Genomic DNA, 510730 nt, shown 5'->3' with positions numbered 1-510730 from the left:
TTAGATCACCTAAATTGCTTGACCTTCTCATCATTCGCCTTATTTTTACCCACCATGATACTATGTAACAAGTTTAAACTGCAGAATAAGAAAAAATATGATGAAGAAGGACGTGTAGTAAATATTTAAAGATCATTTAACATTAAAGAAATGGAAATAACATGCTCTAAATGATGCATTCAAAAGAAACAAAAGGAAAATTATTGGCTTCTTTCATATTTTGATAAGTAATTCACATTGCATGTGCAATCCTATCCCTTGTTGATGCAATATCTTATTTTTCTCAATTTCCTCTCTTTGAGAAAGTTGGACTCTTGGATTTTCTCTTTGAGATTCCACTTGTCTAGTCATTTCTTTCATGATAGAGTCATTGGGATCAAATCCCATAATAAAATTGTGCATGATACAACATGCTAAGACAACATGACTAATGTTCCAAATGACCAAAAGTGGTAAGAATCCAACACTCGAAAACACTTCTTTAAGACTCCAAACGCTATTTCGACAGTAGTTCTTAAAGATGAATGGTGCAGATTGAATAGTTCCTTGTCATTTTTAGATAGGCGATCACCGAACTCCTTCAAATGGTATCTAACACCACGATAAGGAGAGATGATGCCATTTTTAATTCCATAACCAGCATCTGCAAGATAATATTTTCCTATGGGTCTTAAATAAGTTGATTACTAAGATAATAAGCTCAATTCAAACATTGCGTATAATTCCATTTCCTTACCTGTACAAATGTTCAATCCATCCGATTCTAAAAGTACATCAGATAAAATATGTGAATCATGTGCGGTACCCTCCCAACCACCTAATACATAAGAAAACCTCGAGTTAAATGTAATAGAGCTAACACAGTATATGTTGTTCCATCGTCCAACCACGAAATCTTGCTTGAATTTCAAGAGGAACTCATGCACATACATGAGTTCCATTTATTGCTCCGACACAATTCTAAAATAATCAACACAATTATCAATATGGAACTTCTCAAGCAATGTATAAAGAATTTTTTTTACAAATTTCATACCTTAAAACATGGATAAAAACGACTATTACTTATTTCGGGAGGAGTGGAATTGCTCAATTCTTTCACCACATGTTTGTATAATTTTAAAATCGCTTGCAAGACGATTTTGAAATATCTATGCAAGGTTTCTATTGACCTATGGAATATTCTCCCCATAACTCTAAACCTCACATTATGTCCAATATATGGCAAAATACCAGAACTTGCTCCCTAATAGAAACATTTGCTGCAAAACCCAGTAAGTTACTTGCATTGAGCACCTCGCAAAGCTCTAAAGAAGCATTTGGCATCATCCGTATTAAATTTGTACAATAAGTATCGCCACTGTATAACACACAATTCATATACAACTCTCTCGCAATCTTGATTCACATGAAGCTCTCTCAGCATGTGGTTCTCAAAATGATTATCATCATCCGCAACTAATGTGCTAATTGTCATAACTGTTGCAGCTGCACTTGTTACCACTAGTAGGATTTTGATCTTATCCATCTAGATTGGAGCACACTGATCATGAAAGCCAAAATACAGGTGAAGTTCTAGAAGGGCAATACTAGAAGAGCCAGAAACGCATGAGACAACACAAGCTACTGTAGTGAGGTTCTTTGCTACGAAGGCATCTAAAGTATCATATCTAATACCACCAAACTACATTACGGTGAGGCACGGAATAGAACAAAGTAAAAGAGAACCATAGCTTTAAGTAGTAAAAGCGATGCACAGAAATGGGAAAATAAAGGTTGTAAGCAAGAGATAGTCAAAGATAAATCCCCAATGTCCTATTGATGATTAAATCCGTTCTGCAGCAGTCAAAGGACAGAGCCCGACTTTGCCAAGCCACGAGAAACTTCTCTGCTCAATTCCATATCCATACACGTCCATACCACGTTAAGACCAAAGCATTCGGACCCAACAGCATGAAGTAAATGACAATGAGAAACTTCATTTTCTAACCCAAAACAAGCGTACCTATGGAGTTATCTTCCCTTTTTTTCCTGATTAACACGTGCATCATTCAAGGTTCAATTGTCTTTCAACACCAACCAAACAAAAGCAGCTTTGTTTATACAAGCAAAATGAAATTGAGGAATCTTTTATCTGCCCTGAACCCTTTAGCCCGAAACACCCGTATAATCGTAGTTTATCTACAGGTGATTCACCACCTAAACTAACTACAGCCATCACACCGAAAAGGCTTGGTTTCAGATTAATAGCATGGGACATGACAAGCTGCTCCAGAAACGCGAAATAAATGAAAAGACTGCAATCCGTATTTAGAAAACAAAAGAATCACACAATGTTTCAAAGACTAACGAACAGACAATTAAACAAATAAACTTGAGGAGTTCGTTTCCGCACTTTCCTTGAATCGGATATCAGGCAAAAAACATAGATTTACAGAAATGAGAGTTAATAACAGTGATTACCTCAGGAATTGCATCTCCATGGGACGAGATGAGAGACAAGACGAAGAGCGGAGGCAACAGCTCTGGAGATGAGGGACGAGACAAAGAAGCCCAAAGTTGCGTGAGAAAGTTTGGGAAAAGGAGCAGCTCCGGAGAGAGTAGAGCACGCGTGAGAAAGAGGGGAAAACAAAGACAGGGCGGCGAAAGCGCAAGAGGGCAATGTGAGGGCGAGAGGACACGAGGCCTAGCGAGAAAGACTGGTCTCTCTCTCTCTCTCTCTCTCTCTCTCTCCCCATGCAATGAGGGACTGAAAGGAGGACTAGTAAGTAAAAAACGTAAGGAAACAAAATTATAATAAAGTCTGAACATGGATTTTAAGACGTTGCACTTCCCAAATAACAGAAACTTTAAAGAAGCTGCAGAACGGACTACAGAAAGAAGAAAATGAGAGGTCACTTTACATCAAATGCTGCTTTACTATGAGCTAATTGTCACAGCTTAGTTTTCTGTTAATCTTCTCCACACCATCCTCCCACAATGCATCAAGGTCAAGATCGCCATAACATAAAGAAGAGGAATTCCAACCAAGCAACCCTCCAAAGCGAAATTCACCAGTGTCTGCGAAAATGCAGAAGTGCAAATGATTAGTAGACTTAGAAGTTTGAGAAACACCAGCAACCCAACCCCCACCCCCCCTAACCCCCCTCTTCACTAGCGGAGGATTCAAAAAGCATTGACGTCATCTATGTATTTAAATCAACCTAAAAGCCAACAATCCAGCTATGTTAGCAATCCATGTTCAAGCAAAATCACTATTGAACATGAAACAAAACTTTGTTCCATTTCTTTGATCATTACATGCAAATATCACATGCATCACGTGCATGCACCCTCATCTATTTCGCTTGCCTTCATTAGATCTATAACAACTATTTAAGTTATCATTATGAGCATCGATACCCTTGGATGACTCAGTTTTAGTGTATTATGAAGCATTCAGTATGCACCTGGCATAACTATATTTAGGTGCATATACAGGAGTGCACAACGTGTTGCCTATCAAATTCATCTTTCCATCTAATCAAGGTTCCAGCACACCATTACACGAGACATTCATGAAACAACTCAGATCGTAAGGAAAGATGTTTGGACAACTCCATCAACTCACATGAAAGATATAATAGCACATATAAACATCTAAACATAAAGTAGGCAAGTCATGCACTCCACGAAAATAGATACGATCTGTTAACTTATTGCAAGGGAAACAAAATGCACGACATATGATAGCCATAAGATAAAGCAGTAAATACCATCAATGCTGCCACCATATGAACGACAGGAACAAAAACTTGGTCAACTTTATTCTGTTCGGCATACCCATTGAAGGCAATAACCATTGAGAACGTATGAATAGTGCCAAAGGCAAGAGCGATCAATGCTGCCAAGAACAAAACAATAGTTAGAGAAGTATTATCAACAAGAGCACTACTAACAATCTTCTTACAGGTTCTGATTTTCCTATCCTGATCTGTGGCTTGACATATCACTTAACAGAGAATGACCACCCAATTATGCAAGCCCCCTTTAATTTCTAAAAATCCCAAACTTGGTCTTAATCTGCTATTGTTATTTGTAATCCCAAAAGCTCTCACAACATACATAGAATGAACAAATGAAATAAAGATGGATGATCTTCAAGTAAACATTCAACTTACCAGAAACGAGGAAAAATGGCATCTTTGAGCACCTATCAATGAAGAAAGTAGCAGGACCAAAAGCTGGTGTCAAGAGGCTCAAACAAAAGAACACAGCATGAGCCACACCATGGCCTAAACCACCAGCTGCATGAGGTTTTTAAAAGATAAAATGAGCAAAAAGATCTGATCAGCTACCAAATGTCTATATGTACCCACAAAAAAGAAAAGGACGGAGAATGTGAGAGCAAGTAGCTCTATATCCATGCAAAAAAAAAAAAAAGTAAGGGATTCAGAAGCAGCAGAACCACCTCCAACTTAAACCACCAAGTACACAATATGCATCTTTAAGCAACAAGGAGCTCATGATAGGTAAGTTATTTACAAGAGACAAATGCCTTAAACACACGTGACATCTTCCAGATAAACAAAAGCAGTATAAATTTCACAACATCAGCTGTTATCATTATTCAAGGACCACAATTCACTGAAATACATCTCAATTACTCTCACAGGTTCAGCTGCTCCTGTGCATTGGAAATATGTTGTCCTTACAAGAAAGCTACATAAAAACTTTATCAGAAAGATACCGACAGGCTACCAACCCAGTAAAAAATTACACAGAGAGGTTACCAAGTCTAACAAACTATCCAAATTAAAAAGTGGGCAAAAAATATCATTTATTAACAATCTTACCCTTCTTTACGATTAAATGGTCAAATCCTTTCCCCAGCCACCTACCAAGCTAATTGATCATCACAATGCTATTAATGCTTCCCCTATTTTATTCATTAACAATGGGAACGTGGATAATTATCCAGATTTTTAGGCCCAATAATTTTAGCAGGGAGATTCTAATGGCCACTTTTCAAGATCTGGCATTTGGCAGGCTTAAATTCGTAATACGCTGACTACAAAGCTCATCATACATGTTTGTAATGAATCTTGAAACTAGCAAGTTAAGTCTCTGGGTCGTTCACATTTTTTAGGGTGAAGACCATTTGAATCAATTGCGCAGTCATGCATCTATAAATGGGTTTTGGAACATAATTGACAAAGGAGGAATTTGATCTATAGTTGTATCTCCAATGAGAGATTATCAATTTTGTTTGTCAAACCCTTTTGGGCTTTTCTTTACTTATAAACAACAAGATAACTCATAGCTCCCAAGGTTCACAGTAAAAGCTTATCAAGGCTGCTGAACGAGGACTTGTTTCTAGATTCATGATAGGATAGCACATCAATCTCCTTCCGGCAATAGAGAGTTATGTGAACAAATAAAAAATGTTTAAGGTGCAAACCCCGAAATAGTTAATTGAGGTAATTTGCAATTATACATTAATAAAGGTAACACGAGATGACAACTAGTGTGGTTAAAGTAATAAACCTATCTATCCATGTTATAGGTAAAAGATGACAACTAATGTTGTCGTCATTTGTTGGTATGGGGGTGGCTTTCGATTGTAAGTGGGTTGTATTGCTGTGTGTGAGGAGAGAGAGGGCAAGGAAAGGAGTGGGAGAGGGGTTTGGGTGTGCATGAAGCCAAATGGGTTTTATTAGGATGGGAAGATGTAGACTGTAGGTTTTGAAACGATGGTTCAATAAGAGTTCGCCGAGCCGCCCCAGAGAAATGGGAGCAGAAAGGAGGTTCTAGAACTGGATTGTTGAGCAAATACCATAGCACATAGTACTAGGAGCCTGCAAGGAGGGTATTAGATATGGAGAGCAAAGTTGAGGATGGTTTTGGAAATTATCTCCTTTTTATAAAAATCAAAATCAGACGTGATATTTCTAAATCAGACAACGTTATAAGATACATATTTTTGTAGAAGAAAGTAAAAGGAAGAAATGAAAAAGAAGAAGAAGAAAAAACTCGTGCAACAGGGCATGTCATTGGTTCAAAGATAACAATCACCTTACTGATCTAGATCAATAAATCCCTTCCGGCCTGGAACTTTTCTGAATGCCTTTTGCTTTGCATCGCTCTTAAAAGAGCATACAATAGCATGATGGAAGAAAATAAGAGGCGCTATTGGTATGTTTAGATCTACAAAAAGGAAAGAGCAACCTTAGAGCTCACCCAGTGCAATCTGCATCTTGTCCGTAAGAAAAAGGCGAGGCTTTGAGACTCTTTCAGCAAAAGCATCCAGAACATCTTCCAGCCTCCTACATAAGTACATTAGAAGAAGTTTAGCATGACTACGAAAGCAGCCTCAAATTTAAGCAGTTGTTCTCCAATAAGAGCAAGTACATTCATTGTACAGAAGCATATGTCACAGTTAACATAAGAACGTGCAAATGGATAAAACTCCAACCAACCCAGAATGGAAGATAATCCCATTAATGGTAGTTGGCTATAGAGGAAATTTACCTAACCAGAGAAGCTTTTGAAAGGTAATATTAGGCAAAGATGCTCTAGTTCTCTTTAGTGTGGTGCATGTCTCTAGTTTTCTTTAGTATGGTGCAAAGTAAAGCAACAAACATAAGGACTTGCACATGATATCCATATATCTGGAAACAGCATACCATAAGACTCCTAAAATGATATGTAAATAAGTGGTGCCTTCAGTAATGGTACATGGAGGGTTAACAAAAGATTCCAAATAAACACAGAGCTTTTGTAAACTCCACAATGATTCTTTTTCAACGCTTTCCAATGATGACATTGTGCTAGTAGATGAATAGTGTAGAAAACTGAATGCAAAGCTAGAATTATGGAGGCTATCTAAGTATACAAGGGCTTTTATTTATGTCAGTAAAAGACAGTGCAAGGAGTGCAATTGTAGTATATAAAGAGGTTCAAAACAAAGCTATGGTAAATACTGAAGATCAGTAGACACAAAAGAGCAGCCAACATTGATGTCTTGTGCAGACAAACGAGATGCCTTCGCGATATTTTCAGTCTTGAAGAAGACAGAGTAGTCATATAACTATCCCTTGCCGTCTAGAGAAAATTGTGGAAACAAATAATAGTCTTTACCCTATAGGGAGCTAGTCAGTGAGACATTTGACGATAGAGAAGCTTCAATAAAAAAGTCACAAATGTTAAATTCCCAACAACTGTTCAATTCATAGATGAAACAGATTTTAATTCTTGAAACTGCTCATTTTGCTCATTACCAAGTACAAGACGTGGTCATCTAAGACCCAATGTTTTCTCCGTAATAAATCTTCTGATTCTGGTTCTGAAGGAGATGAGACAGACTTGAGTGCGTTAATGAGACAGATTCATTGGAAGATTAAACTTTATACTTTTGAATACTATGTCAATCAAGTTCTTTCTACAGTTGGAAAATACATCAATAACCAAGTTTTGAAGCCTTCTTCAGCAACGGTTTTATGCTTTTGAATTCCTCAGTGATCACATTGTGCCTTACTACATTAGCAGGACCAACAAATCAGGTGGACTAAAGGAAAGTCAACTTACAAACATCCCAAGTGTGCACAGGCAGGGTACCAATGCTCTCTTTTCCACAGTACAACAGAACTGTTTACATGTTAATCTAACCAAGAAATTCCATATTAAAATGGACAGAGAAGAACTTAAATGACTTACGTAGGATATGAGTTTTTGGCAACAGAAGTTTCATAATGAAAGATTTTCAAGTGCCAAATAAACTTTATAAAAATATAATGAAAGTCATATCTATACCAGTCAAGATATGGCAATGTCAAGCTGCTTTAACATGCTTGAAAAGGAACATACAGGAAGACTAGGACCTTACTTGTAAGCTCTCCATAAAAAGATTCGAAGCCCTTCTTGCAATCCGACAGATGTGATTATAAGGATTGCATATGGCCACCAAATTGTTGACTTCAGAGGAAGAAATGCCCTCCATATTCCCGACAGCACAATCAGACTTATAAGCCATAGAAGTGTACTGCAGAAGTTTGAACAGACCTGACTTTCAATGTTTCATAAGACTACAAATGCACAAAAGAAGCATGCCATCTCAGAATATAGGAATTTTTTTTTTTTTCACACTAAAGCAATTTCCTTTCCCTCAATTGGTCTTGCTTTTATTTTATTTATTTTTGGGTTCATCGACTGCCGACCCCAACTAGTTTGGGATAAAGATGATGTTGACACTAAAGCAATTTCTTGTTGGAATATCTCCCTCTCTGCTATCCCTCTTCTGGTAGAAGAGGATGTTAACTAATCAAGTCAGGGTCCAATCAATGCATACAGGAAAGAAGGTCGCCTCAGTAAAGATTAAGAAAACAACAATGGGCACACCCACAACAAAGACAAGATTAGCCAAAAGAACTCATTCTGCAACAGTTTTGCGCCCCTCAAACAGAAGATTCATTTTCCTCGGACCAAATGTCCTATGTGTGCATTTAAAGTAGAGATCTCCAAAAGTTTGGACCAAAATTCACAACCTTGCACCATTTATGGGAATGAAGGCCATCTTTAAAAAGCATCATAACCCAAAGAACAAATTACATGAAAGCCCTTTGGAGGTCCATTCTTCTTTTACTAAAAACTATAGCGACCGGCCATGGAGAGGAAATTAACTACTAGCTCCTAATGAAAAAGTTCGTCAATGTTACTAGCGAAGACACCCGTAGTTGGAAAACATGATGTATAAAGGCCCCATCAGTAGTTGATTACGAAGCTCGAACCGACTGTGAAACCGAGCTCAAAAGTGCAGATACACTACAGCACTTGAGCCAAACTTCCCCGAGAATCGAACCGCGAGCGAGCGAAAGAACAACACAGCGGCTCATTCGCGGAATCCACGGTTGACATCAATATCGCCGATTCTAGAAGCAAACTTCGAGCTAAGTCGAAATCTGAAATCAATCGCGCCATCCGAGAACGAATCACAACCAAAGTTTTAAGCCCGAATCCGACCACGAACACAGAGCAGGAGAGAGAGAGAGAGAACCTGGAGAGGAGAGTGAGTATCAAGAAGGGCTTCTTGGAGACGACGGAGACGAACAGGGCGAGAGACGGCCCCAGCGCTATCAGCGCGTACCCGATTCCCGCTTCCACCGTCATCTCTTCATTCGACTCTTCTCCTCCTTCAACTCACATTTTTCAACGGACCAATTTATAGTATAATTGGAAATATAAAAAATAGCAAATTTCTTTAATCAATTTTTTTTTCTTTGTCGAAATTTAATTGACCTGATAAAATCATAACCTTTTTGTAAATATGTATTCTTTTGGATCGAAATTTAATCGAGTTGCTAAAATCCTTTGCCTTTGTTATGCCACGCCTTTTTTTTTTTTTTTTTTGCAAAGCTCATAGTAAAGTTACCTTTTTGCACATCAAGAAAAAGGGTATGGATCGGGTTTAGATCATCCACCGCCGAAAACAATCGGTTTAAGGCGTAAACGACACCCATCAATATATGTGCCATTAAAAAAGCCAATAAATGACAGACACATCTAAATTTAATCTCGTCTTTCGTAGATTCATAAACTATCTTGATATTAAGCATATATATATATATTAGAGAATCGAATATTTGATATTGGACTTACGAATAAAATCTTGAATCACTCAACTAACCATATAAATCGGTAGTAAATAAGGTATAGCTATTTGCTGGATATGCCTTAGTTAACTTGTATATTTGTCCAATATATACTACTTATGGGAAATATGTATTTGCTATTTTTTTCCCAGCTAAAGTAACGTCGAGAAGAATTATCATCCCCTGCTGTAATGTTTAATTTGATTCTGAAATTTTAATTTTCCTCAATTTGTCTATTGATATCCTTTTTATTTAATTACAAGTTAGAATTAATATTTAATATTATTGTTGTTTTTTTCTTTTTTCTTTTTATATCGGTTCACTTTAACTTCGCACAACCCTGAAGAGCTCACGCAATCGATCAGAGCAGAGCGAGCACGAGCGAGTGAGAGAGAGAGAGACAGAGACAGAATGGCTTCGTTGTCGTCGGAGGGAGAGGATTGGAGAGCGTGGGTCCCGCTCAGCTCTCGGCCGGAGTTCGCCGCTGTGACGCCGTTGCCGCAGGACGACGGTCCGAGCCCCGTCGTCGCGATCGCCTACAGGGACGATTTCCGGGAGACCATGGATTACTTCCGGTCCCTCTACAGCTCCCGGGAGCTCTCGCCTCGCTCCCTCCTCCTCACCTCTCTCGCCATCTCCTTCAACCCTGCCAATTACACCGTACTACTACTACGACGACTACTACTACTCTCTCTCTCTCTCGTATTTCTTATCCACGGCGATAGCGATTGATTTCCCAAGTTTTGCTTTTTTAGCTTACTACGATTGCGATTTCCTTTTGTAGGTGTGGCATTTCAGGCGTCAAGTGCTGGAGGCGCTGGATGCTGACTTGAACGACGAGCTCGAGTTTACTGAACGCGTGGCCAAGGGGAATGCCAAAAACTACCAGCTTTGGTAAGGGAAACTCGTTTGATATTACCTCGAATTGCCTTCCTTTCTGCTCTGATCTATTAAATCCGCTTGCTGAAAGGTTAAGATCCGATCAAGAATGGCGTTGACAATGCTGTTGTTTTGATGTGGGGTGGGTTCCTTCTTATGTCTAACTAGACTTGCAAGGCTTCTGAAGAATTTCAAGTTCAGGTTTAGTTCTTAGAATAATAGTTCGAGCGTGTTGCACATTCGTGGATTCAGTATGCCTGATTTGTCTCAAAGGAGCTTTGAAGTGTGGAATTCGTTAAAATTATGGTGGCATCTTCTGGTACTTCTCATTCATATGCAGAGGATGTTTGGGACATTAGTTTTCCCATTACTCTGTTGATAAGTCGGAGCCTTTTTGGCTCTCATAACATTGCTCGATGCTAGCTCCAGACTGATGGATTTCATATAGGAAGAAGCGAAACTAATTCAAAATACTGGACCTGAAACTCTTTGAGCTCCATGGTTTGAGCTCTTTTTGGATGCAGGTTCACACTCCCCTAATGCCTCCTTAATTTTTGTACGGATAAAGGGAAGAGCTCGATTACATATGCACAATATTCTCCTCCTTTAACAAGTTTGTTGATCTATGATGTCCACCTTAATGGACACTCATGATGATTAGTTCCTGTTAGGCCTTCCACTGAATAGCTGTCGAAACACATATTTTGCATCATGTTATAGTTCATTGAACATTCTGCTATACGCTCAGTCCTCTGAACATCAACTACATGTTTTCTTTCCATCATAAGTGCAAAAACTACTCCTAAATATGCAAATTTAGAGAGACAAATACCTAGATGACGACTTCAGTAGTGGCAAGTTTCTAAGTTGTATATTGTACGGGATTCTTTTGCCCTTCTTATCAAACAGCAAATGCCAAATCTATGATGTAAATTGAATTCTTGACCGAGCTGATGATGTATTCTTTCAGTCAGCATTAATTCTATTGTCTTATTTTAACAGGCATCATCGGCGTTGGGTTGCTGAGAAGTTGGGATCTGATGCTGCATGTGGGGAACTTGAGTTCACAGGGAAGATATTCTGCCTAGATGCTAAAAACTATCATGCCTGGTCTCATAGGCAGGTCTGTATCTTTACCATCGTTCATACCTTACATATGTGCATCATTATATATATGTGTCAGCATGTGTGTATATAGCTTTTGACTGTTAACTGTCACTTCTCCTACAGTCTCTTGTCTTTATGGACGGTGGTCAAAGAAAAGAGTGTGCACACCTTAACTGAGTTAATTATACCCAACAATTTGACTGAACTAGGTTTCACCCGGTTTTGAACTGGTAAACTATCCAGCAAATGTTCAATAAGAACAATTTTGTGTACTATATTCCCCCATTCTTAGGAAACTGGGCTCAAATCCCTATTCTCTGGAGAGTTGGTCAGAACTCTACCAGTGGGCCATTCTCTTCCTTGTCAATTAGAAATCATCCTGTGTGATAGCAGAAACAGGAGTTCATCCCTTCTTGTATATAGCATTGGTTTTTTAAAACCATAGTCGATATAACACTACCTATGAGTATCATATGGCTTGCTATTGAAGTAGTAGTTGATCAATTGAGCCAGTTGAACCAATATCACCCCCATAACCCATTCAATCAGCATTAAATTTTCCATATATATTTTTTTGGTGCAGTGGGTTCTTCACGCTTTAGGCGTTTGGGAGAATGAACTTGATTATTGTACGCAGCTCCTCGAGGAAGACATATTCAACAATTCTGCTTGGAATCAGGTATGCCTGAAATTTTTTAAGATGTATATGTCCTGGAACGCATTCAGAAGAAACTTGACTCCAGTAAAGATTATGCATCTGTTAAACTGACTCCATGCATCTGCTTTGCAGAGGTATTTTGTCATCACAAAATCTCCTCTCCTTGGAGGTCTGAAAGCTATGAGAGATTCTGAAGTTGATTATGCTATCGAAGCTATCGGCACGAATCCAGAGAATGAGAGCCCATGGAGATACCTTCGTGGCCTTTACAATGATGAAAATGATGGTTGGCTAAATGATGCTCGAGTGCCTTGTGCATGTCTTCGTGTTCTGAAAGCCAAAAGAAACTTAAAATTTGCTCTGAGTACACTGTTGGATCTGGTTTGCCTTGGTTTCAAACCTAACCAAGAAATAAGGGATGCCATAACCTCTTTGAGGACTTCACATTCGGGTGAAGTAGGTTCAGACTCAGATCTGGCAAAATCGATTTGTTCTATCTTGGGACATGAAGATCCAATGAGAGCCAATTATTGGACGTGGCGAAGCGGCAGGCTTCCTCAAGCAGCTGAAGTCTAATAAATCTGATACAAACTGGCTTTTTGTCTAAGCTATTGGCTCATGTTTTCTAGTTTGCTCCAAATCCGCTTTTAGAAGGTGTTCTGAGGTGAGGATGCGTACTTAATTTATAGTCAATTGCGAGGGCAGAGCTGTAACTCAAGTCCGTATAGTTTCAAGAGGATTCAATACGAGCACCTGTGCATTACTAATATGGCAGGCACATATCTAGGGGTTTGTATATTCAGTTTCTACTTCATGTCTCAGATGGCTCTGTCACATGAGGAGTCCTTAACTTGAACTACTTGCTTGTCATGGACTCTATCGATGTAACCGGAGCATAATTCGATTGATGAAATTATTATTGTCCTGCATCTGCGCAATTTTATAGTTCACCGGTCATGGGTTTGTGCATAACAGTCAATAGTAGATTTACCATATTTATGCTGCGATTTTCTTTTCTAGAGGGAGTTGTTGCTGGGAAGCAACATTAACAGTTCCCTGCGAGCATTGGCTCAGCCAAAGTAGAAAGAGAAATCAAATCGCGAGGGCGTGCATCCAACGGTAAAAATAGGGAGCAAGTGCAAATACAAGTCCTTTAGAATTTCCCTCTTCGGCAAATTGACGCATTAAACATTGTATTAACAGAACCAAGAAATAACCATGCGAGAGACACCGCATGATCCTGAAACGGATATACAAGCGTACCAATGAGGTAGAGAAACAGAAGTAAAGGCTGTTACCACTCAATTAGTTTTTTCCATTAAAAAGAAAATCCCGGACTGTACAAGCAATTCTTCCTATTCTTCTTTTTTTTTTCCTCTTTTTTGGGCTATTTTGGAAAAAGAGAGGGGAAAGGGAACAAGAAAAGGGTTTTAAGAGGAGAAATTTGCCTCATCCTCCGCAAATTTCAACAAATAACTCAAAATTGAGTGCTTGAGATTGCCCTCAACTCCCTTTCTGATCTCGAATACTCCCTTTATAACCCTAGTGTAGAGCCTTTCCAGCTGAGGAATGGCATAATTATCTGTACGCTGGATGAAGAGCAGCTTGACAGACGCCACTTGATCTGAAACATCAGAATCCAACATCGATGCGTCGTTCGATGTACCGCTGTCATCTCTGTATTCGGGAGCTGCTTCGGGAGGTTCTGCAGTGCTGGCATCGGCAGGAGAGGGTTCAGGACTCTCAGGAGCCACATTATTTGCCTCCGGATCATGTGACGACTTTGACAGACCTGAATCTGGGTTCCGTAACTTTTCTTCCTCTGGGGATACAGAAACGTATCATACACGATGGTTTCCATCTTTCTAGACAAATAATAGGCTTAGCTTAAATATGAAGAGGCCTACAGAAAAGAATATGTGAGATCTCCCAGCCACTTCACCTCGTGTAAAGGGCATAGTAAGTGGAGAGTAGATTACTTCAAAAGACCAGATGCCATTAGGGAATGCACGAGGGAGCAGGACTAATTGGAGAGACTTGGTATCTCGATCGTATTGATGCAAGCACGATAGTATCTGTAAGGAGTTGCTACAAAGTGCACATCCAATACGTAGTTTTCTTTTTTCACACACGTCAAACAACAAGCTTAACTTGGAAAGATTGCACTTTGGAGATGTTTCTGTATCCATGTCCAACTATTTTATTTACATTGACAAAAAACTAGTACTCTGTTCAATGTCCTAAAGGAGCCCCTTATAGTAATTTATACTCAGCACTGCCACTTATGTTAACTAGGAAAAACTCCACTTTTCGTCCATGTGCTTTCACACTTTTTCCATATTAAGGCTGTGTTCCCTTAATTAATCTAATCAAGTCCTTAAACTTCCACAAATTTTTATTTAAGTTCATCCAACACCATCCGACCAAATCTAACTACCGTTTCATTATGTGATGTTAGAGGGGCTTGACACGAAAATTTGTGAAAGTTGAAGGACTTGATTAGACATATTAAAAGGACAGGAATTTGATTAGAAAAAGTGTGAAAGTACTAAGTTGAATTTTCCCTAAGATCTTTATGCCTTTGAAAATAAATCTACAGAGAAATTGCTCATGTGGCAAATTGAATAATATAAAGATTGCTAAGTAAATCTTGAAAGAACTAGTGGCTACATCACTATAGTTTTTCTAGGAAAAGTTTCATTGAAACATTTCAGAATAGATGTGCAGGAAAGTGACTGTACCTGCATGTTGACCATCGAGGTTCTTCTTCGGTCGTTTCAGCGCCACATAGCTTTGGTCTAATTTTAAGTCTGGCTGGACATTTCGAAGTCGAGCGCTTGCTCTAGTAGCTGTTCCAAGATGCACAACAGGGGTCGAAGGAAAGGTTGACCCAGCTAAATCATCTGGCAAGTTGATCGGGCCCCCTTGAGCTGCAATCTTGTCACAGAATGTAACCAGCGCAGGGTCCATCTGTGACAACATTCCATACACCTGAAAGGGCAAAAAAGGGTTCAAATTATTTCCATGTACAGCAGCGTCAATGTCCCGGAAAAAGTGGAGGAGGAATTACATACCGCATCACGAAGCTCATGAGCTCTGCTAACAATTCTCGCACCATTGTAGTCATCTCCATTATAAGCCTGCAAGTAAGATATTAAGAGGAAAAAGCTTATAACATGGAATCTTGACATGTCTCAAAGCCCAGTCGGCATAAGTCATCACAATTTTGAATGGTATTTCTACCACTAAGACATAATATCCAAGCCAAAGGAAGCAACATTCTAGTGCCAATATGCTGAAAATGAGGAGGGCAATCCTACAATGTCAGCTGACTGTTAAAAAATGCCGATAAACTAAATACTACCATTTTAGCATAACATCAAGTAAGAAAAATTCGCAGATCCCTCATGTAAGAGGAAAAATTTGCAGTCTGCCTTGAACCCATTAACTAGTTGATGATTGGTGCACCTAAAGACATCATTGTGTAGAATCTCTAATAAAGGCAAACCCCAAGATAGGCACCACACCTTTAAGAGAGATCAGAAATACGTGTAACACATGCACAATCATAATTTATTACAGTATATATTAGAGGAGAGTGCAACACCGGTCAATAATATTAAAGACAACATTAATGATCGTGTAGAAATTGCCAATTAGATCAATTTAAGTTTGCAGGGTCGCAAGGAGGCAGCACCAACAGTGATAAATTCACAAAATTCAAAGACAATCAAATGAAATAAGGCGCATTTGAAACGAGCAAAGCAAAATTCTTTCAATTTCGTCAGAGCATCTAATCTTATCATAAATCAAGCATGAGCTCATTCTCTTTCATCTTCTCTCGAAGTTCTATGATTTGGTAGCAAGCAGGCGAAGCTAATCGGTGGAATAAGGTGGTAAATACAGAAATTGAGGTGAAGTTATGATTCTTTATTAGTGCATGTTCATAACTCTCTCAGTCTTATCATATATGCACACCACAATATATGTCCTCTTTAGACAGCTATGGCATATAGCAACAAAATCACATATCTCCATCCTATGCAGTTTGCTATCCGCAAATTACCCAGGGAAATGCTTCAATTAAAAATTGATATAAGGACGAGAACATTCTGAGAGATACATATGAAGAGACATACTTTTGCGTTAGTAACAATTAGATCCATATCCTGCAGGAATGCTAAACATGTAATGTACTGTCCAGAGTCAACACGCTGCAGTAAAGTGGATATGTCCATCGGGTTCTGAATGATTGAGCGATAGTTTGGCGCATCTTCATCCGTCACTGGATAATGAAAGACACTAAATCTTTTGTCATACAGAATCCTGCAATCCACCACACAGCAATGTCAGGGAAATTAGAGAATCTCTTCTGTGAATTGTCCATTGCTCAAAACCACTAGCTCCTTCATTTCCAGAACATCATTTAAATCTTACTAAAAAATGCCCACTATCCAGAATTTTCATTTTATTGCCCACGGCCACCAGAAGCACAAATTCGCGTTGATCAACAAAATAAACCCCATGGTCCGACTCCAGATAATCCATCAATCAGCCCAACATTCTACAGGAAGAACTTACCCCAAAAGGAAAAAATAAATTGTCGAGTTAAGCGTCAGATCAGTATACCTGTTGCAAACATCTCTAAGGCACATGCGCAGTCGTCGAAGTGCATGCTGCTCAGCCTCAAACTTAGCTTTCAGTTCAGAGGCTTTTGGGCCGGTTGCTACTTTAGGTGCCTTGGGAAGATCGGGAGGAGACACAGATCTTGGGTATTCTTTTGTGATAACATCAGAAGAGACCGACAAGGCAGCTTCAATTAAATTGTCAAAAAAGGCATCTCTATCTTCAATGGATGGTCTCTCCACTTGATAGCTGATAAAAACAAAATTAAACATATAACTCTATCTTACAGCCATGCATATAAACAAATGACTTGACTATATGCACAGGCGATCTCGTACAAACTAACTCAATGTATCATAACTATTGCCGGCTTATAAGCAACACATACATGGTACGCAGAGGGAAAATTGAAGTGACATCCTTATCAAGCTGGTCAGGTGCTTCTAGTGATACTCCAAGCAACAATACAGGCAAGTCTGATGGCAATTCCTCCAGGAGAGTCAGTAGGACAGCCCTCAACTGATCATGTGCCTGCAAAAATTAACCGATCAAAATCATTGGCAGAAGAACATAAACCAAAAATGCTGTATCTAGTATACACAAACAAAACGATTCACATTGAATCTCGAGAAGGGTCAGTTGTTACATCAAAAGGTATAAGCTACAAATGCATATGCACTCACTGTTTCCCACCAAAGATGGAATTGAGGTAAATAGAGTATTGATGGGGTAGTTCTCCTGGCTTCACCAAATATATGAACCAATGCTTCTTCAGGTGTCTTCGCGCTAGGATCTGAAAGAAGAGACGGAAGTCCAAGAGAATGTACGGGGAACTTCTCCAGTTCATGCAATATAGCAGGCCCGAGATGATCCTGTCAGACTAAAGCAGTAAGTTTACTTAGTCTAATACTCGCAGAAACAAACTATTCAAATCAAGTGGTTCCAAGCAAATTACCAGCCCAACGCCTTCATTACCACACAGCAGTAGCCGAGGTCTATACACTAAAGGGATTGCAGAACCATACGACAGCATAGAAAGCTTGGTTATATCGGACGAAACTGCTAGAGGAGGAAAAATATCAGAGATGCAGGCCATGGCTTTCTGCAGGTGTCGCTTTAGGCATGGTGCAACTGCTGAGGACAATGGTCTAGACTGCACTACGGAGCCTCTATGAGCAGCGGGCGTAATTGTCGACATGGCTTCAATAAAGTGATCTTTTTCAACCTTGACAGAATCAACATCGATCAAAAATTTATCGTCGCTGGTGTAAACTTGAGGATATCTTTCACGGAAGGCGCGTATGGCAGCTTCAGTGCACAAAGCCTTCAAGTCCGCACCGCAATATCCGACACAACTAGACGCAAGCTCCTGCCTCAGCTCCTCTGATGGAGGCTTCTTCCACTTGCGAGTGTGTATGTCTAATATTTCTGCACGTGCCTCACAACCCGGCAGAGGAAAGTTAAATTCACGATCAAATCGTCCAGGCCGTCGAAGAGCCCCGTCAATGGCATCAATCCTGTTGGTAGCTCCAATCAGAACAACTTGCCCACGAGAATCAAGACCATCCATCAAGGCAAGCAAAGTCGACACGATGGAATTGTGAATTTGCTCTTGCTTGCTAGACCGTACAGGCGCAAGACCATCTATTTCATCAAAGAATATAATGGAAGGTTGGTTCCGTTGCGCCTCCTCGAAAAGCAGCTTTAACTGTCTCTCAGCCTCACCAACCCACTTGCTAAGCACATCAGCACCCTTCCGCATATAAAAGCTGACTTTCTGACCAGCCCTTGAAGCAGCACAAGCTAACGCCCTTGCAATCAGCGTTTTCCCTGTGCCAGGTGGACCACACAACAACACTCCTCTGGGTGGAGTTATGTGATAACTTGCAAAGAAATCAGGATATAGTAAGGGAAAGAAGACCATTTCCTTCAGAGCATCAATATACTCAGAGAGGCCACCAATATCATCAAAACTCACACTGTCATCGACCTGCAAAGGCTGTATATCTGCCCCACCCTTAGAACTGGGGCCAGCAGTTTGGATCCCACTAGTCAAGGCCGCAAGGGCATCACCCTGATGACCCCAACCAGATGCAGCAACATTCAATCCCCAGGCTGTCGTGCCATGCATATCTAGTCCCCCAAAGAGCCAAGGAGCTCCTGAGCGGTTTCCACCTCGTCCCCAGGGAATTGCGGGTCCTTGATCTAGCTCATCTACAAGAAGTGAATCGTCGGAATCTTCGGCCCTTCCAATACGGTGCCGTTTATGAACCCGAGAGGTACCCTTTCTAACATCTCTACTGACCTTATTCCCCATTCCTTGATGCAATATTCTCCTTGGAGACCTTGGTCTTTGCTTCCCAGTATCCATAGAAAGTCTTCGCACTTCCGCACGGTTACGAAGATCGTACCTTCTCCGACCCTCCTGTTCATCTTCAACCTCGTCATCATCAGCATCCTCTTCTCCATCATCTTCACCATCACCTTCACCCCTGCGATCACCCTCATCCTCCCCATCCCCCTCGTCCTCATTCTCAGCGTCATCTCCATTGCCATTTTCAGCTCCATCTTGGTCAGCCTTCTCATCAGATGTACCCTGTTCTTCATCATCTGAATGCAAATTATTTTCTCCTGCAATGGCATTTGAATGACGTGGCCGCAAGCCTTCACGACGAGGCGCCGATCTCTTCTGCACAATTTTTCTACGTTGTGGAGTTGATAGCTCATCGTGACTCGCATTATTATCTATTCGTCTCCTTGAAGATCTATAACTCTTTATCTGAGAAGAAGGTTACTAAAATTCAGGACCATATACTAATTAAACTAGGACTACTACTGACACGAAAAGTTTGACATCCAGCTACCACAAGATGATTCCAAATTTTTATGATACCATGTCGATTCAAAAGAAAGAGTCAGCTCACCATCAGGTCTTCGTCCTCCATGCCAGAACTGTCTGTATAGCCATCAAAATGAACTGAGACCCTCTTCCTGGAAGAACGCCGGAGGTTGGTCGCCATTGACTATGGAACATAGGAGATACCATTACTTATTAACTTAATTCAGTCTTACTCCAAAGGAAAGCGGGAAAAAAGGGGGAACGCAGTCAGACGTCATCCGGGAACCCACACAATCCATGAAAATAAGGATAAGGTACAAAGCAAGCATTACGTAAGTACACACGAGAAGATATAAAAATGCGCGTGCAATGTGGCATGTGCATCAATCTCAATCTGCAGACAAATCAAGTTCCTCCACGCGCGCTAGTGATGAACCAGCCAACATTCCAAGTCGCATGGCTGCGAGAGAAAGCACCTACCGTGGAATTAGGGGTTCGGTCGGACCGAGTCCCCGGACGCAGCAATCTCGCAATCTGAGAAGCGGCCGTCCTCGTCTTGGTCTTGCTCTTCTTGGTGCGGATGATGGACGGATTGTAGTAGAAGTAGGTGCGGCCATAAATCTTCGGCCTCCTCCGAAGCCTATCGCTGGTGCGCACAGGCCTCGGGACAGGCACATCCCCTTGACTGGACCGCTTGGGATACATAGCCAGTCGCTACCCGCTATGTCTTAATTACTACGCGCACTCCCATTGGAAAGACGGCATTGATGAGCACTAAACCTCGCGGCGCCAGCGGGACACGCCCGCAACCTAGGGTTACCGAAATCGCTCGTGAGCCTGCGATCTGGACCGCCGGACGTGGCGTCCACCAGCGATCCCGTTGCTGGAAGGAAGGGAGGAAGGAGAAGAAGAGGAGGGATAGGCAAGGAAGAGATGGAAGAAACTGATGCAAGACGAAACCCTAGGGGCTGTTTAGCCGAAGGAAGAGGAAGACCACCTCGCGTCACGTGCTGGCCGCTGGGCTCTCTCTCTCTCTCTCTCTCTCTCTCTCTCGGGTTTAAGGTTTAGGATTGGGCTGAGCCCTGAACAAGACTAAGCAATTTATTATCATCGTTTTTTTTTTTTTCTCTCGAGCTCTTATAAATTAGGAAAAATCTCGGAAAATGCGAGGAGGTACGAGGTCGAATGCGATTGTCCATGTCAATAATCCTTTTTTTTTTCTATAATAACAATATTTGGGAATTTAAGTTTCATATTATTTATTTTCTTTTTTCTCATTTCTTTCCTATATTTCAGACAAGCGAGGGTCGTGACCCTCGTCGGATAGGGCGCTGTCTCACGGTCATGAGAGCGACATCGCTCGTCTGTAACTACCCTTCACTTTAGACTTTCATTTGAAAAAATGAGGCATCTTCAGGTATTTATTTGAAATTTTCTCATATATTTTTCTTTTGATAGAATCTCATACATTAAATATCAAACAAAATTATAGTAACATGGTCACCCACGTCAATAAATCCCAAAAAAAAAAAAGAGAGCTTCTCCCTTTATTCGGGACATAGATCTGATAATGGATTGCCCAAGAAGCCCAAGCCCAGATATGTTGTTAATTGGGCGGGCTTTCCAATACCAAGCCTACTCCTTTCTTTTCGTCCTTCTTTTTTTTTTTTTTTTTCCTTTTTGTTTAATTTAGAATTTCCATCTTGCATCGTTTTATTTCCCTTCATTTTCTTGGGGTGGCACTAAACTATCCGGCGTGATTCATGAGAAGAAGCACAAGAATGTGATTGGTCCCACCAATTGGGAAGAGTTCGGTTTTAGCGTACACGATCAATCATATAGCTCATGTTAAGTATGAATAACGTTCGATATAGATAACTGGTTGATCGAGATGTGTGCCTAATAGAGCCGAACAGAGTTTGGACGCGTGTTATACTTGAAAAAAAAACGACACAATTGGTCCTTGAGCTTTGGGCCAATTGTGCAATATGATTCATGAATTTTTAATTTATTCAATGTGGTCTTTGAATTTTAGATGAATGTGTAATATGGTCCTTAACTTTTTAATTTATTCATTATGATTTTTGAATATTTTATATACGTTCAATTTAATCCCCGATTTATATCAAAGTATTCAAGGTTGTCCATGATCTTAAGTTAATAGAATGACTATATTGAATATTTTTTTATATAATTCAGGGGTATATTAAGTTCAGGATTATATTGGATAAATTAAAAATTGATGAACCGTATTGCACCTTGAGCTATAACATAGAGACTATCTGTATCGTTATCCGTTTATATTACCGGTCCCACCATGCGAATCGCATACACAGTGCTGTACGATGGACGGTCAAGATCTTTTTCCGGAGAGAGAATTACACGTGGCGATGACTCGAGATGAGAATCGACGCGCGGTTGATGAGAACCGAATCCAAATTCCACGAGTCCCGCATCCTCTTCTTTTGGCATATTTTATAAACATGCGATCCAGGCTGGGGCCAGCGACTGTCCGCAGCAGCCAAGAGCCAGCCATAAGAATCCCCCGCAAGGTTGGTCGGCCGGTCAAACCGTTCCCAATCCAGGTCGTTCATGGCGATTCAATCTTTCCTAACGTGATCGATTCCGAACCAGCAGCTTTCGTCTTGTTTGCGATTATAGCTCGGGTAGGAGCTCCGGAATCCTGCGGCGGCTCTCCGTCTCGTGAATTTGACGCTCGAATGTTGTTTTTTTTTTTTTTTCAGGTCATTCGTTGGTCGGATTGACCACGCTCTGGCCGGTCGTCGTCGAGGCGAAATGGAGCTCTTCTCCAAGAGCGTGTCGGCTGTCCGCGGCTTGCGTTCTCGCGCTGTGAGATTCCCGCCGCCTCTTCTTTTCCGCCTTCTGTGCTGTCTTTGTTATCGACCATTCCGTCTGCCTGTCGTTGGTGATGAGTTTGATGTTCAAATTCTAGCCTTTGATGTTCGACTTTTCTGGGGTTTGATGAGCTTGTTGGATAAATTTCTTGGGCACGTCGCCTGATGGAAGACATTTGATAATGTTCCGTAAAGACTGCCCCCCCTCTTCCTCTTTTTTTCTTTTAGGCTACATATAATGAAGCGAGGAGGACATTATCCTCTTGTTTTTCATGGTCGAGATAGAGCATTTTCTCAAGACGATCGAAAATTGTGTCCATTCATTCTAAACATTACGTATGAAGAAGTTTTTATTTGTGGAGCAGGTTGGTAGTTGTAAGACGGGAGGTTCATTGGATCATTATGGCTTGACGATGTATACGACTTGTGCTAAGCTGTCTGAGGATCCTTCGAAAGAGAGCTCCCCTTCTGATATGCTGATCGATTCTTTCGGAAGACTCCACACTTACTTGAGGATCTCATTAACGGAGCGTTGCAATCTGAGGTGTCAATACTGTATGCCATCAGAAGGCGTGGAACTTACTCCGAGCTCTCAGCTTCTTTCACCGAATGAGATCGTCAGTTTAGCAAACCTGTTTGTTACCTCTGGGGTCAACAAGATTCGATTGACTGGGGGAGAGCCGACCATCAGGAAAGATATCGAAGACATATGCTTGCGGTTGTCTAGTCTTAAAGGGTTAAAGACACTAGCTATGACAACAAATGGAATCACTCTTGCCCGGAAACTTCCCAAGCTTAAAGATTTTGGCCTTAACTCTATCAATATCAGCTTGGATACACTGGTGCCAGCCAAATTTGAATTCTTGACCAGGCGCAAGGGGCATGAGAAGGTCTTGGAATCTATCAATGCTGCTGTTGGTCTTGGCTACAATCCTGTGAAAGTATGCATCTTCTCCAGCTCAGTTCATTGAATAAAATTCGAAAATCGACGATTGTTAGCTTATGTTTTGCCCGCGCTTTGTCATGCTATATAGTACACCAGTAAGTTTATTTTGCTTTTTGACTAGCCCAGTGGTTTACTCCAGGTAAACTGTGTTGTTATGCGTGGCGTGAATGATGATGAGATATGCGATTTTGTGGAGTTGACTCGAAGTAGACCAATTAATGTGCGGTTTATTGAGTTCATGCCTTTCGATGGAAATGTTTGGAATGTGAAGAAACTAGTGCCGTACTACGAAATGCTAGATAAAGTGGTAAGGTAAAACACAGGTGATACTGCACATGAATTTTCTCTTGGTCTCTCAGTCAGGCTCTAAGTATGTTGTCCCACTGAACAGGTTTCGAAATATCAAGGCCTTCAGAGAATTCAGGATCACCCTTCAGAAACAGCGAAGAACTACAGGATAGATGGGCATGACGGTACGGTTTCTTTCATCACGTCAATGACTGAGCATTTTTGTGCTGGTTGCAATAGACTGCGACTTTTAGCGGATGGGAACTTCAAAGTATGCTTATTTGGGCCTTCAGAGGTGAATTGCGTCTCCCGCTTGTTAAATTTTGTTATAATTACACGTGGCATTCATTTTAGCGTGTGGGAGTTTAGTCTAATATCTTTCTACAGAATTTTGTTCTTTATCACGTTATGCGTTAAGATGGACATTGAGATGGCTCCACGGGTGTGAGATCCTTTTTTTATTGTGTCAATTCATAGTTAACGCCCCCCCTCCTCCCAAAAAAAAAAGAAACGAAAAAAGAACGCACACACTATGCTGCCAAATTAGGCATTAAATGTCTTAGAGATTATATCTTCCAACTGATAGTTACTTATCTTTTTGCACTTATTTGCTGTCTGCAGGTTAGCTTAAGAGATCCCCTTCGTGCTGGTGCTGAGGAAGACGAGCTCAGGGAAATAATTAGTGCAGCGGTACACAGTTTGCTTTTAATGATTCCATGGTCTTTACTGTCCTCGACTATTTGCATAAGCGACAGTTTTCCTTTCTTCTATTTTTTATTTGAGGCATGATGGGCCATAGAAGGTTGTGTTGCTTTGTTTAAATTAGTTCCATGCTACTGGCTTCTGATCAACGTCACACACTTCCTTGCCTTAGGTCAAGAGAAAGAAAGCAGCGCATGCTGGAATGTTTGACATTGCGAAAACTGCGAATAGGCCAATGATACATATAGGTGGCTAAGAAGAGGTATCTACTGAACTCCCATTCTTATAAGGATTTTGTTGACAGTGCTATCTCAATAAAGAAAATTTGTCATTTCTGAAGCAGTGGTTTCCTGTGTTATTTGTAATCAATGCATTGGAATTTAAATTTGTCATTTCTAAAGCGGTGGTTTTGTTGTGTTTTGTGTAATCAATGCATTGGAGATGAAAATACTTCTTTATTAGGTCTAGTTAACAAGTGTCCTGGTGGCACTCATTGACAAGACCTTTCTCATAAATTCTCTATCTCTAAGCTATTTGAAGTTCTGAATATTTTATTGATTCGTATGCCAATTCTATGCACTTAATGGTATGTAATATTGCCAAACTTCCATGTCAGATTCCTCAAATTCTGAACTTAATTTTCTGGGGCACACAAAGAAGGATGCTAGGCAATAGCACGCAACCTGGAGAAGGCCAGACAGCAGCATGGCATGGCATGCTATATCTTTTTGTGCATATGTCTTTCTGAGATGCCATGTAAGCATGCAATACCTACCTATTTTGCCAAATGTTTTATTGGCCATACTATAGAAATAGCTCTTTCATAAGCTTTACTCACCTTGCAATTATCAGGTAAAATCAAAGTTATTACACCTCTTTTCTTGCTAGTGTAAAAAAGGTGATATAAGTCTGATCATCAAGTAAGATCTTTCAGATCTTTTGCACCCATCTAATAGAACTGGAAATATTTTACGACACTAGTCAATAGGTTGAACACTTGAGTTTATTTCAAGGGTAGGAGTTTCAAGAAGGGATTGCCCTTTTGGGGTTATTTTTTAATGGGTTCATAAGCACTGATGGTCAAGTTAAATTATTGGAAGTGAAGTGTGTTTCTGATTTGTTCAAATGTTTCCAGCTGTTCAAACACAGTTAATTTGAGAATTTGCTATCTTAACTCAGAAGAGTACGAGGATTTTGCTAGTCAAATTGTTCCGTCTCAGCTAAAGTTCACACCACAAATTCATTATCAAATGGTGGTTCTGTCATCACTAATCAGTACACATGAGGCATGATGTGCTTATGAGACATGTTTTAAAATTAAATTACTTAGGGAATAGAGCAACTTGGCAAAGATAAGAAATTAAAGAGGCATGAGCATGTATTAAACATAATATATGATTAATCGCTAATAGTAAATGTACTATACTTCTTGTGGATACACTCCTATGCGTTCTTTTTTTAGTACTTGGTACTGTGAAATGTAAGATTTGTCCTGCGTGCCTGTCAAATAGAGATTTTTCACTCAACTTGCAAGGCACCACAAGGTGCATTGCTCGTGGCCCTCGGCCATAGCAATATAATGTAGAACATCGTTGCCAAAGTTTTGCTGGCAGCATGGTGAGATTATCGAGATTAAACTCTAGAAGTCGTGCATCACGGAGGGGGAACCCATGGATTTGAGAATGATGGAGAGGAAATACTGATTGCTGTTGTTGGGTTAGGAGATTGTGTTATTGTTGATGATGTGGTGGGAGGGCCATTGTAAGTAAGCCAGAACCAGAAGTGCTGATTGTCAAAGATATCGGAGTGGATGGTTGACTAGCAGTTGAGGGAAAGGCGCTGAGTGGGTTTGACGAGCTGGAGGGCGGTGGTACTATCGTCCCTGCAAAAGATGGCTGCGTGCTGGACGAGGAAGACTGCGAGGAGGTGAATGGAGTGGATATCAATGAGGTTGGCAAGCTAGAGATAGAAGGCAAAGTCGGCCCCGGCAAAGACATTGAAGATGGCGAGCTTGATGGCTGAGGCAATGTTGAGCCTGGGAAAGATGGTAATGTGGCCATTGGAGCAGATGATAAAGTCGAAGGGCCCGAACTTGTTCCTGGTAGTGGAAGAGATGGTTGGATGTTTGGTGAGGAAGATGGTGACATGGCTGCTTGGGAAGGCAACAGAATAGGCAAGCTAGAGATAGGAGGAAATATCGACCCCGGCAATGATGGTAGGACGCCAGGTGAGAAACTTGGGAATGTGCCCACTGGAGTGGATGGCGAGTTTGATGAGCCGGAAATTGGCAAAGAGGGCTGGACAGCGGGCGATGATGATGGTAATGCAGCCATTGGAGTAGATGACAAGGTTGGTGAGCCTGAAAGAGGCAACGGTAGTGGTGACATGGCCACCGAAGTTCGTGAGGATGGCGATGGTGGGGAGGCCAGTCTAATAGATGTTTCCGGCATAGGGGATGGGGTTGTATCTAGCATAAAACGGGCATCGAGCAAATTGCGGGTGCTCAGAAGTGCAAGTACCATGAGTAAATGCAGGACGGCCATTCTAGCAGGGCTAGGATGAATGAGTGAAACTTTTGTCGAGCTGTGCGAGGAAACAAAAGGCTCTATAATGGTTTTATACAGGTGACGGGGCAGTGAAGTACTTTTTTAAATGGCCATTGGCAACAATAGCTAAAAGAAAATCTCTGATCTCTTTTCCTTTTCCGCTCACCTGCCTAACTTCTGATGACATTAACGAAAAGGTTCTCATGGGGAGAGAAATATGATACTGAAGTTTACATATGTGAAACAACACCAAATAGAACAGCTATGACTATCTATCAAAACCTCGAATGCCACCGTGATCGATACATGTTCGCCTTTTCAGGGTTTTAATGGTATTGATCGTCTCCAAATTTTAGTTCACTATTCCAGAGTGCTCGCATGGCAGCACTGTTTCTGTTATAGAAATCATTTTCTGGCCAAAAGTTGATTTTTTAGTTTTGTTTCTGAGTAAATTTTGTTACTTCTTCAAGTGGCTTCAAAATTACTTCCGAGCAAAAAAATGCTCTAGTAGTAGAGAAATGAAGTTACGCAACTAAAAGGATTTTTGCTATAGAGGTTGCGTTGCTAAACAGATTTTTACTCTAGAAGTATTGGCATACGCACCTAAAAGAGCATAGAATTAGCATTTTTCAAAAAAAGTGAAAGTATCGTTCAAGCTTTGTTATACAATATCGACTCAGTCACTTAATCTATCGAAAAATCGTGACATTCACGCTGTGGATCACGAAAAGATACGTGCTTTCTCACTTTTATGCACGGGACTGTCACGAAGAAGAGTGGACATTGTCTGCTTTTACTTATTTCCTGGGGAGGGTGGTTTCAGGCCGAAGTCTGACCTGGGGCGCAAAACCCGGATGCAGATAGTCAAATTTCAACGCATAAGGATTAAGGACACCCTCAAGCTAGTTCCCTAACAGTCCACATAATGGATCGTTACTCGCCTTATGGAACTAAGACAAACCCACCATCTGAAATCTAAATAATTCGAAGCCCAATATATAATGGTGGGAAGTGTTAGATTAACTTTATGTTGAGAGAAATTCACAAAAAGAATCTAACTTGAAATTGACAATCCATCAACGCATTCTTTAGCCGTCCTCTGTAGAAAGGAATAGCCACTTTCATCTGTCTTATTTGGGTCAGTCGTCGTCATCTCGACTCGTGTCTTATTTAATGTATGATATTAGTAAATTAATTCATGAACAAGGGATTTATCGGAAATTATTTATGATTAGCATGGTCAAACTTTCAAAAAATTACACCATCTCCTTATAGGTCCTTGTTTTAAGGTTTTTTCTCAATATCGTGTCCAACATACTACTCAGCTATGGATGTATTGTCATTCTGGTCCTTATTCATCCGGATGATATTTCATCTGAAACTAAACCTTGTTGATATACATATCCCCTAAATCTTAAATGAAACTGCCTATTCTAGGCTAATTAAAATTTAGAAATAACAATTCTCGTACGTGTACCCCATCCTGCATCACTGATTAACCTAAATCGGTATTCGAGTAGCACCAACGGCAACCAGCATTTAAGTGAAAATCCAAACACAAGGAGATGAAGGAGCTGCAGAAGAAAGCATCAGCTTCAATGCCCTGAGGATGCTTCAGCAAACACTCCCTAATTCCAAATCTATAGATGAAGACTGGGCATCCTCTATTCTTTACAAAGTCATTTACTGGCCATAAGGCGAATTATAGAAGACCGGCATTTACAGCTCGTTCCTGAGGTTCATTTCATAATGACGAGCTAAGCGATCCGCAGTAGCATCAACCATGATGGCCTCGATCATCTCGTATTTTGCAAAGTTTGCCTTAAGATTGTCTTCCTGCTGCTTAGCAAGCTTCTCTTCTTCTGCCATTTGCACCTGAGAAGGTAGAGATACAAACCAGGTTAAAGAGATTATCTAGATTTTATTCCCCTGGTAAAATACCATTCACAATTCAAAACTTAAAGCAGCGCTGAGGACATAAGTTCTCACAGAGTGAATGGGTTTCTCTGTCATGTAAGGGGCGTGTCGAGTGTACATAGCAATTAAGTGAAATCGCCCATATGATTGAAATTCTATTTATTTACCAACAATTTATGAAGAAACTTACTTTTTGCAAAAATCGAGCTTCAGCACCATGCCTTTTAACAAAATGCTTCCACTTCTGAGCTACCTCAAAGTCGGGATCATTTGGATCCAACCAACGGACCTCTATTTTCCTACCAGGCGTTGCTGGGTAATCCTCAAACATCTCCACTTTAGCAGCACAAGCTGTCACAGGCCTCGGCATCCCAAGTATCATCATCGGGCAAGAAGCAATGAGCTTCACGATCGCTTTTACCTGCTCCTCATCTTCCATCTCAACAAGAGCATGTTTTGGGATGTTCTGCTGCTGTGAGTAGTTCGTGATGAACTGAACACTCTTGACTGTTCCAAACTGGTCGAGAGCAGACCTCAAGACAGACTCAGTGACCTGGGGTGATAGGTTGTCGACATAGACAGTCCGTTTCACCTTCTCCAGGAAGGCAGCATACTCAGTCTCCACAGTGCCCGCCATGCAATCTAAACAGAAGATTCAACAGCTAAATAACAAGTTGGCAACAAACTAAAGAATTATCAGCAGAAGGTATTGGCTTTAGCTCCATATTTTGTGAAGAATAAGGCGCATCAGTGCATGATATGGTATATAAGTTCAATGTCATTCCTGGACAGCAGTTTCTTCTTAGGTGATAAAGCTCCTCACCAGAACCTAGTCCTATGTTGGTGCTGCACAGCATCTGATGCAGGGAGTGTATGAGCTACACAGCACCAAAAAGACCACCAGTAAAGATGCCTGTGCTACTCATTTGGCGCATGAGAAGATTTGGTGCCATCACATATGATTACCAACTACATGCAATGAACGTAGGATGTGCTAAGAAAAACCTACTCCCACATTTTTAATTTGTTAGAAAGGACACGTACAGCAACAACACTGCTGCTAGCAAGGTAATGATAATGTGATGCGCAGCAGCAGCAAATGGGCCTCCTGGGCACCTTTCCGAAACTCATACAATGCTGCTGCTGCACATTATCTGATCAGAACACCACTTGTAAAGACGCAAATGCTGCTACTGTTTGGCACGGGGAGATGATTTGGCGCTAGCCAAACATAAATACACAAGACACGTTTCGCAAGAAAAGCTTGCACCTAGAACACGGAGACTAGACCAGCCACAAGCGCATCACACGACAATGAACATGTAAACCCCAATCTCTTTCACATCAATAAAAAGCACTCAAATTCAGGGAAAAGCCACCATTGCAGAAATTAAGTAACTACTACTAGCAGGAACCGTTAGTGAATCCAGTAAGAGATGGCCTCATAAAGTTGATAGCTAGTCAATCAGTGAAGAGAAATGCAGTTCTTATCTGATTTAAAGACTTTGGCAACAAATCGAAGGAACCACCTGATCCTGAATAATCTAGAGGAAAAGAATAGGATTCACTTCAAGCCCACCAATCTGTCATACTTGTGAGTTGCCTCCCACCAAATCAATAAGCCAATTTAGCCAAACGCAAAAAAGGACACAAGTGCTGAACCTAAAACACTCAGAGCCAACGGAAGAAGCATCGAGCACGTCGCTCACTGTTAAACCCAAAACATTCCCGACGCAGGTTTCCCACACTCAAAAATTCGTCAAATCGAGCCAAGCCCTCTTCCAATTCTAGAGCAATGAAGCCGAATTTGTCGAAGATGGACTGATACACTATGTGCCGATACATGAAAATCCTAGGGGAGGAACAGTACTCTGCACGCAATTGAGAGAGAGAGAGAGAGAGAGAGAGCTTCAGAGGCCGCGAAACCTGGTTGTCAGAGGAAGAGATGGCGGAGACGGTGAACCCAAAAGCTAACCTCCGACGGCGCACGACTGTTGCTCGGCGGTGAAGGGGCGGCGAAGCTGAAGGCTGGAGAGTTTTGGGGTTGTCTTTGTCGAGCGCATGCGACGGAGGGCTTATTTTTCTTAGAAATTTAACTTCCAACGCTTCGGCTCAGAAAAATACGGAAAGCCTGATTCTAAGACATGACAAGGTCGAGAGGGCTCAGGGCCTGTTTAGTTCAACCACGAGAAAATGTACTTGAGAAAGTATAAATATTTTTAGTCTAAAAAAATTTTCTAAATATAAATAGTATTTGATAAAATATATTTTAAAAACACATGGAAAAGTAACTTTGTCGTTTGGTAAAGAATAGCCTTTATAAATAATTTTATTTTTTCGAATAAAGATTATTTTTTATTTTTAATTATTTTGTTTTTTAATTACTTTTTTTTAAATTTGTTTCTCGTTTTCTTTGCCTTCTTCCCTTGTTAATTTCTTCTCTGTTTGTCGTTGGCCACGACGGCAGCCAACGAGCCGAGATCAAGCCTCACCGGATCTAGCGAGGCCCGCCTCATTCCCTCGAGGCCGAGCCCGGCTAAGCCAAATCCGGCGAGGTTTAGTCTCCCTCAAGGCCGGCGACACCAACGCTCGCCTTGGTCACTCGAGGCTAAGCTAGATCCGGCGATGCTAAGGCTCTTGTTGCCAAGCCTCGAGCTCGTCGACCTACGTGTCATGGTATATCGTCGAGCGGCTGCCATCATCAAGGTCCGTGATTAGCAGAGGAAGGAGCAACAAGCTAAAGGAAGTAGGTGAAGGAAGAAGGAGAAGAGACAAAAAAAGAAAAGAAAAAATAAAATAAGAAGATTAAAAAAATAAAAAATTGTAGTTACATTTTGCAAACGCAACTTTTCAAAGTACCTCCGAAGCTATTTTGGGCTAAAGACCTTTAAGGGCATTTGGAAATGCAAAATGAATCAAATATTATTTGTATTTGATCAAGAAATTTTTGAGTCCCAAAGTCCCTTCCAAATGCTAAACTAAACGGGGCCTTAGATAGCCAATTAGGATGTAAACTTCCTCACCCATAAATTCACAACTTGATTAGCATCATGTGGAGAGTTAACTATTAAAATTTCTTTCATTAAGGCCATTAAACTATTGCAGTCTTCAAATAGGTCAAAGGGCGGCCGGCCAACGGGTCATCGGCGCCTCGCCCTAATCTAAGGAGGGTCGCTGGCCATCGCCGACATCTCACCAACGAGGCTACCTTCCTACCTATGTTATTTTTCTTTTTTTGGTTTTGCTTTTTTAAAGTTTTAAATTTGTTTTTTTTTAGTTTGTCATTTTTAATGGAAAAGTTTTGGATTTTTCAACCTAATTTAATTAAGATTTTACGTAAAAGCTAAGATTTGAATCAAAACGACCTCATTTTAGTGCTTTTAGTTAACCTTAATGCTAGTAAGAGAGAAAAAAAAAATCAAGTCAGTATGTTTTTTAGTCAAATTGGACGAAATTAAAGAAAGACTCAATTTTACGCAAAATCGAGTCTTGGGCCGGGCCCTCGCCAACCGCTGGCAAGGGTCGCCTAGCCGAAGTCCTCTCCCAAGTTTGGTGATGGTCAACCTTGCCTGTAGCCAATGAGGGTTGTCTAAGCAAGGCCAATCCTCGCCTATGATATTTTAGGGCGACCTCGCGTATCTCTATGTGGGTATTACGACAACCGGTCATCACTTGATCATTCATTGTGAAAAGGAAAGAAAATAATTGAAAAAGGAAAAAGGAAAGAAAAAAAATAAAATGAATTTTTTTTTTTAAAACAATAAAGGACAAAAGTGGCCTTGACCAACAAGTGAGGTCGGACTCTTTTTTGAGACTAACATGGCCACTTCATGCTCTTATTTGATAGTGTCCAGATAAAATTAAGACACTTTAAGTTCTTATTTGAAACAAAATCCATTTTAGATCATTATTTAAAATTTTTCCTTTTTTAAAGGGGTATTCATTGATTTATTCAAAAATTCAAGCACACAAGCAACGTAAATTGTCAACTTGCCGCTTCTAAAGGTGTCAATGGGTCAGATTGGAAAGTGGGGACCCGAATCAACCTTACCAGATCGGATGGACATTACCCAAAAACTTGTCAATCGGCCTGTCGAGCTCATGCAAGCCCTCCACCTCTTGACTAGTAAGAGATATGTTTCACGGGATTGGTAAATTCGTGTAATATTTTCAATCCCGATCGATAACTTTTCTTGATCGAAAAAAGCCCGTAATTTGGGATAAGTACACTATCGGTGCCATAATTTTTATACGGCGTTTACTTGAGTGTCATAACTTTCAAAGCGTTCACTTAAATGTCATAACTTTTAAAAATCGTTTACTTGAGTGCCATCGCCGACGTGGATGCCGGAAAGCTGACGTGGCATGCCCATAAAGCTAACGTGGACGTAGTACTTAAGTGAACGATTTGTGAAAATTATGGCATTCGAGTGAACTCCGTATATAGCACTTACGGTGTACTTATCTCCCGTAACTCAATTCATAACCCTTTCACATTAATAATAACATCTATGGAAATACAGTTTCGACTTTCAAGAGCCTATGGGTGACTATTAATTTCTAGTTAAGTAACTCGTAGCTTTGAAAATGTATATCTACCCAGTAATCATGCAACATTTGATTTTTAGAAATTAGTAATTCAGTATAGATTTAATATTTTCGTCTCTTCAAAAAGTCCCACTGAATTCAGCGCCACCTGCGTCAGCTTTTGCTTCCCTCTGTTTTGCTCGCAGAAACCCCGTTCTCGCTTCCTCTCCGCCGTGCAAATTCCCAATCGCTCCCTCCGCTTCGCTTCCGCCACGATCGTCTTGGCGCATCTCTGCATCTTCAAACGCTTGGCTCGAATCCATCCTATATCTCTTCGGCAATTCACGAATTCCTGATCCCGGCGCTCGATCAGCTGGGCAAATCGATCCATCTCCGGAGGCGCGTGGGCGCTGGTTTTCGAGGGAGGGGATTGGTTGCGGGAGAGGGTGGGTCGAGTGAGGTCGAATGGGTCAGAGCTCGAAGAAGAAGAAAAAAGGAGGGAAGAGGAGTAAGGGGAGGACTCCTTCCAAGGACAAGCATGCTGATGAGGACAATGAGCTCCTCACCGAGGAAATCACTGCCCTGTGAGTCGATTCTGTTGCTTCGCAAATAATTTCGGCATGCCTTTTTAGTGCCGATCGCGTTTTCGTAGTCATGGGTGATCTTATCTGGTTGAAAGAGTTTTGAGTTTGTAAGCCCAGCAGGGGCACATGGTCTCGAGTCTTGTTTATTCTACTCTGCCATTCGTGGAGTCTATGAAATATGATGCTCCTTCATTTTTGTTATTGCGTGTGCATTGGGTTGGCTTAGTTGATGGCTTGAAGCAAACAAACACCCCGAAGCATGTTGTCTTTCTATTTTGCGGTTACTGAAGTTACTAACGTGCAAGGTCCAGGTGCGCGATATTCCAGGAAGATTGCAAAGTCGCAGAAACCCCTCCGAAGATCATCATTAAGCTCAGGTTTCTTTTTAGTGGGAGTTCTGTTAATTGCATGGGTTTCGATTATCTATCATGGTTATGGATATGTTTAGCTGGAATAAATCAGGCCCTACTCAAAACACATGGGTTTTGATGATCCGGATGTGTCAGCCCTTCTTTTCGTAAGGTCAGTGCCTCTAAATTTGGTGTTAACACTATCTCTCAGAGTGTCGGTAATTATGGTTCGGCTTTCCCTTTATGTCTTTTCTAATATAGGTGCTTACCCGGGTATCCTTACAAGTGTCCAAAGTTGCAGATCATACCAGAGAAAGGTTTATCTGAAGCTGACGCAGATAAGCTTCTCTCTCTCCTACATGAGCTGGTATGAACTGATTCTTGGTTTTAAACAACCATGCTCAAGAGGTCTTCCTTTGCCTTTCCATATTCCTTGTTTGGTTGGGGGTTGATTGGGAGGTGCTAGACATTTGTTTTTCCCCAGAAGCCTAAACTGTGTGGAAACAAGCCCATAGACACTCCCTCTCTTATGTAAGCGGATCTTTCATTTAGTACGTGGAATGTAGGCACAACTATATCAACTGACACATAAGCACGATAACAGGACTATTAAAAGGGTAAGGGGGTACCACCCGCTAAATACAAGAGACTTGTCTTTACAGAATATCACAAGTTCGCCATTAGATGGAGCACGGATATCGCTCATGCCCATATTGCAAATAGGAAAGTACAGCATAATTCTTCTCAATCCATTTTGACAATATCTGCTAACTAGTCTATGGATTTCACAAGGGGTACTTGAATAAGCAAACCGTCTAGTTTCTCCTTTATCAAGTTTCTGTCAGTCTCAACTGACTAGCTTGTTGTTGCTGTAGATCTTTCTTCTCACCTACCTTTCCCCAAATAGATTTGTTTCTAATTTACCTTCTATTGTGTGCCTCCACATCCAAAGAAGCATTATGATTTCTGCTGCACTCCGTTTTGTGCACATATTGGTGTTTTAAATCATGCAGCATTTTGTGCCATGGAGCATTGAAGGGCTTATTGTCATCCGATAGAATTATCCCTTGGGCTTAAGGAGCATTTAATTATTGCAAAGGATGCTAGAAGCACTTTTCTAGTTCATCCAACTTGTTTGTACTCAGTGGTGAGAATTCATCCATTTGCACCATCCTTTGGCAAAACAGATCCAATGTATCGATACTGTACTCTTTTCAGGGCTACCTAGTCCCTGATTCTCATCAAGGAAATAGTTTCAACTTTCACTCTCACTCAAGTGAAACTCCAAATGCCCTCGACTTCCGTGGACTTGAACAAAAACACATGTTTGTTTAGCAATCATGGAGGGGAGGGACAATGAAGGAAAATTGTAAATTAATCCCCCACAAAAATTTACTACCCACCCCACATTTTACCGCACTTCTCCTCCTCACCAAATAAAGCATTAAATTCCAATGTTCTTTCCAAAATTTCAAATTTTTTTGTTTGCTCCCACTTGGTTTGATGTTCTCTCACTATAATGCAGAAGGCATACATTGAAGGATATGAAATCGTTTGTAAACAGAGAAAAAATGGAGTTTAGCATTTAGAGCTCATTCTTGATGTAACTCTACAATTTTTCTGTTTCTCCTCCATGTGTCTGACTAAGGTCATGACACCTTCATATATATCCTGAGTATGGCATTTTGTTGATCAACTACTGATACCAAAATAGTTAGTGATTTTTCAACAAATTCATCCCTTAAAGCAAAAGTGGGACTCACAACTCCCTTTAGCATCTGCACATACAAATGGGTCCGAAAATTTCATGGGAGGAACCTACTTTAAAAAAGTTCTATGAGTTTAACCACTGAAGTGAAAAGTGAGTTTAGTCGGAGGGTCACATTGAGAAAATGCAATGAAGGAACAAAAACATAAATTATCCCCCTTTTAGCTCTTAGTTAAAGTAGATAGTCAGATCGTTTTTTTTTTTTTTTTTTGGGGGGGGCATCTTTATTATGTATATGTTATCTTTGATCGTCTTCCAGCTAGCTTTGCAGGTTTGTCATATGCCCTTCCCAGACATTGTCAAATTTATTGCAGTTGAGATGAAAGAGGCAGTGGGCATAATACATGCCTATATTTCAGGATTCTATCTTTTTGTGCAAAAATTTGAAGTGTGTGCGTATGCAAGTAGTAAGGATGTACTAGCGATAGAGCGGCTAAAACTGGGGTTAAATGTTGTTAATGTCTTTCAGTTTAATACCATTTGGGGTCATTTTTGCCTGATAACATTGATGAAACTATAGGGCAGTGTCCAAGGAAGTGTTTATAAATATAAAGGAATAGAGAAAAATGCAAGACTTCTACTCTGCCGGTCTATAACATGACTACACTTTGCATTACGTCATGTTCATAATATGGAGACTTCGGATGCGATGCATTTTCTTAATCATCAGGCAAATTCTAATGCTCGTGAAGGACGTGTAATGATTTTCAATTTGGTGGAGGCTGCTCAAGAGTTTCTGTCTGAGATTGTCCCACTAAGCCAAGCACACAAATCGGTATGCTTGAAGACTCATTTCATGTAGTGCAATTCATGATTTCAATACAGCTATGGTGGAATTATCATTTTTGTGAGGTCCGTTTTCTGCATAAGTTTGATCCGTCCTTTTCATCCTCTTCTGACCTCTTTTTGAAAGAACAATTTGTTGTATGGCAGGGACCTTTGACAGGATGATAATTACAGTGTATTTTCTTCACCCTTAAATTGTCAATGGTGTGAAAGTGAATTTTTGTGTATTTTCATCAGCATATGCAGCCTTAAAGCTGTATTTGAAAATAAATCCATTTTTGCTTATAGTGTCTAAAGAGGGGATAATATGTGATGTTCGTGGAAGGTGGGAAAGAGTGCTTCATTAGAGTGATGGCTGCAGCTATATAACAGAGTCTGCGTGCCCTTAATATGCTGTTTCCTTTTTAAACTTTTATATGATTTAAGGCTATCATTGGAAGACTAATAATTCTATTGGGATTTGTGCAAAATCAAATTCTTTGTTAGGGAGAACTCATGAAAATAATTAGGAAGACCTGGTCCTCATAGCATTTGTCTTTGTTGTTGAACGCAAGATTTTGCCACTATGATGGCATCTTGTATATGGAAACAGTTGATGCAAAAATCACTCACTTTTTGGATGAGAGGTATTGCTTCCAATACCATGATAGAAAGTTCAACTAAAAAAGTTTGTCTTTTGGTGGAGGGAGACCCCCCCCCACACGCACGCGCGCGCGCTCGTAAGGGCCTATATAAAACCCATAGACAAGCGATTGGAGATACTTGACATGCACATATGCATGCATGGATCCATTCCTGTTTCCAAAATGGAAGTTTATGTTTAGAATTTTTCTGTTTCGGTTAATGCTTTGGTTTCCTTATCGAAATTTTGAGTTAAAAGACAGTGCTTGAGGAAAACATGTTTTTGTATAATTATTTTTAAACTTCGTTAATATGGTCAAATTTTGGCAAAGTTGTTTAAGGTCAAATTATGGAGGATGCCTGTCCACTTTTCAGTTATCTAGGTACAGATTACAGTCACATCTCCACAATAAATGCCTGAAACTTGCTAAAGAGTAAACTAAAGACTATTTTCTCTCTGTAGATTTATACATTCAAAGAACTTTCTCTTTTTATGCCTATTTTAGACTAAATATATTTCATGAATCAGGTTGTATAGGTTGTATAAAACTATATATTTTTTCTTGAAGTTCTCTAATTTTTTAATTTGGATGAAGTTTCCATTTTCTTTAGCAACTTCGTTTGTGTTAGTTAAGAAATATTTAAGCAATCTAGTTTAATGATTTTCTCCTTCTTTCAAGTAATTATGTACTAGAACTTTCAAATTTTACGTAGACTATTGTTTCCCTTGAGCAAGCATATTGTTTTCGTAAGTTTTGCATTTTTGGAATTCTGAAACTGTTATGGTCTTTGTATAGTCTCTCTCTTGATGTTTTTCTATGTAAGTTTCATTTGGTATTTTTCTCAAATAAACATTGTCAACTGTCATCCTTTGTTGCTCATTGAGGGACAAATAATCCCTAAATTGAATTTGACGCCAATTTAAAATTGATTACATGAAAGATCCAGTGGATTGTATCTCATATAATATGCTATATTGTCTCCTTTTTACCAAAAAAATTATAATGCCATAGTTTCCATGGCTCTTCTTATGGAGGTGAGAGTAAACTTGTCAACATAGGAAGTTAGTGGGCCTAATGGAGTTGAATTGAAATGGTTAATGCTCATCATCCTCTCTGATAGTTTTTGACAGTTCATAGATGACTTATATGAGTTTGAATGGTCTACATTACTCTTCCTTACTTGAGGGGTAGGCAAAATCTACATACACAGTTAATATCTCGTAAGCAGCTTTTGGAGGTCATCTAGCATCAAGTTTTTCCTTATTTGATCTGTTACTGCTAGTGTGTAATTTGTTGATAAACAAGTATGCCTAGTGACATGTAAAATTGGTATGCATTCTTGCACGTTCAATGACTACTTTTTGTGTCTTAATGTCTGCTTTGCGGACCTAGGTCTGTTTAAACTTCTGATTGAATGATTTCCGCTTATTTCACCAATTTTAATGTTGATGATGGTACTAGTGTGGAAAAATTGCGGACAGTTTTGTTGTTATTTTAAACCGTATTGAGTGGTTTTGTCCTGTCCTTTTTCTGAAGGTGCCATGCTTGACCAAGGATGACAATGGCCAGTTGTTTCAGAAGGACATGGCAGCTTCTTTGAACAAAGGTGGCTCTTCCAGAGGGCCCTTTGTATATGGTTTTGTAGACCTCTTTGGTAGCTCCGGAGAGTCGTGGCATTGGGGTCTGAGTATGGATCAGAGAAGTGAGACAAATTCTTCTCTACAGTTGCATGCATCGAGAGTTTCCAAATTTCGATCTGAGTTTCCGGATAAGAAGCTTAGCAAAGGTTTAAAGCTACAGACAATGCTAGATAAGAAGCAACCATCAGTGCTCTTCCCTACAAGCAATTTGGAAAAGCTTGAAGAAGAAAATGATGATGATGATGAGAAGAATATATCTACTTCCACTTCGAGTGAAGAAACGGTGGAGAAGTTCGTAGAATTTGGTTTTAGAGGCATGGAGGTAAAGAGTGCTATTTTTGGTTGCAACAAATATGCAGAAGTGAAATGTTTGTTTTCCTTAATATCTTTTAACCGATTTTAATGAACAGAAATAATTCCTGCTTTCTAGTTTCTAATACGTCAACTTGGAGCCTATTTAATAGTGCATTTTCTTTGTCCTTTCATGGTTACTGTGAATGAAACGTAATAAATGCATGGTAATGCAGAATGCAGTTTTCCAGGAACACGCATCTGATGTTGGCTATGAAGATGGCAATAACGACGACGACGACGCAAGCAGCGGCCGTAATTTTCATGATGTGGACGATGATCACAATCATGTTCATTCTGATAGCCTGTCATCTGAGTCCATGATTCATCATCAAGCACCTCAAATTATTAAGAAAGATCTGATACTGGTGGTGTTTTCTTTTCTATTTTTTAATGGTTTTCCTTGCTTTGTAATTGCACCAAATCAAAGTATTCTGATATCTATGTACGTTGCAGGTTCATCTCCTTCATCTCGCTTGTGCTTCCAAAGGGCCATTGTTTGATGCGTTCCCTCAAATAGCCTTGGAGTTATACAATCTGGGAGTATGTGATTAAGGTGCTTTTTGTCCTTACAATTTATTGGTCCACTGACTAAACTGTGGTTTTTGGTGGTTTGGTTCAGATTCTTTCTGATTGGGTACGTGATTTGGCATTAAAACAGCCCTCGCTGTTTAACAGAATTTTTTATAATGCTTTTCAGCAGCATACGGTCAGCCTCTCTTTCTCTCTCCCCTCTTTCATCTCCTAATATTCGATAGATTACTCAAAAGTATTTTATGTATTCCGTCTTGTTGTTTGTTCTGCAGACATCATCAAAAGCTTCTCAGTTTTGGAAGCCTTCAGCTGATATTGTGCAGCCCAGTACACCTCCTCCAAGTTCCCGCTATCTCAATGACTTCGAGGAGCTTCATACTCTCGGTAAGCCTTCACAACTTTTCTTCTTGAATCTTGGCATAATTTGAATGTCATGATGTAGTTGCAACAATATAGTACCTAGTGAAAGATCTTAAACTATGGTGTTGCATTGTCAGTTGATATTGAGTGGAGTTGACCGACTTAGGAAACACATTGAGTAACGGCGGTGTAATTTCTGTCTGATTTGGCTACTGTCATCTCTTGAGAAATTGGTGGCTATCACTTCTCCAGTCATTTTGTTTCTATGCATGACTCCCTTGGAACTGTTTCTCTTGTTTGGTATGAGAACTACTGCCTCAATTTTCTTTTTTCACATGGAACACAGATAGTGGGGAGCACTGTATGCTGGTGTCTCATATGCCTATTGAAAAATACATTCTAAAAATAAAGGATACATTGGGATTATAGCTTTATTAGTTGAATTCAGAGTTGATATAAAATTCCCAAGTATATATCCCTTCTTGACAATGATCTTGTAGAGCAATCCATGTCGGGCAAATTGTATCTTGCTGGCTGCCCATCCTTTTCCATTTTAAATTACATGTTCACACTCTTTAAGCTTCGGAAGCTCTTCAGGTGCATAGCTAGATTTATAATCGATGACGAGGGAGGCAGGGCAAGTACTAATAAGAAAATTTTGGTCATGCTGACAGGCCTCCTTGTACAGGAGAACAAATGGTTGATAAGTCAAGAGGGAGGAGCTCAATTTTTTGGCAAAAAATGGTTATTGAACTGGAATATTTTCGCAAAAATGGTTGTTGAACTGGAATATGATACCAGGACTGTCACACTAGAACAATGCAAATTTTGCAATGGAGACATTGTTAGGCTCGGACAATGCAAATACTGCAGTAATTTCGCTTATAGCAATTCTTTCACTTGTGCCATTTGAGGAATTCTACACTGATTTGAAATGTAACTATAATGACATCAAAATGGATTCTATACTACTACCTAAATGTAAAAAGGACCAAGATAGGATTTGATATCTGCAGGTGAGTTGTCCGTTCAGGTTCTATCTAATCACTTCTGCCATGCTTTGACGAGTGTCTGCCCTTTTCAAGTGAGAATAGTTTTAAGAAACCCTTTTTGCAAGTCAGGATGAGATTGTAATGGACTACTTGTTAACCTTTTGAATTTGTTCTGTTTAAAATTTTATTTTTCCTCTCATCTAATGAAACAGGTCATGGTGGTTTTGGCCATGTTGTCCTTTGTAAGAATAAATTGGATGGTAGGCAATATGCAGTGAAGAAAATCCGGCTTAAGGACAAAAGCTTGCCTCTGAATGACCGTATATTAAGGTAACTTCTCATTGATATATGAAAAGCTATCTGAGAGTAAGTTTCTCTTTTGACGCAGAACTTGCACCATAATTTGAGTAAACATGTTGAAAACCACTTAATCTTGAAATTGATGATATATTCTTTTGTTGTACCCGGACTATCTTTTAATCTTTATATGGGGAGTGTTTCTAGATTACGTGATTGACCATGAAGAATTTAGAAAGTACTCTTCTTTTAACTGAATAAGTGATTGACTTCTGAGTGGAAAGTTACTGTTTTCGTTAGACATTTTACTGCACAAATGATTGTAGATCAGTAGGGTGTCTATAACACTTCCCAATGGTATCAGTTCAGTTTTTTCTTCTCAACATTGTATCAGAGCCAGTGCTAACCCTTTCGCGAATGTGCGTGGTAAAATTCCACGTGAATGTGCGTAGTCAAAATTCCACGTGCCGCTCATAATCCGGCTTGCACGTGAGAGGGGGTGTTGAAATATGTCCCACATTGCTTGACAACGGGTCTTAAATGCTCTTTATATTCATGTGGTCTCCCTTCACCTATTAGCTCAAGCTTTTTGATTGAATTTTCTAACAAGTTTGTAGAGTAGTCATCCGATCGTCCTTTTTATTGGTGCCCTATCAGCTTACTGTGATTGCTGGTGGAGGGGATTGTGAAGGGATGACAATGACTTTATATAGACCATTTGCTTAGGTTAATGATAGCTAGCTGATGATACTCAGGTAAATTACTGGCAGGCTTGTCTATGATAGAGTCCCCCTTTTGATCCAATTTATGGTCTAAGTGATTCAGTAGTGTTGTTTGACTATATGGAAGATTGAACGACATGAAAATCTGTCAATTCACTGCCAAGTTCATCATATTTGTTATAGCAACTTATGTTGCCTATTAATATTTAGTCATGTTCTTTCTTCTCTGATGGACTCTATCGGTATTATACAAATCAAAGAGAAAATGTTAACTTCTTATTTCTTGTTTCATCATCTCAAGTTTTTAACAGTCCATTTACACAGGAGAAGGCTTCCTTCTGTTTAGTGCACTTTTCTACCAGGATATCTTTTCCCGATGTCAATATGAGCTTCTCATTTTTACATTACGTACTCAATTAGTTTTGTATTTTACTACTGATATGCTACTTTGTACAAAATGATATTATTTTCTCTAAATTTGTAGTCAGGATTATCCGACAATGAATTGTTATTTTTTAGTACCATACATCGAGGGAATGGCTTGAGCTAGTATCTGCTTGGAAGTGAACATTGCTGGGGTTATATACATGGATAGCTGCACAATGTGTCCATGGGGAGTACAGTCTATCTTTTCTTTGCAGTCCAGTGGTTAGAGAATGCTGATATCTTCTCTTCTTTGGCAATTTTTTCCCCTTTAACAGATTGATTGATTGGATGGGGAGGTTTGAAGGAGAAGCTGTAGTTTGCACATTTGTTGATGCGCTTCTGTAGTATTCTTTGAGCAGCATTTGTAATTGCGTCACTGGCCAAACAGTAGTTGCTAAATGGCACAATAAACAAGTCATAAAAGCTATGCAGATTCCTGTACACTTGCTATGTAGAGTTTAGTTTTTTGTTTGTGTAAGGATGTACCATGCAAAATCTTGTACATGTTAGAAACATTGCACATTGTTGACAGGTTTTCTTGGTGATATTGACTCACAAAACCTCTGGCGCATATAGATGACCAATCTGGAGAATGAAAACTCTGTTGCATGAAATGCTTAAGCAAATGGAACAAGCAAAGAAACTCTGTTGCATGAAACTCTGACTCCCATTTCGAAATGTCCATCTAGTGGCAGGCATTTGCTAATTCGGTTATCAATGTACGACACAGTATTTTTGTGGGTTAGAATAGTTTATTGTACGTGTGACATTTGGTGGATTGACCTTTTTTTTTTTCTGGAGTTTTATTTTTTTTGTGTAGTGCTAGAAATTTCACTGTCCAGATTTCATGTGCTCTCCTCATGTGTGGATATGCCTAACAATGTGGTGGTAAACAGGGAAGTGGCCACTCTATCACGTCTGCAGCATCAACATGTTGTACGGTACTACCAGGTAATCAGTAACCTTTCCATGGGGTTTCTTTACTCTACTGCTCTTACTTCAGGCTCAGAGATCAACCAGTTTTGCTGTTATAATCTGTTGTTACTCTTTGTCAACATTTGAACTTATCCATATATACATGCTTTATTTCTATTGCTGGTGCGGTTCTATCCAGAATACACGGTTTTCATTTTTTTAATGTTAAATACGTAAATTGTTCAATGCAATGTGATTTGCAAACCTTCCAGGCATGGTTTGAAACGGGAGTTCCAGGTTCACATGGTGATGTTGCTTGGGGTTCTATGACTGCAGCAAGCTCCACTGTAAGTGACCGGAACACAAGCTCCATTGACGTCTGTGGGCAAGATAACAAACTTGAATCGACGTACTTGTATATTCAGATGGAGTACTGCCCTAGGTATAGTTCTTGTATGTTTCACTGATAGAACTATTACTCAACTATAATTTTGCTTTGGCCAAATATCGCTAGATGTAGAAGTTGGGAAAAATAAGCAAAGTTGCAATGACAAGTGTTGATTTTTGGATGCATCTTTTTTCTTTTTTTTTTGTCATGGGTGTGTATTCTTCATCTTGCGTAACATGTTCACGGTATCCTATTGTTTCCACTCCATTAGGGGCATTTCCCCATTAAGCCATCTAAACAAATTTTTCCTTGTTTTGCCAAAGTTTTTTTTTTTTGTTGTGTAGCTTGACTATTGACTGAATTACCATTGAGATACCTTAGCATCATTTATCTTGTGGCAATATCATACTAAACTATTCTTGCAAGCAAACTACAAATTGGAATTTAGATCCTGTTTAACCTTTGTGCAGAGGACATTTTTCATGTTAAAGTGTTATCCCACATCATTTGCAATGGTTTATTATAGCCTTACATCCGTGTAGTCTCTTTCCAGCATATGCCTTAAGCTTTTGGTTGGACATTGTATGATAATATGAGAGTCAGGTTTTTCATGCCATGTTCAATCTCTTGTTTGTGTTTTGATGAAGACAACTGTAGATTATGTATTCATCTGAAATTCTCTTCTCACTTATGCCTTATAGTTTTTTTATATGTACCTCCGCTTGACTCCAAATACGCATGTATGAGCTCTTGTGATTGATACACGTATTTTGTATAGTGATATATTTTACCTGCTAGTGAGAAATTGCTTTCTTTTTTGTTTTGGCTTGAAGGACTCTTCGCCAGGAGTTTGAATCATATCAGTTTGACAAGGAACGTGCATGGCATTTGTTTCGCCAAATTGTAGAGGGCTTGGCACACATACATGGACAGGGGATCATCCATCGGGATCTTACCCCGAATAACATTTTCTTTGATGCCCGTGATGACATTAAAATTGGAGATTTTGGTCTTGGTACGTTTTGGCAATTACATTTTTCTTTGGTCTGATCTAAAAGGCAATGTGAGGTTTTCTTATGCATGGAAAATGTTCAACGAGAGATGTATTTGGAGTGATTTTGATTACTGCTATGTTCCCGTCTGTTGGAAAATATTGATTAGTTGTGAGGGTAAAATAGTAATAAGGGTCAATGATATATATATATATATATATATATATATGTATTCTGATTTTTTATTCAATACAAGAAATATCATTACCTTTCTACACATGGTATCAGAGCCTAAAACCTAGATAATCACCTTCCTTAATCACCCACCGTCGTTCAGCACCAACCACCACCTTCCGTCACCGTCGGCCACCGTCGTTGTCAACCGCCAAAGTCAGAACTTGTCAGAAACTCAAATCAGAGGTCGCCCAAGCCCGGCAAAGCTAGATCCGGCGTCGCCGGGGGCCGATGAGGCCAGATCTGGCATCGGCCGGTGTCGCCTAGGCCGACGAAGCCAGATCCAGCGTCGGCCGGCTTCGGGTAGCTTGGGAAACCCAGGGTCATCGTCGCCTAGCTTGGCGAGTACGGATCTGAGGCCTTCCAACGCCAATTGTCGTCTGCAACGCTTAAACTCACAAGCATGTATTGGTGCCTTTCTCCTTCTTTACTGTGATATCAATTGTCCATGAAGCCTCCCACAATGTGGATGTCACCCCCAATCTTCTTGGCTCTTCTCAACCCCTTCTGACGCCAAGCAAATTCTACCTTCAAGTTTGTTGTTCTGTTCTACCTTTGATGTTTTCGATGTTCTCTTACCTCTGGTGATACTATAATGTGAGCTTTGGTCTGATGAATAACATCCTTTCTACTGGGTTCATTTTCTGCTGACGTGACTGAAAGGCAGTCTTCTTGCATAGCAAATGTTGCGGAATTTATCTTACAAGAGTTTTCTTTTGTTGTTGATGAAATCCAAAGTTCTGGCATTTTGACTTCTGTGGTGGATAGCTCTTAGAGGCTAAAAGTCAATAGAGTGGAGTTCTTGGAGTATTTTATGTGGGGGTTGATGCGTTTGTTACAAGAATTCTTAGGAATGAAGTTGTGAGCTACTGTTGATTGAGCTCTATTTTCTGTTTCAAGAAATTATTGTGGCTGATTAATATATTATTTTCAAGTCTCAGTTACTTAACTACTGTCACGTTGATTTTTTGTCTTTGGGCTTGACCAAGTTCCTTGTTCACTCACAACTAATCAATATTTTCCAACACCGTCGAACATCCTTTTTTGGTAAGGGCCATATACCTGTTCAAACTATCTTCTTTAAGAGCTGATATCAGTAATTGAGATTCTGCGGAATGAAAACATAAATGTGCTGCTCATTTGATATTTATTTTCGTTCATTGTGAGGTTGAATTAGTTTTCCTCTTATTTGTTCTTGGTGTCTAGTGATTATAGCAGTGTAATAAATAATGCAGGAGCTCAAGTAAAAGAAGGCGTTCGAGCTTTGACTTATGAGCATATAAAAATTGAATGGCAACAGCGAATTGATTTTGTCTATTCTGTCCTTGGCTTTCAGCAAAGTTCTTAAAACTTGAGCAGTTGGATCAGGACCCAGGTTTTCTAACTGAAACTACTGGAGTTTCCATTGATGGTACTGGTCAAGTCGGTACCTATTTCTATACTGCCCCAGAAATTGAGCAAGGGTGGCCAAAAATTGATGAAAAGGTACATTGCCCAACTTTGTCTGTCTTATTTAAGCAAGTTCTGTGATGAATTTTCCACCTGCTTCACAGCACTCTGCAGTATCTGCATCTTTAAAATCTTGACTTGTATTCAATGCAGGCTGACATGTATAGTTTAGGGGTTGTGTTTTTTGAGCTGTGGCACCCATTTGGGACAGCTATGGAGAGACAAATTATACTTTCAGATCTGAAACAGAAAGGAAACCTTCCTCCTCTTTGGGTTGCTGACTTTCAAGAGCAAGCTTCCCTGCTGCAGCGCTTGATGTCTCCTAGTCCTTCTGAGCGTCCATCTGCAACTGAACTTTTGCAGCATGCCTTCCCACCAAGGATGGAGTATGAATTGTTAGACGGTATTCAAATGTGTCCTCTCTTTGTGTGTATGTGGCACACGTTGCTACATGCATGTTGCAGGTGCTCTGTGCACAACCATGCCTGCATGCATGAACATCTTCTTGCATGAGAGACAAGGCCTCGGCGATCATTGAAAACTTTTTGATGGTGAAATAATGAATAATTGTAAAACAGGAGATGACAATGTTTTACTCATGTCATTCTTTATGAATATGTACAGATATTCTTCGCACAATGCGAAATTCGGAGGATACTAGTGTGTATGACAAAGTTGTGAGTTCCATCTTTGACAATGAAGCCTTGAGGATGAAAGACAAACAGCAGAATGGGGATGGATTAAATTTGCATAAATTTCATGATTGCTCTATCCAGTACCCAGAGTTTGACACTGAACTACGTGATCATGTTATGGAAGTCTCTAGGGAAGTCTTCAGACAGCATTGTGCAAAACATTTGGAGATTATTCCTATGTGCTTAGTAGACGATTCTCCGCAGATCAAGAGGTTACTTTTTTTGTGATCCGGGTCTACTCATCTTACAATGAGAATTCTTTTATTATGCTTTCCTTTTCTTTGGAAAACCAGATGTCCCTGACTATCTCAGTTTTTGTTTACAAGGAGTTCTGTCAAAGTATTAACACATGGTGGTGATATGCTTGAACTTTGCTACGAGCTGCGTTTACCATTTGTTAGTTGGGTTGTTACACAGCAGGTATCACTTATGAATTCCCTCCACTCGACTTATTTTCTTTGACAGAAGTTATCAACATTTTCCGGTATTGTTGCTTTAAATTATGCTTGTCCATCAACTTGTATCCTCATAAAGGGTATCTTGGTTTCCTCCATTGAAAATTTCGTTGTCTTCTTTCTTCTCTTCAGCATGTTATCTTAGCCTTATAGTTGTGCTCTCAACTTTGCCAATTCCAGTTGCAGTGATAATTCATTTGCCTACTTTAGTTCTTAGTTTGTTTGTTTGTCATTGTCCTCTCTCCTTGGACAATGCTTTTGTTCCTTAAACCACTACAGAAAGTAAAATTTAATGGAAGAATGAAACTTTTATTTTGATATATTTTTCCCTAATGTTGCAGTATATTTGTGAATTTTAGTTGGTAGTTAGCAGGTGGCCATAAATGAGGTAATTAGGGTTCTTGTATGTCTCTCATGCTCTATAAATATAGGCATCTTATGTACTCTTTTATTAATCTATTTACCAAAGATGTAGCTTTTGAATCTTTTCTCTCTCACTCTCTCTTGAAGATCCTGGAATATTTATATGGTATCAGAGCCACTAAGGCAGGGGGTAAACTAAATTGCATGTCAATGATCAGCTAGCTCTATACTCCCAGCAGGAATGATTCCCCATTGATCTTCTAGGGGTCATTTTATTTATGCTGTTTCTGAACAGATACAACATAAGTAAACATGAATTGAAATTTATCTTGCTGCTTTTGCTTCAATGATTTTGGGAACTTTCTCAAGCCATATTAGATCCTATGGCTACAGGATTTGGATTTAGCAATTGAAACTGACCGTGCTTTTGTCAATTATAAAGAAATCTTCATGCAAGCGATATGAAATTTCAAACGTCTTTAGGAGAGGTGTTGGTCATTCTCCACCGACTCGCTACCTCCAGGTACTTATATGAACAGTTCTATAGTTATAACCCTTATGAATTCTTTGTCTCTTGAAAAGAAAGCCCAGAAAGAAAAGTTAAACTCAAGTCAAGTCTTATGTGCTTTCTGTCTGTAATTGTCAACAGGGCGACTTTGACATCGTTGGAGGTGCGTCTGCCTTAACAGAAGCAGAAGTTATTAAGGTCTCTCTCTCTCTCTCTCTCTATTGACTGATTTGAGAAATCAATAAACATATCAGTTGGACTGTAGCGAGAGTTGTGTAGTCTTATTTTGGGCTAAAGCGATTGCTTGCTTGGTGTTGTCATTTGCTTTTGCCTCTGATATCATTGTGCTTTGATCTGTTGCCCTGTTTAACAAATATATACAAATTACATGGAGAACTTTTTGTGTGATGCAAATTATATATACAGTGCAACCTCAGGCCTATGATCTTGGTTCGAACACTCAGCCCAGCTTGGTTGTGAAGTTACTAGCAAATTCTGTTTTTTCAAGCAACACATTTTAGATGGTTGTCTTCTGTTGAACAACTCAGCTATTTTGTGAGGTATTGAAGAGTTTTTCCAAACTCGAGGGAGGTATCTCCTACGGGCACCCATGCGTGGCATAGTGTAACTTGTTGCCTCGTCTAGTTTGAGGTGATGGGACATCACCTTGGGGTCATTAGAGGAGCGCATGAGGCAAGGTGCTTCTCTTCTATGGCAATGCCTCTGCAAAAAGTCAAGCTTTGGGACCTTTATACCCTTATTTAAGTGAAGATGAGGGAAAGGATGGAAGGACTGTTTTTGTAGAAGTGACATATTGTTAAATTCAAATAGAAGAGGTTGACAGTTTTGCGAGCACACAATGTGCTTTCAAGCTTTTCAGCGTCCATTATAAGGCCAAATCTTCGTTGTCTTCTCCTCCTTCTTCTTCTCTCTCTCTCGCTCTCTCCCCCTCTCGGGCATAGTAATTTATAAGAGAACATTTCACTGATTATTTCCCCACTTCAATTTTTTCTGTACAATGAGTCAATCACCATATTGAGATGGTTTGGGCATATTCTTCGAAGATCCCTAGATGATCTAGTAAGAACAGAAGTTTGTTACCGAGAGCATGATATGAAGAAAGGAAGAGGTCGGCCGAAACTTACCTGGGGGAAAGTAGTAAAACAAGATTTAATGAAGTGGGAAATAGATTGGCGTACGGTTTGTTTTAGGAAGGAGTGGAGGAAAGCTATTAGCATTGTGGAGAGGTAGAATTTCTATGTTCCAGACTTTCCTTTTTAGTCCTTTTTTCCTATATTTATTTATATATTTTTATTTGTATATTTTTATTTTTATTTTTATATAATTATTTCTTTTACCTCAATCGGTCTTGCTTTTATTTTATTTATTTCTGGGTTCATCGACCACCGACCCTAACTAGTTTGGGATAAAGGTGATGTTGATGTTGAATGAGTCAATCACCATATTGTCTTAACACATTGTGTCTGTTTGTAAAATGTGTCGCAACTTCAACTTAGTTCCTTGCTTCACTGAGGTGAGCCCCTAGCTTGGCACCTGGTGCAGTGGATATCTTGTGTGGCTCGGAGTAATATATGCTTATTTAATTAATGTTTGCAGGTCACAATGGACATTGCAAGTCACTTTATCCCCCCTGAATCTTGTGATGTTCATCTGAATCATGGGGACTTGCTAGAAGCAATATGGTCTTGGACAGGTATCAAGGCTGAACACAGACATAAAGTTGCAGAGGTACTTGCATCATTGTAGTGTGGTCACACACATTAATTGATATGTAAATCTGAGCTAACAGATTCTTCCAATTTCTCTTTTAAGCTTCTTTCAATCATGGGTTCGCTGCGTCCTCAATCCTCTGAGTGGAAATCAAAATGGGCTGTGATAAGGCGCCAGCTTTTGCAGGTATAAGCAAATTCACATGGTCTTGTTAACCTTTGTGCTCTTGAGGGTTAACACTGCCATTTCAGTACTCTATTTAGATTAGGCTAGAAAATGTTAATAGGCCATTGCTTCTTTAGATTATTATCTGTATAGAGATCCGCATAGTAGATTTTCTGAAGTTGCACATCTGCAATCTTTTTTACTGTCCCTTACTTGATGAGCTAAGCCTTTGTCCATGAATTGGATCTGGGTTTTAGTTCTGATAGAATTATTTTTCCCAAATAGTGCAATATTCTTCTATTTGGGAGTTAATTTAACTTGATATATTCACACATCATTTCCTAGATGGTATTGGACAGGAAAGTGCAAGTTGTCATTCTCCCATAAGTAAGAAAAGATCCTGCTAGTATAGAATTGGTGAGAACTCGACAGAATACTCAGTCTAGGGGATATGAAGTGCAATATAAATGTGTCTTTAGGGGTTTATGCAGCATGTCGGAATTTCAATTCATAAAACATTTTTTTCTTTTTGGGCACCCCAAAACTTTCTTCTCTCCTCAATTAATTCTTCTTCTGATAGAGATAAAGAACACCAAATTAATCTTTCAATGGATTTAAAGCTTGTGGGACTTTAATTTCTGATAGAGCTTAATGAAAGCATGACTGAAGGATGGGATCCTCATGAATTAGGGCGAGAAACTTTTGAATAATGATGAGGCATAAAGTATACTTTACAGTTCATCATTATAATTAATCTAGAATAGAAATTAGAAGCTAAGAAAATGCTAGTGAATGTTGGTGGAGGCAAAGGATGAAATGAGCCATATTATTGGTTCGGACTTTGTTCTTGTTGACGTGACGTTCGGCGAAAATCGCAAGTAAATCCTTGTTAAGGAAGGGAAATCTCGAAAGAAGTCTGTGAATATTATTAATGATCCGCTAAAAAAAAAAGGTGATAAACACCTTTTATAGGGTGTTATCCTAACCCTAGCCCAACTAGGAATCGAAATATCAAAAAATCGAAAATTACAAAAGTGCCATTGAAATAAAATTAAGCCCGAAAAATACTAAAAAAATAGGAAAACCCATTTAGACATTCTCGAATCGTCAAAATCCATCGTAAGTCACGGCCGAAGGCGGTGAGTATTGATCGGGACGTCGTCTCGCTCCAGACGGCCGAATTTAAGCTCAATCCGATGTCGTCGACCCAATCCGCCGGTTCTAGCCGCAATACTGTTTGGCCTTCCGATTGGATTTACGTCGATCCAATCGATCCAGGAATGCACTACTAATGACATCCGCATCATTCTCCTTCACTTGAGAAAAACTCGTTCTCGAGTTAGAATCGAAATCCGGATACATCGGTTCGGTTGACTCATGGAATGGCGACAAATCAGCAACATTAAAAGTGTTGGATATGCCCATGCTATGTGGAAAGTCTATAATATAAGCATTATCGTTGATTCTCCCGCTAACAGTATAAGGCCCGTACTTCTTCTACTGCAGTTTGCTTTGTAAGATCTAGTCGGTAACCGCTCCTTACGAAGAAATACCATGACCTGATCACCAACCTCAAACACCTGCTTTCGCCTATCGGCGATCGCCTTATACTTCTTATTAGCTTCCTCCGACTTTCGTCTGACTTCATGAAGCACCTCCACAACCTATTTAGTCATATGATCCGCCGCAACACTATTGTCCGCTTGCTTAGGCAATTGTATCAAATCCAGAGTATGCTGAGGCGCCTTTGTATAAACAACAAAAAATGGCGACCTACCAGTAGAACTATGGACTGCATTATTATAAGCAAACTTTGCTTGGGATAAAGCGACATCCCACCGCTTCGGCTTATCTCCACAAATGCTTCGAATCAAGTTTCCCATAGTCCTATTGACCACTTCTGTCTGACCATCGGTTTGCGGGTGTGCTGTGCTACTAAAATTTAAAGAAAAGTCAAAGAGCTTCCACAATGTCCTCCAAAAGTGCCCCAAAAACTTTCTCTGTCGGAAGTAATAGATTTAGGCACTTTATGCAAGCGAACCACTTTTTTGAAAAATAATCCGGCCACATTTATCGCATCAGACGTTTTCCTACAAGGAATGAAGTGTGCAATCTTGGAAAACTTGTCTACCACAACAAAAATAGAATCCACGCCTCTTTGGGTTCGTGGCAAACCAAGCACAAAATCCATAGACGGGTTTTTGAATATTTTGCCAGGAACAGGTAAAGGCAGGTATAGATCTATATTCTTAGATTGCTCCTTAGCAATTTGACAAACATAACATTTTTGCACATACATGCCGACGTCTCTACACTCATGGGGCCGGTAAAATCGCTTCCTAATTGCAGCAATAGTTTTGTCGCGTCCCCGATGTGCAGCTAATCCTTCTTTATATAAATCACAAATTACCTTCTCTCGTAATGAGGTTCGAGGAAGCAAAGCTGATTACCTCGCATCAGATAACCATCCATGGCATAGAATTCCTGCATAGGTTGACCAAATGCACATGTCTTCCAAATTTGCCCAAAGTCATCATCACCTACATAACAGTCTTTTAGCCGCTCGAACTCCAGAATGTCTTGGCTTAACGTAATTAAAAAGTCAACTCTTCTGCTCAATGCATCAACTACTACATTCTGCACACCCGACTTGTGTCGTAATCCGAAAGGAAATTTTTGTAAAAATTGTCACAACCGCGCATGCATATCTTTGCTAATCCTCTTCTGACTATTCGGATACTTCAAAGCTTCATGATCGAAATATAGCGCGAATTCTTTTCCAATCAGATAATGCTCCCGTGTCTTTAAAGCCCTTATGACAGAATAAAATTCTTTGTCATAAGTACTTTACTTCTGCCTCGCGTCGCTAAGCTTATCACCGAAATAGCAAATTGGTTTGCACTCTTGAGATAAAACAACGCTTATGCCTACTCCACTAGCATCACAGTCCACTTCAAATAGTTTATCAAAATCGGGTAACGCAAGAACAGAAGCATTACATAATTTTTCTTTTAATATAGCAAAATTGTTCTCGTGCTTCTTCCCCCATACAAACTTACCTTTCTTCATACACTCGGGCTGCAATAGTACTGAAGTTTTTAATAAAACACCTATAAAAGGTAGCCAGCTCATGGAAACTCCAAACTTCATAAACCGTTTTAAGAGTTGGCCACTCTCTTATTGCTCTTACTTTCGCCTCATCCACCTTTATTCCCTCAGCAGTAATAATAAATCCCAAGAATAATAGCTTATTAGTCAGAAAACCGCACTTCGTAAGATTTACATACGACTTATTAATCGCAAAGTCAGTCAACACTTCCCTTAAATGCATCAAATGCTCCTCCTCTGTTTTACTAATAAATCAGGATATCATCAAAATAAACTACGACGAATTTGCCGATAAAAGATTTCAGAACCCGATTCATAAGCTTCACGAAAGTGCTTGGAGCATTAGAAAGCCCAAACGGCATCACCAACCACTCGTATGACCTCTCTTTTGTCTTGAAAGCTGTCTTCCACTCATTGTTAGGCCAAATACGAATCTGATGATATCCGTTCTTCAAATCCAGCTTCGAAAACCACTTAGCTCCATGCAACCTATCCAGCATGTTATCCAATCTCGGAATTGGAAACTTGTAGCCCACGATTATCTTGTTGATGGCTTTGCTATCTACACACATCCTCCAACTCCCATTTTTCTTTGGAGTTAACAAAGCAGAAACAACAAATGGACTCATACTATTCTGAATATGCTCCTTTCGCAGCAACTCCTTCACCTTCTCCTTTAGAATCTCGCTCTCCTTCGGACTCATCTTGTAATGCGGTAGATTAGGTAGACTAGCACCAGGAATTAAGTCTATATGATGCTGAATATCGCGCATAGGAGACAACTCGTCCGGAATCTTTTCGGGCATCAGCTCGCTAAATTCCTCCAATAAAGGTCTAACTAATTCAGGTTGCTCCTCCACTTGTAGTTCAAACTCTGTCTCAATTGCCTGCTTCACTATCAAAACATGAATTTCCCTCGTCTCCTTAATTTCATAGTCAAATTTCCTTGTGAGTGTAAGGAAATTACTTTCGGCGATCTGTTTGCTTTTGTTCTTCAGAGGCAGCAATGTATACTTCACACCATCCTTCACGAGACTAATACTGATTGCTCCTCCCCGAATGTTAAGTATCTACATCAAATTGTCACGGCCTCCCAAATAACACATGACATACATTCATGTCTACCACATCACAATACAATTCATCATGATATTTGCCAATGGAGAATGGAATTTTACATCGCTCGCTCACCTAAATGCTTTCCGCTCTAGACTTAATCCATCCTAACGTGTATGGGTTAGGATGCTTCTCCACGCTTATTCCTAGCTTATTCACCGCCTCCTTCCCGATAATGTTCTCCGTGCTCCCATTGTCAATGACCATAGCGAAGATTTTTCCCAAAATGGTGCATCCGGTTTGGAATAACCGATGGCGCTGCGAATTATCCTCCTGTTTTGGGGTTAACATCATCCCGCGCACAACACAATTCACCTCCTCCTCTGCCTCTTCTTCGAAACCATCCTCGTTGCCATCCGGTTCACAACAATACCCATTTTCCTCCTCTTGTCTCGCTGCCATGTTGATCGTATTGCTTTGAGGGCATTCATTAGATCCGTGCTCGGGTTGATTACATCTATAACACTTTATCGCCGTTGGTTTAGCGTAAGGATTTGGGTTCGCAGATTTCTGCATTTGCGTTCTCATATCCCTTGCCTCGTTCATAGGGCGCTTCTCCACCTCCTTATCATCCCGACTCCGCTCCGTATTATAACGATTATTGAAGCCGCTCTTCTTTACGTAACCGTTTGAACCGCTACTCTATAGTTCTCATAGCCCCTCTTATCCCGTTCTTGCTGCATCAACTCTGCCTTTATAGCCATATTCTTCGCTTTAGATAGTTTGTGCAAAAACTACACTCCAATCTTATCTCGAATGAAGGGCTTCAACCCATCGAGATATCCGGCCACCTGTTGCCCCTCCGTCTCCGATAGATTATTCCGCTCCGCCAATCTTATAAATTCCGCCGTGTACTCATGTACGGTCCGATTGCCCCCGCCGGCAACGTTGATATTGTTGGAACATGATCTGCTCATAATCGGGAGGAAGGAACTCCGCTTCAAAGAACCTCCTTATCCTCCGCCAAGTTCGAATTCTCTCTTTTCCTTCTCTCTCTCTCCTATTTTGCAATCTCTCCCACCATGCAGATGCACTCCTCTTCAATCTATAGGCGACTAGTCGCACCTTTTTCTCACTAGGGGTTTCCATATAATCGAAGAATTTATCTATATCAAGAACCCAATCCAGAAATTCCTCTATTCCCGGACCTCCATTAAAATAAGGGATATCGACTTTTAGTTTAACGTCGTTACCTTCACGATCGTTGTAGCGTTGTCCGCCATCTATTCTTTCACGATCGTTGTAACGTCCCCTTCGAATTCCTCCATAATGATTCCCGTTTGCATAATCATCACGTTCTTCATCCGAAACTTCGGTCTCCTCTTCTTCCGAACTCTCTAAATAAAGAGGATTATCTTGCTCATGGACAGGAACGGGCCTATCGACAGGGTCACCGCGAGCAAAATCTGCACCCGGCCTTACGCCATGTCGCCGATTCCGGTTCACATCAACGCCGAGATCCTCAAATCGATCCGCTATCTCATCAAATCGCTCTTCAAAACGATGAAGGCCTTGATCAAATTGTTGATCTATGCGTTCCATTAAACGTTGCTTCAAACGTTGCGGCGCGTCGTCCCCAAGGATTGGGGCTCCGGTCTCCCGAGCATCATCACGAAGACCACCGCCAGTCGCCATAGGCTCTGATACCACCTGACCCAGTGTTCAATGAAGATCGCAAGTAAATCCTTGCTAAAGAACGAAAATCTCGAAAGAAATCTGTGAATATTATTAATAATCTGCTAAAAAAAAAACGTGATAACACCTTTTATAGGTTGTTATCCTAACCCTAGCTCAACTAGGAATCAAAATATCAAAAAACGGAAAATTACAAAAGTGCCACTGAAATAAAATTAAGCCCGAAAAATACTAAAAAAAATAGGAAAACCTATCCAGACATTCTCAAATCACCAAAATCCATCGTTAGTCATCGCCGAAGGCGGTGATTATTGATCGTGACGCCGTTTCACTTCAGACGGCCGAATTTGAGCTCAATCTGACATCGTCGACCCCATCCGCCGGTTCTAGCCGCAACATCGTTTTGCCTTCCGATTGAATTTCTGTCGATCCAATCGATCCAGGAACACACTACTAATGACATCCGCATCACTTGTGCCCAAACCGTACCATTTTGTAATAAGCAAGTATCAAAAGATGTATAAATAATCTCAAGCATTAATTTTTCTTCTTTGGGCCAAAGAAGCACTGTGCAGTTGTGTTCGTATGGACAAATGGCGCACATTAGCTTTCTTAATAAAGCAGAAGTTTGTTGCTGAAAAATATTGGTGAAATGCACATAATCATAGTGCAAGATGTTGATGATTTTCCTCAAGGAAAAAAAAAAAAGAATCTTCCATGTGGATAAGCTGAATTGGATTAGTATCAAGAAATGAATTTCTCTTAAGATAATTATCCAAAAAAATTCTCTTAATTTCTTATTAATGCTTGACATTAGCTAAAAGCCTAGATAGCAGCTTATTATACATTTTGTGGAAGTGGGAATCAGCATGTATATCCATTGGGTACTTATGAATTTATTGTAAATAGAACAGCTTAAGTATCTTTAATGCTTTGAATTATTCTTTTTTTATTTATTGTAACACCGGGAACACTGAAATTTAACAGAGTCTTTGTACCTTTTCGTCTTATGTATTTCGTGGAGAAAGTGTTCTCGTGGTAAAATAAGAACTATTAAAGTGGTTAAATGTTATACCACACATGCATCTAATAGTTTAAGCTTTTAGAACAATTGGGAATGATGTGATAATTTCCATGATATCAGAACCGAAGGTCCTAAGTTTACATCTTTTCGTGCCCTTATTTTCGTCCCCAATTATATGTTTCCATGCTTTAGTCTTAGGCAAAAGTCTAGCCTATGCGTGAATGGGAGTGTTATGGTATTTAAAGATTGAACCACACCTTTATCTAATGGCTCAAGCTTCTGTAACATTTGTTGGTGTACTTGTATACGTGACATTTGCAACATGACTAGTATCAATGAGCAATCTAGTGGAGTATGCTAAATGTTTTAAATCATGATTATCTGTGTACATCTTCATGAGTCCTATAAATTCTTTCAGGAACTTAAACTGGGAGAAGCCATTGTCAATAGATTGCAGACTGTGGGCTTAAGGTTCTGTGGAGCTGCCGATCATACTCTTTCTAGACTCCGGGGTGCCCTTCCAGCTGGTATAACTGATGTTATGTCTTTTACTTTCTTTGATGGATTCTATTTTGATCATTGACGACACCTCCTTGGCAGATAAGCCTACTCGCAAGGCGCTTGATGAATTGTCAGATCTCTTTAGTGATTTGAGAGTTTGGATGATTGAGAAACATGTCTATATTAATGCCTTGATGCCACCGTCAGAGTACTATCATCGAGATATATTCTTTCAGGTATTTGAATTTATACTGTTTATCGGAACTGTTCGTTCATATGGAGTTGAGTACTTTGAACATCTGGTATGTGACCCTGGTATAGTTCTGTAATATAATGTGCTCCTATTCTAGTCTCAAAATCGTAAATGCATGTGGTATTTGAATGTTGAGTTTTGTGTAGGTGTGTTTGAGGCTCAACACTACATATTCCTGTTTGAAAAGATTGCTTGTCTTGAGTAGTCTAAATGTTTCAAATCTGCCTCTGAGCAACATTAGTGCTTACAAACAGGGTTCAGGGACTGAGATCCTTATGGTGACATGTGGCTTGTTGCCTTTACTTGCATTGTGTTGACTATGTTAATTCTAAACTGAAATACAAATGCAGAATTTCCGATGCTTTCTCTGTACATTATCTCGTTCCGTCAAAAATCCAAAAAACATAAGATAATCCATTTTCAGACATTGGACAGATCATGTTGAGTTGTATGCTATTTTGTTTTCCCAGGTACATTTAACACGGGAAAACAATGCTGGATCACTTTTGGAAAGTGCATTACTTGCTATTGGTGGACGCTACGACTACTTGCTTCATCAGCTGTGGGAACATGAACATGTAGGTTCTGAGATTTCCCTTTGCAGCTTGAGTCTCTTCACCTCATAAGCACAAAAGCACACACTTCCACTTATCTATCGTAGTCCTCAGTCTGGAACCCCAGAATCTGTCATTTCTTGATTCACTTAAATCACACGGTCTGTCCCAAGGATAGGTATTTTACTGCCCATATGTTATTCCAGGATATTCCTCTTAGGCCACATCACCTCAGTCTTTAGTCTTCTTTTGCGGAAAACTTCACGAGTCATTGTTGTTTCTGTGAGCATTTGAATTTGTTTCTAATTTTGGCCTACTATTTTGATTTGCTTCCTTCACCAATATGACTGCATTTTGGACATGATAGTTCTTGAGCTCGACTACTGTTGGGTTTTGCTGTTCTGACTGTGCCTTTTCCTCCTCAGAAAGCAAGTCCTCCAGGTGCTGTTGGGGTAAGTTTGGCTTTAGAGATGATAATTCGGCATTCATCTATGGAAATGAAACCTTTCAGGTAACATCTTTCTGAAATTTTCACTGGCTTCCTATTTTCAGTCATTGACCATAGGTTTTCTCATCTGATATTCATTTTCTTCCCTCCATTTCTTACTCCTGAAGAAATGAAGCTGGCACCAGCGTTCTCGTATGCTCAAGGGGAGGAGGTGGTTTGTTGGTAGACCGCATGGAACTTGTTTCTGAGTTATGGAAGGCAAATATTAAGGTTACCAAAATGGAAATTTCTGATGCTCTTTTTCCCTTTTCTCGTTATGCCGCAATAATCGGTTGCTTTTCTATCTGAAGCTCTTTTCTTGCCAATTATATGATGCAACAGGCAGAGTTTGTGCCACTACCTGATCCAAGCTTTACAGAGCAATATGAATATGCGAATGAACATGATATTAAGTGTCTTGTGATCATAACTGACACAAGTGTATCTCAGACTAATTCAGTTAAGGTGAGTCTTTCCTTGCTGGAACTTGGATCAATAACTAAAATTATACTTCTCTGTCAAGAGTTGTTCTTATCAGAATATGCTAAAATGGCAGCTCAGAAACTTAACTTCGTACCTTCATATGCCTTGACCTGTGAAACTCAAGTTAGATGCATCCATCTGTGCTGTGCTGCTGCTTATTACACAGTTCACTTTCTCGTCTTGGACAAATCCCATAAAACATCAGCAGTGAAGCTAGCTTTAATTATTTGTTTAGGGAGATACTGGCACTATTTTCAAATTTTTCCCTCTTATGCAATTCTTTCATGTGGCATACTTTGCTTTTACTTTCCATGGAATAGTAACTAAGAGGATAAAATTCCCTTTGGGATAGAAAATTTCTTTTGGGGCGATTCAGAAGAAAGCACGTTTGGATTCTAAGTATACATGTCTATTTTGAATGGAAGAATGGGTTAGCACCGGATTTGGACTGAGATTGGGAAGCTTCCGATGTTCCATAAGATTCAGATGTCAAGTCCTGTAACATCTGGAGCTATTGACCAGATACTGGATCTTGGCGCCAGTAAATCTACTCATTTTGTTGTTTGAACTCTGTAACTAAGTTTTACTGGTGAAAGTATGGACATAACGTGAAAAATGTACATTGTAAACATCTAGAAGTCTAGGAAACCATGCATCCGTATGCCGATGATCAGTGTTCTGCATAACTGAAGTGCAAACTTGTACTTATTTGCATCTTTGCCGGTGAACGAATTGCCTGTTTTAACCAATGAGAGAAGTCCAAACTTGCTTATGTTTTTGTTCACTCAATACACATAACTGTCAAGCAAATCAAACCATACGATCTCCATCGGGATAAGTGCAGATACAGGATTTGACGTTATGGCCGTTGATCAATCAAGGACTTGCGGTTTTATTTTAGTCAATTAAGGACTTAAGGTTACAAAGACCCGAATCAGGTTTCAAGTTTGTAGTCAGTGAAATTTAGGCATCAAAATTCTGACGTGGTTCCCACGTGGAATATTTAGTCATCTGCCACGTGTCATTTCCAATGCTTGAATTCCATTGACGGCGAGCTTGAGATGTAATTGTGTCTTTTTTTTAAATTTTAAGTCCTTAATAAACCAAAATAAAATCTTAAGTTTTCAATTGACCAACGGCAAACCCTTAAGTTTTGTTTCTGCACTTATCCCAATCTTCTTCCCACTCAGAAAACAAACTGTTGACTTCATGAACTGCTTTGTTTTGCTGTACCTTGGCCTAACTTGGACTTTAGAGAAGTTATTATTAATCGAGTAAAGAAGTAGAAGAATTAACTATTTAGGTTTTGGCAGCCGTGTTGATGATAATTTCTAGTTTGGGGATCATTTTTTTTTTTTAGGATTAATGTTATTATTCTGCTAATTCTCTTGTCGAAATAAATGCTCACTCAAAAGAAAATTGTAACTTGGACTTAGACCTTTTCCATTTTTCATTTTGTCTTATATTCATTTGTACTAATCTTCGGCTGCACTTTTCTTGATTGCTTTATTTAGTGTCAAAACTGATAATACCAGCTAATCAGAATGTTGATGTGGATTTTTCTTGCTCATCTTTTGTGCCAAATCAATCTCCCAAATGATCCACTCGAATAAATTGTTTTGAATTTTCACTTGAGGCCTGCATAGGAAAATGTTTTCTGCTACTTTGCGCTATAATTACCATCTCAATTTGAGATTAAACCTACTATATGTAGCATCTGATTTGCCAGAATTAATACACACGCTCTCACATAAGACACAGGTAAGTAGACACGTATGCATATATTTGTATGGCTTCTCACATGTAGGCAATGTGATCAACAGGCTAAAAGAAAAAAACTTAAGAAATCCTTGAATGCATGTTGGGATGTGAAGCCTCTTGCGCCACTAGTTGAATTTAGGTTTTGATGTTGATGAACCATGTGCAAAATGAAGCAAATAAGGAAGGACTAAGGACTGCTTGCACTTGTTTGGAGAAGTCATCTGACAAAGATGTAGTTATCCTTGGTTCCCAAGAATTATGCATTTCAATATAGTCTTCTACCTGCTCTATCGCATTAGCGTATCTCAATTGTATTACATTGGGTGTCGTCAAGGGTATTCGATTGAACAGTCTTTATCTCCAGGTTCGTCACATTGAACTTAAGAAGGAGAAGAACGTTGAGAGAGAGAGCCTTGTCAAGTTCCTGGAGGAGGCTATGTCGAAACAATTTAGAAACCCGTCTATCTGGATTTAGGATGCTATTGCAAACCAGGTTATTGTCAAGTCTGTCACCTCCCACTTTTTGCAATGAAACTCAATTTGAGCCATAAAATGGTTCTCGGAGTTTGATACATGCTGGTTCGGTTTTGTTACCTGGGCAATAAATTTCAGCCCTAAGTCTTATTTGACATGGATTGTTTTTGCAGATCTCATGCCACAGTAGTATTTAGGACCCCAGCAATCACTCCAGGCTCTAACGCAAGAAAATCAGGCCATTTTTGCAGGTGTTGGTTCTTCTTCAAAAATTTTCCCCAGGTTCAGTCGTTTCCGTATACACTGTACAGTCACTCGGAGCGGGAAACACGGGATACGAACTTTTCTTATACATGTAAATGACCACAGGCTTGCCAATTTCACAGCATAGGAATAGGTAATAGTCACCAAGTCAGTCATTAGTTCTGTTTTCATCGTCTTTGGTATTCTTTTTTTCCGTTGTCCAGAAAACGCACTGCGTTGACTGCGATGCTGTTTGTCTCTCAGACAGACGACGGTGTCTTTACAAAAATGTACATTTGGCTTGCTAGCTGTAAAATGGATTTTCCATGTTTCGGCACTTCCTTCAACAGTGCAAGTATCGAAGCGGAATTTTTGGTGGGGGACTGATTTTTCTCCCCCCACTTCAAGCTCGCGTTCATATGTCGTAAAAGTGGGATTTGAAGCAGCAGATAGTAGTAGTAGGAGTAGTACTGTAGTAGTATACGCCATGCTACTCAGCTACACGACCGAAGGAAAATATTATTGGGCATAATGCAGGGATTGAACAGGCTAAGAATACACATAAATCCCTATTAAGTTTTATACCGCTCGTAGGTTGAGCAGTAAGCTTTTTTATTTCAGACATATTGCTTAGCAAAGCAAACTGTAGGTCATAGATTGGAGCAAACTGTAATTGACCTATTCATTGTAGTCACATTCAACAGTGGATTATTAAAATTACTTATGAGGCCTAAAAGTCTATTTGGACAAGTGAGAATAAAAAGGTAAGTAGTTAAAGCAATTTGAAATCACGCATTAACGCAATACGGTCTATGCTTTTTTGGCAAAAAATGACTCGTTATGACATGTCAATTAGACGGAATAGCACGATAAAAGATCGCAATTTCTTAACAAAAAACGAAGATAACTATAAGTGAATCTGTCCTTCCGGATGATCCTTGGTCTCGTTGGGGATAATCTGACAAAATCTGACTGCAGTTTCCAGAGGGGAGCCGTTGTTTCCGCTGTTCTGACAATAGTGATCGAATGGAAATAAATAGACTTTATAAGCATGCAACATTAGGCAAAGCCCCTATAGCTCAGTGGTAGAGCGTCAGTCTTGTAAACTGAAGGTCCGTAGTTCGATCCTGCGTGGGGGCAAGCCTTTTCTCCCTCTCTATTTTTTATTTGGATTTTTTAATTAACAAGCAATTAAAAAAAAATTAAATTTTGTAATGTCCAATAATTGTCTACTGTCACGATGTCATCAAATATGAATATCTCTATTGTCTACTGTCATGATGTCATCAAATATGAATTATTACTTATTCAGTATGCTTAACAGATGTCCCAAACATTGAACGCGATTCTTTCTATTTGTTTGTCTTATTTTTTCATTGGAATGTCCTATTTCTCGTTTGCAATAAGAAGAACCGTACTATATGAAAACAAAACCTCAAAAGTAGATGTAAATTAGTTCGAAACGCTTAAGAAATTCATGAATTTACACACTGCAACAGGGAGGGGGGAAATGAAAGAAGCAAAGAGGCACAGAAGGGAATGTATGTAAGAATTCACCAGGAGATTGATTTATCCAATTTCTTGGCTACCCTTCATCATCTGTAAAATTTATCACAATGACTGCATCCTAGAGGGCCCCCCCTAGAAAAGCGAAAAATACAAGACAGATAATTAAAAAAAAAAAAAAAAGGGATACATTGCAAGTCCTAGAACGTGAGTCAGAAACCAATGCAAAAAAAGAATTAACACCCTCCTCCATAATTTCCTCCTTTTTGTGCCCTTTACAATTCCATCCACCATCCTTAGAAATTGTGCTGCAAGAACAAGTTCTCTTGAGGAGAGGCAGGCCCTATCTCCTCCTCCAGCCTCCTCAACCCGTCCCCGACCCCGGCCCCGGCCCCCGCCGTGTTCTTCGCCTCCAAGTTCTTCCCGTCGATGTCGGCATCCGACACCGAGGACTTCCTCCTCTGCGACGATGTCACGCTTGGGAATGTTATCCACGACGGTGCCCGGAACTCGAACCTCTGGTCCTCGCCCTCCCCTGCATCAGCCTCAGATACCGACCGGTTCGATGACCTTTGAGATGACTTCTTGTGCAATCTACTGCTTCCCAAGACCACCTCGGTGGGCAATATCGGTTGCTCGATGCACGGGCTGCCCATTAACTGTGCGAGCGCTCGTTCCAGCGCTGTGGTTACTTTGTCCATGGACGGCCGGTCCTTCCCTCGCATCCTCACACATTTGCAAGCCACATTCGCGATCCTTTTGAGCGCTTCGAGATCGGATGGCCGCTTCAGGTCCGGGTCTAAAATGTTCGAAATGTCCCCGGTCTTAATAAGAGGAACAGCCCATTCCACTATGTTACCTTCCTCGTACTGCATATCTATTGCTTTCCTGCCACTAAGGATTTCCAACAGCAGAACGCCAAAGCTGTAGACATCAGATTTGGTGGTGAGGTAGTGAAGCCGATAGTACTCAGGGTCGAGGTACCCGAGAGTGCCCGCTGGCAGCTCGGCCAGCGGCGAGCTGGAGTCGACAGGGCCCAACAAGGACAGGCCGAAATCAGCCACTCGCGCGTTGTGCTCTTCATCGATTAGTATGTTCGAGGACTTGATGTCCCGGTGGATCACGGGCGGGCAAGCGTAACCATGCAAGTACTCGATTCCCCGAGCGGCTTGGACCGCTATTGTGACCCTTCTCACCCAGTCCAGCCTCTCTTTCAGGGCCTTGTTCTTCCCATGAAGGTGTTGGTGCAGTGATCCATGAGCCATGAATTCATAAACCAGAAGTCTCTCCCCGCCTTCTTCGCAGTAGCCGAGCAAATTCAGCAGATGGGCGTGGTTGAGCCTAGAGAGCAGATCCAGCTCTGTGCGGAACTCTTTCGAGTTCTTCTGCTTATCCGGAGACATTATCGCTCTCTTCACCGCAACCACGGTGCCGTTTTTCAGGATCCCCTTGAACACGCACGAGAAGCTCCCCTTTCCCACTTGCGACTCCTCTTTGAACCCGCCAGTGGCCCTTTCTAGTTCCTCGTAAGTGAATGTCCGAGCCCTTTTGATCTTGAGCTCATCTAGCTCAGGATGGCTCATACTACTGTTCTGTTTCTGGAAAGGAGAACTGGTCGCGATTGATTTCTTGGCTTTCGAATCCATTGCCGAGCACTGACAGTTCCTTATTCGATAGCGGACGTATAAAACTGCAGTTGTGGATACAACAATGACTAAGAAGACTGCAAACACGATTTCTGCAACAATGACCGGCAATTGCAGAGACCAGAATCTCTGGTTCGTCCTTCCATTGACATTGGCATTTGAATTAGCAGAGCAATTTGAGAAGCAATCGGCGGAGAAGCAGCTAGAGCAATTGTACTCACATTTCCTATCAGATTTCATAGTGCATTCAGCAGTCTGGTACATCCCGGTAGGACAGCCGTTGCTGCACGGCAAGCAAACTCTGGAATCCGGTGAGCTACATGGAGCATTATCTTGGCGAAATTCATAGGTGCCGGGAGCACAAGGAACCGATTTGCAGAGCCCCGGTGAGACGGCGACCGGAAGAGAAGTAGGAAACCCCAGACCCCAACACACGGGCAGCAGGGATTTCTCGGCGAGGATGCCACATGTGAAGTAATTTCCAGCTGCTATTTCAAGAACCTTGGTGTTGCTCGGAGCTGGGGTGCTAGGTTTCACCACGAAACCCCAACAGATTGCCTCCTGGTCGACGCTCTTGATCCCGCAAGCATGGAACTTTCCTCCCACAATGGAAGTCATCGGATCGCGAGGTGGCAAGTCGACATTTCCTTGGTTGGAATACGATGAATACGCCACCGAGATTTCCTCTTCGAGCACCAAGCTTCTTCCCCAACAATAGACCTTAGAACTAACACCGTCAACAATCCCACAAACATGGTATCCACCTGCTGCAATTTTCTTAAACTTGATGTCCTTTGGAACTAGACTGATCACACGGCTACTTGTCTCATCGCCCCAACAGTAGACCGATCCATTTTGAGCGAACAGCCCGCAGTTAAACCCGGACCCTGCTGAGATAGAATGGATCTGCCCATCAACTGCATAGCTAGCAGTCATGTTATAGCCCCAACAGTCCACAAGCGAAACGTTCCGGCGCCTCCCCGTCAAGGGCTTCCTCAAGCCACACAAATGGTAATCGCCTGCACTGATTTCTTGGTACCGAGCTCCTTTCGTAATGGGCTGAGGCACACCCATCTGTATGTAGGCACTGCTTCCCCAGCAATACGGCTGGCTAGAATCCAAAAGGAGGCCGCACACAAATCCATCGCCTGCAGTCAAGCCGGCAAGAGGGAAATGGCCTGGAATGCCATATATTATCGCAGTGTTCGAGCCGTAACAGGCCGCGAGATGGGACCCGTCCGAGTTCAACCCACAGAAAACAGGGCCATTCTCGCCGTAAGAAATGGCGATGGAGGACATAGAACCAAGGCCCGAAACTAATCGCAAGACATTCGGCGAGAGCACCAGATTCCACAAGAATCCCAGAAACACTCTGTTACTACTAAAAATGGAGATGAGGAGATCTCTGACCAAACTGCTCAGAGATGCCATCACATCATAAAGCACAGCTCAACAAGTCTCAAGACTCTTCGAACGTCCGCCCCTCACTACATTTTCCTTTATGACTTTCCACAGTGAATCACCCAGGTTGAGTTAGACATGAACATCTCTAACCTCAAATGGCAGAAAACAGGATATTCACTCCACAACTGGGAAGAAATGTCTTCTTCATTTGACTTTGAAAGGCTGAAACAAAACTAAGCAAATCTCACATCCCACCTAAAAGCCAACAACTGTAGCAGCATTGAACCATGTCAGACCTTTGCTAATAGCATTTGCAAGGAACCAATCCAGACAAGAAGCACACTTACAGCAGGATTTTTCACCCTCTACCAGAATCATCAACTTTTCCATTTTCCCTTTGCTCCTTCCATGACCCAAGTAGGAGTGAATCTAGTGCCTTTTTCCACCCACTTTCTTCAACTTCATTTGAAACAGAGACATTTTGACCACAAACCAACCTGCATGAGAGTTCTCAGAAGCTTGTGATGGCCATTTTGAGGTTGCTCTTCAGACAACTTCTCAACACATCAGATTCTGAAATGGGCTTCAAGCTGGTGGGGAGAAAAAAAGTCTTGCTTCCAATTCTTGTTCTGCTTCAGACAGCGTGTGTTGGTGGAGTAGATGAAATGGGAAAATGCTTGAGAGAGAGAGAGAAGAACATCACATCTGGTTAGAGATGAGAGCTTGAGTTTCTGGACGGTGGTTGCTTTGCACTCTGTGTGGGCGTTTGAGAGAGAGAGACAGAGAGACAGAGAGAGGAGTAAATGCCATGAGACAGCAGGTTCGCCAGGATGGTGCGAAGTGTAGGTGAAGGCATTAAATGAGAGAGTTAATGCCCATTTGATCTTTTTTCATGCACACACTCTCTTCCATTACTTCCCCCTGCAATTCTCTCTCTCCCCCCCAAAAAAACGTAAAGTTCGAATTTTTTTCACCATCTTTGGTTTCAAACTTCATCTTTTTGGAGGGTGATTCCGTCTCCATCTTGGTTTTAACTTCTTGCATGCATGTTATGAGCAGAATAGAGCTAAAGCTCTTTTGGGGCGTCAGAATCCCCAGTCAAACCAAACAAAACCGAAATAAACAACTGGGAAAATAAAACCGTCCCCATTTTCCCGCTATGACAAAGACAATTTTTTTTGTTCTTTAGCATTTTGCTCGATTAACGCTAATAAACGCACTTATAATAATGTGGTCCGCTTGTGTCAAATAAAGCTCCAATGCCAAATTAGCTGTTGAGATGCACGTGCAAGTTATATAAAAGAAATCTCACTTCATAGTTGGCTCATAACTCATTATCTTAAATTTTTGAGTGAATATCGATGAACTTGTACGTGGACTCTCTCTCGACAATCTTCTTGAAAATTTATTGTGCGCGCTCCCATCAAGCAGTATGGGAATCGATAGTAGATTGGTAGGTCTTCAATCTGTTCCGGATATTTGGTGAACCATTGTTCATGTTAGATTGGCGTATAGATGAGTTTAATATGATAAAAGAAATGAGTTACCAACTAGGCTCCGTTTGTTTCACAAGGAAAATGTTCTATATAAAATCGTCAAGATATATATTGATTATTTATTGCACATATACATTGTCAGAAAGAGCAATTAAGTCATTAAGGGTGCGCATAACCACATTTCCGAAGTAAAATTTCTACGTCAGAAGTGCTTCTGGAACAAAAATCCGTTTGGTAACGTAACTTCTGAAGCGTTTTTTTGCTCGAAAAATAATATTGGAGCCACTTGAAGAAATAAAAAAAAAAATTACTTCCCTTCAAAAGTTAAAATTAGAAAGAGACATTCCGCAGCCGGTGATCGTTGTCCGCTGCCAACGAGGACCGCCGCCCGTCGGCACCCGTCTCCTCCCGTTGAAATTAAAAAAAATTTAAAAAATAAAAAACTATTTTTAAAAGAATAATAAAATATTAAAAAATTATAATAAATTTTCGCTAAATTTGTATTGCATGAAATTATTTTAGCAACATCACTTTTTAACGAATTATAAGAAATAAATGCTACATGATTTGGTTAAATGGTATCCCACAAGACTCAATCATGGCAAAGTGAATCGAGCAATTGACCCAATTCATGGTAGACAGGGTTAAAAGGGGAATCGAATCACCTATACCTACAACAAAGTAGAGTGTAATAGTATTCAGCGCAAATTTAATAAATAGACATGAGCATAAATTTGCATTTAACTTTTCTCGAATAACATGTATTTTAGGTTAGGATCAATAATTTTTCGTAAAAGATTTTATGCTAATTATGTTTCAAAAGTAGAACACACCTATATATATATATGTGTGTGTGTGTGTGTGTGTGTGTGTGTGTGTGTGTGTGTGTGTGTGTGTGTGTGTGGGGTCTATTGACGGGGCAAAGCAAAAGGCCCTTTGCATGGCCACTAGCGAGGGTTTGAGCAAGCCCGCTCAAGGTGGGGAGAAGCCCTTGCTAGGGGTAGTGGTTACACAAAGGTTGGCTACCCTTATTGGGGTGTCAAGTGTTTACTAAATCATCCGTGATTAAACATCTTATATATATTTTCTTTTATTAGTCGTCCGCTCTTAATATTTCACCAGCAAGACGATTATAATCATTTCAATATGGTAAAGTCACACGGTTTTACCCGTATGGACCTTCTCGGGAATATCGTTATATATGTCTGTGTATGCAAATTAATCATGTATTAAATTAAACTTATTAAAGTTCGAATATCCATATATATATATATATATTTGTGTGTGTGTGTGTGTGTTTTCCACGTGTAAATTATGTGTGAGTATGCCTTGAACACAAACCCTGATGAGACCAAGCTCTCGATCTGCCTTAAAAAAAACATCAATTTCAGAAATTTGGATTAAAGAAGAGCTGTTGTCCCCTTATTTTCCGACAGCCAACTCAAAGTACGATGAGAGTTCGAAGATTAAGACCCACTTTAATCATTTAATTAATTCATGTCTTTGTTCTAATTCTTGTCCTCTTCTGATGACACTCCCATTAAATTATTTATTGCTTGTTTTATTTTTATTTATTTATTTATTTGTAAACTCCCCGTGCCACCGATATTTTAGGGTTTAGAACAACATAAACAAATAATCTCACTTTTTTTTTTTTTAAGAAAATGGAGAAGTAGAAGAGTTCTTCACGTGACTATGGATGCGTTGGCGGTCACAGCAAAAGAAATTCAACATTCTCTGAGGACCTTTTCATTTTTTTTCCCGAAGAACTACTTTCGAGTGTGATGCAATTAAGTGAAAATTTCAAATAAAGACTTGAAATATTTTATTTGTTTCAAAGGACCTGACCAAGAGTATTTTAGTCATTTACATATTATGAATATTTTCCCTTTTTTTTCCTTTTGTTCGTTCTTTTTTTTTTTTTTCCCATTTTTCTCCCTTCCTCTAAGGGAACGGCCACTGGTGCGATGGCCAGCCACTGCCTAAATAGGGCAAGCGTCGCCTAGCCCAAGTGAGGCCACCCTCGATGGCCGTAGGCGAGAGCTACCCTCACTTGCAATCGTCGAGGGCGACCTCGCCTAGGCGAGTCTTGTGGCCAATGAGGCTGCCCAACCCTAGCCCGTGGCCAACCATTGCGTCGATGGCCATTCGCTTCCTTGAAGGAAAAAAAAAGAGGAAAATTAAAGAAACAAAGAGAATGAAAAATATTCAAAAAAATATAAATGACTAAAATACCCTTGATCAAATCATTCTTCGAAACAAAGAGGGCATTTCAAGCCCTTATTTAGAATTTTTCCTGCAATTAACTATCATGAAAGAGATGTCTAACTAATATCAATCATAGTTAATTATTAATCCTAAATATTTTTTAGGCAAAAATGACACTAAAAGTGTTAATATTTATGTACGACGCTCACTTTAGTGCCAATATTTTTTTTGGATGACTTAAATGCCATTTTTTTTAAATGGTTATTTCGGTGCCAACTTCGGTGAACTTCGCCGAAAATCTAATGTGGCATCTACGTGGCGGAGCATCCTAGTCAGCAAAAAAAAATAAAAATCAATAAAAAGTCCATGTAATATTAAAAAAAAGTAAAAGTAAAATAAAAAACTAAACTTTTTTTTAAAAAACCCACAAACTTACAGTTGAGCGGCAAGGGCCAGCGGGTGATGGGTGGGGGGTGCCTCGAGGGGGTCACCGAGCCTCGGCATCCCCATGTTTGGCGTCCCCCGCCGAGGCCTCGCCAGGGGTCAACGAGGCCCGGCTATGGCTGGCCGAGGCCTTGCATACCCTACTACAAGGATCAACTTTGCCCATATCTGCACAAGATCGGAATCGCCCAGCCACGACCACGCCGAACGGTGGCTTGGAGAGGTCGAGCCTTGCCGTGGGGTTTGTGAGGTCTCAACCAGCAACGGCCGTGTCTCGCCGACCCCCTCGAGTACTCCCCCACCCATCGCCGGCCGGCGATGGTGGGCGGCGGTGAGGGCTATGTGAGCCCTCACCGCTTAATTGCAAGTTTGTGTGTGTGTTTTTTTTATAAGTTATTTTTCTATTTACTTTTAATTTTTTTAAAAAATTACCTTAATTTTTAGTTTAAAAGTCCACGTGGACTGAAATTTAAAAGAAAAATTATCACGTGGACGCCATGTGGACATACTTTAAAAAAAAAATCCACATGATATTAATAAATTAATAAAAAAAAATGCCAATGTACTGTTTCGCCAGAATTGGCACTTAAGTTATCGTTTTTTCTTCCGATTTGGCACTAAAGTGAGTATCGTACACAAATATTAGCATTTTAGGTGTCCTTATGTCATATTTTTTATTAGGCTCATTGTGTTACTTGAAGATCCACTTGTTTTGATTGTTTGTAATTGCATGTGGCGCTCTAGCTAGTTGCAAGAATTGCATGTGCCCCCCTTTTTTTCGCATCGACATTAATTTAAATGGAGGATTTGTGTATGCGTATTTTAGACTTACACAACACGAAATACAATTAATACTGATTTTTTTTTAAGTTTAGCTCTCGTTTTATTTGACTCTGAAAGTTAACGTGGGCATTTCATGAGTCGAGTTCAAAAGCTTATCTACCTAAAGTGTCACTTCTCGATTTAAAATTAAAAGACAATGGACTTGTATTATCAGGTGCCGTTTATTGTAAAATTAGTAAATTTGGAAGTACATCGAGAAATAGTCACGTGGCCACGAAAAAAAAAAAAAAACATCCCATTTTTGAAGACTAATGTCTCGATTTAGTCCATCTATTGATAGGTGATCAAGTTGGTGTTTACACATTCCATAAGATTTGGATGCATTAAAAGGCGTGGACCATCTTTCTTTTTACCAAGAAATATGGATGGTTTCGAAAACATTGACCGATTCAAATGATTATCCGAACGAATCAAACTAGACCCGAAAATAGAAATGGAAACATCGATCAGTAGGGGGACCAATATTTAATCCCTCTCAATAACGTAGAAATCGAAATTCGAATTTCTTTTAATTACTAGTCAAATTTCTAAAGAAGAAGCCAGTAATTTCCTGGTCCATAACAAACGGGTCTCTCTGCGCTGTCATTCTGAGAGGAACTTCATTTCTATAAGTTCTCTCCGAATTGTCTCGCGAAACGTCGTCGTCCAAGCGACGACGAGAATCCCAGTTGCTTTCTTAGAGCCCCACAAACCCTAATTGCATTAATTAGGGTTGATATTTCATTTTCTTATTAATTTTTTTCGGGGATTTCGATTCTGGGTATGTGTGTTTTCTGGTCAAGCCCCTCATGCCCCTCATTAAATACCAACTTATGTTGTTAAATAAATCATTACACAACTTGACCCCAAAAAAAAAAAAAAATCATTACAAAAGTGAAAGACAGCTAACGTAACTTCCTACGAACATGTTCCAAAACAATATCTTTTGATTCCTACTCTTTTTTTTTTTTAATCCTACTTTTAATGCGATCGATTTATGAAATTAGATTTTTAAGCGAGACTATACCCCTTTGATTGCATGTTACAAAAAAATTATTTGCAATTTGTCAAATCGTTTGATATGTCGGTTTAGCAAAACGATTTCTACTTTAATTAGCATTATTACTGACATATCGAAACGTAAAAATTGAATTGACGACCTAATAACCGACCTAGATTTAGTTTTTATAGGTCTCAGCAAATAATGATAGTGGTCATACTGGTCAACTCCAAATTTGCCGCACCACAACATTATTGTCTAATCAGAACACCAAAAACTCGAAATTAGAAATTCCACCTCAGGATTCATAGACCCCTTTCATTTCAGCCCAACGTCATAAATAAAAGAGTTAATATCACGAAATATTCTAAAGTGATACATCTGTGATAAATTTATCCAAATTATTTTTTTTGATTTCCAAAAACATTAAATTGATACAACTTTGATAAATTTACCATAAATTGGTGCATCTTTGACAAATTTACCATAAACTAGTACACATGTGATAAATTTACCATTTATTAATTTACGTTAAATTTTATCGTCAAATTGTCGAGTTAGATGACATGTGACAATTGGTGAATATGCACGTTTGGGGTTTTTACCTTCTATTTATGTATTAATTTAGAGTTTTTCGTCGTTTAATCCAATTTAATAGAAACTAACGGACGGTGAATTTGTCACACGTGTACTAATTTGAGATTTTTGGTGGTCGAAATAATTAGTTTGGCACAAATTTGTCACAATGTACCAGTTTGTGATTTTTTGTGATCGAAAAAATAATTTAAGGCAAATTTGTAACAGATGTACTAGTTTAGGATTTTTTATGTTATTAACCCTAAATAAAAGTATAACCTTTTCCATTAGCACCATGTGGTATCGACCCGTTTAGGTCCCTCTCAAATTGAAATTTCTTGAGTCAGAAAAACGAATACAATTAGTCATTTTTGGGACATGGTGATTTGCTTCAGGGCACAAATCCATGAAAATCTTCAAATGTTTGGAACCATTGATATCTTTAATGTGCCCGCAAGACACGATGTCATGAAAATAAGGCATCATTGTCTCATTTCAAGATGACGCCTTCTTCTTCTTTTTTGTGGGTATTATACCCAATGAATTAATAATTTGGGTAGACTTTTCAAATGATTTGTCTTGTTAATTATTAATAGCAGCTGTTTTATTTTATTAAGGAAAGGTCGTGCTAATGAAATTGTCATATATAACAACAAATCATAAACCCAACACACGTCTCAACCTCGTTGAAAACGTTAAGCGAATCATGCGACTATAGTTGAGGTCGTTCATTCGGGTCACGGCTGTCGATTAAGCTTCCCCGGTAACCAATCAATCATGTCGGGAATTCGATAATCAAGAGCTTACCATTGAGGCTGTGATAAGCTAAATCGGAAAATACTTAGGTACTCAGCTAATTCTCCATATTGAAAAGTGCAAAAACCACGGTTGAGTCTCTGGTAGAAGTACAGTCCCTCGCAAATGGGTTGTCCAAGTATGCAGCTAAAATACTTTGTCCCAAGGTAGAAGACAGTACAAAATAGGATGACAGATTATATGCATTCTTACGGAAACACCATAACGAATAAGTTGATACACGCAATGACAACACTGCATGAATCTAGTAGCTCTTTTTGGTTCTTTCGAGTGACTTCAGCTCTCCGATGCGCGACAAAATTAGGAGAAAAACAGGAGTTTCCCCGGTAAAATGAAACCACCTGCAGTAAAGAGACACATCCTGGAGTATTAGGGAGGGAAATAATTGCAGTCCGGAACGGTAAATGTTATGCTAGCAGCAGACATGAGGATCACTAGAACTCAAGAAAGCGATGACAGTATTCTAAAACGACTCGAGGTTGGTCAACTGCATATAAAAATCCACTTCTCAGCACTCTTTCAAAGACTAATGGATGTTAATCCATTACAATAGGGCAAGCTAGAAAGCTGAATTATTTTATCTTTGTTCTCTTTTTTCTTGGCCACAATGAGTAATTTATAGTTTACACGATGCATAAAGAGAACAAAATCTTAGCATGGAAACATAAAGTATTTCCAACTTCGATGCATATCACATCAGCAAGTTCTACTTACGATAATTTCTACTTTTTAATGATCTTGTGACCCTCACAAGTTTAATTTTATTCAGCGTGAAAAATCTGAAAACTCTCAGGATATAATAATATCGCATGAAATTAAAATATATACGCATATCTTTTCTAATTCTTAAATTCCAAAGGGAAACTCATAAGAGTGATGACAAGTTCTTGCTCCCTTCCAAACAAGCCCATCACACTTCAGACAAAGGGAGAATAGGGATGATTCATATTAATGCCAAGTTCCTTCAAAAGTGACAAACGAAGCTCCACACTTACTCTAAAGCGTATTCCTCCCTACGATGAAGAATGCTCATTTTTGTTGCCCCAGCAGAGTGCAAAAGTCACTGCAGAAAAGAACTTAACTTTTAAGCAATATACTTATGGAAAAGAACCCACAATTAGAATGGAAATGAAAACTAACTAAACCAGAGAGTAAGGAACCTATTCCAGAAGCAAGATAGCAAATGATCAACCAGATACATAGAAAGAAACTGAAGAAAGATTATAACTGGAAGAAGATTAGGAAAAGAGAACAAGCAATAGAATTCACATAATTTGGTTAGTATACTCTGTTGTCGCCCCATTGTTTTATCTAAAGACAAGGACGAGCACTGAATTAGACAAGGGCAAGATAAAGCAACTAGACAAGTATAAAGTTAGCGCCTATCCTGTAGGTAAGTTCTGAAGTGGAATGATAAAAGGAATTAGGCCTATCACCAAATAGAAGGGATGGGTCCTCCTCTAAGTTGAATGTCAAAGCACAGATTTCTTTGGGATCCAAAAAAAGTCTATTGCTCTACTCCATGACTCCATATTAATTACAACAGTACTCCCATTGCAATTTAATTCTGGAAAAAAATTATGTAGAAATCCGTCTGATCAAGAAGAGGCTGACAAATGGATAAAATGTTGGTAGGCTGGTGGAACTTCCTCAACAATTCAAACCACGTGCCTATGGTCTCTCTGAAGATACCCAGTGCTTAACTCCCGTTTTCCAGAGAATAACTAAGAAGACATTACTTCAGTGAGCTGCAAATTTAATGAAGGATTTGCAAGACGCATCCTAGAAACTTATTAGTGAACTGAAGCAAATAATAATTCCCAATAGATCCGTACACTTGTTACGCAAAATACCAATCTATAGCGATAACTCAAATCAAAAGAACGACCTCACTGTGGTGACAAGACTCCAACAAGTGTGTATGAATCACAAGTTTCATCTACAACGTGAAAGATCCCCAAAAGAAGTAAGGCTGCTGTCAAAATGATGGATGCTAATGGCCAAAGATAGAAATGACAGAAGACAGCTTGAATTCAATAAGCACAAATGTCCTCACGTATAATCTTACCATGCTTAGTAAATGATTTGTAACCATTTATATTACATTCTAATACTCTATGACATTAGCATCATCTTCCCAAAGATTGACTAGAGGGTGGGTGAGGCTATCACAACATTCCTCCCGGTTCCCTCTAGCTTTTAGATTGATATGATGAGGAGAAATAAATGACGATGTGGCTAAACTTTTGTTGATTTATCATTGTAAAAGACCAAAAGAAGTTGAAGATCCATACCTTGGGCACCAACCGCACAGATCTTCTTGGGAGAACTTCCATATTAGGATGTTTGGAGCATCTCGAAATTCTAACATCCATTCCAACACAGTCACTTTGGTCATCGCTATCCACTCGTAGTCTCTTTTGTAACATTTCACCCGAATCAACATCATCATATCTTGAAGAACTTCTTGCAGAAGATTTTTCAAATTGCCAGCATCTGAAAGAAGCAAGCAACCTTTATGCTCAGGCAACAATAATGGAAAAAACAATACCAAATGCAATCCTTCGTGGTGACATAAACTTACACAATACTCTCCACCCCACTAGCAGTGCTGCTCCTCTCCTTAAGAACGATAGGATGCCGTTCAGATATATTGCAACATTCATATAGTTTCTTATTCATGTCGAATAACAAGAAGCTAACTGAAATTAATTATTGAAATGAGCAATAAAACGAGATTTGGCAATTCAGTGTTCACCATCCAGATTATATACATATTCGAAGCAAATTGTCATGCAGACTGCAAAGCAATCTTTGTTCTTCCGTAAGGCAAAATAATAAAGGGAAAAAAAAAAGGAGAGAGCACCTCTATGTCAGAACAAGTTGGAACATTTTCGTCATTGTTGCGCTTAAGCTCAAAGGTGTTGGCTGATTCACCTTCTGATTCACTTTTGTTCTTCCAATCAACCAGAAAGTCAATTGCATTAGTCTTGAAAGGTGAAAGTGAATGCCCTTGCAAGGTTGCAGCTTTCGACAAGTGCAACTCTGTGGAACCAACTCTGTACCCTTCAGGAACCGTCGCACCAAAATTAGTGGGTTTACAGTTGTTTTCTAGATCTGAATTAACACAAGTTTCACCACCATGCTTGGCAACATGATCTGATGTGATAAAACTAACTGTTCCATCTGATATTGTATGTGAAAATGAATCATTGCAAGACTTTATGTCAGGGTTGTCAGAGATATTCGGATCAAAGCTGGTTCTACGACCATCCATGCCGCAGGGTGCAACCGGAGAAACTATCTGGCTCTGTGCAACCGATTCAGATTTGGTTGAGATTGGCATCTGAACTTCTTCTAAACCCTTTGAAACTTCCGCATCCATGACACTTGGCACCTCAGCAGCAGAAATCAACAAACTGTCAACTCTATCAGGGTGAAAACAATCCTTAAAACTATTTCCTTTATCTTCATCCGAAGGGGCAGCAGCAATTTGGCTGTTATCTGCGGTCTGTGAAGGGGAACTTTTCATCACATTATTCTCCCCAAGATGTCCAAGCTCCTCGCGAGAACTTTGATTATTCATACAATTGACACTCTCAAATATACATACATCGTTTTTAAGTTTTTCAGCCCAGTCAGATGGGCTCAAGTTGAGGTCCACATGAAGACTAATTCCCTCTTCTGACCTGACATGAAATTCAAATGAAGAGGAAGGAACCATGGCAGAGTATACAGATGCAGAAACAACGTCTGCTGCACAAAATGCACCGGCCGTTATATCTTTAAACTGGATTTGGGACATGCACTCTGCCGCACCAGATCCGTGCAAACCCACTTCTTTCTCACAAGGTATCATTCTCGGGACTACACCACAATGAAAACCAGTGCTATCACTTTGTAAAGAAAACTGAGAATAGGATGTCTCCGCATGTTGAGGAAGCAGGTCTCCAGATATGCCCTGCATATTCAATTAAAGGAGACCGACACAAGGAAGTCAATCATCATCAGGCTATCAGCGAAATTCAAACTCATAAGCAGGCACAAAAGAACAGGCCAAAAAGAGAAGAAACACCTATTAATTCAAATTTGCAGTTTTAGCAGAATAGAATTCGATAGCATAACAAAAGTGAAGAGAGCGAACCCTACAGAAAAATTTGGAAAGGAGCTCACACAAGCCTAACAATACCACGAACACAAAATAAGCATCACACAGAGTGATAAGAAAAGACAAATAGAAGGAATGTTAAAACGGGACAGATGCATTAATACATAAACCAACAGATTAGATTGTTTAACCCAGTAATTCAGTTAGTCTAACCTCATCAAACCTTTGAGCCTCTACAGATCCTTCCAACTGATTGGCTCTCACAGTATGATGAAACCACTGCCTGACATCTTTATCTTGAGGAAAAGAAATTGATCCATAGTCACCCGTGACAGAAGCCCCTGACAAAATATGCCTTATAAGCATCAAACTAAAAATAAGTCAAGAATGATGCCCTACCAAATGACAAACTTCAGAAGACTGAAATCAGAAATTCATCGAGGAAGCAGCAGAAAGTGCAAACCTGGACCTTCTTTTTCTGCAAATCTTAATTGTAAGTCACGATGCACCTGAGATAATGGCCTTAAATTGCATTCCTGAAAATTAACAATAATCATAGTGTCAGTCTCGTACACAGATTGACAGGAATAAACTGCATCTCACATTTCATTCTCACCAAAAAAAGGAGAGAGCCTAAACGATGCTAGATCAGAGGCGGGAATTAAGAGCTAATTACCTGCGAGCGAGAAGCTAGCAAATTCGCCAGATCAGATTTTGACCGATTGGCAGGCAAACCATATTTTTTGCACAAAGTTTGAAGCTCTCTCCTAGAGAAGTTCATGTAGAAGTCTTCATTCCTTTTGTCAAACATCTGCATTCAATCAAAGAAAGCCTTCTCAGCAACTATCTCAACTGAGAGTTTGGCACTAACTGAGGATGGATGAAGCCCTTGAAAGCACTGTGATAATGACATAAGTCATGAGACAAACGCCAGTTCGTTAATGTTTATTACCTTCAGGTTTCTTCAAGCAACTAGAAGGAATTCAGATGACACTATTCACCATTTTCAGTCATGCATTTAATGACGGACCTCAGTGCCGTTTGTAATCTATAACCTACAAAATTTCATGTAAAATTCTTATATCTCGTCACCGAACGGAGATTTGACAAGCTCTTTTCCTATCTGGCTCCCCCTCACAAAAGTCCCAGAGATGGAAACTTTTGTACATTTAGCAGCATCAACAGTAGCTTCAGCACACAAATGAAAAGGACGGAAAAAAGAAAGCACATGGTTGAGCAAGAATTACTGTCCAAGGTCACATTTTGAGGCCATGGTGCATATTAGTTATCGATGGCACGAAAGTCCAAGCTCATGCGCTATCCGAATTGCCAGATTTATGGACAATACTCCCCAAGCTTCGAAAGTTTCAGGCATAGAATCACATTGCAACAACTGGGAAAAAAAATGCCGGCTTTGAAGGAATCGTCACAGAGAGAGAGAGAGAGAGAGAGCAAGTAGCAGGCTCCAACTAAGCCAATTAGCGAAGAGTTTCAAGAAAGCGACTATAAGTTGATATGGTAACGTCAAGCATCAGTCTTACACCGTCTTGTTCACTAGTTGATGAAAGACGCGCAACCCCAGAAGAAAACGGAAAAAGAACGAAATAAACGACAATGGAAACCACATAATCATTCAACGCTGAGTTCTAACCTCTAGGTTTCGCTCTTTGCTCACCGGGGAGAAAGAAAAGAAATAGGAAAAGAGCAAACTCCAAGTCTTATCGAAACAGACGTAGTACCGCAAAAATCTGAGATTTGGACTACCTCGAGATCCAATGTACGGCGGAAAGGAGCACACTTTCCCTAGCCCTCTATGGAATCCGTCAAGAAAGAGCTGGAAATAAATCGAACGAGCTCGAAGCGAGAGCCCCCCCTGTAACGAGCGAAGCGTTACCTGATCGGACAAGTTTTCTCGAGAAAATCCGAAGGAATCGTTTGGAAATCGCAGCTCGCGAGAGAGCAAACGGGAGCGTGCGCACAGCTTCCGAGCAGGAGACGGGAAAATGCTGAAACTTAGAAAGCAATCTCGCTCGTCATTTTCAAAGCTTTCACACTCCACAGCGGTGTGAACCGTAAACGGGCGGAGAAGCAATCGCATGGCCCACGGACCACCGGTGACCAAATTCATCTCGACCGTTAATCACGTAAATCCAAATCATTCAAGAATTTTTTTATTTTTTTTGTGGTCAAACAATTCATTCAAGATTTACATAGTAAATAACCGAGATGTATTTGTTGCATATAATTTAGAGATAAGTATTTTCTTACAAAATGTGCAATCAAATCATAAGATTTGTCAAATTGATGAAATCAAACCTTTCCGTTAATTCCGTCCAATAATATCGACGTGACTTTTTTTAATTATTCTCTTACTCATACATAGCACTGATTAGGTCAAAACATGAAGAACAAGACTAAAATGAGGTTTTCATCATACTATGATTTTTTTAAAATTTATACTTTATTTAAATTGCATGTTTAAAAAAGAACGAAGGAAGGCAAAATGGCAAGGGCCTGCAGGGCCTTGGCCAGTGGCCTACGCCCTTGGCCGAGGGTTGATGTTGCTCCTGCAACCCCTCGTCAACCCTTGGTTGGCTATGCTCCACCATCAGTGACCGGCGATAGTAGGGTGGCGATAGATCCCTCGCCTAGTTTTTGCCCTTTTTTTTTCTTGTTTTTAAAGTTAGCTTTTTTTCAATATAATTTAGATAAATTTTCCATAAAAAAATTAAATTTGAACCAAAACGGCATCGTTTTCCTAACATCAGCTCCATGTAAATATGGAGAGAATAATATAAAAAAGTTACATCAGCATTTTTTGTTAGTCAAGTTGGACCGAATTAACAAAAGAACTTGATTGTACTAATTTGACAAGTTTTAAGATTTAATTGCATTTTTTTGTAAATTTTAGAATTCAATTGCAACCGACAAACTTGCGATAGCTTTTCAAACGGATGGCAAACTCGTGAAACTTCTCAATATCATACGGGTTTACTCTATAACAAACTTCAACAGATTTCTAACATGAGTGCTAGTAAAGCTCATTCTTAATAAAAAAAAAAGTGAGTCTTAATAAAATTCATTCTTCATAAATAATTAATGACATGCAAGTAAATTCACGATTATTTCAGTGTATGTAAAGACTAGTAAACGCATATGGACATTACCGGTAGCTGAATAGCTACCTGCCACCTCTTATAGTAGAATTTGTCGAGCATGTCGAAAGATTACTATTTACTTAAGGGATAAAACTTTTCTTTTTTACGGTTAAATAAGGTCAAACTTACTTTTATTACCTTAAAAATTACTATCAAAATAAAATATTTGCTACCTATTGATAGGGCAAAAATTAATTCTTTCAATTCGGAGTTACTTCCGGATTTTAAAAAAAAAAAAAAACACATTCGGATTTACTTATCACATGAAACAAAGAAAAAATGGTTATTAAAAGGGACATACTTTTGTTGCTCTTAAGAAAAGAAAAAAACTCGAATGCCATGTATTACAGGGTTTCGCATGACATGTGCAAGAGATTTAGCATATTTTCGAACTACTTTTTTTTTTTGTAATAATTTCGTCTAGACGGATAAGAATAATGTAATGCTATTCAACGTGAGGAAAATTCCAAAGTAAAATCAGGAATCGAACCGGTTCCAAGGTAAAATTGGAAACCGGAGCGGTTCTAGATGGCAGGTTTTACATTTTAAAAAATTGGAGAACTTGACACCTATAGAGACTAAACCTTCGAACTATGTATGGGATGGTCTGATTCGGGTGAAGTTGGTTATAGTTGAATATCACATGAACTTAATTAGGTGGATAGTTTTTTATTTGCCTAATCTCAGAAGAAATTAATGGCAACATTGTTGTAACTAATAGGTCAATGGTTCAACGAAAGTGAGCAAAACGTGAAACGTCTCTTTAATTCATGCATCTCTTGAATTCATGAATCTTTTCAATTTCATGTACTTTATTTAATTGATGTATTTCTTGAATTCATGTGTTCTCTTGAGTACATGAACTTTCCTAGTCTATAAATACTTGTTTCCCTTCAGTTCAGGCTAACAACTAAGAACACACAACTCAAAGGACGCTCCTCTAGTTCTCTCATAGTCGTCCTCTAAGTGTGCCGGTTTCGAGAAATGTGAGACAGAGTCATGTTCGTATAGCGTTGATACAAATAGGCTCGAGATGTTGTATCTTTGGAGCCATAGTTCGTGAAACATGAGATTAAGACATCGATCACCCTCCTACCAATTTCAGCTAGACTGGACTTTAGACATCCATCACCATTAAAGGTAAATGTAGGGAATCAGTATCCAAATAGTCTATATAAGGGCAATTTAAGAATCCATTTGAAATAAGACAGCCAAAACATCAGAAGAAACAAGAGACAGCTTGGGTCACAAACTAGATTAAAATCATTACAGACAGTCTCATTAGGCATATGCATAGCACTAGATAAATTGCATGCAAGCTAATCTTGGCATGTGGCCTTCATTTATTTCCTCCTGTGACAACTATTTTTTTGTTTTTTTGTGCTATATATATATGTCTGCAGTTGATATTGTGGTTCTGATAATTGTTTGGCAACATGTTGACTGGTTGGGTTTAGCTGGAAGTGCGGGGGTTATCAATCATACGAATGATGTGTTTAGCCCTGAAATGTTCGATCCCTTCTCGTAGTTTGGAGCAGTCTTTACTGTCTGGAGCACCTCTTACTTGACGCGTTTCCGGGTAATTCTGCGTACTTCAGCTGCTTAACTGCTCATTCGAGTGAGAGCAAAATCTTCGCTACGGTCCGTTTGGACACGGGATGAGGTTTCATGCTTGTGGTGATGGTTTTGGCGATTGGTTTGCATTCGCCTACTATTACTAGGTTATCTCTATGATTCGAAGTTTTTGATAGGGGGTGGTGCAATGACCGATCGTATGCATTGTTGAACTAAATGACATCTTGTTTGGCCCATTATTCCTATTTGCTTATTCATGCTTTGTGCAGAGCTGTTTTTAGTTGCAATTATGGAAAGAACGGTTGAATTTTGGGGATGTGCATAACTCCTTTTGCTTCATAAATTTGTTCTGATTTGATCCTAAGTTTTGTTTGCCTGTGAATTTTTTGCTGGAATGGACTTTACTGGAGAGGACTGAAAGGGGTTTTTGACTGATTTGTGGGACAAATCTTGCTGGCCAGGACTGCTCCTTAAGGTGTTGATGAGGTTGATTTGCCTTCTTCATTGTACTGTGAAAAGGTGAAGTAACAGAGGGTTTCTGTGACTTTTGTGCCGAGATTCATTCTTAGGAAATGCCTTGGCTTAAGTACACCTCAAGTGCTATAAGTTGTGTACGGCGCTCACTTTAGTGCCAAAACTTTCAAATCGATCACTTTAGTGCTAAGTTTTTGTAACTTCGATCACTTAAGTGTCAACTTCTTTTAAAAACGATCATTTTAGTGCCGGAGCTAACGTGGCTTGCCGAAAATTCGACACGTGGTATTTTTTTATTAATATTTGAGATGACGTGGCTCGGTAAATTTGACACTAAAGTGATCGTTTTTTAAAAATATTAACACTTAAATGATCGTTTTTAAAAAAATTTGGCACTTAAGTGATCGTTTTGAAAGTTTTGGCACTAAAGTGATCGAAGTTAAAAAAACTTAGCACTAAAGTGATCGATTTGAAAGTTTTGGCATTAAAGTGAACGATGTACACAACTTATGGTACTTGGGGTGTACTTAAGCCGAAATGCCTGCCTTGAGCAAAGGCGAGGATCAGCACGGTTGTGTGTTCTTGTGCTGAATCCTTCTTTTGAACCGATCTCACCGTTTTTCGATTCTTAGCAATTTTGCCACATGGTGTTTCTCTGTGGTCTTTTCTCTCTTTTTAATTTAGCGGGGAAGTTCGGCTTCTCCGGGAAGAGAGAAAAATGACATCTAGCAAACATGATTTCCTTGAACGTAAGGCATGGATAATGGTAAATTCCAATTAGTTATATAGCTCTTAAAAGTTTAATCCAAATCCTTTTCAAATTTTTTTAATCTCTATGAATTTTCCGAAAAATATCGTCATATACATTCCGAGCTAATGGAAAATAAAAAAAACTACAATGAACTTTCGCGCGCGCGTATATATATATTTTTAATGACACGTGAGTATGTATATTATGACAGAATCCTTTTACATACGCCGTGAATACTTTTTCTCTCTTACGTGACAATGACGTGGTTAAAATGACATCATTTTGATACAAACCTAACTTTTAAAATAAAAATAAAAAAAGAGACAGAACCAGAATCAAGGCCCTTGCCTATTGCCCCCTTCGCCAGAAAGGGCCAGAGGGGTTGTGAGGGTCTCGATGAGGGCCAACGACCCCTACCGACCCTTTTCGGCAACAGGGGCAATGGTCGCAAGGGCCGTAAGCAAGAGGTGCAGGCTTTGGTTTTTTTTTTTTTTTTTTTTTTTTCAATCTTACTTATTTTTAAGATTAAATTAAATAAAAATCATCTTAAAAATCATATTTGCACCAAAACATCATTTTTAGATATGTCATGTAAGAGAGAAAAAATATGTGTATGTAAAAAAATTCCGTCATAATATATTCTTGACTAGGATTTATTTTATTGAAAAGAAAGAATTTCTTTTTCATTTCAATTTTAATACGCAAAGTTCGCAAACACATTCATTGATGCAACAAATGCAAGCCCTTGGTGGAAGCTTTAAAATTTTAAAAAATATGAAACTTAAGTGTAATTTCTTTGATTTTCCATTAGTTCAGAATGCATGCATGTAACAATATTTTCTGGAAAATTCAGAGATTAAAAAATATGAAAAAGGTTCAGACCATGTTTGCTAGATGTCCTTTTTCTTTCTTGGCGGAGAAGTTAAACGGAGAAGTTAATTAAAAAGAGGGAAAAGATCACAGAGAAACACCACGTTGCAAAATTGCTAAGATTCGCCTAAGTCGGTCTTTCATTAGGCAAATTGGGAGACTCGAAAAACCACAAGATCGCTTCATAAGAACGATTCAGCGCAAGAACAAGCAACCATGCTGATCCTCGCCTTTGCTCGAGGCGGACATTCGCTAAAATGAATCTCGACACACGTCACAGAAACCTTCACTTTCTCACAGGCCAATGAAGAAGCCAAATCCAACCTCATTAAGCCCGTAAGGAGCATTCCTGGTCAGCAAGATTTGTCCCACAAATCAGTAAAAACCCCCTTTCAGTCCTCTCCAGTAAAGTCCGTTCCAGCAAAAAGTTCACAGGCAAACAAAACTTAGGACAAAGTCAGATCAAACATAGCAGTTAAGCAGCCAAAGTACGTAAAATTACACAGAAATGCATCAAGAGGTGCTCCAGACGGAAGAAACTACCCCAAACTATAAAAGGGGATTGAAGATTCCAGGGCTAAACGCATCATTCGTGTAACTGATAACCCCACACTTCCAGCGAAACCCAAACAGTCAACATGTCGCCAGACAATTATCAGAATAACAATACGAACTGCATAGATAGCACTAGAGGATAGTAGCGGAAAGAAATACCAAAAGCTTCATTAAACAAAATATGAAAATTTTGCCCAATAAGGTAAACCCTATGGAAAATCGGTTCAAAAATACATAAGAAAATCCTCACAAACAGAAATATTAAGGGTCCATAGGCAAAACTTAACTCCGCCTAGTAAAAGAAGCCAAGCACTTTTCCACCGACATTCTTTCTCCTAGCCTCTTCATGATCCATGATGCCAGCTGAAGTTGTCAACACAATATAACCAAACTGCAAAATTCAAGAACTAATTGACGTTAGAAGACAAAGGAAACGATGGGCTGCAAAAGCTTAGTCATGTTAAGCTAAAAGTATCAGATTTACTCTCAAAAGTTCAGTCGGCAAAATAACTAGTGTAAGACCATATGAATGCGGAAGCATAGTAGACAATTTTATGACTGCAAGTCTAAGCTCAGAATGCCATATGAGCAATATAATAAACCTAATAATTGTAGATAGTAAGTGTAAGTAGAAGCTTTTGAAACAAACCTGTCTTGAGGGAAGCAGCCTTGCAGTCCAGCCTTCAATCTCTTTGACGCCAATATCAAAACGGGGACTGATAACTCCACACTTGTTTAGCCTTCCATTGAGTTCAACCACAATTTTGCCAGCCCTGTGGTCATCGACATACTCGAACTCTCCGATGTAACCTACCAATGGCCCAAAAGGAAGTACGACAATAAGTGCAAACCACGAAAGTACCAAGTACCAAAAGTGATTGATAAGAGCTTACCATGCTTCTGCATCACCAGAAGAAACTTGATGATCACTTTCGATGACGGCCTGATCATGACCTGTCTCTTTCCCCTCTTTTCGGCATTATACATGCTCTTAAGAGCATCATTCAAAACACTAACCCTCACCATGGTAAACAATCAACAAACTGCAGCCTGCGACACAGATAAATTCGACATAGTTAGCATAAATGGGGACAGGCATTCTCAAGACAACCTCATAAAGGAAAAAAGAAACGGAAAACCAAGCAAATCGATGTCATGGGTGGGTCATTTCGGTCGAATCGCATCCAGAAATCAAAACCATGGACAACAAAGCTGCCTGATTCAACTCTGGGATATCAGCAATCATCTGGGTATGCACAACACACCCGAACAAGATCACAGTACGAGAAAACACGAGATACGATTTCGTTTTTCCAACACCCACCAGAATACCCTCAAAGGATAAAGGCTTGAATCCAGCACTTCAAGCAGTACACTCTAAAGCAAATGCTCAAGCAAGTTCCATCAAAAAAAGAAGAAAAAAACAAAGATCTAACGGAAGAGCAGCGCTTAATCAGTACGAACAACGACACTGCACGAAGCATTCGCCAACAAGATAACGGAAACGCATTTGCCAAACTAATCAAAACTCAATTTACTCAACTCAGCCGCGGAAAACCAAGACCAGAATCGACACTTTTTAGCGAACAAGCGAGAATTCATCAGAAACCAACAACAAGATGCGATTGCTAGAAGGACAAGGACTCAGAATGGCACAGCGTCGAACCTGAGATCGAGACGGCGGCGCAGAAGCAAGAAGGTGAAGGTTTGCCGAGGTGGAGAAGAAAGAGAAAACCTAGCCCTTTTATATTGTCTGGGGATAAGCAAATGACCGTATTGCCCTTCAACCTTTGTGCAGGTTCTCATTTTTGACCTTACAAGTTATACCCGTCTTGATGGTCCCCTGAGCCAAAAAGTACAAAGTTCTAATCAGATTCAAATTTGGAAGTCATGCTCCATTTCCAAATGTATAATCTAAAAATAAAAAAAATTTATGATCTTCGTGTTTTTATACAAAAGGATACAAAAATATAGTGAAAATATATAAAATTTTGAAAAGAGATAATCATACTGATAGGTCGAAAGCTTTTGTTTAATGTGAATCCATGAAGTTATGGTTATACTTGCAAATGATACGAAAAAGTCTGCGAATTTTTATATCAAGTGATAATAAACTTTACTAACATTGACAACAATCTAAAAACGCTAAAAGTTTCTTGGAAATAATTTTTGTACATTTCAAACATACTTGAAATTGCAAAAATAAATATAAATAATAATAATAATAATACGCGTTCATTTGCACTTTTTATATAAAACAAACAAAATATTCCTTTCTCAATCAATTCAAACTGATATTCACATTCGCTAATTATATTCAGTAGTGATTTTATACTTAAAAGTTGTACGGACTACGAAGACAAGAAGAATAAGGGAAACCATTAGTAACAAATATAGATTCTTTAGTTTCACTCATTCACTTGTGATTTAACGTGATCCGATCATAAGTTTGAGAAAGAAGATGAAATTATTTCGATTGGAAAAGGATGGCATTAGTGTCGCAAGTTTTGTATGGTGCCCACTTTGGTGTTAAAACTATTCATGCTATTTTGTTGGAAAATTTAATAGACTTCCTGGAGTCACTTAATATTTGGGCATAATATTTATCATCTATAATTTTTTGCCTCGAGCTTTTTGAAGTTATAAATTTGACAAAAACATAGAGGTGAGCCAAAGCAAATATTCCAACTTTGTCACTATTTTTCTTTATTTTGTTAGACTCAAGAGGAAAACCATCGGGCAAGCTTTCTCTTAAAATAATTTGATAGAAAATCAGAAGGATGTAATTGTGTACGGTATATAAATTACCCGCCTCACAATCTTAAAATGCTTTGTGTCAAAACCTTAAAGACGAGCCAAAATTTTTGGATCAATTTAATGCCAAATTTTTTTTAAAAGCAGCCATTAAGAGACCGTGATGGGCACCATCAGATTTTGCATCACCAAATCACTTAAGTGATCATTTTTTTTTTTTTTTGACAATAAGTGATCGCATTTTAAAAAGTTGCGATTTAGATAGATAGGGAAAATTACCAAAAAAGTTCCAAACTTATTACATTTATGCCAATTCAATCGGGAACATTTCAATTGGCCAATTTAGTCTAAAATTCTTTGATGATTTGTCAATTTAGTCATTTCGTCCAATTTTGACTAGAAATTGCTTATTTCATGATATGATCGTTGCTATTGTAGATAACTTTTTGATAAATTTATGAATATTTTTATAGTGTTTATTATTATTTTCTTCTCTTTTTTTCTTTTTCTTTCTTTCTTTTCCTTTTTTTTCCTTCTAAACTTGGAGAGAGTCACTGGCCCTTGCTTGGGGTCGCAACTCGCAAGGGCTGGCCAGTAACCCTCGCGGAATTCGTGGAAAAGATGAATTCATAATAGTTATCATCATTTGATCACGACACTCGCAAAATTTTACAAGAGTAGATAATTTACCAGTTCGTCCATAAATTCCCGATAATGTTGGAAGGTACGATCAAATTACTGGTCATACTTATTTTACCAGCAGCATTAGGAATTTCATCAAACAACTTCAGAAATCTACCTGACTCAGGAAAAAAGTTTTCCCAATTTTCCCTTGGCTGGATCGTACACTCGTCCAGCGTCCAGTATGATCAAAATAGTGAGAGTTGCCGTAATAATGTACATAAACTTTACAAGAACCACCTAATAATACGGTTCCTTGAAGTATATAACATAAATGATGCAGCAAATCGCAAAGATGATAATAAACACATCGAATGTGAGAGCCGACATCGCCTGGTCACTCAAATCCATGTTCCTTCCGCTGAGCCGATCGACCATATCCGGGACGGGTTTGTAGTTCTGTAAATCCTGCTCGTAAGGATCCTCTAAACTCATCCTCATTTTCTCCGCTTGTCGACTTGCAGCCTCCTGTGCGAGTGTCCAGTCATAAAATCTCCGTCTCTCTTCATCACTCAACACCTTATAAACTTCCCTCAACTTTAAGAACTTGTCTGATGCAGTTTTTAATGGGAGGGAAGTCGTGTCTGGGTGGTACTCTTTGGATAGTCTCCTGTAAGCAGCTTTGATTTCTTCCAGATCAGCACCGGCTGAAATTCCTAGGAACCTGCGGAGCAACATCAAATTAGCATTGGTAAAGTGGATTGCCCAAGTTGTAGTGATCGATTACGATCCGGTCTTCTCATAACCTTAAGCTTGACCAAACCAGTAACAACAGATTCAACAAGTTCTTATCGATCAATGGAGCTACAATTACATTGTAATCATTATCAGCAATTAGAGTGATAAGAGAAGCTAAACTTTGCAATGAGTGATACGTGTCCACAGTAATGCAAATTACAGCTCCTGACTTCATATTGCAATAGTCAGCCGGCCTTAATTACATTTCGCCCAACAGTCCGCCTGAATTCACTTTCTCATAGTCATAGATTTCCTTATCTCATGCGACGGTCATCACCGCCATTTACTCAATGCATCATAAAAGAACAGAGAGAAGACAAAAATGCCTACTTCAGTTAATCCTCTCCAAGTGAAAGCTCTTTTTTGATACTGTATTGCTGCATAAGAGCTCAAGGTTACCACGGCATTGCACAACCAAAACTTAGGGCGGATTTCAGTCACTCTTTAATCGGGTTTCCTTTCTCCATAGATAAAGTGCACTAGCTGAACTTCGGTAACTCACCAATATCACAGTCCCTCAACCAAAAGAAGGGCTTCTTTTTCAGATTCAGTGTTGTCTGCTCATGAAACCCAATCGATCAGAGTAAATTTCTTCCACTGCCTTCATTCTATTCCCAGTACCAGGTTAAATTTACTTATTCAAATGATTTTCTCTCGAAACAACTCATTCAAATGATTCACAGGACAGAGAAAAAGCGACTGAATTTCCACGGTATTCGCATACCTCCTGGCGACCTAATCGATGGACAACCATAGGCAATCCGGTCCTTACTGAACCTAGAAATCCTCTCCCGAGCCAGCCCGAGCCTGGACAGCCTAGTGAGTCGCCAGGCCTTACCTTAGCCAATTCCAAAAGTTACAAACAATCTCTCCCCTCTGTTCATTATAGACTTCATCAACTATTAACCTTTCGAGTTCAGCACAGAACTGACCTCCAATGTCAATGACCAACCCAGGACTCAGTGCTCAGTGCAATTTCAGTATGTTATTTCATGTAAAATTCCTACATTTCGAATTAATCAAAGACTCTACCAACGCCACTGTAACGCTTCAGTTCCTTCCACATCACCGTGCCATGTCTCCGCTCGAGCCAATACGTGAAGCTCAAATCCACAATTCTCATTTTCGCTAACCAATCGATTGTAGGAGAAACAAACAGAACCACCAAATGCAAAAGAAAGAAATGAAGAAGGCAAAAAGCGAGGAGGAGAGATTATCAGGGTGATGCTCACTGGTAGTGGGAATCCGAGGACTCGTTGAGCAAATCGGCGAACTTCTCGCCCAAGAGATTCCTCCGCTCTTCCTCCGCCCCCATCTGCTCTCCACCCTCCTCCGACCTCGAGTTTCCGCCCCCTATCCATCCTTCGTCCTCGTTTTCCCAGTGGATCCTCGTGTCCACTCCCGGCGGCGGTTGCTGTCGCTCTCGCGGGCCCTGCGCCGCGGAAACCCGCAGGCGGCCGCGTCTTGGAACACGAGCGGTGGCTCCACGTCCCTGTGTGATGCGTGTGCCGGCGGTGCTTCTTCTTCGACCTGTGAAGAGATAGAACAAGGCCTGGGGAGGTGGAGCTGTTGACGCCATGGCGCGAAGAAGAAGAAGAAGAAAAGCGAAGTTTGTGTTTCTGGCTTTTCGATTTTAAACAGAAGTCGAGAGGACGAGCTTTGGTTCGATCGTGTGGCTGAGGTGGAACTTGGAGACCGCTTCCTTGTCACGTGACTCCCATTCCTTTCTACTCTCTAAATTTCATTCCGTGTCACGTGACTCCCGTTTCTTTCTAATCTCGGTATCCACAATTTGGCCCTAAAGAATATCAACTTATAAAATCGAAAACATTTCTAATCCTAAACCTATTACACCTAAATCAATGCAATACTAATTTTTTTAATTTGATTAGTTTAGTTTTAAATCTTTTGAATATTTATTAATACGGTCCTTTAATTCAAATTTGGTCGAACATTGACAACGTGAATGTTGATTGTCTTACATGGCATAGCCGACGATAACATGAAAATTATTTTAGAACATTTATTTTAAATTTTTTGAACTTTTTCATTAATTTTTTTTATTTATTGTTAAGGGCCTATGGGGCGAGGCTTTGAGCCCTCATAGATTACTACGTGAGCTCGCTATGGGCGAGGGCAATGAGTCCTCGCTAGCCGCGGCGTTGGCTCGTTCGATGGATGGTAGCCCCCTGCTAGTCCTTAACAATTATGAACATTAAAAAAAGAAAAAAAAACAAAACTACAAAAAAATTTCACTTCAGCATTTCGAATTCCACCTCATCAATTCGACCATAATTATCCCGGATGGATTATATTGACATATTTCAAAAGATTTAAGAGTAAAAAAAAACTGGCTAGATTGAAAGGTTTATGACTGAACTGATAAAATACAATAGATTTTAAACTTTTTTGGTAAATTTTCTTATAACATCACTTGCACATTCTTCGAATCCTTTACGATAGTTTTGAGTGAATTTACGTGTCAATATTGGCTATTGTGAAAAACAAAGAGTTTCAAAGTTAAAAAAAAATTTAAAATATGCGAGCTACAAGATTATATTAAATAAAATGAAGATTGTAAAATCCAATCTATAGAAAAACTAATTTGGCTCAAAACGACGTCTTTTTTAGTCACTTCATCCCCAAATAGGAGAAAAAATATTAAAAAAAGCCATATCCATATTTTTCGTTAGTCAAATTAAATGAAGTTAATGAAATGACTGGATTGAAAATAATTTGATAAGTTTTAAGACTCAATTGCACCTTGATGACAAGTTTTAAGGCTTCTAGTGAATATATCGTAAAAAAAAAAAAAAAAAAAGGGCCGGTCCGGGCATTACACGTGGGCCGAAATGGCCCATCAAGGTGACAGGCCGTTCCGGCCCATTTCTGGTGACTGGCCCGACCCAAGCAGTGCCGCACATTAAAGCAGCACTGACGGTTGTGGTGGTAACTCACTCTCTCCACGTTTTCGAGACTGGGGATTCTGCTCTCGTACCCCCCGAGTCGTACAAAGAGATCAGTCAAATCGCAGCCAATTCGAACGCAGTAAGTCATTGCCTTTCGATCGGCATTCAGTTGGGTTCGTTTCAGACCGATCAATTACTCTGCCATTTTCTTGCCAAATCATTCGCGTCGATCGAGACCGAGCTTCGCTCCAGCTTCCAATCATTCGATTTCAGCTTAAAGATCCGAGCTTTTTGATATGTTTGTTATGCTTGGGGTCATGTGGGTTGTTGAATTTGATATGTTTGATGCCGCTTCTTGTTGCTCTGATTTGGTTGTGGAGTAGTTGTGAGATATATATGCTTGAATTTTGTGTAGCAAAGAGGAGGAAATTGGTTTATGCTATTTGAAGTTTTCTTATGCATACATGGAAGCTCTGTGTGAGCAGCTATAGAGAAAGAGATCAATGTGAGCTGGGTGATAGATGAAGTCTCGGAGATGAACATGTTTTGGTTTCTTTCTCTGTTGGGTGATCCCCGTGTGCGCAGTCCCAGGGCATAGATATGATGATTTAAAGTCTAGTCTTTTGGTTTGGATGGTCTTTTGGTTTGATTTCATGTATTCAAGATCAAGTCAAGCGAGTCTCGTTCTATCTAATTGGGGTTGGCTTATAGATCCTTTTCACACTGTTCCATGATAATTTGAAGGCTAGTCTTCCATGTAAACATAAAAAAAGCCTGGTATTTTATGGGATGTTATGTTCTCTCTGGTAATTTCCACATTCCCTTTACATTCTCTAGGAGCTCTTCTTGTTCTTGCAGGCCTTAGGAAGTTCACTGTGGCTGTAATCCTTGGTTTCTCATGATGTCGCATTTGGTGATTTGTGAGATGCATTCATTTCTTCAATACCACTAGAGTGGTTTCTCAGACTTCGGCATTGGACAGCATTGGGACCGACATGAATATCACTATCTTTTGCTTATTAGTTTTCTTGTTCTTAATTTATGATCTTATCCATTATGAGAAGGTCTGTGCTACTTTGTGGCGTCAAATGTATTGCTTATGGAAAATCGTAAACATAATTCATGACAGTGGATCTAGAAGATGGAGCTGAAGCAACTGAGAATTCTGGCGGAGTGGAATTGGTAGATTGCGAAGAAGATCCTATTGTCGAACCATTTGAGGGTATGGGGTTTGACTCCGAAGATGCTGCCAAGATCTTTTACGACGAGTATGCTCGAAGAGTGGGATTTGTAATGCGCGTGATGTCTTGCCGCCGTTCTGAAAGAGATGGCAAGATTTTAGCTCGTCGGCTTGGATGCAATAAGGAGGGTTACTGTGTTAGTATACGAGGTAAATTTGGACCAGTTAGGAAGCCAAGAGCGAGCACTAGGGAAGGTTGCAAGGCTATGATTCATGTAAAGGTTGATAGAGCTGGAAAATGGGTAATCACAAAATTCGTAAAGGAACATAACCATCCGCTCGTCATCTCTCCACGCGAAGCTCGTCAAACAATGGTCAGTTTTCCCTGTCCTACTTATTTCACAACTGATCTGATGCATGATACTGCGATTCTCCAAGTGTTCTTGATCTCTCTATTTCTTATTGGAAGAATAAGGATGGACTTGCATATTTCATTTATTCCTCTTACTATAAGATACTGTATATAATCTTTAAAAGCTGGTACGAGGAAGCATCTTTCAAGAGTGTTCCCAGTGCAACTTAAAAGTGGATTTTGTGAGCTAAAAACGGGGCCTTATAATTGAGAAGCGAACGAATATGACTTTTGCCTCTCTGCAGCTTTTCTTAATTCCTGTTGTCTAATGCATAGCCACTGTATAGTACAGTTAAGGCAAAAGATTCATAATCGTGCTTTTGGCATCTCTACTTACGATTAAGGCTAGATTTTTTAAATAGATAGGTGTTACTTTTAAATCCTTTGATAATTGCTAGTGTAGTGTCATGGTAAGCTGATTAATAATACTTATTTCCGTGTTTTAGTGTAAAACCATATGGCGAATGTCAAATTTCATTAGATGTATTAGGAAGTGTTTGTGGGGGCTTTTACCTCCCAAGTCGCAGTTTTGTAATGTTTGAAATAATGGATAGGTTGTATGTAACTTCAGATATTAGTATTTATGCATCTTTCTAGAGATTTGATGCATTCAAATCATTGTTACTCACATAAAGTTGCAGTAAAGGTCAGAAGCCAAACTGTAGCTAGTTCGAACCATCCTTAAATTTTGTCAATCACTTGGCCTGCCAAACCTAACTCTGGATACGTCCCTGCAAGTGACATGACGAGAAGCATAAGCAATTAGCAGGACAATCAGTCATATTAATGCCTTCTTTATATTGCTTAAATTGTGCGACCTTTTCTAACTTCTTTCTGCGTTGAAAACCAGAAAATTTCTTAAAACTCTCATGGGGATGAGATGGCCTTCAGTTGTGATGTTTGTCTCGTCCTCTGTTTCTTTCTTATATTCCTTTCCCTGATAATGGAATGAGCCAGCTTTTATGTCACGCAAAATTGGACAGTTATTCAGTTACATTGACATGCCCTCTCTTCAGTTTGATCAAATTATCCTGTCTTTGCTATCTTTCTTGTCTCTGACTACTTATCTGAGTGATGCTGGCTCTCAGCAGGGCAGCACAACTTAAGAACAATTGAATCTCACCAAGAAAGTTTTCAGGAGCATGTTTTGAAGAATTAAGCATTCTAGTATGTTCTGTTGCTTTCTTAGGCAATTACTTATAAATTCTTTATTGAGAAAACGGGGCTACGATTATTTTGTATTTTATACCTTGAATTGAATATGCCATATTTCTTCGGGGCAATGCTTTGTACTTTGGAGATTTTAACGGCAACCCCTCCGATGGAGAGGTGGATATTGATTTCTAGTAAAGTGGCTTTTCTTTCCGGTCCTGAGGCACGAGCACTTATTGAATAGACTGGAAGAGGAACTTATAATCAAGCCAAAATGCCAAGAGCCAATCAACTTTCTATATGAGCTGTTCAGTTACTTTTCTGTGCCAAGTCCGTGTCTCACTCATATCCATTCAACTGACTTTTGAATTGGCAGTGGTGGTGGTTGGTCTGCTTGTTTAAATTGGCCGAGACTCATCTGAGTGATGGTAGTATAAACTTGAGGTATGCAGCATCTATGGCTTGTGTATGATTAATCAAACTGTCATCCTCTGCATTTTCTTTTGTTAATGCAGGACGAAAAGGACAAGAAAATCCAGGAACTAACGGCCGAGCTGCGAAACAAGAAAAGGTTGTGTGCAGCATATCAAGAGCAGCTAACTGCATTTGTGAAAATCGTTGAGGAGCACAACGATCAGCTCTCAAAGAAAGTTCAGTCCGTGGTGAACAATATTAGGAAATATGAACCCGTGGACCCGGGCCTTATGAGGAGAAGTTAGCGTCGGTGTATTGGTATATTCTCATACCTTGTAGCGTGTCCTCTATTTCCTCGAGCACTCCATGTCCTGCTCTTTGCCGTCTCCTCAGTTGCATTGGTCTTTATTTCCTTTAGTAGGATGCGTGACGACGGCGCTTCTGCTAGGAAAACAGAATCGATGTCTTCTCATCTCCTCTCTTTTCCTCCATGTAATAAGTGCAGATGAATGCAGAAGATGGCCGCGGGAGAGCAACGTGAGTTTTACATAAAATGTACTTGCCTGAGCAATCGGAGGGCTTCTAGACGAGGGTTGATGGTTAATGATTGCGAAGCAATTAGCAAGAGATCATTAGCCCAGAAGTACAAGTAAATTGACCATCGGAAGATTCCAAGGCGTCGGCAGTGGTTATCCTACACGCTATATCTAGTGATGGAGCAGTCATATTGTGCTTTTGATCATGGAAACACAGGAGTTTGGAGCCAACGGGAGCCCGGTCATTACGACTCCTCTAGACTTGATGACCATGTGATGAATGGTCAAGAGGCATATTATAGTTCGATATGATCCGAAGGGGAAAAAAATAGCCGGTTAAACGACCTAGTTAAATTATTTGAAAATGGTCTTTTTTTTCTAGGAGTAGTTTTAGATACTTCTATATTGATCTGTACTGAAAATTTGGATGTTGAATTATTCAATAGCAGTGCACACAGATTAAAAAACTCGCTATAGTCGTAAATCCACTTGATCAGTGCCAGAATTGTAGTATCTTCAAGGTGGGCTATCAAATGTTTTTGACACAAAATGCATGAATTGATAAACATATTAAAAATGATTACTTTTATTGCTTATCAAAATAATGATCGCTTTTATTGTTTATAAAAATAACGAACGTTCACCCTCCAAGAAAATTTGCAGACATAAATTATTGATAACAAAAATATTTTTCGTTGACTAAATGTTTCAAGCATTATAAGTACTTATTTTTATGAAATTTTTTTTCAATTCAATTATTTTTCGCGAAACAAGCCTTTAATTTCTTTGATAATTGCTTGTATAGCCATGGTAAACTGATTAACAACACGTATTTTCATGTTTTTGTGCGAGTGTATTTAGGCAGTGTTTGTGGGGCCATTACCTCCCAAATGGCATTTAGTTATTTTTGCTCCTCCAAGACTCAGATGACAATGTCAGTAACGTTCCGAGGAAGAAAAAGAAATGACTACAATTTGGTGTAATTACCAGCCAAAATGAATAATTGTTTATCACGCAAATGCAACAATCTGAAGTAAACATCCTGCATATCTCTCTGTAATGAAGGCCTAGTTTTAGTCTCTTCTGCTAAATACGTCTGTGTGAAACTAATCCAGGAACTTCCATCTACTCTGCAGTGCCATTCGCTTTCTTTGATTCCTCCTTCTCCCTCCAGATCGCGTGCACCTCGTCCGTGCGGAACCTTTGGGTGAAAGTCGACTCCTCCAGTGGAGTCGATGTCCCGTGAGCATATGCGAGGAGCCCGGTGTATGCGATCATAGCGCCGTTGTCGATGCAGTACCTATCGTCGGTTGCGTACAATTTGCCGCCTCGCTCTGAGCACATAACTCTCATCATCTCTTGCAACCGCTCGTTACAACCCACGCCGCCAACAATCAGAATGTCATTCTTGTCGCAATGTGCCATTGCCCGCTCCGTGATTTCCACAAGCATTGCAAAAAGCGTTTCCTGCGGCATTAAGCATCAAGGAAGACTTCAACTGCCGCTAGAATATTTGTCAGAACAAAGGAGTAAAGGTCTGACTCTCCAGAGCTGCAGTTAAGCTTAGTAAAAACTACTGATTTTTGAAGATGGATGCAAGTCCAATTTACCTGTAGAGAGTAGCACAAATCGGCTGGGGTGCACTCGTTATTTTTAAGCTTTTCTTCAGCAGTAGCTTCGATAAAGCTTAAGATTCCGCTGAAAGATACATCCATCCCTTTGACAACATAAGGAAGATCGATGAATTTTTCTCCCTTCTTGGCAAGCTGGTAGAGATTAGAGGCATATCAGTCAACAGGAGGAAGAAAGTACTTCCATTCTCATGATTTGAAAGGGTTCGGTGAGAAAGCAACACTACACCCGTTTTAGAGGAGGCAAATCAAGATAATCAACAAATCCGCAAAATTGGGCGAATAGAGCAGGATCCTAACTCAATAATGGGAATGATGCAGACAAAATTATGAACCATGGTACGCAAGTAATACCCACCAAAATCACACAATAACGTTCACAAAGAATCACTATGACAAGACCCTTTCTCTACCAGTTGCAGCCCTCTATTAGGATTAGCTTATAATGCCACATTTCATTCAACATCGAGTCTTGAATGAGATCCAAATGCTTGAGATCTTTCTTAAAGCTTCCTTCCACATTTTGTAAGATGTTTCCACCGTCTCACTAGAGCTTCTACATTGTTATCTTCCCATGTGTTCAAATGATCTAAAATTAACTTCTCTCATCTTATCCTCAATTAAAGCCACACTAACTGGTTCTCAAAGACACTCATTTCTGGTTCGATCTTTTCTAAAGCCCACACTCTAGCGAAGTATTCTCTCTGCAAAATACTGGCATCAGACATACAGCATTCCAGGTCATAAATTTTACAGACATATAATACTAGCATGTGGTGCAAGGCCAAAGTCAAATGTGAGTGTAATTATAGCATTTCTAACAGATTATATGCATAGTGAACAGAAAAACACCGGAAACATGGCACGAAAATTGACTAAACCCAAAAATCCATGAAATAACTGAAGTACAGCAAAAGTCCACAAGTCCAACTTAAAGTAGGATGCACAAACTAGAGATCTTCATGTGCATTCCTGGTGACATACCTGCTCAATGTTGTATCCAGGGCTAGGATCGTTGGACAGCGTCAAGACTCTAGCAAATCTGTCCAAGCAGTTTCCAATAGCAATATCAATAGTCTCTCCAAAAATTCGATACCTTCCCTCACTGTAGGCAATGACCTGTGTATTTCCACCACTTACATACAACACAACGGGATCATCAGCACCAGTGACAATCCTGCCCATTTCAATATGTGCCACACAATGATTAACAGCAACAATCGGTTTCTTCCACAGCTGTGAAAGAATCCTTATGACAATAGCAGAAACTTGCAGAGGGGCTCCCATGCCTGGACCCTTTGTGTAACAAAGACAGTCAATGTCATCAGGAGTCACTTGGGCGGTTTTTAGAGCTTCTTTGACCAAAGGAAGTACATGCTGGAGATGGTGCTGAGCGGTTTCTCGTGGAAGAAAGCCTTGTCCAGGAGGAGTGATGTAGGTATGACGAGGATTAGACAAAATATCACCATCAAGAGTGACCACCCCAATGCCAATCTTGTTGGCTGACCCCTCAAAACCAAGGGCCATCATTTTCTTCATGTTTGGAGGTCTGTTCTCTGTTCAGTTTCAAATCCTTAACAAACTGAAGTAAATAGGAAAAAAAAGGTTAGGCAAAGAGCAGGTTGGGAATGTGGAGGGACAAGGATACTCCAGGTGTGCAGCTATTCCGCATGTATCACTTGTTGTTGATGCAAAGAAAAAGGCACCAACAATAGCAGCCACCCACACATACAAGAAACTAAGAAAGAGAGAATGAACGTACTGGCTTTCAATAGCCTGGCATATAGTCCTTATGTACTAAAGCGATAGCTATGAAGAGTAGATACTGACTATGAGGACCAAATTGTTGGAAGACAGACGTAACATGTGAGAATGGTTGAATCTCATAGAAAAAACCAAAAATGAAAAACCAGAAAACAAGGGCATTACTATTCAATCAACAATTGAAACTCTGGGGCATGGTCAATACTCCACGGAAAGATTTACAGACAAAATCAAAGCACCTAATTTGATAAGATGCAAGAGGTAAAGCAACACTTTTGAAGAGCTACCTGTTCAGCAAGTCAAAAAAGATTGAAGAATGCAACACTGGGGCCGAATCAACAGAGTAGAAGACAGCATGTTGATCCAGCCAACTAGGAAAATAAATCAAACAGAAGCCCTACACGGCAATTTATGTAACACAGAAGAAACATCAAGCAGAAACAGGGAAACAAACGTGATCACAGAAAACAATCATGATGCAGCAGCAGCTTGAAATGATAAAGAAGGAACAGAAACAGAACTGTAAGCACACTAACGAATATCGATTCATCTCCATTGCACGATTAACTTTAGCTTGATAGATGTCAAAATGAGAATACCCATAAATGCTATATCACCAACATCTTTAAGAAGCTCTGGTGACAAGTCTGGGACTGCACACAGGTTCAAATCACAGACTTTTCAACCACCAGTTAAAAGATGGAGCTTTTCCAAGTAATTTCTGAGACACCCCGGGGGAAAAAACCATTTGACACTGAAAATTTTTCTATCTTCACGTATACCAAGAGCATCCCAAATAATTACAGAAATTACAATACGTAGGTTATTTTGTTTGCCTAGATTTCACGCTACAAACTCAAGTTGCAGAACAAATGTACATAATCAACTCTAGATTTCAGCTGAAGAAATAAGAAAATGAAAAACTAATCTTTTCCTCTCGTCCGTAGCAGAAACAACAATAGTTAAAGATGGATACATGACTAACTAATCTCTCTGACAAACGAACTCAAAAACCAAGAGCCACCCATGATTCTAGAGAAGAGCCGGACCGTGTATGCATTATATTAATCCTATATCGAAAGATTGTTTCATAATATGGACCCCGACAGTACTCAGCTCAACCTTCAAAGACTGAGGCAAAATGGCCTCAAAAGATCGCATCTTTCAGCAGGTTTTCATTCAACTAAAAACGAATTACAGTGGATGAGAGAGAGAGAGAGAGTACCTTCGCTGGAGAGAGTGGCGGTCGAGAGTTTGGTGTGTCGTTTCAGGTTTCGGTGTGCGGTCTGAATTCAAAGCAAAAGCCCTGTTCTTTCCCTTCCGAAGGAGGAGCTGCCAAAAACCCCTTATTAGTCTCCCAATTTGGAAATTTATTTGCATCTTTATTTTCACTTCACATTATTGCAAGTAATTCATAAATCAGTAATTCACTCATAGTTTCAATCTAGAAACATCACAACTCATTATTAAATTCTTATCGATGAATTATACGTCTTTGTAATTTACACTTTTGTAAAATAACATTTGCCATATTTGATAAAATGAGGCTTTAATAACCATGTAAATAAAAGACGACGAAAAATCATTTTGAATATGCCATGTTATTCCAAAATTATCGCTTGCCAATTATGATGAGTAATATTTAATTCATAGAGCCAATTAAGCTAGGGAAAATCTATTAGAAATTATGTTGTATCCTCTGATCGTCAAATAGCTATTCATTCTATTCATGTCTTCTTCCATTTGTGAACCAAAAAGACCATAACAAAAGCAACAATCACTTCCTTTGTTCCAGCCTTTGCTTCTTCCTCTTTTCTTCATTTGATAGAGTAAGATGTCTGGCTTTCGATATCACAACCCTTCTATGTCCAAAAGCAATAGTACCAACTAAAGTATGTATCCATTCCGGTTGCGTTTGAACTGAAGTGAACTTGGCGCAACCTCAAATTCAAGAGGAATTCGTTCGATCAGATTGTATAGATGCTGGAAATTTTATGCACTCATTACCCATGAAACAACAAAAGAACCAAAATCCTGTTACTTAGGAATAGCTGAACCGGAATAGAACAATCAATTGGATACATGAATGAATGCTATGGACCATGACCAACTATAAAATGAGGTTGTTTGTTTGTTGGTTTGGGGCGCGGGGGGAATTGGTTACTGCGATCTATTTGAAACTGGACATATCGACAAGGATTTCATCACATCATCTTTTACCACGCAGTCCGTCATTTTACAATTCGAACTGGGAAATGGAAGAGATCAAAAAAGGGGGAGAAAGAAAAGGAAGAGATGCGGCAATCTATCTCTAACTTTGCTGCTCTCTGCTTTCGATTTCCTTCACGCTGTCTACTATGTGCTGGATCTTTCTTGCCAGACTCTCATTGTGATTCTCAATGTGCTCAAAGATTAGTTCGAGATGCCTTTTGTACGTCGCGGCTCGCTTTTTCTCTATTGCCAACTGCTGCGACAACTCCCGAATTTTGTCATGTTCGTTCTGTGGAAGAACAATGAAGTATGTACATTGTATAAGACAAGAGCTTTAACATATAGTATAAAGGAGTAGATAATCGCTAGCATTAACGTCTCAGGTACACAAAAGATCGGCCATAATTTTTCAAGGAAAAAGTAAACTCATACACATTATAATCCAAAAACAGAGAAATGAGACAGTAGCACAAATGACAACAGCATCTCAACTATTATGATCATATTATGACACCAATACCTTCAAAAGAAAAGTCTTAGAAATGACCAGTTTTACCAGAACAATTCCATGACACAAATACTTTGGCAAAAGCATTGTTTTCTAGCCTATGGCAGACCATGAGAATTTTCTCAACCTCTAAGTCATAGACTCATACATAGCACGAGATTCCAATCCGAACTCACATTGGCTCACCCTATGTAATCCTAAAGCCACAAAATTTTGTTATTCTTAGCCAATGCCCGCCTTCCTCCCGTGTAAAGCTCCCAGTCAAGGGGTTAAACAGGTTCAACAAACTTCCCAATAGCTTCGCAAGAATGAGAAGTCTGAGATGGACAAATTATAATATTAAATGCAGCAAAAATTATTGGCCCGTGTTTTATCAGAAATGTGGGACTTCTCTGAATCACGATACAAGTGATTAATTTGTCTGGTTATGCCTTAATTCTGTAAATGATTTATCATCAGATGGCATGTAGGGACTTACCCATCATCACAGCTACAATTCCTATTAGCAATAGAATGATGTTCCGACTGTTAAACTAGAGTTAAAAGGACACAATACATGTCCAGAAATGGAAATTCCAGAGCTTCCGTTAGTATTTGGGACAATCACAAAGTTTACAGCATTATTTTCGTCATCAAATAATTAGAACTGTTATGTAGAATCAATATTAGCAAAGTCAGCTCTAAGTGGCTGGCTTTCCTAGAGAGAGGAGATACAAAGCAAAGTAGTTTGAACACTAAAAAGAAGACAAAATGTCAACAAACTTTCAGGGAAAAGTCAGACGAGCGAATGATACATGGGCTCATTTTTTTACAACAAGAATGGTTACACTGTCAAGATTGATACCACTGTGTCTTGTTGATAGATATTTTCTTTTCGGATAGACTAATTTATCAGTATTGGCTAGAGATATACTCTCTTTTTGGGCAAAAGATATGTCGAGGACATATTGTTGGACGACTGCAAAGACTTGCGACATGTCGAGTTGACTAAAGCCAGGAACTATAGATCCTAGCTGACAGAAGTAGGCTATCAGAATATCGTTCTGTGTAGCTATAAAACTGAAAGTAGCAACAAATACGCCACAAGGCACTTTCAAAAGGATAAAAACCATCAGTAGAAAGAAAGTGCTAACCCATCAGAATAATAATGAAACAGGTATGCAGCTGACTCTGATTAGTCAGTAAAGGGCGTGTAAATAAATGCCAGAAAAATTCATCAAACAGTTAGCACGTTTCTAAACTTCAACTGTGAGGACTCTGATTGGAGAGGATTTTGTTCTCCAAACCTAGAAAGCTAGGGTACAAAAGCCCAGCTGCTATGCTAACCAACGACCTCAGAGATACCCATAAATGCTGACTAATAACCAGATTGGCGCCTCCATGTTCCAGACAATCCTCACATGTGTGTGTGTGTGTGGAATACATAAGAAAAGGAGCAATCACTATGCAATTTTGAGAGGACCATAAAATAAGCGGATAACTATTAACTAGCTTTCTCATGTCTCTTTTTCTAAGGTCCGTGGCATTAGCTTCGAGCAAAAATTTATGACTTAAAATATTAAAGAAGCAAGAACTTACAGGATATTGATCATAAATACAGTCCCTCCGGCCTTTGCCAGGTGACAAGTTATGAGTATGTTCCTTCACAAACTTTGTGACGACCCATTTGCCTGTATGTATTTTCCGCACCAGCATCATGGCCCTACAACCGACTCTCGTCTCAGCCCTTTGCCTGACAATCTTCTCGCGTTTATCTGGCATCCTGTAACCCTCTTTGTTGCAAACGAAAGCCCGACCAATAGCCGATCCATCACGCCTCGACCGAGAGAGTTTGCTCACCCGAATTATAAATCCTACCCGGGTAGCATATGCATTATAAAACCCATGTGCGGCCGCTTCAGAGTCGAATTCCTGACCCACACAGGGCTCATCTACTGAGGTCATCGATACTGGCGGCATGGCGTCCAGAATGTCGTCCCTCTCTAACAGATCGTCATTCATTTTTACCTCCACAACCTGCTCATACTCCCCTTCAACAGCACTTACACCCACTTCATTCTCATCAACTGCCCGACTACTACTCTCAGCACCAACTGAACTCACCATCCCATCTCTACGGAAATCGCCCACCATATCCACTGCCAAAACATCGAAACAATCTTGTAATCCAACAATTCACACAAATTACATAAGACACAAAAGTTGCATTGACAAACGCCGCAAAGAATTCCATCATTCACTCACTTCTCGACATTCACACCCTTCTTGACAGGCACAGATACCTGAACAAGGCTGAAACGACATTGCGCACACACAAGACAAAGAACTTGACCATACCCGCATCGCCATGATCCCCTTAATCGACTTAACTTTGAAAGAGAAAAGGGGGTATAGAACAACCCTTCCCCAGTGAGATTTATTTGAACTAACCCCCCATTCAAAAGGATAGGAAAACCTAAATTCAAGAAATTTCATGGATTTAGGCTTCTTGTTCATGTCACACTTCATGAAGCAACACAACTTTGGTCTCTGAGGACTGGTAACTCCAAGCCCATGCCCCAAGAACCACAACAGAGCTCCCATAACAACAAAGCCAACCAGAAAAATAGAACCTTTAGAAGCTTTTCGAATTAAACGGGCAATCAATTGCCACAAAGAATCTATTTTCGCAATCAGCTCAACACAGATATCCAAGATGAAATCCAAATTACTACTCGAACTCACTGGGTATATATACCGATCTTCAAATTCCTGGTTGAACGATCGTTGAGGTGGGGGGCATGGCCACCGTCCGTATCAACGCGCCAGCGAGCAAGCGAAAGAGGGAGGAGGAGGAGGGTTCACGTAGCAAATATGGGGACTCATCTACACACACGTGGCGGGCATCCATTGGTCAGTGTTTGAGAGAAGAAGTCAACCGGTTTGGTCAGGCTGATGACGTTTCGACGCGTGTGAACTGTTGTGGGACTAGCTCACTCCAGATTTGAACCTCTCGGGTTCTGTTCGGTTCGGACCCGACCCGACCGGACCCTGATGGGGAACAGAGTGAGCAAAATTTTTCAACTTCCTTTAGCTTAAAGGTTTTAATTAAAACTTTAATATCATAATTACATGTAGGAAAGGACACCTCATTGTATCTTAATCTCTACATAAAAAATGATGTAATTAAAAAATATATTTATAACTGAAACGAAAATTATAAAAGAGTAACATTGAACTAAATTTTGTTGATGGAGTATTTCATGTTTACTTTATGAAGTTTCATCATTTCTCAAGTAATCAAAAGTTAATCATCGCATAGTATTTCAATAAAAAAAAAAGCTTAATTTTATGTTTTACGAAAAGGACATGAGTTCTTACTTGTGTATTTATAAATGATCATGTTGAGAAATCGATAATTCTTATCTAATCCTAGCCCCTTGAATTTTTGGGTGTTAAAGCTCGAAAATTAGACTAACCCCGCTCTCATGTGTTGCCTAGCTTGGTGCCCGGCCGAATCCACCCAAATTGGATTTCAAGCTTCTCCGCCCCAAGTGGCCTTAGATGGGTCAATTGGTTGATAACAAACCCGTTAAACAGGTGAGTCAAATTAAAAATGATCAGACCCAAATTGATCCACTACTCATTTTCACTCATTTTCATGCAATACAAATATAGTAACACATATCGGACCAACTTATATAAAACTGGATTCATATTGCTAAAACATTTTCATATTTAACACAATCACCTCATCCCAAATTAAAGTAGCGTGAGCTCGAACGAGAGCGAGAGAGAGTCATCGGACGTAGATTGTGTCTAAGTAAGCTATGAATCCATTTAACATCATGTTTTGATCTTTTATGATATTACGCCAATGTACTAAATATAACTAACTCTTATAGCAACTTAACCCATCAAATATGAGTTAAGAAATACATCTATGACCCATCTTGACAAGCCCGTTTGTTAGGTCTAAATACAATACTTGGATATTGAGAACTTCGAAATAATCGGTATCCAAATGAATGGAGACCGCGGGATTATGACTTGTAGCGCACGGTCTTAGCTTGCGTTTTTGGGTCCGTGCCGACCAAATGCTTCTTGTTGTCGATGTCTTGTGAAATTTCTCCTAGCGAAATTTGGAATTAAAAATATATTATCTCTAATCCGAAGAGATATATGCGAGCATAATGATCTCCAATAATTCAGAATAAATTTAAATTAATAGGAATATGCTCTTATTTTTCTTCGTGAGAAAACGATATAAATAATTTACGAATTTTGATCTTTAAATTTTTAACTCGTTAAACGTGACCTCTAAATTTTTGGTACGTGCTTAAGCTCGTGTATGGGGTGTATGAAAATGTTCAATATTGTCCATGAACTTACATTAATAAAAGGATTTTGATATTTTTATATAATCCAAAGACTTATTTGAACATTTACCAAAATTTTAAAAATTGTATTGAACAAATTAGAAGTTTAGAGACGCCATTGCATATTGAGTTAAAGTTCGTAGATTACATTAAGTAAATCAAAAGTTTATGAATCGCATTACACGTTGAATCAAAATTCACGGACCATCTATTTCATCACTTCCCTTTTTTCTTTTTTCCCTTTTTCCTTTTGCCGAAATACGGTCGGACGTGCAACCGGAACTAACATTAATCGACGCAAATAATCGAACATTTGGAGAGCTAGTGTTATTAGCGCCTCTTCTCTCTCTCTGAAAAGTGAAATGGCGTGATGGCGAGCGCGTGGTTGCGCAATTTGCTCAGAGCTTCTTCTCTTCTCAGATCATCTCCTGCTTCAGCCTGCTCCTTCAGGTACTCTCTCTCTCTCTCTGTGATATGGCGATGAATCGAAGGAAGTGGGTGGCTCCTCGAGGTACCTTAGAGGAGCTAAGCTTTCTCTTCTTTTATGTAGCGAGTGAAAAGTATCAGTTTTCTCACACTACTTGAGCTAATAGAATGCCCATGTGTTAATACTGCTTCGGGCGATGGTTCATTTGTGAGTTTGATTGATGCGTGAACCCACTGCCTCAAACTTAGAGGTATCAAATCTGTGCCTAACGATTGTACAAGTCTCTCATTCGCCTCCCCAGTTTGGTGGAGTAAAGGCGAATGCATTACCAACATTGGTTTTTCAGCTTGATTTAGTGTGGTTCAAGTGAAAACAACGCAACTTCATGGAAGTCTGGTATTTGAGTGGCTTGATTGGCAGTGTTTGGATGTGTAGGTGTAGTGGGTTTGAGCTCTTTGATGATTTTGGGAGGAAATTGGTTGATGAATGCATAGAATGATTTGTAGCAGTTGGGTTGCTCGACTTTCGAAACGTTAATGATGGGCAGTTGAGTTTGCAGTGTGCATTCAGCTTTGTGTTTCAGTGGGTTCCAAAATGCTTGTTTGTTGCATTCAGGAAAATAGAGAGAAGAAAAGACTGATTCTGTTAGTTTTAATTAATTGATTCTCTGACTTTTCTTAGATTTGTGGTGCTCTTCTGTGAACTATGGTCTCATACAGACCGATGTTGATGGTTAGGTGGACCTGAACTTAAGGAACTACTAGTACAGTTGAAGTTCCAAGTATTTTCTTTTGTTTAGACTTGAATATCAATGACCTTTTTTCTTTTTGGATTTTCTCGTTGTTGACAATTGGATCACTTTGTTAGGCCAATTCTACTATCAGGAAGCTCAATTCTCTCTTCATCTAAGCACTTGCTTCCAGGAAACCCGGCAAATACTTTATGGTCGTTTAGAAACTTTAGCTACGGATCTGTGAACTTTGTTTTAGCTGAAGGGAAGCCCAAGTTTGAGACACATGAGGTTGATCCTCCAAAGAAGGAGAAGTGGAAAAATAAGAAGAGGTTCCAGCTACAGAAGAAGAGAGAGAAAGAGAAGCGAAAGGCAGCCAACAAGAAGGATCCAAGGCGTCTTGGGAAGAAGAGGAAGCAAAAATTTGCAAATGCAGAGGAAAGGATCAAGTACAAGCTTGATAAGGTGAGCTGTCACGATTTGGTTCTATTTCTGGCTTTTATATTTGTTGTGGCTATATTTTGTGGGCATGCACTCCAAAGTTGGCTGGTTCATGCTGTTAGACAATCAGTTGGAAGTACCTTGTCAATTGAAACTGCTTATACTGATTTGGACTCGTGATTAATCTACATTAACATGGTGCATGAGAATGAAAGCAACTCCTTTTCTTGTTTTGCTATAAATAATTTCCTCACTTCTTCAATTGTGGATAATAGAAGCAAAATCTACGATCCATTTTGCATTTACCTATAAGCCCCTTGCTTCTGCAATTGTGCAGTATAATTTTGTCTTGAAACCTGTTGGGAAGTCTTCTTCCGTATATCTTTTTGTTGTCGCCTTAATGCTTTGTTTGGGGGAGAAAGGAGGGGGAGAAAATCAGAGGTGGGTGTAGAAAATTTGAAAAAAATTGATTTTTTTGCGAGAAGGGATTGAAAGGAACATGTAATTTCTTCTCCATTTGTTGTCGCCTTAATGCTTTGTTTTGGGGAGAAAGGAGGGGGAGAAAATCAGAGGTGGGTGAAGAAAATTTGAGAAAAATTGATTTTTTTCCTAGAAGGGATTGAAAGGAACACTTAATATCTTCTCCTCCCACCCCCGTCATTTTCCTTCCCACTCTTATCTCCCAGATGAAGTGGAAAATTCCACTTAAGCTCCTGCATATTGGGATTTACCTGACTATCTTTCCCATAATTTTCTGGTGGTACCATGGGCACATTTTCACCTGCTTTCAGTTGACATTGCTCTATCTGAAAGGATAGCATATCTCTCTTTTTGGAAGATTACAAAAATTATGAAACCAGTTATAATGTTGAATATGAAGGGTTTCTTTTTTTTTTTTACTGACCATTATGATGGGTTTGCCAAGCACAAGTTTTCCCCAATGATCCTTCTGACCTTCGTAGGTTTTTTGTGAAAAGCATTTTTTAGTACACCTTTGGCTTCCTCATTAAGTGAATCTGTGCGCTTCTTACAACCTCTAATACTTTGTTTAGCATGATGGCTTGGCAATTATTGCGCTTAGATTTGAGTCATACTGCACATGGTGTCTCCTCATTGATGCTTTGTTTTGTCAACTCTTCTGAAGAGCGATTCTTCATGGCAATGCAAATGTTTCAGCCATGAATACTGCATCTGACCCAACTCTGGAAGTTGTTAAAGTATTTTTTAATCCATGTTTTAAGCTAATTGGAATTCATAATCTCGAAGTTGATAGTTTTTCTCTCTTTGAATTGCAGGCTAGAATTAAGGAAACATTGCTGATTGAGAAGCTCAAGCGGTATGAAGTTCCTAAAGTCCAGGGTCCTGTCGTTGAACCAGACAATCTAACTGGTGAGGAACGGTTTTTTCTCAAAAAGATGGGCCAAAAAAAGTCTAATTACGTGCCTCTTGGCAGAAGAGGAGTATTTGGAGGTGTCATCCTTAATATGCACATGCACTGGAAGAAACACGAAACTGTTAAGGTCATTTGCAAGCCCTGCAAGCCAGGCCAAGTTCATGACTATGCCCAGGAAATTGCCAGATTGAGTGGTGGGATTCCCATTCAGATTGTCGGAGATGACACCATAATATTTTATAGGGGAAGGAACTACGTGCAGCCAGAAATTATGTCACCTATAGATACATTATCCAAGAAACGGGTATGTCTCCTGACTTTGATATTTCTCTTTATTTAGTATGTATATTTTCATTGTATTGAGCATTGTCAACTCAACCACTAAGATTCTCTTGATGCGATTTAGATAAGGAGATTGTACTGCCTGTATATTTTACATTTCCTTTGGACTTATACAGGTAATTGACGTGTGTGTGCTAAACTCGTATATTGTCCCTTGTCGTTTTTATAGTGGTCCTCTTGATGCCATTATCTGTTTTCATCACTATTTACTCATTTAGCAGTTCCAGGTATTCCTTCATTTTTACCAACGTTACGTAGGATTCATTTGGAAGTCGATATGAGTTTTATAATGACTGTTGTCCCACATCATTTTGGAGGAAAATAGTCTAAAAGGCTTAACCTCAACTCCTTCTTAATTGTCGATCCCTATGAGCTGGAAAGCTCACCTGCAGTTTAGTGGTGTTACAATATTGAAAATGATGAAATATATTATCGTACATGATGTAATCCTTCTGTTGCAAGCAAAAGCGTGTGATATGCTGGCACAAAGTAGCTGTTGGAATAATAATTGTCTGATACAAAGGAAAAGCGAGACCAATGGTTGAGAGAAACTAAAACGTGATGGACATTAGGTTTTTAAACATTGGGAGAGGTCACAAATTGATCACGCTACAGTTACAGTGAAGTTTCCGGTATATACTAGGGAAGTAGCAGACAGAATGATATCAGTTTCGGAATGATTTTTAGTGATTTGGCACTCTTTTTTTTCGGCTATATGCTAACCATGGAATCCGGAAAGTAGTGTGGCTCTAGCGGCTAACCATACCAAAAAACCCATCTAAAGCTCATTATGAAGCTACCTAGAGGACTCTATAGTGTAAAAGTCCGTATTAGGAACTCTATTAAGTTTTCTGAGCTTGATTTAGATGTTTGTTTGATATATTCTGCGCAATACTTGGTAGCCTTATCACTTCCATTACCAATTATGTATCTAGCAGGCGTTTTGACCGGAAAAAAAAAAGAGTCAAGCAGGCGTACTTGCAAGCATTCTCGCTTATATAGAAGTCAGGATGCTTGTTTGGTCTAGGAGAGTACCTTCGAGCACGTTTTGTATGTTTTACTTATTTCTGGAATATCATCAGTTGTTCCATCTTGTGGCTTACCATGAAGTCGTTTTCACTCCATTAAGAAAAAGCAGAAGAGTCGTTGCAACCTAGTATTCATTCTTATCTTATAAAACTATAACGAAGTACATGATTTTGAGCCCATCCTAAGAGAAGTGCTAACTTTGTCTTACGTTTAAATAATTATTGCCTGGTGATATTGATTCTATACTCTGGTGGTAACCGAGCCTTTGTCCTCTTTGCAGGCTCTTGAAAAATCTAAGTATGAGCAGTCGCTTGAGTCTGTGAGACGCTTCATTGCTATTGCAGAGAAGGAACTGGAGCTTTACTACAGGCACACAGCACTCTATGGAGACCCAAACAGCAGGAATCCCATAGCAATCTTGGACAGTCCGGTAAACGGTACAATCGGATCCAAGGAAGTTGATAGCTCGAAGAGAGAAAGGCAATGCGTGACAGACGACAGCATTTCAAGAGACTACTCGCCGTTGGATAGTGATTTTTCAGATCTATCTGAAACTGAATCTGAGGATGGTTCCAAAGATGACATGTCCATTAGTGAGTCAGATGCTGGATATGGCCACATTCATGATATCGGTGACGAAAGAGAAGAAAATTTTTTGGGGATGGGAGGCCACTCTACCCATGACTCAGCACGGTCTTCTTCGTCTGCAAATGGTTCGAAGTTTGGCGATAATGACAAGCCGACAGGAAATACAGCGTGCATGAAATTATGATACTAGTTGATGTCTGATGCAGAAATCAAATGTCGTTGCTATCTGGTTTGTTTGAGAGTTTTAAGCCTAGTGGGGCTAGTAGAAGAACATTACCTACCTGCGTAGCCAAAGCAACAGACCAATTACCAGATCCACCCTTTATGATCGGCATAACCATAAAAAATATCAATAAAAAAGCGTGAGCCGTTATTAAAACATTATAAAGCTGATGATTCCCAGCAAAAATTTGATCACCAGATCGTGCAGTTTGCCGGTTTTCTTTGGTCAATCAAGGTTCGGTCGCCCTTCTAACAAGAAAAAGGTGAAAAATACGAAAATTTCTCTGCCATGGAAAGATTTGATAGCATTACAACTTGCAAATGCACTCTTCGGGTTGAATGAATTACAGAGACCACAATCTACAGAGTAAAATGTACATTTTTTCTCGCTCTATCATCAAGATGCATATGACGTAAAGCACTCGTTGAGAAATAAGTTATAGCTAGAATGTTTGAGGGCACAATAAAGATTCTGTTCATTTTTTTCGAATAGCATAATCCACTGATAAACACTGAGTCTCGAAATATCCATCCTGGGTGTTTTGGTGAGAGGAGTTCATCCATCTTCGGATGCCATAAAATAATAGTATGTGAGATGTAAATAGAATTAACTCTAGCCACGTAAAATGGACGTCTTTGCTTCCAAGACACAAAAATTCCGCCAATCTCTCGACATTATGTGGCTTCTCTAAGAGCTAATACAGGCTAAAAGTCAAGGGACCTGCCCTTAGAAGAACCAGAGCAGCTCCCGGAAGTAGCATAGGACGTGCCACTTGAACCATCAACTGGAGCTTGATTCAGACATTCAAGCACCAAAAACTTGCGCTTTTGCAATTTCATGGAAAATGTCGCCGCCTCAAGAATGACAGGAACCTGAATAATTAATATGCACGTTACATGCTTATAAAAAGGGAGAGAAGGAAATAAATGTGGCAACACGAATGGATTAACTAGGTCCTGGGAGCTTATAATCATGGTAAGTACTCTCAACATCATTAGAAAGCATAAAAAGAACGAAAAACAGCTAAAGAAAGAGAGTAGCATAGCCATAGTTGGCTAAACTAATTTTCCAGGTGTTATTCATCAAACAATATACATTTTTTGTGTACTCAGTATAACTTTATCAAAGAATGTAACTATAGAACATGAATATCAATGCATCACAGGTATTCCAGAGTGACAATGCACAGAAATCAACGGAAGGAGAAGATATACAATCCCCCAAATCCTGACGAAGTATGAAGAAAAGAGATGTACCTGTAAATTCTAAATAGCAAAAGGTTAGTAGTCAAAATTTTGACATGTACTACTCCTTTACAAAATCATCATCTAGGTTTGTTCAATGCATGCTTAACCCCAACCAATATATCGTCGTGTCCTTAAGTGCATACAATATAATTGAATACATATCTCGCAAAGTAACAATATACACGACAGGAGAAGTTGTTTGATACCTGTGTATTAATACGTGCTACTTTGTGTACACTGAGAAGTCCAATCATGTCTTGGTAGCCTGTGAGAAGTTTTGCCAAGTCTTTGTCCTCATCTGGAAAAGCATTTGTCAAAATAAGCATTCAGTGACAAAACATTGTTTCTTCAACTTGCTTATAAGTCTGATTTTAATTCCTCATATTATCAACAAAATCAATTTTACCTTCGAAGTAAATTAAACCAAATTTGGAAAGAAGTGGGAGAGTACGAGTACCTTATCTAATCCCCATCTTTAATTAGATTAAAACTAGCAGGAGAGGAGAGGCAAGAACATAAGATAAACCTGGGATTGCTCTGACTGACAGCAATGTGTCTGCCATATGCTGCAATCTTTTAGAGAAAGAAAGGGAAAGTAGGGACGGCGGGAAGGAAAGAATTACAACTGCATTCGAAGACCTAATCATGCTTCTCAGTGATCTTATGAATGAAAGAACACGCCACTCCTGGAAGAGAAACATTGATAAGCATAGCATTAGACAGTTTTGGAGAAAACAGGGCAAAGGCAGGACAGCTTCATAAAACAATGTAAACAAATAGACCAAAGTTGTCCTGGAATCTATGAAGGCCGTCCTGAACAACTTCTGAATTCTGACTAACCTGCTCAAAATATGTACATTGTGGGGCACAAAAAGATTGAATTGCAATGCGGCCAGCACCGGAAATGTTGCCATCAGTTCTGTAGGAAAAAATTCAATAACCATGAGAATTCCAAGCTTTGGTAGAAGAACACGCACAAACATGATGATTTAAAAAGGTAAAACTGCTTCAAACAGTTCGATTCCAGTTTTGAGACACAGAATGCTAGAAATAGACTAACTCAAATGAACCAACTTTAAGGATGAAACATAGATCGACTGTGGCCTGAAAAACAAACGCATATATAAGAGTACTTGGAAACGTACTTCAAAAACTGTTTTAGAAATGATGCACAACGATCATGGAGAGCAGCAAGATCTGGAGAATCTTGAGTGCTTATACACTCTATGCGTTGTCCACTGAGAAACTGCCTTTGTACGGGCTTCCGCAAATCAAACTCATTGCAGTACTCGAACTTGTTATCTGCATGGCTACAGCATAATGAACTCTCAACAATCTATCTCCGGCTGATTAAGTTATTCTTTCTTCAACATAATCAAACAGCACCATTATTTAACTTCTATGTCCGATAAAAAAGATACAATTTTTGTAAAATTCTAAATCTAGGGACTCATGTAATTAGTCACCTATTGGCTAGGGGCCGTGCCACAAAAAGGAGCATCTTGCAATTGAATAGCTAATGACATCATGTTTCATTAGGTTCCACGTGGTAGATTGCAAAGAAAGGCTGATTACTATACAGCCAAAACTATAATCTTCTACTTCTTCAACTTAGCGAGGACTATGGTAAGGAATTGATATCCATCACTTGATTTTCATAAAGAAATCGAAATTATGTGAAGAAGCCACAGTACCAGGAGATCAAATCAAGAATCGAGAAATGGTTCATTTCAAAGTAAGTGGTGAATCACAATCTTAGTCTAGCCCTGACCAATAATAAGATATGAACAGCCAAAAAGTATGATTTTACCTCTTTGGCTATTTGAATTCTGCTGATTTTCTCCAAAATACTTTTTGTACTGCCAAGCGATCCGCAAGCCTTTCTCCTGAAAAATTTAGATGAAGTAGCTCAGTGAACAACCTCATTTCGAGCCATGTCAGTTATCAAATGGCAAGAAAGGGGGCACCTGTTCTGAATCACGGTCGAGCGACTTATCATCTTTAGACGACACAGGACTAGGCAAAGTACCCAGAAACCCTCTTGGGTCTTTGGCAGGACTTGCGTACAAAAGTGGTTGATTGTGAACAAGTCCTTGAGACATAAAATTCCTCAACAAAAGCATATGATGAGGTGCCTCTGGGTCTTCCATGACAACAACCAAACTTCCAAGAGGAAAGCCACCCCCTAATATTTCTGAGAGTTTTGACCACAAGCGAAAATTAGACATTATGAGGACACACCACAACACTGTCAGTGCAATACCGAAAAAATGACATAGAAGAGAGAACTCACTGTCAAGGTCTGATATCCCGGAAGATAAAAAGAGAGTCCCATTCGGCCCACTCTTCACTCCTGGCACCTGAGACGCAGCTGTAGATGGTATGTTCCTCGAGAAACTGCTTGCCCTCGTCTTGGGTGTAGCCATGGCTGCTTAAAGGTTCTCACTTTAAACTACAACAATGACCAGAATCATTTCATTTGAAAGGAAGAGACTGAAACTCGGGTTGGCAAAGGAATAAAACGAGGCTTCATTCGCAAACCCGAAAAGAAATAGAAAGGAAACAAAAGGAGGGGCGTCACGGCTCAGAAAACATGAGTTACAGACAAACGGGCATTTCTTCAAGCACGTGGTGCGCGCAAGCGGTAAAATTACGTTACCTTGTGGTCGGCTTCCTGAGCTTGGGGCTGCACGCATATCCGCAAGCACGCGACAACGAGCTCGAAATCAAATTTCGCTCTTTCCGAGATGGAACTGAAACCATCTCAATTGATCACGTGTGTAGAGCGAGCGCGAGAGCGACAGAGAGAGAGAGGGGGGGGGGGGCTAGGGCACGAGAGTAGGAGAGAACGAAGAAGGTGGGCTTTGCTTTTGCTGTTGGGCCGACAACGCAGAAGTTGGGCTTTAAAGGTGATGGGCTCTTAAGCGAACTGGGCTACCGAACACATCATTCAAGGCCCATGACGCCATTAGGTTCTTTCTCCTTTATCGGTCGACAAACACTGCGGTGTCCGAGGCTCTTTGATGACAAATCTATCCTTCGTTAGATGTAGCGATTCTTTGCGCGCCAACAATTAGGTGTTAATTGTTCGAGTATGGAGACGGACATAGGCTTATGCTCCTCAGAGCGTGCCCGAACGAAAGTGAAAATGTGTGGTCTCCACCCCTAATGCAGACGGAGTTATTATCGGCAATGAAAGAACGCCGAACTTACTGAGGCCGGCTTACGAGATTTGTTTATTGGATGATGCATTATGCCGTAAGTGACCCTTTAAACAAGCGAGCCATATTCAATATGAGAACATTTGGGTTTGTCTTGTTAGGTCTCGCTCGTCATTAGGGGTTATCAATTCCGGGTGAGTAGGTTTCGGACATGAAATTTAACCCTATTAGAACCATTTACCAGTTTTTGGAACCTGAAAGTTATCATGTTTGCCTTGGAACCGACCCTATTTTTCCAGTCCAATTCTAGGGTCTAGCCGAGAATCCGTTTTTCTTTTGTTCCTTTTTTGGTTTCATTTTTTCAGCAAAATAAATATGAGTAACAAAATAATTCAAAGTAAAGGATGAATGAGGGTGAACGAGCAAATGCGAGTTAAGAGAGAGAGAGAGAGAGAGAGAGAGAGAGAGAGAGTTGTGAAGTGTCTAAGTGACATTGGAAAGAAGCCAAATTCAGTCCGGTTCTCTTAAGGTTCTTCATTTGAAACCGAGAATTAGACCGGTTCCAAAATTTGAAAGAATTGGTCTTTAGAGTAGTGCGGTTCGATTCTCAGGTAGAACCGATCCGGTTGCACAACCCAATTCATCATGCCAATTCAGTTTGATGAAATAAAATCTTTTTCGCGTTCGTCATCGTTCATCCTGTTGTTTACGCACCGTCACTTAAATATGAAGAGAATAAAACAGACAGATAACCTCTTCATAGCTAATTTTATGGGCTTTTAAACCAAGATTACCTCAATAATCTCTAATTAACGTTGCACCCTTTACGTGAACTTAGTTGTCTGGTGGTTCGTGTGACTAATGATGCTGTCATAAAACTGTGCAGCTGCAACAAACACAAGTTAGAGAGAGACGGGTTGGTGTTGTAACTGTACCTCTGCCTTCCCTTCAAAGGCAAGGGAAGTTAGATCTGTCATCGTCACCGCTTGCTTGAAACGTCGTGGTCCGTGGAGCCCTTCATCTGTCCATGCATAGGGGACCAAATGGCCATGGCAGGCCGTCCTCATCACTGCTCTTCACCTTCCACTCGTGCGTCGTCCGTGCGTCATCGTTAGACCCGTTAAACCGACGGGCTAGATCGGATTTGAATCGGATAAAAATGGCCCGATTCAAATAGATCCGTTTAATTCATTTTGATCTATTTTCATGCGATGTAAATTTGGTAACTCGTATCCGATTTGACCCATACCCAACACATACACAACAAGACTCATATTGCTAAACCAATTCACCTTTAGCAAAATATAGGAAAACTCATATCCAAACCGAGATGAGAGTCCGGCGTGAACAAGCGTGAGATTGAGTGAGGGCAAGAGAGATGAAGCAAAAATCGTAGAAATCGATTGGGTCAAAATAAGTTGTAAACATATTTAACATCCATATCATGTTTAAACCCAGTTATAATTCATTTACTACACGTAACTAACCCATATAAAAATTCAACTATTCACATATGGGTCAAGAAATGGGTCTAAAACCTATTTTGACAGGTCTATAATCATCATGACGTTCAAATTTGTTTTTCAAATATGACACGCTTATTAACCATACGACACATTTACTACTCGATGAGACGACACTCATCATCATTCGATTCACATTGGAACGCGTCTCATTAGCATGAACAACATCCAAAGCCAGCTAATACGAGATAGCTCTCGCACAATGAACTCAACTGCACATGTCGCTAGCATTGAGATTAGGCCTCGATTGCATGATATTAAAAGACAATTTAGCCCTCGTTCGACAGCGATTTCGAGTGTAACAAGGTATTAAACTTTTTAATTGCTCTCCGACGAATCAGATGCTGTCTTTCGAGTCTTGACCAACCTGCATGCGCAGAAGGAAATAAGAGTTACAACAAGATAGTGACGTGTTCTAATTTGGGTTACCTAATTATCTTAATCGGACCCGATCATGTGACCTGGGCATCGAATCAAATTAAATAGTACTCTAGCCATTGTAGGAGCTAAAGAGTACGTGTGCATGATTCAGACATATATCGTCATACTGTTTAACATAAAATGTTTTTGCATGCGACCACAGTTTTCGCCACATAATTTTTTCAAAAAGAAAAAAAAAAAACATTCTTAGAAACCCACTTGGAGATCTTATTTTATATTAAGTGGCAGGTGATTGTTGAAATATCCAACACTTTCGACAGAATTTGTCGCTTTATTTTCCTTTTTCTCCCAATTGGCCACAGAAATTGACTATCTTGATTCCCCCTCGGAAGTTTAAATCTCTGAAAATTCAAGCGCAAATGATAACTATTATATTTCTCTATTTTTGTTCTAAAAATACAATTTTATTTTTCTATTTCTAGGACAAAAATTTATTCAAAAAATAGGTTTAGAACAAAAATGATAAGTTAAAATTTTTAGTTTTTTTGCTTCTGGAACAAAAAGAAAAATAAGAATTCTTCTCATTGCTCATTCCTTCTCTCTCGCATCCCAACCGCCGATCCACCGACCTCCGATCACCGATTGTTAGTCCACCGGCCCCCGGTCACCAATCTCCAGTCCGGTGGTCTCGCCGGTATTGGCCATCTTGCTGGTCGTCGGCCTCCATTTGCTGGCAAAACATAAATTTGTGCGATTATCATGATCTAGAAACTAACATTTCATAGTTAAATATGATAAAGTTGCTCTTTTAAATGCTGTAGTAAAAGATTTCGTGATAATCAACTAAAGGGTCATTTTCATTAAATGATCCATGGACTTTGATTTAATGTGCACTGTAGTCCCCAAATCTTTAATTTGTTCAATGTGGTCCTTAAATTTTATTTAAATGTGCACTGTCTCCCCTAAATGTAATTTGTTCGATATGATTCCTAAATTTTTGGTTCATGTTCAATTTAATTCATGAGCTATATGAAAAAGTTCAATATTGTTCCTGGATTTGAATTAATTGAAAGACAACATTGAACATTTTCATATAGTCTAGGGACTAAATTAAACATCTTTCAAAAGTTTAGAGACCAAAATTGAACCAATTTAAAGTTCGGGGACAACATTACATATTAAGTTAAAGTTCAAGGAACGCATTTAACAAATTAAAAGTTCATAAACCACATTACACATTAGGCCAAAGTTCATGAATCCTTTATGTCGTTCTCCCTTTTCAAAACTCCTATAATTGAGCAAAAGGCATGATTTTTAATTTTTTTTCAAGGCGGTCAGATGAGAATTAAGAGTGTTGATCTTTATGTTTGCGGTTTGGCTCCCTGAGTCCAGGACTTTGGTTTCAAATGAAGAGTCAATGTCATGAGTCAGGTAGATTAGTACCATCATTTAGTGAACAGCATGGTCATCCTTGAAGATCACCTGCTCCTGGCACCATGCAAATCAGCCCATCATAAAGCAATGCAAGTTGCCAGAGATGCCGAGGGCTCTCTACTCTCCGAGGTTCCGAACCTCAGGCTCCCGTTGTGGCCGTCGCCTGAGGCGGCTCGCAAGCAGATCATGAGCATTTGGGTGAAGAAGGGTTGTAGACACTACACCAAGGTCGGTGGATCTGAAATTCCTGCCATTGACTTTGTTGTAGTAGTCCTTAGCGGCAGCAACAACTGACTGTGTTGTTTATGCACCTCTTGCTTCATGTGGGTGTAAAGAAGAGAGTAAAAAGGAAGTCTAGGAATCGAAACTACGACAGATCAAGCACATTCTTTAACAAGTCATCATGTTAGTTCCAAAGGGTTTAACACTACATATTAAAGTCGAATCGGGTCATTGTCTTTGGTTCACATTTTGTAGTAGCATCATCAGAATACGCCACACGAAGCATGTGGAATTTTTTTTCTTTCTGTGTTATCGATGTGCAGACAACTGTGTTCTTAGCAGTTGCTGTTGGCAATCTTGCCTAGTGATGCAGGAAAATCTTCTTCCGACTCGAAGGCCGTATCAAACTACATTTCCGGAACAGATGCTTGCCTACTATCCTGATGTGCTCCCCTTATAAATCACCAGATTTGCAGGACGTAGGGAGGCCGGGGCAGGTCCTGAAGCTCTCAAACACCTGCAGAGAAATCACCACCACCAAGAAGGGAGCTATCCCCGCCCTCCCGACCGAGCCCTGATGTCCTCAGCTTGATCAAAGGCGCACGAACTGAAGCATTCGGACAACTCCAGTCCTTCCATTTTCGATTCTCTCTTCTGCTCTCCAGGGGTGTCCTTGGGGCTGATCGCTATTGAAGCATCAGTTCTGCATTAAAAAAGGTACACGACCACCATAACATAAAATTTCTGATGTCCTAAGATTACAACAAAAATTGATACCTGAATAATTTAATGGGATGTTGGCAGATTCTTTGTAGTGTAGGTAGATTACAACCAAAGTTATTTAAAGAACATGTTCTCGGGAAGGGTCACGTTTGTACTAATGATCGATGATTTATGATTAATCTCATAATCTGAGCGCCATAATGTGTTTCTGATAGACATGATTCATTTCTCATTTTTTTATGATTGTGTAGGCATAATTTAATTTAAAATTAATAGGAAAATCTTTTTGAGACGTTATTGTTTAATACCACAAAAAATCTCAAATTAATAAACACATGCCACATGTACCTGAAATTAATTTTTGTGTAAAAAAAATTAGGTATTTTAGCAGATTTTCAATATTTCGGTGACTCGAAATTTCTTATGAAGCAAAATTTAGTTGAGGTAAATGTGGCATTGATGTATCAATTTGAGATTTTCTGGGACACGAAAATTAGTTTTGCTTAAAGTTACAAGAGTGTATCCATTTGTGATTTTTTGGACACAAAAACTAATTTAGAGTTAATGCCCACGGCCACCTTTTGAAATTTTTTGTGATATTAGCCCTCATGATTATATATCTTTTATGAACCTTATATGGGGAATGATGAGTTTAGTAGCATATTAGAAGGAAGTGTTACGAATAAATGGTACACAACCGGCAAACCTCACATTCAACAATTTTCCTATTACGGTATTCTGAGGAACGTTAAAGCTCCGTCCGATTCGCGAAAAATGTGATTTTTTTAGAAAATATCAAAAAGTCATTTTAAAGAAAAATGACAATATTTTTTGGTATTTGGCTGGACCTAAAATGAACTAGAAAATATTTTACATCATTTGGTAAGGAAAATCTCATTTGATTTTTTGTATTGACATTTGGTTGGAAATTACATGACCATCTTATGCGGCATGGTCAACACTAATATGGATAAATTTTATAATTTAAAGAATCCAAACCTTTCAATATATTTTTTATTCTAGAAATTTTCAATAATTCTTGAAATTTTTTTTCCTTTTCTTTTTTTCTCTTTCTGTCTTTCTTCCTCTATCGATCACTAAGGTGAAGCTCCACCTCACTGGCCTTGCTCGTCCACCACAGGCGAGCTCGTCCTTGGCCGTCATGGTGGTCGGTGACGTGTAGAGAAAGAAACAAAAGAAATAAATAAATACTAAAAAACTATTTAAATTCTAAATTAAAAAATTATAAAGAAAATAAATAAAAATTGATTAAAGAGAAGAGGAAGGTGAATGAGTGTACGGAGGAAAGATGAGGGAAATTGTTTTCTTTTTTTAAATAAGATTAAATCATTTTCCCTGCTTTTTTGAAAGTGTTTTTTCCATTAGTTGAAAATATTTTCCTTGATTGGTTTATTTTGTGAACCAAAGGTTGAAAATGTGAAAAAAAAATTCCCGAAAGTTAATTTTTGCAAAACAAACAGAGCCGATATAATAGCGGGATGCTATATTTTATTTTCTGTATTGATATTTTACCTTTGTGCTTTTTAAACTCTTGCTTTAACAAATGTTACCATCACCTTTAAATGAAGGGAGTTGATCGGTTACCATCATGCGATAAAATAAGATAAATCTTTGACGAGTCATTCCGTCACGCGTCCTTTACGAATTTCGGAATCTTATCTTTTCTCTTTTTGGCTCATGCGGCTTAATTAACATATAATTTTGTGCACGTATACTTTATAAAGCAATGAGAAAAGGAGGAGACTTGTATGGCTAGATGGACAATAGATGAAGGGAGACTTTGGATTCTTGCATGATGTGACAAATTGTGTTCCTTGATTCGATTCGTGTGACGGCTTCGTTCATCTTCACCACACGAGACTTCCCCTTCCTTAATCCATACGTGACTTGACCGAAATATATTTCTAAAGCACTTCTATTTTTAATTTAATCTAAGAAAGTTTGTTTCATATGAATTTATTTATATTTTTCATGTTTTGTTTTTTGTTTTTTATTATTTCTTTTTCCGTTTTTCTCTTTATGAAGTCCGGTGAGGGTGGCCGACACTTGGTGGACATCGTAGAAGAAAAAAAAAAGGAAGAGAAAGAATGAAAACGAAAATACAAAATAAATTCTAAATAAAAGAATTCAGAAAATCAAAGAAATATATATAATATTACAAAAAAAGTTGCTCTCTATTTTTTATGTGGGCTTAAATGAGTTAGTTCTCAACTCGTTTACAACCCAACCCATTAAGCATTAGACATTTATTTCTTAGATCCACTTAAACTTATTTTCAAAATTTAAAGTAACCCATTTATGACTTGCACCTTTTATATATAGGTTAAAATACGGATTGTAAACACATTTTGCCACCTTTCGCACTGGTTTATCGATCAGGAAGAAGAATCTGGACATGTCAATCAGTACGTTTACCATAAAGCAAGAATCTATGGCCTTTGGAGCTTCTGCCCGGGTGAATCCTATCTGATGGCGATGGAATAAAGCTTTGGACGGTCCCAATAGAGCTCCGCACATCTCATCTGAACCTTAGGGAATGTGAATGTGAATGTGAATGGCATCCCCTTTATAATGGATAAGAAAATTCGAAGATATATAATTGACAAGAAGAAGAAGAAGACGATGAAGAAGCGATCGTGGTTGAGTTGTCGCTTGAGATACCACTCTCTCATATGCAAATTTGACATTTGAGGGGTGAGTTTGTTCCGAGGAAAAATGAATGATTTGGATAACATTTTCTTGAAAGTGTTCGATTGTATCGCTTATAAAAATGGACCATAGAAAAATATTTTCAACGTCCCCGAAAATGTTTAGACATGGATTATAGTGGACAACGGAAATATTTTTCATTGACTAACCATCTCAAACGGTTTAAGAGATTATTTTTAGAAAAATATTTTTCAAACCATTCATTTTTCATTGAATAAGTGAAGCCTGAGTAGCGGCCAAAGCTCTCTAGGTCGACGGTTATAGCCAATCGATATGAGGTGTTATGGTCGCTAATAATCTCTCTCTCTTGCACGGTGAGTTGAGTTCTGATGGGACACCTCGGTAAAGTGACCACCTATGTGGTGGTTGCGGCGAGTTTTCGAGCGTTCATCTCTCTCTCTCTCTCTCTCTCTCTCTCTCGCGCGCGCGCGCGCTAGGGCGTGCGGTGAGTTCCAGTTGAGCACCGATGTGGTGGTCGTGCTTGGTTGTCCTATGTTTTTTGTTTTTGGGTTAATACTACAAAAAACTTCGAACCGGTATGTTTGTGAAAAATTTATTATAATTTAACCACAAAAAATCCCAAATTGGTGTACCTTTGACAATTTTACCCCAAACTGGTATATCTGTGAAAATTTATCCTTCATTAGTTTTCGTTAAATCTAATCATTAAAGTGCTAAGTTGTATGAGATTTGACAATTGACGAGTGTACCAGTTTAAGATTTTTATCCTCTGTTTGTTACATGTGTATCAGTTTAAAATTTTTCGTGGTATTAATCCAATTTAACGGAGGGTAAATTTTTCATAGATATACTGGTTTGTGATTTTTCGTGGTAAAAAAAATTAGTTTAGGGTAAATTTCTCATAAATGTGCCAGTTTAGGTTTTTAATGTGAGATAAATTTGTCACAACCTATCTTGGTTTGGGATTTTTGTGGTCAAAAAAATAATTTGGGATAAATTTTTCACAGATGTATTGATTTGAGGTTTTTATGATGTTAACCTTTTGTTTTTCGTACTTAGTTGCTTTTCTAGTTATTAATTCAAACTCAATTGAGTTCACCAAATGATGCGGCAATCGATATGCCTGTGAAAAATTTATATATTCCATACCATATTGAGTTAACCTTTTGTTTTTCATACCATATGATGCGGCAATTGATATTCCATTATTTTAGCAAACAAAACATTGGAAATAAGAAACTTAAGAAAGTTCTTTTTTGATCCAATTGATAAAGAAATTAATGGCACGTGCCCGACTATAATAGTGAACTTAGAGCACGAACGAACGATAACCATTTCATTTTTGGGAACAATTTCTGGCCAGAAATAGAGACATGTTTTTTTCCTCTATTTCTACTCCTTGCACGAGTTTTTGAGCATAGAGACGTGTTTGATAATGACATAGAATTTCTATTTCCAAAATAGAAATTCGTTTGCTAACAACATAAAATTTCTACAGTGACCGGGGACCAACGGCCATCTATTGGTAGATGGCGATTGGCGGACACAGATCGGGGACCCACGACGAGAAGATGTTTTTATTTCTATTTCTATTCTAGCAATAGAAAAATAAAAAATGTCTACTGCTTATTTCGATTCCAAACATAGTTCTAGGCTAAAAATTTGTGCAGAAATAAAAAAAAATGAAATTACATTATTAAATGGATTTCTATTCCAAACCTATTTTCGAAGATAAAAAAAATAAAAAATAGAAAAATATAATAATTATCATTCGCACCCTTAACCTAACTCAATACCATAAAATTGTATTTAGCCCACAAAGCCCATTAACCCTGAGTTTTTCTCTAGGTAGAGCTTTTCAGTGAAGACCATGACATGCGGTGTTAAAGGAACTTGAAGATTGAGTCAAGAAGGATCCATCGACCAAAAGATAATTGTAAGTTTGTAATGGAGGGTTAGGAGCAATTACTCTTATGGCATGTTTGGTAACGTTTCTATTCTCGGAAACAGTTTTTGAGAAGAAGGACGCGTTCTTTTTCGTAATTGCATAAAATTTCTATTCTCGAAATAGAAAAAGAACAATAATACATTTGGTACGACCCTCGGCGGGGGAAGTGACTTGCGGTGGACTCTTTCCAAAATAATATTATTTCTAATTCTGTTCTCGAGAACAAAGAAATTATGTTTTTTTTTTACTTATAGAGTCTGTTTCGGGGAACGAGTTCTGATTCTGGGTGTTTTTTTTTTTTTTTTTTGTTGCTAAACAGGAATTAGAGAATCTGAAGTGTTACCAAACAAGTTCTTATTTTCCAAAGTGACGCTTAAGTTAAGAAACAATTAGAGATTATAGCAGGAAAAGATCACGATGTGTAATGGAGACGTGTGAAAGTAAAGGAGACGCAAATCTATCCTCAAGACACTCAACACAGGAGCAGGCTTCGTTCAACTTTAATGAAGAAGCTCATTAGTTTTTGAAGAAGATCACTTTGATTCGATTTTGCTTAACTAAAAAGATTCGGTTTCCTAATTCCAACACTTGTTTTCAAGCTTTCCGATGAGCTTTTGACTTTCCCTTCGCATTTCATTAATTGCCATTGAGATCCTTGTATTCAAATTCAAGGCATATTGGAATCCTTCTATTTTGGGATAAGTACACTATCGGTGTCATAACTTTTGTAAGGCGTTCACTTGAGTGCCATAACTTTTAAAACATTTACTTAAGTACCATAACTTTAAAAAATTGTTCACTTGAATATCATCGCTGACGTGGACGCCGGAAAAAGCGACGTAGCGCCGGCAAACCGATTTTTTTTAATATTTAATGTACACGTGGAAATTTTCATTAATTTAATTCTTTTTGTAGATTTTATTTTTCTAATTCGTTTAATTATTGAAAATTTCAAAAAAAAAAAAAGGCCAAACCCTTGATTTCCTTGTCGGCCACCACCGGCCGACCTAGGGGCCAGGGTCGACTCTCCTTGGGCCGGTTGGTGGTGGCTGGCGAGACGCTCGCCGGCAACCACCGATAAACCTAAGGGTTTCTCTTTTTTTATTATTGAAATATTAAATAATAAAAATAAAAATAAAAACATCAAAATGAATAAAAAATAAAAAAATTCATTAAATATTATAAAATGTAAAGAAAACCCACGTGGCGGTGAGAAATTAATAAAATAGTTGCAAAAAGTCCATGTCAGCTTTTCCGACAAAAATTGTACTCAAGTGAACGATTTTGCTCCGACATGGTACTTAAGTAAACATTTTGAAAGTTATAGCACTCAAGTAAACGTCATATAAAAGTTATAGCACTTGTACTGTATTTTTCCCTTCGATTTTTGTTTGAGGTCAAATGTGATACTTGAATTGGCCAACGATTGAAATTGTTTGGATTTTAACGATCATATTCATTGAATTCCTTGCGACCACAATTAAATTAAGATACACACGACAACCTTATAATTATATGCAACTAGGGGCGCACGTGTTTCACGAAAAATCTCATGAAAAAGGAAAATGATTTCTCGGAAATCCTTTTCCAAGAAAAAGAAATTTGTCTTTCTTTATTGTGATATGTGACCCAAAATGTTTTCTAGTGTTTAGTTCACATCTAGAAAATGCTTTCAAACTTCTAACCTTATCATAGGCGCCCCCACCTAAAAAAAATAGAGTTTTCAAATTATTTTATATATTTTGTATTGATTTTATATTTTACATTTTATATTTTATTCTTTCTTCATTCTTCCTCCATTGCGACATCCTCTACGGCGACCAACCGATAGCAGCCATGGGCGAGCTCCAGGCTCGTAAGGATTGGGCGAGCTAATTTCGAAAAGTATTTTCACTACTTTACATTCAAAGTTTCTAAAACCCTCGAATTTCGAAAAAGGTCAAGATAAGAATAACTCGAAACAAAATTTTAAAACTCGGGATGTTACTCATTTTTTTCTTTTTTGGCTTGTCACAAACTTTATCTCGCTATCCATTGGTTCTCACGTCTCCATCAAGACACGTGTAATGCAACAACCGCAACATTAATTCTCCCAAATATTTATTATAGGTTGTTTATTTTGCTAGTAATAATCAGAGATAACCTTCCTTCTTTTTATTAATTATCCTTTTTGCAAAAAAATATCCTAAATTTTTGTAATTTCGGTCGATTTTGTTTTTATTTTTTTAAACGGGGGATTCTTTTCAAAAATGGAGGTGTAACCGTAAATAGGTAATAATAATAATAATAATCCTATTTTGGATTAGATAAGATATACTTAAATTTATCCAGTAATATTTTTATATTTAGAAAAAGCCAAAACTTCAATTACTGGTTTCGTCGTCTATAATCTTTCTTTGCCCCCTATAAATACGCCTCAAATGCCTCTTCTCCTCTCTCTCTCCTCTCTCTCTCTCTACATATACACAGAGGCCTCGCTCTCTCCCTTCTCTCTCTCTCTCTCTCTCTCTATCGCTGCTCGCTCGCCTGCCTCGGTAGAAACCCTTTTCCTCCTCGATCCCTCTCGAATTCCCGGCGATCCGCAATGGCTTCCCACAGCAATGGCATCTCCCCCGCCGGCCAGGGCCTTATCGTGAGCTTCGGCGAGATGCTCATCGACTTCGTCCCCACCGTCTCGGGCGTCTCGCTGGCGGAGGCTCCCGGGTTCCTCAAGGCCCCCGGCGGCGCCCCCGCCAACGTCGCGATCGCCGTCACCCGGCTCGGCGGCAAGTCCGCCTTCGTCGGCAAGCTCGGGGACGACGAGTTCGGCCACATGCTCGCCGGGATCCTGAAGCAGAACGGGGTCAACGGCGACGGCATCAACTTCGACCAGGGTGCGAGGACCGCGCTGGCCTTCGTCACGCTCCGCGCCGACGGGGAGCGCGAGTTCATGTTCTACCGGAACCCGAGCGCCGATATGCTCCTCAGGCCCGAGGAACTCAATCTCGAGCTGATCAGATCTGTAAGTGTTTCGGATTCGATCTCCTTCGATCGATAGAACGTCCTTCTGCTGCTACTCTTTTCGCTCGTTTCTCTGCCCGTGTTGCTCATTCTTCTGTGAATTGTGTGGGATCGAGCTTTCGATTTTCGGAATCTGGACTCACTGTCACGTGGCTTGACCTTTGCGATTGGAACACGTCACCGTGTCCCGCAAATGGATCTGACGGCTAGAATTGGAACTTCCGCGTTGCGGATCTCCTTTTTCTTTACCTTGAGATTCCATCAGATCTCTGTGTGTGTGGTGTTGTGTGTCCTCGTTGAGGAACCGTGAGCGAGCGAGGCGATCTCACGTGCAAGTCGCGTGACGACATTTTGGGTGGGACCCTTTGGTGAATGATCCCTCCCAGGGCCACTGTGGGCCCGGGATGATTCTTTTTGGAGAGATTTTTCTCTTTTGCCTTTTTCTCCCTTACAACCACTATTATCTCCTCTGTCATATTTATGGAACCCAATGGGTGATGTGATCTGATCAACGATTAGATATTTGTTTATTGCCGATTACGAGTTTTGGGGATTTATTTTGTCACGCGTGCGACAAAATCTTGTGCGTTGGATCGTGCACGCTTCTCGGTCAACCTTTGACTTTTGGTTGGCTTTTCGTGAACTTCAGGAGGCGATCTTTTTTGACCGGGCCTCTGCCCCCTGCTTTTGTCTGTGAAAAACCGGTTCCATTATCGGGAAGCCAACAACCGTTCCAGCGTTATAAATGATAAAGATTTTCTTTTAAATTATGTAGTATAATTTGCAAAACTTCTATAATTGAGTAAAAGGCATGATTTTTGTTTTGTTTTGTTTTTTTTTTAATTTTTAATTTTTTGGATAAACAGGTAAGATGATAATAAGATTGTTGATTTTTATTTTTGAGATTTGGCTCCCTGATCTGATTATCCCAGCCCCAGCTGTGTTCAAGCAAAGAGTCTAGTCATTTCAATTGAAAAATTAATATGATGGGTCAGGTGGATTAGTACTATCACTAATGAACAGCATAGTCATTGTTATACCACGCAATTTAATGTTGAACTTGGATGAGCGGATGAAGGAATATAAGTCTTGAAGATCACCTGCTGTTGGCAACATTGTTAGGACTAGTTACCCGACATTTTTGGGGTTCATTAGCCTTTTGCCTGTGACTTCTTTTCAATATGAACATTTTTGTGACTTTTGTAATTTCTTTACTATCACAATTAATATTCATAGTTGCTAGCATTCATAGTTTATTGATTTATTTTATGCTTTTGAGATGTGATTGTCATGTTACCTCTTTTATTTTCCCTCCTCCCCCCTTCAAAGATAATTCTTTTGATGACCTGTCTTCTTCCGCTAACTTCGCTTCAGTTCTTAAATTTTGCAAAAGACAAGAAACATAACTTTAAATGGCAAAACTAGCTAGAGTCAGATGCCCCTGTAATTATCAAAATTCTCTTGAAGATGAGATTGGCATGCTTCGTGTATTGACTCATATCGCCTGTCTTTTGTATATATATTACAACTCTGGAAATTTTGATTGACCAGAAACACTCAATCTAACTTGTGTTTCATAATAGGGGAAAATCTTTCATTATGGATCCATCAGTTTGATTGTGGAGCCATGCAGATCAGCCCATCTTAAAGCAATGGAAGTTGCTAGAGATGCTGGGGCACTGCTTTCCTATGATCCAAACCTCAGACTACCATTGTGGCCATCGGCTGAGGAGGCTCGCGAACAGATCATGAGCATTTGGGACAAGGCAGATGTCATTAAAGTGAGTGATAATGAGTTGGAGTTCCTCACAGGGAGTGACAAGATTGATGATGAATCTGCAATGTCTCTGTGGCACCCCAACTTGAAACTTCTCCTCGTCACTTTGGGTGAGAAGGGTTGTAGATACTACACTAAGGTCAGTGGATCTGAAATTCCTACTTGTCTTCTCTTTGCAAAACTATTGACTTTTTGTTGTGCCCCTGAGTGGCAGCTACAACTAACTATGTTATTTTGCACCTCTTACTTTATGTGGGAGGTTGATCTGGTGTAAAGAGAAAGTAAAAATTTGTCTAGGAATTGAAACAATAGATCAAGCCCTTTTTTAAACAAATCGTCGTGTTAGAATTGGTCCAACACTAACATTAAATTTGAATTGGGTCATTGTCTTTCGGTCACAATATGTAGTAGCAGCATTGGAATATGCAACAGGAAGCATGTGGAGTTTTTCTTTCTGTCTTATCAATGTGCAGGCAACTTTATTTTTGCAGTTGCTGTTGGCAATCTTGCTTGGTGATGCAGGAAAATTTTGTTTCCAACTGATGTTTTTAAAGTGAGAGTTAAATGAGAAAAGTAATGTCTTTATAATAAACAACGCCTTTCTTAAATGTCGTATTCTGTTGTTGGGGTGGGTGGATAGGTTGGTAGGACCGTTCTGGGATTTGTTCGGAGTCGGCTTGAATTTATAATGTTGCATGCAGCCAACTGCGGATTGAAGCTGTGCCCTCACTGTCTGTTGTGGGATTGTGGTTTTGTATCTGTCTTTCTCCTTTCCACTCCAATATATGTATATATTATTCTGCTGAGCTTCCTCATAGAAACAAGAATGAAAAGTTGCCGAACAATAAATTGTTGCGGGATAAGTGTTTTTCCTGTGTTTCTTGGCTAGGGGAAGGGGAATTGACCTGTTTTGGAAAAATTGAAAATCACTTGACCATTAACATTTTCTTTTGTTTCTGCGGAAATTCAGAATTTCCATGGAGAAGTGAACGCATTCCACGTCAACACGGTTGACACAACCGGGGCTGGTGATGCCTTCGTCGGGGCACTCCTCTGCCACCTTGTTGACGACCACTCCATTCTCGAAGTACTTCCCGGACTCTGCATTTCCGGAGCAATGCTTGTTTTTACTATTCTGATGTACTCGTTTATAATCATCAGATTTGTTGGGTAACGTGTTGATTGTCGATTTTGCAGGACGAAGGAAGACTGAGGAAAGTCCTGAATTTTGCGAACGCGTGCGGTGCCATCACCACCACCAAGAAGGGAGCGATCCCCGCCCTCCCGGCCGAGTCTGATGTCCTCAGCTTGATCAATGGCGCGAACTAAAGCCCTCTGACCACTCCAACTCTTCCATTCTTGATTTTCCCTCTCTAGTCCTCAGTTTTTTTCCCCTTCCCTGTTCATCCTTAGGACTAGTAGTTGCTTGCATTTTCAATTGAAGAGTTTCTGTTTCCCCTTCCTCCCCTGCAAATGGTCACAAAGACTTGCTTGCTTTGTTAAGATATATAAATAATCCCAACTAAATTTTTGGTTTTGGGCAGCGACTAAGCACCCTTTTCTTGTCTAACTATTTTGCTCTGTTTCTAAGTGGCGCATAGCCATCATGGTGTCCGTTGGTCTTTCCTCTTTTAACTTTAGTTTATTGAATTCGAATGAGGGTTGGCTGTTGGTAGTCTCTCGAAATCCCTCTACCTACTCTGGTGTTTCATATTTTATGTCCGAGTGGGCAGGAGGCTAGGGAAGGAGTGGGTAGGATGGTTTGGTGGTTTTGGCTTTGAAAAACGAATGTAATAGTAACCAAGCATGCCCACCTAACTCTTCCTCAAGGCCAAGCGTGTCGCTTTGGGTCTATATCTGATTTAAGTTGCACGAGTAGGGTCACTTGATGTTGCAGGAACTGTGATTTTCGGGCGCACCGGAGTGGCCCCGAGCCGTTACTACAGTGCGTGTTGGGTGAGTGATTATTCTTAGATCGGCCGTTATTGGGTTATGGTTTATTTGTTCTCATTCCGCGTAGATGTTAAGAGCATGCGAGATATGATATAAGGCAAATCACAATTAATGTACGTGGTTATTTCGCGTTTTACAGTTTGTCGATTCGAAAAATGTGGCCATCGACCATTAACCTACGGAATGAGCTTATGATAAATCAATAAGTTGGATCGGGAATTTGAGAGGTAGAGAGAGAGAGAGAACGTAAGCAAAGGAAATACTCTAATGTGGTATTCCAAGGGAAGGAAGTTTAGTGGGTGCTCTGTACTTAAGTTCAAAAAGGATATTTCGATTTTCTTCTTCATATTTATGATTGCGAAAGTCTCCCTGAGTAATAATAAAAGAACGTTTACGTTTTTCAAACTATTTGCCCATGTGAATTTCGACAGAATGCGTAATTCGTCACATTTGTTTACTTTACCGAATCATAGCATCAAACTAAAACGGGGAATAATTGAAATTTGAAACCCGAGCAATGCACGAGATTTCAATTGGTTCTTATTTAAAGAGATATGACTAGACCGACATGCTTAAAGGGATTACAGTAATCACCTCACATATTCAATAATAATAATAAAAATAATAAAAAGTCATTAACCCTTGTTTAGTTCAGAGAGAATAGTGCCTTGTCTGTCTCCTGAGCTCGGTGGCAGCACTTATGGTCCCGGCCGCAACAGATGGGAAACGCGGTGGCGCCCGGGGTCATCGATGCTACGAACGCTAGGAAAGCGACCCCGACGAACTTCAACACGGACCTTAGTGTAGTAGTAGCGTCCATTATTCTCGAAAGGAGGGGATTTTTCCTTTTTCTTTTTTGGTTTTTTATATGGCTTTTTTGAGGGGATTGTTGATGATGCGTTGGACATTGGAGATCCCAACTTTATACAGGTGAAGGAAGAGGTGGAAACGATTAATGCATTTATGATTGCATTGAAGATTGCGTTATATGTTTGGGTTTTTTGGGGGATGGGGGCCGGTGCCTTTCTTTTACGGCTTCAACTCTTATTTGTTAGCCGTGGGGAATTACTGCTCAGTCAGGAGGAGGAGAAAGGCTTGGGTCTACCGAGCCCGGATAGGACCTCATAAAGGAACGGGAGCTGTTGAGAGGCTCCGTATTGCCGAGTCAGGGTAGCACTTTTGTACGTGATCGTAGTATGTCATGCCGTCTCGTCCCTGCTGCATTGAGCGGTCAAGGCCTTATCCTTTTCCTGATGCAGGAAGTGCGGTCTTGGGATCGACGGCTTAGCTCGCCTCCTAAAAGAGTACCTATGCACTATATTCCGGTTCACTGAGTTGGAAGATGGAGTTGGGGCGGGATCTACGATGTGATACTAAAGTATGACCCGGGGAGATAAATGTTAACTATGGGTAGGAAGCAGGAACCATTATGTAAAAAATTTTGTCGGGTTAAAGATCTCTTGTACTACCATCAATCGATATAGCGGAACGACTAGAAAAAGAAGTGAAGTTAGAAAGCCGTATGATATGTGGTAACTATCTTGTACGGTTTGGGAGGTAATTGGCGTACTCCAATCAGTGTGGGGGAATCTTTGGCTCTATCGAATATACAGGAAATTGGAGGTAGCATTCCACCAATGTCAAGTCATGAACTGGTTTCTTCAGCCCTTTTTCTATGTGTTGGTGTTCTATATGACAGACATAAGACTCGACTTGTTAGATATTACGGAGGTTCAGTGAGCACCATGCCAAATCTATCTACCATTTCCTTCTCTTCCACTTTGGCCAATATGAGTTCACCTTGTACTAGCAGCTTTATCAGGGAATTTCCCATCTTAGTATGAGGTTTCCAAAGAAATAGCTTAGTAGCCATATTATCGCGCTTGGGATGATTTTAGGCGCAGCGTATTCCCTTTGGCTAAACTGTCGTGTGGTTTCTGGAAATTTAAAATCTGATTTCCTCCATAAATTCTCCGATCTCAATGGTAGAGAAGTTTTCCATATTTATACCTTTTCTTGTTGAAGGGGCGACCGTCTCTCAAACTACCAAAGAAAAAAGGGTAAATCAATGTGATCATGATATTGTAGGTGCTTACGATGGGACAGATGCGGCTTCCCGTTCTTGCTTTGGGTGGCATAGCCCGTTGCAAAAGTCTCTCTTTTCTTGATTCATTTCTTTAGTCTCTAGGGAGCTTGACTTTACTAAAAAAATTAAGCTCGAGCTAGGGCTGTTTTTTGGTTGAGCCATATCTTGCGAGGTGGGACTGAGAGAAAGAAAGGACGGGGGACAACCATGCATAGCACTTCTTGATCGTGTCTTTGAGGGACAGTTGAACGAACGACTCATGAATGCTGCTGCGTTGGATGAGCTAATAACTCGAACACATTCGAACTATTTTTTGAGTAAGAATCACAACGTTACCTTACCTTCACCATGATATGGACTCCAAATTCTTATGGCAGAGCACGAGGAGATTTATCATCAATACGATGATGGGAATGGAAACCAGAAGCACGATTGGGGTCTTCGTGGTCCATGATAATAAAACCATCAGTAAGAGAGTCACATAAGCATGAGACTTTTAGGTAGTATCGGTGAACCAGATGGCCGCGGCGGTGGAATCTGGGACGGAGGACTTATAGTATCTCTCTAGATCTAGCAAAAGCGAAAGAGCCCCTAACGTAATTCGAAATGGGGACCGACCGCGGAGCCCACTCTGGCCTTGCAGGGTGAGCCCTTGTGGCTGCGAGCTGGAGCTGCCATAGCTTATGGCCAGAGCAATGGGAGTGGGCCCTGGTAGAGAAAACAATAAGGGGAATTACGTCTTTTGAAAAAAAAAGGTATTTTTTTATAACTTCCACAACGAAAACTACCAAAAATTTCGCAAATCTAGTGGATAATTGCATTAATACCAATTTTGTCTTAAATATTTTAATTGGACTAATTTAGTCTTAAATCTTTTCACATTGATATCAATTCAACCTATTCACCGAAAATCATTGATATTGACATCGGCCGTCCTATGTCGCATGTCCAGTTCAGCGCTGACGTGGACATTTTAAAAAAAAATTAATTTTTTCTTTTTCCCCTTTACCCTCGACGGTCATTGAGCGGGGCCAGTAAGCATTGAATTGGTATAGTGCAAAATTTTTAGGGCTGAATTGATACCAATATAATATATTTAGGACTTTTTTCTACTTTTCCCGACTTCCATAACATATGCATGATAAAGAAGATTGAAGTATTTTCCCCTAGATGAAACATTTTTCGTATAAACCAAGTTTTCAAGAGATAATACATGAAAGAAGAGGAAACAATAGCGATACATGCAATAAGTGCCACCTCAGATTTGTTTGCAATAAGCTAGATGAAATCAAATAATCCAACATTAAGATATATGCCGGGTTTTAAGCCGGCGGACTTGCGGGGGGCATTGCATGGACTTTGCGGCACGAGAGGAAAGGCGTCCGGCCGGCCGACATTGGGAGGAGATCTTCCATGTAACATCTTTGCAACATCATCGCCTAATTAATTTTCTTGACGATGTACATTATCAGTATGACGTTAAATCTCCCATATTATTCACAAAAATTTCCTTGACAACCTTTTTTTACCGTCTTGTTAACAGGCGCTATTTAAACCGTGAAATTTACAAAATCGCCATTTTGTAGTAGCCTACAAAATAAGATATAAGATTTAAAACTTATAAGATTTACATGATCAACATATTGAATCATTCCTCCGGAAATGACATATCACATCGACAAAATAGCCATTTTATGATATTACAAGAAAATCCATTTTTTATTCAAAATTAAATGTTTTACTTTACTTAATTTTCAATTCCATTTTAGCACGTGGGAATTTGCATTCTAATTAATCAAAAAAAGAAAATTCTATTTTTCTGGTTGAAAATGCTAATTTTGATAATGCAGTGTTACGCACGTCTTAACAAATGCACCTACCATAATATAATTGTGTTCACGACTTTCTTTTCCTATGATTTCATTAGATCCTAGTTATGAGGAATTTTCGGATTGTACGTCATCAACTTTTCTTCTGTAACTCCACATGATTGGTTATAGGAGCAACAAATCTGATAGCAAAACATCTACATGGCTACTTTCCAGAGGCAAATCGAAGAACAATCTTTAAATCATCGGCTCGTGAATGCTTAGCTTCATATATTATCTTTATGCTATGCTGATATATTGTTATTTGATTTGTTGCTTCAATAATTGTGATTTACATATATTCTCTAACCAAATTGCGCTTTCAATAGATTCTTTGACAAGTGAGGAGGCCAATTTCCAAGATGCATTTCTTTGCATTAATCATGATGAGTTTCGACTAGACCTGTCACACGGTGGGTCGGGTCGGGTTGAAAATGTTCCGGTCCAAATAGATTTATTTTACCCATTTTGATCTATCTTCATACAATGTAAATCTAGTGACTCATATTTAACTCGACCCGACTTGACTCATATTCTTAAAACACTTCTACATTTAAATTAGTTGAGAAAAACTCATGCCTAAACCGAGATGAGAGTGAAAAAAGAGTCACAGAGGTGGGGTTGGGTCTAAGGAAGTTATAAACCCATTTATGATCTATTTAACACTCATACTATGTTTAAGCATGTTTATGACTCATTTATTGAATATAACTTACCCATATAACAAGTTAGCCCATCATATATAAGTTAAGAAATGAGTTTATGATTTATTTTGACAGGTATAGTTTCAACATACTACTGCGTATGTCAATTTAGATTTATTACGTTATGGAATATAGGTGAAAATAGAGGAGATCCTCTACAAAGAAAATTTGGAGATTTTTTTTTTATTTTCTAATTTTGTCAGAAAATAAAAAGTTGAAAAAGTACCCTTTTTATTAAGGGTTAATACCATGAAAAAAAATTCAAAATAGCACACGTGATAAATTTACCCAAAATTATTTTTTTTAATTACAAAAATTTCAAACTGGTAGACCCGTGATAAATTGATCATAAACTAATTTTTTGACAACTTAAAATTCCAAACTAGCACAATTGTGATAAAGTGATCCTCCGTTAGTTTCCAATAAATTTTACCGTCAAATTACTGAGTTAGATGAGCGTGGCATTTGACAGTAGGGTGAGCAAATCGGACCACCCGGACCGGTGGTCGGGTTCCCGGTTCTAGAGGAGTGGTCTAATTCCCGGTTCTATGGTCCTAGGATTGAACCACTCGGACCGGACCGATCCAAATTTTTTTCTTAAAAAAAATTCACCCTTCCTTTACTTGTTAAGGGTGTCCAAGAAATTTTACCAAATTGAGAAGCTATTGACACTCTCTATTTTTGATTCTCCTATGGAGATGTCTTTTTAGTTACACTATGTTTTATTTTTTGAAAGTAACCAAGCTCATGTGCTCCATGTTAGGAATAGTGCATATATATATTTTTTGCATGTGTCCGGTCCAATGGAACAGCCTAGGAACGGGACTCGACAGGTGGTCCGGTTCTCGGTTCCGAAAAATTGAGATCTGAGACCGCCGGTCCGGCTCTCGATTCTTGAGCGGAACCAAATCGGACCAGGAACCGATCACCCCCGGTTGACAGGTGTATCGGTTTTGGATTTTTACCCTCTGTTTGTCATAGGTGTATCGGTTTAGGATTTTTCGTGTTATTAACCCAATTTAACAGATGCTATTATAGGGTAAAATTATCACAAGTGTACTGATTTCGGATTTTTGGTGATAAAAAAAATTAGTTTTGGGTCAATTTGTGAAAGGTGTACCAATTTAGATTTTTGATGTGGTCAAAAAAATTATTTGAGGTAAATTTATCATAGGTATACATGTGGTTAAAAAAATATTTTGAGGTAAATTTATCACATATGTATTAGTTCGGGATTTTTCATGGTATTAACCCTTTTATTAAGGAGTGTTTGAGTCCACCTGTCTGGCTTCGATTGGGAGGACGATGAGGCACATATTTTCCATGGCGAAAACAGAAATTTAGTCTTTGGTTTGGATCTAATTGGATTGCACAAACAAAGAACACATCAACACTCGGCATTATACATTCATTCAAAATAGCAACTTATAAATCAAGGCCTCTCCAAGGTAAATTGCGTGAATATTTGCGACATATTTAACATTATGTACGAGTATCTAATTCAAATTAGCTCGCTAGCCCTTTTATGAGCGAATCAGATGTATAATTATTCTTGAACATAGATGTTTACATTGGTTTATATTGGTCGTAACTTGTCCTTTCTCCCTTTTACACATACATGAAAAACACGTGGCGTGACATATTATATAGTATGCTATAATTAATTTATGCGCCGATCGTGCCTTTTTTTTTTTTCATAAAGTTTGATTCCATGTTTCAATCGATAATTAATCCACGGAATGAGTTGATCGTGAAGCAAATAAGTTGATTTAAAATATGAGAGGCAGAGAGACAATGCAAGTCGAGGAAACACTTAACTCAAACCCACACAAATTGATTCATTTATGTACTTATTTAATTCTATACGAGGTTGCGTCTCGATTCGAAAGAACACGTTGAAGGAACACTAATATATTTCTCAAAGGTCATCACTTAATAAATCTTCATCGTCTTTCTAATACGTAGAATTGCGTCGGTGTGAATTTCAACAAAATATGTAATTCGCCACGATTTGTTTAGCTTCACCGAATCATAACATCATACTAAAACGGGAGTGATTGAAAATTCAAACCAGCGCAATGCGCGAGATTCGAACTCGTTATTATTAAAGAGACATGACTAGAGCGACATGCTCAAAAGGATCACAATAATCACCCCACATATTCAATAATGAAAAAATGAAAAGGTAAGTAACCCTTATATGGTTCATATAGAATAGGGCCACTTCATTTCTCAAAGTCCGCCTCCTGAGCCCGGCCGCAGCACTTATGGTCCCGGCCGCAGCAGATGGGAAACCCCGTGGCGCCCGGGGTCATCGATGCTACGAACGCTAAGAAGGCGACCACGACGAACTTCAACACGGACCTCACCGAAGTAGTAGTAGCGTCCATTATTCTCACGAAGAAGTTTTATTGTGTTCCTTTATTTTTCTATGGTCTTTTTGAGGTGCTTGTCGAAGTTATTTTCATCCTAGGAGATCCCATCTTTATATAGGTGAAGAAACAGAGCAGGAAACAACGTTGGCGTTAGATCTTGGAACATAATTCCATTTATGATTGCATTGAAGAGGGGGCTTTTGATGTTAGAAGTTCGGGGACCTCATTTAATAAAATTAATAGCATATACCACGATGAGTAGGATGGAATTCATAAGACGCGGACAATGATGATCGGTCGATTCGACCACGTATTGCAAGATCGAAAAGGAAAGATATGGGCTCGTGTGAGTAGGAAACAAAAAATATATATTCTAGTTCTATCGGTTATCTATAATTATTTTCGTAGAAAAGAAAAGGACAGTAAAATTTAGCTTTATGGTTGAGCCACACCGTCACGGAATTCCATTCATTTTCATTGTACACTCGTAGTCAGTTCTTTTCGCAAAAAATATTTTCCTAAAAATGATCGCTTGTATGGCTTAAAATAATTATTCAATGAAAAATAATTTTTACCATCACCGGTAATTTAGACTTAATACCCAAAAATACCTCAAGTTTTTAACATATGTCTCAATTATATACAAAACTTTTTTTGTCTCATAAAAAACTCATAACTTTGACTTTTGTCCCAATTCTACCGGCCTAATACAAAAAAAAAAAACTCTAAACTTTAGCATATGTCCCAATTATATTCAAAAAAATTTTTTATCTCATAAAAATTCTTCAACTTTTCCTTTTGTTTCAATTCTACAACCGGCAGCATTCTGTCTATAATCACCGTTAGTTAATCCTACATGGCTCGAATTTTCTTGCCAAATTTACCAATAAATCTTTGAAATTTGGAAACAACAAGTTTCAGAGACGACGAGATTTGAGATCGTCCGTTCAAATAATCAAATCCCACATCTAACCGTTCTTTAGGCTATTGAGTGCCAGGAAAAATCCAAAACGCGCAGTCTTGAGTGGCTCTGTATCTCTTGACAATGTGTAGGGGAAGTAGACAATAGAAAAGAAGCTGGGAGGCTTTTTTATGTTAGCTTTGCTGAGATGTAATTCAATTAAGATGTGGAAATGCCACGTAGGATTAACTAATAATGATTATGAATGAGAAGCTAATGATGGTAGAATTGATACAAAAGAAAAAATTGAAGATTTTTTTATGAGATAAAAGAAATTTTTGGATATAATTGGGACAAATTCTAAAGTTGTGATTTTTATAGGTATTAGACTAGTAGAATTGGAATAAAAGTGAAAATTGGAGGTGTAGAATTGGGATAAAAGTAAAAGTTGGGTTTTTTTTTTTAGACAATTTTTTTTTTTGGATATGATTAGGACGGATGCTAAAGTTGGGAATTTTTTTTTAGTATTGGTAATTTATATCCAAATATTTTCATGGATGACGAAAATATTTTTTGTTTATTTTTTTAATAGATATAAGTGATTGTTTTCAGGAAAATGTCTTCCAAATAATTTATTTTTCACGAAACAAAAGGAACCTTAAAGGAAATGTAGAATTATTACATGTAGACTGTAGTCTCTAGCCGGCCTAAAGTGGCATTACCGATGTTGACATGATAAATTTTTAATAGTTAATATTTTGCATTTTTTTCCTTTTTTGTCTCTTTCTTTCTCTTCTTCCCCTATGGATGGCGAGGGTCTCCAAAGCTAGCTCGCTCACTAGCCATATGGCAGCGATGCTGCCCTCGTTCTAGGCCACTAAGGCCTTGTCTATTGGCTAGCGAGCTCTGACGACCCTCGTGGGGCTTGGAGGAAGACAAAGAAAAATAAAGGAAACATGTTAAAAGTTTGTTAAAAAGCGCCCGTAATGCCATGTTAGTGCTAACCGACCAAATGGACTGAATTGGCCAAAAAAAAAAATTTAGGAGTGAATTGGCACAATTGCAATTGATTTAGGACTTATTTGATAATTTTTTCCTTATAAATGGCATATTAGAGAAACCCTTGATAAATGGCATATTATTTTGACAAAATAGACATTTCTGGATGTTATTCATTAGGTAAACTTTTACTCCTATAAATCAATAGGGAACTCCATAAATGGGCCTACATAATTATTAATTGATTAAATTATTAGTAAGGTAGCTGAATTTGTGTGGGTGGTTACATTTTAATGTCCCGCTAAGTTAGGTGTGGATGATGTAGAAATCTGTCGCTTGCGAAACATTAATGACGTCATTTTTAATGCATGGAGCATTTGTCTTCGGCTGATTCTTCTCAGGACCCCCTCTCTTTCTCAATTTCGCATTAGTTACCCTTTTCTTATGCGGGTCAATTAATTCAAGAAATATCCCGTCATGTAATGTCGAATCGTGGTGCCTTGAATCGAATCGAACGGTTCGAGCTCTTTGAAATTTCATCCTAAGGAAATTTTTGTTATTAAAACGAGTTTAAATTTAGAGGCGAAACCGGTTGATTCAGAAGTTCAATTATCATAGGATTTTGAAAATGTGGGTTTAGTTATCGAAGCGCGTGTTGAATATGGAGGCCAATTCGGCTGGCCGATTCAAAAGTTTATTTACGGAGAGATTTTGCGCGAAATACATTGGCTACATGGATGGTGACGTGGAAGGTAAAAGTTTAGTGAGAGGTGGGGCGCGGAGCTGAAAAATCGCTCATGAAGGAAATAGTCACGATGCTTGCGATGTTAGATGAGTTTTGCCAATATCACCACCCAATTTTATTTATTTATTTTGTACCTAGAAAATACATTTGGAGAGATTGGCAATTGTTTAATTTGATTAAATTAGATTAGGGACATATTCCTCCGTATCTCTCCAAATACCCATAAGATTTGCTTTGGTCAACACAAGCATGATAATATTCCATTCCCATTATCACATTAATTTGCAAGAATTACACATTTATGCTGGCAATTATTTGTCACAAATCCTAGAGCCTGTATAACTTGCTTCAAAACCCTCGGGAATATTTTGCTCAATCTTTAGGTTCCATTGGATCTGCAAGATTCGAGGGGAGTGAAAAATGTAAGAACCTCATGCCATGACATGCATTAAAATATGTGACAGTTCAGAATTTGAGATGTATGAATCTAATTAATCTCGAGAAATGAACAAACGAAAAATATTTTTTGCATTAAGACGAGCAAAATAGAGACCCTTTGGAATATTAATTCGGTAACGAATAAGCTTAATCTAGTAAAACCTCTTTTTAATTATAGGTAAGATAGGTGTATTACCAGACTTTAAGGCAGTGGACTTGCGGTCGGCGCCCAGAACATTGAGGTCGAGGAGGGAAGTTCCGGCGGAGGCAGGAGGGCACGTTTGCCTGCGCAAGCACTCCTTGTAACACGGGTAAAAAGGCTTCACGCCGGCACATTCTAAATTGCACATGCGAATGATGTAGCTGCTGCACGAATCACTCCGCCCCAATTGCGCCGCGAACAAGGCGAGCATAATCGTCGCCACCGCCATCGCCGTTAGCCTCTTAAAGCCCAAAACCTCCATCTGAGTTTCTGGTTTTCACACACGAATCGATAGGAAAGATGAGAATGGATAGGAATTTATACACAAGTGAAGCCAAGCTGGTTGTGGCAGCTTAAGGAAAGAGAGATCTGGCTCCTTGAAGATATCCAAATCATTTAATAAGTTTCTTATTTTGATAATTAATGTTTTGATTTACTTAATTTTCAATTCCATTCTAGCACGAGGGGAGTATCTTGGTAAGCTTGACCTATAGAAAGCAATGAAATAAAAGAGCTAAATTATGGCACGAATGATGAACATTCTATTTCCGAGGGCTATTTACGGTTAGAAATAGAATTTTTTTAACTTCAATTTCTTGGATGAGTTTCTGAACAAAGAAACGCGTTTGACAACGACACGTAATATTTATTCTGGGAGCAGAAATTCATTTGATAATAACATAAAATTTCTGCGGCTGCTGGCCGCCGAGCTTGGCCGGCGAACAAGCGGATGACCGATTGTTGGTGGCCCGCAATAAGGACGTGAGAGAGAGGGCGACTACACTCGAGGGAGATAGTGAGCGATGGCAAAAATTCTTAATACTTCTTCAGGATAGAAAAGTAGAAAATTTCGACTTCTCATTTCTGTTCCAAACCTATTTACGAGTTAAAAATTTATCTTGAAAATAGAAAAACGAAATTGATTTACCAAATAGATTTATGTTCCGAGCCCTAATTCTTGAGAAGAGAAAAATAGAAAAACAGACAAACGGAATGATTATCATTCGCGCGCTTAGTGGCCAAACTAATTACTTAATCGAGATTGTGATTATTATCAAAAGAAATGTTACAAAAAGTATCTAATTTCCCAGCCTTAAATTGTTTTGTTTTTTTTTCTTTTTATCTTAGTCATCAAACCATACATTACTCCCATGGGAATTTCCATTATAGCGAAAAAAAAAGGAACTTTAATTTTGATACCATATAAGCATGCTCATGATTTAATAAGATCCTAAAAAAATGAAGAATTTTAGGACACTACCTCAGCAACTCTTCTATTGGTAACTCCACGTGATTGTTTCTGAAGTAACGAATCAAACAGCAAAAATAATCGGTCGTAATTATACTACTAAAAATAAAAAATCAAGGCAAAATCTCTAGATGATCAGCTCGTCCACGCTTTGCTTGACGGTAATTTGCAAAAGATTCTGCACTCTAATTATGACGATATTTTGTTACTTCAATAATTGTGATTTATGTACTTATATGCATTGATCTTCAATGTGTCAATTCAAATTATTACGTGACAAAATACCGATGAATGTAGGGAAAATTGGTTACGCAAAGACGACCGGTGAAATTAGAATTTTGCTAGCATAATAATTTTTTTTTTGTGGCTATGAAAATAACAGCATGTTGCGGGTCACAAAATATTGAAAGAGTACCATAATAATAATTTTTTAATTATTTGTTACTTATTTTTTATGGCTCGCAACATGCTGTCAATTTTACAGTAAATAAAAAACTGTCACACCGTGAAATTTTTATATAATTTTGGATATGTTTTTTTTTCCTAATTTTCGAATTTTAGAAAAAGTACCATTTTATACATTCTCTTTTTCTTTAAGGTTCACGTATGAAGGAGCGTTTAAGTCCACCTGTCAGCCTTCCATTGGGTGTATGACGGCGCAAAAAAAAAGATTTCAATGGCGGTGCACGTGCGTAGCTCGTGCAATCTTCCCGGCAGTTTCCCTCCCCCCTCTTCTTCTTCTTCTTCCCCTTGACGCGTTCATTCTCCCTCGTTCGAGCTTTTCACGCCGGCGAATCGAACGACCGCGTCAAATAGCCGTTCGAACTTCCCAAGCCGATCGTCGACCGACTTGCTGAAGTTTCGCGTGCTATCGAGATCCTCCAAAGGTCCGAGTTCCATATCCAGGTCGCTTTCTGCTTCCTCGTCGCTGAGGGATTTCCACATGTCTAGCGCAGTTCTGTCTGCGTTCACGTCGGATCGCCTGTGCTTTTGTGGTGGTCGTGGAACTTCGCTTGCTTCTGTGTGCATATTTTCTCGTTTGGAGTGGAATTAAGTTGCTCCGGCGGGGGTTGAGTTCAGTGGATTGGTGGTCCGGTTTCTGTTGCTTTTAGGGACGGTTTGGTTATCGTTTTGATTGGCTGGGTTCATGTCCTCCTTGTTTTTGCTTGTTTATATAAGGTTTAGGGTGGTTTCTGGTAATCGTGAAACTTTTTAGCCATGGAAGCTGTTGAAAGCATCTGTTCATCGTAATTATAGGGGTTCATCATATGATTATTTGGTATTCATCCTTTCTTGTTAGTCAATGAGGGATATGTCATACTATGGATGTAGTAGTCAGCTGACGAATTTGATACAGAAATGCTTCCTTTATGGTACTTCATATCGACTACATCTTTGCCCATTAATCTGCAAAATCGCACAATTTGTGGCCCTAAGGAGAAAAGGGTCAAAGCGTCTGAGTGATCCAAGTATTTGGCAAACTGATTTAGTCAGTAAATTTGACTTTTTCGACATAATTTTTGCCTCATTGTGAACTAGTAAAACAAATAATAACTCTTACAAAAGAATAGATGACATCTTTGTGTTGATTTGACTCGTAGTGATTGTTTGCCAAAGGCCCTCTTGATAAACTAATCAGGCCTATTGCGAGAGGAGCATTTGCATGGCACAGGTTGACAGAATTTTTTATTTTATTTTATTTTTTATTTTTTGGTGCAGTGTGCTGCCTCTTCTGCAGTCATGTATGAAAATCCACGGATGCAGCCTGGGGCGCCTAGGCCACTTACACAATCTCAGCCTAACCCATTCGAAGGGGCATTTTATGGAGCTGGTTCTGGACTTATTCGAGGCGACCTTGGTACATATGGAGAGAAATTTTTGGGATCAAGCTCTGAGTATGTACAAAGCAATGTGAGTATCGCACTAATGAGATATACTCCGTTTAGTTGTTGCTTGCCTTTTGAGCTACATATGCATTTTTTTTACTTTTCATTGAATGATCCCTGGCAGTCGTGTTTCAAGTGGATTTCAATAATGGCAAGAAGGAAGCTCTTGAGTTGCTCAAATCGAAACTTTTAGTTGTTTGTTGTTGATTTGAAGGACGGTTCTGGTCTTCTGTTCTCTATCACAGGATATAGCATATAGACTTATGCACAGCTGAGATGCAATCTTTGATGTAGTAGACTATTGTTCTGAAACCTCCTAATTTTCATTTATGCGTTTTTATCTGACAAGTATCATTTGGCGTCTTTTGGATTTTGCTTTCTGTGCGAGCAGATTAGTAGGTACTTTTCTGATCCCCAGTACTATTTTCAAGTGAATGATCAGTATGTGAGGAACAAGTTGAAGGTGGTTTTATTCCCATTCCTTCACAGAGTAAGTGCTGACTTTGTTGGACAGTTATCATTAGTAACTCTTGTTTGTTCTTTCATTAATCTGCTTGTGTATTCCTTTCTTCAGTGTCACTGGACACGAATAACAGAACCCGTGGGAGGAAGGCTCTCATACAGACCACCTATTTATGATATCAATGCGCCGGACTTGTACATCCCATTCATGGCTTTTGGAACCTATGTTATTCTTGCTGGCTTATTGTTGGGACTTCAGGGGCGGTATGTATTGCCTTTTCTGACGTTGAAGTTTACATCGTTCTGTTTTTAAGACATCCTCAATTTGTCTTTGGAGACAAGTTCTATTCCGGATCTCTCATAATTGCTTTCATGCAAATAATGCTAGCATTTCAGCTTGCTTTGTACTGATAATTCTCATGGCCAAAGCTTCGTGGGAGACGTTAATAAAGGGTTATTTATTTTCAGGTTTAGCCCAGATGCGGTGCAATGGCTGTTTGTCAAAGGATTGCTTGGCTGGTCTCTGCAAGTAATGTTGCTGAAAGTCACATTGCTTTCTCTGGGTGGTGTCGAGCCACCTTTGCTGGACATTGTGGCATATGCTGGGTACACGTTTGCAGGGTTGTGCTTGGCTATAATGGGGAAAATCATCTTAAGTTACATGTACTTTGTTATGATGCCACTGGCCTGCTTGTGTATGGGCATTTTCTTGGTGAAGACGATGAAGAGAGTCCTTTCTGCGGAGGTGAGAAGTTACGATTCAAGTAGGCTGCACTACCTATTGCTCTTCATTGCTTTCGCACAGTTCCCACTTTTCTCATGGCTTGGCAATATTAGTCTCAACTGGCTTTTCTGAGCTGAATCATGTAATGTTTTGACTGGAAAGGGTCCGTTGTGTAGTATTTTTTAAGACTATTGTACGTGTAGCTTCTTTTTTGCCCCTCGTAAATTTAATTCGTTGAAGTCGGTTATTGATCATGCAAGATTTATTGCAGCATTGGCGAAACGACTATATAGCAATTTTGATGTTTCGTCCCTTTTTTATTTTGACCTGGACTAGTGGTTCTGACTTCTTATCACTACAGAGTCGCTTAAATGGTGGAATAGGAGGATATTTACTTGATTAACATTGCATCTAAACCACTGGTATTGCCTGGCCTGGTCTGAGTTCCTGAGGATTATCTATATCTTGCTATTTTTGGGCCTTTCCCTCATTTCAATCACATTGAAAAGAAAAAGAAGTTCTCAATCCTTCTCTATTATGTGGACCAATTGGATCAGATGAAGCCACAAGAACAGACAACTTGTTCGCTGACTGGCAAGTAATCTTCTTAACTGGATAATAACTTTTCATGCTAAGTTACTAGCAATTAAGGTATTGAAAACATTACCTTTTGTTCTGGGATGTTAACAAACAAATAGAAAATGTACTTGTTACTGTTACTTTTGACTCCAACCATCCTTAGAAGTTAGTGGTGTATAATGGGTTTAAAGATTTGACAAAAAAAAAAAAAAAGGTTTAAAGTCACTTTTCCGATTGCAAAGCTCTTGATCACATTGAATATGCGACTTACATGTCTGTATGCACAATTTCTAACCTTGTGTAAGAGCTGTTAAATTCATAGATCGGAAGTTACTTCTCCATCGGAAAGATCCTAATGACCTGAAAATATTACAAACTAGAAAACGTTACATAATTTTCGTAAGACAAAGTTGCTGAACGATGTGAACACTTGTTAAATTCACTATTTGAAAGTGAATGAGTGAGATTTGAAGTTACTTTTCCCGTCCTAACGTATTCCAAATCCATATCCCGTGCTGGCAAATGTATCCAAGGGCGAATTGGCTCCATTTGCCCACAAAGTAGTCAGGGATTGATCGTAAGGAGAAGCGTCCTGCCTTAATTGTCGGCAAAACTGGGAGACACCGCATGAAACGAAGCCTCACCGCTGTTGATGATTCCTCCTCTTGTTATTTTCGAAGAGTGCGATTTGCGGTCACACAAAGTGGCTATACTGCTTGAACTTTCCTGCAGAACTCGTTCAGAAGACGGGTATGGCGACACTGTCATGAATTTCACCCGTGCATAGGCTCGACTCATCCCCTTCGCAGAGTAACGCATAAGCGGATACTTTTAATACCGAGCCGCAAATTTTAGGCATAATTCTAACAAAGAAAAAGAAAGGAAATCCAGTAGAAGAAACACCTTAACTATTTCTTCTAAGCCATGATGCTGAAGACGACTTTTAAAGCAGTTCAACGAGCAACTTTAAGATGTATATGCATTACGTGAGCACATTATATACTAACACACCAGACTATTAACAAGCCTATCAACCGCTACCCTCTAGAACTAACTCCTCCATTCTCGTCCAAGATCGGGGACGGTGAAGTGCTCCTCCTCCTCCTCGTCCGGGATTTCAATCCTTGGCTTCTTGTGTGAGACATTGAATTTGGCAGTCTTGGAGGAAGTGAAGTTGCCTGTCTGTGGCATCGGCAGCTGAGGAACTTCAGCCGCCTCTTGAGGGAGGTGATCGCCGAAAAGCCCCATGTCTGCTAGCCACTCTAACTCTCCAAACTCGAGCTGCTCTTTCTGCAAAAGGATTACAAATTAAAACGAGCTCCAACATTCAGCAGAAACCCAAGTGCAGAACATTATTTTGCATACATAGTCCAAAGTGGTCACACTTAATCTCACCTTGTCAGAGGATTCGAAATCCGTTAACTGCAACAGGTCATCGACCCCCCACGGCGAAGTCGAGACAGAAGCCTGTTGGTGGGGTGTTTTAACTGGTTGAGAGCTTGGGTTCGGTGGCTCCGAGCAGGTTTTGTCGGCATCCTTGGCACATCTAGATCTTAGAGCCACCCTAATGCCAGTGGCTAGGAACCTCTGGTGGTTCGCAGATAGGCTCCCCGCCGAATGGATCGGTTCGTCACAGTCCTGACAGAAGAGGGCTCTGTCTTCGACACAGAAGATGAACGCCGCCTTCTCCTGTATGTCGAAGTTATCATGAGATCGAGGAACCAGAGTGGAAATCAATATATGTACCTTGCATTACCACAAAATTACAACGAAATCTGCAAAAATTAGACGGGAGAAAAGACAAAGTAGTTCAGTTTTGTTAGGCCATTCTATGTCTTTCTAGTCATGCAAAATTCCCAATAGCGACGACAAGCAACTCTCTTTTTGAGCTAAAAGCTGAAGCTAATAGGAAAAAGCAACTAATTACATCGGACAAGATAAAAAGTTTTGGGTGTGCAGCCGTCTTCATATTTATTTCATCAGCTTCAAATCGCACACGAACAAGATTTGCTTCAAACCAGATTGCCCATTAAGGACGCAAGAACACAGAGAACAAATCCAAAGGTAAATCAACATCGACCAACACACCAGAAGAGGAAAACCAAAAGGGAAGTACCCGGCAAATGTCACAAGGAGGGAGGCTGTTGGAGATGCAGTTGAGGAGAAGCCTCTGGTGCTTGCTCGCGAGCTTGTTTGCCGCGTGAATCTCCACGTCGCATCTCTCGCACAGCGCGGCTTCGTCTGCGCAGCATATCACCGCCGCCGGTGCTCTCTCGCACACATCACACTGTATCTTCATCTCCTCCTCCTCCTCCTTCTTCAACTGTCAACCTCAACACGTGATGTGTCTGAAGCAAGCAGCAGTATTTAGTTTTGACAAATGCCCATTTCAGGCCAAGCCGAGAGGAGCACAGACAAGTTGAGAAGCAGTTTCCAAAACTAAGACAACAAGAGAAAGAGAATATCAAGAGGTGGAGAGAGAATGAAAGAGAGAGGAGGCTTAGAGAGATATTTGATGAGTGCAAGATACGCAAGAGAGTGCTTGGTGGACAGCTGAGGTGGGGTGAGAAGAAGATAAGGAGATATGAATCTTGGCCCGAATCAAAAGAATGAAATCTACGACATCCACCAAGGCTTTGGTAGGGGTGGTCACACCCCCCCATGTGTGAGCTGTTCTAAGAGAGAACAGACCTTTTTTTATGGTCCCCCCACCCACGGTGTCCAGAACAGTGACACCAATCTTGAATAGGAGAGAGTTAGATTTTGCTTTGATTGCTGATAAATCAAAAACCGTATCCTTGAGAGGAACATGCGCCATTCGAGACCGGACCGTGAGCTCGTATCGTGCGGTATTCATTGCCTAATTTCGATACCATGTTGAGAAGTAGTAATTTCTCCTTTACCCTTTGTTTATGATGACATGAATTGTTGATTTTGATAAGTTCTTGAAAAATTTCTGTGGACATGAGTACTTCTTGCCAAACTCACTCACAAGAGTTCAAATCTACATTGATAGGAGTATATGGTGTTTGGAAGGAGAGTAGTTGCATCCTTTTGAGCTCAAATTGTATCCATGTAGAGAGCTTTTGGTGTCAAACCCTAAGTTGAGCTGGGGATCATTGCACATGCTCAACTTTGCTAAACCAAGGAATGAAACATCTCATGGTCAACGCAACCAAAGAAGAATGCAGACTGAGCTTGACCCTGAAAACCCTAATTTTGAGCCTCCTCTTGGGCATTATTCCTCGACGGACCTCCTTCGCCACTCCCTCGGCCGTCTTGTTAAGACCCTTCATCGACCTCTTGAGCTTCCCCTTGAACCCACTGACCTGACGATCATCGTGACGGTCATGATGTTCGCAATGATCTTCTTCTTCTTCTGGCGGCGGCGACGAGGAGGAGAAGTGGTAGCTCTTTAGGAAGGCTTGCCTTGCATGCCAGTATTCACGGCCTCGGCGGTACTCGTACTCGCTAATTACGATTCCTTCATCACGATGATCATCGGCTTGCAAACTGTAATCGTGATTGCTGAGCTGATGATGGAGATCATCATCAAATGGTTCGCGTTCACTACTCATGCGTGGTTTTGTACTTAGGTGCTTCGCATGACGTTTTTTTGTGCGATGATACTAAGGTTTGGTCGATATGTCATGGCTTTATATGGACTCAAAAAAGGATTAAAAAAAATAAAAACAGAATAAAAGGTTGGTGGTTGTAGAGATTAAGAAAATGAATGAAATAATTAGTGGGTGAACCACAAAGGAGAAAGTGCACTTAAGGTTGGTAGCTTCTGTTACACCCAAGACATATCCACCCCGTAGAAAAGAGAATGTTTCATATTAACTTATGTTTATTTAGGTTCTATCTTCTGCTCTCTAGTGACGTCATCACTGAATCAAAAGGTCAAACTCTTCGATCATGTTATAATATCATATTATCGTATTATCGACGTCACATTATCATATCCGATCATTCACGTTCCATCCTAATGCTATGCCATCATCGCGTCATATTGTCTTTCACAAAGCTGATTAGAGAATATATAGTAAATAGCCAACAGAGAAGAAGCAAGAGGGAGAAGAAAAGAGGAGAATAGAGGAAGAAATAGATCGTGAAATTTCAATGAGGAGTCCTCTTTTTCTATATTACGGAACCTTATACCTATCGTTTTATTGACTATAAATTGTACTTGACCATAATACTCTTATTTATGTTAAAAGAAATAAAATCCAGAAAATAAACCCTATATCTTAAGTAACGTAACATTGCCAACACACGATCTCTTTCATACTAAATCACAGCTTTGATCGTTGTTGCCATTTCCCAAAAGGGTATGGTAAGAGTGTTAATCCTTTCATATTCATATTACCAAATCTCAGCTTTCAATTAATACATGACTTCAAAATGACCCCTTTAAGCAACCGTGTTTTTTGTAATGCCTCGTATTTTAGGTTTTTATTATCATGTTTGATCATTGTCCCCATACCTAATGTCGTGTCATTATCGTGTCATGTTGTCAACATGTTGTCTCTTCCATATTAAATCTTAGTTCCGATTATTGTTGCCATTAGTCTTCGAATGTTTTCCTTAATGCCTAGCATTTTGGGTTCTATTGTCATATCTGATCATTCACGCCATACCGTAATGTCGTATCATTATCGTGTCATGTTGTCAACATGTGACCTCTTCCGTATTAAATCACAGTTCCGATCATTGTTACCATTTCACCGAAAGGGTATTGTAGAGTGCTAATCCTTCCCTATACATTGCCGAACCTTGGCTTTGAAATTACAGACAAACTTCAAAACGACCCCTTTAAGCAACTGTGTTATCCTTAATTCCTAGTGTTTTAGGTATTCATTGACAAAGCATTAATTCAAGAATTTAATCATCTTATCCGATGATATGAACAAATAACAAAGAAGACTTTAAGAAGGTTGAGATTTGTTCCATATGCAGAAACAATACGACCTCGGACAATGAAAAACTCTCAAAGGCGCTTTCTTTCCTGTTCTCGTAAGTTCGTGTCCTCGAATGAGCTTGTGTCGTGAAGAAAACGAAGCCCATTTGAGATTTGGCCCAATGCTCTCTGCTTCTTGGAAATGAAGGGCGATCTCCCGGAGTTCTCTTATACTTACGCAAGAGAGGGTCACAGCTAGACGGCGCGCGACGACCCGGTGGCTCACCCAGTTAAATCTAGAACTTGCGAAGAACGGGAGGATTTATTACTGGACTTGAAGGTTAGAAATTACTAGTACGAATTTTCGAGATTCAATCAGCTCTTTCTCGGTCTTTCGAGGTGAAAATTCATATCGAATCAGCTTGGATTCCTTTCTTGAGCCCAAGATATTTGAGAGGAATCTCTACTGAAGAACGTCGCTTTGACTGATTCTGAGATGCCAAGTTTTTAGTTTGGCGTCTCCTGGCAATTTTGTCGAGTATTTTGATCTGGGGTTTCTTGATATTGCCGAATTTGAGCAAATCTCGTGCTACCTGCAGTCGTGAAAGTTCCAATGCGTAGGCGAATGAGAAGGTAATTGAGGTTTCTACAGATGGGGAAGCCTTTGTTTTACGAGATCTTGGAGAAACCTGCGACGAGCTGCGTCGTAGGATTGTGCTGTGCAATATGGTTCTACATTCAGAAGAAAGGGATTGGTTATTCGCATGTTGGACTGAGCTACGACGCCGCCATGGAAGGGCACTATTGGCGGATAATTACCTCGGCGTTCTCGCACATTAGCGTCTTGCATCTTGTTTTCAATATGAGCGCGCTTTGGAGTCTTGGAGTGGTAGAACAGCTGGGGCACATGGGTCTTGGCGTGGCGTATTATCTGGAGTACACCCTTGTTCTGGTCATTCTGTCGGGGGTGCTTGTATTGGGAATTTACCGTGTATTGATTCATCGATTCAAGATAGAGTATTTTCGGAGAGTCACGGCTGTTGGGTATTCCTGTGTTGTCTTTGGGTGGATGACGATTCTTGCTGTGAAGCAGCCCTCATCGAAGCTCGACCTTTTCGGATTTCTTTCACTTCCCATCAGTTTTGCACCTTTTGAGTCCCTAATTTTCACTTCTATCATTGTTCCCCAGGCAAGTTTTCTTGGGCATTTGTCGGGAATCATTGTTGGGTATGCTGTTGCTTGGGGTGTGATTCATGGAATGAATAGTTATTGGGCTATTTCAATGCTGGGATGGGTTGTGGTTGTGTTCATATATAGTTTGAAGCGATCCGGCGCCTATGATTTAAACTTTCTCGAGATTGAATCTGTTACTGATCCCTCCTTGCCTTCGGTGCGATTTGTCGCAACCGGGAATGGTAGAACTATGCAAATGACTCCTCTTCCAGTTGGAGGTGTTGAACTTGTGTGACCTTTAGCTCCGCTTCCTTCTCTTATAAGGGTGGGAGCTGGCTTGGGGCTTGACTCCCTTGATATTTTCCATGATGCTCAATACAATAGTGATTTTTTTTGCCAAGATTCTATTCACTTCGCAAAGATTTCACTATTCTGTAAATGTGTTTTGGTGAATCACTCTGTTGTACGGCACTGATACAATTTGTCTGCATTATTACATTAGCAGATGGTTGTCATTGCTTCCTTTTGTGGTGCATATTACAGAGTTAGCTATCTACTTCGGTTATTTTGTCAATGAGGACGCTTTCTTATGCTTTATGGGAAATTGTATTCCATATTCTTGATATTTTTGTGGCTTGGTTGTTTGAAATGTTCCGATATATTCATTTGGCATGTTGGTTCTATGAACATTAATCATTTAGGGGATGATGGTCTTCAGGTGATACTTTTATGATGGGGATCACTTAGATGGTGATTCTCTTGCAAGCTTAACCAATCAGCCTGATTAAAATAGCTATCGAACCATGAAGCTTTGTTATGGAATGTTGATTCTTTATGAAACTGTGTCGCCTCCTCTCTCTCTCTCTCTCCAAATAGAAAGCTGTGAAATTGTAGATTTTGTGGTGCTCATTTCAATATTGTGATGCTTATAGTCGTATTAGACTTCTTAAGAGGTTCTCTTGGTTGGTCAATTAAGATCCCAAGTCTACACTAGCAGATTTTTCAAGTCCTGGTACCTGTTTATTCTGCATAGCACCTGACCAAGATCAAAGTGAGCCACTTTTCGCAGGTAGGAGGATCATGATGAACTTAGAATGGATTGACTCTTGGAACTCGATCAGATTCGGTGTTTTGTTAACCTTATGGTATATGCTTGAGTTTCTCTCTTTGCTTGTTTCCGGATCAAGCACATTACTTTCCATGAAGAAATAACCTTTTTATTTTGTCGCGGTGGCACTAATTATTTCTTTCATCACGGGGCACATCAAATATCTAACCTACTAGCACGTGAAAACCGTTGTAATGTATTGGGATTAGTTGTATAAGGTTTTTTTAACGCCTCCATAGGCTGCATTACTTATGTAACTATTTCCAGAAAAAGTTGTTGTTCATGCTTTTTATGCTTATGTTAGTAGGATTCCCTGCTCCTGTCTGCTGTGTCCTCTTCATACAATCAATTACTCGCTTCTGAAATTGTGGTAATGATCGGAAACTTTTTAAGTTGGATGGTTGGTGATTATTTTGCAATATGCATGACTCTTAACAATAAACAAGCATATGCTACACACCTTCCATCTTTGCATTAAGCATGTATGCAACTTTTTCAATTCTCCAGCATTTTGATGTAGTTCAGCGAGTTATCAAGATCGCTCACAATGGTTTCGTTCTCTTTCTCCACTATTTTAGTATCAAATGGTCTGATGAGTCTTGAGATATTGCACAATATATCTCTCTGCAACTATGGTCTATTGGCCAGTGATGGATGTAAAGCACAGGTTGATTACAAAGGAGTGTATAAACATTAAGGAAATCATGGCCCCTTTCTTGAGCCTCTATAGGTGTTGCGAGTAAGATATTTGCGGGCGCATGGTTTGGTTGTTAGCCTTCGCTAGTAGCTCCATCTATGCTCCTGGGAAGATGGTGTCCTGATTTAGTGTTATTGGCATCTGACAATGTTTGTGCTTCGTCCATCTATCGATTTAGCTGGCTCTTACACTTGAATCCAAGCAGCAAATTCATGATTTGGTAGTTGTAGCATATCGGCTTCGGTCTGCCTTTTCTGATTCGCGAGTTGCAAGGATGTGATTGCTGTTTACATCTCTAGTACTTTGTTTCTCGTTTCTCAGTTTTTATCATAAGGACACAATTAGGAGATTTGGACTCGTTGATGGGAGGAGGAGAAAACTCTGAATGTTCTTTTTCAGGCATTCTTGAACTACTGGTTTCTTTTTTCAATCATGTCGATTACCAAGTAAGATGTACAAGAATTCTTGTCCCCATGTTGGTTAGATTTTGAAAGCTTTTGAAGGGCATTGAAGCATAGCCTCACCACCTAATAGGCGCGAAAAACATAAAATCTCTTGGAAAGATTGGTCCGAACGTAACAAAATGACCAAGGACGCATCAAACTTGAAAGTCTAATTGAGCTTTTAAAATTCTTCATTTATGCACTTGAATACGTTCAATCAATCTCTTGGCACTGCCACATATCCACCCTTTAGGGAAAAGGCTTTTTGCATATTATATTGAATGAAATAAAAGTTAAGTTCTTAAAATGTATCCAAAATCTTGATGTTTTACTCGGATTGCGTAGAGAGAGGTAGGCTTTTGAGAGAGACTCTCTAGGAGGAATGCTTTTGTTATCAAATGGGAACGAGGACACTTCTTTATATAATAGAGGGCCTCGCATTATAACCGTTGATCTCTATCCCATCCGATGGCTAATATCTCATCTCCCTTTTACCCGACCACCGACAATACATAAAAAGGTTTCATAACACATGACAATTACCGTATTGCTCGCCCTTTAGAATGTTCTAGAGAGTCCTAGAAAACCCTAGGAAACCCTTGGTTGCCAAGACATAACAAGTCTTGGGGACTTCTCGGCCAATCGACCGATTTGGCCACGGAAAACTTGGCCCCGTCACACATGATGCTAACAATAAGCAAGCATATGTCCCACCTTCCGTCTTTGCATTAAGCATGTATGCAAGTTGTCAAGATCGCTTGCAATACTTTCGTTCTCTTTCTCCACTGTTTAAGTATCAAATGGTTTGATGAGCCTTGAATTCTGGGCAATCTCTCTCTCCAAATATGGCCTATTGGCAATTGATGAAGGTAAAACACAGGTTTTGATTACAGAGGAGTGTGAACAGAAAGGAAATCATGGCAGAAAGGAAATCATGGCCCCTTTCTTAAGGCTCTGTAGGTGGATATTTTGCAGGCGCATGGCTCAATTAGCCTTCGCTAGTTCCATCTATGCTTCTGGAAAGATGGTGTCCAGATCTAGTGTTATTGTATCTGATAATATTTGTGCTTCGTCTGTCTATTGATTGAGCATAAGACTACCACAGGCTCTTACACTTCAATCCAAGCAGCAAATTCAAGATTTGGTAGTTGCAACGTATCGGCCTCGAACAGCTTTTTTTTATTCACACGTTACAAGGATGTGACTGCTATCTACAACACTTCTAGTAGTTCTCTGTTTCTCATTTTTCATCAAAAGGACACAACTAGGAGATTTGGACTACTGGGAAGAAGGAGCAAACTCTGAATGGTCTTTTTCAGACATTCTTGAACTAATGGTTTCTTTCTTCAATCATGTCGATTACCAACTATGATGTACAAGAATTCTTGCCCTCGTTGGTTAGATTTTGAAAGTTTTTGAGAAGGGCATTGAAGCGTAGCCTCACCACTTAACAAACACGAAAAACATGAAATCTCTTGGAAAGATTGGTCCGAACTAAACAAAATGACCAATGAAGGGATGCATCAAACTTGAGCTCTTAAAATTCTTCATTTATGTAGTTGAATCTTACTTACGTTCAATCAATCTCGACACTGCCGCTTATGTGAATACATCCACCCTCCAGGGAAAAGGCTTTTCACAGACTAAATTGAACGAAATAAAAGTTGAATTCTTAGAATGTCTCATGCTTGTTTGAATATCTCTTAAACTTAGCCGTGACTTTATAAATGCATTTCATAATCCAAATCTGTCCAGAATCCTAGCATTACTTGAAAAGTTGGTAGAATGAGGTGATTTAAAAAAAAAAAAAAAATAGTATGAGGTGATTGACAATAGAGAGAATTCATAAGATGGGTACAATAAAGGGGCATCTCTAAAAACCAATGCTAGCCATCACCAAACCAATCCATCTACTCAGAACTAAACCTTCTATTGGAAAAATAAACACCCACTGAATATGTATTGCTGCATCATACTCACAAACTGTAGGGCATATCAGTTTTCATTCAATTCAATGTTGGCAATGCATAAATACAAGGCCCTCGCAGACGTTGAAGATGGGTAGACAAAAAGAATCGTTGTCAGTCCTCAGCCACATGATCTACTGTATAGATCAACGAAGTATTGGACAACATGAGCAAGCTCAAATCGGTACATGTCAGCGCAGAAGTTCCTGAATTCTTTATGAGTGGACATAACCTTTGATATCAGGAAATGCTTCCAGAAATTGACATCAACTCTGCATGTGGCATATGTAATCTGTATGAAAGCAATACACAACAAAAACTGATATATTATCAACAGACAGAAAAGGGTGGCGATGCATCTCTCCTTCTCTCACTCATGCACTCTTCGCAACAGCTTAGTTTGCTGGAGAAAGGACAGAAAGTTTCCAAAAAATCGATCACCAATAGCAGTTTGCTGGATGCAGTGTATGCCAAGACCAGTGCATAGCAGAGAATGTCCTAGTTAATCTTAAACCAAGGAGCCTCAGTGATGGATAATTTATCGAGAACCTGTTAAATTAGGGTCCGTATGGTAACACTCCAGAAACGTGTATGGTAAAAAATTGTTCCAAAAGTGCCCCGAGAACATTTTTGGAGCAAAAATGAGAAACAAAAAAAACTTATTTCTGGATTTTAGAACACTTTTTAGAAATAACTCTAGGGCGAGCTTGTGCAAGCCACCACCGCCCACCATCATCGGCGAGGGGTTGAAGTGGCCGCCGCCTCCGGTCGCCACCGGTCGCCGGCCGCTGGCTGCCGCCGCCCGCGCCGGTTGCGGATCATTCCTTTTGGTGAAAAAAGTGTTTTTTTTTTTGTACTTGCCAAACACGTTTTTGTTCTCGAAAATCGTAGCCGAGAACAGAAACACAAAAAAATGTTTTTGTTCCAAATATGTTCCCAGGAATAGAAACGTTATCATACACAGCCTTAGCTTCCCACTACCTTAGTGACGGATAATTCCTATTAAATTAGCTTCCCACTACAAATACTGCGGCACTGGCAAGCATCAAATATAACCACATAAGCAGAATTGTAATTCCAATTGCAAAGTTGAAGGCTTTCTAGTCAGGTCAGGAAGTTCAAGCCAAGGTGAACTCTTTTCTGCAGGGAGTTCTAAGGGTGATATATAAGCAATAGTCATTGCACAATTTTCTGATCTTTTTGACAGAAGTATAGATCTCCCCTATAAAGAGCACCATGATCTTGCTGTGTCCAATGAAGATAAAACGCTTTTCCTGCTGTTATGAGCTCTTAAACCTCTACTAGTTCTTGTTATAGTTCGGGTGTCCAAAGATCTCTTTAACAGGTAAAAAGCACTGCTAAAGAAGAGTGCTAACGAGAAGGTGCACTGAATCTTATCTTAGCAACTGATTATCCCTGGAAAGAGGAACACATAAGAAATAAGAACGAAGAAATAACAAGCTATTAGACCAGTATCACACATTAAAACATGCTTGAACAGCTTACCATGTTCCTAATTTGTCATTCTTGTCTGCACTGCCAATGCCATTACTGTGCACTGATCCCGAAGAAGAGCTGCTTTCCTGGGAGCTTTGGTGAATTAAATGGGAAAACCCTTGACCGATGGACCTCCACCATCTAGTGGAAAGAGAGGACTGTAAATTCACATTAGTACTATCAAACGGTTCCATTAACCTTGCTGAAGCAGGGTCCAGATCTGAGAATCTAAAAGCGCCCAAGATTCTTTCAGGTAGCTCCAACTCAGTCTGGCTCTCGATAAGGAAAGCCAAATCAACCGTCAACGTCGTGATGTAGCCAAATGCCAAGTGAACAATCGCACTGGCAACCATGGAGGACCCAATATCCACATCTACTTCTATAAAATTGTCCGATATGACATATTTACAGGTAAGGGCACGTCCAATTATGCAAATAGCCTGCTCTCCAACTGCCTTTTTAACTATCCAAGGACCCTTCACAATGTTTGCGATCATTTTGAGACGTGAGGTTCTATACACATCATCACCTCTTAAGAACTGGTCCAGCAGGGAACCCTCTTGCATAGGTTCCTTGGCTACAAAATATGCAACAGCACTAAAGTTGTCCTTGCTTGGCACTTGGAGATTGAAAGCCCACACAAAAGGTCTGTCCCCATCAGGAAATTCAGTTTCGATGGCCTTTCTCACATGGTTATTTGGATTGTTCATGACCTCCCAAACTTTTGAAGAGCTTTTAATCCAATCGAACGCAAGAGGCTTCAAGAGATACTCGCCAGCAGGAATTTTGACCCTGTTTGCAAAATATTCTGGTCCTCTAACCATGAATTTGTCTCCAGGTGGGGAAGCCCATCCATTTGAACAGTTATCAGGATCAAGACATGGAACAGGCCCCACTGACTTGATTTTCTCTATCCAACGAGGATCACTGGCGTCAGCGCACCTGCCCATTTCCACTTATTGACTGCACCATCAAATGATTCAAGATTACAAAGAGCATAATGAAAAACCACAAATGATATATGTTGCTTCACCACTGCGGTGAGGAGGTGAGAAACGCCGAAAATCCACTGATCCTCTAAATATATTGTTTCTCTAACTTCACCTAATATCGCATACAGAGCAGAAAGATCCCCCCTGTCATACACAAGCAAGTTCCTTTTGTAAATCGATGTTTACTCTACTCATAATATCATAATAGCAGGAGGGAGAAACAGAGACAGGAAAAGAGACCACTTAGCAAAGTGTCTATGCCTCTCAAAGTAGGTATTCAGAATACAAATACATGTGTGTTGGAGAGTAACTTGCGTCTCCCTAGATAGTTACGTCGGTAAAAGTGTTAGAACTTGAAAGTGGTTATTGCCCTCCATATTCTCAGTTACGTAAGCAAAGAATGAATCTTCGGAATACATCTGATGATGCAATCACTTGTGGATAGATCAATCTTCGGAACACATCTGATGACCGAGCCAAGTGCTTGAGAAGAAACTTCTGAAGGCTCAAGCAACTTATCAACAAAAAGAGCTATCAGAAACAGATTGCCACGTGCATATTAGTCCACTACTATCACTTCTTCTAAGTTATGGATAACCCATGAGCATATAACCAAACACACAATCTTCCTTAAGGTTATGTGGCACATAATGATCTACAATGCATCGAAGAAAAGGAGAGTCTTTATAGAACATGCTTGACATCTACCTCTATGTCTTCCTATGAATTCTTCAAAACTCTTCACTCAGAAAAGAGATAACAGATATTTAACAAGAAAAGTTAGACCTGCATCCATATCAACAGAAAAGGATCAACAGCCAAAACCCAAAAAAGAAACCTGAAGCTCTGCTGATAATTTGAACATTAGAACAAGATTATGAGGCCAAAAACACAAACCACAGCTTGCACCCACAAATGAAATCAGATGGAGAGCAGATCAAATGCCCGAAATTCAGCTTCAATAAGCAAACAAAATCAACACAAGAAAGCAGGTTAATCTACCACAACCACTACAGTCATACGGATCTTCCAATTTCAACATCAGGGCTCAGCCTCGAATCAACAAGATTGATAATCATCTCGACCAGGAAAAAGAATCGCCGCATGTGGAAATGCAAACCAAAATCGACAGAAATCGCCTAACAGACGCAGAAGCCAAGCGATCACACCGCAAAAGGACAAAAAGCATGCTTCAAGGAACCATTAAATGAGGATCAAGATGCATAAATTATATCTTGTGCTGCTCCAAGCTAATAAACGAGAAGCGAAGGAAAAACAAGAAAATATCCAACCTTTAGCTGCTGGGAGAGATTTCAGAAATTGGGTCTGTTTCATAAAGAGCTAACAGATCATGTAATCAAAGGGAAATATTGGTTTTTGGGAAAATTTATCTAGTCAAGACGGGAAGCTTCATAGACAGCTTGAGGTGAGATCTGTCCCTTTTATTTGCTGTCATTCCTTTTCTCTTTTGAAAGAAACTCCCTTTTACTTTTCCAAGAATTTTCATTTTTTTTTATTTCGCCTGACGAAGAGTGTAAAAAACTTAAAAGAAACGACCTTCGTTGGTTTTTTCAAGAACGACCGACCAAGGCAGAAGAAGATTCTCATGTCAGACCTTTAGAGAATGTAACGATTGCTTTCATGGGTCGTTGTGTTCCTGTCCCTATTGGCCGTGGATGAGAAGGTGTTTGAGGATTGAGACAGCTTTGCATCTTTGATGGCCTATTTTGATTGTTGTTTCTTCGAGCTTTTTCTTTGGATTTATGGACGAGAACTGTGAATTTTTGAAATGCAAAAAACAAAAGTATATTTCTTTGAGCTTATGCGCCGTTTATTTCGCAAAGAATGACTCAATTGAAAAATATTTTTCTAAAAATGATCACGTTTATTGCTTGATATAATTAGTCAATGAAAGTTATTTTTTGTGTGTAAACCTTTGCTTATATAATGAAAATATTTCTCGCTTATTTATTGTAAGCGATATAAACGATCGATTTCTAAAAAATATTTTTCGAAAATCACTAATTTTTCGCTAAACAAACGGAGCCTTAGTCAAATCTTGATTTCATTTACTTTGAGAAAATTTTGCACCACAAGTATGTTTTTCTAATTCACTTGCGATAGCGGGCCAACCGTTGGATCATATTTAGCCTATTTAGTGTGATGTATCCATATGAATTAGTAGGGGTGTCAAAAAAGCCCACGTCGGTCCGACCCAGACCGAAAATTCACCCTAATTTTTCGACTGGCTTGGTACTGTTAGAATTGGATCGAGCTGGCCCGGTTCCAGCTTTTTTTTTTCACCCACGTTTTCTTTTAAATTTATCTTATTTTCATTTTTATTTTTTATATTTTTTCATTCTACGGACATATCAAGTGATTTTGATTCAAAAAAAGAAAAAAAAGAGAAACCGACCCGACCCTCTTCGGGCGGGGTCGGGGCTTGGCACTGTTCGGTTTCGAGCCCGATCAAGACCCGGCCCATTGACACTCCTATGAATTAGGTCCACCTAGGAGCGTGAAAGTGTATCGGTCTTTGAAAGTAATGACAATAAAATCCCATTCAAAAGATTGACCGAAAGTGACATTTGAAGAATATGACCAAAAAAAAAAAATCCACATACTCTAAACCGGCAATTTCTGATTTGTGTACCTTACACTATTTAACGGAATATTGAATTTACACTTTTAAGTCACATGATTTTAGGAAAACCGCCTCTTTATGGCGAGTTTCAAATTTGCTTCTTTCTCTTTTTCCTCTAATTTCCACGATTTCTCATATCAAAAAAGGGTTTCGTTTTGGAGGTAATTCTAAAGGTAAAGAAAGAACTCTCTTTTGACTAGAAGGTGTTGTTTTCACCAAGTACTCGTGACTTCCTACTTTCCGAATTTATCACATTTCTCAAATTAAATCTGGAATTAAGAAACAGATTTCAAGTAGAACACTTTAAGAGCGATTCTCCTTTTCGTGGTAAACACTTAATTGTAAAGAGAGTCACTACAGGCCCAATCCGTTTTCTTCATCTACAAGTATGATGATGTTAAGGGGACATATAATGTGGATATCAAATAATCACTGTACAAAGAGAAAAACAAATTATGAAACAATGAAATACCATAATGAATTCAAGAAAGGGAGACAAAGAGGGCAAAACGTAAGACCGAAAAATGGTTGAATTTTCATCTAGATTGTACACTTGAAAGCAAATTGAAGCATGCCATAGAAAGCCCACTCACAACATACCTCATTAAGAGTAAGAAAATAGCAAAGCTTACAATATTACTGAAAGCTTAAAAAAAAAATGTAGATAAACAAGAAATCTTGCTCTGCAAGAGAGTCATAATTTCGTCAAGCACTCAAGAGTGTCATATGTATAATTTTTATGTAAAGTTCGTAGTTATTCAAAAACAGGTGGTGTAAAATAGCTCACACTCGACATTTACTATGAAAGAGGAAAAAAAGAGAGAAAACGTATGCTTGTTTTTGAATCTCACAAGCGGAAACTCATAGTAAAAAAAAAAATCCTGAATAAAATTGAAATGTTACATGAAACTCATAGCCAGGAAAGTCAACAAGGAGACAATAATTCCGATTTCAGTCCATGTTGGTGTTTCTACCTTCTTGCTTATTAAGAAAGCAACCTCTTTCATCAATTACATATCTTAACACATCTCAAGTAAAAACTCTTGCAAAGAGGCAACAAAGATGGGCACCTCTAGCCACACGTAGTAGCAAAGGAAGTGGAAAGTGTTCTAACTTGTAACATGATCCGGCCGAATGTGCCGTCCCTGAGGTTTGCCATGCACGAAAAACGTGGTCTTCCAAGGAAGAATCCCTAGTGATTTCTTAAGAATCTAGAATGATGAATTTGGAGCCAAGGGCGCATCCGGACTCTGGTGAATCATTGCATCATAATACTCTTCTGACTCCTCCATGCTATTGAATAAAATTTGCATTGCGAGACATGGACTTTAAAAGGGTGTACAAACTACGAAACATAAAATTTATTACAAAAACCAACTTTAGTTTCAAATGTATGACTACCCAAATCAATTAGGATCCAGGAAAAGAAAGAGATTACACCAACAAATAAACATTTGAACAATATTTATGATGTATATATAATTGAGTAATGTGAAACTTCCATTTGCCACTTTCTATGGTGAAAGTTTGATCCCAAGTACACAATGCCCGTCTACTTTACCCAGGTATCTGTCAATTTGTACGATGTGAAACTTTGTGGACATGGTTTGTTCTATATCTATTCATTTTGTCACATGCCAATTGGACAACTCGATTAAATTCGTTTCGTTTGATATATGTACTTAATCATGTAAAAACAACTAGTACTTGTTCGTTATTGGTCGGAATGCGCTGAAATCTTGGAGAGATCTCTAAAAGACTCGGTTCTTCAATAAATAAAAAAAATAATCGAGCATGTGAGATTAGGTGATTCACTTCCATACCTATTTCATCACCGATTTAACAATGTTCAAAACCAACTTTTATGTTTGGTAAAAATTGAATGTTAAAATCCAAATTTGGTTGCCATGCCAATCATTTTTTGTTAACCCAAATGCATGACCAGACAATTACTTATTATTTTGATACAAGTATTTATCCCCCAAATGAGTTCTCAACCCAAACTATGAGTGTGGAAAGATTTGTTATTCGAACACGTTCTTATTCAAGTTAAAAGCACGCAGCGGAGTAGAGATATATCTTTCTTTAGGTTTTAGTTACATAAAATTTTCTAAATTTCCTTATACATTTTAAAAATCGAATAATAAATAAGATGACTAAAATAATGCCATCTTTAGTTTCATTTTACCACAGTTTCAATCAAATCCCAAATCATGAAGTTGGATTTTCCATAACTCCACAGCAAAACTTATTGAAGATATGATATAAAAAATACGATTTCATATGTTTCTATTAACTCCAATAATCATAAAAATGGATAATACAGCAGCAATATATATACATATACATATATGTATATAACATAAAAAGCATGGGCATCATAATACTCTTGTATTTCTATTTCGTCCATGCTTAATGTGGAAGACGTGTATATCCGACCAAGAATGCCCGATAGTAGGATCCTGTAGATCACAAGAAATTGACTAGTTGTCAATCGTAACAAGGTTTGACCTTAAGTCCTTACTCATTCAGTGATAGATGATCATGTGCATAATCCCTTTTTTTTAAGTGCTAAATAGTTAGGTTTAACTTTTCGATTGTAAGTGATTCGCTTATGTTTATTGTAATTTACTGCCTGGGACTATTGCAAGGTAGTTACTCAATTTTTAAGAAGACATTCTTCTACTGGCCCAGGACAAGAAGAAGAGTCAAGTCTTAGACTTACCAACCTTTTAGAAGGAGAGAAGAAGAAGAGTCAGGTCTATTCATTTTGTCACGTACCAATTGCACAATTCAATTAAATTCGTTTAGCTTTATATATGTATTTAATCATGTAAAAACGGCTAGTGCTCATTTGTTATTAGTCGGAATGCGCTGAAATCTTGGAGAGATCTCTACAAGACTTGGTTCTTCAATCAACAAAAATAATTGAGCACGTGAGATTAGGTGATTCAATTTTGTACCTATTTCATCACCGATTTAACAATCTTCAAAACCAACTTTTACGTATGGTAAAAATTGAATGTTAAGAGTGAGAAGATAGCAAAGCTTACAATATTACTGAAAGCTTAAAAAAACGTAGATAAACAAGAAATCTTGCTCTGCAAGAGAGTCATAATTTCGTCAAGCACTCAAGAGTGTCATATGTATAATTTTTATGTAAAGTTCGTAGTTATTCAAAAACAGGTGGTGTAAAATAGTTCACGCTCGACATTTACTATGAAAGGGGAAAAAAAGAGAGAAAACGTATGCTTGCTTCAGAATTTCACAAGCGGAAAGTCACAGTAAAAAAAAACCCTAAATAAAACCGAAGTGTTACATGAAACTCACAGCCAGGAAAGAAGAAGAAGAGTCAGGTCTATTCATTTTGTCACGTACCAATTGCACAATTCAATTAAATTCGTTTAGCTTTATATATGTATTTAATCATGTAAAAACGGCTAGTGCTCATTTGTTATTAGTCGGAATGCGCCGAAATCTTGGAGAGATCTCTACAAGACTTGGTTCTTCAATCAACAAAAATAATCGAGCACGTGAGATTAGGTGATTCAATTTTGTACCTATTTCATCACCGATTTAACAATCTTCAAAACCAACTTTTACGTATGGTAAAAATTGAATGTTAAGAGTGAGAAGATAGCAAAGCTTACAATATTACTGAAAGCTTAAAAAAACGTAGATAAACAAGAAATCTTGCTCTACAAGAGAGTCATAATTTCGTCAAGCACTCAAGAGTGTCATATGTATAATTTTTATTTAAAGTTCGTAGTTATTCAAAAACAGGTGGTGTAAAATAGTTCACGCTCGACATTTACTATGAAAGGGGAAAAAAAGAGAGAAAACGTATGCTTGCTTCAGAATTTCACAAGCGGAAAGTCACAGTAAAAAAAAATCCTAAATAAAACCGAAGTGTTACATGAAATTCATAGCCAGGAAAGTTAACAAGGATACAATAACTCCGATTTCAGTGCTTGTTGATGTTTCTACCTTCCTGCTTATTAAGAAAGCAACCTCTTTCATCAAGTACCTATATTAACACATCTCAAGTAAAAACTCTTGCAAAGAGGCAACAAAGATGGGCACCTCTAGCCACACGTAGTAGCAAAGGAAGTGGAAAGTGTTCTAATTTGTAACACGATCCGGCCGAATGTGTCGTCCTTGAGGTTTGCCATGCATGACAGACGTGGTCTTCCAAGGAAGAATCCCTAGTGATTTCTTGAGAATCTAGAATGATGAATTTGGAGCCAAGGGCGCGTCCGGACTCCGGTGAATCATTGCATCATAATACTCTTCTGACTCCTCCATGCTATTGAATAAAATTTGCATTGCGAGACATGGACTTTAAAAGGGTGTACAAACTACGAAACATAAAATTTATTACAAAAACCAACTTTAGTTTCAAATGTATGACTACCCAAATCAATTAGGATCCAGGAAAAGAAAGAGATTACACCAACAAATAAACATTTGAACAATATTTATGATGTATATATAATTGAGTAATGTGAAACTTCCATTTGCCACTTTCTATGGTGAAAGTTTGATCCCAAGTACACAATGCCCGTCTACTTTACCCGGGTATCTGTCAATTTGTACGATGTGAAGCTTTGTGGAGATGGTTTGTTCTATATCTATTCATTTTGTCACATACCAATTGGACAACTTGATTAAATTTGTTTCGTTTGATATATGTACTTAATCATATAACAACAGCTAGTACTCGTTTATTATTGGTTGGAATGTGCTGAAATCTTGGAGAGATCTCTAAAAGACTCGGTTCTTCAATAAATAAAAAAAATAATCGAGCATGTGAGATTAGGTGATTCACTTCCATACCTATTTCATCACCAATTTAACAATCTTCAAAACCAACTTTTATGTTTTGTAAAAATTGAATGTTAAAATCCAAATTTTGTTGCCAATCATTTTTAGTTAACCCAAATGCATGACCAGACAATTACTTACTATTTTGATACCAGTATTTATCCCCTAAACGAGTTCTCAACCCAAACTATGAATGTGGAAAGATTCGTTGTTCAAACACGTTCTCATTCAAGTTAAAAACACGCAGCGAAGTAGAGATATATCTTTTTTTAGGTTTTAGTTACATAAAATTTTCTAAATTTCCTTATACATTTTAAAAATCGAATAATAAATAAGATGACTAAAATAATGCCATCTTTAGTTTCATTTTACCACAGTTTCAATGAAATCCCAAATCATGAAGTTGGATTTTCCATAACTCCACAGCAAAACTTATTGAAGATATGATATAAAAAATACAATTTCATATGTTTCTATTAACTCCAATAATCATAAAAATGGATAATACATCAGCAATATATATACATATACATATATGTATATAACATAAAAAGCATGGGCATCATAATACTCTTGTATTTCTATTTCGTCCATGCTTAATGTGGAAGACGTGTATATCTGACCAAGAATGCCCGATAGTAGGATCCCGCATATCACAAGAAATTGACTAGTTGTCGGTCAGAACAAGATTTGACCTTAAGTCCTTATTCATTTAGTGATAGATGATCATGTGTATAATCCCTTTTTTTAAATGCTAAATAGCTAGGTTTAACTCTTCGATTGTAAGTGATTCGCTTATGTTTATTGTAATTTACTGCCTGGGACTATTGCGGGGTAGTTGCTCAATTTTTAAGAGGACATTTTTCTACTGGCCCAGGACAAGAAGAAGAGTCTTAGACTCACCAACCTTTTAGAAGGAGAGAAGAAGAAGAGTCAGGTATATTCATTTTGCGCATACCAATTTCACAATTCGATTAAATTTGTTTAGTTTGATATATGTATTTAATCATGTAAAAACGGCTAGTACTCATTTGTTATTAGTGGAAACGCGCGGAAATCTTGGAGAGATCTCTACAAGACTTGGTTCTTCAATCAACAAAAATAATCGAGCATGTGAGATTAGGTGATTCAATTTCGTACCTATTTCATCACCGATTTAACAATCTTCAAAACCAACTTTTACGTATGGTAAAAATTGAATGTTAAAATCCAAATTTTGTTGCCAATTTTTTTTTGTTAACCCAAGTGCATGACCAAACAATTACTTATTATTTTTATACAAGTATTTATCCCCTAAACGTGTTCTCAACCCAAACTATAAGTTTCGGAAAGATTCGTTTTTCGAATATGTTCTAATTCAAGTTAAAAACGCATAACGAAGTAGAGATATATCTTTCTTTAGTTTATAGTTATATAAAGTTTACTAAATTTCCTTATACATTTTAAAAATCAAATAATAAATAAGATGACTAAAATAATACCATCTTTAGTATCGCTTTATCACAGTTTCAATCAAATCCTAGATCATGAATTTGGATTTTCCATAACTTCATAGCAAAACTTATTGAATATACAATATAAAAAAAATGATTTCATATGTTTCTATTAACTCCAATAATCACAAAAATGGATAATATATCAGCAATATATATAGAAGCCGAAATAGCCACCAAGGCCAACTTGTTGATACTAATAGAGTTAGTTACTTCCATTGGAAAGTGTCCACTGAATACATAAAAAGCATACTAGTAGTTCAATTACTTTAATCGAAAGATGTTCTTTTCATACATAGAAAGTATTAGCCGTGGTCAAGATGAAAATACCACTTCAATCAACTAAAGGCAATTTTTGGACTATTTGCTGTTATGCATGGGCAAATTTGAGACAAGATCAAAAGGTAGTGATTTTTTTAGACAAGATCAAAATACCACTTCAATCAAGTTCTACTCTCCACTTTTCCTTTTTTCCGAATCCGAGAACCAAGCCTTCACTAGCAAAAGTATGACTTCAATAACCCGAAGTACCTCCATGCGCAAGTCAATTGGGGCAGCGGCACCACAGCCCCATAACTAGAACTATGGTGGCGATAGTCGCAATCGCCACAACTCCATAGATAGAATAATGGACCGCCTTGCTTGGATGAATAGTAGATGGCAATTCTTGCTCCCACCACTGTTGCCACCAACACTAGAATGTTGAGGTCGAGGCACGGTAGTGGCGGCCCAAGGGGGGAGCGGGCGGGGGTCGATGGGTGTGGTGGGGTCGAGCGTTGGAGCTAAGGGCGCGTCCGGACTCTGGTGAGTCAATGCATCAACAAATGATCCTTTGGACAATCTATACGATGTATGTATAATTGAGTACTATAAAATTTCCATTCACCACTTTCTATGGCAAATTTTGATCCCGTGTACACAATGCCCGTCTATTTATCTAGGTATCTGTCAATCTGTATGGGATGAGACTTTGGGAAAATGGTTTGTTGTATTTGTCACATACCAATTGGACAATCCGATTAAATTTGTTTCCTTTGATATATGTATTTAATCATGTAAAAATGGCTAGTACTCATTTGATATTGGTCAGAATGTGCTCAAATCTTGAAGAGATCTCTGCAAGACTTGGTTCTTCAATCAACAAAAATAATCGAGCATGTGAGATTAGGTGATTCAGTCCCATACCCATTTCATCACCGATTTAACAATCTTCAAAACCAACTTTTACGTTTGGTAAAAATTGAATGTTAAAATCCAAATTTTGTTGCCAATTTTTTTTTTTTTTTTGTTAACCAAAGTGCATGACCAAACAATCACTAATTATTTTGATACAAGTATTTATCCCCTAAACGTGTTCTCAACCCAAACTATGAGTATGGAAAGATTCATTGTTCGAACATGTTCTAATTCAAGTTAAAAATACGCAACGAAGTAGAAATATATCTTTCTTTAGTTTTTAGTTATATGAAATTTTTTAAAATTTCCTTATACATTTTAAAAATCGAATAATAAATAAGATGACTAAAACAATGCCATTTTTAGTTTCATTTTTCCACAGGTTTCAATCAAACCCCAAATCATGAATTTAGATTTTCCATAACTTCACCGCAAAACTTATTGAATATATGATATAAAAAATACGATTTCATATGTTTCTATTAATTCCAATTAATCATAGAAATGAATAATATATATATGAGAAAAGCATGAGGTGGCAACGACCGCTACTGTGACCGTAGTGGACTAGAGTTTTGTCACTCAACAAGATCTCGTGGTCAAAGCACCAGTAGCACAAAAGTATTAAGATTTCATAGAGTATTTATAATTGTGTAAGTTTTTTGTTTTCTTCAGTTGAGTAAAAATGAGATTCTAAGTGCGAGGTTGTTTTATATTCAATAACCTCCTACTTGAAGACGTGAAGAAAAAATTGGTTCGCTTGGGCAAATCTGACGAGATCAACACGAGAAGTCTTTGAAGTTGAATGAAGTAAGTACTAATTATAGGGAGAAGGTTCAATGGTTAATGGATGGGATTTTCTCCAAGTAGCAATCCTGCAAACCTACTACGTCATAATCACCTTCACGTCCCTCTTGCGCCCCGTTTGGGCTCTTGTTATATTACATCTTTGTTTTTGTGCCCCTAGTTATGATCAGAAACACAGAGTACATGCCATTTGCATGAGGAAAATGCAAAGAGCTTGTTACGTAGCTCTAGCTAGTGGGCCATGATTACTCCTCTCTCTCTCTCAGTAAGTTTTTCTGATAGGCGGGAGACCCTTTATGTTTCCACTTCAACATCCATTTCTGCTTCCTCAACACTTTCTCCCTCTTTTTCTTCCCAAGGCCACGTACCATTTCTTTGTCCCTCTCTCTTTTCCCCCAAGCTACGTCTCATTTGTCTCTCCCTTCCCCTTGAATTAAGGTTTCTCTCTTGCCATGTTTTCGCATCATCATCATGAGATTCTCTCTATCGCTCTACTCCACCCGACTTGCATCTCTGTAACTAATTCCAGCTAAGCAAGTCTTCAAGAAACTTGTGGGATTAGTTCGATCACCCATCGGTAACACGCAATGTTGCTCGTCACAGTCCATCAACCAACGATGCTCTCTATCCTTCCCTACGCTCGTTTACCGCTTGATTTCGCTTGCTTGAATGAGGAAGAAAGAATTAGGGACGGCCCGGACTTCCAATCCGTGAATGGGCCAGAAATAGGTAAAGAGTGGAGCCGGTTTTAAAGAGAAATAGACTAGAAGATCAAAACGTGGGTTGGGCCATATGTATTCATTAGTAGATTGGAAAAATAAAGACTTAGGCCCAAAACCTAAAACGAAACCAGCCCAAGCGTGGGCAATGTGATGGGCTTACGCAAACCTCTTCTAGTTTTTTTTTTTTTTTTGGCTTTTGTCATTTCTACTCATTGATTGACTTATGATTTTTACATGATTTTATTTGGCATTTTTTAATTTTTTTTGGACTGATTACGACAAGAGAAATTCAAAAAAATTCAAGAAATTATTTTTGGTTCAAAAATGGACTTGCTAGAGATTCCAAAGTTGATTTTCAAATTTTGTGAATTTTTATTGTATTTCAATAATTTTTTAAAAAAATATTGATTTAATTAAATTTTAAAATTATCAATGATAAAAATATATCGAAAAATAGGAGAGCACTTGTCACATGTTGACTATCGTAGAGAGAGTTCTAAAGAGAAATTCTGGAAGAATACTCTTTGTATTTCTTTTGTGGATGATCAAATAAAGAGGAGGACACCATTTTATATAGTTGAGGGCCTCAGATTACAACCATTGATCCATATTGGATTCAATAGATAAGATTGCATCTCCCATCTACCTAACCACCCACAATAAATATGAAGTTTTTAGAAAGAAAGACAATTACGGTATCGCCCGCCCTTGAGAATATTATAGAGAGTCCCGGAGAACTAGAAAGAGAGATAATTACGGTATCGTTCGCCCTTAAGAATATTCTAGGGAGTCCTAGAAAACCTTAGGAAACCCTAATTTGCCAAGACACAACAAGTCTTAGGGTTCTTCTAGGCCAGATAATCGATCGGTCACACCATAAAAACCTTGGCAAATGCCATACTCCACCACCCATTTGAGCGACGTCCTCGATGCTCCCAACTCGAGGTGCTCCCAGCTCGAGGTGCTCCCAGCTCGGGATTGATCTTTGAACTGATTGTTTTCTTTTGTCCGCTCACATCTTTATCCTGGATCGTCGGCTTCTTTTGTTGTTTTTTTCGTCCACGAGAGCACTTCTTATTTGGCTTCGGGACTTGATGTTTGCTCGGCCCTTGGGCTTGAGTCACTAGCGACTCTTTCTTTATCATGGCCGCACCAATGTTTTCCACCTCCGGAAACAGCACGTTGATTGGCGTGACATTGTGGGGGCGTCATAGCCATGGTGTCTACGAGAATGAGCTTGAGCGGTCATGGCCACCGCAATGAAGAAGACAAAAAGGTAAAAAGGGCAAGAAAAATAGTAAAGAAGACATGGAATGAAACGTGGAGGAAGGGAGAGATGTATACACACGTGGAATGACTCGTCGGACCGGCAAGGCCATCATTCAACAGAAACTTATTGGGGGTTGGATTTGGACGTCAATTGAAAATTGATCTATGTTTAACGAGACCAAAAAATAAAAAAAATGGAAGAGATCGCCTCGTCTCTAAATAATGCGGGTGATCACAGTTTGTAATGTGTCACTAAATTAGAAGTTGCTATCACAGGATCAAGATTGCCCGTAGGCTTGCCGGTTATGAGCTCTTTTTTTTGTTTTTCTTTTTTATGGATTAGAGATTTTGATAACCTTGACTATGCCAAGTATCGCAATCCAGAGTGCAAGTTTATAGTCGACTTACTAACTTCCCTTGAAGTTGGAATTTCTTCTTAACCCGTCCCATGATATCAAAAGAATTTCTTCTTAAATGATTCGAGAGTAGAAGTTTACAATACTTGCTGGGAGAAGTTTAATTTTATTTTCGGTTAGGATTAGGATCGTGCCTATCCCGATTCTAATGCATTGTAATTGATATTATAATTCCTTACAAAGACTATATCTCTCTGTTCTCGTTCGTTCTTTGCAGGTATCTTTTTCATCTTTCTTTGCTCTTCCTTCATCCATCAATAGCTGCAAATCCACCACCAGACCTTCAAGAGTCGACCAAAAGAACCGGAGATCGCCCAGTTCGAGATTTAGAACCGGTCATACCGAGGCCGATGGATGTCCAAGAAGGAGACCAAAATGCCCCTCAACGAGCACATAACTTGGTTCTCTGACGAATGTAGTTACTCTGATGTTGCTGCTGGTCAGATGGATGTGTTGCTATGGCATAAATGGTGAGCACAGAGTTGTGCTTGTTCCACATCGAATGCATCCTGGTCCTGTTCTCAAAATGTTGGCGTTTTCATTTACCGGGGTGGTTTATGTTAATCTATTCGTGCTGGTAATTGGATGGAGGTGCGGCTATGGCAAAATGGTGCGCATAGGGGTGTGCTTGGCCCGCCGTGAGCTCTTTCTGATGATGATCTTCTTCTTCTTTGCGATGAAGTGCATTCAGGAACGGTGACCAAGAGGAAGATGGGTCAGTGTTTGCACAGATTTTTATCTCAGATGTTTGTAAGGGTCTTTGTTTTGTTGTGCCGATGTTTCATAGAGTGATTTTGTTGCTTCAATGTTGGGATGGAAGTTGCTGTTTTTTTTTTTTTTTCCGCACTTTGTTTGGTCCTCTTTGCACTCAAAGTCAATTGACCAGGATTATCTCTTGACCTGTTCCGATTCTTACTCTTAACTTCAACATATATTTGACCAGGATTATCTCTTGGCTTGAGAAATTGCATCGCTCCAATAGGATTTCGAACTTTTGGCTTACTTCCCCGCCCAAACCCCCTCTGGGACCTTCTTTCCAACCCAGAAATTGACAAGGTTGTGGCTCTAAAGTTTGATTCAGTATGAAGATGTGCGCTCTCATCGTGCTGGAATGAAATCTTTATCTCTTATTAGATTATGATTAAGCATTGAATGCCCCATCACATCATTCTTTGAAAAATGCTTATTGAAGAAGATGTGACAAAAGATTCTTCAAAAAGAGTTCGCATATATGTTTAGACATCTAAACGTCTCTCCTTATGTTTTATAAAACAGCGACTATTATTTTTTTTTAATATCTTGCCCCATTTTTTTTCCTTTTTTTGAAGATTATCCATAAGAAAATTGTTCAAAAGAGTCCTAAACTTTTTGCATTTTTACCAATTCAGTCCTAAATCTTTTAAATTTATTGATTCACTCCTAAACATCTTCACTTTGTCAATTCAGTCCTATTAACCGAAAGTCGCCAACCTGGATGCCGGCTCAACGGTGACACGTCGATAATTTTTACTGATAGTTTTCAAATATTTGTATTTATTTTTTATTTCTTCCTTTTTTCTATTTTTCCTTTTTCCCTTTTTATTTTTTCCTTTTCCTTTATTTTTTCCCGCCAGCTTCAGGTGAAGGCCACCCTCGCTAGGGGCTAGTGGGGACAGCCCTTGCCCGCCCTCTTCGACCCAAGCGAGGGCAACCCACAACGCCCAGGCAAGGGTGGCCCTTTCCGAGCAAGGGGTCGGTGAGGGTGACCCTCACTTGCCCCGGGGAGGGCTACCCTCGCCCAATCCGGCAGAGGTTGAGGCTGGGCAAAGGGAAAAAATAAGGAAAAGGAAAAATGGAAAAAAGAAAAACAGAGAAAATAAAAAAGGAAAAAATAATAAAAATATATTTAAAAATTATCCATGTTAAAGCCGGCGGTGGCACGTAGGACAACCGATGTCCACGTCAGCAATTTTCGGTCAATAGAATTGAATCGACAAAAGGTGAAAATGTTTATGATTGAATCAAGAAACTCAAAAGGTTTAGAATTGAATTGGCAAAAGTATAAAAGGTTAGGACTTTTTTTACAATTTTTCCAATTATCCACACATACGAATAAGCTAATTTGAAATAAAACTCTGCAGTTAATTTGTTCATGAAACTTGCAAGGTGTTCTACGTATATACACCTTTAAGTTAGATTTCAGTGCCGGCCACTGCATTGGATTATCTCAATTTTCCTTTGCGTATAACATTTGGATCTACCACGAGAATAAAGAGGCAGAAGAATCACAGACTAAACTTCCAATGAACACATTTAACATCATAAATAGATGGATGCAAGCCATATCTTAGCCATGTTTCCATGGACACCCGAGCCCCCATTGGAACTTTTAGCCTTCCATCATTAAATACATTTGTAGCCTTGGCGGTGCTTTATTGCAAGACATCTTATGATTCATTACTTGATCAAATTCATTCTGTAATGGTCTTCTTGCTAGTAACTTTGAAAGGTCAGTGAAACGGTGAATTCTTTGGTTTAGATGTTACTAATCTCATATTCAAATCACAGCATCTCCCACTCAGAGTAACCTTAGAAATTATCGGTATCATCCTATACATAGAGCTTTGAATACGCATGTCGACATGTTGGATTACATGCACTCCTAGGGATTAGTTGAGTCTAAGATTTGAATACCTATGTTATCTTAAAAAGAAACAAAAAAGAAACAAAAATGAATTTTTGGCGCAAACCCTTTTTAGTTATCCTCTGGGCCACCCAAGATTCCATATCACACCAAATGAGGCTATGAATCTTGGCCACTTTCTCAAATGGAAAAGTTGGTTTTGTGTTGGTTTCTCTACAGACAAGGAAAAAAACAGATGAACACACAATCCCCGAGCATGACCAACAACAGACCGACCACCTAATCCCACTCCAAACAGTTTGAAAATCCCCTCACATACAGTGCATGTAATGCCTCTGCTCACCCTTCTCTTTATCTCATAGCAGTCCCTACCAATCACCACAACCCTCATATTCAAGGACCACCCACAAAGAGTGGAGACCCCTTTTGCCCTTTTGCATTTGGAGCCCTCTGAAGAAAGATGGAGAAGAAGGGTTCACTCAAAGATGAGACTTCATTGCAGCAGCTGCTGGTGTATGTTGTTGCAGTAGCATTGTTAGGGTTTTGCATGGTGGACCCATTCAACATGGGGCCAGTGGGAGGGCATGAGTTCAGGCCTGTGAGGCACGCCATTGCACCTTACAAGAGGGTCATGGAGAATTGGCCTAGGGACAACCAGAGCAAGCTGCGGTTGGGGAAGTTGGAGTTTGTGGACCAAGTCTTCGGGCCTGAGTCGTTGGAGTTCGACCCGCTGGGACGCGGGCCTTACGCCGGCCTAGCCGACGGTCGGGTGGTCAGGTGGATGGGGGAGGGCATTGGGTGGGAGACATTTGCTTTCGTAACTCCAAATTGGTGAGCTCTCTCAAAATTATATTACTTCTCATCGACAACAGATTTTATCAGAACACTTTTCGAAATTCACACAACAACCGTTCCATACTTAAGCTAGCATGTACAAAGTGCAAATGATTTGATCTTGACATGTATGCAATCCTTTAGATACAATTGTAATCGTGCCAACATAAACATATGCTAAAATGCTAACATGTGATTTGGGAGTGACATTAATGAGAATGATCAGGTCAGAGAGAGTGTGTGCAAAAGGGGTGGACTCAACCACACCAAAGCAATGGAAGGTGGAGAAGAAGTGTGGGAGACCGCTAGGGCTGAGGTTCAACAAGGAGAGTGGACAGCTTTACATAGCAGATGCCTACTTTGGGCTGCTGGTGGTTGGACCAGAAGGAGGATGTGCAACTCCCTTGGCCACACATGTGCATGGTCAACCCATCCTCTTTGCAAATGACCTTGACCTCCACAGCAATGGCTCTATCTTCTTCACTGATACTAGCACCAGATATGACAGGGTGTAAGTGAAATGCAGCATACATTCCCACGTACTCATCTCTTTTTTCATCGATTTTGTTCCCGAGAATAATTTCTGAGCAAAAATGATTTTTTCTAATTCTATTCCCGAAAACAGAAAAGTATTTTTTTTTTTTTTTGCTTCTTGTTTCTGCTCCAAATCTATTCCCTGGCTACTGGTTTGTTCTTGAAAACAAAAAAATTAACTGATGTTACCAAAAAGATTTCTGTTCTTTTGCTGTTACCGGGAACAAAAGAATAGGAATCAAAGAAACGTGAGAGTTACCAAACAGGCTCTAAGAGTACTTTTAAGGCCTTTTTCTTTCAAACTTTTTTGTTATAAGCGTGGATATTGTGACTGTTTTATGTAAAGGAACCATTTCTATATACTGCTGGAAGGAGAAGCAACTGGGAGGCTCCTCAGATACGACCCTCCCACTAATACAACTCATGTCGTTTTGGAAGGCTTGGCCTTCCCCAATGGAGTCCAATTGTCTAGGAACCAAAACTTCCTCCTCTTCACGGAGACTACAAATTGCAGGTAATCCACTGTTCAACCACCATTTTCTAAGAGAAATTCTAGATTTTGCTTCTAATGATTTCGGTTTGCTTCCCAGGTTGATGAAGTACTGGCTGGAGGGTCCAAAAACCGGGACAACTGAAGTCGTCGCGGATCTTCCGGGCTATCCAGACAATGTGAGGATTAACGAGAAGGGGCAGTTCTGGGTGGCCATAGATTGTTGCAGGACACCGGCACAAGAGCTGCTCAGTCGCAATCCATGGTTTAAGAGCATCTACTTCAAATTGCCGATAAAAATGTACATTTTGGCGAGGCCAATGGGGATGCGGATGTACACAGTCATCTCGCGGTTCAACGAGGATGGAGAGATCTTGGAAGTTCTCGAGGATAGGAAGGGCGAGGTAATGAAGCTGGTGAGCGAAGTTAGGGAAGTCGATGGGAAGCTTTGGATTGGAACTGTGGCTCATAACCACATTGCCACTCTACCTTATCCTTGAGAGTTTCATTTCTTTGCTTTTTCACTCACTTTCAGTGCCTCGTTAAACTTATTTGTGCTACTATGAAAACCCTTAGCTTGTTACTTTCTTGGATTCTCAATGCCGTAAAGTTACAATTTGCACTGGTATCGCCGCTCGGCTCCTCGCACTTGCTATTGTGCCTTAGCTTCTGCAATACGACGACAGCCAACGTGGAAAAGTTGTAAACCAAGATTGACCAATTTGCTTACCATAGATGTCGCAGCCGACAGTTAGATTCAAACTTAAGATTCGTTGGTTTACATGACCTCTCAAAAGAAAACAAAAGAAAGAAGCTTGTTCAAGTATATCTGAACATGGTGCACACAAAAAATCACCACTTTCTCATCTTTTGATCCGTAAAGAAAGCTACATTTGAACTCAGGAGCATAAAGTATAGTACAGAACACGCAGAGGAACCACATTCCCTGAATAGGGACACGTGCATAGTGTATGGATAAGAAAAAACTGCCGAGTGCGTATCGACTATCCGCTCGAGTATTTCTAACTTGGCCCTTCAGCATGTAAGACCTTCCCCTAGATGTAAGAGGAAAGACTAGCTATAGGTTAAACAGGTAACGAAGGATGTGGTCTGCCATCATAACTTACCACTTCATCTAGGAACCGAAACCTCTGCCCTATTCTGATAAAAGAATGGCACGGTCGTAGAAATAATCTTCATTGCCGTCAGACTGAGTTACTCATCAGAAAAATCAGATTACCCGAATAGCGACGAATCAAACTGAAAGAAGGGATGGAAAATCTGACATGATCTATAGAAGTTACAACCTGAAGCAAGACATTGTGTTTTTTGTTCCATGTGCAATTCCCAAAATGCCGTTACAGCTTGTTAAGTGAGAAGAAATTAAGAAATTTTAAGACCAGGGGTAGATACAGACAGCCGAGTCCGCACTTAGTAAACCTGGATTCCCCTTCCACAAACTTCACAGCAAAAAGGCAAAGGGCAATTCAGAAGCAGCCAGTTAAGACTAAAATTCTCAGTTACACCAAATCACTACAGGGTCCCAACAAGTAAGTAATTCACAAAGCAAACCTACTATGAGAAACTTCAAACCAGATCAAAGATCTAAACAACAAGACAACAAAAAATAAACAAATAAATGCATTCGACAGTATCCGTCCCATGAAAAGTCTAAATCTGGTACTACTATTTTTTTTTTTTTTAAATATTCTCAAAGGGAGAGGTATGTGTCTAATCTGATGACCGATGGTGATTAATACTGCTAGCGACAGACTAAGAGGAGATGACCGTTTTCGATACAAAGGCCAAAGGCAGCTACTCACTCCATTTTAGAAGAATTTGACTCTGCTGCATTACCATCTTTCTGATTAGGAGAAGGAACAGGTCCTCTGAATTTCATGTCCCCAGCTGGTTGCTGTTGTTCGTGCTGTAACTGCTGGTGCTGAAGTTGGTGATGCAGTTGATGCTGTTGAAACTGGTGTTGCTGCTTCTGTGTCTGAATCTGCAACTGTTGAAACTGCTGTGCAGCCAGAAGAGTGTGCATCGCATGGTTGTTGGGATAGAACTGCTGGCTACTTCCAAAGGAAGCGTAGTTCATCATGGGTCCACCATTGGGCATAGCTTGGCCAGTGAGTACCTTCAGATGTTGTATTTCCTCTTTGAGTGCTTCATTCAAAGCTGCAAAGAAGATGAAAGAGCATGCCTCATCAAACCTCCTAACAAATTAAATCGTTGTGCAGTTTTATGTTACACAACCGTCTGTGATGAATCTCAGAGTGAAAGCAACAAAAAACAAACGACACTCTGTAGTAACAATTATTAACAGAATAAAACAATGCTTGGAGACACTCTTAGACGAATCTCTGGAAATGACTTCTGCAAGAACCAGACAGCACTGCAACTAGACATAATCATTGTGGTAAAGCACTTCAGATTGCTGCGCAAAGAGTCCAAATAAATACCATTACTCCAAACGAAACGAAACATTATATGAGGAAACAGAGCAAAACAGAAAAAAATAATCACTGGGATGATATCCCAAAAAGAAATGATGAAAGAGCATTTAAAAAAAATGAGCAAGAGACGGGAAAATGTACCAAACTTAAATTCCAACAGTATCACCATGCAGTATCTAAAATATCTTGCATACCAGATTTACACCAATTCCCTATATTGGATACTCTCTTGCACCTGATCACCTACTTTATAAGTATTGCTAAAGAACAATGGTAAGACACAGTATTTGGCTAACACGAGGATTGCAGAAGAATATACAATGCAACCTTCTCCCACAAAATTCCTTATTGACTACTTTAAAATTTTCATATTACCGTGATATATACATACGGTAATATCATGTGAGACAGTATACACTGGAGGAAATTGCGAAAGATTTTTTCAATCACAAGATTCAACTACATAATGTGGAATAGGAGTAAGAACAATGGACATTACTCCATTTGCAGTCCATAAGAAAACTATAACTACAAACAGGTGCATTGACCCATCCAACTTAGATGATTATGTCATTTCTCCTGCTCATCTTCTTTCTAGTAGGACCTCTGGCACTGCAACTTTATTAATTTCCACCAAAGCAGTTAACTTCCATATTATGAAAATTTTGTTTTTTCTCGAATCCTTTTATAACACAACTATGTAAGATGCTCAATTAACCATGCAACGCACATCAGGTAAAAGTGGTCAACATCACTAAATTAGGCACATGCATAAAAAAAATATCAAAAAAATTGCATTGCATTTGAGGTTAGATTGCATCCATTTCAGTTTCCTAATTAGAACTTCATGTCTTAGGATATTTGGATTAAAAATTTAATATAAACTATTTCCATGCCACAACATCACTACAATTCTTTTCATAATTGGACATATTAAAGAGAAATCATTAATAGCATCTAGTCTGTTGATATGTGCGCTACAGCAAGAACACCAACTAGGGCTTGGTTCACTATGTCGGATCAGACACTAGGACATTTTCATTCGAGTTCACTATATTTACTGATCATAGCGTTACACCAGATTTTTCCAAAAGGTAATTCTAAAGGAAAAGAAAGAACTCTCTTTCGACTAGAAGTTGTTGTTTTCACCAAGTACTCATGACTTCCCACTTTTCGAATTTATCACATTTTCTCAGCCAATCCTGGAATTAAAAAAAAGATTTCAAGTAGAACACTTCAAGAGCAATTCTCATTTTCGTGGTAAACACTTAGATTGTAAAGAGAGTTACTACAGGCCCAATACGTTTTCGTCATCTTAAAGAAACCAGTAAAAGACCACATACATTCGTACTTATCCAAAAAATAAAATAAAATCTGCAGTCCTTGGTGTTTCATTAGTACAAGCACCAGAGCATAAGAAGCAGAAATCTGAAGAAGATACAACTAATAACATACAATTGCATCTTTCTTTTATATGCGGAAGCAATGAGACACTACAGTTCTATAATGATACAATACTAACTTGTGTGAGCTTATGAAAAGGTTTAGACAAGCAGAAGTGCAAACGATATGATTGTAGTTACTACACTACAGAGGGACATATGAAAGAACAAGCCTTACCATCTTGCAAATGAACCTGTTGCTCCATTGTTTGCAACCGCAGTTTCAATTCACTATTCTCAGCAGTCAAACCATTTGTGTCTCTCTGCATAATCCAAACAAGAAATATAACGATAAAAATACCAATGTGCAAGCAACATTACTTGTCAAGAACAATAACACGAGAAAATCTAAAGGAGAACAACATGTCACTGAGAGCTTTTGTAGCACTTGAGGAATGAACATATCAAATCAGCTCACATACACACCACCAAATTAGACACAATCTACCTGCAGAAGAGTCAGCTGTGCAGACAGAGTTGTTGCTTCAGTTTGCAAAGTTTGTACTTTCCGTTCAAGCTCAGCTATGTATCGCATCTTCCTTTCCTTTGACCTTGCAGCCGACTGTCTGTTTGCCCAGATCCTATTGAATCACCAAAAGGATGATGTTGAAGGTACATATAATGTGGATATCACATAATCACAGTACAAAGATGAAGAAGAAGTTACGGAACAAAGAAATGCCATAATGAATTCTAGAAAGGGAGACAAAGAGGGCAAAACGTAAGACCGAAAAACAGTTGAATTTTCACCTAGATTGCACACTTTCATAGCAAACTGAAGCATGCCATACAAACCCCACTCACAGCAGACCTCATTAAGAGTCAGAAAATATCAAAGCTTACAATATTACTGAAAGCATAAACAAATGTTGATACAGAAGAAATCTTACTCGAAAAGTGAGTCATAATTTCATAAAGCACTCAACAGTGCCGTATGTATAATTATCTAAACATGTTGTGTAAAGTAGCTCACTTGACATTTACTATGAAACGGGAAAAAAAAAGGGGAGAAAACATATGCTCGCATGTGAATTTCACAAGCAGAAAGGCTTAGTAAAAACAAACGTCCTGAATAAAATCGACATATAACATGAAACTCACAGACAGGAAAGTTAACAACGAGACAATAAGTCCAATTTCAGTCCTCGTTTGTGTTTCTACCCTCCTGCTTATTAAGAAAGCAACCTCTTTCATCAATTACCTAATCAAGGTTCTTAACACGTCTAAAGTCAAAACTCTTGCAAAGAGGCAACAGAGACGAGCACCTCTAGCCACACACAATTGCAAAGGAAGTGGAAAATGTCCTTAACTTATAAGTCTATTACTATTGGTGCACCTAGATATTATAAGTACACTTGAATAAAAGGTCAAAATGCAGTACCGGAAAATCTTGTGCTGATTTGAATTCCTCTAGCAAATATTTACTATGTCATGCAATCCGTTAATTAGTTAAAGAAACTTTCAATCTTTGATCAAGGACTACAGAAGACATACTAACTATAAGAGAGCACATCAGTTTACGAAGAAAAAAAAAACAGACATCAGTAACGAAGCACAATATGTACCAAAGTACATGAGCAGCTGAATTCAAAACCTAAGGCCTCCCTTCTCCTCGTACAATGCCTAAATGTAAACTGTTCTGTTTGTTAATAAGTACCTCAATCCATTGCTTGCTCATACAGGCACCATGCAGATTACAGTGCACTCTATTGCATATTTTTAGACTGAAAAGGAAATACTACATGAGGATGAGGAAAGAGGTCAAAATATTGTCACACAGGTCAAACCAACACCTTTTGCAGCAAGACCAGCATAGGCCATACTGCCTAGCTTGAACAAGAGGTGTAGCACACATAATGTCCTGAGAAGGAGAAACAAGCTGTATGCATTCAAATTTATGACCTATCAAAAATCACCACCACTGCCCTCCTAGGTATACGTATGCACGATCACCAAAATAACACAAGTCAAGGTAGAAGCACAAGAGAGAGAAGAATTTGATGTCAGTACAAAGGGTTCAAATAAATTAGCAAACCAAACCTACGGCAGCATTTTTTCCTAAAACCAGACAATCAAGTCAAAGAAAAAACTTGCACCGTTAAACTTGCACAAAACAAAACCACATTATACACCGAATAAAAATCTCAGCAAGCCATGCCTCTATATCGCAGGCAGGAATAGTCCCAGAATTGTCCTAAATCATCCATATAACTGCCATAGAACTATCTATCATGAGTGATAAGCCAAGATGTACAACTAATGTCTAGACAATGCAGTCAATACCAGTCATCTAAAGACCAAACACTAAATGATTGAAGCATATATTAAAGCACGATCAACAACATATTTATGCTAAATATGGAAGGCATGGGTGACATCAAACGCTGAATTCTGCAACTTGCCAGAGTTACAAGTATGGAAAAACTCTCTTGAGCCACTGTATACCTCTTTGCACGCTTGGGATCAATCAGTGCAAGCTCAGCAAGCTTCGCAGCAGACATAGCCTTCTTGGCATCTGCATGAGATGCATCCTCAGAACCCGACATAAGCATCTCGGGCTTAATACTCGTCGACCCGTCCATAGACTGGCTATGTTGATGTCTAATTCTAGGCCTCTCAGTCGACCCAGAAGCCACATTATCTGCAGAAGATAGGGCTGCACCCGAACCAGACTCCGCAGCAGTCGGCATGGCCAGAGGAGCAGAAGAAGGCTCTCCCATCTGAAACGACGAAGTCGCGGAGGACGAATTGAACTTATCCATGTCAAGGTACATGGAAAACAAATCCTCCTCCGTATCATCTGAGAACGAAGGACCATCCGCGGCTCCCACAACTCCAAGATCACTATCGAAGCTAATATCATCAGGAAGAGTGAGAATCTCAGAATGTGCGCGGCGGTGGCCACGATTCCTCGGCGGATTATCGGGCATCCGGCTAATATCGTGGCTGAAGTCGGGGACCAGGTTTTGCTGAGCCATCAGGGGGAACGACGAGGAACTCGCCGCCGACGACTCCGGCTTCACGGTGAAGGCATTTGCATTCGGCGAGAACCCCGCGAAACGACCCGAGGGAGGCGGTAACCCACCACTATGACCAGACAATTTATCCTTCTCCATAGCACCAAAAAATCCCCCCCGAATCGCACAGAATCCAACCCACCTTGAAGCCGCGACTCTAACTAACGATCGACCCCTATCAAAAAGCCCAGAGGTTAACTTTCCCCAGCTAAAAAAGCCTAGCAAAAACCCACCTTTCACAAGGAACACGCAACACGACGACGAAGCAGCTGATCGAGGTGGAGAAAACCCTAGAAGCCCACGAAGATCCGACGAGAGCGGACGGCGAGATTGGACAAAAACGAAGCAGGGGGGGAGTGACAAGCTAAAAGGGGGAATCAAAGTTTCTCCTTTTTCTCTGAAAAGGGATTGTAAGAGGGACACAAATTCTCGCAGGCGAAGTCAGGGACAGAGAGAGATCAGATCTTCATGTGAAATGGGGAATAAGAGGGAAGAGAATGAACAGCTTTTTGGGTCTTTCTTTTCGCAGAGGAAGGCGAATCACATGGAGGGAGACAGACGGTTGTCGGGACGAGATAGAAAGAGAGCGTGTGTTACTTGTAAGAACAGAGAGAATCGAGAGACAGAGAGAGATCTGAGGAGGAGGAGGAGGAAGAAGACGAGGAGGCGTCCCGGAGAAGACATGAGAGGGAGGAGGCCGTTTTTGTCTGAGGCTCCTTCTTGGGTTGGGTTTGGGCCCTTCTTCATTTCTTTTGCTCTTTACCAGGGAAGGTCTCTCGTGCAAGATTTGATTTTTATCTGTTTTTTAATAGCACTATTGCCTTGGAAGGTGATTTTGGATCTTCCTCACCTTTTCTGTGGTTTCTTTCCCCCAATGGAGAGATAGAGATTTGATTATGTTGCCCTTTATGCTAAGGACCTTATCCCATCGTTCACCGGACCGATCCGCACGCATCGTGTCGTAATCTTTATACAAATTATCATTTAATACACGTGTCCGAAGAGCTTCCGATGAACGATCAAAATCTATCCGTTTGTAACCAGGCGTCCGTGGTTATTTCTGAAAAACGATTTTCCGAGAGATTGTAGGAGCCATGTTCATGCCGTGGGGTTGAAGTGATTTTCTGTGGATCGAAATTTCTCATTTCCATACTAGCGGCGCAATAAGCATATCCTTTGTAGTCGATTGTTGACTAAATTAGTTGTCGATTTCAATTTCTTGGAAGTTTCACATCCTATGGAATGACTCTTCTTTTAAAATCAAAAAGAATAGCATTCCTCTCGCGACACGTAGGGAAAAAAAACAGGAGGGAAAAGCATAGTTGTTGTCTTCTTTACTGATTGGATATCTTCCTTCTCATTGCCCACCATTTGAGAATAAATGCTTTTATATTCTTGGAAAATAAGAGCTGCATTTGTAGCTCGACTGACATAGATAACATGTTCTCCCTAGCTAAGGCAACTGGATTTTTTAGTCGGGATTGACGGAGAGTGCATGAGGAGACACCTTGTACAAGTAAAAGGATTTGATTTTTTTTTTTTTTTTGTGAAATGGAAGGATTTGATATAATAAAAAATTGAAAATATAAGGATGAAATTTGAATTGAAAATGAAAAAGGGTTCAAGTATAGGGTTGAAAAGTACAAAAAGTTTCCGGTCTTAAAATTAAAGGGTACGGTGAATAAATTATGATTCATTGCCAAAGAATTTCCCAATCCAATTAGTCGCAACATTCATAATAATTAACTTTACGAAGGTCCCATTGGAATCTAAAAACTCGTAGCATTAGTCCCGATAAATTCAAGTAATAAAAAGAAAAACGACGACTGGAATGAGAGAGTCGGAGTCGAACAGAGGATTCCTCGTTTTTTTCTCTAATTCAAAACCGTGCAATTCCAAATTTAAAAGATTTAAAGTGAAATTAAAGAGGTAAAATCCAAGTCAAATATGATTATTTCCAACGAAACCAAAGGCCTGCATCAAGAAACAACTAAGAAGGGGAACATGCATTGGCGCACGAGAGAGGCCGAATGGCGATCCAATCTCATATGCTATTAACACTGATCGTGACAAATGTCATTACATCACATCAATGATCAACACAATGTTAAAAAAAAAAAAGAATTAAAATGAATTACGAAAATGAGAAAAAAAAATTATTGATAGAAATCAATAATTAAACGTAGGAAAGAATTATTGATAAAAATCGATAATTAAACTTGGGTCTTCTCTAGCTTGGACTCCATATGCTCTAGCAAGGCGTCGAGGGAGACGTCGACCGCGTCTCGAAACCCCAGCTCCGTCGCGTTCGGATGCGCGTAGGTGATCTTCGGTATCAGCTCGATCACCCTCCGCCGCATCCTGTCCGCCTTCTCCAGCGGGATCTCGGCGAGCACCTTCTCTATCTCCACCGCAAGCCTCTTCTCCCCCTCCCCGACGTCGATGAACACCGAGTACTCGCTCGGGTCCGCCGGGAAGTACCAATGGTACTGCGTGTACGCCGTGTGCGGCGAGAAGAACACGGGCACGCAGCCCGCGAGCACAGCGTCGAACGTGGACCGCCTCGTGAACGAGTCCCCCGGGGCCTGCAGGCAGAACCTCGATGCCGCCATGACGCCGAGCACCCGCCCCGGCTTGTGGCAAGCGGCGGGGGACGCCGGCTCGCAAACCACGAGCTCGCACCGGGCCGACTCGCCGCATTGACGGATGAGGTCGTCTCTTATTGCCGCCATGCCCGAGCCCTTCCGCGGCCCGCCAATGAAGGAGAACAGGTGCGGCCGATCGGACTCGCTCACGTGGTTCTGCCAAGCCAGCATCTCGGCTGAAGTGGCGGGATGGAAGTAGGACGGGTACGGGATACCATGCTGGTTGGATCCGGTCCAGGGCTGCCGCTCGACCGTCAGGACCGACATGTTCCTGACGGCCGGGAGGTCCAGGAGAGAGTTCGCCCCGAAGTCCGGGCCCTGGTTCGAGAGCCGGAGGAAGTCCCAGGCTGTCCGACCCAGGACGAGGAAGTGGTCCCGCCCGCCGCGCCGCCGCCATGTGGGGAGGGACTGCACGTGCTCGGCGAGTTCCACGGCAAGGGCGTCTCGGGACGGAAGGCTGCGCTCGCGGAACATGCTGGACGCGTGGAGGCCAGCGTAGAAGGGGACGTAGAAGAGATTGGCGCGGGCGGGGTCGCGGACGCGGCACGGGTGGTTCTCGAGGCGCGCGTGGAAGATCATCTCGGCGATGAACTGGTGGGTAGCGAACCAGCGGTCGCCGCCTTCGCCGGACGCGCCGGCGACGGAGGGGATGGGGAGGCCGAGGCCGCGGTTGGAGACGTGAGGGCACATGTCGATGTACATGTTGAGGGAGCGGCAGCGGAGGAGGAGGTCGGAGTTGAACTTGGCGGGGAGTGGGTGGACGTAGACGGCGGCGCGTGAGGGGCACGAGGGGGTTTCGGTGATGGTAAGAGTGAGGTTGAAGGCGGGAGGTTGCGAAGGGCGGGTGGGGAGGGGATCGAAGCGGAAGTAGAGGAGGAGGAACCAGAGAGCGAAGAAGGAAGAGAGGAAGAGAGCGGGCTTGAGCTTGGAGGTCGTCTGATCTTTGTGGTGTTTGGAGGAGGATTTGGCCTTGTCCGCCGCCGTCCACGGCAGCGCATATCTCAGCTTCCTCAACATCATCTTCTTCAATCTTCAGAGAGAGAGAGAGAGAGAGAGACGGAGAAGAACGGTGGGGCCTTGGAGGGAAGAAGGGTGCTGGATTTTGAGGATGTCAAAGTCAACTGGAAGGCAAGACCGACCGACACACATGAACCGGGGAAGAGAAAAATAAAATAATAATTTATCGTAATTCCAATTTTTTTTTTTTGTGGGTTTTAATGAATAAAAGAAAATATAAATTGGTGGTCGTTGGGAATAATGGTTCCAAAAGTGAGATGACATTCACGAGAGGTTCCCATCTGTTTGGGGGGGGGGTTCGATGCCATTTAAGTCGTACATAAAGTTGCCAAGTCTTGTGGGGGGAGAGGGAGGGGCCCTTGTGTTCTCCCAATATTCCATGCTTTATATCCATCTATAGGCATTAAATCATGTGAGCCGCACGTGAAATTTATATTGCCGCGGTTGAAAGACCCGTTCGAGCCGATTTGAAGTGGTCAGCCTTGATTAGAGGTTGTAAGCGACGGTGTGTAAGCGTGAGAGTGAAAAAGAGGTTAGCAAACGACTATAGCGGATGTAAAACATACCCGTCATCCCCGAGTTTGAGAATGAGGCCTCTCCTCACGAGCACGAGCGGACCAAAATTCGATTATTGTCGTCTGAATATTAAGAGACTCGTATGAGACTACACAATCAGTATTTATAACCAAATCGTCACGGATCATACTGGATAAGTATTTGACTTGATGGTAAAAGCTTGTGCTATAATTGACTGGATCATGACAAAGTCAATTAACTCCTACATAGTATGCATCGCCTAACAGAGAAAAACCATATTGTTACAAAATTACACCATTCAATTTGGAAACCTCAAATCGCTATTCCTCGAGAGAAAATACAATGAAATAATGAAATAATGAAAAAAAGGGTCTCGTTAATTAGCGCCTCTAGAGAGCACTTGCCGACCATGTACCCAATAAATTAACATCTTTATGTTCAAAGTGTTGATCGTGCGGAAGCATGAGAATCCTAGAGAACGAATTCGAAAGAAATGAATTCGGGGTCAGAATGACAAAACAATGCAAAGACAATCGTGTTCTGGACCCGAGTTTGGATGCACGAAATGCGCAGATGATGATAAGTAAGAACGAGACGACGCTAACCTTAGACTCTGAGAGAGAGAGAGAGAGAGAGAGAGAGAGAGAGAGAGGTCGCATCTGGAGCCGATGTTGTGCCAGAAAAGTCAGAACTGGTGACTGAAACTTGTGACCGGTTTTTTCGGTTGACCTGATTGCAATTTCAATTAGGTGACGAAATTTGATTGGAGGAACCCTAATTTTGACAAATGGCAAGAGCGAGAGATTTTTTTTTTTTTTGTAGAGAGAGAAACTGCTGTTGGCCGGAGACCAAAAAAAAAAAAAGTGGAGAGAGATAGGCTTTCTTCTTGCACATGCATTCTTCCGTGCACTGACTTCTGAGTTTTGACGCAAATGTCTCTTGGACAAGAACTACCGACCCCGGGAGAAAGTTTTTTTTTTAAGGTTTTGAACCGGTCCAACCACGGGTACGGTACTCGTTCTAAGCTTTCAATTGATGGTTTTATCTCAGGAAACGGACTAGGTCGGTTCGAGGCCGGTTCACCGCTCAACCGAGACCGTCATCGGGTTGCAGAGTGAGATAATGATTTGGAACGAATCGAGCAAATCCCATTTCGGGATGGTTTCAAAGCTTAGCTAGTTTGTTTCCTAGCTCCAATTTTTCAAATCCAAGACATGCAAGGCTAGTTTCAGGTTCTCGCTCTGGAACCGACCTACTTAGTTTCGGGTTCTAGATATGGAATCGACCTACCTCAAATCCAATCACTACTAACGGTACTTGTTAACAGAGTCCAATTAAGATTCCCACATGACCTTTATTGCTTGCTTTTTCTGATATATATACTCGTTAAGACCGAGACCGCGCTCCTAAGAGGAAAAAAGGTGGGATGTCTCAACTTCGATTTCGACATGTCTAGGCCCAGCCGATTTTATACGTAAAGATCGATATTTCTTTAATCATGATCAATCTCGAGCAAGCAGGAGTTTTAAGCTTCACTTACCCGTTGATCTTCCACTAATTGAGATTAGATCCCGACATTAAGGTTGAGACAAATTAGCACCTTAATAAAAGAAGAAATGGTTGCATATGTTGAAGACCTCAGCATTTTGAGTCGCACCTACACTAGATACTCTCAACAACCTAACCATACCACAAAACAAAATTCTAAATATTTATTCAATTACAATGACGTCATAAACCAATGATTAAGTAATTAGCCGACCGCCCACGTGTCTCATTATTTCCAATTTCTTCGTATTATTCTCGTCCTATTGGAGGAAAACGAGACGAAGCACCTGTGCTCGCCACGTGGCTCCCAACTTATTGGACCAATCACTATGGAAAGAAGTACGCATACATGGACTAAAATTTGTCTAGGATGAATGAATGATTAGTCAATTATCATCCAAAGTTAGGAAAATTTCAAATAAAGATTCGAAGTGGGTTATTTTCTCAAAAAAGGATCTAAAGTAGACGTTATCTCAAATAAAAGCCCGAAGTGGCTAACCGAGCCTCAAAAAAAGACATAAACTTGTTGTCTCGGATAAGAGCCCGAAGTGGCTAACCGAATCTCAAAGAAAGACATGAACTCCCAATCTTATTTATAACCAGGGGCATTTCCATGCAAGGCTATTTTTTTTCTCTATTTTTATTTTTCTTTCTTCATTTTCACTTCCCTTTTGTTTTTTTTTTTTTCTTTTCCTTTCTTCATCTTCCTTAGGCCTCTGCCATTGCTCTACATCACCTCCATCTTTGACACCATCATTAGCCTCTCCACCAGCGAGCTCGTGAGCTTCTCGTCGTCGCCGGGGCTCTCGTCGATCTCGGTGAAGAGAAGTCAGATTGAAGTTATGTCCTATCAGTTGCCTTCTCAGATGGCCAAATCTTCAATCATGGCTCGCTCGTACTCAAGGCTTAGATCAACCTCCATCTGACGAAGACGATGTTGGGACTTCTGTCGAGGGCGGTGGCCACATGTACACTATCATATGGGCATAAACGTTGACAATGGCTTGAGGCCTTCATTTAAAAATGAAGAAGGCGGTGTTTCTCCTCCAATTATGGTTCCGTTTAATTTGTGAAAAAAGAAAGATTCATATAATATTTTCCTAAAAAAAATTCTTGTGTCGCTTGAAATAATAAGTCGATAAAAAATATTTTCATAAATGACAGCGATTAATGTCCAAACATTGACATGAACAGTAAAAATATCTTTCGTGAGTTCATTTTTGTAAGCGATACAGACAATTATCTTCATGAAGATATATTTCAATCGCGAGACAAATGGAGCCCATTAGATTATATGTAAAGTTCTTATTATACTAGTTAGGGAAAATTTCAAATAGGGCTTGACATGCCTTCATTTTCTCAAATAAGGACTTGAAGTATCATCATTCTCAAATAAGGGCTTGAAGTGAACTTTGTGTCAAATAAGGATCCGAAATGACAATAAAGTCTAAAAAATGGGCTTCATCTCAAGAGCATTTTCGGCATTTTACTTTTTTCTTTTTTTTCTTTGTCTATCTTTTTATTTTTTAAAATAATTAAAATAAATATATATACACACACGGGTGGGAGGGCGGTCCCCACCACCGGCGACCCTCGCCCAAGTCTAGGAGAGGGTCGAACCCTCTCTCGATTTTGGCATGGGCCTACCCGCTCTCGCCTCGGGTTGGCGGGATCGCCGGCAACCCCGCCAACCTTCGCCGATGCCCCACCCAAGTGACTCGGCAATGGGGGACGGCCTCCCACCCGTGTTTGTTCCTTTTTTTTTCAAAATTTTTAATTAGTTTTTTAATTTAAAAAAAGAAAAAAGGAGAAAAAACAAAGAAAAAAGTCAAAAAATAAAAAAATATTGAAATGATGAAAATACCTTTTAGATTATGCTCTTTTTTGAGATTTCATGATCACTTCAGGCTCTTATTTGATAAAATAAGAACACTTCAAATCCTTATTTGAAATTTTCCCTACTATATGATAAAGTCATTGGTCCAATGCAGTTTTGTAATGGGGTAGATTGATGTGGAATATTTTTTTTAAAAAAACCAATGCCTGAATTCTCACGAATTCATCGTCATTTACTGTTCTGTCTTTACCCCCGCGCTCGCTCTCGGTTATCGAACAAGAGGAAATTCTCGGTGCACCAGATGCACTTCCCGTCCTTAGATCACGGTAAAGCCCACGTGAAAGATATATATATATATGAGAAGAAGCCCAATGAAGCGAAAGCCCTAGAAATCTGGGTGAAATTTTGACTTGGAAATTTCTTGACAAAGTAGCGAGTCAATGCACCGATTGCTCGTTCCACGTTTTCTCTCCGGGCTTCATGGTTTCAAGCACGTTCACAAGCAACCGGCATGCGCTTCTCTGATGAGACCGAAAATTTTCTTGATCTATCCGAACGATTCTTGATTGGGGCGTCCCTCGTACACAAACTATTCAACCAGAAAACCAACAACCCAATTACTCTCGTCCAAACCTTGGCGACTAGCGACGTCGATTGCCGATGTTGGCTACCACCTGAGACAACTAATGGGGCAACAGTATAGAGAGGAAGAATCGCGACAACGGGCGAGTCATTTGATAATACCGGTGTATTTACAAATTAAACAAAGGAACGTTAGGCCAAAGCAAAGCACCTTTTGAGTACAACTTTCGGGATTGAAATCGAGACTACAATTCCATGTCCATTTACAATAACACTAGATGTAACCCAAACTAACTCGAACATAAAAGGCCTATGAAACAAGAGAGAGAGAGAGAGAGAGAGAGAGAGAGAGAGAGAGAGAGAGAGAGAGAGAGTTCATTGAAGAAGAAGAAGAAGACTCGACGCCTCTGCTACTGCTAGTTGAGTCGCGTTAGAACCAGCGATGATGGGACATCGACCCTTTTCCAAATTTAGTTCAAGATCCCACTACAGATGCACCTGAAATTCGCCAAATGGCAAAAAGGCAGAGATCGTATTAGTTTTGGTGAAATGGACCGTCCGCAAATAAAAGCAGCTTCTCGGACATCTGGGAAGGAGCAAAGTTAAAAATGTAGCAGTCCACACGTATAAGATCGCGATAGCTTGATTAAAATTTAGAACAAGGCCAACTAGAGTAATCCGGATCGATCGCCCATGAACGGGTACATGGGTCGCGACAGGAAATGAGCGGAGTAACTAGCACAATTGTTGACTTTGGTGGGCAACCGGGAACCAACCGATGAAGACAGATTCGGTGACCAGCAAATTGGCAGCAACCGAGGTTCAATCGAGTAGAGTTGGGTAGATTTTGACCTCAATCCAATGACCGAGTCCCAAATGTTAATCGCCTGAACAAACTATTACGAGAAATGACTAATCAGAGCTACCAATGAACCATCAATTTCAACAAAGGACCCAACATTTCTACTTTAGGATCGGCCAGCAGTAACAGTTAACAATCAGGAATTTATAGATCGACCGAGGTCACTTGGGGATCGATTGGTAAGAACTAGCGACCACGTTTGATGGCTGTGGATTGAACAATGATAGTGACATAGATAGAAGTGAATGGTGGAATTCATGATTTGAGAAGTACCGTCGCTTTGATATCGCAGCGTACACTGCTACTCAATTGCACTCACTAATTCGACTGGTTGGACAAAGGTTCAGAAGATCCAATGTTTGAGCCACGCCACCCTTAATTAAAAGTTCAATTATCACGTAGGGTCGCAGAATCCTCTACAGAAGTTTGAAAAGGATATCACAACCTTAAGATTGGGGAAGAAAACAGAATGTAGTACGACTATCTAGGAAAGTGCGGCAGAGGATTGTGCTTCTCCCCCTCGAATTATAGAGACGCACCTGTCAAAGTTGCAGAGTGTTGGCATGATCACGATACCACGTAGTCATGTCGCATAACTCGAACTCAAACTAAGTGGTACACGATTGGTAAGAAAAATACAACTACGCAATAACGATGCGCAACTCGAGCACAGAAACTAACATGCATTGTGGCGGTAGTAAGAGATTCCTCAAGTGAGGATTTTTCAACTAGAATTTCCAGGAGAGCGATTTCTAACTAAAATTAACGAACTGTATGCACAGGAGACTGGCCTCAATTAATTAAAGTGGACTCGCAAATATCCCAAGGAATCTACTGTTTGAAAATATGATTAAGACAACTAGAACAAGAAAAGGGTAAAATCGACTAAGCCCTTTAAGAAGTCACACAGGCTCCCCTTATCCCTGCACGAGTAGAGAAACTAAAGTTCATCGCTTCTAAACTATCCCTGACAAGTTTCTTGTGCCCCTTCCGCATCAGAGTTCAATTAATCTTATGAGAGGAAACATCGCTAGCAACAAGTTGCTCTTGCAGTCAGAACTCAAAAGAGAACTATTCCTCTAGATTTTCAAAAAGAGAAATACAACCGTGATCCTAATAAATCTTCACTAGACGATAGAATAAAGACATCAGAATAGCTCGTGTTTCGCGCCCAATATTGAGGTTCTAAGGGATCTATGTCCAACAGACCAGTAGTTACAAGCCGTATTTGGAGCACCACACATTAAACTAGATGGAGACATTGTGATATGACCAGCACTCAACACTCCTATGGACCTCCTCAGTTAACCAACATCCTCTTTGAATCAACATACAGTAGCAGCAATACGTACGTTATTGTTGGCGTGTGTAACAACGAGCACGGTGTAGGCCATTTGTTTTCCAGTGATCTCTGTGAACTAACAGAATCTTGCAAACAGAAAGCCATCCATAGCAATGGATGGTGTCGATCTCTATGGTTGGCTAGATATCATGGCATGAAGATCATACCAATACTATGTTTTATTGTCATTATCAATTTCAATATATCATGATTTATTAAATCGTGTCTTATAATTTTTTAGAATCAGATGCACTCACTGACGAGTCTACAGATCATCACAGGTGCATGAAATTTCGCGATTCTAATTGCTGCCTTTTAGGTTGGGGACTGCTTTGGCAATCAATTCACACTCCAGATTATCCTTTGGTTCTATAAGCATGAATTCGTGAGTGGGTTGGTATGACAGCACGACATTAAAGCAGGTAATGAGTGATCACGATCAAGTGGCTTGGTGATGGTTCAGGGTCCCAAGAGGATTCACTATCTCGAAAAAATGTTGCAATAAGGCGCAAAATCTTGTGAAGTGGCTATACCAGGGAATTCAGGTTCTTATAGGCACATGGATTTTTCAATTATTAAAAGAGGGAAAGGGACAAAGAAGAATCCTGCACGTAGAAACTATGTACGAAGAGGTTCACCGAAGCACTCGCCTTGGGCAATTTGTATTGGGCTGTCTGAAGAAATGATCGCTATATGGACATGATTAACAAAATACTCGAGCAAGGATTGAGAACCATATTTTTTGTTGGTAGACGCCCAACCCACCAAAATGAACACACCAAACTGAATTTGACAGATGAACACAGGTAGTTCTCTGTTTCACAAAGGTTTTCTCATCACCCCAGACTCAATGAAGTGAGAAATTAAGAACATTCTAGACTATGAACCTCAGGTTAAAGACAGTCGCCCTACAATTTTAAAAAATCTGCAAATGTTTACGAACATGATTGCATCTCTTTGGGTGTTGATAGTTCTACAGCACTACTTGTTTCATCATTATTTTTATCAAGTCCTAGAATAATTCGGGCACATTAGAATGGTTCATGTCAATATTTGTCATCTTAAATAATTTCTAAAGATTCATGATCTAGACAAACTAAACAAGCCAGTAGAAATTCCAAATCATTATTTACATTATAGGAAGTTCCAAGTACTCCGAGGAAATAGTGAGTAAATTTCAGAAACACCCAACTAACACACCACAACAGATACAGACAAGTATACTTGCAACAACAGTGCATGATACTAAACAACAGAAGGTCAGAGCACCAAGAAAATGTGAAGCATGAAACTGAAAAAAGGTTATCTAAACTATGAACCAAAGAACAACAACAGCAACATCAGTACCAGCCAAAGCATGGTAAAGCACAGAGAAAAAAGATGACTGAGCACACAGAGAAGAGAGAAGCTTGTAGAAAGGACAAGGAGAAAACCGGGCAAACATCACATTATCTAAAGCTCAACTTTCACTTTCCGAAGACTACAAGCACGACGCAAGTATGTTAAAAGGACGACAACAAAGAGACAAACGTCACAACCATGCACAGATTTTCTTTAAAAAATCTTTATATCCTAGAACGACATATCAAGACAACCTCTAATCCAAGGAAGAATTTGTATTTACAACAACATTCTGTTTTGCTTTTTCTTTAAAAAAAAATAACTTAAGTATCATTTATCTAAACTGAGCCAATCAAACTTTCAAGTAATTTTTTTAAAATTAACTCTCGAGACATCCAGATAGAAAAAGAAAAATTAACACAAAAGCATGTTGCAGCATATCATAAAGAGATTAACGAAATCAATGCTTCATTTAGTTAAATATCAATGTGACAGTAGATGATTGGTTTCAGAGGGAACAGAATGAGGAGATAGGATGGAGAAGGCACTTGAGAATGACAATCGTGAAACATGTATCAACCAATAGAATCTGAACCCTCACGAAGCCACCAACTTAAATATCTATTAGGTAGCTTAGGCACCCAGCAACTATCATCACACAATGCACATTTTCATTTCTGAAGTAAAAAAGAAAGTGCAAAGACATCAGATACAGAGAGAGAAATTACCTGCAACTGTGACTCAATTCTAATGGCCAGCACCATACCCTTGCCCATGATGGGCGCTCGTCGTTGGCTGCTGCTGCTGCTGCTGTTGCTGTTGCTGCTGCTGCTGCTGCTGCTGTATCTGCTGCAGGAGGTTTGCAGCAAATTGCAATGTTGACTGATACCGCTGGTTCTTATCAACCTCATCTTGTACGCCCTGAGCAGCCCCAGAAGCAGAAGACTGAATCTGCTGTGGTTGATTGGAGACATCGGTATATGTTGTGGGAACGACAGTTTGTAGCTGAGAAAAAGGAGGAACTTGAGCCTGGCTTGCCACGCCAGAAGAACTTTGCTGGTGTAAAAGTGGTGAACTGTATAACCCAGAAGAAGTGGGAGGAACTTCAACTGGATATTGCTGGATGGAAGCTGCAAACTGTCCACCTTGGGAAGGGATATTAGTAAATGATCTAGAAACTGCCGCATATTGTGAAGCGTTGAGCACAGATTCTTGCATTTGGGTGGAAGGAAGGATGGCGGGCACTTGCATGGACTGGCTACCTGTGCTTGGGACAGATGTATAAGGCTGAAATTGGGAGACTGATGACATCAGAGGATTCAACTGACTCCCAGGTTGTTGCACTGAATACCCACCACTATCGGATGCTTGATGTTCTTGCTTCCATGCTTGCAATGAAGGTTCATTGTTAGGTACAACAGGGGGAACCATTGGCCTCAAGTTTTGCTGAGAACTTTCTGCAGATGACGTCCGTGTACTTGCAGGAATTAATGAAGCTAGAGTTGCAATAAGCTCGGGTGTTAACGCAACTCCAGCTTGGGATGCTGCAGCAGCATTGCTATGTGCCTGTTCATGAGAAACTGAACGCATTGCAGAGGACTCGCCCATGTGTGGATACAGTAGTTGCTGTGGAAATTTTGCGTCCTCTGGTGTATTTCGAAAAACTTGTTCCTGCTTAGGGGATGGATATCCATACTCAGGTTGGAAAGCAGGCATCCTCTGTGCATCAGCAAATTGGGAAAGAGGCACCGACTCGTGTGCTTGATGCTGCACAGATGCCTGAGCAAACTTGAGGACCACTCCATACAGTCGCTCTGGACCTGTTACCCTTAATACCTTCCTTAAAAATTCTGATGGAGGGACAAGAAATAGGGTGGTACCATCATCAAGTTTGGCAACACCAGCACGATCTTTGGAGCCCAAATACCGGAGGAATTCAGTGTAGGAACCAAATTCTTCTTCGCTGTCTGGCAAGAAGAAAACAATGTCGAAACCAAGAGCTTCCTTATAGTGTGTGGCTAGCAAATCCAAACTTGTTCTAGCCGAGCAGTTGACGACTTCAGGACTGCAAAATAGGCAAATAAGGACCCGGCTCAGCTTACTAAATATAACAAAGAAGGCTGCAAAGACAGAATTTGCTATTAATGGAGAAGTCGGTGGGGGTAGCTAGTTTTACAAAAGGTTACCAAAGACTTCATCCGAAATAGAAAATTGTAGCTGATCCCTGGGGCAGTCTACATCCACACAAATATCTACAAAAAATTGGGTCACAATTTTACATATAAGAGCAGACACTTACAGCTCTGCAGCAAGCCCCTCACCAACAGGCACGCATCGAGCATGACAGACAGGTGTTCCGCCCTTGGCAATAAGGCCCCGCCAGATGTATTCATCATCAGGGCCCTGACCAGCTCCAGATGCAAACCTTGAACCCATTGGACTCAGACGACCATTTCCATGGGAATTGGCAAAAGGGCCAGGAATACCTACATCAATTGCTGAACCAGGTCCATGGTCCATCCTCAAGCCACGATCATCTATCTTCCTCAAAGGAAAAGATGCTTCATCGGCAGGTAAAGAAGATTCAATCCTTGACCGCTTGGAGTCCCTAGGGAAATGACTAGCATCATAAACATCCCATGAGCCAGTGGCCCTCACAGGAGTCCTAACACCTGGAGCAGGAGAAGGCAGCAAACCAGAAGAGGGAGGAGACGACCTTCTCCAGCTTGGGCCCATCAGATTTTTTGCATTACCATCTTGCATACCATAAGGCAGGTCAACATCATCAAATTCTGAAGCACCAAAAGGCCTTACCGCAATATTTTGACCAACACCATGTGGAAGTGAACCTGTACCCCCCATATGATTGTGACTGAACATATCCATTTGGGAGGTCCGGAATGGATGTTCCATTTCTGTCCTTGGCCCTCTAACTCCTGGATGAAACGCGGGATAGTCTCTACCAGGAGCCAGGTCACTACTGGAGAACATAATGGTTATTCTAGGATCATTAAACAGACGGCCCTGTAATCCTTCCTTCGCGCGACGGGCTTCATCCACACTTCTAAACTCCACAAATGAATAATGCCTTGAAGGAAAACTTTTGATTCTCTCAATCTCTCCAAATAATATCATTGCATTATGCAGCATTTGTTCATCAATTTGGACAGAAGGAGGGTAACCTATCCACAAAACTTTACTGGGTTGCCCATCTCCTCTTCTAGACCCTGAAGAATGAGAAAGCTGCAATAGAGAAGTCACAATATCAGGAGCCAAGTAGATAAGACAAAGCAATAGGGAGAATCTTATCGACAGAGTTTGAATTGAGTTTCTAATAAAACAATTTGACAAACCTGCATTTAATACACAAGAAACAACCTAGTCTATGTATGTCGATCAGCAAACAATTAAGAACTTGAAATAAAATTGCATGCAGGAAACAGAACTGAGGAGCCATTCCAGATGCAACCAACTGAAGAGACATGGAACTGTACAAGGAACTCAGGCATCCAAGGCCACAAGATAAACTTTTTGACTCACCTGTTGCCTTTTAGAACCTGCATGAACGTCAGTAGGCACACCCCTACCAATAAACTCCCTAGAGTCATGAGTGTCAGCCCAATGTTCCTAATTAGAAAGAAAAACCAGAAATCGTTAAGTCACTTAAACAAGAAAACTTTTCTAACAGCTATAACATCTTAATCAGACTCGATAACAAAAAACTGCCAACCAGAAAGTCATCTCTGAAAACATGATCAACAAAACAGCTAACAGCAACAGTAAACTAATCAGATCAAAAGGAGCATCAGTACATGTTTGCAGAGTTCAACGTGTCACACAATAAATAGTGTGACTAACACTAGGTTCGTATGGATTAGGAGGGAATGGAAAGGATCCAGATAATGACCTTAGAAGAGAAAAGAAAGGAAAGGACTGGTTCTGCATATAAAAAAAGGAAAAGAAATGACGGAAATTAGGCCACTATACATTTGGTTGAAGGAGAGAATAAAATGGAAAGGAATCTTATTATATCTTTATGGCTACATTGTCCTTGTACTTCTTCATGGATAAAAGGAAAAATACTAAAAACAAACATCACTTTTGACCCAATGACCACTTACTATCTCTATTTTTGCAAAAACTATGCACAAAATTCTAGTTAAAACCCACATTGGAGACCAAATTGCCCCTCCTTGCAAATTCATTTTGGCCTCTTGCTTGGTTTTAGGTGGTTCAGTTTTTAATAGGTTTTGAGGGTTTTGAGCGGATGTGAGAATTTAGGATTTGGAGAAGCGCATTATTGGAAAGAAAATGGCCTTTTCGTAAATAGGTACACAGGGATAATCAATGTGAAGGTTCAAAGTGGTCTCCAAAGGTAAAACTCCGGTATGTGTTTGGTATTTCCAAAGTATATGCATGTAAATGGTCATTGGGTGAAAGGTAAGATATATTTCTTACATTTTCCATAGACAAACTAAATGGAAATTAACCTTAGTGATGAGGCCCTTAGCCTGTTAAAGGTTCAATATCATCATCAATAAACCCGTGTATAAGACCTTCATTAAAATAATATATATAGCAGCACAATAAGTTCACTTTATTCAACAACAAAGAACTAAAACAATTATTTGAAAATAAAATGGGAATCTCATCATGACAAATAGCCTAGGTGTACAACATAGCACTCAAGAAAATATATGAGAAAAATAAAAAATCCACAAGAAAAGAGTGTGCTTCACCCCTTAAAAGAGAACAAATAATAATATGATAAGCAATACATATTAGAGAGAAAAAAACATATGTGGAATGCCCACAATCCCTTTAACTTCAAATCCCTCCAGATTTGGAGTTATTTAAGGAGATTAGAAAAAGCAAGGAATGTTGATACATTAATCCCTCCAAATCCCTTGATTTCAATCCCTTCTACCAAACAATGAATTCTTCTTTGAACTTTTCTCTTCCTCTCTGATCCCTCATAATTACTCCATCCAAACAAAGCGTAGCCAATATGTTGGATTTATAGTAATGATAAACCAGTTGCATAAATTAAAAATAGCATGCACTTCAGTTGAAGCACTCCACTCCTAAAAAGATGCAAACATAAAATAACTAGCTACAGCTCATTGAACATAACTTAAACTTGTCCAAGCAAAATTTCTCCCACAATTCAAAAATAGAATAACTTACTCTTCTTGAGGGCTGAGATCGCAGGAAATCTACACGTATTTGATCACCACCTAATTGCTTTCCATTCATGTTTCTCATAGCTTGAATAGCATCTTCCACTCGGACATACTCCAGTAATGCGGTATTGCGGTCTCCAAATAACTTGAAATCGTCAACTTTTCCGTACTTGAGAAATTCCTCTTCCAGCTCTTCCTTTGAAACAGCTGGGTTGATCCCTCCAACCCATAATTGCTTGCAAGGTTTTGCCTAAAAGCAACACCAAGTAAGGACACCATGCTACCAAATTATATAAAGGAAGAAAGAAACAATAAAACTAGATAAGGCGTTCAACACAAACAAGATATTGCCAGAAGCAACAACTAGCACAGCATCCAATCCATCATAGACTTAGAATAAGAATGAGCATCACATACAAAGAGGTTCAAACAAAGCAGTGGACATTCCAAATGGACAAGCATACAAATACACAATTTTGATCTTTCATTTGTGAAGTATCACATACAAAGATTCTTCTCTTTGATCCTTTGCACGCTTCCCAGACATGAGAAGTAATTGAAGCTATCTAAGCACTAGCAATTTAGCAACATTCTGTCATCAGCTAACACTAATGGCGGAAAAATTACTTATAAGAATGATGAGGAACTCCAATAGATAACTGAGAAAAGAAGATGAGATTTAAAAAAAAAAAAAAGAGGAAGAAGAAGGTAATGCATGCCTCAACATTATTCATGGCCAGAAATATCCAAGTGAGATTTATCCATTATCAACACCTGAATTAGAAACTTGAAGTAAAAACAGACGTGACCATTTATTCCCCAAAAATGAACACATTTCAGGCAAATTCTTCATAATTTGAACCTAAATAAATTCTTAAATTCTTGAAACAATTCTCAAAAAGAGCTAAAAGCTCTAACAATATACATAGACAAACAATTTGAAGGTTTATGCTACAGCTATATCAACACCAATTTCATATACTAAATCAACAAAAACTGGGAAATACGAGCAAAGTCCAGAAAACTTTGCCTCTGCACTTTCAGAAGTGGAAACAATAATTCCACAACTCTTTAAAAGATGAAACAGCCATATAAAGAATTCAGGAGGTAGCAATATAGTCAATGGTACTGCCAAATCTACATTGTCACGATTTAATAAGTATTGCCTAAAGACAAATTTAAAGAATCAAGCTTCATATATTCATGTAGGCCTTCTATTGGCATATCTCCAGCTTGATTTCAAATTGTCTGTTGGGTTTTCAATCACCATCAAGAACACTAATGATGGCAAATGGTGACCTAGTGTGGCCCAATATTCTGGGTGGCAAACTCCAAAACGCTCAATGGAACTTTTGGATTTCCATGTATTTGGCCCTGCATTTCTATGGGAAGACAACTTCCAAAGAACTGCTTAGTCATGTGAGCAAGAACTCGTAGTTACTTCTTTGGCATTAGTCAAACCCTAGCAGATGCAAGGGTGGAAAACCATATCCCGTAAAGCTCAGCCTGCAGCCACTACTTTGCTTAGAAAGTCTAAGAGATGTTTCAAGAAATGTGGGGCAAGTCACTTGTTGATGGTTGTTCATTTGTGCAAAGTGCAAAGTATTATGACATGCTAGATAACTATAGTTAGCACCATGACTAGGACCAAAGGGTTGTCAACGAGCTTCGCAAATTGCAAAATCGTTTCGCTAATATGTGAGGACAAAGAAAGAAGTTACACAACATTAGCATGTTTCCAACAAATTACCTATTGCATGATCATAAGAGACATATATAAATCAGACAACATAACCGCGCGCACTATGACTGTTATGGAGGTTCACCAATATGGATGCTCACCTGTGGAATGACGTTATAGAGAAACTCTCTTTTCTCATCAAAAAGTTGTCTATGGCTACAGCATGAGGTAACCACGATTCATCAACTTTCTACCCCTAGCTTCACTTCATCGTTTCTCAATATCTCATATTGTTATAGGAATGACGGACTTTACATATCGTCGTGTGGAGTAAAATCTACAATTTTTTCCAGTAATATGCTTCGCGGAATGGCTTTCAAATTAGTCTGTACATTGATCATCAAGACTATATAGATTTTTCTCATAAAAAAAAGACTGTCTATTTAGAGTTCCACAAATGGCAAGGATTGCTCTGACATTCCCCATACTACTCAACGCACCGGATAGGTCCTAAAGGGACATGGCCAGGACGTGAAGCCTATGGCCACGTTATTGTGACAGACAAGATGTTCGGATAATGCATATCATCACATCATACAACTCCGCTTCAAAATGTAGAGTGGAAACAACCTGAAAGGGGAAAACCCCCTATGAGGCACTATTTGATGATTCCAATTTAAAGGAAGAAAGTAACTGAAGCTTGTAAGAAGCTTCCTGTTCTCTTCTAAAAGGATTATGTATCATCTGACAATTTACTTTTTGATCGGCCAAACTTTTAAAATCATAAACGGGTTTGTTCCTCGAGAATCATCAATAAAGTTCCCTACAAGTTCATAAAATTTCTGCCAAATGATTGCAAGCCTAGCAGCTGCATAGAGCTCATTTCTTGAATGATCATGTCTAGAACTTTGTTGTTGGGGGGGTGTTACGAAAAAGAAAACAGATTTCCCATCTATAAGCATTATTGCTTTGCCAAAAATTAAGCTACATCCTAAAATGTGGAGCTTAAGGTTACACCCTCGATACTGTGAAATAACACATAATATAGATACTACCACTCTATCACTTAGACCATCCTAAAATGCCTTCTTCTTTGAGTGAAAATCGGTGGTTAAAAAACATCGATTATGTTGACAATATAAGTTTCTTCATCATGTAAAATTGACGGTAGACCTGTAACGCGACAAACCAAGTTCAGTTGGAATATACACACCAGTGATGGAACTCGTGGGAGTTCTAAACTGACAACAACATGTCGATGGTGAAAAAGGCTTAGACAAAATGAAATTTTCATGGGAGATGCGCAAAAATCAAGATGTATATTTCACAATGACCTAGATCGTAAGGAAAACCAGTGGCCATTGTATAGGAATTGAACGAGGAGGGATACTCCTCAAGAATGTCAAAAGTGATGGCAGACATCAGTTGCCACTTAAACCAAATTTCGAAGCATTCCTTGGAGTCATAAATTATGTAATATGGGCATGTTGTAGTTTATAAGTCATCTTCACATTTTTTGAAAGTGCCAGTTTTCAGTTAATTCATTTATGTAAATCAGCGAGTTATCTCGTTATTTTTCCATAAGTCCAGAAGCCTAACAACATAGGATATCTTATCGGGCATGTCGTAGTTTATCAGTCATCTTCACACTTTTTCTACGTGCCAGTTTTCAGTTAATTCAATATGTATAACCACGAGTTATCTCATTATTTTTCCATGAGTCTAGAATCCTAAAAAAGAAGATTAAACAACGTAGGATATCTCATTGGTGTCTTTTAGCGGCAGTGTATCTTGTGGGTCAACCAGATCAGCAGTTTCGACAATCCCAAGCATAAGAATAACTGAAATTGACACAATTACCCGGATCGCGGTTCGCAGGGAGATTCACATGACAATGTACGATTATGTTTAAAAGCATAAATAACCTGAACCGAGATAAGGCAATAGAGAGGAGTGTGGTAGTCCACTTGCAATAAGGCAAGTTGAGGCCAGATGCCACGCGACATATTGATTGACGAAAGTTCAAAGTGCTTCCAAAGACATCCATGAGCCTTGCCGCAGAAAGATTATTATCGTAAAGAATGCTTGATGCAAACTGGGCATGGAACAGGAATAGGTAGTTCAGAAGTAGATCTTGGCAATCAATTGAGTCTTCCTCATATGTGAGCGACACATAGCATCAGATTCTCATGGTTCAACTACTCCAACTAGCGCAATGCAAGTGTCCAAGCAAGAAAGATATAGAAGTCCTGCAATGCACTGCTTTCTTCCTTTTGCCAAAATATCTACTCAATTTCATTTTTCAATTATGAATACAAAAACTGGAAAGAAGTAATATGTTTGATCCAATTGAACATGCAATGCTAATTGCAGTTCACCACACAAACTAAAGCGCAAGATTTATGGAAAGCCTCCATCCAAGCAGGCATAGCCACCATGAGACCTCGTAGAAACATCAAAAGGGATTCGAACAGAGAATAGGGAAATCCAAAATATAGTGAACTCCGTTTTATATATGTGAAAATTGTCATATTAAACCACTACGGCCAAAGAAAAGAAGAAAAATGAATCCAAAAGTGTAGCTTGTACCGTCCGGAATTTGACCCTCTCATAGTTCAAGAATTATGTGTAGCTTTGACACACTCAAAATATAATGGCCGGGAACATAACCTTGGTTTTCTCTTTTGCTGATCTCTGTTTCTATCAGTCTCCTTTTCGATTTTTAAAAGTCTTAAGTTTCAAATGTGACCATCCTTGCATGAGGACCAAAGTGACCGTGGAAACCTAAGCCAAATCATATCAACTGCCGAACATAATAGGAAGAGTAGGAGGCCCCACTACTCGCAACCCTTGCCACTGAAAGATTTGTAATTTTTCAATTTCTCGAGATTTTACCAAGCCTACGTTTCGAAACTAAACCTAATTGTCATTGCAAACGCATTCGAAATGCAATTTGCAGGATATGAGCGCCTTCTGTCTTTGTAATTGTATCTTAGCCAAGTCTATCAAGCGCGATCTTATGCCAAACTTTCCGGACCTGAAGATCGCAAAAAAGCGCAGCAATTGATAATTGAAACCACAGAATTGCTGTTCCAGGCAGACATCAAACATTCTACGGAGAGATACACGAATACAAAAAGAAAACACGAACAACCGCGAAGGCTGAATAAATCTACACAAAAGAGCAGTACAAACCGGCCGAGCGAACTCGATCTTAATGGGGTTCCCCTTCACGGAGGTCCCCTGCAGCGCGTCCTTGGCGGCGGCGGCGTCGTCGGGGCGCTTGAAGAAGACGAAGGCGAAGCTGCGGGAGGCGTACGAGGTGGCGTCGAGCGCGCCGTACTTGCCGAACACGTCCATCAGATCCGTGTCGGTGACGTCGGCGGACAGGTTGCCGATCCAGAGGTTGTTCGAGGGCGGCGTCTCGTGATCACCGCCCGATTCCTTGGCGGCCCCGTGGTGGGAGGGCCGGATGGACTTGCTCGGAGGCGGCATTGTCGGAGGGGAGGAAACCCTAGAGGAGCGGCTGAGAGGTTGCGGACCAGATAAGAGTAAGGGAAAGTGATTGAAGCGAACCCCGGAATAGGACGAGTTTTGTGTCCGAGTGTGGAAAGCATTTCAGATAATCTTGTGTTTACTCAAAAGAAAAAATTTCAATTAAGGACCTTATTTTTATTTTTATTTTTTTGTCGAAAAATAAGAACCTTATTTTCTCAAATAAAAATCTGAAATATCCTCATTATTTCAAAGATGAACCTGACCATGTTATTTCTATCAATTACTCTCTTTTTTTTCCTTTTTCCTTTTCTTTTTTCTCATTTTTTTCCTTTTTTCTTGCTTTTTGCCCTTCCTTCTCGCTAGAGGCCGATCTCGATCGATAGTTAGCCACCGGCAAGGGCTGGCTGAGGGCAGCCCTCACCACACCCAAGTGAGGCGACCCTTTCCCAGCCCTCGCATCCGCCATCTGTGAGAAGGAAGGGAAAAAAGAAAAAATAAATGACAAAAATAATCGGGTCCTTTTTTGAATCAATGAGGCTAGTTTAGACCTTTATTTATAATAAGATTCATTTTAGCCTTTATTTGAAAAAAATGATGACACTTTAAGCCTTTATTTAGAATTTTCTCAATTAGTTGCGAGAGTTTTAGGCTTCAATTTGAAATTCTCGTATAATTTTTAAATTTTCAGAAAATAACGAAAGCAATGGAGGCACGAGGTAATTTCAAACTCGAATTCTGTGCATGAAAATTCCATAAAACACCCCGTAATAATCCGAATAGGCATTTATTAACCCACTTTTCATATATAAATTTTGAGCAAGGAATAGAATCCTAAAATAATGATTTGATTTAGTTGTCCGGGTTCAACTTTGTCTTCCAACCGAGATTGAGCAAATCACATTGCAACGGCCTTAGCGCGAAACCTTCATGAATTAGGACGGCGATGAAAGAACATTGTTGACATCAATAAGGACCTAAAAAAAAAGATAATTTCAAGGTGCCCAAACAAGTCTAGACGTTACGAAAGATAAAGAAAGATCACGTAACGAAATTCGATGACATATTAAAATCAGTTGGGAAGGAATTCTACCAACACTGACATTGATTCCTTGATTCTCGAAGTGAAAAAAAAATTATATATATACACACACACTCCGATTTTTTTACGAAAAATAAATAATTTAAAAAAATATTTTCCTAAAAATAAAGGTTTATATTGGGTGAGATAATTAATTAACGGGAAATGATTCGTTATCGACAATAATTTATGTCTTAAATTTTCGTCGACAATGAAAATAATATGTTCAATTTTATATGCGATATAAAATATTTTTTAAATCATTCATTTTTCGCGAAACATATACTTGATTTGTTTCGCATAATATGAATAGTATAAAAAATATTTTCCTGAAAATTGATCGTTTGTATACCTTATCAACATGAATAAAAGACAATATTTTTTTTAAAATTGATAGTTTGTATCCCTTATAAATATGAATGAACAAAAATTATTTTCATCATCCAATAAATTTTTTAGACATAAATCGTTATTGAGAATACAATATTTTTAATTAATTAATTATTTCAAGCGATCACTTTTAGAAAAGAATTTTCCAAACCTTTCGTATTTCACAAAACAAATGGAACCGTAGAAAACATACTACGATTTTGCATGGTTCAACTACATCCTGGATCAGAGTCATCACGCCTGATCGGACCGACATCCTCGACCCGACTCTCAAAGTCTCAAGCTAATGAAGCTTTAAAACAGTATCTATAGATACATTGTTCTCAGAATCTATTTTGTGTGCTCATTGCCAAGTGCCCGACAACGTTGCAAAGCTTATTCCTCGCATTGAGGCTGGTTCAACGGTACAAGTACAAAAAATATAAGAGAGAGAAGAAAGGAGAGAAAAAAACCATTGTGCTACATTGAACAGTTGCTGTTTACATGTCAACAGTGTCTATACCGCGTGTGCTGAATTGCATCAGATTCAGATGTCTTAAAAAAGGACAGACTTCTATTTCCTGAACTTCTCGACGTTAACGAAAACCTTTTCAGACACTCAAAATAATTCTACGATCAAATCACTGTACCCTGCCCGAGTGAGATTGCTATTTACTAATTACATTTGAGCAACTATGCTGTCAAGTTCGGTGGTCAGTGGTCGTTGCAGACAATTTTCTGGCATTTGGACGAGTCTTCATGCCACAAATCTTGCTTGCCGTGATGTAGCATTGTGGAAAGAGGCAAGAAACTCCCCAGCCATCCCTTCAAGGTTTTCATTCCGCTTATCAGAACCTTCTCAAGTGCATCGATCTCCAATTCATATTGTTCGTAGATGAAGAAGCAAGTAAACGAACCGACCAGAGCTGCAATCACAACCGACATCAATTAGGATGAATGAGAAACAAATATTGTGCCGCTTTAATCTGCACTAGTGTATAGCCACTAACTCTTACCTGCACCAACTGCGAAAGTCAGGTAATATGATACAATCAGCTTCAAGAAATACATTGCGACTGCAGTCTGCATTAGTTTGAAAAATCATGTAAATAGACTTTATAACTCCAGATCCATCGTTAGTTTACAACTTAGACCCAGAGGATATAGAGCTAATTGAGCATCAGCAACTCGGATATTTGAGATGAATGCATCTGTCTGCTCCCGCATGCATTGGATGTTATATCTCAACAAAGGGGGTTCACTGAGAAAAAAATGATAAAGAGTGCCGATATTCCTGAGCATTTCAAGTTGTTCCTTGGCAATGTATCAAGTTGCTCGTTCATGAAATAACCTAGATCTTTTCTTCCTGGCCCAGAAAAGAAAACAAAGAAAAACTAGATCTTTTCTTCGGCAAGGAGTCTAGACTACTACAACCGAAAGGGCAAAGCAGGCATAGTACACGGTGGATATTGCTATGACAGTACAGAAGACATAATTCCTGAAGTCTCAAATTACTATAAGAAGAAATTACATGACATCAGTGGTCATACCTCAAAGAAAATGTTCCAATCCTCTCCGTGTGCCAATGATCTCATAATATGGACCCCTCTGTTCCACAACGAGATGATACTCCCAAGCAACTTTTCCACCACGCTTTTTTGAATATCAAAACAAGAGAAAGATGCTGTTTTGTCAAACCTGTTACAAAAAACCAAGCATATGATCTATCATTTAGTGAGTCAATGCTAAAACGCATCCGACGATAGCCACCATGCTAGAGGAAGTATAAATAGTCTTCGAGTACTTACAGACAAGAAAATAATTTTTTCAAATGCAAAAGGGATCCCAGGCCTTTATCCACAATGAAACATTTCAAAACTAAACGATCGGTCTTGCTGATAAAGCCAACAAGTTTACCCTAGTGATCTTGGTAAAGGAAAGTATTAATTGCATTCCTGTCTGCGAGGATAATGAATGCTGCTTCTACAATCATTATTTTTTTTTTCGGAAAAAAAATAATGCTGTTTCTACAATCATTATTAAACTGCATACTACCACAGAAAAAAGAAAAAGCTGCCACACAGCCACTGATCAAATAGCAAACAAAGAATATTTCTTGCCTATAGGCAAAAGCAAAGCACCCGAACTGCAAAAGCAGAATTCTAACCTCCAAAACAAAAAGTTTGCCTATATTACTGCTCAGGCATAAAAGAGAGGCCAAGAGGAACTAAGCAGAACGAGAACTTGAATTAGTCAACAATTGCAGGGACACATAAACGACCTCACTTAAGAGAAACTTTTGACAGAAGACCTAGAAAAGGATGTCAAACCAGGAAAGATCTTACTTGTAGGAGCAACAAGCATTCATACTTACAGGTATGATGTCAGATGACCATACCCAAAGAGAGCCATCGTCATCATGAGTAGTAGATAAGCAGTAGATGAGATAAAACTTCTTCCGCTAATGAAGAACCAGTAAAACAACACCTCCGAAACCAGAAAGTAGGTAAATGTCTCCTTCTCATCTCTCCAAAGCAAAATGTCCGCTACTGCAGTAGCATGATATGTCAGAAAATTTAGACAGTGATGTTTCGTAATGAAGCACATATTTGTCGCATGCATGACACTGCATAACAAGACAAACTGAAAGGACTTTCATAGTGTGACCAGACTAGCCTATTCGACAAGTAGAAATGGCAGCTGTGCTTAGGTCTGGTCCGGATATTTTCTTCACCAAATTAGTCTGATTTTTGGTCAATTAGGCTCTGTTTGCAATAATGATGATGCCAAAGGAACAAAAAGCTGTCAAAGATCAGAGACAAACAATGTATGTTTTGAAAACATCCTGCCTTCATATGTCACCACAACAACTGACTGCACATTGTTACTCCACAAAGAGCGGCAGAATGAATGTACTAAATTTTTATGTTGTGTTACAGTCACATTGGGAGGATAGAGAAATGTTTATCAAGAAACAGCTACACTATTATTCGATTCGTGCAAAAACTCAATTAAGCAATTGTTGCTTTACAGAAAACAGTATTCAGCAACTTGGAGAAGGCATATAGAAAAAGTATATCTATGTTGTAGATTCAAGTATCTAAAGAGCTTCATTGACCAAAGGGAAACGTATTCTGAACAGAATCATCTCCAGAAGAAGACAAATAATGTAGCTTTTGACCATGGATAGTGAATTTAAAACATTGATTTATAGACTTTTACACTTAGTTAAATTCGACCAAAAACAAAACTTAATTAAATTCTCAACTTGAAAACAACATAATTAGCACTCGCACCAAAACATGGGTTAATGAACTTTAGCACAGGTATTTCATGGGCTAAGGTTTACCTGCCTAAGGAGGTTTCCTCGTCATAAAATTGAAAAAAAAAAAAAAAACGGGGAGAAGGTCAATGAGAAATAAGGTGGTTTCCATTTCTCCTGGCAGAGAAATAGGGTTAATTCATTAATCTAATAAAAACCTTCAGCAAAATATCACTATATATCTACAAAAAAAGAAAAAAGATAAATTCACAGTAAGAGTGGTATCACTAAAGAACCAAAATTATACATCATGGAGTAAAAGAAAACACAACCTTTTCCACCACCAAGCATCCAATCTGCTTTTGAATGTTCGGGGAAATCACCTTGTCCCCCATAAAATGAGTCTCTGGAATAATGAGAGAATGATGCAATGGTTCTTGCGATGCCATCCTGTTTGAGCAATAACAAGTGAATACCCACATTCATTCTTGCATTATGAGACTAAGCAAGGACAACCATGTTGTAGCTGGAAAGCTCAAAAAGTATGACTGACATTCCCCGTGAAAGTAAACTATGGGAACAACGGTGACTGGCTGCAAATCAATGAAGCGAACATCCAAGTTGAGGACAACATTGCAAAGAATACAAGTAAGAGAAACATGCCGCAATAATGCCCAAGACGTGGACCAAAAATGAAGCAGGTTTTTGTGTTTGCCACTTAGGGTTTGAGTAAAAAATATGCAAAGTGTAAGAGAACTGCTTGATACTGCTAATGCTCATAAGACTTGCTCAACAGAAGCCAAATATAAGTTGACAAGGAAAAAAAGATGTGTTCCACTCAATCTGGAAAACGACCAGAACCTGATAAACTACATATCATCATCAAAACTTAAAAAACGATGAGATTGAGATTTTGCATATCCTGAAATGAGCTAACAAACTCTTCCACCTAAAAGGAAATCCCAACATAAGATTTGATGAAGCTCACAGGTGCAAGGACCATTGACAGACCCATCGATAAGGTTAAATAATCCGGGAAAACCTACTCCATAATGTGCAAAGCGCAAAAAGCAACAACTGAAGAGAAGATGCTCACTTCTAGGGAAACAATTGGCAAGTATTCAACTTGCTTCCGGGCTGCACTGCTATCAAAGGTTCTATTCCTGGAGGCTATTTGAACAGAATGGCGAGCTGACAGCATATAACTATTCTTTGTGATGCCCAATGATTCATATATCCCTTCAAGAAGCAAGCAAAAATAGTATACCATGCTAACAGGCAGCTTTATGGAAGGCCTGCAATCAAGAGAAAGATATTCAGCCAGCGAGGAGAAGTGATTATTACCGGGAACAGTCAGTTTTAAAAAGGTCAAAATTACACGCTTACCAGCGCATTATCCGAAATCAAATCAAGCAAATATAAAAGTAATGCAATGTATCTAAAATATTTAAGCTCAACGTCATCTTTATTTATTAGAGCTATTAAATGAGCAAACCTATTCTTTTGAAAAAAAAAAAAAAATGCTTCCACCTAAAATATACCTGATTTTCCCCTCCAACCCATCCTCCAAAACCAAAAGAAAACGAAAAAGAGAAAAGCCACCACTTTTGGCAAGCAAAATTCGACACTAAATAATTCAACTAAGTAGTACAAGAAACTCAACAACTGCTCTGCGGATAGGTGCAGTACAAATGCATTTCTAATAGTTTTTCAGATTTGTAGAACAGCGGTTTACATTGACTCCAAATTTGCAATAGGAGGTGCTAGTGCAATCAAGATTTCCCTGCACCTTTGATATCCCAAGCCTTCCAATAAGAGAGAGGTGAATTCCCAGAACTTCACTGGTTCATTGTTAGTGATGAAGAATGCCTAAAAACAGCCCCAAGATTAGCAACAATAGAATCAGGATAGCAAAGAGATCAGCAGCCAGTAATGTAACCAAATAATACCTTTCCCGCTACAGAGACAATCCGAGAACATAAAGCTTCTTCCGCACAAATATGGGCATGAGCTACATTCTCAATATAGGTGAAGTCGCACTTATTTTCTCCACCTCCTATAATAAACTGAAATGAGAAATTCTGTTACCTTAAAAATGATTCTCGATGGAGTTAAAAGGCAATATGCAATCACAATAAGAAGACTCAAATTTCACAAATCAAACTAGACGGCCATTATCACAGAGTAAATCCACTACATTACCACGAACATTTGGTAGCATAAACAGTCAATTTGGTCAACAAAATTGAAATGGGGAAAATAAACACAAGGATACGAATGAGTTGCTCCAATCATACTACTTAACAATTGTTGTAACAAAACGCAGACTGTCATAAAAGTCAATAACACATGCAGAACTTTTACAACTTCAGTTATAAAAAATGAGGTGGTTTATATTAATTGAGGAAGTGCATGGAAATCTTTCAAACCTTCATCCAGCCAGATTGTGCTAGCTTTACAACTGTTGGCACAAGCTGCGTATCTCCAGGACCAAAAATGTTGCTAGGACGAAGGGCACATGTCAAGAGACCATCAATATCGTTTGCAAACAAAACCAGTGCTTCCGCTTGAGCCCTGAGGTCACTCAACATGTCTGCATACTGCTTCATCGAACAGATAAGATCACGAAAGGAACTAGTGCGTGAAAGGATGAATGAAAGAAATCCTCAGAAAATGTGAAATGGCTCCATCAAAGAAAGATACATGCCTTCCAAGGGTAGGGCAATGATTCATTTCCACCATTTATGTCCCTTGAACCATCGAAAACAACATCTGCAGAGCTGTTGTATATTAGCCGTTTGACTTTGCACTCTCTACAAGCGTTTATGACGTTTTTTACACCTGCATCAACATATGAAGAGGCTAAAACAGCTAACCACCCAACTGAATTAATTCCAGAAGTATCTTTCTACATGGTATTGCTATTGCTGACGGAGCAATTTCTTACCTTGAACAATGATCATGTAAGAGTCGTAGACATCTTGACCGAATAAATCGGTAACATCCGTATAGAACACAGCCTGCGAACCTTTAATAACTGTGAAGGTAAAATCAAAACCAAAATGGATCAGTCATACATATTTTATGTTGGAAGACTAAGACAATGAAAAAGCAAAAAAAAGGGATAAAAGGGGAAGAAGAAGATGTGACAAGTTATATTTCATGCTAAACACAGCAGTTGGTAACTGTGTTTCACTCTCAACTCTACCAGAATGATAGCATCTACAACACACTGTGAGAATAGAATACTCAGAAATTTCTATTTTACGTTCAACCAGAGCAATCCACCAGATTGCAAATTGAGCAGCATGAAATTTCCAATTACAGGTGAACAAGCACAGCTGATACTTACTCATGCCAATTAACTGCCATGGAGATAACAACCATTCAAATTATTATTCTACACTGGACATTTCTTTGGCTCCTTTTGCTTTAATAAGGCAGTTCATACTCATATTTCCTGATCCGCATCATTCAACAGCCTGCAATTTTGCGGTCAAACCCCTTCAACCCTGAGGATGGAGTGCTACTCATTTCTTGAATTTGAGATAAAATTGAAATGCAAAGTTTCTTAATGGCAGTAAGCAAATGACCACGACTATTGTCACATGGCAAGGGGAAATTTTTGGTTCCCACATAACATGTACGCGAACATGTCTTAGAATGGAAATGCAGGGTCAAATTTGTTAATCTCTGTAGCTGTAGAATACTCAATAAACACTTCTGTATGAACCCCCAGCAATTTCTCCGGGGATCTCCTAGAATTTAAACGAACATAGCCCAACAACGGTAAACAGTTTGATTCAGCAGCAATCTCTGCTAATTTTTCCAACCGTTTTCTGTTTCCTAAAACTAAGTAGCTACGTCACCATACGCATACGCAGAACAACAGCCGAAACACCATGTGGCAAACATTTCCGACTTCACACGTTCTTTTCCTCATATCTTCACCATCCAACATTTTCACGTCCGATCACATGCACAAACGCGAATAGGGCTGTTCACCTCTGAGAACGGATGATTTGTCGCGGACGTCGAGGTGATGATAGGAAGCCAGACCAGAGGAGATAGCCTGCGAGAGAAACGCATCCCACTCCGCCGACGGATCGAGCTGGGGGGATTCATCGGAGTCCGCGACTCGGACGATCCACTTGCCGAGCTTGAGGAGCTCCAGGACGAGCCACCTCCCGACGAAGCCGCGGCCGCCGATCACGACGCAGGTCCTCCTCCTAGGGCTCGAGCTGGCCGACCAACTATCGCCGATCCCCGCCATTTTCTGTTACGCAGAGAGAGAGAGAGAGAGAGAGAGAGAGAGAGTCTTCGCTCGCATCAAATCAATTTGGTGGTGCGCGGTGATGATGGCGGGGAAATAACAATACGAAGGGAAAAGAGACGGAGAGAGAACGGTCGTCAACTTTAACGAGGCGGCGGGCCCGGGAATCAGGTGACCGGGTCACCCGGTCAAATCTTTGGGATTCCACTATTTTTCCTCTCCCTTTTTTCGTTCTTTCGGTTTCGCTTACATAATATTTTTTCCTTTTTTTTTTGTCAAAATATAATTTTTTTTCGATTTTTGGACCTGAGTAAAGTTTTTAAACTGCTTCGTTGAACTCTGGAATGCAAAAATTCAAGAGTATTCTTAGGGATAAAGGGAAAAAAATTATTTTCTCTCAATTCAAAGAAGTGATGGTGGGGAAGATAGACTCTGCATCATCTTTGAATGGTTCTTGTCGAGTAGGGTCGTTTAATAGCATCTCGCATTTGAGGTGAATCATCGCAACTTCATTCCCGAGTCATCGATCCGTGCTTCGTATAGTGTCTTTGAATCGATTTATCGGTGATATATCCTAATTCAAAGACATTTCACCCACCAATTTCTTTCCCTAAAACTAGAGTTGTTTTAACATACATGTCTGGAACCCTAATTATCTACCATTTGCGGTGACGAAATGCTGATGAGGCATTATTGGCATTACTATACATGATGCCTGATGAGAAAGTTTTCTTCTCCTTTTTTTTTTTTTTCGCGAATTGTGATGAGAGAGTTGGGAAGTAGAAAAGAAGACAACACTAAGTGTAGTTGCCGGTGGCATGATGCCCCTAGGAATTTTTTTTTTTATTAGCGAGACATGCGATCCTCACCTCTCAAGAAGGTGTTGCCTTGGTGCCGGCAAAACTCGTTGGTGGCGGATGGAGGCTCTCGAGTATCGACTACCCTCCTCGCCCCTCCTCTTGCATCTTCTTCACTTGTGAAAAATCATCATACCAAAAAGTTGACAATAGAGCGTAAAGGAAGGATTTGATTGCATCGAGCCGGTTGGAAGATTCAACCGAGAAAAAGTTCGAAAAAGGGTACAATTTAGACAGCTTAAATTAGACATAAAACAGTTTTCTTTCTTTCTCTTCAAATAAATAATCACAAGAAACACCGCCCCCCAATCGACTCTTTTGCCATACTTGGATAGGTGGGAAAAGAAAAGTGGGATACAAAATTGGCAAAAAAAATTTATTTCCACCTCTTCTCCTTAATAATTTTCCGCCCACATTTTTCATTCTCTCTTTTCTTTCCTTAACATAGCCTTGAACATACTTCTTTGACAAGTAATCAGTCGTAGGATGCAAGAGATGTCTGACGCCCAACCCACCTGGCGACCCAACCATTACCGGACAAGAAGGGTGCGTCGTCTGAAGTGCACAGGAAGATCATCAAAGGGTGGCTGAAGAAAGTGCCCCTCAAAAAGAAAAAGGCAAGAGAAAGTAGGAAATTGGTGTAGGTTGACAGAGATGGGAAAAGCTCTCATAAGGGTCACTATGAATGAACGCCCAAAAAGTAAAAGAAAACAAAAAGAAAGGCGGGACATGAGTTTGGTAAAACCCATACATCAAAGCTAAAAGGTTTCACAAATTTCCAAATACTATGGGCTAAATTGCAGGTGCAGAGATCACCTCAGTCACCACAACCAACCTGTGTCGTTATCCCCCGTCTTTGCTTTTCTTAGGGAATTCTCAACCTCTGACGCGTGATGGTACAATGACATCCTCCCAGCAAAATCATCCTTTTTTTCCCCTCTCTTCTTTGTCCAATACTAGCATTGCAAGCATGCGCTTTCTACATGATAATCTCTGGATATCAACTATAGGCATAGAAAGCAAAACACCCTTTCGTGCTAAATTAAAGTGCATATTAAGCGGGAAGCCTGATTGTGCAAGTGAAGAACGTGGAGATCAGTTGAATATGGAGACTTCGGAATTAAGTAAACTCTGTATACCCTTCCCCCGCCCGACAATCTTTCACAAGACAAGTTAACACGATATGTAGACAGTACATAGATAAGGGAAGTGTCATTATGCATCTATAACATGATGCAAAAATGTTATTTTCCTCATCAACGAACTAAAAATGAATGCGAATTCAGGATGCCCATTTGAGTTCGGTCATTTCTAAGCAAAATCCACAAGAAGATTCTCAACCAACGCAACCGAACCCCAAAACCCAACAAATCTTTAAGGAAGTGACTTCTAATAGTTTGCACAATCACAAAACATGTTACTTTGAAGCTCATTAAAAGCCCATCGATCCATGCCTCTCCTTGAGATTTGATCAAATCACTTCGGCAGTCAATCTTCACTATACAAGGTGCATGATGCACTCGCAGTTCAGAGAGGCACGGTGTGCAAGCCTTCATTTCAGGCACATTCATGAAAGCAAATGTTGCAATACTTTCAAGCATAGGAGAGAAATCTTCACAATTACAATATGCCATTTTCACAAACAATCGCTTGAAGAATCAATCCAGCATTTAGATCTCACAATACTGGAATTACAATAGTCGGATGAACAACCACTTATAGACGCATTCACAAGCTCACCTCTATACAAAACCTGAAACAGCTATTGAAAAACTCAGAAATTATCCTTTGCTTGCCTGATAACTCGCAATGCCTCAACATCATCTGCTGCAGCTGGAATACTTAGAGACTGTCGAATCTCCATGCTTGAAGTGCGAAGGAATGGATTACACATTTTTTCCATCTTTAAAGTTGTTGGGATCTGAAAAACCAGAAATTCTCACATTACAGGAACTGAAAACATCTAACAGTATATCCACAATACTGACAAAGAAAACTGTCCTATAGACATATCTTGATTTATATTGATGTCTTGACTCAAACAAAATCTGCATAACGATAAATTACTGTGCACCTATCATTGCATCTGAATAAAAGGTCTGGAACTATCGTTCATAACTCATGCAATTCAGAAGTTTGACTGACATAGGTTTTTTACCCAAAATAAAACAAAAGTTAAGTCTCGATATCTGCATCTCTTCACCCTAAGAATCTTTCAGTGTCCAGAGAATTAGTTTATCGCAGGCAAAACAGAGCTAACCTGTCAAACATTGCTACACAAATACTATTTCCCCTGTATCTGTCACTGGGCTTGGTTACGCAACCTAAACTACAAAGCTAATTGCAGAAACTTTCATAAGCCCATTAGACAGGCAAACTAGAAAAACCAAGATAGCTTTGCTAAGCATTTTTCTACATTTAATGTGCTTCATGTTTCCACATACAACAGATCCTCAAATCACTACATGTTACTCATTTTCGAGATCTTCACTTTTACAAACTTCCTCTGTATATAGTTAGCTGAATAATGCCCTAAAGGCACTCATTAACAGGTCCGTTTGCTTATGTATGACATCTAGGTACAGTGGCCCAAATGGCTCAAAAACCTCATAGGTAACACAAGAAAATATAACTGACCGACATGAAGTCATATTACCAAAAAAGATTTTATAAATCAAAGACATAGCCCTTTATGAGGAAAAGGAAAAGGCACTGTTGCTTTGCATATTGATATAAAGATCTCATTTTTAGGACATCAAATGCACAATGCTTTGAAAAGAATAAGTCTCTTGCTATATGTAAACTCGGCAAAAACCATCAGCAATAGTCACTAAACCATAATTACAATGTTCGATGATTTCTTCATAGTTAAAACTATTAATGCCAAATAAAAACTGGTCCAAAAGTACCGTTGCTATGCCTTTGCTGCGAAGATGAGCAACTTGGGCTGCATAATTTTTAAGTGCTTCATTGTTGGGTTCAATAGACAGCGCAAACTTTGAATTACTCTGCCAAAAAATGACACCCAATTAGAGCTTTCATAAATTTGAGCTTAGGAAGGCTTAACAACATAAGAAGATAACTTGACTAACCAATGTATATTCATGACCACAATATATGTTTGTATCATCAGGCAAAGCCATGATCTTTTCGAGGGATGAAAGCATCTGCCAGAAAAATCAAAAGTTAATATCTGCCAATTGAGTATTAGCATAATATGGCCAAAAACAAAAATGAATATCGGCAGAAACGGAACAAGCAGGAGATAGAAGCGGTAAAAGCATAGTTATTGGTATGAGCAGTCATCATTTTAAGTGTCGCAAAAAGACATTCAATACTTCCCAGCACTCAAGACAAACGTTCCAAACCAATATTGGATGTGAGGAATCAATGAAAATTGACTCTCAAGTCTTAAAATGTTTTTAAATGGAAATCTAATACCTAAATTCATCTCTCCTCAAGACAAAACTGGAAATCCCCATCAAAAGGCAATAGTGACAGCAAACAGTAACAGGGGATTCGGTGTAAAACGCTTTGTTCCTGCATATGCAAGGAGGCATATCCCCCTAAACTGGTAGTTTTTTTTTTTTTTTCTGGGCTATAACTTGTCCTTCTGGCCAGAACCCAAAATAACCAAGTACTCTAACTTCTGGACACATCACTAGTTGAATTAGAATATCTATCAGTCGTAGCAACAAACAAAAACTCATCTACTACCTAACTGAACTACTACATATTGTGATAATAGAACAAGAAAAAAGTTCAACATTTAATATCCATACTTCCAGAAGCTAACCATCATGATTTCTACCATGCCTCAGACAGTCATTTCTATATTTTCGTCGGTATTTGTCCCACATAACATCATTTTCAATTTCTAAAGAAGCAAAAAAAAAAAAAGATAAATAAATATTGCGAACACAATATAACCTGTTCAGGAGTCCCTTCAAAGAGCTTGCCACACGATAAGCTAAACAATGTATCTCCGGTGAAAATTACTCCAGAGCCAGGAAAATAGAAACTAATGTGGCCTGCCACACAAATCAATTTAATGCATTAGAAAGAGAGGGCAAAGGCTAAAAAATACTCATGCAATCTGATGCCAATTGAAATATCCAAAGCTAACATGCTAGACCAATTTCCCTCAAAAGCCTCTAAGTGAAGACAAAGTAATTGCATAAAAAGCTATGTTCAGTGGATAGTCATGTGAGTCATGTATAAATGTCCCAAAACAGGCATTACTTGGGAAAAGCATATCCTCCATAGATTCTAAAAGTTTAGATCAGATCTTCCAAAAGTAGGCAAAACCAACAAAGCATGACATACACTTATCGCAAAAGTCTCAAACAAATTAGAGGGGTATTATGGTCTAAAGAGCTAATGAAAACCACAACTGTATAGGCGTCCATACTACTTTGCGTCATCCATATGGCCTGATAAATTTAAAGAGTTAATTTAAAGAAATCTGATTCCACCACGCAGAGACTAGCAGAAAAAGTTTCTCGAAATAAATAAGAACTAAACCTCGAGTGTGTCCCGGAGTTTCAATCACAAGCACCTCATGTCCAGCAAACATCCATTTATCCCCATCATTGAGTGCTATATCTATCCCAGGTATTCTGTCCCTGTCTATTCCTGAACCAATCACCTACAAGAAGTGAAGGTATTACAAGCTAATGCAGAAATTGCAAACAACAAAAATGCTTGAGCAGGACTATGATGGAACAAAACAAATCTTCTTAAATGCTTGGAAAGGGCACAGAGAACACCAATTGCAGACACTGAAGCTTAAGGAAAGCAAAGGATGATCATAAGTTTCAATTGTCAAATCCTAAATCTGTACATCATGAAACAACCAAATATAGTTTCTGCAACTTAAGAAATATCCTAATCTACCTCGAGTCAATTTTTAAAAGTTGGGAGACTACTTTTGTGTGTTTCTAAATCCCATTATGATGTATAAGAGGAAGAACTCATTGACTCTAAAAAGCATCATAGTAGAGGCCAATACTAGCTTCAGTCAAATTTTAGGAAGCTATATAAGATGAAAAACCCTGGGCTGCATCAACATGACCAGAAAACCAGTTGACGACCGTGCAAAACTAGGCAATCACAACCGGAACATCCAATCCAATATAAATAAAAGAATCCAGTGGTAGGCTACTTCGGACAGCAGGTCACACTACGATTTCTTATATAATTTTCTTTCCTCAGTAAGTTCCAATCACAAACCTGTAATGGCTCCTGCAAGGAGAGCAATTTATAAGTGCATTCGCTATAAGTTTCCTCATACGTTAAAGTTTCCAAACAAAATGTTCTCTCTCTGTAGAGAACATGCGAATACACTTATGTGGAACCTAGTTCATTATGCTCCAACCAAACATCCTAATAAAAGATACACACACATGACAGAATTTTTTTTCACTTGCACACTCATTGCATCCTTGACTTTTTACATATGCATCTAAAATGTTTAGAAGAAGAGTAGCAATAAACATACTCAATAAACAAGATGATGCATCATACCTTAGCACCGTACCTTGCTTTTAGCTCTTCATTGCCTCCAGTATGATCATAATGATGATGGGTATTTAATATGTAGGTGAGATTTCGGTTTTTCCTACTCAAAGCATCAATTATAGGACGGGATTCAGAAGGATCAACCACTCCGACTGTCCCAGTATCCACATCATGTAAAAGATATGCAAAGTTGTCCTTGAGACATGGTATCTGTGGAAAGGTGAAAAGAATTATGTATCCACACAACAAAGTAAAATGAAATTTCTCAATAACCAAACAGATACACCAAATGCTAGTGAAAACTAAAAAATTACACACAAAAAAAAAAAAAAATCCATTGGAAACTCTCAAATTACATACTTCAGAATGTACCTGAAAATAAGCATCTGTTAATGTACCTAAAAGTATGATGTAAAATCACGTCATGGGAAAAGGGCATGAGCAGATATGATTATCTAGGAGCCTTTTAAGTAGTTAGCAGAGTTAGAACGATAACAGCAAAGACACTAGTCACCTTTGGATAATCATAAAGTTATTGCTGCACAACAGGGATGAAAAGAACAAAAGAAGTAACTTTGACGTCTTTCATTTAGTTGCACTCAATAAACTATTCCAACAAGACCCAATCATCCATGCTGTCCTCCATCTTCCATATTTTACTAAGTCAGACACTGATACGATCATACGCAGTTGACAATATCCACTGGATAAAAAAACAAATATAACTACAAATGAAAAAGAAAAAATTCTCTCTGAGCAATATGCAACAACATTGGATAGGGGCAGACACTTTAGAATCTACTCTTTCTAGGTTGTCAATATCTTTACCCAAGACGCATAAGTTCTCTCTCACTGTATCCGTTCCTAATTTTCTCCAAAATTATTGGGCCATGCTATTTCACTAAGGCAAATTCCAACATCAATTCAAAATTATTGTTGGATAGGTCTCCTACTATAATTTCCTACTCCAAGAAGCATATATGCGTGCCCCCAAACAAAGCCTTCACTATCCAAGCATCATTAGCTGACCATTCTCAGCTGTACTACATAATTCACAGCTCAGAATAAAACCCGGAAGAAATAGCAAATTCAAGTTGTAATTCTTTGCATTTCCATTAGTTACAAGGACTGTACGAAACAAAAGAAGAAGGTAAATAGAACGAATGCAACAGTATGCCTGTCTGCCCTATGTAACCCAGGCAAGACTCACCAATTCAATCTGTACAGAGGAGGACATGTTAGACACGTTGCAAAATTGAGTAACTTTGAGAGTTCTACTGGCACCCCGCAAGGTCTTGAAAGGAATAGACAGGAAACGTAAAAACCCATATGCAAGTCCTTTCCTCAAGCAAAGATGTTTCATGCCTGGCCACACGCATAGCCCGCTCTTCGCCTGTTAAACAAAGCAAGATTATGAAACAAAAATTATACACAAGGTTGGTAAATATAGGTTGAGAACTACATACTTAGGGACCCAAAAGCACCAACTCAACAAAGAGCGAGGGCAAGAAATAGCAACAAACAAGCACAGTGACAATCACAACTGTTTACCCAGTAAATACAACTTCTAAGATGACAGCTGCTGCTGTAGTTAAGATTAAGAACAAAGTAAACAGACATAGCTTGTGAAGAAGATCAAGAATCCAATTGAAGATTCAGGACATGAGATCACACAGCTGAAGTGGAAAAAAAAACCCAACCAACAGATTTGGGAATCCCAAGTGCTAAACAAAAGGGTACTCAACTTAGTGTCAGAACAAATGATACAGGAGACAAAAAAAGCTAATACCCACTTAAAACCCAAGTGGTGTGATAAGTGTCTCTATTGCAGAGTCACAGTCACGCATTGCCTAACAAGACAAGGACAGAAATTATTCAATAAGGACACGGCGCGACGACAGCAGGCCGAGCATAGTCGAAATCGAAACCAACCTGAATCAACTCCGGTACATTGAAAGAGGCTAAAGCTACAAAGCCAAATACAAGTGCGAAACTCACTCCACATAAGACCTTCCATCCATTAGGGACCCCAGATTTCCCGAATAAACGCGCAATCAACACCAGAAAAAAGTCAACAATACGATATTCGCTGTGCAATCCGAGTCACCGTGCGGAACACGATTCGCTCACGAAACCAAAACCACTGAAAGTAAGAAAATGTGCGCATTTGCATACGAAATCCAATCACATAAATCGATCGATCGAGAGAGAGAGAGAGAACCCTAGAACAAGGGAAGGAAGCCATAGTGCACGAAGCTTTGGTGATTGTCTGCATCCCTTTCCTCTGCGAAATTCTCCTCGTTCTATAGAGTGAGAGAGAGAGAGAGAGAGAAGGAATGCTTGGTAGAGAGAGAAGAGAGAGAGAGGCAGAGTGGGCTGGCAACTTTTTGGCAGTTGGCACTTGCTCGGCTACTTGCCTACTTCCTTCATTTATTTGTTATTAAAATTCAAACAAGAAATTTTAAGACGTGCAGTGACGAATTAAACTCTCTCTCATTAATTACAAAACTACTTTATTTAATCGAGCGACTAAATTGAATATATACCAAAATTTTATAAATTATATTAAATAAATTAAAAATTCAGAGACGGCATTACATATCGGGTAAAAGTTCTTAAGCCAAAATTAAAAAAATTTAAAATTCGGAGATCGTATTTTACGTTGGACAAAAGTTCATGAACTATTTATGTTATTTACCCTGAAATTTTTTATGAAATACTACAGGTGGCAAGTGGAGTTTGTACACTTCTGAATTCCTACTTGACTCGACTCCCCTCGCCTCGCATGTTCGAGGCTCGAGGCTAGGGCTTGAGCTCAAACAAGTGGTTATTTTTTCTACCAAACTAAAAAAAATTAAAATATTCGATCTCGACTCGACTATAATGAACTTATAAACAAATATTTGAGCTCAACTTTATGTATATTTGTTATATTGAGTTGAGTATTGACAAGTTTGACTCGAAGAAGATACCGGAGAGAGTCGAACTCAATCTCGACTCAAAATTAAGTGAGTTGATTTCAAGTAGCAATTGAGCCGAGCTCGAGTTATAGGCATGAGTAGCTTGACTTGGTTTCACCCTTGTCGTAAAATGCAAAAATGTTCATATTCGAGCTCTTAAAAAGTTGAAAATCTTATCTCTATTTAAATGATTAGTAATCTTAACACATATCGTGATGTTGATGTCACAAATACCAATGAATGTAAATAAATTGCAAATATCACAAAATTTGCGAAATTAATTTATTTTTTTGAGGTGGAAAGGGAACGAGATGTTAATGTATAAATGTCTTTTTTTTTTATGGTTCAAAGATGCTTAGAATAGGAAAAAAAAAAATATGCTCGCCCGGCTTTACTATATTCTTTTCGAAGATTCTCCTCGAGCCACGTGACAAACACGTGCTCTCTCTACTCATTTTCTACAGTGCGTCGCACTCAACCCACATTCCACCACTGAAATAAACCTTTTTTTTTTTATTTTAGAAAGAAAGATCGACCCGCATAAATTTTGTTAAAAGATATTCCATTGAATATCCTTTTTTTTTATTTTATAATTTTGAGTACTACAGCGATAAAAGGATACACAAGAATGTACCTCACTATTCTCATTTTATTTATGGCCGTTTGGTACAAAGTCATTGTGGCACGATTAAAGCGTTATGATTTCGACCCTTTTGCCATGGGTTTTAAACGCATCGCGATCGACCGATGTGGAGCAGTTTGTTGTACTGGATCCCCGATCGTAAGTATATCACGGGTAAGTTTGTTTTGCAAAAAATGAATGATTCAAAAAATATTTTTCAAAAAATAATTTCTTGAAATAATTAATTAATTTAAAATATTTTCATTATCGACGTCAATATATAGATCGGGCGAGGGCCAGCCTCGCATATGCCCCACTAGGCAGCCCTCGCTGGCCATTGCATGTGGCCGATCTCTCGCCATCACATGAGACTAGCCACCGGCAAAAAAGGGAAAAAAAAAAAACAGAAAAAGGTCAAAAAGAAAAATTTCACAAAAAAAATTTAAAAATTTATCTATGTTAAAGCTAGCCACGCCATATAGGACAATCGGTACCGCCACGTCGGTGTCTTTTGATCAAACTTGGCCGGAAAGACTAAATTAACAAATCGTTAAAAGGTTTAAAATTGAATTGTCACAATTGAAAAGTTTAAAATTGTGATACGTTTGAAACCTCTTTTGGTAATTTTTGTCGCGGTAGCATCGTGGGCCTCGTGGCCCTCAATATTCATGCGTCCGCCTCATCATTCATACGAAGCATTTTATGAGAACCGCTAGTGGTGAGCCATTTTGATAAGAGATGATTTTGGTATAGAAAGAAAAGTAGTTGAACGATTTTGATTTTCGAGCAAGAATACAAAGGTCATTCCTGCCAGTTTACCCGAAAATGTCTCACAAAGAAAGGGGGGAGAGAGAAAGAGAGAGCTACGAAGCAATGACGACCACTGGGGTTGCTGTAGAGCATATGGGGCCACGACCCAATACCACCTCACAGTGATCACTTGGGAAGCAAGGCACTTTTGAGGTGGTGGTGGTGGCGGCGGCGTACTCTCAACAACCACAGCGAAGCAGCGCCTGCGAGCGCTCTCGAGCCTTAGCCATGTATCTGTGGGTGGTTGGGTGAAGAGAGAATGTCTCCGTCAATTGGCCAAACGAAAAAAACAGAAAAAAAAATGAGTCAGACAACTTTTAACGGTACAAATGCCCGTCGGCAAAATCAATGATCGAAACGACTCGAGGACGAATGGTGAGGTTTGTGAAAATGTACCCGGACCATTTTAAACAAGGGAAAGTGGAGTGATGATGTCGAGCAAGAGTACAAGGATTAATCACCCTAAACATCAGCACAGACAACAGCAAATCGATGAAAACCACCGGATTTTAACACGCTGCTCGAAAGATAGAATGTTAAAAAGGAAAAGCAACTCGAATATAACCAACACGCCAAGAAGAATCATATGTAGGTGATGAAGAAGGAACTTCATAGTACAAGGCTCAGACAATCTTCATATTTAAGCCAAAATTATGACAGGATTTCTTTCAAGGTTCCATACTCAAAAATAGAAGCAATTGTGCTCCTCAAACATAATCCATCGCACAAACAGATAACAGGTAAATTAACCTTCGCATTTGTTGTCATTTCTCACATCAAGCACCAGATATAAACCCATAAGCTGTTTCAGCACGAAAACATCTCTCATCTCGTTTACGAGTGCATAAAGAATCGAGGAAGCCTGCACGTCGTCATAGCTCGTCCTGCAATCCACAACAGGTGCAAAAGCATCATTCAAGAATGCCGAACAAGTTTTGTTTGAAGCAGAGAAACTGTCAGAGACTCAAGTGTGCAACCCGGTCATCGCCATTTTTTTTTTTTGGGCAAGGTAGAGTGATTTATGAGCATCCAGAGTTTTGAACCTCAGAGGCCAGAGCACTGAATAAAACCCCAATCCCAACAGCAGATAGTGGATAGCCCAGACTAACCTATCTGCTCAATATAATTAGAACTGCTAAAACTTGTAGGATTAGTGCTCCTCACTAATGAACCAAGGCAACCCAAGCTGTTGCATGGTCCTGTTGAACTCAGTATTTGGTATTCACGTTATACAACATATACTATCGTGATTAGGCTAATTAGTGATCGACTCCTACAACTCAAATTAAGATTTTGAGAACATTAAATTAGAGTAGTTGGAAGGAGAGTGAAGCTTACATGGTAATCATCCAAGTAATCATGCGGGTCATGCTGCGAAAGGACAATAATCAGATCAGATTACCAAAATAGCTGCAACTTATAAGTAAAGGTTCAAATCTTGCTCCTTTCAATAATAAACAAATAGTAGGACCACTATACAGGCACCTCTTTCATGCAATACATGGATGTACGCATACTCTTCTATTTTTTCCTTCTAATTGATTGTCGTTAGTCTTTAGGCTGGGCTTCCAATTATGGATCGGATGAAGGGATATTTTTTCTTATCTCCAGAACTGGTCATTGAGATTCATGGGCGATGCAGATTAATATGAAGGGATGGATATTACCTCTCCTTTTTCCCTTTCAAAAAAATTGAAATGATTGAAGTTTTTCTTTTTTTTCAGAAAATATTCAGGTTAATTTTCTCATCAGATGCCTCCCCACAGAAATGAAGGCATCCCATGTTGAGCAACAATCAGTACCCATAACCTTTCTTCCGAGAGGAGAAAAAGAACCTTTCCTCAGGCAAACATAGAAATAACTTGTTCCATATTATGAGGTGAGACAACATTCAATCAATGGTATCCTCCATGAAAAAATGAATCTACCTAATTTATTCAAGGATGGGAATTTAAGCTTTCTTTTCTATCGACCAGACAGACCTGACTTACTCAGGATCTGAATGAACATCATAACTATGCTTCCTCTTCTATTTGCTCAAAGAGCTTCACATATTTGGATTTCAGAAGCCTATATAATCTAAAGCACTTAATAAACAAAGATGAGATTTTTGAGACTGAAAGAGCAGGATCTTGGTGGCTCTAATGCCATGAAGAAATTGAGAAATCATTCACAATGTATCTAAACACTTACCTGAATATGTAGTTTAGCTTTTTACTAATCCTAACAACATAAATCTGTTCATAAATAGAATTTCAGTTTCTGAAGCATTCAAAGTTAATTGAAGCTCCTTACCAAAAAAAAAAAAAAAGTTAATTGAAGCTCAATTGCACATTATATCAAGAAAACAGAGATTAACACCGACTAGAATAAGTCACGACAGATGCACAACTTGAATATGTCGCTAAAGGGGTGACTGACCCTTGTCCCACATGAACGCATCCTTCAATAGTGACGACTATAAAAGTACACTTCATAGCTCAAAGTACAAGAAACCACGGGAAGATGCATTGATTGGCATTTCTCAAGCTTAAGGGTCTTTTACCAAAATATTTAAAGTGAATGAGACAATGAAAACGGCAAATACCCGTCTGGAGTGCCTCCCACGGCTATCCCTTGCTTTCTTCCTCTTTTCACTTTCCACTTTGGCTCTTTCAGCCTCCTGCAAGTAATGATCAATATTACAAACATGTGGCCTAAACTTTCGTAAAGTTTTCCTCTCAGATGACAAAGCTAAGTATAGATGCCACCTTTTCTTCCCGAGCTCTCCTCTCTTTCTCAGCTTCCTCAAAGGCATCCTTCTCAACCTAAAATAGAGAAATAAGTCAAGTTATAGAGCCACACAACGCCATAGCTGAGAAAGATCAACAGCTCACCTCTCTGTTCCTTTCAAAATGATCTTCTACAACTTGCTTTGCATAATGTGGGTCATCGCAGACCAATATATTATCATAAACAGAACCAGCCTTCACCTGCAATGAAATTGCTTGGTCAATCTCAGTGATGTCCAATAAAGATTGATTTATAGGTGACTCCACATTCAATTATTCCAGATTCAAGATCATGGAACTTGATCTGGGACATAACATAAATTCAGAAAGCACAGATACATTGTCTGCTAAATGAAAGAAGATATATGTAGCAACCTGGACAGCTACTCTACAGCAAATTCACCAACACATATATACAGTCAAATTTTCTCCTGCCCTTAAAAAAAAAAAAAAAAAAACTCGAGTTGCAGAATTATTGCAAAATGTTAACCGTTGCACTTAATTGTATGCTATGAGATGATAAAGAGCGAAACAAAACCAGTCAAGGTACGTAGCCATGTTTACCTGCCAAACTTCTATTCCCACATACTTGATTGGCTTCATTACATAAAGGTCGGGATCATCTTCAAACTCTGCAGCAGTAAACAAAAGAGAATCACAATATATAGAATAAAAAATAAATGTATGGCTTAATTGTGTCCTCTATTTTAGAAGATAAAGCTACATGGACTAGAAGGATCTATGTATTCAGCCATGCATATAATAATAGCTCAGAAGTTGACCCAAAGCACAAGATACTCAGAACCAAGGTTTTAAAATGCGGTCAGGCTCATGCTGCGATAGTCGTGGATGCAGGCATAGCGGCCGCCAACTATCAGGTTGTGGTCATAGTAGGCATGAATTTTCATAATGTTCTCATAATTATATAGAATCAAAAATTAACTTTTTCAGCCTTAATAAAACTATATTTGTGATATATAGGAATATTAGAGTGTTCTTCAGAGCATATAAGAATGCCAAAAAGTTGAAAAGGAATTATATGGATTTGAAACTTTATATGTCAAATATTAATTAGGCTAGACAAATCTTTGAACTTACATAGTAATTGAACAGATTTTCTTTAATTTGAGGCAATCAATGCTTTTTTTCTCGAATTTCAACTTCAAATGAGGTGGGCTGACGACTTGACCCTTTGGGTTTTTGATTATTCATAAATAAGTACAAATCGAAGGAAAGACCTTCTATATTTTAAGCTGACTGAGAGAAGTGGAGTGGAAAAGCGAGTGTTATTACATGGACAAAAGTTTGGGAAGATGGTCGATGTAACTCTCTCTCCCTCATTGGAACTTCAAGTCTTCTTGTCCTCCTCCTTCTTCATAGTTTTCTTTTTTCCTTTTTGTTTGAAATTAGTAGGGTGCGCTACAGCCACAATAGTGCCAGCAACCAGCGCTATTGCCGCGATAGGAGCAGGATTTACAACTATACTCAGCACATAATTCTCAAATTAGGTTCCATAAACGAGACATACATATTACGGAAAGGCAGAAAGAATATCCACAATATGACTAGCAGGATTCAATGTTTATGTGGCTGTTTAGGATTATCTAATACATGCTGACATTCTTTCTCTTCTAGATTTAGATTTTCATAGACAAATGGACCAAGCCAACGAGAATTCTTAGCCAAAAAAGGAAGATACCTGGGTTATCTATCCAAGGAGTCTTCCATTTACCCTTGTAGTTAGGATTTTTGACTTTCTGTGGTTCAGAGATAAGTATTATAAGTTTGTAAAAAGCAGAAAGGGACTAAATGTCCTATTAGAAACTTAAGCACCTTTCTTTTCCAGGGTCCTTTATATGCAGGATTTGGGATTTTAGGTGGTCTCCATATGCCATCCTCTTCCTCATCCCAGTCAACAGGCTACAGTAACAGAAAGTGGCTCCAGAAATCAGCATTTCATAAAAAAGGAAGAACTCTGCATATTAAATCTCACTAGAAGAAAATGTATAGTCATTTCAAAGCATATGCATTTTATGCCAGCGAAGAAGTACGGGAAAAGGAATAAAACACAAAGAACAAACGTTAGGATGTCATATTCAATCTAAAATCTGTACAAGCAAGCTGCATTAGTTTATAATGTGAGGTAGACAAGCCAAAACGATTTTGTTGATCAACTACCTTTTTAACTTTTGGATCTGGAATCTCCTTAGGAATGGAATCATATCCCTGCAATGTTCAAACATATAAGGAAAATGTCAAATCTAATGATCTCAACGAATCCTCGAACTGATTTAGAGCAGAACTGCTACCTCTGGTTTGGCATCATTAGGGTCATCGATGTATTCCCTGTCATCCCAGTCTGCCGGCTGTATGGATGGCATGAATTATGAATGTTATCATGAGTAGCAATGCAGGATCATCACAAATAATTAAAGATCAAGTCAACCATATAAAGCAAGACATGTATCATCAGAACATCAACATTGCTCGTTGATTATCAGGAGAACAGGACCTGAAAGTATAAATCAGTTTCCAGCAAAGATTGATGTTCAGCGTCAAAGAAAAGGGTGTTTTTAACAACTTTCCGGCCTTGTCTACAACAACAATAATACCTTTTTTGCTTTCACATCCTTAATTTTCGGCGGCGGAAGGATGTCCCAATCTGTATACAAACTTCCTGTTTCTCTCTCACGATTATCAACCAATAGACTGTATGAAGCATCTGGCCTAAGTATAAATGTGTAGAAATGAGTCAACTTGTCAGTCTCACATTGCAGGTCCTTTTTGATTGGATAATTCTGCCCTTGGTAGGAAAGTATTAGATGAATCTTCTTCGTCTGTGGGCCACATATATCTGGCCCAAACATCAAACTGCAAGGAGAAAGTTGAAGCAGCTTAGGAATAGTTAACTACAAAGAATTACAAATTCAGAGTAGGCATATTTAGAGCAGAAAGTCGATAATACAATAAATGACAGGCTGAAATTAACTCATAGAACAAAAAAACAAAAGAAATTTCTGTACTTCAGATGATTAGTGATAATCCATTCGATAGATAATGGGTCTAAGAGAACTACATAAAGCACGTAACTATTAGCAGCATTTATTCCAGAAAAGCAAAAAAGAGCAGTAAAGCCTACAAGAGAAAATAACTGAGCCATTATAAACCATTTCAATTGTTCAGCTTCTGTCTAGCATTTAGTTATCAATTTTCGTCTTACACTACAATCACAACGAAAAGCCACCAGATTATATAAACAAAAAAGTCTGCTTTTGTTTGAGTTTCTTCACTTTAAAGGAAATTCACCTCAAAAAAGTCAATAGTTGAAAGTTCTATCTTCCTTCTGGAAGAGTAGCAAGTACTCATAACTGCTATAAATGCCACACATGATCTCAGCTTTAGGGCAAGTGAAGGACTTTTTTCCAAAAGATAACCACAAAGGCACGTAACATTCGTTCTTTTAAGAGGACTAGGAGTACGAGTCCTAATTGTAGCTTTTCAACCAAAAATGGATCCTTTTGGTCCAAGTAATTCTTGTTGAAGCAGGGTGATAGAAATCATGTCTGATCAAATCTGTTTAATTTGATGATTGAAAATGAATTGTATCAGTCGACAAACAAGTACTTTATAAAACAGATTGCAGTGACACATTCAAGAAATAGACTCTTTGACCATTGGGACAAATGCTTATACTCAAAATCGGAAAGTGGGACACTTAAAGGACATCAAATGAATTTGTGCTCCTTCGACACCCTTCCTCAAGGACTTGAGGAATAGACGGAACAGAAAGTGGAACTACGAGGACAATTAACTACAAACTACAAACCTATATGGAGTATCGCCACCAAATTTCTTTTGATTGACATAACCAGATAGAAGCTTGACGTAACCACCGCCACATTCAATGTCCTGTTCAAACCTAATTGAATATTGGACGACTAGAGTCCGATCTTTGTTGCTGAATTCTGGTATCTTTGCTGATATTGCATAATGCTTTGCATCATTATGAGTCTGGATACCTACAAGCAGAACCATATCGTCAAAATGATGATATTAGGACAAAGATTTAGCTGAGAGTTACGGCCAAAGGAGTTCAATGAAGCGTAGCAACAGGAAAAATAGATTTGATGGAAATCCCGTAAGGAAGAGCTGTTTCGAGGATAATTTACTTCAAGCTCATGACGAGGCAGTCTGCATGATCTACACTACATTAATGGGTCCTATTGAAAAGTATGGATCACCAAAATTCAGTAGAAGGAGATGTAGAAAGATCTGTTGAGGTCATGGGTGCAGATGGGACTATGTAGATGCAGATTTAAAAGGATGCATACTAGCTACTGGCATGCATTGCACGAATACAGACTAGCAGATAACATGGACTGCACACATGGATTGCACATAGTAACTAGCTTTCATCCCTCATGGGCATCTAAGGATGTGTTCTCTATGACCTTTATATTCCATTGAACATGAAAATATATATATATATATATGCTTTGGGTAATTTTTTCCACTGCCGTAGGGGGTGGGGTGGGGGGTAGGGAACTATAAGAAAAGCATAAGCTCATACCCTTCACTGACAGGAAGAAAGATGAAAGAACATCTCACAGACATCTAAACAAGTTGAAGCAAAACACATCGAGTTATCTGGATCCTACTGAATTATATTCATCTATTTCCTTTTTCTGGTGAACTAAAGTTAAATAATTTGGTAGAAGCTAGATTAATACTTTACCTTTATCATCAGGATCTCCCGACCATTTCCCAGCTGTATGCTTAAACGTACCAGCCTTCCCTTCAGCCCGCTTCCAGTCAGACAACACCCACCGATCTTTCCACCCATCTTTCAAAAAGGAACAAAGGAAAATGTCAACAACGACCTTAAAATAAAGAAGAGCACGTGAAGACACTTGGACATAAACTGGCACCGCCCCCAAAGCTTCTGCTGGATCGTAAGTACTAAGGAAGAGACTCGAATCCTAAAATTACAAGAGATGAGACCAGAGAGTTGCCATCATGACTAGACCAACATGATATTTCAGCACTAAAACACCCAAACAGTAAGTTCCCTCACAACCACTTATACTTTTTACTCGCTTCTAAACTTTACGCCGTAAACTAAAGGAACTCAAGTTTTTATATATACGATAGAGGAGATAAGAACATGATCTCTGTGTGGATTGACCCATGATCTCTCCCGTGTCTCCTCGTGCCGATCAACAATTTATCTCGAAGAAAAACCATTACTCTTCGGTGAATCAACATTTTCCGAAAGAAATACTTTCTTCCTGTCCAATGGATTTGTACGAAGAAGGCAATAGTTGATTCTAACTTTTGCACGAATTCCAAAGTACTTGAATTCACTTCATCGAGTTAAGTCGATCCCCCCCCATATCTCCGAACAACACACAATAATCGATCCCTCCTATGATAAGATCGTGACCCGCCATGAGTTCAAGCACACTCGCCCAACATAGTAACTGAACCGACCGACCAAACACATAAGCTGAAACGAGGCAGAGACCAAAAAGAAAGCCGTGTCCGACACTTAACACAGTCTCTTAGGACGATCATCGTGCGAGCGAGTCGACGAGCATACCTTCGAAACGCTCTTCGAAGAAAATCTCCGCGAGAGCAAAGCGGGAGAGAGAGAGGGAGCTGAGGGACAACAGCAGAAGAAGTAGCGACTCCATGAGCGCTTCGAACGAGCTTCTCTGAGCAGCGCTTGCTCCTCTTATGCTCTTATCTTCTTCATCCACTGTACAAGAAGAAATTCAGAGCTCATTCAGACAGTGGAGAGTGGCCTTCGTGTTGCGTCTTCGACGGGACGCGACGACTTTGACGACCATCTTGACCGGAGTATCGAAAGGTCATTGCCCCCCTCTTTGAGCCGAATTACGCTTGTGCCACCTTGAGAAATTACCTCAAACTGGATGGGCTCGATATCGGGCCGGTCCGTTTGTGTCTCAAGTAGCGTCGGCCCATCTTCCCGCCCAAGCCCGGCCCAGTAGGAGACCAATCCTGTTGAGGCCCGACCCGATTTTGGACGGTCGCCTTCTCCATCCACCTTTTGCTAACAAAATGAAAAAGGATAATTCGGATTTTGGAGAAATATGGATTTCCTGTCTCGATTCCATGGCGTGCCATGCCGCACATCAAAATATCGCTATATGTACGGTCGACATTTATCTTTTTTAGAAGCCCCATGTGCGAATGTGACATGCCTTATCTTATTATCACGTGTCATAACCCGATGTTATTAAACTATAAATGAGCGCCAAACTGTTTGAAGCCTATTAGGATCTTGTTACACGTTGCCGGGATCGGTCATAATATAGTTATTAATTAGATAAATCTTAGGAGATTCACAGAAAGAATTTTACTAACGAGTTCCTCTACGACGCTTGTTAAGCATGTTTAATAAGGAATCACTCGATTTCAATGCATTTATTATGCATATCGCGAAAACGCAGGGTGAATTGAAAATTTTTGTCATTTTCTTTTTAGTTGATCGACGGGTATTGTGGTAGCACTTTTTTTGGGAAAAAAAAATCTTTATAAATTTGGATTGCGATGTGAATGCTGCATGAAATAAATCCGCACGAAGTTTTCCCAAAATGTCGAATAACCTTAACCGTTGGACCGGCTTACTAGCTCCCGATTTGTCTCTCGCCTCTAGAGCATGGGTGAGTAATCAGACCGGCTCAACCCGAGAACAAAACTAAATGGGGTTCACCCCGGTCGGTTCCGAGCCGGACTATCTAGGAAATTCGGTGGGTTTTGGTTCGGTTCTGATAAAGCCCAAGAATGTTGAAAATGGGTTTCGAATATGGGAAGATTAGGAAGGCAACCAACGCTTTAAGGCATGTTTTTCTTCAAATGTTAGTTATATTTTATTTGTTCCGTGTGGAAGATGAATGATTTGGAAAATTTATTTCTAAAATTAATCGCTTGTATTGCTTATAAAAATAAATCAATAAGAAATATTTTTGTTGTTCACGAAAATATTTAAATGTTTCATTAGCTAATTATTTGAAACGATACAAATGATTAATTTTGAGAGAATAGATTGTTAAATTATTTATTTTAAAAGATAGGCTCGATTTTCGAATTGACTATGAAACGGTTCAATTTGATTCGAACAGGTTCAATTCCGAATGGACAGATAGGATTCTAGTTGGATCGCCCCTGCTCGAGTGCGCAAACAAAACCCCGAAACCGTCGGAAGCGAAAGAGAAGGTGGTCTCGGCGTTACCATAGAGCACGTATGGCAACACTGCAGTTTGAGAAATCAACCTATGGCCGGAAGTTGATTTCTCTACTTCTACTCAGAAGCGGGAGTTGATTTTCCTACTCTTGCTCCAGAAGTTGATTTATGATTAGAGAAATTCGTTTGGTTAAAAATTTTTACTTACGAAATCATCTATGAAAAATTATTGTCGACGATCGAAAAATTCTAAAACTTCATTTTTAAACTTTTTAAATTTCTTCAAAAATAATTTTTATTGTTAAAAATATTATTTACTTTTTAAAGATAAAAAAAATATTATTTATTTTTTACTTTGGCGGCCGGAGATGGCAACTCAAAAGCGATGGTCACGAGTAATGGTTGGTGGCGGGGGTGAGGTGGTGGTAGGAGATTGGCGACGGGAGGCGGTGGGTGGCGAGGGGCAAAGGTGGGTAGAGGCGGCCAGCGGTGGTCGACGATGGGCGGCGGCGGCATTGGTTAGTGACGGGCGGCGGTTGTTGGTTGGCGCCCGTGGTCACGAGTAGCGATCGATGGCGATTGGTGGGGGTTAGCGATTAGGGGCGCCCAACGGAGGTTTGCGGTGGGCGGCTACTAGTGATGATCGGCGGTTGACGGTGGTCGCAGGTGACAATAGGTGGTGGCAAGCGGTGGTCAATGGTGGGTCGCAGCGAAGGCAGGCTGGGTAAAAAAGACGATGAGGGCATAATGAAAAGAGGATGGGGCATAATGAAAAGAGGATGAAGCGAAAAGTATTTCCTAAGTTAAGAAGTAATTTTTTTTAACTTCTCAAATTGGAAAAAAAATAACTTCAAAAGTGAAAATTTACTTCAAAAGTAGAAATTTTTTTAAAAAGTAAATATTTTTACTAAACGAATTTTTATTTCAGAAGTTAAATTACCAAACGAATTTCTGCTCCGGAAATTCACGAATTGTTATCCTGCGCACCCGTACTCATCCCTCTCCCGAAGAAGTTCTCCAATTTTCTCTCTCCTAGGGTTTCTTCTCGCTCTCCCTCCTCCTCCTCCCTCCTCCACCGAGCTCGAAGCCGTCATGCCCCGGTACGTTGGACTTGTCTGATTCCTTGACATTTTATTGTTTACGATGTCACGTTTGCCTGACTTCTGCTTACTCCGATCATCCGTCGTTCGCAGGTATTACTGCGACTACTGCGACACTTACTTGACGCACGACTCGGTAAACCTTCTTTCTCCCTCAACTTCACTCTCTTCGCTTCTTCATCTTCGTTGATTGGACTTAGCGTATGGTTTAGCTCTATAGAGTTGATGATCGATGGAACGGGTGTCTGTTTCTCTTTCTGCAAATCATCATGTTTAGTGTTCAAGTCGTCCATGAGTTTGGAATTGACGAGTACTTTGGGGGGGAAAGAAAGAATGGGCTTTCAAATGACATGCGAAAACGCTGCTTGCTTATTGAAGCTGCTCAGGGACTGGTTATTAGCTCTGAGCAGTTGCTATCTTGCCTAAGGTGCTCAATGGGAATCTGCCTTTTGCCCTTTTCTTCATGAGATTGAGCTCATTTTACTTATGATAATTCCATGTCATGTTTCTTTTTGAACAACTCGATGAACCATGACTAACATTCCCATGCACTAACATTTTGACCTTTAAAACTTCGACCCCCTTAGCTTTTTAATCACTATTTATTTTTTTATACCTCAGCCGTCAGTCAGAAAGCAGCACAATGCAGGATACAAGCACAAGGTACTTTTTCTCATCTCCATCTGTTTTGCTTTATTATTTATAGTGGACTCCCAAGTTTTCTGAACTTGAATCTGTCACTGGTTTTAGGCAAATGTGCGTCTTTACTATCAGCAATTTGAGGAGCAGCAAACTCAAAGTTTAATTGACCAAAGGATTAAGGAACACTTGGGGCAAGCAGCAGCTTTCCAACAAGTCGGTGCCGCTTATAATCAGCATCTTATGGCTCAGAGGCCTCGATTACCTCTACTGCCAACACCTTTAATGCCCATGGGAGCGAATGCACAGATGCCGTTGAATTCTCCTTTAGCCCCAGGATTCAGGCCACCTGTTTTGCCTAGGCCACCCCCCGGTGCTCCAGGTACCATGTTGATTATTGCAGTGGCTCATACATGAATTTTCGTACATACACTGAAAATGTGGCTACTCGGAGTTTTCCTTCATCGATTGACTGGTGGCTACAGTTTTTTCATTTCATTGTCTGGGCTTTGTTAAGGTATTGAAATTTATTGGTGGGAAATTTTGGCGTGAGATTATTATACGGGTGTATAATCAATTACTCCAAAAAGAATCCCAAGAAGATTTAACTTTTTCAAATGTGTATTGTTTCTTCTTCATTGAACTGAGAGACAGAGAGGAATTATCTTAGTAATTTTCTTCTTTCCAATAGACTAATTCATGGCCCCTCTTCAAGCTCAAAGTTCTTGCTGTATTGTACCTGATGCAACCCACATTACTCCCAAAATTGCAAAAGTGTACTTCAAATCTATGTAGTTTAGTGACAATGTAAATCGTAACAATAGTTCTTGCACAAAAACATCTATTTTTTACCAGTGTTATTCTTTTTTCATTTGAAGATTGTCAAAAGTGATACTATATCCCTTCTCTAGAGAAAAGAAACCTTTCCTTTCCAAATGGATTCCCCAGTAAAAAGCGTGTTTTGTTGCACTTCCAGTTCCGTAGAGACATGATTAATGTAGTTGGATTTGATAGAAAAAAACTCATGAAGTGCAATAATTCCACTGTTCATGATTGTCCTCTCGCGCATCAAGTGCTATCTGATTCTACAGCTCAGAAAAACTAGACAAAACTTTGAGCTTTAGCACTAATAAAAAAGGTCTGTCGCCACACCACTTCTCCATCGCCAGCCTTCCACCACCTGAACTCTCATGGTCTTTGTAATGCAAAGAAACAGGAATTTTTGTGTCTGAAGTAGTCCCACCTCTACCATATTTTCTTCCAAAGCCCTATTCTGTGTGCTCCTAGATTAGACATAGCTAACACCGTGCATCTTCTAAATCTACTTTTGCAATTTGTACCCTCCTTCACAAACTGTCTTTCTCCACATCAAATATCCACTGCCATTTTGAAGCAAAGCTTTGTTGAAAGAATGGGTATGTCCTCTGTGTGTGTTATTTCATTATTTCAATTTTGTGGATAGTGCAACAATGCCTATCTTATAGAGGTGCTTTGTGGGAACATGCATTGGCTGATGATGTATTAAATGGTCAGTATCCTTTTTCAATCTCATGGAGTGTCTTTCATGAAATCATGAGTATCACTTCCTAGATTGCCTTACCTTCTCTAGATCTGGAAACATATACAGCTTTGGAGACTGAAATTCTTCTTTCGCTCCTCTTTTTCTTTACACTAAATCAAGCCGTTAATTCTTCAGTATTTTATCTGCACTTATGAAAAATAAATTCAGTAAATGTTCCTTTAAAGCGAGTTGGATAGGACATTGTCTGTGTTGATGCCTGCTAGGAGTTGGGTAAACGTACTTCTGTGGAGGCGTTTAGGTTAAAATAGGTAAATTTGGACCTACAAGACATGGTAGGATAAAACATGTAGTGATGTTGAAGTGCATATAATTCCGACCTTTTGTGTTGCTTCTTTCATTGTTTTTGTTTCACGTAAACATGTAAATTAATACTCGTAGTTCCTAAGAGGCAAGAAGGACGATTGATTAACATACAAGTCAATTCACTCTGAGTTCTTTCTAATGGTGACAATTGTCAAATCAAATCATTATCATTACATGGCAAAAGACATCATATTATTCTTCATTAGCCTTTTTTTTCCCCAAACCAATTTGACTTATCTCAGTTGATTAAAAAACATTGTGTTCTGGGTACTAATTAGCCCTTATTCTTAGTACATGCTCTATTTATCTTATTTGCACCCATGATTCTTATATGCGTTTGACTTATAGTTTGCTTTTCTTTTTTTACTTTTCCATGCAACACCATTTTGTTATAACGGTTGACTCATGGCATTTGATATGGGAGATCTTTTGACAAGCGAGCAGTTCCATATATGTTCTCATCAATAGTTTGATAGCATTTTGGTAAGCTTGTATCATCTACATCTACTCATTGAGAGAGCCTGCACCCTCCTACCTATATGTCTCTTTCTCGCCCATGTGTAAAATGGCTATAAAAGGAGAAATATGAATCTTATTTTATAGGTTTTTCTTCATTTGGCAGGCTATAATCCTTCAGCAATGCCTTCAATGGTGCCACCGCCTGGTGCTCCCTCTATCACTCAAATGAATGGCATGCCAAGGCCTCCTACATTCAACGTCCCTCCTACTGTTCCTGGGAGTGGACCAATCCCAGCCTCTTCTGGTAGCGCCCCCTCAATGGCTCCACTTCCTGCCTATCAAACAAATCCTGCCGGACCAAATAGTGGAGGCTTCGACAGTTTTAATGCCAATTCTAAAGCTCCTGATGCTAGTTATTAGTTTTGCTCAGTAGGTACTTTTGCTTCTCAAATTGAACTTCTTATGTTGGCCTGTAAAACTATATATTACCTGTTATAATTTTCTGTAAAGTCATATATAGGCGGTTCTTCTTGATTAAATGAAGTTTTTTCAATGTGGGACAAATGTGGGTGTTGTCTCATTAAAAGCGGATGATTTTAGTAAGATATGAGGGGTCATGTCCTGAAAGTTGAAGTGTAAACCTTTAAGTAATGAGTAGACAGTTGAATTTTAATCTACAAGAGATAATCTACAATGTCTATTGAATATTTCGGCTACCTTATCAAATGTGGCCTTAGAGTTTCTTGTGTCCCCCTCAATGGCTCCACTTCCTGCCTATCAAACAAATCCTGCCGGACCAAATAGTGGAGGCTTCGACAGTTTTAATGCCAATTCTAAAGCTCCTGATGCTAGTTATTAGTTTTGCTCAGTAGGTACTTTTGCTTCTCAAATTGAACTTCTTATGTTGGCCTGTAAAACTATATATTACCTGTTATAATTTTCTGTAAAGTCATATATAGGCGGTTCTTCTTGATTAAATGAAGTTTTTTCAATGTGGGACAAATGTGGGTGTTGTCTCATTAAAAGCGGATGATTTTAGTAAGATATGAGGGGTCATGTCCTGAAAGTTGAAGTGTAAACCTTTAAGTAATGAGTAGACAGTTGAATTTTAATCTACAAGAGATAATCTACAATGTCTATTGAATATTTCGGCTACCTTATCAAATGTGGCCTTAGAGTTTCTTGTGTCATTTATATCTTTCTTCAAATTTCTGAGGTTGGGATTCTTATCTTATGGCCGACTATAGAAATTGCCCCATTGCTTTAAAGTAATTAGTCCGCGATCCTTTGTTGCATTTCCTTGTGCGTGGGTGTGGGTTGTTGTTTTGTTTTTTTTTTTTTTTGGGGGGGGGTTGTCTTTTGTGATTTCATTTTTCATTTGACAAGGTATTTACTAGTATATATTCTTGAAACAGGCAGCTAGTTAAAAGCAGGATTTGTGTTCATGGTGCAACCAATGGATGCCTTTTGGACTGTTAGGGCGTGCTTATACAATGTCAAAGGAATAAGCTCTGTGCAATGCTATCACTTTGTATACAATGAGTACTATCTAAACCATCTTTTTCTGATTCGGAATTCATTTCCGGATCACGGTTCAGCTGTTGTGACAATATAGTCTGGGGAGCCGTTGACTTAGGAAAACACCCTTTCCTGTTGCTGAATGGCACTGCAGTTCTATGATCCTATGATAATGTCCATCTTCACACCCCAATTGCCATGTCTGAGTGTCTCTATGTATATGTGAAGCATTTTGATGGAGCAGATTATGCTTTTATTGTTGAGATCGTATTTTCTTGGTCAACCCTAGTTGATCATATGTGGGAAAATGACACAAGTCCTTGACAAGTTTGATCGTGGAAGTCGTAAAGGAGATGAGGGACTTCAAGAGTAGAATCAGCGCAATTCTCTTGAGGCACTTGATTGTTCTTAAAGATGGTAGCATCTATACACACACACAAAATGTTTTCACTTGGGTTGGAATTTTTCTGTTTTTTCGTATTGGAGACGAAGTGAAGATAGACATGGAAGGGTATGTTGGTAGAAGTGGTAAAAGAGATGAGGGACCGTAGGATCAGAATCAGAGCAACCGATGATGGTTGGAACATTTTCATTTCTTCAAATTAGAGACGGAAGTGATTGCTCTAGATTCTGATCTTGTTGCTTGTTTCCTTTACAACTTCCTCCACCATGCTTTTCTATATCTATCTTAACTTCATCGCTAATCTGAAGAAACGAAAAAGTTCCAACAATGAAAAACGAAAATATTATGCATAAACCACTTCAAGAACAATCAAGTACCTCTACTGGAATCTGGAACTGGAGTAGGGTTGCTATGTATCTGATGTTGCTTTGATTCTGTCACAAGGTGGTAGACGGTCAATTAGAACGTAGAAACTATTATGAAATCTGTGTTATTTGGTAGGAGGCCCACTATTTTTTGTAATATGATTGGCTTGGTCAGTGAGACTAAGGTTGAAGTATTTTGTCCTAGTGTCTTTTCTTGGTTACCAAAAGAGACTACCCATTATTCTTGACTTAGGCTTTGGAGTTCATTTGATTATTCAAGTTCCCTTTGTGCAGCTACGAGCGATTGTCAGGTTTGGCATGTTATCCTCTTACTATTTATCCCCTCAGTATTTTCCAAGCGGGAGTTTAATAGTGAGTTTTCGATTTTTGATCATTGGGCAAACAAGTTTGCCATCATCTTGTTTGTCTTCTGAGGTTTAACATAAAATAAGCGTGCTGAGCATCTGGCTATGTACGACCACTGACAATCTAAAAATGGGATTTAGGGTATTGTGGTTCGTTTTAGGAACAAAAATGAAGACCTGGACAAAACCACAAAAAGAAAAAGTAAACTTCTACCAATTTCTAATGTTTTGATTATTGTGGTCGTTTTCTAGATTTTGATTGATCGATGAGTCTTCCTTATTCCAATTTCATTGTGTTGAAGTAATGGGTTCATTTGACCCGGAAAAAAAGAAAAAACAAGGTAATGGATTCGTGCCGTTCTGCATCGCTCCCTCGTTTCTGCCTTTGGGACCGCTGTGCTCATCTTCATTCTTACTCTCTTACCACCGTCACTCACATCCCCACCTTCTTTGGTATTACTCTTTCTCTTAATGGAGACAAAGGGAGCGCAGGCAGTGGTCTCAAGACTGGACAGCTGACCGAGTGGCGGCCAGGCGCCGCTGAACACAGAGGAAAAGGGCAGGGTAGCACGGGGCTGCAAGACCAGCTACAACTACCAGCAGTATGCTACTCACCCTAGTCGTTTGGGGTGCTGTCTTGATCGTCTTGCCTAATTGAGTGAGCCCTAATGCTACCACTAAACCTACAGAAACCCTGTGCTCAATTTAAGCGAATCACGCTGTCTTCGCTGTCTTTCTTGTCTTTCTCATCGTCAACTCCTTATATGAGTGATGCCGGCTTTCAGCAGGACAGCGCAACTTAAGGCATGAAAGTTCTCTGGAGCATGTCTTGAAGAAGTAAGCATTTCAGTATGTTCTGTCTTTCTCATCGTCAACTCCTTATATGAGTGATGCCGGCGTCAGCAGGACAGCGCAACTTAAGGCATGAAAGTTCTCTGGAGCATGTCTTGAAGAAGTAAGCATTTCAGTATGTTCTGTTGCTTGCTTAGGCAAGTAATTTGAGATTCTTCTCTTTGATTAATTTTTCCCATTTTACTAACTGGAATTGAAAACGACATAAATTTCTAGTAGAGTGGCTTCTCTCTTTTGGGCCCGGAGAGACGCGCAATTGGTGAATAGACCAGAAGAGGAACTTATAATCGAGCCCGAAATGCCAAGAGCCGATCGAGTTACTGTGACTTGAATTTGTCCTGTAAAGAGGAGCTGATGAGACGCCTTTCTGCCCTGTGTCTCGTGTCTTGCTCATATCCATTTAACTACTTTTGAACCGGCACTGGCTGCGGCTTGTTTAAATTTTGGGACTACACTTCAAGACGGGGCCACGTTAAAGGAGCAATCAACTCTCATAAACATGCACAGTATGGGAAAGGTCAAGCTACTATTCGAGCTTGTTTTTTGGTCTTTCATAAACCAATGAGGTCCAACGCCTGAGCGACGCATTAGTCAATTCATTTGAGGAGTGAATCACGAATAGCTACAACATATTCATAGACTCCTCGTGTAACCGATACATATAAACACTTAACCCAGTCCCTGTGTTTCTATGACGCTGGAGTTGCAATTTTACCCATCCAGGAAATGAAAAGCCATTAAAATTGCGATGATGGATACATTCCGATTGATGGAGCATCTTCTAGTAGAAAAAGGAAAACCCTATTGATTCCATATGAACAACAATAAGCTTACGATCCAAATAAGATGATGGCAAGAAAGGTCCACAGGTACCATATCGTATAATTCAGAATAAGCCATATTTTCCTCATAACATAAGAATTAAAAACCAAATCCGGGTCAAACAAGACAACCTCAAGACACTGGTAAGAAAATAAATCTTCCAAAACTGGAAGTGGATGTCTCTCGCTAATGACTCTATAACGGCTAGGAAGCAAAGCCATCTTCTCACAGGTCTTGCACGCTCAAACCTGCACGAACAAATGAAAAGAAATCAGCTGCAATCCACTTTTGTTTGACAAGAACGGAAATTATGACCGTGTTCAAATATGAGTTTTTCTTTAACATCTGATGCGAACAAAAGTTTATGTTTGCTGTAGCAGCGAACCTGGAGGAAGAGATTGCTTCAACTTGTCAGCCTTCTCGGAGTCGAAGACGCAAAGAGTGTAGAGGTACTTGGAGCAGCGGACCTTGAACTTCACCACATCCTTGCTCCTCTTGATCTTCACAGAGCGTGCGTCCTTCCTCCTAGCAGTGAGGAGGAAATCCTTGATCTCATGGATTTGCTTCGGCTGTGCACCACATCAAGGAGTTCCGATCAACATTAAAGCCCTCTCGGTCCATTACTGACATATTACAGTCAGTAAGAATTGAATGCACGTAAGACCTAACGAGCATACCTCAGGACAGAATTTAGTTTAGATGCACAGTACCTACCCAACACATTCAAAGCTCCACCATTTATCATCTAAGATCTAACTTATAACGTGGATTTAACACTATGGGCAAAAAGTCGACACCACAGATGTCCAACTCAAAATGAACCCAATTAGCAACATTATTCTGGGGGAACCAGACAACTGAACCTGGATTCATATTTCACATCTACTGCCATTTAAAATAGAGCTTTTCGCAAATAAACGCTTTGATGAAACGACTCTTGCAGCTGCAGCATCCGGTCGACCCATATCTAGCGCCGCTAAATTCTCCGTCGTTGTAAAAGACCAACTTTTCTAGGCCGTAGAAGCTCGAACTTCTTCCTGGATACAATCTCACAAGTGCCAACAAGCATATGCGCCTCACGGGGAGGGGTGGAGCATCAAGGAACAGTTCTTGATTACCATCACCATCGTGATCACCATCCATATACACGGAGACAGTCCAAAGACAATTCTCGCTACCGAAAAAATTCCACATTTATATCCTAATTTAACATGTCAAGAACATCGCAAAGCCCGCTGTCAATAACAGTTTCCTCCAATTAAGAAAAAGCTCTATCCACCATGTAAAATCGGAGTAACTACGAACGATGCCTATGGCTTAAGGCGTAATTTCGACTACCCTCCGGTCTTAACATTCGAAGCTCCAACCTCAAAATTATCTACTTTTCAAACTTCACAACTCTGTTCAAAAGAGCCACAAGATCTGAATCTAGCCTAACATTTCAAAGCAAGAATTGAGCAAATCGACAACGCCGCTTCCAACACATCACACAGAGCAAATACTTAACAAATTCCATTCGGAGAACAAGCATAATCGAATGACGGAGGAACAAAGGAGAGAGAATCGAAGCACCATTTCTGAGCGGAGAGAGGAAGCAAACGAATCAGAAGGAGAAGCTCCGGACAGAAGACGGCGGCTCGCTGGAAGTGTTGGGTCTTCTCATTTGCGTTTATATCCAGTGACAGAACCCTAGAAATCCCAGAATCAGGCTTTGAATTGTTGGGCTCAAGACTTGGTCCAGGCCCATCAACTCAACTTTTTAGGCCCAAATACTAGAGAAGACGTTCAGGATGAGAATCTAATGTCTTTTTTTTTTTTTTCTGGGTCGTAAATCCATTGGGTTGACTCTTGACTGAGCAGTAAATCAAACGATCGTAGATTCGGTGAGTCCTGTGGCTTCCTATAAGTTATTTTCAAGGACTCCGTGAATGGCGATATCATGAATAAGTCACGCACGATCGACAAGATGTGACAAATTAGATTTGGTGTTATTGCTATGTTGTCAAACTCGATCGACAAAAACAAAAAGGGTTCGTCCAGTAAAAATTTCGAACCGATAGTCCGTGATGCTTTTAGGACGCGTTTATCTCTTTGAAATGAACGAGTTAGAAAACATTTTCTTAGAAATAATCACTTGCATCGCTTGCAAAAATTGAATGACCAAAAAATACTTTTATCATCCTCGAAAATAAATATTCTCTTAGAATAATTATGCAGGAAATCATTTTCACTTAAATATTGATAATTTGTATCGAGATCCTTTCGAATACATCCATTTGGTCATTGGTTCCATACGAAGCATGATGGATGCACTTATTAAAAATTTAGGAAAAAATATATTTTTTTAACAACGGACTATGTACTTTGCTTCGTAAACTCGAACATTGTTCCTTTTTGTTATCTTAAGGGTAAAAGCGACAAAAAATCTCAAACTATGCACATTGTGACACATTTACCTCAATTTTTTTTTCTTGGGACACAAAAACTCTAAACTTATATTCATGCGATACATTTATCCGAAACCCGTACCATTATAACACATTTACCCTGATTTTTTTCTTGTGCCATTAAAAATCCTAAACTATCCGCGTGACACATTTACCTCAAAATTTGAGATAACTTTGTCACACGCCTAAAATTTTGGAGTTTTTTGTGTCACAAAAAAAATTGGGACAAATGTGTCACGGTGAACATAATTTGAAATTTTTGGTGTCACCAAAAAAAGTTTAGAGTAACTATGTCACAGTGGTTTGGGGTTTTTGATATCACAAAAAAAAAATTGGGGTAAATGTATCACGGTGGGTATAATTTAGGGTTTTTGGTGTGTTTTTTTCCCCCCTTGTCTTAATTGCAAAAAGCTCCGGAGAGAAGTCGGCACGCTCAAAGCCATGGGCTTGTGATTCTCTTTTATTACCCAATTCATTCACAAGAACAAAACCCTAAAAATTCCAAAATCAGGCTTTGATTTGTTGGGCCCAAGATAATGGTCTCAAGCTTCTTGGCCCAGGCCCATCATCTAACTTTTCAGGCCCAAATACTGCTGATGGATTCTTTCATGGATTGATCACGTGAGAAGAAGAAGTTGAGGAGGAGAATCTAATGGCTAGAGACCGGGTGACTCACTATATTCTAAGTATCACCGACACTTATATATACTATGCGACATGACATGACACGACACGACACGACACGACACGACACGCCGACACGTCATTTCTCAAAAAATACGTCGTATTTATCATGTACTTATAAAAATATTTGAGGTGAGTTGCGTCTTATTCTTCTTATGTTAGGATTTACGATTAGATTTTTTTTTTATGGCTCAATATATTAATGTTGGGTGGCTGGGTATATGAGTTAAGTATATATATTTTTGATGAATTTATATTTTGACCATTAATTTATTGAAAATGTTTAAAATTGACCCCGTGTATGTCCAAATGGTGTGTCACGATCTCGAATTTGAGTGTCGCTGGTATGTCCGAAGCATTGACCATGTGTCGGTCGCATGTCAGAGAATATCGGGAGAGTATCGGGGAGTGTCGGAGTATCGGAGAGTGTCGAACTCGACATACAGACTCTCGGAGAGTACCGGTGATTCTTAGGCGATATTCACTGAGCACTGGGACCTGCATTTGTCGGTACACGAGACAAACTTAGGCATTATTTGTTTCACGAAAAATGAATGATTTGAAAAATACTTTTTTGAAAACGATCTCTTATATCACTTATGAAAATAATTTAAAAAATATTTTCATTGCCCAGGAAAATGGTTAGGCATAAATTGTTGTCGATTAATAAAAAAAAATTCCATCGAATAATTATTTTAAGTGATACAAACGATTATTTCTAAAGAAAATGTTTACTGAATCTTTCATAACGGACCCTTAGACACATGAAATATCCTCCTAACCATTAAAAGAAGAATAGACGTAGAGAGCGGGAATTAGCCATTCATACCTCACTTTCCCAATAATCTAAAACTTCTAAAGATATGGTTCCCTGCCGAGTTATCCCTAGACTTTCATGAAACACGGTATCAACCGCACGTAACCAACGGGGCCTAACGGGTTAGATTCCGATGTTGTTACTAGGTTTTAGAACCCAATTGGTAGAAAAGAAAAAAAAGAAAGAAACAACTCTTCTTCTTCTTCTTCTTTTGTCCAAGTGAACATGATGCATCCACATGGAAGCGCATAAATTTATACGGATCGCGTGCATGATGAGGAAAGTGCGCTGTCGATTAATCCCCATCAAGGACTGAGCGACAAACATGTAAATGAAAAAAAAACAGATGGGGTCACAGAATGACGGCAAAAATAAAAGCAAAAAAATTAAATTTAAAAAAAATGGATTTTTTTTTAAATTTTTATAAAAATAGATATTATTATGCTGGTCAAATCACCAGGAGACAAAAAGGCAAAAATGGGATCTGGTTGTTAGGCCTGTGCTCGCCACTGAGGTCTCCTCCTGGGCCTTCCCCTCCTCTCCATTGTCAATTTTATTTTGTACACATCAATTTGAAAAAAAAAATCTCAAATAAAAACTTAAATCGACAGCTGTTCTTCCCGAAAAATAATCTAATGTAAATACTAATCCGAAATAAAAGCCCTTTATGTAAAAAAAAAATCATTTTTAAAACAAATATCAATAATCCGAATCGAGACCCTTTTCAAATACTTGTCTCCATTTGGTCTTTGAATCCATACCAAGTCGTCGGATAAATTAGTCCCGTAACTAAGCATGATGAATCTATTTATCATAAATTTAGGAAGAATGGGTTTTTTTTTTTTTTTTTGAGACGCAGTTATGCATTGCATCCTCAACTCGAGTTGCTTTTTTTTTTTTTTTTTTTGGTTTATCTTAGTCGTGAAAATACACTTATTTGAAAATAGAGAGGAAATCGTAGGGTGGGTGGCACATAGTATAGAGTGAGTAGGTGAATTAGATTATTTAGCCAAAATCGATCCCAGATATGTACTTACAGATCAATTATTTTCTTGCTAAATTCCAAAAGTCATCGGAATTATGTTTCGAATTTGAACCATGAGTGGAGTCCCAAAAAATAGGCGAAGAGAATGTTTACTTCGCTTTATGGGGTTGAAATAACAACAACAGCAACAGTCATAATGATAACATTAATATCAAATTAATTAATCGGTAGACAAATAAATAAATAATTTGTAGATGATGGGTTAATGGGTCCATCCGCATTTGGAGAGAGGAGAATAAAAGAAGTGTTTCAAAAGTTGGCGAATCATAGTTTGCCTTAACTCCGACCAAAAAAAAAAAAAAAAAAAAAAAAAAAGTTTGCCTTAAAGCCCAGAGTAGTACAGATTTGGAGATCATTCCTTTGCCATAGATAAAAAGTCTATCAGGGCATGTTTGATAAAATCGAAGATTAAGTACTGAAAATTTATGTTCTTTACGTGCCGATAATTTTAAATGATAACACCCGAAAGTTTTATTTCGAAAAAAAGAGAGAAGAGATAATATAGAACAAAGTTATCGACCATTATCTATGAATAATCATGTAAAGATCAATTGTTTAGTGGGTAACTAGCTTTTCTAACCTAACTCTACTAGATTAGTCGGTATGTTCGAAACATTTGAAGCCAAAGACAGGTGAGCCGACATGATTTCTCAAAGGATCTCGAGGGTAAGATTCTCTATTCCATGCGGTGCTCCCCGACGTCTTCACAAATCTTAATAGTTTTTTTCTTTTATAACCGAGGTTTCCCATATGCAATGGACTATTCCTCAGAGTAATGAGAGTATGCCAATGCCACCGGATAAGTGCCCTAAGACGTGGTCGTTGGGAGTCGAATCTGGAACCTCATCGGTTTAACTGTTTAAGGCTCGGGAAGTTCAACCAACTCGTCCAACATCTCATTGGCCACAAATCTTAATAGTCGATATATATTTAGTAACATAATGTTAAGAATTAAAAGCTAGAGACTAAGGAAGGACCTTGTTCCCAACCACCATAGTTTTGAAAGTGACAGCATCAATCATCAACCTAAGAGAAAGTATAGAAAATGGGCAAAGGGAGGCTACAAAAGAGTAGTCGAAGGAACAAGCTGCTTAATTCAAAGAACAAAATTCACATTATGTAATTCCTGTCTTGTAAATTACATTCAAAGAAGAATACTTCTTCTTTAATCATAACTTATCTATCAACTGTTCCAAAGAGCATGTAAGTAGGTGGTCCAGATTGATTCTTAGAATCATCCATCAATCTAGAAGTCCTCATTACTTTCTTTTTTCTCTTTTTGGTTTCATTTCTTGTTGATTTCTTACATCACATCTCTTTCCTGATTAATGAAATGTGAGAATTCGTGAATTTTGGATCTCCAAACGTGAGATGTAAGATGTCCTTCTTCATTGCCAGACAAGAGGAAAAGAAGAAAAAGATAGGTTCCACTAGGAAAAGTATGTGAATGATAACTCAATGATAATAGCAATGCATTGCAACTTTGCAAGTACCAAAGAAGCTTTTTCCTGACAAAATCCCACAAAGGGATAAAGAGAGAAGGGAAGCCAATAAAGCAAAGAAGAACTTTGGACAAGTTCAAGCACCTTCAGACAAGAACAACCTAATGAAAAAATAAAAAAAATACATAACCAAAGAGAGAGAGAGAGAAAACAACACAAACTCCCAAGCACAAAGCATAGAGCAAAAGAAAAGAAAATGATCAATTATATGAGTCCCCTCCATGAAAGATTTCAAAGAGAAGAGACTATGCTAGTGATGATCATAATTTGCCATAATAAAAACCCTAGTTGGATATTGGTATTCATAAGCCATGGCAATCTATGGTGCATGCCAAAAAGATATTACTGAGATCGTCATCTCTCTCTCCCTCTTTTAGGGTTTCCAGGCTGAAGCCCAAACCAGAGGCTCCTCCTTCCAAGCCAAGTAAATCCCTGCTGATGAGTCATCTTCTTGTCCTTGCGGCGGCACCACCAGCGACCAGCCAGCCCGGTACCTCTTGAGGAGCGCCTTGACGTCGTCGACCACGTCGTCGCTGAACCCAACAGCTGAAAAGCCAGCCTCCTTGAGCCTCTCGGACCATTGAATCCCTCTCTCCCTTCTCTCGCCCTCGCAGCCGTCGTGATGCCCGTCGTCGCATGCCAAAACCCTAACTATGCTCCTTGAGCACTCCCTCTCCAGCATCAACCTTTCATTGCTCGTCGGTGCGAAGCTCTCTTCCAACATCTCGAAGTACATGGTGTAGAACTTGAGGCACTCTTCAAAGCACTTGACGAAGTCGTCCCTCGTGCTCGAAAAGTCGGCTTCTTCTTCTACGACGGTCACGATCCTCGGTTTGAACGATCCAAACATCCTTATTATCTCCCCTCTTTCGTCCACTTCGACCCTCCTCAATGCTCCGATGCAGTTGATGGCGATGGCTTCGTCCTCTTCGATGCCTAATTTGTCCTTGGTCAGCTCCCCCAGGTTGTTTAGTCCGCTAACCACGTTCATCTCAAAGGGCACTCCCATGAGCCTCGCGAATTTCTCCATCCTTTGACCTATTTCTTTCATCACGGAACCGGCGACGCTAGCGGTTATCACCACGGTGAGCTTCAACCTCGGCGTCTCGTCGTTCCTCGTGGCCAAAGATTCTAACAAAGTAGGCCACTGAGTGCAAAGCGTGTTGCTTATATCGATTATGTGAAGCTTGCTCTCTCCTTCTAGGGCTTCCAATATTGCACCATTCGAAGCGACGTGACCGAAAGTCGTCCACGGACTCACCTCCTGGAACTTGAGTATCAACTTCCTAGCCACATCGAACCCATGACTCTTCTCGGCGACCGAGAGAAGGGTTTTGTAGCACCGGTGCCCAGAGTCCGTCGCCTTGCAAAAGAGGGCTTGCAAGAAGTAGGAAGCCAATTTCTGATCGCAATCCCCATATGGAGAGGCCAGCTCATTCAACATCCATAGGAGCTGATGGATCTTGGTAGAATCTTTGTCCGAGATCGCCCTCGCGCACTCCCTAAGAAGCCTTGGAGCCCATTTGTTACCCATGGCGGACAGCTCGCTCGAGTCCGACGACCGGCTCGTTGACGTAGTCGTCGTGTGGCTGTTCTGAGGCTGACTGTTGTTGTTGAATTGCATGTCTAATTGACCATGGCCGATGATGATCTGGGGGTCACAGCTGGTCAAGTGTGGTGAGGTTCCTCTGGGAGTGAAGAGGGAAATGTCCATGTGTGAGGAGGGATTGGAGCCCCTCTGACTCTTTGAGACAATTCTCTCCCAAAGGTGTATAAATCAGTGCCAAGAAAGTGAAATCACGATTAGAATAGAGTGAGTCGTTGTCCTTGGGTTGTAATAATAATGATAACAATAATAATATATTGTGCTTGTATCTTGTTGCATGAAATATCTCCATACCACTCCCAATTAGTGAAGTTTCACTTTAAAAATTAGTGAAAATGTTTCCTATTAGAGAATTTCCTAGTGTCATGTAGCATGTTTGATAGTTATTATATGGTTGGCAAAGGAATAAAACATTTATTCTACGACTAAATTGGCACAATTGTAAAATGTATAAGATTGAATTGTCAAAAAAAAAAAAAAAGGGTTTAAGACTGAATTGGCACAATTGCAATAGGTTTATAACTGTTTTCATAATTATCTCGAATGTCCCATTGTCGTGTAGTATGTTTGATAGTTATTATATGGTTGGCAAAGGAATAAAACATTTATTCTAGGAAATACTATGCTATGGAATCTATGTTGATTAATGGACAGCTAGGTCGAGGCAAAAGGAAGATTACAAACAATGTATTTTTTCGCAACAAGAATGGAGAGATAACGATAAAGAATTCGTTGTCCATAGATTAGAGCAGCTCAATAAAATTTAATTCATGAAAATGACTTAAATGGTCAATCAAGTTTGACCTTTAACATATTATTTTTCAAAAGTCATATTTTTTTGTGCTTGTTATAAAAAAGAAGAAGAAGAAGAAGAAAGACTACTACTCATGATCATTTTCAATGGTTATATGCAAAAACCGATACGTCTTTGTATGTTCATAAGTAGTTGATGTTGCTCTTGATGTTAATTTCAACATCACTTTCCATGTCTATTGTGATAGAGTAGTTAGTATACTTTTTGCTTTGCAAGTGGTAATGATCGTGCAAATTAGCCTATTATTTGAGGCTTCTTAGTCTCTCTCTTGTATCTGTTTTGAGGATCTTAAATCGGCCGATACCCATCAAGATTGGCGTATTTCAATCAACCATCGTGTCCCAGAATTTGATTTCAATGCCTGTTTCGTAAGCAAGATCCTTACTCATAAATTGGACGCTATGCGATAAGTACTCTTTTTTGGGGCCGTGGGTCGACGGGGATTGGTCCGGTTCCTCTCATAAGATGCCCTTTTCCTCCACCCATATAATGAGGTCGTTTGGGATTTGAACTCTTGACTTCTTCCCTAAATTGAAGCCGTCGGCACCACGGCGGTCTTTTGGGAAATAGTACGTCGAAAACTCGACTATTCTCGCGGCAATCTTTTTCCACCTCAGCATTGGATAATGAGCATGAGATGGACGTTATTGCTAGGCTAATTTCTCTAAACTCACAAGGGCATTTCGGTGGATATAGCTTTAGGGCCAATAACCAATTCGAATGTACACAAATCGATATCTCCACCTTTATATTATTACGTATGACTACAATTAAATTAATTAGTTAATTAATTAATTAATCTAGTGAGGCTCCTATGGTCCCAATAATCAACATAGGGGTCTAAGGAAAAGGCACAAAAAACCATGTAATGATTGGCATCGAAAGGATGCTTTATTCCTAAAGGTGATTAAACAACAAGACAAGGAGTTTAAATCTCTCTATTTTTTTTTTAAATTTTATTAAGTTAATCCGTTTTGATATAATTGGATGAAATGTCCTTGTTCCAGCCTCCTCCTTTCTTAATTTTCCCATTCGTGTGACCCACCACCACGCAGCTTGTCTTGTCTTAAGGTAACATCCACATTTCACATTTCTTATTTTAGTAGGTATTGCATAGGCAGTTCTAACAGTTGTTGATATAGTGAACTAACCAAAGTTTGGCATGTAGTCCTAAAAATTAAAATAGAGGTAGAGGGATTGGTAGCTGCTGTATCAGCTTTTATGCCCGGAAAATCATTTCATGGGCCTTCCTTCTGACGTCTTCGTTCTATTAATTAGGAATCTAAATGTTACTAATAATGTTGGGGGCCGAACAATCAATCATTAGGGGTCGGAGAAAAACAGAACAGACTAGAGGTTGATCGATCGACCATTTGTTCCGATACCACTTGTCGAGAGCAAGCGACAAGCGCCCGACACATGAATTAAGGCAGATGAGGCCTTAAGCTAAGTTCAAGCGTGAGTGGGGGCTGATGAGATGCACGTGTGAGCTGTGTTTTTAAGTGAAAGTGGGTTCAATTGGATATATTTGATGCGCTCAGATTTGGACTCCCTCTTGGCGATCTCCTCGCCTCATGTATTCAAGCACATTTATGTTGTCGTTCGAATTTATTTTTCATACAGTAGCCACTATGCAAATTTGCGTGGTAATGTCCTAAGACAGGGTTTTCGAAGTTTGATCATCCTGAAAATTCCATCAAATGGTTATAAAAATATTCTATTTTTCCGGCTCTCAATCTGGATATAATTCTTTTGCTTGTCATTCAGGTCTTTTCTTGCTTAATGGACATATTTTATGAGCCAGATATAATAACATAGTTCATGGACGGTCGTCGGCCTTGTGTGTGCATGCACGAAACAAATAATACGACAGCAAAAGCATGCATTTTCCACATCAATTTGTCTAGCAATCTAAAGGGAAAAGCAGTCTTCATTGAGCAGAGAGACTAGGCATTAAACAGGTAATTAGCATCGGTTTCATCTTAATAGAAAAGGGAAAGGGCTAAGGGGCACATATAAATCTCGATACATATTCTCTCAATGTAATATATATTTTTAAAAAAATCAGTGACACGTATTGTTTTCCAATCAATGTGGCATAAACAAAGACGTATTGAAGGAATACACGTTAAGGAATGGGAAATTGTTCAATCCGTCCTAAATCGATTGTATGAATGCCAATTCAATTCTAAACTTTTCAATTTCGCCAATATAGTCCTAAACCTTGACGCGAAATTCCTATGAAATCCTCTTGATCAATATTTGCCGAAAATTGTTAACGTGGCGGTGTGCCGCGTTAAACGGTTGGCAATTAGTGAACTGCCACGCGAACGATTTCGGATGAAAATTGATTGGAATGATTATATTTAAATTTCGCATAAAGATTTATGATTAAGGCGACAAGATTGAAAAATGAATGACTAAATTAACATCCGTAGAATAGATTTAGTATTGATCGGATAATTTTCTAAGTTAAGAAAATCGGTGAATAAATGATGCCTAAAGATGATTCTCCCAAGTGGAGCAAGTAATTCCTTATAAGGTGAGGGCAAGGTCAAACTAATTGGTCAACAGATTTACAAACCTCATTGGTGGAGCAAGTGAACTGTAATTGGTGGAGAGCCGGGTCAGATTTTGCCATCAGTACAAGAAATGACGGCTCAAAGAATAAATAAAAATTTATTGTTTTTATTTGATTTTGGTGAGCGGCAGATAAATGTGCCACGTGTGATGGCCCGTAGCCAAGGTACCAATTGACGTGACATCAGGCCACTAAGAGATTAAACTTGGAATTAGACAAAAGTATGGGCCGAATGGGGTTGCCCGGGTTGGGTACTTCTTCGGACACTTCTGTATGGACCGGCTAGGTTGTTCACATCGTACGTTGCATTTTGCAAGTGACAAGAATTAGGGTTCCTTAATAAGTGATACTAAAATGCTCTAACGGGTCATGAAGAAAAGCATAGTTCTTGCTGATTCTGATGGAGGCAAGGCATCATCTGCGGTCAATATCAGCCCAACTTACTTCAGTAGTCTTTTGTATTAGAATGAGTGATGTTCTCGAACCGGCTTTCACACGGATATCTAAGTTCACCTTTCCCCGTCGAAAGCCGGTAATTTTCGTCGAGGTCTTGTTTAGTCCACCCAATTTCTTCCTGTCCATTGTCTCTTCCAGTTGTAACCAAGGATAAGTGAGCATTTTCATCCTCATTTTGTTCTTGGGCTACTTTGCTTTCCCCAACCTCCCACCACCCACCCCACCACGCACCCGCCGCCCCCCCTTCTATGGCTGTTTTGCAGGAAAAAGGAAAGGAGAATCACTAATATATCTGTGGTTGGATTTTTTCTCATGGTAACAAAAGTGGAGACAGATGTTTGTGATGCAGACGTTTCATGTTTTGTGACCTTGTGCATGAAAGCACCTACCTTGGAATCATTGACATAAGAACTTGAGAAGTCAGCCCTACTTGAATAGATGTACAAAGTCCCAGAAATAGAGACAGTGATCTTGATCGCCTGCCCAAAGTTGTTCTGGTTCTAGGCACAACAAGATGGCCAGCTCGTTTATTGGCTTAATTAATCATCTTCCCGTGAAGAGGGCAATCCAAATGGATCCTTTTGCCATACATAAAATGCAACATAGTTCGCTGAACTTGCGTTAGCTTTTCGGCACGATCCTTACACTTCAAAATCTTGCAACTGAGTCCTCCAACTCATCTACCATTTTCAATTAAGTCATTTTTCAACAGAGTCCACCCAATCAATAACAGGACGTTATATCTCAAACAAGTTCAACTGACACTGTTCGTGGTGGCACACAGTGACACTGTTACTAGCACGAGAGGCGCACAAACAAGCATGGCAGAGGAAGATGAGCAGAATCGATAAACAAACATCGCCAGGATTTTCTTGAACTCGTCGTATTTACCTTTGACGGGGGGAAAACACAGAAGATAGTACTAGTGGCTTCTAAAAGAATACCTAAGTATGATACCGAAATGGAAAACTGATATTTAAGGAAGAGAAAGCACATAGAATGAGAAACCTTTATCGCATGAGATTCTAACATAACCAGTCGTCAGAATTATAGAGAGATAAATATCAGGCATCTACCTTCCATACCAGAATCATTAGACTGCTTCAATAAGTTCAAACGGAACATCGTGTCTAATCTACAACATCGCCTCCGGCCAAACCTGACTCTTTTTACTTTGGCAAAACAGGTTTAAGCTTCTCTCTCAGAAACTGTAGGACATGTTCACGTTTCCAGTTGTCGATCCTGCCAAAAGGAAGAAAAGGTAAAACCAGTGGAAGGAAACTTTTATCTAGCTGCTTAATGCTATGTAAATATAAGAAGCCATTTTCAACGAGAAGCAGACCTATCAATCTATCATGTCCAGCAACGTACAAATTGGCCATAGAGTGATGCATATGGTGATTAGGTGAGTAATAAACGTTTGCTTCAATATCAGATGAACAACATCTCAAATCTCATCATCATCCATCTCGATATAAAGAAATTTTTTATCCTCCTCAGGGGTGAGGACAAACATGGCCTTTAAGGTTAAAAAACCCAACCAAGAACGCATGATATTCTCCTGCCACTAACATCCCAATATTGAGAGAGGTTGAAACCTTTTCCATTCAACCACAAGCATACACTGCCACATGGAAACAGCCGTTAGCATTAGCAGAAGAGAGTTACCTTATCGTGTCTTTGAATTGGCCATCCTCATCCAGCATGATCAATTTTGGTGGTGAGTTGAAAACATATTGGACTTTAACAGAAGGAAACTTGTCCTTCTCTTCTTCAATAAAACCAACAATTTCAGGATAAAAGACTAGTTTCCTCATACAAACTTCCAGTACTGCCCCAGAGTAAGTGATCTGCAGTCAGAACAGAACTGATCTTCGTGAAATACAAGAATCACATCCAGTATAAATCAATGCTTCATTATTTCATTTGACCTCCAAACACAATTTTCAGGAAATAATAAGCAAACAAGGCATAATGAAAACAGTTAACACATTTAATCAGAAAGAGACAACAATATCAACTTGCCCACTTGGGAAGCAATTGAAGTGGTAGACGATTCCTTAAGTTCCTCCATTCCTATTGGAACAAAGCTAATGACAAGAATGAGAACACAGGAGAGAGAACTAGAAGAAGCTGGAGGTCAGAAATTGATGCAAGAAAGGTAAGGAGACAATTATTGTCAAATGTCCAAAGTACTGTCTGTGAGTTATTCTTCTCCAAAGGTGCATTAAACAGCGGATAGGGCTTTGGCATCCATGCACCTCTCCCTTTGGTGAGCATGCCAAATGGAGCCTAAAGGGCATATTTTAGGATAAGAAGAAAAGGCTTATGGATGATGAAGTCTATAAATGTAGGTACTCTATGCAGTGAGTGTACTTCAATAATTCTTGACGATGATCAATTAGTGTGCTTAGAGAAATGTCTGATATTGAATATGAAAGACTCGGTTATCAAGGAGGATTAGGACAATTCAGGAAAATCACTAATGAACTTCCGTTGAGGTATAGGATCGAAAATCCAATCAGAAGCTGTAACTAATACAAAACTAAAGTCCATGTACAGCCTGCTATTGCTTGGTACAACTCATAAGATCTAGTACTGAGTTTCCAATCCTCCTCCTTTTTGCCAACCTTTTCTTTCTCTCTTTTTTCTTTTGCCCCTTCTCAACCCTTTAGTAACATGCAACTCGCAGCTCCTTTGCATCCACCAAAATGGTTTCTGTTAATGGCATTGGGTCACACTTGTTTCAATAAACAAGACTCCTGAGATTATAATGGAGGCAGAGAGAGAAAATTAAGCAACAAGTAGTAAATAGAGGTACGAGAGTGACCGGAGAACAAGTACCACCTCTAGAAGAAATGGGAAGGGTCAGATGTGCATACAAAGCCTGAGATTGAACTCCCATGGTAATGATAGGGAACCGAAAGAATCATGTAAAACTAAAGATCAATTATAAAAAATGGTTCTAAGTGCTCATTTCACAAACTATTTCCTCCATCCTATGATCTGCATCATAGTACATGTTTTTCACACGACACATTCACAAGTAATTTCTTCTTACAAGATCGAGACACTGCCTCCTCCTTTTTCACTCACTCAAAGTGCACTTGTAGATTAGCATTGTCATAGCACACGGATATAACCGTAAAGGAAAACGAAAAACATACATTTAAATACAAGCCCAGGAACTAATCCATCATACCTTGCTAGTCTCGTCATCAGAATCTTCGGTGCAACACTTCAAACAGTCAGATACTAGCTCTGCACCAAACATTACAAATTTTTTTATTTCTATCCTTTACACAAAGTCAGACTAAAAACATCTTGTTATACTCATTTCTCCGCCAAAAAAAAAAAAAAAATTAGCTGCTTTGATTCCTGTTAGTAATGAACACGAGAAAGTTGTCAAGTTATCTCATTGTTCATGCCCAAATGCAGGGTAACTTTCAGTTGAAAAGACATAAACCACATAATCATGATGTAAAGCTGAGTTTTTCAGATTTCTTCCAGTCGTTTGATTCAGCCACCCAGTTACTCTCGGTCCGATCAGCTCTTTGACCATATTCTTTCAACTCAGAATTCGAATATGATTACTCGGATCAAATGGGATCGACCCTCGATGCAAATCAATACGAAAGGTGGGATGAAACGAATCGGTAGGGCACGAACCTTGGTCCTTGACGTACTCGGCGAAGGCGTTGCAATCGGAGCAAAGGGCGAGGCCCGAGAACCCTAGATCCTCGCATTGTCGGGCGCTCAGCTGCTCTCGCGAAGACACGAGCGACGATGACGCGACGATCGCGAGCATCACCAGTCCATAACCGCGCACCGACATTGCTTCGAAGCTCATCTCCAACTTCGAGTCAACTCGCGCGAGTCAGACCCCGAACTTTGGCCAACTCTATACTCCCCTGCTCAGTGCTCGCTCGTGGAGAAAGGAAGAAGGATGGCCGTACGATCAAATAAATGCAGAATTAACTCCAGAATCTATTATCCCAGCTTTTTAGTGAGTTTTATTAGAATGGTATAATTGCTAAAAACAAATGGATTAATATCATGAAAAACTTTAAATCGATATATTTATAAAAAAAATTCAAATAATTTTTTTTACTACAAAAATCCCTCGAACTAGTATATAAATATGATAAAATTACCTCAAACTACTTTTTACCATAAAAAATCTCAAACTAATACACCTGTAACAAATTTACTTCAAACTAAATTTTTTGATCTTAAAAAATCTCAAATTGGTATATCCGTTATAAATTTATCATTCATCAGTTCTTGTTAAATCGAATTAATGCCACGAAAAACTTTAAACCAATACATTCATGGCAAACGGATGGTAAAAACACCAAATTGGTATATCCGTAATTGCCACGTGTCATTCAACTCAACAATTTAATAGTAAAATTAACCGAAAACTAACATAGGGCATATTTATCACAAGTGTAAATATATCATAAGTGTACCGGTTTGAGATTTTTTATAGTAAAAAAAAGTTTGGGACAAATTTATCACATGTGTATTCATTGAGGTTTTTTTTTGTCAAAAAATGATTTAGGGTAAATTTATCACAAGTGTACAAATTTAGAGTTTTTTGTGATAAAAAATATAATTTGGGTAAATTTGTCATGCGTATATCAATTTGGGGTTTTTCATAATATGAACTCAAAAGAAAATTACCTTCTACATTATGTATTTACTGGGCATTTACGAAAATTATTTTCAATAATTTAATTTAATTTCTTTGCCACTGTGTGCAATAAGATGGAAAATAGGAGGAAGTGATGGGAGGGACACCACCTACTAATGTGGAAGCGATTGCAATGGCTGGGAGCTTGCATTAAATAGCAACAACTTTATTTTCATAATTTATTTTCTCTAATTTATTTCATTGTACGTGTATTCGTGGTAAGATGATTGTTCAATATTACTTTATTTTCTTAATTTGTTTTCCTTAATTTATTTCAACGTTAAAATAATTTGCAGTAAGATGTTTATTCAAAATAATTTAATGTTATTTTTCTTTTGTATGCACGTAATCTTTTGTGTTTTTTAGAGCTATAATGAGGAAAAATCTCAAATAAGGACCTGCCCATGTTTACTCAAATAAGGATCTAGAGTAGACATTGATTTAAATAAGGGCATAAAATGCCGTTATTTTCTCACATAAAGGGCTAAAGTATTCATTGTTTGAGTAAACAAGTAAGGGTTTGATCTCACTCGCTTGAGTAAGGATATGAAATGGCTATGTTGGTTTTAAAAAAGGGCCCGATCTCATTGGCTAGTCAATGGCATTTCGTCCTTTATTTTTTCTTATTTCGTTGTTGTATTTTTTTTTCTTTCCTTTTTGTAGTGATCGATTTCAAGCGATGACCAGCACTAGGCGTTCTTGTATAGGTCTAGGCGAGGATGCTCTCGAAACCACAAGTAAGGGTCGGCCTCGATGGCCATAGGCAAAGCTGGCCCTCGTCAAATCTGCGCGAAGGTTGCCTCATTCAGGCCAGCGAATACTTGGGTAGGGCGACTCTTGCCAGAGGCCAGCAAGCACTTGCAAGGCCTTGCCTATAACTCAATTAAAAAATCAAGCCATTCCGCTAATTATGTCCAATTTAACTAACGAAAAACATTGAACTTTTTTTAATATTTTGTCTTTCTTATGTGGACATAAGGTTACCTAAAGCAATAAAACCATATCATTAGATCCGATTCCTAAACTTTACACAAAATCTTAATAAATTAAGTTAAAAAATAAAAAAGATCCATTAAAAAGATAAAACTCAAAAAATAAAAAAGGCTAAGACTTAAAAAAAAAAATTTTGGCCCTCCACCTATGGCCTCCGCCTCATTGCCGATGGGTAGCGGGGATGGTCGGCGGGGTCATCGGCGCTTCGGCGAGGACCGATGACGATCAACGACTAGAGATAAGGGCAGGCAACTATTGCCGACTAGAGGTGAGGGCTCATAGGCCCTCGCATCTCTAGGACAGGGAAACGGCCACAACTCTCACTCAATTGGGGAGGTGGCCATAGGCGAGAGGGCCTAGCACTCTCCCCTGTGTTTTTTTTTTCCTCTATAAAACTGTTAGTTTTTTTTTCTAATTTTTAATCTACTATAAAAAAATTCGGTTAAAATTATTTTCAAATGAAAATGCCCTTGATCTACTGAAAAATTTACTCAACCGATGAGGTAAGACCTTATTTGAAACATTTATAGCCACTTCAGAACATTATTTGATAAAATGATGGCACTTTAGATCCTTATTTGAAATTTTTCTATAATCAATTAAACTATATCTGTAGACAAAATTTCTTGATGACCCAAAAATTAATTTGAAATAAATTTATCACATGTATACAAATTTAAGGTTTTTCATAATATTAACTCTACCTTTTATTATGGGGTCATATGTATGTTTCCTTTTAGGCCCTACAACGCCAGCCTCTCAAATCTTCATATTTGGCATGATGGAATTAACAAAGGGATAATGATATAAATAGTCCATGAATTTTGTTCAAATGTGTAATGTAGTTCGTGAATTTTTAATTTAACTAATATGATCCACGAACTTTAATCCAATGTGCAATGTGATTTCTGAACTTTTAATTTGACCAATATGATCATTAAAATTTTAGGACATATTCAACTTAGGGTGGGCTTGGTTCAGCATTCCCAAGGGGCTTTTAGCCCTCAAAGCCCATTCTTAGAATACTGAAGTATTTGATTCAGTTTTAAGCCAGCATTTGATTAAATGTTGGCCTTGGGAAAGCCGAAAGCCCAATGCTTATTCAAACTGAACATGTTGCAAAATTTCAAGAACCATCTTCGTCAAATTAAAAGTCTAGAGGTCACATTACACATTGGGTTAAAGCTCATGGACGATATTGATAAAAGTTAATGAACTATATTATATATTGAATCAAAATTCATGGATCATTTGTGTGATTTTGCATTTAACAAATGGTGAGGATTTATTATCCGAAAAAACAAAGGGTGAGGATTTGAGCAGCGTGACGTGGCTGCCGTTGAGCAGCTGCCTCAATCACCGGTCTGCCACTTTACATGCTGTTCGGCTAGACCAGACGTAAATCACATTCTAGAGCACTTTTCAGTATCTCCCGGAGGCAATCTGGCTCTAAGGCATTGAAGTTGGGGGGGAAGAAGTCTCCTTTTCCAACTAAACCGGAGTTGCTCTATGTTCATCCAACTCAGGTTTGCCTTCAAGAGTTATTCGTATTGCGTTTTCCCGCGCTCGACATGTACGCGTGATTATAGTTATTGTTATTATTTTGGCATTGCGTATGGAAAGTGAAACGGGGTTGAGAATGGTTGAAATTACAACTTGGGTCTTCAATATTGTAACCATGAAACATCACTCAAGGGAGAAAATTGATCAGGACACGCTGCACACCAGATGCTTGGTGAAATTCCCGAGAAGGGTTTTCTGTTCTTTGTGGCGGAAAGCTTCCTTCCTTGCTTTGTTTAGTCCTCTGTCTTCTTAACAGGAGTTCAACGGTCGGTCTAGTATGAAATGATAACCCCAGTGAAGCTAGTTATTCCACATGCTCTGTTCACTTATTCCCTCGTTGAACATTTTCGGATGTTCCCCTTTTGAACTCCTTTTGCTTTCCTATTCTCTGATACGGTATGCTGGAAAGATGTCAACTGAAGTGCATTTTTCCTCTTCTATTGTTGTATCTGCAGGTTTGGCATTCACTATGATGGAGAGGAAGAGCGTGAAGGTCTTCTATTACCAAATTAAAAATCAAGGTTTCTATGTTGAACTGGACTCTGGTTGAATCAAAGAAAAAGTTGGTTGATACTGTGAAATGGTGAGGCAATTTCTCAATATCCAATGTGTGCCTAAGCACGATGATCGAAAAGATGCGACTTGGCCCTAGAAGCCTCTGCTCCAAACTGGCTCCTGTTATTCAGTTCTGTGAGTGATCAGAGCAGTTGATGGGATTTCACCATGATATGCATTCTTTTTGTGCTCTCCTCCATAAGTTGCTTTCCAAGAATATGTTTGCCCCTGCCAACAGAGTTTTTGACAAAATGATTGGTTATTGCATCGTGAGTTCTTCTGATTTATCTGTTCCAATTTGTGATGGTTTGAGGACGTATGGTGCAAATGGAAAATTGGGAGTGGCATGTAGCTTCTTGCTTGATGGTTACCGCAGATATAGAATGGTCAACCAATGCATGCGTACGTTTCACTATATGTGCGAATTGCGCATTGTGGTATCACATTCCTCATTATCAGGGATGTTGGATTTTTTGGTTGATGTGAATCGTGCTGATGAAGTTATCGGTATTTACAAGTCCATGTGCAAATCATTTGGAAGTCAGTGTCATAGAGCTATTTATGAGCATGTGATGGATAGGTTCTTGAAGAGGGGGGAAATTGAAAGAGGTTGGAATTTTCATCATGCGGTGATTGATGGTCGCGTTGTCCTCGATATCATAGCGTGTAACAAGATTATGAGAGCTCTTTGTGAGAGGAGTCAGAGCAATTTAGCTCTTCGATATTTGAAAATGTTACAAGTAACTGGTCCAGAGCCATCGGTAGCGTCTTTCAGTATTTTGGTCAATGGTTTCTGTAAGGAGGGTAGGCTAGACAAGGCATTTGAGGTGAATGAGCTCATGGCAAAGAATGGTGTCGATCCCGATCTTGTAACTTATACTATTCTCATTGGTGGTCTTCTAAAAGCTAAAAAGTTGGATAAGGGTTATGCTCTTCTCTCGGAGGCATTGAATAAAGGTATTGAGTTCGATGTAGTGACTTATAGTTCGATTATGGATGCATTTTTGAAAAATGGAGATTTGAGAAGGGCTGCCGTGTTGCATAAAAGATGTTTGAAGGCTGGGATCAAACCAAATATGATCACGTATGGCATTCTTATCAATGGGATGTGTCTGAATGATAGGATAATGGAGGCATGTGGGATGTTTGGTCATATGTTGAAGCTTGGTTATGTACCTTCTCTCTGGACCTATAGCAGTCTTCTCGGAGGCTTGTGCAAATTTGGATACTTAAGGGATGGTTTTAGGTTGTATGATGATATAATGATGAGTGGTGAAGAGCCTGATATCGTTGTCTATAATGTGCTAATAAATGGTCTTTGCAAGCGAGGCTTGATGGCTGATGCTCTCAGATTCTTTTATCAAAGTGTTGGCCATGGGCTTAATCCGAATGTCTTTGTTTTTAACTCCTTGATAAACGGCTGGTTTAAATTAAGATGTATTACAAATGCTCTAAAGGTGTATAGCCAGATGGGTTGTTATGGCGTAAGACCTGATGTTGTGACTCAAACCATGCTCATAAGTGCGCTTATTGAGTTGGGAAGACTGAATTATGCTTTGCTTCTTTTTTTCCAATTATTGAAGAAGGGTTTCTCACCAGACGTTGTAACTTATTGCACTCTTATTGATGGTGCATGCAAGCAACATAACTCAACTCTTGGGTTAGAGATTTTCAAGATGATGCAGTGGAATGGAGTGATAGCAGATATTGCTATATATAATGTTCTCATTAACGTGTTGTTTAAGGAGGCTCGTCTAGGGGAGGCTCTGCAGCTTTTTGATCAAGTTAAAGAAAGAGGCTTAGAGCCTGATATTGTGACATACAATACTGTGATCTGCGGGTATTGCTCTTTGAAAATGCTGGGCGAGGCTGTTCAACTTTTTGAGAAGCTTAATTATGGACAACTAAAACCGAATACCATAACATTTACAATTCTAATCGATGCTCATTGCAAAGAAGGTAAAATCGATGGAGCAATGTCTTTGTTCAGAGAAATGCTGGAAAAGGGTCCAGAACCTAATCTCATCTCTTACAGTTGTCTAATTGATGGGTACTTTAAATCTCAGAACCTTGAGAATGCCTTTGAACTTTATGAGGAGATGCTAAATAGGAAGATTTCTCCAAATATAGTTTGTTATAGCATTCTTATTGATGGTCTTTGTAAAAGGCGACTCATGACGGAAGCAGCGCTTGCGTTTTATTGTGCTAAAGACAGGCATTTAGTGCCTGATGTAATAGCATATGCCATTTTGATTCTTGGCTATTGCAAAGTTGGAAGTATAGAGGAAGGCCAGATTTGGTATGAACGCATGTTAAGAGACGGGATAGTGCCGGATGATGTCATGAAAACAACAATTCTGGAGCCTTATCTTGAGCTTGATTAGTTCTGAGTAAGCATTATAATCCTTTTCATTTTGGCAACTATTATAGTAGAATCTCTTGGTATACTTATCTGTGAAGTCGACTGGGTGGATTCTAAATGCAATGGAGAATTCACCTTACTCAGTGGGTTTAGTTTATTGGAATGCTTATATGACTACCCACAGCTGCATTTGTCATTAGAAGATCATTTTGTTTTGCTTTTCACAGGATGCAAAGTTAATTGTCCGCTTGATTTCTAGTTTTTCTTCAGTTGTTTTTCAAATCCTATTTGTATAGTTGTACCTGAAAGATAAAATGTTATAGTGAACTGGTTTACCACTTTTGAAGATACAGAATTAAAGTCAAGCATCTCCTTCGAAATTGATTTTTGTCTCTCTTGTCAGTCGCGCTGGGTGTATCTCCCTGACAATGTGTGTCCTCATCATTGTTTGTAGATTTTTCCCTACAAATACAGTTATGGATCTCGTACATGCATTCATTGGCTGGACAACGTTTTGGAGAAATAGTTGGAAGTTCATATCGCATGGTTTGGAGATGCTAGCAGGGTGAGGGACCAGAGCTTGATGCATCTAGGGCGGGCACTGCGTTTTTTTGAGCTGGCTAGTACTTTCCTTCACATTGATTATTTCGCTTTGCCAAGGTGTCAATTCTGGCTCTTCAAATTGATTATTTTACTTTGCCAAGGTATCAATTCTGGCTTTCTTTTTTCTTTTTGGGTTGCATCTGCTAAGATGGGCAGTATCATATTTATCTAGCAGAACTGGAGAAGGAATTGCAAGGCCAGTCAGTGATGGGGCAACACAAATATTGACGAGGATCGTTGGCTAAACCATTGTGGAGAGGATGGGCGTTATCCTTATTCCTGCTAACCATTCAAAAAATCCTTGGTATGGAATCGCCCACTAAAACCATGTATTGTTTGAGATATTGTTTCTCTCAACTACCATACCTTTGTGTTGAAACGCAGATTAATGCATCTGGCTGTCTGAAAAGAAAATAGAGGCAGATGGTTAGGCAATGATAACTTTGATCTTGTATATATCACATTGTCATTCAGGACTGTGATGTTTCTATTTGGAATAGATGTTCAGTAACAAACTCATCTTGGTGCATCAATGTTAACTATTCCTAATAATCTTGTGCTTGCTGCTTCTGTGAAATCGTAAGAGGTTAATGTCTCATTAGGAATGAAAAAAAGAATGGACCAATGGAATTTTAGCAAATCAACTGATCATTTACTGTGAAATGTGAAATATGGGCAAAGCTTGGGAGAAAACATCTGACCATGTTCCAGGAACCACATCTATACTGTCAAATAGTAAGCGAGCAAATTGTGTGGACGCTTGCTGCTTCAGAAGGCATGCATGATAGGGTAAGTCATGACTCACTGTTTCATGTAATGTTTAGTACTGTGCTGCACTTTTATGGCAATGCGATGTTTTCTGAGTTAAATTTCATTTACACCTTTGTCCTGAGTTGGATCAGAGATCTTATATCAGAATTGGTGAAGATGAGATTTGAAATGCTATTCCATGTGACCTTGTGGCATGTGCATTTTCTCGCCTGTAAAACACATGTTTCTATTTTGAGACAGCAATTTATGTGCATATAATTACCTTCAAGAATAAAGCCTACCATTCATTTTTTCGCCAGTAGCTTTACTCTTTTTCCCTTTTGGCAGACTTGACAATTGAGACCGAGGGTTGGAGCCTCTTTGACGAAGTAAATTAGGTGCCTATCTGTCATGGGCTGGCTTCATCGAAAGAAACCTGGTCAATATCGAATACCTTCAGTCATGGTTGGTGATTGATGATGGAACAGCCTATTTATTTTTGTCGCCTACTTTGTAAAATTGTTTGATATCGGTCTTCCGTCCTCTAGTACACTGATAATTTTCTGGCAGTGGACATGGTAAAATGTGTTCTCCTTTTTCCCTCTTTAATTCTATCTACATTTTATGGGAATTCAAGTTTTTCCACAGCACTTTTTGGCCAAAAAGAGAGAATGTGGAACAGATCGCTTGTTGTCCAACCCTCACCTTTAGGCAAGGGGAGAGGGTTGGGCAGCCGTTACCTAGGGTTGCTTCAACGGCCCGAGTCTTTCCATGTTAACTGGCAAGGGTCGTGGCTGTCATCGCCCATGATCGGAAGTTCGGTCCCGACTACTGTCATTCACTGCTAGCAAGGGCCATTGCGTTTGTTGGTTGCCCCCATTTTCTCCCTCTTCTGTCTGTTTAGTTTCCCACTTTGTTTAATGTGTTGAATATTTGTTTAATAATGAAGTAACTACAGGTGATAGGTTTTAATTAGTCACATCTGTAGTTGCGATTGAATTAGCGATTTTTAATGGGTAACTAGTTTGGCTAAATGAGTAAATTCTCAAAATCTAAAATAGCAAGATCTTTCTCCCTTGTTATCACAATGAAACATAAAATTTGTTATATAGCAATGAGTCACTTAAAACAATCACCGCTCCGCTTCAATTTGATTATTACAATAAATAAGTGCACCATCGATTGATATGACTTCATTTTGATTCGCATTATATAGTCACTGAACAGTCTCATGTCAATGATGTAATAGTCAAGCAAGGTGCCGTCGATACAAATCTGCCCTGAAGGCAGTTGATATAATTTCCCTATTTGTAGTCCATGAGGTCTCGTTGCCCAATATTAGTTTACATTTGTAGGACATGCCCGACTTGCATCCCATTGGATCTCGCCGTCACTTACGATGAACGTGACATCACCCGCAAGCTTTCTTGTCATTCGAATCCATTCCATTTCTGTTGCAATTCGATATCCCCCCAAATGCAACTCAGAACTTTCGGTATCTTATTAGCCACACTTGATGCTATCTTTTATGGGACAAGATAATGAATGGCATGTCGATGTTAATTTAGGCATTGACCGCACAATATCATGAGGCAAATAAACAACAAATTTCAATCACAACATTGAGCTAATTCACAAAATCTTGGACAAAGCTAACCATTCCACATCCCATTTTCCTCACCTTCCCCACTTCTCGGACACAGCAAAATCTTCAATGTCAAAGAGATATTTATGCATTGCTTCTTGTGAAATTTCTCGAAAGAAGTTCTGCTTAAGGGCCTGAGTAGGTAATTGGGCTTTTAGGGTGTTTTATCTTGTTCCAAGTACTGGCCCTCTATGTAAGCCCAATGTCGTTCTCTCCGACCGCCAAATTCTGCAGCAATTATGAATTTCATCCATCTAAGCAGGGGAAAAAGAAAATATCCAACTCCCTTCTTCTGACGATTTTCATTTGGACATGGCTTGGAGCTGCTTCTCATGTACTGCTTCAATTCCTGTGCAACCCCAAGGTTTTTGTTTCTTCTTCGCCACCGTCTTCATTACAACACACTCATTTAGTTTTCTTGCTTCTCTTTATCGTTTGTTATTTGGTAGTGCATTATAACGACGTGTTTTATGTGCTATGACGACAGTGAATTTCAGACCCAGTAACCAGAAATGCCTTCAGGACGTCAGAAACATGGTGAAATCGCTCGGAATCCACTCAATCAGGTCTTCTCCCGTCGATTCTCTCAAGAATGGAAACTGGGTCAAGCTTATTTGCGGTGCTAGTTTCGAGGTGATTAAGGGTTCGAGCCTCAAAATTCTTGCGTTCTGTGCTTTCTTGTTAAGCTTCCTGAGCATCTCGGTGTTGTCTGTTTCCAGGATGTAGTTGACATCAGGAATCTTTCTCTGGTTTACACTTTAGCTGGAGGTTAGACATTTTCAAGGCCCTTTCGTTTGTGTTTTGGAGTTGTTTCTCTTGTCTCTTTGTTACGTATGCTTTGTGACGGTGACATGATTTTGAATGGGGAATCTGGAAATCATGTGCAGTGGACTGCATTGACTGTGCTGCCGATGAATCAGTGGTGAATGCAGTGAACCAGGGGATTGAGGCGGCGAGAGAAATCGTGGAGGTTGGGAGGCCTTGGGTGATGATAAGTGTTAATGATGACGAGGATCTTCACTTTCGCAAAGCTGGTAAAAGCCATTTTGAGTGAAGCACAACCTCCTCATAGGATTGGCTACAAGGAAATTTGAGCCTATGCTGTAATTTAGAACAATCTAGTATCAAAGTGAGGACCTTAGGACATAATCTGGTGTAAATATGGTTGTTTGAGCTAACTGTGGCTTAGTATATAGATGACTTATAGTTCCTAAATATGAATAGCTATGTTTGATTACTTGTGCATCAAGCTGGTTTTGCAAGGGTCAGTTAAAAATGACTTGTGATTTTTTCATGAACTTAAGAATCTTTTTGACAGAGTTTGATCCAGCCGATTGCCCCCAAGACTGCTCAAGGCCTTGTGAGATTGTATGTCCTGCTAATGCAATATCACTAGAGAAAGAAAATCCTCAGCAGGCCATCTTTGGAATACCAGTGATGAGGGTAAAAAACAGGTCCTTGTTCTCTATCTAGTTCACCAAGGACTCAAGCTAGTCGATCTTGGAATTTTGTAGTTGGATTCTGCGGAAAATTTGATATGGGAATATGCAGGGTGGTGTTTTGACTGAGCGATGTTATGGTTGTGGGCGATGCATTCCAGTTTGCCCATATGATAAAATAAGTGCGTTTCCCTCCTTCTCAAAGTGCCATTTTAACCGCCTTGCTTCTTTACGCGAGGTTTCCCAATCCACATTTTCCCTGCTGTCATCATTTTGTCATGTTTTAATGCTAATCACCTTCAATTTGACTTAGGCGTGCATACATACGTAAGAGATGCTGCTGCTACTTCTGAGCTTTTGAGAAGAGATGACATTGATGCTTTAGAAATACATACAAGCGGAAGGTAATAGTTTGGTGATGAATGTAAAATCCTTGTTTTTTAATGGGACTGTCTTAAATAACCTGCTGTGAATGATTGGGACTTTCTTGCGGCAACTTTTCCCTGGTATTCCCTTGAATTCTTGACTTTCACGTTATCAAAGGATTATTGCGACTTCTTTGTAGCAACTTTTACCACAGTCATAACCTTGAATTCCTGATGTTTGAAGTGAAAATGATATATTTAACATCATGACATTCATGCTGTCAAACAGGAAGGTAAAGAGACCAACAACATCTTGCCCATCTGACATTGGTCTTAATATGTTGTGAAGATAAATAATCTGGTTTATCCAAGTATGTGTCCTTTTTTGAGACTTTGATCCCCTTTCTCGCAGGCAAACTTTGCACTTTAAGTCACTTTGGGATGGTTTGGGAGACGCGATCAACCATCTGAGATTAGTTGCGGTGAGTAAAGAACCTTTACATGTTTGGCCAGAATAAAATGTTAGTTATTTGGGTACATGCTGAGTGGATAGATAACTTTTGCGCTTTAAGAAATCCAGGTTAGCTTTCCCGATGTTGGGGATTCATCCATCTCCACAATGAATGCCATGTATTCAATCATGGAACCTGGCCTACGTTGCTTTAATTTGTGGCAGGTGCACACGACCTTGCTCTAAAACATCCTATTATCGCTTTTCCAGGACCCACTGTGTGTGATATATAGAGGCATAAAACAGCTGCTTCAATGTGATTAATTGCAGTTGGATGGCCGTCCTATGAGTGGGGATATCGGACGTGGAGCCACAAGGGAATCTATCACCTTTGCTGTTCGTCTGGCTGCTGCGAGTGACAGACCTAGGGGTTTGTAAATTTTATGTTCTCTCTCTAGTAGACATATTCGTTTTATTTGTAGAATGCCTAGTATTGCTTTACTCTTCTAATGTAGGTTTTCTTCAATTGGCGGGCGGCACCAATGCTCATACGGTTGCTGGACTAAAGAAACACGGGCTTTTCCAAACTAAATCTGTTTCTGGTGTTGCCTCATGTCTTATTTCTGTTCGCTCTGCCATTTTCCTTTTTTTCTGTTTTTTTTTTCCATTCATGTCTCCTGGTTTTAAGCTAATTCCATTATGTATATTAGACGAGAATTTCAAGGATGGGCAATCAACAGTTGGATCGCTCAGGCCATTGGATGCTTCTATTGGAGGCATAGCATATGGAGGGTATGCTCGCAAGGTTAGTGGATCGACCATATTCTTTTCAGCTTGTCCATTGAAAGGGTACTTCCTCACGCATGCTGGTGATCGGTGAATTCAAGTAAAAGATAGGGTAAACTTGGTATTCGCTCGTGAACAGGTCGTCGGGAGGATTCTCAGCTCTATGCAGTCACAGCATGAACTGACTTGTATAGAAGAATCTCCAGATTATCTCTTGAAGGCGCTAGCGGAGGCACTTGCTTTAGTTGGAACCGTCAAATGCTACGAAATCCCTTCTTAGACAGCATTAAATGTGCAACTTGTGTCTCAAATTTCAGTAGCTCCTATTGCCCTTCATAGAGAAAATTCCAAAAAAGGGCATGAGGTCCTTGTATTTTCTCAAATAAGGATTTTAAGTTAATCCTGTTTCAAATATGGGCTTGAAATGCTTTCATTTTTTCAAATAAGGGTTTGAAGTTAATATTGTTTCAAATAAGGACCTGAAGTAATTATAAATCTAAAAAAAAGGCCTGATTTAAATGGCATTTTCGTCTTTTTGCTTATTTGATTTTTTTTCTTTTTTATTAGACTTTCCTTTTTTTCTATTTCCTAAAAAATTAACAAAAAAATGTAAAAAGGAAAAAGAAAAAGACAACATACACAGGTGGGATGGTTGCGGCAGCCACCCCACGATCCCAGGGGGCGCAAAGGCCGGCGGGGTCGCCGGTGTCTTGGCGAGGGTCGACGACCCCACCCCACCAACTAAGGGTAAGGGTCGACGAGGGTTGGTGGCCCTCGCCCAGATCCGAGAGAGGCCTTGACCCTCTTCCGATTTTCACGAGGGTCAGAGGTGCTTGCCTTTGGTCGGTGGGGACATCGGCCCTTGTCGAGGAGCCGGCAACCCCGCCGACCCCCCATTAGCGGTGGGCTGGCAGCCTTTTTGCTTGTGTGGTTGTATTTTTTTTTTTTTTTTACTTTTAAAAAATTGAAAAAAGGAAAAAATGAACAAAAAATCAAAATGGAAAATGATGAAAATGCTCTTTAGGCCATTTGAACATATTATGCCATTTCTGACCCTCATTTGAAACAAGGTTTATTTGGAGCATTTATTTGAAAAAACGAGAGGACTTCGGGCCCTTATTTGAAATTTTTTCCCTTTTATGTGAATTTTGATATTGGATTTTCAATCTGAAAATTTACTGGTTTGAGTTCTTTGTTTACTTTCTCATGGATTATGGTTCCTTCTCTCACGCCAAACAAGCGACACAAGAAAATGTCCATTTATGTATTATGCATTGAATTTTCTCAGCTAACATTACAAATTCTTGCAAGGGATTAATCATGTCCTTTACATCACGGGTCCCATAATTTGCCACTCACATCATGGCGACAGTTTTTTGGCTGCAGGATAGTACTTGCGGTGCCTGGTGAGTCGAGAACACCAACCAACCTTCCTTTTATAGATTGTTCCTGTAAATAGTTTTGCGGTTTGCATCTTCAAATCAGATTGTACCATGCCCGGTAGTTTAACTTGGAGATCTAGTCCCTTGAGTGACACATACAAATCACTTTAGTATAACAGCTAGTTTCGGCATGCTGTGTTCTCGTCTAGAGAGTAGCATCAGCTTCTGATCTATTTATGCATGGGAGACCAACCCCATCTTCGTATATCCTCAAAGATGGCATTTGTTTCACTTCGGAATTTTGAGGGCACACACTCTTAACGCCACTTCAACGGACTAGTTGTGTCATTCCATTTACAGCACTTACTTTGTAACCTGATGTCACAAAGATCCACTTTTCAGCTGCCAAGGGTACGAGAGAATTCTATTCGTCACACATGCATGTGAAGTGACTCGATCATGTATGTGTTCCGTTCTTAACTTCCTTCTCGTGGGCCGAAGATGGAAAGATACTCATATGATTCGAGGGAAAATTGAACTCTTTTCCATGCGTCTCCATTTTTTTTTTCATTATTTAAATCGAACTGAATAAAAAATGCACGAAATTTCGGAGTGATTCTATTTTCGGTTCGTTTTTCCGATTCGGTTTTGACACCCGTCTGACTTATGTTGCTGGGGAAGCATTTGCTCAGCATTAACATTTCGCTAGATTGCCAATCAACGGGCACGATGAGTTATATCATGTTCGGGGTTCGGATTACCAGCAAAACAAACCCCATACCCGTCTCGAGCTCTATAAGGCTTTGTAAATGATTTCTCGAACTTGTCCCATAACTCTCAGTATCATATTATGCTTCGTTTGTTTCGCGAAAAATGAATGATTGGAAAATATCTTTTCAAAAGATGATCGCTTATATCGCTTGCAAAAGTGAATGGACGAAAAATATTTTCATTGTCTCTACAAAAACAATTTGTTGTCGATAATGCATTGACTAGTTATTATAAGTGACACACATGATCATTTTTACTAAAATATTTTGACTCTGTTTGTTTCGTTTAAATAATTCGAAAAATATTTTCCTAAAATTGATCGGTAACAAAAATGAACGAAGAAAATTCAGTTGCGTCATCCATTAAAATGTTCGGACAAAAATTATTGCCGACAATAAAAATTTTATCCATTGAATAATTATTCCAGACAATGTAAGTGATCATTTTTCAATAAGTGTTTTTCAAATCATACATTTTCCAAAAACAAATGGAGCCTAAGTGAAATGCCATTTTATTATATCAGTATATATTTTATACTTGAACTTGATCATAAACCTTTTGGTATTTTCTTCCTTAATGTATAAGACATGGAATATCAGTTTGTATCATAAATGTAGTATACTATTTATAAAAAGTTCACATTGTAAATTATAACCATATCATTAATAAAGGAAAACCATGTTCCTTAATGCATTTTATATGTATCGTATACTATACTATAAAAATGTTCACACCGCGTCAATGCGCGGACACTCCACAAAGCAGGTGGTCCTAACGTAAAAGGCTTCATGCAGAAGTTACCTATTTGCTAACAAAAATATTTACTAAAAGATAGCAAAAAATCGAAAAAAAAAAAAAAATCAAGTTTAGTAGCGGCAGTGAAGGCCAAGACTCTATAACGATTTGCTGACAACTTGGTGGTACCTACCAAATTCCCAAATGTTGCTTTTTTTCTTGCCGGTACTGTTGCTTTTTCTCAAGTCAACTTCCCAAATGTGAGACAAAAAAAAAAAAAAAAAAGCAATAGATTTATCCCAAATCAAATTGAGGGACCGATCTTGAATTATAAAGGATGTTAGTTAGGTTCTTTTTCCTTTCCCGTTTGGGTACTTCACTTGTGAGGTCGTAATAGTAGTCTTCATTGCTTTTCTTACAAGGAGCTAAAATGAATCTTACTCTATTGAAGAGTCAAAACTCAATTTGGAGGGAAAATGGCAAATGCCTAATGGTGCTTTGACCCTATAGTCTAGGGGATATGGGTTTGCTTATATAATGACTTGATATTAGATAGGTCCATCCTTGGAAATATGACCAATATAATCCCTTTAAATTTATTGTACTTATGCCAATTCACTTTTAAATCTTTCAATTGTGCAAATTTGAGTGTTCAACATTTTGACTATTTGCCAATGTAATCCTTTCGGTTAATTTTGATAAGAAATCGCCGATCCCGACGCCGACCATCCAACGTGTCATGGCCGGCGCCAACATGGACAATTTTTCAGTATAAAACTTTATTTTTTTTATTATTATTTTTCTTTTCTTTTCTTTCTTTGTTTGTTTTCTGTTTACAACTTGGGCCGGTGAGGATGCCGGCCACGAGTGAGGGCCTCCATGCCCTCGCCCTAATCTAGGCAAGGGTCGACGCACTCGCATGTTGGCCGACGGGGGCATCGCGACCCTCACCAAGATCCGGGCAAGGACTTTGGGCCTTCAGCTAGATCTAGGAGAGGGTATTGCAACCCTCGCCCGTATTCAGGTGAGGTATCACGACCTTTACCCCGACCAAGCGAGGGCATCGTGACCCTTGCCAAAAAACATGCAAGGGTTCGACCCTATGCTGGATTTGGGCTCAGAGGCCCTCACTTGTGGTCGAAGGTGGGTAGAGGCCCTCGCCTAGATCTTGTTGGCCCACAATTGGGAAAACCGAAAGCAAAGGAAAGAAAAAAAAAAAAAAACAACAAAAAGCTAAAAACATTGAGTAAAATTAAAAAAATTGTTCACATCGGTGCCGATCGTTCGCTAATCGTACCATGTAATATGGGCGACGTCCATGCCAATGATTTTTGGTTAAAGTTGGTTTGATAGACTATATTGATAAATCATTAGAATATTCATGAGTGAATTAACACAAGTACATTATGAACTTTTTTTGATGATTTTTCTGTCCGTCAATCATGGAACCTAGAGGCTCACAATCACAAGTCCTATTAATTGAATCTGATGGATGAGTTGTGGACTGTGTTTAGCACACGTGAGTAACCATTACTCATGTGACTATTCCAGCCCGCAGCTTATAGCTCCCAAGCACCACCGTCGACGGACTAGATCTCCACGCCACCGTCGGTCGTGACAATTATGTACGGTGTTCCTTAAGGCATCGTATATGTGGAATTCTATCATGTATCGTGTTTTATACATAAAAAATACTCACACCGCGTCAATGCGCGGGACTCTAAACAAAACAGCTGGTTCTAACGCGGAGGGCTTCATGTAGAAGTTACATATTTTTGCGCTAAAAGACGAGTCAAGGCCAAGACTCTACAACGATTTGCTGACACCTTAGTACCAAATCGCAATCTATCTGATTTCTCAAAGTCATACGAAGGTCAGGAGTCGTACAACGCTTTTTACTTGCACGATAATGTTGCTGCAACTTGTCATTTGATAATTCTGCAAATGTCTTTTTTTTTTTTTCAAATAACCAGAACAAGAAACAAAAAAAAAAAAGAGGTTCTTTATATGTGGAGTCAAGTCAACTTCCCAAATGAAATTAACGGTCACGCACGACTTACCGACCTTGAATTATTAAAAACGTTAGTTAGGTTTTTTTTTCCCCATTTGATACATGAAGTATTAGGTTGTATTAGTCCATCTTACTCTATTGGACATTTGGAAAATTCATAGTCAAAATGGAAGAAACCCTAAGGTTTGCTTCTATTGTGACTTGATCTTAGCTAGGTCCACCATTGCTGGAACCAATATGCTTACAATCATATGCACCATGGACCGACTCTGATGGATGAGTTATGGACCTTATTCAGCACATGTAAGTAACTATTACTCATGTGAGTAATCCGCCTAGCGACTTAGCGATCTTGGGGTCGACAAAACTCGACCCCTGTCCGATCGAGCTCCCAAGTGCCACCGTCGACGGTCTAGATCTCACCGATGTCGATTTTGAGAGTTTCCCATGAGAGAAAGGGAGAGAGAGGTAGGCGCTCGTGGTGGATGTAGCGATGACAGTATTGAGGTGGTGACGGCGGCGAGACGACTGAGAGACAACGCGATGAGTATGCTGAAGTTCGAAGGGGTACGGTCATGATGATGGAGACAAGGAGTGCAAGGTTCTAATCCCCACTTCGTGTAGATATTCGGTGTTTAACAAAATCACTCTTACGATGATATATTGAATGAAGATTCTTATAGATATTGAAGGCAAAATTGTTCAAAAAGTTGTAAATCTATTGCACTTTTGTCAATTCAATGCTTAACCTTTTTAATTTTGTTAATTGAGTCCATCGGACTAATTTTAGTTTGAAATAGATGACGTGGATGCCAACTGTCTCATGTGACGCGACCGACGCCGATGTAGATAATTTTTATAATATTTTAATATTTCTTCGAATATTTTATATTGAATACTTTTTCTTTTTCATCCTTTTTTTACAACGTGGTTAGTGAGGATGCGGAGGCCCTCGCTCAGACAAGGCAAAGGCGTCGCGGCTCTCGTTGGGCAATAGGCTACGGTTTTGGTAATTCCTTGCCCGGACCAGGCAATCATCGTTGGCCCTCACCTGTGGCGGGTGTAAAAAAAAAAAAAAAGAAAAAAATGAATGTTAAAATATTATTAAAAATCATCCACATCGGCGTCGGTTATGCCACGTAAGTCGACCGGCATCCATGTCCGCGACTTCGATCAAATTTGGCAAAACGTGAAAATGTTCACGACTCATTTGATACGATTAAAATGTTTAGGATTGTACTGACAAAAGTGAAATATATTCAAGACTTTTTTGGACAATTTTCTCCGATATCGAATGCATGGCATCTTCTTCAAGTTTGTATCATAAGGTACAATACATTCATTTGAACCGTGATCGCTCTACTTATTGCATGACTCCTATGCTTGAAAATCCACTATTACTTGATTACAAAGAGAAAAGTACCTAGCCAGCAAAGCAATCTGATGGGAACCTGTGCGAACCCAAATAAAGAAGTCACTCGGAAATGGGAATTTGATCCTCGCATCCCCATGATAAATCTCCTTCAAATGTTCATTTTTCTTAGATCAACCGCAACTTCATGTTTACTAACATTAGTACATACTTCTATCTACATAATAATTAAAAAAAAGATATGTCGATGAATTGCTCGGCAGCTTCCTTCCTCTAAGTTCGCTAGGCGCATTATTCGCTCGCGTTTTCTAAATCAATTAATCTCCGCGAGTACCTAAAAATTATTGGATCGCCAAAAGAGGAAAAAAATATATAATAAGTACGAAGATCGAAACTAGCAAGGTCGAAATCACATGCAAGTCAGGTAAATACCTTGCAAACGACGTTTGTGTAGTAACCTAGCGCACAAGAATTAGGGTTTGTATATTATTTGTCGCACGCCTTGGTGCATGTGAACAGCTTTGTGTCCCCCAATTTTTTTTTTTTTTTTTGCCAAATACATTTTCACTCCGCCTAAATTGAAGTAACAACTTTTATATTGCCGGAACATATTCTTAGAAACGTCAAATTCACTCTAACCTCGTATTTATCCTAGCTGGCAATGTCGGTCAAGTCAAACGTAGATGTTGCCAAACCCTTGTATAAATCGAGAGAGCCTAATGAACTTCCCTTGCATTGTGGTGTTGCGTAGTTCAGTTAAGAGCACACGCCAAAGCCTAGAGCCAAGCGAAGTGTCTTTGCTTGGGGTGGTGCAAGAGGGGAAAACCGCAAAATGGGAGCATCAAGGTGGTGGTGGATGTCGCTGCCAGTGCTTGCGGTGGTGAGCTCGTGCGCGGTGTGGCACGTCGAGGCGGCGGTGACGATCGAGCCACCGCTGAACCTGCAGTGGCATTACTACCGGAACTCGTGCCGCGACGCCGAGACGTACGTGAGGCACCAGGTCGAGTTCTATTGGAAGCAAGACAGGAGCCTCGCTCCCAAGCTCATCCGAATGCTCTACTCCGACTGCTTCGTCACGGTACATGTCGTCTGTTCTTATCCCTCTCTCGAACGATCTTTAAGCCCGCATCGCTTCGGTATCGAGTTTCCCATCGGCCTGATAAGCCCGTGATATCCCTTTCACCCAACGGTTTAACCTCTCGAACCGGGCTTCCTAGTGTTGAAATCGTATTAAGTAGGTGCAATAACTTGGTTATGGGTACAAAACAGGGGTGTGATGCGTCAATCCTGTTGGACGGGCCAAATTCAGAGAAAGCAGCAGCACAAAACTCGGGGATTGAAGGGCTTGGTACGCTAGTGATAGACAAGATCAAGCAAGTCCTGGAGCAACGTTGTCCAGGAGTTGTCTCTTGCGCTGACATTCTCAACCTTGCCGCTAGGGATGCTGCTCACTTGGTTTGTTTCTCTTTTGACTTAAGAAGAAGTTTACTTTCACTACCATACTGATTATTGAAACGTTGTTAGCATGAGTTGGTAGTATTAGATAGTGAAAAAAAAACCAGAATTGCTGACACGATGATGATGTCCTAAACAGGCGGGAGCGCCGTCGTACCCCGTTCTGACGGGGAGGAAGGACGGGATGTCATCGTCCAAGGCATCGGTGGACCTCCCGCCGCCATCCATCTCGTGGCAAGCGGCACTCGAGTACTTCGAATCAAGGGGCTTGGATGTGCTAGACCTCACCACTCTACTTGGTACGGTAGATCGATCGTTGTATAAAAAGTATCTAGTTGATTTGGACCTCGTTAAGTTACCTTAGATCTCAATCAAAACAAATTCCTAACTAGCCAAAAAACTCAAAATTTGACAGGGGCTCATTCAATGGGCAAGACTCACTGCAGCTACATTACAGACAGGCTGTACAACTTCAACAACACAGGCAAGTCAGACCCGAATATGGACTCATCCTTCTTGACCCAAATGAGGAATCAATGCCCACCACAGTCAAAGAGCCAAGGTCACCCTCTGGTGTTCCTTGACCCTGCCTCAGGCTCGAGCTACACATTCAGTAACTCCTTCTACACCAGACTCCTGAACCGCCAGGCCGTCTTCGGCATCGACCAGCAGCTCGCCCTCGGCGGCGACACTAGACAGATCGCTCAGGAGTTTGAAGCCGGGTTCGAGGACTTCCGGAAGATGTATGCCCTGTCAATAAGCCGGATGGGGAATATCAAGGTCTTGACGGGGAATCAGGGGGAGATTCGTAACAGTTGCAGAGTCGTGAACAGGAAATAATCACAACCAAGATCGAATGGTCTCGCAAACTTTACACAAATGGAAGCATGATTTGTTCTAGAATGAAAGTAAAAGTCCTCAAATGGATTGGTGGTATTAATGAAATATAAAATAAGGCATGAATGATAATGAATGTACTCTTATTATGTTCATTAGTAGCTTGATTGCTTCGCCTTATAGACTATCAAAGAAGCCACATTTCAATTTCCCCGTCGAGAAAATTTACTATTCTCGCTAGTCAAATCGTTGTACAATGATGCTTCAGGCAAGCAATTGGAATGATCAGCCAAACATGTAGCGAACAAAGAAAATGAATGGCCCAAGAACATCACTTGCTACCATCTTGCGAGCACTAACCCTCTGTCGGATTCCTGTCCAAGACCTGCAAATCTTGCCCAAACATGCTCCAATTTCCGAGTAAGAGCCTTCTCTCTCCCTAGGATCACCCTGGTGTGGTTAGCATTCGGAATTATGTCAACCTCGGCGTGTGGGATCTTCATCTTGATGTTGTCGCTGCACTCCATTGGGACAACCTCATCGCGGTCACCATGAAAAATCACAATTCTTGCCCTGGATTTCCTTAGACCTTCCAAGTAGTTATCCATGAATTTCATTCCCCCACATATCACGTTATGCATCGTATGCAAGGCTGAGTGATGGGTGTGCCTCGTCAAGTCGATCAGGGAAAAATGCAAATCACTGGGACAGAGAATGAACGAAAGCTGCGAGTTAGAAACCACGGTCAAGAAACTGCTTTGTGCTTCCTTAAGAGAAAGTAGGCTTTCCAATTTTGGGTACCTCCTCCGGGTAACAAGTTTCAGGATTCTCTCCCATGTCCTGTGGTTGCGGCAAACAAGGAAGCAGACACATCGACCCAAGTGCTCGTACCAGGACATGACCGCTGAGCCAAACAACAGAGGAGGCCACAATCTCTTCTCAGCAATCTTTTCAAGGGCTGTTAAGCTTGCATTGCTTTCCGAAGATGGGAAATATGGCTGAAGGGAAACCATGAGAGAATTGTGTGAGAACAAGAGACATAGAATTTCTTCCACATGCACATCAATGACACGGACTAGTCTAGATGCAGCTTTTTTCCGTGAGATAAAAGTACGTTCTTAGTGCACTCACCGGTGCAATTAGGGTGATTGATGCCACGGACTCCGTATACTCTGCAGCTAAGGCCAGCGCGATTATGCATCCCATGGAGTGCGCAACTAAATGGAAAGAATTTAACCGATATGGAATGATCACGGATCTCTCAATCATGCCCAGGTGATCCTTCAATGTATACGCGCAGTCCCTTGGCTTTGGACTTCTCCCAAATCCCAAAAGGTCCACGGCAAATAATCTGTAGTTAGCCCTTGCCGATTCAGAAAGATTAGGGAACACCGATTCTGTCCACAATGACGAAGATGAGAGGAACCCATGCACGAATATCACATTTTCAGGGGCCTTCTGCACCTGAACACTCGCTGCAACAAGGTAACACAGCTACATTAACCGTGACAAGTTCGAGCAGAGAAACAGCAACTGATTCCGCTTATCGAATTGCAAAGACAATAGAAGATTAATACAACAAGACGCCAGCTTACTCTACACCTACCACAACATCAATTTCCTTTCTAAAATGAAATCTAGCCATCCATGGGAAGATGAAACTTAGATATCAAGCAAAGCCCTATGATATGCGGCGCGGGAGACCAGACTCAAAAGCAAGTCATTGAGGGAGTGGCCAGTTAGTCTATCTACTTAAACGAATTGAAAGGATCACTCTCTCCCACAAAGAAGTACAAATCTTAACAGCTGCGTTGTCGTACATCTTGCTTGCTCGACTCATTAAGGTGGCTTTAGGAACCGAGTGGAAAGATTCTAAAGCTGTGTATGGTAACGTTTCTGTTCCCGAGAACATATTTGGAATAGAAATATTTTTTTGTGTTTTTGTTCCCGATTACGATTTTCGAGAATAGAAACGTGTTTAGCAAGTACAAAAAAAAACACTTTTTCACCAAAAGAAAGGATCTGCAACCGACGGCTAGCGGCGGGCGGTGGCGGGCGGCGGAGGCCATGGGGGCGGAGGTGGACTGGCGGCGGGCGGCAATGGTGGGCGGTGGTGGCTTGCACAAGCTCGCCCTCGAATTGTTTCTAAAAAGTGTTCTAAAATCGAAAAACAAGTTTTTTTTGTTTATCATTTTTGCTCCAAAAGTATTTTTGTTTTTCAAAAGTGTTTTCGAATCACTTTTGGAATAATTTTTTATCATACACGTTTCTAGAGTGTTACCGTACGGACCCTAAAAGGCACAGCAAGAACATAACAACCAATGCACGAGAACAGGGCAATTGGTGTGCATTCATGGGACTGAAGTTCCAAATACAATGTCATCAAAAAAGAGCAACATTCAGAAGAAGAGCGCAAGAAAAGAGTGCAAAAGCTCGAACAAAATCACCTGGCAGAGGCTCCTGAACGACGACATGAAGCTTTAGCGCACCGCTGCACGCCCAAGAAACGCACGAGTCACAGCCACAATCAGACCACCTACTACGATGATTCGTTACCACCCTCCCTGCCGAACCAGAAAGATCCCACCTTTCGACCAACCTGAGCATGCCCATTTCCCTGAAAACATTCCTCCTGCCGTACAGACTCTCGGAGACCTCGCTCTCTTCATCGCCTCCGCTTGCACTGCTTCTCTCGCCGGCTCTGTTCTTGTCGCAGTAGCAAGGAGAGGGCTTTCCTTCGATGAACGCATCGAGGAAGCGATACAACACGCACAGGGAGGCGTCGAGGAAGTCGAGGAAGAGGAAGACGAGGGAAGTGAGGAGCGAAACGAAGAAACGGCGAGCGCGAGTGCGAAGGGTTCGCCCGTCCATGTCTGTTGAGGGAGACATGGAGAGAGAGAGAGAGAGAGAGAGAGAGAGAGAGAGAGAGAGAGAGCTGAGAACAACGAATGGCTAGCAACGAGATAATGGAGATGAGGGACCTGGGCTGGGTTGACCCACGTCCGTAGTAGAGTAGGAAACCATTTCGGGGAATCGTATAGCAGAAAATTTGAGAATTTGTTGTCTAGTCACGTCCCGGCAAGATCCTCTGTTTCTTCAAGCTTGTCGGGCTTGGCTCGAGTGCCATCAGGCATCAGATCCGCGTGGGAAATTTCCGAATTGAGGAGGATCGACAGATCTTGCAACCCAAAAAGCATAAAATCTCAAAGTTCGATTTTTTATTCCAAGCAACCAACTAGAATCGTGCTAGAAGAGGGTAATAATTCGTAGTTAGTGACAGGGTGTCCTAAAATTAATCGAGGATGTCCATGAACTCTCGATTCCCCGAAAATATTATCTCCTCATCATATGCGCTAGATCAATGGTAATTGGACTGTGTTGACAATGCTTGGATCTCCAACTTTTCCATTGTTTGCAATGATAATTGGACTCAAAAGCTGTGGAAGCTTTGTCCCCTGCATGCTGGAGACGTCGAAGAATGACCTCGTCTACTGTCTGATATTGCAGATGGCAAATTTCGGGCATCGTATAATTGTGCGTTTCCCTCTCAGATTTCTCTTCGTCTCTGCTCCCGGGATAATTGGGTGGTCAGAAGGATGACAACAGCTGCAGATTTGACAAAGATGCTGCTTCCAGAATCAGCAGAGCCTTTTCTATTTGTCAGTTTTGTGAAGTTCCAGGTTTCTTTGCGAATACATAAGCAAGTAAAGGTACAAATGGAACATATACAGAAACTGTTTCCTCTGAGGAGTCCGAGTTGGCAGAGGGAAACTATCAGATCGACAAATTTTACAACCGAGAAGATCATCTAGTCTGTGGATGACTCGTGAATCACTTCTCTTGTTTGCAAATTGAGTGCAGTTATCGTCAACATTCTCGAGAGGAGTCTTCCTCGTGCTCATGATAAATCCATTCATTTCTTTCCTGAGCAGCATGACTTCTGGGAAATCTTCATCTGCCGTTACACTGTTAATGTCGCAAAACCGTGTGTGCCTTCTGTTCGATGGCAGCTAATCCTGTTTCTTCATCAACTTTATTAGCACTGTCACCAGCGCCACGACCCAAACCGAATCCACACGGGACTGAGGATGATATCGCTTCGGCATGCTTGCATTCACATCTCAAAAGTCTTCATGGTCCTAGCACAATTCGTGAAAACTACACCTGCTTGAGGGTGACCTCACCTATGGCCGGCGAGGCCACCTAGCCCTCGTCGGTGGTAAAAATAAGGGAAAAAAAATATCAAGAGATGTAAATGACGAAAATACAGCAAATGACGAAAATACTCTTGATCAAGCCCTTTTTTGACACAATGGGTCACTTCGGACCCTTATTTGAAATTTTCTCGCAACTTAATGCAAACATGCATCCAAGTGTGTGAGAACTATGGGCATTGCTGAACTGAACTACTATGGACAAGAACCAAGATTCCAATAATCAAAAGGAGCCGAAGCTGCGGTTATAGTCTTTGGTTCAGCAGGGAAGGAATTATAATGGGGCATGAGACATTTAACCATAAATTACTACGTGTTTTAACGTACAATTAGTTGTAAAAGCTTCACAAAGAAATAAACTTAACTGTCAAAAGTACAAAGCAACTAATTAATGTAAAGATACAAAATTCACCAACATAATGCAAAGAATATTATATTATTTCAATAAACGTAAAAGTTTTTATCTACCAACTAGCGTGGAAAAAAAATAAAATTATGGTTTTCTGCTAGAACAAAAAATACTTCTTAAGTACAAATGAGTTATGATTAGATAATAAAGAGATAAGTGTATTAGAAGTCATAAAACTTGTACAAAAGTACAATTGAATCCTAAAACATGTAAAAAGTGCAATCAAGTCTAAACACTTATCAAATTAGTGCAATCGAGTCATTCCGTTACCGCCGTCCAATTTGGCTAATGAAAAATACTGAAAGTGACTTTTTTATTATCTTTTCCTCTTGCGTGATGATAACGTGGCTAAAACGATATTGTTTTGGTCCAAAGATGATTTTTATTGTAATGTTATTTAAATTACATTAAAAATTAAGCTTAAAAAAACAAGCTGCAAGCCCTCCTAAGCGATGGTGGGGCATAAACCCATCTTATTCTTTTAATTTTAGTTTACTTGTTAAGTTTAATGAAATTTGGATTAAAAATCAGATTTTAACCAAAATGATGTTTTTTTAACCTTATATTTCATATTTTAGCCACACAGCACCATGTAGGAGGGAGAAGATTTTAAATTAAGCCATGTCTTTATTGTTTATTAGATAAGTTAGATTGAGTTAACAGAAGGATTCGATTGCACTAATTTGACAATTTTTAGGATTTAATTGCACCTTTTACAAATTTTAAAATTCAATTGTATTTTCATGATAAATTTTTGGACTTTTAGTACAGTTACCCTAATAATATAATAATGAAGAGAGAGTAGAGTAATAAGAGATAACAAATGAATTTGATGGAGTATTCATTTTCCTTAAGGCAAGGATTGATGGAGATCTGAGACAAGTATACTATTTTAGAATATCGACCATTATTCAAAGAAAAACAAATTCAAAATACTACCAAAAAACCAAAGTACTGTCAATCGTGTTGACCATTAGTTTGTGGTAGATTTGTCATCGGTGTACCAATTTAAGATTTTTAGTAATTAGAAAAATAGCTTGGTGTAAATTTGCATATGTGTACCAGTTTAAGGATTTCTTTAGGTTAAAAAAAATTAAGTTGAAGTGAATTTATCATATGTGTACTAGTTTACGGTTTTTCGTGATATTAACCCTTTATAATATTGACCCTTATTCGGTTATTCAAAGGATGAATATATATAAAGACAAATTCGAAATACAACCCCCCCCCCCACACCTCTCACACACACACACACACACACACACACAACAACTACCCAAAAAAAAAAAAAAAAAACTCAACAGCGTTGACCATTATACAGTGACTAGTTACATTGCATCATCGTTATGTAATGGAGCAAGCTTTTGGCAACTCCCATCAATTAAAACTATAGTCAAATGATAAATTAAGTAGAGATCGCCAGCAGATTAGGTTGCCTAAAATTAATAATTCGGTATGTATAGATAAATTATTTTACAGCTGTCTAACTATGGAAGGTGATGGACTAACGGAAAATGACACCCCATGCATTATCTCAAAATTATAATTAGTGTCGAGTGTCAACTAGGGAAACTTTCCTCTTTGTCACGTCGGTGCCAACCTGTGAGGTTCAACTCGGTTCGTCTCTCCTAATTAAGAAAAAAAAAAAAACCGTTGTAATGCCAACCCAGATTCCGACCAAATTATTAGTCGCATGATGTTAAGACATCGTAATTACAAAAAGTCAACTATCAATTTCCCTCCTACTCAAACGTCATGTCCTCTAATTTCGAAATCACACCGTGCGACATGAGCTTTACAAAGAAAAAAAATATTCATCACACCAGTTGTCGAGATTCAACTACGCATTAAAAACTAGGGTTCTTCTACGGTCCCGTACGAGAAAAAGGGGATTGGATACTGCTTGATTGGGTCGTGATTTTACTTTTGCATTCGTAGCCTTCCTCACTCTATTTTATTTTACCTATTACTTATTATTTCGCAACTTTTCCTAATGTGGCGTGATTTTCCTTTTATTAGCATCAATTATGTAAGTCTATGATTCATAATATATCCACGAAGAAATAGTAGCCTGTCTAAGTTAATTATAAACTTATGTTCCAGTTTTAAGTAAATTACCTAATGGATCACATTTTATTTGACTTACGTAATCGTGCTCACTAGTTTCTCTATAAATGACCTTTTGAGTTACGTACTCACTAGTTTCTCTATAAATGACCTTTTGTGGTTTGTTTTTAGACGGCATAATTTCTCTTTATCGCTCCTAAGTTTTTTGTAAATTATCATTCGTAATAATTTACTTCACAATAATGATAATCTTCCTTAGTAAATAATAAATTTCATTTGTGTTATTGTCGGTAAAATATCTAATGGATCTCAATTTCTTAAACTTTATAGAGTTATAGCAACCTTTGGGTCAATAACTTTTCCTACTCACCGTAACTTTCCTTAATCTAATGTAAATTTGATCATTTTTGCGGCTTAACTCTCTTTCCACTTCAGTAAGTTACGACAAAAAAAGGAAAAAAAGGGGTTTTGCATGAAGATCCAACGGACCACTTTTTCCTCTTTTGATCCAATGATTCAGAGGAGAAATTCCTCAGAATCCAACCTCCTTCTGTCCATCGTGCCCACAGATTCCATGATCCAGTGAACATCTTTCGGGCCAGTCATCAGCTCACACTTGTCCTCGTCGCCTTAACGGAGCCAACTTGACATATTTTATTTTAAAGAAAATTTTGAATAAAGGCCTAAAATGTCCATATTTTCTCAAAGAAAGGCCTCAAGCGCCCTCATTATTTCAAAAAAAGGCATGAATAAAGGTATTTTCGTCACTTTCACTTTTTAATTTTTTAATTTTTTATTTCTTTTTTCCTTCCTTTTTACTGGTAGTTGGCCTCATAATCGTCGCGAGCCTCACCTAGGCGAAGGCCGGCCACACCCAGGCAAGGCAAACCCTCACTGGCCACAAGAGAGGTCAGCCGTTGCCAAAAGCTTGGGCGAGGTCACCAGATCTAGGTGAGGGCCCGGACGAGGTCGCTAGCAGTCGATGAGCCCTTGCCGGTCCTGGCAAAGTAAAAAAAAAGAGAATAGCAAAAATGAAAAGAAAAGGCAAAAAAGTAATTGACGAAAATGCCCTAAGTCAAATCATTTTTTGAAATAACAAGGACATTTCATGTACTTACTTGAAACAAAGCTCACTTTAGGCCATTATTTGAAAAAATAAGGGCACTTTCATGCCTTTATTTGAAATTTTCCCATTATATTATGTCAGTTGCATCCTAAACTCTTCTGCCCTTGTACTTTCCCAATTGCACCTTACACTGCATTTTTGTATCGTGCGTCAAATACTTTTCTCCAAATATGCATGACCTAAAGAATATAGCAATTCGGGGGTAAATAATGTTACTCAAATCTAATTCTGATTTCAATGATTGAGTAAACTGATATTTCGTTTCTATGTACATAATCAAATTGGGATCAAATGGATAACTCACCATGACAAAGGCCTGCCTTCAGTGCCCGAAGGAAGTCTTGCTCTTTCACTGCCGTACTCCTACTTGCCACATTTGATGTTTGTGCTTGAAAGTACTATCCTATCTATTGATGATACTGTAATGCAAAGTGGGCAAGCAGCAGTACGAATTTCCTTACCATAGCTAGATATCGTTGGTGCCACATGATCGGTAGGTAGGCGATAGAGGTGAGCAATAACACCGGGATCCACCTTAATCGGACTGGACCACTCTCAACCGGCTCATTTTAAGTGGTTTCTATTGGGTACCGGTTCGGTTCCTAATTCCAATTTGTTGGAACCAACGGATACTGGTCCAATTCTGGTTCTAGGTGGGAACGACGCACCCGGACTAATCGGACTGAACCTATGTATATAATATGTGTGTCTGTGTGTGTGTGTTTTTTTTTTCCAATTTTATCTATTTCTCTATTTTGGAGGTGATCACTTTATGGGACAGGCTCAGCGTATGTCATGAGGAAAAAGACTTGTTTAGTCCAATTGTAGGGATTAGATGCAATCTTGCACTTACCTTGGTTTGTCCAATAAATTGCATTAATAGCCAATGTTTTTCAATGTGGAGAAAAATGTTTGGGTCTCATTAATAGTTACTTAAAAAATAGGTTGTGTCTCAGCAATTTTACTTCTCACTTCAAAATAAAGGTGATTTTTTCTATGAATTTGTCAAAAAAAAAAATAGCAAGTGATGTTGGTGCTCGGTACATGGTAGGATTGGTTCCACGGACCCACCCAGAAAATAGACCAGACCGATGGTTCGGTTCTTGAATGGGTCCATAGAACGAGTAAGTGGTTCATAATTTTTATTTTGCGAAACCGGTCCTTAGCGGGATTCTCGGTCTAGGGTGGGAACCATCCACTCTGGAACCGATCACCTCTAATAAGCGGTGAATGTGTGATTTTTGGAGTTTTCATTCGTGCACTTGTTCTAATGAAAAAGTGAGTGATCCATTCCCCTACAGATCGTGGCCTTACCACTCAATCCTCAATGGCCAGCGAGGGATTCGAAATAGCAATTCACGGTTGTTTGCGCTGCACGTTCCCATTGGAGTGGATACAAGTTAGCTATAGGAAGTATGGTTCTAGGTGGAGCCCTTAGGAGGTCAGAATAGCACTACTTAGTGACTAAGAGCAGAGAGCCCGTTGCGTGTTGTTTTTGTTTGACCAGCCTATCTTCTTTTATAAGCAAACTCTCTCTGGCCGTCTAGCCCCTAGACGACTCTCGGTTCTTGAGCATGTTGGGAGATTAGGCGGCAGTTGAAAGAGCTACTCGAAAGCTTGATGATCAATTCTTCGCTATGTCAATACAAACTTTAGGAAAAGTACAATGTATAGACAGATATGATTAGGGTGGATTTAATATCGGAGAGACTTGATTAGACAATTTATGTGCAAGTAAGATGACCTTATTTGAGAAATGAGAAGTATAGGGCACGTGATCAGAAAAATAGTGAAAATATGAGGACGGATATGACATATTTAACAATAAACATGGGCTAGATGGCTCTCTTTCTTTATGCTTGTATAATGGTATTCATTGGTCCATATCAAGGCAAGCAAAGTCGGGTTAAAGGGGGACAACAAGACTATGTTGTTTTGATGGTATAATTGACATGCAATATACAGAGTTTTATAAGAAACCTTTTTGCGAGTTGCATCTAACTTTAGAGTTATTGATATGTTCATTACAAGAATCTAGACTGGTTGTCGAATCCACAAGGTTCTATTATTCTCTGAAGACCCTTAACATGTTTAATGTTAGGAAGTGATTGAATACAATCCGACGTGATTTCACACGATTTAATGTGATTCTTCTATTATGATCGAATGATGATACGAGATCAATTCCCTATTAAAAAGCCAACCGGCATATTGTATTGAGAACAACTTTTTGCGTTGACAAATATACCTTTTCGTAGATTGGGATCTATGTAAACCCTCATTAAATTTACATATAGATGTAAATTTTGGTAAATAAGAGCGTCAGTTCACATCATATGAGCAAGTGAATCTTACTCCTAAAGAATTATATTACTATATTTATGGCACATGAGTCATTGAATCTACTTTTAAAGCCCCGACTATGCCTCTGTGAAATGAGTTTTTATGCACCCTCCTACGTTTAACTTACAAAGGCATGTGTTAATCAAAAAGGGTCATAGGGCTGTCAATTTGTATGATCATGTTACAATCATGTCGCGTCGAAGTGAGACATGTGATATAATTCGAACATGATGTGTTCATTAAGAACTTATTCGTTTGGATTCCTAAAATGTCAAAAGTTGCTTTTCACTATCCCGTCAATATCCAATACATTATCCAAATTTTAAGAAAAATTGTCAAATAATTATATAGAAATCCACGAGCCTATGTGCATTCTCATGACATTACAGTAGAAATAGGTGAGTGGAAACTTTTTTTTAAGCCGAAAAATAAGAGAATAAATAATGATTTAAGAAGGAGAGATCCTCCCTAAATGGTATTATGGACATAGTGAAAGTTTCATGCGTTTAAGATTGAGAAGTACTTAAAAGGGGTAAGCCTTATGTTTGAAAAAAAGACGTCAAAGGTAGAATTACCTGCGGACAAACTCCATGTGACTTAAAACTCTAAAAAGAGTTTTTAAGTATGAATCATTTGGATGGTGATAATTTGAGAGTGTGAGTGTTTCCTTATGAATAGCATATGAAGGTCTCTCCCACCCGATGTAGGACTCGACTAGATGTTATCTTACACTTTAAGCACTAACACCCTCATCAATATCGCCTGATATCAGAGATGCCTGTTGACAGTTGATGCACCAACTTCGCCTTTTTTCTCTTAGTACAATGACTTGCAGTTTCTGCTTTTTGTTATCCTCGAAAAGAGCATGAATTGACACTATTGACATCTGTTTTGAGCCAAAATGTCGTCTAGGCATCGATTGTTGTTCTTAACCTAGTCGTCGCCTCAGTTTCTTCCGGGTTATTCTCCGGGGGCAGGGTTCTACATCTAGGGAATCATCTTGGTGGGGACTAGTTTCCAGCATTTTAACCCTGCAATTCCTCCCAATCGTCAGCTTCTTGTGTCTCGCATCGTCGAATCCCACATCTTACTAGGTAGAGCTAGCACGTAGACGTTGTTGTTGTTGTTCCGGAACTCACTAAATTGAACATTGAACTAGATGAACATACACGTCTGTTAATTTCTAGTCGGCTCAGAATGCATAAATATGCCCGTCACGTTAGCAGCAGATATGGCGGCGCCCGCAGACATGGCGGCGCTCGCAAACCACGAACCATCCAAAGGGAGAGCCGAGCTGTCCTAATGAGAACGCATTTCCATCTGTGTCAGATCCGAAAGTAAACAGCTTTACCAACTTTCAATTTCGATACCGTCATGCAGCTTTTCCGTTTCAAAGAATGGCCTGCTTACTCAGAGCAGAGAAGAGAGAAAGACAGAGCCCATCGTTGACTGCTCCCAGACGACGACCTTTCCATTTTTGGCAGCCAATGGCCCAATTCCCTCCTCCTTCCCCCTCTCTCTCTCTCCTCCACTCGAGTAGTTTCGCGACCCCCTTCCTAGGGTTTTCCTAATTTAGCAATCTCTCTGTCTCTGTCTCTCTCTGTCTCCCTCTCTCTATAGATTTCGCGCTTGCTCTGTCGGAACCTTTTTCTGGCCTGCAGTGCCTAGTACAAGTGTCGGAGTTTGGAGGATTCACTACGACTGGTGCGGAAGTTATCCAGAGATACTTAGGTCGGTGTTTTGGATTGTGCCCAAAATTTGCTGCAACGAAAAGGGTTAGGGCTTTCGCCCGTTCTTGATCGGTATCTCTGGCCAAGATTACAGATTTCGGTTCGCCTGACGTCAAATTGACACGGAATTTTGACTGTATCTCTGGGATTTCTTGCACGAAGTTTCTCGATTGAAGGTATGAAAGTTGATTGGACCGAACATTTTATGCTCTGATTTGTCATTCATTTTTTTTTTTTTTGGGGGTGGGGGGGGTGTGAATCGAAGGGGTGTGTTTTGTTTTTGTGCATAGGAGGATGACTTTTGAGATGGGTTTTGTTTTACCTCGAAGAGGCCAGTGCTCGTGTTCATTGCCTTTCGTTTGTGGAAATGATTGCAAAATGTCCGCCGTATCTTTGATTGGTGGAGTGATAGGCAGTTGACTTTTGTTCTTGTTAGAGATTTGATGATGTTATGATTGAAGCGAAAGAAAACTGTTGTTGTGTGTTTGTAGTGCAGGGTGTTTGCTATTTGATTGAGGAAGAGTTGGTCTTACTGTCCATTCCAGAAGGTGAACAATTTCAAGAGTTGGTTTTGAAACTTGCTGCAATTCTCGTGTGATCTAAGTTACAACCTATTGCGAACGGCATGACTTGCTCAAGTGAACACAATCTAATAGGACTCTAGCATCTTTTTTTCCCTTACTTGGTGGGCAAGGTTTTTCTTTTTCCCTTCAAATGGAGTATCCCTTTTCTTCCAAAGAGAAGGGGATGGGTTACTGGATTCCCCCAGGACTGCAGGCGGACAGCTCTGCTTCTTTGGATAATGGTGCAAGAAATTCAATCTTGGAGGATCCTTTTGGGAACTTTTCCGACCTGATGAATTTCGAAGGTTATGCTGGATTATGCAACAGTCCATCTACAACAGAGCAGATACTTGCATCCTATGGGTTGCCGATAAGTCCATCAGCACCGTATGGATCATTAGATATGATGAATTTTGTGGAACAAAGTTCTTTTTACTATCCCGACCATGGCGGGGTTTCGAATGCTGTAGGAAGTTCTTCTACGTGTGTAGACAGGTTGGCATTTCAGCAGGCAGATAGCCAGCTTGATTATCAGTTGGATTCCAATGACCAAAGTGATTCAGGGGCTAAACAAGGTGAAGGTGCCCTTGGACGACTTGGTATTTCTGGTGTGGCTAATAATGCTATATCCAGGCCTCTAGCACGTTCATTAGATGAGAAGATGCTGAGGGCACTCTCCTTGTTCAAGGAGTATTCTGGAGGGGGAATTCTGGCTCAGGTTTGGGTCCCTATAAAGCTTGGGGATCAATATGTCTTAAGCACCTGCGAGCAACCTTATTTACTTGACAAAATGCTAGAAGGATATCGAGAAGTATCCAGAACATTTACCTTCTCAGCCGAGGGGAAACCAGGAACTTTTCTGGGCCTTCCTGGTCGTGTTTTCACGTCGAAAGTTCCAGAGTGGACTTCAAATGTAATGTATTACAATAATAGTGAATATTTACGGGTGAAACATGCAGTTCACCACAATATCCGTGGTTCTATTGCCTTACCAGTTTTTGACTGTACTGACAAGTCCTGCTGTGCGGTGCTGGAACTCGTCACTATGAAAGAAAAAGCCAACTTTGACTTGGAAATGGAGAAAGTGTGCCTTGCCCTCCAGGTTAATTTTCCTTTGTTTGTTCCTCTAGAATGAAGATGATTGTTCTCTTCTTTGCCTCTCTTGTAAAAGTAGGGAATCCAGTCTAGCGAGACACAATTTAATTGCATAGTGCCTTTGCTGTAAACCACTATACTAAAACTGCATGGCATACAGAGTTTTGTTTGTTACTTTTCTACCTTTTGGTTTGAGAATTAATAGAAGCACTCCACTTTTTAGAGAAATTCATATAAATGATAGCGATTTTCTTTGTCTGATCAATGACTGTTATTTCGCATACTATACATCAGGACGATGCTTTTTGAGAGCAGTTGATCAAACATAGTGTTTGTATCTGGTTTCTGAAGATTATGGAATCCGCATGCTGGCCTGTTTAATTACATTTGTAAAGTCGAAGTATATTAGCTGTTTTTCCAGAGACTTAGCATGCAGTTCTTTCTGCATGAGGATGAGAAGGCTTGGCGGGAGTAGTGGATTGTACCTTGGTTGTAAGCATATTGTCCAGAATTGTCAGCAAAACTGTGACACTCTGACATTTCGCAGCACTCATTTCGAGGCTACATGCATGGACTTCTCTTGAAGTCTCTTTTTGTTTCTTTGCACTAATTAATGAGACTTTCTTGGGGGCATTTTTTGCTTCGGGCTGTCTTGTTTGCTTCTTTGGCTGTAATTACTTTGTGCTGTCTTGTATGCGGTGGAATTTCGATATTGTCTAGTTGATGCATGGCAAAGAAACACGTTTTTTTTTACATTCGCTTCAAGTATAAATGCTTATCTAACAGTACAAAAAGGGAGAAAAAAAGTGAATCAAATGACTTGAACTTAATATTGTGGAAATTGTTTAGGGTTACCCATCAAATGCTAAGGTTAAGCATCAGATTTTCCTTTTTTAAATCAGGATTTCTTATGTTGTGGCTGGATGTTTTTATTAGTGCTTCAATGGAATTAGGTGAAGTTACTGCAGCTTTATTCGTTCACCTTCTACAGATATTTCGAATCATCAACTTCGAATTTCCTTTTTCAGTTTTTGGCTCATTAGTGAGTGTGGAAATTGACGGTTAAGAACCATTGCAGGCTGTAAATTTGAGAACTACGCCGCCGCGGCTTCTTCCGCAGGTAAAACATAGAAAAAGAATAAAATGTGTCTTCTCTTTTCCATGGGGCTATGCAGTGCTCCACGTCCTTATTGAACTATCGTTTTGCAGTGCCTATCCAGGAATCAGAGAACTGCCTTGGCTGAAATATCAGATATCTTGCGTGCTGTATGTCATGCGCATAGGTTTCCATTGGCTTTGACATGGATCCCGTGCTGTTTTTCTGAGGGAGCTGCTGATGAAATAGTAAGAATTCGTGTCAGGGATAGTAGCAGAAATGCTAATGAGAAATGCATCTTATGCATTGAGGATACTGCTTGTTATGTGAATGATAAGGAGATGCAAGGATTTGTTCATGCATGTGCGGAGCACTATCTTGCGGAAGGGCAAGGACTAGCTGGAAAAGCACTTCAATCAAATCATCCATTTTTCTACCCTGATGTTAAGGCCTATGACATCAATGCGTATCCTCTCGTCCATCATGCGCGCAGGTTTGGCTTGAATGCTGCTGTTGCAATTAGGCTGAGAAGCACCTTTACAGGTGATGACGATTACATTTTGGAGTTTTTTCTACCCGTCAACATAAAAGGAAGTGCAGAGCAACAACTATTGTTGGACAACCTCTCACGTACCATGCAGAGGATTTGTAAAACTTTGAGGACTGTATCAGATGCAGAATTATTCGGTACAGAAGACTCTAAAGCTGAGTTACAGGAAGTATCACTCCCAAACATGTCACCAATTCCCGCTTATAGAGGGAGCCATCAGACAGTTTTATCCAATAATGGCACGTCTTCCACAGATAGTAGACCTTCAAATGTACCTACTTCAAGAAGAACCGTCTCAGATCTTCCTCGAGAGCAGGTCGTTTTCTTGACTCATCTTTATCTGCTGGGAACATTTTTTGCACAGACTTTTCTCTATCGCCTTTGTTTGTTGTTTTTGGACTTCTTTCACTTGCCAACACCCTCAATCTGCCTAGGATTCTTCGTTTTAACACTTCAGTTGGCGGTTATGCTTCAATGTCATTTTCATTCAACATCCCTCTGATAGAATTGGGGTTAGAATGTTTGAGAAAAAGAAAAGTTTTCCTCATTACTGTTCATGCTGTTGTATTATATTTATCATTGATAAATATTTTCATGTTTGTTGGGCTGCTAGACAATTGGAAGTACACCAAATTTCTGATACAAATGTATTCAGCAGAAGTACCTGTTGCTCGAGCTAACGGTTTACAGAGTCTAAAAGAGTTGATGAGGGATTTTAGCAATCAGACGAGTTCTTTTTCCCTTTAAAATCTGTTAGGCTAAGGCTGTCATTGTAGGCCAAAAAACAAAACAATTGAATATGTCCTGTTTCTTATTTCCACTGAAGAAATGATATGTGGAATTTGGGTCGAATATGTTCGTTAGAATGTACAAACCAAAAAACTTAAGCTATTAGGTGAGAAGAATAGCCTCATAGACAAGCAATGTGATATACTTTAACAATGTCGATATTGGTTAACCCACAATTCCTAAAAAGTTGGGAACTTGCGGGAACTAACAGATTCAGATTCCAGATTCCGGAGGTTCCAAGGGTCACAAGGGTGGCAGAGATATACACTATACCACCTGGAACTCCATTTCAGATTTACAATTTATTTATGCATATGGCATAAATTTGAATCTTCTTGAAAGAGCTGGAGGTGTTCTGTTCTTTGGTCTATTTTTTTGGTATGATTTACACTAGAGTAGATTAGAGAATGGCATCGTGTAGGGGAATGAGGCTGCCTTTTGCAATGCGACCGCAGTCAGGGGCTCAGGGGTACAGATACATTTTCCTGCCTTTCTTTTGACTTTTCTGCAAAAGCCGTGTCCAAATATTTGATAGTCAGATAAATGTCTGCACGGTAATAGTTGTACCTCTTGGTATTGCAGAGAATCATGATGAAGTCATGACATTTATGACATATCATCTCGTTAAATGGGAATCATGACCATTCTCATCTTGCATTCCCTAGCTTCTTCCTTGTGTGCCACACTCCCATTCTCTCCTCTCTCAGTCTCCCTTTCTCTCACAGCCAATGAATATCCTCTTTCAAGTGTTGACCCAACTCTGTCAGCCAATGAATGTATCTTAGAAAGGATTTTGATAAGAAATGCAGTAGGGGCGTCAACTAATTAAGGAAATTGTGCAGTTTGCAATGAAGGAAATGCTCGTGCAACTGCTGTTTAGAAAAGTGAACCGGTCCAAAATTAAGTGGTACTTAATCTGTGCCCTGAGGCTACCTATTAACATGGCCCTATTTCAAAAGAACCACCTGGAGATAACGTTGTGATCATGCGGAGCGCTGAATATTCAATTGGATGATATGGCTTAGGCTTCATCTTGTGGTGTACAAAACTACTGGTTCTCTTACATTGCTTCTGACAGTTCTTCAATTGTCTCACAGGTGACGAGCGTATCAAGAAGACAGCATGAGAAAAAGCAAAGTACAGCCGAGAAAACAGTGAGTCTGAGTGTTCTCCAGCAGTATTTCTCGGGGAGTCTGAAGGATGCTGCGAAAAGCATTGGTGGTGAGATTCTGTTACAAGGCTCTTAAATTACCATATCTCAATGGCTGATTTGCATTTTCCACGTCAAATCTCCTCTTGTTTGAATCACACTTAATCAGCATAGTTCCTCTCGCTTAGATCTATCAGAGTTCTTAAGGAACCTCGACCTATGAATCTCTCTTTGATGTTCCAGTTTATGGTAGAAAGAGCTATATAATGGAAAATAAGACGTTGAAAGAACAAAGAACAGGAAGAAATGTTGATAACAGGTATGAGAGTGAAAGGGACAAAGAAGAGATCTGGGCTAGTTGGGTCTTTGAACAATTAGGATGCGTTTGTTTTAGAAGAAACTTCATGACAAAGGAAAACTCTTTCCGGGAAATCATTTTCCAGGAAAAGGTTTTCCCCTTTTCAGGTTAGGGACTTCATTTTTCTAACATTAACCATGCATATTTTCTTTTACCGGAAATGGTTTTCTGTTAACTCATCGTTTTCAGCAAACCAAACGCTTGAAAGTTCAGAAAACTAATTCACGGGAAATGATTTCACTCAAACACACCCACCCTTAGATGAGGAATAAATAACAAATCTATGGACAAGTGTTAAAACAGCATTTTCAGCCATTAAAAGAAATGAAGATACAGTAATAAAGCTTTTGTGCATGGATAAAATATTCATCTTGTAAGAATTGTTTTGGTAGTTGAATAATAATGTCAACCATTCTATTTTCTGCAATGCAGTTTGCCCCACAACACTGAAAAGGATATGCAGACAACATGGAATTTCAAGATGGCCATCTCGCAAGATAAACAAGGTGAACAGATCGTTGAAGAAAATACAAACTGTGCTCGATTCTGTTCAGGGAGTCGAGGGAAGGTTGAAGTTTGATCCAAACACTGGAGGATTTGTGGCGTCGGGTTCAATGATCGAAGAGTTTGATGCTCGGAATAACTCCTTTCCTGATAAAAAACCAGCAGTGCAAAATCAAGAAGCATCTATCCAAGAAGAGGAAAAATCAATACCCTTTGTTTGCGGTAATAATTCTGCCATTAAATTGGAAGATGAGTATTGTGTTGGTGCAGAGCACTCGGGGCCCTCAACTTCGAGCTTACATTTGCTCAACATTTGTCATGGGCAAGCGAAGAAATCAAGCATTAGTCAGATTGAATATAGGGACGATTCTAAATCAACTGCAATTGATGATGGTATTGTTGAGCATAACAGACCTGCTTCTTCCAGCTTGACAGATTCTTCGTACGGCTCCGGTTCAATCATGCACTGCAGTTCCTCGAGCTCCCAGAGCTTTGAGGAAGGAAAGCATCCTAAAGAAAGAACGAGCTCACATGAAAGTGGGTCTAAAGTTACCGTGAAAGCGACCTACAAAGACGACACGATACGTTTCAAGTTTGAGCCTTCCACTGGGTGTTTCCAACTTTACGAAGAAGTGTCCAAGAGATTCAAGTTGCAAAGTGGGACATTCCAGCTCAAGTACTTGGACGATGAGGACGAATGGGTGATGCTGGTTAGCGATTCGGATTTGCAGGAATGCCTTGAGATTATGGAATATGTCGGTACACGAAGTGTCAAGTTTCTGGTTCGCGATGTGCCTGCTGCAATGGGCAGCTCTGGCAGTAGCAATTGCTTCCTGGCAGGATGCTCCTAATATCTGTGTCCATCTTGTTGTCGGGGCCTTGAAATTTGCCAGCATCGTGCTTATCCACCATGATTGATCTTCAACGATGTTTTTGGTTGTACTCTTCACGGTTCTGAGCAGTGACTTGAATGATCGATCAGGCGTGGACGCCAAGATGGAGGAGAAGAGTGTAAGGAGAGATGTTCGAATCTTTTTTAGTGAGTGTAGCATCTGTAAATGATAGAAGCAGCTGTAGAAATAGCACTTCCCGACAGAGTTAACACCTTGCGATCCTTTCTTGATCTCCAATTTGTACAGACTTTTATCAGTGTGTGTGGCAAAATGAATGAAAGGGAATATAGCAGGCTCAAGTTCGTGCACTTTCTTTCTCTGTCGCGTTTTCGCGGCGTTCCGTGTTATTTGCAGGAACAAATCGGAACCAATACTTGAGGTGTTTTCCAATGAAATTCTGTCAGAATTATGTTCATCTTGATTCAAGCAGGTGAGGCAATTCCTACTTGCTACATGCTCATCCATTACATGATGGTAACAGCAGTACATTGCTTAGGACACAATCAACATGGTTCTGCCTTCAAAGATTTTCCTTGATAAAAAGATGGTTGCCTGCCAATCTGTACTTCGTCAAATCCCGTAGACAGATTCATCTGATACGTCAACTACGCTTTATCTTGGTAAGTAAATCTGGGGTTCTCAAAATATCTCACATGGTGGCTAGGAGAATCGAGCATGTGATTTCGCCACGCAGGATATTTACACATAGGAGAAATGAAATACCGATTTTACCGATTTATAAGATTAATCAGAAGAGAAGGAAGTTAGGATCGGCTGAAAGAAGGATAGTGGGAAAAATTCGCTAACTTGTGAAAAACCTCTGAATCCTTTCGGGAAGTGTTAGGAAACCTTCATCTTATTCTCTTGTTCTTATTGTGAGATCTTTTTTCTTCGACGGGGTCAGTGTGATGGCTTCGGAGCTGGCATTACGATTCTTTTCTGTCCGAAGAAGTTCAAAGGCATTATAGGAAAATTTGCTGATAACATATGAATTTAATATAGATAATAGTGCTACATACTTGCCGTCCTTATCGTATTCGATATTATCTCGTATTACTAGTAACGGATTATAATAAATAAGTAATTGCAAAATGAAAACAAAAAAACATTGCGTGCAATTAAAATTTAAAATAGTGAAGTTATAATAAAATTGACCAAAAAAATAAGAAGTCATAATAAACATAAAATAGGAATAAATACAACTTTCCAAGAACAGAGGCGGACCCTTCCAGGTTATTGCGTTAATCGCCCCCACCACCACCACCACCACCACAACACCGGCCTCCAATTCAAAGGCGGTCAAATCTCTCTCTCTCTCTCTCTCTCTCTCTCTCTTTCATGTCGCTTCTCTGCTACTCCCATGGCGTCTAATCCTCAGCCTCCTTCAGGTTCGTTCCGAAGCTTTATCGTTACCGACCCCCCTTTTCCCCGTTTCTTGATCGATTGACGATCGCATGCTCGTCCTGTTTTCTTCTCCCGTGTCGGATTATTCTGGAAATTCTAGGGTTTTGCATCTTGTCCCCTCTATTTGCAGAACGCGCCGATGAATTCTAGGTTCTCTCTCGGTGATTTCGATTTTCGCTTGTGATCGGGGACGTGTTCTTTTTCGGTTTTGGCAAATAATTAGGGCCTCGCTAGCGTATGTGCTGTTGTCTCGGTTCGCTGTCTGTTGAACTAGTGGGATTTGGGGTGTCTTCTTGGTGAGTGTTTGGTCGGTGATGGGTGTGGTAAATCGGTGTTTCGTGGCTGGGTGCTGGAAGTTTTATGGGAGGCGGGTTGACTTTTTTTTCAGTTAGTTTTAAGAAAGTCGGATGCTTGGGTTGACTTCCATTTTACACTTGGATATTTTCCATCTGACTACACAACTAGCTCAATTCAGTCTCTTTTAAGGAATTGATTCGGGATTGTCTTGCTTGATGAACTCATTGGAGAACTACTTGGTAGTTGGTAGGTGATTTTCTAAAGAGAAGTTCGGCCAGTTCATCATTCTACTCCTTTTGCATTGGTACTTCTACAGCCTGTTTTCCAGGGTCATTCTAGACAAATGAAAGATTTTGTTAATTTGTAGCTGGATGCTGTGACCTGCATGTGATGATCATGTTCTTGTAATACATAAATACCTGTCTTGTTACCTTCTTTGAATGTTTCTCCGCCTGCACAGAAACATTCTATGAAGAGTTAAAACAATGTTCTTCCATTGCAGCTGCTCCCCCACCAAAACCATGGGAGAGAAGCGGTGCCTCTTCTGGTCCCGCACCTTTTAAACCGCCATCTGCTGGCAGCACCAGTGATGTGGTTGAGGCTTCAGGAACTGCAAGACCAGGAGAAATTATTACATCAACTGACAGGACTACCACTGCTAATAGGAATGCTCTGGGAAGGCCTGTTCCTACAAGGCCGTGGGAGCAGCAGAGCTACGGGAGTAATACCTATGGAGGTGACCATTGATTTTGTTGCAGATGGTGATATCTTTTACTACCATCCAAATCGAAGCATATTTTGAAATTGCTTCTATCTGCAGGTTATGGTTCTACTTTGAATTACGGTTCGGGTTATGGTACTGGAATGTATGGTGGAGTAGGTGGAATGTATGGCAGTAGTATGTATGGTAACTCCATGTATAGGGGAGGCTATGGAGGCCTTTATGGATCCTCAGGAGCCTATGGTGGTGGAATGTATGGTGGTGGAATTGGAGGACCAATGGGTGGCTATGGGATGGGAATGGGTGGCCCTTATGGAGGTCAAGATCCAAACGGTCCATATGGCGAGCCACCTTCTCCTCCAGGGTTTTGGATATCATTTTTACGGGTGGTAAGCAATGGTCTTGCACTTTCCTCTTCCTTGTGAATTCATTGAAAGAATGTTTATTGGGTACCTAGCTCCTGATTGCTTTGACCCTTTCGAACTTACGCTTCTAGACGGAAGTGAATAGAGGCTTTTGTTATTGATTGTTTTTGCGAGAAAAAAAATATTGATTGGTAAATCTCTTCGTCCTCATTTTCATGTCCTGCTTTTGTGAACTTTATAACATTCACTTCTTCCCATCCTTGCTAATTTACCAAATGCAGGCTTAAGAATTCTAGAGACTGTTAAAGTGTCCCACTTTTCTTGTATACGGTTTTATAAAGGCCTTATATACATATTGTCTCCCTCCATCCGAGGCCTAAGCTTTTGGATTGAGTTTTCCGACATGGTATTAGAGCCAGTTTCCATCTCAATTTTTTTTGTCGTGTGTGAGACTCCCCATTTATCAATTCCAAGTGTTATCCTCAGTTTGGTTTGCACTTGAAAGGGGGTGTGAATGTATGCCATATTGTTCGTGTACACATTCATAAAGGCCTATATGTTGTTTACCTTCACCTAAGGCTTAAGGTTTTTTTGTTGGACCTCATAGTCGTTATTTTAATTGGCGAGACTAATCAAATTCTTAAATGCATGAAATGTACGTGAGTTTGTTGTTTGGGGCATTCTGGGTAAGCCAAGTGTCGCTTCAAAAATTTTCTGCAGCGATCTAATAGGTACTTAGACAATTTTACAATCTTAAGCTCATTTCTACTTGACGTAGCTTTGACGCATTTTAGTTCCTGGTGAAATATGAAATATGATGTCGTAGGACCATTTTCAAATATCTAAAACAATGTCTAAGAACCATTTTTGGTTCCAAGTTTCCCGCAATTGCATGCTGTTACCCTGTTCTTAGGTGAAAGATTTTTCTTATCTTAGATTGTGTACTCAGAACGTGTAGAAATGGCCTCAATCTTGATTTTTAAGGCAGTGGGCTAAGACGTAGTTCTCCATACCTGTATTTAGACCTATAAATTAAGGTGATGTCATGCCGATTTATTTTATGGACAACTCATTCTACCTTTTTCTCTAATGCCAGATGCAAGGAGTGGTAAACTTTTTCGGCCGCATTTCAATTCTTATTGACCAAAATACTCAAGCCTTCCACATGTTTATGACAGCGCTTCTTCAGGTAGTCTTTTATGTCCTGTGGCTTATCTGTAAATTTAGTTGCAGAGTGATGGAGTTATTGGGTCTTTCAGTCTCTCTCTGTTAATAGGGTGATTTATGATATTATGATTCAGCTGCAGAGAGACTCTTTCACCTTAAGCACCTGCTTCTCTCCCTGTCAAAGTTGACAACGTGTAAAGTTTGTGTATCTCCCTGTGTGGAAATATGTACAAGCACATGCCTCTTGCAACCATACTGTCCTGTCCGTATTGAGAATTCTGGAGCAAAATTTGAATTAGGAAACTGCATTGCTTAAACTTTGTCAGTTTGCTGTGCAAGTTTCTTTAGTGGACTGGACTATGTAATTTACCTGAAGTGAAGGGGGCTGTAATGTTTGTGGAGGGAAGAATAAATAGGTATTACTATACCTTTTGGTAGTAATTGGCATGAAAGGAAAGTGCATCTGAAAAATAAAAGCATGTTTAGGATCAAAGCTAGCGTGAATCTGAGGGGAAAATTCATTTTTTTCACTTTTTTCACGTTTTAAAGATGATTGAAATTTTGAGTCATGATTGGTTTTACTTGATGTCTTATCTGTAAAAGACCTGTAGCATGGTAACATCGCTAATACGTTATATTATGTACTTGCTTACGTTAGAGATATCAGGGAACTATGTATGTTACTTTGAAAACTTTTGTTAGGATTTTGTCTTGTGCTCTGAGCAATCTGGCATGTTCTGCAGCTTTTCGATCGGTCTGGAATGTTATATGGTGAGCTTGCTAGATTTGTGTTGAGGCTGCTGGGGATCAGGACAAAGCCCAGAAAAGTCCACCCACCAGGCCCTGATGGACTTCCACTTCCTGGACCGGACAATCCTCATGCCGCTCGGGGCTGCATTGAGAAACCAAAGGCCGCTCCAACTGGATCTTGGGACAATGTTTGGGAAAATGATGCCTCTAGATAACGTTGGATTAGCTACTTTGCTTGAGTGCGCACAGATTGGTCAAGAACACAATTCCTCTCTGTGTATGTGTGTGTGGACGTCTCAAGCGGATTGGATCTCCAATGTACGACAGTGTGTAATCTGTTATGGTGCAGAAAGCGCATCCGATAAATAATAAAAGTTTGATAGCTTGGTTGAGAAATCTTGATTGCCCCTGGAAAGTGTCGACTAAGAAGAACTCGTACATGTTAGTTATAGTTCACCATTGAATGTTGAAGTGTTGGAAACAGCAATCGTTGGTTTGACTGCCCTAATTATGGCGGAATATTTCCAATAAGTTAATGAAAAAGAGGTGCTTCTATTTATCGACAACATCTTCCGAAGGATTATGTGGGATAGTTAAACTGGGAAGAATATACAGACCATTTGTAATGATTTTAATGTGGGGTTGCTCACATACCTTTACTATTGAACGATCTCTTACAACTTGAAATGGCGTAGGGAAGAAAGATAAATGACCCATTTAACCAGGTCTTTCCTATGCATTATGAGGTCGGTATGTTTTTGGATGCTGACCATTCTCGCCCGGCTGAGTAATTTTCAATAATTTTCAATGTGTCAGGGATAAGTCGAGTCCTTCTCATACGCACATCAACCAGAAATAAGCAAGTGAAGAGTGAGAGAAAACTGACAACTTTGTGCGCAACATTTGAATGAACCTAGGAAGCCAAAAGGAGCGTCCATGTTCTGTGCTGAGTGTGCTCTGAAACTTCATAGGCTCGTGCACATCAGTCCTGAGTCACAAGACATAAAATTTATCCACGCCAAACCTGAAAATTTATTTAACTCGTGGATTTGATCTATAGCTGATGTTAGGAAGTAGAACATGTCGTGGGAGTTGAAAATTGAAAAGGAGAATGGGAGGTTCACCAAGGAGAAGACTTTATATTGGAGTTGCCACGTGTAAGGTTGGACATATGAATCCTCCAGGGAAAAGTGCTATTTAGATTCTAGAGCCAATTCAACCAAAAAACAGACAGTTAGCAGCATTGAGAAGAGTTTAAATTAAAGCTAATGTGGCAAAAATTAGTTGGAGGAGAAGCTTTGTGTGTCAATCAAGACAACGGCCAAGAGTACCCTCCAGACAAAAGGAGAGACAGACAGAATACCATGACATTGAGAGGGATCAATTGCACTATAAAGTCTACAGCGATCAACCAAAGGGCGAGGAAGGGAAAATGAAAGATGAATTTAAATTATACATTCATTCTAATGATATATCTAAAACTTTGTTTCACAATACTTCTTACGAGGGCATACCTTTGCTTGGTAGTTGTTAGTGCTAGGTTGGCTATAAATGATAGATACAGAGTGGGGAAACATTTCCAAAATGGGGCTGCCACGACCTTCGGGGTCAAAGATAACAATATATCACTGTAGAACGATCATCATTTGAACTTCAGGAAACACTGGGACTTGCATTCGCAAACCTACATTCCCTCTCTCAGAACAAATAACCCTATACGCAGAGCTTCTTTTCTATCGCCTCTTGGATAGCAGGAGTTGATTAATTCCTTTTGCCCACATCAACTCAATGGAGGGAGGAAACGTCATGCACAGCTCATGCCAAGGTCGGCTTGATTAGGTGATGCCCACGCAAACAGGCTATGGTTCTCGCAATTGATTTGCCCTTAAAGAGTCATATTGCCAAATAGTTGCTTGACAGAGAAGTTATGTCCACAACGAGGAGACCTATACCTTCCAAGCAGAGCCAATATCCATCCAAATCCATGGCATCAGGATGATTAACTGCTTTGTGATTACCATAGGATTCATTTCATCCATGAGGCATGAGGCCTAGTTGATGTTCTTTCACTGGCCAAACAAGTCATCTTTTGCGTGTCTTCTCATCTTTCCCCAGATAATTCCCCATGGAGGAAAAGTCCTCAACTCCTGCCATATGAGGCAATTAACTATGAAGCTTGATTCAAGCAAGATTCTAGAGTTTACTCGAGGAACTAGGATACGATTCCCTTCCCATTGAGACTAGACCTCTAGGGAAGGCCTGTGAAATCCTTCACTCTTTCCATCACACTGCATGAAAAAGTAAGAGTTTCAACGTAAAAATCCAAGGGGAAACGATAAACTGGACCTCACAGAACTTATCAGCAAAATTTGGGTTAATGAATATCAGAAATGATAGCAATATTTGCAGTGGCCTCACATAACATCAGATTGCAAAGTATGGCACCAGCAGTATTGCCTTATGGAGTGATTCAACAAATCTTCTATTATTCAGATTGATGAGGACAGGGTGAGAGAGGAAGGTAGGAATCATACTCAAGACTGCCAAATCCTCATTTATCATTTCCTATACCATATGAAATATAACTGATAAGGAAAAGAACATATAAAACTATTAGGGGAGATAATTAAACTAGTAGATAGATCGGGAGTGATCTTTCATTTGTTAGATTTGAAAAACTCTCTTGCATCGAACTTTGTAGCAATGGTAACCCCCTGGTACCCCTTTGATGAGTTTTGTCTTCCATATTCAAACGGATAACAAAAAAAAGAAAAATGCACGGAACGTGATTTTGCCAATAAGTGGGATAAGTAAAATTCTGTCATACCTCTTCTTGAGGCATGGAACTAACTTTTCAAGTGCTCTATGGATAACAGAAACTTCTGAGCCCTCATGATGACTAGAATCCTTCCTTTCTGCAGTTGTACAAAAATAGCCATTATCAGTCATTACCACAAACTTCTGCTGACAATCTAAACATGCAAAGCAGTAAATGCCACAAGTAACTTGATGGCCACGAAATTTATTTGATGTCATTCACCAAGTACCTTTTAAAATGATCTTAAGGGTTGCAATGGTTATCCCTGATGACAAATTGACTAACACAAGAAGGCACCTCTACAATGATATAAGTTACTGAAGGGCAATCAATCAATCAGTCACCATTCTTACAACGGAAAAACTAATGTTTTCACAAATATAATTTGACCAAAGTTAGGGAAAAATGACCCTGCTTCAACAGTAAAGCATGAATCCCTTTTCTTCAGTATTGTCTCTCTAAGGATAAAACTCGGTTGGTATACCTTCATGACCTCCAATGGACTGATCACGTCCCAGATAGGAACACTCATTCATTTCTACATTCAAACCTTCTCTTTGTGCAAATTCTTCCAATATATAACCTACAAAATTATAGGCAATTATACTTGTTTCGTCACAAGCTTCCTGGACAGCAAGGTATCGATTTATGCAAGTGCTCGATCTGTTTGAGACATCCCTTTGTTGATTCTTGAGTTCATCATCTTCATCTTTGTATCTCTCGAGAGATTTTGCACGCCCTGTGTTGGGCAACAAAAAAGAGAAGGGACCATCACCATTGGTTTCGGCAGCACCAAAGTTGCCCAATGGCTTTACATTATCTCTATCCATGCCATTCAAGCGTCTAGAACTCTTTGATTCTTGGAATAAAAAGGAGGAACTGCTATACCAAGCAGCAGTGGAGGCTATACTGGGAGAGATATCCGTCTCAGATTTAAGAGCAGCAGCAGCACTGTCAAACACTTTCCTTGGGGTGTGACCAGGAGGACTACCATTAGCCTCAATATCGAATGGAGGCAGGTTGGAGCTATCAGTAATAGACTCTCCAGTACCTTCCACTGGAAACAACGAATCAATGTTGTCAGACCTTCCACTATTTGATATCCTTGTATGTCTCTCGTCTTCATCATCGGAGTTGGCGGCGTCATCACTTTCCTCCAATTCCTCCATATAAGCATCGGTGAAATCTGTATGATACCCAATTTCAGGAAGCAAATCCCAGACATTCTGCTTCATATGGGCACTAACAACCAAAATGCATTCTACTTCTTCTTCAACTTCCTCCTTAGGTAAGGATGGTGCCGTTCGAGAATTCCTGTTAATAAAAGCCAGACATTCCAATAAAGACCTTGGGATCAAATCCAAATCAGAGCATTCAAAAAGATACTCAGTCAAAACGTTCTTGACTGCTGTTCGTAGACGACTCTCTGGGACTTTAGCACTGGGGTCCAATAGTGACTGCAAAACTTTCAGCTCCTGGAATCTAACTTTTGAGTTCAGGAGCCAAAGAGCCTTCACAATCTCATCCTGCAAACTTGTAATTTCTGAAGCAAAGTGGTAGAACTTCATTCCTGTGGAACTTTGAAAGCCTGATGCTAGTTTTAAAGATAATTCTGCTATAGCCATTGCTTTAGCTAGTGGTTCTGGTAGACAATCCCTAGAACCAGGATCCATCAACATGTTTCTACTAGTTTTCCTCACTTTATTGATAAGATCATCTCGGCTCCGTCCACTTTTAAAGGGCCCCAACCGAGGTACTCTCGCCTGTACACGTCTTAGTTTCCTATACATTGCAATCAGAGCTGGTGTAGAGAGTTCCTCAAGTCTACCCAAGAGCTTCAAAGCCGCTGCCCTTTGAAAATGAGATGCAGGAGCCAAATGATTCAGACAGTTTCCTCGGAAATTCCGTGGGTCATTTAGAAGTCGATAGAGCTTCTTAAATGTAACATTATCCCATTGGGTGTTCTTTTCAATATGGCATACTTTACGGACAGTTTCCCTAATAAGTTTCTTCATCTTCCAGCAAGTTTTGTCAAACTCGACAGACCCCCTAGTAACTATCATAGCAAAATGATAAAGGCCCTTATTGGTCATATTATTTAGATGAGGTAGAATTTCCTTTAGCAAATTAGGCATGTCAGACGGTTTAACATTATCTGGAACACCACTGCACCCTTGTTCCATATCATGCGATAAGATAGCTTCTTCAACATGCGTCTTTGCAGTCTCATAGAATATCTGAAAATGATAGACAAGGTAATATTACAGTGGAGATAGTGCCAATGTAAAATTAGGCTGGAATTTGGACTTTCCCGGTTCAAAGCAAATGAAGAGAAGCGACTAATACAGAGGAAGGAAGTGCCAACTCAATTAAGGAACTTGCACTAGCTTTGGAAAAACATATGAATCCTCAGGCATACTTCTAACAAAGGGTGAGTAATTATAAAACCGAAATCGCAGATCTTTCAAGCCAGGTTATGATTAGAAGAAGAACAGAACAACAGGTAGTAGCAATATTAGTAAATAAGACAATAAGAAGAAGAAAGATGCTTTTTTTTTTTCTACCAGAAATTAATGACGGTTGATAACAAATATAAACTGTTGGCACATTCGTGAAACTTCCCTAGTTAAAACCCTTTTCAGGTGCATAAAAGATGTTTTAATAAGTATCTCATTGTCAATGACAGCCCAAAATGCTTATGTACTACTATTTATGCTAGAGAAAAAGAGGAAAATAAGACCAAATACAATCTATCACAATAAATTTGCAATGGTGACATAAGAACTTACATCATCTTCCCTGAGCATTGATTCACGTAGGGCCCTGAAAATGCACCAATAAATTCCTAACGTGAATTTCACGATTTAATATGTATATATGAACACCAAGGAAAAGGGACCATTTTAGAATCTAGCAAAACACTAAAGCAGTGTAGAAGTAGCTTGCACAAAAAGAAAATTTACCGTTTCTTGAAAAACTCTGGCCCTTCTAAATGCTTCAACTCTGACTTGGACAATGGTAAACCTATCAACCACCTACACGCATTTTTAAATAGCACCGTCAACTCACAAAGAGAACATTGCATATCTTATTGGTATTCTGCATCATCGAATTGACCAGAAAACTCGAGAAGCAAGTTGCTGTCCAATTCAAATACAAAAAACACAAAATCTGCTGGGTAAAAGAAACTGAAAAATAGTAGGAAGAACAAGACTTCAAAGGAAGAGAATTTGAGAGAGAAGGCTTCAATTCATTACACTACTTCGATTTCGTCACATCAAAAGCAACTAAAAATCAACTGAAAAAAAAAAGAAAATCAAACAATATCAACAAACTCTCATCTGTCTAACAGAATTCTATCTACAAACTAGTAAATTTCCCAGGCATCAGAAGCTCCAGATTAAACACCCGTCAATCAATCCTCTCCTTTGGGAAAAGATTGCATTGAAGCTAAGATGCGCACAAAAGCCGCGTACCATCGATACGCGTATGCATACGAACAAGAAAGTCAGACAATCATCGCATAAACGAAAGGACCTTCTCTTGAGCGTGAGCTGCTTCTCTTGATGCTTAATTTGCGACAGTATGGATTCGCAGTCCGTGTGGTAGAGACCCAAACCAGCCATGTCCATCGATCGAGATCGAGAGATATTAGGGTTTTGTGGGGGTTTAAGGATAAACGGAAGAGAGGGACGAGTTCGTTGAGCAACGGCTTTGGGAAAAAAATAGGATGCAACTCGGGAAAAACAAAAACGGGGCAAGAGATCCGAGTTCGATTTGGGTCGGGTTAACCCGACGAGGTGAAGGAACTCTTTCTTTTTTTTTGCCCTTTTGTGACTGACTTAAATCAATGGAGATAACCATAATTATCACCCTTCATATCTAGGCATGAATTTTATTTACGAATAATTACACTATTTATGGAACGCCATAGATAAATCAAGTGGCATAATTGAATCACCAAATACGACAATATGTATTCGAAACTCATTCGTACTTTTTCAAGATGTGTTTGTTTTAAGAAAAACTCAAGAATTGAAAAACATTTTTCGAACTCTTACAAAAAAATTCAATAAAAAACATTTTCATTCTCAATAACAATTTATGTTTTATATTTTCGTAATAATGAAAAAATTTTATATTCACTTATTTTTTAAGCAATACAAATAATTATTTTTTAAAAAATATTTTCAAATTTTTATTTTTTTCGTAAAATAAACGCACTCTTAATTATATTTATGCAATGATAATGTGAAGGTTCATAATCACGGATCGGTCAAATTTTGAAAGAAGGGATCATTGTTGAACTTCGGAAAAAAAGAAACTAGCTAAATAGAGTATATTGGTCTGTTGTACCAGTCACCTATTTAAAATTAAATAAATAAGGGGTATAAGAAACCTCAACAGATTTGAATTAAAGATCATTTTATCTTATCAATAACTAAACTTTCTTATAATTCTAATTATTACATTGGATTCGTTAAAGTGAAATCAGGGTGACTGTTAGGAGTGGCCATTCGCTTTTGCCTTTTGTGTGTGATGGGGTCCCCAATCTCTTCTAGGGAGAAAACAGAGAGAAAACAAAGAGAAGGTAAATATGCTAACTCAAGCTCATAGAGATCAGGTACAACCAATCACAAAGAAAAAATGGAGAGAGAGAGAGAGAGAGAGAGAGCAAAAAGAAGAGATGCTATACAAGAGGGCTACTCAAGAACAATATACAGGTAAAAATATGGCCATTCCGTGTTAATTTCCCACATGCCCGGAATTGGGGAAGTGCTCAACCCTCAGCTGGATTTCATCAGCACAAAATTGCACTGAAAAGAAATAATGAAAAAATGGGAATCATCATTTCCAACCCGACACCACGGCATCCTGCACCAAGAAACAAGATGGTAAGCACGTTTCGGCCGATGAATCAGACCGGTAAAGAGGAAGTGTGAAGCTGCTACGAGGACTAACTAGCTATCATTAAAAGGCTACTTGTGCTCTGTAATGTCTCGTACAACTCGTTAACGACACCTTCAAGCAGTTGCATTAACATGGAAAAAGATCTGAATGAAACCAATTTGCATCAAACAATTTAAGCAAACAGGCTGAAATACATTCACAGACAAGGACAGATGAGCAACTTGCTTGAAGATGTGTCGCCTAAAAGAATAGTCGCTCACGAGAAAGTCTTCCAAACTACATCCCTAACGGGGTATGACAGATCATTGTTGAAGCTAAGCAGGCACTACCAAATGCCAAGGGGGTAAGCCATGAACCAGAAAAGAATGGTTAGATTTTCATTAATGAATCCCCCTAACATGCAAAAGCATGGCAGCTGAATGGAAAGTGAGACTTCTTCCAAGAAAGCTCTAGCAATAGTCAGCTTTGAGGGCTCAGCTTTGTAACTGATGAATGTTTCTTCATAAGTGCTGAGAGTAAACCCTAGAGATTAGGATCTGAAGACTCACTGGGAGCTTTGACAGATCCAGAAAGTCCTGTCTGACCTTGACTAATCATTCCTATTTCAAGATAACCGAAAACGTTTTATCCAGAAGAAAAAATGGGAAAGTCGGATCTCTCCAGATACAAACCCATTTCAATCCACCCTGATGAACTCAGTTAACAGCATTGCCAAGCAGAATGCTTTCTCATGTAAGCCACATACGTGGCTTTCACCAAGTTAGATAGGTGAATCTTGTTAGGGATGTGCATTTTATTGACCCCTAACTTCACATATCAGATAAATCAGCAAAACTCAGATTCACATGGGCGAAAACTTTCATGGGTAATGGTGCATACCAGGGTTTTTCATGGTCTCTGAAGTTGGCAATGCAGGCAGTGACATTTCTGCAAGGTCAAACACAACCAATGCAGCCATCAAAACCAAGCATGGGTAGAGAAAAGTAAGATGACAAAAAGAAGGTAAAGAGGGAGAAGAACAAATGATCAACGTGATTAGATATCAGGTTACCGGGAGCACATAGTGAAAGAGATGAAACTGATGACGATGAAGGCCATGGAGCTACAATGTTGTCAGTCAGGTCACATGTGAAGCTGTACCCTGTCGTGTTGTCAAATATCACATCTGCAGGCAAGCTACGCAGTAGGCAACCTGCTACTAAAAGAAAGCAAGATTCCAGTTAATATCTAGGGTCTAAATACATCCATTAGAAGACAATTCAGAATTAAGTTCTTTTCAGCATGCACAGGAATGACATCCACTTCATTTGTGAAGTGTCATTTTCGAATTCCTATTTGCCTTCTCCAACAAAATCAATTCCAGTACTTTATTCGACTAGCCAATAACAATTTATAGCAAGAAAAGATGTAAACCTTGTGCAAGAATTAATGGATTTCCAAAGCTTGAACTTTATAGAGTGAATTACTCGGAAGGTATTTTACATATGAAAAATCATCAAACAAGAAAAAGCAGAGAATTCGAAAAGAAGTTGAGAAAAGGGGACATCAGTGGAGGAAAAACTAACCTTGTTGTCCATATGCTGCGTCCTCTCCAAGTACGTTAGAAATGAGAGGAAATTAAGTCAGTAATTATAAATTATGAATGACAAACAGCCTCAGAAAACATAAAAAGCCATATAAAAAATTCTACCTTGAATACTAAAATCTTTCAAGTCAACGTCACAAAGCTCATATATATTTGTCATGACCCCTCCTTTTCGAAGCATCGAACCGAACACTGTCGCACAAATTATCGCCTGTTTATTTGTAATCAACATCTGTCTCTGAATTCCCGCAATATATGCATTCAGTGAGCTACAACAGGAAGGGCTAGGAGCAGCTACATTACGGCATGAAGTGATTACTTCCGAAGGCTGCTTAAATTGCAAAGGGCATACTGCAAAGAATTTTGACATGAGTGAGCCAAACATTCGAAAGTTACCTCATATCTAATCCCAATGGTGTCTGTAGAGGGTCAGGGGGACTCAAGATCAATAGATGTCAGTCAGAAACTAGCAGAAAATAAACAAGCACATTAGCCCTGTCGGCAAATTGGGTTTAAAAAAGAAACACTGATGTATATACACATATCCGAGCCTTATCATGTAAGGTTCCCATGAAAATGAGCAATAGAAAGTCAGCATAAAACTCCTCTCTCATATCAACATCAATAAAGAGGAGAGGTAACAACAGTTTCCCAGCACACCTATTGTCCATGCATATCCTACCTTATCACACATTCCACCTTTAGCCACCACTGTTTAACTTCGTGGCTCGGAGAGATTATACACAAAGGAAACTGATAAGCAAAAGCCCAGATAACACCACATTGAGCCACAAACAAAAGACCAGAACTGAAATAGTTTATTAGTAGCTGTATGTGGCAACAGAATACCTTTGTTGACCTTGCACGCAGATAATATTCGAAATGCAGTATTTGCGACATCTGATGGAAGCTTTCTTGATATGTAAGAGTATACAACCCCTTTACAGTCATTTAGAACATCAACTCGACTAGAGCCCTGCCCTGCATCTTTATTTTCCATGGACGATTCTCCGCCCGAGATCCTAAGAGCGGCTTCTGCAATTGCAGGCTGGCAGATCGGTCTGCAACATTCTTTAAGAGGATCTACTGTGCTGCAGGCTTCGAGTAGGCTGCTTGAGTTCACCATTTTCTCAAAAGTCATAGCATCATTTACAGGACATGATCCCCCAGTAAGATTTGCTGATTTTATCGAGCAGATTGAAGGTATTGTGGCGTTAGCTCCTCTGCTGGCAAGGATACTCATGATATCAGAAAAACAATCATTTGCGACAGCATTTTGCACCACAAGCTTATCAGAGCTGAAACTGTAAAATCCCTGGAATATGTGGACAAGGCTACTGAACTGTGGACAACATATCACGTTTCCAACAAGCATTGCTATGGGTTGAGAACAATCAGAGGCTGTCTTGCTTAGTATATTGGATATAGCAGAGAAATTTACAGGGCATTTTCCTGTTAGAACCGGCTCATATGCTGTTGGAAAAGTGGGATACATCGGTGGCAAAGACTCATTTGGAAGTGGATATTGTGGAATAACAGCGGGAGATATTTCTATAGGGTAAAAGATGCCGGTGCTAGGGGGACTCGCTAACTCAGACACAGATGCCATATGGGTAGATTCAAATGACATTTCCAATGCTACCACATCTCGGAAGCTGGATAAATAGATGATAAATAATAATAACTGATGGCACATAGAGCCTGCAAAAACAAAATATCAATGTTTTAGATTTATACTGATTAAATGAATACATGGCACAAACTCTGACAACAAACAAAATCATACCCCTAAGAAAATGATAAAATTGAAAATAGCTCATGGGCCCACTATCCCTCTGGCAGCATCAAGTTGCACGAAGATACTTCAAAGATAGTTGTGAATCTCCCAAAATAAGATCCAGTCAAACAACGTCACCTGCAGGCAACAAAAAGTTAAGACCGAGATGTAATTGAGCAGCAGTAAACAAAAATGAGCAAATGTAAGCAAAATGTCACATTTTTAACGGCAATTTTGTATACAGTAAAAACACACAAGCAGATGAAGACAAGTTAAAACTTAATCTTAAACTAAATCCACAGAAAAACTAAGATGAGTGCCATTGTAAGTTTCTCCCATCTCCTTAAGGGTCAGAACCGTACAACTTCCTTTCCCCAATTGACGTTTTCTACGATTAATGATTCAAAATATAAAATTCAAACAATATAGCCTTTCGGTGTTATTGCAAAAAGGAAAAGAAAAATAAACAAAACCAACACGAATTGTTTTGCTCGTTTGAAGCTGGTAAAGTGCATGGTGTCTCCTAAACATGTCAATACACACAGCTAAGTTTGCATAAGTAGTTGGAAATGTACTTTAGCCGAAGAACAAAATTAACCTGCACTTGCTGATGTCAAATGCTGGTCCTATTACCACAAACTCAGATTAAACAAGTTACAATCAGCCACGAATTATACCAGTCTGCCCTCTACTCCAACAAAATAGAGAGAGCTAATCTAACCACTCTCCATTCAACTGTTTTCCATTATCCATTTAAGAACTAAGCAAAGAAATCCCAGACCATCATTTCGCTACAAGAATCACTCATAAAAGTCGAGAGATCACATCAGGACTCGTGACATGAGATCTAGTCATTTTCACTTCCCTAAACTGTCTCACCTACCATATGAACTTAAATGCCTACAGCACAGCACCATAAATGAAAATTCCAATGTCCATCTCTTTTTCAGGAAAAAAAAAAGGGGGGTCTGAATGACCCCAAGGCAAGGAAAGGCAAGGCGAGTTTGCCCACTTAGTGACCGCCTCGGCTTCCGATAACTGAAAAGAATGAAACATTCCATGCATTTTCCTGGAAACAGAACCGAATACAGAGAACTTATGAACAAATGCTTTACATCGTCCAAATTCGCTCGACCCAAAAGCACAACTCAACTGATCTTCACCATGAAATGCTTATACCAAGCTCAGATTAAGCTCAACCATCAGCAAGAACAATAACAATGTTCCCAAGAAAAAAACAAAAATGTGAGCTCATCTCCTCACAGATTCCACCAGCTGTCGGAACAACCAGAAAGCAGAAAACAACTTATACCCTTCCCCATAAGGAAACGAGACCAAAACGAGAGCGAACATACCCGATGACGTAGGACCCATGAAGCATCTCCGGGATCAGAATCAACCGATCTTCCGGGGACTCCTCAAGATCAAGAGCAGCGAAATAGCAAGAAGGGAATTCAGCGGTCCCTTCGTGCTTGATCGATGAAGATAAAGAAGCAAATGGTTACAGCTCGCTCGCGGAAACCCTAACTCGGAGCTAACTCGGAGCTCACTCAGACACAGAGAGAGAGAGAGAGAGAGAGTCAGTGAGATAGTGCGTCTGCTCCGAGACAGGAAGACGATATTATCGGACTGTCTGTCATGTTAAAAGGAGAATTATAATAATACCGCCATTATTATATTTTTATTATTGTTCCCCACCATATCAACTAAATAAAAATAAAAAGTAAAATTAAATACTCCAGTCTCCATCTAAAACGAGCCAATTGCCCCAAAATTCTAATTTGGCTGCCTTAATTAACAATTTCTTTATTCAATTAATCAAAAATTTTAATATAAATAATTATTTATGAATATAAGAAAAATTGTAAAGTTGGGTAGATAAAGTGGAAACTGCAAAGCAGCGTTTAACAACTTTATTTGACCTTTTTGTATCTTCGTTGAAGAAAAAAATAGTAAAAGGAAGGCCTTTTGGACTGGGCTTCAAAAAAGTTTGGTTTCAGACTACTCGTTTCCGCATTTGGGAGATTTGGGACTTTAGGGTTCCGTTTGTTTCGAGCAAAATGAATGATTTGAGAAATAATTTTTTAAAAAATAATTATTTATATCGCTTGTAAAATAAATTAAAAAAATATATTACCATTTGTTCAGGAAAATATTTTTAAAATTGTTCATTTTTTACGAAACAAAAGAGATATGATTAGTGTAAATCCTATTCACAAAATAAATTTGTAAATTTTAATATATGACTGCAAAATAACAAAAGATTTTCGTTGTTCGGTCAAGATCATACATTTATTGCTAGTTTGGTACCGCTCTTCTAGTAGATTAGGTATAATTTGCCCTAATCATGTATAAAGCGAGACTCTGCTTAGTGGGAAGATTCAATCATAAGATTCTTCATTAGTTAGTATAGCAAACATGGAAAAAAGCTAGGCCTTTAGGTGTAGCACCAAATTGTCAATTCCGGGCACTATATTAAGCCGCCTCTATGGGGTTAGTTGCCGACAAGTCATTGGAAACTCCTCAACTACTTCTAACTATTGCCGGGATAAATTTATTGCCTGTGAGGAAGAGGAGCTAGGGTTTCCAAGGAGTGGCCAATTTCAACCCGACTCTTGTGATCGAGCTTGCATGGGAGTTTATTTGATCAAAGATTTGAAAGTTTATCATTTGAAGCGGTCCGTAACGGGTTTTATGTGACTAAAATTTTTATAGGGCTATTCACGAAATGGAGTATGACAATAGCCATAGAAATAGGACGGTTTAAAGGGGGTAAGCGGGATAAAGAGAGAGAATATAAGTCATGGAGGTCTCAAATGTCCCAACTCTAGAAGATTATCTTTAAATTCTCGAATTAATCTTTTCCTTTAAAAAAGTCCCCAAATTTCGAATATTCAATCAAAAACATGTTACATTATATTAGCATGGCAAGAATGGAATACATTAATCGCATTAACGAAATGAGGAAGAGGCGGTGGTGATAAGAGTGTTAGCGGTAGCAATAGGAGTAGGGGCAATCGTAACATCGTACTAGTGGCAACAACAGTAGCAACGGCAACAACAATAGCAAGAGTACAAAAGAGGAGGATGATTAATAATGGAAGCAGATACCTTACGATTTAAATTGTTACATTAAATTTCAGAATTTTGTTTCACATATCTAGGTCAAATTTAGCTAAATTTCTACAGGTTTGATATAAAGATAATGTCTAATAAATTATTTTTTACCTCCACTTTTCTGTTTTTATCTGACTCTCGAAAAAGACATTATATAAACTGAATTAAAGGGATCTATCATCCGAAAAAAGATTCAAGGCAAAGCCTAAACCAGAAGGAAAAAGAAAACGTGCCCGAGGATGGGATGAAACGAGGAGGCCATTACTAAGGAACAACTTTCCCATCCTTGGGCTTGGGCCTTTCTCTGTTTACTGCACAGCAAGAGAGTCTAGGCGCATGTCTGATTTTGTAAACAAAATTTTTTTTCGTTCGTTCATATTTATAAATGATACAAGCAGTTATTTAACAAAATATATATTCTTTGAATATTTCTTTTTTTGCTAAATAAAAGCACCTAGTTGCAAACTCGTTTTTTTTCTCAACAATGAGATGGGTTTACGTAAGTCACATGAGGGTAAAAAGACACTGCAATCAATTTGCCAAAAAGGGAGAATACACGAGACGTTGTCTCATAAAGTTCATTGTCAATGGAATGTTGATTAATAGAACTTCTACCATGAGAAATACATACAATGTTCATACAACAATCCAATCTGAAACCTATCAGATATTGATCATCCATATAAAGACAAGCGTTTATAGGCAGTAACTTGTAGAATCACCAGGTCATATCGCTGCTTTTTCCAGCAAAAACAAGTGCACCGAGTGAATGGTTTGCCCCACGAAACAATGAAAGCATTTTTCATCTCTCTCTGTTCTATAAATCTTGACATAAATTCAAAGGTATTCATGATAAAATCGATTCGGCCGATTAAGCTAGGATGATGGATATCGAACCTTCAACAGATGATATGCACGATGAGGCTCAGCTAATGTGATGCAATTCCCATCCTGCATTGAATAATTTGTAAGTAATCACATCCAGATATCTTTGGCAGGAGTGTAATTTCATTGCTACGACCAAAACAATAGCATTGCCGTAACTTTCTCATTCCCATAAAGAATTTTCTTGCCAGTCCCGCCTATAAATAAATTGTAAGCTGCTACTTCCTATCCTAAAAGCCAAACAGTGCTGAGTTGTTCTCCAATTCGGTAATTGCACGAGCAACTAAGTAGAGCAGCTGCCGTATCCCATGCTCTGGCAATCCAAGTTTCGCTGCAGCAGTCCTGCAAGAGCGCTAGGTTCTTTCTGGACCCACGAGCCATGACAAACTACGATTTTCATGAGTCCAAATTAAGCACTGAGCTAGCTTTTGGGTTGATTGGCAAAATTTTACACTAGCAAAGGAAAAACCTACTAACAAGAATTTCTGCCATGCAAAATTCTTCACAGCTGAATCCTCCCAACGGTCCGACCTCCTTTCTTCTTTTCTTGCCAGCACTTCCTTGAACAGAGTTTTCTCTATCCAACCCTTTGGGGTCCCAGAGATCAACTAATTTGTTAGGAAATTCTTGATCGGAGCCGCTGGCTGACTTTGCTTCAGCTGCCAGAAATAAGTTGCAATGTGGGAGGGAACAGGCCTCCTAATTCCTTCGTGTTTTCTTCTTCTGTTTGTCCTGCACCCGATATCGCTCCCGCCTTTGCTCTCTCTGACGCTTTCTTGATAACTGCTCATCTTTTGCCCTCTCTGCTTCTAGCTCTTTCCTCTTCTGCTCTTCCTTAAGCTTTCGTTTCTTCATCTGTTGAAAAGAAAAAATAAGTCCATCTGGAAACTTAAATCACTTGATAATCAGCAAGAAGAGCAATGAACTTTGCATTATCAATTTCAGTAAAAACAAAATGGAGAAAATTGTTTTGGCATCTTTTGACCATGTAGACAAGCAAAGGTAGGCAGATATCAAGATGATACTGATACATGCAAAATCCGGTCATCCATGCCAAGCAAACATTCATCAAATACCAAGGAGCTCCAGAAAAAGAATGAATGTGCAGATTTTGTGAGAGGAGAAACCAGCATGAGGGATCTCTTTTTAAAAGCTAAAAGGTATTAGCATTGTCAACCACATCATTGTCCTCTTACGCAGACTAAAGTCTAACAAAGTATACCTTCTCATGCCTAATTAGTTGCAGGTGTTGAACAAGAGCATGAACTTTTCTCTCATGGGGTTCCATCACTACTGCTCTTCTGTTCTCAAGGAGCGGTCGCCTCCTACTAGGAATATCTTTTGGTTTTGAAGCAAATGGAAGAGCTGCCTGTAATGACTTTGGAACCACCAATGGGTTGAACTTTCTTGGCTTCCTTTCAATTGGCTGTTGAAGATAAATAAATGTCAGAGTTACGACAAAGAAGACGTGAACACACAGCATTTCCAGTTTGCATGAGTCCCGTTTTTCAGGTGAAAGGATTTATTTCCAAGATGGGCTCTGACCATGCACTATAAGTTACCTTGTACAACGAATCTTTATTGACAGGAACCGGCAGATTGTGCTCCCTCCTCAGTTCAGCGACAGTTTTCATTCCTTGCCATGTCTGGTCGCGAGGCTGCAATGCGGTGGTCAATGGGTTGTAAAAGTGAGGAACTTCAACTTGGGTCCACGCACGCAAGAAAACAATGTCGCTCATCAGTATTTTGTCCTCGAAGGTGCATCTGGCTATCCCTTCTCTAAGCTGTCCTCCTTTCCTTTTTGGTTCATTCCCTATTTCTTCTTTCGCAGCCTGCAAGACACACGTCAAACAGAATCCCCATGTAATAGTGCACTCAGCATCTTGACTCTATGCATAACTGTTTTCAACCTCCGGAATTGGGAATATGAAATCTGTCTCATGCTAGGAGAATAGTCCATTCCACAGAATCAGCCTTCAGCAGCAATTTTTCACCGCATTTTAAGGCTGCAGTTATATTAATAAGCCTGCAGTCCAGCCAACATTCAACCTGAAAAATGCCACTGGCCCCATTTTCCTTGTTATTAAATCTAATCACGTATCAGTTACTAAGAATGAACATTATCCACATGGCTGAAGTCCATATTTTAAAGGAGCTTCACAGAAGACTTTTCGGGTAATCCCTTATTTCAGAGTCTGGCATATCTAAGAAAGAACAGTGAAACTGTGAAAGAGATGTTTCCTCTGCAGGAAAGTAAGAATTGTTGATCGATGGGGCTGATCATCATACGAGAGCAGGTGACAATAGGATTTTCATGCTAGCACTATATGCAGGAAGAAAATCCTCAACTTTATGCATCTCAGCATTCTTTAGCTGGTTTAGATTAGATGAAAATAAAAAACACAAAGATGGTTATGAAAGAATCGCAACCGATGGTCGACATGAAATTTCTTTAACTATTTCGTTTCCGTAAGGGAAAATATTCATGAATTTCCTCAACATCTAAAATTAGTTAATCCTGTTTCTGCAGCTTCTCCTGGAGCTCTCATACACCCTTCCTTTAAAAGTAGAAGAAAGTAAAAAAAATCAGGTGAACCAAACTTCAGACAATATTGATTTTGTAAGAATTAGACTTCAAGCCATATTACAGATCATTTAACAAGATTTATTGAGCTTTATTTTAATGAAGTTGCCAAATTCAGCAAAAACGCGAACCATGAAAAGGTTCATTTACTTTGACTCAGTTCTGTCCTTGCAATCTTTGCATGCTCCAAGTAGCAGTAGCATGAGCAACCTCTATATACATGCGATTATACAGGAGACTTTTGACTTCCTTGGCGTTTCTTGCAATAAGTTCATATAATTCATTAAACAACCATGCTTCACTTTTGGCCAAAAAAAAAAAGTTCAAAAAATACCTTCTTCACTTGACCTCGAATCCCACTGACAGTTCGAACAGCTGCACCTTCAAACCTAGCTATTTCAAGATCTGAAGTAAACATATCCTTTATGAGTGCAGTCTTCTTGAAGATTTTGCAAGGGTAACCGACCAGTTTAATTTTCTTCACTATGCGTGCTGCATGGTTGAACTCAAGAACTACAGCAGTTGCTGTTACCCTGAATGATGCCTGGACAAGCAAAATACTACAGTAAAGATCCAGGTAAAATTTAGGAATGCTGTGCCTGGAAAAGAAAACAGATATCTAGAATAGGCCAAGCTGAAACAATTACAACAAAGGAAAAGAAAATCCAATTTCTCACAATCTAAAAATTGAGCAAAATGTAGCTAATAGTTATTTAAATTTAATATTTTCCATCATTATCCACATTAACTATGTCAAGATATAGATTGCATTACATGCAAATTATTCACCAAGATGGATGCGCCAGAAAGACTGATTAAGTGAAAGCAACTGGATTCCATTTTAAAGATATATGGTGAACATTAACTATGAGATGCATAATCTTGTGGACTGTGGACCAAACAATTAAGTACAATACACTGTTATGTATAACTTTCACATGATTATGATTTCATACATTAACCATCGAGTTAAAAAATCTTAAAGTCTTACCAGCATTGGGCTAATGACGCCAATTGAGTATCGGATGCCAAATGATCGAAGCAATTCACTAAACAAAACTGAAGTCAACTTAGAGGGAACAGTTACCTGATTGTTTGATAAATGCTGGACAGCAACTACCCCAGTGTTTGGAGGAGCTAAAGGACCCCAGAACATGGCGAGGCAGTGCATGTGTTCTGGGGTGTACTTTAACATTCGATGCCTTCCATTAGTATCCTCTATTGCATAAATAGGTATGGTTTGGTAACGCCTCCACCCAATAGAAACAATGATCGGGTCTCTAGTCTTCAGCACTTTCTTGTGCCACCTATGCCTCTTCAACCTTGCCTAAAAATGAAAAAACAATGCATGAGAAGAGCTCAACCCAAGTTTCAAGAAATAAAAATGATCCATACGCGGTGAAAATTTTCACAGTTACGCTGTTGGGCTCAGTTGGCATTCCCTATCACTTCCCCTGGTATTTTCTTTTATCCATTCCTTTATCTGCTTATCATCCATATGTCTAAAAGAGTATCAATTAATGGCCTATGGAATGATAGATACTCGATGTTCACACTGAAGCAATAGTGTTATGGCATAGGTAAAGGGAATTTTGGCAAATAAGTAAACAAGAATTTTCCATTTCTTGCAAGAAGATTGCAGATCATGCCAACGAATCACCTTCACTAGACCCAGAAGGAATTGAATAGTGATACATAGAAACATATGCACTCATACCTGATAAAAAACCTACAGTAATACTGTTTTCGTTTCTTATGGAATCCCCAAAATTAAAAGAACATTGGATTTGAACCTATTAGCCACCAGGTGGCTACGATTAGCCTTAACTAAGTAGCAGAAGAAACTATATTTCCAGTAAAGCAGCACTGAAGTAATTAGACATTTTTTGGATGCTAACCTGCATGTATCCTGTATTCTCCTCACCAAGACCGACTCCACCAACCAATATGGGATGACAGGGATCAAAATGTTCAACCATCTCAAAAGGAACATCATGGACCTCCAATCTTAGGTATGTACCAGTTTGGAAACCCTCAATCTCTACTCGAGTCGACTCGTCCAGGTCATCAAGTTCAGCAATATTTAGCTGCTTGCGAAGTTCAATCTCCTCCTTCAACTGATAAATTCAAAGCACCAACCATTAAAAACACACCAGTAGTAAAAGCAATGACGAAAAATGATCCCAATGATTTACCTTGTCAAAATATCCACCTTCATTTGCTTGACTGCGGTTAGTCTTTCCCCTATGCTCTTTATCAGTCTCTTCCTCTGGTGACTCAGATTCATAATATGTAGGGACACTAGTTAAGGAGGCCAAAATAAAAAAAGGTACCGTAACTTAGCTCCCAGAGAGACACTAGTTCCATAAGATTGTTCCAGAAAGTAATAACCAAATGTTAACATGCTAGTATATGCATAGCTTCCGCTGATAATAATGGGAATAGAGCTCGACTGGAAAGTGGGGGAGAGAGCGGGGATGTGGTTTGCCTTCTCTTTATGAAAGAAAGAAAGTGCTATATCATGTATAAAAGGATATTCAGAATCAAATTTTGCACGTAGAGCAAGCTTCTTCAGCCTCCTCTCTTCAATCACTGAATTGTCTTCCTTCTGCATTGCAGTTTTGCCAGCTTCTCTTGTGGGATGACTTTCATATTTCTCTCCTGTTTCTAGATCTTCAAAGTCTGCATACACATCATCATCTTCATCATTGTTCGCCTCTGATATCTGGTTTCTGCTAGCCGCTTTTGACCAGTCCCCAGTCACAAAGCGGTCGCGGATGCTTTCAATTACTTCTCCCTCTTTCCAGCTTTTTATTGTCCCATACTTGGTGAATTTAGAAGAATCTTCAGCATCAAGATCTCCATCATCTGGTCCTTCTCTCGATTTCTACAATCCAGGAAGTAGTGTGTGTGGGAAAGACGCAATCATGGCTCACTCTCTTAAAATTGCACCAAGGGATAACTCTTAAAAAATGGACAGAAAACATGGACAATATGGGGTGGAAAAAAAAATTGAGCGCATACACAATCAAAGATTTACCATCTTTCCTTCTTGTTTTGGCGTAAAGAAATCGTCTCCCTCACTCTCTTCACCTTCACTATTTTCCTGTGTTTGACTCACAGGAGTTGACGCTGAAGTAGATTTTCCATATACAACTTGCATAAGGTTAGTGTGTTGCCTTGAGACAGCCCTTTCCAACAAGGATTCCTTCCACTTAGAAACATTGCCCACGTCATCTTCTGGATGGACAAAGAATGAGGTTCAGAACTGAATAAAGTCCTAAAACTAACACGCATCTATAAATGACATTTGCTTCTTCTATTTTCCTTTGACTAACTATAAATGAGATATCGATTCATCAAGTTTAGCACTTCATTAGTTACTCCTTCAGGTATCTTTATGAGCTCCAAGTATCAAATTGCTTTCTTGTTTCAACAGGCCCTATAAAATGACTATAGTAATGCCAGAGTGAGAAGATTGTACCATCTGTTTCATGATCTTCTCCACCTTCCCCGGAATAATCGGAATCAGAAGGTGAATCGTTGTTTATATCATCATCATTGTTGCTATCTCCATCTTCGTCATCGGAACCCTGAGGATTTAAAGGTACAAAAGTTGGGCATCATGCACTGAGATTACAAGCCATTACACAACTCGCTACCTGATTAACAACCTTAAGTAATAAGTATCTATATGCCAAAACTGCCCGCATGAAGAAATATAAAGAAAAGCATCTCCGCTTGATGCATAAAAGCACTGAAAATTATGTTCAAAGACATTATATCACAAAATTATTGCTGCTCTACTAGACAAGAATGACTAGCTTTTTAGGTAAAGAAACAATGCCAACTGGGTTCAAATTTGGGTTTCAATGGTTAACCTTCAGGATTAAGGGCTTAATGCTATTGGTTTTTGGGATTTACAAATTCGAAGTTTGGAAGTTGGTACCAGGTAGTCGGTAATTGGAGTTTTGGAAATTTAAGATCTCAGGGATTGGACTGGGATTTTGAGATTGTAGGTTACCTCCTTGAATCTTTTTCTAAAAAAGAAATGCCATATATGTGTTCAGAATATCGTAGAGCCAGAAAAGAAGATAGAGCTAATGATTACACCAACAAAAAAGCACACACCATCCATAAATGCGCTCAAAATTGAAAAGTCTTAAGATGAACCTGCATGAAAAGCGAATTATTATGTTCCAGCAATGGCATTGCAACATTACGTATGATGAGCCAGTGTATTATGCATGCTTAAACCCATGGTGAGAAAGATACAAATGTTTGCTCTAGGATGCATAATCCCCATGATACATTGTCAAGATCAATTTCTAAGCACATGAGAAAGTGTGCTAGTGGTGGTGGCATTGACAACTGCAAATGATATAAGTGAAAGAGCAAAAGAAATCAAATTTCACCATGTTGCCATATCATGCAATGACAGAATATTATCAACCGACAATGAAATTTAATTACAATTGATTATAAGCACTTACAACATCCATATGATCAGCTTCATTTCCAAATATGGCTTTTCTCCTCAGCCTTCCACCATGAAACTCAACATGTTCCTTCAATCTCTCTTTAAGGGAAGGGTGTCCTTCTGATTGATCACCATCTTCTTCATCAAAATCACTTCCATCATTCACAATCCTTGCGTTGCTCTGACCGGCTTCATCCTCATCAGTAGGTTCTGAAACATCAAAGTCCTCATTGTTGCTGTCATCAGATACAGCACTGTCTCCGTTGGCAGGCTCTCTTTCAGACTGACGTTCCAAATTGTGTTGAGCTTCCGGCAACATATTGGGTTTCCGACTAAAAAGGTCGATGAAGCTTTGTTCTAGCTTTTCGTCGATTGAGTATTTTGTATTCTGGAGCGATCTCACCAAAGCCTCACCAACATCTTGGTCCCTTCCTACTTAAATTAGGAATGTCCATGGGATTAGTCTGAGGGAGATGCAATACTTTCTCTACTAACTTAAAGCATTACACCAAAGTCAACAAATATCCAAACAAAGAAGAAGAATCTCCACTTGCAAATACCATACCCCCTCAACCACCTCACTTTTAATCTCTCATGCCCCTCAATTTGCAATTACCATCTGATCTTTAAGTTTGCGCTAAATAGGTGCCCGATGATCCATAAATATGAAATCTAAAAGAACCAAACATGTTAGTAAAAACACTGAAGGTTTGCCTTCATTAACATCAGATTGAGTTTGGAGGCCGTCAAATAGGATTACTTTACTCCACATCAACACCTCCAGCAGTTGCTTACTACCAGAAACGGATTCTATCTTCAACCGTCTCATGCTGTTACAAAATATTAAAGTGAAACATCACCCAACTACAACACACAAAAAAAGTATTTTCATTATCCATGTATATTATTTGCTTAAACTTTTCTTGGGTCCATGGAAGCTTCACCTGCATAAAGATTGCATGGTGGCACTTCCTCTTTAAATATAGTGAAACACTTGAGGGCTCAATATAGCTGACATGTAACTGGAATTATAGTAACCTTAGTTGTAGTCCCCGGACTCAATTTTACAGAAATGAAGACTAATAAAAGAAGTTTCCCTTGTATAATGAAGCTCCAACGTACTTTTGCATTTTCGAAACTTTTCTACTCTGGAATACCAATTGTGAATAAATTCAAAGATCCTGCCATGGGACGGAAGTAGGTAATTGCAAACTATAGGATATACTGCAACTTACTGCAGGGTTGAGGGGGCATATTTCGAATCTATGAAAATCTCCTCTATTTTTACTTGTCCACATGCACATTTCTATAACCAAAATAAAACTCCCAGGGAAGTGAAAAAGCTACAAACCTTTGCGTTTGAGTTCCCCATTTTCATCATCAACTTTTGAGAACTGAACAAAGTGATCATTTATGTTTATGTAGACTGCATCCTTGTCATAGAGGAGGTCCCCAAGTCCAGACATAGGAGCATAAAACAGTTTTTCCTTATCACGGAGTCCCTTCTTCTTAGCAGCTGATGGTAAGGGACAGGGATCAGCTAAGCTGGTCACACCAGCTAAACTGTAATCTCCAACACCGGCAATATGCACCTGAGGTGTAGTAACAAACGCATATGAGAAATAAGAATGGATGAAAATTTATGTCTACACTAGTGCATGAAACAGCGCTTTGCGCAAAAATAAAATCATATTTGATAAATAAATGAACGATAAATAAATGAACACTACGATGATCTCTGTTTAATTTTTAAAAAACATTCTTCCTGATTTACACGATGTTGGTATTCTAGTCGCTAATGCTATTGTTTATCAAACTTTTCATCACCCAGCTCGAATTGAAGGCAATGTAATCAAACTTATGGTTGACGCCGTAGCGAATATAAAGCCCATAATAAATGAGTTGGATAACGACATTTCTTGTTACACCATGATTAGATATTTATATTGTAAGGAATTATTGTATACTTGGAAACAAACATGATTCAGTAACCCATTATGTGAACGAATTCTTTTTCATAAGCATAAGTATGGCTCTCTTCACCTATAATTATCTAAATCATCAATCCCAAACTTAACTTTTCTAGATAGTCCTATATCTAATGGCACTTTCTATGTGATACTTTTTGTCAGTATATGCAAGTGATTCGCTCTTTTAACTTTGCAAAAAATAATTGATGAATCGATCAGTCCCGGATTCTATCTTATCTTGTAGGTGTTTTTTCTTTCATAAGACTGAAAAAATTATCTTGACGGACAAAAAAAATGTGAACGGCACAATATTTTTTGCATAATTATGACACTAGTTCATTCAATTTTTTCATATTATTTCTTTCTTGACATTTTCCTAAACTTGCCTAATTTTAGCAATAAACTTTTTCCTTAATGGGCACCTACATGCAATTTTAGGAAACTTTTTTCTATTTTTCTCTCTGGCTGCTTCCACTACCTGAGACCCCATCCCACTCTCTCTCCTTACAAAAATCACCTAACATCCCACCTCCCTTCCTCCCTCTCTCCTTACAACATCACCTAACATCCCACCTCCCTCCCTCCCTCACACATACACATCAGAGCTTGCATATGCACTCACTTCTTGATTTGGTCAATAAAGAAGTAAACACACCAGAACACACATATTTGATATCTCTATAAAAGCTGCCATGCAAAAATCCCTCCCTCCCCTTCCTCCCCCCCCTTTTTCTTTTTCTTTTCTGTGTCACACACGCACACACATCCATCCATCTTCCATTCTTTTAACGCGCGCGCACATCAGAGGTTGCATATTCACTCGCTTCTTTATTTGGTCAATAAAGAAGTAAACACACCAGAACACACATATTTGATATCTCTATAAAAGCTGCCACGCAACAATTGCTTATAAAACTTTTCACACATATACGGAAAAATAACAAGCGAAACTGGGAGATAAATTAAGTAAGGAGCCCACAATCACTGCTGCATCAATCAAATCAAATAAATTCATACAACTATTCAAACTCTGGCTCATATCATACAGGTAAAACTGTATGTAAAATTCAAACAAAATCCATGGGATTGCACCTGCTTAACATATCACTCTCAAGTTAAGACGAGATGATGGTATGTATTATGACGATACAGCCAATGAAAAATGCACTGATTCATAATGAGGTCATGCAAGTGTATGCCAAGCAAGTCCCTCCATTTGAGGTTGATAAACTTGCTAGCAATAACTTCTTCCTAGATACAACCAACAACTTGGATCTAGCAATTTATTTTGTCGCGTGGGAGAGGCAAAGAAAGGATGGGGGCAACCGTGCATGGTACATTCCAAACGCTCTCAATATATTGCCACAATGAGTACTCAATGTGCAAAAAAGAAAGAAAATATGACCATATTCTGTAACCTAAGAAGCCAAAAAAGCTGTAGAAGAATAAATTTCTGAATATCTTCACACACAAGCTCCAAAAAATTACAAAAAAAAAATCAGACATCAAAATTCATCTCATAAATTACTAAAACTCGTATTTTGTTTGGCTTAGTTGGTCCTGCCTATTACACATCACCAATTACCAGTCCCACATCTTCACAGCAATTAGATACAAATAATCATTAATTACTCCTTAGAAATATCTTGACTAACCAATATATTCCTTAATATCTAATACACTTCCCGCATAAGTTATAAATTCAGGGAGTAAATAGCGTGAAATCAATTACCTTGGTTCCCTTCTTCAGGTTGCAGCCTCGCAAATAGCCATAAACTGTAATGTTTCTGTCACACTTTTTATCAATGCGTATCCTTTCAGGAGGAGTAACATCTTCAAAGCGATCAACCAATACATATGGATGAGTAGTCCTCCAAGATAAAGGGTGAAACTTCATAACAGAGATGAACCTTGCAAGATTATGTATCTCCCGTTTAGTATACCTAACCAGATGAGCGGAAGAGTAAACAATCAGTCAAATTAGCAGAATAAGGGTATAAAGAAAGCATGGCTCAACAATAGGCACTCACTTCCCATGTTTAAGACCAGATAAGTAAAATAATTTTGCTCCATCATATATTTCAGTCCAGAAACGATGCTTGAGCCGTTGTTTTGTTTTCTTGAGCTTCTTCACATCCATGAACTTATCAAGGTGTGTCAAGACTCCCATAACCTTTGGGAACCCGTGTACTTGCAAAATATTCAGGAACTCAAAGGTTTCCTGAAAAACATCAACAATGGAAAAAGAACATCAGCAATCATTGACATGGCATCTAGCAAACTTTAGCAAAACAAGCAGTTCAGACTTTTTTAACTTGAGACACCTTGAACTTTCACAACATACATATGTTGATGCATACACACAGTTTTCTGCATAATATTTTCTGAAATTTGAACAATATCTAAAATTTCGATTGGAAGGATAAAAAGTTCCTTTTGCTTCTAACGTATAAACAACGCACCAGCTCACTAATAGAACCAGAAACTACCTTCTGAGACAAGTTCTAGGATGGGGCTGAGCATCAGAAAGAAAAGAGCAGCGGATAAAAGGCCTGGGGCACAGTATGACTTCTAAGAGAAATCCATTTTGATGCACGCAAAGTGACATTATACATAATATATTTTGAGGTGTCTTTTTTGTTCGCTTTGCCCTTTTGCTCATGATGAGAGCTTGCTCCAAGCAATAAATGTGCTGAATAGTGGCACTCACTTAAGGTCATTTTTATAGAACACACCGCGAAATACTACATATGGTCTATGGCTTTCTTGAGTTGATCTTAAATTGTTAAAAAGATTCATCCTCCATAATTCATCTCTACTCACTATTGTTCCCAATTTACATTCAGTAATAACAAATTCCTTGCAGCGAAAGTAAAAGCACGAGGGCATAAAAGAAATGACTATCAACAACCTAAAAAAAGGAGAAAAAAATTCAGACATCACGTGATAGGCATCTTCATTGGCAGCTACTTCGTGCTTTCACTTTAAACATAAAATCACACCAATCCACTTTTGGCCAACTACCTAGCTTATAATTCTGCTGGGATCCTAATCCTAGAACCATGTTCCATTTTAACGATGTAGGCATTACCATCTTCCCATAAAAAATTGAATAGTTGATGCTTAAATGGTACTATGCCTGCACTCACCCATTCTCCCTCCCTCCCCCCTGCCCCCCTTCTTCCTTCCATCCCCAGCGGGCCAATGCACACACAAGTTCGGGTAGGCAGGTCTGGAAGTAATCGTGTGCTTCTGTGAGCTAGTATAATCACATCAACAAAAGTTCTTCCAAAGGCAACAGAAAGAGACCACCTGGGTAGAAACCTCAATTGTTCAAGTTTGACCTGTGAAAAGTAGTTGTCATCGTGACATCCAACTTATGAATTGTTCACTTACCCAACAGGATTCCAATGTAGTACACCATTAAACAATTCTACTAATTGCACCAAAACCGTCCTTATTAATTCAAATGGAAGGCAATCAGGGTTTCAAGTCTTAAAAGGCTTCCACCCCACCCAATACCAAATAAAAACTAACAGGTCTGTCAATTTGCCAATAATACTGATACATTAACAAATAAGGCTTCTGGGACGCACAAGAAAAAGGAGCTCCTTTTGAGACAAAGAAGAGTTAAACAGAAATTGCCAACATGTTTTGTAAACTAGAACATTATCTACTTCTATCATCCTCACAACAGACTTTTTTTATCAAGAAAAAGAATAAAAGAAATCTTCAAGCAAGCATGCATAGCTCCACGTCTCACCATTTCAAAACCGTAGCTTCCATCTATGAGAAGCAATGCCAGATCAGCAAATTTTGCAGCATCAATCATGCCATTGATATCATTAGGGCACTCCACAAACTGCAGCCTCCTCTGCTTACCTGATGTAGCAAACATGTGGAGAAAGAAGTTGGATAAAAAACAAAAGGAAAGGATCCTATTACGTGAAAAGGACAATGCACGAATGGAGCAAAATGCAACTGAACATAACCAATCTATGAAGCGTATGTACCAAAGCATACAAACCATAAATAATAGCTGAAACGGATAAAAGCCCCTATTTGAACCAAAAAGAGCGTAATTCACTAGCTTAGAAGCAAAAGATGACCTGATACAATTGTAATTGGACCGCGAACATCGGGCAAATTATGCTTAGTATAGTGCTTCACTAGCGACTTTATCAAAAGGGACTTCCCAACCTGCAACGAGAAACCAGCATCAAACCTCAAAACCACCTCCCCAGCCATACTTCAAGCACAGAACTCCAATTCCAACTAATCACCACCGGCATTCAACAACAAAAAAGCCCCAATCAACACGAATGCCAATTACCTTTGGAGGCCCGTGAACTAGAACCACATAAGGAGGCGGCTCGCCGTAGGAGCGGTCGATCGTGGGGACGTGGAGCCTCCGCTGCTCCTTCTCGACGGCACGCGACTGCAGCCGCTTGGCCTTGACGGAGGAGTTGAAGGCGAAGGCCTTGGGGTTCTGCCTCTGCGGGTCGTCGCCGCCCTTGCTCTTCTTCCTCTTGTCGGCCTTGGATTTCTTCTGCGCGGAGGGCCCCGCCTGGCGAGAGCGATGGGCTTTGTGCGATTGGTCGTGGCTCGCGCTCTCTGCGGCCATGACTGCAATCACTCTTCCTCTGGCTTAAAACTTGCAGGAGTTGCAGCAGCAGCAGCAGCAGCAGCAGCAGAAGAAGAAGAAGTAGCTCTTAAACCCTTTTTGGTGAAGAAGACGAGCTGAGCAGTTCGTAGGTTTAAGCCATAGTCGGCGCGTGAAGAAATTGAGGAAAAAAAAAAATTCGACCAAAAAAGAAAAGAAAAAGAAATTGAGAAAAATGGCGGTGATTAAAATTTAAAAAAAAACAAAAGAGGTGATGGACCTGATGGTAGGTTGGACCTGGGCCGAGCCGAAGACCGGGCTTAAATTATTGTCCGAAGCCCGCTCGTGAACTGGAAGATATATTGAACGTTTTGGGCCGGGCTCGGGCTCGGGCTCGGGCCAAGTGTGGGCATCCCAGGCTTTTTAAGGCTCTTCTCCAAGCCTGTCTGTTGTTTTAAGGTAGTTCATGTGACGGTTACATTACGCAGCAGCGACAAGTCATGTCGCGGACATATTAAAAAGTGAGATGCACGACCTCTGCGGTGTGGAGTAGGATGAGATTTATAGTACACGGGCAACGGCATTTTGCTGTTGTATAAATATCAAATAAGATTGCCGACACGTCGCTCAAAAGGTGCTTATTTGGCAATACCATTTTTTTCTCGTTAAGTTTGAGAGTTTAATTGCATCGATCGAGATTATGCAGGCTTATACACAAAAGATCCTTTTTTGGCTCTCTCTTTAACCCTATGTCTCTTATCCCTATGAGGTCTTCCTCCACTAGCGGGTTTTTTCCGAAAACTCCATTTATTCCGGTGTGGATGGCAGGCAAGCCTATACTTCTTGGTTTCAATAGGACTCCTTTTGATGGAATCGGAATAGCTCCCCTTATTCATTAATATACTACTCGGTTTGTATGAAATCGAATATTTTATTTGGATTAAATCCAATCGGATTTCAATATTTCTTCTTTTTGATTCCTATCAAAAAGAAAGAATTTGAGTAGAAGGCCATATTTTTTTTATGAGTTTTTTTTAATGAGTTTTAAAAGAATTCCTGCCAAGATGACGGACCCTACCGTAGTTGCCTCTATCGTAAACAACATAGAGGAAGAATGAAAGGAATATCTTATCGAGGTAATCATATTTGTTTCGGTAAATATGTTCTTCGGGCACTTGAACCCGCTTGGATCACATCTAGACAAATAGAAGCAGGGCGACGAGCAATGTCAAGAAATGTGTGCCGTGGTGGAAAACTATGGGTACGTATATTTCTAGACAAACCGATTACGGTAAGACCTACGGAAACACGTATGGGTTCGGGTAAAGGATCCCCCGATTATTGGATAGCTGTCATTAAACCAAGTATAATACTTTATGAAATGAGCGGGGTAGCAGAAAATATAGCTAGAAAGGCTATTTCAATAGCGGCGTCCAAAATGCATATACGAACTCAATTTATTATTTCGGAATAGGAACGTAGTTAGGAGTTGATTGCACTTTTGGGTAAAGACTTAGGATCCGATTAAACCGGTTGAAAAGTTTATGACTCAATATAATTTCATACATAAAGTTTAGGACTTGCAACGCAATTTTCCCACACATTTGTGTATATTTGAATCGTGAAAAATCTATAGGAAATTTCAAGCGTCATCTTATTCTTACCAAGTTATCTTCTTCTTTTTTCATTCAATTGAAAAGGGTTTAGATATAGTCATGATGCATCTCATCTAAATATTTGGTTTAAGGTGCTAATAAAACACCAACTACTCATTATTCGAGAGGTTGTCACAGGCTCATCGTGTACGAGTAAGGACGCCAATATGACAATACTAAGAATTATGTAGATAAGTTTTAAGATTTATAAAATAATTTTCCCTACTATCTAAATTATGAAAAAATATCTAGAAAATTTTAAACATTACCTAATTTTTTACTCGGCCGTCCTTTTTTTTTTCGCAATTTAAAGGGTTTGGTTTAAGATGCCAACAAAACACCAGCTACCAATTAGGCGAGCCATCATCGTAGTCTCATTGGGGCCGAGCGAGGACCTAATAATGACAATACACTTAGGCTACATTAGGTTCGGTTTCTGAGGAATAAACTTCGCATTTTCCCAAGAACCTTTGACTGAGGGTGTATTTGGTGAGAGCTGTAATGTCTGGATAACTTATTTTTGTGTTTATTTTGCAAAGCAACTTTGAAATAAAAAAAAGAAAAACAGAGGCAAACATGATTGAGCATTGGTAGAGAAGACAAGGAGTGGGCAAGCTTTGCCGGAGACGAACACAGGCAAGCATCGCCGGCGACCATTGTCTAGGCGAGCTTCGGCCAACAATCCTCGTTGGAGCAAATCTCGTTGTTCGAAGCTGAGCGAAGCTCGTCGCCCTTAGATTTGGAGCCTCGAGACCAACCACAATCTCTCCTCAATTTGGCCTTCGAGTGTCGACCAAACCTTAGGTGAGACAATGCCAACGTCGCACAACCTCCGGCAAGCTGACATTAAGGTCGGCCAACCCCAGGCATGCTTCACTAGACTTCGGTGTTAAGCAAGCTGGGCAGTACATTTGGACTTCAATGTCACACGAGTTAGACAACACGTAGCCGAGGTGGTGCGACCTCAGCAATGCAACGTCGGTGTCACGCTACCCCTTGTTGGCGTTTGTCCATGTCCTCCACCTTCGTGAACTCCCATATCTACAAGGGAGATGATGAATAGTGCTAGGGCAAAATCGGCATATGAAATAAAAAGTGGGGGCAATTTAGGAAGAAAAAAAGGAGTTCATTTAGCTTGAAACCAGCTTGAGGACTTGCTTTAGTTTTTTAGCTTTGCCAATGCTGGCAAAGTGGCCAAAAAGAAAATTGCCCAACACCTAAATTTTTTCCCAAGTAGCTTTAGGATGGGTTTGGTTCAGCTTTTCCAAAGCCATTTGGAGAAAATGGAGGGCATTTGACAACCATTCTTAATGGGCTTTGAGATGAAAGTTAACATTGAAAATGTTGAAAGCTCAATGCTAGTAAGGACCAACATTAAGCTTTTAGCATTTGACCAAATGCTGAGGCTGAATTTTTTGTTCCAAAAATGTCTTTTCTTTCAAATTTCGATTTCATCCGTTATTTTTTATTAAAAATAAAATAAGAAAGAAAATCAAACCCTAGGCGATCGGCGAGCCATATGCGGCCGAGGCCGCCATGGGTTGTGCGACCCCCAACAACGGGCAACGACCGTTAGGGGTGGCTTGACCGCCGTCGTCGCCGGATCTGGCTTGCCGCGGACGCCGGCCATTGCCCTAGGTTTGATTTTTTTTTTTGTATATTTAATTATATTTTATTTAAAAAAGAAATATCGTAAGAAAGCTCATTTATAGATTTTTCTTGCAAAATACTAGTTAGGCCAAATTTGCTTTTCAAAGTATTCTTTTACTCAACGCTATTTATATTCTCCCAAATCTCCTTGGAAGAAACTTAACTAAACACATCCTTAATTCCTGATTGTCCTTCTCCGACTAATCGAAATTTTTCGACATCTAAAATAGGTTGGAGAATTGAACCCGAGACCTTATTAACTTACAAATTAAGTTTTGCCCAAGTTATCCAATTTCAAGAGCACAAATATATTTCCTCCCTTTCTCCTGCTTGAAAGTTCACCTCGTTTTGGTTTTTAATTATTTTTTATGCAGAAAATGTGTGTGTGAGAAAGTGAGAGAGAAGGCGAGGAAAATGAGAGAGGAGAGAGCAGAAGATTAGCAGAGAGAAGGGTCGTCTTCTCGGAAGAGGAAAACAGAGCAAACATGAGGAGCAACAGCACCAACAGCAACCACCACCTCCGGGAAGACAAGGCCGAGAGCCCCGATTCCAGATTCAACCAGACTCTCCGCAGCGTCCAAGGGTACGTGCTCTTCTCCTCCTCCCCCTCCTCCGTCATCGCAATCCCGCATCTTGCAATCAGTGGCTCTCCGATCACGGATGGGCGAGCTGCTTGTGTTGTAGCTCGAGCAATTTCGATTCTCGCGTGTTCGGCTTCCGTTTCACAGTAGAGCTCCAGATCTCTGGAATTAAAGCTGCTAATCGCCGTGATCTGGTTGTGCGCTGTTGGTTCTGATTGCTTTATGATCGCGGAATCGAAGTGCGTCTTGCTGATTTTCGTCGCGCTCCTTCGAAAGTTGTGGCGGATCTGATTGATATCAGTGCCTTGACATTGAAGTAAATGAAAGTAGGAGCTTCAGTAGCTGACTTTCAGAGTAAGGAATGGATCGGAAAGTCTTTTGTTCTGCCTCAGTGAGATGTGGAACCAGGTTCTAGACTTCAGTTCGCGTGAAAGACTTGAACAAGACAAGCTGCGTGGTCTGCTATTGCTTGATGCTGGATATGGGACTTGAGCTTCTGTTGATCTTTCTTTTGACCCTCACTTGCCTCAGTAATGGAGGATGTGGTGATTAAAATTTGTGAATTGATAATAGGTTCTTGATTCTGTGCACTCCATTTGGTTTGGGCATTTATGACATTGCCGGCTATGCTCGCCTTCCAGTGTGACATCTGCTGTTGTCAAGAAGTGTACATGAGAAAAATAATTTTCCACTTAACGAAAATTTCGGCTTGAAACATCTGACCTCGGTACTTGACTCATCCAATTGCCTGTTCTCACCCTCTTTCTCGTTCTATCAGTTACTGTGTCTGTGTGCACTGTGCACGAGCAAGCATGTGTGCTTCTGCATGCCTATGGACAATATCTGCATTCGGTTTGTCTTTGCCTACCTCTCCTTGGGAGCCTGTTGCAATTTCAAGGAGTCCCGGCCTATAGAAATGTGATGCCGGGTGGTTCTATCTTACTTATTTGGCATATGTCTGTGTGGTATTTCCTTTATCCACCTTCTGTTGCTATTTGCTCTCCACTTCTGTTAATTTTGTCTCTAAGAGCGGCTGCATACCCTGTCCATGACTTTTTCTGTGGTAGGGTTCTACCTATATGACTGCTTTGCCTTAGTCACTACGTGAACTTTAACATCTCTGATGCTATTTTTAGGATGCTGAAAGGTCGCAGTATACCTGGAAAAGTGACACTGACCAGGAGATCAGACCCGTTGGACGATTCAAGCTGGCAAGACCGCTCTCCTAAGTATGAAAGAAGTCTCTCTGAAAATGATACTGGCCCAAGTGATCACATGGACAAGTCAATGGAGGTAGTACAGATGATGTTAGTTGGTCTTCTGTCATTGCTACTTTGGTTGATTTTATGAAATTTTAATAATTGGGATCTAGTGAGAGATTTTGCTTCTAATCTAGGAAGACGACAAAGGTCCTTCTAAGCCAAGTGCACATGAGAATCTCAACATGTCTAAATCCTCAACATCAGATGTTCATAGTACTCCCAAAGAAGTGCAGAAGTCCACCATTGGTGCAAGAGCTACAGATTCAGCAAGGGTCATGAAATTCACGAAGGAGCTCTCAGGAACAACAGTCATATTAGGTATGATGAAGATTTCCTTGTATAACTTTTGCATCCTGATGAAAGCACAATAGTGGGGAGTGAATTTTTGTTCTCTTTTTCCCCCACTTTTAGTTGTTAATGATGGACTGGGGAATGAACACACATTAGCAGTTATTCTTGCTCGGATTGGTTGGATGTGGTTAATGTTGCTTGTTAAGATGTTTGAACTGGGTTGCAGAGAAGAGATGGTTCTGTATATATGGATGGCGCTTCAACTTTGTGCACCCTTCTCTTTCTTCTAGTAACCTTTAGACCAACATGTGGTCTTGATCTTGTAAATGATTAAATGGGCTTTTCTTGTTATTAAATTACAGGTGAGTAATTATGTGTTATACTACTGAACTAACTTTGTGGTAATTCTTTTTTTGATTTTAAGTCACTCACATTTCTTTTGTTTAGTCCAAAATTCTTAGGTTAAAGGCTGAATATACTCATGCTCTCTGGTTTCCTGATATTATAGTCATCAGTGCACCCATGTCCAATTATTAACCTTTTAGGGGGATTCCTTGGTCTTACACTAAATTTGCAATCTATTTTCCTAGGCTTTGTCTTGTATTCAGTTTCTTTTTGCTGAATTCGTAGTACTAGTAATTTTATGCAGAAACAAGGGTAAAGTGATAGGGCTTGTTCTCACTTATGCAGGGTTCATGAAAGATTTTAAGCATTAGTTCGATAGAGCTTTGTGTGTTTTTTTTTTTCTTTATCTTTTTATGGATAGAGGTCCTTTTGTTATTGCATACTGAGTGGAGCAGAGGCTCTTTATGATTAAACTTGGTCCTTTAATCTTATTTCTGTGATGATGACATTATGTAGAAAGGTTGCGAGAGTTGGCATGGAGTGGAATACCACCGTATATGCGCCCAACAGTTTGGAAACTCCTCTTGGTAAGCTAAAGCTGTTACTTTGGGAAGTAGAGTTAGCACAATTATATCCCAACTGGTCCTTCAGAAGTTAGTCATATCTCTTTTGTTGACGTACAAAGTTGAAAAAATAAGAAGGAGCTGCATCCAGTTGTTGAAAGAATTTCTTCCTGGAACATGCAACTTTTCCGATTAAGGCTTCTGTTGGTGGCTGCCACATTAGATTTTGATTCCTTAGCTATATAGGTGTACTTATAACCATTCCAAGTGTGCTTAGTGCTATATAAGGTATGATACCTTTATATTATTCAGCTCGTGGTCCAAATAGAGAGGAGCATCTGGTGGTACAATGCGGTTCACTAGATGCACATATATTTTGTCCCCTGAGTCTTACGTTTTTGCCATACACTCTTTTTACTTTCTCAAACTGAAGCTTTTGAGTGCGATTTATGTGGAATTGATTTTGACCATCAACTGCTCATAATGTGATTGTCCCACCTGCCTGGCATGTTATCGTAACAACTATTCCTTCTGCAGGCTTATTGGGTTTCTTGTAAGAGTTAGATTTTGGGGGCGCCTCGTTCAACAGTACTATTACCATGTGATGTTAGTTTGGTGGAGGCACAGAACCACTGAAACCCTTCTTCTCTTCCTTTTCTTGCCCAAATAAGAAAAGGAACCTGGCTAATACAATCTTCATGAGTTAGGATTCTTTTGATAGTCCATCTCCCTATCTCTCATGCCAGTACAATTGAAGCTCACATTCGAATTTAGCTAAACAATACTAGTAGGTTAATACCAATGGGGATGAACCATGAGATTTTAGTTTGCCCAATACTATTGTAGATGTGTCGGTGTACAGGCTGAGGAAAAATAGCAACATTGTTATATTCTTTTTTGATAACTCAGGAATTCATTAATGGTTGCCTAAGGGGTTACATATGCTGTACAGAATTAATTACAATTAGATCTTGAAAGTTCAGAGAAGTTTCGGGTACAAGAAAGGGTGCTAACTGAAAACAACAAAAAAGACTTGACAACCATTTCTCCTTTAAAACCATCATAGGAGTTTCAAAATTTCCAAAAGCCCTTTGAATCATTTCCTTTAAAATCTTTCAAAGAAAAGAAGAATGAACTGGACGCCGTTTCTGTTTATCTAAATGCAGACCAAGTGCTGGAACATGCATAAAGGCCTAGAGAATGAGGATGGATAGCAACAAGTTTTAACCAAATGCTCTCTCCATGTTGGTTCATATTGTAGACCATGCATAAAGATCTATAAATCTGGTTTAGCAGTTCACTGGCTTGGAATTCATCAATATGATTTGGTTTGACTAAGTTTATTCATAGCATGAAAATTAAATATGGACTGACCACAGGGATATGCACCACCTAATTCAGATAGAAGGGAGGGAGTTCTGAGAAGGAAACGCCTCGAGTATCTTGACTGTGTTGCTCAGTTCTATGACATTCCGGATACTGAACGCACAGAAGAAGAGATCAATATGCTTCGCCAGGTATTTTTTGTTATATCTGACCATGTCTATGATTGAACTAATTTTCAAAGTCCTGTATTCTGCTTCTCACAACTTTTGTATACTTTGATTAGATTGCTGTGGATTGTCCAAGAACTGTACCTGATGTTTCTTTCTTTCAGCAAGCCCAAGTACAGAAGTCCATGGAGCGCATCCTGTATACATGGTCAGATTATCTTCTTTGTACTTGCCGCTCAATGCTTTAATCACAATTTGTGAGAACTGAAACCTTGCTTACCTAAAGCACAGATGAGTGTGAATTGGAACTTAGAGTAGTCTGAAGCTACCATTTGCAATGTTTTTGATTGAATGTGTAACTCAAAAGCTTAATCCAATAGGTGGAGAGAGATTAGAATGCGCAACAATGACATCATTGGTGATTCTAACGTGTTATCCTCATGCTCATTGTGTTCCTCTATTTTGCTGGCATGGCAGAGGCTATCTTTTGCTTCAAACAGGAGGCTAGATTTCTGGAGTCTAGTATCCACAACTGAATGGTCTTTTGACTTCTTAGATAGGAAAGGCAGTGTTTATGTTGGTTATAGTGACTACTACTCTTCCCATTTTTCATACTACACTGAAGACAAAAGGTTTAGGACAAACGGCGTGATTTTTTATTTATTTATTTTTTGTTAGAAAGGTTTAGGTTATGTCGCTATTCTTCCTTCTTTAATATTGATAAAAGGGCCTCCTAGATGCGAGCTCTGCTGCTTTTTCTTGCTGGGAACTTTTTCTTTTATTGATTAACCAAAAGATTCGTTGCTAGGCCAGTAAGGGATGCTATTTTTTTGGTCTTCTTAATATGGTTGCAGTATTTTCTATTCAATTATGTTGTCATACCTTCATGTGCTGCCACTATAAAGTGTTTAATTTTACAGTTAAAAGTATTGAATGGAAGAAGTCTGTAATATTTTCTTGTCACAGGCGAAGCTGTCTGATACTGACCTGAATTGATGGTGTCATGCATTGTCTCATACGGTCTTGTGAGAATCTATAATAGAACAAAAACAATCATTTCAGAAATAGTCACAAAGTAAAATGATCTTCATTAGACATTTTCCTATAGTGTAAACCTTTCCCTTCCCTGGGCTAAACGAAACTGTGGCCATACGAAGTGTAAAAAAAAAAAAAAAAGCTGAGAGCTCTTTGGTTCATCAAGGAGATTTTGTGGTGGGGTTTAAATGATAGTTTTTATGAGGTGGGATTTAAACATGGTTTCTAGGAAGTACCATTGAACCATGTGGTAGTTGTGCAGTTTGTTAAACGTCTGTTAGGACCAAGTTAAACTGTTGAAGCTGCTCAACTGAGGTCCAATCACTTTTTTTGCTCAATGTCTTACCTAAGGACATGTAGATGTTATGACATTTTTGGAAGGAACACTACACGATGCCTTCTCCTGCTCTACTTAATCTCTCTGTAGGGATTCCACTGGTTGATTACTAAATTTATAAAATTTCTATCCTCTTTTGAGTTTCTAATTACTGCAAGCTATGTCTGTGCCGATTCATTTGTATAGTTTGTAATGCTCTAGTATCTGAAGAGTCTAGATGGATTCCGCTATGTGTTTGTTGATCTTTTCTTTTAATGCTTAGCTATTTAATCCAGGGCTATCCGTCATCCAGCTAGTGGGTATGTTCAAGGAATAAATGATCTAGTCACGCCATTTCTAGTCGTCTTTTTGTCAGAATACTTAGAAGGAAGTGTGGATAATTGGTCACTATCCGATTTATCTCCTGAGAAGATCTCTTGCTTAGAGGCAGACTGCTATTGGTGTCTGACAAAGTTGTTAGATGGTATGCAAGACCATTATACATTTGCTCAACCGGGAATCCAACGACTTGTCTTTAAGCTGAAGGAATTGGTCAGGCGCATTGATGGTAAGCTTTAGTCACGAATTTTATGAGTTGATAATGGATGGGTACTCAAAATATCAGTACTGCGACTTTACCGATTGTCATTTATTAGAAAAGAATGGTGCATCTTGTGTGGTTTATCTGGTGCGGTTTACTTGTGCTGTGATGTAATCTGCTGGGAGTGTTCTGAGTGGTGCCCTGACATCTGTCTTAATCTTTATAAAAATGATGTTTGGAAGCTTTACACAGGACTACGTGTATGTGGATTAGAGTGCTGTGTATCGGTAAATTTTGTGGCAGACAAACTGAAGACACGCGACAATTCCCCTCTGAGAATACATTGGTTTCACTTCGTGTACACAATGTAAACTCTAACGACAAAGTTGTCCTTTACGAAACATGCATTTTTTTAAAACAAGAATGTCTCAGCTTCCTAAGCACCTGTGACTTTGACCACCACATGTGACATTTCAAATCAAGATATATGACGCCATTTTCATTTTTCTGTACTTATGACATGTATAAATTGCTGCGTACTTTATTTCATATCTAATGAGACAGCATGAAGTGCCTTCTGAAATTTTATTTCAGTTCAATATGCTCATATTGACTGGGCTGGATTTCTGGATGTGCATGGTAATTAGCATACTTTTTTGCATAAAAAATAGTGGTGCATTTAACAACTTTGCTAGTTTTGAATTACGTCACTTTTTTATTGATGCTCGTCAGTCATACCGGTGTTAGTTTTCATTGCAATTTTGGAATTATTTTCTGTAATTTAAACTTCTCTTTCGTTAAATTGAACCAGAACCTGTGTCAAGACACATGGAGGAGCAAGGCCTTGAATTTCTGCAATTCGCTTTCCGCTGGTTTAATTGTCTCTTAATACGTGAGGTCTGTTGTTACTTGAGCTTCTTTTAGGTCTTCACTTCTTTTAGCTCTTGAATTAAAGATGCATGTATAGATTGTGACTTCTCTATTTTACTGCTATGGATTCAATAATTCAAGCATGAAGCTTATGACCGAATTCCTCTTATTAGATCCCTTTCCAACTCGTCAATCGCTTGTGGGACACATATCTCGCAGAAGGAGATGCATTGCCAGACTTCCTCGTTTATATATTTGCTAGTTTTTTGTTGACGGTACGAGAGACTACCACTCCACTACTTTACAGTACAAAGCAATTAACTTTTCTACATGTTCGCATTGTTTTGAGGAAAGCAATTATAAATTCGATTCCTTTATACATCTATGGCCCGTGAACATAAGCTTTTTGGTCTGTAACTAGCTAGTATTTGGTTAACTTGCTAGTATGTTTACGAATTTGCCTTTACATGAAGGACACCACCTGTCATATGGTATCTCAGAACAGAACAGAACCTGAAAGATGTTGCTTCTCAGTAACATGTTGATCTGTTAGGTATTTAAGTTTTGACAATTGCTCCAGCCCATTCCATTGTGACTTGCCACAATATCTATTTCAAGCCTTCTCACATGAACATTGTCCAACATGATGTGAGAACCAAGAGCATTTTTAATAGACTGCAGAAACCTTTCTGAGGGTGATCTCACTCCCATCAGCTTTAGATTGGAAACTGATTTGAGTTCTCCATTTGTTATCTCATTCCCTCGTACAGCCGATTCAGAGGATGGATAACTGGATGACTCGTAGGATTAATATATGTCAAGGGTAATGATGTAGAGATGTCTTTCAGGTCTAATCAGGCTATATCACCAGAACTTGATTACTTGCAGGATTTATGCACTTCTAGATAGTGCTTAGCCTGTTAAGGTGGATCTTCCTTTATGAATTGCTCAATTTGCATTTGAATCAACCAACATCCCGATCATTTTGGAATTGATGTTCGTGGTGGTTGCTCATGTTCTATGAGCAAAGCTGTCTAGGAATTTAATTAGATCTTTTGAAGCTTTTCTATTTGTTGAGTGATGTACATGTTCAAATTCTTCATGCAGTTACTGCATGATGTACAACTCCTGTTTTCCTATCTTTTAACAGTGCTATAAACTTTTTAATTACCGATATTTTCCATCAAACACAAGTAAAGTGAAACTGGAAAAGTTCATACTTTATGGCTTTCAAACTTGTGTATCGGTTGATCTCTGCAGATATCTTTTGTTGTTGAAGTCATTACCCTTGGAATGGTCACTATTTTTTCTGTTCCTTGTGCTGTGTTCAGTGGTCGGATAAACTTCAGAAGCTTGAATTCCAAGAAATGGTGATGTTTCTACAACACCTTCCTACGGAAAACTGGACTCACTTAGAGTTGGAGATGGTGCTTTCTAGAGCATTCATGTGGCATAGCATGTTCAATAGCTCACCCAGTCACTTGGCTAGCTGAAGGGAGTGCAATTGCATTCATGCTCTTCGAAGGGATGTTGATTTTTTTTTTTCCCTCGACTTTTTCTCCTATTTCATGTGCTTTTTCCCCTCTCCAAATCCTTGCAGTGTTTAATTATCTTAGGAAGTAGTACTTTTTGCTAGCTTCTCTGTCAAGATTTTCGATGTTCTTGTTCTGTATTGGTCATACTGTTCCTATATTTGTAGACTTGTAGATATACTGTTCATGGGAGCTACAAGAAAGGAATGCATATGTGCAGATAAATTTGTTTGCCCGCCCCGCTTTTTTTATTGAGTTGATGTTATTTCACTGTGATATAAAGAGGGTTCTTGATTCCTTTCTCGCATTTGTTGTATGCAAAGTAATTCCTTAAGGTCCTGTTAATGAGTATCTTCTTTGCTCTAGTTAAGCATACTAAATGTGCAAAAATTCACTTTTGAAAACAGTGATTACACATGGCTCGGGATAGTTGTTACATTCAAACCATAAAGTTTCCTTAAATAGTAATTAGCTAATGTGCCAAGAACAGTCGATATCAAAATTCATTTCTCGATATGACTAGTAATTTTACATAGAGCATGACCTATTAGTAATAAGTTGAAGTAACGATAATATTCGTCCTCGCATTATTACCATGCAAAAGTAACTATCAATACATCTGTAGCAATTTTTTTTTTTATCTAAATACCCGACTGAGGTAGTAACTACCTACATAGCCAGCAACTGGGCCATGGAAACTATCTATCTTTTGGCACATCACTAGCAGAAACACCATGTTCCACATCATCCATTACGTCTCATCCGGGAAAAAAGAACGACCTTTTGAAGAAAACATATTCAAACATATGCTAAAAGAATTACTTTTGCCACAACCTAAATTCAACAGAACATGCAATTTTCCTGCCTTTCCTTGCACTTATAGATAGCCCAGCACGCGAGAAGAAAGGAGAACAAGGTAATATCATCACCAAACAATCCAATACAGAGGATCAAATGCATTGAGGCATCCTTAAAGGACAATAAAATTCCTGATAATAGGTTGACAACTCAAGGTATATTCGGGATTATCAACAGTAATGTCTACTGACTGATCTATCAAGGAAGAACTCAACTGGAAGCAACTTGTGACCATAAAAAATGAGGTCCATCCACAAACAAATAGAACATCTACATTTTCTGATTAATTTAAAAACCTGTTCCATATAACATAAGCAACAGTGACTTTGCAACATGAGAAAAGACACCATCAGCACCTGTTATAAACATCCGGAATCTGCTTCATCTGGCCTAAGCTCCTCTGGATTAGAGACCTAGCCACGTATGAATGCCTATTAACATTTTGAGAGTGATCACCCGTGTCTCTATTTCAACAAAAAAATTCAAGATCCTGCTGCAAACCATGTGCAATGATTTTGATAGAAGTCGGCAAAAGTGGTGCGTCTTCTCATTGCTGGAGGAGAACTTCTAGCTGCTCATGCTTGCATAGCTGTAAGTCCTCAAACAAGTTCAACTGACCTCCTCTTCGGCTGGAAAAGAATAAGAACAGAAGTTAAGAACATCTTCAAGATGCCAAGTTTCACATTGATGCAAATCACAAAGTCAAGTTCAAGCATCAAGAAAGGCGAAAGGATAATAAAAACTAAAGCCATCACAATACTTCTCCAGGCCTCCATAAGTTATCATTAATGAATAGAAGATTGGCACTCAAACAACAAAATTAGGTCATAAATCCCAAAAATTTATTATAAGCAGCTATCAATGGAAAGAAGGAATATGTTCTAGTATAAATGTAGAATATGTGTGGAAGCAAAATAACTCTCAAAAAGCGAAGAACAAATCGGACCACTGACCACTATTCCTACTTGAACAAGCCAAGAGTATAAAGCTCTAGTTCCCGTTGCGTCAAACAATCATTTTTGAGCAATGATGACTGGCCTTAAAGAAAATTCATCTCCAGATAACATCCAAGAGACATGAGCATTTATATATAGAACATAATGCTGGAATGAGCATGGAAGAGTGAATTCATACATATTTTCTTTCAACTTCTTCTAGGAACTTTTTAGGAGAATCCAAATATTCAACACAATCTCTCTTCACGAACTCTACCAGTTCTCTTTCTCCGGCCTTCTCTAGATTTCTTATGAGGATCATCAGGGTAAATTCATTTGGGGAACGACCAGCCGCTTTCATCTTCTCATAGGTCTGCATTGCCTTTTCAATCATGTCCGCTGTTAGATATGCTCCAATCATCTCCGCATACGCCCTTGTGTCGCCTTCAATCCCTTCTTTCAGAAGTCCGGAGAAAACAACTTCGGCAAGAGTGACCATTTTGTTCTTTCCCAATAGTTGGATCATCTCGCAACGCAATGCAAGATCAGTTTGGTACCATTCCTCCTTGCACACGTACTCAAAGACCTATAACTGGAATCTTTTAGATAGAATGAGAACAGTACAAAGGAAATATTGAGATAGTGCATCCAGAATTCACACCACCCGTTTGATACAGCAAGGGTATTGCTTTGTTTCTCTTTTTCCTCAAAATACTAATGAGAACAGTAGTTTGATTATGCTCAATGTTGTTTCCCTTGACGAAACATGCAAAACCTGCATTTCTGCCAAAGGTTAACTATTGTTATCTGTTAATTTGAAATTAATCTGCACAGAGATTCTCCTTTCTTTGTGAATGCCTAGTGTAGAAGATTAGAAAGAGTACCCAAACCCGAACTCAGAAACTCCTAAACATGGATAAAATCTATAAGGCCATAAAAGCCTACAAGAATCATTGTTGCAAGGTAAGCCAATCTCATCAATCAACAATCGACCCATTTTCCACAAATCGCCCATGCCAGTCACTAGCTCAATGTACCGATTGAATCACCGATAACCAATGTGAAAAACGAATTCACCAAACTTCAGAGCAACACTCAATTGCCAGATCACTAGGTCTGCTCATACCAGTCAGAGCATCCGCCACAACCAAAGAATGCAACTTACATAGACACCAGAAATGGCCTTCTAAACTTGCAATTCCTATCTAGAAGGGCAGAGATCTTTCACATCAAACACCAAAGTTACAAAGAGAGAATTCGAAAACCAACAAGAAAAGCAAAGAAAACGAAGACCCAGGAACCACACGAACTCCAAAAAGGCGATACCTTGAGGGCCAAATCGACCTCGTTCTGTCTCTTGAGCTCGGCGAAGGTGTTCAAGAGGTCGGATTTCAAGAGCCGAGCGAGGGTCGTGCTGAGGACGTGGCTCAACCGAGGAGTGGATTTGGCCAGCTTGAGGGACTGGACGGCTTGTATGGCCTCCGTCGACAACACGTCCGACCTCCACAGAGGCCTCCTCGTACTGTTGCGAAGCCCGCAGGTGACGAAGCTCGTGGCGGGAGCTTGGTGGAGACGCGGCTGGACAGAGCGAAACGGGAGAGACAGAGAAGCCTCCATGGCTCCACCTTGGGTTTCGGGCCCCGTCTGTCCAAATTGGGTGTACCAGGCTGAAGAACTTGTAATAATTCTACAATCAAATGCAAAATTAGTTTGAGAAGATAATAAGATAAAAAGCAAAAGCAATCTCGTTTTGTCTGGAAAAATATTAAAATAAGTATGAAAATAATAAGATAAAAATAATTTCGACACATTAAACACGAGATCAATCATAAAGATACGATACTTTGAAGATTTGTATTAGTATGAATTTGAAGATTCTCTCAATTCTAACTAGAAATGATCAAGAAAAAGGTAAATGTATTAAAATTTTATGTTACAAGGATGCAAAAAAAAAAAAAAATGGAAAAAAATACAAAAAAATTTGGACCATTTCTCGATTTGTGCGTGTCATCCTTGCGCAGGGGCCATGCTAATCTTCTCTGTATCGTTCCAATTTTATCGGATGTCTCCGAAGAGACAAGCTCTTTCGTCTCCCTTAGCAATATAAACTAAATTGCATGTGTGTTCGCAATCGATATGGGACTCTTCCTAACATTTTTTATTCTTATACGGCCCACATTGACATGTGGTCCAAGCAACTTTGTCATTTGAAAAAGAACTATAAATGTTCCGCTCTCTCTCTCTCTCTCTCTCGCTTACCTTTCCAACGGTCCTTTAATCTCAAAGTATTCTACAGTGTAAGCCACAGTCTTTTAGGACATAATGCAAGACAAGTGTTCTGCTTTTGTGACCCTTTTTTCTTTCAGCGTGGTGTCTTATGTACCCTGTTGTCTTTAGGGTTCATCTTTGACAGAATCATGTTCTACCGTCAACTTCCACCTTAGTGTGCAGCATCTGCACTGTTGTCTTTACAAGATGTCCTGCCTTCCTTCTCCTTTGTCTCTTATGCTTTATTTTTTCCAAAGTCGCTTTATCTAAAGTAATCTGCTTTATAAATTACTTTTCTAAATCGGAGGGGGAAGAAAGAGATTCTTCCCGTTTTCTTCTTCGATGTGGAACCCGAGGATGTCAAGGTTAAAACTCCATTCTACCGGGATGCCCATATGAAAGTTGGAGCAAGAGCAGAAGTGGAGTAGTGTTGAGGTCGAGGCTTGTCGAAAGGCTCTTCAAGAGGTCGATGAAATAAAGAGATGGAACCTGATAAAGGACGATGGGTAAGCTCTTCTCGCTGTGTCTGCATCGTTATGCTGTTTTACCATTCTTTTCTCCCTGGTCTTTTACTTGGAAAATGAGCAGTAAATAAAGTGAGCAGAAACATGAACGAATGTATTATGATCTTTTCCCACTGAAAATGTTTTGCAATTAATTGCGACAGCCAAGGAGGACTTATCAAACTGGTCGTCCGGGTGGTTTTGAATAAGCTGAAGACGATACATAAGTCCGCGACTGAACATTTAGTTGGAATGGATGACGGAGGGGGCAGATTTGAGAAAGATATTGGATATCGAAGCAAGTGGTTTCTGGCCGGCTGTAGCTCATGGAATAGGAGGCATAGGAAAAACAACTCTTGCCAAGGTCGTCTTCAATCAACTGTCGCCATACTTTGGAATGTGCAGCAGTTTCCTTGAAGAGAGATGAAGGAATAGTCGAGTTGCAAAAAAAGTTATTATGGGCAAACAATATTGATGACATTGATTATGAAGAGCAGAGGATTGAAGAAACACTCCGCAAAAAGGAAGTCCTCATTGTTCTTGACGACATGGGCAAAGAGTGAACAAGTATGAGAAGTTGGTTAGCAAGTGTACCTTGTGGTTCAAGTTCTAGAGTTATTATTACAACTAGGAATAAAAATGGTTTGCATAATAAAGAATTGATATATGTCATTCCAAATTATGAAATGGAGGAAATGAGTTCCGATCATGGACTGCGGCTTTTCAGCAGGCATGCCTTCAAGAGAGACACTCCTTTAGATGACTACCACATCCTTTCAAGAGACTGTTGTCTCCATAACCGGACGACTTCCTTTGGCTCTTGAAGCATTAGGTTCGTTCCTTTATCGAGGAAGGAGATATGAAAAGACACTAGACAAATTAAGCAAAGTTCTTCACAGGATGTCGCAGGACAGTCGAAGATCAGCCATGATGCCTTAATGAGAACAAGAATAATGCAATTCACATGCAGGATTGTAGATTTTCTCCAGAACTGGGGGACTGATGCTGTCGAGAGCATGTCCGTGATAAAGGTTTTAAATGACGAGGTATCCAGGATTCATGACCGGCTAAGAGATCTTGGAAGGAGAATCGTCCATCAAAATCTTGTAACAGATCCTGGAAAATAAAGCAAAGCTACAACTATCAATACATATTCTGCTTTTTACTAAGAGATCTTCTAGTTTGTTTTTTTTCCCCCTTTGGCTATATGATCCTCTAGTACTTCATATTTCACTTCTGCAATACATTGTTCTGTTTTTGCAGATGGCAAGTTCTGACGCTGAAAAATTTAATGAATCTAGTCGGTCATTGTTAAAAACAAGATACTTGGGGAGGAAAGTGAAGCTACCCTTTGGACAAAACTGCAAGAAATCTGTAGTGATGGAAATTGATTCAGTTATGATCAATTCGAAGAGTTGTGTTTCGACTGTTGTATCGCCTTCTTCTTGATTTTTATTGTTGTCTGTTACGATCATTGTTTCTATCTTGTTCGGACCGGACATCGCCTCTTTGCTTCTGCCTTAATATCTCGATGCAATCTTCGAACTTTGCGTGCCATTCGCTATATTCGCACGGTCCATCCAACCATTTTATCAGCACGGGGAGTACACGTAAACAGAAATCGAAAGATAGCTTGTGTCGTAAGACACAATGAAACATACACCAATCTTACACCGAATTATATGATGGATTCACCAAACTTGTGTATCTGTGACGCCCGTAATCATAATACAGGCCAACATTCGGGAGAGTGGTAGCAGCCGGAATGAATCATCAATAGCCAAACGAAGGCGAGAAGCTCTCCACCTCTGCTCAGCACCTGCGCATGCGCCTCTCCCTTGATATGAAGTGCTGCATATGACAGCATCTCGACCCACAACCAGCTCATCACCTCCTGCTTCCTTCCCCCGATCCGTTCTATCTCTCGGGCCAATTCGATCCCGCTGCGGAGCAACGATTTCGAGTACTTGGTGGGGCCCAAGTTTACAGGTAGGGCAAAGATTGTGTCGCATAAGCTCTCCAGATTACTTTTCATTGTCTCCCGAAGCTCCACATCAGCTCATTGGCAGGAACAGGGATGTCCCATAGCTACTGCAACGTACTTGCCGATCTTATTTGGGCAGCGCTGCCTTCGGCGGACATCACATTATGCTGATCAAGTAGAAGATACAACATGTAGTCGGAGAGGATCTTTCAGAACTCCCTTTCATCATTCCTGTCCTCGGGGAACTTTGCATTATAACAGATTTCAGTAGCAGGATGCAACTTTATAATACTATCGTCGTAATTACCCTTGGTGACAGCATCCTTAAGTCCGTCGTGATCGCGATTGCGATCGGTCCCCTGGATTTTCCAGAGAAACCAATCACCTCTGGGCTCGTATATTTTCATCTGTCAAATATGCTTCATGCTCCGCTGTAAAAGTATTCGTGTAGAACGATCTACGTCTCACCTCCTTAAAAATAAAAATCCATAGCTTCATAATGAATGGATTCGTCGACACGTACCTCGTATTCGCCACCCTTGATCTTTTTCCATCCATGTTCCTCGGACCACAGCCTCCAACAGCTTGATGGAAGCAAGAGACCATCTTCTCGGCCACATACGATGGAAAACTGAAGATATTAGAGACAGAAACGTTTTCCCCGGCACCCATGGTGTTTATACATCTTTCTCGGACTCTCCTTCAAACTCTCAGACAGAAGGTTACAAGCAGAAATGGATTCTGACCACCTTCGATATATGAATGGTGTATCTAAGACCGCATAAGTAACTTCAGCATTAGACTCTGCTTCATATGCGGCGAGTCGGGGATTCCTTAGGTCATCCGCAGCGGATAGCAAGTTGTGGAAAAAAGAATCCAGTTTAGATGATCCTGCTTTGTGCCACTTGACTCCGGCAATAGTCCAGTCAGAGAAAACGAACATGAGCACAGCTATCACATCAAGAACAATCCCTCCAAAAAGAAGAGAATAAGTAATTTTCACATCGAATTCGGGGAGCTGATGCTTCTTCAAGCGATTGAATAGGACGAAAGCCATCACAATGTCAGTGAAGGCTATGAAGCGGAAAATGTAGCCCCACTTGGAGTGCATTGCCAATGCTTTTGTGTGGAGCACCTCGTCAATGAAATGGAGTTCAACCAATATCACCCTCAGCGCATCCACCACAGAAACTCTTCGGAAATATTCTTGGCTCATTCGACGTTGGCTGCGTGTGAAGATGAGATCGGTGAGGAAAACCTTAGAGTTCTGAAAGAAGTAGTAAGAATGCTTCACCACAATGCTCTCAGCAAGCTTTGCTTCTTCTTCATCTGCATAACCATATCCATCTAGTAGATCAACGAGATCGACAACAGATTTGCTACCTTCATCATGAAGAGACTCCTGCTGTGAGAGCACCCATTCCTAAAGCCTTGGGAGGCTCGAGAGATCAAGCGCTAGTGTCCTCTCCGCATTTTTTATGACCCCGGCAAGAAGAACCAGCATTATTGGGAACACCGGCGACTTGTCGCTGGGAAATATCTGCACAAAGACATAAACGGCGGCACCGACTTGGAAGGTGAGACTGAGCAGGTGCCGTCGCCAAAGCACTGTCCTCCAGAGAAAAGGTAGTGATGGTGTCCGGACCGCCAAGATGTAACAAGAGAAATGAGGCCCAAAATGCCCCAAGTGCTCTATCCATTTCAGCTACATGAGCGGACAAGTTGCCTTGGTTGTGAGAGATGAGCCCGATTCCAAATGCAGCTACCCAATCAGCCATCAAATAGGCCGACCAAAAGAGGAAAGCAATGCGGTTGTTCGTTGTTTTCTTTCGAAGGGGTGGGAATAGAATGAGAAAGACTTGAAGTAAGAGGCTCAGCATGATGAAGCCCCGAATGTTCCATTTGTTCCATAGATACGAAATGGAGCTAAATGCCATATTTCTGTTTAGCTTGAATTATATCGATCAACTCTAACATAATTCCGAGCACTACATGCATGGGACGAATAATGGCTAATGCATTGAGATGGTCCCATGCCTGTTTGTCAGAAATGAGTATCTATTCAAAAACCCAATGAGGGAAAAAGAATCGTGAACCAAGAAGAGGAAAGGCATTCTTCTCTTATTTTCCTTCAATTTCTTCTCTTGTTTTCCCGTCATTTCTCTCATAACTTAATCGCCGTGTACATGCTGATCCCTACAAATAACTCCAACTTTTGTGTTTTCACGACATTCCTATCCATGACCCATTTGTTCATGTTCTTTAGGTACTCGGAGGAAAGGGTTTGGGAGAGCCCGCGCCTAATCGAGGGCCATCGGCCCGCCTTTGGGCGCTACCCCTAAACTTATAATCCTTTTTTACTTCGGGCGGAAAAGAGAGGTCGCGACAACCTCCTCTTCGGTTGGAAAAGAATGAGAAGAGAAGTTAAGCAGTTCGTCTTCGAGATGCCAAGTTTTCACGTGTAGATACGTCACAAGTAAAGTTCGAGCATCATCAAAAGGAAAGGACAATAAAAGCTAGAGCTGTTACAAACAATACTTCTCTCAGCCTCCGTATGTTTTCATGATAAGCAAACTACGTATTGGAAAGAAGGATTACATTCTTAGTACAAAGGTACAACACGGATGGAAGCAAAGCAACTCTCGAAAGAAAAGCCAAGAACAAACTGGACCAAGTGCTGCGGTTAAGACTTAGATGTCTCGTCTTTTTTCGAAAAATTGTGTTTAGCGAAATTTCGTACATTCAATCAAGTCAGCTCTATTGCAAACTATAAATGATCTACTTATAAATTAGATTTTTTATTTTATTTTTTTTAAATAGATGTCCTAGAGTTTATCAACATAATTTCGACTTTAAATAGATGTCCCAGAGGAACGTGGGAAGGACACACTGTAACATTCAGCCGTTGTGTAAATTTCCATTGTATTCTAAGAATCCATCCAATGTTATATTATCGAACAGATTACATGTAAACATACATCGCTAAATAAAAAAACGTAATAATTATTCTATAGAGAATGTTGCAACTGTTTGCTGTTTTGTTTCATCGGAGATTCAGTCCGATGTTCCATTTGTTTTCACAGATCCAAAATATACTTAAATGCAATGTTTTTGCCTAGCATAAATTTTATCGATACTCTCTGATATGATTTATGGTACAACAAAATGTTAGGACGAATAGTGGGAGATGTAAATGTACATGTTGAGATTGTTCCTTTCGTGGTTTTTAGAAAAAAAAAAAAAACTATTCCTAATCCAATGGGAAACTATTCAGCAAATGAATACAAATAAGGTATCTCATGCATTAAGCGGCAAAAGAAAAGTATCTCCCGGATGGATGGCGCTTATTGCTTTGTGTTGGGTTGATGTTTTATTCTCAAATAGATCGTGTCCCAATTCTACTTGCACATGCACCGGTAAATGCGTGAGTTTTGAACTACAAAACTTCGGAGATCCCTAATTACATTTTATTGTTTTATTATTGAAGTGTTTAGTAACACCACATCTAACAAAGCACTAGGTATTATTCATCAATAAGATCTATCTAACAAGTCATATGAGTGCGCTTGTATAGGATGAGCAGGTTATCCTCCATATCGGGAAAATAAGATCCTCTCAAGACCTCCCAATTTGACAGCCGACATCTTTGAACGTCTTTGCAAGTAGTAGATTGCTTTCCCTAACTGGAATACGAATGCTTTCAAACGACTCGCAGCTTAACCAGTATCGTTCATCGATTCGACCGAGTTCTTGATTCGATGCGGCCCGACACCCCGCGTCGCGCGGCTTTTGGCCTGGCGAAAAGTGGGCTATTAAGATGTACTTGCATCAGAAGAAACCATAGCCTGCTTAATTACTGACTTGTGGAACACCTCAGTCAAAAACCCTGCAAATGGGATCTGGCGCTTCTTCCAGAGGAATGCCCAGAGAGATGCCAAGGCTTTCTGTTATGGAGCTACCACAAATACTGAAGGTAAGTGAAAATCAGGTTCTGTTCCCAATAAGATTGTCTGAAGACGGGTAATGCTTGCATACATTCTTCAGAAAACATGCATAAAACGACCAATGAATTGTTGTCTTCAGCAGTTAGATTTAGCATGTACCTTAGCTTAAAATAAATTAAGTAAATTATGTTAGCTTGGATGACTCGGCGTTTCAATCTTTTGAAAGAAAATATTATGGTCCTCGATTATTATTAATCAAATAAAAAAAAATACCTTCCTCTAACACATCATGTTGATAACCTTCAGCTATTGCCTCTACAATTTATCATTTCAAAATATACAACACTTTGAAGATTTGTATTACTATTGGCGGTATTAATCTTAATATTTTCAAAGCAATTACAATTAGAGAGTATATTAGGATTGATCAAGCAAAGGTGAATGTAATAAAATTTCATGTTACCCCAAGGAAGCGAAAAAAAATCATATTGAGAAAGTACAAAAAAATTTGGACCATTTCTCGATTTGTGCGTGTCATCCTTGCGCAGGGGCCATGCTAATCTTCTCTGTATCGTTCCAATTTTATCGGATGTCTCCGAAGAGACAACCTCTCTCGACCCCCATTGAACAATATAAACTGAGTCGCATGTGTGTTTGCGATCGATGTGGGACTCTTCTTAGCTTCTACTTATTTTAAGATTGGCCATCGGACTTCTCGTCACTTTAACATTTTTTATTCTTCTAAGGCCCACATTTACGGCTAAACTTAGGACATGTGGTCCAGGCAACTTCGCCATTTGAAAAAGAACTATAAAATGTCTCGCTTTCTCTCTCTCTCATGCTTACCTTTTCAAATGTCGTTTTATGTAATGTAATCTATGTTATAAGCCACTTTCTTTTAAGACATAATGTAAGACTAAGTGTTCTGCTTTTGTGACCCTTTTTCTTTCAGCGTAGTGTCTTATGTACCTTGTTGTCTTTTGGGGTTCATCTAGACAGAATCATCTTCTGGTGTGATCTTAGAGCCTGTTTGGTTCAGCATTTAGCAAAAGAACTTTGAGAAAATGCAAATACTTTTGAGTTAAAGACTTTTTCCAAAATGCAAGTAGTATCCGATAAAAAATGAACTTTATAAAGTATTTTTACTTTTTGAAAAAAAAAAGTAGCGGTCGGCGGCGGTGGGAGGCGGCAGGCTGCGGCGGCGATGGAGGGCGGCGGTCGGGGGTGGTAGCGGCGGCGAGTGACGGCGGGCCGGCTACGACGGCGGTGGGCGGCGGTCGGCGGCGATGGAAGGCAATCTGCGGCAATGACCAGCGGCGCCGGACGGCGGGTGGAGGACGTTTGTTGGTGGGCGGTGGCAAGTGGCTGGTGGCGGTGGGCGGTGGCGGAGGCGGCGGCGGTGGCGACGGGTGACGGCGAGCTAAGGTGACAAATTTAAAAGAAAAAAATTAGTTGCATTTTGCAAAAGTCCTTTAGCCCAAAGTACCTCTAGAGGTAAAAAAATAAATGAATCAAACACCATTTGCATTTGGAACCCCAATGCTCATTCCCAATACTGAACCAAATAGGGCCTTAGTGTGCAGCATCTGCACTGTTGTCTTTACAAGTTGTCCTGCCATATCTTTGCTTCCCTGCCTCGTCCTATTCTCTTGTGCTTTTTTGTTTTTTTTTCAAAAGTTACTTTTTCAAAAGTAATCTACTATATAAACCACTTTTCTTTGAGTATTATTATTACATATAGTTAAGGTAATACCTTCACCGTTTTGCTAACATTGCGATTATGACACAGTATATAACATAAGCTGCCAAACAAACAATAAGCAGTGATGACTTCGCGAAAAGCGATCTTTCCCCAAACTTAGGAAGCCGGAATGGGTAGCGACGATGTATTTGGAGGCAAGTACCGAGAGTTTTTTGAGCTTCGGAGGACCGGACTCTTCCCATGGATTCACTGACTGCCTCTGCCATGGCTCGGTGGATGCCGGGTTCCCTGTTTTTAGAGAGACGTTGGACTCCAAGTTGGCGAAAAAAATTGAAAGAAGAGCTTCCCTGTGCGATGGAGAAGAACTCCATCATCTACATAGCTTCCGGTTGTTGGTGCCTTCGCGAGCTCACAGTCATGGTACGACAAAAACTTCTAAATCGGAGGGGAAGAAAGAGATTCTCCCCATTTTCTCCGACGTGGAACCCGAGGATGTCAAGCTTAAAACTCCATTCTACCATGATCTCGTATTGAAGTTGGAGCAAGAGCAGAAATTGAGTAGTGTTAAGGTTGAGGCTTGTCGAAAAGGCTCTCCAAGAAGTTGACGAAATGAAAAGATGGAACTAGATAAAGGACGACGGGCAAGCTCTTCTCGCTTTTTTCATAATCATAGAACATGTTCTTCATAAATTCTACCTAACTGTCCAAAAAGGTTTGTAGTGATCAAGATTTCTATTGTGTAGTCTGTGAAGCTTTCGTGCTTCCATCGTTTCTGCTGTTTTGCGATTTTTTTTTTAATCCCTGGTCTTTTACTTGGAAAAGGAACAGTAAATAAAGTGAGTACAAACATGAACGAATGTGTTTTGATCTTTTCCCACTAAAACTGTTTTGTGCAATTAATTGCGACAACCAAGGAGGGCTAATCAAACTGGTCGTCGCGGTGGTTTTGAATAAGCTGTAGACAATACAAAAGTCCGGGACTGAACATTTAGTCGGAATGGATGACGGAGAGGCAGATTTGAGAAAGTTAATAGATATCGAAGCAAGTGATTTGGGTTGGCTGTAGCTCATGGTATGGGAGGCATAGGAAAAACAATTCTTGCCAATGTCGTCTTTCCTTTAAGGGCAAGATGATTGACCTAGCATCTTCCATAGCTTCATATTTCTTCTGAAATACATTATTTATCGAAGCAAGCACATATGACCCACTTTTTAGTCATCATCATGCCCCTATCATAAGTGATGCGCTCGATCATCTTGTATTTAAGGAATTCTTTAATGAGAATGGTCGAACCTCTAGATATCATATACTTAAGGCATTGTACCATATGAAGATAACTGAGGGATCATCGGTTAACGAGCATATTTTTGAAAATAATCTATCACTTTGGAATTGGCAACGGTTTCCTTGAAGACATCCAAGAAAAAGTCATCAAGATATGAAAGAATAGTCGAGTTGCAAAAAAAGTTATTATTGGATCACTGTAAATTCTTCAGAGGCGAACAACATCGATGACGTTGTTTATGGAGAGCAGAGGATTGAAGAAACACTAAAGTACTCATTGTTTTTGACGACGTGGACAAAGAGTGAACAAGTCGAGAAGTTAGTCAACAAGTGTGCCTTGTGGTTCAGGTTCTAGATTATTATCACAACTAGGAATAAAAAATGTTTTGCATAATAAAGAATTAATGTATGATGTTCTACCTCATGAAATGGAGGAAATGAGTTTGGATCATGGACTGCTGCTTTTTAGCAGGCATGCCTTCAAGAGACATTGTCTCTATAACTAGACTACTTCCTTTGGCTCTTGAAGTGTTACGTTCGTCCGTTTATCGAGGAAGGAGATATGAAAAGAGACGAGATAAATCAAGTAATGATATGTAATGTTCGAGTTACTTTCTCTATATCGTGACGAGTTAAAGTGTTTCGGCCATGTCAAACGTGGACACCAAATTTCAAAGTTGGCTTTATATGTACCAGCAAATGTGCACACTCATTGCATGTGGGCGATTTTTTTTTTTTTTTATATTTTAGTTTAGTGAAATCCTTTTACTATGAAATAATTGGATAATTAATAGGGAACCATATTATTGGTAAACTACACAATCTACAAAATTGTATGTACGAAAAGATCAAGATTTGATTTTATTAGAAAAGTTGTAGTAGGATACAAAAAATTTAAATCTTAATTGTAATAGTAAGAGACGAATTAAAATTAAACTTACACAGCTGCCCATGGGTACAACCTTTATAAAATAAATCACTCCAAGATATTTGCCAAAAAAAAAAAAAGAGAAAAATATTTGAGGTCCTTATCATTTGAAGTACAAAAACATGCATAAGACGACCAATGAATTGTTGCTTTCAATAATTAAATTTAGCATGTACCGTTGTGTTAGAGTGTAGTTCATACTCTCTATGATAGTAAGCTACTCCTATAGAATATCTTTTTATCTTATAATTGTGGAATGTAGCAGAGAAGTGCGAGTGCTAATTATAGTGGAATCATCTGCTGAATGTAACCCTAGTTTAATGGTGAATCAAGATAAATATTGTGTCTTGATTTCCTTTTCTCCCTTTAATGTTTTATTTCGTTGTAGTTGTGCGTCGAATCCTAACAATTATTTTTAAATAATTAAGTAAATTATGTTAACTTAGATAACTCAAGGTCTCAATCTTTTGAAAGAAAATATTATGGTCCTCGATTATTATCTATCAAATGAGAAAAATTAAGCAGTAAAACACCTTCCTCTAACAAACCATGTTGACAATCGTCAACTATTACCTATAAAATTTGTGATTGCATGTAAGTAACTCTATTGAGAATGATCTTTTTCTATACTTGCCATGTAAACTCCATTGCTCATATTTAATCTCGTACCTAATAGTTTTCCTCCTTTTTTTTTTTTTTTCCAAGAGTGGCTTATTCAGTCTAGATTGAGCTGAGTTTTTCCTTGCCATATATATGGAAAAATAGTCCGAGTGAATCAGTTCCCGATCTTCACTTAGAAAGTTGATCGAGAAAGCCTTTCCCTAGTAGAACCTAGCATGGAAGAGGGGTCATCCTTGCTGATGCAAATCGAAAAGGTCTTGTGAGGTTATAATTGGATATACCATTATTTCTGGTGCATTTTAGCGCAGTTTGGACTATTGATTTACGTAATTATAAGTAATTAATTAGATTTATGACAAAACTTAGAAATAAAAAAAAATATTCACTTTAAAATTGCACATGACAACTAGCATGACTGAAAAGTTACAAAAAAAAAGAAAAGAACAAACTATGATTGAGCTTTGCTAAAATCAAGCATAGAATGTTATTTTGATGTTAAGATAACTTTTGATCCCAAAGAGGAATATACTATAGTTTATTTTCTTTTGAGATATATGACCATGAGAATATTATGACATGGATTATTCTAGGAAAAAAAAAAAAAGAGAAGAAGAAGAATTGATTATTCATTAAATAGAAAACAAAAGGCAAAAGAAGCCCTCTTCTTCTCCAGTTGCCGACCTCTCTCTATCACTCTTTCTTCACCCCAGTCGCGGCGGGGAAATTCGCGTGTCTGCTCTGGTATGGCGGTCGAGGCGCTCTCTCTCTCTCTCTCTCTCTCTCTCTCGGTTCTTTTTGTGTGTGAATCTTACGTTGGCTGTAACCTCAATTCGAGTTCTTGATAGGTGAAAGATGATACTTCTCGAGGATGTCTTCAAAGTCGAGAGGCTCGACCCCGACGGCAAGAAGTTCGACAAAGGTTCGCCTCTGCTTTTTTCGATTGCTTCTTCTCCGCTAATTTTTCGTTTTTGGGTCCGTCAAAAAGCTGTTTTCGACAGCATTTCGCGGATGTTTCTTACTCATGGTTTGCTTTCTTTTCTTCAGTAACTCGGATTGAAGCACGAAGCGAAAGATTTGACATGTTCATGCATCTAGATGTGAATACTGAAATATACCCAATAAAAGAAGGACAAAAGTTCACCATGGCCTTAGCTACTACATTAAATCCGGATGGAACTCCTGATACAGGATTTTATACCCCGGTATGATCTTCCTGCTTTTGTACACAATCTCTTTTCTATTTTATGGGTCAGTGGATTGTTGCTTCTTTTACTCCATAACTCGATGCTTGTCCATCTCACTTGTCACCTTTGGTGATGCCATTGATGTAAATAATTGGCCTGCTGTTCTAGGGTTTTCTAAACCCTCCCAATCGTAATTCTGGGCTGTTTTGAGTAGAATGTGCAATCTGCTTGGAGGTCTGGAGGTTCCAGAATTGTTGTGGATAATTTTCTCTTCTCTGAACCCATCCAGTTGATTTTGCTGTTACCAGTGATTAGCATTTTGAGACGCAGAGATATATATATCTTGGTCGTCCTTGTATCCTCCAATTTAGTATTGATGGTATTTGGTGTCATTTGCTAAAAGCCGGCAATTTACTCCTTCAAACCTTGGGATAACATGCTTTGAACTCACAAATCTCTCTTTTTCCTAGGATTTCACACTTTTCTTGGCATTCTCTCTCTTTCCTGGATTTCATACTTTTCTTGGCATTCCATACTCTTATAATAGGTTTGAGTCTCTTACTTGTGATAACCATTGACAGGGCAATAGGAAATCCATTGCTGACAAGTACGAATATATTATGCATGGGAAGCTATACAAGATATCTGAGGATGATGCTGGAAGGTCTTCTAAAGGTTCAGTAAAAGGAGTCAAAGCGTAAGTTCTGCTTAATTTTGTTTGCATTCTTTGAGTTATGTCTGTTACATCTCTGTTACAATACTTTGGTATGCCAGAGTCAAAATCTAGCTTTTACCTTCATGTGGAAGAGTCTTTGAAGCTTTATCTTTTCTTTTAAGCTTGAGCTTTTATGGAACATTTCCTTAATTGGGGGCTTTCTCTTCTTAACACTGTAAAGAACTTCGTCGATATAATGACATGGTTTTTCTTGGGGATGTCATGTCTTCGATTTGTCGATCTACTTTATGTTGTGTCATTTGCTTCCAGCTGGACCTTGAGCCTATTCTTACCTGCTTAGAGCTTGGAGAGTAAGTTAGCAAGTGAAAGCATGTTTTTTCATGACCACTTCTAGTTTCATATATACCTCTTATCTTAGTCTGGTGCTTCTGCTTCCCTTTTACATGCCAATACCACCTATTCATGCACTGATCACTCATGGTGTCTCGACACTTAAGAACTATTTCAACCCTCGCCTCAAGTTATTCAAAATCTTCAATTGTAGGGGCATCTAATCATGCACGAGAGCTAAGCTTTTGAAACTACTGATGCAGTGGGTTTTTTAATGTACCACTGCATTGGGACCTCATGTGTACATTGGGATGCTAATGTGAGAGATTGGTGCATAGGGACCTCATGTTTAGTCTTGCGGTTGTCTGCTGACCATGGGGGATGCTAATCCACGAGATTGCACATTTAGGAATCTTCAATTGACTTGGTTAGCAAATAACTAGGTATTTTTTGGATTTACTGATGCGAAAGTTTTCTTGGCTTCAGGGAGATTTATGTTTCATATGGAGGGCTTCTCATGATGCTGAGAGGGGACCCTTCTAATCTCCATCAGTTCGACCTTGACCAAAGACTGTTCCTTTGTATCAGGAAGCTCTGAGATTTTAGCTGCCTGGATCATCTGATTTCTCTTGTTAACTATATCGAGTCGTAACTGATTTAGCAGGCCCTGAAAGGACGACGCTCTGCTCTGTATGTTGTGCCAACTGTTGCTTCATACTTTCGCTGTGGCAAAGGCACTTGATCCTGTTGGTACTTTTGCTGATGGACTATAAAGTCATAAAGACATTTGGTAGTGTACAATTTGTTGCAATCATTTGGTCCCAATGATTTAGTTTGATTGAATCGAGATACTCGGGTTGCAATTTTCTTGGTGAACTTGCTGACTTATTTCTATGTTCTCCTTTGCACTTTTTCCTCAAAAATCCGTTGAAAGGTTACATGATTGAAGGGATGATCTGGTGAAAATTAACAGTGTTACCACTTCATTCAGCAACTGCAATTCACTATTTCTCAATCTGTTTGTCACAACTCTCTATTTTTCCTTCTGTGCTGCGCATTATTGACATAATGAATCAACCCGAAAACTACTTTTAAGCGGCTTTCTGTGTGCACAACTTGATTAGCAAGTGAGATTATATCCAGGAGCGACCCCAAGTTGGTTACAATATTTGGTGTAATACTGAACCCGAGCCGGGACTGAGGCTGGGTTCTTATTATCGCACTCGAGCGCGCTGTTGATGGCTCTGATAGTGGCTCCAAACCCTTGGTCAATGACCGGGTGGGCGAATTTCATCCAGTACCACAAAGTGGTCTTGAAGGACATCAACGGGTCAGTGGACCCGGTCTCGGGGGAGTTGAGCCCATCGAACCCGATGCTCTCTCCAGCCGGGGCCGTAGTTGAAGTTCCCAGAGAGTTGGATGGGACCGTGACCGTAGTACCCCTTGTTTGGGTTGCATGGGTTTTGGGTGTTCATCTCATCACAGTAGTCCATTGCTGCTCCATCTATCTCCCTTATGTAGCAAAAATCTGCACAACCAGAAGCAGCAATCTTTTCGCTTTATATTAGTCCATAGTTTTGCATTCAATTATCTCATCAAGCTCTTTTCCCGATTTAATTTTGAAGTTATTAAGAGAGGCAACTTACATCCTGTCTCAAAAGTGACGTGAGCGAAAAATGCAGCAATCTCGCGTATCGAATCATCGACACTCCCGACCTGCCGAACTGAGGATAACTCCCCATGACCTCAAGAAACGTTCCTCTCGAGGAGAAGCCCTTCCCTTCGCAGCTCTCTGCGGCCTCCCTGATTATCCCGTCGAAGAAGGCCTCCGTCACCGAGTCTTCCACCGACACATGGTTCGTCGGCGGTGGTGCGCTACACGGGCTCGCCTGGCAACTGGTCCTGCAGTATTCATCTCCCGTGCTGCAGTAACCCCACTGGCTGCAGCACTGGTCGGCTGCGCACCCGCAATTCTGGGCCAAGGTGGTGTTGGGCAGAGCGGAGACGACGATCATAGCGAGCGCGAGGGCGGTCAGGAGGAGCTTTTTGAGCTCTTGAGGGTTGTCATCTTGTTGAAGGGAGGGATGATAGATTGAGGTGAGGCTTGGATATTTATAGTGATGAACGAGGGGAACAATGTTGCTAGAATGTTGCATGAGCTCCAAGGTCAGTAAAATTTGGAACATGCAAGAAGGGAAGAGGATGAAAATCTAGACAGTTTGAAAATGAGGACTGTGAAAGTGGTGGTGTCGGCATTGAGTTTTGGACTTGGGGCATCTATCTAGAGTGGCCACGTGAAAGTCACAGAAAAATTGTATAAAAAGTCATAAATCTATTGCTCTTTTGGTAATTCAGTTCTAAACCTTTTAACTTTACCAGTTGAATTCTAAACATTTTCATTTTTTGCCAATTGAGTTCATTCAACCAAAAATTTGACATGAACGTTGGATAATTTATGACTTTTTGGACAATTTTTCCAACACGAACCACCTGTGTGTTTGTTATTCAAAACTAGTTTAACTGTCATCCCTCTAATCAGCCAAAGAGGGTTACATTACTCTGGCAGGCAGAGTTCAAATATCTGAGCAAGCGCATTTCACCAATCACACCTTGTGGGATTACTACTTGGTTCTTGCTCTAGAGTTGTGTCTGAAGAGTTCAATCACCAGTGGTTGGTTTCGATATCATCGGTATGGGGAATTACGATTTCAGAACTGATGTTCATGTCTTTTATAAGGTGATCCAAAGTGACGGAACTATGGGGGCCGGTGGCGGTTGCCGGTCGCCCACCGGCCTCCAGAGGTCCAGTGTTCGAGTCGACATGGCCCCTTTCAACCCTAAATTTTTGGTCCGACGTGGGCTTCCAAGTAATGTTATGAAGAGCTAAAGCACTCGAGAGTTATGTCTTCTTATGCACCACATTCTTTGTTTTGCTCTCGACATGGGTGTCCGAGCTTTGCTCCTCTTGCTCTTGACCATCAACTTCTTCACCATGTTCGTCCTTTCATTCTGGATTTGCTTCTTTGCTTCCAAGTTGGATTTTGTCCTCTCGTGTAGGTCTAGCAAGGGCAGGATCAATCGTATCGGCCGCTCATATATTCTTGAATGGACGTGAAACGCATGCGAGTGACATCCTCTTTTACTAGTCAAGTTTAAAAGTTGACGTAATTAATTTACAAGTCTTTTTACCAAAACATAAACAGCATCTCATAAATAAAAGAAAAGAAATTTGAATATTCGACTCAAACTCATTCACATGACACGTAGTTAATTCAAATTGGGCCCTAAAATGGGAAAGTTTTCTCAAAAGAAAACTCATGGTAGATCTCGTCCCGATTAAGACCTCGAAATCTAATTCGGTCTCAAATAAGTCCCCGAAGTGATCATGCGATGCCCCGAGCTCCCCAGACAAAGTCATAGAAGAAAAAAAAATGAACTTTTACCAATTTCTAGATTATAATATTTATAGGTGGAGTTTTTATTGATCTATAGACCTTCACTTTTTTAATTTTGAAATAATTACACGAATTGTCCATATGCCATGGCCGACGAGGGCTGGCCTTGCTTGATCAAGAGTCGGCCGGATCTAGATCCGGCGAGAGGGACCTCGTCTACTCTCGCCCTTGCCCAAGCGTGGCCCGGCGAGTCCGACTCCAAGAAAATTCAATATCATTAAAAAAATATCTATGTCAGTGCCAATTATACTACGTAGGATGCTTAACGTCCACGTCAGCAATTTTCGACCATAATTAGCCGGATAGACTGAATTAGTATCAATGTAAAAAGGTTTAGACTAAATTGATTCGATTGAAAAATTTATGACTGAATTGATATCAATGTAATAGATTTATGACTTTTATGATATTTTTTCCGTAACGGGGGGAGGCCAGCATGTGTTGGCGGACATCCAAACAACAAGGACACTACCACTAGTTGATGTTCGCATTTGTACGATGAAAATATTATTCAAAGATCATGGCCACTTTAGGAACCAAATTTCGACTAATCCCCTCAAAAGTAAATGCAACACAATAAAGAGGGAAATAGTGGGAACAACTTCCTGGCACAACTTGATTTCACGTCTAGTCTTACTCTAGCTAGCAAGTGAGATTATCTCCTGGAGCGACCCCAAATTGGCTGCAATACTCAGTGTAATACCGAACCCGATCCTGGACGGCGGTGGGGTTCCCGCCATTGCACTCGAGCGCGCCGTTGATGGCTCTGATGGTGGCTCCGAACCCTTGGTTGATGACCGGGCGGACGGAGTTCATCCAGTACCAAAAAGCGGTCTTGAAGGAGATCAACGGGTCGGTGGCCACGGTCTCGGGGGAGTTGAGCCCATCGAACCCGATGCTCTCTCCGGCCGGGCCGTAGTTGAAGTTCCAAGAGAGTTGGATGGGGCCGCGGCCGTAGTACCCCTTGCTCGGGTTGCATGGGTACTGGGTGTTCGTCTCATCACAGTAGTCCTTTGATGCTCCATCTATCTCGTTTATGTAGCAAAAATCTGCACAACCACAAGCAGCAAAATTTTTCTCTTTAGATTAGTCGCAAACAGAAATTAATAAGCTAAGCATTCAATTATCTCGTCCCGTTCTATTCCTAATTTTAATTTATTAAGTGATTAAGAGAGGGAACTTACGTATAGTCTCATGAGTGACGTGAGCCAAAAATGCGGCAATCTCTCGTTTCGAATCGTCGACGCTCCCGACTCTGCCGAACTGAGGATAACTCCCCGCGGCCTCAAGGAACTTTTCTCTCGAGTAGAAGCCCTTCCCTTCGCAGCTGTCCGCGGCCTCCCCGGTGATCCTGTCGAAGAAGGCCTCCGTCACCACATCCGCCACGGACACGCCGTTCGTGGGGGGTGGCGCGTTGCACGGGCCCGCCTGGCAACCCGTCCCGCAGTAGTCATTCCCCGTGCCGCAGTAGCCCCACTGGCTGCAGCACTGGTTAGCCGCGCACCCACAGTTCTGGGCCGAGGCGGTGTGGGGCAGAGCAGCGACGACGATCGCCGCGAGTGCGGCGGCGGTTAGGAGGAGCTTTTTGAGCTTGAGGGTTGTCATCTTTTTGAAGGGAGGAATGATTGAAAGTGTAGTTTTTTGACGAGGTGAGGCTTGGATATTTATGGTGATGAAGGAGGGCAATTTGCATAATTGCACGAGCTTCAAAGTCGGCAAATTTGGACCATGCAAAATGGAAAGATAATGAAAACCTACATAGTTGAAAATGATGGCCGCGGTAGTGGCGTTGACTTTTCGAGTGTTTGACCGAGGGGCATCAATCTAGAAATAAAAGAGTGGCCGCAAATCTGGACTTGAACTAGTCAAAGAGGCTTAAATAGCTTTGAAACAAGGGCATTTCGCTAATCACACCCGGTGGAATTACTACTTCGGCTCCTGTTCTCGAGTCGGGTTTCAAGTGATCGATCGCCCCGACCGGCGCTAGGCTGAACGCGCAGTAGCCGGTCGAACGGGATCGTTGTCTTGCCCTTAACACGGCGATCGTGCTACTGAAATTTTTGACAGAGAAAGGAGGGCCATTAAGCTAATCAGATTGGAATGGTTCAAGGGTTTCAGAAAGTCAAACCGCATCTTTAATGGGCTATGCTCATTTTCAAAACGTGGGCACTCGAATTCAAAGGAGACCATTTCACAGATGAAGCTTCCCACATTATCGTCCCAGACTTAAAACAGTTCTAGGAAACATCCTCACCGCAAAAAAACAAAGTTTGACCACCACGACACCAATCACTTCGTTTCTAGATTCATTCTGACCAATTCTCGGAGCCATCCCCATTTGCGACGAGGTGGTTGTCGACTTGCGTTCTTCTCTTTCCCCGTCGTTGAAAATGATTAGCTTCCACGTATGAACACCAGAGAGCGTTTTCACGTTTTTATTAAGAAGTCAAAAGGTATCGTCCAAATGCTGTACAGGTAGCTTGCATTGTTTTATTTGGTCAAAGGAACAACCACAACGATATCAAAAAAGTTGCTACGGAACCGTAACTGTAATTACAGAACACAGTAAAGCTAAAGCTATGACGAAGCAAGAGCAAAAGCTCTCACTATCATGTAATTACAACAGAATTTTCCCCAATACTTTATGGCAATCCCCCTAAAATTAAACTTTCCTCTCTTAAACTAATTTGCTAGAGACCAATAATTATATATTGCATTCCATGTTTGCCGTTATATGTTACACTCCATGTTCACCCTTCGATCCCAAGCTAACACACCTGGTGTCACTGCCTTCTGCTCGCCGGCGACATGAATTGACGATGAGAGTACCGAATGAGGGGCCACCGGAATTTGTCCATCAACCGAACTACGCCAACTTCAAAGATCAAGGTGGTCAGTAGGTCGCATCCGGGAACTTCAATGCAGCTAAACTTTTTATCAGACCCATCTAATCCTTCTCACGGCTTTTCTCATCCTCATACCCTGACGCCTTGCCCGTCCTGCCAACTATAAACGGCTCTGGGGAAGAACTGTAGCTATCCATGTCAAGACCGTGATAGGTTCTAGCTGCGAGAAACTCAGCCCCAGATTTAGCCATTCCTTTGACAACAGAATTGGGACACCTGTCGCGCAGTGAAAGAGCCTTCTCTGCGGCACGCGCCAATGCGAGATCCCCTTCATAATCTTCCTCGTCAAGCCCTAGTGGAGCCAAAAAAACAAAAAATTGAGCAGAAGAAATAGGTAGCTAATGATCATAACCAGGGGGCATTTCTCTGCATGTCAGACGTATCTCTGAAATATGGTCACACAGAAAGAATACCATCCAGATTTTGGTCTTCTACATATCCACCCTGAAGGAAGGAGAAACGAGCTTCTTCTGATGGTTTCCTGACTTCTTCTGGGGATAATTTAATCAAATCCCGAAATTCCATAACGTACTCTCCTGTCCATTGACTTCCACTAGTGCAGTGAAATGTAGATGTGTTAGCAACCATAAATAGCAATTATACCAAGGGACAATGACAGAGCGCCGCATAACTGATACTTCAGTGGATAATCCCTTAAATTTACTTATACTTGGCACATGTGCGGACAGGAACTCTTTTTCAGTTTTTTTTGGTTAACCAGGAGGAGCAGACACATAGGTTGATAACTCAATATTCATACTAAAAAACACTTTTTGGCCACTTATCACATTCTTTCAATCACATGCCAAATTGTAGGTAGAATTCTTTAGTGGATAATCCCTTAGAATGCTCTTCTTCATTTTCCTATAATTTAATTGCAACAAGAAAACTCAACCATGAACATCCTGGCATACAACCATGCACTATCATGAGCCAGAGTAAACATAGACATAAGGAGACTGGCAAGGAAGACGCTGTCTAAAAACTGTTTCTCATATCCTGAAACCAATTTTCATCATAGTACCATAACTACTTGAACATTACAGTTCTTTATAACCGCAAGAGGGGAACACAGCAACCAGAGGACATCAAAGATGGAAAGAACTTAATGAAGAGAGGGCGGAGAGATTAGGAATCCTAGTAGTTTAAAAACTAGACATAACTGAACCATGACAGAAGTTAGGCAATCACTCGGTACCTCTTGAAAGCTATCATGGCTTCAAATGGTGTGATTACAGGAGCCAAAAACTCTTTGCTGTCCAGCAGAGCCGTTTGGGCACAGGAGACATAGATGAAAACATCGCACTGCGGCAAGAATGAAACAGTCATCAGAGATTCTGAGGTAGTCTCGCTCATAAGGTCAAGAAAAATGATATTTCATGCATCGGAGTTAACCTCAGGGAAGTTGGCAAGCTTTGCAGGATTTGGTCTCCCCATGGCAAGAATATATGCCTTTTTTCCAGCTCCTGTGACCAGCTCTTTCATTTGATGTATCATATGAAGATAGCCAGCTTCAACACAATTTGAGAGTTAGACAAATGTCCCAACAAAAGCACAAGCATAATCGTTGCACGGCTTTTCTCCTAGCAGCAGATGCAACATATGAAACTTTGAAACATAGAGCAAGACAATCAGAGATTAACAGCATGTCAAGATAACATCTGAACCTATCACATCTTCTGTTTTTTTACTTTTCTTTTTGGTCCAGCCACAAATTGATGAATCTTCATAAGCTCTCTTTTAATTACCCTCTCACATTCAACAATTCTATCCCAAGTATACTTATGTTTTTCTTAGATCATTTTATAAATATACATTGACAACGTCTGTTCACAGAATATAATATGATTATTTCGAATCATCAATAGTGTAAACAATGTACATAGTTTATATTATACCACCCTACCCCCAAAAAGAATGCAACTTATGAATCATGAAATACTGGAAAGTGCGAGATTGGACAGAGATCTACGTTTTAAGACTAGTTCGAAGTTGCACAGAGCTAACACAAATTGTGGGCACTTTTAACCCTTTCAAAAGCACATAATCCTTCTGCCAGAAGGACAAGTTTAGTATTCCCAGAAAGAGGAAGACTGGCTACTTAAACGCAAGCACCCCACCAGAAATTATGAGCAGAACATACCAACACCGAGGGTCCCCACCAAAATCCCAACAATATTAGCATCTTTTGCTTTCTCCACCAGGAAGTATCTGCATGATATTAATGTGAATTTAATACAGAGCTGATTCCAAAAACAAATCACAAGCTTTCATTGTTTCTATCAAGAAGAGTAGAAGCATTAGGGCCCCGGGGGAGAGACAGAAGCAACAATTTCGTTGAAATAATACCTACGCTTAAGTATTTTTCTCTGTTGTGATAAATCTGTCACCAAGCGATCTTCTGTCGCATCATATCTGACTGAAACCAATCATCATTAGTCTAAAATGAAGTTTGCTAAAAATGGAAATGCAAAAAAAAAATGATAAGACTGGTCTAAGATGAAACATCTAATTATATACATCTCATATATCCTTGTTATTTCGAGGTAAATGGAAGAGTAAATGCAAAACTTCTTTGATCCAGCAGATGTTAAATTTTTCTATAATTTCCTTTAAAAGCTGTACGTAGCTCACTCAAGCTCAGGCAAGAAGTACTTAAATGATTAGACCAATAAAAATGTATATATGATAGATTGATAAGACAGTAAGCTCAGGCAGAAGTACTCAGTAAGGTGATTAGACCTATATGACTGAAGGTCAACTAAAAGGGCTGAAGTTTAGACAAAATCACAGGATAGAGATCGTAGAGCAAATTGTCCAACATCAGGCACTTAAGTCCTGCACGTGCAATTTCACATCAAGGCACGGAGGTAAGGGGTAGAGAACTTTATTGAGGAGGAATGTCAGAGGTAATAAGAAACTTTCAGCACTTGACTGTTATCATCAAGTTGCCACAGGACGTCCTAGGCTACAATATTATTGCTGGCGTGACCAGGTATTGACACTATAATTACGGACGCATTTGATCCAGCCTGTCATCCTCCGTGACTTTGCAATACCCATGACCAAGATAACAAAAAATAACTCAACACAGATAAAGATCTCCGCATCAGAAATCGTGGGTCTATACTAGGTTGAAGCTGCAAGTATCAGAGAAAAAGCATTCCATAACATAGATTCTAGGGTTGATTTCACAAAAAACAGATGCCTACAGCTATTAAGTTTTGGTGTTCACCCAATATCATAGAAGCACACTCAGACCCATTTAGATTTGATAGACTCTGTCTCATGTATGTAGTTTTGCACATGGAAGGCACTCCCTTGACTGGTGAGTTTTCTCCTTAGTGAAAGAAAAATTATGGACACATCATACTTTCAATTATTTCACAGGCACAAGAACACATAGGCTATCATTACATTTATCAGAATCAACAACAAGCCGATAAATGGTACATCTGAAGAACTTTCCGAGAAGAAAGGCAATAAGCACCACGAATCCAACCTATGAAGAAGAGTTCGATGGATCCCACTCACATGGAGTCTATCAAATTTAAAAACTCGTAATTGGTTCTCATTTGCATATTTACAATAGTTAAGAAGACCTGTTAATGCACTGTCATACCTCTAGATAAAGTTTTACATAGACCGGACTCTTAGTAATGCTATAGTTGCAAGCCTTTGAATAGTTTCTACATGATATACTGATGTATGATGCAGATTATTAAGGTGGTCAATGAACCCAATGGCAAGCATTGGATACAGAACATTTGCTGACTCAGGAAGTTCTTTGCTCCTTAATCTTCTAATTAGAGGTTGGACCCTGTTTGACATTGACACTGCCCCTCACCCTCGTCCTCCCCCAACCCCAGTACCATCACAACCATAACACATATAAAATTCCCACTAAACACACAGGTAATGCACAAGAGAGACATGGCAGAATATAAAAACAGTACAGTGGCATTGAAGAATTTATGTTAAGTATGATCCCACTTAGCTAGACTGTACAAACAGCATGTCATTGTCAACAGCTGTTATTTGTAGGAGAGGATTATTATCAACTCAATTTTGCAGATAGTGGCAAAATAAGGCGGAAGAACACCTAGAGTGCCAATATTTGTATACGATGCTCAATTTAGTGCCAATATATTTTTTTTATCACTTAAGTGCCAATTTTTTTGAAAAACGACTATTTCAATGACAAGTCTAACGTGGCTTGCCGGAAATCATACGTGGCGCATACGTGGTACGCCGGGAACCCCAATCAGCAATAAAAAAGTCAAAACTTAATAAAAAATTCCACCTAATAAGCTAAAAACTGAAAAAAAAATGAAAAAAATGTAAAAAAATACCAAAAAAATCAGAACTTCAGCATTTGTAATTGCAAAATTGACTAAATAACAAAAAAAAAAAAAAGTAAAAAAAAAAATCAAGATGAGCTGCAGCGGCGAAGGCTTGCACGGCCCTTGCCGCCGCTAGCTTGCTAGCCCTCGGCGGGGTGACCCCCGCCCCGCCGACTAGTGGCCGGGGGTCGCCAACCCCAGCTGACCAGCCCCCACCCTTCGCCGGCCATTGCCGGCGACGGCGGGCTGCGGCGGCAAGGGCTGAAGCCCTCGCCCAATTTTTTTTTTAGGTTATACAGATTTTTTTTAAATTTAATTTAATTTTTTAAAGTATTTTAGCTTATTTTGTAAAATGATATTACACGTGGCGTCCACGTGGACTATTTTTTTTTTTTTAAATTGCCACATGGATGCCATGTGGATTGACTTTTTTTAAAACAAATTCCACATAATATTAAAAATTTAATTAAAAATGCCACGTGTACTATTTGGCCGAAATTGGCACTTAAGTGATTGTTTTTGGCTGGAATTGGCACTTAGCTGATCGTTGTTCTCTGATTTTGGCACTTAAGTGATCCAAAAAAAAAAATATTGGTACTAAAGTGAGCGCCGTATACAAATATTGGCACTCCATGTGTTTTTCTGCCGGCAAAATAAATAAGAAACTTATGCAAATTAGATTCAAATGCAGCAAGTAGAGGTTCAAGGAATAATCTCTTTAGCAAGGACAGATTTAATGTCATGCCACATAAACAATAAATTTAAGGAAGGCCTAGCCTCTTCTCCTCACCAGCTCGAGGGCCTTTACAACGAACATTTCAAAGAATACAATATATCCAAAATTGACATACCTATTTCACACCCATTGAATGTCAAAACCAAATTTGCAAATGCAGCATTCTCTGACCCTATCCAAAACATTGAGTATTCCTCCACTTTGCGCCCTTGAGGCACATTCCACACTAGACCTCCAGTGCTGTGCCTAGTGATACTTTGTACACCAACAGCATCATTGGCATGAGACACACCAACCAATTCTGTGATTCCGCAAGAGTCGCCAGACTTCCCTGAGGGATCTAGCACTGAACATACAACATCAGAAAATTGTATTTCCAGTTCAGCTTGGGATTCATACGATAGTAATGCTTCCAACACTGCCTTTCTCACATCCAGCATAGCATAGGCATATTCCAGCCCAAAAAGAACCTGTGGACGAGAATAAACCATGTGAGATCACAAATTCTCGCAAAGAGTTAAGCGTCTTCTTTCTTTTTAGGGGGAGGGCAGGGTGAACTTAATCAATATGTTTTAAGATTTCAGGAGTTAATTATCAAACTTAAAAATTTAGCACCGGATTGCCAAAACCTCAAGCTAAAGAAAAAAGCTAAAAGCCAAACCCCTCCCACCAATTTTAAGCAAGTCAAACAAACATCAGACTTAAAATCTTTTATGTAATGAATGGGCTAGAGTCTCGACTCTCGAAACCTCTATATCTAATATAAACTTGAGGGCCTGTTTGTGTACACCTAAGCAAAAGCTAAAGGTTTCCCGCCAAAGATTACAAATATTATTTAAATTTGAAAAAAAATATGAGAAAATTGTATGGAAATCAACGTGTCAACATTTTAGTGTTTTGACAGTTTCTGGAGTTCCAAATTTAAAAAAGGCAAAGTGTGTGAGTTGCAAAATATAGATTAAGCAAAAAGAAAAAGGCTAAAGGCAAAAAAAATCAAGTAACTGGAGGCTTCTTTAGTAATGTCCTTATTTCATCAAGTCATATATGGATATATATTTACAAATCACGGTTACGCCTAGGCACAGAGAATCATCAGGATGTCCTAATAGAATCATTAATTAGGTTGTAATGAAAAGCACATGGGCAAATATCAAATTACTTCTCAAAATCATGCAGGCAACTAAGTTGGAACATTTCAAAGGTGGGAACTGTCCGTAATGTTCCCAACTTTTTAAAACTACAAAAGGTAAAGCATGTCATTAAGTAATCCAACATGAAGCAGTAAGAAATTATCTCTTACCATAACAGGTTGACCAGCTGTACTAGCAGTGTGCAATAGGTTGTTTACACAAGTTGATACATTTATAGGAGCCTTTCCAAAAACAAAAAATGCTGGAAGGGTTGATGTGCTGCAGAGGAAGCAAGAAAGGCATCAACATCCAGGGCAATATAGATGCATGTCAATTGATATCTTCATTGGCTTTCTAATAATAGGAATTAGGTAAACTGACACAGATGAAACGATTACATGATGCACCCAATCAAATCCATCAACTATTCCAAGTGAACGAACAACATCAGACGAGCAACCACTCAAGGAGAATACTCACGGAGTAAGACAAGTATGCCCATAATGTATGACACAGTCAGCATTAATATGCGAAGCCCCGACCTCGTCCACGCAACAACTACCAAAGGTGATGTCTGCCATCACAAATAGTCCGACATCATGGTCTCCTCTGTTTTCCTCACCGGAAGATGCTCTCAGAGAAGCAAGTTTCGTACGTAAAGCTCTCACCACCTTTGTTGAATCCTTTAACAGGTCATCCGGAAACTGTCCGAAAAAACAAGCAAAATCGGACCTTGCAAGAAATGCATTCCCTCAATTCGTCATATCTTCAACTAGAAAAGTATTCTTACACGAAAAAAGAACAAACGGATCGACGTGGACTACAGAACTAAAGGCTAAGCCAATAACCATAAGCTCATTAAACCATGAACACGAAAACAACACCCTGTTGTCATGGATACAGAACCGGTGAATACTCCCCATGCCACCATCACTTTCGACCCTACATGCTTATCTATCCAATTACATATGTCGCAAAGGGCGAATCAGGATTTTGCAATTACAAAACTTCTCCAATCAGGATTTAGTCAAGATCACTATTTCCTTAGTTTAGCATTCACCAAAGAGAAGTGTGTTATTCATATCATCCAGCCGTAAGAGAGCTAGATAACGTCAGCTCGTGTTTCGCCTTCGAAACTTCAAAGGGGCCAAAAGACGGCAGCAGAATAGGTAGGGGCTCGCTTGGTACCTGCAAAGCGACTCTGGCGAAGTTCCGACTCAGGATGAACTCCGCCGTGCGATCGATTTCGTAAAACGATTCCAAATCCATGGCTCGAAGACGCGTCTCTTTAAGCTCCACGCAGAGAGAGAGAGAGCGACGACGAAGATGAGCGAAGAAGGAAGCTCTTGTTTTAGCGCCGGCGGCGAATGGCAACCGTTAACCTCCGTTGCTATATGATCAATGGATGAGGTGGCCAATATTGAACCGGGGCCCGGAACCGGCCCGTTGACCAGGCCCACGGTTCCGATCCGATTTTTTTAAAAAAAAAGGGGAAAGCCCGCGAAAAAGAGTTATTGGGCCTAGGAACTGGCGGTTCCGAACCGGAACCGGAACCGGCGGTTCCAAACCCGATTCCACCTTTTTGAGGAACCGGAACCGTGGACCGGCAGAAAGCGGGTCGGGCATCGGACCCAAAGGCCCTTGGCGGGCGGGTGATGTTTAATTATATATTTTCTATCGCATAATTTGTGACGGGCGCTATTTATTTCCTCATTTTTCCCTTTTCCGGAAAATGAAATTTAATCTAGGACTTAAAAATAAAATAAATATTATCCCGGAAGGGAGCGCACTCCTCCCAGCCGAGTCGTCCTCCTCCTACATGTACTTCTTCTGCAACGTTTGAACTTCGGAGAGCTCAGTCCGAGAACGAACTCAATGGCCGTGAAGTTGCAGACTTTCGCAGGTTTGACTCCGCCGACGTTGCCTGCTTCTTCCTCAAGCTCCGGCGATGGCCTCTGCATCATCAAGAAGCCTCTCATGACCTCCTTTTTCAACGGCGGAGGTGCGTCTTCTCGCTAGATTTTTACCGGTTTTCTCCGAGTTGAAGTGCTGACTGTAGTGATTTTTCCGTTCCCTGTGAAACTGATTGTTTTTGGAGTATGGGATTGGAAGCTTATGGGCGAATGCGAAAGAACAGGCAGTGGGTTTGAAGAGATTGCATTGGTGTTGGAACTTCCTGATTGGTAGTGTGGAATGCGACTGCGGGAAGAAGGAAAAGGAACCAAAGTGCGATGCCTATTAGGGTTGTGTTCTAGCGGCGTGATGTTACTGATGAGAAGGAATGTTTCCCCTCGCATGTTTAGTACAGTGATGACTAAATCAGAAGCGGAGATAGGTTCCCTTGATAGTGTATTTCGCGAGAAAAGTATGAATTCCTGGTAGATTTTTTGAAAAGAAAGGAAAGGGATGGAAAAAAAAAAAAAAGAGGCCTTTGATTGCACTGTGAGAACACCATGAGGCGATAAGTCCGCTATCTCCTTTTTCGTCAGGGAGAGAATTTAGGTCGAAGTTAAGCATTCCCAGAGCCATTGGAAGATATCTTAGATGGCTTTATTTGCGTAGAGATAGATGTGAGAGACAGTTTATTTACCTTATGCTTCCATGTCTGCAGTAAATGATAGAACTGCCAGACCTCAAATGAAGAGGATATGCGTTTCCTTGCGAAGATCTATAGAAGAGGTTCTTACCATGGGGCAACGCGCTTGGCCAAGTTTAAGTGGTCTGTAGCATGCTGTTGGATGTTCTCCCTTAGAGATGCACGACCCTCTGTTTGACATCATCAAAATCCTGTGCGGTTAAAACTGGAAACTCTAGACGTTGTACCTTTACTCTGCCTATACCAGAGTTGAAAGCATATTTGTTCTTTTGCAATACTTATTGGACAAGGGATAAGGGCACCAAAAGTCTTAAACTTATGTGTATAGTGCAATTCCACCATATATCTTTTTCATTGAACAGTTACATACACAACATAAATATTCATGCAGTCGGGGCTTTAAGAGTTACAAAACTCAGAATTGCTCGTTGCAAAGGATCGGATTGTCAAAGAAGAAGTGGTGGCGCTCTTGGTGCTCGTATGAATCTTTTTGATCGGTTTGCTCGCGTGGTCAAGGTTGAGTTCATGGATCTGTTCACATATTCACACCACAGTATCTTGTTTTGCTTTCAATTTCAGCATATAATCTGATTCACTTCTTTCCAACTGCAGTCTTATGCCAATGCAGTCATAAGTACTTTTGAAGATCCAGAGAAGATTTTAGAACAGACAGTGCTTGAAATGAATGACGACTTGATAAAAATGAGGCAAGCAACAGCTCAAGTAAGCTTTCCAATTCTTGCTGCATGTTTTCCTTCTCTTTCTGTCCTGTCTTTTTTCACTTCTTCTTATTCACTTCGCTTCTTCAATATATAATTCTCTGTTTTCTTAAATGTGGAAAGGTGAGCAGCAAGTGATTCGAGCTTGATGAAGAGTAGTATAGTTTGAAAATTCCTGCTCCTAGAAGCTTCAAAATGATCTTTGTTATGAAGTTGCCTAGTTTATTAACCATAGTTTGTCTCTTGTTACTTTGGAATGTTGTTCTAAATAGATCCCATGTGATCCTTAAAGGTAATTGCATCTCAAAAGCGGTTGGAGAACAAATATAAAGCCGCAGAGCAGGCCTCGGGAGAGTGGTATATGGGATTAGACTAGTTTTCCGCTAATTTTGATGAGGTTATTGTTGTACGATACTAATTCTCTGTCTTAGGTATCGCAAGGCTCAACTGGCTCTGCAGAAGGGAGAGGAAGATCTTGCACGTGAGGCTCTTAAAAGGAGAAAATCTTATGCTGTAAGTTGTATTTTTATTTTGCAAATTTTTTTTCATAATATTCTTCTTTGGAGTTGTGGACCATTACTTAACTAAAACCGGTGTTCTCTTATCTTGCTCTATTTTTAGTTTCTTCTGATTGTGATGAGATTGCCAGCAAGATATTCATTGTCCCGGAATATAGGGATAATGACATGGGTGGTCCTTGAAACTTTCTTCAATATCGTATATGTTCCATGCACTTCTTTTTTATTTCAATCTAATCCATGAACTTTCAAAAATCCATTCAATGCCGTCCTTTCATTAACTATACCACCACGTCATGTGAATTTTTCTAATGTGCATTGTCACGTCAGCATTGATTGGGCTAAAATAATGATGTGGACTATCCATGTTGTTTTCCCAAGTCAGCAAATCTTCTTTTCCTTTCTTTTTTTTTTTTTTTGGGCCAAAGTAATGAGTGAGAGAGAGAGAGATGACGGGAAGCCACATGACTGCCAATATGGCAAATCTAACGTCAAGGAAACAGAAATTATGGTCACATCAGCTGACTATGTTAAAGCAAGGAAATATAAGACATTACCTTCTCTACAAACTATCACGGTCACTTTTGAAACGTTAAGATACTGACAGCTTAGTATGTTTTGAAGGTGCTGCATCAAAAGTTCAAACTGAATGGCACAAATATTTCATTGTCTCACAAGTGACAGTCAATAATAATATTTCGTCAGCATTTCTTTTAGATTAATTCAGTGTAGTAAGCTAAAGTTCCTGAAAAAATAGTTGAAATTGGATAATTTCCCCTGGAGATTGCTTCTCAAAGGGAGATGAGAATGATAGTACTTTGTTGTTTCCTTTCAGATTCTTATATTGAGTGATCATATAATTAGGGTTTTCAGGAAGTGTGTTTAACAAAAGCAAATATAGCTCTTGACTGCTTTATCCTGTGCTCTTTGAGTCTGCACTTATACAATAACTGGGTTATACATCTGTATGCATTGTTTACAATAATCTTCCATGATCTGGAAGGTTTTTGAACCTTTGGGGAACAGAGTGCTTTTTAGTAAGAAAAGAATAATCTATGCGCATATGTCTCTATTATTTTCTTCTAAATTGCTTCAGCTTTGACTCACATGAAGTCCTTGTTTTGCTACATATTAGGTGAAGTTCTAATCTTCTGTCTATTACATAAAAGGTCTGTCATATATACACATTACAATTCATCCAATCCATTCTAATTTTTCTTCAAATATTTCTTGTTAATTTTGTTTGATAACTATAGATAACAAAGGAGTTCGATGCTTAGGTTTCTCAACATGGTCAAACATTTACCTCATTGTAATCTTTACCTTTTACTTTTATAACTGAACTCATTACCATGTGATATGTATGTGTACATCCTTTTTCTTTAAGTCTCGATAATTTCATAATTATTGCCAAATGTCATAATTATTTTTCGACTATTTTTTTTTTGTCTTGAATAGACATATGATGCAACTTGAGATGATTTTCATTTACTTATGGCTAGATCTAGAAATGTTACTTTTCTTTGAGGTATTAGTGAGAAATGTCTAATTGCTCTTTCGATGCAATATTTTCTTTTTCAGGACAATGCCAGTGCTTTAAAAGCACAGTATGATCAACAGAAGAATGTGGTTGATAATTTGGTCTCAAATACCAGGGTATGTCAAGTTCTCATCTTGCCAAGGTTACTTAACCCTAAATGTGCAGTGAAAGCATATTTGGGCAGTATACTTGTGTAACTCAGTCACCAGTAGTCTTTAGGTGAGAAATGACCTCTGGTAATCCATTGGGATGGGAAGATTCCTTTGACTAAATTATGTCTCTATACTAGCTTTGAAACAACAGTTCAAAAGGATGTGGGTTTGAAAAGAAAAAAGCGGAGAAAAAGGTCATTTTGAGCCCTTTAATTAAAAGCAGTGCAATATACGTTGAAATAAACTTGATGTCTCTTTCAATGTTACTTATAACCAATCATTGCTTTCTTTCTAAGTTAGCACAAGCAGTTTTTCAAAAGCGTAACAAAAAACGATGGGCTTGGAGTAACTTGTAATGTGCTTCAGCCACCAGATAGTTGGTCTCAACTCCGTAATAGCTGAAAGCACTCATAGCATGCGTAGTTCTAGCTAAAGATCAGCTTTTTGTTAAAGGAATACATGCTAGCAAATGAGTAGCTTAATATGGTTGTTAAATTTGCCTAGGGGATTGTTATGCATAGGCCTCTGGATTTAAAGAGAAAACTGGCCATACTTCTTTTCTGGTTATTTTATTTCCAGAGTATATTCATATAGAGATACTGATTTTGTTACAGTTGCATTCCATGAACTCCATTTTTGCGTAGCTTTTGGAGAGCAAAATACAAGAGGCAAAGTCCAAAAAGGATACTCTGAAAGCCCGTGCTCAGTCTGCAAAGTTTGCCGCTGCCATTCCCATAGCTATTTCCCTTCCTGTTTTGCTCTGTCACTCATATGAGATGCTCATCTTTTTTCTTTTCTCTTTTTCTTTCTTAGGACTGCAACCAAAGTTAACGAAATGCTAGGAAATGTTAACACAAGTAATGCCCTTTCAGCGTTTGAAAAGATGGAAGAGAAAGGTAAAATTTCTACTGAATGGAATTTTTTTGTTTGTTTGCTTGAAGGGCAGTCTGCATATATTCTTTTTGCGTCGGACCATGACTGTTATTCACCTCCATTAGAGTTCTGGACATGGAAAAAGAGAATAAGGATTTGAATTAAGCTTGTTTTCTTCCTACTAGTGCTCTACATTTCCTGGGTATCAGTTACTTTGGACATGTTTGTTCGTCCTTTGAAGAAGAACGCATCTTAAAAGAAAAGGAAAGGAAAGGAAGCTATCAGTATAAAAATAGAATCAAACTGAACAAAACCATAGCAAATTCTCCTTTTCTTTTTGATTGGGAAGAAAGTGAAAGTGGATTGTATTTTGTTTAGGTTTCATCTTTTCCCTACACTGAAGCTAAATTGGAAAGTTCCGCTTAATGATCTATGATATAATATGTATTAGTCTTGTCTGTGACAATCTTCACATAAAGCCAATATATTTATTAGGTTTAGGAACATTAGTTGTAATGGGTAAAGATAGAACATGCACACTGAATGTTAAACATCTTCAGCTGTGCATGTAAAAGTAGAACGTACATTGTGCTTAAGTGGTTCCAACTAAAACAATTGGACTGCCACCTTGTATTAAGGTTTCACTTGTTCTCATTTTCTAATTTTGTTTCCCACCGTCAAAATGCACGGAGTTTTGAATTTCTGCCTCTCCAAATTACATCGATGGGGCTATTTTTTATTGGGTACATGCTAGAGTATATTTAAGGTCATGTAAGTTAACATTGTTGTTGCAAGGATTGCTATACAACTTAATCAGTTGCGATTTAGTCCAACTCTCTCAGACCACAGAACCAAAACTTTAAGGAAAGTTAGGTCGCCAATTTCTTCTATTTACAGAAGATTTAATTTGACATAAATAAGAAGGAAAAAGAAACTGGAGGTGGTGAGGTTTTGCAAGTGATGGATTCATTGTCATGACATATTTTATTTTACGCAAAGAATGATACTAACAGATATTTGATGATAACTTGAGATGGTTTTTTATGACAATGGTTCTAAAATTTTATGAAATTATGTTTTGCCGCCTGTTGAGATGCTGTGTATCTAGTAGGGTCATAAAGTAGAATAGCTAAAATTTCTGTTTTAAAGTAGTGTTACCTGTGAAGTTGTCAGATGAAACTGGCATCTCAAACTTTCTGTCTGTTTATTTGATAGTAATGGCAATGGAATCTCAAGCAGATGCTCTAGGCCAGTTGACAACGGATGATCTTGAAGGAAAGGTAACTGGTTTATCCCTGCATTCTCAATTCCTTAGGTTTATGTTTACATTTAGTCCTCCTCATTAGTAAAATGGTTCCGATTTTTCCGCCCAGTTAGTTATCTTTGCAGATATTTTTCTCCTAAAAAACTGTTAGGATGAAGCAGTTATCCTTTAGAACAGATCTTTAACACTATGACAAAAGGAGATTTTAGTGAAACTGACTAAAAATTGGTGAAGCTTCCCTGTAAACTCTGGTATGTTGTGCCAAAACTTCGAACTGTAACCTGCAGCTGAAAGCCTGAAATGCCAATTCAGACAAAGAGTCCTTGTTGGGCGTTTTAGATTTCCTTTCCTCATTAAACCTTTGTAATATGTAACTTACTTTTGCGTTTGGTCTGGTCATAGCATGTTACCGATTTCTCAATTTCCTTGAGAAAAAGAAAGAACCCATGGCCTGGGGTTTTACCATTCAAACACAACAGCTTCAGCTTCTTTGAGGTCAACCATGGACATGTTATAACTGCAATGCATCCATTTTGGGTCTAAACAATTCAGATTCATTATTAAAATGGTGGCACGAGTAGCACTTCTGATCCCAACAGTATCATTTGACAACATGTCAACTTTTTGTGTTTAGACTTGTCAAAAGGTCAAACCTAAAAGTTTAAGGCATTCGGTGGAGGGAGACTTCATGTGAAAAAAGACGTGTTAAACCCCATAGCCAAATCTAAAAGTTTAAGCTATTTTGTGGAGGGGGACTACATGTTTGTAAGGCCATCATAAACCCCATAGCCATGTGATGTCGGAGCTTCAACATGTTACATGCAAAGAGAATGAATAACAAAACATGGGATTGAAGAACTAGGATAAGACAAAACATGAAACTTCAAACGAAACAATCCATTCCATATGGGGTATTGACAACTAAAATATGGCTCTAAGCCATGTCAGAAAGTTGATTCTTAAAGCTTAAGCTGTTAACAGGAAAGAGACTGCATGTGATAAGACCTACATAAGCTACATAAATAAGCAATACAGGATACTTCAACAAGACTGATGATGCTTATAACAAATGATATTGCTTCCAGTTTCTAACTCAGTATTCGTCTTCTTGGCAGTTTGCATTGCTAGAGAGCTCATCAGTGGATGATGATCTTGAGAACTTGAAGAAAGAACTCTCCGGTAGCTCAATGGTAGGTCTTCTGCCCCCTGAGAAGATAGTATTGGTTTGGTTTATTATTTTCTTTGATGTTGAATTGGGAGAGAGTTGCAATAAATGTCTTTTTCACTTATTTATGATCTAGTTAACACGCATAGCAAACTTACTGGGCTATGAGAAATAAATATGTATATCGTTAAGAGCTGGGAGAGATGAAAAAGTGAGTAAAGAAGAAAAGATGTTGGGCTGTTGGTTGTCTAGACTGAAGCTTTAGAAGTTTTATGCAATAAGTGAAAGCTTTTGTGCTTGGTGTTTTGTCAAAAGACTAAATTTTGTAACTCCCCATCAGTATGGCTCTTGATTTTTCATCCAGCTTTCTTTTAAGACAAGCAACTAAACACTATCACCATGATGGCACATACAGCAACTCAATAGCTCAAGTGATCGGCGGCCTACTTATGATAAAACTACTGGAATTTTAGATCATGAAATAGCATAACCAATTCATGGCTTAAAAGGTGAATTTATTGTTCCCAATTGCACTTCATAGTTTTGGAACTGATGCTTCGAACTTGTAGAGGCCTGATTTAGTATCATTTCAAGGCCAGAATTTCAGGAATACTGTAATTGTGAGAGATTTGCGCTGTTTTATGTCTAGGACTACCTTTGGATACTCCCAGAAACTAATAGTTCCATGATAAAATACCGATGACAGAAGTCCTGCCTTTTCTACCTGTTCCTCTTTGCCACGGAAGTGGGGAAAGAAGGGAAGATCGGCTATTCATCTTTCAAATATCTTATGAACTGTCTATCTTCAAAATATGGACGTCTTTAAATGTTGTATTTTTTCCCCTTCTTCATCAGAAAGGAGAGCTCCCACCAGGCAGAACAGTTCCTGCCAGCACAAGTAGGTCTCTTCAAGATTCAGACATAGAGAGGGAGCTGAACGAATTAAGACAAAAAGCTAAGGAATTTTAACATTCCTCGTCAATACTTCAGAAATTCTTTTGCAACCATTGTTCGACATGCTTTCTCGGAATGTAATTTTGTACAGGTAAATTCAAAACACAGATGGATAATATATGCGAAATGCGATACTTGAACAGGAAATTACTAGTTTTAATTTCAGTGTACGCAGATGGTGTACACTAATGTATGGTAACTAAATATATCTCTCTCGTGCTACTGCTGCTGCTGGAGGCTAGCTTTTGAGGTTAAATAATCTAGAAATACGACAAGATTGAAAGAGATTGCGAGTTGCTTAATTTCTACAAATCATTTTGTAAGTGTCAAAAGGGACAAATGAGGTCATCTGATTGTTCGATTTACAGACGCGAATAGAATGGGAAAGAGTAGAAAACAGAGAAATGCTTACAAGAGTAAACAATGGGTTGGGCATTCTAGGGTGTAAGAGTACTCAATTCATTTATTTGATGAAAAGAACGACATACTTATACATGCTAGGGTAAACTCACAAGACTCACAAATCCATAAAGACCATTCTACCATTTTTTACTCTTTAACACTCCCCCTTAAGCTGGAGCATGGATATTAAACATGTCCAGCTTTTTACGTATATACTCAACCCTACTACTTTCTAGGGAGTTGGTGAAAAAATGAGCCAGTTGTTCACTGGTCCTAATGTAACCAGTAGAGATAACTTTAGCTTGAAGCTTCTCACGGACAAGATGACAATCAACTTCAATATGCTTGGTACACTCACGGAAAACTGGATTAGAAGCAATATGGATAGCTGCTTGATTATCGCACCATAACTCCATTGGTGCGGGATCTTTGAATCCAAGTTCAATTAATAGATGCATCCAAATTAACTCACAAGTAGCTTGAGCCATAGCTCTATATTCTGATGCTGCACTTAATCTAGCCACAACACTTTACTTCTTACTCTTCCAAGATACTAGGTTTCCTCCCATAAAGGTGCAATAACCCGATGTAGATCTCCTATCTATAGGAGATCTTGCCTAATTAGCATTTGAGAAGGCTTCCACCCTTCTGTGACCATGATTCCTATAAATAAGACCACGACCTAAATCTTTCTTCGGGTATCTTAGAATTCTGATCACGGCATTCCAATGTGAGGTACGGGGAGAAGACATAAACCGACTCACAATACTCACCGGAAAGGAAATATCGGGTCGAGTAATAGTTAGATAATTGAGTTTTCCAACAAGCCCTCGATACCTTTTTGGATCATCTAACAGTTCACCATCCTCTGCCATCAATTTCAAGCCTACTTCCATTGGTATATCTAGTGGTTTAGCTCCTAGCATACCTGTCTTAGTAAGCAAATCCAGAACATACTTCCGTTGTGAGATATGAATACCTTTCTTCGCACATGCCACTTCGATGCCCAAGAAAATCTAAGTGATCCCAAATTCTTTGTATGAAATTGCTGTTGCAAATACGGTTTCAACTCTTCAATCCTTGTAGAGTCATCTCCGATTATGACTATATCATCCACATAAACTATAAGAAATATCCGACCAGTTTCGAAAACCCAGTAAAACATTGAATGATCTCTAGTACATCTACATAATCCAAACCGGAGTACGACCTCGATAAACTTCCCGAACCAGGCTCGGGAGACCTGTTTCAAGCCATATAAAGATTTTTTTTAAGCGACAAACATGGGTAGACTCCCCCTGAGCAACAAATCTAGGTGGTTGCTCTATATACACCTCTTCTTGTAAATCGTCATGAAAAAATGCATTCTTAACATCAAGCTGAAATAGAGGCCAATTAGTAGAAGCAACCAAAGAGAATAAAAGATGAACAGAGGTCATCTTAGCCACGGGAGAAAAGGTATCACCATAGTCGACTCCATAAACTTGCGCATATCCTTTAGCAACCAATCTAGCCTTGAAACGAGCAAGAGAACCATCGGGGTTAACCTTGATAGTGAAGACCCACTTACATCTAATGGATGTCTTTCCCGCACGTAAAGGAACAAGATCCCAAGTCTGGTTTTGTTCCAATGCCAATAGTTCCTCTTCCATAGTCGTCCTCTAACCTGGACTAGATAATGCCTCAACAACAATTTTAGGAATAGGATGTGTATCAAGTCATTAGACTAGCTCGATAAGAGGTAGATAAACCAGAATATGAGACAAAGCGTGCAATGGGGTGCTTCGTACAACTACGAACTCCTTTGTGATGTGCAATAGGAAGATCAAGATCAGAAAGTAACTAATTTACCTCGGGTTCGGAAGACGAAGAAGACGAGATAGGTTGAGATACATCTGCAGGGGGCTCCACATGCCGACGAGGACGTCTACCGTAAACATATTGGATAGGTGGAGGAGAGACGGGAGGTTCTAAAGTGGGTGTTGATTTCATAATAACATATGTCAAGGAATCATTATTCACTGTAGGAGGCTCTACTAGATTATCAGAATAAATAGTAGACTCAAAAAAGGAGATATCTGCAGTAGTGAAATACTTATGCAAAGAGGGACAATAGTATCGATATCCTTTACGAATACGAGAATACCCCACAAAAATGCATTTAAGAGAGCGAGGATCAAGTTTAGAAAGTCCTGGACGATGATCGCACACATAATAGGCACAACCGAATATACGAGGTGGCAAATGAAATAAGGGGTCATAAGGAAAAAGAAGAGTGGGGAATTACACTCTTAAGAACAGAGGATGGCATGCGATTGATTAGATAACACGCAGTCATAATAGCGTCAGCCCAAACGGATTTATCTATGTTCATTTCAAACATCAAAGAACGAGTAATTTCTAACAAGTGGCGGTTCTTTTTTTCGGAGACATCATTTTGTTGTGGTGTATCCGAATAAGAGGATTGATGAAGAATACCCTGTTGGAACATGAATTCAGAGAAATTCTTAGAAAAGTACTCTTTGACATTATCACTTCGAAGAATACGGACAGAGGTTGAAAATTGAGTATGTACTTCGTTAACAAATGCACAAAAAATAGAGAATAACTTATAACGACATTTCATTAGATATAGCTAGGTGGCTCTTGAATAGTCATCTACAAAAGTAACGAAGTACTTGAAACCCAACTTAGAAGTAGTAGGACATGGACCCCAAACATCAGAATGAATTAAAGCAAATGGCCGAGAGGCCCGTTTATTGACTCTTGGACTATAACTAATACGGTGCAATTTCCCAAACCGACATGACTCACACTCAATATGAGATAAAGAATGAAAATGAGAATCTAACTTCTTCAAATTTCCCAAAGAGGGATGACCCAAGCGACAATGAATTTGATGTGGAGAAATCTTTGAACAAGCGATACTAGTAGTATCGTCAAATACATATAGCCCCCCTCAACATATGTCCTCTACCAATCGTCTTCTTTGTCTTCAAATCCTGAAAAACACATGAATCGGGATAGAAGGTTACAGAACAATTATATTCTTTAGTAAGATGACCGACGGACATAAGATTAAACGGAAAATTTGGGAGGTACATGACGGAAGACAAAGATATGGAGGATGTCAAGGGAACTGTGCCTATCCCTTTTTTTGTGGATAGAGAGCCATCGGCTAATATAACATTGGACACAAACTCATAAAAGGTAGAAAATATACACGAAGACCCGGTCATATGATCGGTAGCACCCGAATCAATGTCCCAGGTGCGAGAGGCGGATGAGAGACATGCTGTTGCATTACCTATCTAAACAAAAGTAGGCATGGAGGAGGAAACTGGCCGAGAAATCTGGGCCTGATTGTACCTAGCAAGTTCCTCTTCTGACATTATGATCAATGTTCCTCTTTCGGAGGATTGAGAAGGAATACGAGACTCAACCGCATTAGCTACATTTGTTGTAGCCGAATGAGATGGCCTTCTATGAAGTTTGTAGCAGAAACGCCGATTATATCCAGGCATACCGCAATAATGACATGTCCGTGCAAGTCCAGTATTATTCCCGTTGTCACCGGACGTACCACTATATGACCGTGGTTGGCCTCTACCAAACCCACGGCCACTACCACCACTACTAAAGCCACGACCACTTCGACCACCACCACGACCTCGACCACTATCTCGGTTCCCTTGGACCGCCAAGGCAAAGCTATCACCTATGGAGGATATATCTTTAGATGAGTCACGTGAAACCCTTAAGACTCAAGAAAAGGTCTCTGTTAGTGAAGCCACAGTGTTTCCACCAAGAATCTGTGAACGAACCGCATCAAACTCTAGTCCGAGTGCTCCCAAAAATCCCATAATCGCCAATTGTTCTCGCTGCTCCCGCATCGTCTTAACATCAGATGTAATTGGCAAGAGATGATTAAGCTCCTCATGCATCTGTTTAAAATCGGTAAAGAATTGAGTAAGAGGCCAACCCTTTACGTCGCCTCCGAAGAAATCCCGAGAAACTTCATAGATCCTTGATAGATTATTTTCTCCAGAGTAAGGACATTCAAATAATCCCACAAATCCTTAACCGTAATGACATGTGTAACCAAGGCAGCCACATGAGATTCCATAGAATTCCACATTTGTCCAAGAATTCTGGCATCTATGGTATCCCATTTAGTATCGCCAGCGGTTCGTTCACTCGTCGGATGGTGATTTTGCTCTCTTCCAATCAATATTACCATCCCAAATCTCTTCCATTGCTGGAAATTGGTGACCTCGGCTAATTTCTCCTCTATCAAACGACTAGAGGATGCAGATATGATTTCGGCCATAATAAGATACTTCCACTAAACTAGGAACAAAACTCCACAAATTATCACTACACCACTTATCACCAACTAAACCCACACCAGTTGAATCAAACCATATGCCTCAAAATGACCTACGTAGATTTGATAAAATCAGCGTACCGGTCGCCACACACAACAATACCCCGCCTTTCTCAATTGATCCACATATCACCACACACAATCAGCCAATCACCATTCACAATAGTACTATGCCCTCCTCACGCATATCGGAAACCACGTCAAACTCCAGAATACCCATTCACTTCACAATAATTTGTACAAAAGCATTTAGAGAGGTGCAAAGCATTTACAAAGCACTTACATTAGCTGTTGTGCCTTCGTTTGCACCTCAAGCGGCAGATCGGATGAGTACTGGTTGTGCGACCACCCAAAAAATAATCGTACCTCAACTAGCAAAGTCAGAAGCGGCCAAAAAATGAGTTGCTGACCCTGGATTGAGTCACACGACCACTAGAAGGGAGTCGCCGAGCCTTGGTGAGGTTAGGCGACCACCGGAAGGGAGTCGCTAGGCTTGGGCGACGTCGGGTTTTGAGTCGCCCGGCTTGGGTGACTCGGATCTTGGCAGGCGACCATCGAAAGGGAGTCGCCAAGCCTAGGTGACATCGGGTTTTGGGTTGCTTGGCCTAGAGGTGCTTGACCGACGCTGGTTTTGGTGGTGATTTGGTGGTCGACGTTGATGGAGATTAGTTCTAGGGTTTAGAGGCTAATTTGGCTCTGATACCATGTAAAGAGTACTCAATTCATTTATTTGATGAGAAGAACGACATACTTATACATGCTAAGGTAAACTCACAAGACTCACAAATCCATAAAGACCATTCTATCCTTTTTTTACTCTTTAACATAGGGGTTGACAAGTGAAGTTGGGGCTCCAACCCGAACTGAATTGCCACAACCGCGGGCGCGCAAGAAAGGCCTTCGCAACAATTATTGTAGCGAGAAGAGAAACAAACAAGAAAGCCTACTTCAAGAGATGAAATTGATCATAAAACGTCAAAGCAGCAATCAAAGAGAGTAATGTACACTCTCCTGACTCGAAGAAAGATGCATAAAAAAGACTGTAAGCGGTCACTCGGAAGATGAGATGTTCACAAACTCTAGCTACTGAAATATAGTAATCAGAGGCCGCCCGGTCGAAAAAATCTCCAGAGACTATAAGCATTTGAATATCAATGGATAATGTACTCGTATTGACAAAACTTAGTAACAAATTGGCTTCTGCGACCCCTTGTGGCATCTTCTTCTACTTCTGCAGCTTTTGTCTTGTCCTTCCTCTCCCTTTTTTTTGGGAGCAGTCCTAAGTGCCTTGCTGAAAAATTGGCTTTCACGACACTTGGCGTGACTTCTTCGACACCGCTCCTTCAGCAGCTTTTTTCTTGTCTTTCCTCTCCCTCTTCTTTAGAGCAGTCATGTGTGCCTTGAGAATCGTGGCATAAGAAGCTTGAAAGCGCTGATGATCTTTAGCTCCTACCTATTTATTCATTACAATAGCAAGAATAATGGCAAAATTAGTCATCAACTCTTCACTAAAAATAAGGATAAGGCGACACGAACTATTATAGACCCAAAAATGTCATCCAGAATTGCATGGAACTGAAGAGATACTGGTTTTCGACTCCCAAAAAAAGAGTTGACGAATGGAAATTGAGAGTGCTCTTCCAAGAGATCATTGTAAACCATCAAGCATTTCCTGATCTCAATACTCGTTATTATGTTTATGATATGATCCACGGACAGAATTTTGCTCCTATTTTATCTGAAATTTGCAAATCCTCACAACATAATTTTTCGTGAGGATTAATTTAATTAGTCAAAGGATTTTCTATTACCTCAATGCATTGAAATCTTGAAATAGTTTTGCTGTCTCGTGTGGTGTTTCTGTCCAATACAGGGGAATTCCTAATATTTTATAGGAACTTGAGAACCAGATCTGGTGATCTGAAAAGAAGTATACAACATAGAACAAACTAAATAATATTTGCTCCTTCTGAGGAATCACATTGACAGAGACAAACCATTTGTATCTCAGGACAAAGGCTTGAAACCACATTACATGCCTAGAAAAGTCATCCAGCACAACCCAATCCAATGTAAGTTATTTATTATGAAGGTCTCAACCAAGTGGTCAACATGGAGCAGGCCCAGACGTGTGTTTGTCTATGTAATGTCTGTATAGATATATGTAGCGAACATTCCAAGCACCATGCAGCCCATTTTTTCTGACCCAGAGAAATGCTAGAGATTCAATTAGGTTGAAATTACAGATTGCACCAAGGAAACAATTATAGCGAGGACCAAATCGCATACACATGTACACATGAACACCCCCATATCTCTGAGAGAGAGAGAGAGCATACCGAGGTAGAAATGGTCTTCTTGCCATCAGTTGCACGGATGAGGCATCTATACTCAATCGAGTCACCAGCAGTTTTCATCTTATTCCTTTGAACCTTAGACTTCAAGGAAGCTAGAGAGCACAACAGTTCTTGCAGTTAAATTCCACGCAACGTAGCATCATCGCAAGAACAATTGACAAACAAAAATGTGGAATCATCCGACTAAACAAAAATACTTCATACATCGTTTGAGAGTAACCCAAACGGAGCCCTGTTCTGTACTTCTCTCGTACATGCTAGTGAGTTCATTCAAAAAGGGGTCTGGCTGGAGAAGAACCTAGAACAGAAGCAAACATAAAATTAGAGAACCCAAGAAACCATAAAGAACATTACATCATAAAACAGCAGCGCCTCTAACGCGGACCACACAACACCCAGCACACACTACGCAGACCTATATCTTACTAAAAGATTCGCATTGCGACACCGCCACTCAACACTCCAAAATTCTCCAGACCTCAATCAACACAAGCTCCAAACTAATCGAATCAGCGACAGGAATTTGCTACCATCGGACGCAGACTCCCTACGATTCCATGAACTAAAGCTATAGGCAGGCAACTTTGAGTCGATCAATCGCCAACAACTTCCAGATAGATCGGTTTTCCACAATCAGAGTGTCATAGCGAAGCGACACACAGACGAATCATCGCACGCCCAATCAAAACACGCGAAGGAGAAAAAGTTGCAAAACACGAATCAAAGCATTGCATGCAAGTGATGAAATAGACAATCGATCCGCAGTCCGCAACTCAGCAGGCGAATCCGGAAGGGAAAGAGAAGGGAGGCGGCGGTACCATGGCGAATTCTGCGGTAAGAGAAACCCTAATTTCGTCTCTGCCGCCGCGTATATTGGGCAGCGATTTGCTTCTCTCTCGCTCTCGTCCCAACTCCGAGTCTTTTGAGCGTGGCTAGATCGCATGTATATAATTTAATCTCATCTTTCGAGCAAAAAAAATATATTTTTCATTTTACTCTATTTATTAAGCAGAAAAATATTATTTGAAAAAAAATTCCTAAAAATTATTATTATTATTATTATTTTTGGTAAGGACTAAAAATTATTATTTCATCGCTTGACATTAGAAAAAATTTCAAAAAAGAACCCAAAGTGCTCTCATTTTCTCAAATAAAGGCATGGAGTGAATCTTATTTCAAATAAAAGCTTAAAGTACCCTAATTGTGTCAAAAGAGGGCTTGAAATGCGCATTGTTTTAACTAAAGGCCTAAAGTGACTATATCGCTCTCAAAAAAGGGCATGAGTTATTTTAGCTAGAGACATTTTGGTCATTTACTAAATTTTTTTTTTTTTTTGCGTGTTTTTTTTAAAAGAAATTTTAAAAAACAACAAAAAATTTAAAAATAAAAAAGAAAAAAGAAAGAAAGGAAGAACACAGGGGGAGGCTTTTGACCTCTCGCTTGTGGCCTCCGCCCCGCCTCCTGGGGCCGGCGACCCTGTCGACCAGGAATGAGGGCTAGGGGTAGGCAACCCCGGTGGGGCGGCGACCATAGGCGGGGAGGTCAAAAACCTCCCCCCTGTGTTTTTTTTTTTTTTTTTTTGTATTTTTTTTTGTTTTAATTTAATTTAATAAAAATTTAGATTAAATTTATGGTTTTATGAAAATACCCACAATTGGTTGGAAAATTTGGCCGGCCGGGAAGGCCAGGCCTTTATTTAAAACAACTATAATTACTTCAGACTCTTATTTGAAATAAAGTTCACTTCATACCTTTATTTAAGAAAATGATGGCACTTGGGGCCATTTTTTGAAATTTTTCCTTGAAATTGTTACTCTTCGATCAAAAAAATTATTGCTGAGAAATATTTCATTATTGGCAAATTCATTCTGAATACTTTCATAGTTGATCTTTCTGCAAGTGATACATAATTTTTTTTTTTCGCTAGTTATTGTCACTTTTGAGTAATATGTTTCCAAGTGACATCATAGCCCTTTTTCATAGTAGCTGAATGTGCAAGAGTAAAGAAGCAAGCGTAATAAACATAAGTCATTCGAGAAATATATATACGTGAGGAAATTTCATGCGAAGGTTGGACAACCGCATTAGTCAAGTGGGTGATTTTAACTTTTACGACAAAAATCACAATAAATTAATAAAACTAATTAACAAATTGTAAAGTGAATTTACCATATGATTGTCAAGTTTTGCTTATTCATCATTTCTCGTTGTAATCAAGTTTAGTAAGTTTGCCAAAAGTCCAATTCAGTGAGGTTGCGAAAGGAAAATTTTGGGTAGGCTCTGATTATTTCTACAAAACGCAATAAGAAAACGTTTTTATTTTATTTTATAATGATTGGTTTATGAAAAATAAGTTAGTTTAGAAAAACATTTTCATCCAAGGAAAAAATCTCTTTAAAAGTGGGAAAAATATTTTCCTCTTTGAGAAGAGAAAAATATTTTCTCTCTTCTTTCTTTCCTCAATTTCTTTACATCCATTTTCTTTACGTACAATTTTGTTTACTTCTTAACTTCTTTTATTCTTTTTCTTTTTTATTTTCTTCTTTTTTCCTTTTCTCCTTCTTCCTCCTTCCTCCATCCACGGCTCCTCCCTCCTTCTTTCTTCATCGGCTGTGAACCTTGGCAACGGCCGATAGCCCGGCGATTGGTCATGACGTGGGCTAGCAAGCTCTAGACTCGCCCAATCCCGATTATCTTAGGCTCACTTGAGGTCGACGAGCCTCGCTTGCGATAGGTCACTGGCTGTAGCCGTAGCTGGGGCCCGCGGCGAGGGCCCCGCGACCAGCCAAGACTAGAAGGAAAAAAAAAAAGAAAAACGATAAATTCTTATAAGATTTTAATTTTATTAAAAATTCAAAAAATATTTTTGAAAACGTTATATTTTCGCGAAATAACCGGAGTCAATTTCCACTGCCTTTTCTTTAATTTTTACGAGTCAAATTGAGTTATTTTCCTTTTTAACAATTTTTAAAAAATTGGACATGTGTAGTTGATCTCACCAATCACATTGGATTCTCAATTAAATCGAAAACCCATCGATCAACTCGAGCTGCAGTGATCACCTCAAATGAGAAAGCCCCCCGTCGCCCTCAGTCTCAGCAGCCACCCACGACCCTTCCTCAGCCACCATCCCCCCTCCACGCCTCCGTCGCCGGCCACTCCTCGGCAACCCATCTCAGTCGCGCTCCGCGTCACCTCCCTCGCTCCCGGTCGTGCCACAGGTCGCCTCTCTCTCTCTCTCTCTCTCTCTCTCTCTGTGACATGCTTTGTGAGTATTTCGTGGTCGGTTGTTTGATGTGTTTGGAAGCTGAATTTGTTGCTTTAATTTCTTCAGTGCATGCATAAAAAAATCAATTCTTTTGTTGCGGTTTGCATGCATTCGAGGGGATTATTCGAGCCGAAGGATTCCCATTTCATGTTATGATAAAAGAGAGGTTTTTGTTGTGTGGAGCACCCGTGAGGCAGTGCACGGGCGCGCCGTGGGTTGGATTCGTGGAAGCTTTTTCCCCGGGGACGGGGAATGTGATCGCCGGCCCTGCCCTGCTCCTTGGCTGTCTCTATGGCAGCATTCATTTCCGGGTTGGTTCAGAATGGGGATAAGGTTAATGCATTTCACTCGTTCTTGCCTTGTCGGTTCTCTTGCTAATGTGGACATCTCGGAACTTGGAAATTGGGTACATGGTCTTGTTGAAGTTCTTGGGTATTAATCCCGCCTGTTCATAAGCACTGTATTTATCGTTATGTATGCCGAGTGTGGCGGCATTCTTGGTGCAAAGAATATTTTCAATGGGAATAAATGCAGAGAAGAGACATCTTGAACTTCAGTCATGATTGGGGCTGATCAGCTTCGGAAAGCTGAGGAAGCGTTTGCAATTGTTTGATAAGATGGTTTCTGGTAAATGCTTGTACTTTTTGTAGCCGTCTTGGATCAGAGAAGAGTGGTCATCATTTTTTTCCTCAATTCTACGAAAAAGGTCTATGGTTTTACTAACTATACTTGCTTATTGGATCTTTTGAGTCGTACAGAACGTCTTGATAGCCGAGAACTTCGTCAATCAGATGCCATTTCAACATGATGGACTTACATGGGTAACTTTTCTTAGTGCTTGCGAACAATATGGCTAACCAAAATGGCAATCGAAATTGCCAAATGACTATTAGCCTATAACGAGAAGATTTTTCAGTTCATACGCTTCTGTCCAATGTTCATGCGCATGGTCGCTGGGTCGATGGGGTTGGTAGCCAAGATGAGAAGTTGAGGGCATTATTGGAAGTGAGAAAGGCGCTTCTATAAGGATGCATTAGCATTGTAAAGGAAAACCAACGATTGTACTGGGGGCAACAACTCATCAATAAAACCTGATGTTTTGCGTGCTCAATAAATAAGATGGACAGAGGAGAAGAAGAGGCTATGTTCCAGACATTAGCTCAGTTTTGGATGACATGGAGCAGCAACTGAAGGAAAAACAGTTCAGATAATATTATTCAAGTTGTCATTTTAGTTTTCCAATTTCGGGTTGTCTTTTCGTGATGTTAGTTGTAATACGAGGCTTATTGTTTTCATTTTACTTCCTCGTATGGTTGGTTTGTTGGATTTAATTATCTTATTGGATGATCTATTTGGTGCCAGTGTTGCCTCTTGTAACATGGATATCTGGTTTAGTCAAGATGGATTTACTTATCATATCCCAGTGTGATCTTATTCCACTTTTAAATTTATTTAGAATAAAGATAATGAGGAATGAATGTTGGATGAGAACAATGCTGACTTGTTTTGTGTTATTTTCCTTTAAAATGAAGAACCATATGAGGCAGTGTTATAAGAAAGAACCATATTAGCACATAATCAGAGAAGACATTTATTCTTTAAGGTCTTTCCTTGTATGTAAGAACCATATAAGGAAATGTGATAAACAAAAGAACTATATTAGCACAAAATCAAAGCTGAGATTTGTCCTTTAAGGTTTTTCCTTGTATGTGTAATAAAAATGGAGTGATTTGATGTCAATAGCATTTGCTTCTCGATCTCGTTTAGAGCTATACAGGCTTTCTCTACTGTGCAGTGCACACATAATACTCTCTCCACTGAACTCCATCTCCATCAAGATGGCTGCTGCTGGGATGCCTCGCTGCTCTCTCAAGTACCCAAGGCCTTCCTTCTCTCATAAAACCCTGCAAGATCCTCGCTTAAATAGCCTCTTTGTGATTGGCCACACCTCAAGTATGTAATCTTTGAGCACATTCTTTCATCCTCTGCTTTTCTCTGTGATTTTATGAACGAAGCTAAGTTTTTCTTTTCATTTGCAGAGCTGAGTTTTGTGGGACAAAATAAAAGAAAATTTGTTGCAAAGGCCAGATCTTTATCTAATTCTAAGTTGAATTCCAGGTCTCCTGTGTCCATTAGAAAGAGTGATGAACCAATCATTGTCATTGACAATTATGACAGTTTCACTTACAACCTTTGCCAGGTAATTTTGTTGTTCTCTGGTTTTGCTTGAACAGAGAAAGCGATAAACATTAGTTGGTTGCCTCCTTTGACGTCAATTGCCTTGTTTTTTATTCACATCCAACATTTTGGAGGAAAGTTTTTTGCTTTTTTTTTTTTTTTTTGTATTTTCTTTTTCATTGTGAGATTGGGATGTAGCTTCATTTGAAGGAGCCTAGGTGGTGAAACTGGATGCATGTGTGTACACGCGCGCTCGCGTGCTTGTGTGAGGTAGGGTTTCCAGGCCTTCTGATAGCACCCCGATTTCTCTCATCAAGTTGTGAATATGCCTCCTCTCCCATCTGAATTGGGTAATTACAAAAGAAGAGGCCACTGAGGCTGGGCCCTAAGGGATTTGCCTTCTCTAGGACTCAATCTTACGTAGTATGCTTTTTTGCTCTGTATTTTTATATCGAGTCTTGACTCTTGACCACTTCAGTCACTCTTGGGTGACATTTAGATTCTGGATGGTTTATTTCACTTATTATGTGGTTTAGTTGAAGAGATTCAAAATGGCAAAACCTGGAGTTTATTGCAGTTGCTACATGGAATCTGCATAAACGTGGTTCTTGTCAGTATTGAACTAATGCTAGTATGGCATATGCATATGGTAGTCCATTCTCTAAGACTTCCCTGAAACTCACATCCACCTTTTGCACGGTCAATCATGGCATCATTTTTGATTGGATTGAAAAGGATGCTTCACTGAAATGTTTAACATGTTAAAGTAGAAATTCGGAAGCTTTTCCACTTGTAAGGTGATTTTGATGAAATACGAGGTCCATCCTGAGCAAAAAAAGCACTGTACGAGACCTAATACGACAGAAGCATCAGCCTCATATATATATAGCGCAGAGTCCATCTGCACACAAGCACTTAGGTGTGTTTGGGAGGTCATTTATGCAATTGCAGAGTCTGTGAGCTGTGCAGGTGCATACTTGTTATGCAAATGTACGGCAATCCTTGTGACCTTATAGTGTCAATTTTCAGTATTTGGGAGAGCTGGGTTGTAAGTTTGAGGTTTACCGGAATGATGAATTGACTGTGGAGGAATTGAAAAGGTAAGAAATTTCCTCTTCTTTCATTTTCGTTAAGATACAATAGCGCACCACTTTTTATGCAAGACAGACCTTTCCGGTCATTCGCCACTTGATATGTGCTAGCTCAATTTGTGTGCCTCACTTGAAAGGAGCACTCTTCTAACTGATAGCTTCCGCGTATTGTAGCAAAAAGCCAAGAGGAGTGCTTATATCCCCAGGACCAGGTTAGAGCTTCTATGATGTGATACCATTTGATTGGCTATTTCTTGAAGGAAAGTCAAAAGAATATCGTACCTATGCTGTAGCATTATTGTTGTAGGTACACCCCAGGATTCTGGAATCTCTTTGCAGACTGTTCTTGAACTGGGGCCCATGGTTCCACTCTTTGGAGTATGCATGGGTCTACAATGCATTGGGGAGGCCTTTGGAGGTGTGTCTTTTTGAACAAAAGCATATGCTTATGGCAGATCTATTGGATCTTTTTTTTTTATAATTGCTTGTTTCAGGGGACCAAGAAATACTTGATATAGATAAATTCTGATTTTGTGCAGGAAAGCACATTTTCGAAGCCCCTAAAAGCAACTTTTAGTGGCACAAACTATTATGTGTGCAGGATCTTGAGTTACCTGGCTCAAGTCAAATCTCCCATAAAATTAAACAAATTATTATCCTGCTTTATGCTTTCTCTGCACAGAATTCAGTGTTTTGTCACCATTGTACTGGCCTCTACTTTCTTATGATGGAGAAAATGGTTCTAGGTGGCATCTGAACTTTATGTTCTATTCATTGTCGATGTGAAGCATTTACACTGTAGCATGTGGTGCATCAGGGAAGATTGTGCGTTCTCCTTACGGTGTGATGCATGGAAAAAGTTCCCTTGTGTATTATGACGAGAAGGGAGAAGATGGCTTATTTTCTGGATTATCAAAGTATGTCTGCATTCCTTTTCTAGTATTTTTATTCCACAAGTATAGGTGGGACTTATTTCTTTTGTCAAGCTCTGAGATGGATATTTGTTGGGCAAATACAACTGTGTATAGCTAGAATCAGCGCTATTGATGTCCTTTTGTAGCAGGATCACTTCCTTGTTAGTGTTCCAAACTGATATTGTACACAAATCTTCATTTTATTACCAGTTACTTGACATAAAGCACAGTGCATTATTCATGTATCAGTGTGTAAAACAGCTTCCTTTTGTCTTTTGCAGCCCTTTCACTGCTGGTAGATACCACAGCCTAGTGATCGATAAGGAGAGTTTTCCTGGTGAAGTTCTGGAGGTCACAGCATGGACCGAAGATGGACTGATTATGGCCGCTCGTCACAAAACTTACAAGCATCTACAGGTGTCTACTCATCTCTATTCATTAAAAAGATTTGCGATTTCTTCCAGAACTTAGATGATGTTCTCTTAATTCACGCTCATTTGGCCCCACCTTCACATTAACAACCGCGATGTGGGAGAAACTATTAATAAGTAGTGCAATCTTTTCAGTATGGGTGGATTTTTGGCATATGTTTGTGAATGATTTATCCTTTCTCTGCATGCGTGCACGCTTGACGGGATTATTAGATGTCCTACTTTACAATCTACACGCACACTTTGACATTTTTCTGGCGAGTCTTGTGCTTTTTTGTGGCACCCAAATCTTGTTCATTGCACTGAGGAGGCTTCACAAGTACGTCTCTGCACTCAATTCGTGGTTAATGTAAACAGAGATTTTGGTTTTTTGACCACAACATCTCATCAAAGACTTAGACATTTTGCTTTCCGGATTGTTGTGACTACATCTGTTGTCTAGTCCGTGTGCAATGAGGTGGTGATGTTATTTGTCCGTGTCATGTATATTTTTGGACATTTCTCTTTTCGTTTGGTAGTGCCGTGTCGGTTTATTCCATATTAGTATGTTGACATGTCCGGTGATGCCTACAATTGCGAAAACCATATCGTGCTGACTCGGGCATTTCAGGGTGTCCAATTTCATCCAGAAAGCATCATAACCAACGAAGGCAAGACGATTGTTCGTAATTTCGTCAGATTGATTGAGACCAAAGAGGCTGAAGCTCAGAACTAGAGGAGGCGTCTGTTAGAGAAAATTTGCTTTGTTATTCAATTTAGTTGGCTCGGTAGACATTCTACTCCTTGTATTATCCATCGGGGCTAGCCTGTTGAACCATTCTGTTTGATCTCCATCTGGGCATAATTCTCGCTTTGAAGATCTATCGATCAACTTCTTGATACTAGTAGAGTTAGATACTTTCATTGAAAGGTGTTCACTGGATACATAGAAAGCACACTAGTAGTTCAATTACTTTAATTGAAAGACGTTCACTAAATACATAGAAAAATACATAGAAAGCACAACGTAATATGGTGACAGGTATAATCTCCTGTGTAATGACTCAGAAGCTTCTTCAATGTTGTCATCGAAGTAATAAAATTACCAACCTTTTGGCCATAAGTTGAGTAGAAGTGTTGCCATGTGCGCCTTAGTTTTTCGATCTCCCTCCCGAGATAATCCAAAGTCGTGTCGGTCACATGGTCGGGGGAGACCCCAATATTGAGCGTCATTTTTAAGAACTTATATTCGTCTATATTCATCCTTCAGACGCCTCGCCTCGCCTTGCTGTGCACTTCAATGAGCGTGTTAAATGTCGCGGCATATCCCACTCGTCCTCATTTGAGAGAAAAGATTGCATGCTTCGTCGTTCCTGCCAGCTTTCCCCAAGTTGTTAATCACTGTGTTGTACATTACACATCTAAGTAACCCCATGCTTCATTAGCTTGTCCAGGACTGCATTTGGGTGTGCGCGAATAATTGTGCGATTTTGGCGTACTTAACACTTTGCACGCTTTCGCGGTTCAAAATTGGCACTAATCAACATTTATTTGTTTTATTTTGAAATTAAAATAATAGATTAACTGAATGTCCTTGCCAAATAGTGTGACTGTTTGCGGTTATTTTTTATTAGTTCTAATTTTGAATTTTTTAATTATTTAAGTATTAGGGGCTCTTACAACCTCCGAAGAGATGTGTCCAAATTTATAGTTCTTTGGATATGAAGAGTATGTCCGATTAATCATTTTTGAACATGAAGAGGTGTGTTTGAATTAATCATTTTTTAATAGGAAGAGATGTGTCCGAATTAACCGTTTTCAAACATGAAGAGGTGTGTCCTAGTTAACCGTTTTTGGATTTACGCTTATGGTGGTCGACACATGCCGCAAAGATACAAGGTGACATCATGGCCAATAGAAGGGGTTATGGGTGGGCCAAATCATCCCAAACGAGCCATGCGTTATGCTCGTTAAATCAAATTCTAAGACATTCTAATTGGACATAAATAATTCAAAACGATAACATCAACTCTTTAATTTTTCCTTATAAGAGTAGTACTTGTCTAAGAAAACCTACCATAAATCCCTAACCAATGGCATCTAATATTAGTTCATATGCTAAAATTTCCATTACGCCACACGCAAAATATGTATATAGTACTATAAATTTCCCTGCCACTTTCTACGTGAAACATTGGGAAAATGGTTTGTTGCATATCTATTCATTTTGAAACATACCAATTGGACAATTCGATTAAATTCGTTTTGTTTGACATATGTATTTGTGTAAAAATGGCTCGTACTCATTTGTTATTGGTCGGAATGCACTCAAATCTTGGAGAGATCTCAACAACACTTGGTTCTTTAATCAACAAAAATAATCGAGCATGTGAGATTAGATGATTCAGTTCCATATCTATTTTATCACCGATTTAGCAATCTTCAAAATCAACTTTTTATTTGGTAAAAATTGAATTTTAAAATTCAAATTTTGTTGCCAATCTTTTTTTGTTAACACAAGTGCATGATCCAACAATCACTTATTATTTTGATATAAGTATTTATCCGATAAACGTGTTTCCAACCCAAACTGTGAATGTGGAAAGATTCGTTGTTCGAACATGTCCTAATTCAAGTTAAAAACACCCACCAAAGTAGAGATATCTTTTTCTTTAGTTTTTAGTTATATTAAATTTTCCAAATTTCCTTGTTCATTTTAAAAATCGAATAATAAATAAGTTGACTAAAATAATGCCATCTTTAGTTTCATTTTACCATAGTTTCAATCAAATCCCAAATCATGAATTTAGATTTTCCATAACTTCATAACAAAACATATTGAAGATATGATGTAAAAAATACGATTTCATATGTTTCTATTTTTTTTTTTTGTGGTAAAAGTAAGTATGTACTGAACTTTTCAAAAGCACTAAATATAGTGAAGAAGCCGAACACAAAAACCTTGTACCCCATATGACACGAAGGTGTGTCCTAAAGGATGCAAAGGTGTAGCGGCATAGCAAAATACATGGGAGCCAAGCATACTAAGCTAGAAGGGCCAAACAGCGGCCAAACATAAAAGAAAATAAAAGGCAGAGTGGCTCTATACATGTTCCGCACCCAAGGGGACAAAAGCGGCTGAAACAGGCCCGCCCAGGCATCAAAGCAAGAAAGAACAAATAGACCAGAAGAAAACCAACAGCTAGGGAGAGGCGGTGTCATAACAAATAGTGGGTGATATACCCCAATTCCTTTGCACTCGCCTGTTGCAGGGGATGCCTTCTATCCGAGTAAAAGTAAGTCCTTTGTCTCTTACAACCTTTAGAAAGTGCTTGAGGATCGCCGGTAGGTAAAAGGGTTGGTTCCTGAGACAAATATGGTTCCTCTCAGTCTAAATAATGTGACATAGCGCTCCAAGAGAGAATCTAGCAATACAGTGAACCAAGACCGACCACCAATGTGCCTCATAGCCCACCGAATAGTATCCTGCCATGAATAGTTCTGCTAAGAAAGGTTGCATTTGGAGGCCCACAACAAAGCAAGAGGACCCGTAATAGCACCCCCGAAGAAAAGGTTTCATATGTTTCTATTAACTCCAATTAATCCTAAAATTGGATTATTGTGACTGTAGTGGCCTAGAGTTTTAACACTCAAAAAGATCTCGCGGTCAAAGTGCTAACAATATGAAAATATTAAGATTTCATAATTATTTATAATTGGGTGATTTTTTTTCTTTTCCTCAGTTGAGTTAAAAAAAATGAGGCTTAAAAGTTAATATATATTATGGCAAGCAAAAGTCAAACTTTTTCGGTCTCTTTGACCAACAAAATCTTATGGTCGCTAATGTCAAGAACTTCCGTTGCGCAGTGCACACGTAATACGCACACCACCGAACTCCATCTCCATCAAGATGGCTGCTGCTGGGATGCCTCACTGCTATCTCAAGTACCCGAGACCTTCCTTCTCTCATAAAACCCTGCAAGATCCTAAGTTTAAATCGCCTCTCTATGACTGACATTACCTCAAGTATGTGATCTTTGAGCACGTTCTTTCATCCTCTGCTTTTCTCTGTCGTTTTACAAACAAAATTAAGTTTCCCTTCTCATTTGCAGAACTGAGTTTTGTGTCACAAAATCGGAGAAAATTTGTGATCGATAAGGAGAGTTTTCCAGGCGAAGATCCGGAGGAGGCTTCAGTTGAAGAAAATTTGCATTGTTATTGAATTTAGTTGGCTCAGAACTAGACATTCTACTCATTGTACTATCCAACGTGGCTAGCCTGTTGAACCAATAGTGATTTTTCACTTCTTGTTCTTTTTTTTTCCTTTTTTGAAACCTGCAGCTCTCGTGATTTCACTTTTATTCATCTTTTTTATCTACATCTGTGCATAATTCTCGCTTTAAAGTTCTATCAATCAACTTGTTGATACCAGTGGTTAAGTTTTTCATTGGAACTGAATATATAGAAAGCACAAAATCCCATGGACTCTAAAAGGGTGTACAAACTGTGAAACGTAACTCCTTACAAAAACAAACTTCAGCATATTCAAATGTATGATCAATCGTGATCCGGAAAATTGATCATATAATGAAATAACCCTTTAGACAATCATCACTGTCACACTAGAAGTACAATTTACCTCTAGATTCTTATATCAGAGTCAAATTCACACAATGTAAACACTAAATTAATCGTCGTCACTATCAACATCTAACACTAAATTTAAACAATGCTAGAAACATTACGCAATCGCTCCATTGTCATGAGAAAGATCAGGAAGATAATTCAATTACCTGCGAACAGACATCCCCAAGAAAGTTTCTGCATTAACCAGAAACAGAATCATCTGTGTCCACGCGCACCATTGAAGCCTTCTGATACCTTAGTTTTTCGATCTCCCTCCCGAGAAAATCCAAAGTCGTGTCGGTCACATGGTTAGGGGAGACCCCGGCATCGAGCATCATTTTCAGGAACTTGTATGCGTCCTTCAAACGCCCTGCCTTGCTGTGCACTTCAATTAGCGTGTTAAACGTCACGACGTCGGGGCAAATCCCACTTGTCCTCATCTGCTCGAAAAGCTTGCATGCTTCGTCGATCCTACCAGCTTTCCCCAAGGCGTTAATCAGCGTGTTGTACATTACTACGTCTAGGTAACCCCCGTGCTTCATTAGCTTGTCCAGGACCGCACTTGCTAGGTCCGCTTTCCCCATCTTGCCGAGCCCCTGAATGATCAGGTTGTATGTCACGATGTCTGTGGGGCACACCCGCTCACCCATCTCGTTGAGCACGCCCAATGCCTCGTCGAAATAGCCTTTCTTGACAAAGGAGCTCATCAGGGAGTTGTACGTGTAGCTCGTTGGGTCGATGCCCATATCGGTGAACATCTCAAACAACTTGCAGGCCAAGCTCAACTTTCCCTTCGCTAGAAAGATCGATAAGAAGGTATTGACCATGTCGGTATCTAACGTGCTGGTCCCTTGGCCTTGAACACGTGGCCCTTTTGAAAGCGAAAACAGCTGAGGAGTATAATCCCCGGCATTCACTTGACTAGCCAACCGATCCATGTATGGGGACGATGACCACTGATCAGAATCGATACACAAAGCCTCATCATCTCCAGTCACGGGCTCTTCCGAGACAGTAGGAGAACCCACCAGACTCATAATTTCATGGAAGCCACCTTTAGATGGGAACATTGGAGTGTAATCCTTTCTTTTGCTCTTATAACGCTCCATCGCAGTCTCCATGTCGGCTTGCCACTTGAGAACGCTTGGGACCAGATTTCCGTCCCTAATGTGCTTCATGAGCATCTCCATCCCATCCCACCAACCGTGCTTGTGAAATCCAATCAAGAGGGAAGTTATCGTGACCAGGTCCACGACAAAACCTCTGACTTCCATTTCTTGCACCAGTTTAAGAGCTTCCTCGAGTTGACCTTCCTTACAGAGCTGCACCGTGACAATGCTATAAGTAATGCCGTCCACAAACTGACCCTTTTTCTTCAAGTCGCAGAATATCGTATACGCTCCCTCGGCCCTTCCATTCTTGAATAGCCCGTCAATGAGGATGTTGTATGTCCAGCATGTGGCCCTTATTCCTTCCTGAACCATCTTATCGAAAAGTTGGCACGCCTCGTTCACTCTCTTTGCCTTAAGAAGTCCATCTAGGAGAGAATTATAAGCAATCACATCCGGTCGAAATCCATTGTACTGCATTTCATCGAAAATTCTGGCGGCATCATCAATAAGGTATGATTTCGAGCAGCCTTGAATGAGAATTCTATACGTAAAGGCATCAGGGTCGTGGCCAGACCCTTTCATTTCCCCCCACACAATCAGCGCGTCTCTGACCTTGCCGGCCAAGCAGAGCGACTGGATCAAGCTATTATAGGTGCACAAATCGGGCCCGAATGAACCCAAACTCTTTGCCTTCATCTCTTCGAAAAGGCGCAGACAAGACGGCAAATCGCCCCAACAGCCGAACGCGTGAATGCAAATGTTATAACCCCAAGCATCCAACTCAAACCCATCCTTCCCTCTCAATTTGTCAAACAACTCCCTGAACTCGGCTCTCATGTCCGCCTTCCTAAGAGCGACGAGCACCTCATTGTACGCGACCGCGCTTGGGAGCGAAACCTCGCCATTTGAACTGTCCAAGAGCTTATAGAAAATCGACAGCGCCAGACCCACCTGGCCCTTCCTTACGAGCGCGGCGAGCACCGAAGTATACATATGGGAATTCAGCCTCATGCCGAGCTCTTCCATGTGATCGAGAATCTCGAGCGCGGCGTCGAACTTGCCCGACCGGATGAACGCATCGAGGAGGAGCTTGAAGGTCCAAGAATCAGCGACAACGCCGTCCTCCTTCATCAGGCGGAGCAGGAGAGGGACCTCCTCGAGCTGGTGGGCTCGGCACATGACCCAGAACAGGTGGGAGTACATGCTCGCCGAGTGTTTGCCGAAATGCGCGAGAGAGCGAGACCACGTGAAGAACTCGAGCTTTCTCGATGGGTGGAGGGATCTGTGGGAGAGGATCTGGCGGAGAAGAGAGTCAGTGACCGGGACGGTGTCCGGGCCGAGATTGCGGGTCCCGGACTGCGAGAGGGTCTTGGCGACGGAGGCGACGAGGAGGGTATTCGCCAACTGGTGAGGCCGTGAAGACGACGGCTTCTTGGAGGCTTTGAGAGCATGACGATGATGCATTGGGATGAATGGCGATGGTGGCGAGGATGACGACGACGACTCGCAAGTGCAGTCATCACAAGAAGTTCAGTTCGGCACAGGACGCGCGAGCGAATTTGAAACGGGGTTGAGAAAGATGAGCGTTCTTTGAAAGAGCTTTGCCGAAGTGGGGGAGCCTTTATATCAAATTACCTGCCGTACCAACGAAAAATCTACCAACCATACAATACCATACGAAACAAAATGGAATGTCACATAGAAAAATGTCAGTTAGAATCTTTATTTTCATCTACGACTACGATTAAATTTTGTTCGAAATCTACCCACGATAAGAAAAAAAAAATTGCGGTCGCCAAAAATGGCCGCTTATCAATTTATGAATTTCGTGAAAAATTACCGAAACATAAAGTAGTAGAGCTACCTTGAAGGTGAGTTATGTGCTAATATGTAACGTTACTACTGTGAAAGCAAATCACAAATCACTCTCTCACGACAGAAGTTATCGACTGATAGGATAATTACTATACTTGAGCATGGTTGTGATTGCAGTGATTTGAGGTTGATTTACCAGGTGCGTCCATTGCACCGTGTCATTGCGAAGCGCATAGCCATATTTTACTATTAACTTTGGGGTAATTAATTCCTATAAGATGAAGCACTTCACTGACGCTCAGCGTTTGTCAAGGAGACTAAAAAAGTTTTGACTTAAAAGTATGGTCTTTGAATAGTTATAGCACGCTAACCAGAGCAAGTACGCATCAAACGATTCAAGAAGGCTATATTGACGCTAAAAATTGCATCTGGGACGGGGGCAAAAATCGATTTTCGATGGAAGAGAATAACAGGGGGGGATTCGGGCTAGCAGCTTTATCAATGCACCAACGTCTGTGAATTTGGTGTGAGAACTGTACCATGGACATTTTGTAAAACTGGTCCTATTTATGATGACGGCATGTGTCCCCTCTTGAAGCCTATGGATTGCGAAGAGAATCCACATCTTGCCGACAAGTAGCAATTCTCAACCCTCCCGGCGACATTCCACGTCACCGCTCAAATGACATCTTTGGGTGCTATTTCTATACTCGACTGCTCATTCGAAAAAGTGCAAAAAATTCACGAGCCCACTCAGCTGTGCATACGAAGAACTTCGATCCATCCCCTCCTCGTTCACATGGAGGCCATCAATGTAAAATCTTCTTGATTTTCCTAAGAATGCTGAGAGCATCATAATCAAGACCCTGTCCGGTTCGTTTCATTCCAGCAGTTGCACGACAGCACTGAAACTGAAGGTTTCACCTGGTTCAAAACTGTCTTCTAGGTCCTCAAAACTCTGCTCAACCGTCAAATCTTTCCCAACTTTTAAGCCGTTCTGCAAAAGGAAAAGGAAATAAGAAGATTGTCATAAAAGTTTCCCATGCAAAGCTGCGACACGTGAGAAATGGATCCTCCAAAGGAAGGAAATGTTGTTTGTTTATGTGATACTCTCTTGCGCAAGCAACAGTGAGTGATGAGGGTTAAATGCTGCTCCCCTCACTGTTTTGTCGACTCTTCTCTAAATGCAACTGGAAGGAAAGGATTATCTATAGAGTACAAACCTCCCTACGAATTTGACCTTATCTCCCAAGTGTGCAGTAAGAAAAATAACACCCTCACTTAAGTGCAGTAAGAAATTATATCTGTCCTTGTTCTCCCATTTGGTGAAACAGAGGAAACAGAAGTGGCGGCAAATATCCGTGTATCATGGGAATGCATGGAAGAATCTTCATTTTGGGTTGTGCATGTGTTGATGACTGAGTCACCACCTTGCTCTATCTAATGTCCAACTCTTGATTGTGGTTTCTTGGCTGAATGAGAAAGAAGAGTGTGATGCGAGAGAAAGACCATGACTAGAAAGAACAGAAGATGATTTCACCGAGGTTGAAAAGAAGGTTAGGTTCGAACCTTGGCCTAAATTTGATGTATATGTAAGTCATTTACCCACTCTAGTGTTGTGAATAAATCATATGTTCTATACGTAAACTAGATCGGTCATGTTTACATATATTTATAGTGCGTGATATTGAATACCAGATATGTGGCCGAATGACATCATGGGTGCATCAAAAAGGGACTGACGTTTGTGCAAAGTGAGAACGAAGTGTCACGCTAGACAAAGCTATGCCCTAGGAGCGACCTGTTGAACCCTGGGTACAGGGCAAAATGTTGCACGGTGAGAACCACCTATTGAAATCATGAAGCCACCTCTAGAATCCTACTTGTGCGATCGTCTCTGTCTATCGTTGGAATTATATGACACGTGTCATTCGATAACATCTACTCGAACTATTATAATTAGCATTTCCGATCCCTAGAAGAGGTGGAGAATTTCTGCCTCACTAACAGTGTGTACAGGCTGGCCTAGATTGAGAAAACTCGGAAATCAAGGTCCTGGAAAAGAAGTGCGCAGGGCAAACTAAGTGAATTTGGGGACGTAACAGTATAAGATAGTCTCTTTGATGTTCATGAGGAATAGATTGGACTGTTTTTCCATTTGGACATGTCTTGCAAATGAAGCATCGTGTACTAGGTAGGAAGTTTAAAATTATGTTAAATGAGAAGGAATTCTCAGCTTCACTAAGGTCACAGATCACAAACACAAATGCATATATGGAGGAGGCGAGAGACGTCAGAAACTAATACGAGAGTGCATCTATGACAACGAGTTAGGCATCTACCTTCTGAACATACTCGGCAACGGTGGAGTTAATGACATTCTTGATCACTTGCTTGTAAACTTTAGAAGGTCCAAGGATTTCTAGCAAAATGTCTCTGGGTATCTGCGCTAAGACAACAGCCACAGATATTAGCATTACCAGCATGCCATAAAAGAAGGTTATGCATCAACACAACATCCTCAAATGCTCCGCAGGTAGGAGGGGAAAAAATTGCGAGCAACCTCAAGTGTCAAACCAAGCATATATATATTAAACAAAGGAAGATTCGAATTCAGTCATCATGCGCTTGAGAAAGGATATATCCAAGACAGAGAACAAACAGATGGACCCAGCAAACAGCGAATTCTTAGCTGGAACACCTCCATTAAAAGAAGAGGGGAGGAATGAGCACCATAGCATCATTATAAGCTGTTCCCCTAAATAAAGATTGTATAACATATTTCAACAGTCCCTGTTTTGTTGAATCTCACATGATTAAATATGGGAGAATGACAAAGAAAAATTCTCACAGAAGGTTAATTAGCAAGAGAACACTGCGTCAAAGATTCCATCTAAATTGAAGTCCCACATATGGCTGAATAAATTTTGAGGGATATTATGCTTAGCATTCCACTTGCACACTTTAATTTTTACCAACGAATTATTTACTTTTCATTTGCTATCTGCCCATTGTTTAAGTATAAAAGCTCATCCTTGGTCTAAATTTTCTATTTATAGAGCCAAGAAGCCACGCCAATAAAGTATCTGCAGCATGATAAGAGGATTCAGAAACTTACATTCGGTGTTTTCCCTGGCAATTTGCAAATGTCACCGACGATGTCAGAAGAAGATCAAAGGAAAAAATGGTTAACTTGGTCAAAATGATAGTAACAATAAACACAATCATATTTATAGAGTGAGCAGAGAAGTGGATTCACCACGCAGCAAATCATATTCTTGCATACACAGTGCTTCAATGAGTCATTATTTGGCACTTAAATTGATAGCACAGTCAAAAATTTTCTTGCTTTCAGTTCAAAATGCAATTTCAACATGCTGCAGGGAGGCTTCCTTCTGCAACAAATTGATGAGGAGAAAGAGGGAGAATAATTTAGGAAAGAAGGAACATTTCATCTGCACGAGTGAAAGCTTCACAAAGTTGGCTAATATAAAATGAGATAAAGCCATATGGTCGACTATTTTGACCGTGAAAATAGTAGAAACCATGGTTCAAAACATCATATTCCATAGCTGTCCAATGCCATGAACACAATGTCCTTTCTCATGATATCAAGACAGCAAGAACTACTCTATTAGACATTCTCTACTAGGTGATTTTACCTCCCTTTTCTCTGCGAAACCCTGGAATTGGCTGGGCAGCAGCAACCAACTTGTCAAACACGTCATTGAAAATCACTTGAGTTTTGGCACCAGATACCTCTACCCTTATCTAGACAAAGAAATACAAATATCATCATGCCAGAAAGTTGAGTACTGAAGTGCCGAAAGAGCAAAAAATGTATTAAATTTGTCTTATCCACAGGGAAGCTCTAGGAAATACAAAGGCCATTTGCCTTTGGCACAATTCCCTCATTCTTTAATTATTACTTATATAACAGGTTTGACATGCACCCATATCAAGATCTTGAGACACTACATATTGAAAGAATTTCTTAGATGCAGCAAAATATCATAATGCTTCTCACCTTCAGTTCTCTATCACTGCTGCTAGTTGTGTTGGTAACTGAAACGTCTTCAAAATGAGGAGCAGCCTCAACATTTTCGATGCCTAATTCAAAATTATATAAGGTGTAAGAAGCCACAAACATGATTACCAGAAAGTTAAGAGTGGTATATGAACCAAAAAGAACCTGGTGCTGCAGAAAAAATAGCTCCAAAACCTTTATTATTCCTCCTGAAAAATGACAAAACAAATTCTCAATAAAATTCCATAAGGGATGGTAAACTCTTGGTAATAGAGGCCCGCAACATAAAATTGGTTCAACCCATTCCTACAGAAGCATAGGGCATGTTAAAGCAAATCGATCAAAACGTAAAGCCTCCAACATCTTATGAACACACAACCTGAAAATGTAGATCGACAATAAGAAAAGACCAGCTAACGATTAAAATCTGAAGAATAACTATGGTAAATCAGAAACGACATTGTCCAAGGCAAGAATCATTAATAATGGAGGGAGATATTATTATATGGCACTGCCCGCCCGAGCAGTGGTACAAACTTACGAGTTCATGATTATCTTAGCTTATGTAGTTACAAGACAAAGAGCAAAAGTACCTTCCGCCGAATTCTTGAGGGAAGTATCTCCTTTGAAGGGAGAGACGAGCAACTTTCGAAGACACACTTGGGATGGAAACGTTCACGGCTTGCTTCACATTTATTATCTGACACAATTGCAACAAAATTCCGACTTCAAAAGGAAGTGATGAAACATTAAGATTAACAAAACTCCAGACCAAATGAACTAAACAACAATCTTCTGAGACTTGCACAGAAAGACAATTTGATATTCCAGAAGCAGGCCATTCTAACACAACCTCTTTATTCCCCATCCCATGTTACATTTTCTCTTTCTAGAGGGTGACAAAGTCTTTAATTGTTTTTCAACTTTAGCTATTGTTGACTTACACCACATAAGATTTTCCCTTTCACCGTCGAAGCTCGTTAAGAACAGAATCAGTTAGGCCAAATAAAGAGAATGGCACAAGGGATGCCTCGCGGTTTCGGTCTCCTGCATTCGCATATAGAGAGACAAGAACTTTGTCTCTTTACAACTTAACATTGTCAACATCATCAAAGCACAAAACTCACAACAGAGAAGCACCTTCAATAGAACGCGAAAATTCGGCAATTGCCCATGATCAAAATGCAACTTCCGTGGCTGTCTCGTGCTCATATGTGATGTTATCTCCCTCTCCCCCTCAAGAAAACAACAAAGAAAAAGCTCTGCGCAAGGTATTGACGGAGAAAGAAGTGCAGTTACACACAAGACCAGTCGAAGGAAAAGAAGAATCTACGAAAGGAGACAATTAAAGCGGAACAGAGCACATTCACATCGGAAAGAACAGTTCAATGCTGGCAACCGAAACAGAAACAGAAGAACATAAAAAGAAGAGGTCTGGTTTCGACGAGGTTAACCTTATGATTTGAACCCAGAAGAGGAGGATTGTTGGTGATGGCTACTTCCATTTCCCTCTCTGTACTCTTCTCTCTCCCTCTCCCTCTCTCTCTCTCTCTCTGTGGAAGGCTGGAAGTCCCGTCCCGGCTAAACGGAAGAAGATGATACCCCAGGCCGATTATATCCGGTTCGGTCCCGATAGCTTATCGGTTCATTCCGGTTCAGTTCTAATAACACTTTCTCACATATTAGAGAAATGATTGGATAATAACACAAATGATGATTTTGTTCCGAAATACAACATAATTTCTAAATTTTTAATTTATATAATACGATTTTTAAATTTCGACTTAATATATAATGTCATTTTTAAGCTTTTAATTGTTCAATGTAAACTCTAAATTATATATAAATATTTAAAATTTAATTAATGCCACATTGAATATTGGACAAAATTTAAGGATTGTTCGATAAAATTAAAAGTTCGTATGGTTGGTATTGGATATTGAAAGAAGTTCTTAGATTTGATTAATTGAAAAATTTAAGAATGACATTGAATATTGAATTAAAATTTAATGATTATATTAAATATAAATTAAAATTTTTTAATTGATAATAAAATAAAAAATCTTTTTAATGAATAATAAAGTTTAGGGACAAATTTTTACGGCATTTTCTCTCCGGAAATCAAACCATTTTTTTTTTCCCCTTTGGCTAGAGAATTTCAAAACCAATTATCAGCTTCCAAAGCTTCTGTGAGCAGTACGAGTGCGCATCCACAGCGCAAAAGCTGATAACTCCCTTCGTCAACTGCAGACAACAATGGCGTCGATGACGATGACGTCGTCACCACTAAATTCGGGAGTAAGACATCCACTCACCCCCCAAGCTGCTTCATCGGTCAATCTTTCCTTGTTTACGTCGAGTTCGCCTGCTCTCTTCTTGTCTGATGTTTTTCGCTCTGCGTCGTGGAGTCTGGTTTCGATGGAAACTGAGGGTTTGGCCTAGTGATTTCAAAGAAAAGTTTCGGAAGGAAATGATGAACAATGGCAAAAAAAGAAGAAGCTCAAACTGAAGGCAAAATGCGTTTCATTTGGTGCTTGTTCTGCGAATTGATGATTGAAGCTTGTATTTTTAGGAATTTCACTTGTTCCCCTGGTAGTGTATTTGGTTTACGCGAGTCCTTCTGTTCTTGATTTCTTATGCAGGTTCCCATTGGGATCTCCCGAGATTTTATCCTCGCTCTTGACAACCCCAGAAACATCAAGTGTTGTTATGGACAGAGTAAAAATCATAGGTAGACTATTGGCATTGCATCTCCCATGCACTGTTCGTCCGTGAGAGGAAATGAACTTTTGTGCATGTGCATTTTCTCAAGTTCCTAGCATTCTTCACTAGACTTCAACAGTTGTTTCAAAGTTTGGTTTCACCCTTTGCCGGCCAATTTATGGCTTCGAACTTCAAGAATGGGTGATTCTATTAGCATGATCATTGTCCTTGTACTGTAGTTGAACACCAATATTATTTGATAAGATGTGTGCAAATGCACGGGAAGATTAGCAAACCAATATCTCCAACCCAATTGCAATGCCTGAATGACATTTCACCATCTAGTAAATAAAAGACTATTCCTTTGTCCATATATTTATAGCAGTTTTTTAGCATAATCAGAATTCTATTAAAAAGATACAGAGGTAGTACACATAATGACTTCAGAGGGAAAGCCACCCATTTACGTAGATTACAAACGAAAGACTCTTTCCATCACTTACAGCAGTTTTTCCAGCTATGCTGGCTGAAACATCAGGAATTTGATTCTTGTGAATGTCAACAACTGTGAATCACATCTTTACAAAAAAAAAAAAAAAAAAACAACTGTGAATCACCGGAGAAGGATAAACATTTTTGCTTAGGTTGTCATGGAGTTGAAACTGCACTGGTGAAGTTCAAACATGACCAATGGAGAGCAGATGGAATATCTTTGCTGTAATTGTCTTAACGTATTAAAGTTTGTGTATGTTCTGTTGTAGGAGTGCTCAACTTTCTGCTTAAATTTGGCTGTGCTTGGGTAGAAAAAAACGCACAACTCCTTGGGGTTATCTTGCACTTGGAAGAAGAAGTAGAAAAAGGAAGAAATATAGTGATAATTTGATTTTTTGTCACCGTAGTAAATAGGGGAGAAAATCGAATTTCTTTCTTCGTCTTTACAAAAAAAATAGACCAAGAAGTACTGTATTCTCTTTCGGATAGGCCCCGAAAGGAGAAGGAAGGCTGGAATGCCAACAGGTGTCTAGTATTGAATTCACCCGATGCGATAGTACCTATTTTGGGAACGTCTAGTGCCAAAGTAACTAAATGGGTAAGTCGCCAATCCCTAAAACGGACTATGGAATGTACTTTATTTGCTGGGTTATGTTACGGGCGGGCATTTTACCAAAGGTTTATATTGTATCAATCTACCCTTGTGTGATTCCCGTTGAAGCACATACTGGGAGGGTGGGTGCAGGGCGGCCGATAGTGCCCATAAATTTCATGATAGGTGCCCAAAGATTCATAGTGAATCTCAATAGGAACTTCTCTTGAAGCAATAACGTGTTGATCTAGTTGGTCTCAAGCAGTGACAGCTTTGACATATAAGTTCACTCTTACTGAGTCTGAATGCTTTTAAGTGGATTCATGTGCAATTTTTTTGCCCCCTGTTTCTGTTTTCAGGCAATCGACTTCTTTGTCTGTCAGAGGTCTGAGATACTTGTCGAAACCCATATGTGCAAGTGGTTCTGGTGAACTTCAGTTCTGACCATTTATACAAGTTTGCTTGATTTATCTTTAAGCCTTATCCACGCTTCTTTAGTTTTCCAGGTTTAGAGGCAGTGATTACAGACCCAAAGGACAATGCAGTAACTTTGAAAAATGCCAAGATTGTTGTAGAGTCCCAAAAAGAAAATCAGATGCAAGTGAGCCCTTCTCTCTCTTCTCTCTAGATTATCTTAAACATCAACTGCAAGTTGAGCAAAATTAAAAAAAGTTTTGACTACTTCTGTGGTCATTTGACCCTTGTGCTGAGTGAATTGATGTCTTGTAGTAATGGTTGGGTCAGAGCATACTATTCCATGCAAGTAGCTTACCTTTCCGCATCTATCTAGACTGTCTAGGCATTAGTAAATGCAGAAGCGCTATTTTCATATTTATCTGATGGTTTTTATTTTTATTTTCATCTTTTATGTTTTCATTGTGCCCTTTCCAACTCATTTCACCTGATTTATGATGCCCCTCTACTTTGGTCTAGCTGAAGCTATGAAGGAGCAACTTAAATTAATTGTGCATTGCTGAGTTGCATTCAATAAATCGTTGACCTTTATTGCATGAGTCTCTAGAAAGGGTCAACGGTGTTTGTAATGATCTTTTAACTAAAAAGCTCAAGTTCAAGCCCAAGGATTTATTTTTTCTGGCTCAAATAAACTGATGGGAACAGCTCATCTGATTTGTCTTCATAAATGTGGAGATAGATAAGAACCTTAGCATGTGCAACTACGCAAAAATACCATTTGAATTGCTTCCAAGCTATTGAATGGCAGCTGGGGCTTTTTATGGCGTGTGTAACTCTTTGAAGCCACGAAAAGATCGCACCTGAAGTTTCTGTATGTTATTTAGGTTTGGCCCTAAACGTCATGTATTTTCCAGAAGTAGGGATTTTGATTTCTTATCTCAACTTTAGCTGTGAGAAGTGACTTGCTTAGTATTCACTTTCAACCAAAAGAGTATTTGCTTAGTAAGCACCTGCAAAATCTAACGAGTTGTTGATTGCCAGCTGAGAGTGGATTTGACTGCCAATGAGACACAAAGAGTATTTGATCAGGTTCTGACTAATCTTGCTCGAACAGCACCGCCAATTCCAGGTTTTCGTAGGCAAAAAGGAGGTAAGAGACTGATATATCCTTTAAATGGATGAAAGCCTTCACATGTTCTTGGTCAAGAGTAATTTTGTTTTACTGTCCATCCTTTTCTGGATTAATAGAAGATTGGTAGACAGCTATTTATCAAACTTTAATTGTGTTGGCTCATCTATTTATCTTGGCTACTATTTCTTTCACAAAGAAAGAGTATGGCAAATTTAGAGTTACATGATTATCTTGCTTGTCTACATTACCCGTGCACTTTATCTGAAGTCGTGTATTCTGATCATGTTGCATTTGGCATACTCGTGGGAGCTTATCCAGGAAAAACATCAAAGGTGAGTGACCCAGTGATCTCCATATTCTATTTTAAAGGTTTCCATGATTTGACCTTTCTGGATGTGGTTTGAGACTTTGAGGCTTCTCATACCTGTCTGGTACGAATTTCTTCGATCTATCAGACTGCTGTGGAAATTAATCCGGAGATTCTGCCATCATTCTTTGATGGGTTATACTTTTTGCAGCTGCTATGTTTTGGAGATTAGATGTAACCTTCTTCTTGAGACCATTGTCAAGAAAAGACAGCATGTATGAATCTTCTTGATCCAAGAAGTGGTAGTATGGGACCATTCATCTTGCCCTTGTGAAGCGCTGGGCCAGTGATAAGGCTTGGTTGTTTCTTTATGCTGAGGGATGAGGAGGACCACTTAAAAATGGACCTATAGGCATCATATGTAGGCAGTGTAAGAAATTGAGATAACTGTAGCAAGAGATCTAGTGAGAAGCTTGCGTGTCTGCATCCTTCATTGCCTCTAGCTGGTAGTCTGAGGCATCACTCATTTGCATATTTTGCTTAAATTCAGTGCATCTATCTCTTTCTCTCCCAGTGAACTTTCAGCGCATGTTCTCATTAGAGGCCTGATGGCACCATTCAACAGGTTCCTAGGGATTTTCTCTTACAGATGCTTGGTGAAGACCGCGTCACCAAATTTGTGATTCAAGAAATAGTTACTTCAACAATGGCTGATTATGTGAAAAGGGCAAGTCTTTGTTGGTAAATTTATGTCGACCTCAAATAGGAATGATCTAGTAACACTGGAAAGTCTCTGACTTCAGGAAAACCTGTCTGTGAAAGAGAACAAGATCAGCACAACCCAGACAGCAGAAGAGCTCAAATCAGCGTTTGCTCCTGGAAAAGATTTCGGATTCAACACTATAGTGGAACTTGAAAGTCCAGAAATTGAGACATCAAGTTCCACCTCGGATGACTTGTAGGATTCTTATTCTTCATTAAGTGAAAAGGGAGATACACGGTAAGTTCTGTTTATTGTATTAGTTTAGTCCTTTGTCACAATTTTTTTGCCAAATTGAAGTTAGCATTGCTTGGTATACTTGTTACATTCTTCCTAGGCATCAATAACGAGTCTGTACATGGAAGTGTTTTTCAGGCATTGTTGCTGAAAATTCATTGTGTCTTGGCCAGGTTTCTATCTGTGGTCAATGAACTCTTGGACTTCATATATGATACGTACTGTATATTTCTCAATTAAAATATCTGGAACCCTTCGCATATCTTTGTCAATTTTCATCTCCCTCACATGTCATTGAACCATCTGGTCAGCATTAATTGGCATGTTTGTACTAAGCAGTGCTTGTATGTAGAGCTCTATGCTTTCTTTCTAAAACTGAGGGCAATATAATCGCAACAAACAATATTGGTTCCCCAGCTACATTGGCCTTTGTATTTTCCTTTGCAAATTTGGAAGGAAAAGAAGTGAATTAACTTTTGAGGTTATTTTGGAGCACTTGACGAGTGTTTTACGTAGAATCGAAACCTTTTCCTCTCAGATAGCTGCTGTAGCTCAAAGCTTTCGGGTTTCGTCCATGTACCTAAATGGAGAAACGAGATAGTTTGCATGGTGAGATAATTACTCATCTAATCTTTTCTTATCAGGAACCAAAAAGGAAAATTACCAAAAAATCCTAAATCTTTTGTAATTATGCCGATTTAGTTTTAAACTTTTTTTTTGTATTTTTCTAATAATTTTTTTTCTTCTCTTTTTTGGTTGGGGTTCCCAGCCTAAACAAAAAAAAAGAGACAAAATACAGAAAAACTATTAAAAATAATTTGAAAATTTGAAAATTTGAAAATATTATTAAAGATTATCCACACTAACGCTGGTTCGCCAATTGAATTGAATTGGCACAAATACAAAAGCTTTAGGGCTTAATTTTTCAAAAAAAATATTACAAATAAATTGACACAATATAGCTTTAGGACTTTTTTGGTTATTTTCCCTCCACTAGAAATGAGGGTAGACCACACCCCCTTGCAAGCCCAGGAACCAATTTAAACCAAACAAGATCTAGCCCAACTTTCAAGACCCAAGATCCAAGAGGCCCAACCCACACCTATTAACCAAGCCCAAAAACTCACCAACACACACCGTGGGACAGTTGGAGCCTACCCAAACAAATCGAGCCTAGATCAAAACATTAACTCTGCAGTTAGCACATAGAGCTTGAACTTCAGCTGATAGGACTCTCTTTCCATTGCAAAGGAGTGCCTAAAAAACAATCTTAAGAGCAAACATAACGTCAGCTATAACTCTGTTAGCGAGAGAATGAACCTTATCATGCAAGACATGATTCCTTTCCTTCCGAATATAGTAGATAGGGGCATTGCAGGCAAGCTTCATGAGTCTCACCCCCAAGCTGCAATCTTTGAAAGTACGTAAACACCATGAAAATCCCAAGCTGCTGTAGATCTGGAACAATTCAGTAGGCCAAGAATAGTAGGGAATTACTCATCCAATTTAATAATCTCTCCGCAGATTATATTCAGAGAAATGTAATCTTACAAAACCAGCAGAAATCTTACAGCACTGCTTCGGTGCTTGCACATGAAGAGGAAAATTGCACTTATGATCGATTAACAGGAGAGAAGTATTGCCATGTTTCTTGCTTTGGCAGCCGATTGTTCCCATTAGATTTTATCCACAAACCATTGACACAAAAACAGTATCAATCTCCACCTTGTACGCTCAACACATTATCATTCTTCCGTCACCCTTCCATGAAACAGGTGATGGTGCAGCATTGAGTCTCAATGCAGCAAAACGGGCAAGAATACACGTGAAAATGGAAAGGCCTCAGAAATTGTTATTTAAGTAGCTATTCTTCCATGCAGTTCTGAAGCCTACTATCTTCACATACTGAGCCATGGGTTTCCTTTTCCAGCCTCTGCAGAAATAATTGTGAGGAGGAGGTGACCCATAATCTTCGACCAATGTCGCTGAAGAATATTCACTCAGGGGTACCATGCTATTGGTGGCTATTGATCGACTGTACAAGAAGTACAATTGATCACCGCCGTTCAAGTTTCTTCCACATATTAAGAGCTCTTCGAATGATTGGATCAGCTGAAAATCCTTCAGCATATGCACCAATGGCTTTTAGAAGGCTGGTGAATTTCTCCCCGTTATCCTGTAACCATGCCAAGGTTAAAGGTAAAGCTTGTGAGTTCCTTATATGCAGCTGCGAAGAACATTGGTAACAAATTTATTATGTGCAAAGATATCTGTAGTGCTATAGATGATATTTATAGTAGGTGCTGGATGACAAAATCTGCATCCACTTCATACAGATCACAGAAAAAAGGATATCAAATGAGCTCAGGTTCCTCCACTCAATCAAAAAAGTATTTGAAGTGCTGGCTTCTGTTTTTGAGTTCGGATATAAGTGATAACAACCCTAACACAACCGATGCGGTGAATGAGTGGCCAGTAGCAACCTAAAACGACAGTGCCTCGTGTTTCTAATGAAGATGAAGTAATCATGCGCTTCCTCCCCTCAACCTTGGGCTTGAGAATCACGGGAGGCAGCACAGACTTTATCACCTCCAGAATCAGAACAGAAAACCTTGATTTTAGTCAATTCTGTAAGTTAAAACTGTGCCAGTTGTGAGCTCACAAACAGAAATTAACTAAACCAAACAGTACATGCATTGCTGATTCATCTGCTCTTTCATGAATTCGAGCAAGATGAAGCACTGTGTTGTGTCTGGATCGCCAAAGTTCAAGTCAAGCTCGTGCCTTAAGCCTTTTAATGCAACACACAACCAGTTAGAAGATGACTCGAGCGCCCTCTGATGCAAGAATTCTCCTTATGCATCCAAAATAGGAGAGAGAGTTTTATGATTACACAAACCTCAGGTTTCTTAAATGTGAGATCTTCAGTGGTGAATGGTACCATGTAGAACGGAAGATCTGAACGTATTAATGCCTGAAAAATAATGGAAAAGGAAAAACAAATCAGTCAAAAACCAAGGGTTTACCTTATGGAACATTTATTTATGAAAAGGAGATGCAGTTACCATGAAACTTGTAATTCTATTCAATGCATTAATATGAAGACATTAGAGGAAAAACAGGCTATAATACCAAGTTCTTGCTGAGGATAGCATTATCAGCCTGCGCTATCAAAGCCTGCATGGAAAAAGGGTGACATTGCTTGTTAATCTGATCAGAGACACATTAATTATCCATTAAGAGCAAGTGAGCAATTGAACCATGTATCCCTTAAAGAAGAGAGAAAGTTATGAGATCACAGATATTTTATTCAAAGAAGAAGCTGTGAGTGAAAAAAAAGTTGCTTGGACGTGTCTGATGCATTCCCACTTATAAGTAACATAAGAGTAACCTTTCTTATCCGCTCCTCTTCAACTTGATCCACACATTGCAACAAATTTTCCAATGTGCCTGCCAAGGCAAAAGATAACTTCTTAATCATCAAGCTGGATAATTTACTTGGTATTATAAAAGGCACTAATTGCAGCTAAATGAGCCCAGAAAGAGAACATTGATGCTGAGCTAACTATGTATTGACATTATTGTAGAATTTCGGATACATGATTGTACCACCGATGCTAAAAATAAGCTTTAAAGGGGATCAAGAATGAAGGCAAAACGCTACAGTGAATTATGATGATAGCATGCTCATAGCTAAATTTCAAATACTTGCACCATGTTGGTGATACTTACAAATCTGACTAACTATTGGTCAATGATCAGTACTAGCAAAATATCTTATTCTCCACCATAATAGCATCACAAAATGCCTTCTCATACATCTGATAAGCCTCCTACGAGGTGCCGCGGGTCCATACTAAATTAATTTAAGCGCATACAACTATGTCAGACCAAAACAAACTTACCAAATTTAGTAATCAGTTGCACTGCATGGACATTGCCAATCCCTTCAACTCCTGCATTAAATTCAACGATGCTTCAACCACCGATTTCAAAAAAATGCAATGTCTTCTCCCAAAAATTGCGAAAGCTAAAATATGTGCCATCAGCAATCTCCTTCTATGCTCTAATCCAAAGAAAGGATGACACCAAAACAGCGTCCCTTTTTAGTGTTTGTGCCATAACTGTGTTAAATAATTGTCAGAATTACGGTACGGACATGATTCAATAAACCCAAAAATGTGAACAGCATGTCATGCTTGGTCGTATTTGTCATGTCAGAAACTGCCACCTCTTTCAAGGGGATGTAATTTCAGTCTTTAAACCACTGGTTAACCAAAGTGGGTAAGGAAGAAAGCACAGATGAACAACTAAGGTCACCATCATCTCCTATATATGAATCAGTCACCAATGAGAACTACAAAATTACCCGGGATATTGTCGCACTTGTCACCTACAAGTGACACGACATCAACAAATTGAGAAGGCTCTAGAGCTCCATATTTTTTAGCAAAATCCTCCATCCCAAAGGAGACCATACTGCCAAAATGAGAGAGCAACAGTGAAGATCCCAATGGATAGAATAGTCACAATATACACGAAGAAATGTATGACTATAATATAACTTTTTAAAGTTGAGTGGCCAACTATACATTCTAGAAGCTTATGTTGTTGGAGAATACGACCACCAATATTTAGATCTTACAACTTTGTTTCAAGCAAAAGAATAGATGAAACTCAACATGTATAAAGAACACAAACCAATTCATTATATGAGAAATTGAGCTAGAGGCCGCATCATCTTAAAGTTGAGTAAGATGTTTGATGTAAAAGCTTCGATTGGTCAGGAATGACACAAATTATAACAATGTGCATGACAAGGTCAAAATATCAAAATGCACACGTTTACAGATGTTACTTCAAGTTATTTAAAGAAAGAAAGCTGTATACTTTAGCGAGAGGCGCATAATTAGTCAATCAATAAGCATTTATATAAGCTGTCAGATTTTTTCCATATATTGCACATCTGGATCTGGAAGAATGAAAAATTTTACATCTCTATTCATACTGCTTCTGTTAGACATTTCAGCATTTTAGAAATGTAGCCATCAAACTCTACTCAGTAGTCACTACCATATCCTCCGTACAAAATCTACATACAAAAGGTCATTTTTAGATGTTTGCTCCATGTCCTATTAGGCCTATCCTATCTGATTGATTCTGACTTGCACGCCTGCTAAAATGGTCATTTCATGTACCATATCCACCAAAAAAAGTCTTAATCCCTGATTGTCAATTGAGACCATAAACATATATGACACATCTTTCTTAGACAAACATGCCCTTTTTTAGCAGTTTCACATCCACCAAAGTATCCTCGTTGAGGATACATTCCTATTGTCTCGTGTACCCAGGAACTCCTCTCATACATAATTACCTTTGACAGACACTGGACAACTGCAGAGAACATCAGTGCATAGCACACTTTCTCCACTACATCCCTCCCACTTGAATCCTATGAGATGTATCCATCAACATTTCCTATTTGTTGAAATTGGCCCAAGATGTTAGGATGAGTGATCTCAAGCAGAAAACGGCAAAACATCTGAAACCAAATTTTCATTCTCTGTGCTAAAATTCGAAGTCTTTTTTCAACCACTCTCTCCAAGTTGTATATATTGTAGCACAGAAAAATAATTAGAAGTACGTTCGGGTTCAAATTCATAAGAAACAATGACCATGAAGACCTCTTTTTTTTTTTTTTTTTTTTTTTAAATCACCACAGAGATTTTAACAAAAGCTAAACCAATTTTAGGCAAAACAACAAGTGACTTTCTACTAACTCGAAACCACGCGGAGCAATGCGCAGAAGACGTAATGGAGGAGACAAAATCTGGAAAAAGTCCTTGTCTGGGGAGACGACCCGAACCTGTGGCAAAAGGAGCACAAGTAGGATTAACTAATAATGGATGTGGAAATACTGAAATCATCTGAGAATCTGAATGAAGAGGTTGACGAAAAGATATACTGACAGACAAGAAGAACATGGGAATTGCTTGGTGCATGCATTTAATAGATGATAAGATACTGGTGAATGAGATTAGGGTGGGACTAACACCCATAAACTATGGGGACTGGCCTTGCCCAAGTCCTTACCCTGATCACAAGGAGAGAAGGATTGAAGGCGCAAAAGTTAAAAATCGATTGGACCTTCATCAATGTAAGCATTGAAGTAGAAACGATGCAGCTTTAATGTACAAGAGGCTACCTGAACTAGTAGTGAGATCTGGAGACCAAGTTATTACTGCATCTTAAGTCCATTTTGCAGAAAGATGGAAGGACCATAGTTATTATTCTGGATATAATAGGGATGCAATGGATCGCCAAGATGAAGCAACACTTGATTGAAGAATGTGACATAAGCTAAAGATAAGATTCACGGGATTGCAATAAACGCAAGCTAGGCTCCTTGAGATAGATTGTTCAACAGTAAAAAGATCAAGTATCAGCATATACAAATCAAGTATATAATCAAAGTGAAGGTGTTTTGATGTATATTTGGGCTTTTTTATGGAGGGAGAAAATCAAAATGTGTACACCTGAGAAAAGGTTGGGACCCCTATTAGGCACAGAAGATTGACGGCATCAAGTAGTTCCTGTAGAAAGATGCACTACATGCACGGAGTCCACGTCAGAAAGAGAAGCTTAAGAAACAAGGGTTGGAACCCTTGAGCACAACATAAGTATAGATCTTAAATGGTTCACAGACGGAATAGTGCATGAGGACAGGAGGATCCACATGATAACTAACTTTCAGGGAAGAATTTGGTTTATAGTTGTTGTGTCACCATTTTGTCAAGGAAAGGCGAAAGAGTCTGTCATATAGACTATAAAAGTACTCTCATTGCTCAAAAGCAAGCTGGAGCACGAGAATCATCGTCACAGAAGTAAAACTCTTCTTTAAGTGAAAGAGGAAAAGACCTTGTAGCCTGCCTCAACACTCCTCACAGCCAAGGTTCCAATCACATCGTCAGCTTCAACACCAGGCACCTGCAATCGACATAGCTCTTGACTGGTCAGCGCAAACTGTAAAAAAATCAATAATTTGCCAAAACCAATAGTTCAGAAATTCCCTCAACAGTTCAAAGCTGCACTGTTTGAACAAATATCAAGAGATTGTGAAAGAAATTAGTGATGAAACGCTTATCCAAGGATGTGGATTGGAAGGCCACCCTTTCTTTGTAAAGATATTAGTGATGAAACGCTTATCCAAGGATGTGGATTGGAAGGCCACCCTTTCTTTGTCTGCACCCGCCACTCCTTTTTTCACTCTCTAGTATACGTATATTAAGGAAATAGGCAATTGATAAATCATATACCTCAATTACTTTGATGGACATGGCCTTGATGGATGCTTTCAGGTATTGGAGTCCCTGGACAATGGTGTCTGGTGTGGGGGGACGGTTGCTCTTGTATGTTGGGTATAAAGTATGCCGAAAATTCAGACCTTCAACATATCCAAGAATGCATCATCGGTTTTGCTGGTTTTTCAGACAATTTAATTAAATGGACAAGTGAAGTACAGAAAATAAATGCAGAATGACCTAAAGAATGTGAACAAAGAATTGCTGCAATATCTTAATCAGCTATCATGCTTGATGTCAAAAAAAGAAGTTGCAACACCAATTCAAGGCCCTGCTTATCAAATGTTTAATGTGAGAGAAGTCAATAGAGGAATCTATACGAAAGAGAACGCCTATAACATATATGGAGTCTTAAGGAGCATGTCAATACGTCTGACTGAAGCCTGAAGCCTGTAAACCCTAGCATGTGGGTGAAACAATGGCCAAACCCCATAATACAAAGAGAGGTCACCAATGAATGGGAAGCATGAGAAATCAAATAGAAGAATTGTTGGCTTGATACCATGTTGAATTGAGCGTGCAAACAATTATTCCAAAAACTTAAGCTTGCAAAGAGTGGCGTAGTTTATTCCATATCATAACAGCTGCTATTTACAGCAATTGAAAAGACGTTACTCCCTGGAGGCATGTATCTTATCACATCTTCTCAAATTTCATTAATAAATTTATCAAGTTAATTCCCTTCCACGGATAACTAAACAGGTCACCACAGGTTAACAACGATAGCAGCTGTTCTAAACAATGACCTCTGAACTAATGAAACAAATTGAAGCTCAATCTCAATGGGAAAAAAGTTGACAGAAACCATTCTTCACCCATATTATACACGATGTAGTAGACAACGACATTTGTGGAAAAGCCTTACACTACTACTAGTCTTAATATCCAAAAATAGCTCATTGCAAATTTGCACATCATCCTCCAAGGTCGTCTCAAGTTTTCTATTTCCAATTAACCAAACACTTGGTTATCCATCGATCAAGACCACCATCTGTGGAAAGTTAGACATAGACAACAATCTTTTGAAGAAAGCACAATGCCTTTGAGGGTGGAAAGTTAGTGGTCTCATGTGTTATATTTGCTCACCAGGAAATGTGTTTATTATCACTATATCCAGTCTCATGAGAATCCAATAGCACCATTCAGCTCTTTACAACTCGGTAACAATCATCAACTCCATGTCATTTATATAGATTCATACGGTCCCCATCTGGATTTGCCTTTTAAAAGACGACGTATAACTAATAATATCATCAAGATAAAAAAACTCTTTTGGGGTGGTTTGAAATTCACGTTATGACGCTTTCTCCGGGTTATGCCCATAGCTAACCAACAGACATTTCTATGGCTAGTCCATGAACTATAAAACATTGGAGTCGAATTTGAAGCAAATCCATAATGATGAAGTTAGAAAGCGAAGATTAGTAGGCTAGATTTTCAGCAATCTATTTTCAAATACAGGGAACCCCCTAGCTTATTGTCACAACCCCATTGTTCAAACATTAAATTAGACATATCAAAGTTGACATTTGGTAGCTAAAAGAGGACATCAGTAAAATTACTAATGATTAACAAGCCAGATAAATAAGGATAATCTTCACAATCTCGTTCCAATTAGATATGCATGAAAACCACAATGGAATGAACTACCCTAATGTTCCTCACTCTAGATGGCATATTCTACAAAAGGTTCCAAACTGAAAGGACAAGATTGCATATACCTAGAGAAGAAACTTTATCATGCTAGATTCTAGTGATAAAAAGTAAATCCTACTCGGTATCAGATAAAAATCGAGAGAAGCATGATGTCAATCATCTTCCACAGTGTGATACTCATATAAGAGAACTCCACAAGAAACGGAGGCATGTAAATGCCCTTCATGTAATAGACTTACATGATCATGTAGGAACGACCTCTTTTTTGTCATAATAAACGAAAATATCACTTCCTTGGCTTGGATATGGCCCAATTCTAACAAATCATCGAATAAAGAACTTTGAAAAGCATACCTTTAGCCATGACACTTTCTTTGGACGGATTAAAAGTATGACCAAATGGAATTCCTGAAAATAAAAGGTCCCCTTAGTATAATTTTTCTCAAAACCACTAGTGCAAGCCAAGCATCTCACAATCACCAACTAAACATCTTATTTTAACCACAAAGCAAGACACACTGGTTGCACAGGACTGAAACAACAATGTGAATTTTCAGAAATAAGGTGGCGTGAAAATTTACAACATCAGTTATCAGCAAAAGATAGTCCAGAACTTCCAGTGCTTTTAAGGAATTGCCCGCTTGTCCTCATGCACACTCCCAATGTACATGGGCAACACCCAGTTAGAAGGTCAAGTAAAATCCTATTAAAGGATCGCTTGACAATCGGAAATTAAGTTGGAATAGCGAAGAACTGAAAGAATCACCTACACCACCACCCCTTCGCACATGGCACAAAGAGAGAGAGAGAGAGAGAGAGAGAGGGTATGCATGGCAAGAAGGAAGCTTCCATTGGATGCTTTACTAGGAAATTAGTGCACTAAGCTTCAGCTTTCAAGTATTTTTGTAACAAAGAGTTCAATAAACTTCTTGAATTGTAGCAAGAAATCAGTTAATGTTATTCAATGTATTTCCAAACCAGACTAATAACTTCCCATTAAACATTTTGAGTTAACCAAATGCAGAATCAAACAAATTGTGCTCTCTCAGAAAATGGCTAAAAGTGTGGTATAGGGGCAGCTATACACTTGAGCAAAAGAATGATAGAGGATCATAACAGATGGTGCTACCAGGAAATCACGGTGTCAGAGAAGGGACAATAAGAGACAGGAAGAGCCGCTGATTAGGAGAAAATCCAAATACGGAAATTTAGTTCCAATCACCTATTTACCATTGAATAAAGAACACAAGCTTTGTAAAGAAAAACAATTGAAAGAAAATGTGGTTTCACCAAACACTTAATTATCCCTAATCTGAACTATTAAAAGGACTAAGCATAATCTCTTCCATTAACCTTCTCCCTGCATTCACTTGAGCAAAACATAATTCATGAAAGTCCAGCCAAACAATGGAGTGCTGCTTGAAGTGATGGAGAAATAATTCCTCAACAGATTGTTCTAATGTTCAAAATGATGCAACTTTTGGCAGGCATTCGCAAAGGACCTAAGTTCCCAAAAATCTCAGGGACTCATTAAACATGTTAGCAAACAACCCCACCAATTGCTATGTCTAGTGAATATTCCAATTTAATACTTCAGTACTGCAATTTTTTAAATTTTCGGGATAGCAACAACAATGAAATTTTCTGAATGCAGATGCATTCACTGGTTGACCATTGTACTAGTGAAATAGAAGGTAATAAAATTCAAGGTTTACCACTTTTAATCACGTGGCTCACAATATTTATGAGAACACCGTATGTGCGTGAAGACCTTTTGAGTAATTCACGAGCAGAACTCAGAAAAGAACAAATTTTCTAGTTCAGAAGCAGAGCAATTGATTTCTTAACTCTCTTTTCATTCAATCATGCGTTGTTGACAAAACATAAAACCCATTCAGGATGTAAGCATTTGAAGATCATGGCAGTCCCCCAAAAGTCACAATCCATAAAAGAAAAAAAGGGAAACATAAATAAACAAGAAATCGTCCTTCCGCAACATTAACAAAATCGTAACAGTATTTTGCAACATAAGCATTTGAAGATCCTTGCCCGGGAACCACCAACCTAGGAAAAGAAACGTTATTCACTTTAAAGCATATAGTGTATTTATTCACCCTCAACTAAAACCATCCGATTATCTAATCTAGAAAGAGGACAAAAAGAGCAGATACTCAGAAAAAGCATGCAAATGCCTAAAAGAAATTTCTTCGATTACTATAAATTTCAGGACAGGTACAATAACATTGTCTCAAATGCATTCATCAACTAAAACTCACTCATTGCAGAAGCACTAAAAAAGAATTTGCATGCTTGTTATCCTATGCCAAATATGACAAAAAATGATTTTTGTGCACTAGCTTTCTTTCTATTTTCCCTCCTGTTACTATTCGGGGAATATATAGAAAAGGGAAGATATAAAGAAACCAAGCAGTCTGAAGAAACTTAAATGATAATTAAATTGATATACCATGATAGAAGAAACTTCAGAATAAAAGGAAAGCGCAAAGGGTAATTCTCACCATCATGGTCGAATACCACCTGCAGGGAAATCAATACTCAATAAGCAAACATATACTTGCTAAGGCAAAAAGAAAAGCAATTGAAAAATAGAAAGAAAGGCTGGTAGGCATTCTCACAGCATCCATAAAATATTATTAAACCGAACACAAAATACCGAGTCTCGCAAGTTTAAGCAAGTAAATGCTAGCATAATTTCTACCCCCAAAAGAAAAAAAAATCTCTATCTTGATACAAGTGCAAATGAGGGGAAATCGCTCAGAAAACATCTCAAGAAGCCTTTAACAATATTGGTTTGACAGATTATTTTTACAAAATGAGGAATAACATAATAGCTAGCAATTGTGAATACAAATATAGATCTCTAAAGGGAGATGAGGACTTACTGCTGCATGGGAAGGGACAAATTCAAGGACATCAATGATCTGCAGCAGAAACAAGAAAAAACGAAAAAGTTCAATAAAACCAGGAGAAAAATTTAAATGAAAAGGTAAAAATGATGAAGAAAAAGTTTGCCGTGCTTCTAAAGGCTACAAATCCTACTTAAAAAGAGGCACCAAATGCCACAGAACATTCGGGACAAAAAAGCAGAGTCAGTTTTTTATCGGAACAATTTTCTACCATGTGAAACAACTATAAAAAACCACATCCAGAGGATAAGGTAAGGATGGGAATAACTGACAAAACCAGCTTGGCTTTATATTGTGATGCGGTACTTCCTGAGTAACTAGCATGAAACTATAAGTGGCCAAAATAACGCTCTTCTTGTCGTAATATCTAAACATCACTTGCTGATTCAACAAATCATTTCAATATCAACATTTATTTTATTCACTAGGAAAACAGCTCAGTTATATAATTATTATATGGGATAATCATAAAAGGTTGATAGCCTCTGGTTCTCCTTTCATGAACAAGAGAGCTTTAGGCATAAAATGATGCCATTAAGATTAGAGCAGTCAAGTCAATCTCGGTCTATCAGAAAATTAGGGGCACGATGATGCCGCAAGGAAGATCCTTTTAGGAAGCGACATCTTCATAGGTCGATTATAGTTTAGATTTTTACAACCCGATTGTGGTGATTAGGGGTCCCCTTTAACCCTGAAAGGGGGGAATGCAAAGCCAATATAGATCAAAGGGCCTAAGTCCATCCGCCGGCCCAACCCACGAATTACATTCGATTATTTTATTGCCCAACTCGGTTAGAAGCTCACATTACTGAGCTAGTCAGGTCATCATTGGTCAATTGCACGTTTGTGAAGTTTGTCTTTCGACTGAAAGTTGCAAGATATGTGTATGCACTTGTGGATGTGGTTGATTCAATATGATGCTTAAGACATTCTACCAAAAGGATCCTATTACCAATTTCCAATGAATAGACACCATCTTTTGTGGCCGAAAAATGGACGCATGATTGGCACTTTCATAAAGAACGTCATGAAATCATCAGAAAGTACATCAAGTAGACTGCACAAAATTACATCTGTAAACTGCGAACTCATTATAAGACAGGAATTGGTGTGAACACGTCACTATGAGAATTTGAAATTCCTTGCAGTTTTAAGTCATTGCAGCAAATTATACCCAAAGAGTAATTAAATCCATGATGCTCGATCATACTGATATCAGTTAGAAGACATCCTAAAACCGTCCAACTTTCTAAACCAACTATGATGAGTACAAAAGGGCAAAAGTCAAATTATTATGCAACTAAAGAAAATATACCAACCGTCCAAGCATGTCCGACAAAATATTAGCATGTCCTATTGCATAGGTACATTACTTGACCCAAAACATGGATAAATATAGGTTCTTTGGGTAAGTCAGCACGACATTTGTAGCTATGCTGTGATATCCCTGAGCGGAACAAACAGAAATCGAGCACGTCTCCTCTTAAGTCTCAATTCTTATCCAATATGCACAACATCCATTTTTTTACATTATCAACAGGAAATGCACTACCATTGCATTACCAAGTTTCACCATTTTTAGGCAAGGGCTATAAAATTTTTCACAAAGAAGAGAATACTGTAGACATATCACAAAGCTCATACAAAGTCCAAAAATCATTTCGGTATTAATCAAAGACTGTATGAATGAAGACACCAATTGATTATACACACTGACAAAATCTTACAAGAGATAAAGCTGTAACAATAGTCAAAACCCAGTCTCCATTCCCATCTGCATGTGATAAGTGCCCATGATGCAACCTGGCTACTCTCAACCAAGAAAAGTAAACAAGTTTATCAATTAATAGAGACATTAACTATAAAGAAGACAGGAAAGAGAACAACTAACAAAAGTATAGATGCTTCACTGCTGTACGTTACAAAGCTACCAAAGTGATTTGTGCATACAAAGTGTCGGGTCAAGGAGTCAAAATAATTCTTGAAGACATCAAGTTACAGTGAAGTTCAACAAGTTTCAGCACAAAATATCCAAGATGCATATATAAAGTATACAATAGCCAACAAAGATTTGATGAAGGTCATCCAAAGCTTGTGGAGGTATAGTTCCTTAACATTGATTATTAATATTGCTGTCACTGGGATGCCAACAAAGAATGGCATTTTTTCTCTTGCTACTGCTTGGAGCACCTCTTGGAAAATCACCTAAAGTTTCTCAGCAGAAGTTGCTTCAGTTTACTAATCATATACCAAACCACAGTATTTCTGCCTGGTTATAATACAAGTTTGTCAGAATGCTAATGTCTCAAGGACATGTGTTTCATGTTCTGGAGAAGATGAATCACGGAGCCAATTGTTTTGGGATTGCCCTGTGTCAAACGAAAGCACGGACAAGATTATTTAGATTGGGTTCTAGAAACAGAGACTGTTGGATCATAGGATCGTGAACTGCCACGGGCTACTACGTATCTTCAAGGGATATTCTGAAATTTTCAAAGATAAAACTCCACTGTGTTCCTGCATCTATTGCTTGTCAAGGTCTTGTAATCTTGCAATACATTAACATATACTCGTAGTTGCAGATTCCATTCATAAAGCAGTCGATCTTAGGTAGCTACTTAATGGGAAGAAGTTAGTTGTAGTAACAGGGAGATAACAGCTGTTTGTTGATATGCTTTAGCCTGTAGCAGGAGTGGCAATAAAACCACCTAGGGCGTTTTGGCAATAAAACTCTAAATTATCACGGCAGTAAAAAGACATGGTGAAGTTGCTATTCAATATTCACTTAGTTGAGAAAATCCGGCCATGCTATTTAGCAAAATCTAGTGTCAGAACTGCAATTCCCTTTTTAACTTTCCTTACATCCATCCCATAATAAACAATGTTATGGCAAGGTGTTTATTAATCTTCATTTAGCAGACACAATTCTTTCGTAGAATAATAAAAAAACCTGGATTCAATGCTGTTTTATTTTGGAAATGTGGAATACAAGGAGAAGTACCAAAATTTGCTACGTAGTCAGCCCCAGAACCAAATCAGAAGAAAAAGTAGAAGGGTTCAGCAGATGTCGCATGACATACCCAAAAGCTTGTAGTATGCTCTATATATAACTGATGTGCCATCAACTAGCATTACCCTGCCCCCGGAAGAATCGGCCTTTGCTTCTCTTTCTTCCTGATTGACTGGATCCAAAAGTGCATCTTGGCCTACCATGAGACTAGTTTTAGAAGGAATCACCGAATTCCTAGAAGAAGTTGCAGTGATAACTCCAGGTAGAGTTGCGAACGAACGTTTTGCCAGCATATAGTGGCCCTGGAAAAGAGAGAGAGAGAGAATGAAATGCTAACAGTAGCTAATCCAAGAAAAGAGTAGCTAAAAATGTGTATAGCTGAACATCTTGTGCCATGAATGAAATCTGTAAACAAGACATCGGAATTGCCAAAGTAATCCTGAATTCACTCTCTCAGATTTTATAGACAAAAGTTTTATGTTGCTTTCAATTTTATAGAAACTTTTAAGTGTCCCTCTTGAAATTCATGACACAAATCTATTTTCTAAACAGAGGACGATATACATTAACAAACTGATGGAGACAGTATCTTCGACAAATAGGATTTGGTGGACATGTTCCTAAAATAACCATGTACAACTGAAAACAACTGAAAACTTCTTCCCTCCTCATTCTTGAAAACATTTAACGGAGAATCTTAAAAGAATAATGCAAGATATAGCCACGCTTGTTCCATGGGACTTGAAAATCCAGCTCCTTGTTGTTTGAAGAAACCCTCCACTTCAATTGGTATTTTTTCACAAAAAGCAAACATCCATTGAAGTAGCACGGATGGGGCTACAGCTCAGCCCTGCCAAACAGGGTCATATCAACCGGGCACAAGCCTTTTTCTCAACAACTGATGGTACTGTTGTCACTTTCGTGAATGTTGGATTTCCAAATCATAAGATGCCGACTGCATGGTATACAACAAAAGAACACAAGGCCTTTACTGAACAATGCTCAAGCTATAAAATGGACTCTACCGTGTATGCCTCTAAAAAATGCATTTTAAACAGTTGCCATGGATTCCCTAGCAAATATCCCTCGATTTCATGCCAGTAGTTGCATTCAGTTAATCCTTAATCAATAAAAGAGGCAAGTGACATTGATTTGGAGCAATTTAGATAGCAAAAGATTTCTCCTCCTCTTCCATATCTTTCCATTAAGTTTTAGGAGGCAACAGCCCTTCATGGAAACAAATATTGAACATAAAGATTCCGTCAAGATGGTCCCCTTTTTTTGCAGTCATGTGGAGGGACAGCTGGATTAAGAAGTATCCTTTTGAATGAGAATCAGAGAAAAGAAAAGAGAATTTGGAAGATGATTGCTATGTGTGTTTGGGCATGCGCGAAGGCAGCAAAAAGAGCATATCATCTTTTGTTGCCTTATGAACGTGCATTCGTTGTTTGTAAGTTGAAACTCAATTCTTAGATATATTTAAGTTCATCGCATGATGCTAAAACCAGTAAAGAATCTGATTTGTTCCAGCCACATAGGTGCCACTTCTCAGTTTGAAAGATAGACTAAGACGACGGTTCCATATTTCATACTATGAAATAATGTAATGAGAAAAAGCAAGACAAGGTGAAAATTATACTAACTTTGGGGTGGTGGGTGGGGAGAGGGGGGGGAGGGGGTGATTTAAAACTATTCTCAGCAATCCTCCAATGCTTGTTGCATTGTGGTTAGAAAGAAGACCTGTCTCTAAGAATTTCAATCACTGTAGGTCTCTTGAATAACTTGTTCACGGATTGACTTCTTACTTACCCTTCAAAAGACAATATAGCATCTCACTGTAAACCAGCAGCTTCCACTTGCTGGGAGTATCTTGTTCTATGGGCTTGCAACTCAACAAGCTTCAACAAGTGATGTTGGCAACTCTACCCACTAAACAGCACTACCAGCCCACCAGAACAATACTAAAGATAGTAAAGTAGATGCACAAAATGTCGACCGAGAAAAGGCCTAAAGAACATGCCCCGATTGTTACCTTTCTCGATGAAACGGGTAGACGGTTTGTGGGATTTAATCTGCCAATGCTTCTGGGTCTTGCCAAGTTAGTCCTGGACCAGATGAAACTCCTCCACAAGGAATGAACGTGAATGCTCGCGGATTGATGGTACGCCATGTGATCGTGGCAACCACACTCGGCAACTACAGCATTGAAAGCGAACCCCCGAATTGCTCGCGTGACCTGAAATGCGGAAGCCCCAGGAGTTTCAAAAATCGCTAGCGGTTATCATGCTTCAACCGATCAAAAACCCTTGTCACTTGTCCAAATTCCGACACAACTCGTCACATACTTCGACTGTCCGGCTACGTCAGTTACTGAAACTGCTGGAGGCAGCAATTTGGAGCCCGCGCAAAGCAGAGAATTCTCAGTAGCAGCAACTTCACTGTGGCTGCGGAGAAAGAGAGAGAGAGAGAGAGAGAGAGTTACGGTGGCTGATTACGAGGACCCTCAGCTTCGCTCTGCGGAGAAGTTCTGAGATGGCGGAGATGAAAGCGCTCAACGTCGGTGTCGTCTGATTTTTGAACCCATCGTTCTATCGGAACTCGGAAGAAATGGAGCGAGAAAATCCGGTTCATCATCGGACCCGGTCTGAACTGGTTGAGCGGCCCGGTTCGATTTTCAAGCCGGTCTGAACTTTGTCAATTCTTCGTTGGACTTAATACTCCAAAGCTATGGCGGAGTTTTGTGCGGTCCTCCTTTTGCCGCTGGAGGGTATTAATGTCAATGCACACTCCATTTTTCAAACGCAAAAAGACGCGCTGTTTCTCTTTCTCGAACTCAAAACTCAAACTCGAATTTGCAGAGACAGAAAGAGAGAGCAACTCGGATGAAATCGTCACAGCGACCGAGCAAAGCAGGAATGGTGATCGCCACGGTCATTTCCCCCAAGAAACCCTAATTCTGCCCCTGATCCTTGTTTTCTCCATGTCTTCTCGCGTTTCTTTACCCATGTTGAATCGGCCGATAGCACGCAACTTTTGTTATTTTTGCTTCTGATTGTGATCTTCTTTGCGTTTTCTTGGTTGGAACTCTTAGGCGAAGGTTAAAGGAGGCCTGAATCCATTCACGGAGGGATCCTCCAAGAAGAAGAATGGTGCGAGTTTATTTTTCTGCGGAATTTGAATTTTCTTCAAGATCTTTGTTCTTGGCGTTCCTAATGCGCACGGTCGTTTCTATTGGAAGCAGTCTGCGCTGGAAAATTCAAGGTTTACACGGATGCCGAGAAACTCAGAACTGATACTGCTGCGGACAGTTTGTGAGTCGTTCGAATCATTCGTTCTTGCAAAATCTTGGTTCTGGTAGTCACTGCATTTGCTTAATCTTAAGTTAATATTTTCTTTTGGTTCATTGGTTACAGAAAACCTGCGACGGGGATCAGCATGCCTCCACGGTAAGAGACATTTCTGAACTTACCTTGTGGAATTACTACTATTACGGAATGTTTATGAGTCTTTTTGCTTTAGACATGTCCAGGGTTTTTTATGATGGATCATCTGGTGGTGCTCAGCTTCATTATTAGGAGATAAGTCCCACATGGGTAATATAATAAAACTTATCCAGTTCTTGAGCTCTTTCTCCCCGATGTTTAGAGTGTGGGTTGTTTAAAGGTTCAGATATCAAGTGGCACCAGAACCAAATTCAGACCTCCATGTGGAATCTTGAAAAAGTTATATAGGACTGGCTGCTTGTAGGTCATGCCATTGTTTGAACTGGTAGACTTTGAGTTGAGGAGGCTATACCGGCTGGTTAGTGTCCACGGAGTTGAACCACCCAGATTGCGGGATACTATGACTCTCATTACACAAGAAATTTTTGGTCCATCATTAATTCCTCGGTCTCCTATCCACAATTTATATGAGGTTACAGGTCAAACATTTTACTCATAATCTCATATCAGAAGCTGCCTCTAACCATTTTTGTGAGAGTACTGGGCAAGCTTCTATCATCAAGGGCTTGTCGTAGGCATGGTGTTTTGGCCCTAGAAAGCCTATCAACAGCTATTTTACATCAAGGAATTGTTTTGGCTGTTCTAGCCATAATATTTTTTGTATTATCTAGTTTCTGTTCTTTGTTCTTGCAGAAAAACATCAATGACAGCTAACAAAGGTGTCAGTGGGACCACTGTAAGTGATGCAAGGAGGACTGCTTTCTCTTGCGTAGTGGAACTTTTACACGAGTCTCCTGTTGTTCTTCTGGTGTTCAAGTTACTTCTTATGAACTTAATCCATATACACGTTAAATATTTAGTCATTTTACTTGCAGGATGGCTTTGACAACCAAAAGAAGAGCACGAGTAAAAATGATGCTTCTGGTAGGATTAAGCTAGGCTGAGAAAGAAAGCTTTCTTGAGACTTTGTATTCTTCTAATTATAATTTTTTTCCTTTAGGTAAAGCAAATATAAGAAGAAAAGCTTTGGCTGATGTTAGCAATGTTCGAAAAAGTGATGTTTCCAATAAAGTTGTATGCGATGGGTCCAAACCAATGTGAGTATTGCTAGTTTTTGATAGGGAGTTTTCTTTCATCCTTTATCTTATTTCTGTTTTTACCCTATCCATTTCTGGCATGTTGTACGAAGATTTCATGGTACTTGACAATTGACATGACTAAGGAATTTTGTAGTTCGCCCTTAGCTTCCTAATTGTGCGAGTAGCTCTAACCACATTAAGGACAATACATTGCAGGAAGTACAAAAATGAGGGCTTCACATCTTTGCAACGGTATGCTTAGAGGTCTTTCCACTTCACATATTTGTAGGGGTTATATCTAGTCCTAAAAGTTGAAGTTTTTGTTTTGGTTTCCTACAGTGAAATGCACTCAATGCTTCTAGTTTTCCTTTGACTTTGTTTTTGGTAAAGAACTCAACATTTTTCTTTGCCTCAGGGTTTCGGTGGATCCAAGCATTAGGAAAGCAGGAGTTGCGATGAAGAAATCTTTTGTGGTGGTAAGTTACATTCCTGCTTTTTTTCTTTTCCTCTTTTGCTCTTGGCTATCTAATATACAAGTGAAAGTATTTTTTTCTTCTGTTGAAGCAGCTGAGCATTTTTTTTTCTGAACTTATCAGATTAATCGATTCTTACAATTTGAAATTTAGTGAGTAGCAGGAAATAGGTTGGGGTTGTGGTTTATTTATTCCTTTGTATGTGATATTTCTTGGACTTGGTAAGTGGTTGGAAAACTAAGTGTTTGTTATTGGTGTCCAGACTTTAAAAGAGGATTGTCAGGTGGAATTAGATAGTAATGTTGTCACTCTTGACGCAATGAGTAGTTGTAATTAAGGACCCAGTGATTACCCATTAATAGCTCAAATGGGAGTTCACGAGATAGAGACATTGGAAATTGGTCATGATTTGATGGCATAGGTGAAGAAAAGAGCAACTGAAGCACTAAAAGGATGAATAGATTTTCATCTGAAGTGATAAACCTGGAAAAGAAAAAGGGCAATGGAAAGGAACTTGTATAAAAATCTGAACTGGCATTTATCATGGTGAATTTGTGGGGTCTGAACATATCATTTCTTGGATAAAATCTGTTCTGTGAAACATCAGATACCACAAAACATGAGGTAATTGAAGTGCCTTGAGCCAGTTTTTAAGTTCCTTATACAAGCACAGAATAGCACCATAAGCTGTGGGAGATTGAAGCTTCTTTTATGTATAAATATCCATTTAAGGGACTCCAATAAGTGGCTTTAAGAGGACCTTCTCAGAGGTATGGCCATATGAGCTTATTTTTTATGATTTGAGATGACCCCTTCCCCTCCTATTATTCCACCACAATATGCAGCAGCATTATACCATTTTGTAGACTAGCTCTTGGGCATCTCTTGATAACTTTTAACACATAGTGCATGGCATAATGGGTGCAACTATGTCATCTGATTGAACCAGGGAAAAGTGAGGGAACAAATGAATCAAAGGAATGAAGGGCCTCCCACAGTGAAGAGAGGTGAAACTTGATTTTCAGTCATTTTTTAAGCGTGATTTCTACCTCATTTGATGAAATGCCTTATGGAAACTTACCAGTTTTCTGTCATTACTATGTATGAAAGAAGTTAATAATGCTATTGATTCACAAAGGGTCGTAAAAGAGGGGCCATGTCATGATCATAATATCACCGAACAAAGGTATTTTTTATCCTTGCTTGTCATCTTACTGTTAATTCCGATATCCTCAAAATGACAACTGTATTTAACTCTTATTGGGCTCAGTTTTGTCTATCTTTTTAGGATTTTTTAAGGTAACATAATTTTGCCTTCTCTTTCAGGACTCGAGTAAGTGCTACTTTGGCAAGGTATGAGAGCTAATGTTTGCATTTTTCTTATAGAAAAATATACATTTCTTTACATTGATTCATTCCTTTGGTTACCTTTTTCTGTCTTAAGGAAGTCTTTGCCAGTGTTGAGGAGGAGCAGCCAGGTAAAATTGAGCAATCTAATGCTAGTGTTAAAGAAGTTGGTCTCTGGAAATCGCTGCTGATATATATATAAGCAAATGTTTATATTGAAGATTTTACTGCCTTGCTATGATGAACTAAGAACATGAGTTATTTTTCTTGATTTTCTTTTTTGTGGCACACATTTTACTCTAGCATATTGCATGGGCCTTTTGCTCAAGGGATGTTCCTGAAAGAAGTTGCTTTTCTTTTTTAGGAAAATTCTGAAAGTGCTGCTAAGAGAATAGGCAGAAGTGCTATGCCCAGTAAGTTGCTATGCACTGAGATTTTTTTCTTAGTAAGTCATTGAAACGCTTTAACTTTGTACTTTGCTTCAGCCAAGATAAAAGGTGGTCATAAAGTACTTCCACGTGTGAGCAATCTTACAAGCCATATTGCAAGTACTAGAGCAAGTAGTCGCACAATGATGTAAGTATCAATGAATCAGTGACCTCAAGTTTTTCTAATGAAAGAAATGAACTGTGGACAACCCGCTTTTTGCCAGTTTGTGGGTATAGCTAGTCCCCTTAAACGTGTTCATCGCAAAAGAAAAGTCACGTCAGCCTATAAAGATGTTCTCATCTTGGCAGTTGGTTATAAAAGTCAGTAAAATAGTAAATGAAGCAGGACTTATGTTTTTAAGTTCTTGTAAGTGGCAAGAGAAGAGGGAGCTTCCTGAATGGTTGTGGCTAACCTTGACGAGGTGATATTGAAACTAGAGAAATCCAAGATCATGTGCTGTACTTGTGCTTCCTTTTACCTCTGCATATCTTCTGTAATCTCACCTTTTTGAATTTCAGTTGGATTAGTTTTGTTACAATAAAAATTTTGATTTATGTTTGCAAAATATTTGTCAATCTTGTAGGGGTCCAAGGTTTCAATCTACTGTTGGTGCATCTTCTAGTAAACAATCTAAGGTTTGTGTCTCATCTCTTTGGTAAATATTCCGAGCAGTCAGTTAATAGCCAATCACTCTTATCAAATAATAATTCATTTAATTTCTCTTGGTTTATTCTTCATGGATGCTTCTAGTTGAGATTCACTAAATATAACTATGGAGGCTCCTTTTGTGCACCAACTCTTTTTGAGTAGCTACTGATAACATAGTCATATGAGGGTAGATATTAATCTGGTTCAGGCTTGATTGCGACTGATACCTACTTTTTAATCACCATAAGGTGGAATCATTAAAATGTAATGATGAATGTCATAACTTGCATTACTTCTATTAATAACTGTGTTAGATATTTAAGTCTTTGAAACCATCAACTGTTTTCAGTTAAGCGGAAGATTTCCCTGGAAGTTTTACAATTCTATTCAGGAGAGAGAACTTAATTTTTTTTGGGTAAAGGAGAGAGAACTTAATTCATACTTGCTAACATGGATTTTTTCGGTCAGCTACATTTATAATTATGGGATACATCAAGAGTAAAAATAGAATATATAGATGTAAGAAACTTGCTACTTTTTTTTTGGCCAAGAGAAAATTCATACTTCATCAGATGACCTTTGATACTTCTAGGCTATATTTGTAGATATGCGATACATTTGCTTTATACACCTCATATAGAGAAAACAAGAGACAGACATATGCACACCCACACACACTCTATGTGTGGACGTCTTAAAGCTATCCCCCCACCCAGCAAATCAGCTCTAGACTTGGGTTTTAATAAGTGGACTTCATTGATTTTTCATTATTAGCAGCAGATCCCTAAATATTTAGGTTATGCACTCCTCTTGCTAATACTTCTGAGCAGAGGATGTAACTAATTATTTATTCATAGTATCACGATTTCATGAGTCGCATTCAGATATAAATGGCTTAGCAATTGCTCTGAATTTCAGTTATTTTCTTTTAGTTTCCCTTTTATTTGATGGACACCAAAGATTATTGCATTGATAATTCATTCAAATTTTTCATCAGTAATCCTTTTAATCATATCCAAGCGAATCTTGGTTCACATGCTATTCTCACTGTAAAAGTTTTTGTCAAGCATTAATGTGCATTCACATTTACTTGGTACTGAGATAAAATTAAGCTTGACCTTGCTATGAATCAGGGATTTGTTAACAACATACTTGGGGCTTCAAATGCTCAAAGGGCCTCAAAATCCAAAGATGTAGAAGTTGTGGACAAATCTGGCTATGGAGTATCACTTGAAAAACAAACAGAAGTGTCAGTTCCTCTTACAGAGGATACATTTCAATTGGATAAGGAAGCGATTCCATCAAGTAATATCGTCCACTCTGGAGAAAGTACATCAGGTTTCATTGCCAAGAAAAAACCACAGCGCAGGAGATCCTATACATCTCTTTTGATGGCTAGATCGAAGGTTAGAAGAACTGGTTTAGTTCTTGAGGTGTTTGTTGCATGAATCTAAGGGTGGTTGTCTATTCTGCAGTTCCTAGGTGAAAATGGTGAAGTCTTAAAGCTGGAGAAATTACCAAGCATAGATGATTACAGCAATCAACTTGAAGTTGCTGAATATGTGGACGATATATACGAGTATTATTGGAATACTGAGGTATTTTCTTGTTCACCTCTTTGTTTGGCTATTACTAGCCATCGTAAGGAATTTCTTGCCTCACACCTCTTAGTCAGATTAAGGGATGTGACAGCTCTATTCATATAGACAAATGTGCTTTACATTTTCGCTGTATAGATCGAGGAATTCATGATTAGCCATTGTTGTTTAGGGACAAAAATGGGATATAGAGATAGACTCTATTTAGGTTTCATGAAAACTTGGAGACTGTAGTATTATCATCGGAGTATATGAGATAAGTTTTAATGCATTCGGTGCCTCTAAGTGGGTCCCTGAAATATAACTGTATTGATATAGTGTAAAATGTAAATTTGTTCTATCCTTTATGTTCACTAAATGTCTCTTTTTGCAGGCACATAGTGCATGTTTGGCAAATTACATGTCAATTCAAACAGACATTACGCCCAATATGAGAGGCATATTGGTAAATTGGCTCATTGAGGTATAGACTTAAGAACTCAACATTTTATCTTCCCTTTCCCTGTTCACTGTCTTAAATCTAATTTTGTGGTATTGGTTGTAATCTTGTCACACGTTAAAAGTTATTGGACATCTTTGTGAATATTGTAGGTACACTTCAAATTCGATTTAATGCATGAGACACTTTATCTCATGGTGACATTGCTGGACCGATATCTATCTCAAGTATCAATCCAGAAGAAAGAGATGCAGTTAGTTGGTCTCACTGCACTTCTGCTATCATCTAAATATGAAGACTTTTGGCATCCTAGGGTATGTTGAAGTTTCTATTGTCCTGTAATCCTTATATTTTAGGGAAGTTTTTGACACATCCGTATTTTTGTCCTTGCTCTTCCAACAGATAAAAGACCTCATCAGCATCTCAGCAGAGTCCTACACAAGAGAGCAAATGCTAGGGATGGTATGTGCTGTCATATTATGTGGTTGAGATAGCTTACTCAATTTGATGTAATGCATAGCAATGTATAATGTATGACTTGCTCCAGCAAAAGAATGACAAAAGAACATCTAACTTGCTTTTCACTTATTAGGAAACAGAAGGCCTCTTCTCATAAGTAGTAATTGCTTTTGGCCTCGTAAACTTCAACCATCCAGTTAAATAATGGTAGGGATGGAAGAGCCAAAAATTAGACCTTTATGACATTTTTCATATATGCTAAGCGTACTATCTAGGAAAAATCCGCCTCTATTGACGACATATAATGCCTTCTTTTTTGTTATATTTTCAGGAAAAATCAATCTTAAAGCAGCTGAAATTTCGTCTGAATTTGCCTACTCCTTATGTTTTCATGCTGAGGTTTCTCAAAGCTGCTCATTCAGACAAAAAGGTATGCAGTAGCTCATGAATGAGTTTGATCATACTAGCACGTAAGATAATATCATGCCTTCTCGTGAAGAGCTTCAGACTTTTAATAATATCGACGTAAGTTGGATTTCAGATTATAGAGGTCTCTGTAGATAGAACCAATCTGGATGTGGTGGAAACTTGAATGTCCATGTCCTGCAAAATCTTGCTTTACCTTGCCCTGGTTTAATTTTGTTAAGCGCTACACCTGCTAATGCTTCTTGTTGACTTGGTCACTCCTGCCAGCTTGAACACCTAGCATTTTACCTTATCGAGCTTTGCTTGGTGGAATATGAGGCATTGGAGTTCAAGTCTTCACTGCTATGTGCATCAGCTTTATACGTTGCAAGGTGTACGCTACAGATGTCTCCAGCTTGGACGCCACTGCTTATCAGACATTCACGCTATGAAGTGTCCCAAATCAGGCATAGATCTTTTAAGATCATTCTTTGTGCACTTCTTACTCTGCAATCAGTATTGACAAGCTCAGCCTATTCTTGCAGAGTATGTGCAGAGACGATACTGAGATTCCATAAAGCTGCAAGACTGGGGCAGTTGAAGGTCACATATGAGAAGTATATGGGGTCAGAACTCAGTTGTGTTGCAGCGTTGAAACCATTGGATGAGCTTCCTTTTTGATTTGGCTTATGTTGATTCTCTGTGTTCCATGACATGATTTCCAAAATTCTATCCTGCTAAGAAAGCTGACTTGCTCGGTAAGGTCACTTTTTGTTTGGAGGATTTAATTCACATATTTGTCTGTGTATTCTAATATTATCGGGTACTTTCCTGTTCTATTGCCTGACAGGCAAATCTGCAATGCTGGACATCTTGTAGTTGTTGTGACTTGCCTTAATATCGCGAGTGAGGTATAGTATATATTGGCTTTTGACCTGCGGTTGCTGCTACCACTGCCGCCTCCGCTGCTAACGCGGTTCAATTGTGTCCTTTGGGTTTTTTTACGACTGTTTGTGGATTTGAGTATACATATACACTGTAACACGCTCTCGCCTCAACTTTTTTGGTAATGGCGGAAGCAATTTCATTTTTAGATTTCAAACGATATGTAGATTCTCGGGTTAACTTCTCACTGGAGATTGATATCACCTTTCATCCTTTCACAACACTTTTGAATCTCACTAGTATCTAATATTCAGATTTGCAGTTCATTTTCTTGCTGCAGCTTGAGAACGGACTGATATTGATATTGAAATTCCAATGGATCAAACTACTTTCCATTCGCAGTTTAAAACCGAGTGCGACAGTGATTAGCTGATTTCGCGCAAATTGTCCCCTTGATTACCATGCAAAAGCCCTATTAAGATTCCGTTTGCTATTAGTGATATTAGTAGGTTTCATTCGTAACGATTTACAGAATAGTGATGCGTACATTCCCCGTTTTTGAAGCCAAACATCTGTTTCTCTTCTATTCTCTGCTTATAACTCTTTTAAGCAAGGATTCATACACTACATAACAAGGCTCAAGAAATAGATAAAACCCTATCGAGAGTCAAAAATTTCTTCATAGAGAATAAACAATGCTTATTCTCAACATCCAAGTTAGCACACTATCACTTATTACCTTGAAAATATTAGAGAGCACAGACATAAGTTAACGACGGATTTTGCAGTCGCAAGCACGCCTGCGAATAGTTTCTGTTTTGTCTTTTTCTTTTGTCATGTCCAATTATCGCTGTATGTAACAATGACAATGAGGCAAAACTGTAACAGCATTTAAGCTCTCACATCTCTGTAAGAGAACTCATCGCTTAAGTGTTCCAACAAACAACAATGGCACTTCAGGTCAAACTCAGCTTAAGAAGAATAGAATTTGCTTGATTTAGAACCTAATCAACACCAACACACATCGCATAAAAAAATAAAAAATAAAAGAAACCTCAATGAGAATGCAACATGACGCTTAGCTCCATATTTATGCATTAAAAAAAAAAAAACCTTATAGGGAGTTAAATAGCAAGCTAACTGCTATGTAGACCGCAGAGACAAGCCACTGTGCTTCTAAAATTGAGTGAATATATTTAATTATTCCCTTTCTAAATATCCCCATGAGAGTGAACATCGCTACAATCTCCCACCAAACCATAAGCAATAGAAAAACTGCACACTATGAGGGCAAAAACTTTGAACAGGAACAACGGAAACAGGGGACCAAATAGCCAGGGCTGTATTAGAGTGCCCATAGATGTCCACATGTACTGGCTAACTTTACACTCGAGCACCTCCACCTCCTCCAAAATCGAGAGTATACATTGAACCGTTCAGCGTACCTCCTTATGTACATATACTGTATCATCATTCACCAAAACCACCTTTATTAGCCATCAAAATAATGATACCACACGAGCTGCATTGCACTATTACACAAGTATATGCCCTACCGATTACAAGACTGCGAACTGCACGTTCTACTATGAGCAAGGAAGGAAACCGTCTTGTGTGAGCAAATGATCTTGACGATCCAAAGTCTCCCTCACAGCTCGATAGAATTCCACCCACGATGATGGTTGCACGTCAACCGGAGCCCACAAGAATGTCGGATTTGGACTAGCTGGGCAAGCGGTGACCAAATCCAGAACCGACACTGCGGGCTTAGGGGGTTGTGGGAAATTAAAGGCTAGATTGTCCACTTTGTGCTCGTAGATCTTGCCTTTCCTATCCAGCTTATACCGCGACGTCCCTTGAAACTCCCCTCTTGCTTCCCACGGAACCCGAGGAACCCCTTTTAGGTTCCACCTGATCAATATCATATTCTCTGAAGGCTGCCAAATTCTGTACACCTCGAGGGAAATATCACGAAACAGAATCTTTCCATGAAATCTCAATGCCCAGAAAATTAATTTGTAGTTATCAATCCCAGTAAAGGTGTTCAAAGGGTCCGTAAAAGTGATATCATCCCTGAACAACAGAGAAGCAACATATAAACACAAACTTCCTTCAGCATCAAGACGAGACAACGCCCTTCAAGACTTTCCATAAGGCATCTCATGGAAAAACTAACATCGTATATACATGAAAAATCAGAGTCACAAAAACGAAAATTCAGCTGTAAAAGGACCCTGCAAAATGATTTCGAATAAACAGCCAAAAGTGCAAACGTCCAACAGTCCTGCAGGAGACAATTCCTTTAAGCACATGCGAACAATTCAAAAATGGTATATCACCAATGGATAAATTTGAAAATCCACAAAAAAGTAGGATTACATCTACAATAAGCTACAAACAAAACTGAACATTCATTTTGAGTCTAAAGTCAAATAATGTTATTTAGTTTATTTATTGGCATTGGTCACCAGCTAAATCTTAAGCTCCAGTTCAGATTCAACCTGAGCTTTCCGTTTCTTTACTGCCCAATCCCTTTGTCCCTGACAGAGTAGTTTCCAAATAGTTCATGTCAGGGGATTTCTTAGCGGGCAGGTCCTCGCATACTTAGTAAAGGATTGAAGGAGCCATGATGCAAGCTCATCTAGTTTAATCCTTACACAGCAAAGCAATGTTTTATTCCTTGGTTGGCAATGGACAACAGATGGGCTACGAGAGATAGATTACTGAAGTGGAAATTGTAAATTCCCCAACATGTTGCCTATGTAACTCAGCTTTGGACCACAGCAATCACTTATTATTCTGCATATGCTTTCTCGTGATTTAAGGGACTGGATTAGCGAAGCTAGCTGTGCAATGTTCATAATTCAAAGGGAATCAATTTCACCAGTTGCTATTCAAGCTATCATGGGAGGCCTTTCTCCATTATGTTTGGATCATGAGGAATTGTTGTATACATGACTCTTCTTTGGTTGGGAACTGTCGGCTCAATACTTTTGAGAATTAAGAAGGCAGTATGTGGTAGGATAATGGGCTGTGCTGAGGTTAGAAGGAAAGCTTTCTTCAATAGGCTTTAATATCTATGCTCTAACTGGGGCCTTGAGAGCTTGTTTCTGTAGTTTTGGATTGTTGAGCATGTAACAGGTCTGCTCATCTGCTTTGAGTGCTCTGTTTTCTAGCTTATCCTAAAAAAATACAAATGATAAGGCAAATTTCAAATCGACTCAGAGAGAGGATGACAGCAGTAATCTAAAGCAAATGCACAGATACCCCAGGAAAATGATGGAACTATGAGCATCCCAAAACTAGCTTCATACTTTTGGATGGGAATCAAGAATCCCAAACTATTTATATCCTACATATATCTCAAAGCTTAATCCTACAAAATCCCACCAAAATCCCAAAAAAAGGAGAAGCTAGAAAGAAAGGGCAAAAAAAAAAGAGAGAGGAAGTATACCTGTAGATGTCATAATTGAGGTCCTTGGTGAAGAGCAGAGGCATGTCTTCACGGAGAGTCCTGACGGCGAGCCCAAGATTGACGAAGAAGTCGTCTCTATGCTGATTGTCCTGCTCATCGCGTGGGGTACCCACTTCAACCCCTTGAACAGTCGGCGTTTCCACGCTGCTCAGGGCAGGACTGACAGAAACCGAAGAAGAGGGAGAGGGAGAGGGAGAGGGAGAAGAAAGAGAGAGAGAGAAGGGTTTGGTGGGATGAAAGGGCTTGGGTTGGAGGAGACAAGGGGAGAGGTTGGGCAAGAGGAAAGCCATGGCCTTTAATGGAGTTTTGGTTCTTGATTCAGTTCAAATCAAATGGAAGAGATTTTGAGTGATTGGATTTGGCTGCAAGAAAAGGAGAGAGACAAGGAGAAGGAGAAGGGAGGAGTCTTTCTTGTGTCCGTTGTTGAGTTTTGAAACAGGGGAAGAGAGAGAGAGAGAGAGAGAGAGAGAGAATATTGAGTGGCTCTAAGCTTGGCCATCTAATGGTGGTGTTCTTGCTTTGATTCCCCTTGTGTTCCTGCCTTTTTCTGCTCTATGTTTATTAATTTTTTTCCTTGCTTCCTCATTTTCTTTTCTTCCCCTGTCATTTTCCAAAGTAAGAATGTGTTCCATTTGACTAAAATTCTCTAATTTGTTGAAAATGTATTTGGTTTCCGAGAATGACAAGTTTGTAACATAAATAAACATCGTGAAAGTATATTTGGCTGTGTTATTTTCAATTTGAAAGATAAGTTTTCGGTCCTATTTTTCGATTTTCTTTTGTACAAGAAAAATGATTCGGTGTCCTATTTTCTCTTGAAAATGAAATTTGTATTGGAAATCATTCAGTCGGAAAATGGTATTCAAAGTAAGGGTCGAAAAAAATAAAAGGGTCGAACACACGCAAGGTTGTTTTAACTTTTGAACTACAAAACAAAAATAAAAAGGAACAGTTTTGGAGTTTGTATTTTCAATGAGGACGCAAATTGAAAATTACATTTCTTAATCTTTGCAAACCACACAATCAAATGTGTTTTTTTTCTAATTTATGTCCATGTTGGGGAAAATTTCACTTTCAAGTACAAAATACCATTGTCACTGAAATTGAAAATTAAGAACATCATGAAGCAGAGCCCTTATTTTGCATGTAAGGCGACATCATATTATCGCATTTGTCCAAATTCTGAAATCGAAATACAAAATTCATCATATTAGCAAAGACGGAGTGATTTAGGGCTTGTTTGTCTGCAGTCAAGAACAAGTAAAATCTATTTTCTTTTTACTTGCTGTGAAAAGTTAAAAATATTGTCCAAATTCCAAAAATAAAAATAAAATAAAATAAAATAAATCATATACGTGTCAAGGATTCCGGGTTTAGAAAAGTCATCTATGAATGAGAATAAGCAGAAAATGAACTTATAAGATGCGAAAGGTCTGACATGACGGACAATATTTCATCGAAGACCATTTGGTTTTTCCTTTTTTTTCTCCATGCAAGATCTTTCTCTGATTCTAGGGTATAAATCGAGAAGAAGCACACAAATTGAAAAGCTCGACTTATTTATAAATTTATATAAATTTTAAATCGAGAAAATTCCGAGTCTTGACTATTCATTCTTTTGTTTCTAGGAAAGTTCACAAGGTTGCATACCCCTCCAAAGATGTGATCTTTATAATGCCTTCGTCACGCTGTGTCTCGTGAATCATAAATCAGGTTATCAAACAATAATTATTCGATGCTTTAGTCGGTCTAAAAATGGGATTTATCCATATTTGATCAAGATCAAGGAAGGGAGAATTGGTTGAATTATTCGTAAGTGTATGCGTGGCGTATCGAACACAAGGCACGACTAATGTTTCTGGTCATGTCCTAATAAACAAGAAAATCCATCTTCATGTGCTTGATTGATGCGTTAAATGATGTAAGGAACAAAGAGGAGGTGGTTTCGTTCCTTCATAGAACGACGGAATAAGGCATTCATACTCACAATCGACAGGAAAACACGATAGTTTCGCTTCGCATTAACCGGGTGAGAACCCAAAGAGCAGCTTCGACAGAGAGTTGGGCCTATGAATAATTACTGTAATAACACACATATTTGTTTTGCTAATTATAGTAGAATTATTATTAGATGTAGACCTAATTTAAAGATGCACCAGCATGAACCTTCTCTCTCTCTCTCTCTCTCTCTCTCTCTCTCTCTCTCTCTCTCTTACACTCTATTTCGTTGTGGTCGTGCACTAAATCCTAAAATAGCTGCTGCTTTAGTACCATCTTAGTCTTCTGTGCTCACGAATACGATGAATGCCCCATCCAGGTTTGTAGAAACAACCGAAATGAGCCATCAACAGCCAAACAAAGGCGAGAAGCTCTCCGCCTTTGCTCAGCACCTGCACGTGCGCCTCTCCCCTGATATGGCTTGCTGCATAACACAGCATCTCCACCCACACGCCGCTCATCACCTTCCACTTCCCATCCCCGAGCCCTTCCATCTTTTGGGCCAATTGGCACCCCTCCAGAACTGCGGTTGGCCAGCCGGATGTATTAGGAGGAATTGCATACAATTGCTCGCATAACTCCTCCACATTACGGCTCCCATGGAACACAAGATGGACCATCGCGGCTACTGAGGTCATTTGGGCAACGCCGGCCACCACGGACACCACATTATTTTGATTAAGCAAAAGATACAGCATGTAGTCGGAGAGGATCTTGCTGAATTCCCTTTCCTCATCTCCAGCTCTCCGCTTCTCTTTGTTGTACCATATCTCGGTTGCGAGATGCCAACATATAATGCTGTTGTCGTAATTAGTCTCGGTCACATGAGCTAAAAATTCGCCACAAATTTCCACAGTTAGTGTGCTCTGGAGAAACAGATCACCTCTGGCCTCAAATGTCTTCTTCACTTCTGCTGGAGTTTCTGCATTCATGGATTTACGCTTAACCTCCTTAAAGATAAAGATCCATAGCTTCCTAATAAAGGGATTCTTGGACACGTACTCCGTATTCGCAATCACTACTATTTTCCTTGGACGACAGCATATCTCCCTAACTTGATGGAAACAAGAGACGATTTTCTTGGCAGTACGCAACGGAATACTGCAAATGTTAGAAACGTCGACGATGCCCCAGCTCCGACCGAGCTTATAAATCTTTCTCGGGCTCTCATTCAACGACTTGGATAAAAGGTTGCAAGCAGAGATGGATTCTGACCACCTTCGAAATGTGAATGGTGTATCTAAGGCCGCAAACATAGCATTGGCACCAAGCTCTACTTTGCATGTGGTGGATCGGGGCTTCCTCAGGTAATCTGTGGCAGCTACCAATTTGTGGAGATATGACTCTAGCTTGGACGATCTTGTTTTGTACCACTTGATTTTGGCAAGAGTCCAATTGGAAAAAATGAGCATGAATAGAGCTATCGCATCAAGAGCCATCCCCCCGAATAGGAGGGAATAAGTAATTTCCACGTCAGGTTCGGGGAGCTGGTGCTTCTTCAAGCGATTAAACAAGACGAAAGCCAGCGCAAGGTCAGTGAAGGCTATGAAGCGGAAAATGTAGCTCCACTTGGAATGTATTGCCAATGCTTTCGTGTGGAGCACCTCGTACATAAACTGGAGTTCAACTGATATCATCCTCAACGCGTCTATCGCAGAAACATTCTGGAAATATGTGCGACTCATTTCGCGTTCTAATCTATAGAACATGAGATCTCCCATGAACACCTTAAATTTTGGAAAGAAGTAGTAAGCATGTTTTACCACAATGCTCTCAGCAAGCTCTGCTTCTCCTTCGTCAGAATGTTCTTCCCCTCGAGCATTAAGTTCCGTAAAGAGCTCGCTGGATTGATGATCATCATAAAATGGCCAGGACACTGGCATCAACGATTTCCTGAGCCTCGGGAGGCTTGATAGATTAAGTGCCAGTGTTCTCTCCACATTCTTTATGACTCCAGCAAAAAATACAAGCATTGTTGGCATCACCAACGAATTGTCGCTAGGAAATATCTGCACAAAGACATAGATGGCAGCACCGACTTGGAAGATAAAACTGAGCAGGTGTCGTCGCCAAAGCGAGCTGTCCTCTAGAGAGAAGGCAGTGATGGTGTCCGGACCGCCCAAATGTAACAAGAGAAATGAGGCCCAAAATGCCTTAATTGCTCCATTTGCTTCAGCTTCACGATCGGATGAATTGCCTTGGTTGTGAGAGATGAGGCCGATAGCAAATGTAGCTACCCAGTCGGCCATCAAATAGGCCAACCACAAGAGGAAAACAATGTGGTCGTTGGCTATTTTTTTCCTTAGGGGTGCAAATAGAACGAGAAAGACTTGAAGCGAGAGGCTCAATATGACGAAGCTTGGGATGTTCCATGTGCTCCACAGATCCAAGATGGAGATAAATGCCATGATTTTGCTTTGTTTGAATTTTATGGCTCCTCTTCGTTATAATTTCGGTTGCAACAAAACATATAGGATGTTGAGATGGTTCCTCACTTGTATGTCAGAAGACAACATCTATTCAAAAGCTCGAGAGTGAACACAAGCAAGGTGTCCTATACTTTGAAGTGGCAGAAGAAAAGTATATCATCCATGAAATGGATGAAGAGATAGGGAATTCACCGCGGCACAAAGTACTTTGGCATCTCTCCTCTGTCAAGTTTGGCATCAAAGAATAGAAAAGGGACACCGAAATCTTCTCATGGAATAAAAACAAGATCCGTTGTATGGAAAGGAGAGTAAAGTTAGGCTTTTGGCAACAAGCGAAAGAAATTGGTATTCATTGAAATTGACTCAATCATAATCGATCAAAGCTTAAAAAAATAATAATAATAATTTATTCGAATCAAAGAGCACAAGAATCTGTTTTGTTGGGTGGTCTTAGGCCTCTCTTATACCAAAAGGCTTTCTCTCACACTTATAAACCGATCACCAGCCCCTTCCACAACCGATGTGGGATAACCCCAACAATCTCCCCCTCACACGTCGGGCCCTGGGTCGGAGGCAGCGACAACCCGCATCTCTCCTATATGACTGTTGGGTCCAGACTTGTTGGTAACCCGGGCTCTAATACCGGTGTTGGGTGGTCTTGGGCTTCTCTCATCTCAAAAGCTAGCTCAAAGGATGAGATTTTCCCTCATATTTATAAACCGACCACCAGCCCCTTCTACAATTGATGTGGGACAACCCCAACAAGTTTGACGTAGTCTTCCAATTTGTTGGTACAAGAAAATTGGTTTGGTTTTTCGGTTTTTTTAATAACGAAATTTGTACTGAAAATGTAAATGAAATGGAAAATTCATCACGTTAACAAAATGGAGTGATCTGGGGCTTGGTTGTCTGCACTCAATAACAAGTAAAAAGGTTTTCCTGCGTTTAATCGATATATTAACAGTGCTTCGCAAAAAACATTGAAAAAATAATGTAAGTGTTTTACGTGTCAATATTTACAGTGGGAAAAAGAAGAAGTTAGCATTTCCATAATAGAGACGTCTCATCGCGGACGTTGTATTCTTTGTCTAATTAATTTTATTTCGATAATTAAAAATTTAGAGTAAGAGAGAGAGAGAGAGATAGCTTTCTGGATTGCAGCAGAGGTCCGAAATTAGCTAATTTGTGGAGGGCAAGCAACGTTGGCCTCATTTGAGGATCATAATTGATTAGCAAAAAATTCTAAAAATCGCTTCGGAATGGGTTATTTCTCAAAATTCCTCGGAGCTTGATCTTGTTCTTACATATCGTAGATTTATGCCATGTTCTTGCTTAGTTTGAACCTTTTTTGCTCCTCCCTATTTAATAGGGGTGTCAAAACCGAACCGCGAACCGAACCAAAAACTGAACCGAACCGAACCGAACTGGAATTTCGTTCATTTTCAGTTCGGTTTGGTTTTCAGTTCGGATAATAAAAAGAATCACAATTTATTTTTTAGTTCAGTTTTTTTCAGTTCGGTTCGATTAATCGAACCGAACCATAAAAATAAAAAGTTAAAAACTTAAGCTCACGGTTGCCATGGAAGATGACATCGTGGACTTGCCTCCGGGCTTCAAATTCCACCCGATGGACGAGGATATCATCACTCACTACCTCGCGAAGAAATTCCTCAACCCTAATTTCGCCACCTGCGCCATTGTAAGTCCTCGTCATTTCCAATCTCTCTTCTCCAACTGCAGATTCACAAGCTAAGAGACACAGAAATGACTACACCTCCTCAAGAGCACATTTTCCACCTCCCTGCAAGCTGGCGACTTGGTCACCACCCTCAAATCGGCCCACGATTTCCTCTACAAGGAGCGCAGCTTGAAGCGCGTGGTCGCGCAGTTCAAGAAGTCATCGGCTTTCGACCATTTCCGCACCCAAATCGGCACGTGTCGATGCGCCGTCCGGCACCTTGCCTACGCTAGGTGCTTCAACATGATTGGAAGGCAAGGGCGTGGGCTTCTTGGCATGCGTGAGCTGAAGATGAGGATGAAGCAGAAACAGGAAGAAGAAGGAGGAAGTAGGGACTAGGGCTCAATTGGGATTGGCGACGAACATGGCGGCAGATTCAATTCGGTCGAATGGGAAAATTTATGAGCTGGTTCGGATGGCTTGCAAATTAGGAGTTTTCTGAAGAAGAAGGAGGTGGAGGTGGGTTTTGGGCTGGGGGAGAGAGAAACAGTGGGCGGCTTGCGATACAGTTGGGAAGAGGAAATAATCTGAGTTGCACTGATTCGTCAAAAACCATGAACCAAACTGAACCGAACCGAACTAAATTGAATTTTTCAGCTCAATTCAGTTCAGTTCAAGATGAGTTTTGGTTCAGTTCAAACGCATTCCCTAATAGTTCAGTTCGGTTCGGTTTTTTGAAAAACCGAACTGAACTGAACCATTGACACCCCTACTATTTAATATCAGTTCGCATAGGAGGAACAATGGGAAATATAGAAGTATACATGTTGAGACGGTTCCTTGTTGTTTGTCAAAAGAAATAACCTATTCAAAAATCCAAGAAGGTAAAAGAATTGCGAACCAACCTTTCCGCGAATGAACAAAAGCAAGGTGTCTCGTGAGTTAAATGATTGATGAAAATTATCTCATTCATGATTTGTTCATTATGAGGGAGCCTCGAACGTTCCATTTGTTCCATATATCCAAAATAGAGCTCAATGCCATGTTTTTGCTTAGGTTGAACTTTATCGCTGCTCTTTGCATAACTTGGGAGTGTATAGGAGAAACAGATATAATTGGTTCGTATAAGAAGAACAGCAGGGAATGTTTATGTGCACATGTTGAAATGGTTCCTTGTTTGTTAGTCGGAAGAATTAATCTATTCGAAAACCCAAGAAGGTAAAAGAAATGCAAATCAACCATTTCGCAAATGAACACAAGCAAGGTATCTAATTTAGTAAATGGATGAAGAAAAGTATCTCATCCATCATTAGTTTAATATGACGGAACCTCTTTGTTCCACAGAGCTGAAATGGAACTAAATGCCATGTTTATGCTTAATTTGAATATTATTGCTCCTCTCCATAAAATTTTTGTTTGTATAGGAGGAACATTGGGAAATGTATATATACATGTTGAGATGGTTCATTGCTTTTTTGTTCGAATAAAGAATCTATTCAAGAATCCAAGTAGGTAAAAGAATCGTGAACCAACCATTTCGCGAATGAACACAAGCAACGTATCTCATGCATTAAATTAAATGGCTGAAGAAAAGCATCTCATCCATGATTAGTTCAATATGATGGAACCTTGTACGTTCCATTTGCTCCATAGATATGAAATGGAACAAAATTCCATGATTATGCTTAATTAGAACTTTATTGCTCCTCTCCATAGAACTTTGGATTGTATAGGAGGAAGTGAGAAATGAATATGTGGATGTTGAGATGCGAGATAAGAATACCATGAGTGTCATAATTTTCGTACAACGCTCACTGTAATGCCTTAACTTTTTTTTTTTTTTTTGCGATTGCTTGAGCGTTATACTCTTCAAAAACGTTCACCCAAGTGTCGAAAATCTGACACGGCATGGTGAACAATGTGATTGGTTGAAAGTTTACAATGCCTTCATGGCAGCTCAAAACTACAAATAGGGACAGAGTAAAGGAGGTGGGAGAAGAGGTAAGTACACTCGCATCTTATCCTTGAAATTTGGCATCAAAGAATTCGAAATAGAAAGCATACTCTTCTTAGGAAAGAGAAAACTCCCAAGTTGATGTTCTCCTTCTTTTCCCTTTGTCGTGATGACCGGCGACTCCTTTGAAGAATTGGGCTGGGAAACTATTTAGAGAGGAGAAAAACAATTTTATCATCCGGCAGTGATGAAAAAGAACGATGCAGCATTTTCATAGTAGAGCTCTCTCATTGCAGACTTTGAAGATGAAGGACCGCTGCAGAGGTGCAAGGAGAGCTGCGATGAGGACGTTCTGGACCGAAGTGAGCACAGCCAGGCGCTTCCTGCGTGCGAGAAGTTCGGGGTAAGGTCAATTCAAAGGTAAGCGGATCTTTGCTAGGTATGAATTGCCGGTCATTACTTTTATATTTTCTCTCAATTACGGGGAACTCTGATTTTCGGGTAAGGCATCGGTTTTAAGGATGCCACTATATGATCTGGTTAAAAAAAATTATTGATAACAAAAAGTAGTAACCAGTGAGGGTGTGTTTAGAGTTGAACTTCAATTTTTAAGTTTTTAGAATTCTCAACCCTTGCACCTTTCCCAAACTAATAAACCTAAAATACATATAAATATTGACATGAGGATTTGGTCATATTCTTTAAATTTAAAACATTCTCTTCTTTGCAAGAAAAAGCATAAATAAGAGAAAAAGTAAATTTCTCTATGTTTAAAAAGAAAAAAAAAAAACAAGTCACCAACATATGTGGAGAAAAATGCTAGAAACCCATGTTTACGACCTAGATCTTGTTTAGACGCGAGGGCTAGGAACAACGAGATGAGGTCGAGATCTTCATTTCCCTCCTAATGACGTAACAAAACGAAACGAGGAAATCTCCATCCTCGAACTTTTCCTACGTTGTTAGTTTTGAGAGAGAGAGAGAGAGAGAGAGAGAGAGAGAGAGGAATGTTGGAAATAGGGTTCCTGGAGAGATTTGAGTAAATTAATTTAATTGGGGATTAGATCATGTACAATTAGGAAAGTATCTTCTGTATATCTTTTCCTTTATTGTGTCCATTCCATATATTCTATTATAAATAGAGCCTTATACAAAAATGGTCTCCATCAGAAAGTAGTAACACTTTCTTATGGATTTCTCAGATCCTCTGTTTCTTTTCTATTTCGTGTCAAGGAAGGTTAGAGATTTTTTAGTGGCTTTAAGCTTGGCCATCTATGTGTGCTTGCTTTGATTCCCTTGTTCCTTTTCTCTTCTCTCTCTCTTTTCCCCCCTTTTTCCTTATTTTCTTTTTTCCCCGGTTATTTTCAATTTTCATTTGACAAAAAGAAAATAGATTTTCTTTTTTTAATTAAAAAAATGTATTTTCTTGAACATGAATATGGGTTGCTAAAACGACAATTTTCTAACATAAATAAAAGCTTTAAAAATATATTTGGCTATGTTCTTTTCAAATTTAAAACACGTATTATTGATTTAGCAATAAATTGTATCCTCATTTGGAAGAGGAGAGAGACAGTTTGGAGATTTTTTAGTGGCTCTAAGCTTTGCCATCTAAGGCCCGTTTGATACATTTATAAGGGTCTATTTGGCAATGATTCTGATCCAAAAAAGAAATTCTAATTGGAATTGTATTTTCTGACTCTGCTCCACTTTTAGAAAATCAGAACATGTTTGATAACCGCACAAAATTTACATTCCCGAATAGAAACGCGTTTGGTAACCGTAGAAAATTTTGTTCTCTGTAACAACCACGTGGCTAGAATTTTTTTTTAAAAAGTTTAATCTTTTTAATAAGAATTAAAAAAATTTCTTTTTTTAATTTGTTTAAAATTTTTAACTTTGTAGATTTTTTTAATTTCTCCCCACTCTTTCAATTTTTAATTTTTTTCAATTTTAATTCTCTCCCCATTTTTAAAAATTTTTAACTTTTTTGTTATATTTTAAAGCTTATTTTTAAATTTAATTTTTAAAAAATGTATTTAAAAAAATTAGTTGTTTGTAAATATTCAATCTAATTTTAATTTTTTTAAAGTTCATAAGTCCATGTGGAAGACTTAATCTTTTTAAAAGAACTAAGACATTGTTCTTTTTTGTAATTCTCAAAAGTGATTTTTTTTTCTAGAATCAACTTTTTTTTATTCTTGTTTTTGCTTTCAAATTGTTCCCGTGAATAGAATTAGAATTAGAATCATTTACGTTATCAAACATGTTTCTCATCTTTTTTTTGTTTTGAGAACAGAATCAAAGAATCAGAATTGTTGCCAAATAGATCTAAGTCTCTATTTTTCTATTCTTTTGTTCATGAAAATATAAAAATAAAAATAAAAATTCGTTTGGTAATGTTAATTAATTTTTCTATCCACTGAAACAGAAATTGTTCACGGGAATAGATTTGGAACAAAAACAAGGAGTAAAAAAAAGTAGCTTGTTTGTTCCGGAGAACAAAAAAAAATAGTAATGTCATTTTAGAAAAACAAGCATAGTGTAACTTAATGCTTGTCCTTACAAGTATGAGTCCCTCGCCGGTCGCTAGTCCTCGCTGCTTCCACCGCTATTTTTATTATTAAATGAAAAAATTGGGAATAGAAATTTTTAGTATCGTACCAAACTCATTTATGTTATTTTTCTATTTTGGATATAAAATTTTGTGCAGTTACTAAATGCGTAAATGCGTTCTTCTGATTAGAAACTGTTTTCGGGAGCAGAATAAGAAAAAATCATTTATATTTAGAAATAATTTTTTAGAATAGAATTGTTACTAAATAGGTCTCTAATGTGTTCTTGCTTTGATTTCCTTGTTCTTACATTTTTCTACTCTGTATTTAATATTTTTTTGTTATTTTCTTTTTTCCCCTTGTCATTTTCAACTATTATGGTCAATAGAACAAATAATGTGTTCATTTGACAAAAAGAAAATAGATGTGTTTTCTCTTTTTAAATGTCCTTTTCTATTGAAAATGAATTTTGTTTTAAAAAACGAAAAGCTTGTAACATAAACAAAATTTTGAAAAAAAATATGGTTGGCTATGTTATTTCATAGTTTTTTTTTTTTTTGGTCAGATATGTTATTTTATAGTTAAAACGTGTATTTTTGATATTATTCATTTGAAAGACAAGTTGTTGGTTTTGTTTTTCAGCTCCGTTCATATAAGAGAGATGTTTTGACTTCTCATTTACTTTGAAAATGGAATTCGCATTGAAAATACATCCGGTCAGAAAAATGGTTTTCTAAATCAGGATGGGATACAAGCAAAGTTGTTTTAACTTTTGAACTACAAAACCAAAAAAAAAATGAAAAGAAAAAGTTTGTAAATTTGTATTTTTCAACTTTGCAAACCACACAATCAAATACATTTTTTTCTAATTAAATCGATGTTGGCATCTCCCCCTTTGAAAATCGACATCATTAAATAGAAAGAGAGAGAGAGAGAGAGCAATTTCTTCTCAATCAACTTTTATTTTTCCCTTCATGTTTATATGCATCCTGTACATCTGCATTCTGCTATACCATCCCATGCTTTGGATAGGGCATCCTCTGGCCGGCCCCCAACTGTTTCTGGACCTATGTATCCCTGCGGTGGTATACGATATATGCCCCATTCAGGTTTGTATAAACAACCGAAATGAGCCATCAACAGCCAAACGAAGGCGAGAAGCTCCCCGCCTTTGCTCAGCACCTGCACATGCGCCTCTCCCCTGATATGACTTGCTGCATAACACAGCATCTCCACCCACACTGTGCTCATCACCTTCCACTTCCTTTCCCCGAGCCTTTCCATCTTTCGGGCCAATCTGAACCGCTCCCGAAGCGCAGTTGTCCGAGGGGTTGCATGGATACCAACAACATCGTACAATTTGCTGCACAGCGCCTTAACATCCGTGTTCGCATCATACTCCGACGGTGCCCCAATATATCGACCACCGTCTCTGCTGAGGTCATTTGGGAGACGCCCGCCACGACCGACACCACGTTATGCTGATTAAGTAAAAGATACACCATGTAACCGGAGATGATCTTGGCGATTTCCATTTCCTCATCTCTGACAAACTCTTTGTTGTACCATGTTTCAGTAGCAACATGCCAACGTATAATACTGGTGTCGTAATTGATCTCGGTGACATGAGCTGAAAAATCGCCACAAATTTCCTCGGTTAGTGTGCCCTGGAGAAATAGATCGCCTCTCGCCTCAAATGTCTTCTTCACTTCTGGTGGAGCACTCGCAATCATGGATTTACGTCTAACCTCCTTAAAGATAAAGATCCATAGCTTCTTCATCAAGGGATTCTTGGACACGCGGCTCGTATTCGCAATCATTAATATTTTCCTCTGACCACAGATTATGTCACTAGCTTGACGGAAATAATAGGTAATCTTCTTCGCCACACGAAACAGAAAATCCAAGTTGTCGCAGATGCCCCACCTCTGACCGTGGTTATACAACTTTCTCGGTCCCTCATGCAATGACTCGGATAAAAGGTTACAAGCACAGATGGATTCTGACCACTTTCAAAATATTAATGGTGTATCTAAGACCGCATACATACCACCACAGGTACGAACCTTTGCTTCACATGTGGTGGATCGGGGCTTCCTCTGGTTATCCGTGGCGAATATCAACTTGTGGAGAAAAGAATCTTGCTTGGACGATCCCGTGTTGCCCCGCTTCATTTTGGCAAGAGTCCAATAGGAGAAAACTGGCATGAATAGAGCTGTCGCATCGAGAGCCATCCCGCCGAATAGAAGGGAATAAGTAATTTTTACATCGAGTTCGGGGAGCCGGTGCTTCTTCAAGAGATTAAAAAAGATGAAAGCTAGCACAAGGTCAGTGAAGGCTACAAAGCGGAAAATGTAGCTCCACATGGAATGTATTGCCAACGCTTTCGTGTGGAGCACCTCGTACATAAAATGGAGTTCAACTAATATCACCCTCAACGCATCTATCGCAGAAACATTATGGAAATATTTGCAAGTCCTTTCGCGTTCTAAACTATAGAACATGAGATCTCCGATGAAGACCTTAAATATTTCAAAAAAGTAGTAAGCACGTTTTACCACAATGCTCTCTGCAAGCTTTGCTTCTTCTTCATTAGAATATCCTTCCCCTCGAGCATTGAGTTCTGCAAAGAGCTCGTTGAATTGATGATCGCCATCAATAGATGAGGACGACGACATCATCGATTTCCTGAGCTTCGGGAGGCTTGAAAGATTAAGTGCCAGTGTTCTCTCCACATTTTGCTTCTTCTGCAAAATATATAAGATGTTGAGATGGTTCCTTACTTGTGTGAAGAAGGTATGTATTCAAAAACTCAAGAATGGACATAAGCAAGGTGTTCTATACTTTGAAGTGGCAGAAGAAAAGTATGTCATCCATGAAAGGATGAACATATATATAAATTTGACCTACACCAGTGGATAAACGAACGGAGCCAAAGAGATGAAAGATTTGCTTTCGACCTTTCAGTGGTTCGCGAACTTGTCGACTCGAAAATTTTGCTGATAACTTATTCTTTATTTGCCAACTAAATGCCTAAATAAATTTGACCTACACCAGTGGATAGCTTCATATTCTTTGGATAACTTTCCATTTCTATTGAATAACAATTGCCTATTTTCTTTGTATATTATGATAATGGAATTCTGTAATTTCTTTTTTTTTACAACAGCTATCTTTTAAATATATACGGTGGTCAATTCAGTCCTGAAACATTTATACAATCAATTCAGTCATAAACCTTTGAATTATGCCGGTTTAGTCCTAAACATTCTGACGATTTGTCAATTTTGACTTATAATTGCTGATGTGGATGTCGACCATCTTACGTGGCACGGCTAGTACCGACGTAGATAATTTTTGGCAATTTTCGATAAATTGTGCTGACTGTTTTTTGTTCTTTTTCTTTTTTTCTTTTTCTTTTCTTTCTTTTTTATTTTTTTTATCTCTACACCAGCAAGGTTGCCGGCCAATCCTCGCTGGCCACGGGCATGGGCCTCTGCGCCCTCGCCCAAATCTAAGCGAGGGTATCGCGACCCCTAACACCCATCTAGGTGTGGGCTGCAATGTACACGTGCATGAGTGGCCGCAATCCATTTCCAATGTAATGACTTTGAGGAGCAAAGATGTAAACTATAGGGTGTCTTGTGTTGTCCTTCCAATGAGCCGATCGATGTTATAGGAAAAATTTGGTCACATTATTTTCCGCGTATGATAAATCAGGAGATTAAACAGTAGAAATTCAAAGCTTTGGTTCGTCTAGAACGGGATTATCCATTTGATGAAGATCGACAAAGGGAAAATTGGTTGAATTATCATGCGTGTATACGCCTACTACCATTTAAAAGAAAAAAGAAAATCATCTTCTTAGAATGAGTGGACAAGGCATTCACGGACAAGAGGAAAAGTACATTCTCCCCTTTGAAATTTGGAATCTAAGAATAAACGAAGGAAAGGAGCATGAATCTAGTTGTTGATAAAAACAAAATACTTAGGCTGAAAATTGACTCTGTTGTAATCAATTAGACGAATCGGGATTCCACTGGCCTATCATCTTCCTCTTGATCGTAGCCGAATTCTGGTTTTCATCCTGCCCCGAACATAGATTCCGCCCCGAAGCCTCATTCGGGTTTGTAGAGACAACTGAATGGGGCTTCGGTTTATGATTTCGGCAATAGTCTAATCGAAGAAAACAAGCATAAATAGAGCTATGACATCAAGAGCGATCCCTCGAAAAAGAAGGGTATGAGTGATTTCCACATCGAGTTTGGGGAGCTGATGCTCCTTGACGCAATTGAATAAGACGAAAGCCATCACAACCTCAGTGAAGGCTATGAAGGGAAAAATGCAGCTCCACTTGGAACATATTGTCAATGCTTTTGTGTGGAGCACCTCGTAAATGAAATGGAGTTCGACTGATATCACCCTTAATGCATCCAATGCAGAAATTTTGCGGACATATTAGCGGCTTATGAGGCATTCTGTATCTTCGTAGAAGAGATCTAAGATGAAGACTTTAAAGATATTAAAGTAGTAAGTGTGCTTCACCACCACGCTCTCCGCAAGCCTTGCTTTTTCTTCATTAGCATAATTACGCCCCAGAGTTTTGAGTTCTTCAACCAACAGCACAAATGCATTATAGGTTAGCTCATCGTTTACCATCATCGATTCCCTGAGGCTCGAGAGGCTCGTGAGATTAAGTGCTAGTGTCCTCTCCGCATTTTTTATGACCCCGGCAAGAAACACTAGCATCGTTGGGATCACCAAGTAACTTGTCGCTCGAAATACTTGCCCAAAGAGATAGATGGCGCTACCTACTTGGAAGATGAGACTAAGTAGATGCCATTTCCAAAGCGAACTATCCTCTAATGAGAAGGCAGTGATGGTGTCTGGACCCCCAAGATGTAACAAAAGAAATGAGGCCCAAAATGCCCGAAGTGATCTATCTACTTGATCCGCATGGGCGCACGAATTACCTTGGTTCCGAGAGATGAGCCCAATCCCGTATACAACTACCGAGTCGGCCATCAAATAGGCCAACCACAAGAGGAAAATGGTGCGATGATTCGCTATTTTCTTTACAAGGGGTGCAAATAGAACAAGAAAGACCTGAAGTGAGAGACCCAGTATGACGCAGCCTCGGATATTCCATTTGCTCCAAATACCCGAAGTGGAGCTAAATGCCATGCTTTTGCTTAGTTTGAACTCTATCGCTCTTTTCAATGTATTTTCGACTTGTAGAGAATAGAATAGTGGGAAATGTATATATACATGGTGAGAAGAGATGGTTCCTTGCTGATTTGTTTGAAGAAAGAATCTAATCAAAAACCTAAGAAAGTAAAAGAATCGTGAACCAATTATTCCACGAATGAACACAAGCAAGGTATCTTATAAATTAAATGGCCAAAAAAAAAAGTATCTCATCCATAATTAGTTTTGTGAAACGTTTGGTCATATCACATCTGACAAGTCATATGAGTGTACTTGTATAGAGAAATGCGTGGGACAATGAGGATATGCTTACCTAGAATGAATGGATAAAGCATTCGCGACGGCTCAAAACTACGGATAGCGAAAGAGCAAAGGACATGGGACTGTGGGAGAAGAGAACAGTAGGAGTGAGCGGTTCCAGGTTCCTTACAAGTTTCACCTAGAACCTACCCGTCGGCACACGTTCCTCATTTTTTGGAACCCGAAACCTACCCGTTATACCTTGGAACCCGAAACCTACCCCCGTCACAGTTCTAGGGTCGGGCCTGTGGTACTCGAAAACCTATCAATTTCTTTTATTTTTTTTTATTTTTTCTTTTTTAGTTAAGCAAAATAAGAGTGAACGCTACAACATCTAAGAGACAGTAGAGGTAAGTGGTTTTAGGTTCCATACGGATGAAACCAATCCATTGGAACAGGTTTATCATTTTTTGGAACCCGAAACCTAAAAATTTGTTTGACTCCAGATTATACACTCATCATTGGACAACATAGAACATTGTAGGATCTTGCAAAAATATATACTAAGAAAAATATAAAAAATTATTTCAGAATCTATGGTTCGGGTTACGGGTAGTGGAACCTGGAACCTACCCGTTGGAACAGGTTCCTCAATTTTTGGAACCCGAAACCTACCATACATACCTTGGAACCCGGAACCGGACCGGATCCTACAGGTTCCGGTTCCGTGTTCTCGGTTCTACCCTGAAACCATGCTCACCCCTAGAGAACAATACAATCGCATATGTTTGGAGTTAAAGAATAATAAAGAAAGATAATATACTCGCCTAGATATGGCAAGGTCGGTGGGGCAGAGCTTCGCCAAAGGCAAGCAAGATCGACATCACCGACCCTCGCCTCTGGCCGGTCATCGAGGGCCGACAACCGCCTGGTTCGGCAACTAGCTAGAAGAAGAAGGAACCCCAAAAAAAAAGAGAAAAATAAAAGGAAAAATTTTAAATTTTAAAAATAAAAATAATATTAAAAATTGTCTAATATCAATGACAACAGATACACATCAGTAATTTTTGGTCATATAGACCGAATGGGCACAAATGCAAAAAGTTTAAGATTTAATTGGCCAAAAAAAATGTTTACAACTAAATTGACACAATTACAATAGATTTAAAACTTTTTCGGTAATTTTCCCCGATAATTAGTGAGCTACTTTGAAGAATTAAGTAGATTCACAGTTGGAACCTCTCATTGCAGACATTGTATTCTTGAAGTGAACATTATTAGGCGCTTCTTGTGTTAGAAACTTTGGGGGAATTCAGGGGAAAAAATTACCAAAAATGTCATAAATATATTGTAATTGTGTCAATTCGGTTCTAAAATTTTTTTTTTGTATATTCAGTCCCAAACCTTTTGTAATTATGCTGATTCAATCTATCCAGCCAAATTTGACCAGCCGGCACTGACAGGGACACGGGCCGGCGCCGGTCGTCTGGCAATATGATATTTTAATTTTTTTTTTCTTTCTCTTTTTTTTTTCTCTCTCTTCTTCTTCTTCTTCTTCCGTGGCATCGTCGTCGTCCTCTTCCGCTTCTTCTATTCTCCGTGCGCCTGCGCTCTCTCTCCCATCCTCGAAGCCCTCCGCCTTCTCTACCCAATCTTTCCCCAGATTCCATCCACGCTCTTCGTCTCCGAGTAATCAGTCAACAGCCTCAGGCCATTCATCTCCCCCTCCCCACGCAGAGCTCAAAGTCAACTTCTTTCTGATGTGGGTTTCGATTGACGCCCTCCCATTTGCGATAGTTTCGAAGGGATATATGCTCTATCCAGTAAAGGAGGGATCCGCGAGCATGGATCCGGCGAGGGTGGACTGTGAGGGCGAGGGTGCCCTTGAGGCTGAGGCCCCTGAGGCCTACCAGATCTGGCGAGGCGAGCCTCGCACATCCATGGCACAGGCACCCTCGCTGTCCACTTCGCCGGCCGTCACCAGCCAGAGGAAGAAGAAGAGAGAAGGAAAAAAAATGAAAAAATTAAATGAATATTTTAAAATATCATGTCGCTGGATGATCTGCCTCGACTGGTCAAATTTGGCTGAATGAACTAAATTCACACAATTGCAAAAGGTTTGAAGACTAGTTAGAAAAGAATACAATAAAAAATAATACATAATTACAATAAATTCAGGACTTTTTTTGATAATTTTTTCGGAATTTACGGGTAAGCGGATCTTTGCCAAGCGGGAAATAGGCTCAGGACGTGCATGTGTTCATCAGCCGGCAATTATATTCACCAGCCATGAGCACAGGAATTATTTATAGAGCCAAAATAATCAAATTCAAAGTATCTTGAAACAAAGTTAAGCGGCTTTAAGAATCGGGCTCACTGTAGGATAATTAATTTTTTTTTTAAAACCTAGCAACTTTCCCAAACTAAAAATTTTTCATCCCATTCCATCACAAATATATATTGACATGTCGATTTTTTTTTCATATTTTTTTAATTTTTAAAACATTGTCATCTTTGCAAGAAAAGTCTAAAATAGGGAAAAGTAATCTCCTCCATGCTTAGGAAAACAAATTACAGTTACTAATGGTGTATCTAAGAATGCATACATCGCATTGGCATTAGCCTCCGCTTCGCTTGTGGCGGATCGACGCTTTCTCAAGTCATCCGTGGCGGCAGATATCAACATGTGGAGAAATGAATCTAGTTTTAGGCGATCATGTGTTGTTCACACTTGAACAGTTCGGTTGGAGAAAGCGAGCATAAACAAAGCAATCACGTCAAGAGCCATCCCTCTGGAAAGAAGGTAAAAAGTAATTTCCACATCGAGTTCGCGAAGCCGATGCTTCTTCAAGTGATTAAACGGAACGAAAGCCAGCACCAAGGTCAGCAAAGGCTACGAAGCAGAAACTGTAGCTTCACATGAAGCATTTTACCAACGCTTTAGTGTGATGCACCTCATACATAAAATGGAGTTCAACTGTTATCGCTCTCAACGCATCCATCACAAGACTAAATATGCTCGACTCGACTCAGCTCCATAGTCCTTAGGCGGTCAGAAAATGAGAACCCCGATGAAGACCATAAATATTTGGACGTAGTAAGCACGCTTCATCACAATGCTCTCTACAAGCAACGCGGCTACGCCATCAGAATATCCTTCCTCTAAAGCATTGAGGTCTTCACTTGACTCCACCGATTCATTATAAGGCGAGTCCGATAAGAGCACCGATTCATTGAGCCTCGGAAGGCTTGAGAGATTAAGTGTCAGAGTCCTCTCCACATTTTTTACGGCTCCGGCAAAAAACACTAATATCGTTGGAATTACCAGCGTCGACTTGGAAAATGAGACCGAGTAGGTAGGGGTGGCCGGTTCCGGTTCAGGAACCGGCCGTTGAAAATGCTGGTTCCGGTTCCGATTTGGAACCGGTGGTTCATTCCGGTTCCTTTTTTAATTTTAATTTTTAAAATAATAAATAATAAAATAAACATAATAAATTATAAGTTATAAAATATAATCAAATTGTACATTGTAATAAAATATGGGACAAAAAAAGAGAGAGGAGGAATGGGCTTGAACTTAATGAATTATTATTAAGCGCCTACTTATCTTCTTGGGGATAGAAGAATCAAAACCCATGTAGTTTTTTTTACCTTTAATAACCCTAACTTACCTCATCATCAATCGTCGCTACCCGTTATGATACTCGTGGCGGTGGTATCTCCAATATCATCGCTAAAAAATTCGTGTTCACGATCTAGCTCTTGTTGTTGATATTTCGCCCTCGTCCAATCATCGACACAAGCTTGAGCTTCCACAGACTCCGGGCTTAATCTTAAATGGCGAGAGTCCAAAATTAATCCTCTAGCGCTAAATACTTGTTCAACTGCAGCCGTTGAAGAATGGGTTGCTAATATCCGACGAGCGATGAGGGCGAAAACTGGATAATCGATTTAGTGACACTTCCACCACTTCAGGATTTCTAAATCTATACTATGTTCTGCATCACAAAACTCAAATTGAGTGGTTAAATATTTTTCTAATTCAGAAATACTACCTGTTGCCCCTTTTTATTTTTTATTTTTTTGCCTACTCTTGAGCATATTATACCCTCTACCAAGTAAACTACCACATTCGCTACTTGAGGTAGTAGATTGTAAAGATCCAGAATCATTTAAACCATATCTACTACAAAATTCTCCATATAATACTACTATAGATTCTTTAACATCTCCTAGTATATTTCAAATATCTATTGAATCTTCCAAATGTAAACAATCATGATAATACACATTCAAATAATCTAGTAAACCGTCTAATTTAATACGTGGATCAAAAACAATACCAACTAAATAGACGAGAGGAATTTGCAAATAATAATGCAACCATTTTTCTCGCATTACTAAAATAGTTCGAGCTAATTCGGTATCATTTTCATATTCACTAAAAACACTACCAATATTAACACACTCTATTAAAAATAAATGCATAGTAGGATAGTAAATACCAGATAAAGTCTTAGTAGCATCATTAAAAATTTTCAAAAAATCTAAAAAAAATTTGCAAACGTCCCAATGTTGAGGAAGTAAAGTAATTTCGGGAATATTTTGTGAAATAAACATATATAATAAATCTTTATAATCAAAAGTTTGCCGAAGCAACTCGTACGTAGAATTCCAACGAGTCGGAATATCTTTTGGAAATCTTCTTGCCCTTCTACTATTTTGTTTACAAAATTTTCCCCATGATTTCATAAAATGGGGATGACTCCATAAAAATTTAATTGCATCCTTTATTGGGGCGAGAGAAGTTTCAAGAGTTTGTAAATCATCTTATACACATAAATTTAAAACATGACAAGCACATCTAATGTGAAAAAATTGTCCACCAAAAGTGGGTTTGCAAATATTTTCTAATTCAGGAATAGAAGCGGTATTTGCGGCGGCATTATCAAAACCAATTGAAAATACTTTATTTATCAAATTATATTCTTCTAAAATTTGCCTAATTATTCTATAAATATTATGAGCCGAATGTCTTTCATCAAAAACTCGGAATGCAATAAGTCTTTTTTGAATGGTCCAATCGTCACCTATCCAATGACACGTGACACTCATATAAGAATGAATTTGCCAAGGATCACTCCAAATATCACTACCTATATGCACACGTCCATTGAATTCCGCAAAAAATTTTACTAAAGATTTTTTTCCTTTTTTATAAAGATGAAAAACTTCGCGTTTAAGAGTATTTTTTGGAATAGTTGGCGCTTTCGTAACCAACGCAGTATTTATCAAATATTTCATATTAAAATTTTCACCAGTATTAAACGAAGCATAATCAAGGGCAACATATTCAGCTAATGTTTTTTTATAAAGTGCATCGGTGTAACGGAATATAGGATGAGGATTAGAAGTGGCGTACCCGGAAATTTGTTGTTGCGTATTGTCGATCCCCGCTTGCATTGAATGTTTTTTCGTCAAATGCCGACGGAATGTTCCGTAGCCGTCTCCTTTCGTAAATTTATATGTTTGCGAACAATATTTACATTTTATATTATACTTACCTTCGCCTTCATTACGTACCTTGTCGAAGTGTAGCCACAAGTCGGATGTATTATCTCGGCCCTTCCATTCCGGCTCATTTGCCGTTGACGTTTCTTCGACACCGGTGGGAGGATGTGTGTTGGGATGTGCTCGACGTTCGGAATCGGGACATAGTTGATATTATCGTCGTCGTCTTCCCAACATGCATATTCACGAGAATCATATTCAGGAATGGGATACTCGAAATCTCCCATAGTCATCTTGCCATTGTCGGCATTTCTGCTTCCACTTGCCATTTTTTAGAGAATTGATCGGAAATCCGATTGAGAGAATTGAGTTGGGATTGAGAGAATTTGAGTGAATTGAGAGGATTTGAGAGAATTTGATAGAATTGTTCGGAGAATTTGTAAGAAAAATGAAAGGGGGAGCATATGTATTTATAAGCAATAATTAAAAAAAAAATTCCAACAGCCAAATTGACCGTTGGTTGTGCAACGACCAAAGAGCCGTTGTGGGGGGGGGGGGGGCCGGGCGCAGAGCCCAACAGCTCTCTGCCCCACGGCCCTTTTTTTTTCTTTTTTTTTACGGTTCCGGGCCTACGGGCCCAAATGGCCGTGTCTACGAGTAGGTGCCATTTCCAAAGGAATTATCCCCCAAAGAAAAGGCAATGATGGTCTGGACCGCCAAGATGTAACAAAAAAAATGAGGCCCAAAATGCCTTAAGTGCTCCATCTACTTTATCTACACGACTGGATGAATTGCCTTGGTTATGAGAGATGAGGACGGATTGAGAAATATAGGGTGCGCATGGTAACACTTATGGAAGTGAATTTCTGCTCTAGAAATGCTTCTAAAGTAGAAATTCGTTTGGTAATCTGAAGCAGAAATTCGTTTGGTAAAAACTTTTACTTCTGAAAGAAATTTCTACTTTTAAAGTTGTTTTTCTCCCAATTTGAGAAGTTAAAAAAAAGTAGCTTCTCAACTCAAGAAGTACTTCTTGGACCAAAAAAAAAAAAAACTTTACAAAATACTTATTGCCTCACCTTCTTTTCATTACACGCCCCCACCCTCTTTTCGCCTCATAAAGTACTTGTTACCTTTGGCCACCACCCATCGCCGCCCGCGACTACCGCTAATCGTCGACCATCGCCCACCGCCGACATGACCACCACCCGCCACCGACCATGACCGCCACCGGCCACCGTCCGCCAGCCCGTAACCACCGACCATCGTCCGTCACCGCCGGCTATGACCGCCGCCCACCTCTGACCACCGCCCTTCACCGGCCGCCACCGCCATCGAGTCGCCATCTCCGGCCGCAAAAGTGAAAAATACATAATTATTTTTTTTATTTTTAAAAAGTAAATAATATTTTTAATAATAAAAATTATTTTTTAAAGAAATTTAATAATTTTAAAAATGAAGTAGAAATTTTTCAACTACCGATAATAATTCTTCATAGAAGATTTTCTGTTAATAATGTTTTAGAAATAGAAATTTTCTACCATTACCATAGAAAAATCAATTTCTGCTTATGAGTAAGAGTAGAAAAATAAACTTCTCACCAGAAATTAATTTCTGAAATAGAAGTGTTATCATGCGCCCCCCATAGCTACCTGGTCAGCCATCAAATGGGGGAACCACAGGAGGGAAAGATGCGGTGGTTTGCCACTTTCTTTCTAACAACATAAATTCAAAAATTGCGAACGAAGGGACCTAAAGATATAAGAGGGTAATGACAACGTCATGGATAGCGCTCCTTGCGCGCGAGAAGTTCGGAGCAAGGTCAATTCGGGCGTAACACTGCTATCAATAAGAAATACGCCTCAGGAGAAGATAAAAAAAATTCTTTGTAATCATCATTTGGCTCGAACCCAATATCCACGGTATAAAAAACTATCAATCCTCGAAAACTCCTGCCGTAACTAGCAGGGATCAAAGTACACAATGAAGTTCCACATTATCTTTCCTATTCCAATGTGGTCAGTCCTCATCTGACCCCGAGCCTTCCGAACTCGAGCCCTTCTTAGGGACTGTGCCGTTGGCGGCCTTGCCCTTCTTTTTCGAGTCCTGCTCATCAGCCTCATCTTCGCTGTACTCGCTCTCGTAATCGTACTCCTCTTCATCATCTTCCTCTTCCTCTTCAACCCCATCCTCCAGGATGGCCTCTTCCAGTGCCGCGCCGCCCCTAGTGCCCGAACGAGTCCTTTTGAGAACTTTCACCTTCAAGTTCAGTTTTTTGTCGCAGCCAATCCACGAATCACACAAGCAGTGACATGTCAAATTGTAGTTCCCTTCCGCTGGGGCCAAAAACTTGCCCATAACCAGCCTCGAGCCACCCCTCACCTTCTCCACTGCTTCTCTGATGGCCTTACTTTTTTCCTTTGCATCTGCTCCCAATCCCTCCATAGTCTCCTCGATTGCCTTAAAGGCAGCACTTACAGCGGCCGCTTCATCCATGAAACTTAACTTCTGAGAAAACCAAACCTCGTTGGAGGTGGGGTCTGCCAGAAGAAACCAGAAACTTTCTTCTTTGTGAAAAGGATACCGCGGAGCGTGAGGTAGGGCGCCAATGAGTCCATTATCTCTTTTGAGTGTAACCCAAGCCTGAATCGTGACCACATCACCCTCTTGTATGCCTTCTTCACCTTCAGTCTCGCATGTGACATCTATTGATAGAGAAGGCATCATCTCTAGAACTCTCTCTATGTCTTGTACTTCTGTGCTGGAGAGGCCTGCTGCCTGGAGCAGTTCAGCGCGGTCCTCAAGAGACATGTCCCGCAGCTCCTGAAATGTTCTCACTTTCTGCAAAAGATAATGAGTGAAGATCTTAGAAAAAGGGAGCTTAGGAGGAACTAAGAATCTGCAATGCCATGGTTCCCATTGCTCATTGCAGGGCTGACACAGTAATATCCACTTGCACAGTGTAATGCATCATGAAGTGCCAATTTTCATTGAAAACCATAGTAAAAATCCCCAGAATGCAAAAGATTCAGGGATGGGGTTCACAATCACTCCACTAGGTGCAACAATTGATCAACATTTGATTTTAATTAACAGAAAAAAGGATAGCCTTAAGCTCAAACCATCAGGCATATCATTTCCACCCTTGAGAATAGCGGAAAAAAGATCTCTGACCAGAGACAATGCATGTAGCAATCACATGCTCACCTTGCGAGCAATCCTCTTAATCACAGATTCGCTGATATGCGGCAGCTGCAGCAAAGGTGCAATGCCTTCACTAGATCCTCCGGTTGTCTTCTTTGCACTGATAGAAACAGCCTACATACATTCATAAAACACCCACAAGCTCCCCTGGATTAGTTATAGTCTTGTATCCGGTAGCAATAGTGCACATTGGAATTTGGTGCAAGTCTACATACCTCCACATCTCAGATAAAATGCAAAAGGAAGACGAAGGCAATTGAGCATTTAAAAAAAAGGTAAATGGCAAATCAGCCTCCAATTAGAGAAGAGTGCACGTCAGACCTTTAACACCGTGAATATTGGCTTAAGGCCTGTTTGATGACCCCAATAAAGTGCTGAAAACTCAAAATTAGCACTCAGCGAGATTAAGTTGGTTTCATAAGCTGAATTAGCATTTACAGTCAGAATTCACTTAATCTGATAAGTAACGGTTTCTAAATTCCTTCCATAGGAAATGATCAATTGTTATTAGAATCTGGCCAACTATATTGTTCAAAATCACCAATACCAATCATGATTTCATATTTGGTAAGAAATTCGTAATATTTCAACAATCAATTTTCAGTTAATATCAAACAGCTTCTTATTTTTATTTTTTCAGCACTTGAAATGGTCAACACATGAACTTTGCAGCTTAAATTTGCAGCACTTATTTTTAAGTTTTACAAACAAACCTGTAGTATGACTTTTCAGATCATCAGCTATTTGTCATTTTGCTTGTCATACTGTCAATGTATCCATCTGTACTTCATACAACTCTCTGCTACTAGCTAATACTCAAGTTTGGATGAACTAGTGTAACTACATCTGTGGGATTCAGTTCTCCACAATGTTAGACATTATAAGATCACGGCAGAAGATCCAAGTAACAAAAAACTTCAGTGCAACAAACAACACACATATGTAGAGAGAGAGAATCTGTTCAGTAGATTGAAAATCAATCTCCTTGACTCCTAATCAATTACTCATGCAACATAACTATTAAAGCATAAATGGAAAAGGTAATCTTTCCTTGACAACCGAAATCTATGGAATTATTCAACGACGACAATTAATAAAGAACAAGTTCTCAGCTTCAGCACCTGAATAATGCATTGAGAAAGTTCCACAACACCAATTGCAGGCCTCAGCCAACCATGTCCTTGGGCAGTGCGTGGAATGACAGCCATCTGAATGAAAAGTTTAAACATTACTGAGAGGAATAGGATAATGAAGCTAGCTGAATGGCTTCACAATATGTCAACAAAGAACACCAACACAACCAAAAGGTTTTCATATAGCATAAATACTAGTGTTTCATTTCTTGTTCGGCTAATTGAGCAGTATGAAACCCACACGTCAAGCAAAGAGCTATATACAGATTCAATCATTTCTGTTTGGAATTGCATGAAAAATAACTGCTAAGATACGGACCAATACAAAAGAGCAAGAATGAAGAAAGATGCAAAAGGCGTGGTTTCTAATAGAAAGCATGCATATTATATATAGACAAACCCTTCCCCCCACCGATTATCACTAAGAAACTAAATAGCACCTTCATTAATTCTTCAAGTAGTCGAGGTGCAAGTTCCAAAACACGTCTGAAATCACCGACCAAAGCTGGAGATAAGGAATCTGATTCCCTTGTTAACTGAGCCTGAATCAACAATTCTGTCTTGAAAGAAATCAAAGCACCAAGCACGTCTTTATTAAGTCCCGAATTACTTGAAAAAAATAATTGACAGAAAGCTACTTATGACAATTTTGCTGCATATCACCTTAACGAATGGGGGATGTTGCTTCCAAAACTTAGCTTGTTCTTGCTTGATGTTCTTGAGATCCAGATTCAACTCACTCCTGACCAATAAAAACAGCTTTTGAAGAGGTTCCTCATCAGTCCTTCGGACTGGAATTTCCATGAATTCAGCAGCCTTGATAAAGACCTCCATAACTTTGCTGCAAGCAATCATAGAAGAGAGAAATGGAGCGTTATACAACTTTACAGGTCTGAGAGTTCCAAAAACATACTACAACATGAGGACAAGCTTAAAAGGGAGTACTAAAAGTTAAACAAAGAACACATCAAAATTCATGGACGATGGCAGCATCCTACCATCAGAACAACAGTTACAAGGTCTTGTTTATCACTAACATCCAACAGCATAAAAATAACTCTTGATGCATACAGCGACAAAATGAACGGGACACATACTCAGAAAGGACCACATACCTCGGGGCCAAAGAAGGTTTCATTAAGCGATAGTAATTAGACAGTGTATGATGCATGACATAGTTTCCAGTATACTTTGATGACCTTGAGAGGTATATGACAGCAATAACTAGTGGCAAAAGAATACAGACGCCCACAATCCAAAGTAGAAGAATTCCACCATAAGCACCATCGATGTCCAGCAGGAACTGAGGGAGAGCGATCCCCATTTGAAAGCCCTGCACAAGACCAGGATAATTTTAAGCTTTCTCAAAGAATATTAATTAGATTAGTAGACAGCTTCAAACAACAAGTTACCTGCTTCCCATCCGGATGACCATATTTTTCAAAATTTTCCTTAGATATAGGATCAGTGAGAGCTTGATAAGCCTTGGAAATGTACTCCACAAAATAGTTGTGTGCCTCTGATAACAGATATTTACAAAGTCAACTCTTGGGATACATGAATTATTTAACTAGATCAAACTTGGAGATATTTGTAAAACCGTCAACCTGGATCAGGATTCTTATCAGGATGGTATTGAATTGAAAGTCTTCTATACGCCTTCTTTATTTCTGAATCGGAAGCTCCAGGTTCCAACCCAAGAATGTTAAATGGCTCAAAAACTTGAATCTACGTAAGCCAGAAAAAAGACAACTCAGTGAAAAGCAACATTCAGGAAACTCGCATTCATAGGTAATGATGGAAATAAGACATGACATATACATATGGAAAGAAAAAAAGATCATAAGTAACTGGCAAGGGTACCATCAACAGCAAAATAAATAGGTTAATAGAAAAGTTCGCAACATAGATTTTACCTCCCCGCTCATATTTTTTATGTAGTAGACTAGAAATATCATCACGACCCAGAGCAGAACCAATGTCAGGTTGCTGTAAGTTGAAAATGTGGAGATCTGCAACAATTAAGATGAAAGAGAACATGCAGTCATAAACTCAACCCCCTTACCATTCATAAACATCGAATGCTTTCAAGAAGTCAACCATGCGACTCACCCTCTTGAATATGGACCTGCGATACTTCCCTGACCGCAAGCATTGCGAACACTGGCAATGCGTGATCTTTGGTTTTTTGGTAGCAGCATGGCATAACTTCATAACGGTATAAGGCACTAAAGGCAGCGCCATTATAGTCAAAATGAAAATAGGAAACAGCGCGCTATTCTCCTCCGATGCAGCCATGGCGACCTTTCAGCGTACAAGAACTCTACCACGGCAACGAAACCTGCATGAATCAACGAAATTCAGCACGCCCTTCCAAACTATATCAGGTATATGAAACGAGCATCCGTACAACAGCCAAGTTTTCCAGTCAGTCCGTCTGCACAGAACTCTTGCACTTGACACAAGTTAACAGCTTATCGCGCATCATGCATCGTATTGTAATGGTACAATCAAAGAATCCGCAATGAAACGCGCCTCAGTGATGAATCCAGCAGTTCTTTCACCACCCAAATGACTAAACCAATAGGTAACAGACAACATGCGACTCCATGTCAATCAAATCACAAGCAGCTTTTAGCTCCACCGAGCTACTACGCCGAGGAAAGTTGACCATAAATCTCGCAAAAATCAATCCAAAAACCACGAAAACGCGCCCAATCATCGAAATCCCCCAACAATCCGACAAATTTAGCACAAACAAAAGGCAAATAGATCCCTCCGGTGAAAATTGAAAAACCAAAAGCGCATGAACGAGCACTTTCTCGATTGAAGAAAAATCTCAGCTCCTCCGATTGAACTGATGGTTACCGGGGCCGTCAAGAACGCGATTTGCTTCGAAGATTGCTGTTCATGCGAGCTCGCGAGCCCAATTGACAACGAACGGCGAGAATCTGAATATGTTCGATTTGTGATCAGGAGGAGGAGGAGGAGGAGTTTCTCATGGGTTTTTGGACTTGGATTGAGATCTACGAAATGAAGATGACAATTTTTTTATTTTTTATTTTTTGCGGGGGGAGTGGGGCCCGCGGGGGTTTCCTAAAAGATGATGATGAATTGAAGCAGTCGTAATGGTAGGGCTTTAAGGTGAATTGCCGATTTTAGCCATCGATATAGCACGGCTAGCACCCCACATGGAGGGCATTTTTGTCCACTCAAAATAGATCTTTAGTCAGCGATCGAAACAATTTACAAGGATAATGGCACAAATGGTCCAAAACTTTAGTCTTATAGACAAAGTGATTTCTAAAATTTTAATTTGATCAGTATCTCGAACTTTATTTCAATGTGAAATACCGTCCTTAAATTTTTAATTTGTTCAATGCGACCTTTAAAATTTTGATTTACGTTCAATCTAATTTATGAACTTAAATTAATTAAAGGATAGCGTTGGGCATTTTCTTAGAGTACGGGAGCTAAATTGAATATGTATCAAAAGTTAAGGGACTTCATTAAACAAATTAAAAGTTTCAGGATGACATTGCACATTGAGTTAAATTTTAGAGATTTCATTGAATAAATTAAAAGTTTAGAGACGATATTATACATTAGACCAAAGTTTTAAGATTATTTTTGCAGTTTTCTATAACTTGCATGTAAGCAATTTTGGGGAAATTTTATAAATTGAAATATTAACCCCTTTTTTTCTCTAGCTAAACATGTCATCTCATCTCATCTCGTAACATAATAAGTTAGCTAAAGATGAAAAATACGACAATATAATTAATGCGAAAAGTTAAATTTTACTGCAACTCTTTTCATCGTTCATTTCATTTTTAGTCGTTATTGATATAATAATCCCTTGCTCAAGAATGTATTCAATCAACAATTATGCCTTCTTTTTAGCAACCTCCATGATAGTCGATTTTATTCTCCATTACGGCATGCTACAATTGAAAAATTCGAAAATCAAACATTTCAAAAGATTATTAGGGATCGTCCCAGTGACAACTCTTTTCATTTGAAAAGAGGGAGGTGGGGGGTTCGAATCCCCATCTTCGGAGAGGGAGTGGGGACGAGACTCGTGAAAAAGGAATAAAGTTTCGCAACCCGCTCACGACACATAGTGCACAAATCGAAAAAAAAAAAAAGGAGTGAAGTGAACATATTTTATTTGATTGGACGTAGAATACCCATTGCAAAAATTGCTTTAGAAATTTGAATGAACTTGGTTCCAAAATTCATCCTCATTTAAAATTGCAAAATCCCTTTACTTGATTTTAAGTAATTTTTTTTTAAATTGAATAAATTGTATCATTTAGTAGAGAACTACTTTGGTTGTAAATATATGGAAACATCATTTAAGCATGTTTTGTAACATTATCAAAATCTCGATTCCGAGCAAACATTCTCTTAACTCTATATAAGCAATATATAATTTGCCATGCATTGTAAGCCCCTACCTTTCTTCTACTAATCTTATTCAATCCAGATATTCCGAAGGACTTGTTTGCAATAATTTCTCCGAATGCTAAAATTTTTGCAAGAAACAGCGCCGAGCGCGTGTTGAGCATGAAATAAACTTTGTGCTCCGTATTGAAAAAGGAAAATAAGATAAAAGAAAGAGATATGTCAGAAGTAACAGATTTTACTAACGGAATTTTGGGGAGTCGAGGATGTCGTTTCTAAGGCAAAGATTAACACACCAGTTTCTTCATTCTACAATGATCTAATCTGTCACGAAAGAACCTGCTGAATCTGCAAAGGTACATCTTTGGAAAAGAAAAAAATAAAAATAAAAAATAAAAAACAAATTGGTTGGCTTCTACATGCACGTGATTGACTTTTTTTGGTTTTTTTTTTTTCCAGAGTGATTGACTTGAACATGTTGCCATTTAGTCCAACAGTTTCCTGCAATTATCAAAACTGGTCATTAGAAGCCCCCAAAAAAAAAAAATTACCATGGTTAGCCACTTAGGATCTGTATGGTAACGTTTCTGTTCCTAGGAACATATTTGGAACAGAAACATTTTTTTGTTTTTCTGTTCCCGACTACGATTTCCGAGAACGTAAACGCGTTTGGCAACCGCACAAAAAAAAAAAAACACTTTTTTCACCAAAAGGAATGATCTACAACCGCCGGCGGCGGTCGGCGGCGGCGGTCCTCACCGACGATGGTGAGCGGTGGTGGCTTGCACAAGCTCGCCCTCAAACAGTTTCTAAAAAGTGTTTCGAAGAGTAAAAAACAAGTTTTTTTTCCTTAATTTTGCTTCAAAAGTGTTCTTTTTCTCAAAAGTATTCTCCAGAACATTTTTGGAACATTTTTTATTATACCCGTTTCTGTTCCAAAAGTGTTCCGGAAAAACTTTCGGAACGTAAACACTTTCCAGGGAGTGTTACCATACAGGCCCTTAGCCTATTCTTATTTGCAAAAGCAACCTCGTTCATTGTGTTCTTTCATTTTCATACCAAATTTTGTTTTTGTGTCAATGCAATTGCAAATCCAACTCCATAAGTACCCTTTTTTTAATAAAAAAAGAAACTCCATAAATATCATTGAAAAGAGCTTCTTCGAGGGTTTTGCACTTTTCACATTGAAAAGGTCTTTTCGAAAGTTTTCCAGCGGGACACGATCTAAGATCATAGTTCCGAGATGCTTTAGTTAAGAAGGTTATCGAGATCTAGATTTATGAATGGATTCAATCAGCTATTCGATTAATAGAATCGAGAGAGATCAATTAAAATGAGGTTTGAAATGAGGGGCGTACAATTAGCAAGTATGATTGTACGATTCTCTTTAAATCCCATTCGTATCAAAGATGAGCATACCCATATAACGAACCATTGATACATATGGAACAAATTTATCCAAAACTGTTATTTTGACCATAAAAAAAAAAATTATTCCGAACTATTTTTTCAACCATCATAAACCACAAACTCGTGATAAATTTACCTCAAATCAATTATTTTGACCATCAAAAACTTCAAAACGATATACATGCAATAAATTTACCGTTTGTTTCATGTTTCTAAATGTAGTGCACACTTCATGGTCCTCCGCCCTTAGGTCGTCCTCTCGTATTTTCTGGATTTTCATGAAAATTATTTAATTACAAAACTACTAAATTACACCACTTTGAAAACTTCTTATATTTGCCTCAATTGACTTTTATCTTTCAAAAATTAATTTAATATCGCGAATTTTTTTCTGTAAAAAAAAAAAGTAAATTCGACACGCCTCTCACAAATACTCAAAATTCATTTTTTTTTCCCTCGTTTCAAAACCGAATCATTTTCAAGATTTCGCAATTGGCTGAATCGCGAATTTGGAGATTTGTAGGAGCGTCTGAATGCACAAAGCGCCCTGGGGTTGAGGGGCGAAATGCCAGAATCTCGGCTTCCGTCGATCTCGGCAACGTACAGCGCTGAATACGCCATGGAAGCAAAGGCGTAGCAGTGACTCTAATTTGTTGCCGAAACAAGAAGAAGAAGAAGAAGAAACAAAACTCGAAATCAAAACGAGGGGAAAATCTTCCGGGAGAAGAAGGAAGAGGCTCAGAGAATCTCTCGATTGTCGATCGCATCAACAAGCCCTGATCGGGCTTCAGAGTTTGATGGTATGTGTTTTCGGATCATCACCACCCCCTCTGAAAGTCGCAGATAATGGGAAAACAAAAAACCCTAAAAAAAGGGAAAAAAAAAATCGAGCGAAACATCGAACGAGAAGCGAGAGCGCAAGCAGTCGCGGGAGAGCCGCGGCGAAGGCCTCAGAAAGCTAGAGATGATGAAATGTCGATCAGAGACGGTCGTCTCAGATGGTACGGACAATTTTTCGCATCACAGGCCATCCCGCTTGAGCAAAGCTAAAACAAGCTAGCTACAGGAAGGGGGAGGAGGGGAAACAGAGCAATCCAGAGCAATCCAGAGCCGAGCGAGCGACTACACAGCGATCTGAGCTCGAAACTGATGAGCCAAACAGAAGACGGAAGATAACTGCGACCTCTGCCAGAGAAGACGATGAAGAGCTACGATGATTTTTAGGGTTTTGTGATGGGAGATCTGGGTCAAAGAGGGGACTTAAATAGATGGCGCAGCCAAGCTGCTGTATGTAAACCCTAGCCGCGTTGGCGCTCGGGTCCGGGACCCGATCGCGGGCCACCCACATCTGCCCGGGTCAAATGGGCCCGGAATTTAGTTTGTTCGGCCCGTGTAGACTATGAGTGTTTTAGCTACGAGGCCCGATCCATCCATCCATCCATCACCCGATGGGCATGTTTGAGCAATGAACTACGCCCGATCGGACCGCACGTCCCGATCAGGACTCGCTCAATGATCAGTTCTACTCGGAAATAATTGCATCACGAGTAAAAATAGAGATATATAAAATTAAAAAAAATGGCAGTTGAAATGAAATTTATTCATGCAATCAAGCAAGTCGAATATTTTGAGTCGATAATTCGATCAAGTCTCTTTTAGGTTGATCTCGCCACTCATATTCGGTGAAAATCATGCACCAAAATGTACGAGAACAAAGAGGAAATTTCGATGGATGGGACTGATTGGACATTTACATGAACTTCTCCCATGTAGGCATTATTATGATTCCTCTTTATAGTAGTTCCAAGACAACACATCCAAGTTTCCTCAGCCAACTTGTTGATTGTCCCATCCTTTTACGCCCCCATGCTTCGACTTAGGGATTGCCTCTCCCACATGTTGCCTAATCAAAATCATCGTCACGGGTCAAAAAAGTTTGCCTAAGTCCAAGCCCGTCTCTAACTTCGACGCGACATCAACATCGGTCCAAACTTCTAGCAAAAAGACTAAAACAATAGCCTGTTTGATTTCACGAATGACGTACATGATAAAAAGAGAGTAGCATTAGGATTTCCGAAATACTCCTAAAATCTAGATTAGAGGGAATCCTGCGATTATCGCTTTAGTAGTCAATCGCGATTCACGAGTTTAATAGCTGTTATTGCAATCAAACAATGTATTTGGCAATCAACCTGTAATGTAATAGCCAAACAACCGCTACCAATCGTGCTCTAATTTCACTCAAAGAGTCACATATAACTCTCTCTGTACTTTATTATCGCCTCATACTCAATGCACTAATTTCATAATCGTCGACTAATTTTTACTTCATTGCCGCATTTTATGGCACGCGAGGAAACCGTCTACCTTCGAAGATGCAAAGATGTGACAACTCGACTTGGTCGAGCTTAAGTCGAGTATTTGATTTAGCATGATCTACTTAAAAACAAGCTTGAGCAATACACTATGCCCATCCAACTAGATTTGACTCACAACTTTCTCTAAGGTCAAATAAATCAACCACTACAATTCGATTCGCCAATGGAGGTTTGCCCGAAAGGGCGAACCGTAAAGCCAATAAATCAAGTGGACAACATTCATTCGAGAAAATTATTCAAAAAGTCTTAAATCGATTTAGCTTTTGTCAATTAAGTTATAAATCATTTGATTTTGCCAATTGAATGATAAATATTTCAAATTAAGTCGATTCGATCAATTTTGACCAATAAATCGCCGACATGGATATCAGCCATTCTAAGTAGCACGGTCGGCTTAAAATGGCGGACATTGATGGACAAACCACCAACAAAAATCTATGAATTTGCGCCTAAAAGTTTGAGGGGTCGAGCCAAACGATCCAAATATACGGGGATGCATTGAAATTTTCATGATATACACGGCATCATCCTCTAAAACGGCCCTTTAGAATAACACGAATTTCCCATACGGGGAAAGGAATATGCCTTAGAAAACACAATGATACCCTTCACGAGGGATGTAGTCAAATACCTCATGCAATAAACAAGAATGAGTTGCAAATGACTAAACATCTTACTTCTTTGCCTCTTTTACATGTAAGACTCTACTTTTCTTCATCTTTTGTCATCATGGTGACGAGCGGACACTAGGTTGGAGATAACAAGAAAAAGAAACGTGGGATTTCCCTATTATTGAAGCAAACTTTTCTTGGTTTTGATGTCGTGGGTGTTGTCCCATTTCCTCATGTACCAAACAAGAGACAATACCCCGTTTTTTTTTTTTTTCTATATATAAATTCATTGATTTCCCAAAAAAAAAAACATAAATTAATTAGACACGGTTTGCTTAGGCACCTTTGTTTTCTACTTGGATGGTACTTTTGATTCCCCTGTACCTTAACATTTCGCGTGAAACCAGGACAAAGTGCACCACTAGCCATAACATGGGATCTGTAGATGACATAGACGCTCGCGTAGAGACCATACACCCCATAAATAGATGAATAAACAAACAAAGGTGGTTTGTCAAGGGAATATAGAGAAAATTGTCCAAAAATTTTACCTTTATTGCACTTTTGCCTATCTTTTTTCTTTCTTTTTTCCTCTATCGGCCATTGGCCTCGAGTGATGGACGCCCAACGCATCGGCGAGGCCAGGAGATGGCCAATGATGGGAAAATGACAAAAAGAAAAAGGAAAATATAAAATATAAAAAGGTAAAGAAACAAAACAGAAGAAAATAAATAAACAAAGATGGTTTGTCAAGGGAATATAGAAAAAATTGTCCAAAAATTTTACCTTTATTACACTTTCGCCTATCTTTTTTCTTTCTTTTTTCCTTTGTCGGCCATTGGCCTCGAGTGATGGACGCCCAACGTATCGGCGAGGCCAGGCAATGGCCAGTGATGGGAAAAGGAAAAAAGAAAAAAGAAAATAAAAAAATATAAAAAGGTAAAGAAACAAAACAGAAGAAAATAAATAAACAAAGGTGGTTTGTCAAGGGAATATAGAAAAAATTGTCCAAAAATTTTACCTTTATTGCACTTTCGCCTATCTTTTTTCTTTCTTTTTTCCTTTGTCGGCCATTGGCCTCGAGTGATGGACGCCCAGCACATCAGCGAGGCCAGGCAATGGCCAGTGATGGGAAAAGGAAAAAAGAAAAAGGAAAATAAAAAAATATAAAAGGTAAAGAAACAAAACAGAAGAAAATAAAAAATGTGCTAAAATAAAAAATATTAAAATATTATTGAAAATTGTCCACATCAGCGTCGGTTATACCATGTAGGATACTAAGGTCGACGTCAATGATTTCTAGATAAAATTGGCTGGATTGACTCAATTGGGGAAACATGAAATTAATTGACAATATTAAAAGATTGAGGACTAAATTGGCGAAAGTGTAATATAGTTATGATTTTTTGAATAGTTTTTTTAGGGAAAATATAAGCCGAAAACAAAGAAAATTTTGAAATTGTTGCGGGAATTAATGTGAGGAGGGTGGCATTTTCTCTTTTTAAGTTTTTCTTTCACTTGGGTATAGTGGGCTTAAATGTTTTTATATTAAGGTGGAACCACTAGTTTTTTTTTTTTTGGTCATAAGAGGTGGAACCACTAGTTTAAAGGTCAGAATCTCAGCAATCATCCTAGACTATGTCGGGTCTCAAGCTTCTTATTCCCTCCCTATACTCCACATAAACAGGTGACTATATTATTAGGTAAGGCCAACAATATGCGAGTTGATCCATTTAGGCTGCATTTAGTCATCCAGATTTCTAGTTAGGATAGAACTAGATAGGATATGATAAGAAATTCATGGATTTCATCATATCCCATCCATTGTTTGGTGAACCACGGATTAAAAGGCGAACATTCTTATATCCAATTCTATCTATTATTTGGTAGAAACTATATATCAAATAAAAGACATATTAATAAAGCTCCAGACTTCATAAGAAATAGCACATTAAAAAAAATATGATTACAATAAATAGCAAAAAGAACATTGTTTGATGTTGTTTGTAGCAAAAAGACTCATTGCTCCAACTCTATCTAATTCATTGAATACCACAAAAACTATAGACCAAGCTCCAGACTTCATAACAAATGGCAGCCTTAGGAAAGAAATAATTCCAAATCACCAATCATTCTCTTCCATCATCTCTTGGACCAATAGCTCCACAAATGCCTGCCCATTGTCTCCTTGAAATCATAACAAAAGATAAATATTCTCAGGGTCCTTCACAATTTTTCTGTGTAACTTTATTCTATCCATAGTATCTAGAGACATTGAAGAAGCTCCTCATTGATTTTTCTCTTATCATTATCCACATCTTTAGCATGTTCGATACGGCTGGCAATCATCTCCATCCTCTCGTTAGCTTTTTCCAAAAAAGAGCCAAAAGTGCTTGCAATTTCAACTAACACAGCAGCCCATTTATCACTTGCTTTAGCCCTTTTTTTCTTTGTGAAGCATTAGAAGAATATGATAGCAGTGGTAAGTTTTGACTTGCACCCCTAGTTGCCTCATTATCATGATTCTCGCCTTCTTCGTGATCTACTGTTATGTGAGCTTCTGAAGGGTCTTCACTAAGATTTCCCTTGGCACGATCTTTTTCCAAATATGGTTGCTAGTCGATCATATTGAGAGAAGGACTTCTCTCTCAAAGAAGAAGCTCCTCGATAGATTTACAAAGAAGATATATTGCTTTGTTAAAAAAGAAAAAAGAAGTAGTGAAGAATAGAAATGAGAAAAAAGTGACACAAACCTTGCAATATTTTTGCCAACTATCCTCCGAATGAAATGCAATTGCCAAGACACCCCATTGCAAAAATAGACAAACACTCAGAAATCGGTAAGACATTTTCAAACACAATTGCCTAAATATTGAAAAGCAATCCGCACTCAAATCGTTCTTAATGCCAATAACAATGCTTGTTCAATCCCTACACTTGGCTTTCGAGAGAGAGAGAGAGAGAGAGAGAGAGAGAGAGAGAGAGAGAGAGAGAGAGAGAGAGAGAGAGAGAGAGAGAGAGAGAGAGAGAGAGAGAGTGTGATTATTTACCTTCGCGAATTAGAAAAATATGATGCTCTAACTCTCTCGCTCTTTTTGTAAAGCTTCAATGTGAATCGAAGAGCTACAGTAAAGGAGGTGCTTCGATTCGCATTGCTTTAGCTACCGTGTCATGTGTGTAAGTGAAGGAAGAAAAAAAAAAGAAGAGAAGAGCCTAGGGTTTTTAGAAAAAAAATAGCTTTTATATTTTGGATAAGAGAAATTCTATCCATGTCTATCCCACCTCCTCCATATGATTTTTTAATTCAGGTTATATCCCATTAATACCCGACTTTATCCCCGTCTTGGAAGGCTATCAAATACAGGATAGAATAAAACATATCATATCCTGACTTTTATCCGAACGACCAAATGCATTCTTTCTCTATACACATTAAAAAAGGGATAATGACATAAATGGCATTTGAATTTCGGCTCAATATGTAATGTGGTCTCTAAACTTTTAATTTGGTCAATGTGATCTTTGAGCTTTAGCTCAATGTGTAATATGGTTCATAAACTTTTAATTTGTTCCGTGTTATCCCCGAACTTTTGATACATGTTCAATTTAGTCCATAAACTATATGAAAATGTTCAAATTTGTATTTCCATAAATTTTAGATTATGTACAATTTTGAACATTTTCATATAGTCTATGGACTAAATTGAACATGTACTAAAAGTTCATGGACTACATTGAACAAATTAAAAGTTCGTAGATTATATTGTATATTGAATTAAAGTTGAGAGAACATTTGTGTCATTTTTCCTAATAAAAATAGGAAATATGAAAAAAAAAAAAAAAAAACCAAAAGAAGACACCATAATTTGATATGCTTAAGAGGTTTAGAGAATTAATATTTTCTCATCGTAATTTAATCATTTTGCTATACCAATTACTATGAGAAAATGATTACGATACAATATTAGCAAGTACCAATCTTCGGTTTCAAATGTCATAGGATCATCACTTGCATGCACCTTAGACGCACGAGCGTGAAACTGTAATGCATTTGATGACTGTTCCTTAAATTCAATTGGATAAAATGTATTAGGGCGGGGCAATGGTTTTAGAACATGATAGGGTTAACATCACGAATAACTTCAATTTGACATATTTGTAATAAATTTATTAAAAATTAATTTTTTAACCACAAAAACTTTAAACTGATACATTTATGATAAATTTACTGAAAATTATTTTTTGACCATAAAAAACTCTAAATTGGTACACATGCGACAAACTTACCCCCCATAAATTTCTATTAAATTGGGCTAATACCACGAAAAAACTTAAATTAATACAACTGTGACAAATAGAGGGCAATAACTTAAAATTGGAATATTCGTTAACAGAAACCGACAGGTAAATTTTTTACAGGTGTATAAGTTTGAAATTTTTTATAGTTAAAAAATTAGTTCGGGATATTTTTACATGTGCATCAATTTAGGATTTTTTACGGTATTAACCCAACATATAGTTATAAGATGTCTCATTAAGGGACAGAGTATCTGCTAAGTATATTTAATGAAAAAACATTTGATTTTTTAGAGTATGGATTTTGCATGTTATGAAAATAGAGGAAATTAAAAATGAACAATATTTACTGGCATGGAGATATTTTGCTCGGACATGAACGAAGTTCAAGCCCAACAGTGGGGGCAATTTGGACCATTCACGGAAGAGTAAAACAAGGAGGGTCCCAATTTAACCAGAATTACGTCCCCAGAGAAGCTCGTGCTCTGCTTTTTTAAAACGCACGCTCCCCACTATTCCTCCTCTTCTTCGTCCTCTGTAGAGAGAGAAACTGCCATTGACTCGGCATCACTTGAGAGAGAGAGAGAGAGAGAGAGAGAGAGAGATGGTGGACGACATTATGGTGCGCGTGGACGGGGCCACCGCGAAGCCGGCGGTGGCACGCTCCGATTCGGCGGTGGACGGCGAGGGCAGAGCGCCGGAGAGAGAGAAGCAAATGCAAGCGATGGCGGGTGTGGTGGTGGTGGTGGTCGACGGAGGGGAAGGGTGCTCGGCGGCGGCGGCGAAGAAGAAGGCGAGGGAGAGAGTGGTGGTGGAGTGCAGGATATGCCAGGAGGAGGACGAAGTCCAGGCCATGGAGTCTCCCTGTGCCTGTAGCGGTACTCTCAAGGTCTCTCTCTGTCTCTATTCGAGCTTGTTTCGTTTTCTTCTGTCCTTTTTGCGGTTCAAGTTGGCTGTTGAAAGGCAGATGTTTTCCTGGGTTGACATTCGCGAATTCTGTGACTTAGATGAATCCTCTCTCTCTCTCTCTCTGTGATCAAGGGTCTCGATTTTCAAACTCCAGTGTGGCCACTCTTAGTTGAAGAAGGTAAAGGGAAACAAGTAATCTTTTTTTTTTTTTTGCCCCTTTGGTAGAGGTGGAGCTTCGTGGAAATTGCAATTTTTCTTTTTCCGGGGCTGGTCTCAACCGCGTGACGGCTTTTAATTTCAGTGGTTGTGTTGCAGTAATTTTTTGCATTTACGACTTTGTTGGGGTTTGGTATACTGTTGCATATTTACTCTGATTTCTTCTGCGAGGGGCGATAACAGATGAAATGGGAAATAAGTAGTATGTCAATGACGATTACTGGCTTTGTTTGACAAATCATTATGTCAATGACACCAAATAACTTGTTCCACGATGAACAGAAGACTTCAAATTAAGTGGATGAGTAAGAGAGTGGGAAGAGACTTTCTGATACTTATTATGGAGAATTCAAGCCGGCGTGGGATGGATCTGGGGAACGAAGGGTCTCATGGGGCGATCTCTCTATTTGCCAAACAATTGATTCATTACTGGTATGGATGTCTGGCTAGCGAGTTAAAACAAATGCATCAGCTATACCGTGAATGCACACACCATAATTTTGACCAATGCTCAGAATGCAATGTGAAGCTATTTAAACAAGCATTGGTAAATGGTGGAATATTTAACCACGACTCTTTTGTAGTACCCAAGTGCCTCCCCATCTAGTTCATGACTCACATGGATGGGTTAGTTAGCAAGATTACTATCTTCCTCATCTAATACCCAACAAAACCACGAGTAAGAAAATGGACACGGCAATATTGACAGGAAAGGGAGATTCTGTTAGTTTAACATAGAGGAATGACTTGAACATGGTAAAACAGAGGTATTTTGTGGTACACGACCATGTATGGTAATGACTGTTCAAAGATTCATGCCGTGTGATTTCTGGGTTTAAAATGTGAAACTAGTCACTTAGATGCCTTAATTAATAGCACGATGCATTAGATTTTTAATGTATACATGAAGAAGAGGGGTGGCAGCTACCTCTTTCACTACATATACCCACAAATAGTGGGATCATAATTTTGTTATTCCTTCCTGACTTCTCATCAAGGAGATGTACTTCTGTGCTTAAGTTGGTTGAGATTATGACCAAGTCTTGCTTTGGTTTATAATTGATCCCTAAGTTGAAATCAGTAGGATTTGCTCTAAGCATTGGAGTGTTTGGATTGTCTGATGATATCAGCTCTCATCTTTCTTGTAGTTTGCCCACAGGAAGTGCATTCAAAGGTGGTGCAACAAAAAAGGTGACATCAACTGTGAGATTTGCAACCAGGTGGGACTGCATCTTAGCTTCTTAATCTATATATGATGAATATGCAAATTCACATATAAAAGGTCTGGTTTTCTATGTGATAGGTTTTTTCTCCAAATTATTCTTCGCCACCTGCCACTATCAGTCCCGATCTTGTGGCCATTGATGTCAGGTAACTTGTAAGCTTCATGAAGAACATAAAATCCCTGTAGGGAGCATACTTTTACTTTAGTTGGCCACCAATGTCTAGATATGCTTTATTTTAACAATCTACAATTAACATCTTCTACCATCTTAGAGAAAGTCATGCTCCTTTGGATGTTTTAGGGATTTTACTTACTGTTATTTAGCTTTTGGTTAAAACTTCTTATTTACTTCCATTGTTAGGTTTTTTTTTTTTATATATGAGGGAGATATTTTGCATGGATATTGATGATCAAGAAAATGGCCTTTTTCCTCGTGTCATTCCTCTGGTCTCCTCTGGCCTCATTATTGTCTCATTTCTCTTTTTATATATAATGGGTAAAGAAAACATATTCATAGTTACCTGACAATTGTTGGTCTTACTCCAAAGCTCAATCAGCTTAGTGGATGCCCCCTTGGGTAACACTTGGAAATGACTAAGGCATCGACAGCCACTATTAATCCACAAGAATATCACTTTCTTTTGTGCATTCTCATTTACTCAATCTCTTTCTGTCTTTCAATGTATTCAGTTATAAACATGCACGTTATCTGAACCAAGTAGCTTTTATCTTCAACTTGTTTATTTGAAACTTTTTATTTTATTTAAAGTCTACTTCCAATAGCACCTACTTCCAAGCTATGTTATTCTTGTTAAGGCGTATTAGGAAGGGAAGAAGTTGCATATGCTAATATGGTGTGTCATTTTACATAATTGCAGGCATTTTCCCCAAAAAGATTAATAAATCAATCGGTCTCCCAATGATCTATCATTTACAAGTGTACGGCGGAGATATTCTTCTAGATGCTATCGATACTGTTGCTTGTACTCTTGTTAGGTTGTCTGATCTGGCAGATTCACACATCAATTCTTCGTTCTTAATACCACACTGTACTTTAGCTTGAAGTGAGATCCCAGGGTTGTACCCTATTGTCCTGCAGAATATTTGGATGCTATGACCACGGACTTGCTGGTTATGAATCGATCACAACTTCTGTTTCCAGCTTTAATCTCTCTTGTTCCAAGTTGTCAAGTCAAAACTCGCCTAGTTTCTCCATGCTTATGTCCAACCTTGTTTCATTTCACTGAATTACAGACCTGAAATTTCAGCTGCAAATTTGATATAGATTCATAGCATCTTGCTCATCTTAGCTGATGGTGCTATGCCTTTGCTTGTTGCATCTTTGCATGCTAAGGTCTTAATGTTTAACTTTGGATATGCATGTCACATCTTTGATTCACCATTCTGTGTCCTTGCTGAGCATTTGTAGCCTAAAATATCATGTGCTTCTGTCGATTAGGCGAGCATGGGGCCCACATATCAATCTTCGTGATTCTCATCTTATAGCGCTAGCTGCTGCTGAAAGGCAATTTCTGCGATCTGACTATGAAGAGTATGCTGTTGAAAGTAGTAGTAGCATTGCCTGCCTCCGTTCCGTGGCTCTCATTGTAAGTGATCGGAACAAGGATTTGGTGTTGCTAATCTTCTATCAATTATTGCCCTCTATCAGTAAATAAACGTGGATCATTAATTGGCAGTTGTTGATAATTCTACTTCTACGCCAAGCTCTCATGATTACACGAGAAACTGGAATGGTGCAAGAATCATCAATGTTTTTCGATGTAAGCCTCCGATACCAACAATGCTTTGGAATGTTCGAGTGTGCCTGCAACAGTAATATAGCAGCACAATATACTTTTTCTCCAGAATCATTTTCTCAACAAATAGCGTACATGATTGGGGGAAATTTTCGTGGTGTGTGGAGCAGCAGATGTATCTCAGACCTTCGAATATTTCGATATCCTTACATAAGTTATTTTGCATTCCCTTTTTTGCCTCATTACATGAGTGAAGCTGTGGAGGTGGGTGCACTGAGCAGTTGGCAGACTGTAACTACTTCCTGCGATTTTGAAATGATAGACTGTAACTACTTCCTGTGATTTTGAAATGATAGATGTGTACCCTGCCTTCGCTTATAGGCCCCTATTAGGTTGAGATGTCTAGAATAGCACTTATAGGATTGAAAAATGAAACGTTTTGGGAACAAATGCAAGTTTTGCTATGGCAACATTTGTAGTTACTGTTTCCGATCCAAGATTGATTCTGTTTTATTGAAGTTGTTGCCACTTACAAAAGAGTGCATGATTGTGTGTTTTAATTTAGTGAGACAATTTGATTATGTTATTTCTTGATATTAATCTATTAATCTTGATCATAGTCTGGTCAGCCAAGCTCATTAGTTCATGTTGTAGGCTTTTAGCTTTTAAATCAATGAAAGAATGTGAATGTGCTAAGTGCATGGAACTTTTCAGTGATAATAATCTCTATTGACTAGTTTTTACATCATGAAAAGTAATTGTAATATTGGAAATTCAGTTTCAGGTATCAGTTCTTCAATTTGCTGGTTTTCTCTTGCCATGCTACATAATGGCCAGATCTTGGTACATACAAAGCCGTAGGAGACAGGTACACCATTCTGTCTCACTTGACTGAACGATTAAATTGAAGCTGAGAGCCTTATAGATGACTTGATGATAAACGAAAGCTGTGGTTTGTTTATGCCACTTTATGTATACCAGGATTAAATAATGTTGCATTGCAACTGATCCGAAGAGTGTTGATAATACATCATGGGTTGCTCAAAGATACTCATGCGTTGGGGTAAACAAAAGAAGGAAAGAGAGGATACACTTTTCAGTTAATTACAAATTTCCCCATCCTTTTTAACTTTGCAAATATTCCCCAACCTATGGTAGTGGGAGGTCTTTACCTATCCTAATGGTTGGGGGCACTTGTCAAGATTTAGAGGGCAGGGGTCTTTGCTATATACCTTAAAGGTTGGGGAGAATTCCCAATTAACCTTACATTTTGACAGGTTACTAAACAGGATTCTTTGTGTCTAAATAAGAAGATGCATACATGAAGACTCGATGACTTCCTTTCTTCTAAATTAGTTCAGTTTACTGCCACTTTTAGTTCTTTTTTCCCTGGTGCTGGTTTTGTGAGGAAGATTGGTTTGGTTGAATCTTTGATGTTGTAATAAAGTTCAAGAATATAAAAAGTCATGGAATTTGTTGGGTTGTGTTAACTCAATATCATGATACATGTAAAATATATTGGCGAAAAATAGTTATGAAGTCTGAAATATATAGTTTGTATTTGTCTTAATATGTCAACCATCAGGAGATTTTCCTAATTTAGAGTTTCTGTCACCACCTAAAGCTGATTCTGTTCCATTCTATTATGATGTATTTCTTCCAGGTTTAAGTGAAACTGTCTTGGCAAAATCATGGATAGCTGGTTGTCTACTTTTACCTGAAGAGAGGGTGTGCTGCTTATGGATCTGACTCTTCGGAGTACTTGATGTGGGGGAACTGCATTTCAACTGAAGGTGTAGTTGTAGTCTTTCCACTCTTACTCTGACCTCGACAAATAATAGAAAACAAAAAAACATAAAATTGGAACGAAAAAAGACTAGTACAAGTCAAAGAAATGACATGGAAAAGGAGAGAAATTGACTGATTAATGTAAGGTGAGGGGAATATGAGACGAAAAATCGATGTAAATGAGTGTTGATGGTTTTTCTTTTATTTTCTGTAAGTTTAATTTGATCGAGAATCGATCGTTGTGGTTGTTCTGTATTGGCCTTTCCACGACTAGGGTGTTCTTCAGTGTGGGCTCTGACATTTAAGAATGAGAAGTGTAAATAATTTGGATACCAATGAATTGCTCGAGTAGGCATTTCGCTTGCTGGAGCTTTATAAACTTTATGGACATGGAAAACAAAACTGTAGGACCACCCTTTTCATGGTCTAAGGTGTACTTCTAAAGAATGCTTGTCCTTTATTCCGAAGATCATGTCTTTTTATCCGTTGGCTAAATATTGTCGGAATTGTACTGCTTGAAAAATTGTTCAAACAACAAACTAACATATAAAAGTTTATGGGCTTCTCTCCTTATCTTTTTTTGAATCAATTTCCAATCGGGCGAACTTTACATAAAACGATGTTTATCTTTATTTTCTATTGATTTGCTTTTAAAGGACTTGAGATATATTTAAAATTAGTAATTGAATGAAATGCCAATATTAAATTTTTTAATTTTTTTTATAAACAAGTGGTGCTGTGATATTAAACTTCTTTAAAGTAAATTAGTGTTAGTGCAGTATCTATCTTTAATGAACAGTAAGCAAAAAAGTCTAACATAAGCTATAACTCCAAATTGTACTAAAATATTTTAAATTAACTAGATTAACTGTGCATCCATTCCCATCTTGACATATACTTCAAAATATAAATCTTATTCATCTGATAAGATCTATTTCTCTTTCTAACTTAATATTCAATTTGCTGAATAAATTATCTATCAATATACTTTACATAAAACGATGTTTATCTTTATTTTCTATTGAATTATCTATAAATCTTATTCATTTGACAAGATCAGTCGTGGTCTTACAAACTCTACTGATGGTATGAACTCCTTCTTTTCCCTTTTGAATTTACAACACGTCATACTAAACTCTTGTTAATTCCCTTTTGAATTTACAACACGTCATACTAAACTCTTGTTAATTACACAAAGTCTAGACGAGAAATACTGAAGTCAATAAATCCCTCATGTGATCATCTTTTATCTCTTTGAATTTTCTTTCTTTAAATATCCATTGAAATTAGAGTGAGAAATAGATCAAGAGAAAATCCCGATGAATTTATAAACTCCTCATGCTATCCTCTTTATCTTTTTTATTTTTATTTTTTAAGTTGTCTTTTGAAGTTACAGTGAGAATCGGAACAGATCAAGAGATAATCCTGGTGAACTGAATTTGAGTGCAAAAGACCGAACAAAGTGCGGAAAAAATACAGCTAACTTCCAACCCTACAATGAAGTACCAAAATCACTCTATGAAACATCGGCGCAAAGAGCAAAGACCCTTTAAAACATCTGAGAAAATCTGTGCAAACACCGACCCATCTTCCTCTTGGTCACCGTTCCTGAAAGCACTTCATCGCAAAGAAGAAGATCATCATCAGAAAGAGTTCGCAGCGGGCTAAGCACACCCCCTACGCGCACCATTTTGCCATAGCCGCACCTCCGTCCAACTAGCAGCAAGAATAGATTAACATAAACCACCCCGGTAAATGAAAACGTGAAAATTTTGAGAATGGGACCGCGATGCTCGAGGGCAAGATGAATCAGGGCCGCGGCGCCTAAAATTGCGAGGAGGACAGAGATGAGCGCCACCTCTGTGAAAATCCGTATGACATGTCCATCCGCCTATCGATACCCGATTCTAAATCTGGAACTAGAGTGCCTCGGCTCGATTTCACTTCACTCGGTGGTGGCCGATGACACTCGAAGTTTCTGGTGGTGGATTCGCCATTGATTGCCAGTAGTTGATGGATGATGGAAGAGCAACAAAGATTGACAGGAGTTGATGGATGATACAAGAGCAACAAAGATGAAAAAAAGATATCTTCACAGGATGAATTGAATTTGAGTAACAAAAAGACAAGAAAAGATGCAGACACGGAAAGAAGGGCAATTTCCAAACCTACAACCAAGTACCAAAATCAGAACATAGGTGTCAAATCTGAAACACCACCACCCAACAAACCACCACCACCACCAACCCCCTAAAACGAAAAAAAAGAGGCAGAGATCCGAGCTAAGAAAATCTATGCTAACGTTAAGCCCTCTTCTCACCGTAATTTGTCACGACACTGAATAAAATCAAGGTCGGGTAGAATTCCAGATGGAACAGCCACAACCCATTGCGCACCATTGTGCCATGACCACACGCCCATCCGACTAGCAGCAAGAAGAGAGTAATGGATACCAACCCAGCCCATAAAAATGCCAAAATTTCGAGAGGAAGAACAACGGGATGCTTGAGGGGAAAACCAACCAGGATCACGGCGAAACTAAGTACGGCCAAGATGACCGTTACGGTGTACGCGGCCTTGGTATATTCGTCAGAGAAGAACCTAGCTGCGCAGCTACGTGCCGGTTGAGGGGCATTTAGGTCTCCTCCTCGGGTATCCGTCGGCCTCGGTATGACCGATTCTAAATCTCCAACAGGGGTATCTCCTGTTCTCTTGGCCGACTCTTGAAGGTCTGGTGGTGGATTCGCAGCCATTGATGGATGACGGAAGAGCAAAGAAAGATGAAAACGATACCTGCAAAGAACGAGTGAAAACAGAGAGATATAGTCTTTGTAAGTTACTATAATATCAATTACAATGCATTAGAATCGGGATAGGCACGATCCTAATCCTAGAGAGAGAGAGAGTATCTATTATTTGAAACCAACGACGATTTCTGCTCTTCTTTCGACTAATACGATGAAGAAAAAGATGGGTGTCATCGAGGGAGGCATCTTATCTCATCTACCAAATAATAATAATAATAATAAAAAGAGAGGCAAAGAGGGTAAGTTTTTTCCATTTCGAAAAGTGCTTTTCCCTAGACAACGATCCCTATAAATTTTTTCTCAAGAAGCTTTTATCAAGCATCTAAAAAGAGAGCTACGAGCAGGCCAAGGGAAAAATACTAAGCTAAAATTAAACTACACCTAGCAAGGATTGTAAATTTCTACTCTCGAATCATACAACAGCATTTCAACCAAAAAAATAAAAAATAAAAAATCATAAAACAGCATATATATATATATATATATATATATGTAAAATTGAATAATTGAAGTGGCTCCCTACTTCACATTACTCTCGCCTTGTCGCAAAAATGTCACTAATATAATGATTCGGGACCACCACCAACTACGTCACCTTTGCCGGAGTGGCGGCCCGCGGCCGGACAGGTAGCTAGGCGTGGTAGAGAGGTGAATGGGCCGTGGCGGAGAGGGGTGGCTTGAGCGATGGACAAGAGAAATCTTATCCGGCTTTATCCCAACTCTCCCCTAGGATTATTTTATTCCTTTTATATCCTCTTATATCCCTTTTATCTTGTCCTGGACAACTACTAAATGCGGGATATGATAAAACATATCATATTCTGAGTTTTATCTGGACGACCAAACGCAGCCTTAGGGAGTCTTGTAAGCTAGGTAGGCTGAGTTTGGGCAAAAAAAAATCAAATTGTTTGGGTAGTTTTGACATTTTCCGGCTAGTGCCGCCGGATCATTGACTAGTCAACGCCACATGTCAACTCTCTGATAAGGAGAAGGCTCTGCTGAGTCTGGAAACAACATCTTGGCCAAATCTGCAACCGTTGTCAGCCAACTCATTTATCCCAAGAGCGGAGGAGAAGAGAAATGTGCGACATGGTCCGGGAGTGAAGGAAACGAATTCCATATCTAGAACGATGCTGAAAACATATGAAACAATGCCCAATAGAATCACAAATTTGTATCACTGATACGATCATATGAAGGAACGTACCCACCGTCCACAGATTAAGTGCCTCCGAAGAAATGCGGCCTTATGAGAATCGTAGTTCGTTCAAGTGCGAGGGAGTGTCGGGAGCGTTACTATTCTTTAGAGCGTTTCGGAGAAAGTGTAAACTGTTGTCCACGTAGAAACTAACGTCCAGAGAGAACTAACCAACGTTCTTTCTTTTTATCCGATGCCCGAAATTTGCCATCGACAATATCCGACAGTAGACGAGAGGTCATTCGCCGGCGTGTAGGGAACAAAGCTTCAACAGGAATTTCATTCAAGATCCGCAGAAAGGGAGCGAACGTATTGGAGATCCACTGTTTCAGCATTACACGAGCTTGCAATTCTGATTATTAACTTTCGATTTCTTTGGAAATGATGTCGATACAAATAATAAGCAAGATTATTTTGTTAAGGAAAATGTTGGAGATCCTAGCATTGTCGACAGCGTTCAATTACCGTCGATCTACGCTTGTCTATGGACTAGATAACGTTTTCAGGAATCCGATGATCTTTTATCCGAGAGTTCATAAGTGATCCTCGACTAATTTTAGGAGACACTCACTACGAATCATTAGGGAATTCCCACATGGTCTGGATAATCTGACTGATCGCACTCGCACCCACCATTTCTTCGTTTCGCTCCTCACTTGCCTCGCCTTCCTCTTCCTCGACTTCCTCATCACCTCCCTGTGCGTGTTTTGTATTGCTTCCTCGATGCGTTCATCGAAGGAAAGCCCTCTCCTCGTTACTGCAACAAGAACAGAGCCAGCGGGAGAAGCTGGGCAAGCGGAGGCGACGGAGAGAGCGAGGTCTCCGAGAGTCTGTCCGGCAGGAGAAATGGTTTCAGGGAAATGGGTATGCTCCGATTGGTCGAAAGGTGGGATCTTTCTGGTTCGGCAGGGAGGGTAGTGACGATGAATCATCGTAGTAGGTGGTCTGATTGTGGCTGTGACTCGTGCATTTCTTGGGCGTGCAACGGTGCGCTTAAGCTTCATGTCGTTGTTCAGAGACTCTGCCAGGTAATTTCGTTCGAGCTTTTGCATTCTTTTCTTGCGCTCTTCTTCTGAATGTTGCTCTTTTTTGATGACATATCGGTTAAATTCTTCCCATTTAGTTGCGCACGCCATGGGATGCATAATCGCGCTGGCCTTAGCTGCAAAGTATGCGGAGTCCGTGGCATCAATCACCCCAGTTGCACCGATGAGTGCACTAAGAACGTACTTTATGCCACGGAAAAAAGCTACATCTACACTATTCCATGTCGTTCACACAATTCTCTCATTTTTCCCCTTCAGCCATCTTCCCCCTATTTGAAAAGCAATGCAAGCTTAACAGCAAGCTTGCTGAGAAGAGATTGTGGCCTCCTCTGTCATTTGGCTCATCGGTCATGTCATGGCACGAGCACTTGGATCGATGTGTCTGCTTCCTTGTTTGCCGCAACCACAGGACATGGGAGAGAATCCTGAAGCTTGTTACCCGGAGGAGGTACCCAAAATTAGAAAGCGTACCTTTCTCTTACTACAAAAGATAGGAAACACAAAGCAGTAATTTCTTCACTGTGGTTTCTAACTCGCAGCTTTCGTTCATTCTCTGTCCCAGTGATTTGCATTTTGCCCTGATCGACTTGACGAGGCACACCCATCACTCAGCCTTGCATACAATGCATAACGTGATATGTGGGGGAATGAATTCATGGATGACTACTTGGAAGTTCTAAGGAAATCCAGGGATTGTGATTTTTCACGGCAACCGCAGCGATGTTATCCCCTTGGGGTGCAGCAACAACACCAAGATGAAGATCCCACATGCGGAGGTTGACGTAATTACTAATGCTAACCACAACAGGGTGATCCTCGGCAGAGAACAGGCTTTTACTCGGCAATTGGAGCATGTTTGGGCAAGATTTGCAGGTTTTGGAAAGGAATCCGAAAGAGGGCCGGCGCTTGAAAGATGGTAGCAAGTGATTTGGCCATTCATTTTCTCCGTTCGCTACACCTTTGATTGATCATTGCCTGAAGCATTTTTTGTTCATTAGGAATCATTTAATAGTAGATTTTCTTGACCGGGGAAACTAAAATACGCCTTCCTGGGCGATTTGAGCTACTAATGAACATTACTTTCAATATCCTTCATGCCTTAGTTTTCATTTCATTAATATCATCAATCCATTTGAGGACAAATCATACAACGTTTGCGAGACTTAGTTGTGATTATTTCCTGTTCACAACTTTGCAAGTGTTGCGAATCTCCCCCGTTCCCCATCAAGACCTTGATGTTCCCCATCTGGCTCATTGATAGCGTGAACATCTTCCTGAAGTCCTCGAACCCAGCTTCAAACTCCTGATCCGGGAAATGTCGCCATCGAGGTTGAGCTGCTAGTCGATGCCAAGGACGGCCTGGTGGTTCAAGAGCCTAGCGTAGAAGGAGTTGCTGAATGTGTAGCTCAAGTCTCAGGCAGGGTCAAGGAATACTAGAGTCCGGACGCGCCCTTGGTGGCTGCTATTCCGGAGCCCACCCCCGCTAGCTACCCCGCTTTTGCCGCCGTCGACTACCCCACAATCGTCGGCCCTGCTGCCGCCCCCGCCCCTCGACATCAACATTCTAGCGTTGGTGGGAACGATGGTGGGCGCCGGAATGGCAATCTACTACTCCCAAAAAGCTCCAAGCAAGGCGGTGCAGTATGCTAGCTATGGACTTATGGCAGCGGCGGCTATCAGCACCGTGGTTCTGATTGTGGGGATTTGGCGTGGTTGTCCCAAATTTGATTGTGGTGCTTTGCCACAGCTGCCCCAAATTGATTCGTGCAGGGAGGATTTTCGGGGTCATTGACGCCATGATTTTAGTAGCGGTGACTTGTATCTCGCTTGAGGAAAAATGGAAAATTAGAGCATGATGATGTAAGTTCGTATGTCAAATTATCTTTTTGCCGGCAAATTTTTTTTTGGGTCAATTCAATTAAATCTGAAGAACTAATAAGATATGAAATGTTATTTTTGTGAGTTGGTGGTTCTATTTGAAAATGCGCGTAGGTGGTTGATGGGGTTACCATTGTCCAAGACTGTTTGGCTAGGAAAAAGGTGCATCTAGACTTTTTCATATGCATGTAGAAGAAATTCTATGGCTATTGTTCTCACCGAATTCTCTCATTTTCTCCCTTCACCCATATTTCCCCTCTTTGAAAGCAATGCAAGCTAGCTTTATATTTCCCCTTATATTTCCCCTCTTTGAAAGCAATGCAAGCTAAGCTTAACAGCTTGAAATGCTTTGTTAGCCGGAGGAGCTACCCAAAATTAGAAAGTCTAAGCTTAGCTTGAGAAGAGTGTTTTTCTTTGGATGATCAAAATAAGGAGAGTACACCTCTTTATATAGTAGAAGGCCCTCGTTACAACCGTTGATCGTATCTCAATCCAAAGGCCAAAATCGCATCTACTCAACTACCGACATAAATATGAAAGTTCTAGAGTACGTGACAATTACAGTATCGCCCATTTATGAGAATATTCTACATAACCCTAGAATGTCTCAGGGAACCCTAGATGTGAAGTGTGTTGGCGTCTTGAAGTGTTTCTCGATCATATAATTGACCGGTTGTGCCACGAAAACCTCAGTATTGGACTACCATGCATAACGTCATATATGGGGGAATAAAATTCACGGAGGCTACTTGGAAGGTCTAAGATAATTCCGATTGCCAAGCACGAGGGTGATCCTTGGCAGAGAGCAGGCTTTTACTTGGAAACTGAAGCATGCTTGGACTGCTTTTAAAAATCACCGACTTTAATTTTAATTATCTCTCTTAAAAAAAATGCTGCCTTCCAATCTAGTCTCAAATCTGCCTATACATTAAAAAAAAAAGTCCGAAAATTACCATTAATTGATTGAGGTGGCATTTTCATGTCCGTGATAAATTCATATTCGCAAGGTAATGTGGAAAATTACCTTCAAAGTGAAACCGTTATTTGATATGAAAATTGGGGAAATTATGGACAAATGAAAAAGTTTTCGGAGCAATTTGGAACTTTACCTAAAGATGCAGTTTTCTTAGGGAGTTAAGCTTAAATTTGTATATTTGGAGCAATTTGTAATTCAATATTCTGTTAAATAGTGAATCGTACAAAAATCAGAAAATAAGATTTTAGTTATTGTCAGTTAGTTTGGAATTCTTTATTTTTTTTTCTTTATTAATTTTCAGCATGGCAAAAAAATTGAAAACATATAAATTTATTGTTATGCATAACTTATTCAGTTCATTAAAAACTAAGTTAGAGCGAGAAGTATATGTTGTTCATGTTTTCAAGTACAACTTATTCAAACATGTGAATAAGTAGTCAATTTATTTTCTTAATTTAAAATTATATTAATATGACATGAAGGATAACATATTATATGAAGTTTTTGCTTTATGCTTATTAACTATAACTATCGCAACAAAAAGAAGTTAAAAAGTTTAACTTATTTGAAACATGCATAGGGACATTTTATTCAATTTTGGAAAGAATGTGGAAAAAAGTCAAAAACCTATTGCAATTGTGCCAATTTAGTTCTGAATTTATTTTTATTACCGATTCAGTCTTAAACATTTTACAATTATGTCATTTTAGTCCATCTGATGAATTTGGGCCGACTGGCGCCGACATGGACAATGGTCGACTGGTGACATAATGTTTTAATTTTTTTTTAAATTATTTTTTCTTTTCTTTTCTTTTTTTTCCTTCCTCCCTCTTGTACCTCCAGCTAGCCAGGCCGTGCCTAGTCCAGCCACGACGAGGCTCAACCTCACCGTCGCTGGATCCGAGCTGGCGAAGTCGAGCCTCGCCTCGGCCATAATGTGGTAGCGACAGTGAGGAACAAGAGGGAAGGAGAAGAAAAAAAAAAAAAAGGAAAATAGAAAATCTAAAAAATAAAAAAATTTAAAATATCATGTTTCCAGTTGGCCAAAATTGGTCGGATGGATTGAATTGACACAATTGCAAAATGTTTATGATTGAATTGACAAATAAGAAAAAGTTTAGGAATAAATTAACACAATTGCAATAGGTTTTTGACTTTTTTCATATTTTTTTCCAAAATTGAATAAAATGTCCCTATGCATGTTTCAAATAAGTTAAACTTTTTAACTTCTTTTTGTTGCGATAGTTATAGTTAATAAGCATTAAGCAAAGACTTCATATAATATGCTATCCTTCATATCACATTAACACAATTTTAAATTAAGCAAATAAATTGACTACTTGTTCACATGTTTGAATAAGTTGAATAAGTTGTACTTGAAAACATGAACAAGGTATACTTCTCTCTCTAACTTAGTTTTTAATGAACTGAATAAGTTATGCATATCAATAAATTTATATGCTTTCACTTTTTTCAATTTGAAAATTAATAAGACATAAAAGTTGAAAGGGATGAATGTTTTGAAAGGATAAGAATAATAATTTTGAAAATATTTCCTCTCTGTTGACTATGTCAACACATGCCAACCACTAAATATATGCGACATGAGCTTCTCCGTTAGTTTTTGCAATTTTTCAGAAAGTGATTACCTATGTATTTATCATTGAACTATTTGACACTGATGCTTTGTGGTTCTCTTCTAGTTGCGAGACATCGTATGAATGGGTGGTGAATGAGTTCTACCGCTTTCGTGACAAACTCGGAATCCTATATTAGGTACTATATTTGTTAAACAAACTCTATTTATGCTTCTCCTGAACGACGTAAAGTATTCTCAATTGTTCATGGTCTTGCGAAGAACTCTTTATACTTTATGAGTTTAGGACATCAAAGGCTTTGAAATTATTAAAAGAACGATAGGCCGAAAAAGGCTGTCAAATTGTCTGGAGAAGTACTAGCAAAACGTTTGTCGGGCTCAAAATTTCCTCATAAACAAGAGATCACCGAGCAATTCTTTAAGATGAACAAGAAAGAAAATATCATTATCGAACATGAGATGAGCTTCACATCTTTGGGAAGCAAATTTTAGGTTGTCATGTAGTCTTTTTACTTCTTCCGACGAGTTTGTCATAAAGCGTTACTTGTGAACGAAGTGTGGAACTCGTAATGCAGATTATTACTATGGTTAAGCTCTAATCAGAGTCTCATGCCGCCATGCGTTATCATGTTGCGGCAGTATTCCATTAGTAGTGCCTTCATTTTGGTTGATCTAGTTGAGGATGGATCTTCCTTCCGTGGTAATGGATGTAGAAACTGATTGAACTCATCAAAGTATTATACCAATTAGAATGAACAATTTGTAAGTTTTAGCGCGTGTTTATCCTATATACATCATCCTGAGATTTCATTTTGATGCTACATATGACTCATTTGCTGCTCTAGTTACAATTACTAATCCGACTGCCGATTTGTTTTCCGCAGATGGAGAGGGCAATCATCAACAACGAGTTGAGAACGAGAGGATAAAAGCTGTCGGTGTTTCCCTTAGTTGAGTTTACATGTGCAAATTAAGGTTTCATCTATCTATGGGAAACTTGTGGATGAAGTTCCTACTATGTCTAATGTTCCTGCTCTATGTTATGATAACATCTTTAAAAAGATTAAAAAAAAAAGAAGAAGAGGAGGCCCAAATATTCTCCTTGCAAATGATCCACTGCCTAATTTTAGTGGTGAAGAGTGGAAAAGAATTCATTGATCTCGACTTCGAGTAATGAAATAGTCAACTCGCTCGGACGCGGGAAGGTGAGCCTTTCATTGATCCACTAGATCCTGTGCAAAAATCATATTAAGAAATTTCAGCACCATAATAGAGTCGTTAATTGCTGCTTAAAGCCTTGAAGAGATGTTTGGTTATGCTTTATCTCTCTGCCATGATGTTTGGAAGTATTGGGTTATACTAGTAAATCTGGTTTAGCAGGGAATTGAGGACATATATCTTCGTCATCTTGCAATTTTTACTTGCAAACTCGATTTGGGTCGGAAGAAGTTATGACCAAAATTGGATGAACAGAGCTTTTGACGAAAGCCCCCTTTGTTCTTATGTCCGTAACTATAAGAACTTTTTTCTTGAAATGGCAGCTTGAACTTGATCTGGGGAAAAAATGAAGGAGACAAGCTCAATGCTCTTGATTATAACAGTGGAATTAGAATAAAACAAGCTAGGAAAAGCACTAAAACACGTTCACCATTTGACAAAATGACACAAATACTCCTTGAATTTTGGCAAAATATACAATATGGTCCTTGAACTTTTAATTTGCTTCATGTGATCCCCGAACTTTTAGTACATGTTCAATTCAGTCCCTAAACTATATGAAAACATTCCATATTGTTCCTGAAATTGAATAAATGGAAGAATACAGTTGGACATTTTCGTTTAATCTAGGGACCAGGTTGAACATTTGCTAAAAGTTCATGGACCATATTATACATTTGGCCAAAATTCAAGACCATTTATATAATTATCCCTCACCATCTCAATGTAATTTCCATGATCACATTTGATAACTCGATCAACACTATAGGTAGAAATATTTTGCAGCTAATTTGATTTAGATTAAATGCGGAAAAAATTCTTGAATATTTTGAGGACCTAGTCACTTAATTTGGTCAATTAGAAAACTCTCGATGAATTCTAGAATTTGTCCATGATTTCATGTCCATTAGAGACTAGTCGTATGTAAATTCACCATGCAATTTTCCTGTATAACCACGAAAATTTCTGATTAATAATTAGTTTTCAATTATCAAGAAAGGCACTTTCAAAATATTTTCCTGTAACAATAAGTCAACTTCACATATTAATGTTGGATTCCATGTTTCATGCCACAAATCCCGTTGGACCTAAAGTTTCCTGAAAGCAACGTCCATTTTGGTTAACCACATGACTGACCACCCGCCTAACTTCTAACATACTCACCTGTGCACGAGTTTATATCAAGGAAAATTTCAAATAAGAATATGAAATGTTCTCATTTGCTCAAATAAAAGTCCGAAGTGGATATTGTTTTAAATAAAGACCCGGTGAATGGCATTTCCGTCCTTTGTTGTTTGAAGTTTTTTCCTTTTTTCTTTTTTTTTTCTTTTTTGTCTTTTACATTTGTGGCCGGCCACCAAAGAGAGGGCTGGTCGAGAGTCGCCCAAAAGCGAGGCCGGAAAGGATCGTTGCGATGACCCTCGCTCGGATTTGGCGAGGGCCACCCTCACTTAGGAGAGGCTAGGCCCTCTCTTGCCAACCTCTCTTGCGGCCAGCGAGGGTGGCCCTTGCTAGATCAAGTAAGGGAGACCCTCTCAGCCCTCTTTGGACATTGAAGATGGTAGGGAAAAAACAAAAAAATAAAGGAAAAAGAATTAAAAAAATAAAGGACAAAAATGCCCTTGACTAGGTTTTTATTTGAGCCAATGAAGGCACTTCAGTACCTTATTTGAAATAATGTCCACTTCGCACCCTTATTTGAAATAATGTCCATTTCATATCCTTATTTGAGATAATGAGAGCACTTCATGCTCTTATTTGAAATAATGTCCACTTGAGGCCTTACTTGAGAAAACGATGGCACTTCATGCCCGTATTTGAAACAATGTGTACTTTAGATCCTTACTTGATAAAACAATGGTACTTTAGACTCTTATTTGAAATATTCCCTTTATACTACATATATTCATTTAATAAATATTAAGTCAAATTTAAACTGAATCTGAAGTCAATTTTTTTTTTAGGTCGGAGATTGTGAAGACAATTTACCATCAGAATAATGTCAAAGGAGCGTCCAATAAATATAGTCATCTAATTTTCGAGAATATAATATAGAACAAGTCTTTTTAAATGTTTTTACCATCGACAATTGAATCCTTAATGTTTTATCTTCACAAACTAAGTCCTTAACATTATAAAATTGTAATCAAATTTTAATTCCGCCCTAATTTCACCATCAGAGGGTTTCGAAGGCTGAAAGTCCTATGTGTCTCCCACATGACCTCTTTTGTCATGCCACGCGACCGCGGGCCAAAGAGCCACTTAGGATTTTCGAGGTTTAAAATTCATTACCGGCAAGTTCATGACTTGAATGCATTTTTTAAACAAAAAAAAATATAATTCATAAAAAAAAAAGATTAACGAATCAATCAACGAACGACCAAATCTTTAATGACTAATTCCGTGCTTACTTGTTTGGTGAGTTCCATTTAGGAAATGGCACATGCATATGGCTCCAAAACTGCGAAAATCCTCCGAACCACCAACAAAAAATTAATCTTTTGGATATTGACTATACTATTGTTTTATTGTATTATTAAATTTAAATAAAAAAACAAGTATTTTGGATCGACCGTCCTTTAATATTGTTTTTCCTTTTATGGTACCACAAATAAAAATAAAAAAATAAATAGAAGAAATGAATTATCTCCCAGACCAGTGTTAAGCATGGAGGGTCCCAAAAAGAAGATGAAATCTCTTAATCGAGCATGCACAAAATGGACTCCACCAATCGATTAGCTGCTTCTGTGATGATGAACCATTCGACAAGTCCATAGGTGTCACTGTCTAGTCATTGGTGTACCCCTAAGAAGTTCGGACAAATTAAGTAATTTGAATGAGAGAGCTTCTATATGGTGTGACTTTTGCTTATGTTTATGCATTATCTGCGACATTCCGACCCAATGGCTCCTTTTAAAGACTGTTATGCTCCAACGATTCCAAATCATCATGAAGCACAGCCGTCGGTCTTATGATCGTCGGTTGGCTGGGTTGTCTGGGAATTTTCAGCTGAGAAATAGGAGGTCATTTGTTCGAATCTCACCGACTATTATAAATTGCTTTGGGATCGAGGGTCGAGGCAATTTGCACAAATCAAAGATTTCCTTTGATTTATAGGATTTGCTTCGCGATCATGTGTAAAGATAAAACTAGATAAAAATGTAATACTTTGGTATAGATAAAAAAACGAGTTCGCCTTCTTCTCTACCGGCTAAAATTGTCAGGTATTGTCGAATCTAGTCCCTCTATTTTGAGGTGTCGACAACTATGTCTACTGAAAAACATACTCAGTCGCGGAGTGAGCCTAGTCTATATTGCGGATGAAAATGGAACAGGTTTGAGACGGCCGATCATGAATTGTTTTTGCTTCTGCATGTTGAGATTGTAAATCATTGTTCGATTTCTTCTCTGGCCTACTGGCTGTTATCTAGACGGTGAAATACTGTCTTGCTTGTGCGCATGGATCGAGTGACAATGTTCTTGAAGCTCACGGAGAATAATCGACGCATGCATGAAGTGTTCACTGTTCATAAATGTGAGAGGAGGGTTTCGATATTGTCGGACCGATAAGAAAAAAAATTCCAACTTCAAGGGGTTAACCGAGCTAATTGGGCTATTATAAGCTTGCGCTCTGATACTCGACGGATTGCGATAATTGGCATAGTGAGGATTCCCAAATTCGTTTGCTTCACAGAGCTGAGGTAGACTCTCTACATCATTTGTACAAGATTGTAGCTTTTTCAAGAGATAAAATGGGGTAAAACTCCTTACCAAAAAAAAAAAAAAAAAATTGGGGTAAAACTAAGCCTTGAACGAATCCCAAGTTGCGGTGCTTCGATGGTTGTTTCGTGCAACATCGATCATTGATCTGCATGCTCTCTCAAACTTTAGTTTGAGTTGACATTATCGTCCATGAATTTGATTAGACAAAAGCTTAGGGTGCACATGGCAACACTTCTGCTTCAAAAACACCATTAGAAGCAGAAGTTGATTTTTCTATTTCTGTTTCGGAAATTGATTTCTGATAAAAAAAGATGTTTGATAAAATTTCTACTTCCGAGCGGCGGCGGCAACCGGCGGCCGTCGAGCGGCGGAGGCGGCCGGCGACCGACAACCGGTAGCCGACGAGCGGCGGTCACCTGCGAGCGGCAAGCGGGCGTTGGTCGGCGGAGTCGAAAAAGTGATTTCTGAAGGCGAGAAGTAAAAATTTTTTACTTCTCAAAGTTGGCCAAAAATCCAACCAAAAGTAGAAATCTCTTTCAGAAATAGAAATTCCTACCATAAGTTAATATTTTTACCAAACGGATTTCAGTTTCAGAAGCACTTTTGAAGTGTCTTTACCAAACGGATTTCAATTTCAGAAGCACTTCTGAAGTAGAAATTCTACTTCTGAAGTGTTATCATGTGCGCCCTTAACTATCAGAAAATTGTCAGCCCATCGATTGCAACCTTGAATGTCGGGTTGAGTAGAAAAACCCGATTCCTAGGAAATTCACCATTTCGTTTCTTAGCATATTAATGGGCACCAATTACCGTTCTCGACTTGATTATGCTAAATTTAGGTTTACTTGAAAAATAGGACGACCGAGAAGAAATCTTGAAATTAGTCCATGAGCAAGTACGTCATCACTTCTCGTTAAGTCGAATAGCAATTCCAATGCAATACCAAATGAATAAGGATCGGTTCCGCATGGCACTAAGTTTAGTTACATTTCTCCGGTATCCACCCAAATTAACACTCCTAAGATCACATGCCAAGTCATGCATGGTTGGCTAATAATCTTGTTCATTATAACCCAAAAATAATTGTTCCTAATATTGGAGGGAGGGAGGGAGGGAGAGAGAGGGTCGATTAATTATTTGAGATAATGATGATTTGTAGTCTTCTTGTGGTTCATAGGATGATGAAAAGATAGGTTTGATCAGCACTATAACAAAATACATAATGATTAGAACAGAGACTTGAGGGAGGCATCTCATCAAACATATCCGTAATCGAAAAGAACAAAAGAGGGTTGGTTCCTTTCGAAAAGTACTTTGCCTTGACCATGATCTTTCATTTTTTTGTTTCTCGAGAAGCTATTATTAAGAGAGAGCTACATGTTAATCTTGTGAAAATTACTACGCTATAATCAAATTAAACCCAGCAAATATTGTAAATTTCCACTCTCGAATCATAGTAATATGCCTAAAATTGTAAATTACACTCAAGTAACTACAGATTTGAACGGCGTGTGAAGATTTCATAATTGAGCAAAAACTCAAAATTAGGGACTCATGTTTGGACGACACGCGAGAAGAAAGCCATACTAACGCATCTCAGATGGTTTGCATCTCAAGATCAATAAAGCCAATTAAACTTCGTGATGTTGTTAGTCAATTGTCATCGGCAGTAAGTATCAAATTGATTCCCTTTCAATTAGTCATAATAGAGAATTTGATAAGAATCTGGTCGTTTGTATTTTTTCTAAGCCAACATTCTATTAGAGTCAGACGATTTAACGTAAAGCAATTATGGTCCGCATTGACAAAATTGATCTTCGCGTAAAATGGGGGACAAGTATTTTCAAAATCAAAGAAATCTGAAAACCCTCAAAATAAAAGTTAAAAAAAAATTCCAAAATATTTTCCTGTCTCCATCATTCCACTTCACATATTGAATCTTGATTCCATGTTTCATGCCACAATTCCCGTTGGGCCTAAATTTTCCCGAAAGCAAAGTCCATTTTGGTCAACAACTCTTAACATACTCTCTCTCTCTCTCTCTCTCTCTCTCTCTCTCTCTCTCATATACACGCGAATGTGAAGTCAATTTACCATCAGAATCTGTCGGTCAATTGTTTTGGCTGCAGATACAGAATGATATCGTCGGAATGTCCAATTTATATGATCATTTATTTGTCAAGGACATGATACATAACTAGTCTTTTTAACATTTTTACCGTTGTTCAACTAAACCTAGACATGGCCAGGGGCCAATTTGGCCCCAGAACCCGCCCGTGGAAGAATCGGAACCGGCCTGTTGGCCGGGACTGGCGGTTCCGAACCGGAACCAGCCGGGCCCCTCACGGGCCGATTACTGCTTTAAAAATTAGGAACCGGCCAAAAAAAATGAGGGAAAGAGCGTGCTCTTTCCCTCCCCCCCCACCCGGGCCCCACCCCACCCCAGAACC

General features: G+C 39.4%; 61 protein-coding genes, 4 long non-coding RNA genes, 4 other non-coding genes and 2 pseudogenes across 145 annotated transcripts; 27 read left to right on the top strand and 44 right to left on the bottom strand.

Moving 5' to 3' along the window:
• Positions 1-2774: 2774 nt before the first annotated feature.
• LOC115739147 (gamma-secretase subunit APH1-like) lies at positions 2775-9158 on the bottom strand. Its single transcript, XM_030672103.2, has 6 exons — positions 9032-9158; positions 7865-8020; positions 6220-6305; positions 4161-4286; positions 3756-3883; positions 2775-3060 (listed from the first exon to the last, which is right to left on the bottom strand). Exons 1-6 carry the CDS (start codon positions 9142-9144, stop codon positions 2941-2943), a joined length of 729 nt encoding a protein of 242 aa, XP_030527963.1. The 5' UTR covers positions 9145-9158; the 3' UTR covers positions 2775-2940.
• An 805-nt stretch (positions 9159-9963) lies between these two features.
• Positions 9964-13178, top strand: LOC115739144 (protein farnesyltransferase/geranylgeranyltransferase type-1 subunit alpha). Its single transcript, XM_030672099.2, has 5 exons — positions 9964-10286; positions 10411-10520; positions 11508-11628; positions 12196-12291; positions 12403-13178. Exons 1-5 carry the CDS (start codon positions 10038-10040, stop codon positions 12844-12846), a joined length of 1020 nt encoding a protein of 339 aa, XP_030527959.1. The 5' UTR covers positions 9964-10037; the 3' UTR covers positions 12847-13178.
• A 386-nt stretch (positions 13179-13564) lies between these two features.
• LOC115739141 (ATPase family AAA domain-containing protein At1g05910) lies at positions 13565-20747 on the bottom strand. Its single transcript, XM_030672093.2, has 10 exons — positions 20216-20747; positions 19821-19919; positions 17852-19675; positions 17580-17768; positions 17285-17427; positions 16900-17145; positions 16410-16596; positions 15345-15410; positions 15012-15261; positions 13565-14092 (listed from the first exon to the last, which is right to left on the bottom strand). Exons 1-10 carry the CDS (start codon positions 20438-20440, stop codon positions 13701-13703), a joined length of 3621 nt encoding a protein of 1206 aa, XP_030527953.1. The 5' UTR covers positions 20441-20747; the 3' UTR covers positions 13565-13700.
• A 1476-nt stretch (positions 20748-22223) lies between these two features.
• LOC115739142 (GTP 3',8-cyclase, mitochondrial) lies at positions 22224-25459 on the top strand. 2 transcript variants are annotated; one of them, XM_048271710.1, is made up of 8 exons: positions 22224-22401; positions 22480-22585; positions 22956-23531; positions 23676-23843; positions 23928-24119; positions 24446-24543; positions 24699-24788; positions 25143-25459. In XM_048271710.1, the coding sequence occupies exons 2-7, from the start codon at positions 22532-22534 to the stop codon at positions 24763-24765; spliced, it is 1155 nt and encodes a 384-aa protein (XP_048127667.1). In that variant the 5' UTR covers positions 22224-22401; positions 22480-22531; the 3' UTR covers positions 24766-24788; positions 25143-25459. The 2 variants fall into 2 exon arrangements, with proteins under 2 accessions (XP_048127667.1, XP_030527954.1); XM_030672094.2 differs by having other exon boundaries at positions 22953-23531; positions 24446-24514.
• A 444-nt stretch (positions 25460-25903) lies between these two features.
• LOC125312684 (CRAL-TRIO domain-containing protein C23B6.04c-like) lies at positions 25904-27289 on the bottom strand. The gene is made up of 2 exons (XM_048271711.1): positions 26729-27289; positions 25904-26624 (listed from the first exon to the last, which is right to left on the bottom strand). Exons 1-2 carry the CDS (start codon positions 27067-27069, stop codon positions 26486-26488), a joined length of 480 nt encoding a protein of 159 aa, XP_048127668.1. The 5' UTR covers positions 27070-27289; the 3' UTR covers positions 25904-26485.
• Positions 27290-28640: 1351 nt separating this feature from the next.
• Positions 28641-31097, bottom strand: LOC115739285. Of its 2 annotated transcripts, none has more exons than XM_030672289.2 (3): positions 30916-31097; positions 29180-29631; positions 28641-28947 (listed from the first exon to the last, which is right to left on the bottom strand). In XM_030672289.2, the coding sequence occupies exons 2-3, from the start codon at positions 29624-29626 to the stop codon at positions 28792-28794; spliced, it is 603 nt and encodes a 200-aa protein (XP_030528149.1). In that variant the 5' UTR covers positions 29627-29631; positions 30916-31097; the 3' UTR covers positions 28641-28791. The 2 variants fall into 2 exon arrangements, with proteins under 2 accessions (XP_030528149.1, XP_048127672.1); XM_048271715.1 differs by lacking the exon at positions 30916-31097 and adding an exon at positions 29711-30845 and having other exon boundaries at positions 29180-29633.
• Positions 31098-33675: 2578 nt separating this feature from the next.
• On the top strand, positions 33676-62901 carry LOC115739112 (eIF-2-alpha kinase GCN2). 5 transcript variants are annotated; one of them, XR_007196632.1, is made up of 30 exons: positions 33676-34100; positions 34412-34477; positions 34563-34622; positions 34712-34817; positions 36889-36993; positions 39164-39589; positions 39795-39986; positions 40075-40161; positions 40241-40327; positions 40425-40536; positions 41717-41834; positions 43846-43900; positions 44137-44306; positions 45086-45267; positions 46815-46963; positions 47081-47330; positions 47552-47834; positions 47949-48042; positions 48883-48963; positions 49090-49146; positions 50566-50697; positions 50782-50865; positions 58146-58254; positions 58328-58464; positions 58952-59059; positions 59461-59546; positions 59648-59753; positions 59865-59987; positions 60358-60546; positions 62131-62260. XR_007196632.1 is itself a non-coding variant. In XM_030672024.2 (30 exons), the coding sequence occupies exons 1-29, from the start codon at positions 33982-33984 to the stop codon at positions 62239-62241; spliced, it is 3780 nt and encodes a 1259-aa protein (XP_030527884.1). In that variant the 5' UTR covers positions 33676-33981; the 3' UTR covers positions 62242-62259; positions 62414-62901. The 5 variants fall into 5 exon arrangements, 3 of the variants coding, with proteins under 3 accessions (XP_030527884.1, XP_030527883.1, XP_030527881.1); XR_007196633.1 differs by lacking the exon at positions 60358-60546 and adding an exon at positions 60110-60244 and having other exon boundaries at positions 62131-62243; XM_030672024.2 differs by lacking the exon at positions 60358-60546 and adding an exon at positions 62414-62901 and having other exon boundaries at positions 39810-39986; positions 62131-62259.
• A 650-nt stretch (positions 62902-63551) lies between these two features.
• TRNAT-UGU lies at positions 63552-63623 on the top strand. The gene has a single exon. It is a non-coding gene; the product is annotated as a tRNA-Thr (tRNA).
• A 502-nt stretch (positions 63624-64125) lies between these two features.
• LOC115739268 (serine/threonine-protein kinase-like protein ACR4) lies at positions 64126-67823 on the bottom strand. Its single transcript, XM_030672273.2, has one exon. The coding sequence runs from the start codon at positions 67064-67066 to the stop codon at positions 64286-64288; it is 2781 nt and encodes a 926-aa protein (XP_030528133.1). The 5' UTR covers positions 67067-67823; the 3' UTR covers positions 64126-64285.
• A 6743-nt stretch (positions 67824-74566) lies between these two features.
• LOC115739083 lies at positions 74567-80631 on the bottom strand. Of its 8 annotated transcripts, XM_048271579.1 has the most exons (9): positions 80404-80631; positions 79186-79320; positions 78973-79045; positions 78723-78850; positions 77268-78362; positions 76986-77074; positions 76696-76897; positions 75397-75464; positions 74567-74742 (listed from the first exon to the last, which is right to left on the bottom strand). In XM_048271579.1, the coding sequence occupies exons 1-8, from the start codon at positions 80605-80607 to the stop codon at positions 75462-75464; spliced, it is 1929 nt and encodes a 642-aa protein (XP_048127536.1). In that variant the 5' UTR covers positions 80608-80631; the 3' UTR covers positions 74567-74742; positions 75397-75461. The 8 variants fall into 8 exon arrangements, with proteins under 8 accessions (XP_048127536.1, XP_048127535.1, XP_048127534.1 ...); XM_048271578.1 differs by lacking the exons at positions 74567-74742; positions 75397-75464 and adding an exon at positions 75482-76107 and having other exon boundaries at positions 78979-79045; XM_048271577.1 differs by lacking the exons at positions 74567-74742; positions 75397-75464 and adding an exon at positions 75484-76107.
• A 5404-nt stretch (positions 80632-86035) lies between these two features.
• On the bottom strand, positions 86036-87674 carry LOC115739093 (40S ribosomal protein S15a-1). Its single transcript, XM_030671990.2, has 4 exons — positions 87559-87674; positions 86786-86942; positions 86542-86702; positions 86036-86283 (listed from the first exon to the last, which is right to left on the bottom strand). Exons 2-4 carry the CDS (start codon positions 86916-86918, stop codon positions 86185-86187), a joined length of 393 nt encoding a protein of 130 aa, XP_030527850.1. The 5' UTR covers positions 86919-86942; positions 87559-87674; the 3' UTR covers positions 86036-86184.
• Positions 87675-89410: 1736 nt separating this feature from the next.
• On the bottom strand, positions 89411-91720 carry LOC115739090 (NAD(P)H-quinone oxidoreductase subunit T, chloroplastic). 3 transcript variants are annotated; one of them, XM_048271906.1, is made up of 3 exons: positions 91496-91720; positions 91298-91465; positions 89411-89991 (listed from the first exon to the last, which is right to left on the bottom strand). In XM_048271906.1, the coding sequence occupies exons 1-3, from the start codon at positions 91642-91644 to the stop codon at positions 89568-89570; spliced, it is 741 nt and encodes a 246-aa protein (XP_048127863.1). In that variant the 5' UTR covers positions 91645-91720; the 3' UTR covers positions 89411-89567. The 3 variants fall into 3 exon arrangements, with proteins under 3 accessions (XP_048127863.1, XP_030527839.1, XP_030527838.1); XM_030671979.2 differs by having other exon boundaries at positions 91298-91468; positions 91499-91720; XM_030671978.2 differs by having other exon boundaries at positions 91298-91717.
• A 1297-nt stretch (positions 91721-93017) lies between these two features.
• On the top strand, positions 93018-97035 carry LOC115739092 (protein FAR1-RELATED SEQUENCE 5). 7 transcript variants are annotated; one of them, XM_048271627.1, is made up of 5 exons: positions 93032-93113; positions 93390-93648; positions 94104-94528; positions 96234-96450; positions 96638-97035. In XM_048271627.1, coding segments are annotated over exons 2-4 (630 nt in total). In that variant the 5' UTR covers positions 93032-93113; positions 93390-93647; the 3' UTR covers positions 96438-96450; positions 96638-97035. The 7 variants fall into 7 exon arrangements, with proteins under 7 accessions (XP_030527843.1, XP_048127584.1, XP_048127583.1 ...); XM_030671983.2 differs by lacking the exon at positions 93390-93648 and having other exon boundaries at positions 93018-93113; XM_048271626.1 differs by lacking the exon at positions 93032-93113 and having other exon boundaries at positions 93127-93648.
• A 500-nt stretch (positions 97036-97535) lies between these two features.
• On the bottom strand, positions 97536-101397 carry LOC115739087 (probable tRNA N6-adenosine threonylcarbamoyltransferase). 2 transcript variants are annotated; one of them, XM_048271527.1, is made up of 4 exons: positions 101289-101397; positions 99284-99881; positions 98279-98434; positions 97536-98135 (listed from the first exon to the last, which is right to left on the bottom strand). In XM_048271527.1, the coding sequence occupies exons 2-4, from the start codon at positions 99836-99838 to the stop codon at positions 97794-97796; spliced, it is 1053 nt and encodes a 350-aa protein (XP_048127484.1). In that variant the 5' UTR covers positions 99839-99881; positions 101289-101397; the 3' UTR covers positions 97536-97793. The 2 variants fall into 2 exon arrangements, with proteins under 2 accessions (XP_048127484.1, XP_048127485.1); XM_048271528.1 differs by lacking the exon at positions 101289-101397 and having other exon boundaries at positions 99284-99889.
• An 814-nt stretch (positions 101398-102211) lies between these two features.
• Positions 102212-105620, bottom strand: LOC115739091 (protein FAR1-RELATED SEQUENCE 1). The gene is made up of 3 exons (XM_030671981.2): positions 105520-105620; positions 104361-104920; positions 102212-102563 (listed from the first exon to the last, which is right to left on the bottom strand). The coding sequence occupies exons 2-3, from the start codon at positions 104913-104915 to the stop codon at positions 102375-102377; spliced, it is 744 nt and encodes a 247-aa protein (XP_030527841.1). The 5' UTR covers positions 104916-104920; positions 105520-105620; the 3' UTR covers positions 102212-102374.
• A 1806-nt stretch (positions 105621-107426) lies between these two features.
• On the top strand, positions 107427-112469 carry LOC115739085 (uncharacterized CRM domain-containing protein At3g25440, chloroplastic). Of its 2 annotated transcripts, XM_048271254.1 has the most exons (5): positions 107427-107590; positions 108435-108762; positions 110034-110435; positions 111783-112220; positions 112270-112469. In XM_048271254.1, the coding sequence occupies exons 1-5, from the start codon at positions 107511-107513 to the stop codon at positions 112282-112284; spliced, it is 1263 nt and encodes a 420-aa protein (XP_048127211.1). In that variant the 5' UTR covers positions 107427-107510; the 3' UTR covers positions 112285-112469. The 2 variants fall into 2 exon arrangements, with proteins under 2 accessions (XP_048127211.1, XP_030527824.1); XM_030671964.2 differs by having other exon boundaries at positions 111783-112469.
• A 252-nt stretch (positions 112470-112721) lies between these two features.
• Positions 112722-116376, bottom strand: LOC115739086 (elongator complex protein 4). Of its 2 annotated transcripts, none has more exons than XM_030671966.2 (9): positions 116220-116376; positions 115854-116012; positions 115528-115754; positions 115371-115446; positions 114709-114862; positions 114401-114482; positions 114087-114246; positions 113767-113858; positions 112722-113185 (listed from the first exon to the last, which is right to left on the bottom strand). In XM_030671966.2, exons 2-9 carry the CDS (start codon positions 115984-115986, stop codon positions 113018-113020), a joined length of 1092 nt encoding a protein of 363 aa, XP_030527826.1. In that variant the 5' UTR covers positions 115987-116012; positions 116220-116376; the 3' UTR covers positions 112722-113017. The 2 variants fall into 2 exon arrangements, with proteins under 2 accessions (XP_030527826.1, XP_048127212.1); XM_048271255.1 differs by having other exon boundaries at positions 114401-114479; positions 114706-114862; positions 116189-116370.
• An 11775-nt stretch (positions 116377-128151) lies between these two features.
• Positions 128152-131965, top strand: LOC115739088 (probable fructokinase-4). The gene is made up of 4 exons (XM_030671972.2): positions 128152-128644; positions 130227-130559; positions 131391-131507; positions 131618-131965. Exons 1-4 carry the CDS (start codon positions 128228-128230, stop codon positions 131747-131749), a joined length of 999 nt encoding a protein of 332 aa, XP_030527832.1. The 5' UTR covers positions 128152-128227; the 3' UTR covers positions 131750-131965.
• A 12638-nt stretch (positions 131966-144603) lies between these two features.
• On the top strand, positions 144604-147271 carry LOC115739089 (protein YIF1B). 5 transcript variants are annotated; one of them, XM_030671976.2, is made up of 5 exons: positions 144629-144846; positions 145660-145851; positions 146218-146316; positions 146401-146552; positions 146757-147271. In XM_030671976.2, exons 2-5 carry the CDS (start codon positions 145681-145683, stop codon positions 147142-147144), a joined length of 810 nt encoding a protein of 269 aa, XP_030527836.1. In that variant the 5' UTR covers positions 144629-144846; positions 145660-145680; the 3' UTR covers positions 147145-147271. The 5 variants fall into 5 exon arrangements, with proteins under 5 accessions (XP_048127523.1, XP_048127522.1, XP_030527835.1 ...); XM_048271566.1 differs by having other exon boundaries at positions 144604-144846; positions 146218-146549; positions 146754-147271; XM_048271565.1 differs by having other exon boundaries at positions 144616-144846; positions 145652-145851; positions 146218-146552.
• Positions 147272-148393: 1122 nt separating this feature from the next.
• Positions 148394-150053, bottom strand: LOC115739282 (B-box zinc finger protein 24). Its single transcript, XM_030672287.2, has 3 exons — positions 149708-150053; positions 148987-149280; positions 148394-148881 (listed from the first exon to the last, which is right to left on the bottom strand). The coding sequence occupies exons 1-3, from the start codon at positions 149888-149890 to the stop codon at positions 148642-148644; spliced, it is 717 nt and encodes a 238-aa protein (XP_030528147.1). The 5' UTR covers positions 149891-150053; the 3' UTR covers positions 148394-148641.
• A 192-nt stretch (positions 150054-150245) lies between these two features.
• Positions 150246-151202, bottom strand: LOC115739284. The gene has a single exon (XM_048271567.1). It carries the CDS (start codon positions 151167-151169, stop codon positions 150708-150710), a length of 462 nt encoding a protein of 153 aa, XP_048127524.1. The 5' UTR covers positions 151170-151202; the 3' UTR covers positions 150246-150707.
• A 1533-nt stretch (positions 151203-152735) lies between these two features.
• Positions 152736-154263, top strand: LOC115739061 (RHOMBOID-like protein 13). Its single transcript, XM_030671922.2, has one exon. The coding sequence runs from the start codon at positions 153144-153146 to the stop codon at positions 153957-153959; it is 816 nt and encodes a 271-aa protein (XP_030527782.1). The 5' UTR covers positions 152736-153143; the 3' UTR covers positions 153960-154263.
• A 3633-nt stretch (positions 154264-157896) lies between these two features.
• LOC115739060 (protein ENHANCED DISEASE RESISTANCE 2-like) lies at positions 157897-161826 on the bottom strand. Of its 3 annotated transcripts, none has more exons than XM_030671916.2 (3): positions 161661-161826; positions 159386-160339; positions 157897-158171 (listed from the first exon to the last, which is right to left on the bottom strand). In XM_030671916.2, coding segments are annotated over exons 2-3 (942 nt in total). In that variant the 5' UTR covers positions 160327-160339; positions 161661-161826; the 3' UTR covers positions 157897-158170. The 3 variants fall into 3 exon arrangements, with proteins under 3 accessions (XP_030527776.1, XP_030527781.1, XP_048127554.1); XM_030671921.2 differs by having other exon boundaries at positions 157897-158151; XM_048271597.1 differs by lacking the exon at positions 161661-161826 and adding an exon at positions 161489-161640 and having other exon boundaries at positions 157897-158151.
• A 14822-nt stretch (positions 161827-176648) lies between these two features.
• LOC115739058 (protein STRICTOSIDINE SYNTHASE-LIKE 13) lies at positions 176649-178735 on the top strand. The gene is made up of 4 exons (XM_030671915.2): positions 176649-177173; positions 177403-177687; positions 178057-178224; positions 178301-178735. The coding sequence occupies exons 1-4, from the start codon at positions 176803-176805 to the stop codon at positions 178698-178700; spliced, it is 1224 nt and encodes a 407-aa protein (XP_030527775.2). The 5' UTR covers positions 176649-176802; the 3' UTR covers positions 178701-178735.
• Positions 178736-179701: 966 nt separating this feature from the next.
• On the bottom strand, positions 179702-185890 carry LOC115739057 (probable transcription factor PosF21). The gene is made up of 4 exons (XM_030671914.2): positions 184544-185890; positions 182547-182679; positions 182277-182361; positions 179702-180378 (listed from the first exon to the last, which is right to left on the bottom strand). The coding sequence occupies exons 1-4, from the start codon at positions 185212-185214 to the stop codon at positions 180020-180022; spliced, it is 1248 nt and encodes a 415-aa protein (XP_030527774.1). The 5' UTR covers positions 185215-185890; the 3' UTR covers positions 179702-180019.
• Positions 185891-187164: 1274 nt separating this feature from the next.
• LOC115739161 (probable xyloglucan galactosyltransferase GT17) lies at positions 187165-189154 on the bottom strand. The gene has a single exon (XM_030672128.2). It carries the CDS (start codon positions 188778-188780, stop codon positions 187329-187331), a length of 1452 nt encoding a protein of 483 aa, XP_030527988.1. The 5' UTR covers positions 188781-189154; the 3' UTR covers positions 187165-187328.
• Positions 189155-189836: 682 nt separating this feature from the next.
• On the top strand, positions 189837-197679 carry LOC115739200. 2 transcript variants are annotated; one of them, XR_004015201.1, is made up of 3 exons: positions 189837-189849; positions 189941-189966; positions 197542-197679. It is a non-coding gene; the product is annotated as an uncharacterized LOC115739200 (long non-coding RNA). The 2 variants fall into 2 exon arrangements; XR_004015200.1 differs by having other exon boundaries at positions 189935-189966.
• On the bottom strand, positions 193410-207291 carry LOC115739195 (flowering time control protein FPA). 2 transcript variants are annotated; one of them, XM_030672194.2, is made up of 6 exons: positions 206886-207291; positions 202014-202259; positions 200367-200453; positions 199126-200069; positions 197555-198891; positions 193410-193779 (listed from the first exon to the last, which is right to left on the bottom strand). In XM_030672194.2, the coding sequence occupies exons 1-5, from the start codon at positions 207183-207185 to the stop codon at positions 197574-197576; spliced, it is 2895 nt and encodes a 964-aa protein (XP_030528054.1). In that variant the 5' UTR covers positions 207186-207291; the 3' UTR covers positions 193410-193779; positions 197555-197573. The 2 variants fall into 2 exon arrangements, with proteins under 2 accessions (XP_030528054.1, XP_048127482.1); XM_048271525.1 differs by lacking the exon at positions 193410-193779 and adding an exon at positions 194454-194682.
• Positions 207292-209091: 1800 nt separating this feature from the next.
• Positions 209092-216288, bottom strand: LOC115739197 (3beta-hydroxysteroid-dehydrogenase/decarboxylase). The gene is made up of 12 exons (XM_030672197.2): positions 215903-216288; positions 214845-214934; positions 214605-214738; positions 214327-214497; positions 213847-213963; positions 213687-213766; positions 212994-213192; positions 212230-212347; positions 211010-211184; positions 210186-210333; positions 209652-209718; positions 209092-209561 (listed from the first exon to the last, which is right to left on the bottom strand). Exons 1-12 carry the CDS (start codon positions 216168-216170, stop codon positions 209350-209352), a joined length of 1779 nt encoding a protein of 592 aa, XP_030528057.1. The 5' UTR covers positions 216171-216288; the 3' UTR covers positions 209092-209349.
• Positions 216289-218335: 2047 nt separating this feature from the next.
• LOC115739199 (probable hydroxyacylglutathione hydrolase 2, chloroplastic) lies at positions 218336-224937 on the bottom strand. Of its 3 annotated transcripts, none has more exons than XM_030672200.2 (8): positions 224769-224937; positions 223758-223940; positions 222554-222757; positions 221552-221675; positions 220958-221058; positions 220120-220194; positions 219937-220035; positions 218336-218948 (listed from the first exon to the last, which is right to left on the bottom strand). In XM_030672200.2, the coding sequence occupies exons 1-8, from the start codon at positions 224820-224822 to the stop codon at positions 218802-218804; spliced, it is 987 nt and encodes a 328-aa protein (XP_030528060.1). In that variant the 5' UTR covers positions 224823-224937; the 3' UTR covers positions 218336-218801. The 3 variants fall into 3 exon arrangements, with proteins under 3 accessions (XP_030528060.1, XP_048126952.1, XP_048126953.1); XM_048270995.1 differs by lacking the exon at positions 224769-224937 and adding an exon at positions 224099-224368; XM_048270996.1 differs by lacking the exon at positions 224769-224937 and adding an exon at positions 224110-224134.
• Positions 224938-227551: 2614 nt separating this feature from the next.
• LOC115739198 (calreticulin-3-like) lies at positions 227552-235566 on the bottom strand. The gene is made up of 14 exons (XM_030672198.2): positions 235310-235566; positions 234446-234553; positions 233537-233729; positions 232323-232581; positions 232020-232076; positions 231889-231936; positions 231544-231630; positions 231410-231467; positions 230275-230342; positions 229816-229911; positions 229690-229746; positions 229527-229601; positions 228278-228310; positions 227552-227823 (listed from the first exon to the last, which is right to left on the bottom strand). The coding sequence occupies exons 1-14, from the start codon at positions 235401-235403 to the stop codon at positions 227812-227814; spliced, it is 1245 nt and encodes a 414-aa protein (XP_030528058.1). The 5' UTR covers positions 235404-235566; the 3' UTR covers positions 227552-227811.
• A 1299-nt stretch (positions 235567-236865) lies between these two features.
• On the top strand, positions 236866-242870 carry LOC115739248 (U1 small nuclear ribonucleoprotein C-like). 2 transcript variants are annotated; one of them, XR_007196757.1, is made up of 8 exons: positions 236948-236967; positions 237908-238017; positions 238111-238153; positions 238639-238680; positions 238768-239038; positions 241164-241429; positions 242416-242501; positions 242587-242870. XR_007196757.1 is itself a non-coding variant. In XM_048271592.1 (7 exons), the coding sequence occupies exons 2-6, from the start codon at positions 238010-238012 to the stop codon at positions 241418-241420; spliced, it is 621 nt and encodes a 206-aa protein (XP_048127549.1). In that variant the 5' UTR covers positions 236866-236967; positions 237908-238009; the 3' UTR covers positions 241421-241429; positions 242416-242870. The 2 variants fall into 2 exon arrangements, 1 of the variants encoding a protein (XP_048127549.1); XM_048271592.1 differs by having other exon boundaries at positions 236866-236967; positions 242416-242870.
• A 2415-nt stretch (positions 242871-245285) lies between these two features.
• On the bottom strand, positions 245286-246963 carry LOC115732822 (60S ribosomal protein L38). The gene is made up of 3 exons (XM_030663509.2): positions 246898-246963; positions 245711-245894; positions 245286-245573 (listed from the first exon to the last, which is right to left on the bottom strand). The coding sequence occupies exons 1-3, from the start codon at positions 246898-246900 to the stop codon at positions 245551-245553; spliced, it is 210 nt and encodes a 69-aa protein (XP_030519369.1). The 5' UTR covers positions 246901-246963; the 3' UTR covers positions 245286-245550.
• A 5132-nt stretch (positions 246964-252095) lies between these two features.
• LOC115739047 (protein SHORT-ROOT-like) lies at positions 252096-253658 on the bottom strand. The gene has a single exon (XM_030671901.2). The coding sequence runs from the start codon at positions 253532-253534 to the stop codon at positions 252194-252196; it is 1341 nt and encodes a 446-aa protein (XP_030527761.1). The 5' UTR covers positions 253535-253658; the 3' UTR covers positions 252096-252193.
• A 4611-nt stretch (positions 253659-258269) lies between these two features.
• LOC115739049 (selenoprotein F) lies at positions 258270-261232 on the bottom strand. The gene is made up of 4 exons (XM_030671904.2): positions 260947-261232; positions 260480-260538; positions 258946-259127; positions 258270-258519 (listed from the first exon to the last, which is right to left on the bottom strand). The coding sequence occupies exons 1-4, from the start codon at positions 261125-261127 to the stop codon at positions 258447-258449; spliced, it is 495 nt and encodes a 164-aa protein (XP_030527764.1). The 5' UTR covers positions 261128-261232; the 3' UTR covers positions 258270-258446.
• A 3049-nt stretch (positions 261233-264281) lies between these two features.
• Positions 264282-269365, top strand: LOC115739043 (putative pentatricopeptide repeat-containing protein At1g31840). 5 transcript variants are annotated; one of them, XR_007196690.1, is made up of 4 exons: positions 264282-264477; positions 264985-267474; positions 267901-268106; positions 268225-268340. XR_007196690.1 is itself a non-coding variant. In XM_030671896.2 (3 exons), the coding sequence occupies exon 2, from the start codon at positions 265240-265242 to the stop codon at positions 267466-267468; it is 2229 nt and encodes a 742-aa protein (XP_030527756.1). In that variant the 5' UTR covers positions 264282-264492; positions 264985-265239; the 3' UTR covers positions 267469-267474; positions 268225-268340. The 5 variants fall into 5 exon arrangements, 1 of the variants encoding a protein (XP_030527756.1); XR_007196689.1 differs by having other exon boundaries at positions 264282-264492; XR_007196691.1 differs by having other exon boundaries at positions 264282-264492; positions 268151-268340.
• Positions 269366-270121: 756 nt separating this feature from the next.
• LOC115739045 lies at positions 270122-274751 on the top strand. Of its 3 annotated transcripts, XR_007196693.1 has the most exons (14): positions 270123-270808; positions 270932-271077; positions 271164-271212; positions 271332-271478; positions 271763-271887; positions 271996-272065; positions 272197-272287; positions 272661-272730; positions 272829-272924; positions 273030-273129; positions 273215-273301; positions 273410-273504; positions 273625-273818; positions 274640-274751. XR_007196693.1 is itself a non-coding variant. In XM_048271304.1 (13 exons), the coding sequence occupies exons 1-13, from the start codon at positions 270757-270759 to the stop codon at positions 273763-273765; spliced, it is 1224 nt and encodes a 407-aa protein (XP_048127261.1). In that variant the 5' UTR covers positions 270122-270756; the 3' UTR covers positions 273766-273819. The 3 variants fall into 3 exon arrangements, 2 of the variants coding, with proteins under 2 accessions (XP_048127261.1, XP_030527760.1); XM_048271304.1 differs by lacking the exon at positions 274640-274751 and having other exon boundaries at positions 270122-270808; positions 271377-271478; positions 273625-273819; XM_030671900.2 differs by lacking the exon at positions 274640-274751 and having other exon boundaries at positions 273625-273819.
• On the bottom strand, positions 272327-272526 carry LOC115739050. Its single transcript, XR_004015174.1, has 2 exons — positions 272471-272526; positions 272327-272396 (listed from the first exon to the last, which is right to left on the bottom strand). It is a non-coding gene; the product is annotated as an uncharacterized LOC115739050 (long non-coding RNA).
• Positions 274752-280516: 5765 nt separating the features above from the next.
• LOC115739048 (probable peroxidase 26) lies at positions 280517-282075 on the top strand. The gene is made up of 4 exons (XM_030671902.2): positions 280517-280834; positions 281026-281211; positions 281351-281510; positions 281627-282075. Exons 1-4 carry the CDS (start codon positions 280589-280591, stop codon positions 282049-282051), a joined length of 1017 nt encoding a protein of 338 aa, XP_030527762.1. The 5' UTR covers positions 280517-280588; the 3' UTR covers positions 282052-282075.
• Positions 281829-285006, bottom strand: LOC115739044 (probable lysophospholipase BODYGUARD 4). Of its 3 annotated transcripts, none has more exons than XM_030671897.1 (5): positions 284488-285006; positions 283180-283521; positions 282850-283046; positions 282409-282750; positions 281829-281961 (listed from the first exon to the last, which is right to left on the bottom strand). In XM_030671897.1, the coding sequence occupies exons 1-5, from the start codon at positions 284935-284937 to the stop codon at positions 281916-281918; spliced, it is 1377 nt and encodes a 458-aa protein (XP_030527757.1). In that variant the 5' UTR covers positions 284938-285006; the 3' UTR covers positions 281829-281915. The 3 variants fall into 3 exon arrangements, with proteins under 3 accessions (XP_030527757.1, XP_030527758.1, XP_048127260.1); XM_030671898.2 differs by having other exon boundaries at positions 283180-283523; positions 284496-285006; XM_048271303.1 differs by lacking the exon at positions 281829-281961 and having other exon boundaries at positions 282164-282750; positions 284488-285005.
• Positions 285007-294245: 9239 nt separating this feature from the next.
• LOC115739170 (protein NLP8) lies at positions 294246-301243 on the top strand. The gene is made up of 5 exons (XM_030672146.2): positions 294246-295602; positions 296674-296715; positions 296805-297557; positions 299128-299251; positions 299971-301243. Exons 1-5 carry the CDS (start codon positions 294652-294654, stop codon positions 300891-300893), a joined length of 2793 nt encoding a protein of 930 aa, XP_030528006.1. The 5' UTR covers positions 294246-294651; the 3' UTR covers positions 300894-301243.
• Positions 301244-302155: 912 nt separating this feature from the next.
• Positions 302156-306202, top strand: LOC115739181 (peroxisomal membrane protein 13-like). Of its 2 annotated transcripts, none has more exons than XM_030672178.2 (5): positions 302156-302323; positions 303139-303372; positions 303457-303746; positions 304819-304911; positions 305633-306202. In XM_030672178.2, exons 1-5 carry the CDS (start codon positions 302296-302298, stop codon positions 305852-305854), a joined length of 867 nt encoding a protein of 288 aa, XP_030528038.1. In that variant the 5' UTR covers positions 302156-302295; the 3' UTR covers positions 305855-306202. The 2 variants fall into 2 exon arrangements, with proteins under 2 accessions (XP_030528038.1, XP_048126951.1); XM_048270994.1 differs by having other exon boundaries at positions 302218-302323; positions 303097-303372.
• An 872-nt stretch (positions 306203-307074) lies between these two features.
• LOC115739172 lies at positions 307075-312190 on the bottom strand. Of its 4 annotated transcripts, XM_048270993.1 has the most exons (7): positions 311995-312190; positions 311421-311492; positions 311247-311280; positions 309137-310694; positions 308942-309040; positions 308467-308554; positions 307075-307927 (listed from the first exon to the last, which is right to left on the bottom strand). In XM_048270993.1, exons 1-7 carry the CDS (start codon positions 312087-312089, stop codon positions 307888-307890), a joined length of 1986 nt encoding a protein of 661 aa, XP_048126950.1. In that variant the 5' UTR covers positions 312090-312190; the 3' UTR covers positions 307075-307887. The 4 variants fall into 4 exon arrangements, with proteins under 4 accessions (XP_048126950.1, XP_030528008.1, XP_030528011.1 ...); XM_030672148.2 differs by having other exon boundaries at positions 308942-310694; positions 311995-312189; XM_030672151.2 differs by lacking the exon at positions 311247-311280 and having other exon boundaries at positions 308942-310694; positions 311995-312189.
• Positions 312191-313045: 855 nt separating this feature from the next.
• On the bottom strand, positions 313046-318357 carry LOC115739176 (uncharacterized GPI-anchored protein At1g61900). Of its 7 annotated transcripts, none has more exons than XM_030672162.2 (8): positions 318086-318357; positions 316740-316868; positions 315803-316654; positions 315059-315304; positions 314934-314957; positions 314420-314566; positions 314248-314295; positions 313046-313332 (listed from the first exon to the last, which is right to left on the bottom strand). In XM_030672162.2, exons 2-8 carry the CDS (start codon positions 316771-316773, stop codon positions 313259-313261), a joined length of 1425 nt encoding a protein of 474 aa, XP_030528022.1. In that variant the 5' UTR covers positions 316774-316868; positions 318086-318357; the 3' UTR covers positions 313046-313258. The 7 variants fall into 7 exon arrangements, with proteins under 7 accessions (XP_030528022.1, XP_030528025.1, XP_048127362.1 ...); XM_030672165.2 differs by lacking the exon at positions 318086-318357 and adding an exon at positions 317846-317955; XM_048271405.1 differs by lacking the exon at positions 318086-318357 and adding an exon at positions 317846-317955 and having other exon boundaries at positions 314420-314563.
• A 2505-nt stretch (positions 318358-320862) lies between these two features.
• On the bottom strand, positions 320863-334534 carry LOC115739169 (ribosome biogenesis protein BMS1 homolog). 2 transcript variants are annotated; one of them, XM_048271231.1, is made up of 17 exons: positions 334100-334534; positions 333876-333966; positions 333530-333648; positions 331797-331987; positions 331499-331709; positions 329148-329388; positions 327810-328231; positions 326801-326909; positions 326357-326556; positions 325854-326203; positions 325512-325608; positions 325215-325433; positions 324404-324643; positions 323651-323860; positions 322295-322564; positions 321955-322158; positions 320863-321587 (listed from the first exon to the last, which is right to left on the bottom strand). In XM_048271231.1, the coding sequence occupies exons 1-17, from the start codon at positions 334388-334390 to the stop codon at positions 321432-321434; spliced, it is 3621 nt and encodes a 1206-aa protein (XP_048127188.1). In that variant the 5' UTR covers positions 334391-334534; the 3' UTR covers positions 320863-321431. The 2 variants fall into 2 exon arrangements, with proteins under 2 accessions (XP_048127188.1, XP_030528003.2); XM_030672143.2 differs by having other exon boundaries at positions 327810-328228.
• LOC115739190 (50S ribosomal protein L16, chloroplastic) lies at positions 334389-335851 on the top strand. Its single transcript, XM_030672190.2, is given in 3 exon segments — positions 334389-334412; positions 334515-334637; positions 335460-335851. Coding segments are annotated over 3 exon segments (531 nt in total). The 3' UTR covers positions 335844-335851.
• A 2152-nt stretch (positions 335852-338003) lies between these two features.
• LOC115739177 (GTPase-activating protein GYP1) lies at positions 338004-346738 on the top strand. 2 transcript variants are annotated; one of them, XM_030672171.2, is made up of 10 exons: positions 338007-338257; positions 339392-339548; positions 339652-339835; positions 340670-340740; positions 342096-342233; positions 342326-342417; positions 343857-344128; positions 344913-344998; positions 345145-345246; positions 346303-346738. In XM_030672171.2, exons 1-10 carry the CDS (start codon positions 338160-338162, stop codon positions 346462-346464), a joined length of 1362 nt encoding a protein of 453 aa, XP_030528031.1. In that variant the 5' UTR covers positions 338007-338159; the 3' UTR covers positions 346465-346738. The 2 variants fall into 2 exon arrangements, with proteins under 2 accessions (XP_030528032.1, XP_030528031.1); XM_030672172.2 differs by lacking the exon at positions 345145-345246 and having other exon boundaries at positions 338004-338257.
• An 833-nt stretch (positions 346739-347571) lies between these two features.
• On the bottom strand, positions 347572-349963 carry LOC115739184 (pentatricopeptide repeat-containing protein At1g62350-like). The gene is made up of 3 exons (XM_030672184.2): positions 349623-349963; positions 348496-348882; positions 347572-347990 (listed from the first exon to the last, which is right to left on the bottom strand). Exons 1-3 carry the CDS (start codon positions 349911-349913, stop codon positions 347961-347963), a joined length of 708 nt encoding a protein of 235 aa, XP_030528044.2. The 5' UTR covers positions 349914-349963; the 3' UTR covers positions 347572-347960.
• Positions 349964-350271: 308 nt separating this feature from the next.
• Positions 350272-350374, bottom strand: LOC115739327. Its single transcript, XR_004015218.1, has one exon. It is a non-coding gene; the product is annotated as a U6 spliceosomal RNA (small nuclear RNA).
• Positions 350375-351491: 1117 nt separating this feature from the next.
• Positions 351492-352548, top strand: LOC125316760. The gene is made up of 2 exons (XR_007199844.1): positions 351492-352173; positions 352331-352548. It is a non-coding gene; the product is annotated as an uncharacterized LOC125316760 (long non-coding RNA).
• A 4949-nt stretch (positions 352549-357497) lies between these two features.
• Positions 357498-357600, bottom strand: LOC115739325. Its single transcript, XR_004015215.1, has one exon. It is a non-coding gene; the product is annotated as a U6 spliceosomal RNA (small nuclear RNA).
• A 4582-nt stretch (positions 357601-362182) lies between these two features.
• Positions 362183-364584, top strand: LOC115739188 (DNA-directed RNA polymerases II, IV and V subunit 8B). Its single transcript, XM_030672187.2, has 5 exons — positions 362183-362272; positions 362377-362450; positions 362576-362733; positions 363297-363412; positions 364208-364584. Exons 2-5 carry the CDS (start codon positions 362384-362386, stop codon positions 364317-364319), a joined length of 453 nt encoding a protein of 150 aa, XP_030528047.1. The 5' UTR covers positions 362183-362272; positions 362377-362383; the 3' UTR covers positions 364320-364584.
• Positions 364585-364841: 257 nt separating this feature from the next.
• On the bottom strand, positions 364842-365248 carry LOC115739247 (annotated as a pseudogene).
• Positions 365249-365349: 101 nt separating this feature from the next.
• Positions 365350-365877, bottom strand: LOC125312468 (endochitinase EP3-like). The gene has a single exon (XM_048271800.1). It carries the CDS (start codon positions 365875-365877, stop codon positions 365350-365352), a length of 528 nt encoding a protein of 175 aa, XP_048127757.1.
• A 1908-nt stretch (positions 365878-367785) lies between these two features.
• Positions 367786-368825, bottom strand: LOC115739183 (endochitinase EP3-like). 2 transcript variants are annotated; one of them, XM_048286048.1, is made up of 3 exons: positions 368683-368825; positions 368361-368568; positions 367786-368225 (listed from the first exon to the last, which is right to left on the bottom strand). In XM_048286048.1, exons 1-3 carry the CDS (start codon positions 368779-368781, stop codon positions 367819-367821), a joined length of 714 nt encoding a protein of 237 aa, XP_048142005.1. In that variant the 5' UTR covers positions 368782-368825; the 3' UTR covers positions 367786-367818. The 2 variants fall into 2 exon arrangements, with proteins under 2 accessions (XP_048142005.1, XP_030528042.1); XM_030672182.2 differs by having other exon boundaries at positions 368361-368824.
• Positions 368826-369669: 844 nt separating this feature from the next.
• LOC115739175 (2-(3-amino-3-carboxypropyl)histidine synthase subunit 2) lies at positions 369670-377666 on the bottom strand. Of its 2 annotated transcripts, none has more exons than XM_048286047.1 (10): positions 377480-377666; positions 376772-376995; positions 376462-376570; positions 375277-375631; positions 372432-372501; positions 372226-372293; positions 371478-371593; positions 371281-371387; positions 370488-370635; positions 369670-370384 (listed from the first exon to the last, which is right to left on the bottom strand). In XM_048286047.1, exons 1-10 carry the CDS (start codon positions 377558-377560, stop codon positions 370124-370126), a joined length of 1539 nt encoding a protein of 512 aa, XP_048142004.1. In that variant the 5' UTR covers positions 377561-377666; the 3' UTR covers positions 369670-370123. The 2 variants fall into 2 exon arrangements, with proteins under 2 accessions (XP_048142004.1, XP_030528021.1); XM_030672161.2 differs by having other exon boundaries at positions 369670-370374; positions 370496-370635; positions 377480-377664.
• Positions 377667-378074: 408 nt separating this feature from the next.
• LOC115739180 (membrane-associated 30 kDa protein, chloroplastic-like) lies at positions 378075-386239 on the top strand. The gene is made up of 11 exons (XM_030672176.2): positions 378075-378293; positions 379279-379403; positions 379500-379610; positions 379899-379963; positions 380038-380119; positions 381706-381780; positions 382461-382531; positions 382630-382712; positions 383905-383969; positions 385069-385143; positions 385974-386239. Exons 1-11 carry the CDS (start codon positions 378167-378169, stop codon positions 386085-386087), a joined length of 993 nt encoding a protein of 330 aa, XP_030528036.1. The 5' UTR covers positions 378075-378166; the 3' UTR covers positions 386088-386239.
• Positions 386240-390479: 4240 nt separating this feature from the next.
• LOC125316755 lies at positions 390480-414387 on the bottom strand. The gene is made up of 3 exons (XR_007199838.1): positions 414368-414387; positions 402510-402515; positions 390480-390670 (listed from the first exon to the last, which is right to left on the bottom strand). It is a non-coding gene; the product is annotated as an uncharacterized LOC125316755 (long non-coding RNA).
• LOC115739189 (signal recognition particle 14 kDa protein) lies at positions 391816-394176 on the bottom strand. The gene is made up of 4 exons (XM_030672188.2): positions 394037-394176; positions 393423-393516; positions 393201-393310; positions 391816-392314 (listed from the first exon to the last, which is right to left on the bottom strand). The coding sequence occupies exons 1-4, from the start codon at positions 394037-394039 to the stop codon at positions 392168-392170; spliced, it is 354 nt and encodes a 117-aa protein (XP_030528048.1). The 5' UTR covers positions 394040-394176; the 3' UTR covers positions 391816-392167.
• Positions 396275-405370, top strand: LOC115739182 (anthranilate synthase beta subunit 2, chloroplastic-like). Of its 4 annotated transcripts, none has more exons than XM_030672180.2 (10): positions 396275-396439; positions 398264-398439; positions 398526-398686; positions 399694-399764; positions 399930-399967; positions 400063-400173; positions 400573-400672; positions 400951-401086; positions 401711-401820; positions 405269-405370. In XM_030672180.2, the coding sequence occupies exons 2-9, from the start codon at positions 398325-398327 to the stop codon at positions 401813-401815; spliced, it is 837 nt and encodes a 278-aa protein (XP_030528040.1). In that variant the 5' UTR covers positions 396275-396439; positions 398264-398324; the 3' UTR covers positions 401816-401820; positions 405269-405370. The 4 variants fall into 4 exon arrangements, with proteins under 4 accessions (XP_030528040.1, XP_030528041.1, XP_048141977.1 ...); XM_048286020.1 differs by having other exon boundaries at positions 396276-396439; positions 401711-401862; positions 405308-405367; XM_030672181.2 differs by lacking the exon at positions 405269-405370 and having other exon boundaries at positions 398282-398439; positions 401711-401982.
• LOC115739171 (pentatricopeptide repeat-containing protein At4g01570) lies at positions 405594-408800 on the bottom strand. The gene has a single exon (XM_030672147.2). It carries the CDS (start codon positions 408279-408281, stop codon positions 405906-405908), a length of 2376 nt encoding a protein of 791 aa, XP_030528007.1. The 5' UTR covers positions 408282-408800; the 3' UTR covers positions 405594-405905.
• LOC115739187 (trigger factor) lies at positions 409116-414282 on the bottom strand. Its single transcript, XM_030672186.2, has 8 exons — positions 414114-414282; positions 413253-413359; positions 412825-412868; positions 412660-412742; positions 412295-412403; positions 411751-411764; positions 410975-411076; positions 409116-409629 (listed from the first exon to the last, which is right to left on the bottom strand). Exons 1-8 carry the CDS (start codon positions 414162-414164, stop codon positions 409513-409515), a joined length of 627 nt encoding a protein of 208 aa, XP_030528046.1. The 5' UTR covers positions 414165-414282; the 3' UTR covers positions 409116-409512.
• Positions 414388-414818: 431 nt separating the features above from the next.
• On the top strand, positions 414819-421207 carry LOC115739185. 4 transcript variants are annotated; one of them, XM_048271621.1, is made up of 9 exons: positions 414819-414957; positions 415302-415390; positions 416806-416873; positions 416953-417047; positions 417902-418010; positions 418311-418324; positions 418925-419026; positions 419103-419299; positions 421072-421207. In XM_048271621.1, exons 1-8 carry the CDS (start codon positions 414916-414918, stop codon positions 419259-419261), a joined length of 678 nt encoding a protein of 225 aa, XP_048127578.1. In that variant the 5' UTR covers positions 414819-414915; the 3' UTR covers positions 419262-419299; positions 421072-421207. The 4 variants fall into 4 exon arrangements, with proteins under 4 accessions (XP_048127578.1, XP_048127579.1, XP_048127580.1 ...); XM_048271622.1 differs by lacking the exon at positions 421072-421207 and adding an exon at positions 419470-419671; XM_048271623.1 differs by lacking the exon at positions 421072-421207 and adding an exon at positions 419397-419671.
• LOC115739179 (flap endonuclease Xni) lies at positions 420780-436839 on the bottom strand. Of its 8 annotated transcripts, none has more exons than XM_048271611.1 (17): positions 436599-436838; positions 436286-436489; positions 434324-434555; positions 432971-433050; positions 431220-431258; positions 430836-430854; positions 428671-428724; positions 426616-426743; positions 426218-426286; positions 425836-425907; positions 425080-425165; positions 423666-423775; positions 423202-423252; positions 422688-422746; positions 422429-422473; positions 422196-422270; positions 420780-421523 (listed from the first exon to the last, which is right to left on the bottom strand). In XM_048271611.1, exons 2-17 carry the CDS (start codon positions 436421-436423, stop codon positions 421353-421355), a joined length of 1428 nt encoding a protein of 475 aa, XP_048127568.1. In that variant the 5' UTR covers positions 436424-436489; positions 436599-436838; the 3' UTR covers positions 420780-421352. The 8 variants fall into 8 exon arrangements, with proteins under 8 accessions (XP_048127568.1, XP_048127569.1, XP_048127570.1 ...); XM_048271612.1 differs by having other exon boundaries at positions 436736-436833; XM_048271613.1 differs by having other exon boundaries at positions 420780-421472; positions 436286-436837.
• A 242-nt stretch (positions 436840-437081) lies between these two features.
• LOC115739174 (putative cyclin-B3-1) lies at positions 437082-445734 on the top strand. 6 transcript variants are annotated; one of them, XM_030672157.2, is made up of 25 exons: positions 437082-437183; positions 437345-437402; positions 437495-437564; positions 437667-437699; positions 438390-438432; positions 438572-438620; positions 438697-438793; positions 438992-439027; positions 439191-439251; positions 440198-440255; positions 440359-440434; positions 440575-440601; positions 440693-440726; positions 440960-441008; positions 441081-441171; positions 441608-441659; positions 442806-443078; positions 443148-443270; positions 443644-443733; positions 443862-444023; positions 444112-444171; positions 444500-444598; positions 444862-445040; positions 445119-445331; positions 445424-445734. In XM_030672157.2, exons 1-24 carry the CDS (start codon positions 437136-437138, stop codon positions 445252-445254), a joined length of 2004 nt encoding a protein of 667 aa, XP_030528017.1. In that variant the 5' UTR covers positions 437082-437135; the 3' UTR covers positions 445255-445331; positions 445424-445734. The 6 variants fall into 6 exon arrangements, with proteins under 6 accessions (XP_030528017.1, XP_030528016.1, XP_030528015.1 ...); XM_030672156.2 differs by having other exon boundaries at positions 438390-438468; XM_030672155.2 differs by having other exon boundaries at positions 438390-438492.
• Positions 445735-446769: 1035 nt separating this feature from the next.
• Positions 446770-449397, bottom strand: LOC115739105. Its single transcript, XM_048271619.1, has 2 exons — positions 448913-449397; positions 446770-447531 (listed from the first exon to the last, which is right to left on the bottom strand). Exons 1-2 carry the CDS (start codon positions 449221-449223, stop codon positions 447045-447047), a joined length of 798 nt encoding a protein of 265 aa, XP_048127576.1. The 5' UTR covers positions 449224-449397; the 3' UTR covers positions 446770-447044.
• A 1800-nt stretch (positions 449398-451197) lies between these two features.
• LOC115739246 lies at positions 451198-453180 on the bottom strand. Its single transcript, XM_030672251.2, has one exon. It carries the CDS (start codon positions 453178-453180, stop codon positions 451198-451200), a length of 1983 nt encoding a protein of 660 aa, XP_030528111.2.
• Positions 453181-472378: 19198 nt separating this feature from the next.
• Positions 472379-477896, bottom strand: LOC115739104 (dnaJ protein ERDJ2A-like). 2 transcript variants are annotated; one of them, XM_030672010.2, is made up of 11 exons: positions 477657-477896; positions 476953-477181; positions 476757-476852; positions 476448-476568; positions 476253-476359; positions 475956-476173; positions 475504-475681; positions 475281-475400; positions 474829-474915; positions 473711-473821; positions 472379-473344 (listed from the first exon to the last, which is right to left on the bottom strand). In XM_030672010.2, the coding sequence occupies exons 2-11, from the start codon at positions 477136-477138 to the stop codon at positions 472523-472525; spliced, it is 2046 nt and encodes a 681-aa protein (XP_030527870.1). In that variant the 5' UTR covers positions 477139-477181; positions 477657-477896; the 3' UTR covers positions 472379-472522. The 2 variants fall into 2 exon arrangements, with proteins under 2 accessions (XP_030527870.1, XP_030527872.1); XM_030672012.2 differs by having other exon boundaries at positions 477709-477895.
• Positions 477897-481602: 3706 nt separating this feature from the next.
• Positions 481603-481686, bottom strand: LOC115739326. The gene has a single exon (XR_004015216.1). It is a non-coding gene; the product is annotated as a small nucleolar RNA snoR117 (small nucleolar RNA).
• Positions 481687-488456: 6770 nt separating this feature from the next.
• On the top strand, positions 488457-494195 carry LOC115739269. The gene is made up of 7 exons (XM_030672274.2): positions 488457-488831; positions 490216-490287; positions 490371-490438; positions 491752-491899; positions 491990-492073; positions 492828-492917; positions 493713-494195. The coding sequence occupies exons 1-7, from the start codon at positions 488547-488549 to the stop codon at positions 493716-493718; spliced, it is 753 nt and encodes a 250-aa protein (XP_030528134.1). The 5' UTR covers positions 488457-488546; the 3' UTR covers positions 493719-494195.
• A 4739-nt stretch (positions 494196-498934) lies between these two features.
• On the top strand, positions 498935-500680 carry LOC125312694 (annotated as a pseudogene).
• Positions 500681-510730: the final 10050 nt, after the last annotated feature.

Source organism: Rhodamnia argentea, chromosome 10 (genome assembly GCF_020921035.1).
Source record: "Rhodamnia argentea isolate NSW1041297 chromosome 10, ASM2092103v1, whole genome shotgun sequence".
NCBI classification, from domain to species: Eukaryota; Viridiplantae; Streptophyta; class Magnoliopsida; order Myrtales; family Myrtaceae; genus Rhodamnia; species Rhodamnia argentea.
This window is presented reverse-complemented; position numbering and strand designations above follow the sequence as displayed.

Bases quoted from the DNA above. Each gene is read 5' to 3' on its own strand.
- LOC115739086 (XM_030671966.2), bottom strand. From the start codon at position 115,986: ATGGCTACACCCAAGACGAGGGCAAGCAGTTTCTCGAGGAACATACCA. The intron at 115,755-115,853 runs GTGAGTTCTCTC...CAAAACTCTCAG, and splicing joins CGGGATATCAGACCTTGACA to AAATATTAGGGGGTGGCTTT. The intron at 115,447-115,527 runs GTGCCCCCTTTC...TAAATTTTTCAG, and splicing joins TCGACCGTGATTCAGAACAG to GAGAAAGGCTTGCGGATCGC.
- LOC115739089 (XM_048271566.1), top strand. From the start codon at position 145,681: ATGTATGAAAATCCACGGATGCAGCCTGGGGCGCCTAGGCCACTTACA. The intron at 145,852-146,217 runs GTGAGTATCGCA...CTGTGCGAGCAG, and splicing joins CTGAGTATGTACAAAGCAAT to ATTAGTAGGTACTTTTCTGA. The intron at 146,550-146,753 runs GCGGTATGTATT...GTTATTTATTTT, and splicing joins TTATTGTTGGGACTTCAGGG to CAGGTTTAGCCCAGATGCGG.
- LOC115739144 (XM_030672099.2), top strand. From the start codon at position 10,038: ATGGCTTCGTTGTCGTCGGAGGGAGAGGATTGGAGAGCGTGGGTCCCG. The intron at 10,287-10,410 runs GTACTACTACTA...TTCCTTTTGTAG, and splicing joins TCAACCCTGCCAATTACACC to GTGTGGCATTTCAGGCGTCA. The intron at 11,629-12,195 runs GTCTGTATCTTT...TTTTTGGTGCAG, and splicing joins ATGCCTGGTCTCATAGGCAG to TGGGTTCTTCACGCTTTAGG.
- LOC115739090 (XM_030671978.2), bottom strand. From the start codon at position 91,644: ATGGCGTCAACAGCTCCACCTCCCCAGGCCTTGTTCTATCTCTTCACA. The intron at 89,992-91,297 runs GTGAGCATCACC...GTTGCTCCGCAG, and splicing joins TCCTCGGATTCCCACTACCA to GTTCCTAGGAATTTCAGCCG.
- LOC115739183 (XM_030672182.2), bottom strand. From the start codon at position 368,781: ATGACAACCCTCAAGCTCAAAAAGCTCCTCCTAACCGCCGCCGCACTC. The intron at 368,226-368,360 runs GTAAGTTCCCTC...GTGGTTGTGCAG, and splicing joins CGTCACTCATGAGACTATAC to ATTTTTGCTACATAAACGAG.
- LOC115739269 (XM_030672274.2), top strand. From the start codon at position 488,547: ATGGTGGACGACATTATGGTGCGCGTGGACGGGGCCACCGCGAAGCCG. The intron at 490,288-490,370 runs GTGGGACTGCAT...TCTATGTGATAG, and splicing joins ACTGTGAGATTTGCAACCAG to GTTTTTTCTCCAAATTATTC. The intron at 491,900-491,989 runs GTAAGTGATCGG...ATTAATTGGCAG, and splicing joins TCCGTTCCGTGGCTCTCATT to TTGTTGATAATTCTACTTCT.
- LOC115739187 (XM_030672186.2), bottom strand. From the start codon at position 414,164: ATGGAAGTAGCCATCACCAACAATCCTCCTCTTCTGGGTTCAAATCAT. The intron at 412,869-413,252 runs GTACTTTTGCTC...GTCATTTTTCAG, and splicing joins CCTCAAGAATTCGGCGGAAG to GAGGAATAATAAAGGTTTTG. The intron at 409,630-410,974 runs GTAGATGCCTAA...TTCCTTTTGCAG, and splicing joins TTGCCGAGTATGTTCAGAAG to AACGGCTTAAAAGTTGGGAA.
- LOC115739199 (XM_048270995.1), bottom strand. From the start codon at position 224,167: ATGTCTGTTTACTTTGTTCTTAATCTTAACTACAGCAGCAGCTGTCAT. The intron at 223,941-224,098 runs GTAAACAGTTGT...TTTGTTTAACAG, and splicing joins TTAGAAGTTGTATTTACTGG to GCGAAGAGCGGGCTATGCGT. The intron at 218,949-219,936 runs GTACTTTTGGAC...CTGGTTTTTCAG, and splicing joins GCAGCAAAGGCATAGCAACG to ATCCCAACAACTTTAAAGAT.
- LOC115739047 (XM_030671901.2), bottom strand. From the start codon at position 253,534: ATGGACATTTCCCTCTTCACTCCCAGAGGAACCTCACCACACTTGACC.
- LOC115739085 (XM_030671964.2), top strand. From the start codon at position 107,511: ATGGCGAGCGCGTGGTTGCGCAATTTGCTCAGAGCTTCTTCTCTTCTC. The intron at 107,591-108,434 runs GTACTCTCTCTC...TCACTTTGTTAG, and splicing joins GCTTCAGCCTGCTCCTTCAG to GCCAATTCTACTATCAGGAA. The intron at 108,763-110,033 runs GTGAGCTGTCAC...TTTGAATTGCAG, and splicing joins TCAAGTACAAGCTTGATAAG to GCTAGAATTAAGGAAACATT.
- LOC115739091 (XM_030671981.2), bottom strand. From the start codon at position 104,915: ATGGTGGGCGATTTCCGTAGAGATGGGATGGTGAGTTCAGTTGGTGCT. The intron at 102,564-104,360 runs GTAAGTTCTTGC...GTTCTTCCACAG, and splicing joins GTATTTATGATCAATATCCT to AACGAACATGACAAAATTCG.
- LOC115739189 (XM_030672188.2), bottom strand. The intron at 393,311-393,422 runs GTATGAAGTATT...TGTGCTCTCTAG, and splicing joins TTGGGTTACTCTCAAACGAT to CTTCCTTGAAGTCTAAGGTT. The intron at 392,315-393,200 runs GTATGCTCTCTC...ATGAATAAATAG, and splicing joins AGAAGACCATTTCTACCTCG to GTAGGAGCTAAAGATCATCA.
- LOC115739060 (XM_030671916.2), bottom strand. From the start codon at position 160,326: ATGGGCAGGTGCGCTGACGCCAGTGATCCTCGTTGGATAGAGAAAATC.
- LOC115739083 (XM_048271577.1), bottom strand. From the start codon at position 80,607: ATGCGATTGCTTCTCCGCCCGTTTACGGTTCACACCGCTGTGGAGTGT. The intron at 79,046-79,185 runs GTAATTAGCTCT...GTTAATTTTCAG, and splicing joins TGCTAGCTTCTCGCTCGCAG to GAATGCAATTTAAGGCCATT. The intron at 78,363-78,722 runs GTTAGACTAACT...TTGAATATGCAG, and splicing joins AGGCTCAAAGGTTTGATGAG to GGCATATCTGGAGACCTGCT.
- LOC115739175 (XM_048286047.1), bottom strand. From the start codon at position 377,560: ATGGATTTGGAATCGTTTTACGAAATCGATCGCACGGCGGAGTTCATC. The intron at 375,632-376,461 runs GTAAGAGATAAT...TCTCGTCCACAG, and splicing joins CAGCTGGTCAACCTGTTATG to GTTCTTTTTGGGCTGGAATA. The intron at 370,636-371,280 runs GTACCGAGTGAT...TCACTGCACTAG, and splicing joins GCCATGATAGCTTTCAAGAG to TGGAAGTCAATGGACAGGAG.
- LOC115739176 (XM_030672162.2), bottom strand. From the start codon at position 316,773: ATGAGCTATTTTCAATTTTATCATTTTCTTAGGG. The intron at 314,567-314,933 runs GTTAGTTTTTCC...GCTTTCTTTTAG, and splicing joins CGCAGCATATGGACAACAAG to TAGCAGGTTGCCTACTGCGT. The intron at 314,296-314,419 runs GTAACCTGATAT...TTGACCTTGCAG, and splicing joins TCTTTCACTATGTGCTCCCG to AAATGTCACTGCCTGCATTG.
- LOC115739184 (XM_030672184.2), bottom strand. From the start codon at position 349,913: ATGGAGGCTTCTCTGTCTCTCCCGTTTCGCTCTGTCCAGCCGCGTCTC. The intron at 348,883-349,622 runs GTATCGCCTTTT...TTCCAGTTATAG, and splicing joins AGGTCGATTTGGCCCTCAAG to GTCTTTGAGTACGTGTGCAA. The intron at 347,991-348,495 runs GTATGAATTCAC...ATTCTTTTCCAG, and splicing joins AAGAAGTTGAAAGAAAATAT to CCGAAGAGGAGGTCAGTTGA.
- LOC115739142 (XM_048271710.1), top strand. From the start codon at position 22,532: ATGGAGCTCTTCTCCAAGAGCGTGTCGGCTGTCCGCGGCTTGCGTTCT. The intron at 23,532-23,675 runs GTATGCATCTTC...GGTTTACTCCAG, and splicing joins TTGGCTACAATCCTGTGAAA to GTAAACTGTGTTGTTATGCG. The intron at 23,844-23,927 runs GTAAGGTAAAAC...CCCACTGAACAG, and splicing joins ACGAAATGCTAGATAAAGTG to GTTTCGAAATATCAAGGCCT.
- LOC115739093 (XM_030671990.2), bottom strand. From the start codon at position 86,918: ATGGTGAGGGTTAGTGTTTTGAATGATGCTCTTAAGAGCATGTATAAT. The intron at 86,703-86,785 runs GTAAGCTCTTAT...GGCCATTGGTAG, and splicing joins TCTGGTGATGCAGAAGCATG to GTTACATCGGAGAGTTCGAG. The intron at 86,284-86,541 runs GTTTGTTTCAAA...TGAATTTTGCAG, and splicing joins GGCTGCTTCCCTCAAGACAG to TTTGGTTATATTGTGTTGAC.
- LOC115739268 (XM_030672273.2), bottom strand. From the start codon at position 67,066: ATGGCATCTCTGAGCAGTTTGGTCAGAGATCTCCTCATCTCCATTTTT.
- LOC115739177 (XM_030672171.2), top strand. From the start codon at position 338,160: ATGAGGAGCAACAGCACCAACAGCAACCACCACCTCCGGGAAGACAAG. The intron at 340,741-342,095 runs GTAAGCTAAAGC...GACTGACCACAG, and splicing joins CAGTTTGGAAACTCCTCTTG to GGATATGCACCACCTAATTC. The intron at 342,418-343,856 runs GTCAGATTATCT...TATTTAATCCAG, and splicing joins GAGCGCATCCTGTATACATG to GGCTATCCGTCATCCAGCTA.
- LOC115739161 (XM_030672128.2), bottom strand. From the start codon at position 188,780: ATGATGTTGAGGAAGCTGAGATATGCGCTGCCGTGGACGGCGGCGGAC.
- LOC115739285 (XM_030672289.2), bottom strand. From the start codon at position 29,626: ATGGCGGGCACTGTGGAGACTGAGTATGCTGCCTTCCTGGAGAAGGTG. The intron at 28,948-29,179 runs GTAAGTTTCTTC...CTACCTTCTCAG, and splicing joins AAGCTCGATTTTTGCAAAAA to GTGCAAATGGCAGAAGAAGA.
- LOC115739248 (XM_048271592.1), top strand. The intron at 238,154-238,638 runs GTAAACCTTCTT...TTTATACCTCAG, and splicing joins CTTACTTGACGCACGACTCG to CCGTCAGTCAGAAAGCAGCA. The intron at 239,039-241,163 runs GTACCATGTTGA...TTCATTTGGCAG, and splicing joins GCCACCCCCCGGTGCTCCAG to GCTATAATCCTTCAGCAATG.
- LOC115739171 (XM_030672147.2), bottom strand. From the start codon at position 408,281: ATGCATCATCGTCATGCTCTCAAAGCCTCCAAGAAGCCGTCGTCTTCA.
- LOC115739057 (XM_030671914.2), bottom strand. From the start codon at position 185,214: ATGGAGAAGGATAAATTGTCTGGTCATAGTGGTGGGTTACCGCCTCCC. The intron at 182,680-184,543 runs GTATACAGTGGC...GTGATTCAATAG, and splicing joins GATCCCAAGCGTGCAAAGAG to GATCTGGGCAAACAGACAGT. The intron at 182,362-182,546 runs GTAGATTGTGTC...TGGATTATGCAG, and splicing joins CACAGCTGACTCTTCTGCAG to AGAGACACAAATGGTTTGAC.
- LOC115739045 (XM_030671900.2), top strand. From the start codon at position 270,757: ATGGCTTGGAGCTGCTTCTCATGTACTGCTTCAATTCCTGTGCAACCC. The intron at 272,066-272,196 runs GTGCGTTTCCCT...AATTTGACTTAG, and splicing joins TTGCCCATATGATAAAATAA to GCGTGCATACATACGTAAGA. The intron at 273,302-273,409 runs GTGTTGCCTCAT...TATGTATATTAG, and splicing joins CCAAACTAAATCTGTTTCTG to ACGAGAATTTCAAGGATGGG.
- LOC115739197 (XM_030672197.2), bottom strand. From the start codon at position 216,170: ATGGCGGGGATCGGCGATAGTTGGTCGGCCAGCTCGAGCCCTAGGAGG. The intron at 214,498-214,604 runs GCATGTATCTTT...TCGATGAAGCAG, and splicing joins CATTGCCCTACCCTTGGAAG to TATGCAGACATGTTGAGTGA. The intron at 210,334-211,009 runs GTAAGTATGAAT...TTTTTGTAACAG, and splicing joins GGTCATCTGACATCATACCT to GTTTGACAAAACAGCATCTT.
- LOC115739092 (XM_030671986.2), top strand. From the start codon at position 94,097: ATGACAGTGGATCTAGAAGATGGAGCTGAAGCAACTGAGAATTCTGGC. The intron at 94,529-96,233 runs GTCAGTTTTCCC...TTGTTAATGCAG, and splicing joins GCGAAGCTCGTCAAACAATG to GACGAAAAGGACAAGAAAAT.
- LOC115739174 (XM_030672152.2), top strand. From the start codon at position 437,136: ATGAAATCGTCACAGCGACCGAGCAAAGCAGGAATGGTGATCGCCACG. The intron at 437,403-437,494 runs GTGCGAGTTTAT...TATTGGAAGCAG, and splicing joins ATCCTCCAAGAAGAAGAATG to TCTGCGCTGGAAAATTCAAG. The intron at 443,079-443,147 runs GTTAGAAGAACT...TCTATTCTGCAG, and splicing joins TTTTGATGGCTAGATCGAAG to TTCCTAGGTGAAAATGGTGA.
- LOC115739043 (XM_030671896.2), top strand. From the start codon at position 265,240: ATGGGATTTCACCATGATATGCATTCTTTTTGTGCTCTCCTCCATAAG.
- LOC115739104 (XM_030672010.2), bottom strand. From the start codon at position 477,138: ATGGCTGCATCGGAGGAGAATAGCGCGCTGTTTCCTATTTTCATTTTG. The intron at 476,360-476,447 runs GTTGACGGTTTT...ATCTGTTATCAG, and splicing joins TGATAAGAATCCTGATCCAG to AGGCACACAACTATTTTGTG. The intron at 476,174-476,252 runs GTAACTTGTTGT...GGTCTTGTGCAG, and splicing joins GTCATCCGGATGGGAAGCAG to GGCTTTCAAATGGGGATCGC.
- LOC115739088 (XM_030671972.2), top strand. From the start codon at position 128,228: ATGGCTTCCCACAGCAATGGCATCTCCCCCGCCGGCCAGGGCCTTATC. The intron at 128,645-130,226 runs GTAAGTGTTTCG...GTTTCATAATAG, and splicing joins ATCTCGAGCTGATCAGATCT to GGGAAAATCTTTCATTATGG. The intron at 131,508-131,617 runs GTACTTCCCGGA...TCGATTTTGCAG, and splicing joins ACGACCACTCCATTCTCGAA to GACGAAGGAAGACTGAGGAA.
- LOC115739141 (XM_030672093.2), bottom strand. From the start codon at position 20,440: ATGTATCCCAAGCGGTCCAGTCAAGGGGATGTGCCTGTCCCGAGGCCT. The intron at 17,146-17,284 runs GTATGTGTTGCT...TGTTTTTATCAG, and splicing joins ATTTTCCCTCTGCGTACCAT to CTATCAAGTGGAGAGACCAT. The intron at 16,597-16,899 runs GTATACTGATCT...GGTGGATTGCAG, and splicing joins CTTAGAGATGTTTGCAACAG to GATTCTGTATGACAAAAGAT.
- LOC115739198 (XM_030672198.2), bottom strand. From the start codon at position 235,403: ATGGAGTCGCTACTTCTTCTGCTGTTGTCCCTCAGCTCCCTCTCTCTC. The intron at 232,077-232,322 runs GTATTATTGTTG...CCATCCATACAG, and splicing joins AGGATGTGAAAGCAAAAAAG to CCGGCAGACTGGGATGACAG. The intron at 228,311-229,526 runs GTATTTGCCGTT...GTCCTTTCGCAG, and splicing joins GTGGGAGGCACTCCAGACGG to CATGACCCGCATGATTACTT.
- LOC115739284 (XM_048271567.1), bottom strand. From the start codon at position 151,169: ATGAGTAGTGAACGCGAACCATTTGATGATGATCTCCATCATCAGCTC.
- LOC115739061 (XM_030671922.2), top strand. From the start codon at position 153,144: ATGGGGAAGCCTTTGTTTTACGAGATCTTGGAGAAACCTGCGACGAGC.
- LOC115739180 (XM_030672176.2), top strand. From the start codon at position 378,167: ATGGCCGTGAAGTTGCAGACTTTCGCAGGTTTGACTCCGCCGACGTTG. The intron at 379,404-379,499 runs GTTGAGTTCATG...TTCCAACTGCAG, and splicing joins GGTTTGCTCGCGTGGTCAAG to TCTTATGCCAATGCAGTCAT. The intron at 380,120-381,705 runs GTAAGTTGTATT...TTTCTTTTTCAG, and splicing joins AAAGGAGAAAATCTTATGCT to GACAATGCCAGTGCTTTAAA.
- LOC115739185 (XM_048271621.1), top strand. From the start codon at position 414,916: ATGGCGTCGATGACGATGACGTCGTCACCACTAAATTCGGGA. The intron at 416,874-416,952 runs GTGAACTTCAGT...TTAGTTTTCCAG, and splicing joins CATATGTGCAAGTGGTTCTG to GTTTAGAGGCAGTGATTACA. The intron at 417,048-417,901 runs GTGAGCCCTTCT...GTTGATTGCCAG, and splicing joins AAAAAGAAAATCAGATGCAA to CTGAGAGTGGATTTGACTGC.
- LOC115732822 (XM_030663509.2), bottom strand. The intron at 245,574-245,710 runs GTTCGCTGCTAC...TTGTTCGTGCAG, and splicing joins GAAGCAATCTCTTCCTCCAG to GTTTGAGCGTGCAAGACCTG.
- LOC115739172 (XM_030672148.2), bottom strand. From the start codon at position 312,089: ATGGACATGGCTGGTTTGGGTCTCTACCACACGGACTGCGAATCCATA. The intron at 308,555-308,941 runs GTATACCAACCG...GTACAACTGCAG, and splicing joins GTCCATTGGAGGTCATGAAG to AAAGGAAGGATTCTAGTCAT. The intron at 307,928-308,466 runs GTATGACAGAAT...TTTTTCATGCAG, and splicing joins GTTCCATGCCTCAAGAAGAG to TGTGATGGAAAGAGTGAAGG.
- LOC115739058 (XM_030671915.2), top strand. From the start codon at position 176,803: ATGGAGAAGAAGGGTTCACTCAAAGATGAGACTTCATTGCAGCAGCTG. The intron at 177,174-177,402 runs GTGAGCTCTCTC...GAGAATGATCAG, and splicing joins GCTTTCGTAACTCCAAATTG to GTCAGAGAGAGTGTGTGCAA. The intron at 177,688-178,056 runs GTAAGTGAAATG...TTTTATGTAAAG, and splicing joins AGCACCAGATATGACAGGGT to GAACCATTTCTATATACTGC.
- LOC115739112 (XM_030672021.2), top strand. From the start codon at position 33,982: ATGGGTCAGAGCTCGAAGAAGAAGAAAAAAGGAGGGAAGAGGAGTAAG. The intron at 48,043-48,882 runs GTATCACTTATG...TCAATTATAAAG, and splicing joins GTTGGGTTGTTACACAGCAG to AAATCTTCATGCAAGCGATA. The intron at 48,964-49,089 runs GTACTTATATGA...AATTGTCAACAG, and splicing joins CACCGACTCGCTACCTCCAG to GGCGACTTTGACATCGTTGG.
- LOC125312468 (XM_048271800.1), bottom strand. From the start codon at position 365,877: ATGCAACATTCTAGCAACATTGTTCCCCTCGTTCATCACTATAAATAT.
- LOC115739195 (XM_030672194.2), bottom strand. From the start codon at position 207,185: ATGCCGCCTCCGAGCAAGTCCATCCGGCCCTCCCACCACGGGGCCGCC. The intron at 202,260-206,885 runs GTTTGTACTGCT...TGTTGCTTTTAG, and splicing joins AGATCGAGTTCGCTCGGCCG to GCAAAACCTTGCAAGCAATT. The intron at 200,454-202,013 runs GTAAGTTATTCT...CTTTCTAATTAG, and splicing joins GATCTCAGCCCTCAAGAAGA to GAACATTGGGCTGACACTCA.
- LOC115739181 (XM_048270994.1), top strand. From the start codon at position 302,296: ATGGCGTCTAATCCTCAGCCTCCTTCAG. The intron at 303,747-304,818 runs GTAAGCAATGGT...CTCTAATGCCAG, and splicing joins GGATATCATTTTTACGGGTG to ATGCAAGGAGTGGTAAACTT. The intron at 304,912-305,632 runs GTAGTCTTTTAT...CATGTTCTGCAG, and splicing joins TTATGACAGCGCTTCTTCAG to CTTTTCGATCGGTCTGGAAT.
- LOC115739169 (XM_048271231.1), bottom strand. From the start codon at position 334,390: ATGGCCGCAGAGAGCGCGAGCCACGACCAATCGCACAAAGCCCATCGC. The intron at 325,609-325,853 runs ATATCCTTTTAT...TAGTGTCCCTAC, and splicing joins CGTGCAAAATTTGATTCTGA to ATATTATGAATCTGAGTCAC. The intron at 323,861-324,403 runs GTAACTGTTCCC...TTGCTTGTCCAG, and splicing joins AGCATTTATCAAACAATCAG to GCATCATTCAGGGTAACAGC.
- LOC115739282 (XM_030672287.2), bottom strand. From the start codon at position 149,890: ATGAAGATACAGTGTGATGTGTGCGAGAGAGCACCGGCGGCGGTGATA. The intron at 149,281-149,707 runs GTACTTCCCTTT...TTCGACATACAG, and splicing joins CTCCTTGTGACATTTGCCGG to GAGAAGGCGGCGTTCATCTT. The intron at 148,882-148,986 runs GTGAGATTAAGT...ATCCTTTTGCAG, and splicing joins ATTTCGAATCCTCTGACAAG to AAAGAGCAGCTCGAGTTTGG.
- LOC115739147 (XM_030672103.2), bottom strand. From the start codon at position 9,144: ATGACGGTGGAAGCGGGAATCGGGTACGCGCTGATAGCGCTGGGGCCG. The intron at 3,884-4,160 runs GTAAGTTGAATG...TGTTCTTGGCAG, and splicing joins GCCATTTTTCCTCGTTTCTG to CATTGATCGCTCTTGCCTTT. The intron at 3,061-3,755 runs GTATTTACTGCT...GCATTTTCGCAG, and splicing joins ATATGGTGGCAGCATTGATG to ACACTGGTGAATTTCGCTTT.
- LOC115739182 (XM_030672180.2), top strand. From the start codon at position 398,325: ATGGCTGCTGCTGGGATGCCTCGCTGCTCTCTCAAGTACCCAAGGCCT. The intron at 399,765-399,929 runs GTAAGAAATTTC...CGCGTATTGTAG, and splicing joins ACTGTGGAGGAATTGAAAAG to CAAAAAGCCAAGAGGAGTGC. The intron at 400,673-400,950 runs GTATGTCTGCAT...TGTCTTTTGCAG, and splicing joins TTATTTTCTGGATTATCAAA to CCCTTTCACTGCTGGTAGAT.
- LOC115739179 (XM_048271611.1), bottom strand. From the start codon at position 436,423: ATGGCGTACCATCAATCCGCGAGCATTCACGTTCATTCCTTGTGGAGG. The intron at 434,556-436,285 runs GTAACAATCGGG...TCTCTTTTCCAG, and splicing joins TACCCGTTTCATCGAGAAAG to GGCCACTATATGCTGGCAAA. The intron at 426,744-428,670 runs GTATGCTTTTCA...GATATGTTGAAG, and splicing joins AGAAAGTGTCATGGCTAAAG to GTCTGAATTTTCGGCATACT.
- LOC115739044 (XM_030671897.1), bottom strand. From the start codon at position 284,937: ATGTCTCCCTCAACAGACATGGACGGGCGAACCCTTCGCACTCGCGCT. The intron at 283,522-284,487 runs GTTCGAGCTTTT...CTTGTTGCAGCG, and splicing joins AGCCTCTGCCAGGTGATTTT to AGTGTTCAGGTGCAGAAGGC. The intron at 281,962-282,408 runs GTTAGTGCTCGC...GCTTATTGACAG, and splicing joins GGACAGGAATCCGACAGAGG to GGCATACATCTTCCGGAAGT.
- LOC115739048 (XM_030671902.2), top strand. From the start codon at position 280,589: ATGGGAGCATCAAGGTGGTGGTGGATGTCGCTGCCAGTGCTTGCGGTG. The intron at 280,835-281,025 runs GTACATGTCGTC...GGTACAAAACAG, and splicing joins ACTCCGACTGCTTCGTCACG to GGGTGTGATGCGTCAATCCT. The intron at 281,511-281,626 runs GTACGGTAGATC...AAAATTTGACAG, and splicing joins AGACCTCACCACTCTACTTG to GGGCTCATTCAATGGGCAAG.
- LOC115739170 (XM_030672146.2), top strand. From the start codon at position 294,652: ATGGAGTATCCCTTTTCTTCCAAAGAGAAGGGGATGGGTTACTGGATT. The intron at 295,603-296,673 runs GTTAATTTTCCT...GAACCATTGCAG, and splicing joins AAGTGTGCCTTGCCCTCCAG to GCTGTAAATTTGAGAACTAC. The intron at 297,558-299,127 runs GTCGTTTTCTTG...ATTGTCTCACAG, and splicing joins CAGATCTTCCTCGAGAGCAG to GTGACGAGCGTATCAAGAAG.
- LOC115739049 (XM_030671904.2), bottom strand. From the start codon at position 261,127: ATGAGCTTCGAAGCAATGTCGGTGCGCGGTTATGGACTGGTGATGCTC. The intron at 260,539-260,946 runs GTTCGTGCCCTA...TGTTTGGTGCAG, and splicing joins CGAGTACGTCAAGGACCAAG to AGCTAGTATCTGACTGTTTG. The intron at 259,128-260,479 runs GTATGATGGATT...TTCTGACTGCAG, and splicing joins CTGATGACGAGACTAGCAAG to ATCACTTACTCTGGGGCAGT.
- LOC115739188 (XM_030672187.2), top strand. From the start codon at position 362,384: ATGATACTTCTCGAGGATGTCTTCAAAGTCGAGAGGCTCGACCCCGAC. The intron at 362,734-363,296 runs GTATGATCTTCC...AACCATTGACAG, and splicing joins ATACAGGATTTTATACCCCG to GGCAATAGGAAATCCATTGC. The intron at 363,413-364,207 runs GTAAGTTCTGCT...TCTTGGCTTCAG, and splicing joins TCAGTAAAAGGAGTCAAAGC to GGAGATTTATGTTTCATATG.
- LOC115739246 (XM_030672251.2), bottom strand. From the start codon at position 453,180: ATGGCCGACTGGGTAGCTACATTTGCTATCGGCCTCATCTCTCACAAC.
- LOC125312684 (XM_048271711.1), bottom strand. From the start codon at position 27,069: ATGGCCGTCCTGCATTTACTCATGGTACTTGCACTTCTGAGCACCCGC. The intron at 26,625-26,728 runs GTCGATATTTCC...TTCCACTACCAG, and splicing joins GTCCTACCATCATTGCCGGG to GAACAAGTTCGGGCCCTTCG.
- LOC115739105 (XM_048271619.1), bottom strand. From the start codon at position 449,223: ATGGCTTTCCTCTTGCCCAACCTCTCCCCTTGTCTCCTCCAACCCAAG. The intron at 447,532-448,912 runs GTATACTTCCTC...TCTGTTGTTCAG, and splicing joins CTCAATTATGACATCTACAG to GGATGATATCACTTTTACGG.
- LOC115739087 (XM_048271527.1), bottom strand. From the start codon at position 99,838: ATGAAGAAAATGATGGCCCTTGGTTTTGAGGGGTCAGCCAACAAGATT. The intron at 98,435-99,283 runs GTATGTCACCAG...AATCTCTACCAG, and splicing joins CTGGATACAACATTGAGCAG to CTTGCCAAGAAGGGAGAAAA. The intron at 98,136-98,278 runs GTAAATTGGACT...TTAATGCCGCAG, and splicing joins ATTTGTGCTACTCTCTACAG to GAAACGCTTTTTGCAATGCT.